This window comes from Dermacentor andersoni, chromosome 1 (assembly GCF_023375885.2).
Source record: "Dermacentor andersoni chromosome 1, qqDerAnde1_hic_scaffold, whole genome shotgun sequence".
Lineage (NCBI taxonomy): Eukaryota > Metazoa > Arthropoda > Arachnida > Ixodida > Ixodidae > Dermacentor > Dermacentor andersoni.
The window spans coordinates 102975069-103551784 of NC_092814.1; the positions used below are offsets into that span (position 1 = coordinate 102975069).

The window sequence follows — 576716 nt, forward strand, 5'->3', positions numbered from 1 at the left end:
TTCCGAGTCCGGCCTTTAGTCACTCCGGGACGGCGCTTTTGCCGCCAGGGGTAGTGCTACGGAGCAGTGTTTACAATGACGAAGAGGCGAGCAGTGAGAAGACGACGACGACGATTGGAGGCTAGCGCGGGCTGTTGCCTCTTGGCCGAGTGCGGCGTATTGCCTTGTAAGTATACTTGTACCTATATAGCTTTTCGTCTGCGTCTTCCTACGTAACAATATTCTTGAGTTCACATCAGGACACGTCAGCCTACCCCACTGTACCAAAGATCTTCGATTTTAATACCGTCGTCTTCCCTAGGAGACTAGACTAGGGAATCTGATGACTGTGTCACGGCCAGTCACAATCGTCGAATGGGTCGCAAAGTCCCGCCCATGATAACGCAACGTTCTCAGAAGCTCGGAAGTTGCGAAAGCGATAACCAACAGGTTTACTGGCACTTGAAGAAAACTTATTTGCATCGTTGAATAGGGAAAAAAAAGAAAAGAAGTCAAGTGTTTAGCAACGAGGATCGTCTCGATGAGCCTCGTTTCCATGGCTCATAGCCGCTTTTTTTTTCTCTCTCTGCACCGTCATTATAACACCTCTGTTCAAACACTCCCTCCAGGCGGTAGCCAATCACACACAGGTCACACCCCACTAGGACGACAGCCAATCAAGAAGCCCAAACAACACTGTCGCAGACGGAATATCCCACCGGTGACCCCACCAAGTTCCAGCGGCCGCAAAGGCGGAGAGATGGTCTTGCCGTGGGAGTGGGGGAGGACATCTGTTACTCCCAACTATAGTCTTCTCCACTGCTCCTCAGTATAGGGCAGGCACCAGTTCGAGGCGGCTCTCTTCCGGGAAACGTCCATGAGCCCGTCGCGTCGTCTTGGCCTCCCCTGGAGTGGAAACTCTTTCTTCCTTTTGTGGCGCTTCTTCTCTGATGAGGGGAGCTCGTTATGGGAAAATTATCAGCGCCCAGCATCGCGTGAGAACTGTCTTCGGACTATCTTCCCAGCATGTCTCTCGCACGCTAGTCTTGCGCGTGGCGAACAGCATGTTGTCTACAGCAGTCATAACAGCTTCCTCCCTCGCCAAAATAGTCACGGAGGGCAGCAGCCATCACTGCTGCACAGAGAGACTACTTCATTTTCTCCAAATGAATGCCAGAAACTCACCGTCGATTGTCACATTGTCGGGTATGACGCCGACCAGAATCTTCGAGCTGTCTATGAAACTCAAACACGTACGTACAAGCACTCAGCGCCCTGTGAACAAACCAGGACAAAAAAGGGATGGCGATCAATCTTTCTTTAGTAGCTGTTTGCGAAGTGCACACACTCAAACTCTCTAAAGTCGTTTATGCTGATAAACAAGACGTTCTACGTTGCACACCTACACATACAATCTCACAAACAAAGAAAACTAAAATAGCGATTTCGACTAATGGCGAAGAGAAACCCCGGACCGCTAAGAAAGATCCACGTTTCCATTCAATTTGCCTTTCTTGTACTTTATGTCAAAATGATATTGCTGTAGAATGAGGCTCCACCTCAGGAAGCGACTGCTCTTTGATGTCGCGGTTTGCAGCCAGGCCAGGGGACAATGGTCCGTCTCTACGGCGAATTTGGCGCCCTCAAGATAGCATTGCAATTCCTGCATGGCCAACACAATTCAAGCACATTCTTTTTCCGACGCACAGTATGCCATCTCACGAGAGCTCAGTTTTTGGCTCATATAGAGAACGGGATGTTCGTTACCGTCGTCATCCCTCTGGCAGAGGACGGCAACTAGTCCTCGATCACTCACAACACACTGGACCGTGAATTCTGGGTCAAAATCGGGAGCTCGCAATACCGGACGGCGAATCAATACAGCCTTCAGGCTTAGGAAAGCAGCTTACTTCTTTTCATCCAAGGCTACCTTTGTCGGTTCAGTCCCGCGGAGAGCATCAGTCAGGGGGCTTGCCAAAGCTGAATAATCCTGGATGTAATAATTATAATACTCAGTGAGCCTCAAGAATGCCCGAATGTCCGTCTTAGTTTTTGGTATAGAATAGTCTTCTACCGCTGATATTTTAACTTCACTAGGTTTCCTAAAAAAAGGGAGAGAGTAAGCACTGAGTGCGTGTGGAAGGGACACTATACACGTGTCCCTGTGTATAGCGTCCCTCCTACACGCACTCAGTGCTTACTCTCTCCCTGTTTTCCTCTTTCTGTTCCCCTTTTCCTCACCCCCAGTGTAGGGTAGCAAACCGGATGCTCGTTTGGTTGCCATCCCTGCCTTTCCTGTCCTTGCTCTCTCTCTCTCTCTCTCTCTCTTGACCTATGTGGTGACCTAGGTAGACCACCATCGCCCTTGCAAGACAACACTTGTCGGCCTTTATGGCAAGCCCAGCTTAACGCAAACGACTGAGCACCGCTCTAAGATGCACCAAATTGTTTGCCCATGAATCAGAAACGACTGCGATGTCATCTAAGTAGGGCACGGCAAATGCTCCACAACCTTTTAGAACCCTATCCATGAGGCGTGAAAAACAAAAGGGAGTCTTTTTGAATCTGAAGCTCATCATTGTCGGTTGATAGGTGCCTGTTGGTGCGACGAATGATGCGTATCTGCTGGCTCGCTCCGTGAGTTGTGCTTGCCAGTACCCTCGAGTAAGGTCTAGCGTAGTCACATAGGCTACTCGACTCACCTGTTCTACCCTCTCCTCAGTATTTGGAATTAGATACACTTGATCCTTGGTGAGAGCATTTAATTTCCGATAGTCTATTACTGGCCTCGGGTTTTTACCCGGAGCTTCCACCAAGATCATAGGGGAAGCGTATTCGCTCTCGTAGAGCTTCACTACTCCTAATTCGAGCATGCGCTTCACTTCCCTGTCCAGGATTCATCTCTGCCTAGGAGAGAATCGATAACACTTTGATTGCACTGGCTCCTCGGACTTCAACTTAATATAGTGCTCAGTCAATTCAGTTCTCCTCGGTCTGTCGACGAAGGGTTCATCAAACGCCATGATTTCGCCGAGATTAGACAACTGGGATTCTTTTAGTTCCTCTCTCTGCTCCGTCCTCTTCAGGAGTTCTTGAGCGCTGCTTCCCCCTCCACTTAGACAAACTCGGTGGTCCTCCATCTCTTCAGGTAGGTTTAGGGTCATATTCACCACTGCCTCTCTTTTCACGTAAGGTTTCATTAGGTTGCAATGATAAATGCGCACCTCTTTACGTTTCCCTGAGGTTTTCCCCCTATAGTTTGTGTCAGGGAGCTTTGCAACCACTTCAATGGGCCCTTAATTCCCACTGTACTTCGAGTCCGTTTTGCCTTGAGGCTCTTAGTAACATTATACCTTGTCACCGATACGGAACGTCCTCTGACGGGCGGTCCTATCACAGTAGACTTTGGATCGAGCCTGAGCGGACTTCATGCTGGCTTACACAAGTTGTTTAGCGTTATGCAGACGCCCCAGCAGATTCAAAACAAATTCTCCCATGATAGGGTCTTCTCCGCGCCCTCCCCACGTTTTCCACAGCATTCGCAAAGGTGAGCACAGGGACCTTCCGTAAACAAACTCGGTGGGGCTGAAACCAGTGGGTTCATGTGGCACCGACCGCAAAGCAAAAAGTGCTGCTGGTAAGCATGCGTCCCAGTCGCGCTTATTTTCATAACACAGGTCCTCTATGGACGCGCTTGAGAACGGAATGCCGTCTTTCTACGCTGTTACTCTGTGGATGATGAATTGATCTGTGCACTATTTTTATGTCGCATCGCTCTAGAAATGACGTGGTGAGGACACTTGTGAATACGCTGCCTTGATCACTTTGTATCTTGGACTAACTCGGGAAAAGATAAACAACAGTGAATCTACAAAACATTCCGACGTCAACTCACGCATCGCAAGCGCCTCTGGAAATTTCGTGGCGGGGCACAACATAGAATGTACCGGTACCCTGTCTCTGCCACAGCAAGTGGCCCAACTACATCTATCACAGCATTGGTGCTTTCCACTAATCCTGCCCCTTTCAGACCCGCTGGCATGTGTCTCATGATCACACACATTTGTCCACATCCTTAAAACATCCATGCCAATAATACTCCTGTAACAACCTCTGCTTCGTTTTCGTGATTGGCTCCAGCATCGTCGTCTTCTTCCCCAGCTGGCTCGTAGGCGCCGGGCCCCTCGGCGTTGCCGTGCGAACGCGCTCGTGCCACTGCTCCCGCGTTCGTCATCGGCATTAATTATTTATTTATAAATAAATTAAGTAATTAAGAAATACATAACGTAACCAATTCTACAGCGAAGCTGTTAAGGGCTAGTTCTCCCAGGATCGTGTCCATGCGTAGACACAAAACTCCCCATAGGTAGGCCGATCCCGAAGATGGTGCAATGCCGGGCAGACCCGCGGCGGAGAACCGCGCCATTGAAGGGCCCATATTCACATCTTCGCTGGTCATCCTTCTTCACAGAGTGGAAAGGCACTGAGTTTTTCATGGGCGCCACCATATTGCGTACGCAGTGGCGCCATCTATGGGCAGTCGGCATGCTGGCTTGGGCGAGCGCTCCATCTTTTATGTCAGGTATACGCTCGGCGCTGGTTACTGGTGTTTGTTTTCGAGTTCGCACGGTCTGTTTAGTGTGACGTGGCATCTTCTACGTGGAAAATGGTTCTGTGAGACGTACTGACGTTGTTTAAGTCGGCATGGCCGGACTTTCTACCGGCGTTGAGGCGGACGGAGAGCTCAGCGCGATGCGCGCGCGGGTGTTTTAGCCTACAATCAGCCTCGGAGATCAATTAAGTATATTTGAAAATTTCATTCATTAATGTGACCTTATAGAAGTGTTCTTTAGTTCTAAGCTGCGGTTTAGGAGCAATCAAACATATATGCGACGACCGTAACAGCGTAGGTACTGTTCTGCTACGGTAGAAGTTATGGTATTAGACTTTGAGAAGCGTTCAAACTGTTAGCTGTAGATTACATTGCGTGAATACTTGGTTCGGTGGACGTGGTTTCCACCTATGAATAGAATATTTTTGGTTAGTAATAACCAAAACTTACCTTACATACCTTACAGTGCGAATTACACTTGTCCAGCAAAGCGACCATTTACGAACTGCGCGAGCGTCCGAAGCAGTGGCAGATGCTGGATTATAGATATCTTTGCTCTATATATAGCGTATCGTCCAAGCATGAGACATCAACGTTTATAGATCTATAAACCCTGATCATGAGAAGAAAATTTGCAGAGGGATAAAAATGTGTTGGAGCGCATTCGGCAGACATTGTCAGATCCTCGCTGGAAGCTTACCTTTATCATTAAAAAGAAAGGTGTGCAATCAATGCATTCTACCGGTGCTAATATATGGGGCATAAACTTGGAGGCCTTCAAAGAAGCTCGAAAACAAGTTAAGGACCACGCAAAGAGCGATGGAGCGAAGAATGTTTGGCATAACGTTAAGAAACAGGAAGAGAGCGGTGTGGATCAGAGAGCAAACAAGAATAGCCGATATTCTAATTGACATTAAGAGAAAGAAATGGAGCTGGGCAGGTCATGTAATGCGTAGGTTAGATAACCGGTGGACCATTATGGTTGCAGAATGGGTGCCAAGAGAAGGGAAGCGCGGTCGAGGACGGCAGAAGACTAGGTGGGGTGATGAAATTAAGAAATTCGCAGGCGCTAGCCGGAATCGGTTGGCGCAGGACAGGGGTAATTGGAGATCGCAGGAAGAGGCCTTCGTCCTGCAGTGGACATGAAAGACGATGATGATGATTATGATAATGATGATGATGATGATGGTGATGATGATGATGGTGAAACGCTGTGCGGCATGACCATGCGAGGTCTTATTGTGGCGTTTGCCTGTTCTCTCTCTCTCTCTCTCTCTTTCTCTCTTGAGAAAGAGGATAACCGAATTTTCGGTTTTGTTCGTCTCGTTCTCTACTACGCACTCACCCGTATTACGGAAATTTTATCCTCACAAATAGCCGTCGCATTCTTTTTATGCGATCCCTCTCGGATATTACGTCTTTACGAGGCAAAAAAGGCAATGCTGAAGCACATAGCTAATATATGTACCATGCTGGTTCACCAACCGCAGTGCTCGCTGTGCTGAGCAGCGCCATCGGCCTCATACAGGAGGCTAGCGTAGACATATCATAGTGATTTCAAGTCTACTAGACTTGAAATGCGCGAGAACGATGCCAGTGCATGTATCACAAATATTTGATAGCGCCCGGTGCTTAGATGTTTCGAGGTTGCCTTAGGTTGGCCGTAATCGAGCATGCGCTCTTATGTTTTAGTTCTTGCGACAAGCGACCAGATGGTGAGCAGATTTTTCCTTTCCTGGCAATACACAGACGGCGGTACTCTTCCTTGAATTCGAACCGAATTCTATGGCAATACAGCACAAGAGTAGCTCGCAATATAAAGAATGTCGCCACTAGGATACCAAATCCCAGTAGTGTTTTCTGCTCCTCAGAAACTGTCAATGTTGTGCAGCCGTATTTCAAAAACAAGTAAAAAACCAGATCGTGAAAAGAACCACGCGAAGGTTGTACATTGTAGCGTCGGTGTGGTATATAAGATTCCGTTGTCATGTGGCAAAGTGTATGTAGGACAGTCAGGCCGCTGTGTTAACGAGCGCTTTAGAGAACATGAGCGATCCATACCGACAGGCACAGGTTCCCATTTAGCTCAACATTGTAAAATATGCAAGTGCAAAGCCATTTTTCATGATACTACGATTTTGAAAAAGAGCCGTGATACCACCGCCCAAGAATTATCGGAAGCTTTATTCATACAGTGACTGGGTTCGCAGTGCATTAGTGTGCCTTCTTTAACCTTGCACAGCGCTGAATATGGTTTATTGGATTCTGTCACATGAGTGTGCTCTGGCGATCGGATGTTGGTGGTTCCTGCACATGGTGCTCACTGCGCATGTTCTTCTAGATTCCGCTCTCTATAAAGGAGTGACACAATAAATTGACGTCAGTTGAGAGTAGCGCCTTGTCCTGGTCGTCTCTCTTGTTTTTTTTATTCTTTTTTTTTTATTCAGCATTGATTTAGACACAGTGAAGGTCTTGGATGGCAAGGCTAAAGGCAGTATGTCTGCCTGACTAAGGCCCTGTCACCCATACATTGCTCAACAGTGCGGTAGCATACAACATACAGCTAGTATACACACATATCAATAGCGTGGATTAGACATACATAGCATACATTGCAAACATACGTGCACTAAATACAACAATCACTATACAACTTTCTAAGTAGAAACAGTTTAGGATCAACAGAGTAATATGAACACGAAAAAACTTTTAGATATACAAGCACAAAATGAAACGCACTTAAAATAATTGTACATAAAACACACAAAAAACCAATTAGCACAATGTCAATCAGAGAGGGAAAGCAAATATTTTTTCATGGCACTTTTAAAGTAGCTTAATGATCTGAAGTTTTGCGCGATAGGGATCGTGTTAGGATGTGCATTTATGAAGGATGGGACTAAGTATGCTAGTTGTTTTTTACCGTAGTTCGTCCTGCAAAATGGAACTCTAATATGGTCATGCCTGAAATTGTATTGGGTGTAACTTGAGAGGTGGTTCTGATAAAAAATGAGTGAATTTTTCACGAGTTCGCCTCGTATGTATATAGCGAGCTTAAGTTCGTACAGTTGATTAATTTTTAAAAGTGCATGCTTTATGAAAAAAGGTGCCGTGTGATCGCGGGGTCCAAGGTTCTCAACACAGCGAACTGCTTGTTTTTGGAGACATATCAATCGATTCAAGTTTGATTGGAATGTAGCCCCCCATACCAACAGGCAATAACTAAGATGAGACTGAATTAAAGCATAATACAGACGGCGTTTCAACCAAGTAGGAACAAGGTATCTAATTTTAAACAATATGCCTATTGACCTACAAATGCTAGAATGAATCTTCGTTACATGAGGTGTAAAACTCAGGTTCTCATCAAAAAGCACACCTAAAAATTTAAAAGCTGAAGTCCGCTCGATTACACAACTATTGAACTTTACACAAAAAGCACAGTCATCAGGCCTATTTCTAGGCTTAAAAACCACGTATTTTGTTTTATTGACGTTTAACTGCAGGTGGTTTGCAGATAACCAAACTAAAAGTTGATCTAACCAATTATTAGCTGTAATTTCTAGCACTCGTAGACTGTCACCTGAGAAAAACAAACTTGTGTCGTCAGCATACAAGACTATGTCTGGAGTAAGCGGTATGTTTACAATATCGTTTACGTATAGAATAAAGAACAGGGGACCCAAAATTGACCCTTGAGGGACACCGAGTGCAATTTCTTTCTTGTGTGAACAAAACCCATTATAACACGTGTATTGCTGTCTGGTAGTGAAGTAATCTTGAATCAGTTTCAGGGCCACTCCGCGAACTCCGTAGTATGACAGTTTATTAAATAGGATGGTGTGTTCAATGGAGTCGAAAGCTTTTCTAATATCCAGGAAAAGACCAACCGTATATAGTTTGTTCTCGATGTTACTGAGGAGTTTTTCTTTGATCTTAACAAGTGCCATTTCAGTAGATCTGTGTTCACGGAAGCCAAACTGTTGGTCCACAAGGGCGTGGTTTTTATCTAGAAATTTAGTTAGTCTGCACTTTACGAGTCGTTCCAACACTTTTGAGAAAAGAGGCAGTATGGATATCGGTCTATAATTGTTTAAATCAGCGACAGAGCCTCCCTTATGCAATACAATCACTTTGTCAATTTTCATAGAATCGGGGAAAATGCCATTCACGAAAGCACTGTTACAGATATGGCATAATGGAGCCGAGACAACATCAGCAACAGATATGATTGGTCCTGCTTTTATGTCATCAGTCCCTGCTGCATTATCTTTTTTTAAAGCCTTAAGAACGGAATACACTTCCATTTCAGTGCAGGGTGATAGGAAGATAGAATTGGAAGTCTCGTGGTTTAGAAATCTTTCAGGTGGCAGTAATGAACCACTAGAGTAGGATGACCCACCACCAAGTAAAAAATGATCGTTGAATTTATTGGCCAAGGAAGTTTCACTGTATTCAGTGTCACCAAACGTTAGAGTATTCGGGTTTGTGTTATACTCGGTTCCTTTTAACCTGCGAACTGCATTCCATAATTTCTTTGGATTGTTTGATACCGTAGAAAAGATATGTTCGTAATACCTGTTTCTAGCTTTTTTGAGGTCTGAAGTCAACTTGTTTCTTATTTTCTTGTATTCATTTAGTATCTCAAGATCCCTGTACCGAATAAATGTATCAAATAATTTGTCACGTTTCTGCATTCTTTTATACATATCTCGAGTTACCCACGGCTTCCTAGCTTTCTTGTAGGTCTTTATTTGTTGTAGTGGGAAAGCAGCATCATAACACGCTTTTATTATCTGAATAAACGTATCATACGAAATATTCGGATCATTTTCGCCATAGACTGTAGACCAGTCTGTACTCTCTATCATGGAGCGAAAGGAACTCATATTCTCATCGCTAAAGTGGCGACAGAAAGAAAGTTGACTTCGAAAACGCCTTTTGTTTTCATGTCGTGGCAAAAAACAAAATACTGGCAAATGATCACTTAAATCAGAGGTGAGAATTCCCGAAAAAACATCATTTGAATCGTGGTTCGTTATACATATATCAATTAATGATTCAGAATCTGGCGTTATTCTGGTTGGCGAACAAATTGTGTTAGTGCAATTATAAGAATGTATTACGTCAATGAATTGTTGAGTTTGAGCAGTAGGTAATAAGTTAATGTACATATCGCCAACCAAAACAACCGGGAGACTCAGATCAGAAGCATATTCCAATATTTTGGTAACGAATTCAATGAAATCATCAAGATCACCTGAAGAAGGACGGTACACTGATGCAATAAAATATTTACAACATTTTACAGCAATACACTCATAGGAATCAGTAACGCACGAGAATTCGCACAGCAGCTCGTAGGACAGATCGTTTTTCAAATAAAGTGAAGTACCTCCACCACGGCGGTGTTTACGATAAACACCTTCACATTTATAACCATCAAATTGAATAATATCATCCGCGCTTGTGAACCATGTCTCGGTAAAAGCTAGGACTTCGAATTTATGTTCTAAAGATTCCAAATAGGTTTCCGTTTCCATATATTTATTTTTCAGGCTCCTAGCATTCAAATGAAAGATAGATAGCTTGTTATCTTTTAGAAAAAATGAAGCATTTACGGCAGAAGTAAATAAAGAACTGTCATAGTAAGCTGATGCGCATGTACCCGCCATGAGAAAAAGTAATCTGTAACGCCCAGAAGGCACGAGAAAGTCAGCGTATCAGAGATAAATCAGCTTCGCATGCAATACGGATTGCACGCTCGCCCTGAGCCCTGCGCACGAACAGTTTGCCGTCCCTATGCCAAGCGAATTGGTAATGCTTCTCCTGACATCGTAGCTTCATTCCCCACAGAAGCTTCTTGTTTTCTGGCGTCAGATTATCAAGGAAGTAAGCATTCGATTTCCTTGCTTTCAAATCATTCTTTTTTGTCATCCATTCGTCCCGCGTGACACGTGATACAAAACGGACGAGTACTACAGGTTCTTTGCCTGGTTTGGGTGGAAGCCTATGCATACGTTCAACATCAGCTCGAGACAGTTCGGCAAGTTGCAGTGTTTTCGCTAAGTTGTTTACTTTGTCAAGCAGTACTTCATTGTCACTGTGCGGAATACCATGAATTTCCAAATTGTGGTGCCTACTATACTGCTCAAGTTGGTTAACTTGCTGTCGCAGTTTAGAAATTTCTTCTTTGCCGTTGTTTACCTCAGCTTCTTCGACCTTTTTTTTCAAAGCAGCTATCTCTGAAGAATGTGTTTTCATTGTAGGCAGCACTTGATCGTACACATCCGAGAAATGCTGCACAGTTTGCTCTAATTTGCTTACTGTGTGCTTCAGCAGCATGAGTTCTTCAACTTTATTCATAATAGCCGGTAGTTGCATCAACTGCTTGTTAATTTCAGACAACATCCGTTCAACTCCTGAAGCATGCTCGTGTTTCTCTTTTCGCACGTCAGCGTCGATTCGGGCTGCTAATACAACACACGTCTGACATTTCCAATTATTCTTCGTCACGTCATCTTAGGCCTTAAACGCGGACTTAGTCACGCCTGAGCATGCGCCGAGGTGGTAACCAAAGCCGCATTCTGTGCACATAGGGCACGAGCCTGATTCTGGAAGAGTGTCATTGCAGACTAGACAAAGTACAGACAGAGGCATTTCTAATAAAAAAAAAGTGCATCAGAGTAACATTAGAAGCAGCAGTGGTGGTGGCAGGGAGCAAGCAAGACTTCTACTAAAAGGTACAGTTTGCACCAGCACCAACCTGCAAGTATCGAAGAACTTGGTTACGCTTTCTGCGATGCCGTTCACCACCACCACCGCAGAGCAAATGCACCGATGCCAGGGGAGCCTTGTTCTTTTAAGTAGCTCGATGACGTCACTGCTGGATGTAATCGTGGAAGGATTCCTCTGTCAGCGCCGGTGCCACGTGGGCGATGTTTCCACGGAAGGATAGCCGCAACTGCAAGTATCGAAGAACTTGGTTACGCTTTCTGCGATGCCGTTCACCACCACCACCACAGAGCAAATGCGTCCGTGTCCGTTGTTTTGCGCTAAATAAAGTAATTATGAATTCAAGTAGTCAGGGGCGTAGCCAGGAGAAGCGGGGGGCTTATGGGGCTTCAGCGCCCCGCCCCCCGAAATTTTTTCATGCTGTCATGCACCGCCGACCAAAGCAGCCCCCGTCGCCGGAAATCATTTCGGATTTTGTCTAGAATGTCTTTTTTATGCTCGAAAAGACATTTCGGCGCGATCATTGTGAACTCTCGATTTCGTGGCAACGCCCATGCACCGGGAGTCACATAAAGCAAGGAGCCCCATCCACGCACAAAGTTTCAAGGGCGTTTCGATGGCGAGCGGGCTCGTCGCGGCACATCGCGGAGGCCGCGGAATCTATGGAGCGCATGCATTTCAATTCCGAAACTTTATGGGTATAAAGTTCTTATAAACTTTTGATGCGAAAGGTGCATTGACATTTCCAAAGTCGTGCTTTAAATTTTCAGTTCCGGAACTTTGTGGGTTTAATGTTGTTATAAGCATTTGATCCAAAGGTGCATTGACATTTCTAAAGTCGTACATCGGGCCATACAACGAGACAAGCCAAATCAATACCCTATCCATCCATGACCCTATCAGACAAGTTGACTAGAGTGTACTACTCTAAAGTTGACAAAGCACGCAGCGAGGTTTGACGAGGCGAAGCGTTGTGGTGGCACATTTGTGCCGTCGTGTCACAAAAAGAATATCAACATTCTTTTTTTTTCACTTGCGCCAAAGCATCCATGTGAAGACACTAAAGCCAACAAAGGCAACTACGTTCTTTTTTTATTTTTCTAATTTGGCTTTTATTCGCGAGGACACATTGAGCCTCTTCAATTTCCTTGTTCTCGCTACCCGCGGGCTGCCAGAGCCAGCCAGAGCGCATGCGTTTTTCCCGTGTTGCCTCGAGCACCACGTGGCGCACTTCGGTGCGCGTTCGTTTTTCTCTGGCCGAGTGGATTTTCGCCTGGCAGAGTTTGGGACGCTTTCTGGCTAGCAGACGAGTAAAACAAACAATGGTCGCTCGCCGCCATCACTGTGGAGACTCGACGGATTACAGCGCGATCGCTTGAGCGCAACCTCTCCGGGAAGTCTTGTCTCGCCGGTGTAGGATACCGAGCACTATATGTATGGTTATCTGTGGACGAAGCGTCTCCCGTTTTCCCTCAACATATCTTCGGTAACCACATCAGGTGCCCAATGTAGGCCTTTGATTGTGGCCAACATGCTTTCCTTTGCGTTTCTTTCATTTCCGTGTCCCCGCCCCACGAAAGAAAGAAAATACATTCTTGCGGCGGAGCGAATGGTCGCACGGTGAAAGTTCAATTTTGTTACTTCTTCTTTTGTGGAAAGTAATGGGCCAGGGGACGCTTCCGTTGCCGGATACTTTTATTATATTATTGCGGTAGCAATTATATGGACACTCCAGGCGCATTCCTACCGTCGCCGTCTCCCTCATGTTCAGTGTAAAGTCCAAGGGCGATAACATAGTGACCGCACGCTGCATGCTGCATGTGCGACTGAAAGCGTAGGGGGGAGGGGGGAGGCATAGGTGAGCCGACGATGGTGGCTCAGTCTTGTGTGCGCAAGGGAGAAAAGTGGGGAGGAAGCGCGCCGCCTTCCGTCGCGCGCGATTATCAAGGGGGAGAGGAGGGGGGGGGGCTTAGGATTCTGTTATCAGTGAATTTGATTTCGCAATATGTTTACTTGCCTTGTTTGACGCATTATATATAGCGACTTTTTCTTGGATACCTAGATCTATGGGAGACTTATACGTATATTCAATTTTCTTGTTGCAAGGTTTCGTGCATACGTGCAGTGAACTTTCCAGTGACACTCTTTTCCCCTCTATCAAGCTGTATCTTCGCATTTGTATATTCCATTCTATCTTCGCATTTCTAATGAACGAAGGCGAGTCAAATGAAAGTGAGACAACCCACCCCGCGCAATAATGGTTCGGTTCATTTGCGAGGCATGCGCGTAGCACACAGGCATATTTCATTTACAAAAGTGCACACGAAGATGTGAGGATAAATGTTCTTCAATGCTTTCATACACTGGGTTGAACATGGTTACGTGACATAATGGACGCTCAAAAAGTTGAACAGCCTGGTGTCGTGAGGTTTTTTACAGCTCAAGGTGTTTCCCAAAAAGAAATTAGTAGCCGTATGGCTGCCTTTTACGTTGAACATTACATTTCATTGGCCATTGGGAAGGGTTGGAGCAAACGGTTCAAAAAAGGACGTGAAAGTTGCAAGGACGATCCAAGACCGGGCGAAAGCCACCGTGCAATCACCCCCAACACCATTGAAAAGGTTCATGAGCTGATCAGACAAGAACGGAGGATAAACATCGATGAACTGGCAGAGCATGTGAACATCAGTCACGGTTCGATTCATACCATAATTATGAATATCTCGGTTATCGGCTCTTGCGTGTGCATTGGATGCCCAACATTTTGAACCACCGCCAGAAGATGGAGAGGTTCAGCGCTGCCTTAGCTCATCTGATCCGGTATTACAATGAGGGCGACGAGTTCCTGTCTGCAATTGTGAGCGGGGACAAATCATGGTATCACTACTAGGAGCCTGAAACACGATGGCAAAGTTTACAGTCGAAACATTCGAATTCACCACGCCCAAAGAAAGCAAAGGCCGTCATTTCCGCCGGAAAGATGTTGTTGACTTTTTTTTTTCGATTGTCAGGGACCATTACTGATCGAATTTGCTAAACCTGGAGAGACTATAAAGTGTTTCTGGTATTGTGAAACACCAGATTGGCTGCGTATCGCAATCAAGAACAAACGACGGGGAAAATTGACGAATTGGGTCATCTTGCTCCGCGACAATGCCCATCCCCGCGTCGCTGATGTGGTTAACACAAAACTGTCAAAGTTCAAGTGGGAAACGCTGCAACATCCGCCGTACAGTCCAGACCTGTCAATTGACAAAACAGCTCAAGGGAACCTGATTCGTGTCGGACGATGACGTGAAAGAGTCAGTTACAGACTTTTTGAAGCAGCAACCCAAGGAGTTTCATGAGTCGGGTATCACGCGACTCGTTATTGAATGGGACAGATGTCTAAATGCTCATGGAGGCTACTTTTAAATAAGGTACCCCGCCGTATGTCTTATATTCGCATTTGCTTACTTCCATTTGCCAAGCCCTCATATATTTTGCAACACTTCTGCTTTCTATATATTCTCTCTGTTGAGACTATAATTTCGGTGCAATTACTCACAATACACAACCGGTGACAGCTGCTCCTGCGCAATGCATTGGAACAAAGGCCAGCGTCATTGTGATTTTTCCCTGGCCATTGCATATGTAGAAAAATGTAAACAAAGTTCTTGAACGACAAAGTTTCATTAAAATATTTGTCCACAACTTGTTTATTTCATGACCTTTGCATTTTTCATATCAGCAGCATGCAGTGCTTTGCTGGTTTCGAGCTGATATATTTCAAAAGTTCGGGTGATATTTTCTTTGGTTATTAAAGAGACAACAAAACATGGGCGCATTAATATCGGTTATTTCGGGCGCAATTTTTGGGACATACGAGTATATTGTTTTATAAACAAATACATATTTTACTTGTCTTGACAGTGCGTTGCGTTCAAGAATTAGTTTGCAGCATCTTTGGATGGCAAAGCCGTTATTCATGTATTTGATCCCTCAACAAATTTTATGGGGAGGCCGAGCTGCAACGTGAGCCCCCCGCGAACGAAATTTCTGGCTACGCCATTGCAAGTAGTGTATGTGTAGAAATGTGTGGTAATGTACTTTATGTTCTCTGTTAGGATTACTTTGTGCATAGGAATGTGTACGTTAATTCAAGCAGTGTCTGTGTGGCGATGTACTTTGTGATTTGTTAGGATTAGTTTGTGCATAGGAATCTATAGGTTGAAGTGAATTTCCGTATAGTGAAGGAAAAAAACTTTTTTTTTTGCGACATCTAACGGTTTAAGCCATAACTACTGCGTTTAGTGGTTTTGGACTTCTCCGATATGCGGTAATCAAGAATGCACCGCAAATGCAGTAATTAAAAATGCAGTAATCAAGAATGCATCAGAAACACGGTGGCCAAATACATGCAGAAAGTTATCAAGCACTCATCACAATGTAACGACAATTTCTGGCACCTTTGATAAGAATTGTATACAGCTATTAATCAGACTTTCAGCAAACGTTTTTATAAGGGTGTACAGGGGTGGGACTGCCAAAAGTCATTTTGGAGCAAGTAAAATTGCGTTTTGGAGCAGTTTGGAACCGACTAAGTTTCGTTTTGGAGCATATAAAATTTCATTTTGAAGCAGGTCAATCTGAATTTTGGTGAATAATGGAATATAGCAGGGCATTGCGAAACCACGATGAAACACAGAATAAACCAACACGAAGATTATTTGGAAGAGTGTGTCGAGAGGCAGCACGCCGCATTCTTTCCTACGTGTAAAGGCTTAAAGGCTAGAACATCGGTAGCACTACGGTCGAACTATATATTATTATTATAAATGTTCATATATATATATATGTGTGTGTGTGTGTGTGTGTGTGTGTGTGTGTGTGTGTGTGTGTGTGTGTGTGTGTGTGTGCGCTTTGAATTATGCGGTCCAATCAACGCGGTAACGTAATTTCTGGGTCACCATATGTCACCGCAGAACCAGAGAGCCGCGATCAACCCTGGGCTGGTATAACGTAAAGCTATTCCAATCTGTTATTATTGCGATAGCAAATATATGGACACTCCAGGCGCATTTCTGCCGTCGGCGTCTCCGTGGTGTTTCGCATAAAGTCCAGGGGCGATAAAATCGTCACTGCGCGCCGTATGCTGTACAGCATGTGCGAGTGAAAGACTGCGTGCGAAGGTGATCCGACGATGGCGGTTCAATATCGCCCTCGCAAGGGAGAAAAGCGGTGAGGATGCACGCCGTCTTCCGTCACGCGCAAGACACCGGGGGGAGGCGGCGTTCTACTCCGGCTGCTGTTAAGTATGGCGCAGCCGCGCAGGCCCATCTTGAAAGCGACTTGCGATGGGGACAGAGTGCGAGTGCTGATAGCTTCGTGTCCGCTGTTTTCGCCGCTTAGTTCGAGTTGAAGCGAGAGGCAGCACGAAGGTCAATTCGCTCGCTGCTGCTGCCGCTCTTCCTCACTCCAGCATTTTAATAGCCAGTTTCCGCGGTCATGTGATATGTGTTCATGTCTGCTTGTGCCCGCGTGACACCATGCTTGTTAATTTAGCTACTATCTTTACTTCGTACAGCTGTCTACTAATATGCTATCGCAATATATGCTTCGCCTTTCTAGCGAAACTGCGACTTTTTATTCCAAATCCACCATTTGGCCAAAATGACTCAGGCCTCGCCCATATTGGCAGAAAAACAGATTATAATAGTTTTACGTTATACCGGCCCTGGGAACAGAGACGCCCGCTCAACGCGCTGCAGCGCACGCTACCCTAATATCTAGTTCGTTCGCAGCGCTGTCAGCCTACTCTGTGTTGTTTTGTGTCTCAGCTATAGAGAGCGATGCGTCGCTAGGTCCACTCAACTGTATTCTAGTAAATTCTAAATACAGCTGCCCAAGTCGCCGCCATAGAATACTGGCCGCCCGCGCACTGGCCACTTGCCGGAAGCGCCGAAAAGTCAAGTGTTATAAGCCGGCCTGGGAAACTCGGCCGCTACGGATGCAGAGGTAATTGGCGCCATCCATCAGGAGGACGAGAAAGCAAATCCGCTTCCCTTGTACGACCTCCTAGATCGGCGCTCGCCCGCGCTCGCCGATCCGCCGTGTTGTCCATTTCTCTACTCTTGTGTCCTGTCTGCACGCCTCACCTCTTTTTTGCATAACGAATCCTTACCCACTAGCTCAGCTTTCTGTCGTTCTAAGATTCAGGAAGCCGTGCCCTTGCGCCCCTCCTCTCAAATCCTCTCCCCTTGCTCTCTCTCGCAACTTCCTCACCTTCGACTGTCTCCGCGCGCGACCGGCGGCCCGGCGCAAGCTTAGTCCGCTGCATGACGTTTCATGTTTCGTTATGTGCTGTTATCGGGAAGCGTGCGCTGCTGTGCGCTGACCGGCGTGGGCAGTTTCGTCAGTTTCTTGGTCCTCGATAGCTGTGTACTTGTGATCCGCGATGTTTTACCCGTTTCACGACTCGCACCACTCGTGCATCGTGCAGTGGTTCACGAATACCTCGAAAACAAGCCCTGCAAGGTTGTTCCGGGTGCCTAAAGACAACAGGTGAGCGCGGAAACTCACGGACATCAGAAGGCGCATGTACAAGGTGGTCCTTTATGAAAGGGAACACGCGAGCGTGTGGCCTGTGCTGTGCGGGGGTAGTGTTCCTGTATATGCTCCCGCAGGGAGCAGAGTTGCGCATACCTTTTCCGGCGCCGCTCGCACCGCTATTCGCCGAGCGCAATCACGTGGCGCAAAATGACGTCAAATGATCAACTGCGCGCTCCGAAGCCAACTTTACGGAAACGGCGCCGACTCGTTTCTGTCAGTGCCACCGAAATTGCAATCAGCGGACCGTCGAGCGAGCGTGCGTAGCAACGATCGGCTCCGGGTTGCAGGTATGGTACTCGAGGATATTAAGTTAATAACTTTGGTGAAGTGCTACGAAGCAGATCATTTTGACACTTGTATTCAAGTATGACGGGTTGCAGCGCACCAAACTGCGCAAATCGCACGGAAGGTGGCAAAGCTATTTACGCGGTGCCGTGCGGACGGACGAGACCGGCCGGCTCCGAAAGGGACCGGGATATGCGAGGTCCGTTCGCCTTGTTTACAGAGGTGAGTTCAGCTTGTTTACACTAAAGCGGCATTTATCTCGAGTAACACTCGTGTACACGCTGAAATGCGTACGCCTGGCATGAGAAGTTGTTCAGTTGTGCAATTTTCGGTGTATATGTGCAGCGCGACACAGACGCGGTACAAAGAAAGGACGGCACGTCTGTGTCGCGCTGCACATGTACGCCAAGAATGTTAACTTACCAACACTCTCAATTCGCTTTGTTGCTTGTACGATTGTTCTGACTATGCGGCTCCAGAAAAGTGTGTTCAGAACAGAGTAAATGCCAGCAGGTACAATTTGCCCGCTGCACCCTGGCTTTTCTCTGCACCGTTCTTTTTTTTTAAATTTGTCGGCGTTCTGATTTTTCATGTAAAGTCGATTGCTGTGCTGGTGTTCATTGTTTTGTAGTAAGCGAAGACACCGTGCGCTCCTGCTTATGAGACAGCTACGATAGCTTCAGCATTTACCGCCCGCAATATGTCGCTTGTTCGATCAGCCTTAGTCGACGTGAGGAATGCAAAATTATTTTTGTACGTTTAGTAAGCGCTGTGTTATAGTAAATTAACCTGAGTAGTATGAAGAGATAAAGAATGATGTGCTGTCATATTACGGTATGTAATGTGTGAATAATTACTTTGCCAGTTTGTCATCTTATGTGATTAGTCCAATAAAAATAACCTGTTGTTACTCTTAATAACTTGTTGCCTTTCCAGTGGCTTTGAATTCTTCCCCCCGAGGCTCCAAGAACCAGCACTCGTCCCCTGCTACTACCAGCCATTGCTCATCCATTCCCTTGTACGAAATAAATTTGATCTAGAAGCTCGTGCCTCTTCAATCTTTTTCCATTTGCAGATTTGCTGCTACGAAGCAGCTGTTAAGTTTGCGGTATGAATCGTTAAAATAAGCTTTGCATAAGATGTGCGCACGTGGACATTTGAAATGCGTTTAAATTTACGCGCCTGCACCGTATATATAGAAAACGCGCAGTTGCTGTGAACGACGTTTAGTGATGAATGACGGCCAACGGTCACTGCCATAATTGCAGGCACGATAGTTCCGTTGGCGACATTGATTATTCGTCTCGTTTCGGCAGCCAAAATGTGCTCACATAATTGTCTACCACACGTGTGTGAAGTTTTCTTTAAACACCCTCGAAAGCATTTCTTGTCTTCCGCCTCCGTGAGAAAACTTCATATACGTGCTGAAAAACATTGCACCGCTTTTTGTTGCAAGGTAATGCGCGTTTGCACGCGAACTTTTCAGCTGTTCGAGCCACGGGCGTAGTCAGGATTTTATTTCGAGGGATCGAGGGGGGGGGGGCTATTGTTTACATGTACATTCGTGCGTGTGTTTGTATATGTGCGTGTATATATGTACACACAAATTAAAACTTTCGGTGGGTTGGCGCCTCTCCGTCTGCGCCAATCGTTCGAGCTTTGCCTGCATTAAAAAGTGTCACCTTGCTCAGCGCTTGCGTACAGTTGCCGCGTGTAGCTCGCGACCAGCAGACGAACAAGCAAATGGAACACAAATGGAACGACCCAGCACCCGTGTAACAAGAGGATCGGAAAAATGGATGATAAGGCACCATCGAACGAATTACTTTATGCAAACCCGGACATACAACGTACCCGCGCAATTAAATCAACTGCAGAAGTGTGTAAATGGAGATACGGTTCTATCACGCATGCTATTCCGCGATATCTTTGTCTTTGATAAATTTCACCTGACTGTTTAAAATTTGTAATTCATACCTATTCAGAATGTACTCGTCACATGTATATTCATTTCATTTCTTGTAAGTTGCACGTGCACATTCTTTACTGTTGTTTAACTTCCTTTTAATTATTGCTTTTAATAATGTTCATTTTTTAAAGTGTAACAGTATATATTTCCCTGGCGCTAATGTTATTCACCCGAATTTCAATGCGCTCTGAATGATTATGCATGTATGAAGATCTATTCATGCCCAGGGAAGTGGATATATACCACGTGTTATATTACTGAAGCTACTTACGAAAGCTTATTGTTTGCACTGCGGATGTGTGCGATGCTGATGTTGCCTGGTGGTGGCCCCCTGGCCTCGTCAAGCTGTATGTTTACAGCTTTCTTGCCAGGGTGGCCTTCAACACTGTACTTTGTACATGTTGTAAATAAACTTGACTTGACCGCGCGGCATTTGCCTCCTGCGCGCGCGAGGAGTGGCTTCACTGCAGGGCTGGATCATAAACCGGACCTATGCGCAACTCTGCTCCCTGCGGGAGCTATGCGGGGGCTGCTTAGAGCGCCAGCAACAGGCAGCAAGGGGAAGCACGTCCGCTTGTAGCGCCATCTATTAGTGACCAGAATAAGCAGACACGACTGATAGGCAAGTGGATGCGCAACAGGCGGGGCCTGCAATGCAGCGTCTGCTGCTAGCAAACCGCACTCGCTACGCTAGCACAATGGAAACGTGGTAGGACCAACATACGCCCGCTAGTTAATAGGCACTCCCAGCATATTTTAATGCGTAAGCATTCTTTGGAGAGTACCGCAGCAAGATCTGTCCGCCATGCGAAAAGTGTGATGTCTTGTATCTGCACAAGAATGCGCAATGTGCGAAGTTACGACATTTAATCCTTATAATAATGTAAATGTATATGATTGGTATCTTTATAAGCGATGAGGAACAATTGAAAAAATATTCGTTAGAGAGGATAACAATAGAGATACATAGGGTCCACAGAAAATGCATGGGGAAGTCATAGTAGGGATGGGTGTTGTGCCATACTACGAGCACCACTTGGCGACTACGAGGCGACGGGAGCTGCCATACTACATGCACCACGTGGCTACCACGAGGCGACGAGAGCTCCCACTTCTCCGCGACGAATCAAGAATTCGACACGGGAGGCGACTTCAAGAAGCGCCCAGCCATCTCCGCGACGAATCAAGAATTCGACGCGGCCGAGGTCATCACCCTGCCCCGCCTGGTTCCTGCGTACGAGAACTCGCCCAAACCGGTTCCTGCCGACGAGGGGTCGCCGATGGGATTTAAGGGAGAACCGGCCCATTGTGAGAAGAGAGTCGCTTGCAGCCGCCCAGTTGGTCTGATGCGCTCCTACTGCTACCTGTACGCTATCATCCACTACCTGTAAATATTGTATAAAGTTTTTCCTTTCTTCTTCGTCTGCGGGAAGAGTCCGTCTTTCGTCCTCCACCCCGAAGTCACAACATGGGCCAACTTGAAATTTGGGTGAAGGCCAACATAAATTTGGGAGTGGGCCAACTTAAATTTCGGGATGCGCCAACTTAAAATTTGGGGGTGGGCCTACTTGAAATTTGGAAAAATTTGGAGATGACCCAACTTAAATTTGGGGGTGGCCCAACTTGAGATTTGGGCGTAGGCCAACATAAATTTGGGGGTGGGCCAATATTAATTTCGGGGTGGGCCAGCTTAAAATTTGGGGGTGGGCCAACTTGAAATTTGGAGGTGGGCCAACTTGAAATTTGAGCGTGGGCGAACTTAGTAGTGGGCCAAGTTGAAATTTGGGGGTGGGCCAACTTTAATTTGGGGGTAGGCTTATGCACACTTTGACAACTCCAGTGGAGTTTGTGCGTACTTTTTTGCAGTACGGAGCCTGCTGTTTCTGTTGCCACGACAACGTAAACAATCGTGTGCGCCGCCATATTGCCAAAGTATCGCCCTCATATGCTATAGGGCAGTAACTGAAGGGCCCATGGTAGTGTGTATAAGCGCGACTGGACGAGGACGAAGAAAGAAACAGATACACAGACACCGCGCTTCACTTTCAACTATAGATTTTATTTTCGCACGCATCGATAAATATATACCGTGCGAGCGGAAACAAACGTAACAGCAAAAAAGAACATTGAGTGGTGCATTTCGTTGAACCGAACACGTGTGCAAGGCAAGGGAAAGAAACATGTACTACAATGGTCACAAAGACAAACCAAGGAATAGTATCTCCTTTTCCGATAGTGACACCGAAGGCTTGCTTACGCACTTTTGCTCTAATTTTGCTATCTCGTAGGCCTCTACAATCTCCCTCGTCATCCTGCTATGAGCCTTATACAGAATGGAAGTGCTTTCAAACATGGGCTTGCAGGAACAATCTCGGCAGTGAGTACCCAAATGACCCGAGATTACCTTAGTGACGTTATATTGATGCTCTTTTTATCTCTCGTTGATGCATCTGCCGGTTTGACCAATATGCGTTCTTCCGCATGAAAGTGGGATGGCATAGACAACGTTATGAGTACATGTTACAAATTGTTTGCGATGTTGGGTAGAACATGAGTGCCTTTTGTTATTTTCTGTGTTAACCTGTTTGCATAGCTTCTGTAGACGCTCAGGGGCAGAGAAAACTACGTCTACTCCCGATTTCGCCACTATTCTTCTGAGATTATGTGAAATGCAATGAATGTATGGTAGCACAGCAACTTTCTTTGCTCTAGCATTGGTACTGCTTGCATTCGACGCGTTTTTGCACTTCTTGCTTAAGCCCTCCGCAACAGAAGTTAGCATACGCATCGGGTAACCAGAATCTGCCAGGCGCTTGGCCTGCTCTTCGAAACTGGCTTCCATTTTGTGGTCACACGACTTCGTGAGAGAATTGTTGAAACACGATGTCACTACTGCGCGTTTTACAAGTTTTGAATGAGCGGAATGAAATGGTAGGACTGGCTTATTGCCTCTCGGCTGATAACTCCAGCATGTCATTTGTGGATAAAAGTGCAATCCCAAGTCTAAAAACCTTATGGAATTGCCTATGGGGACTTCATGTGTCAAAGACAAAGGGGACAACACTTTAGTGAAAGAGGTTACGGTTTTTAACACCAGCGAGTCAAAATTGTCTGATTTGTTATTTAAAATTATTAGAAAATCATCAACGAATCTGAACACTTTCGCGACATCGGTGTCATTTTTCAGGCGTTCATCAAGAACCTGGTCGCGGTTAGCTAGAAACAAGTCACTTAAGCAGGGAGCAATACATGACCCAATGCATATGCCATCTTTTTGTTTGACAACATTTCCTTCCCAAGTCGCGTAAGTCGAATTAACATAAAAACGAAGTTCTAAAAATCTGTCGCTAGTCAAACCACAAGCGTTTTGAAAACGAACCGCTCCAAACTTGTCAATGCAGTCAGATACACATTTCATCACGTCATTCTGTGGGAGGGAATTGTACAGATCTTTTAAGTCAATGGAAAAAGCGACAAGCTCCCTGTCTTGGCAGTCTTTAAAGAATTCCACCACTTGTTCTGACTAGGTTACCAAAAATGGGTCGTCGATTGGCAAGAGCTTTAAGTGCTTTTGTAAGTACGTCGCTACATGTTTCTGCCAAGTAGCATTCTCTGACACTATCACTCTGAGGGGGCATTCCGGCTTGTGCGTTTTTGCAGAGAAAAACAATTCAAGGTCCCCCTTTGTGCTTTTTTCAATAGACCGGGATAAGCCATCTATTTTGAAGCTTTTGCATAGCGTCTTTGCTTCATTTTGGACTTTCTTAAGTGTTATGTCCTTGTGGACCCTGAAAGTTGACGAAATGGCTTCACGAGCCTTTGAATTATACATCGTCCTGTTCATCACCACGAAACCACCCTTCTTATCCGCAGGGATAAGTGTGAGCGCATTGTCTTTCAAGAACTTAACAGTCTTGTTCAAGGAGAACTTTTCGCTAAGGGGACGGGACCGCGTAAGCACATCCACAGCCTCAGATACACACCTTTCCGACTCGGCTTCAGGTACACGCTTTGACACTTGGCGTACCATTGCCAACATTGACTGCATTGACAAGTTTGGAGCGGTTCGTTTTCAAAACGCTTGTGGTTTGACTAGCGACAGATTTTTAGAACTTCTTCGTTTTTATGTTAATTCGACTTACGCGACTTGGGAAAGACATGTTGTCAAACAAAAAGATGGCATATGCATTGGGTCATGTATTGCTCCCGGCTTAAGTGACTTGTTTCTAGCTAACCGCGACCAGGTTCTTGATGAACGCCTGAAAAATGACACCGATGTCGCGAAAGTGTTCAGATTCGTTGACGATTTTCTAATCATTTTAAATAACAAATCAGACAATTTTGACTCGCTGGTGTTAAAAACCGTAACCTCTTTCACTAAAGTGTTGTCCCCTTTGTCTTTGACACATTAAGTCCCCATAGGCAATTTCATAAGGTTTTTAGACTTGGGATTGTAATTTTATCTACAAATGACATGCTGGAGTTATCAGCCGAGAGGCAATAAGCCAGTCCTACCATTTCATTCCGCTCATTCAAAACTTGTAAAACGCGCAGTAGTGACATCGTGTTTCAACAATTCTCTGACGAAGTCGTGTGACCACAAAATGGAAGCCAGTTTCAAAGAGCAGGCCAAGCGCCTGGCAGATTCTGGTTACCCGATGCTTATGCTAACTTCTGTCGCGGAGGGCTTAAGCAAGAAGTGCAAAAACGCGTCGAATGCAAGCAGTGCCAATGCAAGAGCAAAGAAAGTTGCTGTGGTACCATACATTCATTGCATTTCACATAATCTCAGAAGAATAGCGGCGAAATCGGGAGTAGACGTAGTTTTCTCTGCCCCTGAGCGTCTATAGAAGCTATGCAAACAGGTTAACACAGAAAATAACAAAAGGCACTCATGTTCTACCCAACATCGCAAACAATTTGTAACATGTACTCATAACGTTGTCTATGCCATCCCACTTTCATGCGGAAGAACGCATATTGGTCAAACCGGCAGATGCATCAACGAGAGATAAAAAGAGCATCAATATAACGTCACTAAGGTAATCTCGGGTCATTTGGGTACTCACTGCCGAGATTGTTCCTGCAAGCCCATGTTTGAAAGCACTTCCATTCTGTATAAGGCTCATAGCAGGATGACGAGGTAGATTGTAGAGGCCTACGAGATAGCAAAATTAGAGCAAAAGTGCGTAAGCAAGCCTTCGGTGTCACTATCGGAAAAGGAGATACGATTCCTTGGTTTGTCTTTGTGACCATTGTAGTACATGTTTCTTTCCCTTGCCTTGCACACGTGTTCGGTTCAACGAAATGCACCACTCGATGTTCTTTTTTGCTGTTACGTTTGTTTCCGCTCGCACGGTATATATTTATCGATGCGGGCGAAAATAAAATCTATAGTTGAAAGTGAAGCGCTGTGTCTGTGTATCTGTTTCTTTCTTCGTCCTCGTCCAGTCGCGCTTATACACACTATCATGGATTCTAACCAACTAGCCCGCCAACGTGTTTTAACTGAAGGGCACCTTGGCGCTAGCGTCGAAAGAGCGTCTGCTCAATAACAGCCAATGGCAACCATGCGGAGATTCACCCCTGGGTTATAAGCGCGGAATTCCGTGCGGGAGTTGGTTCTTTATTCTATGGAGAGGCGCCGTCACGCGGTGTGCAGCATGTGAACGGCTGCACACTTTGTCGGAGACCGAATCCGCTCACTGTTCGCGGCCACTGCCGGAGCACACGGGCTGAAGCCGTTCTGGCGCAGCATAGCGCAATTTCCGTCAATTTTCTGTGTTTGGCGCAGGAATTTGCGTTTGTGTTAAAATGGCGCAATCGGCGTAGGAGTCTCATCCCTGCATGTAGCTAGCTCTATGGTGAAAACAACGTCTCCCGAAACAGCTGGACCCACTCCCCCCATTCTAGTATACACTCGACCAATATATCCTTCCCGGTAAGAAATCACCTTGTTTTCGCAATGATAGTGACAGTACATGATACGGTATGATGTGCTAGCTGCACTAGGTCATTTTCTTCACCTCTTTACGAAAATAGCCGTCTTTGATGTGCCAGTTGATTTAGGACTAATTTGATTACGTTCATGAAGTCGGCGACTGTACTATATGTGCTGGAATATGGCACTGTGTCCTCTGGCGGCGATAAAGTGGATATTTTCGTGATGACGTTCTGTGGTGCTGGAGCACTCCGGTCTACTGCAGCGTCATCTGTCACTGGAGCCCGGAGCCATTGCTGACAAGCGGAGACGTAACGGTGCAACACAGAGCCTTCGTGATCGACAGCTTTGGTTCTCGCGGAGGTCATGCATGTCCGTGCGGAGCTCATCAATTGCTTGCTGGGGCTTTTCCTGCCGAGTTCGCACATTCATTATGTGCGCGGCAGCAAGCGCTGGGTTTTTAAAATATATTTATTTATTCATTTAAAGATGTCCTTACAGGCCTCGTATGAGGCATTGGGTAAGGGGGGCGTTACAGTAGGATTAAAAGAGTATATAAGGCATATAACGAAACATAATAGACATACATTATTAACAGACAGTGAAAAAATGTATACACATCGTATACAAGCATTAAAGCATTGTACAAAATAACAGGGTCCGTAATGTACATATTAGAAAAAGACAAACGATCCAGTTCGTTCAATAAACAATAAAAAAAAAACATGTAGCCACTCCAGTACATATACTAAACAATACTAAAACAAATACAAGAATAATAAGCAAAACGATGAGCTCATACATAAGAGAGCACATAACTGGAAAAAGACGAAAAAGCATCACGCACTTTATTGAAGTTAGGCGGTGGAATATGAACTGATGAGCTGGCGGAATTTATCGGGATTAGGTTCGGACACGATGAAATCAGGAAGAGCGTTCCGCAATCGAATGGCCATCAAATATATATATATTGTGCGTTGTAGTTCCTGCACTAAGATTAGAACTCCCGGCTTCATCGAATCGGGCACATTGGCTCTGTTCTTGCCCTTCGGCGCACTTTTGCGAAGCGAAATGTCCAAAAGGTAGTGGCAGCATTTGCCACAGAGTATTATTATTATTATGTTTTTCTTCAGCGAAACCTGGCGACCGCATTTCTAGCTGATGCCCCTTGAATCCCGTGCAACCCACCTGGCACAGTGTAGTGCTCCTTCCGGGCTTCTCATCCTCGTGTGTTTTCAAATACTTTGATAACAAAGACACATGCGTGCTTACCGAACGGAACTAGCAGAACAGCGTTTGTTTGTCTTCTGTAACCGGAACACTGAGCAGAATATCAGGAACACTGCATGATCTGTGATTAGAAACGTGCAAGCTTAGACGGCGTTATTGAGGTATTCTAATAGTTTGTATTATTTTATTTGTGCAAATTATAATAATTTCAATTGTGTTTGGAGAGCATCTTAGTATATAAATGCACACATTTTTGCACAATATATTTAAATTTCGCGAGCTAGGCACACCGGTCGATCACGGTCCGTCTGGTGGCGTCATCGCAAAAGCGACCACGGTTCTCCCATGGTTCTGTCCAACGTTATCAGACTAGGTTTCGCCCGACGTTTGTGTGCAGGCGCGTGTAAGACCGGGCGCGCAAGAAAAAATTGGAGGCCGCTTAAGCGTCGCCTTCAAGAGTGGAACGCGACAGCGTTCCCGTTGAGCCGCCGAGGGGTGTAATGCGCTACGGCGCAGCGATCACTTACGAGGCGCCCCGCATCGGACTTTGCACCCACCAATCACCCGATGAGTGCCGAGCAACGCAGCGTTCGGCGCGGCAACGAAACGTGCGTCTGAGCAAGCGGAACGAGCCAAAGAAATAGGTGTCTCGGAGGGGGAAACGATCTACGCGAGCCAAACGTCGTGATCGGCACGGACAGCCCGGCCGCCACATGCCTCGCACCGGTCCCTGCACAGCCCCAATGCGCTCAAACGAGATGAAGGCGAGAAGCGGGCGACTGGCGCGCCACCTGTCATGGCAGCGCCGTACATGGCGAGGAGGGTGTCTTGTGTTTGCCGCAAGATGGCTCTGCGTGTGCGGCAAGCGCAGAAGAAATATAGCGGAAACGTACTTCGCTACGCGTTTAACTGCGACTTCTGTAATTTACATGCTCATAATTACTGATATACACTGCAGTATAACTGTCTACGGCACGTTTCTAAGGCAACACCGCATTCACTAGAGGCGTTTTTGTCCCGCCTTGAACCATCGAGCTCATGGCTGAGTGAACGGTGTCAGGATGGCGTATGCTAACTGCTCAACTCGAGTCATTGTAAACGGGGACCTGACAGACAGCGTGCAAGTGCTGTCTTCTGTGAGGCAGGGATGTCCGCTGTCGCCCCTACTATTCGCGGTTTACATTGAGCCTATGTGCAAGGCCATCCAAAACAATGAACGGATAACTGGCTTCAGGTTACAGTCAACACAGGTGAAAATATTGACGTATGCCGATGACATTACCATATTCTGTTCAAATAGAAATAGTATTTGTGAGGCCGTGGCGGTAGTTGAATCCTTCTGCAAGTGCACCGGGGCGCAAATAAACTGGGAGAAGAGTTATGGGTTTTGGCATGGTGAATTGGAAGAAACGCCAGACTGCTTCGCTCGACTTCGGTGGTCAACCACTGCAACAACCTACCTAGGCGTGCCTCTCGACTCTTATCGCGACCCTAAGCCATACTGGAATGAACAAGTGGCGAGAGCAAAGGAGAAGGCTAACGCGTGGCAGGGGCGACAGCTGTCAATGTTCTCGCGCGCCACGGTCTGTAACCTATTTCTTACGTCCAAGATATGGTATGTCATGAATGTGCTGTGTGCTTCGCGGATCAACATCCAAAAAATACACCGTATCTTCGCCGTTTTCATATGGGCATCGACTTGGGAAAGGACCAGCCGCACAAACTTGTTCTTGCCAGTAAAAAGGGGGCCTTGGGTTGGCACATTTATTTGTGCGACAAGTTGTGTCGCGCTTTATGTACCTTCGTGATCAGAATGATGCCTTCCTTCGCACAGTCATGCAAATGCTTTTATGTCGTCGCCTTTGTATGCTCGTGTGAAGCAATGCATGGTTCCGTTAAAGGTTACCTGCGAGAAGTCGTGCTTGCGTACAGAATGTTGCATGTGCGGTTTTCACTGAAGTATCTCGCCAATATTACTAGGAAAGAACTGTATAAGGACCTAATTGACACTATGGTCCCTGTACCGATTTACCGTATGTCAAACCGTGGAGGCCCAGGAGACTTCCTCAAAAGGGTTAAAAGAATGCCAGTACACCCTTCGGTAAAAACTTTTTTCTTTAAGCTACACACTAACACATTATTAGTTAAAACATGGATGCATAACAGGGGTATTTTGTCCCGTGGTCCATTAACTGCTTGTTATGCAAGAAACCTGAAACAATAGAGCATGCGTTTCTAGATTGCTGGGATCCCATCTTTTTCTGGGATGTGTTACAAAGGACTTTAAAGAAAGAGTTACCTTTAGATCCACATGGAATAAGATTCTTACCGGTAGAAACGGAGGCTTTTCTGTATGACGCTATAATGCTACTGGGCCTCCACAGTTTGTGGAAAGCTAGAACGCAGTTCAACAATGCTGATGCCAATTCGCGACCTACACGTGATCACTTCATTGAATCTGTAGTACGGTTCAGGGATGTCCATCGGGCACTCCCTGAACAGCCAACATGGATTGACATGCTAGATAAACTTGCAGCATTGAAAAATATTTAATATGTCGTGCCAGCAAAATCATTGTTGACATGTTTTTTTGTGTATTGTTTGTGTATGCCAAAGCCGGCAATAAAGAAAAAAAAACTTATGGCTGAGTGGTAGTGTCTCCGTCTCACACGCCGGAGACCCTGGTTCGATTCCCACCCAACCCATCTTGCAAGTTCTTCTTTTATTTATGAATTGCCTTCCGGGATTTTTCGCTCACGGCCAACGACGCCGACGACACCGGCTTTTCTGCAACACCAGCTCCTTAACGGTGTCGCGTTAAAAATCTGGGGGCTTTTGCTCCTTGAATATGACTCTGCTAGGCACTACGGAGGAGGTCCTTAGCGCGCGTTGTATGTGTTGGCCCCTAGGCGTGCCGGCATTGCGAAGTGGGATCGAGTTGGTTTACGCTCAGACGCTGGCTGCCGGCGCAGTGAAACAGGTGAAGCAGCGGACACTGACGCCCCATTTGGCGACCGCTGTGTCGGGCAAACTTTCTCGCACCTGCGTAGCTCGTGCTAAGTCAGCCGTACCGGACCATAGCTTCCTCGCGCCCTGCGGCGATGTACCTTGCAAAACATCACAGATGTTTCCGTGGGAGCAGTAGGGACCGTAGTAGAAGCCGGGCCGCATATATCGAAGATCTAGACGTCACAGCGCCTTAGCGACCGCGTTTGAACGCAAGTGGCTGAAAGGCCGCCGGTGACGCTCGACGCCCCTGCAACTGTTAAGAGAATACGCCGCGCCACCCTAACGCCTTTTACGCTAACCCAACCTAACGTTAACCTAACCTAACGTGGTCGAGACGCAAAGACAAAAATCCGCACTGCGTAACCGCTGTGAGAATACGCCGCGCCACCCAATAGCGCCTTCTACGCTGACGTAACCCAACCTAAGGTAACCTAAACCTAAGCTAACCTAACCTAACGTGGGCTACACGCAAAGCCAATCATCCTCACGGCGTGGCATCAGGCAGTGGCGTTCAACCGCGGTTGCTAAGGCGCTGTGCATTTATTTCACTCAAAGGGGACCACTCAGAAATGCTCCCGAAAAGTCGAAAACAGCAGCATACGAAAAGCCTGCCAAGAGCGAAGATACTGCACCAGGGGTGCGATCGGAGATGGTTGTCCGGCGCGTTCGTTCGGTTACCGGCGCGCGGGATTGGCCTACTCCGCGCCGACGTCGCCAGCCGCGGGGCGCGGCCACGTTTTTGGTGACGTCAAAACGACGACACGCTCCTGTCAATCATCCTCCCACCGAGCATTTCGTCTGCTAGGCGCCGAACCCGACGGGAGCTGGGAAGTTTGGAGCGATCATACGGCTTCGCATGGCGCGTCTGGTAATCACATGGTAACCAGGCAAAAGGCGATAGAATGATTGTGAAGGTGACGTTCGTGAAGATGACACGTGATTTTTGACAATGCGCGAGTTGCGCCGCCAAATTTGCGTATATATATATATATATATATATATATATATATATATATATATATGTTGTGTGTTTCCGCCAATAAAGCATCAGCTGTTAGTAAGCGCTCGTCCGTGTCTCTTCTTGTGTCGTCTGTTTATCGCTATAGTACTTCAGTAACATGCACCAACTAGCCCAACAGAAAGTTCTGCTGGAATATCTTTCTTGTACAATGGGCCCTTCAATATGTGTTTCCTCCCCTACGTCAAATATGGCAGCCCTCGTCACTCACATCACATGGTCTTCATGCCGCGCCAGACACATCTCGTTTTGCCTCAAGAAGGGACTGATCCATGGTGAAATTACCGCCCTCTTCGGTGCCATTCAGCCTTCCTACGGGCACGCAAAGCGGGTGTGTAGGATTGTACGTTCGGAATTGTGGAGGCAAGGGCGGCTCGTTTTTGACTATTTGTGCGTGACATGTCACATCAATTATCCTGAGTGGGTTGCCGAGAAGAAATTCCGGGAACACAGGAAGCTTGCAGCTCAAACGGTGGAATTCTGGTGGCGACATATGCTAAACAACACACCCAAGCCGCCAGACAAGAAGGCCAGTGGTGCCGTAAAAATCCTGGGACAAGTACAAGTCACGGAGGATGTAAAAAACGTGCTGGCGAAGGGACCGAAGTTCAGCCTCGAACCTGAAACTGCAGCGCATGAGCTACTTTCTTTGAATAGGCGTGTTGCCGAGAAGGTGTCACCTGAAGACCAGGAAAGGTGCCTACTGGAAGGAGTAGACGCTCTATCAAGAACAGTTTCGAAGAAATCTTCGAGCAACCGATCTGGAATTAACAAAGTAGTCACATTCTTCAAGGACAATGGCCTGCTGCTTTTACAGGCTGACAAAGGAAGGAGGCTTCGTTGTGATCCCGCAAGCAATTTACAAGGAGAAGGCCTGCCGAGCTGTGGAAAAGAATTTTGCCACGTCAAGCCTCAAGCTGGCTAGGGCGAAATCTCGGGCTGTGTCCCTCAGCAAGGAACTGGAACTAGGAAAAATAGCAAATGCCATAAGTAAGTGCAAAAATAAGACTTTGGGCATGTTTTTTACCGCCAAGACCCACAAAGAAGTTCCGTTCCGGTGTATCGTGAGCGAAAGGGAATCTTGGCAACGTCATGTTAGCCAGTTTCTGTTAAAGCATTTCAGTTCACTTAACATAGAAGATCCTTTCGAAACAAGGAACTCCTATGATGTGGTAGGATTTTTGCAGTCCTGCGGTACCGTAGGTGGTTTTTTCTCGGTCGATGTTAAGGATCTTTTCTATTCTATCCCCCACAAGGAACTGTTTTTAGCTGTCCAGGCATGTATTGAAAAGAAAGGCACCATTCCGTTTCAGAATTCTGTGGGCATGTCAGTTGAAAATTTCATTAGGCTTCTGAAGTTTTATCTTAGTTCCACGCTAGTTCAGTTTGATGATAGGGTTTGTGTTCAGAAGAAGGGCATCTGTATAGGGTCCTGTGTAGCCCCTATCTTAAGCAACATTTTTCTTTCGGCCATTGATAGCGTTTTGGACAGCATGCTTGACAAACAGAAGGTTTTGAAAGTATTTACATATGTAGATTTCCTAATTGTGTTAAACAGACAGGATCCACCAGGCCACCAAGAATCTGTCAGAGATGCTAGATGTTTTTATGAAATATAGCCATGGTTTAGACTACACCTTTGAACTACCAAAGAACAATAAGTTACAGTTTTTAGACCTCGAGCTCAGCCTGGGAGCTGAAGCGCACTGGAAGTACCAACCCCGAGCGCAAAAAGAGCTCTTGTCTTACGAGTCAGCCCACTCTAAGATCGTAAAAAGAGCGATAGCCACAGGGGCATTGGAATCGGCTGCCAGGAAATCATGTAAGCATGCCATACGAAGCAGCTTCCATCAGCAGATTGAAAGGCTAAAGGAGGCGGGGTTTCTACAGACAGTTTTAAGTTCTGTAGTAGAGTGCCTGCTCCAGAAAATAAAAGGGAAAGCAAGAAAAAACACGCAAGAACAAACCAGGAGATTAAGACCTGTAGTCGTACCGTACTCTCACCGCGTCGCTCACAACCTGAAAAAGGTCGCGAGTAAATTCAAAGCCCCAGTTGTTCTCTCAGGCCTTCAAAACTTGCTACATTGTGCGCCCACGTTAACAACCAAAAAACAGAACGCGCGACCTGCGAAACCCAGCATACCGATCCACTTGTCAGTTGCAAGGAAGGGGTAGTTTATCAAATTCCGCTCTCATGCAAAAAGGTTTACATTGGACAAACGGGGCGGTGTTTAAATGAAAGGCTAAAAGAACACGAACGGTCACAGGAAAAAGGAACTGGTTCCAATATGGCCATCCATTGCAAAGAGTGCGGGTGCAAGCCTCGCCTAAGCGATACCATCGTTCTGGACAGAAGTCGAGACAGCGTTGCCCGTGAGCTGAGGAAGCCTTCCAAATTAAAAGGAAGGGTCTTGCTACAGTTCTGCAGAAAACCACGCTAGTAAAATCGTCGTAACTGGTTCATTTACAAATCTTAGCATTATTTTTTTTTTTTGCCTTGGGATATATGCCACATAATGGAAGTTTTAATTTGTTTTTAAGGGCATCAGCACCTGTACTCTCTACACCAATGCTTCGCCACGCTGCATCGGGAAACGTCGTTCCGCCATTTTGTTTTTTTTTATATCCACGGGAGCCGCACGTATCGTTCAAGCGGTACGGGTAAAATTATCCGGGTGACACGCACCATGAGCGATCCCGGCGCACCGCGAACACACAGACACGCGCGATTACACAGCAGAATCACAACTCGAAGCGCACCGGCCCCACAACGTGACCCACTCTGCCCACGCACGAAAGCAAGAGCGCAGTGTGGCCAGCATCGCTTGCAACTTCGCTATGCTTGGTAAACAAAAGTCTTGCGGTAATCGTACCGCAAAGTTTCTCGCTGTGATCTTATATTATTACATACTGCGTTAAAGAAATGCACATAGATTACTTTAACGGCGACCGTATATGTGAACAGTTGCACGCGGAAGTAAGCGCAGCAGCGCCGTTTGTACCCCGTGCGGCGCCCGTCGAAAGCTCGCGCTGTGCCGTGTAGCACGGCCTCAACTCCATTGCCGTCAATCTCCGTTAGGGAGTTTCATGCTCAACGGAGTTCGCGGGTGCCCGTGTGACAGGGGTAAAAAATTCTTTATAAAAGTTAGATGTCCTTTTTAGAAGCCCTTAGTTAGAACTGAGCATGTTGCTGCGCCGCCTGCGCCTGGTGAAAATTCTTAATCTTTTAGTTTTTATGGGGTACTCCCTTACGGTGGTGTTTGTGTATCGCGTAACCATTATCATTTATAGTCATTTGGCCCTGTACACCACGTGTCATCTTCACGAACGTCACCTTCACAATCATTCTATCGCCTTTCGCCTGGTTACCATGTGATTTTTGACAATGCGCGAGTTGCGCCGCCAAATTTGCGTGTATATATATATATATATATATATATATATATATATATATATATATATATTGTGTGTTTCCGCCAATAAAACATCAGTTGTTAGTAAGCGCTCGTCCGTGTCTCTTCTTGTGTCGTCTGTTTGGCGCTATAGTACTTCAGTTAATGAAGGAGTATTAAAACCGATTAGGGTGGATTATAATGTATTAAAGAATATTAAGGTGCATGAACAAGGATTAGGGTGGATGAGGGAGGATTAAAGTTGTAAAGCCTAGTGTAATAAACGTTAATCCATGCTAATCCCTCATCCACCTTAATCGGCCTTGATCCTCCTTAACGTACCTTAATCCATCTTAATTTACCATATTCCCCCTTCATCCACCCTACTCCTTCTTAAAGCACCTTAGTCTCTTTAATCCACCCTAATCATCTTTCATTCACTTTAATGTACCCTAATCCACGATAATCCTCCTTAATGACCCTAATCCACCTTCATTGACGTTAATCCACCCTAATCATCCTTCATTCATTTTAATCCACCACAATCCTCCTTAATGCACTTAATCCACCTTAATCCGCCTTAATCCTTCTTCATTCAATTTAAACCTCCCTAATCCACCATAACCTCCATAATGCACCTTAGTCCACCTTCATTCACCCTAGTCCACCTTCATCAACTTTATGCACCTTAATTCTTCTTAATACACCTTAATTCATCTTAATCCAATCACTAATCAATAATTAATTTGGTAATCAGTAATCATCTCTCATACACGGCTGCATATGCTTTGGTTCGCTTCCGGCCTTCCTTCGGTCACGTGATATTTTCTGTAGCTCACAACGCGACCTTGAAACAGAGACCTAAGACTCACTTAATAAGCCACACACAAAGGGATGTGCCACAAGCAACTAGATCAGACGCACAAAGCAAAACATCTGATCATGTGGCGGAAAAATTGTCTGGTGTACAGAACTCGCCTCAACGCTCCTTTTACATCAGCATACCCCGTTCATACGTCTTAAAGAAAATACCAACCTCCTTATAAACGTTGCCTTGAGCATTATCGATGCTGTTTTCAGCATTTCTCAACATTTTCAACACCACTGGGGCGCGCAACCGACCCAAAATTACACGACTCCATAGGATGCTGCCCGTCCGCGGGAACCCAGGAGAAAAAGGGTGTCGTGCGCAGCCGGCGGGCGAGGAGCATCGAGGAGGAAAACGCCGCGAGGAGGAGAGCGTTGCCACTTTCAAATTGTCAAGGGGCACACCGCGCCACCCCCATTCGGAAACAGTCCTCGCTCTCGTCGGCGGACGGCAATATTCCAGGGACCATACCGCTGTGCAGACCTGCTACAGGGTACCGTACGTGCTCGCTGTACCGCCGTGTATTGGAGAGACGTATTATTGCTGTCTGTAGGGTGTAAACGGTGTCGATAACTGGTGCTTCTAAAAAATGAAAGCAGAAGCATTGCGTCGGTGCCGAGAGGGACTTTCATTCTTCGTTTCTTTTCCTGCGTTTTCACTTTTGCAAATGTGTTGTCCTACCTCTTGTTAAATAAATAATCGATAGGATTTGCTCTGAAAGCGAAAGTACGTCTCCTATCGTGTCGTCCATGAAAGTGTTTTTTATTCTATAGTTGCCATTCAACAGTTGATACTACCGCCGAGTAAAATGTATAATAAATAAAAATGGTTTTAGATTTTTTTGTTGTGTGCCTCAGGAAATGTCTGTGAAATATGTTTTCTGATCTTTTTTATCATTGGCTATTTTGTGCTATATCTATATGGATCGCGTTTGGCTACTTTTGGGCTATTATTGTTCCGAAATTTGGCGCACCTGGCAACCCTAGCGCCGGCGCGTGCGGTTGTTCTGAAATGGCTACTGTCGCCGCCCAAAATGGATGCTAAGGTTGTTGCGGTGTTTTTGGATTAAATCCGCATCGATCGAAGGCACAGCTTATCTTGTGAGTAATGTTGTATTAATGGCTCTTGCATCTGTTCGTAGTCACAAGTTAAGCACGTTTAGTATTTGTTTAGTTTTCTTTAATTATTCGTATTGTTAGGTGCCGGTATTGTTTACACTAGGGAATCTTGGGTGGTTGAACCCTGGGCTGCTTCTGCCACTTTCCTTTGTCGCGTGATAGACCATGGTAATAACTAATGGGGTTCGATCGTTCATGAATGACTCTATTTTCATATCACATGAAGCCAACATGCACTGACACCAAGGATAACATAGGGAAAATGACTTGTGCTTTCCCCTATGTTGTCCTTGGTGTCAGTGTATGTTGGCTTCTTGCGATATGTCTAATAAAAATCGGGCCCCTCAGTTAAACCTCTTTTTTCTCCTCTATTTTCAGAGAGAAAGAAAAAGGAAGATTGTGTCAGCGATGCATTGAACCCGTGTTGCACTTCGACGGATACATACTTGCTGCAGGGAACTTCGTTGTGTGAACGTCGGTCTGCAGAATGTACCTGTACAATTTCACACTGCAACGTGCCACCGGCATCACACATGCCGTTCACGGAAACTTTTCGGGCACAAAGCTACAGGAGGTTGCTGTGTCCAGAGGCAAAATTCTGGAACTTCTTCGACCTGATCCAAACACCGGCAAAGTTTACACTCTCTACGCATGTGAAGTGTTCGGGGTCATACGCTCTATGATGAGCTTTCGCCTCACCGGTGGATCGAAAGGTACACACGTATTATTGTTAACTTTCGCACCTTCTGTTGCTTTCTTTTAACGTGTCTTTGCTCCCGTCATACATCTGTTCTCGATGTGGCAGTGTATGTTAACGTTTGCCTTTTGGTGTATTGTTCGTTTCGTTCCACTCGTGCGTTGACAAGATTACCTGGTGGTTGGATCTGACTCGGGGAGGATTGTTATCCTGGAGTACAATCCCCAAAAGAGCTGTTTCGAAAAGGTGAGCGTACCTGATCGTTTAATGAAGCCGACATGCTTAAATTTCTAGTGTGCCGTCTGTACGAGATGTTAATGCAATGGGTTGCGTCCCGCCTCAATGAAATCAACTTGATTAGCCACTGCGGTTAGTACAAAGGTACTTTATATCCGCTGCGCAGAGGACTCGAACCTCCAGTTCGTCATTAGTAGGAGCTTCGAGTGTAGGAGCTTCGAGTGTCAGGTTCGCCTCCTAACGCTGTAATATGCGCCACTTCAATACAGAACTCGATGCGATCCGCTAAACGGACGTTTCGGTTACGTCCAAATGAAACGTCACGCACAGCGTTGCCGTTTCATCTGAACGGAAATACGGCAGTCGTAACGTCTCGGTCTGGATGTAACGCCTGACAAATCGTAATTTCATTAAATATATAACCTATATCAAAGGTGATGTGATTATGAATGTGGCTTCTATACATATCTCATAAATTAATTGTTAAAATAGGTGCATTTAGAAGCTGGGCCGAAATGGAGGGTCATCCGTATTTCATGTCACCTGCTATGTCATGTGCTAGGAGCGTTGGTACCAACCGTGTGTGAAGTCCGTGTGCTCTGAGGTCTCAGTGCATGCAGGCTTGCAGTGACGGCCACAGCTGATGACAAGCTTTGTGTGATCATGTCTCTGTTCTTAAGCAGTGTACTTCATGCCATGCATCTGGGTGCTTGTGCAGTGTAGAAAGGGCCAGTACGGTGGAAATTTTTGGTTGTGACTTATGACAATAATGACCTTGATGGGGGTGTGCAATGAGAGAGACTTGCCACATCTGGACACCAAGGGTACGTTCAATTCGCCTGCACCACTTGAACCAGTTCACGAGGTGCTGCACCCTGCCATTTGTTTCAGCGGTGCTGCAATGGCGCCCGCATAACCACGACATTCGTTTCAAGAGGTGCAGGAAAGGTGCAAGGCTGGTTCATGATTTTGCTGCACCCGCTCCACTGTCGGTGCTGACTTAGTGCAGGCATACAGGTGTGAAGCAGTGGTGCAGCACACGGGCACGAGCACCGTTAAAACCCCGCTTACGCACATCTGATGTGTCTACGCAACTGTGGTGCGTATTTACGCCCCAGAAACCTATCATACCTGCAGTTCAGGACCTCTCATACTTACACACTCCGTGCACATTAGTCTGACATAACATAATGCCTACACCGTGTCTGCACCTTTGCATTCGTTTCGAGTGTTTCGCTGGGCCTGCACCTCCGGAATTGAGCTGCACAGTTTCTGAACTTCTCGTGAACCGCCGTGAACTGGTTCACAGTGGTGTAGGGGAATCGAACAGACCCAAAGTTACCTTGCACATGGCATGAGTTTCTTGATGTGACATGAACTAAAAGTGTACTAATTTGCTTAACTGCACATATTTGATGCCCATAAAACCTTTTTACTACATATACGTTGTGGCAAATCCTTTGAATTAAAAAAGTAATGATTTAACCAGTGGATAGGCCAGAGAAGCATGCATTAAAGCTAGCGGATGGCCGTTTCGCCATTGGCAAAATGGTGTGCATAATGTGTTGTTAGCCCTTCCTACAGGCATCATATCAGAAAAAATATCTTGCTGAGTTTCGGTATTGAGTGGGAATTTCATGGCCAGATGTCTTCGGCCAACACTGAATGACTGGTAGCAAATGTCATTTGTTGGTTTAGAGCAGGAATACAGGATGAGGAAGAAGAAAGTTGGCATGCGACTAGCGTTCGTTTGAAAGCATGGTTAGCGGAGAAAGACCGATGCAAGATCTCTGGCTGCAGTGTCGTCACACATGTAAAGAAAATGAAATGTACAGTGCTCACGGACTGAAACGCGACAGTGCGAGCGCATGGCCCCCCGTCAAAGCAAGGTGTTGCATTGTGGTATACCATTAGTGTGAGAGCGTTCTGAGTAACCCAAAGGGTGTACATTTGTTTAAGAGTGTAGCCGTCTACACTCTTAGACAAATGTACACCCTTCGGGGTGTATATTTGCCACACAACGATAATTGTCATCTGCCTTGCTTGCATTTCCTTTCTTGAAAACGCTGTGCTTGCTACTTTCTTGCTGAGAATGCTCTGCCATGCTGATAATGCGCATGCCGTTCGCGACTTGGAAGTACCAGACTTGCAGTGTTAAAGGAAATGTGGACAAGACAGATGACCATTATTGTCGTGTGGCAAGATACGACCCAAACACTTAAAGAAGTTTATGCCCTTTGGGTTTTATTTTGTCCCCAAACAATAATCGTCATCTGTCTTGCCCGCATTTCCTTTCTTTAACGCTGCGAGTCCGGTACTCCCTAGTGACGAACGGCTTGCACGCTATCAGCTTGACACAGCATTCTCGACAGGAGAGTAGCGAGCGCAGAGTTTGCATGAGTATATTGCAAATTGGATGCAACAATATTCTTGCAATAGTTACAGCGGATGTTGGATTTGTCACGTACAGATTTTGCTATTGCAAAAATAGGGAAAGCAATCACTTTGCCTTGTCAACATTCTCTGCTTGTGACTTCGCCCATCACTTGGGGAAAATTCAACCCATGCAGTGACAACTAACTGAATTCATATTAAATTCATAAGCAGTCATGTATTAAGTAGCGTTAAAAAGCAGAATCACTCGTTTAAGCCAGCAGAATATGTCACTGAGTTTTGTAGAAACCCATTCCACCAGAACCATTCTGCTCTCCTTCAAATGGTGACCTCCTTGGTGCTATAAGCATAAGCAGTCATGTCTTGAATAGTGTTAAAAGCAGAATCTCTCATAAGCCAGCAGAATAATTCACTGAGCTTTGTGAAACCCATCTCACCGAAACCAATCTTCTTTCCTTTGCATGGTGACCTCCTTGGCCTATTAAAACGGTTTGTAACGGCCTTCAGAATTGGGAAGCCAGTTTGAGCAGTATTTTCATTACCTTCCTTATTAGAGTTCTTACACCAAAGCAATATGCAGTTAATCATTGTGAATTGGCATAAAACTGCAACATGGTGCCAGAGTTCATTATGATGCTCATGTCACCTAGGAACACTGCTCCTGTGCAGCCCTCTGAAGTCCTGAAGGGCACAGTAACTATTAGAATAAAGTTTGTACTAGGCAGCATTACATCCTTAATAGTAAAATTAAATTGTAGGGTTGAAAATTCCAAAGCTTTATAGTGGGTTAGGTGGGATGTTGTATTGGAGGGCTATGGATTAAATTTAACCATCTAGGGCTCTTTAGCGTGAGCCTAAATCTAATTAAACTAGATTTTCCATTTCATCTCTATTGAAATGTAGTTACCAGTGCCAGGAATGAAACCTGAAACCTCTTGCTCGGCAGCACATTATAGCCAATGTGCCAGCACAGTTTCTAACATTAGACCTTTATTGCTACAAGTTTTAACTGGATTCTACTATTGTCCTTTTAGATAAATATGGTCACCTTGTTTGCAGAACAAAGATCTTCACTTGTGCTTCGCATAGCTTGCAGTTAATTGGAGCAAATTTTGTAAATTGTAGCTTATCTGTTCGGGCATGTAAAATGTCTTCATTGCTCCAAAAGTATTTACTCCTTTGAGACAACACTGAATTCTCTAGGTACATCAAGAGACATTTGGGAAGAGTGGCTGTCGACGTATTGTGCCTGGCCAACATCTTGCCATGGACCCCAAGGGTAGAGCTCTTATGGTGGCAGCTGTTGAAAAGCAGAAGCTCGTGTACATCTTGAACCGAGATGCAGCTGCACGGTTGACCATTTCCTCACCGCTGGAAGCACACAAATCCAGCACTCTTGTGTATCATTGTGTTGGTGTTGATGTTGGATTTGAGAATCCAGTGTTTGCCTGCCTTGAAATGGACTATGAGGTTAGTTCTCTTTTTGCTTCGGCAGTTATATCATTCACTTTGTTCACAGTACAAGTAGGTTGTTGGGCCACTAGGTGATGTGGCATGACTGAATAGCTGAAGAGGGCACATGTCACCTTGTGTCTTGCACTGTTCAACCATGTCTTCCTAGTGTAAGCTGAGACACTGACAACAAATTTTAAGGTCTCCATTTATTTCTAATGCAACTAAAAGCTTACTGTTCATGGTGCCCAATCATGTAGCTGTTGCGTGGAAATTGTTGGAAATGGTTTTTAACTAAACGTATGTCTTTGGGGCATTTTCATGTTTAGGTAGACTAATGCTGGGAGCACTGGTAAGTGCACAAGTGGGTGCATGCTAGCAATGTTAAATTAAATGAATGAATTTATCAGGGCAGTTGTCACTGTGGCTTGCACTGTCTCAATTCTTAAGCCCCAACCACACGGAACAAGTTTGTCTGATTTTTGGCATTGGAGCTGGCCGGTGTCAAAAATGTTTCAACACTGGGGTGATACCTAATTCTGCCCATGCCAGGTCACAGTGCTGACTCCTGAATTGACTAGCAAGTCACGAAAGCCAGCTGATGCTGCCGCCGAAAATTTATCGGAATCTTGTTCCTTGTTATTGGGCTTTTAAAGGGCCCCTCACCAGGTCTGGTCATTTGGAGCTGACAAGCGCTGTGCATACAATGTGCGCTTACGATTGTGTCTGCTAAGTATTACATCGCTACACGCCGCAGAAAGAGCTGAAATTTGAAACCGAATGCCATTTGCCCTTCTTCTCCCTGGTGCCGCACTCGCAGCCGTAGAGTCGGCACATATCGCACAAGTGCACCAACGTGCACCCGGCCACAAAAGTTTACAGAACACAGGATCTCAGAAAATGTTAATTCCCTAGCAGCCTGTAGCAGTAGCCAGTAAAACTGTATATGACAGTCTTAGCTTATTCTAGTCAAGGCGGGGCGTCATGTCACGAGCCCCGTCAAGACGGGGCTCGTGACATGACATGTCACGCGATCTTCAACCTCAAGTATGGGAGAATGCAGGGCAGGAATTTCACTTGCGGAGGCTAGACAGGGCAAGTGGAGAACGTGTTTCTCTTGGCAGTGGCACTCGCCTCCTGAAATTATGGGTTTGTGGCACTGAAATATTTCTATCTCGGCTATTAACGAACTACTTTGAAAAATTCTTGTGGCAGAACACTCCCTAGAGGGCACGTAACAAGTTCCAGCATATCACTGAAATTTGCTCTGTGGCCTGGTTACTTTACCCTTTAAGTTACTTCTGTACCAAAGTGTGCAAGTTTTTCTCTCTCTCTCATTTTTTTTTTCTATTTTGTCAACCAGCCTCTTATGCTGGGGTCATTTTAACATGCTAGCCAAGTCTTTGCATGGAAGAAAAACTTTTCTGCCTGACTGAAGTTGGTGTGCTTGTCAAAGCCATATATGTGCTTTAGACTTGAGAGGATTGGCACTTTTGGAAAACATCTCGTCACTCAACACAATGGAGGTATTGTAACTCTCAGGGAGACTCGGAAATGGCACACATACTAAATTACCTACGTGCTCTGCAATACAGTCAGTGGCACCCCTGTTCCGCTGGCCCACTTCGTTAGTAAAATGATGACACCTTTTTCTCAACGTAAACTTTCATCTGTATACACAATAAAATTGGCACAATTTTTAATAAAACGATTTTTTAAAATGGACCACAATGCACTTAATAGCAGCAGTAGTGTATTCCACCTTTTGATCACATGAGGTCCAAGAAGGGTTAGTACCAAAGTTTCACAGCAGAATGTTGCTATTTCTAGTTTCATGAAATATCAGCACAGTGCTGATATTTTGTTGAACTAGTAACATCATGCTTGATTCTGTCAATAAAAAGCACAATCTTTACAATTATGTCATAATCCCGTAACACTTTGGTCATTTTGTGGTCCCTTGCATGATGTAGGGATGCTGTAGTGAAGCACTATATCTTCAACGTTGCCAGAGATAATGTTAGTGAAAGGAGCAGGTTTTTCACTGCTAGTGGCCTTGCTGAAAGCAGTCTGTGATGATATACCAGCACAGGCCACCTACTGCACACATAGTTTTCCTAGTAAAGCATCCTTTACTTTGAGTCTGGTCTTTGCCTCCACTGTGCTTGGCTAAATGACAAGAGACTGCTTGGTGTATAACATCATGTCACCGGCTGCATTCCAAAAAGTCGCCAACAGTCATTGAAACCAGGAAAAGTACGAAACTGAGGTGTTTGATGTGCAGAGGAGGCTTAATTTATGGCATCACATGTGAGTTGAGAAAATATAGGAGGCTTCCACTTTCTTTTTCTGACCTTTATTATGAATAGGAACACATTGTTTGCAGTCACTTTATTCTTAAATTTGTATATCTCTTATTCTATAAGTATTTCACTCTACAGGTCTACTGAATTCTTAGAATCACCTGTTGTGTGTTTAAATGTTACAACAGGCAATAAATGCACATGGATTTTGTTCCTACTTTCTCCATTCGGAAAGGCCAAAGCATGCTCACTGCTTTCACTGTGCCTGGATTGCAGCATTGTCAGATGATGCAATGCTTTTGTTTCTTGATTTCAGTGTCATGCTGTAATTAATAGAGTAGAATGCTTTTTATCATGGAAATGTTTGCTCCAATATAGCTTTCTCTGCAGTAGTGTGGTGTGTTGTCACTTTGCTATGCTCAAACTTTATGCAGGAAGCAGATTCTGACCCAACTGGGGAAGCAGCTAATAACACTCATCAGACATTAACATTCTATGAGCTGGACTTGGGCTTGAACCATGTTGTTCGTAAATACAGTGAACCTTTAGAAGAACACGGGAACTTCCTCATAGCAGGTGATTTTTGTTTTCTACTCTTTCATTTACACTTATTCTTCTCTTGGAGCACACTTCATTTTCTTTTTTGTCCATTTCTAGCTATGGTGCACACTAAATTCTGTGGAAACCTGTGTCCCAAATTCTATGCTGATCTAGCCTTATAAATGTGGGCTCTACGGATATTTCGAAATAATGAAGCATGCATTGTATGACAGTAAAATCAGCCTTTCGAACCTGTAAGGTGGTTGGTATGATGCCATATTGTTCGGCACAGTATGCAGAACGTAATAGAGAAGACGAAATGCTGTCCAGATGCCTTGCCAACCAACCCAAAGCATTACTTTTCTATTTTTTTTCTTCTATTTTTTGTGTGCAGTTCCTGGAGGCAGTGATGGGCCCAGTGGTGTACTGATCTGTTCCGAAAACTACATCACATACAAGAACTTTGGAGATCAACCTGATATTCGTTGCCCAATCCCCAGGAGAAGGGTATGTCATCACATTTGTTTCACATCATTCTTCAGTGTGACTATTCTGCAGTCAGGAAATACAGCAGGCACCATTTAAGACGAACTCAAAAGGACCATGAAAATTTGTTTGTCGTATCAGAAAAATAATTGGAAGAATTACCAGGTGCATCCAAATATCTTGCTTGCAAACGGTAAATGAAGTAGACTTACATTGGGGGGAATATGACATAAAAAGCACTTATTTAGCTGGACTTAAATAGACTACTGTCTTCAAGTGATACTCTTGCTTAGTTTCATCCAGTCCATGATGGATGTTTGGCGCTTCTGTGCAAATCGGCGAGCAGCCACAAACGATGTCATCGCACCTAATGACCTTAAAGATCCTTCTGTGCTTTTGTGCTGCTGGAAAATGTTCACTAGGGAGTTCAAGCAGGCACCTGCCGCTTCACAAGTCATCGGTGCAGGCTCCAAGCTAGTGTGAGCATGAAAAAGCGCGCTGAGCACACGGCAAAGCAACGCAACCTAGAAGAAAGTCTAAGGGAGGTTGAGCAAAGTAGCAAAGGAGAAACAAGGCAAAGCATCGTGGAGGGGGAAGGTAGGCAGAGGTGAGCTGGGTTGACCTCCTCTGGCAGTTGCTACACTGACCCCAAAGTCCTCTACACGTCTTCTGCTGCAGGCTTTGGGAAAGAAAGCACCAATGGCAATGAACTCTCGCTAAAGAGGAAAGGAGCTCATTCTGGACCTCAAGCAAAAGAACTGAAACTTCATACCAAGGATTCTGGGGAAGCCAGCCACGTTTCCCCTGAGGAGCATCTGTTTTATTTTTTGTCATCGGAGCTAAACAGGGCATGTCTTTTTCTCCAAAATGTTATTGGCCTCGAGCTCCACCACTGGAAAAGCTGGTGCTACTGTCGGCATGACGTGCTATTAGGGATCACGTGGACATATCGGCCGCGTCGGCTACTTCGAGAGCGCCGAAGCGAGCTGAAAACGAGAGTTTAAATTCCCTCGTACGCTGCGGTCCTCATTTAGTGGCGAGATTTTCCTGCTTCGAGTGTCTCCTTTACAACGCTTGAAAGCACTAGAATAGGTAGTGGCTGCCTTTGAAAGGGCGCAACATGGTAGGCTACTGCTCGGTGCCGCAGTGCCGGATGTACGCAACGGAGCCCGGTGTCAGCCTTATTCACATGTAGCCGCAGGACAAGAAGCTGTGTGAAGCTTGGCTCGCGAAACATAAACCCGGCAAACAGTCATCGGGTACAACTCGGGTATGCAGCAAGCACAGACGCGAGGAAGATTTCTGCTACGGCGCCGGGTCTGCGATGTTCGGAAAACGCGCGCTGAGACGCTCGCCTGACTAATGTCATGACGGTTTGGTCTATGAACTTGTCGACGCTATAGATACTGGCAAGTTCACTGGAATGGAAAGGGAGCGGTAAGACGCACATTAAAAAAAGGCATGGCATATGGTCATGTTTGTACGTGTTATGAATTAATGCACTGGATTACAAGAAAGAAGCAGTGGGAATCGCACGCTGAGAACACAGATAAACATACAGTGCGACGTGACTCTAGAAATAATATGGAAACGTCCAAGAATTTAGAAGAAAAAAAAAATTAAATCGTCGCGACGGTACATCACAGTCCCCGTAGGCGTCGAAGTCTCTACAATGAAATTATTTTTTATAGCGCCCACGCCACAATGGTTGCTTGTATACTGTCAAATGCTCATATTCTGCGGCCTAAAGTTCATGGCACGGTGCGAAAACGCGCTCACAGCGAAAGCAAAACATAGTGCGCGGACATGCACGCAGACGCGCAGTCGGTCGCTGCGATCCCGTGCGATCGCTGCATTGAGGCTTCATTCTGTTATGCCCCATTCGGTTATACAGACAGCCCACTCTAACAACATATTTCACATAGTTTACTCTCAGCGTGTGGCTACCTTTCACGCAAGAAGCCAGTTCGGGAGACTCCATCACAGCGACCGCGCGCAGTGGCGTTCACTGTACGTATTCGGTAAAGCGATAGCGTCTGTAAACGATTCTGTGCTTTCAGTTTGCCCAAGATTACTATTTAGAGAGCAAAAAACTTCTCTCGTTTCGAAAGTACTTACAGAAATGTCCGGGAGAGCTCGCGCGCGGTGTTTTCAGTGAGCGCTGACAGCAAAACCTATGAGGAGCGCGCCGCGTGATCCCTCATACTACGCCAGCGAGGCGCTTCCGATAGATGGCGACTCCGTAACTCCTCGCTGCCAATACCGCGTTTTCAGAAGGCAAACTGCCTTCTTCAGGCACAGGCTCCTCAGATTCATGTACACCCGCCGACCGTTTATTCAGACCTCACGGTGACTGCGGAAATGTCCGAATAAACAGGTGTCCGAAAAAGCAGATTAAGAAAAAAAAATGAAATCCTTTATTTCCACGCACTTATTCAGGCTCGGCAGTAGGCTTGAAGAAATCGTGAATGCGCCGTTGCACGCTGTTCCGTTTACGTGCAATCAGGTAAGCCTGAATCTCGGAGAGAGTCGTACGGTCACTATAGGCGGCTGAACGCACAGTCACTGCTTGTACCCGCTCCGCATGCGACGGTAGCGTAGCACATGGTGCGTCATCTTCCGACTCGGAGTCATCGTCCGGCGATGCAGCAGCAACCTGATGAATGATCTCACCGTCGTCGAGTTCTGCGCATGTCAGTACAGCAGTGTCAGCACCTGTGAAACTGTCAAGTGAGACGGTGTTCGGAATCGCGATGCAACCACTATGCAGGTCTCGGCAGAACATTTTCCGCGTCAGTAGGGAGCACATCGGAAGGTGCCAAATCTTAGGCCTCCCGGCACCCGCTTGCTGGCACTCCCCAGCGCAGTCTGCGCGGGTACTGTCGGCACCATTAGACACTTGACGCGATGTTTCCGTATGCGCGTTGGATCACCGGAACCTTGACACCAGTCGCACAAACAAAAAACGTGGCCTACTCGTAGCGTCGTGCGCGAACAAACAAATCAGCTGCTGGATTGTCTTGACATGGCTTACTAAGCTGAAACCGGAACTGCTGTAGAGCCACTCTATCGAACCAGGCAGAAACGTTGATGATGAGCGGGGATTTGCTGTAGCGCCACTTCGTGGGGCAGCAAGGAGGCTCCGTTCAAAACAAAAATGGCGTTCAGCAAGTCGAACCATGCACCGGTCAGAGTCGGTGCATAGTGCTCTCGATCGAGTTGGCTCAAGGAGTGTCCGAAAAATCAGACGAGAGGTTGCAAGGTGTCCGAACTTTCGGCAGTTGTTATACATTATGGTCTGTGGGGAGAGGTGCTGCGAAGCATATTTAGGTCATTGACCGTCAAAGGGTTAAACAAAGGAACCAGTTCCTGAGTGAACACATGGTGATCACTTTTGCAAAGGCGACCCTCTGTGGTTGCTTAGTGGCTGTGGTGTTGGGCTGCTAAGCACGAGGTCACGGGATCGACTCCCGGCCATGGCGGCAAATCCGAAAACACCCGTATACTTAGATTTAGGTGCACGTTAAAGAACCCCAGGTGGGCCAAATTTCCGGAGTCCCCCACTACGGCGTGCCTCATAATCAGATGGTGGTTTTGGCACGTAAAACCCCGTAATTAAATTTAATCTCTTCACTTCTGCAAAGTCGCTTCCTGTTGTTAAATGAGCATGTCTCACCTTTGGCAGCCTACGCATTTGCTGTCACGATTTACGAGGTGTGACACAAAAAAAAAACGAGACTGGTCCAATAACTTATTGTAATTACTGAATCAGTTCTCTGTGACATTATCACCTTCAACGTAGTCCCCTTCAGCATTCACACACTTCTGCATTCGGTGCTGCCATTGCTGGTAACAGTTCTGGAACGAGGTTTTTGGAAGGCCCTTCAGGAGATTCTCCGTTTTTGCCGGAAGCTCTTCAACTGAGGTAAAATGGGTTCCCTTTAAGCAAGATTTAACTTTAGGAAGTAAAACAAAGTCGCATGGAGCCAAATCAGGTGAATAAGGAGGATGCCCCATCACAGTAATGTTTTTGCTGGTCAAAAACTGCTTGACAGATAGGGCCGCGTGAGCGGGTGCATTGTCCTGGTGCAACAGCCATCCATCACTCCACAGCTGTGAGCTTCCTTTACAAATTTTTTTACGAAGTCTTTTTAGTACTTCAATGTAGTAGTGTTGATTAACAGTCTGACCACTGGGAACCCACTCAATCATTACAATTCCATTAATGTCGAAGAAGACAATTAACATTGCCTTGAATTTTGATTTTGACATGCGTGCTCTTTTGGGTCTTGGGGATCCTGGAGACATCCACTGCATTGACTGGCGCTTACTTTCTGGGTCATAGGTAAAAATACATGTCTCATCACATGTTACAACAGATTCCAACAAATTTGGCTCGTTTGTAATGCGTTCTAACATGTCCACACAGACGTCTTTACGGCACTGTTTTAGGTCAATGGACAGAACTTTTGGAACAACCTTCGCACAAATCTTCCTCATGTGTAATTCGCCTGTTAAAATGCGTCGAACAGCTTCCCTATCCAAGTGAACCAACTCCGCCACTGCACGAACATTTAATCTTCGGTCACCACTGATCACATCACAAACTTTGGCAATGTTTTGGTCTGTAATCGCTGACCTTGGGCGCCCAGCACGTTCATCATCTTCCACACTGTCCCTTCCGCCTGAAAACAGCTTATGCCATTCAAACACACGTGCACGAGACAAAGTTACATCTCCATAAGCCTCGGTTATTATTTGAAATGTTTTCGTGGCTGATTCCTTAAGTTTCACAAGAAACTTGATGTTGATTCGCTGTTCGGTTTTTACATCAGACACTTTTCCGGCAGAATGCAGTTGCACATGTTCACTCAATGACTCAGCACTCCCAACTGGCGTGATCGGTTCCGTCGAAACTGGACGCATGAATAGAGGAGGTGTGTGGGAATACGTCAGCAAAACAATTGTTGCCAACTCCACTCTTTTTTCAAGCTACACACTTAGTCTCGTTGCGTTTATGTCACACCTCGTAGGCAATGCACTCTATCATTTAGCCAGTATCATGTTTGGATTTGTTCATTTTAATGTTTGACTTATGTCAAACCGCTAGCCTAGGGCAATAGTCTCTTGAGCACACACTGCCATCATACTTTATTCACACAGCATAGCGTAGTTTGCGTACTTCAAGAATGTATCGCAAGGAAACCATAATATCTACCAGTAGTGAAAATATATGCACGCTGATGAGAAAATTTTGATGATGGTTAGGGATGTTAGTTTAACAAAAGGCTTGAAATACTACTACAGGTTTAATATATAACCGGAGATGAAAAGACAAGAGAAAAAAAAAAACTTCCATTCGCATAAAAACTTGGAAAGGAGCAGCAGTGAGCACCATGAAATGAACAAGATGAAATGTGGAGCTTTATGGCACTGTCAATATCCAAATTGTTATACATTTCTGTGGTGCAGCCAAAAGGACAGAGATGGGTAATGTTTTGTTTGTTTATTGATGGCTCAATATTGGCTGTGGAGCTGTAGTTTTCTTTGTATGTTTAAAGTTGTGCACACCAATGGGGATATACTGCAGTACATACCGTACTTTTGCGCGTATAATCTGCACCCCCAATTACAACAGCCAGGAAAGAAAAAAAAAAAATCCCTGTGTAAAATCCGCGAAAGTAACTGCATACAACACTGCTCAAATCTTTCCAAAACAGTCTCCATTCGCATATGTATGATTCGTCCGCGTCGTACCTTCGGCTAGCGACTTTGTTCCCCCATTCTTCGACGATGCTGACAAAGCTGGATTCACACGCTGGATGTTATCGCAGACGAATCAGTCACATGATATCTGACGTGAATCGGATCACGTCACAGCTGTCACTCGCACGATAGCGGAGGATAGCACGGTCGGAGAAGCTCTCGCTTCTTCAACGGCGATGGAGCAAACGCGACCGAGCTGAGCATCCCAACGATGATTTGGCTCACCGCTGTATTGCGAAGCACTTCACGCAGGCTGAGGGAACGCCGCGGGAATGGGTGACGTATGAGTTGGCCGGCGCTGCGCTAACTACTAAATGCAAAATGACGACCTGCAAAGCGGAGGAGAATGGACATCCATGAAAGAGGGGGAGAAGAGAGCTTCAGCATACAGGGGTGGAGAGGAGGGGGGTTCCTTAGAAAATAACGAAACTTTGAATGGCGAAGAACCTTGCCTTGAGTTGTGGCTTCATAGCAGCGGGGTGCGCTGCCATGAAGTTGCGCCTTAAGGCGAAATTTGCATATGATTCGCACCCCCTCTTTACTGTTCATCTTTTTTTAAAATTTTGGTGCAGGTTATACATGTGAAAATACAGTATAAGGCAATCGAGACAGTAAAGTTTTCAAGAGGAGACGTTCCTCGAAAAAACATTTTTTAAAAATTATTTGTACTAGATGTTTGAAAATTCAGCCAGTTGGAGATTTTTTCAAGGAGCTTTCTAATGTGTCATTAGTTCTTGAGTTATTTCCTGCACAACGGCAAAATATAGTGATCTTTGTGAGCACTCTTGTTTACTTAATTTTCACAAAAATCATCGTGCTGTACCTTAATTAGCTCCTTGTATGCCACAATGTGCCAATATTTATGCAAGTAGCATGTACAATTACTGGAACTATAAAAAAAAATTAGGACACTTCAATTTTTTTTCGTAATCCCATGAAAACCTTGAAATTGCTGCCAAAACATGCTACAGTAAAAGCGGTCCTGACAGGTGTATGCATTAGTTAATGCAATCAAACTCTCGTTAATTCTTGGAGCTTGTTGGGCGCAGAGCGCTGCAAATGTGCATCGCAAGAAGAGCACAAACAACGCTTGCGTCCAACTGAAACGAAGTGACAGAGTATGCATTGCTATAGTCATAAGCGGAAATCATGTGTGAATGACGGCAATGATGGAATGCTTTGTGCCTATTTGTGCCCTGAAAGCCTCTATTCTTGCGTTTACCACCACACATGCCTTCATAACTGTGTGGTCACCATCCATCACCGCGTTGATCGCCACCACAGTTTCGTCTGCACTGGTTGCGGCAAACAATAGTTTCGTTTTGACTTCATGCACGTGTGGGCCATGTGTCTTTCAGAACTGCAAGGTTGCCATCCATGATCACGTTGATAGTGGCTGCAGCGGTTGTGACAAACAATAGTTTCGTTCTAACTCGGCACTTCCATCGGCCGTGTGCCTTCATAACTGCGTAGTCGCCATCCATGATCGCGTCGATAGCGAATGTGGTTTTATCCACAGCAGTTGTAGTAAACTGTAGTTTCGTTCCGACTCGGTGTGGGCATCAGATGCATGCTTTCAGAATCGCAAGGTCACCGTCCATGGCCGCTTTGATAACGGCCGCGGTTTCGTCCGCAGCGGTTGTCTCAAACAGTAGTTTTGTTTTGGCTCACTACAAAGCTGTCGAAAATGAAGAGCACCAGCTACATTGCGATGGATGGCCAATCTGTTGGTGACCAGCTCGCTGATGAAAAAATAATTGGAATGTATGTACAATAGTGAAAAGCGGGTTTCAGATAAAGATGCCCACCGCAGCCTCGCTGTGAAGGAAGCCATAAGGCCTTTGCCACTGCGAGCACTAATCAGCCACGACATGATGAGAATAGCAGCTTCCGTACTGCTTTTGTGCAAAATAGCAAAAGTATCTGCTAATTAATTTACTAATGAAAGCGTGTTGGCATAGTAAGCATTTGTTTATTATTTTCTTGGTACCCTCAGTAATTAAAAATTATGGAATTTTACGTGCCAAAACCACTTTCTGATTATGAGGCACGCCGTAGTGGAGGACTCCGGAAATTTCGACCACCTGGGGTTCTTTAACATGCACTTAAATTTAAGTACACGGGTGTTTTCGCATTTTGCCTCCATCGAAATGCGGCCGCCGTGATTTGACATTCGGTTAATTCGGACATTTTTTTTTTAGTCCCTTTTAATCTGAATTAACGAGGCTTTACTGTTTTGCCACAGCGTTTCTCATCAGCAGGTCCTGCAGCGAGTTACTTCCCGAAATGGGCCAACGTTGAGTGAGCACACCGTATGCACGAAGCTTACTTAACTTTTTTACTGTGTACATAAGGGCCACTAGACTTATCCAAAGACATGTATCAAAAGAAGGCACGCAAGGAGAAGAATATGTGATTTGACTCTGTACAGCACGGCACGAGTCTCATCTGTGAATTTCTCTGAAATAAGCAGTTTCACGGGCTGGTCTTAGGGTTTTGTGTTTTCAAGGCTGTTATGGCACTGAGCCCATGCTTGCCAAAGTGTAAACACAAACAGCAGTAGCACGCACTCCAATGCAAATGGGTGCGCAGTTGCTCCAATGGGAAAGGAGGCGACCGGCGTTGTTGGAATCTGTCTGCCAGGGGAGCAATCAGCGCTGGTGTCACAGACGGAAACTTGAGGTTGTCTTGTTTATGGTGTGGTGCCACTGAGTACAAGGTTGTGGGTTGAAATCCTTGCCACGGCAGTCACATTCTGATGGGGGCAGAATACCAATACGTTCATGTACCATGCATTAGGTACATTTTCACACTAACCCTTTCTGTGCCAAAATTTTAGAAATACCACCAAAATTTTCCTAATTTTTTTGCAACTGTTTCTTTGTGAGCAGCTTTTGTTACTGCAATATCAGCAGTTCATTTGTTGTTTTCTTTTTAAATTTTAGATGTAGAATTTATTTTATTGTCTATTTTTCAATGTTTTTTCGTGTATTTGGATTGCAGATGAGTATGGCAACAAAACAGTAGATATATGAAGTGTGACATTACTTGGAACCGAAGTCAAGCATGCTTTTCTTGTCCACCACGCGACATGTCATTACTGGCACTGCGATTAAAGTAAATCGCAGAGGCACCAGCAGCAAAGTGTTTTGTTAAGCTGCGTCTGTATGAGAAAGGCCACCTGAGGCTTGGACTCTTCCTTGCAGTTGTCATTACTATCATGACTAAGCTGAAACTCTAAAAACAACTCACAAGAGCCTTCCAGGTACAATTAACTTGATGTGAAACACCACGATTGTGGCACTAAAAAAGGTGGCCGCCGTCCCTGCAGCCACCTTTGCTCTGTGTTGCCATATTTAAGACTTGGGAGCGAAACTTCTATTTGGCATTACCACCAGCTGTGCTCCCGATAAATTCAGTTTTTTGGAAAGCTGCTGCCATCTGGTAGCACAACATTCACACCGAAATTACAAAACCACTGCCATTCGTCTATGGCACTCAGTAGACAAAAGGAAATCCCTGAATGACTCACCACTGACATAAATTGGAGAAAACGCCTGTAAGAGTGAGACTTATCCTTGTCTTGGAAAGAGTTGAAAAACCCCAGACAGTTGAGACAAAGTGGAGCCCTCCACTATGACGTTCCTCATAACCCACTGTGCATATTTGAGATGTTAAATCCCACAACTTAATTTAGTCCACATCTCTGCAACAGCTTTCTTCTTTGATCGCGAGGTGCGATTTCAGAAATGGTTTCTATATTTCTCTGAACAATTCAGCAAGGAAGCCAAGTGTTTTATTGAGCAATACCGACCAAAATAAATTTTGTTGCATGATTTGCATAAACACAAAGCAATGTTAAGCGCTAAATCTAAAGCATAATGGGCATAGAAAATTGTACATTATTAGGGATTTAAACTTTGCCATTGTTATTATTGAAACTTTGGTAATGTGTGAATTGCCTTTACTCATTGAAGAGGTGGATTCTAGCAGTGTTATAGGACTAATGTTTCCATTGTTCCATTGTTATGCAGAATGACTTGGATGATCCAGAGCGGGGCATGATATTTGTTTGCAGTGCAAACCACAAAACAAAGGTATGTATCCATCACTGTTTGTGAAAGTGCTAAAACAATAGCATAATAATGTTACAGGGATGCTAAAGTTCGACATTCATCATCATCAGCCTGTTTTATGTCCACTGCAGAGTGAAGGCCTGTAGTGGACATAAAACAGGCTAAAAGGCCTAAATGGATAGATAACCGTAAAACCTCGTTAATTCAGAAATTAGATAATTTGGACTCGTCTCCTGGTCTCGGTAGGCCTATGCATTATTTTATGCAATCAAATTCTCATTAATTCAGATGTATTTGGCAGCACATTTGGCAGTTAATTCAGATAAGTCTAGGAGCTTAGCAAACACGGAGCGCTGCAAATGTGTGCCACAAAACCGCACTTGCGTCCAACTGAAACGAAGCGGCGCAGTCCGCATTGTTGTAGTCATCAGCGGAAATCGTATAGGAATGAACACTTTGTTTCTTTTTGTACTTTTAAATTTAAAGCCTTTATTCTTGCGTTTACCATCACGCATAAAATGGTCTAGTCTAGTAAATGGTCTATCATAACTGTCTAGTCGCCGTCCATGATGGCGCCAATAGCGACAGCAGTTTTGTTACACTATTGTTTGCGGTAAACAGTAGTTTTGTTTTGACGATGGTGCACACATCTGCCACATGGCTTCAGAACCATGAAGTCACCATCTATAATTGTGTTGGTAGCGGCTGCGGTTTCGTCTGCAGTGGTTGCGGCAACTAGTGCAGAGCTGTCGAGGATGAAGAGCACTGGCTAAATCGTGATGGACGGATGATGCGTCGGCAACCAGCTCACTGATGAAAAAATAGTGGAGATCATGAGTGCGATACTGAAAAGCGTATCCTAGGTGACATGTTGTGAAGGAAGTCGTGAGGCCTTCGCTGCTGCAAACACTAATCAGCCATGAGATGACGAGAATTGCAGCTGCCCCACTGCTATTGTGCAAAATAGAAACAGGATTTGATGATTCATTCAGTAAATAAAAGTGTGTTGGCATAGTAAGCAATTCTTTATTGTTTTCTTGATAGCCTCGATAATTCGACATTTGGTAAATTTTTTTTTGGTCCCATGAAATCCAAATTAAGGGGGGCGTGGGTTCTAAAATGTTTTTATTTTTGGTTCAATCTGAATGAAACTTCACTGTTTCGATCAGTTTTTCATGCTAATTTCAAATATGTAATTAGTTTTTTAATAACTACTCTGGTTCAAAAATTATTAGTCTGAAAATAAACTTAAGAGACACTTCTTATGTTTTCTTTTTTTTTGGGGGGGGCAATTTCACCTAGCTAAACATAAAAAGTAAGTGCATGACCCTCATGCCAAAGACTTGCTCCAGGGGGGATGCTATTTTTATTTGTTTGAAAGCATTCTGAAGGTAAGAAAGCAGGTGAACATTTACTGTGAATATTTTTTATGTTCGTGATGCTAGAGTAACAGAAATAGCATCACCCTCTAGATCATTTCATTACGATTACACTGATACGAAACTTGTTATTCTCACTCGACAATATCATAGAAAAAAGCCTCACAAGAGTGAGTGCAGTTGGTAAAAACATCTGAGAAAAATGCATTTGAAGTTTACACAGCTGTAACTTTTTCTAGAATGCAGCTACACCAATATTAATGACATCGTTCTGTAGCTCTATTCTTCATGAGAATGGCCATACTAGATATATGACTGTACCCTCTCAAAGAACTGGTAAAAGATTGTTATATAACCAGGTACTGCCCCTAAACTAGCAAGAAAAACTACATTTACCACTTCATGTGCCCGTTCCAGTATCCCGCAAGCTAAACAAATAGAAAAATTTGGTAAGTTAGCCTTGCCATAAACAAATAAACTTGCACGAACACACATGGAATATTTACTGAATTACCTAAATTGGTTATATCATGAGAAGCCAACAAACACTGACACCAAGGACAACATAGGGGAAATTACTTGTGCTTAATAAATGAAATAAAGTAACGATAAATTAATGGAATTTAAAGTGGATGAAAAAACAACTTGCCGCAGGTGGGAACCGAACCCACAGCCTTCGCATTTCGCGTGCGATGCATCCAACCGAATGAGTTGGATGAGGAAACAGCGCCGTGGTAGCTCAATTGGTAGAGCATCGCACGCGAAATGCGAAGGTTGTGGGTTCGGTTCCCACCTACGGAAAGTTGTTTTTTCATCCACTTTAATTTCCATTAATATATCGTTACTTTATTTTATTTATTAAGCACAAGTAATTTTCCCTATGTTGTCCTTGGTGTCAGTATTTGTTGGCTTCTCATGATATGACTAATAAAAATCAGGCCCCTCGGTTAACCCCCTTTCTTCTCCTAAATTGGTTATTGTTATGCAAAAAACAAAAAAAAAAAAAGGACACACACTTCACTCCATAGCATGCCAGGGCTGTATGCAGGGCCCTTTGCTGACTTGTGCCGTATTGAAAGCCTGGTCTTGGTAGCACTACTGTCCGGACGCTCCTTTTGTGACTTACGAAGCCTGCTCTGCTCAAGGCGGCAGCGCACTAAGCAATTACCCGTACTGTAGCCCAGCTTCTCGGCAATATGGGTGTTGCTCTTTGTGATACCCTGATTGAAGCGCCTGATAGCCTCAGCCACTGCCCTTTCAGAGCTGCGCAGTGAGGCATGCCAAGTTTTTGGAACCTGCTCCAAAATCATGGCGTGCAGGCCTTCATTGGAGTTTTGGGTGATTCCATCGCTGCATCGCTCCAACAGGGCTTCACCACTAAGGTACCTAAACACAGTCTCCAGTGCCTCGCAAACAAAATCTGGCAGGCTGTTCCAAAATTATGCTGATGTCACACAAGCCGGAGACTAGAAACAAAAGTAGGCACATTAGTTTGACCTAAATTGGCACGTTAGTCCCAAATTGGCTCAGTACATGAATGCGTTTAGTTTGGCTTTGCACAAGGCATGTGAAAGTGTGTTGAATTCATTTGTGTATTGCAGGCCGAGTAATATCTTGGGATTGCTTTAATATTGCTGCAGTTTTCATCTCCTCTCACATGGCACTGTTAATTAAAGCATGTGGTGAACCTTTCTGCAGCACACTGAAGTTACTTTTCTGTGTCATTTACGAAAAGCAGTCATATGGCCTGATACGGCAATTTGTATGAAGGAGCACTGCAGATGGCTTTAATGTCCATTCAAGGACATTACACTTTTTGACTAACAGTGATGTTGCAAGGCGTTAATAGATTCATCATGCCTTTTTCCTATTTTCAAGAAAAGAAAATTTACTATACACATTTTTTTTTTTCCAGTCCATGTTTTTCTTTCTGGCACAAACAGAGCAAGGGGATATCTTCAAGATTACATTGGAAACAGATGAAGACATGGTGTGTGGCTATTGTAGATAGGTGCATACCTTTATGTCAGCTAGCCTTGTTTGACTCGTATTGTTTGTCTGCTTTTTAGGTCACTGAAATCAAGCTGAAATACTTTGATACAATTCCTGTGGCAGCCAGCATGTGTGTGCTGAAGACTGGATTCCTATTTGTTGCTGCCGAATTTGGAAACCAGTGAGCACTTGCTTTATTTCTACTTGGTTGAGCATTCTTAATGCCACTTATAATGGCTGACCTGCTAGTACTGTTCACAATTTTTCATGCAAGTCTGTGTGTAAATGCATTTTGATACTAACCGTTCTTTGCAGTTGCCTCTACCAAATTGCAAGGCTCGGGGAGGAGGATGAAGAACCAGAGTTCAGCAGTGCTATTCCTCTTGAGGAAGGAGACACATTTTTTTTTGCTCCTCGTGCTTTGCGCAACTTGCTACCTGTTGAAGAGTTGGACTCTTTATCCCCAGCCATGGGCTGCACTATTGCTGACCTTGCTAATGAAGACACGCCTCAGTTGTATGTGGCCTGTGGTCGAGGACCTCGTTCCTGTGTGCGTGTACTCCGCCATGGTCTTGAGGTGAGCACTAGCATATGTCGTTTTCTAACTACCTGCTAACATATGGCGTTATAACTCCTTTGCAAGTGGTAAAATTGTTGCTTAGCTGCTTTTGGCATTGTGGAAGTGAATCATGCTAGTTCAGCTGCACATTTCTATTTTATCAACAGCGCAGACACACGAGAGCTGCACTGACTTTGCCTGGCACTTGTGCATATGTGTGAGATGCGAGAGAGAAATCCAGGGACTGCACTTGGATGCTGTTGTGGCTCGAGGAGGTGTTAGGGCAAGGAATCCACCAAGCCCATCGACGAATATGTCCAATAGTAGGAATGAAGGAAAAGGGGTTTATTTGACATTAGTTACACGGCTCCAGTTACAAAAGCCCACTGCTCGCAGGAGCAACTTAACGTCCGAGGTCACATTCAGGACACATTGGCCTCATTGCACGAAAAGTCTCTGCTTTTAATACCCTAGTCTTCCCTAGGCAACTCGACTAGGGAATCTGGTGACTGTATCACAGCCAATCGCAATTGTTGAATTGGTTGTGATGCCACATCCATGCTATCACAACGCACCGCAGCCTCCGAAGCCTCTGCACACCGGAAGCATGGAATAGGAGACAGGATAGCAACCTGGGAATCCACAGTCGGCACCATTTTCCGGTAGCCTTTGACGTTGGCCCTTTTCATCATTAGTTCAGGCTGTCGGGTAGTGTTGTGGGAGTGCCTTTTGTGGACCCGTCAGCAGTCGGTACAACGCTGCATTGACTTCTCGGTAGGCACTGATGGATGGGTAGGGGGTTGCCTCATGGCAAACGTCAAGTAATGCCGTTGGCCGATTCAAGACGCAACAGTACTACGGGGGAGTATGCGCCTTGCTCCGTTCGTCCCTAGCCAATGGCAGTGTGCACTACGTGAAAACTGGCGCTTAGCTTCCATTCAAAGAGTATTACAGCAGCCAATACAGAGTCCATAACGGGGAAGCATACAAAACAACAAATTTGCAGTAACAATGTGTCAATATTCATTGGTATGCGGCTGCTGAAGTGGCATCTACCCTAAGCCCCCATGGCCGCGCTTCGCGGCAGGTCGCTTTGCTCCCCTTGGCAGGAATCTGTGTCAGGCTTGGTGGTGAAGCATAGGTAAAAAACAAGTACTGCAGAAGTGAAACTGAGAATTGATATAATAATGCAGGTAAAAAAAAGGAAAAAAGTGTTTTAACACACATTCAAAAGACTGACTTCCCAATCATGAGCGGTGTACTGTGACCACTACCCAGTGAACCATTTATGTCCCATAGATATCCATAGAACATCATGTTTTAGACTTAGCACACATCCTGTAGATATCTATATTTTTCCAAACAACGTATTTTACAAATATGTGCTTTGGATAATCTAAGTCCCATTCAGATCATGTTGCTGTAACGTTGAAAGGATTTCGCTGCTGAACATAACTGACCTCTAATAGATGTTCCTTTTAGGGATGCAGGAGGACCATAGAGCATCTAATGGATCATTCCTATTCATGCTATAATGAGCTGCTTAACTGCAAGTGCCACAGCAGAGGTACTGCCGAATACAGTCGACGACCGATAATTCGGAATCCACGGGGAGCGTAAATAAGTCCGAACTATTGAATGTCCGAAAAAAACTGATACCCCCCCCCCCGAAAGAAAGAACGATCACATTATTTATGTATTAAGACCCCCGTGCAAGGAACAAGTGGTTGATGCATTGCTGCACGCACTTCCGCTTACGTGCAACCAAGTCTGCCTGTATTTCTGCCAGTTTTGAGTTTCACTGTACGCTGATGCAAGGACTGCAAAGGCTTGAGTCAGATCCGCATGTGGAAGGCTCCGGAGCACACGGCACATCATCATCCAAGTAGGCGGCAGTTCAGCCTCATCAGTTGCGAAGTCAGGCTCATTCGAGCTGCGAGGGTACCGTTGGTGCCAATTGACGCGGCCTATTTTATAACTTACCAGAAAGACCTCTTGGAGCCAGCAGAGCACTGTCTGGAATGCAAACTAAACAAACAAGCGCAGCATGGCAGAACACTGTCTGCAATGTAAACTCAACAAACAGAATCGCGATAGTGGGCCACGCACTGTGGTACCGGAAACGGATGGGATCATCGCGATGCTGATGGGACTTCACAATTCAGGCAAAGCCTCCAAGATCGGCATTTTCAGTTGAATCTCGGAGGTGTAGAGCGGCGACCGAGGCAAGGCTTCAGAAATTACCGTCTAGCGTGTAATCTCTAAGGCCATACTTCGTCTCTTCGAGGTTGTCAGAGAAGATAATGGTGCTGGAGTTGGCGTACTCCACAGCCACGGCCTGAGTCCGAGTAATTGAATGTAGAACTGGCGGCTGTCCGAAATATCGGTCCTCTTTACATATTAGGTCTATGGGGCCATTGGCCGTGCTGCGAAGCTGTCCGAATTACCGAGCATGTCCGGATTATCGGTTGGCGACTGTACAAATGAAATGTGAACAGCAGAGTGTGTGGCCGAAGCATAACTGAAAACACAGTGTGCGGTGTCTGCCAGCCATCATTGTGCACATGCACGCGCATATGGTTTCAACGTGGAATCCGGGGCTGCTGGTCCTAGTGTGATTACGTCACCTGTATTTTGTTTGAAGCTTGTATTCTCACCCTGTCATTGCAGTGCCATTCCTCTCTGCGATTACTGTTAAGGTGGTTAGCGGTGTTGCTCCTTTAGTGCAATACATTTTTGGTGCTATTGAAATTGTGATTAGATACTGGCAGCTTTGATGGTGGTAACAAAAGCAAAGCAACGCACATTAGGAAACAATGCCTGCCAGCTATATGATGCTACAGATGCGGCAATGGTGCTAGTCACCGTAACTGTACTGCCAGGTGGTAATGGCACTTCCGCAGAGAGATGAGAAAAAACAACTTTCGGTCAAAATATGCGTGACGTTTATCGCAGTAGGGCGAGCAACGCTGCACTCTGCGAGTAAACCACGTGTCCACGTACATGTACAATGACTGTCGACGACATGCACTGTGCCTGTACATCTGCTGAGGCCCGCTAATCCCACAGTTGCCACCATTGTTGACAAGTAGCTGGTGACCTTGCTTGAAATGTTTTGTTAATGTGTAAACGTGTAATTGTCAAAATATAAATTGTAACACTCACGAGGTATCTTTCCTATTATTAGCAAACTCCTTAGATGGCTCATGGATAGAAAAATCCTATGTCCGGCGTTATGGCACCAAAATTGGGGGGTTGAACCCTCGACCTTTGGTGTTAAAAGGGCAAAGCTAATTAAGACAGTTAATTAAGATATAGTTAGTTAAGGCACTCTAACCCACGACCTTTGGTGGGAGTTGAACCCACTTGGAGATATGGGTGAACCGGCCATGTCTCCAAGTTGGATTCCAATTGACATGGTGAAGGTTGAGAGTCGAATTCATTACCTTTGGCATTAATGAAAGGGAAGTTAATTAAAATAGAGTTAAGTCATTTGAACCCACAACATTTGCTGTTGATTAGGGTGAAGTTAATTAAAGGATTAAAGGAGTCCTGGCACAAAAAAAATCCACATGGTTTTTCTGCTTTAATAAGTAGTTACTGACCCAGTAATCACGGCACGAAACCTCATTTACTTCAGAGCGCGACAAGTAATTATTTACAGTCTTTTTTGTAGCGACCAGTCGAAGTTTCGGTTCCAGAGAGCAACGAGACGGGAGAAACGGGAACGTAAACAAAGTGGTCACGTGTTCGCAAAAAGCCATGACGTATGCTTTGACGTGCAGCTAACGTGCGCGACTAACTTGCTGAATATTGTCGTGCGACTGCCGCTTCGGTCGGACGACCTCAGCCAATGACAGCGCCGGTAGCGTGAACGTCATGGCCACGTGGCAGACCCGGCAGGGCGAGGCCGGCGAGCGGGCGCCTCGCCGCTCTGATCATGTCTATTCTTTTTTTTTTCTCTCCCTGGTCGAGACGCGGGCCTCTTTCACCGCTGACAGCAGCACATAAATCAGCTACAATTTGTTTCTGACACGAAATAACTTCTAGAATAAAGTGACCTCGAAAAAGTGCGAGTTATAGACCGTTTTTTCGTAGGCACTGCCATATTGTGAACGCAGTGGCGCCACCTATGAGCAGCGCCATATACTGACTTGGGTGAAAGCGGTCTTTTGCATGGCAGGTATGCGCTCGGCGGTAGGTTCTGGCGTTTGTTTTCACGGTCGTGCGGTCTATTTAGTATGACGTGCATTTTCTACGTGGTAAACGGTTCTGTGAGACGTGCTGAAGTGGTTTAAGGCGTCATGGCAGGTATTTCTGCTGGCGTTGAGGTGGACAGAACACGCATCGCGACGTATGCGCATATATTTGAGCCTACAATCAGCCTCGGAGATCAATTGTGTATTTCTGAATGTTCCAATCACTAATGTGACCTTATTGCAGTATTATCCTCTATTTCTAAGCTGCGGTTTATGAGCCATGAAACATACGTGGCGATCGTAACAGCGTGGGTACCGCTCTGCTACGATAGGAGCTGTGCTGTTATACTTTGACAATCGTTCAAACTGTTCGCTGCATGTTACATTGTGTGACTACTTGGTTGGATGGATGAGGTTTCCACCCATGAATAAAATAGATTTGGCTAGTAATAGCTGCATACCTTACAGTCTGAATTAAGCTTGTCCAGCAAAGCGACCGTTTACGAACTGCGCGAGCGTCCTAAGCAGTAGTAGGTGCTGGATTACAGATATATTTGTTCTATATAGTGCATGGTCTAAGCATACGGCATCAGCGGTTATATATCTATAAACGTTGTGCGGTGTTAGCCCGTTTTCTCTTGCTTTTTAGAGAAAGAGGATAATAACCGAATTTCTTTTTTTGGTTGTGTTCGTTCAGTTCTCTACGACGCACTCACACGTATTACGGAAATTTTGTGCTCAAAAATAGCCATCGCATTCTTTTTATGCCAACCCTCTCATATATTATGGCTGTATACAGGCCAAAAAGGCAATGCCGAAGCATACAGCTTATATATGTATCGTGCTGGCTCACCAACCGCAGTGATCGCTGTGTTGAGCAGCGGCATGCGCCTCATGCCGCAAGGCTAGCGTAGACATATGGTAATTTCAAGCATACTAGACTTGAAATGTGTGAGAACGATGCCAATGTATCACAAATATTTGATAGCGCCTGCCGCTCAGATGTTTCGTGGTTGCCTTAGGCTGGCCGTGCACGAGCATGTGCTCTTATGTTTTATGTTTTACACTCCCTACGCCAATCGATCAGTTAGTGAGCTGATTTACCATTTATTGCTGGTAATACGGAGACGTCGGTCTTCTTTGTTGAATTAAAATTGATATAAGCTAAATAGTAAACAACACATACACGCACCGCGACTGATAATGCGCGCACACCGCGGCTGATTTTGCGCGTCACATTTTTGCGCCCCCAAGACATATTTCTGCCTACAGTAGTTACCGATGCACCGAAAGGCTTCCCTGACGACCTTATATGAACGAACATGGCGTAAATTTCACAAAGTAAGATCTAAAACATCTCGAAATCGTTCCGCAGCACGCGACAGCATTACTTTCAAGCAGCGCCGCGCCGGATCGCCCAAGCCAGAGAGGAGGAAAGGCTCTCCGCGCGCCCTATCCTCCTCGCCCGATGAAACGGTCTATAAAACGTTGTGCGAAATAGTAAATCGGTGGTGTGATTTCTACTCAAACGCGGGAAGCGCAGACGCACCAGCAATCGTCTGAATACGAAGCGGCTCTCCTGACTGGCGTGTCTACTCATCGCTACTAACGGCACCAGGAAAACTAACCGTATTTTCACTTAAGAGGAACATAAATGTCCAGGCATTGATTGTGCTGACGAATTTAGGCGCTTTATTACGAGCTGCGGACGCATCGCAAGGACCCTCGGCCCCGGATAGACGACCGGCGAGCTAGGCCTATATTGTCTCCCAGCGATCGCAAGCTCACCTGGCATGCTCGTTCGCTTCTGTCGGCGCCAATGAAATCAAATGTGCTGCAATTTAAGCGTGACATAACTGTGTACACGTTTTGCTGACTAACATAGGCACTTCGTTATACGAGCTGCAAGTGATTGTGTCACAAGCGCAACCGGTGTCGGATTTGATGGCCCAGCGTATAGTGTACTCTAGTACACTAAACTCAGCGAGCTATGCCTGCCGGCTCCTGGCCATCGGCGGCTGTCAACGGATCCAATACTGCTAACGCGGCCTTGCGGAAACACGTCTACAGTGCTCGCATAGACGTGTTTATATTGTCACTGTTTGTTTCAAACAAGATAGCTGTGCAAATACGGTTGCTTTCACACTGTTCGAAGTTATGCAGCATTCCAAACATCCACGCATGGGCGCCGGTTCTGGGTGGAGCTACCCGCCGCTCGCTCATTCGTACCATGTGTCCCGAATCGCCGCATGCGGCAAGTCGCACACGACACGTTGTACGACAGAATGCACAGAAAATCGCACCATGTGTCTCGCGCTTTAGACATGGCCAATCACTTAGTGACTCAGATATTGCGGCCGGCGATGGAGAGGACGAACCTCAACAAAACCCTCACATCGGCCACAATCAATGGTAAGACACAACAAATCGGCATTGAACGTTGTGGCAGCGCAGTGAAGCTGATAGTGTGAGAAATATCCCGATGGACACGACAAAAACTGCAGTTGCAGCGACACGGAGAGCGTCCCACTACAAGTACAACAGCTAGAACAAGCAACAGAGAAGAGCACATGTAAGCTGCATGGCAGCCAACAAAAATTCGTGACGTAGCCGCATGACGTAGCGTTTTATTGGCTATTTACATTCCCGCTTGATGTCAATGTCACGAGGTGTTCTGTTTTGCGGTTGGCTGCGCGCACATACTTTAAAATTGATTTTAAATATGTTCTAAGTGGTATTCGCTGCTGATATTTTATAGACGATGTGTGTGTGACCAACTAAATCGAACTCACAAGTTATCTCGACTTCAAATTTTTGTGTCGGTACTCCTTTAAGGCACTGCTAATTAAGGTAGAGTTAATTACGGCATTCAAACCTTCAACCTCTGGTGGAAGTTGAACCCACAACCGTTGGTGTTAATTAGGGCACTCGAACCCACGACTTTTGGTCGGAGAAAATAATAGGAAGGGCATTCGAATGAGAATGACAAGTAATTTAATGTCTCTATAGCTCCCAGGCTTTTGCCTTAGCCTTCATCTTCTTTAGCGTATGCTCAAGTGACTGTCAACTTTTTTATATAGTCTTGGCAATCATCAAAATGTGAAAACTGGGCTCACAAGATTGTAAATCGGTATCTTGATCATTATGAATTAATACAAATCCTGCAATGGCTATATGAAAAATGTGAGTTCAGTAAGCACTAGGTAAAGCATGCAAGTGAGTTTCACAGTGTCATATCAACGTTACTCCAATAAAAAATTCTTGAAAATTCAACTTCACTAAAACAAAAATAATGTGAAAAGGGTGTTAACACTCAGAAAATGATGAGCGTTCACAATGCCACAGTTATATTTAAAAATATTAAAACTGGTTAGTAGGAGATAATATCACATACTGATGAATGACCCAAAGGGTATGGCCTGCATGCCAGCACCTGCTTCTGGGGCCACGAAATTCTTTTGAATCTCTTGAATGGAAAGCCAGTACGTGCTAGCTATCTTTAAAAATATATACTAAAAGAAAATCCACACAAGCAGAATCCTGAGAAGGAATGTTCATCTTGGTAGGCAACTTGCCCAAGAAACTTCTCGCACCACGAAAGTGGCAAAAACATAATGCTGCCAGAGACTTTAAGATAAGCATTGCAAATGAGAAATATTTCTTGACACTTGGAGAGGAGCGCAAGAAACCAAGCGATACAAACATGTCTGAAAATGAACTACCAAAACATTGCTCTCAGGACATTTCTTAAAACACTTTGCAAGGCAAACAAATGTACCACAAATAGTCAGAAGCACAGCGCTAAATTTCAGTATGCAGTGGTACAGTTCTGCCTAGTATATACGTACTTGGGCCATGGCCAACTGAACAGAAGTCGTAAAGACACACCAATGAAGCACACTTCATACTGCTCGTGTGCAGTAAACTACCCTGAACTTACTTTGAAGTGCGTGCTGATTTGATATCTGTGGCGATGTGAAGTGAAAGATATTGTGAGTTCAAGCATCTTTTTTCTTTATAATCTGTTCAGATATACCAGAAAGTTAATAATTACATATTTTTAAGCGAAAAATAAAGTGTTATGTGTGAAAAAAAATAGTGATGTAACTGAAACCGAAAGTTTTGGCTTTTGACGCATAGGGGGGTGTCCAGCTGTGCATGCAGAGGTCATGCAAAATGGCTACTCATAACCACGTTACAATAAATAAATGCAATGATAACTGACATTCTGGGCTTTAATACTTCAACTTTAATATTTTCTAAGTGAACAGATGGATAGTTTGCAATTCAGTAACACATTCTCCCTCTCTTAGGATCTCGAACATGCACATGATGGGGAAAACCAAAGTGCCCTGCCACAGTGCTGGAACAGAAATGATTTTTCCTCTTCCAGCCTCTCATTGTTAGGCATTAGAGACAATTTGGTTGTATTTCTACGGCATGGTGCAATCATCTAGTCACAACGCACAATGTATGATCAATGCGTGGAAGCTTTGGATGTGCAAGAGATGTTCAAATCACAAAGACATTCAACGTCCTTTGGATGATCCTTGGCTGCCATGTACTCGTGGAACATATTATAGGTGTGAACTAGACATTCTTAAATGTCTTGGATATTTGGTCTTTTGTGGTAAGCCCAATGGACATTTGTGGTTTGCTGGGTACGACATGAAAGAAGAACAGAGGAACAGCTTATTCCGGAGTATTTATCTGTGGTCACATATTGCAGTGAAAGCTTATCCTCGTTCGTAGTACCTAGGTGCAGTCCCCACATTTTTCTGTCGCAACTCGCGCATGTGCACGCATGTCAGGAAAATGCGGTGCATCTCTCTCATGTCTGCGCCATTGACAAAACGCAAGTGGCAGTGTCTGTGGACTGAAACTAAAATAGTAGAAAAAATGAAGATGTTTTGCACTTGTGCACCGTGCTTACCATTGCCGTAGTTGTGCAGCTTGCCAGCGATTGCCATGTTTGGGCTAATTTTTAATTGAAAATTCTAGTCGGAGAGCAAAATTGCATGTGCTACTTGGCGCGTCTTAGGTTGGTGTTTAAAGATCTACATATTGCCTGTTCAGAGCTCCACCTAAAAATAGCAGGGTGATGTGTATACGTTCTTTGTTTCAGGTCTCGGAAATGGCTGTGTCCGAACTTCCTGGTAATCCCAATGCAGTGTGGACTGTTAAAAAGAAAGCAGATGGTAATGCTTCAAGTAGTCTTGCACTTATACTTTGGGGTGGCATTCTTCTTTGGCAGCTGCATTACTACTATTAGCGTCTTATGAATTTTTATTAACCCTTTCAGTACTGCAGGAAATGACAAAAAGTATGCCGAATTTTCCTGTGATTCGAGAAACGTGGCCTCATGATGATACTTGTCAGAGGTAGAGAAAGGATTAACTCGAAATTTGGATGTGTCCTTTAGGGCACTACAGTAATGCTAGTTTTAGCAAAATTGTTTTGTTCAAAATTTTTCTGTGTTCCCACGTTAAAGGGGCCCTGAAATACTTTTTGAACATAGTAAAAAAATGTTGCCAACCTGTGAATATATGATCCAAATATTATTGCGCTGCATGCAGCAGGGAATTTATGATCTTCTGTCAAAAGAAGTGAACAGTCGCTTGCTCTCGCATCCCTAATGTCATCGAAAGCACTTGGCTTTCCAACGCTATTGGCTGATTTCGTGATTGTGAGAACATTCTCAGTAATACACACTTACTGATATTGAGTTAAATAAATGAAATATATATATGTCTGCTATCTCAAAAAGGCAGAAAAATCATTTCATGTTTGCGCTGCACATGGCCTCTGAGATGGCAATGGCGTGCTGTGTAGCCTAGTCTGCTGCGGTCACTGCAAGGTGCTGCAACGAGCCCTTTTGCGCAGCAAAACACACAGCAAAAGTTGAGTGTTGCTGTCGCAACACTCAACTTTTGCTGTGTGTTTCTGTGCAAAAGCACTTCTGCCCAGTGCTTTTCCGTGTGGCTCAGCGCATACACGGCCCGCGCGAACAGCCATGTGCAAGCCACGTTTGGGGTAGAAGTGGAGCTGCGCACACTTCATCATGGTCCCACACGCTCAGCCCCGCCTCCATCAATATTATGATTGCTATTCACAATAGCAGTCAGAAAAGTTGCCTGGGACCATGTTGTTATTATTAAAACATCAAGAAACTCTGGACACAAACTATGGAACATGGTGACTTTTTATATCCATAAAGAACTTTTTACTTTTTCTGTTGGGAAATATTGAAGCATAGTTGAGCGTGCAACTTGTTAATGAAAAGGAACTTGTAATGAAATGGAAAGAATTGCATAATAGTACAATGAAAAACCACCCGCTGTAGTAGCGTAGCAGCTTGGCTGTTGTGCTGCTAAGTCCAAGGGCGCGGGATCAAATCCTGGCTGCGGCGGCTGCATTTCAAGGGGGGGGGGGGGGGGGGCAAAATGGAAAATCTACAGAATGCCTCATAATCATATCATGGTTTTGGCACGCAGAACCCTAGAATTAAATTTTTTTGATGTGAAAGCGTCAAATGGCCCATTCAGCAAAAAAGCTAGCGACGTCTGTAGCAGCGAAAAAAAAAAAAAATGGCACCTAACTTCCCATTGGCTGTGATGACACGTCATGAACGCACCTTTCACACTCGTGACGCTGGTTTGTGCAACGCCGAGCATGTCCAGTATTCCGGTGACCATGGGCGAGCTGGGCATTTTGATGGATCGGCGGAGGCGTAAACTAAAGCCCCTGCATACAACTACTGCTGGGTTGAAGGAGCTTTAGCACAGACATTTCTGATCACCCTTCAGTGTCTGACCTTCTAATCAATGAGGAAGGTGTCCTGATCCTTCTTCTGTGCATTAACGCTAAGAAATCCCCTGGCCCCGACAGGATCCCGAATGAGTTCCTATATAGATATGCTCAGTGGGTCGCCAAATATATTACCATAATCTTTCAATCTTCGCTTACCCAGCGAAGATTTTCTATGACCTGGAAACATGCTAAAATAATTCCAGTTCACAAAAGTGGGAGCACATCAGGCGTAGGTAACTACAGGCCCATTTCTTTTACGAGCACCTGTTCCAAACTGCTTGAGCATATAAGTATGCAAACATAATCAAATTATCTGGAAACTTACAACCCGCCGTGGTTGCTTAGTGGCTTTGGTATTGCGCTGTTAAGCACGAGGTCGCGGGAACTAATCCTGGCCACGGTAGCCGCATTTCAATGGGGGCGAATGCAGAAACACGTGTTTACTTATGTTTAGATGCACGTTAAAGAGCCCCACGTGGTTAAATTAATCCAGAGTCCCACACTACAGCATGCCTCATAATCAGATCGTGGTTTTGGCACGTGAAACCCCATAATTTAATCAATTACGTTTTGGAAACTTACAATTTGTTATCACCAGTGCAACGTGGTTTACCTAAGGGGTTGTGTACGATAAAGCAGCTTGTTCAGACCGTTGACAATCTTTCACAAACAATAAATAGCCAAGGACAGATTGACCTAATCTTTTTAGACTTTGCCAAAGTGTTTAATAGTCATGTATCTGAACTGTTGCTACAAATGAATTAAATATTTGAAAATCAAATATTACTAAGTGGTTTACATCCTACCTTCACTTTCGAGAGCAGTATGTCGAAATAGGTAAAATCCAGATCCAAACCAGTTTTGTTCGGAGTACCTCAAGGCACTGTTTTTGGGCCCTCTTTTATTTCTTATCTTTATCAACGATTTGCCTTGTGATATAACCGTCCCATATTACAAACAGTATTGTTTGTAGACGACTGCGTCATATATAATGTGATAGAATCTTTAGGTGACCCATTAGACCTCGACAACAATTAACAAAAAATCCTCAAATGCTATAATGAATGGCAAATGTCACTGAACCCAGTAAAAACTGTTTGACTATAACAAGGTGTCCCTGAGGTATAAATACAGCATCGGTCCGCCCGAACTAAAAAGAGTGACAAAATATAAATATTTAGGATTAATGTTTGCTTCAGGCTTGAGGTGGAACACACACTTCGGTGAAGTCTGCAGCAGGGCAAATAAAGTTCTGTGGGGCGTCAGACAAAGGTTGTATAGCGCACTCCCGAAATCGAATTATGCAGTCGTGCAAACCTTTACCCTTTAGAACTAAGGCGTAAGTTTGACTGATTGAAATTTCTATTTCTAATTATTCATAACCAGGTTAAAATTATTTTATTTGAATTTTGTGTAATTTCACCAGATCAACACTTCAGATACAGGCACAGTTTATACATACTGCCGCTAGTTTCATGGAATGATACATTCACGTATAGCTTTTTTCCGAGGGCGATTAAAGAATGGAATGAATTGCCAAATCGAGTTGTCATATCTTCCTCCGTTGGAGCTTTTACTGCTGGATTGGAGGCTATTTTCACCACTGTGAATGTGTCTTAATTTGTATTTCTGTTTGTAATATGCTTAAAACAAGTGTATTTTGTCTTTGTTTACCACATGTCTCTATTTATAGATACTAGATATAGTTTTTTGCTGGACATGTAGCAAAGCTTTGTATGTTGTATTTTTTATCCAGTCCTGTAAAGGCCCTTTCTTGAGCTGACAGTATAAACAAATAGCTGTAAGTGAGCAGCCTGATCAACCTGCACGGTCCAGCCACCTGGTGGTGCAAAGCTTAACCAGCCAAACACAGAGCTAATATTGCTGTAACCAAGCATGAAACATTTTAAACAATTGAAAAAACGTGTTCAAGATTGCGCTCCTACCGAAAATTTACGCTAACAGCAAAGTAGAACAAACTTGGTTACTGCTATATTAGCTCTGTGTGGTTGAGCTCTGTGCCACCAGGTGGCTGCACCGTGCAGGCTGTTCACGTTTGCGCTTGTGTTTATCTGACTACGGGACAATCTAAACTCTGTTGTTGCAGTAATCCTTTGACATGAAGTGATGGCTGCAAACGCGTATAGATGCTGGTGCTGATCAGATACCAACAGCCTGATGCGCTGCAGCCACTCCGCTCATCTGCTGCCTTGCAGAGGGACACGATGTCGCAGCTTGACGTATCGCCAATTGCTACGTTTGCAGCCCACAATGCACCAAGGGCGAATCATGGTGCTCGTGAGAAGGATCAAGGTCAACACTGACCACGCAGCTCGCGTCAACACGGAGCAAGTTGTAACACAAGCAGACAACACTTGCTGTGTGCCAGAAGTGCTTGAGTGTAGTGATAAATTGTCATTGTCTATTTTCTTACTTTGACTTTCTTTTTATAGAAACAAATTAAGCAACATTGCAACTATTACGAACAACTTCTGTTCACCATAAAATTGGAAAAATTATTGATGACATGACCTCGCTAGCCCATCGGATAGCTTGCTCTGCTGGCGTCAGATGGGCAACACGCATTATTTGGGGTAGGGCGGCACTGCTGCGATCAGTAGCGATATACATATTTAAAACCTTATAATAAATTACACGCTTTATGCAGAGTGCTTAAATGCGTCACTTAATGATCAGAAGAACCTACCCTAACGGCTCAGTATGTTTGTACAAAATTGTGAAAATCGCTTCAGGGTCCCTTTAAGATTGAGCATTCTGATGTGTTTGAAAACTCAATTTTTAAGTTCTTTACATAGAGCTAATCATTCTGTCTTGATGCTTAAAAAACTTTGCTGCAGAGGACTATGATGCCTACATAATTGTGTCCTTCGTCAATGCTACCTTGGTGCTCTCCATTGGCGAGACTGTGGAAGAAGTCACTGATTCTGGCTTCCTTGGGACAACACCTACGCTCTCATGTGCCCAAATTGGAGATGACGCGTTAGTTCAGGTGAGTCCACATGCATGCCATTCTAACATCCATTTTTGTGTGGAGTTGGAAACATTACGTTTTCTTCCCTTTTGAAATTCAGTTTTCAACACTTATTGTAAAAAGTAAAAAAATATTTTGGCAGCCATTACTCGTGATAGTCTGACTTTTCCTTTCGAATGTAACGAATATCAAACTGGCTCAGCAGTTGCCTAAGAGCATTTCTGCATTTCACATGCATTTAAGTAGGGACCGTAGGGGCTAAATATTAACTTAAAGGGCCCCTGAAACAGCTCGGACAAATTTTATAGACGAGTAGGGTGCAGCTAAAGTTAATCATTCGCACCACAATTTGTGTGAAGCGTCTCATATTAAGAGAGCTACAGACGATTACAAGTTACCCTCCCTCATATTCATGCATTTTCTCCTTAACTCGTTTGCCGAGTGATCGGGGTAAGCTCCACCTTCACTCGCTCTGCGTCATGATGGCATATCGTGTCGTCGACTTCCGTTTCTTTAGGAGCGAGCACGCAAAGCCTCTCTAAACTCTTCGCCAGCTCCTTGGCAGTCGACCCCAAGCGAGAGCTATCGAAGCAGCGTGCGTTGCGAGCATTCTGTCGCAGCGCCGAATATGTTTGGTATTCCGGTAACCACAGGCGACCTGGGCGTTTAAACGGATAGCTGGAGGCATAAACTCAAGCTGATGAAGGAACTTTAGCATAGACGTACGTGAGCGGCCTGATCGGTCTGCACGGTCCAGCCACCCGTTGGGGCAGAGTTTAACTAGCCAAACAAAGAGCTAATATTGCTCTAACCAAGTGTAAAACATTTTAAACATTTACAGAAACAACGTGTTAATGATTACACTTACTGCTACTGTGTGTGGTTGAGCTCTGTGCCACCAGGTGGCTGCACTGTGCAGACCATTTGCATTTGCGCTTGTGCTCATCCCGTCAAACGGCACTGTCAAACGGCCAGGCCCTGTCTCCTTGTGCTTGTGTTTACCCGAATACCAGACTCTCGAAACGCTTTTGCGGTAGTAATCCTCCGGTGTAAAGTGACAGCTGCAAACGCGCAAATCCTGGCGCCAATCGGATAGTGGCAGTCCGATGCGCTGCAGCCAGTCCGCTCGTTTGCTGCCTTGCAGAGGGACATGATGTCGCAGCTTGGCATATTGCCAGTCGCTACGTTTGCAGCCCACAACGCAACAAAGTCGAATCATGGTGCTCGCGAAAAGACTGAGACCGACTCTGAGCGCGGAGCACGTTGTAACACAAGCAGACAACGCTTGCTGTGTGCTGGAAGAGCTTAAGTTTAGTGAGGAATTGTTATTGTGCATTCTCTCTATGTTACTTTTTTTTTATAGAAACAAATTAACTAACATTCCAACTATCACGAACAACATTTGTTCACCATAAAGTTTGAAAAATTATTCATGACACGCCCTGGGCAGCCAATTGGATAGCTCGCCATACTAACGTCATTGGGGTAAATTACATCAAATGGGTAGGGGCAGCTTAAAATTCAGCCGAGCTATGTGCATGATCAGAAGGGCCTACTCTAACGACTCGGTATGTTTGTACAAGATCGTCAAAATCGTTTCAAGGTCCCCTTAAAGCTGCTAGCCTCCAAAATCTCCTCAATGCCCACTATTTTGTGCAATCCTGTACAAAACCCCAATTGTATGAAACAATGATGACATAACAATGAAAGCTCCGTTTTAAAGAAATTCTTGTGGAAAGGAGGCTGTATCTTTCACACTCCTTAGAGTGCATAATAAATACCACTTCTGAGCGATGTATTGGTGGCATTTATGGCAGCAGCTGTTACTGGAGCCATGTGATGCGTTCGTCTTGGCTAACCAGTGCTTCCCAGCCAGACCCTTGCATGCGAACGAAGAATGGCATTTTTGAATGAAATTTGAGCCACACATTATATTCATGCAAATGCAGTTGTGTATGCAGTCAATTTCTATGCGAGCATGGGAGCAGCACACTTGTGTTTTGCCCTTCTGTGACTCATTCACTTGAAACTTGCTTTTATTGCAACGGAAGAGCTTTTACATTGTTTTTGTACCAGAAAAAAAATCTTAAAAGGAGAACTTGTGCTGTGTTATTTTTAATTGTACAATATTGCATTGCTTTTTTTTTTTTTTTGCCTGAGTAATTCCTTCTTGCTTTTAGGTGTACCCTGAAGGGATTCGGCACATTCGGGCCGATAAGCGTGTCAATGAATGGCGTACACCAGGAAAGAAAGCAATTGTAAAGTGTGCTGTCAATCAGCGCCAAGTTGTCATTGCTCTCACTGGAGGGGAGCTTGTCTACTTCGAAATGGATCCAGTAAGTCCCATGCCTGATCATTTTCATTTTTCTCTGCCATGCCATCACACATTAGTTTATTAAACTGCTTCAAGGCATAATTGTCTAGCACCTGCCGCGGTGGCTTAGTGGCTATGGTGTTGCACTGCTAAGCACAAGGTTGCGGGATCAAATCCATACAAAGACACCCATGCCTCATGCATTGGGGACATGTTAAAGATCCCTTGGTGGTCAGAATGAAACCGGAGTCCCACACCATGGGTGTGCCTCACAATCAAATTGTGGTGCTGGCACGCAAAACCCCAGAATTCAATTCAATTCATAATTGACTAGTGTGGTGTTCTTTTGATGTGCATTGTGGGATCTTGGGCTAAAATAGCTTGAAAATGGCTAAACAGTATCTACTGACATGCTAACATGTTCAAAATGTTGAAGACTGTGAATGGGGTTATTTCCCTGGTGTGTAAACAGCTACTAGATAAGGAAACTGGTGTGAAAGACTAAGGCTTAGGGCGAGATGTTCCAGGGAAAGCAACCAAACCACCCACAGCAAGAACTAGCTGAAAGGAGGTTATATTGCTCAGTAGGTAGCAGTATGAGCTGTTTTGCATACATTAAAACGTGGATATGGTAAAAGTATGGTGTTCACAAGTGAAACAGTGAAAGGAAATCTGTCCTGGTGGTGGCCACACAATTGATGCTTGAATGCTGTGTTTATGGCAAGGCTAGCCATTTTGCACTAAGCTGTCGCTCAAGTTTATGCTATTTCTCTTTGTTAGTGTTTCATTTTGCATTATTCTAGCACACATGACCTTGAGTGATTGTTTTAGGGACGAAAAAAATTTCTGGTTCTTTGATTATGGTGTACTTGGAATGTGAAGAGCACAATAGAAGCTAAAGCCTCGTGACATAAATTCAATCAATAGTGCTTTACGGCAGTTTATCATAGGTGCACTTTGAAGATTTATTGTGAGCAGTAAATTGTGCAATGAAGAAAGCATGCAATGTTTAAAAGCCGTGTGCTCGTGTGTCTGATACCTGTCAGACGGGAAAATTTAATTTCACTTTGAGTGAGTGCAGTTAGACGTTACAGTCGAACCCGACTATATCGAACCCGTTTACATCGAATTATTTGATATATCGAACAATTTCTGGTCACGGTATAGTTACAATGAGTATATATAGCAAAAATTACGCTTACATCGAACAAATATTGCAGTGACTCCCGATATATCGAACGTCAAGCGGCGGAAAAGTGCCCCCAGAGGTAGGCTTTCTCTCGCGGTAGAAGGGAAACCCGGCGGCGCGGCTCCATCCAACCTGATCCAACCGCTCTCCCTACCGTGACCGCGCTGCCTCGGGCTGTTCGGGCGAGCCGTCGACACTCCCCCTGTCGCGCATAGTGAAGTCTATTATTCTCCCTCTTTCTCTATCATCTTTCACTTCCCACTCCCTCTCCCCTGACGACGCTTCGCCGTGCTCCCTCACGGGTTGCAGAATCAAGCGTCCTTCCTTTCTTTAGATCACTATCTATCGACACTCCCCAGCAAAAAATGATCCTGGCCCGCCTACAGCGCTTGCTCAGACAGCCAATCAGAAGCTCTTGTGCGCTCTTCGTGTAAGATGGCGAAAGTGCGAGTTGTGTGGCTGCTTCCCTGGTTTATCGTGTTTGCGCCTTGTGGGCCTTCTCCCGCAGTGTTGCCGTGATGAAGCGGCAGAATTCGCCTTTCGTCGTGAAGATCGAAATCATAAATCGCGTCGAACGCGATGTCCCCGCAGCGTGCAAGATTCCGAGGAGCACTCTCGGCACGATTAGGGCTAAAGTGGCCAGACTCGCAACCCGGTGCCCATGGCGCCCGACGCGTACGCACGGCCGTGTACGAGGCGTTCTTCATACGTGCCGGTTTCCGCGTGCTTGGTGATGACTGTAAATTCTGATGAATGCGACGAAGCCGTTGCCGGTGTTGCCGAAGTTTGGAGCGAGCTGTCAAAATTTCAGGGACATTCGAATCAACGGTGGACGAGTTTGTGAGTGCAGATGATGTAGTCGCGACGACGGTAGATCCCGAAGCGAAGACTACATCGCAGCCATCGTACCGAGCACAAATGAAAGTAGGCACGTTGAGGAAAGCAACTATGGTCCTTTGCCCACATCCCCCCGAAGTGATTGATGCACTCGCATTAGTCCGGTGCTTCTGCGCGAATGCGGAAGGTTGCGGCCTCAGCTGCTCGGACTCCTTAGACAACGTGGGGAAGTGCGTGCGTCGCAGGCAGCGAAATTGGCCAAGCAGAAGAAAATGCAGGACTAATTTATGCGAAACTAAGCTCGTTTCGCCAATAAAGTGATTTTATAAATGGTATGTGCTTTTATGACATCCAATTATTTAGCAGGCTTATATCGAATTATGCTCTATATCGAACTGATAGGCGTTTTTCTGCGAGTTCGATATAGCCGGGTTTGACTGTAGTGTGATTTGCAGGCTGTCGCACGAAAACATTTAGTGAAGCTCGCTATGAAACATACTCACCAGCGAGTGCGTTCGTCGAAGTGTGTAGCCTTGACATCATTGCAAAAAAAAAAAAAAAAAAACACAAAATAATACTCAATGCAGTGTTGGCACTAATTCTGAAACCACTTTTCTTGCAACTTCACATGTTATACACGTGCCATTTGTAATGGAAACCACCAATGGAAACTGCCAATGCTGCACCACTGTCAGCACTCCACTTAAAAATATGCAACATATTGCTCAAGTGTTGGGTATAATACCGTCTCGTCTTCGCTGATGACGATTTCTCATGTTGTGATATTGCAAACACAGTTAAGCCTCTCTAAACGAAATCAGTGAAATCGGCATTTTGCTTTGTTACTAATGAAATTTCGTTATACAGTGAAATGTTGTTAATACAGTGAAATGTTGGAACACGGTTTATTCGAACTGACGCTTTGGTCCTGTCGAAGTTATGTGTATTCCAATGGGCGAAAACGCCTGGTAATTCGAACGCTCAAGCATTTGCGAGGGTTAATGCAAACATACCGTGCTCCGACAATACTCTCAGCAGCGCGCTAAATCACACGGCGTCGCCTCCGACCAGCATTGCTCCGACCCCGCCATAGAGAAAAAGCTTAGGAGAAATGCCTCAACACCGCATGCAAAGAAAAAAAAAAACTGTGGCGGAATATTTACCCTCTTATCAAATAGCAAGGTATTGCCCCAGCCACACTAGTGAAAAAATGCATGCTGCGGGAAGGATTGGTGCTGGCTCGATTTTTTGCAGCTCACTGCGGCGGCAAGCAAGCTGTGAGTGAAGGAGACCAATGAGAGCGGCCCCTTCAGTGATGTATGCGCGGAAAGCTGGTGGCATGCAGACCTGCCCAACCACTCTATTCGTACTCGCACCTGGTTCAGCCAGACCACTTGTTTCGCACTATCGTTTGCTCGCGTCAGCTCTCGCTTGCGCTTGTTTTGATATGCTTGGTTTGGTCTCATTTGTGCTTGTTTTGATTGTCATGGTTTGCAATTGTTTTTTACGATGACGATTTTAAATTGAGACGACCCAATGAAAAAATTGTCGGAGGCAGTGCACCACATCCAATTCTGTACAGTAAGCCGGACCCTGAATACAAGGATGCCAAGGCGACACCTAGTACCTCATTCTTCTTGTCTTTTGCATGCCGCGACACCGCAACAGAAGGGAGCACACCAGCATGATCATGATCAGAGGCAACGACCTTGTCGTCTTCATAAGGCATGACGCGTTAAGAATGCAGGACGAAGAACATAAACACAGCGCCGATCTGCCAGCAGAAGAAGGAAAAAGCATGCAAGCAAGCAGAGGGAAGCAGCGGCAGAGGCCCAGTCAAGCCTCGGCAACTCCACCACTTTGGTGACTGTCTTAGGTGGCAGCGGTAATTTGCGCCATCCATCCAGCTGGCGGGAAAGAAAATGCACTTCCCTCCTGCCCCTCCTCGCAATTAAGGTAGACAGGGTGTCTACCAACCGGGAAAACCAGGAATTCTCAGGGAATTTGAATAGTCTGGAAATACTCGGGGAAAACTAGGGGAATTTGTGCTTTTACCAGGGAAAATTAGCTGTAACATTATTGAAAGGGAACGAAAGTCGTGTTAATGCTGGCTCCAGTAACAGAGGAATTGCAACGAATCATCATTGACGCCGTGTCATCAGCACAAGGTATTGCCAGAGTGGTTAACGACCAATTTTCCAGACGCCCGGGTTTGCAGCACCACCACGTACTCCATATAGTCAATGTATATTGCCCTGACTCCAGGTCTGAAATGGCATTAATCAAAGCCACCACCACCGTCATTTTGATTATCTCGCCGCCTCAAACCGGCACTCTTGCACGCAGATCCTCTGGCAGCAGTAGCTACCACCGCGGCAACGTTAGGCCTAGCTGTTTCTACGTTCGCTATTAAGCTTCTTGCCGTGCGATGCTGTGTTTTTCATTGAAAGAATTCGCCGCTGTCAGCAATGGCATCGACTCCGCCTTTGTAATCCTCGCGATTGGCTTCGGAGCTCGCAGAGCACAGTACGTTTTGTAATGTCAGTCTCCGAAAGTTAGCTTTGCCTTAGTACAGCAATGTTACACGGTAAAGGATAAGAAGCGTGGGAAGGGGCAATTGTCACGGGACACAGTATGTATTCCTTAATTATACACGCATGCACCCCTGTCTCCTGTCACTGTACGAGCACCGATATGCCTAATAAGTGTACTGACAGGCCTTAGGAGCTTTTTTGGACATGCCTGTGGCAATTTTAGCCCTTAAGGGCCGTTAATGACAAGCATTCATTTTTTTCGGACTGCCCGATTTTTCGGATGTTTGTGCGGCCCCTAGGGAGTCCGAAAAATCGAACGTTGACCGTACAACTGACCAAGAGGATGCTTCAAATGATCTATATGGTGAAGGAGGATGAGAACAGAAAGGACCGACGCACTGAGGAATTAACGGGAAAGGAAGCATGCCGCCGCCTCTTTGAAGGAGCTTGAGCTCAAAAAACAAAGTTTTGGCTGACACGGAGACGCAGGTGTCCCTCATTCAAACCAAAATAAACTCTTTAAAGCAGTGGAACCCAACACAGATGGTTGTGTATGGGCTGAGAGTATGTCAGAACAGTTGAGGTTGACTTTCCAGCTGCTGAGAGAGAATCTTAGTTGTGACAAAGTTCAGGCCTCATACCGATGAGCTTGCTATCAGTTGATAGAAATAGCTCATATTCAAAAATATTTACTTATGTATGCATCTCCTTTTCATTCGTATTTGAATATGTTCGACTCATTTGGAATGGGTTTTACCATTTTTATCGCTGTGCCCTCTGTTTTCTTTTTAAATAAAATAGATATTACTCCTTGCTATTCAAACTGGATTAAGTCATTCTTTTGTTTCAACATGCTTACTAGAGAGTGACAGGATCGAGCAACATGGTGTCAGCCTGTCTTGACACAAAACAGAGTTCTGGCTCATTCAGGGAATTTTGCAAAAGTGCTCAGGGAAAACCTGGAAAACTCAGGGAATTTGGAAATGTCAACTTGGTAGACACCCTGGATAGAAAACTGAGAGAGTTGGTAAGCACTTGTGATGTACAGTAATCCGTTGTTATAACGAAGCCAGCGGGACGGTGAAAAAATTTGTTATATACGGTAATTCAATATAAATGACCACTCAAGGAAAGCTAAAGCAGTCGAGCTTTAATTGTGCCACAACTGCGAGGAAGTCAAAATACAGTGTATTCAGTGAAGCAAAGCTTTATTCAGGTGCAAAAAAAGGCAGTGATCTTTGGCTGTTTCAAGTTCTTACCGGGCGTGAGCAACCCCCGCTCTAATTTGACCAAGCATTGCACGAGGCCATGGTCGCCGTCCATGCATTCAACCTTATTTCACAGCAGGCTTAGGTACTCCCGCATCTGCACCATAGTTTGTACTTCATGTGGCTCTTCGTCCTCGCCACCAACAGCTTCAATCAGTATCTCTGCATCTGTCGCTGGGGCGACCACGGGAGCAGCAGCGCCAGCCAATGCGAATGTCTCGAAGTCGCCTTCTACCTTTTGGCCAGCAATCTTATGAAGAGCCTCTTGCAGATTACTGCAAGTCCGGTCATCGTCAGGCTGGTCATCGTCATGGTCACTGACAACGGCATGCGCAAAGCCGGCGTGCACAAAGCAGTTGACGACCTTCAAAGTTGCGAGTTCTTTCCATGAAAAGTTCAGCAAATAGATCGCACCAAGCAAATCAATGTTGTACCTCTTGTTGGCATCATACGCTGTGAGCATGTGCTGCAAAAGAGCCTTGCGGTACAGCTTCCAGGTGGCCTCAATGATGCCCTGATCCATCGGTTGCAGTACCGCAGTTGTGTTTGCAGCCAAAAGTTCCACAGCGATCGCCTTGAAGTGTCAATCTTCCCGTGGCTCAGGCAGTTGCCAATTATGAAAACCACTTGCCGATTCTTTGCGTCAAACTGTCCATCCAGAAGGTGCGCGTAGTCTTCAAATATAGCAGCAGTCATCCATGCTCGCTTGTTACTTCTGTAGATGCATTCCTTGGGAATAGTTGCATTTCGAAAGCGCCACAGCTTCTCCGCCTTCCCCAGTATCAACAAGGGAAACTTGTCCCCGCCTGTTGCATTGGCACCAAACAGCACTGTGACACGCTTCTTGCTGTTTTCCTCTGGATGAGGGTCCACCAGCGGTATTGAATGTGCAATTCAGGAGCATCTTGTAAAAAAATGAAGCCTCATCTAGGTTGTAGATGTCTTTGTCTTCATACTTTTCAAGTAGAGCTTGGAGCTGGTGTTGACGCCATACGTCTACAGTGTCACGGATCACGGCCGTGCTTTTGCCAACGATCGACTTCGAGGTCATGCTGTGTTGTTTCTTGAACTGCTCAAGCCAGCCATTGCTGCAATTGAAAGCTTTATGGCCCATTTGGAGAGCGAGAGCTCCGACTTTTGCAGTAAGTGCAGGTCCATGTACGGAGAGATTTGTACTCCTGGCGTTCTTCAGCCACTGTAGAAGTGCACCTTCCACTTCGGTGCATTTGGAATCGCAATTCCTCTTTCTCTTTACCGAGAAGCTCTTTTGAAAGCCATCCAGCACAGCTTCCTTGTTTTTCAATACAGTTGATAAAGTAGACGGCGGTATGCTGAATTCCTTTGCAATGTCAGTTTTCTGCCGACCACCTTTTTCCACTTTAATCAGCAGCACTTCCTGCTCCAAATCCAGACTTTTGCCTGGAGACTGATGAAGCCATTTATCACTGTAGGCCACAAAAGCACACGCGAGGCACGCCTAACGAAGCACTCCAAATAACACACAATCACATGGCCTGTAGCACGGATCCAAACGCACGCGCCGTCGGCGCCAAAGTGAGTGAACACGGTGGGCGACGCAGAAGGTAGAAGCTTCACAATGTTATCAGGGCATCTCGCTTTCCTCGTCAGTGCGTGCTGGTGATGGCGATGGTTGCAATGGCGGGCTTGGCATCGGCTTCATGTGTAGTGAAAGAAAGACGATCGGAGCTGTGGAGACCAAGAAGCAGGAACCGCAAAAGGGCACCCGTTGGTGGAAGATTGTGCCTGGGAGGGAAGGCCGGAAGAGCGGGGGGGGGGGGGGGGTTGGAGGAGTAGTGACGTCGAAACTCGCAGCAAGGAGCCGAGGAGTTGACATGAAGGTGAGTGAGAGGAGTGGCTGGCGTTCTAATGGCTTGCAGACTGGAGAGCGAATGAGGAGGGGAATGCAGTGGCCGCATTTACAGTCGAACCTCGATATATCGAACAGCGCGGTGATCGCAAAATAGTTCGATATAGCCAGAATTCGATATATAAAATCACGTAGAAAACGCGTCAAAAACTAGCACAAATCAATCAATGAACCAATCGTAGCGCAATAGATACTCACATGAAGCTTCAAACAAAGTATTTATTTAGTTCGCTGAAAGTACTGAAGCAGCGTAGCCTGCTTCATATTGGCAACTGCGTGTTTGACCACGGCGTCCCCAACATAGTCCAAACGGTCCACAAGAGACAGCCCAGTGCCTTCTATTGTGCCGCAGTAGCGGCGTACAACGGCCAAAGCAGCTACAGCCTCAGTTGCAGTCGGGAGTGGGGCAACATCAGCGCTTGCTGAATCAGCCTCGGCAGCGTCTTCGTTTGGCCGCTCAGCAGTCACTTCTGCAGTGATCTCCACGTCTGTTAACTCCACCACTGTTCCGGTGCTGTAGTCTCCGCCAACGAAGTCCTCAATGCACATGCTGTGTGGCTCAGCACCAACAAGTCGCTCGAACTGGCTCCAGGTTTCTTCAAGCTGGCATTCTTCCTCTGTGCCATCCAACGTCAAATCTTCGGTTGCTTCCTCGGAAGCTTCTTCAATGCGGGTCACGAAACCCGCATGCCGAAAGCAGTGAACTTCTCGGCGCCGAGAATGAATGCAGTTCTTGGCCTTCTGCTGTAGCATTGGCCCCGATAAAGGAATATTCCGGGCCCTTACGTCGATAAACCATTTGTACAGCGCCTTCTCGACGTCTTCAAAGGCAGCTTTGCACACCCGCCGCTCACCTGAGTGCTGGTTCTGTTCCGCCTTGGCCTTGATGTCACTCTTATTTTTCAGCAGAGTGCTCAAAGTACTCCTTGGGATGTTGAAAGCTTCGGCGAGGCTCGATTTCCTTTCTCCATTTTCAACACGCTGTATCACTTCCAATTTCGCAGCAAATGTCAGGGTCGTCCGCTTCTTCGCGTTTGCAGCCATCACACCAACCACGACAGGCCTAAGCCACACACACACTAACAACGACTGGCGTAGCACAAACGGCAGCACCGAGACGCACGTGTTGTTGATGTTGTCAAACTAGCCAACCTGGTCAAGCCACGGCCACGCCAAGCGGCCGCGTGCGTACGCCGCTACGTTCAAATGGCACCCTTGGCGCAACAGATGTGGGCAGCTGTCGTACACAGCAGTCTGAAACGCCCATCGCGCCACCGCTATCTTCGAGAGTGTTGCGGGAAAGCTCGCCTCCTGTCAACAGAGCGCACTTGGTCTGGGGCGGCGGAGTTCGATATATCCATTTTACAGCCGGCCCCGTTCGAAATAAAAAATAAAAAATGCATGCGATTTTCCACGTGATATAGAAAGTGTTCGATATACGCAATAATTCGATATATCCGTGTTCGATTTATCGAGGTTTGACTGTATTGGGAGGGTACCGAGGTCGTGAGGTCAGATGGCGCAAATTGAGCATGACTGGCTCGAGAAAATTGCCAGGGAAACACCAGCTTGTCTTGACTCGCTGTGTTGACAACCTGACTCGCCGCTGGCGACGCTCGGATTTTTCGTGTTTTCAGCAAGTTATCGGTCGATTTACACCGTCAAAAGTGCAACAGAGCTAGGGGCGGTGTTTTACTGTGATGCAGGCCGATTATGGCGTGTGGCGAGCAAATTTCTAGTCCTGCTTCCCCAAAGTCGTCTTTCCATATCTGTTAACTGTAAAGGAGTACTGACATAAAAAATATCCACGTGGTTTTTTCTGCTTTAATAAGTAGTTAATGACCCAGTAATCGCGACACGAAACCTCATTTACTTCAGAGCGCGACAGGTAATTATTTGCAGTCTTTATTGTAGCGACCAGTCGAAGTTTCGGTTCCAGAGAGCAACGAGACGAGACAAACTGGAATGTAAACAAAGTGGTCACGTGCTCGCAAAAAGCCATGACGTATACTCTGACGCGCAGCCAGCGTGCGCGACCAACTTGCTGAATATTGTCGTGCGACTGCCGCATCGGTCGGACGACCGCAGCCAATGACAGCGCCGGTAGCGTGAACGTTATGGCCACGTGGTAGACCCGGCGGGGCGGGGCCGGCGAGCAGGCGCCTCGCCGCTCCGATCATGTCTGTTTTTTTTTTTTTTTTTTCTCTCTCTCTCTCCCTGGTCGAAATGCGGGCCTCTTTCGCCGCTGACGGCGGCATATAAATGGGCTACAATTTGTTTCTCACACGAAATAACTTCTAGAATAAAGTGACCTCGAAAGAGTGCGAGTTATAAAACGTTGTGCGAAATAGTAAATCGTTGGCGTGATTTCTACTCGGATGCGGTAAGCGCAGACGCACCAGCAATCGTCTGTATACGAAGCGGCTCGCCTGACTGGCCTGTTTACTCATCGCTACTAACGGCACCGGGAAAACTAAGTCTTTTCACTTAAGAGAAACATAAATGTTCAGGCATTGATTGTGCTGATGAATTTAGGCGCTTTATTACGAGCTGCGGACGCAGCATCGCAAGGACCCTCGGCCCCCGGATAGATGGCCGGCGAGCTAGGCCTACATCGTCTCCCAGCGATCGCAAGCTCGCCTGGCATGCTCGTTCGCTTCTGTCGGCGCCAATGAAATCATATGTGCTGCAATTTAAGCGTGACATAACTGTGTACACGTTGTGCCGACTAACATAGGCGCTTCGTTATACGAGCTGCAAACGATCGTGTCACAAGCGCAACCGGTGTTGGATTCGATGGCCCAGCGAGCTATGCCTGCCGGCTCTTGGCCATCGGCGGCTGTCAACGGATCCGATACTGCTAACACGACCTTGCGGAAACATGTCTACAGTGCTCGCATAGACGTGTTTATATTGTCATCGTTTGTTTCAAACAAGCTAGTGTGCAAATACGGTTGCTTTCACTTTCTGTTCGAAGTTATGCAGCATTCCGAACTTCCACGCAGGGGCACCAGTTCTGGGCCGTTGCTCGCTCATTCGTACCACGTGTCCCGAATCTCTGCATGCGGCAAGTCGCACACGACGAGCCGTACTACAGATCGCACGGAAAATCGCGCCATGTGTCTCGCGCTTTAGACGTGGCCAATCACTTAGCGACTCAGATATTGCGGCCGGCGATGGCGAGGACGAACCTCAACAAAACCCTCGCATCGGCCACAATCAATGGTAAGACACAACAAATCGGCGTTGAACATTGTGGCAGCGCAGTCAAACTGATAGTGTGGGAAATATCCCGATGGACACGACAAAAACTGCAGTTGCAGCGACACGGAGAGCGTTCCACTAGAAGTACAACAGCTAGAACAAGCAACAACAGAGGAGAAGAGCACATGTAAGCCGCATGGCAGCCAACGAAAATTCGTGACGTAGCCACATGACGTAGCGTTTTCTTGGCTATTTACAATCCCGGTTGATGTCAATGTCGCGAGGTGCTCTGTTTTGCGGTTGGCTGCGCGCACATACTTTCAAGTTGATTTTAGATATGTTCTAAGCGATATTCGCCGCTGATGTTTTATAGACTATGTGTGTGTGACCAACTAAATCGATCTCACAAGTTATCTCAACTTCAAATTTTTGTGTCAGTGCTCCTTTAACGTTTCTGCTTGCATCAACCATGGCACTTATAATTGGAGGGACACTTTTTTTGTGCTTTTCGACATGTTTCAGCGCCAGAAGTGCTCTTTAGAGCAGTAAAACTGCTCATCGAGCACACCCCATGGAATGCTACAGTGCAAGTCTGCCTGCAGTCTTTTGCCCACTTTTTGGCATCCAAGAACCTGCGGTTTTCTGGCATCGCAAAGCGTTGGGAAAACTTTATTCTCATGTGGATTCTGTCACGGGGGGCACCAACGATGTGATTGCGACTGAGATTAATAGTTCGGGCACACTGCACCATGGAATTAACTTCTTTCGTTCTGCAGTAAACAGCTGGGAGCACTCACCACTCGCTTGGTTCCCATTACTAGGCGGTCATCGGTCATGGGTTTGGTACTCTTGTTGCCTGTTCTGTGCCTGCATGAGACTAATTCATTGGCGGTATTAATTTGACACTGCATGCGCAAAAGGGTCACAGCCGTCGAGCGGTGGCAATGCCTCCGCTCGTCACTTCGCTCTATGCGGGTCAAGCTCTTCGAGTAATGCAGCTTAAAATGCATGCGTTTGGGTTGGGACCAGAAAAAATTTCGAATAAAGCGATATTTCGAGCTTTATGATTGATTTCGTGATTTCGTTATAATGAGAGATTACTGTATTTTTGCGCAGCTCTCACAAATCGATGAAGGATGAAGCAAAAACACATGAGACAGTCGCTGACTCTCAACTGACGTTTACCGTAAAAACCGGAATATAGGTCGAACTTTTTTTCAAAAAACCATTGCGAAAAGTCGACCCTCGACTTATATACCGGACATTGGCGGAAAAACTACGGAAGTCTTGCAACAATGGGCGGATGAAGTAAACAGCCGCCTTCGCCATCGCCATCAGCAGCAGCGCGGCGTTGGTTCTTTATTCTATGGCGTGGCGACATTGTGGCACCGGCATTTTGCGTTTCCACTGTCGCAAAGTTATATTAAAAAAAGACTGCATTTTCATTTTGTTTCAAAATGAGCGGAAGCCGACGTCAATTCACCGTCGCCTTCAAGAAAAAGGCGATTGAGTACGCGGAAGCCCACGGCAACCTGGCAGCACAGCGCGAACTTGGAGTATCCGAAAATAGCATTCAGTAGTGGCGGAGGTAAAAGCAACGTATTACAACTTGCAGCCACCAAAAGAAAACGTCGTTTCGTGGCCGGATCGCAGTGGACTGCAGAACTGGAAGGCAAGGTTGCGGAGTCCGTCCGAGAGCTGCGTGTAAGATCGCTGCCTGTTGTCGAATGCATTCGTTTGAAAGCGGTAGAGATCGCACGCGCCTATGGACTGGACAGCGAGAAGCACTCGTCATCCGACTCTGTTCAAACGTGTTGCTCTGATTCGGAGTAGCGCTTGCGGACTTTGTGCCCTTCTGTGTACTGTACACCCGACGAATTTTTAACAGTATCGCGCGACCGTCGACCCGCGTATTTGTCAGCACCTTTTATCATCACGGCACGAAGCGGCGAAATAGCGAAAGTAAGGGCATGTGTACACATGCGCGTATCTCGTTTGTTTCGCTGCTCATCGCCGTTAATACGGTGTTGACAAGCACGCGGGTCGATGGTCGCGCGATACCGCTAAAAACATGGCCAGGTGCACATGCAAGCAGCATTTAAATAAATACTGTCACCATTGTGCAACCCGCTGAGTCGCATTTGTTTATAGGTAAGGGTGTCATGTCTTTCGGTACTTTTGCCACTGAAAAAGATTTTTTTTCATTTTTAGAATTCGTTAGTTGGGGGATCGACCTATATTCCGGTCCGACCTATAGTCCGGTTTTTACGGTATGTTGAAAAGAATTAGGAAAGAAAACAATCCATAATCTTTGGACGCTGGACAAACCACCCGAAGCGCTGCTGTCTTCTTGCAACTCTGCTCCCCTCACCCTCCCTCTCAACTCTCTCGTAATTCCCTTACCTTCGATGGTTTCCGCGCAGAAGCCAGTTTAGCCCACTCCCTGAAGTTTCGTTTTCTCGTTAATGGGAAGCGAGCGTTGGCCGGCGTGGGCAGTTTACACGGTCCTCACTCGCTGTCTCCTTGTGCACCGTGATGTTTTATGACTTGCACCGTTCGCGCATCATGCTATGGTGCACGAGTACTTCAAGAACAAGTCCTTCTTTTAATTTGAACTAATTTTTGGGCCCCTTCGAGTTCGAATGATCGAGATTCAACTGTATTGAAATTGGACCTTTTATGCAGTCACTGACGGATTTTTCTTGCGCAGAAGGAACCGTAAAATGTTCACTATTATCGTGCAATCAGAAAAACAAATTTTAAATAGAAAAAAATCACTTGTTTGAATTTGAGACAAAAGACGGGGTTTCGTGCCGTGTCGACAATATCTTTACATCAGCAATACGAAGTGAAGCCAGCAAAGGTTTCACGTCCACTCCCTGCCGTGGCTGATAGCACCGGCACAGTGGTATGACACTATCAGCCATCTTGGCTAGCCCAGTCTTTGCACTGGAGGCAGATTACATCTAAAAATGAGCATGCATGCCGCGTATGCCCCCCCTTCCCCTCACCCACCTGCTCATGTGGGAGGACAGCACGCATTGTGCTGCCATCCTTCTTGGCTTGATAGCATCTTACCACACTTATGCTATATATGAGACATGATGGTGAGAGGGTCGTGAGTTTAGTACTATACCGCTACTGATGGTGGATTACCACAGTTATTGCCACATGAGGCAAGGATCATAGGCCACAACAAAACCACCAAATCGGGCACATCGCACACTCAGAATACATAACTTATACGCAGTGTAGAATGCGTGATAAGCTGTGCAGACACTGCACTTCCCAGTTTATGGCCTCTAAAATCAGGCCACTGATTTTGGAGGCCATGACCTGTTGAATTTGCCACTACCGACGAAGACGCTGCTTCACTTCGGCAACCACTCTTTGTTGTGAGGCGCACGATTTGAGAGGTGCATTCACAAGCAACCACATGTAATTCAATCATTTGATCACCTGCATCTGCGGCAGTTTCCATTCATTACCTTGTTATTCCTTTGTGATGACAGTGAACTTGCGTTATATTGAAATTGCGTGTAAACACACTTTGTTATACAGTTAAACTTCAATATAACAAAGTCGTTAAAATTGGCAGTTTGCTTCGTTGTATTGAAATTTCATTATATTTAAATTAAACCTTTTATGCAAATAAGTAATATTGCCAATGGATTTTTCTTACACAGAAGGGGTCGGAAAAGGCAAATTTGAATGAAAAAATATATTCATTTTGTTGAATTTGGGAGTCTGCAATGAAACAAACAGTTTCATGCCGTGTCGACGATATCTTTAAATCGACGGTACGAAGCAAAGCCAGCCATGCTTTCGCGTCCACACCGCCCCCGAGGCTGGTGGTGTCGCTCACACAGGGATGACACTATTATGAAAAGTGCCGGCATTCGGGAGCGTATGCTTTGTGCGCCTCTCGCTTGAACACTTCTCCAGAGCTTGAGATTAGTACACAGGCTCCAGTATTAAACGCGTGAGAAGACAGTGCACACGATGCTACACCATCTCGGCACACCCACTCTTTGTACACATGGCAGATTACCTCTAAACGGCGTGTGAGCTGTGTATGCGCTCAGCCATGCGGACCACCATGCGTTCTAGGTGCTCTCAATTAATTTTTTTCAGATGAGAGCATATTTCTTTATTTAAATAGTTTGGCAACTGTGTAGTGATTTTGTACTCTACATTTTTCTTTCTTTGCTTATGTTTTTCCCCTTTTCCTCCTTTTTAATTAGACTGGCCAACTCAACGAGTACACCGACCGTAGGGAAATGTCGGCTGACATCATCTGCATGTCATTAGCCAGTGTGCCAACTGGGGAGCAGCGTTCACGGTTTTTGGCTGTGGGTCTTGCAGACAACACTGTTCGGATCATTTCTCTGGATCCATCTGTAAGGATAAAACAGTATTTGTAGCTGCATCAGCATGTTATAAAGGATGTTGATAACTCGTGGAATTTTACAGGACTGCTTGTCTCCGCTGAGTATGCAAGCTCTGCCTGCAACACCAGAGTCACTGTCCATTGTTGAAATGGGAATGACAGAGGTTGATGCCAGTGGCCAAGGAATCCTTTACCTCAATATTGGCTTGCAGGTAATTACACCTGGTTTCTTCTTTTTTGTTGGGTTGGCATTCCAGCTGCCATTGAAAGTAAAGGAATGATCGAAGTTGTAATTAAAAAATAAATTGCTTTTGGTTTCTGAGGGTGAAGTCTCTTTGTAGCAATACTAATGGGGCACTGATGTGAATGCCAATTCTGGTCATATGTTCTAGACTGTATCATATGGGTCAATAATGCATAATTTTGTCAAGATCCAGAGGTCTAAATTTATAAAATGAAGAAAGATATGGCTGATGACTCCATTGGTGTGCAAATGAATTGCTGCAATACATAATTTAGTGACATGGATATGTTTGGTTGATACCGTAATATTTTTGTTGACTGCGCTGAAATTTAATTGTTTTGTTCCATATTCATGAAATGTGCACCTGTGCCATATTTGCATCTGTGAGGCTGAAAGAAATAAATGAATGCGAGAATGAACGAATCACAGCATTAGACGTCTCAAGTAGCATGCATATCAGTGACTTCATGCGAATGTCAGCCTGCCTTCCTTTCAGTGCAGCCTCCTGTAGTGTACACACCAGACTCTAGATGGCATCCTAACTCTGTGCTCGGTAAAGTTCCTCAGTGAAAAAAAAAAAAAAAGTTGTGGCTTCTCCACAGCCCTGCCCTGTTCTGCTCTTGCATTTCACTTTCCTGCACCTCAGCAGTGGCAATACCAACACTCTTGCAGGGTAGCAGATGATCATGCACATTTTTATGCAAACTGAGTGATAACTTAAGTCTGGTGTTGTAGTTAGACCGTGATTTTCTTTGTTTTCCTGTGAATTCACTTCTGGCAAGCTTATTATGCAGAAAAGGCTGTGTTACCGGAACACCTAGTAGAAGAATTGCTTGAAATCCACCCTTGTGGAGCCGTAGCCATGCGAGACACCGCACATCTGCCTCTTTTTTGGCTTGCTGGTGGTCAGGTGCTGCTAGAAATGTGTGATATCTAGGTTGAGGAGGTTGCCGCTAGCATGTCTACAGTAGAATTTCATTTTAATGAATGTGATTACTGGCTAACCCGCATATATCGGGCTTGCAAAAAAGACCCGCGAATGTTTGCTATATCGTGTAATTCGATATAGAACTTTTAAAGAATTGGACAACGGAAAAAACACATACCATTTGTAATGGCACCTTATTGATGAAATGGACTTACTTCGGTTTACTGGGGCGTGAAATAGTCCCAAATCTCCTGCTTCAATATCTTAGTTGCCTGGGAGAGCACATATTTTTGTGTGTTGTAGTTGTGGAAGGCCACAGCCTTCCATATTTGCGTAGAAGCACCGAAACAGGGTAACTGCATGCATCACGTTGTAGCAGCAATAAATAGCACACGGAGTACGAGACAGTAAAATTCAGACACACACTAACAGTACGAGCGCTATGTTTTTGGGCTTGTTGGTGCATGATTTGAATAGCAATGAATAATGAGCATAGGACGAGGCAGGTGGGCGAAGGATCCAAATTGTCCTCACTGTTCCCTTTGCTTGTGTCCTGATTCACGATGTTGGCGATGAAGTCCTCATTCTCAAGCTCTACCGTGGTTGTGGCATCATCGTCTGTGGACACAAACTTGTTAATTGTTGATCCGTCAAGGCTTCTGTAAATGCTGACAACTCTCTCCAAACTTCATGTAATGCATTATGGCTTCATTGCACTCATCGGAAGAGTTTTCACTGTTGTCCCCAGGAATGCGGAAACTGACCTGACCGAAGCAGTTTTGGATTGTTTCCTTCTTAAACGGTCCCTGAACCACCCCTCGGGCTTGGTGAAAAAAAGTCAACAGATAGCATATGCTGTTGTGAACATCTCGGCCAAATTTTGCAGTTGTGCACAGCGCATGAAACTCGCAAGCAGAGCACAAGGTCACCTTTCTCTCAAACACTTTCTTTTCAACAGAAGCCTACTCATGACTCCTTTCTGGACGCTTTATATTGTAATACAGTCACCGACCGTTTATTCAGACCTTACAGGGACTGCAGAAATGTCCGAATAGACAGGTGTCCGAAAAAGCAAATTAAGAAGAAAAAAAATCCTTTATTTCCATGGACTGATTCGGGCTCAGCAGTAGGCGTGAAGAAATCGTGAATGTGCTGTTGCACGCTGTTCCGTTTACGCACAATCGGATAAGCCTGAACCTCGGAGAGGGTTGTACGGTCACTATAGGCAGCTGACAGCACAGTCACTGCTTGTACGCGCTCCGCATGCGACGGCAGCGTAGCACATGGTGCGTCATTTTCCGACTCAGAGTCATTGTCCGGCGGTGCAGCAAAAACCTGACGAGTGATCACGTCGTCGTCGAGTTCTGCGCATGTCAGTGCAGCAGTGTCAGCACCTCTGAAACTGTCAAATGAGACGGTGTCCGGAATCGCAATGCAACCACTGCGCATGCCTCAGCAGAACATTTTCCGCGTCAGTAGGGAGCACATCGGAAGGCGACAAATCTTAGGCCTCCCGGCACCCGCTAGCCGGCATTCCCCAGCGCAGTCTGCGCGGGCACTGTCGGCGCCATTAGACACTTGACGCGATGTTTCCGTATGCACGTTGGATCACCGGAACCTCGACACAGCACACAAAGCAAACACCACCATTCCGACACCAGTCGCACAAACTAAAAACGTGGCCTACTCGCAGCGTCGTGCGCGAAGAAACAAATCAGCTGCTGGATTGTCTTGACATGGCTTACTAAGCTGAGACCCGAACTGCTGTAGCCACTCTATCGTACCAGGCAGAAACAATGATGATGAGCGGGTATTTCCAGTAGCGCCACTTCGTGGGGCAGCAAAGAGGCTCTGTTCAAAACAAAAATGGCATTCAGCAAGTCTAACCATGCACCAGTCAGAGTCAGTGCATGGTGCTCTCGATCGAGTTGGCTCAAGGAGTGTCCGAAAAATCAGACGAGAGGTTGCAAGGTGTCCGAACTTTCAGCAGTTGTTATACATTATGGTCTATGGGGAGAATGGCGGTGCCGCGAAGCAGACTGAATAATCGAGCATGTCCGAATTTTTGGAGTCCGGAAAATCAGTCGGCGACTGTAAATGACTTGCACAGCTTACTGGCAGGCAAATTTTAATGCAAATGTGTCGTCTGAGTATATTTTTTTTTGCTTGTTCAACTAAAACCTTATTAAGGCACGAAAACATGCGGATCATGTCAGTCAGAAACTTTGCCTGCTGACATGCACAATTTGCCTGCAAACGAGCACCATGCTTACACATGAGTCACTAGAAGAATGTAATTTGGCATGCATATCAAAGGACGTGTTGCAATCTAGGATGTGAAATTGTTCTGTTTTGTGACTATGCAAATGCAAGGTGAATCGCAGTCTGGGGCATGTCAGTCACAAATTAATATGACATATCATGTGATTTCTTTGTGTTAATAAAGATGCTCATTTGTATCTCCCCCCTTCCTAAACTCTACCAGAATGGCGTGTTGCTACGTACTGTTCTGGATCAAGTCACAGGAGACCTTTCCGATACGCGGACTCGTTATTTGGGCTCCAGGCCTGTGAAGCTCTTCAAGGTCCGCATGCAAGGAAGTGATGCTGTAAGTCCGCTTTTTTCTTTCTTTGAAGAAGAAGGAAGTTTAAAGTAGAAGCCCAGTTCTGCGTGTATTTTCTGGTCGATTGTTTTTTGCTATATTGAATGTTTTTCAGGATGTGCTTAACTGCAGTAACCCTTTGAGAGTAGATTTTCTTTTTATGAAACTTGACTCAAAGGGTTGATTTTCTTTCATTATAGTTTTATATTGTGAACAGCGTCAAAAAAAAATTGTGCACAGTATACATAGTTTAGTCTCAACATGTCAATACACTGTAATAACTATTTCTTTGCAGCTACAGTAGAACCCCCATTAACTCAGTCATTAAAATGGTGGGAAAATCTTGAGATAAGTGGAGTTTCACACATAGACCGCATAGAACCTTTTCAAAATAACACCAGTAACCACGAACTTCCCCACAAAAGCTCAGTATTGCAGAAACAATATTTTCGGTCACTTGCTTCCATGAGATTTGGCATGACTCGCCACCGGGTACGTCAGCACCTACAAGCAACGGGGTTCCTGGCATTGTGCCAAGGCAGGGTACTTAGCACTGAAACAGTCAGGTGATTGGTCCTAATGCAAGAATTGGAAGACCATCGTCCGATAAGTTGCTAACCAGTACCAGACATGCCAAAAACTGATGCTACTTTCTGCAGCGTAGCAATTCCGGACAATTTCACTTCAAAAACTGAAGCTGAACTGTGGAAGAGAGAAACTGCAACACCTTTAGCAGGTATCCATGAATGACGTGACTGTATACGCCTCACCCTATGCCACGCTATGAAGCCTGGTGGTGCCAATCATGGAAAGTGAAGTTGCTGTGACCGCAGAATTCTGCCTTCAGTATTGGCGATATCACAGCTGCAGACAGAGTATGTAAATCACTAGATAGTGACTTTTTTATGGTAGTTTTGTACTTGACATTTCGAGATGGCTAGAGTCCAGTTGAAAAAATTTTCTAGGTAAGGAGTAAAAAATACATTTGGGAAAAAAATCTTTCTTAACCATTATTTTGAGATATCAGAGTTTGAGTTAACGGGGTTTTACTGTATAGTCAAATTCACACAACATAATGTTTTCATCTTCGAAATAGCTTCGAAGCAGCTAGCATGCATGAGGCATGCATGTGGTGTGCCCATGAATAAACTTGGTGGTTTACACCTGTCGTAAAAACCAAGGAAGTGTGAAGCTTGCGGTATTTGTATGTATGTCTGATTGCTAAATGAAATACAATGAGTCCTTGCCCATCTTTTGAAAAGGAACGTGCAGTGATATTGTCTGTTGCAAGCATTCGCCTGTAAACAAACTGCATGCCTATGAAAATGATATGGGTGAGCATTTGACAGAACACCTTGAGTAAGGCAATAGTCAATGTAAAGCATGCATTTGTGCAGTGAGCATGTGGAAATAAACATGGCAAAGCACAAGTACTCCTAGGTTAACGCAATAGTAGCTACCATATTTTCCGGTGTATAAGTTGCACCTTTGTATAAGTCGCACCCCCCTCAAAACAGCAGTATTTCCTAAAAAAAGCGTATACAGTCGACTCCCGTTAATACGAAGTTCACGGGGACCGCAAAAAACTTCGAATTAAACGAACTTCCAATTAAGCACAAAACACAAAAACAGCACTTTATTTGTGGCGAAATTGAGTATTTTCTCTAAGAAAAATAGTCGGTCATCTTGCTCTGCTTCTTCTTGCCAAATCGCGCTGCTTAAAGCAAGTTCTGCAGGCTGTAGACGTGGCGGAACGCTTCTTCCGCGTTACCTTCAGCGGCAAAGAAGCGCTCTGCGAGAGCAAGGCCCGCAGCTACATCGGCAGCCTTAGGTTGTGGCTCGCCTTCAACGTCATCGTCGCTTTCCTGGGTCGCTTCCTGGGGCCGAATAATCTCTACAATTTCGCTATCCGTCAGCGCACCGCACGTTTCGACCGCCTTGTCTACGGCGACGTAAACTTCAAAACTGACGTCCCCGAGAGCATCACCAAAATCAGTGCCGTCAAGCTCGCTTGTTGACGCTTCCTCCGCTGAAATTTCAGAGGCATCCTCCGAAGAAGCTGCCACAAAACCGCAAGCCCTGAAGCAGTTTGCGATTGTTTCTTGCTTCACACGATCCCATGCTCGCGCTTACATGTGGATGGCACTGAGCAGGCTCACCTCGTATTTTGAGGAGTTATCCATACACAAAATCATGCGCTCGAGGAGGTGCCGCCTGTACAGGACATTTTTGATGATGCCTTGGTCCATAGGCTGCAAAACAGCCGTTGTGTTTGCAGGCAAATATGCGAGGCGTATTGCACTCAAGGCTGGCACATTCACGTGAGCACTGCAGTGATCGACCAGGAACAACACCTTGCGGTTCGAAGAAGCAAACTTGCGGTCCAATTTGCTTATCCAGCTCTTGAAGATTTCGGCCGTCATCCACGCTTTTTTGTTCGCCTCATAGTCCACAGGCAGCGTCTTCACGCCTTTAAAACATCTCGGTTTCGCGGCTTTCCCGATCACAAGTAAGCGACATCGTTCCGTGCCAGTCATGTTTGTCGCGATCAGCACCGACACTCTCTCCTTGCTGCGTTTGCCCCCAGCACAGTCATCGTCCTTGAATGTCAGGGTCTTCTCTGGTAGAAGCTGATAGAAGAGTGCAGTCTCATCTGCATTGAAGATGTCTTCCGGTCTGTATTCGGCGAGGTATTCACGCAGCTTTCCGTCCTTCCACGTGGCGCATGTTTCCTGGTTAACGGACGCCTTTTCACCACACACGCTCTTGAAAACCAGGTCATGGCGATCTTTAAAGCGCGTCAGCCATCCATCTGACGAAACGAAGTCATCAATCCCCAACATTGCTGCAAGCGTCCGGGCTTTCATCGCAACGATGTCTCCGCTGAGAGGAAGTTTGTTGCTCCTGGCCTCCCTAATCCAAACCAGCAGAGCCTTCTCCAACTCTGGGTAAGCACCTGTGCGAATTCGCTTCCGAGAAGTCTTGAACTTGTCGATCTCAAATGCATCCATTATTGTGCGCTTGTTCTTGATGTAGTTTGAGAGCGTGTTCGGCTTGATCCCGTACTTCCGCGCTGTGTCTTGTTTGGCGGCACCTCCCTTCTCAACTTCCTTCAAAACCTCGACTTTCGTTGCCAGGTCGAGCGTGCGATAAGAGCCACGGTTTGCCATGGCTATAAACTGTGCGACTAGGTACAGTCAATTCCGAAGCGTAGGATCACCACCCGTGGTACAACCTAGCCAACGAGCTACCCGCACAAAGGCGCTCGACGAACACACGCCTCGACATACGCTGCGCACGCTGCAAGACTAATCTCACACAATCTCGCCACTGCCAGTATGCAGCGCTGCATGCACCTATGGCACCCGCGTGGCCTCCGCGATCAGCTCCGGCCACGCGCGGCAGCCGCGCGTGGCCTCCGGCGGGAGCCGCTTCGCCTCCCGCCGGAGTTGATCAAGGAGGCCACGGCAGCCGTAGCAATTAATAATCGCGCCGCTCCAAGAAGGATGGCGTTGCGGGTGGCTGCGGTGGCGATGACACCAACGCGGAGCACGGAGCTGTTGCAGCACTTGAAAAATTGCACATTCTACCAAAGAATGAAGGTCACCTCGAGGATCCCGGCTGAAAATTAACTTCCAATTAAACAATATTACTGGATGAGGACTTCGAATTATCGAGCGATTTCTTCCATAGGATTACATGCAAAACTGACGGGACCAGCACTTCACTTCTAATTAACCGAAAATTCCAATTAAGCGGCTTCGAATTATCGGGAGTCGACTGTATAAGTCGCACTGGTGTCTAAGATCCACCTGTTCATTCGGTAAGCGATTTTTAAAACATAGTGACATTTCACTTCGTGAACTCCAGGCGCATTTTAGCCGTCGTCACCACGATGTACCGCATGACGTCCAAGGGCAATAACATCGTCCCCGCATGCCGTATATGCTGTATGTGCGAGTGAAAGTATGCAACGGTGAGCCGAATTGCGCACAAGGGTGGAAAGTGGGAAGGCAGCACGGGAAGGCGGCGTGTCCTATGGCAGCAACTGCGTAGTTTGCACAGCGGCACGTGACCTATTTTGAAAGTGATCTGCAAATGCAACGACTTCAGAGTCAGTTGACTCACGGCCTGCTGCCGCTTGCGTTGCTGCTCCGTCCTTCTCGCACTGCACTCGGCAACTCAATCATGAGAACCCAGTGCCTCCATAGTGCGCACACAACCTGTAGCAACTGCCAGAGGAGGTCAACGCAGCGTTTCGCGTGGCTAATCCATCCAATCAGATTTTGACAGCAGTTTTTTTTTTTTAAAGAAGAAGCTATATATAAGTCGCACTGGTGCATAAAACACGCCGACAAAAATTTTTTTAAAAAAAGAAGGAAGGACTTATACACACAAAAAAATGGGTAGATATATGACACGAAGTCTCTTAGGAGATGAAAAAGTTCATGCAAAATCAACCACAATGAATATCTATGTTAAGCAGTAGCATTTCAATGTTTTGTATATTTCCAGGCTCTAGCAATGTCAAGTCGCTCATGGTTAAGTTACTACTACCAGAATCGATTTCACTTGACCCCACTGTCATATGAGACCCTAGAGTTTGCATCTGGATTTTCATCTGAGCAGTGCCCTGAAGGTATTGTGGCAATTTCAACAAATACACTCAGGTATTTATTGTTAGTCCCATTGATGTACTCTCAGAAAATTTCTTTTGTATTTGCTGCAAGACATTTTTCTCTCTCTATAGGATTCTAGCCCTGGAAAAGCTTGGGGCTGTTTTCAACCAGGTGTCAACTGCTTTGGAATACACACCTCGCAAATTTGTTGTGAACAGTGACAGTGGCCATTTGATCATCGTTGAAACAGACCATAATGCTTACACAGAAAAGATGAAGCAGCAGCGTAAACAGCAGATGGCAGAGGTAAGATTGAAGTTGTATATAGCCGAGATGTAAGACTACAAACATATTCTTCATTCCTTCAGGAAATGGTGGAAGCAGCTGGTGAAGGAGAGCAGGAACTCGCTGCTGAGATGGCTGCTGCTTTCTTGAGCGAAGTACTTCCTGAGGCAGTGTTCGGTTCACCAAAGGCTGGCTCCGGCATGTGGGCATCAGTAATCAGAGTCCTGAACCCTGCTGACAGCCAAACACTTTGCAAGGTAATGGCACTCGTTCACAGATTACTAGACATGGAAGCTTGGGTTTATCTAAATGGCAGAGCTGCATTTGTGGCTTTGAAACTGCTATTTAGCAGCAGCAGGCACATTAAAGACTGCATTGTTTTGTTCAATGAGTGGGCCTCTGCAAATGTTCCCTTGCATCCATATACAGTCGGTAACCGACTTTTCAGACAGGCCTGATAATTCTGAACCCTTTGCATCACCACGTACCCCGTAGAGCCAACGTATAAGGGCATCTGAAATTTCATATGCTGAAACCCTTTGCCATCCGATTTTTCAGAGTTTTGCCATGACCACAGGTCCGAAAGGGCATTAATTGAAGCCTCCACAGCTGCCACTTTGATTATTTGCCAGCCTCGAACCAGTACTCTTGCACGCGGATTCGCCGGTAGCTGTAGCCACTTCGGTTACTATGGCCATTTGTGTTTCACCACATGGTGCTTGGTCTGTGGTCGTATAGCCGTTTTGTGCTGTCATGCACTTGCAACTAGGCCTACAACTACAGGGGCATGCATATTTTGCATAAAGTGCTCGGAAAAAGATTTTGTGCTTACCGCTGCACTATTCTTGCTCAAATTTCGCAGAAAGATTGTGTTTTGGATTCTACGTTGTTTAACACAACACTCGGCACGATTACTTGCCTGCTTTTTAAGACAAGAATGAGAAACTGATTTCGCCTATGCGAAAAGTGATGTTTCCAAAGGCAGCCCTAGTGTACATTTGTGTCGCCACGTGCCAGCAGCATCAAAAAGGAGCTGCTGCTGTGTGAAGTGGCTGATTTGAAGATACTGTTTCGTCTAATTATTTTTCTTTTATGATCTCAACATGACCTCGCTTGCTTTGCTGCAAAACAGGCAGAATAAAGCATTTCTAATTCAGATAAACTTCTTTTGCCCACAAATATTTGCTGCAATGGCTTTTATGTTGTCTGCTTTCACCGTGCTGCTGTAGATGGCAATGTGTTTTTGTAGTTCAGCGAAAGTTTGCCGAGGCAACAGATGCGTTCTTTCAGTGCAACTTGACCTTTGGCAAGCTTTTGTAATGCAATTGTTTTCCTCAAACGAGAAAGTAGCCGCTGTCTCATGATTACCGCAAGTCAGGTTCATTTAGCGCCACGAAGACTAACTTCAAGAGGAGGTTTCGCCGGCAGTCTCCCTCCAGACCGTGCATCCTGCTGTGGAAGAAGAGGCTTCACGAAAGTGCCACCTTGCAGAATATGCAAAGAAGGGACAAGGGAAAAGCTCACGAAAGTTTAGCAGATGCTATTGATGGAGCTTTTATTTCAAATGCCATGATGTCTACTCAGCACACTGCGTTAGTATCCATAGTGCATTACACAACTGTAAGCAGAGTGCTAAAGAAGGGGTATCGGCCCTACAGGCTAAGAGTGCTTCAGTAGCTTTCCAACCAAGATAAGACCCATTGGCTCGACTTCTGTCAGGCAGAGAAAGACAGGATACACATTGATCTGGGGGCACCTCAGTATCATGCTGTTTAGTTACTAGGCAGTTTTTCACATGGCTGGCAACGTCAACAACTCGAACACCAAGTACTGGTCGAAGACTGACCCAAACTTTATCACCACCCATCCAGTAAAGTCAAAGGGACTGGCTGTTTGGTACAGCATCTGGCAGGAAGGTGTTGTCGAGCCTTTCTTTATTGACGACACTGTCACAGCTGTGTCATATGAAAATATGCTGGAGACAGAATTTCTTCATGAGCTCGAGAAAAACCACATGCAAAAAGATCTGCGCATATTTTAACACAACAGTGTGCCAGCTCACTCTGCCGAGAGCATGCGTCAGTGGCTCAGTGATGCCTTTCCTGGCAGGTCGATGGGTCGAGGTTCGCCCAACATGTCGTGGCCAACATGGCGTTCACCTAATCTCACTTCGTGTGGCTTCTTTGTGTGGACTTTATAAAAGGCCAAGTGTACACCTGAGCAGCAATTGGTAGCACTGAAGAACTGAAAGACTGTATTGAACCAGCATTCACCTTAATTACTGACAGCATGCATGCATCTGTGTTCAGCCGCTACAAAGCACGGCTAAAGATGTGCATTGATGCAAACAGAGGGCATTGGGAACCTCTGTCATTGAAGTGCCACCAAGTTTCTGCTTTTCCACTGTTGACCAATAAGAACGGTTCTCATCAGGACCAACAACATGGTGCTCAGTACGAGTTGTGCAACCACAACCCGACCCGTAAACTTTTATAAAAAATATAATTGCACCACAAAAGCCTCGCACATGTTACTTATTTGTGGGATGACTAACCACCATATTCAGAAATGCACCTTAACTTGTAGCCCATGCTTGACTTGATCTAAATGACGCCTGGCATGAACGTGCCCAGGATGCCAATTGCGTTTCCTTCGGCGCATTGACGACAGGCATCATTTAAATCAAGTCAAGCATGAGCTTCAAGTTAAAACACATTTCTGAATATGGGGGTAAATCATAATAGAAAACTATATAACACAATACAGACGCTACTGACAGAAAAAAAAAAAAAAAGTAAGCTACACGTCATCTCTCTTTTGCAACAAGCAGACAATACGAAAGCCATTGCAGCAAATATTTGCGCACAAAGGAAGTTTATTTGAATTAGAAATGCGTTATTTGGTTTGTTTTGCAGCAAAGCAAGCGAGGTCATGCTGAGATCATAACAGAAAAATAAGCAGATGAAATGGCGTCTTCCAATTGGCCGCTTAACGCTGCAACAGCTCCTTTTTGCTGGTGCCGACAGGTGGCGACTTAAGTCTGCGCTAGAGCCATGCTTGCGGATGACATTTTTCGCATAGACGAAAGCAGTTTCTCATTCTTGTCCTAAAAAATGGGCAAGTAATCGTGCCAAGTGTTATACCAAACAGTATAGACACCAAAATAAGATTTTTCTTAGACATTTGAATAAGAACAGTGCAGCAGTAAGCGTAAAATCATTTTTCCGAACACTTTAAGTGAAATATGTATGTCCCTGTTGTAAGCTGTAGGGCTACTAGACAGCTAGGCCTAGCAGCTTCGTTGTTTGCTGCCAAGCTTCCTGCTATTTGATGCCGAATTTTTCATTGAAAAGATTTGCCACTGTCAGCACTGGCGCTGACACCTCCTTTGTCGTTCTTGTCAATGGCTTTGAAGCGCACAAAAAAATTCCAAGTGTCTAAGAAGCATTGCATATAATGCCAGCTTTCTAAAGTCAGCTTTGCTGCAATACAGCAGCTTACACAATCAAGCATACACAAATTATTGGGGAGAAATAGTAAGAGTGGAAAGGGGCCACTGCCACGGGATGTAGTATGTGCTCCTTAATTACACACGGGTGTACTCGCCATCTCCCATACTATGAGCGTCGAGAAGCTTAATAAATGTACTGGTAGGCCTTCAGAGTGGACGTGACTGTGGCAGTTTGAGCCCTTGAGAGCCGTAAAAGGCATCCATTTGTATGATTCAATCGTTTATTATTGGGTCTGTATTGGTATATTCAGTATTCGCTCACCCCTATACAAGGGCAAGCACACTTGTTGCATTGCTGTATTGTTGGCACTTTCTGCAGCCAAAAGCAATCGTCATAGGTCAGACAAATGTGCAATGTGGTTGACTGTCATGAGCTTATATGGGTGGACAGCTGACTGCCAGTGCAAGTGCCCACTTTGCACTAGTTTGCCTGGCTGCTTATAGGATGGACTCGCCACAGGGGAAATAGAAAAAAAACTTTGTGTTGTCATAAAGCTCTCAACCTGGAGTGCTTGCATCTTGTTGATGAATGTGACTACTGCACAGCAGGTCATAGATCTGCCATAAGTTTTAGGATTTCACCTCACGATGATGCTTGCCAGACTATATTCAATGTTGTGTTGGAGAAGTGCAAGACAATAACAAGTGCATTAATGAGCTCGCTGTCTGACACAGTACAACAAAGCTACTTTCTTAAAAAAAATTTTTTACAATCTTACTTTTTGCATTTTTATCACACCTTTATTTCTCAGAAAATAGTTGGCAGCTTTACTGTTGCAAAAGAAAGTTAGATTAAATTCTGGGATTTTTACATGCCAAAACCACAATATTATTATGAGGCATGCAGTAGTGGGAGACTCCAGATTAATTTTGACCACCTGGGGTTCTTTAGTGTGCCCCCGCAAAAGAAGTAAGCTGCCGTGGGAGGGATCTAGTTGCAGTGAATTGCAATCATTTGTCCAGGCACTCCCAACATGTTCAAGGCTGCTCGTAAGAAACGTTTTAACTTCTGCATGTGCTTATTTAACTCTGCCTTTTGAAAATTTGTCTTTATTTTATACCTTACATCATTAGCATATTTAAAAACAAATTGCAGCGAAGCATTGTATATACAGTATATTTCAAATTTTCAATGTTTCATTGAGTCGACTATATGTATTAAGAACCTCAAATCTAAAAAATATTTCAGGTATGCACCTGAAAAAAAGACTGTTTCAAAGCGATGTATACGGAAGACACTGGCACTTAGGCATTGTAGAAGCTCGCTTGCTAATAATCTTTACTGGCAAATGCAAGAGTACCTGCCACATGACAACATAATGATGCTGCCAGCAGCCATCAAAACAGCACTATTTTCATCACACATTGTATGTGATAACCAATTTTGTGGCACATGTCAAATCAGAAGCATGTTAATATCTCTGCAGTATGTTTTAGAGATGGTTATTTTTTTTTTATGTTCGTGATTCTTAGGTGTAGCCTTGGCATGTACGATTGTAGGCATGTGGCTTGAAGGGGTCAATGTAGAGAACGAAACTCAAGGGCACTGTCTTAGGAAAGTAGCCATCTTGATGTACTTAGCTTAAACTAAACATTATTGGTTCAGCTCTTTTTCATAGATGATACAGTCAAACCTGGCTATATCGAACTCGGGAAAAAAAAAAAAAAAGACACCTATCAGTTCGATATAGAGCATAATTCCATATAAGCCAGCTAAATAATTGGATGTCATAGAAGCACATACCATTTATAAGATCACTTTATTGATGAAACTAGCTTAGTTTTGCATGAAATAGTCCTGCATTTTCTTCTGCTTGGGCAATTTTGCTGCCTGCAACGCACACACTTCCCCACATTGTCTAAGGAGTCTGAGCAGCTGAGGCCACAGCCTTTAGCATTCGCACAGAAGCACCGGACTAGTGCGAGTGCACCAATCACTTCGGAGCGTGTGAGCAAAGGACCGACGGTGCTTTCCTCATTGTGCCCACTTTCATTTGTGCTCGGTACGATGTCGGCAATGTTGTCTTCGTTTTCGAGCTCTCCTGTGGTCGCGACACCATCATCTGCACTCACAAACTCGTCCACCGTTGATTCGTCAACAGCTTCCAGCAACGGCTTCATCGCATTCATCAGAATTGAGTCATCGCCGAGCACGCGGAAATTGGCATGTCTGAAGCAATTTCAGATGTACCACTTGTACACAGCGGTGCGTACGTGTCGGGCGCCACGGGCACAGAGTCGCAAGTTTGTCCGCTTTAGCCCTAATCTCCCCCTTATTCTTCAAGATCGTGCTGAGAGTGCTCCTCGGAATCTTGAACGCTGCAGGGACATCCGACTTCTCACCGCGTTCAACCGGAGTTATGATTTCGAGCTTCACAATGAAAGGCCAATTCTGCCGCTTCATCACGGCAACACTGCGGGAGAAGGCCCACAAGGCGCAAACACAACGAACCAGAAAAGCAGCAAGACAACTCGCACTTTCGTCATCTTGCATGACGAGGGCACAAGAGCCTCTGATTGGCTGTCTGAGCAAGCGCTGTGGGCCGGCCAGGATCATTTTTTGCAGGGGGATGTCAATGGCTTGTCCGAGGCTGCACGGTCACGGTAGGGAGAGCGGTTGGATGGAGCTGCGCCGCCGGGTTTCCCCGCTACCGTGAGGGAAAGCCAACTTCTGGGGGCACTTTTCCGCCTCTTGACGTTCGATATATCGGGAGTTGCTGTTATTTTTCTTCGATGTAAGCGTAATTTTTACTATATATACTCATAACTATACTGTGTCCAGAAATTGTTCTATATATAGAACAATTCGGTGTAAACGGGTTCGATATAGTTGGGTTTGACTGTATATGGTTCATGTAAGAATGCATGTAAGGCGCTCTATCAGAAATTTTTTGCTAGCCCATGAGGCTCTCCAGATGTGTGTTTTATGAAGGTATATTGCTTAAATTACATATTCAGTTGTGTCAATTCACATTGACATACACGCTTGTATAACATATCATTTGCCTGCCCTCAGGTAGCCTTGGAGCAGAATGAGGCAGCACTGAGTGTGGCGCTGGTCAAGTTTGCATCTCAACCAGATGAGCAATATGTAGTAGTGGGCGCTGCCCGGGAGCTGTCCTTACAGCCTTGGCATGCACGTAGTGGTGGCCTGCTGCTCACATATCGGCTGAGCCATGCTGGTGAGACACGCCTGGAGCTCGTGCATGCCACGTCAGTGGAGGAAGCGCCCACAGCCCTGTGCCCTTTCCAGGGCCGCCTGCTGGCTGGGGTGGGGAAGTGCCTACGCTTATATGACTTGGGACGCAAGAAACTGCTCCGAAAGTGTGAAAACAAGGTAAGTACCTATTCAATCATTGGTCACAGGTTGTGTATCTTTATTCCGTATTGAGTATGGTCCACTGGCAAGGTGACTGGTGTAAGTACCATTTTTTATAATTTTAACTATGCTTACTAATATTACATAATAAAAAAAGGGGTTCTGTGTAGGCTCTATGTACTTGCCCTTTCAAGTTCTTCATAAGTCTGTTTTCACACCACTGTAGGTTTGCTTTACTTTATGGTGTCTGCAGGGCCAAATTTGGGAAATCAGAATTGGGTGTCCCTAACGATTCTGTCCTGTAAGTGCACTGGAAAGCTTTTCAGTTTGCCATAGGTTCCCTCAGAAGTGCACTTACTGGTGTCTCTGCTGTTGCCAAGGCTGGTACAAACTCCGAGACACTTTTCAAGCAGTTCTGAGTGTTCCTGTTTGCTCACAGGAAACCACTGTGCAAATTTAAAGCTGTATGTGGACAAAAGTATAACAGTGACCATTTTCAGAAAGCTGTTCATAAACCGTGAAGCCTGCTAACAGGAAAAACCAGAAATGATAATAAAGTTCAAGTTTTGTAAATGGTGACACATTTATATGTTACTTTCAGTCATGCAAATTGAGCATCTACTTAATGAGAAGGGAGATATCCAACTAGAAGATTCTCAGCAGTTATGAGTAAGGACTGCATCCCTGTGTTGAGGTTCTGGTATCTGATGGAAAAAGAAATTAATGCATAGATGTAATGGCCTTATTGTTGCCTTTGATTCACAATTGAAGGGAGTTTGTGAGAGTCTTGTGTACTGTGGCAAGCATTTTAGCGAGACGTGATGGCCTGTGCATCCAGCCCATCTTCAATGTTGCTACTTTTGCTGCTGCAAGCTCAGCCTGTTCATAGAGAAATTAACAAGTTTATTTTTAGCAGTCTTAAATGCAGGTATTGCTATAATTATTGGGGGGGGGGGGGTAGAAAAAGAAATAGAAACAGCTACAGTTACTCTGCCTATGGACAAATTTCTTAGTATATTGCGTGATCTGTTACTGTGATGCATGCCTGCACAGATGCTGGCCCTTGTAAAGGTGATCTCTGCACTATGATACGCCATTGCTTTATGCTTGCATTGTGTCTGTGTGGCTGTATTCATAGTTAGCATTTTAATTGCTTATATGTGTTGTGGGAAGTTGTTAATGTTATGTGTAGAGGTGTGCAAATATCAAACTTTACGAATATGAATCGAATATGAATACTTAGCTTCGAATATCAAATCGAATAATTATATGCACATGCATTTATTATGAAGTTCGGTTAATTTGTTATGATAAAATATTGCAATCTGCATTGTCAATGTTAAAAAAACTAGACTAGTAAGCCGTTATATTAAAACATTTTGTATTTGGCTCATGTTAACTTGGAAAATTTAATAATGCTCACTAGCTCTCCTCGCCAGCCTATGCCTTATTATACTGCATCAAATGCCCGTAAACTCGGAGGCATTTGACCCTGTACCAGTCATCACTCATCGCACTTCTTACCAAGCAGTATGCTCAGAATTGAGAATGGCACTGCAAAAAAAAGGGGGGGGGGGGTAAGAAAAAAATGTGCACCCTCGCTGTTTGCAAACCAGTGTCCTTTGCTGCTGAGAGGCTGGCTTTCCCGCAAGGTTTAAGCGTTTAGTGGCTAAGGGTGCTTTACAGGCGAAATTTCGCTAGCAGCACAAAATAATAACAAAATTAAGCTGGAAATCGCCCCGATTTCTGATTCGATAGAAACAAGTGCTAAGAACCGTGTTTGCTCTCGCACAACCAGCAATACATTTGCTATGATTCGAATATTCATATCCAACCGAACATTCGAACATTTTCAAATATCTATTTTTCGAATCAAATATCAATATTAAAAGTATAATGTTCGAACTTTTTAAATATTTGCACACCTCTAGTTATGTCTGTGCAAATACACTTGCTTGTTTTTTATCATGGTGTCTCACTGAGGCTCAGCGTGACGAATGGGGATTTGAGAGGGTGCTTTAAATGTGAGCAGCGTATTAGAGCATACACAGAGTAATTATTTTCAGAAAAAGGGGACGACTTTGCTCTGTACATAAGGAACTTTGTGAACATTCTCTTCATCATTGTTGGGCAGAAGCTGAGTTTTGATTATAGCAAGGCCTTTCTTATGCAAGGCAACTTTAACCCTGACCTGGTCTACAAGCTGGCTTTAGGTTTAGAATGAGCCCACTCGCAGCTCTTATGCCAACCAGCATTACACCAGGGTGTTTCACTACTCACAGAAGTCAAGCTAATAGTCAAGCCTCGATATAACCAGAGTCCTTCCATGAAGCACTCTGATATAACTAACACTGATATAACGAATTATCAGATATAATGGAAGTAACTCAAAAATGTTTCTTGCCTGTATTGCTACGTAACAAATGCATGCTTATCATGAGTATTCGATATACACTCGAACGTCGTTATAACGAAACAGGATGTAACAAAATAATGGGCACAATGAAGTAAATTAAATTCCCCTTGAAATCCCCATAGAGATCTATGTATTTAACATCTTGTTATAACGAAGTGAAATTGTCCTACTAATGGATATAACAAACTACATTCCTCTCCGAAACCCAAAAATAGACGACCGTTACGCACAGAGTGCATCGCTTTCTGCGGGGTTCAGCACCCATTTGCTGCGACAGTTCAAAGCTCCCGCATTCCTGTGTTGAATACAGCATCAAGCAACACTGTTCTTTTTCACCGCCGCATGTAGCTGTGCACCAAGCAGGTTAAAGTTCTTCTTAAACCTCCTTGCTGTGCACTCATGCATAAGCAGCAGCTCCCTATTGCGCTTCTCCACTGGCTTATCTCTCTTCCGCATGCCTGGCTGCGCGAGCCACATGATGATGCGCGGCACGGTGTGCAGGCAGGCGCAGTTGGGTATGGACTCCGGGATTTCGCCAGAGCAATCTCAGGGGTGATGCGCAAGCCTATGCAAGGCTTGCGCATCATGCCTATGCGGCTAGTGTGGTGGTGCAAAAGATTAATGCATTCACTTCTCTCTTTCTTTATGGCGTGTCATACAAGCAGCCGCAGCTGGGCCTGGCCTCAGAGATCTCCCCAGTGCAATCTTGGGGGTCACGCCCAGGCCATGCATTCACTTCGCCCTCTCCCTACGGTACAGCGTATGGGCTGGCAGCTCGGCTTGACCTCCAAGATCGAATTGGCATCGATGCAATCTCGGGGGCCATGAGCCAGCCGACCCGGCCGACCCGATTCAGCGTGGAGAAGTTCACTTGCCTCCTCGATCACTCAGTGGAACGCTGTTTTGCTGCTCGACCGTGAGCAGCCAAGTAGAAAGCGGACGCGAAAGACCATCACAATGGAGCCGAAGGCAGCTGTCTAAAGGCTGTCATGTCAGCTGCGAAGTTGCATGTTGCGCTCGCCGAAGATCCTTTTGTTGTTATATTCAAATTTCATTGCATGCCTGGCCATGTAGCAGTCCCGCGGGCCATCTTCCTATTTTCCTATTTACAGTTGTGCACCCAATTGGGCATATATTGTAGTAAATGGCATTAATAAATATATCGAAGTAGTGGATATATTCAACTTCGTTATAGTGAGGTTAGAGTGTAACGAAGTCATTTCCATGTCAGATGTGACTTTGCAACAATGAGGTTCAATTGTATGTACAATTTGTTTGTTTCTGACTGTGTTAATGTTCAACTCCTACACTAATTTTAACACTTTTGCCTTCAAATTCGGTATTCATTTTGTTTGATTCTAGCAAATGGAAGTTAATTAGAATTCTACCATGGTCAGGCTCCTGTGGCGTAACAATGAATGTGTGCAGGTGTGCTCTGTGATTTTACTGTACTCCATTGTACCTTTCATTTCAGTACATCCCCAGTGCCATAGTAACAATACAGAGCATGGGCAATCGTGTGGTGGTGGGAGATGTCCAAGAGAGCTTCTTCTTTCTTCGCTACAAACGCCAAGAAAATCAGTTGGTCATCTTTGCGGATGACGCGGTACCTCGTTGGATTACTGCATCGTGCATGCTTGACTACGACACAGTTGCTGGTGCTGACAAGTTTGGGAATGTTTCCATTGTAAGTTGCTCCACCTTGCTGTTTTTGAAACGAACGGTTTGAGAATAAACCTTACAGTGACAGTATTTGCATCCCCTAGATACGTCTGCCAAACAGTATAAGTGATGAAGTGGATGAAGATCCAACAGGAATCAAATCACTTTGGGACCGTGGCTGGCTAGGAGGCTCATCTCAAAAGGTATGGTGTACATGACATTTGCTAGTGCTCTCTGCTCTGCATCAGTGCTAGGCAGCAATAATGCTCTTAAAAAGCTCTAATTCGCTAACATGACTTCCAGCAGATTTGCGTTGAAGGTACTCCATGGGCTGTTTACGTAACAGCTTTTTTCAGCTAATGCAGGACAAGCTATATTTAAAAAAGGGGGCTTTAAGGTGCTATGGTGTTTGGTTACAGTCATCTTGCATTTGTATCGCATTTGAAAACATATTTTCAGTAATTTACAGCTAGCTAAATCTTTCCTAGTTATTTTTTTCCTGTTTCAATGTTATTATGCAAAACTAAAAAAAATAAAGGTACAGTGCCATCTTGTTAATTATAATCCACTTAATTAGAACTTCCAGTTTACTCGAACTGATACTGTGGTCCTGTCAAAGTTATGTACAGTGCTCACAGAATGAAACGCGTCAATTTAGGGCTAAGTAATGTACATACTATCGTTTCCACCGGCTGCAGTTCGTGTCACATCGACATAATTTTGCCGCGTACACTTGCATCGGAGTCCTTGTCACCTTTGGTGACCAAATTCCTTGCGGCATGACATGGTGCTCTCGCGTACTTTGCACATATGCAGGGTTCTACTAAATGCTCAGTGTCGCGTTTTATTCCAAGAGCACTGTACACTTCAATGTGTGAAAATGGCTGGTAATATGAATGCGCAAGCATTTGCAATTGCTAATTCAAATATACTGTGCTGCCGACCATGCTCTCAGCAGTGTGACAACTCGCTTGGCGGCACTTCTGACCCCGTAGTGTGGCCACGTGCCAGCTGCTGCTCCTGTCTGTTGTTGCAAATACCTTATTTTGGCACATATAATCCACACCGATTTTCTTTTTTCCATTTAGTTTCTTTAGTTTTGCCTGGAAATGCGTTGTTCCTGTACATTTTAAACATTTTTATACCTGCTTTATACATTTTTTTTTATTTCATCTGATGCGGAAGTCTCTTGTAAACAAAGTAAACTAGACATTTTGTAAATGCGATGTCTGTAGCAGAATTTAGAGCCATTTTCTAACATCGTGGAACATGCTGAACAGAGCAGGAAAATGCACTGCAGAACACCAGGTGCTGGGGAACGCTGCACAGGTGGAAGCGAAGGGGTTAAAGAACTTTTGTTAGCCTTTAATTTAAGAGAAATTCATTAATTGAAGTTTAGCAGAAAAGTGTTGCCAACATTTGGAAGCTGTTCTTGGAAAGCATGGCATGAAATTACATGAATTCAGGTTTGTTTTTCTTTCTTGTTTCAGGCTGAGGTCATATCCAACTTCCATATTGGGGAAACCGTATTGTCGCTTCAGAAAGCAACATTGATCCCCGGTGGCTCAGAATCACTTGTGTATGTAACACTGTCAGGCACCATTGGAGTTCTTGTGCCATTCACAGCACATGAGGTAAAGTGTAATCTACATTTTATGAGTACACCTGGCCATAGGATTTCAGTAGCCTCAATGTTAGGTACATTTAGGCTAACAATTTGCTGGAACAAATGCATTTGACAACCGATAATTCGAACTCCACAGGGAACGTAAACAAATCCGAACTACTGAATGTTTGAAAAAAAAAAAAAAAACGAATGTATCATAAAAAAGATAACTTTATTTACGTTTTAAGGCCACTGTGCACGGAATAAGTGGTAAATGCGTTGCTGCACGCACTTCCGCTTATGTGCAAAGAAGTCCGCCTTTAATTCTGCCAGTTTTCAGTTTTGCTGTACGCCAACGCAAGGAATGTAAAGGCTTGATTCAGATCAACTTTTGGAAGACTCTGGAGCACACGGCACATCATCATCTGAGTCACAGTCGCTGTTTGACAGTGGAAGAACTTGCTCAGTTATCTGCAAAGTTGTGGAGCTAGCCAAAGAGTGCTTCACATCAAAACAATGAGGTGCATAAGGCTAGGCATTGATACCTGCACTGGGGACTGCTGAAGAGAACAGATCAATTGAGGGGGAATGAGAAAAGCATATATTCCACTTTACAGTGCCCTTGCATCTATGGTGTCAGTGCCATCCTCATTTCACAGTGCAACAAAATAACTAGGATGACTGCTCCCTGAAAACAATTTATGGAGCACAAAGGTGGAAACTTTTCTCCCAGATAGCAAAAAGAAAGTGAGTGCATAGATATGGCAAGAGGAGGTCGTGAACAAAGGCTCACACCTTTATTGGCTAATTCGGCTTACTTATGTCTCCTAATTTCTATGTGCTCTTTCATGCCCTGCTTCCCTTTGCTGCACTGCCTGAGTTTAGGATGCTTGCTGTTGCAAGCAAAGCCAACACTGCTGAGTGTAGCTAGCTTACACATGCAGCTAACCACTTTGGCACAGCCAGTTGCATTGGCAAATGGTGCTCAGGCAAAGCTCTCGTCCAGAGGCATGTGCTGTGTTGTTGGAATGTCAGATTGCTGTAAAGTGAGAGATACTGTATATAAATGAGCAATGATTTCTTTTTTCACAAGATTTTTTGTGAGGTTCTATATAGGCAGCAGCTGGACAGTGTTGAGATCAGTTCTACAGGACCACACTTTGCTAGGTAGAGTTGTTCAGAAGTGTTTTTTGTAAGGGTGTACAAATATTTGAAAATATTTGAATATTCGGTTGGATACAATTATTCAAATCAAATTGCATATATTTCTGGCTGTGCAGAAGCAAACACGGTTCTTAGCATTTGTTTCTATCTAAGAATATAGGGGCAATTTTGTGCTAAATTTTGCGATTTTGTGATGCTAGCGAAATTTCTCCTGTAAAGCACAGTTAGCCACTAAATGTCTAAACTTTGTGGGGAAGCCAGCCTCTCAGTAGCAAGGTGCACGGTTTCGCAGACGGCAATGGTGCACTTTTTTTTTAACTGCCTCTTTTAAGTTTGAGCTTATTGCTTGACAGCAAGTGCGCTGAGTGCTGTCTGGCGCAGGGTCAAATGCTTCTGAGTTTACGGGCATTTGATGCAGTATGATAAGGCACAGGCTAGCGAGGACAGCTGGTGGGAATTGACCACTTGCAGAAGTACTACTGCGCATGCGCAAAAAACGGCCGTGGCGGCGCGTCGTGAGCGCCATCTCCGTGGTTGGAAAGCAAACTGCACAGCTCGGACAGCCTTCGGTGGTGTTACGTGCCCCACCAATGTGACATGCCGGCCAACTGCGTTGCTTTCTGTTGCATGAGCTATTATTATGGAAATGGAGATAGCAATTTCTTCAGATTTTCCTCTGCGAAGGTTAATGCGGAGAGAAGTTTGTGGACGGCAGCAGTGAAATGGTTGAACCCGGATGGCACGCCATGACAGCCAACAGTGCATTCTAGGATCTGTGGTCCGTGCAGGCAAATTCCATTCCCTTGTCATCTCCTGCCAGTTCAGCAACGCTGAGCAGAAGGCCAGCAATGTGCTGGCAGGTGTCGCCGAGGCTGCAATCTACATATAAAGAATGCAGTATTTCTTTGCGCTCGTCACTGAGTCAATCTGAGCATATGCGAGTACGATTGATTGCAATGTGACAACTGCGCCAACAGATACAGCCAGTCTATGTACTAGTATTGTGTCATTTGTGAGTCTGCGCTCGTCTTCTTTTCTTCCGTACGTGCCAGTTGCGCTCTCTTCCACCATGACTTTGAACCAACTCGCCCAGCTATCTTTGATATGAGTATTCGCGAGTGAGCACAAGTGCACTGACCTGCAGATGCATGCGCTGCCCATATTTAAGCTAATGTAACACATAAAATAGGTTAGCGTACGCTTTGAGGCCTTAGCGCTCGCAAAAACACCCTAATAACCTGCCGCATTCATGTAGCGCATGCGAAATTTGGGATACGATTTAGTACACTACAAGCATGCAACACAGCAGTTTGGCAAAACAGCACGAGACGAATACCAAATTAGCAAGCTAGCACGTGTACAGCTACTGTTCCATGCAAAAACTAAGAGTTCGGGGAATGTGACAGACACAAAGTACTCGTCCGGCCACACATTGACAGTGCACTCCGGCAATGTCGCCAATGGCTTTCGGGAACCATGCTGTAACCACGTAGATGCCCGACTTCATGGATGGCGTGCACGTAGCTCGTATGAGGCCAATCCAGTGCTGGGTCCGCTGTGTTTACGTTAAGTATTTTGTTTTTAACTTTACCTTCTTTTAAAGCCTATCCGCGGTGTGCCTGACAAACGAACGAAGTGTTGGCATGCAGATAACCCCATGCATTCTCGCTCGTCATCCGGCACTCTGAGAAGTCAGTTGTACATCCCGTTTGCAAAAATGGCAAGGGAATGAAGTTCACTTCAATCATATTTAAGGCAGGTCATATGCAACAACCAAAGCACGTCGACGCTTTCACAAAACGTGAAAGAAGCTCTGCAAACACGTCACCACTTGATGCCGCCGTACCAAAGCAAGGCTGGAGCCCGGATGTTTTCCAACCAAGCGGCGAGGCGCAAGCTTTCTGTTTTTCGCGCTAGCTGGGCGTCTGACTTCTGCAAATGGTCAATTACTATATTTTCCAAGTTAATATGAAACAGTGCTTACTGGTCTAGTTCTTTAACATTGGAAATGCAATTGCAATGTTCCAACATAACAAATTAACCCAACTTGCTAATAAATACAAGTGCATATCATTATTCAATCTGATATTTGAAGCTAAGTGTTCGTATTCGATTCATATTCGAAAATGTTTAGATTTGCAAACCCCTAGTCTTTTGGTAAAGTCAGCTTTGTAATGGGGATGTGTGCTGCCATTAGTACTGTAGTCATTGCAGTGATTGGTACTTTGCATATATCCCATCTCGTTCTGTTCAGCTGCTTGTTGCAGCATGAATGTCGGCAAGTTTGTGCAGAAGATTGAGGTGAGTTTGTATTCCTGCTTCCTTTTCTAGGACCACGATTTCTTCCAACATTTGGAGATGCACATGCGATCCGAAAACCCACCATTATGTGGCAGAGACCATCTTTCGTTTAGATCATCCTACTTTCCAGTCAAGGTGAGAGTAATTATTAGTTATCATTAGTGTGCAAGAAACTTATAAGTTTTTCATTAATGTGTCTCATGTGTTGGATTTCATTTTCAGAACGTTATTGATGGAGACCTATGTGAACAGTTTAACTCTCTTGATCCATCTAAGCAAAAGAGCATCGCAGAGGAGCTTGACAGGAATCCAAGCGAAGTATGATTAATATTTAAGCTTTCTCTGTTTTGCATGGCATAAATTTGTCTTCCTTTTTGCATAGGTTTCCAAGAAGTTGGAAGACATTCGGACACGATATGCATTTTGAGCTGCTTCTGGTTGGAAATTCATTTGCATGGTTTGCCACAAATCTTCATACTGTAAATAAATGCACGAGAAAAACTTCTGGAATCATAGTCTGTGTGTTTATTATATATAGTACACCTGAAAACAAAAAGGGAAACGTTTTACACCTTGTAGATTTCAGCAGAACTGATTTCTAATGTTAAACTGTAACACCAGCTGTTTTTGGTCTCTGTGTACCTTTTTAAATCTTGTGCCATTACTACACTTTTGACAACACTGTAGTGTCTTGTAGAAAATAGCCTATAGCCTGTGATATTTTATGTTGCACTTCTGGCTGGTAGGCTTGAAGCTGGTGAAGCATTTCAAAACATTGCATTTCATGCAAGTTTTATTGCTTTGTGTAGCTTACTTTCTTTTCCCCAAGTTTTAAATATTGCAAATATTAATAACATAAGCGCTGAAAAATGCCAACCATATAATATATGCCTGCTGAGCATCAGAAAGAACAAAATCCAAATGGTCAACCTGTGCTTGAATGAAGTAGCCTACAACAATAGCCATGGATGCAAGCTTCAAATTATTTCGAGTCTAAAGGGGCCTTGCGAAGTTGTTTTGAGTGCTTATTATTTTATACAAAAAAAAAAAAAGATTCCTTCTGTGCCATGTTGGAGTAACATGAAAAAAAAAAAAAATTCGAGTTTAATGTCTCAATGCTGCACAAGCAGGTTGAGGGATGCCATAGTTGGAGACTCTATTAATAAATTTTCACTTCGAGTTCTATAACTTCCACTTTGTAAATATAAAGAATAAGAAGTAATGGCCAACTCTTCAAGTAATCCAGCTCAAGCACTGGGACTGTGTTGTCTGCCACAGGCAGTTTTTAAAAATTTTGTACAGTCTAAAGAAAACATTCAGCATAAAAGAGTGTGAACAGCCCTACTACCTTCAAGTGAACATTGCGTGTGGTACAATAAAACTTAAAATGAAGCCATACCCGACATGACAATTATAAGCCTATGCAGTTAAACCTCGATATAACGGAACTCCAATATAACGAAATTCTCGATATAATGAAGTATTTAACTTTTCATATTCTGTTCATAGAACACCATGTATTTAATACCTCAATATAATAAATTGTATTCGTATGTGATTTCCGTATAACGAAATTGTACTCCTGCCGCAAAGGAATGCCGAGACAATAAATGGGAACTTGCTTAGATGCAGATGGTCAAATTGAATTACAAGCGGCTGCTTGCGAACACACCTCTCAAATCTCTGGCCGCGCGACAAGAGGGACGGCTGAAGTGTAGCCGCATCATGTTCCGTAGAAAGACCAAGTGCGATAAGATCCTATCGTGCTCCACGCACTGTGTGCTTTAGGTGCGTGTGAAAGCGTGCGAGGGTGAGACAAAGATGATGGCTTCACGAGTGGCAATGGAGGAAGGAAAAAAACTAGGAGGGTTGCCACCACCGTGGCAACGCCAGGCCTAGCTGCTTCTATGTTCGATATTAAGCTTCTTGCCGTGCGGTGCCGTGTTTTTGATTGAAAGAATTCGCCGCTGTCAGCAATGGCACCGACTCTGCCGTTGCAATCCTCCAGATTGACTTCGAAGCTCTGAAAACACAATGCGTTGCATAATGCCGGGTCTCAAAAGTCAGCTTCCCCACAGTACTGCAATGTTAGGCGGTGAAACATATGCAAACTATTGCGGTGAAGCTTAACAAGCGTGGAAAGGAGAAATTGTCACGGAACACAGCATGCATTCCTTAACTATACATGCGTGCATCCCTGTCCCCTGTCGCACTATGAGCACCGATATGCCTAATAAGTTTACTGGCAGGCCTCCGGAGCTTTTTCGGACGTGCCTGTGATGATTTTATCCCTTAAGGGCAATTAGACATGCATTCATTTTTTCGGACGTTTCCGTGGCGCTTAGGGAGTCCGAAAAATTGGATGTTAACTGTACAATTGACCAAGAAGATGCTTCAAATGGTCCGTGGGGTGAGCGCATGGTGGAAGGAGGACGAGAACAGAAAGGATCCATGCACTGAGGAATGAACGGGAAAGGAAGCGTGCCGCCGCCTCTTCAAAGAAGCTTGCACTCAAAAAACAAAGTGTTGGCTGACGCCGAGAGGCAGGTGTCCCTCATCCTACCAAAGTAAGCTTTAAAGCAGTGCAACCCTATGCTGAGGTGTTGTGTACAGGCTGAGAGTATGTCAAGATAGTCGAGGTTGACTTTCCACCAGCTGAGAGAGAATCTTAGTTGTGACAAAGTTCAGGCCTCATACCAATGAGCTTGCTATGAGTTGATAGAAATAGCTCATATTCGAAAATATTTGCTTCTGTATGCATTTCCTTTTCATTGGTATTTGAAAATATGTGCGACTTGATTTGTAACGGGTTTTGCCTTTTTTTTTTTTTTCAAATATATTTGTTGTGCATTTTACTAACACCTTCCCTCTGGTTTCGTTTTGAATAAAATAAACATTACACTTTACTGTTCAAACTGGATTAAGTAATATTTTATTTCAACACACTTACTAGAGAGTGACAGCATCGGGCAACATGGTGTCAGCCCGTCTTGACAATAACAAAGTTCTGTCTCATTCAGAAAATTTTGCAATGGCACTCGGGGAAAACCTGGAAAACTCGGGAAATTTGGAAATGTCAACTTGGTAGACACCCTGGCATGGCTGTAAGCACGGCTGAGCACATATGCAGCTGCTTACTGCGATTTAGAGGTAATCTGCTACATGTGCAAAGAGTGGGCATGCCGAGATGGCGTGGCACTATGTAAGCTGTCTTTCCGCGCATTTAGTATTGGAAGTTGTGTAATCTCGAGTTTCGGTGACTCGTTGGAACGAGAGGCAGACCAAGCGTTCGCTTCCCGCTACCGGCGCTTTTCCTGATGGCGTCCCAGTACGGGCGATGCTATCAGCTGTGGGGGCAGAGTGTACGCGAAAGCGTGGCTGGCTTCACTTAATTCATACCGCCGATGTGAAGATATCGTCGACGTACGTGGCATGAAACCGTATCATTCATCGCAGACTCCCAAATTTATCAGAATTATTTGTTTCCTCATTCAAATTTGCTTTTTTCAATTGCCTGATAAGTCGGAAAATTCTGTGGCCCCTTTCCCTGTAACAAAAATAGGTTGGCGACTGTACTTATTTGCATAAAAGGGCGAATTACAATACAACGAAATTCTGATATAACGAAGCAAATTTCCGATTTCACTGACTTCATTGAGGTTTAACTGTATAATATTCTTTACATGCCGATATTGGCAAAGAAAGGTATTAATTTACTGCATTATATTTAATTATACATTATATCCATGTTCTTTGTATCTAGGTCCAACTGTATTGCTTTTCGTGCTACTTGACATCCACTGCTGGAAATTGCTGCTATTTGCTGCTGTAGTCAATGGATTTTTGATTGGTGCATTCAAGTATGGAATGTCCTGTTCTTGCACTGTAGGAGCTGAAACCTGACTTACCGCACAAGTACAGACACAGAAAGATGAGCACTAACCCTTCTGCATTCAGTTTTGCACGCCAAAAAATATGTTTGTCAGGGAATACCAACATACATGTAGGCAATCAATCATGCAAGGTTCATTTAAAGGAATACTAATGAACATTAAGCTGTATTTGCAACTTATGTTCCCTAAAAGTGTGTTCCCTCTTTCGTTAGCTGTGATGTCAACAGGGTGCTCCAGGTAAAAGTTGTCGATTGGTCGGTCGTCGCAGGACCACAGCGCCAACATGACAATAGCCAACTGTGTTCAAGGGGGGCTCGCCCGTTGCGTGCCTCTGAACCTTTTGTCAAGCTTCCATTCAATCGGCGTCATTTGGAAAGCGATTAGGGATGGACAATGGAGGCATGCCTTTGTTCTGGCATGCCAATATGACCCGCAGTTTTCACTGTACTGCATAAAATTGTGTATTTTTTTTTTGCATACGGTGGCAAGTGGCAGAGAGTGCGAGTGGGGAGGGTAGCAAAGGACGGCAGTAGCTGCATACTTGCTCATCAAACGTCTGTAACTTTGCTATTACTGCACCATTTATATACCTCCTTGTGGATATGTGTCCATAGTAGACACGTACACAACAAGTACATAATTATATGTATTACAGTATCCGTTGCAACTATGTCTTGAAATAAAATAATAAAATGTTAAAACAAAAGAACCAAAATGAGCATATTTCTAGTAGTAACGAAAGAGTTAAGGTGTGCTGTGAATGAAAGGAGGTCCTGGTATGGTAAGCACTTGTTTATTAGTTTACATTCGTGTGTATGAATAGAAAAAAAAAATTTGCTGTGCAAGAGCTGCAACATTATACAGCAGTTCCTCTTTCAAGATTTTGCTTGATTTCTGCCGTGTACTTTCCATAGAAACGGTCCAGCTTTTTGTTGAACTTCATGTTGCGCTCATTGATGTAATCGATGTCCTCATCATCGTTGAAACGTCGTCGCCGGCTGTACTTGTTTCTCTTTTCAATCCTACAAAGATTAAGAATGTAATTATTGGTAAACATAATAGTTATCCTTGGAAGAAAAAAAAAAGAAAGCTTACTGTTTTTCAATGTCGTCCACCATGCGGTCTATGTCCTCCTTGGTGTCCTTGTGCAGGCCATGGATGATAGTGTCTCTGGTTGGAAACATTGCATCGCCCCTGCAAAAGATAATAATAATAATAATAATTTTTAAAAAACTGGGTGCTCAGAGCAGTTTCACTTTTTTATTTGGGTAAACGTCAATTTTTGCTGTAATTTTACCACTTTCTGATCAGATGACCATATGGGACCTACGTAAATGCAATGCTTGCGAGTCTCAATATGGCTGTCTTTTGCAGCCATTTAAGATTTGTTTCACTACAACAAAGGTAGAAATTTTGGCCGTAACAGGAAAACAAGAGAGTATGCATAAAAAGCAAATACAAAAGTTATGGCGACAACAGCGGTAAGAATTCAAAAGCCAGCATCCAGATAACTAGGCTATAGGATTTGCATTTTCTTTACATGCTATATGTAGACCATAGTATATAACAATGCAAACTCATGAAAGTGTGTTGGGTTTTTAATGCTGTAGAACTTGCTGCACTTGTTAGAACTTCAGTTTGGCCTAGTTGGTGTTTACTGCATATCATATTGATTACAAATAAAGACTGGGACAGCGGAGGAGAACACAAAACACGGGTGGTATTTCAAGAAAGATGATGGAACACAGGAAGAAGGGCCATCTGCATGAGATGTATGCTCCAGAAGAGCTTCAGTTTGGACTAGTTGGTGTTTACTGCATATCATATTGACCGCAAATAAAGACTGGGACAGCGGAAGAGAGCACAAAAACAACACGGGCGGTAGTTTCAACACCGCCTGTGTTGGTTTTGTGCTCTCTTCCGCTGTCCCCGTCTTTATTTGCGGTCAATATGATATGCAGTTGTAAGGTCCTGTGATAATGTCATTTACATCTGACATGCAAGCAGCAATTTCTTTGGTGGTGGCAATCAAAATGCACTACAGCAAGGTCTGTACAAACACTACACTCCGACAAAAAATTTCTTTCTTTCTTATTCTTGCATCCAAAATTAGCCCACCTCTCCATGGAAAGGAATATCTTTAATGCGAAGCAGCATTCTCTGCCTCACACCACATGTGTGGGATCCGCAAATTTTTTTATTGTCAGCTCTCCTTTCAGCAATACAGTTGTTGCTTGTAGTAGCCTATGACAACCGAACGTCTATTCCAAAAGAACTTGTCCTTAAGCAAGTTGGTGTTTTAGACTTCTTATATATGTTGTTCCCAGTGTAAAGTACACAGCATGAAGCAAGGGAACAAGAAAAAGGCAGAAAGAAGAGCCATGTGAAGTGAACATGAATACATGTCTGCACTCATTCACTTAAATTCAGAGTTAAAAAGAAAAGAGTGGGGGAGGCATGAGCAGTACTTGTCAATCATGAGCTTGTGTACAGCATGTTCACAAAATAGTACAGTCAATTCAAGGAGCCCTTGCAATATTAGTTGGGTACTAGGAATTCGTATCCTGTTACTCCATTATGTATTTGTCAGTGGCTGTTTTACACGTAGAGCTCATGCACACCAAGCACTTTGTGTGTGTGTTACGATGTGGGGGTTGTCTACGAAATACCTCTCAGATGCAGCAAGTCCTACATGGGCCAAACGAGCTGATGTCTAAATGACCATCTGAGGAAGCATCTGAACGATTTCAATAAATAGGATGGTGCACATCTTAGCGAGCACTGCAAAGCTTGCTCATGTGAACTGTACTTTTTACATGTTAAGATTCTAGGTAGGAGTGGCAATAAAACAGCATGTGAGCTCATGGATGCTTATTTAATCAGAATGAAAAAGATCCTGTGTATGTCAGTGACATGCCGATTATTTTATGTTCTGCTGAGATGGCACTTGAGGCCAACTTGTTGCATTATACGCCACATCTGAGTCCTGTGTTGTGCCTGTGCAAAAATTGCCCTCTATGTACTGTCCTTTGAATAATTAAATCAGTTGTTAGTTCAGGCTTTGAGTGTATGTTTTTAATAATCTCATGGGAACACCGTCTGACACAATGGTCAATGCCATGTCATGGTTTGCACCTATGAAATTAGACAGTTTCAGTATAGATTTTCAGTACACTCTTAGGCAAAGTTATACGCTTTGGAGTGTATCTCTGCCACACAACAACAATCGCCATCTGCCTTGCTTGCGTTTTCTTTCTTGAAAACGCCGCGCCCGCTACTTTCCTGTCGGGAATGATACGTCATGCTGATAATGCGCATGCCGTTCATTACTGGGAAGTACCGGGCTCGCAGAGTTAAAGAAAGGAAATGCGGACGAGACAGATGGCGTTTATTGTTGTGTGGCAAAAGGGTGTAATTTTGCTTAAGAGTGTAGGAGTAGGCAAATATTAGAAAAGTTCGAATATTCGGTTGGATAGGAATATTCGAATCAAATCGAATATATTGCTGGCTGTCCAAGAGCAAACACAGTTTTTAGAATTCGCTTCTATCTAATATAAGAATATTGGGGCAATTTTGTGCTGAATTTTGTCACGCTTTCGGGCTGCTAGCGAAATTGCTCCTGTAAAGCACACCTAGCCACCAAATGCGACATTTTGCGGGAATGCGAGCCTCTCAGTAGCAAGGGGCACGGGTTTGCGAACAGGAAAGTGCACTTTTTTTTTTCAGTGCCCCTCCCAAGTCTGAGCTTACTGCTTGACAGCAAGTGCACTGAGTGACGGCTGGGACAGGGTCAAATGCTTCAGAGTTTACGAGCAGTTGATGCGGTATAATAAGGCACAGGCTGGCAAAGACAGTTAGTGGGAATTACTAACTTTTCCAAGTCAACATGAGCCAAATACACAATGCTTTAGTACAACCACTTACTAGTCTATTTTTTTTTAACATTGACAATGTTATGGCAATGTTGCTACATAACAAAATAACCCTTACATTGTCAATGTTCCAAAATAACAAACTAGCTCAACTTGCTAATAAATGCATGCGCATGTCATTATTCATATTCGAAAATTTTGACGTTCGCACACCCCTATGTTTCGCTTGTCCATGCAAATGCACATGAAATAGCTATGGTCATACTATATGCAGGCTCTGAATGAGATATTTAATGGTGTGTTCCACATGGCAAACACATGGCCAATGCCAAATGCTGTGGCATCATCTGGCATATAGAAATCAAAGCAGTTTCACAACAGCTTTAGAAGTGTCTGGCAGCATAATACATATGGCTGACCTCAATAGCAAAGATCATTATTTTATCCTCAAAGAGAGATGAGACTAAGTGAAAGCTGATTTGTACCACTTGTCTGCTGCTGCTTTTGGGTAGTTACTCTTTCCCGACATTTTCGCAGTCGAGATTTTGAGATATTTGGAGTACGGCACAAAAGCATTTTGAGTTAAGAGGTGAAAACTACATGGAGTTGACACCAAGCCAGGAAAAAAATTTTGACTTCACCTATATTCAAGATATCAGAGTTCGAGTTAACAAGGGTTTACTGCGGTATGCTGCTGTTGAGTCGACGTGCTGCTACAACTTGTTGGAGACAGAGTGCAGAAAAGCTCATGTAAGGTTTTGGTGCATGATTAAGAATTCCACGGTCAAAAGTAGTTCCGTTTCCTCCACTATGGTGTTTTTTATTTAAGTGTTGCTCTGGAACGCTAAACCCTAGAAAATTTTCATTTATTTGATTAGAAAAATATAAAATCTGCTGACTTGTAATGTATCCGACATGATTCAGTGTTAAAAAATGCTTAGAAATATCTGCCAAAAGAGACTAAAAGCAACAGCTTGATTTTGGCGAGTTGGCTCACACTGAAGGTAAAAAATCGGTACTGTAGCCATCTAGCCGTTCATTGTAATAAATGTGCATGTGCCATTTAACCTGGTACTGTTTAGCAGTACCAGGTTCCTGTAACATGCGAAAACTGAAAAAGAAATTGTAGAGCCTTACTGTATAGAAAAAGCAAAAGATAAGTTTGTCAGTGTGATGTCAGTTCGCCTATCATAACATAATTTTTTTATAAACACCTGTACCTTTAGTGCCACCTGTGTGCATGCCTGTGAATCAGAATGTTCGTTTTTTTTTTTTTTTTTGAAAGACTATTAATGGCTGGTGCTTCTTTCAATAAAGTTGGCAGACAGCGCTAGTCTTGTTGCGAGTTTCTCTTTTTGTCCTCGTCATATCACGCTGCTTCAATATAGCTTCAAGAGCACAAGCAGCGCCTAGGTAGTATATTCCCAATGTTACCATGTGCCATTGAAGCCTGACAAATTCTGTATAGTTTACATCCATCCTGCAGACAGACATAAAATACAATTGTAACCTTTAACAACACCAAGATATCAGATTTAAAACAAATGTTTGGGAAATGGAAACGACAGCACTAACTTCAATTTCGGAACACTTCTTAAAGAATTTTACTGGCCATATGTGTGCAAAGAGATGGAGGAATAAACTTCATTTGTAAAAATGAGCTGATGGTGGAGTCGTCCGAGGTGGGCGGCGTACTTAGTCCAGGATGCCGTGGGCTTGAGCCGATAGCTTGGCCCTGTTCACCAGACAATGCTGGTCTTCACGTCTCGAGCTTGTCAGCTGGGCCTCCCACTGCTCAACGGTTGGTCCGGTTATGTTTGGTATCGATGGGTTGTGCCCATACTCCCATACCATGTGGTAGAGGGCATTGAGCGCAGAGCAGAAGGCGCACTTGTAAGTGTAGCTCGCAGGATACATGGCGTGCAGCAGGGTGCCGTGCGAGAATGTGGTGGTCTGTAGTTTGTAGAAAATCACCGCCTCTTCAACAGTCACCTTGGCATGCAGTCACCTTGGCACGTAGGTTCTCCTACCTAGTCTGTAGTGGCTCAGGACGTCGCTGTACATTTTTGAGATGCCATCGTGTAGGTCTACCGGGGCTCGTGAACCCGGTGGGCTAGCTGGGAGAATGGGATCTTGGGCAGCAGCGTGATCCGCTAGATTACCTGCCAGGAACTCATGTGCTGGGACCCAGACAAGGTATTTTAGTTGAAAATTGTCCAGTTTCTCGAGGATACTCAGGGCTTGTTTAGAAATGCGGCCCTTTTGGTAATTCCTGCATGCTGTTTGTGAGTCATTGATGACTGTAATGTGATTTCCTCTCGCTTGCCCATTGTGGCCACCAGAGCTACCGCCATTTCTTTTGCGGTGTCGATGTTTGGAGTGTTCAACGAGGCCGCTGCTACCTCTTCTCCCTGGCTGTTGATCACGCTGACAGCGTGGGCTGCTCTGTTCTTGTACTTTGCCATGTCAGTGTATCTGACTTCTCCACTTCTTGGTCCTTCATAGGCCTTAGGTAGAGATTGTACTCTTGCTTGCCTCCTTTCTCTGTTGTGTTCCGAATGCATGTTTCACTGGATGCTGGCCACCACGATCTCCTCTCTCAGGGGTGGAGGGACCCGGTGTTTTCTGGATTCATATTTCACTGGGTAGCCCACTCTTTTTAGCGTGTCCCTGCCTGTGCTGATGAGCTTGAGTCGCTCTATCCGACTCATTTTGTGGGCCTCAGCTAGTTCCTCCCAAGTATTATGGATGCCCAGGCTGAGTAGCTTCTCCATCGACGTCGTCGGGGGAAGCCCCAGTGCCAGTTTTGTGCACTGGGTCTGTGCCATAGGTCTTTCATATGAGAGTGTTCACTTTGTCCCTCTCGCTGTTCTTGAGACCCAGGTACAGGGTGCCATAAGCTCATTATCAGGGCTTGTATTAATTTTATCGTGTCCAGCTCTTTCATGCCGTGCTTTCCTTTAGTTACTCTTCGCACCAGGTGAGCGACTTGGGTAACTGTCGCTGGCAGCTTTTTAATGGCGGTGAGGCTGGCACTGTCCTGGAAAGTGAGGCTCAGGATACAGAGTGTGTCTACGTTGGGTATATTGACTCCATGCAGGGTCACTGTTGAATCCGGTGTCTCCTGAGGAGGCCACCCTCTCGTCCTCTTTTGGAGGATTAGCAGCTCCGACTTTTCCGGGGTGCAAGAGAGACTGCAACAGTGTAGATAACACTTCCACACGGTCAGGTTGTCCACGTAGATTGCGTGACGGATACCCCTGATGTTGTCCAAGAGGTTTGGCAATCCCCTCATCGCTATACTGAAGAGAAACGGGGAGCTCACTGCCAGCTGGGGGGGGTTGCTTTTTGCAGTATTTGGATCTTGTCAGTCCTGAGATTCCCCAGGCCTATGGTCGCTGTTTGGCCCATCAGGTCCCGGACATAGTTGTATGTCCGCCGTTGGTATGTTGTAGGCTGTTTAGCACGGCTTCGTGGGAGACGTCGAATGCCCCCTTTCACATTAGTGCCAGGATGGCATTCTTGTGGCGTGTTCTGAGGCAATCAATGACTTCTTTTAGCTGTAGCAAAATGTCCTGGGTGGAGAGGTTAGGCTGGAAACCGAACATAGTGTTCAGCAGGTATTCCTCTTCTTCCAGGTAGGGCAAGAGTCGATTGTGGACAATGTGCTCGAAGAATTTCCCCGCACACGATGTGAGGGAGATTGGGCGTAGGTTCTATAGCTTGATCGGCTTCTCGCGTTCGAGTATTTCAGCATACTCCTCCGCCTCTAAGGAGATAACGGCAATGTGGATCTTGAGTTTGCAGTTTCTCTTCTGCTTCTTCCATTGCTTCAAAAGTCCTCGTCTGGCCTCCCATAGGTGAAGTAGGTGTGGGTCGACTTCGGGATTGTCTGCAGTGAGTTGGATGGTCTTTGTATACATGGTAACCAAGTCCATCACATTTTGGTCCACTCCTTGATGTCCTCGAGGCTTCTGGTGTGTCTGTCTTTTCGGATGGTGGACCAGTCCGTAATTTTGGCCTGACCTACTCTTTTAAGGAAATAGTTCGAATTTTTTTGATCCTTCAAATATCAAATTGGAAACATAGGGTGCTAAGCATATTCTCTAATTACTAGTTCTATTTTGCTTTTATGTCACTGCTATGTAATGGTGACAGCATGAGTACAGAAGGAGGCGGCACTTCTTCCACAAAGCAACTAAAGATAAGTAAAACATACCACTCTTTAAACACAACTTACATTTCTTCCTTTTTCCTTTCATAGTGATCGAAGTCTGGCTTGATCTGCTTCACAAGACGTTGGTACTGCCGGACAGTTGCTGCCTCATAATCTGCAATAATGAGAGCAGAATGATCTTAATTTGCACATGTTCGAAAACGGTTTTTTCTTATGGACATATAAACCAATCAGTACTGTGGCATAATAAATCGAAACGAGACAAGTCCGCAATAAGATGGAGGCTTGAAGTCATTAGCAGCAGTCGAACGAGGAGTGTAGCTGAAGCCAAGGTTTCGAGAAGGGCAGGACGTACCTGAGAAACCAACGTCGGGGTTTTTTCTTTTCTTCTTGCGATGCAAGCGTTCTGCTTCATCAGCACTGACGTTCAGCAGTTTGATCCGTGAGTAGTCTTCACCTCGCTTAGCAGCATCCTACAAGCGAAACCACGGACTATTATGGCGCGGCCTCAAATAATGCACTTTTTCTTCCGTAGCACGGCTAACAGACCCTAGAAAAACTTGAAGAAACTTAATTTTATATGAGAACGCCGGTTACCTCATACTTCTGCTCCTCTTCCAGTTTGTACTGTGCCCACTTTTGCTTGTTTTCGCAATTAGATGGCAGTTTTGATTTCCTGTCCTCTTCGATTACTTCTTTGTGGTTCAGCGTTCTGGCTTCATTCTACAAAGCAAGCCGCAACCAGTAAGCAATTTTCACAGTATGGGTGGCTCATCTATGTGAAATTCGTTACAACGTCAATATGAATCCAGCCCAACACGCATGGCACTTCAAACAGCAACAACATTGCGACGCGCATTACTCACCCGTCGCATGTGAAGAGTGCGTAGACGCTCCAATAGCTCCGATCGCTTACTCGACGTAGACGAGCAGGGCTGTCCATCTGACATTGTATTCAGGGAAGTTGTGAGATGCAAAGGGCACTTGTTACATTAGAACACGACAAGCAAGTGCACGTAATAACTAGTAAGCCGCTGGCCGCACGGGCAAGTTATTACCACACAACTTACAACAACAGATTTACTACTGTGCGCGAAAGAGGGCGAGAGCGGCTAACAGCAAAAGAAGGAAAATAACATTGGTTGCCAGATAAAAAAAGGAAAACTAAACCGTGTGGCTTGAGCCAATACTTGAGCTCATCCATGCTTGAGCTGCTTGATGCCATCTAAGTCGTTTAAAATTTATAATGTTCTAGGTAAACAAAGGTTGACATTTATTATTTAAGTATTATGATCTGATTTAAAAGTGTAATTTGCTGCAATTGTGTGTTTATACGATTGAAGTACGCACGTTGTTTGCAAAGAAGCCAAACGAAGACAATACAACCTCCATCTATAGCCGAGAGGGAAAATTCTCGGTTTCACGTGTGTCTGTGTGTTGCTGCCAGTCTTAATTTGGTGGGAACCTATCAAACGTAACAGTTACTCTTTTCGTAATGGGCAGAAAGCGGCAAAGGAAAAGGCAAGGGAAGGCACCCAGAGCAGAAAAACCTCAAAAGGTGCGCTCAAATTTTGCTCGATTGAAAACTTTTGACATTGTATCTGTTAACTCAACCTCATTTTGATAACTCTCGAAGTGCTGTTAAGAGCGCGCAAATTGTTCATTATTGATTTCATTTTGCTGTTGGAATGCTATCTGGTGCTGTCAACGGATTAAACTGTACAGCCAAATATGCGTGACAGGCTGGGCTAACTAAAATCAAGTGTCTTTCAGTAAGTCATATGAGCGAAACAGATCATTCATGTAATCAACTATTGAACTGCTTATTCCTTATTTGCGTTATCCGAGAGCGCGCATTATTTCATAAATTATTTCATTGTGCTAGCTTACTGGTTAACGTCAGTAAATTGTTTTTGCTCGAAAAGGTTCACGAGAATGGCGGGCCTCCTTTGTACACCGAGATTGATAGGAACAACGAAGCCTTCGAGAAATACTACAAGGTAAGCTTTCTTTTTTCTAGCATGATTTTGTCGTTTTTTTAAATGTTAGACTTTAGGGTTTACTGTCAACTTACACAGGACCCAATGCGTCTGTTGTCATTGAGTGCTATTTATAATCACGCTATCCATAGTGTGTTCTGTCTCATATGCATTGTGAAGCAGGAACGTTAACTTCCATTTTATGAGGTTATGTACGTTCACAGTCCTTTCGCCAAATAAACTCGTATTAAGTTATGTTATGATGCCATTCTGCAGACGAATATTCTTACTATAGGAAATAAAGTTTTTGTACAATAAGGAGGGTCCCATGTTAGGAAGACAATTTTAATGTGATATAGTACACGCTTAATGCTGTGAAAAAGAAAATACATTTTTTTAAAATAATTTTTTCCTTTCAAAAGTGGTAAATTTATCCCTCACGTCAACAGTCACAACTTTCAAATAAACCACTTTATCTCGTAATGCTTTGGTATATATGTAGGTCTACTAATGTACTGTGCTATGAACTAGTATGAAGAGTGTCTGATAAGTGTTTGGGAAATTGTCCTTGTTTTGAAATAACATGTCATAATATAACAAAATCTTGAGTAAATTTCAGTAATCCTGATGCATTGCTCACCTTAATGTGTAAGAAATCAACACGAAATGTTTTAAAAGAAAATTCTTGAGTGGAACTTCATCGTTGTTGGCATTACAGAAAAAGGAACAAGTTTACATTTTTCGTAAACAAGATTAAATATTATAAGTTGCAATATACACAAGAAAACAAAATGCTAGAAGGATAAAATGCTCCAGACTTGTAGCAGGACCCCCCTTGAACGTTTTTCTTGTTTTGTCACACTTCATATTTTCAAGCATTGGTGCACTAACTGAGACTTCTTTGCCCATGTGGTTGTGTCATTATTTGCGGCATGCAAGCCATTGCTTCGGCCACTTTTGCTCCCTAAACTGTGCTATCAGGCTGCTAGTAACGCAAAAGTGATTTCGCTTGCAAAGCTGATGGACACTACATAGTGGCAGAAGCAATGCATTGCTCCTTGAATGTCGGTACTTGGCACTCTAAATACATGCAAACACATCAGGTTGTTGTGGTGCCCCTTGTGAGACTTTACAACTAATTTATATCGTATTGTTGTGATTTCAAAAATATAATATTGATGTGAGGAAAAAATTATGGTAAATTGACATCTCACTAATGTAGGACAGTCAAATTTATCAACAGGTAATTTTCTGAAGGAATTGCTATTTCAAGAGTGGCATCATAACCTTAAGTGAGTTCAGAATTGCATCATGAGTCTACCTGGTGTTTGTAGCTGTACAGGCCCTTGGAACCTTTGAATATCTTTGAATTCAAAAATGTCCTTCTCAAACCTTGATAGGCCTGGACATTTTTTTATTTCTCGAAAACCCGCAAGTTTATCCAGGATTGTTCTTGCTTTAACACTTGGGTTCTTGGTCTCAGTACCAATGAAGAAATTGCAACCACACCTAGAAATTCGATTGGCAGTGGCAGAATGACTGCCTGGGCAATACTTGCCAACTCTCCCAAACTTTTTCATAATGTTTTTGAATTTGGGCCTGTTTTACGATTTCATGAATGTTGCATCAATTTTTACAAAAATGCTGTTTTCAAAGAAGTTTTGCTAGTGGGTTTCTGAACTTTCCATTGAAAGTCTCCTGATTATGAAAGGACTCCAGAGGGGTACTTGCTTTGAGTAAGTTTATACAGGCAAGTTCCTGAAGCAGGCAAAATCGGCAATATCAAAGTCGGGAAAAGCATTATGATCTGTGTGTTCTGACACTGCACACTTCGCACACTGCCAAATTACTGGATAGCCTCATAGTATACGGTAGTACAATATGTAATGTCATAGTACTTCCATCATGGTACTTATCATAGTAGAATATGTCCGCCTTCCTCTACACTAACCCGTGTCATACGGGTACACTGCTCAGGGCCTAAAGTTTAAGGCCACTTGCAGCATAGTGTGGTCTCATAACTCATTCAGCCGTCAAATGCATACTCTTACTTCCAAGTTAGCAGTTATGGCGGCACATGATGCACGCATTTCTGAAGTTATCTGAAAAATTCCTACATAAACAATGGTCATCCACTACACTAGTGTAGGAAACCTGTATGTGTTTTCTTTGTAGCTTCATGCTACAGTCAAGTAGATGACAATAATTATTTTTTCTTTTCATGAACCTTCCTTTACTTTGCGGACTTCCGTAGAACTGATTTGTCATATTCAGTGTCCCTGTACTTCAAATTGTTGTTTACTTCGGCTTCACTCTGCGATCTGCTAACCTCCGTTTTAACTCAAATGGAAGAGCAGCCGGCCCGGAAAAGCATTGGTCTTAGGTTCAGTCTTCGGACCAGGGTGAATTTTTCTTCAATTACATAGATTTCTTTCTGTGAAAGCCATATATAGGTTTCACTTATAGCTTCGTGCTGCAGTCAAATTGAGGGTAATTTTACCTTTCATGAACGTTCCTCCACCTTGTGAGCTTCTGCAGAACTGATTTGTCATGATGGTGGTTTGTGGCCATGCTGTAGACTCAGCCCCCCCCCCCTAGTTCCATGCTGAGCACACCTTCATTTTTCAAAATATCAAATCAAAAAGCAAAAATTATAAGCAAGAGCCACTTGGTGTCATTAAGTCTGGTAAAAGTGATAAACCTTGTCGAAGTGGCCTGCGCATTAGATTCATGCTGACATGTTTTTTAATAGTGATAGCACAACAGTTTAAATTTGCTTGGCTGTTGTTCAGTACAGTTTCTGTGCTCTGTTATGTTTTTAGTTCATAATACCTGACCTGCATGAGTGAATGTACATGCATTTATGCTGTTCCTCTGAAAGCCTTTAGCTCCAGTTCTGCACTTTTTACATTCTTTTAGAAAAATACATAAACCAATGCAACCATATTTCAACATAGTGCACTTTTCCTCACCCTAACCAGGCACAGGATATAGTTCCAGAAAAAGAATGGGATGACTTTATGGCTGCTCTACGTCGTGGACTGCCTGTGGCATTCAGAATTACAGGCTTTCTTCCGTAAGCAGCCATTTTCTTTGTCTCACAGTATTTCACAAGGATGCTAAATCTTCTAAAATATTGAACTATTTTCCTCACCATGAAGAAATGACATCTCTTCTTGCCAAGATGCCTTGTGCTGCTTTGTTCTGTGGTTGAATCACTGTTAATTTAAGTAGGACACAAGACTGTAAAAATGGCCATGTTGCTAATCTTATAGCTGATAGTTGTTGTTCACATGCAGCTGGGCGTGTTTAGAAGTTTGCATTTATAAAACCTTTTCCTATAAATCATTGCTTGCTCTTAAAACATGTGGCATGCTTTATAGATCATTTCCAATTTTCTTTACCAGATCATGGCTGCTTTATTTAGCATGATGCTGTATAAGATTGTGAAGTTAGTCTAGCTCTGTCGCGGCACTTCTTTTGTCTTTTTTCTCCCCTAAATGTTGATGTGATAATTTCTCCCTCAAAATTTTTCTCCATATGCTTTGAGTCTGTACATACTATTTAAATAAAGGCACAGGAGTTTAAGGACAACAGTGCTTCACTGGAACTGCTGCCTACAGTGCATAATTACACACCAGATAGCACAGTTCACATATGAAGTCTGTAACACAGTGAAAGAAACAGTATTGTTAAGTAGCCAATGTTGTACAAAGTAACTATGACTTCACACACACTGTAATATTAGAAATAAAAATATTAAAGTAATAGCTAATTGCTAAAAAAATACTAATGCCACATATTGCTGCAATGCCATTATAAAGGACTGCATTTATGCACTGCAGCGACTTAAGGGGACACTAAAGAGAAACATTGACTCAATTTAGTACCTTTAGTAGTAGCTTAGTCTTTAGTTTAATAAAGTATTCTTTGAAAACTCTGTTGCTGTTAATTTCATGATAATAGGTTGGTTATTAGAAATGGAAATGAAGGTCAATGATTTCAAAGTATTTTTTTTTTTCATATTTGAGCTGCGTTGGCTCAGTAAAAGTTCGCAAAACATGCCTGGCACCTTTAGAACACAATGTAGTCTTTTTTTACTAATAAAGAATTGACTAGACCCTAGCAGACGTCATCAAAAGTCATGACCACTGCTGGATGAGAGCAATGCAGCTCTCTAATATTGTTCTCTGACTTTATTTGAATGTTATGCTGTTGGCTTTATAAAAGTGAAATGTTTGTTTTGCTTTCCTGTGTATGGTATACAATGTTTTTGTTGACTTTCCTTCTTTACCTTATTTATTGTATACTGTGAGCAACTTAGCTGAGTGAAAGCACTAGTAACAGTGTGAATGTATTTTTGTGTAACTTTACAAAGGAGTCATGTTCACTTATGTGAATGTATTTTGCTATGTCTGGTATTGTATACACCGAATGATGCTGTTTTGTCTATAGCCAAAGTGATGCTACTCTACTGCCAAGTTTGCGCAGGACACTGTCCTGATCCATGGGCAACTCTGTATTGCCCGAAAAAGTGAATAAATAAATAATAATATTTGCTATATGTGTAAAACTATGCTCATGCCTCTGTGCCTCTCAAGGGTTCCCAAACAGATGGCCTTGGAGAATCCCAGTGGCTTCAAGTCTCATGAGCCCCCTCTGTCTTTGTTTCCCAAATATATCTACAATAATGAGTACAGGTTGGGGGTCCTCAGTCAATTCCACACTAATATTGTATCACAAAATTTATCACAGAAAAAATACGCAGGATGGTTACGAGTGTGTAACACAAATGTTCAAGCATTAGCTGTGGTGCAGGAAAGACGATCTCGAGCTCGCTGAATCGCTAGGCGTCTGAAGGTACTGCTTCCTCCATGACATATCAGTGTAAAGGATGTTCCATAGCATTCTTGTTTAAACTACTATGCTCTGCTATGCTGCTACATTGGCCCTCACAATCAGTAGCAGCATAGGAGGCGAGCGAGCAAGTCGAAGCAAGTGGCAAAACTTCTCATTCTCCTGCTCCTATGTGACTACTTTCTGCATCATAATATTGCAACACAGTGACCTCCTCGGAAACAAAACCAAAAACTTGCTGTAGAAGAGCTGTTAAATTAATTAAAGCGCCCTGAGCCTTGCCAATATTTTTTCCAGGGTTAAGAGGTCTAAAAACCTTAATTCAATGCAAAAATCTGAATAGTTGAAAATACTATGTCAGTATTTTAATGCGACATGCTGGAAAATGCCCATGCACATCACTAACACACTAAAGGAAAGGTGAGGCATGACCGTGGCATGGCAAAACTTCCACGACACTGCGGGCACAATTGGTTTTGCTGCCCATAATGTGCGATGCGCTGGCAAACTCCTGCACCGCCACTGACTAACGAAGGGGAACTGTGACTGCAGCAGCAAAAAAACTTCCACAATACTGCAAGTGCAATCGATGGGTTTGCCCCCATGATACACGGAGGGCAACACCATTTGGTTTTGTTACAAGAAAGTGAACTTTGCGTCACATTACTGAACACTGCTTTCTCATTGAAGGAAGCACACGGGGCATCACATGTGCTTTCACCATTGGAAGCGCGTTCCAGTGCCTTTCTCGTTCACCTTTCACTGCGGAGCGCGCCAACAGCACAAAATTGAGCAACGAGCTAAGAAAAGCTAACACTTCAAAATTAAAATAAGATCGCACATGTTAAGTGCAAAAAGTAGGATGAGTGGCGAATACTGGTAGCATTGTAGCAGTGAAAAAAAGATGGCCGTAGTTTGTGGGGTTCTCACCCATACTCTTGGGACAAAGGAACGACAACACAGTAGTGCAATCAATCACAAGGCCATTTATTGCACCTTTCATAGACTAATGCCTGCTGGCCGGGTTACTAGCCACAAAACATGCCGATGGGCGCGCAACAATCCCGACTCACCGTGATTGGATAGTGAGTGACTATGTTCACCCCATGCTGGACACCACTGCCTGGTCGTTCACTTGTACGGTCATGCAAACAGTGGCATGTTTGAACGATCATGTTCATCCATTCTGGTGTCCTGCTCCTAGGCCACGCGAGATAGGTCTTGCAGAAGCATGGATCGGAGCACGCGCGGATTGTCCGCGCCACTTGCCGACCCCGAGCCCAAGAGGAAGAACCTACTCCTTGTCGCGCCCGACCAACACCGCCGTTAGGTGGCTCTAGCAGCACCACACTCGCGCCATCTCTCGTAATGCACTGCAGCCCGACTGACCACCACCAGAACTAAACTACGCGGAGAAGTCGGATTACAGGGAAAGCGAGACGTGCGGGGAAAACAACATATCAGGGGATGCGTAAGAGTCGCGCATCCCCACAAGTTGCATATGGCGAAAATATAGCCCAAATTTTCCATGCACAGAACCCTTTGCTACCACAGAGTTCAATTTTGAACTGCATCCCTGAGGTACACAGCCCTAAAGCAATTTTGTTAGTAGTACTATATGTAGTGCAGAATTTGTTTTGGAAGTTTTAATGTTTCATATGTACGCATCTCTCTTCCAGGGAGTCCAAACACTTGCTGAACGTAATCAAAAGTCAGTACTTTGCAGAACTATTAAATGTCGGAGGAGATGAAGTAAAGGCAGGGAGACCATCCAATCTGACATGGTAGGTGTTAGTGTTTTTCTTGAATTCTTGTCTTCTTAATTTAGCAATATGTAGGTAGTGAAATTACAGCACAGATTGAATTCAAGTAGGTTGCCCTAGTTGGGGATGACTGACATGCTTTTCTGTGCTTCTTCTGTTTGTGCATGCGTGCAGCCATTTACCAAGCTTATTTTCCGGAAACTGCTGTTGCGGCAGCAGCGTGGGGAACATGGTTGACCTGCTCAAGCTATTCTATTGCATAAGACGTGCATCTCCCTCTCAGGCTTGAATTGCATGTGCAAGCACATAGTATCATGACAGAAAAGTTTAATTTAAAATTAATATTAAGGTTTACAGGTTTTATTTGTACGAGCAGCATACTATGCCAATTTGCACTTTTTTATTTGCTGAGAATAAATATTACTGGAAGGTGAGCAATGTAATAACAGTTGTGTAAGCACATGTTCGAACAGCTAGCTTCTCAACTGGAGCAGCAGTAAAATGGGCCGTGGTACTATTGCCAGGGAAGAATGACAAAGATAAAACATAGAGTGCCTGTGTCTATCGGCCACATTCTCATGGGGACATACAGCATCTCACTGAGGCCACCAACACCTTCGCCTGGTAAAGAGATTCCTTGGCTGGTGCTTTCACCACTTCTGACATTCTGACCCAAGAGCCCTGCAGTACAGTTTATCCCACATAACCATTCATGCCTGCCCAGGCTTTTCTTAAAGGGGCCCTGAATCACCCCTCGGGCTTGGTGAAATAACATAGTCTGCAGGTAGCATACGCTGTTGTGAACATCTCAGCCAAGTTCTGCTGTCCTACGCGGTCCGTGGAACTCGCAAGCGAAGCGCGAAGTCACCTTTTTCTCAAACGCTCTCGTTTCAAAAACCCCATGATCCTCGCTCTTTTCTGTTTACTTTATTTCGTCATAAAGCACACTCCAATACGCAGCTGCTATTGGTCGCTGCGCTCGGCTACACCGTGGCCGCTGTGAGACGCCGCCACGAGTCCAGTGGTTAAGCGCACTGCAGCTCTCTGAGGACAGCCGCATTTGGCTTACGTTTAGCGTGGCATAGGCACCAAATCGGAAATTTGAACTGCGCGCCACGGTGACGTCTCCACCGTAGCCTTCGCAGTGCGAGGCATTGGAGGAGGAAGGCAAGCACAGCTGAGGCCGTGTTTGATTGCCGATAACTCCACTTCTGCTGAATGCATTGAAGTACTTTTTGTGGCAAAGTGGTTCTGAAATAGCCTATCTTCACTTCAAATGTCTTTCTCCACTTCGATAAAAAGTGGTTCAGGGCCCCTTTAAACCCACTAAAGTACAATAGCTGCGGAAGAAGATTGACACTAGGAACTGATGATCAAAGCAACTGTTGTATAATGCCATTATCGCAAACCAGTTGCGATCAGGCCAAACTTGCCACTGGTGGCTTTTCATATACATTGATGGAAGCGAACATGTCTTATGAAAAAGAAGGGAAAGAAAAGAAAAAAACAGGGAATGCTATTTAATCCCTTTTTTACCACGCTGTTGTCTCGAATTCTGACCGAAAATGGACACATTATTTTTCAAAGACCCCATTTGCAAACATGTTTCACTTCCTCTGCCAGAATAAACTCTGTCCTGCTTGCACTGCCCCACAAATTATGTGCTGCCATCTACCGGAAGAATTGCAAACCACTAAGAAGAAACCAGCTAGTCGATGGCATTGCAGGAAAAATGAAAAGTACTGTTGTTGAGCTGAGCTCCTGTTTGGCCGTTTCTACCAAAAACGTGTGGACGAACCCAACTCTTTCGTGGCATAGTAGGGGCTCATTAAGCGGCAGCGTAAGTAAGACTCTAATGTGAGAACATTTCAGGAAGGAGAATGTCTCTGGAATTTTTGACTTTGTTGAAGTTAATCTACATCTGCTGCACAGTGCCTTGCACACACTGTTGATCCACTAAGAAAGTGAATACATAAACCTGCCGTGTGTAAGGGATGTATAGTAGTTTGTTTTGGTTATGTTGTGCATTGTGTTGTCATTTATTTGCTTTTGTATGTTAAAATAGGTATCCAAATGAACTGGCATGGCAACTTGATTTGTCTCGCATCATGATACGGAAATCGGAGGCATATGCACGGCTCCACAGTTTCCTGATATCAGAAACAGACACAGTAAGTGGAAGCAGATTTTAGTGAATTCATGTCCTTATGTCTACTTGCAGCTATCATATACCGGGTGGCCACGAGTTATTGACTTGGTAATATTGTCAAACCTCACTTCTACAAATCTTGGTGTTAATGAATACTACTTTAATTCCCCTGAAATGCTAGACCATGCACTATCTTATCAGATTTAGCAAAGTGATTTTGCATTGCTATGGACACCAAGATATTAAATTTCAGTTCTTGAAATGTGATGCTATGATAGCTCAGCAATGGAATTGCAGAAGGTGCAATTTAGGTAACTTTGACAATCTTAACGGACTTGTACGTAATGAATTACATGCCAATAATTACTTGTAATCAATTACATTTTTGGCAGTGTTGTGATTGATCGAATGCTTTTTTTTACTCACTAATGCTAACTGTAATTCAATTACTTTTTTCAGTAACCAATTACATGTAACCAGTAAATTTATTGGTAAAAAACTAACAGGTGATGCAGCTTTGAGCAATTTAATTGCAGAAATTACAGTAGAAAGCCTGCATTTGTGCCGTGCATCAACCTCGTGGATGTGCATCTTCAGACCGACAAACTTGGGTGCTCAGTATTTGTTTCGTCATATTAATGCTCCACCAGGTGTTAGGCAACGAATTGAATCGATGCTACTGTGGCTCCATCGTGATATCCACTTTGGACGTTGATGCTATAAACTCGCCTACTAATGATTTTTTCAGCTTTTCATTGGCTCTACTGGGAGTGCCTTGTCTGAGCCCCAGCAACAGTGAAGCGCTGCACTTTATAGAGGTTGAGATGCAAGCATATGGGCATTGAGAAACCTCAATCTGGTGTGCAAGGTGCTCACATGTTGCAATCAGTGGCATAGCCAGAAAGTTTGTTCAGGGGGCTCACGACAGCTCGGCCTCCTCACTATAGAGTTTGTCGAGGGACCAAATACATGTATAACTGCACGTCCATTGCCAAAGATGCTGCAAACGAATTCTTGAATGCTATGCACTGTCAAGGCAAGTAAAATATGTATTTGTTCATAAACGAAAATACTCATACAGCCCAAAAAATTGTGCCCGAAATGACTGATATCAATGGTTCCATGTTTTTTGTCTATTTAATAAGTAAAGAAAATATCACACAAACTTAATAACTATATCAGTTCGAAACCACCTAAGCAGTGCATGCCGCTGATATGAAAAATGTAAAGGCCATGAAATGAACAAGTTGAGGACACATATTTTAATGAAACTTTGTCATTCAAGAACCTTGTTTACACTTTTGTACATATGCAACAGCCAGGGAAAAATCTCAATGACGTATTTTGTTCCAATGTACTGCGCAGAAGCAGCTGTCACTGGTCATATATTGTGAGTAAATTGCATCGAAATTATAGTTGCAACAGAGAGCACATATAAAAGCAGTTCTGCAACATATACGAAGGCAAGTCAAATGAAAGTGAGCCAGTGCAGATATATGACAAACGGAGTACTTTATTTAAAAGTCTCCATGAGCATTTAGACATTTGTACCACTGACTAACCAGTCACGCGATTCCTGTCTCGCAAAGCTTCTTGGGTTGCTGCTACAAAAAGTCGGTGACTGACTCTTTCATGTCATCGTTCGACACGAATCTGGTTCCCTTGAGCTGGCTTTTTATTTGCCCCAAAATGTGGAAGTCTCAAGGCGACAGGTCTGGGCTGTATGGCGGATGTTGCAGCGTTTCCCACTTGAAGTTTGCCAGTTTTATGTTAACGACATCAGCGACCTGGAGACGGGTATTGTCGTGGTGCAAGATGACCCCATTCGTCTTTTTTCCATATTGTTTGTTCCTGATTGTGACACACAGCCGATCTGGCGTTTCACAATATCGGAAACAATTGATAGTCTCTCCAGGTTTAGCAAATTCAATCAGTAATGGCCCCTGACGATATAAAAAAAAGTCAACAACACCTTTCCGGCAAAAATGACTGCCTTTGCCTTCTTTGGCGGTGGTGAATTCTAATGTTTCTACTGTAAGCTTTACCGTCATGTTTCAGGCTCGTAGTAGTGACACCATGATTCGTCTCTGGTCACAATTGCAGACAAGAAGTCGTCACCCTCATTGTGATAGTGGATCATATCAGTCAAGGTGGCGCCGAGCCACTCCGTCTTCTGGCAATGGTTCCTAATCTTGGCATCCATTACACACAGAAGAGCCGATAACCGAGATGTTCAGGAAATATAGTGTGAACCGAATCGTGACTGATGTTCACATGCTCTGCCAGTTCCTCGATGCTTATCCTCCGTTCCTGTCTAACCAGCTCATCAACCATTGCAATTATGTTGGGGGTGATTGCACGGTGGCTTTGGCCTGGTCTTGGATTGTCTTTGCAACTTTCACGTCCTTCTTTGAATCGTTTGCTCCAATCCTTCACAGTCACCAACGAAATGCAATGTTCAACGTACACTGCAGCCATACAGCGACTAATTTCTTTTTGGGAAACACCTTCAGCTGTCGGAAACCTAACTAACCCCGCTGTTCAATTTTTGGAGAGTCCATTATGTCAAGCAACCATGTTCAACCCAGCGTATGAGAGCATTAAAGAACATTTATCCTCACACCTGCGTGTCACTTTTGTAAATGAGAGATGCCTGTGTGCTATGCGCATTCCTCGCAGAAAATGAACCAAACCATTATTGCGCTGGGTGGGTTGGCTCACTTTCATTTGGCTCACCCTCATACATTAGAAATGTGAAGATACAAAGAATATACGAATGCGAAGATACAGCTTGCTAAAGGCAAACCTGCAACCTGCGCGTGTACAGTCGGGTGCTCCGCTTCTCCCGCTGGCCGCCGTCTTTTTCTCGCCGTAGGAGGCTTTGCACTTCCGTTTTCCGAAGGCATGCTTCTTTTAAAATTTCTTTTCGAACGAGCGACGATCCATCACTGACCTGGGAGCTTTCATAAATCCGAATTCTGCGAGTGTCAAACGAAGAAACACGCCGGCGTGGTTTTCAAAGCAGACAACTGCGGTCCGCTGCTGCAGCAGCAACCAATGGCGAGACGCCTTTCAGCATGGCAACCAATCGGAGGCCCGCTTTCATCGCAGGGCCTGTGTGACCGCCTCTAGCAGACCCGCGCTTCTTTTGTGTTTGTGTGTTTGCTACAAGATGGCGACGACCGAAGAATTCAGAAACGGAATGGCGAAACTTCGAGCTTTCGAATGATACCAAAATGGCGGCGTTTGGTGGCGGGAAAGACGAGTTCGGGCTCCGCGAGCTGCGGTGATTTTACGTGATTTAGAGCTGTTTTCTCACCCTACGCGCTGATAAATTAATTTTTTTCGGGCACTTTTGGTGCGTTTTCAGCCAAATCATTTTGAAACAATGTAGATTAGGCATCGCATATACCGAAACGCGTCGTTGCCAAAAATCGATCTTTTTTTTCGATTTTCGCTAACTGATCCCCGCATCCCCCCTTAAGGGGGGACACCCCACTTAAATTTTTATTTTTTATTTGTGGCCACAATTTGATAAAACTTCCATCACTTATGTATTTTGACATGCTGATTTCAAATATTCAATTTGTTTTCCCATGCAACAAGTACTTTTCAAAATATAAGCAATTCATGTTTTTTTGCATGGACTAATTTGGAGGCAAGTTCTCTCTACAATGCTGGCTGTTAATGAAGGAGACTGGCACATCAAAATGATGTTGAATGATCAGAGGTTGCAGTGCTACAAGAATGAATGTTCTAAACTGATTTATGCCGAAGTTACAGCATGTCAAACTTTTGTAAGCAGAAGGCATTAGTGAAACCCTGGAGAAATTATTACTTTTTCAAAATTTCTGTAATGATATTTGTTCACATTTTAGGCCTACTGCACTCCAAATTTGTCCACCTTTCTGATGAAAAAAGAATTATTGCAATAAGATGAGTAGAACCAGAGATATCGTCACTCCAAAACTACACTACCATCAAAAATGTCGTTTTGAGAAAACGAGAAAAACATTTCAGGACATGTTCATAGTGATTACGGCAAATGCTTGAATACTAAATTGATCAAGGATGATACAGGGGTCCAACCAGGCAAGAATGAAACTTTCGCTTCTTTAAGGGGGACACTAATTCAAATAATGTTCATGATGTTTTCCATCAATATTCATGAAACCTTCCATTCTTGTTAAGACTTTTGTGCTGATTTCAAATATGTAATTATTTTTCCAATAGGCCATTTAGTTCTGAAGATAAATGGAATTCATTGTTCATAATTTGCAGAAACAATAGGGGGGGAAATGCGCTACGAAATTCGTATTGGCACTGCCTGGGTACTAGAAAACATAAGGAACATAATGGTAGGAATACTACTTTGAAATATCAAATATTAGTAATTTTATAGCAATTCAATCTTTACTGTTCGAATTGTGGCTACCCTACTGTCTGATCTAAAGCAGAATTGAAAATTTTTAAAGCATAAATTCCAAAATCTGGCCCTACATTGTGTACAAGTGAAAAGTCGGTGTTTTGAGAAAACGAGAAAAAAGGAATACATTCACTTTTAATCAAAAGTGCAGAAATAATTTTGCATTACTTTGCAGTGAAAATGGCTAAAAGCTACCAGGAATGTAGTCGCTCTGACCACGGCCACCCAAATGCGGCAAAAACATCGTTTAGCGCCGTTCGCCGATTCCCGGTGACTTGCATCGCGCGCGCGGCAAGGTTGTTCACGAGGGTCGAGCTCCATGCCGACGCGATATCGCCGCGACACGCGCATGTGATAACGATCTTTATGGCGAGGCCAGATTACCGTTCGCTTTTGCCTTGACATCAGTCCGCTTACGGAGTCCTACTGAGGAAAGCGAAGCCTGCCTCAGCGTCGATTGGCGCGGCTGCAACGCCGTCGGCGCGAGTGTGCAAATCCAACACCCGCTTTGTTGCTGGCGTTGACGCAAGAACTCGAAGTTTTTTTTGAGCATTCATCTCCCTCTGCAACAAATCCGCACGCTGCAACATTGCAGTGTCACGCCGAACGCGGCCGCTGTCCGTAACGTTTTCATTTCTGAGCTGGCTAGGCCTACTTCGGCATCGTCCGCGGTTTCGGCATCATTTGCGGTTGGCGGCGAGCTACTCTCAAAGCTTTCAGAAGGAATGGAGCGCTTTTGAAAGTTATAAGCTGATCGCTTCTTCTTTTTGCCGAACTTGTGCCTCGTGGCGAACTTTCCCGGTGGATCGGACATCGTTGGGCGTGGTGCCAACAAACCTACGAGACGCGCAGTCGCGTCGCCTGCGGAGTGGAGCAGACGATGGGAACCTCGCGCAGCCAACCACAGCGCGCGTTTTTGGTCACGTGCGCTAGTCAACGAATCGGATCGCGCGTTCGGGCTTTTTTTCTCCCCGGATTTCAACGTCACTGGCGTACCGACGGAGTCACTTTTGGCGGGAAATTAAAGAAGGAAGGCTGCTCTTTCCAACGAGACCAAGATGGCTGCGATCGCGCGCGTAGAAAGAGCTACGCGCCGCGATAAAAAGGGCTGTTTTTGCGCGGAATTCAGCTCACAGTGATGTTATAAATTGATATTGCGGTCGAAATACTCTTCCCCGAGATTCGAAACTTGGTGAATTAAAGGAATATTAGCTGTAGATGTCGAAAATTTCGTTTTCAAAAAATCGATTTTTTCGCAATTTTTTCGCCGCAAAGAGCCGTGTCCCCCCTTAAACATTCCACGTCAACTTAGTATTTGCCTTTAGTGTCCCTTTTAAATGTTTCTTTTAAATTTTTAAAGTTTTCTTTTTCCAACAGGGTAACATTACACGACAAGAAGCAGTAAGCATGATTCCACCTCTTCTGCTAGACGTCCAGCCCCACCACAAGGTTGGTCTTCTTTTTAACCATGTGTTGTAGCTCAGTGACTGGAATTCTGCTGCTGAACACAAGGTCACAGGATTGATTTCCATTTTACCAGCCACATTCTGAGGAAGAAAAATGCATAGACACTTGCCTAATTTGATTAAGGTGCATATAAGGGGCTCTAAAGAAAAACGCTAATATCATTGTAAACTGGTGAAGTATTCTTTGAAGAGTATTTTCATTCTTCTTGGCAAAAACATTGATTACTAGCAGAAGAAATGAAGGCCAAGCCTTCCTCTCCTGAATTTTATGTCCAAACCCCATTGGCAGTTCACTAATGTGATGTTATTGATTTTAAAGTATGTTATCATATTTGGGCTGTTTTACCGAAGAAAAACTTGTCCAGATTTCCCAGGTGGAGTTTGGTTAATTTAAAATACAGTGCAATCCTTCTTAACTAACAAACAAGTACAGTCGAGCCTCATTGATACATTCCTGTTTGGTCTGTTTTCCTAGCTCTTACGCTCTGAAATTCTGGGACCGCTTAGTTTTCATGAAGTTATATGTGTTAGCTTCCTATTTGTTCATTTCTCTTCGTGGTTGTTACGTTTAAAAACTGGCGATGCATCAACGGTGCAGCATCGTCTGTCGGGGGATGCCATTGTTGAGCATGCTAAAGCACAAATGGGAGCCCATGTCAGCTATCGTAAATATGTGTCCTCGAGTAATGGCATTGGGACATCTGAACTGCTGAGCCTGTCGGACGTGTCGCTGGTCCCAACATTGCTTACAACGTTTAAAGCCAAGAAGAGGTGAAAGAAGGCACAAGCGGTTGCCTCATAGACAGGTTCACAGGCACTGTCGTTGCCTTGTGCTCTTAATTCGGTTTCTTATTGAAACCGCTTCTGTTTCGACCCTAGCATTCGACCCTAACATTCGACCCTAGCACCAGATGGAAATCACAAGCTTCATTTAGTGAGATTCACAGCTACAGCTGCTCCAAAAGAGTGTTTGATCCCTTTATGAACAAGTGCCACCTGCAGTCAACTAACAAAAAAAAGAAAAATTTTCTTGCCGAGTTTGCTTTGATTCCGGAGTTATTGGCTAAATGCCTTTGGCCAACACTTAGTGATGGGCAGCAAAAGTAATTTGCTGGATTAGAGCAGGAACAGACGAGGAAGAAGTTTTGTGCAGGACTCGCTTTCTATTAAAGGCACGATCAGTGGTGAAAAACAGGTGCAAAGTCCCCGGCTGTAGTGGTATCACACAAGTAATGCAGAGGAAATGCATTGTGCACCTCTGTTTCACATCCGATGAAAACAGTCTGTGCAAGTTCCATACAAAGCCATAGGTGGCTTGGGGTGAAGCTCGCTTTCTGTGTTCAGCCGGGTGTCGCCCACAGGCAACAAATCTATCGTTGAAAAAGTTTCCACAATACATTTCTTTCCTTTTATTGAACATTCTTATTTTCAGTGTATATGCACACTTTGATAAAAAATAAAGAATTTCTTCAGGTGTTTTTATATCTTGTCCTTAAAGGTTAATGTTCAATCTAACTGCCAAGCAGTGATAGCAGGCATTATTTAGCAGGTTTTCAATAGTTTGTTGGGTTTCTATTCAACTTAAAATAAAGCTTTGTGTGAGAGTAGCTTTTTTGCCTCATCTGTAGCATTGCTGCAAGTGTTATTGGATGTTATATTTTCCCGGATTATGCATTCCTTTTCCATGGTCCCCTAAGAAACATATACACAGGGTTCTACTGTAACTAAACCAAAGGACAAACTGTCAAAATCTATAAGATTACAATTGGATGGTGCTGGAACTTCAAGGAAGGCACCGTCTATCTTTGGCTTTGCCTCTTTTCTGGCTTCCCAAGCATCTGTTTATGTTTAGAGTTCCTCTGAAAACATAATTTAATAGTATAGCTTAGCTTAATACTATTCCTATTTAGTGTCACATTAAAAAACCTGGGTTGTCCATGGTAATCCAAGCGCCATGTTTTTTAGGCAAGTGAATAACTGGGCGTAGCAGCATTTCCACAGAGCAGTCAAGGCTCAAACGCCATGAACTCTGCACCCGTCAGAGGTTTGGCGATGTGGTGGTGGCACACAGCATCCATATTTGCTGGAATCACCTCCTAGTGCAAAAAGAGCCATCCTGGCGACTCGAGAGGAAGACAGATCGAGCTGGTCATGGTATGGTTTTGGATGTTGCAAGTGGACTGTTCAACAACTGCCGCAGCATTGGTCCGTAGACTAATGTGCTTAATGGCATAATTCACAGGCAATGTCTGCGCAACAACACTGTAGGGTCTTTGGGTATTAAAACAAAAGTTTTGTTGAAAGGCTGGTTGGAACGGCTGGAACCCAAAGCCATGTCAGAGAGTTTGGGTGAAAGCAATAAAGCACGGGTCACCATCACGACAAGGTTTTGACTGCCGTTTGCTGATGACCGTGAAGGAGTGGCCAAGCTTACAGCATTCCTCAGCATAATGGGCAGCTTAACAGATTGCTGTACCCTCATATGTGCTGGGCATTTATGGAAGAATGGTGTCAGGTGTAGTCAAAGGTTGGTGGCCTTACAAGAGGAAGAATGGCCAAAAGCCTGTAGTAATCTGTGGTGCAGTGTTCTAAGTTATGAAAGGCAGAATGAGTTCTCAGTTATGGTCAGACATGATGTATTTGAACAGCATCTCGTCAATTATTTTCAATTTCTGTTCCTTTTGGTAAGTGCAGTTCTTCTGCACGGGCAGCCACAATCCGTAGCTCGCAGTTCCTTTTTTTTCTCTCTCTTGCACTGTGCCTCTATTTATGGCTTTATTGCACCGGCATAGGAGTGTTTGGGAAGTGTTGCTCTCCTTTGGATGCTTGCAGTCTGTAAAATAAAGGTTTCTTTATCCCTTAGCTGTAAGCTTGCCTTGTCTGCTGTCAATAATAGTAAGCTGATGAATACTTGTAGATTACTGTCAGTTGCATAAGGGCTGCCCCTGCTAGGAAAATCTGTGGTACATGCCTCTAAGCTTCACATTGGCCAAGGCACAGCCACAGTGCCACCTTGTAGAAGAAAATTGGAAGAGGCCATTGACCTACAGTCGCCAATCTCGTATACCAGGCTATATGCAGCTTATTTGCACTGTGTACTGCATGCCAGCACACAATAGATTTTACTGGTGTATTTGGCAGTGTAAGGGTTGAGGGTCGTAGAGAGGAACTAGGTGAACAGGGTTTATTTACAGTATTTACAGTTTAAACAAGAGATACATTTACAGAGTCTAGCGTGACTCCCAAATGGAGCACTCAAAACGAAGCATACAGCATATGAGCACACAGCTCACGAGTACATTGACGAGCACAGAGCACGATGACGAGCACACTGTAGCAGCGACAAACAGCTGCTTATAAACACTCCGTTCAACGTCATCGTAGACTACCCGCCTTTTTGGAGGAGGGCTCACACACACGTACGCACTTTCACTGCCCCCCTGCGATGGCAGACGACCTTCGCAGTACTCGGAGCTGACTTCACAACGCGGCCATCATGGTGTCCATTGTCTTGCGTCCCCGTAGCCAGGTGGTCACGCCCGACCCCAGCCGGCACCTCTAAATTCCAGAGCTGCCTTTCTCCTGTAGTCGCCACGTGTGTCAGCAGACTGACGAATCCTGGGGCCCCCGCACCGCAAAGCACCCTTTTGGGGGGTGGGGGAGTGGGACTCTTTTTGATGCCGTAGTCCGCAGTTCTCTGAAGTAAGTTCATGGTTGGTTAGCGCTGTCCTCGCTGGTTCTCTGAAGGGCACCCCCACTGCAGATCGATCGAAACATGTGCAGCGGGCTGAAATAGCTTTGCAGAGCAGTACCCCTGCAGGCCGATCCTAACAGCTCCTCCATGGCCCGGAAAATCTCGCCTGGCCAGTGCTGGTAACCGCTGGGCAGGAAGAGAATGGCTGGCGAGCAATACGATGGCTTTGCTCTCTGCAACCCCTGCGCACTTGGAATGCCTTCAACCATCTCACAACAACTGGCACAGAAGATTCGATCCCGGCAACACAATACCACTCAGCGTGCAAACGCCCGGAATCAGCTGTTAACACACCAGGCTTCCTATAAAAATTTCAATGCAAGCCACTCAACTGGGAACCCCTAATTTTGCCCCAAAATTTCGTGCCGCCAAAACGAGCGTTCACGTTCCCGCTGAGTTTAACCAGATCTGACTGTCGTGCTGCACAAGAGCAAAGGTTTACACAGAACTAAACCGAAGGCTCTCAAATACCAATACCCAAACATAACTTAAGCAGCCTAACTTCACAAACAGCCTGTTCTTACCCTATCGCAGTGGCGTACTTATCTCACATACTGTTGCCACTGAACAGTCTGGTCAACTCCACAGGCACGTAATCACAATCGCGCTAGCTTTGTGGTCACTTTTCAGAACGCGCTCTTGCATCATACTCAGTTTTTATTACGCTTACTCACATTTGTTCCTTTAGTCCACACAGGACACGTTCCTTAACGAACAACCAAACTTGCGTAACTTATGCAACACAGAGGAACCTTTAAACAAATGTGTCTTCTAATAACTAGCTCCACGCACGCTTACTAGAGAAGTCAGAACACGGCTGCCCTCAACACACACGAGCAACCCAGTCATAAATCTGCTTCCTTCCGTCCTCTGGCGCCTCGTGCTGGCCGGTACACATCTCGTCGGCCTGGATCGGTCTCTTACCCGCACAGTCTGAGTGATATTTATTTAAATCAACTCTCACTTTGCCTCGACTGGCGGACAGCTCAACCGACTCTTGAACAATGCAGCAGACGTTACTCGAGCTATGTAACTCGAACTCTTGCGAATTGCCCTCTACTGCATCGCCCAGCTGACGCTGTGCATCTGCACACAGCTCGTCGGTCATTATCGCTGTCTCACGCGCACAGTCTGAATGATTCTTAACTAAATCATCCCTATCTTGGCTACCTAGACTGGCGGAGAGCTGCACCGATCCCTGAACAATGCAGTTGTCTTCTCTTGAGCTACGCAGCTCGCAATCCTGGGAACTACTCTCAACTGCATCGTCCAGCTCGCACTTCACTTCGGCACACAGATCTGACCTGACATGGGTGCTCACGTCTGTCGGGTCAGCAGTACTCTGTACTTCGCTAGCAACCTCGCTAACATTACAAGCGACACACACGCGCGGTGACTGTGCTAATTCATTCGCAGCTGGCCTAGCTGTCTCTACAGTGCTCTGTTGGCACAGCACCTCGTCGCTCTCACTCTGGCCTTTAACGGCCTCTGCTGCCACTAAGGCATCGTTAGCTGCTAGCACTTCGAGTTCACTTGTGAACTTGCTGCTAATCTCGCAGGTGCTACTACTCCTTCTCTCTGCTTTCGACCAAAATCTGCTGTCGACTTCCTTCCACTTTCGCTGTGTTACAGATTTCTCAAGCCGCTGTTGACTTTGCTCGATTAACTGCTCAAAACCTTCAATCTCTTGGTTCAGTGCATCAATGTACTGCCCCGTTACTTCTGTTAGGCCTTCTTCCTGCGAAATACATTTTAGTTCCTGCCTAGCTTCTTCCTGTTTTTGCCTAAATTCCTCCTGTTCTTGCCTAATTGCTTCCTGTTCCCGTTTCTTGCTTAGAATTCGTTTGCCCATTTGTTCTATGAATTTCAAATCATTGTCACTTTCGAGAATGGTCTTACAAATTTCTGTTTCCGTCAAGTCTTCCTCTACGTCTACCTCAATCTCTTCACACAACCACAACAGGTCAGCTCTCGTCAAACACAATAGGACCATGGTCGCCACTTTAAGCTTTGGCTCTGCTGTCACACAATACTTGCTGCGATATTCACGCAAATCAGAATACAAGTAAAAGATCCCCAGTGAATCAAGTCTACAAACACAGAGAAATTGAAGCCTGGTAAATCTTACAGCCAAAACCAAACGCTTACCCACTGAAGCAGCACCATATCACCAGTCCTCCGCCGTATCCAGTCAGTTGCAAGAGGTGGTCAATCCCAAGTCACCTCCAACTTGATCAGGATACCGGTCGGTCACCATGTGCCAAAGTCCGTCAGCTGCTGTTGCTGTCTCCGAGTCGTAGGCCGATCCCACCGCTGCCACCAGATGTAAGGGTTGAGGGTCGTAGAGAGGAACTTGGGAGGAACTAGGTGAACAAAGTTTATTTACAATATTTACAGTTTAAACAACAGATACATTTGCACAGTCTAGATTGACTCCCAAATGGAGCACGCAAAACGAAGCATACAGCATACGAGCACACAGCTCACGAGTACATTGACGAGCACAGAGCACGATGACGAGCACACTGTAGCAGCAACAAACAGCTGCTTATAAACACTCCGTTCGACGTCATCGTAGACTACCCGCCTTTTTGGAGGAGGAGGGCTCCACACACACATACGCACTTTCACTGCCCCCCTCCGAGGGCAGACGACCTTCGCAGTACTCGGAGCTGACCTTCGCAACGCGGCCGTCGTGGTGTCCATTGTCTTGCGTCCCCGTAGCCAGGTGGTCACGCCCGACCCCAGCCGGCGCCTCTAAATTCCAGAGCTGCCTTTCTCCTGCAGTCGCCACGTGTGTCAGCAGACTGTGCCGAATCCTGGGGCCCCCTCACCGCAAAGCACCCTTTCGAGGGGGGGAACGATTTTTGATGCCGTAGTCCGCAGTTCTCTGAAGTAAGTTCATGGTTGGTTAGCGCTGTCCTCGCTGGTTCTTTGAAGGGTGCCCCCACCGCGGGTCGATTGAAACACATGCAACGGGCTGAAATAGCTTTGCAGAGCAGTACCCCTGCAGGCGGATCCTAACAGCAGGCAACAGAAAGGGGTCAAGCTTCCTCCAAGACTCACTTTGAAAACAAACCTAGTGCAGTGTTCTTCCGTTAATTTGACCATGATTGGATACACAGGATTTATAACATTATCTGGTAGGTTGAATTAAACAAGATACAGAAAAAACAGCAAAACACACACCGATTCATTTGGCATTATTTTCCCGACTCTAACATGCCCCCGAATCAAATGCTTTCTATGTGTTCAAAGTGGAAAACGAACATAGCAATGACGTTAAAGCTTGGAAACAAAGTAAACATCGGATGTGATTTTTTAGCAAAAGAGGGGGGGCGGGGGTCCATAATGTGTTATACAACGGCGGACTGTTTTCTGAAGACAGCTTCGTTTCTGCAATCTACCTCTATTATGCAGTAAAGCATACAAATGCTGCAATGGCAGTTTTGGTATTATGTTTGATTGTGTTGTGCAGGCAATTTTCGGCCCAATTTTACTGAAAACAAAAGACAGAAAAGGCGCATGTTAGAATCAAGTAAATACCGTAATCGAACATTGTGAAAACATTCACTGTCTAAGCTCCACTGAGATAGACGCTGCCACTAAAGGGGTCGCTATTTGGGTCATCATAGGGGTCAGGCACATGCGTGCTGACTGGTCAAGTTCTAATTATATGGTTAATGCCAAATTTATGATCAAAATAACAAAAGTTCGGCCCCATAATAATGCATGGGCACTGGCTGGGACCTTCGGCCTTGATTGAATTGACCAAGAAATTGAATTAACTCGAGTCGAATTAACAGAAATCTACTGTGATGTCTTAATGTTGCAGCTGAGAGCCTTACTCTCATTGCTAGCATATTTTACTGATCTCTGTTTTCATAGGAGAGTCAGCATCAGCAACACAAAACATTATTGTTGCAGGGGGAAAACATTTAGGACATTTATTCTTTTGCCACTCTTTGTTTCTTGCTGGCACTTTCAGAGCCGCCACGGCGGTGCAGTGACTGTGGCGTTCAGTTGGTGAGCAAAAGGTTGCATGCACCATTTTCAGCCATGGTGGCTGCACTGCCAATAGCGCAGGAATCCAAAAACGTTCACATAATAAGCATTAGGTACACATTAAAGGACCTCAGATGGTCAGCCTAGAGCCATCCTCTATGCAAAAGTATTGCAAATTTGGTGAGCTAGAAGGTATTCTCGATGATCAGTTTGCAAGAACACAAATACAAGGATCGACAAAACACAGTGCTTTTCCAGCGCTTTCAGTTTTTTTATTGGTCTTCCTGCAGGCTGATCATAATAAACACCCTCTGCTACGGTGTCTTGTCTCTAGGCTCCTGTCGAACGTCGAGCCCTGTCAATCCAAAATTTATCTAGCTATTATCAGGTGCCTTAGTAGTTTGTGCTGTGTATCTCATTGTTCTCTTATGTCACCCATGTGTAGTTGTGCTGCATACCTCAGGAAAATGTGGACATGTTTATAGAAGCGTTTTTTATTAGGAAGGTTCAGTTTCACAGCCAAGATTTTGTGTGAAGCTTTTTTCAGTTGTTGCACAGCAGTGAAAATGGATTGCATTGCGCAGGTTCTGGACATGTGTGCTGCTCCTGGCTCCAAAACAGCTCAGGTGATGGAGATGCTGCATGGGCATGTGAACACGATCCCAGAAGGCGTTGTGGTGGCCAATGATGTGGACAACAAGCGCTGTTACATGCTGGTGCATCAAGCTAAGCGGCTACACTCCACCTGCTGCCTTGTTACTAATCATGATGCAGCTGCCATGCCAAACATGTACCTTTCCAAAGAGGCGAGTAATTGCGTGAGACAGCACATGGCATTTCTTTTTGTGAAAAAGCTTTAAGGTTCTGCGAGTGGCCAAACCAAATGCACACTTGAGCAAATCTTTTTGTTACAGTTTTGATATAACGAAACCCCCGCATGCCACATCCGCGCTATACGGAATGACATTGTGGCAGCAGTGTGCATGACTCGTCACTGTGCAATTCACAGGCCCGCAGTCCATGCTGAACATGTTTACTTTGTGCTCCAAGACCGTTCCCATGTGGATTTTAATGATCTGCAGGCTGAAAGTCACATTTAAATCTAACAGCTTCTTTCCGGTTGACTGATTTGCTAATGTATCATGGTTGGCTGTTTAAACTGCGCATTGTAACAGACACACGTCCAAGCACAGTCACACGTGATTTTCAGTACAAGTGCATTGATGGCAGCACGGCACAAAGCCACAGAGGCTGGTTTCTTCCCTGCTGCGTCAATTTCTACCTTATCCTGTATAAAAACACACATCAAGCACTTCAATGCCTGCGAGGCACACCACGGTCTCGCGGCTGGACAAGGCAAGCAACACAGACTTTTAGGGTTAGCGTTGGGCTCAATATTTTAAAGACCATTCTGCAATGTCAAGTGCTTCGATGTGTGTGCGCAAGGCACATCGTGAGTGACATGCGACATTTATATGCACAAACTAAACCAATTTTGTGCAAGGAACGCTTCGTTTGCATTAAGATGCAGTTTTGTGGCGCAGAAATCTTCATGCAGGTTCTATGTGGTAACTATGGTATACCTGCGGCATTTCATGTTTGGTCAGTCTGGGTACATGGCAGTTGCAAAATGTATTTTGCATTATGTGTGCTCGAACCCATAATGCATCCCACCACATGGCAATGGGAAGCAATGCTGTCCAGCTCCAACTCCTTGGACCAGCTCAAACTAGTCGACTGAGCAAGGGCGGCTAAGGCCACTGGACTGAAAGGACCACCAACTGCAAAGCAGAGAAGCTAGCCATGCTCGCTTTGCTTGTTCTGAATATAGTCTATTCTCTCCCTCTCTCTCTCTTTTGACAGTACAGTAAAACCTTGGATGATCCGATCCCATTACGTACAATTTCCCGGCGCCAATGTTTACGATCAAGAACAAAAAAAAATGGACTGAATTGTGTTATGCTTATTTTTTACCTGTTCATACGTTCCTGGAAAGCATGATATTTTGGCACCAATGTTCAGTGCATTGCTAAACTGTGATCGTATGATACGTTTCTCGGCAGCTAGGTTGTATGTAAACAAGAAAATGCGCGAGGCGCATGCGATCGACAACAGTAGCCTCCTGCTGTGGCTGCTTCACTGCAATACTTGCCTGTCCATATCACGTGAAAACGACAGCATGCACACAGTTTCTTATTTTGGTAACAGCAAACCTCCTCCTGGGTCGTCGCACGCCACCTTCACAGCTATCGCCACCAACCCTATTGCAATAAGCATCTTCACCTATCTGTTTTACAGCGTGTGGGGCATAGTGCTGTTGGAAGCATACTGCACATTTTTAATAGACGATAACCCAAATGTGCTACCATTCCCTGCCGCAGACTGTGATCGCATACCATATTTACTCAAATCTGGGCCGGCCCCGATTCTAAGTCGACCCCCGAATGTTCGAAGCCAGAAAAATAAAAAAAACTTACCTCTAATGTAGGCCTAAGAAAAAAGTGAGGACAGCGTTCACAAAATGCAAACAGCATTTATTTAATATGAACATGCTGAGTTCACTCTACGTTACCATCGCTGCTTGCCTCGTCTATAGCCCAGACCACACGCATGCTTACGGACGCGTGCAAGCTTGCGTTCGCGTGCCCATGCATGTGCAGACAGTGTGGCATGGCTCGCATGCATCGAAACGCGGCGCAGTCTCAGTGAACTCCTCTCTGTTATTGTGCGCTTATTTTCCTTATCACTGTCATCTCCTCGCTGCGGCACATGCAAAAAGCATCCCCTGTTGCCCCAACGGGACACTTTTCTCATAGATGCTGAAGTCCCGCCCGGCTTGAAGGTTTGACGATGCCTCTGCGGCTAGCATAACTTTTCGTTTGAAACCGGCACTATAGTGACATCGCCTGTTTGATGTCATTACAATAACACCACGCCGCATGCCGATATGACACAGGTCAAAATAGCAATGTCGCTCATGTACTTCAGTTGGCTACTGACGCGACTAATAGAGGCTGCAATACTGACTTTTCTAGATGACGCTAGCTCTACACCATATTTATCACTTTAAATTGCAACCTGCGCATTCTTTAAAATCCTCAAATCTGAGCCGACCCTAGAGTTTGGCATATGATTATTCGAAAAAAAACTATCGGCCTAGGTTCGAATAAATATGGTAGTATGTTTTCCGGCCACTAGATCCCAGGTACACAAGAAAAGGTGCAAGGTGTGTGCGATCAGGAACAGTAGCCTCCCGCTGCATCAGTTTCCCCGCGATACTCGCCTACCCATCTGACGTGATAACGCCGGTGCTCACTCGGTTTCTTATTTTGGTACCAGCAAATCTCCCAGGTAGCCGCACGCCACCTTCACAGCTATCGCCGCCAACCCTATTGCAATAAGCATCTTCACCTATCTGTTTTACAGCGCGCGGGGCATAGGGCCGTCGGAAGCGTATTGCACGCTTTTATTAGGCGATGCTCCAAACACGCCGCCATTCCCTGCTGCAGGCCACGCGATGCGAGCGTCACGTTTCACTCCAATGGCATCCAGCATTGCTCACCAGGTCGATTTCGTTTGGGTTTCCTGTCACTGTCTCAAAACATTACACAATAGAAAAAGAACAAAATGTGTCTTGGGCTGTCGAAGCGTCACCATCTCGACGCGCATGGGTGTCTCGTACCTTGTGCTGCACCGATTCGCACAACGCTTCTGTTTATGTAGGTGTCAACTACAGTTGAGTCTGTCAGTTTCTTTAGTTACTTCGGATTGTACGTTTTCCCGGTTCGTACGTTCTTGCTCACGTTTTTTCCAAAAACACATGGACAAGGTTCTACTGTACTTCACAGCATTGCTGGCCATGCCTTGCAGGCGGTAAAGGAAACCCATTTAGAGTTCCTGTGATTTGTTCCTAAATTCAAGTGCTCGGTGGTCAAGCTACGATATTGGCAAAGTTGACATCAATTGAAGAAAAACAAACTCGGCTCAATTTCGAGGTAACTGATTTGAAAGCCCGGCTTTCGTCGCTTGAAAGCAACTTTGAAAACATTGATGCAATGCGCGCTTGTCTGAATACCGTTTGAAGTTCAGCAGCTTCAGGACCATACCACATTGTCAAGTATTGTAAAGAAGATTGATGATCTAGAAAAAAGAGACAGACAAAACAATCAAGTTTTTTACGGCCTGGCCAACCCGGGTAGTGACGAGATGGCAGTGAAATCGGAGGAATTGATTGCCAATCTGTGTAACAAATTTCTTAGTTTGTCTTCTGTGGGCATGACACGCGCCCATCGTATAGGCACGTTCTGCTCCAAAAAGAAACGCCCTGTGCTTGTTCAGTTCTCTTCATTCAGGGAACGCCAATCAGTTGTTACAAGGGTGCACATGCTGAAAGGGACAGGATTCGGCATATCCGAAGATTTCACACGCACCCTCCGAAAAAAAGCGCAAAATGTTAGCATACGCTAAGCAAAATGCCCAACAGGACACAAAGGCTAAACTGAAGTATGACACACTGCATTTGGGGGGGAGGATGCTGCAGTGGGACATCATCACTAAAACGTCATTCAGATATGACCTCGCGATGCACTTGATGTCAAATGGGCAATTAGTGTTTTGCTGATAAACTTCTCGAGCATAAAAAATGAAATTTATAACTTCCATTTTCTTCTTTCATCGCTTGACCCAAGTATTTCAAATGCCGAGGTGATTGCTGAAGGATATCAGTGCTTTTGACGCGATTGTAATGCTCACTGTCGTGGTGTGCTTATACTTATTCATTCTAATATAATGTGTGCCACTGGAATTTCCCGATACCGAGTGTGAAGCGGTTTTTTGTAGATCGCGTTTGGAGAATGGAAAGGTGCTTGTAATTGGCTTGTTCTATCGCCCGCCTGGTACGACCTCCGAGCCCCTTGAGCATTTGTACGATTACCTTGAAACCCTTACGAGATCACGTTATTCTTCGGAGTGATTTTAATCTGCCTGAGATTGACTGGTCATCCAACAACTCTCTAGAGATTCGGCCAGTGGGAGCATGTACTCTGAATTTTTTTACATGTTGGACCACTTCACACTTGAATAGCATGTTTGCGATGCTTCACATGGGGACGGTACAGTTCATGTTCTCGACTTGTTGCTAAGCAATACACTGATTGTTGTGTCATATGTGCATGTTTTACCAGGAATTAGTGATCATAAAATTGTAGTAGCTGACGTTCTTGAAAATGTGGTTGTCCCAAGGAAACCGCCAAGATCGATCTGTGTTCTAACTGAACTATGAGGCAATCATTTCGGCATTAGAAGCCTACTACCCAACATTTCATACTCTTGCTGAAGAAACGAGCATTGAGGAATTGTGGAACTTACTAAAAGAAAAGCTATACCACCTACGCGAAGTGTTTGTGCCATGTCGGGTCCTGTCAAGTAAGTGCGCCCAGGATAAACCGTGGTTCAATGCTGCGTTACGTTCCCTGGTTCGGCGTCATAAGCGGGTACAGTCGAACCCGACTATATCGAACCCGTTTACATCGAATTATTCTATATATCGAACAATTTCTGGTCACGGTATAGTTACAACAAGTATATATAGCAAAAATTACGCTTACATCGAACAAATATTACAGTGACTCCCGATATATCGAACGTCAAGCGGCGGAAAAGTGCCCCAGAAGTTGGCTTTCCCTCGCGGTAGCGGGGAAACCCGGCGGCGCGACTCCATCCAACCGCTCTCCCTACCGTGACCGCGCTGCCTCGGGCTGTTCAGGCGAGCCGTCGACACTCCCCCTGTCGCGCATAGTGGAGTCTATTAGGCCACATCCTCCCTCTTTCTCTATCATCTTTCACTTGCCACCCCCTCTCCCCTGACGATGCTTCGCCGTGCTCCCTCACGGGCTGCAGAATCAAGCGTCCGTCCTTTCTTTAGATCACTATCTAGCGACACTCCCCAGCAAAAAATGATCCTGGCCCGCCTACAGCGCTTGCTCAGACAGCCAATCAGAGGCTCTTGTGCTCTCTTCGTGCTAGATGGCGAAAGTGCGAGTTGTCTGGCTGCTTCTCTGGTTTATCGTGTTTGCGCCTTGTGGGCCTTTTCCCACAGTGTTGCCGTGATGAAGCGGCAGAATTCGCCTTTCATCGTGAAGCTCGAAATCATAAATCGCGTCGAACGCGATGAGAAGTTGGATGTCCCCGCAGCGTGAAAGATTCCGAGGAGCACTCTCGGCACGATTAGGGCTAAAGTGGCCAGACTCGCAACCCGGTGCCCATGGCGCCCGACGCGTACGCACGGCCGTGTACGAGGGCTTCTTCATACGTGCCGGTTTCCGCGTGCTCGGTGAGGACTGTAAATTCTGATGAATGCGACGAAGCCGTTGCCGGTGTTGCCGAAGTTTGGAGCGAGCTGTCAAAATTTTCGGGACATTCGAATCAACGGTGGACGAGTTAGTGAGTGCAGATGATGGTGTCACGACCACGGTAGAGCCCGGAAACGAAGACTACATCGCCGACATCGTGCCGAGCACAAATGAAAGTAGGCACATTGAGGAAAACAACTACGGTCCTTTGCCCACATCCTCCGAAGTGATTGGTGCACTCGCATTAGTCCGGCGCTTCTGCGCGAATGCAGAAGGTTGCGGCCTCAGCTGCTCCGACTCCTTAGACAACGTGGGGAAGTGCGTGCGTCGCAGGCAGCGGAATTGCCCAAGCAGAAGAAAATGCAGGACTAATTTATGCCAAACTAAGCTAGTTTCGTTAATAAAGTGATTTTATAAATGGTATGTGCTTTTATGACATCCAATTATTTAGCAGGCTTATATCGAATTATGCTCTATATCGAACTGATAGGCGTTTTTTTGCAAGTTCGATATAGCCGGGTTTGACTGTATATACTAAGTATAAGTACAAGAGAAATAAATTGCCCTCTCATTACGCTCTGCTCAGTGAAATAAAAAGTAATTCTAAACACATTAAGGATTTGGCAAAGAAGGCTTACTTTTCCAACCTCGGGCAAAAGTTAGCAATAGACTGTGAAGAGTTCTGGAAGTACGTCTGGCGAAATGACAGAGATGATAGCACCATCCCTGCCTTACAATACAATGGAACCATTATTGACAAAGATGAATCCAAAGTAGATTGTTTTGCTCATTACTTTTGGTCTGTGTTTGCCCCTACAAATAGGCAAGATATTGAAGTTTTGCATCCAATTCAAGTAGATCGCGTGCCCGCGGTGTCCTTTTTGTTAACGGGGGTTCATCGATTGCTAAATGATATAAAAGAGAGCAAAGCCAGCGGTCCTGATGATATCCCGGCTGCAATTCTCAAGCGCTGTTCAGGGGTGTTAAGTTTGTATCTTTGTCGGTTATTTCAATATTCTTTAAACCATGCTGCTTTACCCTGTGCCTCGAAGTTGGCACATGTAGTGCCTGTTCATAAGAGTGGGCCACGCAACGTTCAGAACTACAGACCGGTGTCATTAACCCTTTCAGGGTCAGTGCCGTAAATATACGGTGCCTGCGAACAAGTCCAAAATGGTTGATGCCATATATTTACGGCGCCGTCTGTATGAGTAAAAAGCGCGCTAATTTCCTAATTTTTTCTTTCCTGGCACGTCCTGCCACTATGTTGGGAATACAGGGAATTTTTTTTCTCACACCTCCCTCTCTCGGTTTTCGTTGCATGGTTTGTTTTAGAGCTACCTAGTTAGCTCCGGCACGTCTATGTACTACCGCTCGTGCAATGGTGTGCTGGCGGGTGGGCGGGCAGGCGGCGGTTTGAGTTTTGTTCCGTGGGCGGTTTCGGCTTCTTGCACTTGCAAAACTGATGGCTATCTCGTTACTAATCACTCAAAGGGCGGCTGCCTGTTTCTCGCTCGTTTAATGCTCACAGGGGTGAGCATAGGAAGGATGCTGCTGTGCATGCGTTTCCTTTTCTTTTTGGGGGGGGGAGTCTTGCATTATCTAATTGCCTCTGGTTGGTGATAAGATGAAGATCAGCGAAAGTTTGTCACACGTTTTGCTTTTTTGACAGGCAGACACCCACACAATTTTCTTGAGTGCGCTCACCTACGCGGTTCGATTACGCTATGGATGTGAATATTAGTGTAAGAACAGGAACGTTTCAGACTTGCGAAATATTCTCGTGTGCGCATATTGTGTAAGCCTTGAACTATAACAATGCATCAAATCTTTAATTCTTGTAAATTTATTTCCTTTCTTTATTGTTGTTATTCATGAATAAAGGGTACATATATACCAACGCAAAATATTCTTTTCTCACTTTACGGTCACCCTAAAAAAAATTACGGTAAAAGCTTTTGATGTTATTGTGCATGGCTTACTTATATCAAAGCTTAGAGTTTATATTCTGGATGAAGATGTGCTTAAACGGATTGCTGAATACCTCTCTTTCCGGCAGCAGTCTGTTGTTCTGGATGGTTTTTCTTTGGTAAACGCCCCATTCGCTTCCGGGGTACCCCAGGGATCAGTACTGGAGCCACTCTTATTCCTACTGTTCATTAATGACATTACGGATACCATCGCGTCATCGTTTCGAATGTTTGCCGATGACTGTATCTTATACAGGTTCATTAACGATCATAGTGACTACGTAGCTTTGCAGAATGATTTGGACATTGTGGCAACATGGTGTGCATGTTGGAAAATGTTGCTAAATGTGAGCAAATGTGTGCACGTCATCTTTATAAGGAAGCGCTCCTACCAAGAGCACACATATCGAATCCATGAGGCTAGTTTAGTTACTGCAAAAGAATTCAAATACTTAGGTGTTTTTCGCCTTGGACTTGCGATGTACTAGGCATACAAATTATTTAACAAATAAAGCCACGTCGGTGCTCGGTTTTTTTAGGCGGAATTTTCGTCCCCTACCCAAAGGTCTGAAACAACAATTGTATTTCAAGTATGTATGATCAACGCTCGAATACGCATGTGTATGTTGGGGCTCTTACACCTCGGAATTAATTAACAAACTTGAAAAAATAAAAACCAGGGCTGCCAGATTTGTCCTAGGAAACTATCACAGAAAATTCAGCATGGCAGAGGCTGAACATACTCTTCAATGGTCGGACGTAAAAACTCGCAGGAGAAACCTGCGTTTGAAATTATTTTATGGCATATACAATTCCCATACCGGCATTAGTCAAGAGAAATAAATGACACCACCTTCATATGTATCCCTAACAAAGGATCACCCTTTGAAAGTCAAGAAACTTGCTTTTAAAGGTGAAGTTTTGCGGTTATTATTTTTTTGTCCAGACAGCATGCACCTGGAATCTTCTGCCTGATGTTGTGTTAATTACATCTGTTGATGCTTTTTACACTGCTTTGAGTGTATAAATACCCTTCTACAAACTATTGTATTTCAAATGAAATCACCCCTGCTGTAATGCCATATTGGGGATGCAGGTACTGAAAAAATAAATACTGGAAAGCAGCATATTGTTAGCATTGTGCTGACAAGCTCTTGGCCAGGTTGCTGATGCTACTGGCTCCCCTTGACTCACGTGCCATCCACTCCTCGCCTCATGTCCCCTTCTCATGCCAAGGGTGTATAAGATCAAAAGTGAACTTAGAAAAACAACCTGAAGGGCTTGAAGTGTGTGTCCAACTCAGCAGCTCCTTAGCTGAAGGAAAGTGCAACAAAGAAGGAAATTACACCATTTTTAGTGTACTCTGTGTGTGGTCAAGGTTTGTTCCCCCTTCCTTTAATTTGGCTTACAGCATCCTTCAAATCCTTTAATTGTCCATGAAGTTTGAGTCAAATGTTCTGTACAAACCCTATGTTATTCATGGTATACAATTTAAAGTATCCTTTGTTTGATGTCCGAGTGCTTGTTTCTCATGATACCTTGCATTCAGTGGCTTCTTTGCGTGTTCTTTCTTTTTAGGATGGATCCCAAGAGGTTTTAAAATACGACAGAATCCTTTGCGATGTCCCTTGCAGGTGAGTTTTTTTTTAAATCTAAATTTCATCGGTATAAATCTAAATCTTATGGCCCTGCTGTAATGCCCTATGGGGCGATGCAGGTAACTAATAAATAAATAAATAAATAGCGTAAAAGTGCTCTTAGGTCAGGCTAGGCTGAAGTTGTTGCACTTTTTGCAGTATAGTTTGGAAAAAAGACATGCTAGTGCACAGTTTTGTCCATATTATATCCCGATCATGCAAGAAAGGAAGCATTGCCTGTCTGGTTATGCCTAGGCACTGGCTTAAGAGGCTGTGCCAGTGCTGATTGTTCCAGCATTACTGAATGTGGGGGTGGTACCGTTGACATTATAACTGCTTGCATAGCTGTTACAAGAACTTGTATACAGAAGGCTTTAATTAATTCTACTCTGAATAGTTAGATGGTTTGGTTAATTCAATCCCAACTGAAAGTCGTGGTTGGCGCTTCTATATTCCAATGGGCCAAAGTATTTATTTCAATCCTGAAGTTGGTCCTTGCCAGATAATTCGAACTTGACTGGTTAGCACACAAGTACTTGACCCAAATGATGGCCCTAATTGTGACCCCAATGGCTGCAGAGTCTTAGTGTTGCCGAGGAAGAGTGAGTGCATTGAAAAATGCTCTGCATGTGTTATCTCCTGCCGAAAAGTCCACTTGTGCCCTGCCTCTGGCAGATTTTGAAGGGATGACAGCTCACAATGAATGATTGTTGCATTTACTCAGTTCTAATGAGCACCTTTTTCTTTTCCAAGAAAATTGGTCCAACAGTTGGCTCTTTGTTACGACAGGATATGAAACTGAAACCACATTCCACGGCATTGGCAAGAGCCTATTGTGATAGCTAATGTTCTCGCTATCGCCATCACAAGATGGTGGCTGAGAAAATTTGTGTAGGATGGTGATGACATGCCGCTTTCAGGCCTTGATATGAATGTTCATTCTAAAGCTAGCTTATTTTACATGCTAAGCTAGTGGCAAAAATGTTGCATTACGTGGAGTGATGCAATTACTGCTCCAAATTGCTCCAAAAGGCAAATCCTGCTACATTTTCGTTAATATCCTCCAAAGCTGCTCCATAAGGTTTTCTGCTACATTAAAAAACAGAACTAATCTATCACATTTGAGACGCCTTACCATCAAATGTGACATCACCCATCACATGCACTCATAATGTACGCACATGGAGGAAGTAAAAGGTGAGCATAACATTAAAATGTGGTGGCCTGGCAGAGGTGTAAGCGGTGGAAAAAAACATTAAAAATTTCGGGAGAAAGCTTTGTTTTTCTTCGTCTTTTTTTTTTTAACCAATATAAAAAAAAAAGTTTTCCCGCAGAATTCTTCTGTTGCGATGCCACTACTTTCGACGTGTCTGAAAGCTTGGTCAAAAGAAGGCATTTGGGAGTCTGTGAAGCACCTGGATCCATCCACGTGGTGACAAGGACTTTGCTTTAACCAACCATTGAGCTCCCTCGCCTGTCGCATACTGCAGGTTCCCCCTTCTTCTGTGGCATGTGAAAGAAACTGGTCCGAGTTTGAAAATGTGTGCACCAAGCTACGCAACAGGCTCACAGAGGATCGCATGCAAAAACTTGTGTTTGTGAACTTGAATCTCAATGTACGTAAGGCTTTGTCCGCTGCACAGCGAAGCGTTGCCGCGTCAAGCGGAAATGAATCGGATACAGATTGATACACATGACGGTCTTGACACTTTGATGTGAAATTAATGCCTTGACGTGAAATCGTGCCTAGATTTCGAACCCGGAAGCTCTGCTGGGACTTTTGTGATGCATAATGTAACAGTTATATTCTTTTCAGTGTTAGAGAAATGAATGTCTGGTTTTTGATATCTTCGTGTGGAATCATATTTTTTTTCTAATTTTTCATATTTTTCTGGAAAAAGAAATGAAAGAAACCAGTTTTTTTCATGCCCCTCAAAATTTAATGAAATTTTATATCTCTAGGCCTGGCCATTGCTAAAATGGCACTTTCAAAGCTAAGAGGTGAGAACGCAGATGTCTTAATAATGTTTTATGGAAAATTGCCTTTTCGCGATGTGACTTTGACGTGGTTTCGTAAAGTGGGTATGCTATGGCTGAAAATTTAGTTGAAGCGAGGGGGGGCTACACGTGCGTGCTACCGAGCATGTGTCTCTTCGTTGCATTGCTGCTCGTTTTCTGGTTTCTGCTGGTGTAGCTTAGCGAGTGAGCACTGCTTGCTCCTAACATTCTTTCGTGGCCAAGTTCCCCAAATTTTTGTCTTTATGTGCACTTCTGAAGTGCCCACCGTTCTCGCACACAGCCTCATGCAAACTCGAAAGCTAAAGTAGAAAGTGGAGAGGTTGATGGTTATACTATCATCGTGATGGTGTAGTGGTCGTTCTATCGTCATTCCAGCTTCATCTAATTTTTGCCACACCACCGTCATCATTACTTCGTTGTGTATGGCATTTGCATGTTTCAGCACCACAACTTTATGTTGGGCTAAATGTTTCCTGGTAAAAATGTGCTTGCTTCTTGGTAAAATGGGCTTCCTCCTTCTGTAAACTCCCTTGCTTCTCTGAAAGGCAATTTTTACACTTAGAAATATGCTTTTAGATGCTGCAAAAGCCTGTTTTTCTGCTCCAGAATGCACTCCAAAAATCTGCTGCAAAACAGCCTTGGCCAATCACGTCACTGCAAGTGCTTTTGCTGCTCCGGAGATTTGCATATGTCGCACTGTGAACTGGAGAAGTGGTTAGTCTAGATGTGGGTTACTGTTAAGATTATGACTATAGCAGTACGGTATACTATAAGGTAGCACTTAAGTGGGTAGAGAAATGGAAAATATTAAATGGAATGTAGTCCACAAGGTGATATGATATGGTCCATAGACAGCAATAAAAAAAGCTATCTGAAATTGGCAATGGACATTAAGTATACATGAATTTCTATTTTGGGAATATAAACTCTGCAGGTTTCATCTTATATTTAGGGGTGTGCAAATATTCAAAAATTTTGAATAAAAATCGAATATTGTATATTCAATTGCGTTTTTGTTTGAAAACCAAGTAATCGAAATTTATCGTAAGTAAGAAAGGGAATATGTTGCTGGCTATCTGCATGCAGAGCTTCTGTCATTGTGAAATTCAGCACATAAGGTTAGCCCAGCCACCGGACCACTAAACTTAGCGGGAAAGCCAACCTCTCTGTGGCAGTGGTGACGGGTTTGCAAACAGCAGTGGAGGTAATTGCACAAAAGGGTCAAACTACAACAGGAATGCTTTTCTAAGCAAGATACAGCCATTGGGCAAGGTACTACGGCGATGCCTACCCACATGCAAACATGCCAAATGCACACTTGGTGTAGTGCATCGTGCTCCTGCTATAAAAATTTTAGCATAGTGATGGGTGATCAGTTGCAGCGATGTGTGCCATAGCTGGTCCCAGAACTTGTGCAAATCCCACGGACAATGAACAATCCCCTACAGGCATTACCAGGATGCCTGCATGCATTGCACTATGCTAAGTGGCTTTTTTCAAAACATATGAGTGCATGCATTACAGTCGCCAACCGTTTATTCGGACCTCACGAGGACTGCGGAAATGTCCAAATAAACAGGTGTCCGAAAAAGCAGATTAAGAAAAAAAAAAAATGAAATCCTTTATTTCCACGCACTTATTCGGGCTCGGCAGTAGGCTTGAAGAAATCGTGAATGCGCCATTGCACCCTGTTCCGTTAGCGCGCAATCAGATAAGCCTGAATCTCGGAGAGGGTCGTACGGTCACTATAGGTGACTGAAAGCACAGTCACTGCTTGTACACGCTCCGCATGCGACGGCAGCGTAGCACATGGTCCGTCATCTTCTGACTCGGAGTCATCGTACGGCGGTGCAACACAAAACCTGACGAATGATCTCGCCGTCGTCGAGTTCTGTGCATGTCAGTACAGCAGTGTCAGCACCTGTGAAACTGTCAAATGAGACGGTGTCAGGAATCGCAATGCAACCACTGCGCAGGTCTCGGCAGAACATTTTCCGCGTCAGTAGGGCGCACATTGGAAGGCGACAAATCTTAGGCCTCCTGGCACTTGCTAGCTGGCATTCCCCAGCGCAGTCTGCGCGGGCACTGTCGGCGCCATTAGACACTTGACGCGATGTTTCCATATGCCGCGTTGGATCACCGGAACCTCGACACAGCACACAAAGCAAACACCACCATGCTGACACCAGTCGCACAAACTAAAAACGTAGCCTGCTCGCAGCGTCGTGTATGAAGAAACAAACCAGCTGCTGTATTTTCTTGACCTGGCTTACTAAGCTGAAACCGGAACTGCTGTAGAACCACTCTACCGAACCAGGCAGAAACGATGATGATGAGCGGGGATTTGCAGTAGCGCCACTCCGTGGGGCAGCAAGGAGGCTCCGTTCAAAACAAGAATGACATTCAGCGAGTTGAAACATGCACCGGTCAGAGTCGGTGCATGGTGCTCTTGACCGAGTTGGCTCAAGGAGTGTCCGAAAAATCAGACGAGAGGTTGCAAGGTGTCAGAACTTTCGGCAGTTGTTATACATTATGGTCTATGGGGAGAATGGCGGTGCCGCGAAGCAGACCGAATAATCGAGCATGTCCGAATTTTTGGAGTCCTGAAAATCAGTCGGCGACTGTACTTACACATTCTTAGTTAAAGTTATACAGTTAAACCTCGATATAACGAACTTTAGTATACCAAAATTCTCGATATAACGTAGTTAACTTGTCATAACCTCTTGTCCACAAAGCACCATGTATTTAGAATCTTAATATATTGGAGTCTGTATGTGATTTCAATAAAATGGAATTTCACTGCTGCCACAAAGGAATGCCGAGACAGTAAATGGAAACTTCCGCAGACGCAGATGGTCAAATGATTGAATTACAAGCGGCTGCTTGGGAACACACCTTTCAAATCGTGCGCTGCACCAGAACAACTACCGAAGTGGAGCCGCATCATGTTCGATGTAAAGTTCAAGTGCGATAAGATCCTATCGCGTCAATTGCACTGTGTGCTTTAGGTGTGAGTGAAAGTGTGCAAGGGTGATACAAGAAAGATGGTGGCTTCATAAGTGACGCCTTGCCGTGCGAGTAAAGGGAAAGAGTGACGTGCGCTCGCATGCTGTAATGCGATCATGCGTGTGGGAGGGGTTGGGGGGGCCGAAGGGGGGCTTAATTTGCCGTGCGTCTCGGCCATGGCTTTGCATGGCTGTAAGTGCGGCTGAGCGCATATGCAGCCGTGCACCGTGCTTTAGAGGTACAGTAATCCGCCGAGTGTGCAAAGAGTGGGCGTGCCGAGACAGCGTGACGCCATGTAAGCTGTCTTCCCGCGCATTTAGTATTGGAGGTTGTGTAATCTCGAGTTTCGGTCACCTGTAGGAGCGAGAGGCAGACAAAGCATTCGCTTCCTGCTGCTGCGTCGCCCCAGTTTGCGCGACACTATCAGCCCCGGAGGCGGAGTGCACGCGAAAGCTTGGCTGGCTTCGCGCACACCGCCGATACCGCCAATTGAAGATATTATTGACGTACGTGGCATGAAACTGTGTCATTCATCGCCGACTCCCAAATTTATCAAAATGAATTGTTTTCTCATTTGTATTTGCTTTTTTCGATTGCCCGATAATTTGGAAAATTGTGCAACTCCTTTCCGTGTACATACCTGCCAACGTTCCTGATTCGCCCTGGAGACTCGATTTTTTACTGAACTTTCCGATTGTACGATCACTGTCTTATATCTCCCGAGAAGTGGTCTCTGTTCGCGCAATAATGGTTTTCGTGAAACCGGCACCGCGGAATCTACAGCCACATCTAAGCAGCCGACATGGCAGCCAACTACGGTGCTTTTAAGCCAGAGCCAATGTAGCTTTTGCATTTCATGCATGCCTTCCTCTATGGCGCATCTTGTTGCTGCTGCTTGTGTGTATGATTAGTGTTGGCTAGGCCGTGTGTATGCGGTGCACCGTGTAAAGTTACAATACTTGTGTGCTTGATGCCATGGCGCTATCAAAGCCCAAGAAAAGGTATTTGCAGAAGTTTTTGCGATCTTCTGAATTTTCGTGCTTTTTGACAACAAGAAAAGGAGAACATTTAGCATTTTGTACAACGTGTGGATGCGACGTCAGTATGTCTCATGGTGGCGAAGTCGACTTGAAACTGCATGTTTTCACTGTGAAGCATCAAAGCTAAGTTCACACTGCTGAGCAGCAAGGCAACATAGTGAACTTTCTCCGGAACAACTGTGACAACAGTGTCGTACGTGTGGAGTGCCTGTTTACGGGATTCCTCGTCGAACACAACCCCTTAGTGTCAGCGACCACGTTGGACCTCTTCTACGGGAAATGTTTCCTAAATGCGACGAGGCGAGGCGTTATGGAAGTGGATGCAACTCGAACGCAACTTTGATAAAACGCAACTCTAAAGAATGCGGAGGTGGCCAACCTGAAATTTATTTCACAGGCATCGCTCTCGAGTCTTCGTTTCTCTATTCAGAGTTTCCCTCAGCTGCTGCCCCAAGATTCCAATGAATCTGCTGAAGACGCTTTAGATGCTCTCGAAGCTGAGTTTGCCACACTACAGGTGTACAGTCTACCAGAGGATATTCTGAATGAAGAAAGGTGGGTTGGCAGTGTTCTATGGTTGGAAAAATGAAAAAACACTGATGAAAAACATGTTTCACCGAGTTGCTAAGTTGATGTTGGGTTTACTCGTGATACTGCATAGCAAGCAGAATGGGAGAGGATTTTTAGCACGGCGCGAAAAACTAGGACTGAATTCCGCTGATCAATGTGCAAAACAACCCTCCAACACCTCCTCTAGTGAAGAGCCGTCAATCTGGACCATGTTTTGAGCAAAGCTACTCCGACAAGTTAAATTTTTGAAGTGAGCAAAGTCGGCTACTGCAAGGTCCCTGCAAAAGGACTCGTCGAACACTGCCTGAAAATTTGAACGAAATCCCCCCCCCCCTCTTCCCCGTTGGCGCGAATGAAAAGGCTCCCAATTTTTTATCTCGCCAGGTTGGCAGGCATGCATGTCAGAAAAATTGATCAGCAACTGTACATATTTGCATAAAACGTCAAATTTCAACACAAAGAAATTTCGATACAACAGAGCAAATTGCCGATCTTACTGACTTCGTTAAGTCAACTCTTGCTACAATGGACCCTGATAATCCGACAAAAAACGTCCGTTGGATCCGAAGTCTGTAATATCCGAAACTCCTCACTTCCGAAACGTTTGTCACGATGTCTAACAGCTTTATTGCAAAGAGTGAGTGACGAACTTCCAAAGTAAAAAACAAACAAAAAAGTCGCAGTTTTGCCCAAAAGGCGGAACATCGATTGTGATACCAAATTAAGCAAGAAAAGCAAGCCAGCAGCAGTGAGCGAATTGACGTTTGTGCTGTCTGTCACTTCAATGCGAACTAAACATCGAAAGCACAGCACGTACGAAACTACCGGCACTGGGCGTGCTTTGTCCACATCGCAGATTGCTTTGAAGATGAAGCCCGCGCCGACGCGCACTTTGTTCACATTGCAGATCGCTTTCAAGATACAACGCTTGCGCGGTCGCGCACCTTATCCACATCTCAGGTCGCTTTCAAGATACGGTGCCCGGGTGGGCGCGCACTTTGTCCACATCGCAGATTGCTTTCAAGATACTGTGGCCATGCCGTAAGCAGCAGCAGCCACCAGAGTAGAACCCCCTTACCCCCTTGTGCCTCACGCGCGAAGGATGAAGGCGCTTTTTTGCCCCACCTTCCTCCTTCGTGCGCACAATATTGAGCCGTGATCGGCGCCTGACCCTCGCAAGTCAGTTGGCAGCCTGTGTCGACACGGCAAAGTATGTTTTATGCACCTGATTTTGGCAAAAATTGTCGCTGATTTCTTCTGCTGTAGTCGATAGTCTGTTGTAGTGCGGTCCGTTCAAAGTGAACTTTGTTCCGTTAATAAAAAGGTAGAACAAACTAAGGTTGAAATATGGTCTGTTATATTTGAAAGTCTGCTGTACACGGGTCCGTTGTAATGAGTGTAGACTGATATCGAGGTTTAACTGTGATCATAATATTTTTTTTTTTTTTTGAGCAAGCAATAGTGCCCTTGGGAAAATAAAGGCGCTGCGCTCCCATGGCTCTTTTTAACCCTTTGAGGGTCGAATTATTTTGAAAAAAAAAAAACTTTCCTAGGTGGTCAAATTACTTTATTGCGGATCTTGAATGTACAAAATGTATAAACTCGGGAATAAACAGTAAAAAAAAATTAGGAACAGTATTTTGGTGTCGGCATCACTTAGAACCGCAAAATGTTCAGTAGTATTTCAGAGTGTGGTACTCCTTGAAACATAGGTCTACGAACAGTGCCTTATCGCAGTCTGCACACCTAAAATGTGTGTTTGTTCTCCTCTTGGAGCGACGAGCTGTGTTGGCACACACATGACATCTTCTCTGCATGCGGCTGCCTTGGGCAGAGGTCTGAGGCACCCTCTCGCGTAAGCGCGTTGCCGCAGAGAGCGAGAATACCTCGTGGGTGGCGGTGATAAACAAGCAAAGAGCAGCGCCAATCAAGATAGAAATCAACTTCCGCCGCCCCTGCAAGAGAGTGCCGACAAAGAGAAAAATCACGTTTCGCGCGCCTCCGTTGCGTTCACGCGGCGAAACTGAAACCGCAAAAGGGGTGTTGCCGCAGTCTGCGCGACGCACTGAAGCTAGAAATCAGTTCTGTTTATCTCCGCAAGAAGGTAGCACAAATTTCAAATGCTTGGTAAGTCCTAAGAGGTGGTAGCACCTCCCAGTGAGCATGCATCGTCATAATGGCGCAAAATTTCAAACGGAGGGTCGAAACCGCCGCCGTACATATACGGCAGAAACCTTCAACAGGTTAAAGCAATGATCATTTGGGGATGGCAAGCAAAGGTTCGAAGCCATTGATTCTCAAGCATGTTGGTGGTCCCAAGGAACCCTGCTAAGCTCTATGAAGCACAAGGAACCCTTCCTCCCCTCACCCCTAATAGAGAGGCTAGGCGTAGCGCGCAGCATGTGTGGGGCCAATGGTGGTGTTGGGCAGGCTAGTTTGACGGTGACGTGCAACCCACATTATCCTAACTAATTGCAATAGTTATGAGCCAAGATAAGACAGCATCGCAACCAAGGTATACTGAGAAAGAATGAGTTTTCAGTCCTGATCACACTGGGACACTCATAACATTTCATCACAAGAGGTCTTGGAATTAGTGCTGACTCTACTTTGACTACAGTAAAACATTAACTCGACTTTACGTGACCAAAAATAAAGTCTGAATTAACCGAATGTCCAATTATCGAGGGTATCGAGAAAGCAATAAACAATACTTACTACATCAACACGCTTTTATTTACTGAATGAATTAACAAATACTGTTTCGACTTTGTGTAAGAGCGTTGCAATTCTCGTCATCTCGTGTCTGATTAGTGCTCGCAGCGGCAAAGGCCTCACAACTTCCTTTGGAGTGCGGCCACGGCACACATCTTCATCTGAGACATTCTTTTCAGTACTGTGTGCACATCTTCATTTTTTTCGCCAGTGAGCTGGTCGCCAACAGATCGTCCGTCCATTGCAATGTGATCGGTGCTCTTTATCTTCAACAGCTTTGCACCAAGTCAAGGTGAAACTACTATTTGCCGCAACCGCTGCCAACGGAACCGCGGCCGCTGTCGATGCGATCATGGCCGACAACCTTGGGCTTCTGATGGCAGGCGGCCGACACACGTGCCTGGTCGAAAGGAAACTAATGTTTGCCGCAACCTCTGCAGATGAAACAGAGGTGGTCATTGATGTGATCATGGAGGGCGACTACGGAGTTATGAAGGCATGCAGCCAGCTGCCACCGCAGTTTTTTCTGTGCTGATAAATGCAAGAATGAAGGTTTAAAGGGGCCCTGAACCACCCCTCGGGCTTGGTGAAATAACATAATCCGCGGGTAGCATACACTGTTGTGAACATCTCAGCCAAGTTCTGCTGTCGTACGCAGTCCGTGGAGCTCGCAAGCGGAGCGCGAAGTCGCCCTTTTCTCAAATGCTCTCGTCTCAAAAACCCCATGATCCTCGCTCTTTTCTGTGTGCTCTATTTCGTCATAAAGCACACTCCAATACGTGGCTGCTATTGGTCGCTGCGCTCGGCTACACCGCAGCCACCGCGAGGTGCCGCCACGAGTCCAGTGGCTAAGCGCACTGCGGCTCACTGAGGACAGCCACGTTTGGCTTATGTTTAGCGCGGCATAGGCACCAAATTGGAAATTTGAACTGCGCGCCACGGTGACGTCTTCGCCGTAGCCTTCGCAGTGCAAGGCATTGGAGGAGGAAGGGGAGCACAGCTGAGGCCGTGTTTGATTGCCGATAACTCCGCTTCTGCTGAACGCATTGAAGTACTTTTTGCGGCAAAGCTGTTCTAAAATAGCCTGTCTTCACTTCAGATGTCTTTCTCCACTTCGATAAAAAGGGGTTCAAGTCCCCTATAAGGGCACAATTAGGCGCGAATTGTTGAGACTTTGCTGTCGGTCACATATCACGTACGATTTCCGCTGATGACTATGGCAATCCAGACTCTATCGCTTTGTTTCGGTTGGACGCTAGCGCCATTTTTGCACATTTGCTTAGTGCATATGTGGTGCTCTGCCCTTGCTGAGCTACCGTAATAGAACCAGCTAGGTTGTGCTAATTTCTAATCCTCCGATGTACACGTCAGTGCGCACGCTAGCGGCACCTATCTGCAAATGGCAGAAATGCGCATTGTTCGCCATGTTAGCTACTTTGCGAGCTCAGAGCCAGGAAAAATTGAGCAGTGGCTTGTGGAACCCTAAGGAGGGGCCTGCGAAACCCACTTTGAGAACCCATGTTCTAAGCCTTGCTCATTACCGTTACCTATACAGGGCTACCTACACTCCTGAGCTTATCACTTAACAACTGGCGCAAGACCATATGCCTCTGAGTTAACACAGACATTTGATGCTGTCTAATAATACACTAGTTGGTGAGACAGTGTGACTTACTTAATTTTCGAAATTAACAATAGTCAGATAAACACGCTCTTTCTTTAACTCTTTCATTACCATGCCTATACAAATCGATCACCGGTGATCGATGCTTTAGATCACCAATTTCGACATGTTGGAGCTGTTTCTTATCCACTTAAGGCCATCCAGTACAGGCACTGAACTTTTAGAATCAGATAAAATTTTCGCACTTCGGCGACATTGTGATTTTTGATTAACCTTTTTGTCAACTAATGTGCATATGTTGTAGTGAAAAGAGGCGTGGCTGTCACCTTCTGCTGTGCACGAGAAAAAAGCATGCCACTCATGATTACATTGCACTAGCATCAAAATTTTGTAATCAAATGACTCCCAGCAAGTCAAGAATTAAATTATATCGCTGGCTTTGTCGTCCGACAGTGCTGAGTGGTGATAATTAATTGAAAATATCGCCAGCTGTTCACTAGTGAGCTTTGGTTTGGAGTCCGAGTCGTTTTATTCCGCCAAAGTGTATTTCTGAAGGTCCGCTGCATGCCCAACATGTGGACCTGGCGTTTTCAATCAGCTTCCAAGAGTTTCCGTTTCGCTTCTTTCGTAAAATCCTGGCAAGGGGTGCTGCCGGTGTCACTGCACAGTTATTGAAAGTCACTCCCATGGCGTCGTCCCGCGCAGCTGTGTCGCGAGCAAAGCGTCGTGCTTGAAACTATGCTGCATCCGCACTTCAATTTAGTGATGAGGACTCGAGTTATGATTCAGAAGATGACAGCAAAATAGATTCAAGCTCTGATGGCAACAATGCTTTGAGTCAGCTTGGGACATTCACAGTTCACCGGTGAGTTTCGTTTACGGCCGTGAGCGGTCTCCTTCTTTGTGCATGCTTATCTGCCTATCTTTTTGCACGACCTGGGAGCTCTGCTGATTATCTTCAGGGTGCATACTTTGCTTGGTCATGATGTGCGGCCACCGACATCAAAGAAACTTCCGTTCACGCCAAGAAGGCCGCTCATAGCACATCTTGGCCCAGCACTACAAAGCAGCGCAAGACAGTTTACAATGTTGTGGGATTTCTTTCTACTCTTCTCTGCAGACGTGATAAAGAGAATCTGCAAAAATGCAAACAGATATGCTTGGATGCATAATCTTGTAATTGCCCAGCTACGCTGAGAGCAATCCGTCCTGGAAGAGGTGCACGACTCTAGATGAGCTGGTGAAGTACGTTCCTTAAACTTCTCATCAGACCATCCTCAGAAGATGCCGAAAAGGCGGAACTGCACAATGTCTTATGAGGACGACAAAGTTGAACAAAAACCAGACGATTTGTGGGAAAAGCGCGGAGTGCACCTATGCTTCACAAAATCCAAGAACTGCTTCACCGTATGGCATGAGTGATGAACTGGTCTTAGTTTCTTTTTTGTATCCAAAGGATGGCTGTGTACTGAGCATTTACTTTCTTCAGGCACTATTCCTGGGTTTATCTTTGAAATGTGTATTCTGAATTTCCTTTGATATTAATGTTTTTGTTATCATGTTTATTGTTGTTATCAACTGGCAGCAAAAATGGTGCTTTATAGAATTTGTATGTTTTACCTAATAATTTTCTTGTTTCGCAATGCATGTTTTTGGAAAGAACATTTTATTATGTACAATATGCTATGCTGCAATGTGTGCTGGAATATTATTTGTAGTGGTAAATATTTTTTTTCTGAGAGCTATAAAAAACGACCATTTTCTCGCGGTAACGAAAGAGCTAATGGCTTACTAGTCTATTTTGTGGTGTTTACAACATAATTGCAATGTTCTGACGTGTTGCAGTAAAAAAAAACTTGCTAATAAATGCATCTGCATATGATTATATTAAATATTTGATTCAATATTCGAAGCTAAGTATTCATATTCGATTCATATTAAAACAAGTTTATATTTGTACACCCCACCTTATCTCTGTTTGTTACAATTGGAGGCATGCTACATTTTTTATTGTTTTGAAACAAAATCAAGTGCATGTATAGATTGAAGTACACATTTTCTTCTACTATGAACCCATAAAAATTATTGATTATATTCAATATTTGATTCAATATTCGAAGCTAAGTATTCATATTCAATTCATATTAAAACAGGTTTATATTTGTACACCCCACCTTATCTCTGTTACAATTGGAGGCAGGCTACATTTTTTATTTTTAAATAAAATCAAGTGCATATATAGGTTTAAGTACACATTTTCTTCTACTATGAACCCATAAAAATTATTTCCACATAGAGTTGGGTAAGTATTACCAGCTAAAGTGGCGGTGTGTTAGGACACTTAGTCTACCTCATCTTTTAATTCGACCAGTTCTGTCTGTCCCATCAAGGTTCAATCAACAGAGGTGGTCTGTGTTGAAAATTTTGACATTTCGCTAGACAGTGTCAAGGACGAGCTTCAGGCTGCTCAATGCATTATTAGTAGGAATCTGCAATTATTAAAAATTTTGAATACAAATCAAGTGCTCTTTCCTATTCAATTCATATTTCATTAGAGAATTCACTCTTGAAAATTGTCGAATATTAATTTCTATTCAAATATATTAGGCATAAATGTACAGGAGTCTACAGGGAAAAAGGCTGATGCAAGAGGGGACTGTTCCGAATGATTCTGCTGGAGAAGAGCCAGGGTTGTACAGCGGCAGCAACATCAGAGTGATCACATGGAGCAGCAACTTCTGCTCAACATAATTTCCTCATACAATAAGGATTTCTTGTCTTTAGACAGCATATGAGTTTGCTTTTTCAATTTAGGCTCAGCAGTTTATTATTTGACCAGTCTCACCATGCCTTCATCCCTTCAAGTCCATGTGCAGTGCTATAGCATTACATTTAGAGGCACACACAAATGGTAAACTTAACGCTACTGTGACCTGTATTGCTCCAACTTCTAAAATTTGGTGCAGCTAGACAAAAACTACACTGTATGATCATTGTATGGTATGGGTAAATGCTGTTTCAAATGAGTAACTTTGCTTTTTTGCTTGTGTTGCAGTGGAGATGGGACTTTAAGGAAAAACATCGACCTGTGGAGGAAATGGAATGTGGCTAATGGAAACAGCATTCATGGGTGCGTAATTACCCCCTCCCCTCTTCTTTTCAGTTTTGTAAATGAAAGATGGAGTTACTGATATTTATGTAGGCATTATACTCAAAGCCAGACCCACAGCACATTTAAAGAAGAAAAGCTGGCCAAGAATCGGTCCCTGTGGAACTCCACCTACCATATTTTTCCATGTATAACCCGCCACCGCGTGTAACCCACACCCCCAATTACAACAGCTTGGAAATAAAATAAAATATATCCGCAGAAATAACTGCGTACAACAATGCTCAGGTTTTTGCAAAAAAAGTCTCCATTTGCGAATGCGCAACTCATCCGCTTCGTATCATTTGCCACTGGCTCTGTCCCTGCATTCTTTGGCAATGCTGACATCACGTACAAATCAGTCGCATGATATGTGATGTGAATTGGATAACTTCATAGCTAGCTAGCATTTACATGACAGTGGATGACAGCGGGGATGGAGCAGCCCTCGCATGGGCAACAGCGGTGGAGAAAGCGCGACCGAGCCAAAAAATCTACCGGTGATTTGGCTCACGGCCGTATCGCGAAGCGCTTCACGCGGACCAAGGCAGCGGGTGATGTACGAGTGATGTACGAGCCTGGTGAGGGGCCTTTAAGGGGGGACATGGGGATCAAAGCAAACTTCTTTATTTACCAGCCGATTTTGATGAAATTTTGCACAGGTGTTAATAACATCACATAAACAAAACTGTGAAAATATGGCTGCAATATCTGAAGTACTTTTTTGTTTACAAAATTTTTCTGCTTTCATTTTTGCAAAATGCCTGCACACCTGTATATTGATATTAGGAGTTCAAGCAAACATTGATAGCACTCCTATATGTATCCTCCACACAGTGACATTCCTATAATTTTTTTAGCCTAGCAGATTTTTTTTATATTCTCATTCCTTGGTAGCTACTTCAGTTGCATGAAAATCTCGACTGTGAAAACAAAAGATAACAAATTATTGAAGCAACTATTTTGAAAACAAAACATGTCACTGTGTGCAGTGGTGCACAATGAGTGTAACAAAACAAACGGTGTAAAAATATTCATAACAGTGGCTGAGATATTGGCTTTGCAAGTTGACCTTGGTGGTAGAAAAAAGTTTTGAGAAAAAGGTGTTCGAAGTTTTGAGCCATGTTTATTCGAGTAGAAACCACCGGCCTTGTAGGTGCAGGTGTCAGGTTGATCTCTTGGCTTCTTGGATCTTTTATGCTTGCTTTCATGTGCTTTTTGTGCCCTCTTCTTGCTCAAGGCATCTTTCTCAGCCGCTCGACTCGCTTGAGTCCGTCACCACCGAGCATGCTCCTCCCGCCGTAAACCCCATCTTCCGTTCGGTTGCCGGCACAGAACCAAGTGACGCGCGGACAGTGGCGGCGGTCATATTCAATACCTCTGACAAGATGAATTGTGACTCAAGATGCGACTGTATGGTGCGACCGTTGCTGATGCACGGTTCGTTTTCACGGCCGGCAGACGCACGCGCTTGGACCGCACTTTCGTCGTTCATCTCGGTGACGGCGGTGGCACAATCGGGGTACGTCGCGGAGTATTTACGGGACGTCGCAGGCCCGGAAGCATCGGAAACGGCCGTTATTAGTTCGGTATCATCACCATTGGAGCTCAAGGCTGCAACAGCCTGCGAACTGCCCGGCAATGCGTCGACAGTCTCTCTTGCAAGCTAGCGCGCGGACACATCTCTGCTAGGACTACTTATCGTTCGGATGTTCGGCGGCTTGCGCTTGCGGCTGCCGAAGCGGTGCTTGGTCGCGTATTTCGTCGTCCACGTCCGCCCAGTCATGCTCGAAACCACAAAATGAAATAGAAAACTCAAATCGGAATAAAGCGATGAAGCGGCGGTGTACCTCGAATATCTAACACGTAAACAAAGGCGCAGCAGCCAGCGCGCGAAGAAACGGGAGAAGCAGACGCCGCAGCAGCTCGCTTCCAGACCCGGCCAATGGGGCGGCTCATAGAACGCACGTGACGGAGCAAGCCAATCGGCGGCCGTAACAAGCAGCTCCGCGACCTTCAGACTTTTTATGTTTTTATGCTTGCTCTTCTCTCTCTCAGGAAATGAAAGAGGGGCGTCAAAAGGCGAAGAGGCGCGCTTTTCAACGGTACCAGCATGGCCGCGCCGCGTACTGCCGTTCCGGAGCTAGGGGCGCTCGAAAACCGCGACTTTTCCACCGATTTTCACGAAATTTTCGCTGTATTGCCTGGTGTATATATTTATTTATGGTACTTAGCAGTCGTTTTCAGCGGAAATACTTGGAAAAATTATAGAAAAGGGGTCAAAGATTCGGAATCTGCAACTTTCTAAAAAGTGATTTTTGGGTCGTTTTTCCATAGTTGATCCCCGCGTCCCCCCTTAAAGGGCCCCTCACCAGGCCCCATAGCAAATTTTGCTTATACATTGGAAGTTACGTGTACTCTGGGGAGCATTCTGCCGCAAAAATTTTTCAAATCGGCTCAATAATAGCCGACATAGAAATATTTCAGTGCCGTGAACCCATGATTTCAGCAGGCGGGCTCCACTGGCAAGCCAGACTCTCTCCACTTGCCCTGTCTAGCCTCCGCAAGCGAAATTCCTTCCCTGCGTTCTCCCATACCGGACCTCGAGGACCGTATGATGCCTACGTCACAGGCCCTGCCTCCTTTTTTTTTTCCTCGTTTTCCTCTTTTTTTTTTTGCAGCGTTGCACTTTTCGGCTGACAGCATGCGCGCAAGCTGTTATGTCTCGTTTCGCACCGCACACGATTTTGTGCGTTGTGCACATGGACACATGACTAGCGGTATAATTCAGTGCTACAGTCGCCGACCGTTTTTTCAGACCTCACGGGGACTGCGGAAATGTCCGAATAAACAGGTGTCCGAAAAAGCAGATTAAAAAAAAAGAAATCCTTTATTTCCATGCACTTATTCGGGCTCGGCAGTAAGCTTGAAGAAATCGTGAATGCGCCGCGCCGTTGCACGTTGTTCCGTTTAGGCGCATTCAGATAAGCCTGAATCTCAGAGATGGTCGTACGGTCACTATAGGCAGCTGAAAGCACAGTCACTGCTTGTACACGCTCCGCATGCGACGGCAGCGTAGCACATGGTGCGTCATCTTCCGACCCAGAGCCATCGTCCGCCGGCGCAGTGGAAACTTGAGGAATGATCTCGCCGTCGTCGAGTTCTGCACATGTCAGTACAGCATTATCAGCACCTGTGAAACTCTCAAATGAGATGGTGTCCGGAATCGCAATGCAACCACTGCGCAGGTCTCGGTAGAACATTTTCGGCGTCAGTAGGGAGCACATCGGAAGGCGACAAATCCTAGGCCTCCCGGCACCCGCTTGCCGGCATTCCCCAGCGCAGTCTGCGCGGGCACTGTCGGCGCCATTAGACAATTGACGCGATGTTTCCGTATGCCACGTTGCATCTCTGCAACCTCGACACAGCATACAAAGCAAACATCACCATGCCGTCACGCCGACACTTGTCGCACAAACGAAAAAGGTGGCCTGCTCGCAGCGTCGTGCACGAAGAAAGAAACAAATCAGCTGCTGGATTGTCTTGACATGGCGTACTAAGCTGAGACCGGAACTGCTGTAGCTACGAACCAGGCAGAAACGATGATGATGAACGGGTAATTTGCAGTAGCGCCACTTCGTGGGGCAGCAAGGAGGCTCCATTCAAAACAAAAATGGCGTTCAGCAAGTCGAACCATGCACCGGTCAGAGTCGGTGCATGGTGCTCTCGATCGAGTTGGCTCAAGGAGTGTCCGGAAAATCAGACGAGAGGTTGCAAGGTGTCCGAACTTTCGGCATTATGGTCTATGGGGAGAACGGCAGTGCCGCGAAGCAGACCGAATAATCGAGCATGTCTGAATTTTTGGAGTCCGAAAAATCAGTCGGCGACTGTACATGAATACTGAGGCAGAACAAGCGGATCGCAGAGCGTGATCATTCGCTGGAACACGGTAGAAAATGGCATAGTTTCAGTACCTGCACACGTGACCGCACAACCGTGCGGACAAGCAGACGAAGCGGAAGTACACCTCTCTTGCTTCGGTGTGAAGTAAAACAAAAAACACGCAGACATTCCCTTTGTGTGTTTTATTATTTCTCTAAAATTCAATTCGTCGATTCAAGCAACAGATCACACAAATAACAGATGGTGCCTTGAATAATTCTCCAAGTCACGTGTCGCCATGAGCCACGTCACACTGCGGACCCAAGTACGTAGGCGCAGGGACACAAGTACGTTACCATCCGGCTTGGAGCGCAGCAGCCGTGAGGAGAAGGGAAAATGGCATTCGGATTGAAATTTCAGACCTTTCCGCGGTGTGTAGCTATGTAATTCTTTGCAAACATGATCGTTGGCGCGCATTGTATGCTCTGCGCTTGTCAGCTCAATATGGCCAAACCTGCTACAGTAGAATCTCGGTGATACGAACCCGGCTGGTACGAATTTCGGTGTGATACGAATTCATTAAATTCCCCCGCCCAAAAGCATTGTGTGCAATGGGCCAAAATTCGGATGTTCCGAATACTTTTCCGCGTCGCGCCGGGTGATACGAACTTCGGTACCGCAACCGTCGAGCCACCACCAGCGCAAAAAAAAAAAAAAAAAAAGACCGGCGCAGCGTGCGCCCGTGCCGGTTTGGGATTCCGCGTCAGCAGGGAGGCTAACGAGGCAAGGGAAGCTTTCTCGCTCTCTCTCGTTTTTGGGGGCGGTCTCTTCGCCTTTTTCTTTTTACTTTGTTGTTGCCCGAGGCTGGCGCCGCTGCTTATTGGTCCGTTCGCCCTGCGAACCAGCCAACCCAACCGGCCGAGCGCGATTTGTCCTCTCCACATTTCTCGCGGCCCTGCGCGCCCGCTCCGCCGGTCTTTCCGCGACAGCCAGCGAGCAGATCTTCACGCTAGCAGCAGCTCCCGCTTCTTTGTTTCCTCGTGCGCGACGACTACGGAAGTGCAGCGTGTTGTTTGCGTGTGTCGTTGAGCATTGATCGCGAAGGTACTGCAATCAGCAAGATGTCGCGAAAGTGGAAGGCGCTGTCCTTGAAGGACAAACTGGATATTTTGAAGAAGGTGGACGAAGAACCCAAGAAAAGGCGCATTGACATGGCCAAGGAATTAGGCCTGCCAATTTCTACGCTGTCTACCATCGTCGGTCAGCGTGACCAAATTATGCAGAATGTGCAGCACTTTGGCGTAAACTCCAAAGAAGCGAAGACTGCTCACCATGTAAAGTTAGAAGAAGTTCTGCTAACATGGTTTAAAGAGGTCACCGCGGCTGGCGTCAACGTTGACGGAAAAGTTCTGCGTGAGAAGGCTGCGGACATCGCACTCACGCTTGGAATTGAAAATTTTCAGGCCTCTGGTGGTTGGATTCACCGATTTAAGGCACGGCATGACCTCTCCTACAAAACCGTTTGCGGCGAAGGGAAAAAGGTTGACGCCTCCGTCGTTGAAGATTGGATGGCAACCACGCTGCAGTCTCTCATCACGGGATATGACGCTCGCGATGTTTTTAACATTGACGAGGCAGGGCTTTTTTACAACCTTCAGCCCGAAAAGAGTCTCTGCTTCAAGGGCGAAGCCTGCCAGGGAGGACAGAAAAGTAAGCAGCGTGTGACTGTTTTGTTTTGCTGCAACGCTGACGGGTCAGAAAAAATGAAACTGACCGTCATTGGAAAATACCAAAAGCCCCGATGCTTCAAGGCAGCCGGTCGTTTGCCCTGCACATATAAAGCCAATAAAAAGGCGTGGATGACGTCGGCTCTGTTCATGGAGTTCGTGACATACTTGGACAATAGGATGTCATGCAAGAACAGGAAGATTGTTTTGCTGCTGGACCAGTGTGCGGCGCATCCAAAGCACATGACGTTACAGAGCATCAAAGTGGTATTCCTGCCCCCGAACGCCACTAGTCATTTGCAGCCACTGGATGCTGGCATTATAAGAAACTTGAAGCACCACTTTAAAGGTTTGTTGGTGCGCCGCCTCCTTGCGAAGATTGACCGCAAGGACCCAAATATGCAGATCAGTCTTTTGGACACCATGCATTTTATTGCAGTGGCCTGGGAGCGCGTCTCCCCTGCAACCATTGCGAATTGTTTCGCAAAGTGTGGGATTTTTAAATCCGCAGTGGCTACCACCTCGCAAGTGCCAGATCCATTTCCGGTTGATGTCTGGAACCAGCTTGGCGCTGACTGCAGTGCCGACGATTTCGTCACCGCGGACGACGATCTCGTCACCTGTGGTCTGCGCACAGTGGAAGACATCGTGGAGGATGTATCGTCGCAGCCTCAAATTTCGACCAGTGACGATGAAGAAGACGAGTGCCAAAATGGTGAAGAGCAAGCACCGTCGGCAGCCGAAACAATGCACGCTCTCGATATTCTGCGGCGTGCTGTGACGTCCGAGACCGTGCGTGAGGACACCACAGCCCAGTTCTTCAGCTTCCAAAATTCTCTGCTGGCCGACCTCGCGGAGAAGAAGACGCAGAAGGACATACGCGACTTTTTTGCTCGTAAATAAATTTTTTTTGTGCGTGTCTCATGGTTTCGGGACAGATTTTGCTCGTTTTTTGGTGATACGAAATTGCGGGTGATACGAATATTTTCGCCTCCCCTTGAGATTCGTATCACCGAGATTCTACTGTATAAGGTGTGGCTTCACAGCGGCCCACACCGTGCTGCCATGAAGCCAGACTTTAAGGCGTATTTTGCATATAGCTCGTACCTCAACTTTACTGTTAATTTTTAAAAATTTTGGTGCGGGTTACGTGCAAAATCAAGTAATATTTTGCCCATACTACAGTCAAACCTCGATATATCGAACACGGATATATCGAATTATTGCGTATATCGAACAATTTCTATATCACATGGAAAATCGCATGCATTTTTAATTCTTTATTTCGAACGGGGCCGGATGTAAAATGGATATATCGAAGTCCGCCGCCCCAGACCAAGTGCGGTCTGTTGACAGGAGGCGAGCTTTCCCGCAACACTCTCGAAGATAGCGGCGGCGCGATCGGCGTACCAGACTGCTGCATACGACAGCTGCCCACATTGGTTGCGCCGAGGGCGCCATTTGAACGTAGCGGCGTACACACGCGGCGGCTTGGAGCCAGCACGGCCGCCTCGATCACGCGCGCACCTATGCGCGCACGGCGGGGCAAGCCGCCTCGATCACGCGCGCACGGCGAGGCTTGCCCCCGCCGTGCGCGCGTGATTGAGGCGGCCGGGGAGCCAGTTGGAGTGCTTTGTCGGTGCTGAGCCACACATCATGTGCATTGCGGACTTCGTTGGCGGTGACGACAGCACCGGAACAGTGGCGGAGTTAACAGACGTGGATATCGCGGCAGAAGTGACTGCTGAGCGCCCAAGCGAAGACGCTGCCAAGGCTGATCCAGCAAGCGCTGATGTTGCCCCGCTCCCAACTGCAACTGAGGCTGTAGCTGCTTTGGCCGTTGTACGCCGCTACTGCGGCGCAATAGAAGGCACTGGACTGTCCCTTGTGGACCGTTTGGACTATGTTGAGGACGCCGTGGTCAAGCACGCGGTTGCCAATATGAAGCAGGCTGCGCTGCTTCAGTACTTTCAGCGAACAAAATAAATACTTTGTTTGAAGCTTCATGTGAGTATCTATTGTGCCACGATTGGTTCATTGATTGATTTGCGCTAGTTTTTGACGCGTTTTCTGCGTGATTTTATATATCGAATTCCGGCTATATCGAACTATTTTGCGATCACCGCGCTGTTCGATATATCGAGGTTCGACTGTACATTCAGTATTGGTGAGGCAGTGGAACGCTGGTTATGTGCCTCCTGATTTTGTGACGTCTCGGATGTCGTGACTAATTAGTGCAGTCCCGATTAACTCTCAGTGGAGACAATGCATTAAAAACCTCGATTATACGACGTGAAATTACGCAAGTTGTGTGGAGCACACGTGGCCATTTCCTCCTGCGTACTTACAACGGTGCGATCGCACGTTGCGGACGGATCGAGAGTAGACATGCAGGCATGAGAAAGGTGCACTATGCACTGTCCTGGTTCTCCCTGGTTCTCTCGATGCATGTGCTCTTCCCCCAGACTCGTGGGAAAGGTATCCGATACGCGAGGAGAACATTCCTCTTGCAAAAGTTTAAGGAGTGTCACCAGAGGTATAAAAGTTATAAAAACGCGTCACCGGAGAAGGCGCTGTCTTTTTGGCACCCTGACCTTAAACGTGACCAACGACTTTATGTATACCTGCTTCAACCCATGGGTGACCTCGTTGCCTGACTATCATGCGCAACGAGGCAAACTTATTTATTACAGTCAAACCCGGCTATATCGAACTCGCAAAAGAACGCCTATCGGTTCGATATAGCAGCATAATTCGATATAAGCTTGCTAAATAATTGGATGTCATAAAAGCACATACCACTTATAAAATCACTTTATTAACGAAACTAGCTTAGTTTGGCATAAATTAGTCCTGCATTTTCTTCTGCTATTGCAATTTCGCTGCCTGCGACGCACGCACTTCCCCACGTTGTCTAAGGAGTCGGAGCAGCTGAGGCCGCAACCTTCCGCATTCGCGCAGAAGTGCCGGACTAATGCGAGTGCACCAATCACTTCTGAGGACGTGGGCAAAAGACCGTAGTTGCTTTCCTCAATGTGCCTACTTTCATTTGTGCTCGGTACGATGTCGGCGATGTAGTCTTCGTTTCCGGGCTCTACCGTGGTCGCGACACCATCATCCGCACTCCACCATTGATTCGAATGTCCCGGAAATTTTAACAGCTCGCTCCAAACTTCGGCAACACCGACAACGGCTTCGTCGCATTCATCAGAATTTACAGTCCTCACCGAGCACGCGGAAACCGGCACGTATGAAGAACCCCTCGTACACGGCCGTGCGTACGCATCGGGCGCCATGTGCACCGGGTTGCGAGTCTGGCCACTTTAGCCCTAATCGTGCCGAGAGTGCTCCTCGGAATCTTGCACGCTGCGGGGACATCCAACTTCTCATCGCGTTCGACGCGATTTATGATTTCGAGCTTCACGACGAAAGGCGAATTCTGCCGCTTCATCACGGCAACACCATAGAATAAAGAACAACTTTAGAGAAGGGAAACTGTACCTTCCACAGTGGTTCGAAAATAAGAAGCGGCAGCGCATGGAACTTAGTGGGGGGCCCGACAGATGGCGCTACTTAAACAGGAAGCGAAAATGTCCTTTTTTTTAGTACAATATTTAATATGGCCGCTTTATACCGGTGCCGTACGCTGGGTACACGCCGTGGTCGCCTCGATGGCTTTGCGGCATGCCTCAGCTGCCGCGTTTTAATGGCCAGGAGACTAAAGAGCCTCTACTGACGCCCATACAAACAAGCCACAAGTGAGTGAACAGGACGTGCGACTTTATTGGCAGAAGAAAAGCAGTGCACCTTTTCATACAAGATCAGAAATAAAATTTGCATGTCGAGATGCGCTGAAACCATCAAGGCGAGCTCGTAAACTGCTCACTTTCGTCGCCGCACATGGCGGTCTGGTAACGAGCGACAATCAGTAGCGCAAGCAAATTGGGCAGTGCACCACCTGTTTGCATTAACAGTCGCCGTAACTTGCATTGCGAAGCAATCGGGTGACGCAAGGCATCTGCTGCCGCAACCAACACAGCGACATGGACTAAACGGCATTTCAGCGTTCCCGCCTTTCCAACCTACACGTTTCTTTTTGTTCTTTCGGGGGCCGCTAATGTGTAACTCATAGTTGGTGCCCCACATTCTCAATGTGGGCATCACCATTTTGCAGCCACTTTTGCAGGCCTTTCCACCCATGTGGCTATCAACTTTGGACCATGTAATAACGTGTGCTGTCTCCGCTCACGCCACATCACGGCCGATGAAGGCCCACAAGCATAATTTGCCGGCGTCTGCAGCAAGAAATGTCGAATGGGGAGAGCACCAATTACGGTGCATGTAAATTGGGAGTCTTTGTCGCTGTGTGGACTGCAGGAGCAGATGGTTACCTCGGGAGACTGTTGCCCATGCAGCTAACCAGGTCGCCACATCGAAGAAACATAACACGGCGACCACTATCAAATTAGACTCTGCATTCAATCACCGCATAAGGTTCAGACACTACACTGTACATTAGCTAAGATCCATATGACAACAGTGGGCATTCACGCACTACAAGTTGCATACAGCTTATTCAGCTATCCGACTTCAGGCACAGTGCTTGCCTACGTCGCACATGGTGGTCTAGTAACGAGTGACAACCAGCAGCACAAGCAGATTGGACAGTGCCCCACCTGTTTGCACTGACAGTCACCGTAACTTGCACTGCGAATCAATCGGGTGACGCAGGCACCTGCTGCCATAGCCAACACAGCGACATGAACTACCCGACATCCTAGTGTTACCTCCTTTCCTACATGCACGTTTCTTTTTGTTCTTTCGGTGGCCACTAATGTGTTGCTCACACTTGGTGCCCCACCTGCTCTCAATATGGATGTGGTCTGTTTTGTGGGAATCGCCATTTCGCAGCCACTTTTACAGGCCTTTCCACCCATGTGGATATCAACTTCATACACTTCAAACCATGTAATCATGTATGATAGTCTCTGTTCACGCCAAATCATGGCCAAAGAAGGCCACAAGCACACTTTACCCACGGCTGCAGCAGGAAAGGACAAACAGGGAGCACCAATCACACTACATGTAAACAGGGAGTTTGTGTCACTGTGTGGACTGTAGGAGCAGGTGCTTACCTCGAGAGGCCGTTGGCCAATACAACTGAACAGGCTGCCACATCCCAGAAATGTAACACGGCAACCATGACCAAGTGGGACAACATCGAAACAAGATTATGCAATCAAATCATTTCAGCATACTCTAACATAACGCTCAATCTATACATTGGCACTATGCATTGGCTACGATCTACATGACAACAGTGAGTATACACGCACACGGGTTGCTTGCGGCACATTCAACCGTCCGACTGTAGGCATAGTGCTTGCCTTCGTCGCACACTGCAGTCTGGTAACAAGCAACAACCAGCAGCGCAAGCAGATTGGACAGTGTGTCCCACGTGTTTGCACCGACAGTCGGCGTTGAATATGAGCAGCTTGCATTGCGAAGCAATCGGGTGACGCAAGCATCTGCTGCCACAGCATACAGCGACATGGAGTGCCCGGCATTTTAGCGTTACCGCCTTTCCAACCTGCATGTTTCTTTTTGTTCTTTTGCATGCCAATAATGTGTAACTCACACTTGGTCCCCCACATTCTCTATATATGGGCATGGTCGGTATTGTGGACATCACTATTTTGCAGTCACTTTTGCAGGCCTTTCCACACATGTGGATATCAACTTCATACACTTAGAACCATGTAATTATGTATGAGAGTCTCCGTTGACGCCAAATCATGGCCGAGGAAGGCCACAAGCAAAATTTGCACACGGCAGCAGCAGGAAAGGACGGAACGGGGAGCACCAACCACGGTGTGCGTGTAAATTCGCAGTCTATGTCACTGTGCGGATTGTAGGAGCAGGTGCTTGCCTCGAGAGACTGTTTCCCAATGCAACTGACCAGGCTCCCACATATGAGAAACGTAACACGGTGACAAGTACCAAGTCGGACAGCGCCGAAACCAGATTCTGCAATCAATCACTTCAATGTAGCTTGCACAAAAACACAGGCTGTCGAGCAAGAATAGCAATCCTGAATGAGACTAGGAATTCAAAATGGGAATGAGAAAGCTTGCATTCAAGAAAGAAGCCACTCTACCTTGCAAGCATTGAAAGCCAAAAACATTAACAAAAGTTAAATGCTAGATAGCACACAGTGTAAAGGTTAATGCAAGACACACGCCAATGCCGCATCAGCTACTTCAGGAGAGGAATTGCACATGGCAACATACACTAGAAAGAACTGCTACACATATGTTATGCTACTATACAGTGACTGGCATTAAGTATGAGCAAAGAATCGGTTGACCTTTAATGTTTGTATGAGGAATAGGAATGATCTCTAACAAAAGTGTCGAATGAAAAAGCTTGCATTCATTGAAACAAAATTATATTTGGCAAGAATTGGCAAGGCCAGGTAGCTCACTAAGGAAGGGTAAGCTGACAGAACACTCTTAGCCAGCGTCGTCTGTGCTTGTTATCTGAAGGTACATCTGAAGACAAATAATTTTTGTTGTTGAGGTACCTGGATGACTCGGCCAATATCCGTGCTGGTGGAATGATGCCGTAGGCTCTTTTCACTCTTGAAACAGTTGTCCGTAGACTTGATATCTCATCCAAATAATTCTGGAATGGCTTCTTTGTTCGTGGTCTTGCGAATTCAGCTCCAGCCCCTTCCTGTTGGTGTAGATGGGGGCTCCCGTGATGACCAAGATGTACTTGGCACAGACTCTGTTGGGGCAGAACAATGGCACATGAGATACAGCAGAGATTATCCAAACTCATTTAGTGTTTTCTTTTATGTTCGAACTAATTATGCTGAACTGTAAACATGAACAAATGTTCATATCATCTGCTACAAACAACTGACATGTATCTCAAGACTAGCAAGCCAATACAGCATATATCAAGCATACAGTGAAATCTCGTTGATACGATTCGGCTAAATACGTTTTTCGGCATAATACGTTTTTTTTTCGTTCCCGGCCGATGCCCTATAGAGGTAAATGCATTTTTGTACGGCTAATACGATCGTATTTCCACGTCGGTTTGGATAATACGATCCCGGAAACGTCTTCTGTATGATGATAACATCAGAGCCAGTCCTTTGAAGCGGGTGGGCAGAGCTACTGAAATTAACATCGAGCGAAACGACAGGCACGGCGGACTAAAGACGCGGCGACGCGCGCTTTGTATGCTCGAGGCTTGGCCTGGCTCGGCTCGGCTAGAGTCTGGCCGTGCTTCTGCACAGCGCCTGCAGCAGTGTGGCGGCCTCTGGGAGCAATTTTCGCAAGCTCGCACACCAAACGCACCGAAGGTTTTTAGCGCCATCTATCCTAAGACATAGTACTCACGGTAAAATCACGTGACCAAGAAGCAGTGATTGGCGCATGCATTGACGATGCTGTAGGCTTTGTTGGCTTTGTGCTTGCCATTTCTCGTTGCCATTTTAGTGTTTCGAGCGTTCAGCTTGCACTTCGCCCTTATCGTTTCTTCTGTTTTGGTGCCGCGTTTCACCCGTGCGCTTCACCATGTCTAGAAAGCGTAAAGCGTTATCGCTGAAAGAAAAACTCGACGTCCTAGCAAAAGTCGACGAAAATCCGCAGAAGAAACGTGTCGACCTGGCACGCGAACTTTGTTTGCCTGTCTCCACGCTGAACACGATCGTCGGCAAGCGAGAAGAAATTCAGAAGAACATTCAAGTCTTCGGCGCCGGCGTGAAGCAAACAAGGGGCGCCCAGCATGGCAAGATGGAAGAGGTTCTTCTGGCATGGTTCAGGGAAGTAAGGGCGGCGGGCGTGAACGTGGACGGGACAGTTGTTCGCGACAGAGCTGATGAGATAGCACTCTCGTTGGGCATCGAAGATTTTAAAGCTTCGGGCGGGTGGCTCCATCGTTTTAAAACACGGCATGGCCTGTCGTATAAAACCGTTTCCGGCGAAGGGAAGTCTGCCGACCAAGATCAGGTCTCCAACTGGCTTTCGACTCTGCCGGCGGTGATTGCTCAGTACCAGCCGAGGGACGTGTTCAACGCAGATGAAGCTGGGTTGTTCATCAATCTTCAGCCCGAGAAAAGTCTCAGCATAAAAGGTGAGACGTGTCAAGGCGGAAAAAAAAGCAAAGAAAGAGTCACCGTATTGTTGTGCTGCAACGCTGATGGAACCGAGAAGCTCAAGCCTACTGTCATTGGCAAATACTGGAAGCCACGCTGCTTTTCGCGTAACCCACGCCTTCCTGTCATTTATAAAGCGAATAAGAAGGCATGGATGACCGGAGCCCTTTTCACAGAGTTCCTCACATTTCTGGATGCCCGGATGCGTGCCGCGAACCGTAGAATTCTTCTGGTTCTCGACAATTGTGCCGCGCACCCTGTCGATACTTCGTGGCTGCAAAACGTAAAAGTAATTTTCCTGCCACCCAACTGCACCAGCCACTTGCAGCCCCTAGATGCAGGAATCATTAGAAACATGAAATTTCACTTTAGAAGCTTGTTGATCAGACGCTTTTTGGCCAAGATTGACCGGAAAGATGCCAGCTTGAAGGTGGATCTTCTTGATGCCATCCATTTTCTGGCGATGTCATGGGTTCGCGTCAAACCTGACACCATCGCCAACTGCTTCAAGAAGTGTGGCTTTTTTTGTGCACCTGGCGATACTGAGGAAAATGGAGATGACGGCGCAGAGATTGACATCCCGGACTGGGGTGACCTCAATGTCGACGCGTCTCCGGAAGAGTTTGTATCGGCGGACGACCAACTGGCGACATGTGAATTGCGCACCGTCCAAGACATCATTGCAGATGTTACCGCTGAAGAGGAGAGCGACGACGATGACAACCAAGACGCCGGAGATTGCAGCAGCGATCGTCGGCCATTAAATACTGACGGTGCTCTCGAAGCTTTGGGCGGGCTTCGTGGCTTTGTCGCGTCTGCGGAGCTCAGCGAGGAAACTGCTACTCGTTTTTACGAGTTCCAGAAAAGCTTGCTGCAGGACCTCGAAAAGCAAAAAGTGCAGCGCAAAGTGACGGATTATTTTAAAGTGCTTTAATAAAAGCAAGTTCTGTGCCAAGTATGTATTATTCGCGATCTTTTGGAGTCCGTTTTGGATAATACGATTTTTGGATAATACGTTTTTATTTTCGGTGCCCGTGAGAATCGTATCAACGAGATTCCACTGTATTTATTTCTGAACCAGGTGTTGTTTACCTTGTAGTAGCAGCCAAAGTCCACACAATGACCTTGTTGTAGCAGGCAGCAGCTTCTGTTTAGTGCATGGAGTGTGTTGCTTTATACTGGTGCCATCCTCATTACTGCATGTCTGGAACAGAAATTTTGACTGCATCAGAAATTGAATAAGCACAGTTTTGCAATATAAAACGTGAAAAGGTGCAACATATACATTGCAATGGTTTGTGACTACAGAACACATGCAAATGTACACTGTTTGTTCTCGGGTGCTTAAGCAGCATGGTAAATAAATATGGATACTCTCCGTAAAATTGATGTCTGCGTAACTACAATGCATGTCAACAGCTTAAGTATTATGAAGATCACAAATAAGAACATTTGTGCGCTCGTTTATACACTAGAACAGATCACACTGCTGATTTCACAAGCAAATAGATGAAAGACATGAAGCTATTAGAAATTATGCATTCTTTTTGTGCATGAACGTGATGCACCGCTTCACTACTGCAAAAATAGATATCCTGAGGTAAGCCAAACTGAACAACAAGAGCATTTGGAACCAACAGGTACGAAATATGGGTTGTCATGTGTGCAACTGTTTAATACATTAAATTCAGTACTTTAGCTTCAGTTTATCAAATGGTTATTCGGTTCTGTGAACGAAAGAAGTTGCCGGCGTACGCGAAAAAAAATATATATATTGATAAGGCAACTCAGTCACTTATGGCTATGGCTACAACGAGATGAAAAATGTGACGCGCGTTCCGATATCGTTTCTCTTTCGTGAATGTGTGTATAATGATGGCCTCGCAACTGAAAGTTTATTTCGGAAACAGCAACGCAGGGTCCTGACTGCCCTTATGTAATGCAGCATCTAGTTCGTTAACTTACCTCCGCCTGTAAGTTAACGAGACGAATAAATTACATAGCGATTGAAGCAGTGATGTTAAACGACTCACCGGTATTGCTGTCCCCAGTTGCAGCAGGACCCGGCTCCCATTTCAATGCAGACGTGTTCCACATCGCTCACGACTGAAACCTAGCTTTCAGGCTTACACCCCAAGTTAAATAACGCGAGATATCGAAGCGCAATAAACTGGTGTTAGCACAAAATAACCAACCAATGTACGAACCAAAGAATCCGTACCTGCCGCACACGCGAACATACCGGTAAAAATTTTAAATCCAGGCCAGAGGTCACGTGGGAGGTCGATGATGCTGAACACTATTTTGCGTTTAAAATGATAAAAAACAACAAAATTTGTAATGAAAAGTACAATGTAAAATTAGGAATTATAATTTTGTAGTCTTTATCATGCAATAAAAACGCTTCGTTTACTGTTGAAGAAAGTTTGTAGGTTAAAATTGCGCTTACTACGGCGCCTCTAGCGGGAGATAATGTGCTCAAGGGCGAACCTTTTTAATTGGTGTACTATGCCTGTTTCTTTAGCAGCGCCGCGCGGTCGATTTTTTCGCCCTCTGTGGCCATTTGTTGAACTTGAGAGTGTGCGGGGCCTGGCAACACTGTAGGAGAAGGCCCACAAGGCGCAAACACGATAAACCAGAGAAGCAGCCAGACAACTCGCACTTTCGCCATCTTGCACGAAGAGAGCACAAGAGCCTCTGATTGGCTGTCTGAGCAAGCGCTGTAGGCGGGCCAGGATCATTTTTTGCTGGGGAGTGTCGCTAGATAGTGATCTAAAGAAAGGAAGGACGCTTGATTCTGCAACCCGTGAGGGAGCACGGCGAAGCGTCGTCAGGGGAGAGGGGGTGGCAAGTGAAAGATGATAGAGAAAGAGGGAGGATGTGGCCTAATAGACTCCACTATGCGCGACAGGGGGAGTGTCGACGGCTCGCCCGAACAGCCCGAGGCAGCGCGGTCGCGGTAGGGAGAGCGGTTGGATGGAGCTGCGCCGCCGGGTTTCCCCGCTACCGCGAATGAAAGCGAACTTCTGGGGGCACTTTTCCGCTGCTTGACGTTCGATATATCGGGAGTCACTGAAATATTTGTTCGATGTAAGCGTAATTTTTGCTATATATACATATTGTAACTATACCGTGACCAGAAATTGTTCGATATATAGAATAATTCTATGTAAACGGGTTCGATATAGTCGGGTTCGACTGTACCTATTTACAGCATGGACTTTCCATCTCCAAGTGTTGCTTATTGCTCGTGACAATAAATATTCTTAGAATGACGCCGTTGGTTGGCTTATTCATCCAAACCCAACGTAGCTGCGATTTCATGCCCAACAAGTTGGGGAGGACTAAGGAATGACTGTGTGTGGCTAGATATGGAGCTTGCCTTCAACCCTAGCTGCACACAGAGTGTACCGCCACAATGTCTCGTCTCATACGATCGATCACCCACACGAAAATGTGAACAGAACGGCTGAAGCGCTGTCAGCATTTGGCAGCTCCCTTGCAGTGCCATCCCCTCTGTCAGGAGGGGCAGAGCACCCCTTCTGATGCAGAAAGCTCACGACAGGTTTCTTAACTCCCTCCTAGCCTCCATTTTTTCCTGGCCTCGCATTTGCTGCCCTCTTATAATTTGTTGCACTTCCCTCTCTTTGCGCCGCTTAAGTGCCGCCTGCCTTCGTCTTTTCATTGCTGTTTTATTGTGCTTTCTCTCGGTGTTTTTGTGTTGACTGCCTGCTCCCACTCCTGCTTTTTCTTTCAGAGATAGTACCGCTTTGGTGTGACTCAGCATGGACATAGCAATTTGATCTGTTATATTGAAATTCAACCTTTTATTCGAATAAGTGCAGATGCCATTGGATTTGTGCTACACGGAAGGGGCCACAAGATTTTCAAAAATATTGAGCAGTTGGAAAAACCAGACTTCAATGAGAGAAAAAATTCATTTGGTTGAATTCGGGAGTCGGTGACGAGAGACACAATTTCATGCCGTGTCAACAATATCTTCACATCGGCGATACGAAGCGAAGCCTGCCACGCTTTCGTGTCCACTCTGCTCCTGCGGCTGATAGTGTTGCCTGCTATGGAACGACACTATCATGAAAAGTGCCAGCAGCGGGGAGCGAATGCTTCATCTGCCTCTTGCTTCAACGCACCTCCAGAACTCGAGATTACGTAAGCTCCAGTACTAAAGCCTTGAAAAGACAGCGCAAATGATGCCATGGCATCTCGGCACACCCGCTCTTTGCACATGCGGCAAATTACCACTAACACGGTGCGCAGGCTGCATATGTGCTCAGTTGCGCCGACAGCCATGTGCAGCGACGGGCACGCTAGAAAAGAAGACGTGCGCCAACTTGCTTCCCACTTCCTCCATTCCTCCTCCCCTTGAGTACGCTCGATCTCATTACAGCAAGCTCACTCCTCTCCCCATTGCCCCTTGCTCGCATGGGAAGACAGTGCTCATCAAGGCGCCATCCTTCTCGGCTCTCCATTTTGAGCTTTCATTCGCACCCAAAGCATACAGTGTGCAGGGCGCGCTGTATGTACTTGGACTTTATACAGAATATACAGAACATGATGCTGCTATACTTCTGCGGTTGCTCTCTGTCACACAGCATGTGATTTGAGAGCAGCAGCTTGCAATTCAACCATTTGACCATTTGTTCCCCAGAAATTTCCATTTATTGTCTCTGTATTCCTTTGTGGTGGCAGTGAAATTTTGTTAGTGTATTGAAACTGTGTGTAAATGCATTTTGTTATATTGAGGTGCATGGTGTTCTATGGACAAGAAGTTATGTACATGTTAAATACTTTGTTATTTCGAGAATTTCGTTGTACAGTGAAACCTCGTTAAACCGTAGTTGGCCGGAGCTCGGAAAAAGTACGTACTAAACGGTAGTACTGTTTAACCGAATAGCATGAGATCGCCCACTTACCTGTCGAAAACGGAACTCAAGAGAGTGCGATGAAAGGGGAAGAAAACATGCAGTATTTATTCACTTCGCTGACAAAAGTGTTATTTTCGTTTGATGCCGCGGCGGCCTAGCCCGACGACGACAGTGGCCTCAAACTTACTCAAACTGCGTGCCAGCTTTTCAGCCAGCCCCCTCTTCTCGGCAAACACTCGCATGGCAGATACCTCGTTGGCGTTACGTATTCTCCATCCACGTGTGCAGTAGTGCTGCAGAAGTCCCGGGGGGCGCCTTTTTCATTGCCGGGTGCCGGAGTTTGGAATACTTTTCACTTGGAATAGAGTTACGTTATCGCGCCCCTGTTCTCGTCGCGATGATTGCATTCATGAGGCTGACGTAACGCACAGCTTATGCTACTGTCGGGCCTGAATCGCCCGTGCTGTCGCTTTCCGTGTCGTCCTCATCACTGTCGCTAGTCGACACTTCGGCAACAACACAGGCAACGATGGCGAAAAGTCGAACCTCGTAGCCGACATGTCTTCGCGGTGGCAGCAGCGCTGCCGAGCAACTTCTTCGCATTCCAAATGCCACACACTGTAGTCAACAGCAGATCCTTGTTGCGTGCCAGCGCTGACTTCTTCGTGTCACGTTCGATAGCACAGACGATGTCTGATTTTTCTTCTATGCTGAGCACCCGGCGTCTTTTTTTATCCGAGCTTCGGAACGACGCGAGTCTTCGCTTGCAGGACGCCATAACGCTCTCTGACACAGCGTCGAAATGATGTTGATGTTGATGTGGCTTCACGCGCAAATGCTTAGGGCGCTTGGAGGCCGTTGTTCCGATCTCTGAGGCTTGTTGTTCTGCCGGGCCGCCCGATGGAGACGGCACATTGCCGTGTTTGCACGACGAAAAGTTGCAACGCTACGTTTTAACTGATGCGTACACAACAAGCTGGTACGGTTTATGCGGATACAAAACACATTATGTTCAATTTCTGCTGAGTCGGGGATTTGTCTTTACTACTTTTAAAACGAAACTACTCTTTAAGTGGGTACGGTTTAACGAGGTTTTACTGTATTGAAGTTCAATATATTGAGGTTTAACTGTATGCTTCAACGCATCCTGTGCAGAGTGTTGCAAAAGTGAAATTCCCTCCTGAAGTGATCACCCGAGAATACTGCCCTAGTGCATATCAAAAGCACAAAGGCATGTGCGAAGATTGAACCGCTTAGCTACCAGAAGGCACGCCGATCATATCAGATACGCGTGTTTATGTGTGAGCTTTGTGTCTACACGTATTCACACAAAACTTCTCATGCTCCTGTCATTGGGTTCCTGGTTTTGTGCGGGTCTTCATACGAGATGTGACATGCGAAGAGGCATTGCCTCATGTCAACACTGCTGGCTGCCACCTTGGACAAGGGCACCGCCGCAGATGCTGCCATGCCTGTGCCTAGGTTCGCGGATGTGCTACGCAACATCAACATCTGGAAGATCGTCTCCTGTGCAGGCGACATTGTAGCTTCCCTCTTTGCAGACATTGTGGTGCGCCAAAGAGGGCTGGCCGACTTTAATTTAAAAAGTGTATAGGGGAGAAAAAAACGTTTCAGCATGCTGGCAGGTGCAGATTGTAGTAGTACACAGTATACTAATCCCTCCAATAAAGCATGATTGCCACCTATACTGCACTATTCTTTTCTCATATACTTTGTTGGCGGTTTTGGTCATGCAGAGTATATTAGCCTATAGTTTAAATTGAAGCTCCTGGCAACTATCTCACGTAAAGCCGTGTATTATAGTCATAATATACACTACCTGAACCCCCTTACCCAATGCCTTCCTAAATGCCTCTAAGGTATTCCTAAATAAAATGATTAAATAAATATACATTAGTCAGAGATTATATGACATTTGCGCACGATCCCAAGAAAGTCATATAATCATGGTTCCACTGTACTAGTATACTGAACATTATTTGGCAAGTAATGTCCTAAAAGTAGGTGTGTGTGAATATTCTAAAAGTTCGAACATTATCGATTATATTTTTAACATTTGTATTCGATTCGAAAAATAGATATTTGGAAATGTTAGAATATTCGGTTGGATACAAACATTCGAATCAAATCAAATATATTGCTGGCTGTGCGGGAGCAAACACGGTTCTTAGCATATATTTCAATGTAATCTAAGAATATTTAGGCAATTTTGTGCTGAATTTTGCAATGATTTCATGCTGCTAGCAAAATTTTGCCTGTAAAGCACACTTAGTCACTAAACGTCAAACTTTGCGGGAAAGCCAGCCTCTCAGTAGCAAGGTGCACGGGTTTGCAGACAGCGAGGGTGCACTTTTTTTTCTTTTTGCAGCGCCACCCTCAATTCTGAGCTTATTGCTTGACAGCAAGTGCTATGAGTGACGAGTGGTACAGGGTCAAATGCCTCCGATTTTACTGGCATTTGATGCGGTAATAGTAAGCACAGGCTGGCGAGGACAGTTAGTGGGAATTACTAAATTTTGCAAGTTAACATGAGCCAAATACACAAGGCTTTAGTATAATGGCTTACTAGTCCAGTTTTTTAACATTGACAATGTAATTGCAGTGTTAAAAAATAACAATTTAACCCGACTTGCTAATAAACGCATGTGCATATCATTATTCGGTATTTGATTCTATATTCAAAGCTAAGTATTTGATCTATATTTTACAATTTTTTATATTTTTGCACACCCCTACATAAAAGATTTGATGCAACAATAATTTCCTAATTAATCTTCTTTGAAAAATTGAGAATGACTGGCGACTTTTCCTTAAAAGGTGTTCTTACATGTGATTTTATTTTCTTCTGCTACCTTTTTTGCAGCCTGCAGGTGCGCATTGCACGCCGTGGCCTTGAGCTTTTGGTTGAAGGAGGCATAATGGTATACTCAACGTGTTCTATGAACCCCTTGGAGAATGAAGCAGTCATCTCGAGCCTTTTGCTTCAGTGTGAAGGTATGTTTGATAGCACGATAAACCTGAGAGCAAGTGCATATTCATTTGGTAATGGAAATGCTCCAATCTGGAGCCAGCAGGTCTTCTTTCAGCTCTGCATTCGTGCTTGTGCAAGCTGAACACACAACATTCAGAATCAGAGCAGTCACATGGTGAAAATGACCCTCTTCACTTCCACAAAATGCAGTTGTTTATGGTCTTTTATTTACTCCGTGCCTTATTTTTTTAATTCCTTTGTAAGAAGGGTCTGTACAGTAATGTCAAAGGTGCTGTTGGCAGTACTATTTCTTGGCAATAACATATTGCTTTCAACTCCCACAACATGACCTTGACCATCCAGTGTAAATACTACGTAAGTGGCAGTTGAATTTCGTCTATTGTCATCATTACTGCATGGCTCAAATATAGTAGCACCTCGTTCATGTGTTTTCGAAAAAAGAAAATCGAGAACAAACGTACTGAAAAGGAAAATGTACAACCCGAAGTTACTAAAAAATTTTGTAGACTCAACTGTAGTTGACCTCTACATAATGCAAAATGTTGTACGAATCATTGCATTAAAACCAGGCCGAGATGCGCATTGTTTTTGCAACCTCGGCAAGTTTACTCTTGCGCTCCTCAAATTCAACCTAGGTCAGCAGCTTCTTCGATCGGGGAATTTTGGTGGGAAGTTGTGACATGCTCACTCAGCGAGAATTGTTGCAGCACGAGACACCAATGTGGGCTGAGCTGGTAGGGCTTGAGTGGCCCTAGGTGCACTTTGTCTGCTTTGTCATTTTCCTGTCATGCACTGTTTTAAGAAGGAGATTGGAAACTGGGATGAAATCGAACTGGTAGGCGACGGCGTAATACGATGCCACCAGAGCAAAACATGGCACTCACTTTGCACTGCTTCAGCAGGGAACAGTGGCGTGTTTGGGTTATCGCCTATCAAAAGTGTGCAGGGCAGCACGCTTCCAACCACACTATGCCACTCATGCTGTGAACCCGATTAGTATTATCGCAATAGGGTTGGCGGTGAGCACTGTGAATGTGACCTGCAACGACCTGCGAGGAGATTTGATAGTACTGGAAGAGGAAACGGTGCATGCTGGCATTTTCACATGACACGAGCGGATGAGTACAGCAGCAAAGCTGCCGTGGTGGGCACCTACTACTTTCAACCATGCGTGCCTCATGCCTTTTCTTGTTCACATGAGATGTAGCAGCTGAAAAACATATCATGCGATCGCAGTTTGTCGACGTACTAAACATTGGTACCAAAAGATCATGTTTTCCGGGAAGGTATTAACGGTTAAAAAAGAAACATAACTGTATTGGATCATCTTTTGTGTTCTCGATTGCGGACGTTGGCTCTGGGAAATCATACGAAATGAGATCGTATTAACGACGTTCTACTGCATACATTGTACACTATTTGAGATAAGCAAACACGTGAATTGTAGCAGCAATTAAAGAAACTGTCACCAGCGGTATCATTATCAGCCATCTACCTACAGCACGCGGCACTGTGCCGAGGCCGTGCTGTGTTCTTGTGATCACTGCTGTTATCACCATTTATGCACATGAAGATGAAGCACGGTGATACCCTGGCAAATCCACAGTATCTTTATAAGGACAGTAAACACAGAAAATAAACAGAACTTTGGCAGGGTGTGTTCCACGTAAATTCAAGCGCCTACTTTCCACCACCGTAGACTGTTGCTGCCATGCTGAGCTCCATAAGGAGGTGCCCGTGGGGCTGATCATTCTCATCTGCTGTGGGATTCAGGCTGAGACCATGCCGTAGCATTCCCAGCTGGGGTTGAGCATTCAGAAAGAACCACCTAAACATGATTGGAGTGCTCTGAAATGACCAGAGTAGATGCATGTGTAGTAGCTCTTTAGAAGAATCACAGTGTCTTCTCAAATGATTAGTTAAAGATAATACGAGTGAACGATAGCAGCTGTAATGTTTACTAGTTTCTAATGTGCATCTTTCCTTCTTTGCCCCCTTTCCCTGTAGAATAGGGTACACATTTGAAAGGGACCAAAAAGTGTTTGTAGCATGTGTATTTCTCCATATTAAGTGGCATTTGGGAGGACAGGAAAAGCACCCTATTACATGGTAGCCACAATATGTTCTTTGTTTGTTTCTATTTGTAGGAACGGTAGAGCTGGTTGATGCCAGGAGCAGTTTGCCAGGCTTAGTGAGCAGCCCAGGCCTCTGTACATGGAAAGTTTCCAGTAAAGATATGGCAGTTTACTCTTCATTTGGTGAAGTTCCAGAGAGATACCACACACAAATCAGGGCACACATGTTCCCTCCATCATCTGAGGTGGCTGCACAGTTGAAATTGGAGCACTGGTATGTATAGTATTCCCATTTCTCAGCCAGAAATCTGTCCTTGATTACCTTATCTTGGTTTCGTTTGTGCATGCCATGGGTTGTTAACTCTTTCCCTACCATGGGGAAAATAGGTGTTTTTGTGGGTTACGCCAGGTTTGTTTTCCTGAAGGAATTACTGCACTAAATATTTTATGTAATACATAAACAAAAAGCGGAATTAACTCACTTTTCTCGCATAAAAGGTCTATGTCATAAATAGGTATAAATTGCCAAAATCTAGATTGTGGGATAAAATTGAAAAAGTTCGTAATGGCATGCTTGTATATATTAAGAAAAATATGTAATAAAAATTATGAGATATACAAAATGTACTGCCGTCTAATAGGCACTATCTCCCAAAAAAATCAAAATTTTTCATTGAACAGGTATTCCACTACAAAAATTTCACTGCAAGCACTAGAGTTGGGTGTGCCGGGCTACAACCGCTGATGTTCCGGCTAGTTTGCGTCGTCGCTCTCAAAGTCCAACGGAAAGCCAGCATCCTCAGACTCACTACTGCTTGATCCATCGATAAAATCAGCCGCAGACATAGCGGAATTACGAGATCTGTGATCTTTTGAAGCGTGCACTCCATTCCCAGAAGCGTCCATTTTTGCTTTCTACTTGGACGATCACCAAACTTCGGAATGCGTTAAAAAAAATACCGCGTGTTGAGAAAAAATCGAACTGTTTAGAAAACAAAAATATAGTTCTCATCCTTCACGTCCGCTGGTGCAGTGTGTGCATGAGCGGCGAGGAATGTCTCGAAACCGGCGTTTCAACCATCGATAGCGGGCAGCCAGTTTTGCTTTCAGCTTTGACGATCGCGAAACTTCAAAACACGTTCATAAATTACTGCCTGGCGGGGAAAAATCAAACTGCTTAGAAAACAAAAATATACTTCTTCTTCAATGTCCGATAACGCAGTGTGTCCATGAGCGGTGCGGAAGGCCTAGAAAGCGGCGTTTCAAACCATTGTTAGCAGGCTAATGATGCCCAATGGGCGTGGTACAAAAAGAGTTAAGATGGGTGACAGTTGTGTGATGAATCATTAAGAGTGAGTCGAGGAAACAAAGAAAAGCTGCCCCTCGCATTTACCAACGAGCCTCAACGAGCTCTTCCTTGTTGTCCCCACCTAGTGATGCACAATGCTGCTCCTTGACTGAAGACACTGTTCTTCAGTAACGGTCCTCAGCAATTCCTATGGCGACGAGTTGCTAAAGAAGCACGCTTTCACTCCAGTGCATTCCAGTAGACTCCAAAATCACCTGGTTACAAAATTTCTGCTCTGAGATCGCAGTGAAGCGTCATTGAAATGCAATGACTTACTACTTCAGCCAAAGGCTGATGCTGCCACCCACTTTCATGAAACAATATGAAATGCCGAATGGAAGAATGTTCTAGAATATGGATGTATGGCTCCTCCCCCCCCCTTCTCAGTCCCTTTGCTTGGGCCTGTTGTTATATGCAGTATATTTTTAAGCGGCATTTGTTACAAGTTGACTGCATTATTTTTTTCAACATTTCAGAGCCGTCATAATTTTGCTTCTTTTAAATTTATGCTATATTCTTGCAGATTCGGTAATATGAAGCCCTCCACTATGTTATCCTTGTAGCCGATAGTGCAGCTTTTCGATGGTCCAGCACTGACAATTATTATGAGATACCAAAGCTACTATACATAGGTTTTGGAGAAAACTAGTGGTGACCTCTGTGGGAAATTGGGCCATTTGGGCTTCCCTGAGAACACAAGAGTTTAGCACACAGGTATTCTTACATTGGGCCCTAAACAAATTTAGGCCGCTGTGGTCGGGAATTGAATCTGTGAACTTGTTTTTGGCTGGCAATATTGTGCATACCATTTAAACAGGGTTTAATTTAAACAATTTTTATTTGTTAAGATTCTCTAAGCACTAATAAGGTATTTGTAATCTTTGCAATCAATCGCAATGCTTGCAATCAGCCATTTGCCTTTTGTGATTACTTGTACTACTTTTCGTGAACTTATTTCTGCTGAGCTATGTTATAACCCCATAATTTTGTGCGGCATGTGAATAATGATGAATGTTGTTACATGGCCATTTCTTGCGCTACCCTCCAAACTGTCCCTTAAGGGGGTCGCGGCCTTTAAATACTGAAAAATCGCGAAAAAGTCGATTTTTGGAAAACCACGTATTTGAGCAGTATGTCTTATAAACTACCATTTCTGTAAATATCGACGTCTAATTCATTGCGAAACTATTTCAAATAAAGCTTATAACGAGCCGCGGCAGCCCTCGAGCGGGGAGCGAGCACTCAAAATACCCCTACTTGGCACGAACGCCATTTTTCCACCGCTCCCCCAAGCGCCGCCATTTTGGTGTTGTTTTGTTCGCGCATTCTTGTGCTTTTTTTCCCCCGCCACCTGCGGTGGCGGCGGGAGAGGCGTAAATCGCTCATGATTAGAGGGCTCACGAGAGCTTTCAAGTTTCCCGTGGCTGAGACACGAAGCTGAGATTGGGCGAAGTGCGTGCTCCTCAAGGATGTGGGAGAGCCCACGACTCCCATTGGCTGCTGTGTGCGATGACATAGTGGTCTCCTGCATAATGCGTCCAGCTCCTCCATTTCTGGCGCCCTTTGTGTGTTCCGCTTGCTATCGTCTATCTTTGCAGCCGTTCGCATATTCTCCAAATTTCTACCGTCTTTACGAGACCGTTGTTGTGTTTAGCCTGCCGATTGTTGTGCGGTCAGCCACGATGTGCCCAAAGAAACTCGAGACGCTACACGCGTTCGGTGCAAGGAAGTGTTCTATGAAGCTCGCCCGCATGGCGAAGCTCGCCACTCGCCCGCGTGCCAACGATGATCGCACCGATGGTTCCTGTGGGGCAGCTTCTGCTTCATCTACGCAAGAGCGTGGTTGCGTCGACGCTTCTAGCAATGTGACTCCTGCTCCACCGGCGCAAGAATTTGTCGTGACGAGTGAGCCTGGTGTCTCGTGCTCATCGACATTGGCTTCCACATCCTATCTTTCATCTGGCTCGGACAGTGCGATCGCGTCGTCCACTGTTCACTTGAAAACATGTTTCTTGACGTGTGAGGAGAAAGAGGCAGCGGATAAAAAACGTGCTGCTGTGCAACGAGGACTTGGCGCTATGTTAGCGACAGAGCGAAAATTTGAAGCAATGGAGCGCGATCCTGAAGCTGCCACCACTACAAGTGAAGGCGAAAAATTCCTCCTTGTGCAAATGGATGCCCTAAGCCACCTGCTCTCCGGGACCCCGTGCCAGCGGTGCTTCGCGACTGTGATGAAGGTGCAAGGAGGCACCCAACTTGGACTTCTAATATATTACCAATTTCTGCCGGCGTACCTCAAGGGAGTATTCTAGGCCCATTTTTGTTTACCTTATATTTGAATGACATGGTTAACGTCGATCCTATGTTGAAATTCGTCATTTATGCTGATGATGCGACACTGTTATCCTCTGCAGAAAGTACGGATGAGCTGATTCTGAGGGCGAACAGAACGCTTGTGGAATTAGACATATGGGCGCAACTTAACAAATTGAAAATAAACGTTAGTAAAACGAAGGCTGTCATATACCGTGTGAAAAACAAGAAAATTAACATTACCTCAGGCATTAAGCTGCAAAACTCAAAGGTAGAACTAGTAAGCGCATTTAAAATACTTGGAGTGTATTTCAGTGAAAATATGACCTGGGACATTCATATCGACCACGTTGTGTCAAAACTGTCTCGCATCGTTGGATTCACATACGCCAACAGATACATTCTACCGTCAAAGGTTATGCTTCTATTGTACAATGCGCTATTCTACTCACATATAAAATATTGCCCATTAGTTTGGGGGAACACAACAAAAGGTAATTTGCAAAGAATCATGATATTACAGAAAAAAAATGTTACGAAATATTGAAAACGTCCCCATGAGTCACCCTTCCCACCCTCTGTTCTTGAAGTACTGTATAATGAAAATAGACGAGCTGTATCCACATTGCCTGTGTTCACGTTATAAGCTTGAAGTAAAAAATAACAGCTATTCCCTACTACGGTTGGCATCGCTTTCTAAAAGGACCACACCTTATGAGAATCGAAACACACAGCCATGGCTAATCAAAATGTGCAGAACCGGATACGGACCACAAATGATAAACAGAACACAACCGCATTTGCTAAATTTCTGCCATAACAACGGTTTCACTCCCGAAACAGCATCGAACCAGAAACTGAAATTGTTCTTCTGTGGCAAAGCTCCTTTCCCATGACAGAATTTAATGTGTTTTTTTCATTTCTGTGCATGTATGCTATACGCATTGCAATGTACCAATGTACTGTTTCATACTACACAAATTGTGCCGTTTTATTTTTCGTCTTTTTCTTCATTATGTAGCGCTTTTTACTTGCAGTTTTTTTTTTTTTTCATGTTTGTACGTTTCCTTTAACATTGGTCTATCACGCAGTTAACAAACTTTTATTTCTATAGTTACTTATTCTCACTGTTATTGACAAGTTATTGCTGCATTACTATTACTGTTTGTTTGTGGTTTTTATGTTGCCATGCGAAAAGTGTTTGTTTCTTCTATATTGTACTCCGGGGAGCTGGGAACTAGTCAAGCTGACTTGTCAGCTTTTTTTTCTGCACTCCCTCACTTCATGAGTGAAATAAAGACTTGCAACAAAGCTTGAGCTGCTATGTTTACATTGTGGAGTAGTTGCAAGCTCGTGGAGTTCTGCTCGTCAGGATGACTCAATGGCCTTTGACGTGAATATAAGAGCCATTGTGGCAACAAAACAGATAGGGAAGGGACAAACAGCCCTAAATGACTTTTGGGCAGTGATGAATGTGTCCCATCATGGCCTGCATCATAAGACTTTTCAGTAGCACTTGAAGAAATTAAGGGAACTGCAGACACAGTGTGTAGACAAGTTCTGTGCAGAATCTGCTTCTGCTGTGAAAACCACCTACAAGGAAATGGATCCATATTTCAGCAGGGATATATATCACAGTAAACTTTGATGGAACATGGCACAAGCATGGCCACACGTGCCATATTGAAGTTGGTGCAATAATTGAATATCATACGGCCTCACCTTGGACGCCATTGTTTTATCGAACCAGTGCCTTGGTTGCCAAGTAGGACCAAAGCCTGTATACCCAGGCTACGCAAGCTGGCAGGAGGGTCATTTGTGCTGGAAAAACACTGACTCTTAAGTCTGGGAGGATGGAGGTTGAGACAGCTGTTATCCTTTTCTCACGTTCGGTGCCAAAGCACAACCTCCGTTACACAACGCTCGTGTCTGACGGAGATAGTGCCACCTTCTCTGCTCTTCTGCAAGAAAAAGTTTATGGACTGGTCCCCATATCGAAAGAGGAATGCCTGAACCACGTCCAGAAGAGGATGGGGACAGCACTGCACAACCTTGTGCAGAAAAGTGACAAGGCTTTAGGCGGGAAGGGCAGGCTGACAAAGGTCCTCATTGACAAGCTGACCGACTATTATGGCTGGGCCCTATGGAACAATTACAACGATGTGGCTGCAATGCAGCGTGCAGTGATGGCCTCGTACCACTACGTGACATCGACGGATGAGGATCCTCACCACGACTTGTGCCCTGAGCGTGCAGACTCGTGGTGTCATCATAACGCCAGCAAGAGTGATGGTGTGCTACCTCCGAAGCATCGGTACAATCTTCCAGGCTATGTTGCAGAAGCACTGCTACCTATTTATGAGCGCCTCTCACAGGCTTCTCTTCTGCAACGCTGCCTGGGAGCAAAGACGCAGAATGCATCAGAATCATTTATTTATTTATTGAACATACCTTACAGGCCCCTTGACAGGGCATTGAGTAAGGGGGGTAATAAAAAGTGCAAAATAACTTGTCAGTGTACAAACATACGGCTCAAATTTGCAACTTAACACAAAGAACACATATCAGGGGCCACAGCACACTCCGTGCTGTGGTCCCTGATGCCCAAAGAGCAGCATGCGTCGCTGATTGCTGTGGAGACAGCACTGCATGAGGCAGTTTTAAGGTATAATGCTGGCTGCCACAGGGCCGCCCAAGAGCTATGTTCATCAGTGGAGCTAACACCTGGCCACCTGGCCATTCAACGGGCAGCCGAGAAAGATTCTCTGTGCTTGAAAAAGGCCAAGAAGCGACCGCAAGAGAAGGTGGAAAGGCGGAAAAAGAAGAGAGTGCCCAAGGACATCTCCAGTTACACTGCAGGGTCATTTTAGACCACCATATTGTCACGTGGTAGTGACGTATAAAGAACACAGTAGCAATACTGTGACAGAAACTAACTTTTATTGGGCGAACCTGTGCCCACAAAAACAGGCTACACTCAAAGAACTGCGACAAAGGTGAACACAGTCGGCGATCGTCAAAATCTAATCAGTGGGTCAAGCGCGTCGGCTTTTATACAGCAGTCGTCGAATGTTCCAGACTAATCGCTGGGACCCACGTGTCTTTCACAAAGTTCTACACCATTCGCGTCATGCGATGAAATCAAATAAAACAAGGTTCAGCGACAAGAGACTGCGGATAGAAGCATCGATAACATTCCAGGAACTTCCGATACACGCAGGCGCGTCCTGCGCTCTGCGATAACATTTGTTAGGCGGCGTAATGTGGTCGCCCGATAAAGACAAGTACATGTGTCAATACCCCCCTCTTAAATAGCATCGACCCAATGCTGCAAACAAATGAAAGTAATAAAGAAAAGCACTCGTAGCAAAGAAAACAACAAAATAAGGAAGTTCGGCAGCGTCCGTAAAAGGGTTTAAGACGCACCACGTGGACCACTTCAGATCATGCGCGGCGCCACTGTGAATGCGAAATGCCGTCTGGCACGACCTCATAGTCCAGCACGCCAATACGTCGGATGACCTTGTAGGGCCCGAAATAGCGTTGCAATAGTTTCTCACTCAGTCCTCGTCGGCATATCGGGGTCCATACCCAAACACGGTCGCCGGGCTGGTACTCGACGAAGCGTCGTCGAAGGTTGTAGTGTCGGCTGTCGGTACGCTGCTGGTTCTTGATCCGTAGGCGGGCGAGCTGTCGAGCTTCTTCGGCGCGCTGGAGATAGGTAGCGACGTCAAGATTCTCCTCATCAGTGACGTGCGGCAGCATGGCGTCGAGCGTCGTCGTCGGGTTCCTGCTGTAAACCAGGTTAAACGGCGTGATCTGTGTTGTTTCTTGCACCGCCGTGTTGTAAGCGAATGTTACGTACGGCAGGACGGCATCCCAGGTTTTGTGTTCGACGTCGACGTACATTGCTAGCATGTCGGCGAGGGTCTTATTCAGACGCTCCATAAGACCATTCGTCTGTGTGTGGTAGGCCGTTGTCCTCCTGTGCCTTGTCTGACTGTATTGCAGAATGGCTTGGGTGAGCTCCGCTGTAAAGGCCGTTCCCCTGTCGGTGATTAGGACTTCTGGGGCGCCATGTCGCAGCAGGATGTTTTCGACAAAGAATTTCGCGACTTTGGCTGCGCTACCTTTCGGCACTGCTTTAGTTTCAGCGAAGCGGGTGAGGTAGTCTGTCGCCACGATGATCCACTTAGTTCCGGTTGTTGACGTCGGAAAGGGTCCCAACAAGTCCATCCCGATCTGCTGGAATGGTCGGCGAGGAGGCTCGATTGGCTGTAGTAATCCCGCTGTCCTTGTCGGTGGTGTCTTGCGTCGCTGACAGTCTCGGCATGTTCTGACATAACGGGCGACGTTGGCGGTTAGGCGCGGCCAATAATACCTTTCCTGTATCCTCGATAGCATCCGGGAAAATCCGAGGTGTCTAGCTGTCGGATCATCATGTAGGGCCACGGCCGGTCTCGAGGGGTGCGCGCGCTTCTCTTCTTACGGCCTTCGCAATGGGGTCTGTTTCCGCCTCCCACCGCACCGCGGTGGGGTCGCCACTGCCCCACTGCTCCGCCGCTGCGACCGCCGTTCACGCGGAAGGAGAACGCGCGCCCGCTCCAAGTCCGTCCCGCGTGAGTGGTAACCGTCAGGTCCTGATATTTCACCCCTATGCTTTATGCAAAGACCGCGCAATCAGCCTCTTCGATTTGACAGCTAAGAGTTATAAACAACAAAATAACTACCGCGCGCCATCGCGTGCCTCCCACCGGTTAGTATGACTGCATGGTCGCATGAGGCTTTGGTACACTCACGTCAACACTTTCTACCCGTTAAATTTGGAGAGAAACAAATCTATCAGCCTCTTCAGTTTGCCTACTGACGGGTTTTAACTAGTGTGTAGAATTATAAGCGACCTGAAGCGACCTGATTCCGCTTTGCGCTTATGCGGCTTTCGACCAGGTACACAGGTTCTGTCTGCGGGCTTGTTGCGAGGCTTTTTCACACTGGGCACCAGGTAGCACGGGTACTCATCGAACACGGTTGGCACAGCACCAGGCAAAAGCTTTCTGATGCGGCACCCTGAAACGTATTCACTCGCGAGGAAATGCCGGCTGCAAACCACACTCGATGCCGACTTGTCGTTGAAGACGAAATTTTCTCTGGAGATGTTTTTGAGCCACTTTGCAAACAGTTCTGAATCACTCGGGAATTGATGAAAAGAAACGCCCTGAGTCTTACCCAACTGCGACTTGCAAAGCGGTACGCAGCAGTACACCATCGCCGCGTTGGATGATCAACGGCGGGCAATAAACACCGTCGCACAGCAAATAACTTCATCTGTGGAAGAAACGGGTAGAAACGTGCACCAGCGCTCACAACACTAAAGGCCATGCTGCCTGCTGGCACACAGTGCGATGAGAGCACTCCCCGTCCAAGAGAGAAATATGCGAGGCTCGGAAAAAAAAAAAAAGCAAGCGCAGACCAACAGTGATGTTTGCACTTCGCACATAAGAGGGAAGTCAAGTTGGCAGGCTTTTCTGCACATTGTTAAGATCGGCGAATTGGGACCTTGGGAGGATTTTTAGAAAACCAACGTAAAGGCGGATAAGTCGGAATTCGAGACATAATTCAACACGCAGCTGCGAGGAATGCCGTTCGCGGAAGCAGCGGCGACAATGGCGTCGTCAGGTAGCCGAGTCAGGAGACGATACCCCCTATTCCTGACAATGTGGCGAGAAAAAGAAAGCAATGAATATGGCGGCATGGAAACTTATATGAATCCGCCGCGATGGCTCAGTGGTTGGAGTGCTAAGCTACTGAGCCATTTCTATGAAGGCGAAATTCTAGAGGCCCGTGTACTGTGCAGTGTCTGTGCATGTTGAAGAACACCAGGTGGTCGAAATTTCCAGAGCCCTTCACATTGGCGTCCCTCATAGCCCGAGTCGCTTTGGGACGTTAAACCCCCATAAACCATAAACCATTCCGTTAACCTTCGCATTAACTAAATTCTCTACCAGCACTTAACTGGCATGGACTATGAGACATGCAAGAAATTGACCGAAATACGACCTTCGGCATTTCAGACCACATCTGCCATTTCCCTGTCATACCTTTCAGGAACGAGAGTGATTGGACCTTTGATGTTTCTATGGTTCAAATTTTTCTATGTAAACTCCGTTCACGTGTGAACTTATTGGCTGACATGTAGATAAATCATTTGCTTTTTGTTTTCTTTCGTTTCGGTGAATCGTTGAACAAGAAGCAGCGGAAAAACAGCACGAAACCAGGCGATCACCGCCCGCCGCCGCAGAAGCAGGCGGGCAGAGAACGGTCCCTAGCAGTAGGGTCGTCGCGCCCCTGGCGGCGGTGAAAGGCGTAACTCTTGGAGAAAAACTACCATTGCTTCCGCGGCGAATGCGAAGGCCGTAAGAAGGAAAGCGCGCGCTCCCCTAGAGACCGGCCGTGGTAGGGCATGCAATACTTCTGGACGCAGTCCTGACGGGACAACAAGAAGGTAGTTGGCGCGTACTGCTGAGTTCTTCTTTACGAGTAGGTTGTTTTGAAGCGAGAACGAAGACAATCCTCGCTTAAATGCCCTAGGGACAACGTCGGTGTGCCCTTCCAAATACTCGACGAGGTTTTTCAACTCCGGGTCTGCTCGCTGCTGTTCAGCGAAGTCTTCCCGCTTAAAATGTCAAGGATGGCGTCGTCATCTTCGTCATCTTGCGGCGGCAAGTCAATGGGGGCGCATGACAGGCAATCGGCATCAGAGTGTTTTCGTCCGGACTTATAGGTTACAGTGATATCATATTCTTGCAATCTTAGGCTCCAGCTTGCCAGCCGTCCTGAAGGATCCTTTAAAATCACTAGCCAACACAAGGCGTGATGGTCGCTGACGACTTTGAATGGCCTGCCATATAGCTAAGGGCGAAATTTCGCTGTAGCCCAAACGATGGCGAAGCATTCCTTTTCGGTTGTAGAATAATTGCCTTCCGCTTTTGATGACGACCGGCTAGTGTAAACTATCACGTGTTCATGTCCATCTTTTCTCTGGACTAGGACGGCACCGAGGCCTAGGCTACTGGCGTCGGTGTGGACTTCGGTATCGGCGTCCTCCTCGAAGTGCGCAAGTTCGGACGGCGACTGCATGCGTCGTTTGAGTTCTTGAAATGTGTCGGCCTGCGGCGTTTCCCACTTGAACTCACTTGACATCACATTTAGTTAGCTGTGTCAGCGGCTCAGCGATGCGTGAAAAGTGCTTGACAAAGTGCCTGTAGTAGGCACACATGCCAAGGAATATACGCACTACCTTCTTGTCGGTGGGCTGTGGGAACTTTGCGATGGCAGCTGTCTTCTGCGGGTCGGGGCGGACTCCAGACTTGCTGATGATGTGGCCTAGGAACAGAAGCTCAACGTAAGCGAAGCGGCACTTTTCTGGCTTCAGAGTGAGCCCTGATGACTTGATGGCCTCTAGTACAGTCGCAACCCGCCTAAGGTGATTGTCGAAATTTCCGGCGAAGACTACAACGTCATCCAAGTAAACAAGACAGGTCTGCCACTTCGATCCTGCTAACACCGTGTCATCCCACTTCTGACATCTGGTGGAGGTGCTGGTTCGTTCATGTACCGCACGCCCCCGACAAGCCATGATCCAAGCCCAGACCGCAAAGACAAAACCTACGTCGTCCCGGATCATCGAGCAAGTCGCAGACTGCAATAGCTACCTCTGGAACACGGACTTCTACCCGAGACGACTAAGAAGATCGTGGCCAAGACAACCACAATGGCTGCCTCAGCGTCTCCCGTTATCCTGCAACAACCTCGGGACCCACCAACCTTTCATGGAGCAGCGACTGAAGACCCGGAATCCTGGCTGGAGACCTACGAACGAATCGTGACTTTCAACAACTGGGACTCCGACGAAAAGCTGCGGCATGTATACTTTGCCTTAGAGGACGCCGCCAGAACATGGTTTGAGAACCGTGAGTCGACCTTCACAACATGGGACCTGTTCCGTAGTGGCTTCCTGTGCACCTTTACGAGCGTTGTGCGCAAGGAAAGGGCCGAAGCCATGTTAGACGCCCAAGTGCAGCTACCTAACGAGAACGTTGCGATCTTCACGGAAGAAATGAACCGTCTGTTCCGCCACGCCGACCCGGATATGCCCAAGGAAAAGAAAGTCCGCCTTCTCATGCGTGGTGTGAAGGAAGAACTTTTCGGCGCAATGATACAAAGCCCACCAAAGACCGTAGAAGAGTTCCTTCACGAGGCCACCAGCATCGCGAAGACACTCGAAATGCGGAACCGGCAATTCAACCGCCGCACGAACTCTACCAACTACACAGGAGCTCAATCACTGGCCACCGACGATCTCCGTGAGACTATCAGAGCGGTTGTACGGGAAGAGCTGCAGAAGTTGTACCTCAGGTCGCAGCCTCAAGTAGCCTCAATCGTTGAAATCGTCAACGATGAGCTTGAGCGATCCCTTGGAGTTTCTGAGGTGCAACCAGAATCACTGCTGCCTCAGCCGGAAGCGATGACCTACGCCGCCGTCGCCCGCTGTCAAGGCCCCCCTGCACAACCGCGCCAGGGCCCTTTAATGCCACAATTTCGTCGTCCACCGCCGTCGCCGCCAGCACACCTACCCGTCGCCCAGCGCCGCTACGTGAGGAAGACGGACATTTGGCGGGCTCCTGACCACCGCCCGCTCTGCTACCACTGCGGAGAAACGGGTCACGTCTATCGCCAATGCCCATACCGGGAGATGGGACTGCGAGGGTTCGTTGTGAACGCGCCGCGACCACAGCTTGGTGAACGACCTCGCGATATCGCCGACTACCCCGCACCTCCACCAGATGTCACGTGGTAGCGACGTATAAAGAACACAGTAGCAATATTGTGAAAGAAACTAACTTTTATTGGGCAAACCTGTGCCCACAAAAACAGGCTAGACTCAAAGAACGGCGACAACGGTGAACACAGTCGGCGATCGTCAAAATCTGATCAGTGGGTCAAGCGCGTCGGCTTTTATACAGCAGTCGTCGAATGTTCCAGACTAATCGCTGGGACCCACGTGTCTTCCACAAAGTTCTACACCATTTGCGTCACGCGGTGAAATCAGATAACACAAGGTTCGGCGACAACAGACAGTGGATAGAAGCATCAATAACGTTCCAGAAACTTTCAATACATGCAGGCGCGTCCCGCTCTGTGCGATAACATTTGTTAGGCGGCGAAACGTGGTCGCCCGATAAAGACAAGTACACATGTCAATATGCGCTCAAAACTTTCAAAGCTAATTTTCTCAAAATGACTTTTTGGCTGGTGAGGCTGCTTGTTCCAGCCATATCTCTGTAATCGCTCATCAGATTTCCAGAAGTTTTTTTTTTATGTTGTATCTGAATAAATTTCTGAGGGCAAGACAAGCCCATTTTTTATATATTGTGTCTGTGATTTGTGATATTTAATCAAAATTTGATTGATAAATTCTTAACCACCAACACTAAATTTGGTGGTCTGCTAAAATTTTTCAGCAAGGAAATTTAACAAAAGGGCTCTGTCTTGCCCTGAGGTATCTATCTGAGAATCATCATAGTGAATTTCACAGTTGCAGCACCTTTTGAAAATTCTCCAGGCCTGGAATGAGAAAACCATGTGCACCATTCTGACATATTGCTGTAACCTGAGAACCAGTGAACATAACTGCATGAAATTTCGTAGTTCTACTAATGCTTTTGCTATGAATCTATCCTGAAAATTTTATCAAGATATCGCGACAAACAAAAGAGTTGGTATCCAAGGGTAGCCTCCCCCCTTAAAGGTCTCCAGTGCTTTTGCACTGAATGTATTCATGCTTTTTGCAAATGTTTGCGAGCCTCATTGAATGCCAATTTTGTTGGTTAGATTGCAACTCTGAAAGAGATTATGGCTAGGCTCTTTATTTGCTGAATGACTGCCACTGTTCTGGAAAGTGAATAAGAGCAGTGATCGAATATTGTTTCAGGCTCAATCACCAGAAATATGTGAAAGTTGCGGTTTTGCTGTGTGACACTTTTTTTTCTTGTTTACTCCAACATTTTTTTTTTTGTACTTAGGCCAGACTCTTTGTTATGACCTGTAAATAACTCACACCAAAACTTGTTTGAAGCTTATTGGTATAAAATTACAGCATTTGAAACAAGCACTTAAAGTACACCTCTTGGGTCAGTGGTATTGCCAAGGCATTTAATAGAGGTATACGCAAGCGTTATCAGTCATGATTGTCATCAGGTTTGGCCATAGAGGATCAGTGGAATGCTGCTTTAGACAATATTGCATAATTGACATAGGTTGTAGTTGTATGCAGAATTACGAAAACATGCATGATGTGCAATTAGTGTTTTCTCTTCTTTTTTTTATCAGCATAAGAATCCTTCCTCACCAGCAAGACACGGGTGCATTCTTTGTTGCTGTACTAAAGAAAACGGCACCGAAACTGCCATGGGAATCTCAACACAAAGACAAAGGTGTGGGAAAGGCTCCTCTTGGCAAGTACAGAAATTCTTATACTGTGGTGCTTATATGCAGGCCTAGGCTTCAGAAGTACAATGACACATGTGAAGTGACCAGGCATTACAAGGATGGACAGAATTGAACTGGCAAGAATCTTTGTACAGAACATGCTATTGGGGCTATTGAAATTTATTACTGTTAAAAGTGTATCATGACTTGAATCGCTAAGTGAAGCACTATGTATAAGCTTGTGTGTGGGTCAGTATACTATACATGGTGACTGGTGGGGTACTTCATGAGGTTTGCAGGACTACTAGCTAGCTGAGCTCTGGTCACTGGCATCTGAGGTCATGGTAGGTTGTACAATCAATCAAGCAGTCATTGTGATATGTACTCTGTGCAGTTTGCTGCTTTGCACATGGAACAGCCATGATGGCGAATTAGTTGTGAGGGGAATCACCATGCACATCTCATGTTTAAGCATGCCATGAGATTAGCATATTTCTGCACCAGCCTTTCTGACATAGAAATTCCTGTCACACGTGCAATAGGTAGCACTGTGACAGCTAACAGATAATACTTCTAGTATGATGCATAATAGAAGTATGTGAATGTTGTAAGTTAAGCTCTAATCTTGTCGTGTAAAAGGAATGTCCCAACTAGTGTTGCCATATTCAGAGAAAATGCACATGGCTGCTTCCAGTGACATGCCGTGGTACCGCTGGTTCTTCCTGCATTGTGACTGTGCTTAAAGGGACATTTCAAGCACAGCAGCTTAAGCTGGATTGGTAAATTAGACATCTAGCAGACAACAAACATAAGTCTTACCACGAGCAGAGTCACGGTAAGCTAGAAAAGACGCAGCAGTGAAAATAGTGCTTGAAGTTCCCTTGCTAGGTCCTGGCATCATCGTATCTGCACATTGTCTGCTTGCTAATTAGTGGTTTATTAGCTAACAAGGGTTGCACTGCATTCTGTAGGAACCAAAGTTTCAACCTAATGATGAATTTTTAAGAAGTTTAGCTGAGCAAGAATAGCCCAAACATGTGAACATTGAAATCTGTGTTGTCAGACTAACTTATCAATGCTGCTGGTTTGCTGTGAAATTCAAGAAGAAAAGTGTTTTTCTTCATTTTCTCCACTAATAAACTTTTCTGCAAAATAATTGCAAATCGAGCGAAGATATCTTCGACCTGGCATGAAACAGTATCTTTTGTCACCCACTCTCAAATTCAACAAAATGGAATTCCTTTTGTCATTGAAGTTTGTTTTTATTCCGATTGTACGACCATTTGGTAAATTTTATGGCCCCTTCTGTATTACCAAAATTCGTAGCAACTGTACATATTTGCTTAAAAGGTTAAATTTCAATATAGCGCAGTTTCTATATACAGTAAAAGCTCATTAACTCGAACTGAAAGGGGAAGCCGCTTCAGTTCGAATTAACGAAAGTTCGAACTAATGAAAGTGAAGGAGAGCAACAGTACACTGCAATTTGGAAGCAGTAGGGCATGTCAGAAATTTGGCGTGTCAGAAAATGATGGCGTGTGCCGCAGGCACACGACATCTTCAAGTTGAAGCTCCGAGTCTGGCTGTGCCACACCACCAATGTCCACCGAAACGAACGTTAGCCGAGGCTTAGCACCATCACAAAGAATCGCGATGGCCGATACCTCCTAAGCTGAAAACAGACGTGCACAACCGATAAAGACTGCCGAGACAAAGATGCTGAACATGTGAAGGTGGCGAAGGCCCCGATTCGTTGGTTCTTGATTGCAAGCGCAGCTGCGGCGCACTTGATTCGCTGTGTTTTGGTGCTTGCCACGCCATCTGCCGCACATTAGCAGCTACACAAGATTTGCAAAGCCTCCGAGATTCGCAACGGGCAAGAAGTCTCGGAGGTTACGTAAAACGGAGAGGTGGCAGCCGCCGCTGCCTTTTCTCGCCGTTCTCTCCATTCCAGACACAGCTTTGTGTCCGACTAACCGACTCAATACGTATACACTTCAAACAGGTACTGCCAGCGTAGGTCACACCACACGGCTAATAGGAAGGGTGCAGAATAAGCACGGAGGTCTCCATGAGGCAGAATTGATAAGACTGGTACAGGCGTTTTCTGTCAGTAAAATCACATTCTCTCTTCCCTATCTCCACTTAACTAGGGCCGAGGAAGATAAAGTTAATTCACTGATACGCAGACTCTACAAATTTGCCCTTGGAGTACCAAGTAGAGCTTCCACTGAAAGACTTTTGGCTACAGGTACCTTGAATACTTTTAATGAGCTCGCAGAAGCCCACCTTACCGCTCAATACCAGCGCTTATTCAACACCCACACTGGTAGGCACATCCTAAACTCCCTAAGTATTGCCCCAGCACCCATGACCAATGAGAAATTCAATATTCCCCACCTGATACATGAGCACTTTCATATCCCTCCTTTCCCTAAGAATATGCACCCTGTTCATCGCGAACATAGAAGCCAACAACGAGCTAAAGCCCTGCAGAAAAAGTTACTCAACTACAAAAACAAGCTCTATGTCGATGCCGCAGAGTATCCGTCTGGACACAAATTCGCCATATCAGTTGTTGACTCCACTGGCAGTATTGCGACGGGAGCATCCATTATAGCCTCTTCGGAGGAGAAGGCAGAGGAGGTAGCGCTGGCACTCGCCGCAACAATACCCAATTACTCTGTCATAGTAAGTGACTCCAAAACTGCCATATACAACTTCGGAGCGGATAGGGTTTGCAGGACAGCCCTAGCCATTCTATCTCACAATCCGCCAGCCCAACATCTGAGTTTAATCTGGACACTGCTCATGCAGGCCTAATCGGCAATGAAGCTAGCGCTGCTCCGTCAACCGAGAAGAAGGCACCATCGACCCTGCAGGTGGGCGCAGCCGAGGCTGCCTCAACCTCCCAGGTCCCTTCCAGCGCTGGCAACAACCAGCGTAGCCCAATCCCACAGGCAGCCCCATTGACATCCGGGCTGGTGGGCGCAGGGGCCTTTCCCTCTGAGGCGAGGCTCTCTCGGGAAACTTCTCGCTCGCAAGAGCACGTGTCCAGCGCCTCACAAGAGGCAATGGACACTACACCTATCGTCACAGCGCTCCAAGTGCCTAAGGGGCGGCTAGGTTCCCTCAAACGCTTCAAAAAGGGCAAAATCCCTGTTACAGGGCCTGGAAAGAGTTCTGTAACATAAGGCATCACTTCTTTTCCTGTATGCACAGCACCAATTTACTTTAAAAATGGATACACAAATAATTCAGTGGAACGTCAGAGGTCTTCTTTGAAACCTTGATGATGTGCAAGAACTCATCCACAAACATAATCCAAAAGTGCTGTGTTTACAGGAAACACACTTAAAATCTTAGCCTTAGCCTAGTTTCCCCGTCACTACTGTCTGAACTTGAATGGGAAGTTAACAACAATCCTTACGGGAGCGACCGTTTCCCCATACTACTAAGAACATATAAAGAAAACGAATATCTACCACAGGCTCCTAGGTGGAAAATCGATACAACCGACTGGGAGAAATTCCGAACTCTCACTAGTATCTCATGGAATGACATGTCTTCTTTAGGAGTTGATGCTGCTGTGCAGTATTTTACAGCCTTCATTATAGATGCCGCATCTAAATGCATATTTGAAGTAAGTAGCTTCGCATGCAAACGGCGCGTCCCGTGGTGGAACGACGAATGTAGGACCGCCCGTAAGAAACAAAACAAAGCGTGGGGGTTGCTACGCGCCTCTCCCACTGCGGAGAATCTTATTAACTTTAAAAAAGCAAAATCCGAAGGCAGGAGAACGCGCCGACAGGCCAGAAGAGAGAGTTGGCAGAAGTTTTTACCAGGTATCAACTCGTATACAGATGAGGCCAAAGTCTGGAACAGGGTTAATAGCATAAGAGGGCGACAAACGTACTCTCTCCCTTTGGTAAACACACAAGGCAATACCCTGCAAGACCAGGCTGATGCTCTCGGTGAACACTTCGAGCGCGTGTCTAGCTCCAATCACTATTCGGAGAACTTTCTTAAATATAAAGCAATAGAAGAACTCAAGCCTCTGAATCGGAAATGCATGCCAAACGATCCTTATAATCATGCTTTTACCATTGCTGAACTTAAAGCTTCCTTATCAGCATGTCGGAGCTCTGCACCGGGCCCCGATAGAATCACGTATGATATGCTTAAGCACCTGCACTCCGACACACAAACCACGCTACTCACACTTCCCAATACTATCTGGGCTGCTGGTTATCTCCCATCAAAATGGAAGGAGGCTATTGTGATCCCTGTTTTGACGCATGGTAAAGACACTTCATTGCTTACTAGCTACCGTCCTATAGCGCTTACGAGCTGCCTCTGTAAGCTTTTTGAAAAAATGATCAATCGCCGTCTCATACATCTCCTAGAGTCCAGTAAAATGCTTGACCCATTTCAATGTGGTTTTCGGGAAGGGCGCTCTACAACCGACCATCTTGTGCGCATCGAAGCGAGCATTCGCGATGCCTTCGTGCACAAGCAATCTTTCTTATCTGTATTTCTGGATATGGAAAAAGTGTACGACACAACCTGGCAGTACGGAATCCTGCGCGATCTTTCCGCGCTAGGTATCCGCGGCAATATGTTAAATATTATAGAAAGCTACCTAGAGAACCATACATTTCGAGTGAAAATAGGTCCTGCACTGTCGCGTACATTCATACAGGAAACTGGGGTACCCCAGGGTGGCGTACTCAGCTGCACGCTCTTTGTCGTAAAGATGAACTCGCTTCGTGCATCTTTACCACCAGCTATTTTCTATTCTGTCTACGTAGACAATATACAAATAGGTTTCAAATCCTGCAACCTCACAGTCTGCGAGAGACAGGTACAGCAGGCCCTAAACAAGGTGTCCATGTGGGCAGACCAAAATGGATTTAAAATCAACCCCCACAAAAGTTCTTGTGTTCTTTTCACAAGAAAGAGAGGCCTGGTCCCAAGTCCTTTTCTAGAAATGGGCGGACAACAAATTCCTTTTAACAAAGAGCACAAATTTCTAGGTGTTATACTTGACTCCAAGCTTAGTTTCATTCCACACATAAAATATCTAAAAACAATATGTCTAAAAACAATGAACTTACTTAAAATCCTATCCCACACATCATGGGGTAGTGACAGGAAGTGTTTACTGAATCTTTACAGGAGCCTAGTTCGATCAAGATTAGATTATGGTGCCGTAGTTTATCACTCTGCCGCCCCGAGCGCGCTAAAGATATTAGACCCTGTTCACCATCTGAGAATCTGCCTGGCCACTGGTGCATTTAGAGCAAGCCCCGTTGAAAGTCTGTATGTCGAGTCGGATGAGTGGTCACTCCATTTTCAGAGAACATACATCAGCTTTACCTATTTTCTGAAAGTGCGCTCTAATAAGGAACATCCGTGTTTCACAACCGTTAACGAATTGATGTGTGAAACACTTTTTCGTAATAGACCCTCTTTGAGATTACCTTTCTCAATACGTGTAAGAGAACTTAGCGAAGAAATGGACGTCCCACTTCTTGAACATCGCCTAATGCCTGCAGCTAAGCTATTGCCACCCTGGCAGTGGCAGGTGATAGAATGTGACGTATCCTTTGTAGAGATCACAAAGCATGCTCCTGAGCTTGAAATTGCCATGCATTTCCGTGAGCATCAATTGAAGTACTCCTGCTCCGAATATTACACAGACGCGTCAAAATCACATGCTGGCGTATCCTACGCTGCTGTTGGTCCCTCTTTTACTGAATCTGACATGTTGAACCCCATAACAAGTATCTTCACTGCAGAAGTCTACGCAGTACTGAGTGCAGGCAAACATTTAAAGAAACTGAAACTTGAGAAAGCCATCATATTGACAGACTCGCTAAGTCTTGTAAAAGCACTCATTTCTTTTCAAAAGCAAACGAATCCTGTCTTCTATGAACTCTACTCACTCTTATGTAACATCTACTTATCACATAGGCATGTAGTAATATGCTGGGTTCCTGGCCATAGAGGAATCGAGGGAAATGTGCTTGCCGACGAGATTGTCAAATCAATAGCATCGCAAGGTATTCGTTCTGCTGCTCTCCCTGCCATAGACATGAAGCCTTTCCTAAGAAACAAACTGCGAACCCACTGGCAACGCTTGTGGGACGCTGAAACTAGTAATAAGCTTCACCTAATTAAGCCGAAGTTAGGTTTCTGGCACCCAACTACGAAAACACGAAGAACAGATGTCCTATTCACTAGACTGAGAATAGGATACACATTTGGCACTCATAACTTTCTCTTGACCGGTAACGAGCCTCCAACCTGTGGTAGATGTGGCGACCGGCTGACCGTCCTCCATGTCTTCCTGGAGTGCCGGGAAGCCGAAGGAGACAGGAGGAAACATTTCCCTTTTGCATACCGCCATTGTATTCCCCTGCATCCGGGTATGTTTCTTGGGGACGAACCGCTTTTTTAAGACCGAAGCAGTCCTCGCCTTTTTGAAAGATGTTGTGCTCCATGTCACAAACCCATTAATTTCATAGTGCATCCTCTTTCCAGAGGATGCCGCTGTGATAGTTTTTTTATATAGCACATGCCTCTAGGCCCATGTGCCTCAAGGGTTCTAACGAGGTCATTATGTTCTAGTGAATTTTAGAAGCTTATGCATTTTTTTTTTTTATCGTATCATTATTTTGCAATGCGCCTTAATGCTCATACTACTCATCATTTGTCATCGGCATAATTTTATTACACGTACATTTTACGCACTTTACAGTGACTATATTTTAGGCCCCTTTACAGCCACATCACATCAACTTCATAGAACCCATCACCCCACTAAGAAATCACTAACATTTGCATGGCGCTCTTTGGCCATACCTGGCCCTTGCACCAATAAAAACCACACATTCATTCAAATTTTGTCCTGCTAGCAGAGCGGACCTTAACCACATTATGTGGCAATGCAAGAACCACTCCTCTCCCCCTAACCATTTGTAGAGTTTTAAAAAGTAGGGAGCTGTGGGAGGCTGCCATGCGCAGCTACAACCCCGAACTTCAGGAAGCTATCCTCAGGTGGGCTGAGGTGGTAGAGAAGGCCTACCGCGTGTAGGATAACCTCCCTCACCTTCTTCCCACAGCCCCTTTCCCTTTAAGATGGGATAAATAAAGTTGTCTCTCTCTCTCCTCTCTCTTGCAGGTGTCTCCAAGACCCTTCTTAGTGTTCCTTTTTGTCCGTCGTCCCTTCTTGCTCTCTGCAGAGTCATAGAATTGTGCCCTGTCAACACGCTCTTTGTCCAACCTGTCGAGGGCAATATTACAAAACAGACCAGGAACAATTCCAAGGGCCTCCAGAACAGCTTTTCTTGCAGAATTACTCTCATTGTAGTAGGCTACAGCATTGTTAGTTGCTGTCTTCAATGTGTCAGCATTGACAAAATTTTCTTAGGGCAGCAGCACCAGAAGAGTTGGTTGAGCGACTCATTGGTGTTCTGTGTTCGTCCATGAATACATTTGCTCAGAAAACTGATTGCCTTTGAAAGTTCTCTTTCTGCTCCATTTGCTGGACGATCGTGCCATCTTCTGGGCAAGTAATACATTTGAAACTCGAAACAAAGGCGACCACGACCACGTGAGCAAAAGCAAGAGTTTGATGTAATAGTTGTTTTCTACATAGGACTATTACGTCAAACTCTTGCTCCGAGTTGTTAACAAATACGACTTCACCCTACCATCTGCTAGCCGCCTGGTTAGCTCAGATGGTAGAGCGGCTGCCCCAGAAAGGCGGTGGTCCCGGGTTCGAGCCCCGGATCGGGACAAATTTTTCATCAACTGCAATGCTTTCCTTTTGAGGAGCCCGTATGGGATTCCTTTGTGGCAATAGCTATGATTGGGTGTATGTCTCATTTTATTTTAATTAATGTGATTTTTTAGTACAAATCATTTAACATTTTAGTACAAATCATTTTTAGTACAAATCAATAAACAGTCGTCAACCGTTTATTTGGACCTCACGGTGACTGCGGAAATGTCCGAATAAACAGGTGTCCGAAAAAGCAGATTAAGAACAAAAAAAGGAATCCTTTATTTCCACGCACTTATTCGGGCTCGGCATTAGGCTTGAAGAAATCGTGAATGTGCCTTTGCACGCTGTTCCGTTTACGCGCAATCAGATAAGCCTGAATCTCTGAGAGGGTCATACAGTCACTATAGGCGGCTGAAAGCACAGTCAGTGCTTGTACATGCTCTCCATGCAACGACAGCGTAGCACATGGGGCATCATCTTCTGACTCGGAGTCATCGTCCGGCGTGCAGCAGAAACCTAACAAATGATCTCACCGGCGTCGAGTTCTGCGCATGTCAGTACAGCAGTGTTAGCACCTGTGAAACTGTCAAATGAGACGGTGTCCGGAATTGCAATGCAACCACTGCGCAGGTCTCGGCAGAACATTTTCGGCGTCAGTAGGGAGCACATAGGAAGGCGACAAATCCTAGGCCTCCCGGCACCCGCTTGCCGGCACTCCCCAGCGCAGTCTGCGCGGGCACTGTCGGCGCCATTAGATACTTGACGCGATGTTTCCGTATGCCGCGTTGGATCACCGCAACCTCAACACAGCACACAATGCAAACATCACCACGCCGTCACGCCGACACCAGTCGCACAAACGAAAAACGTAGCCTACTCGCAGCATCGGGCATGAAGAAAGAAACAAATCAGCTGCTGGATTGTCTTGACATGGCTTACTAAGCTGAGACCAGAACTGCTGTGGCCACGAACCAGGCAGAAACCAAAGTCATTGCAGAAACGATGATGATGAGCGGGGATTTACAGTAGCACCACTTCGTGGGGCAGCAAGGAGGCTCCGTTCAAAACAAAAATGGCGTTCAGCAAGTCGAACCATGCACCGGTCAGAGTCGGTGCATGGTGCTCTCGATCGAGTTAGCTCAAGGAGTGTCAGAAAAATCAGGCGAGAGGTTGCAAGGTGTCCGAACTTTCGGCAGTTGTTATACATTATGGTCTATGGGGAGAATGGCGGTGCCACGAAGCAGACCAAATAATCGAGCATGTCCGAATTTTTGGAGTCCGAAGAATCAGTCAGCGACAGTACCTACTGCACACACACACACACACAAGCAAAAAAAAAAAAGAAAAAAACCACGCCATAACGAAGAAAAGCGCGGACGACAACGATAAACAAACCGGCCTTCGCCCACCATTTTTAAACGCCAGGGCACACGGCACACTTCGGCGTGACATATGAACCGCTTTGTGCAGGCGTTCGAGGTCGCGCTTCCGCGTGTTTGTTCCTCATAGTGCAGTCGATTTTTCTGTGCCAAAATTGCAAATTCGATTTTTGGGGGGTTTACCCTACCATACCCCCTTAAATGTGACAGGCTGTGTGAACATCTTTTTGGGTGAAGTTTTTGACAGCTCATGCGAATGACAGCTGTTTGTGACTTCCTTCACACTGCAGAAGTGCATCGTGCAACTTCAGTCAAACAAGGGAATTTGTTGCAACCAAGTGTATCTGCCAATTATTTCATCAGTGAAGCAAGCAGCTGGCAGTGTAACTAAATGTTTGCATTATATTTCTGCTAATTAACTAAAAGCACTACAAGAAAATATTGTGAATTTGAAAGTAAAGCTTTCTTAACGAACTCTCTCTGACTTTCCTGACTGTGGCCGCTGTCCTGCTGAATAGGTGCGTGCCTCATCGTGTAGCGTGTGTGTACGTGCACCAGCTTCCGTTATGCGATGGACGTAGGAATTAAACAGGAAAAATACAGTCAACCCCATTTGTGCCTGTTCCATCGTACTGCTCTCAGCATACATCTGTCCTCACTAATATTGCATTGACAAACATCACCTTCATCCTTGTGGCATCACTGTGTGCACTTCTCACAGTGTGCATTCGCATGAACTGCTGTTTGCATCTCGGCTTAGATTGTGAACATTGTAACACAAACAGGAACATTGCTTGATATTACACATTGCATAGATGACAATAAAGACACTTGTACGCATCACATTTAATTTTTTGGCATTTAAGTAACCGCTTTGCGAAAGCATCGCTTCACAGAGATTCTAATATGTGCGTTGGTTCTGCATAATCTTTTTATTTTTGGTGGCATATGTGCGATTAAACAAGCAGTTTTGGGATTCTGCCTAGATTAACCTTTTCAGTGTCTGATTAAAGTATGCAACTAGTAGTTGTAGTACATTGAGTGCTTAAGATAAGTGTTCATTTTCAGATCATGAAGAGAAGCAGGATACTAAAGAGGACAGAAGGTGGGTGTATAAGTTTGACTTTATCATAGGTTCTTTCTGTTTTATGTATACTATATTTTGAGGATGCTATTCTGGTTTTACACTATAACATCTTATTTTACTTATTAAGTTCTTGGATTGTTGCAGAAAGTATAATTAATTTCTTTTTTTATTGCCAAGAGTTAGGACAGTAAAGTACTGCATCCATGTTAGCAAAATGTTTTTTTTTAGTCATTTAGGGTTTTGTCTTTTTTTTTACATACAAGTAGGTGCAGGACAGTAATTGTGGCATTCATTTGCTGTAGTACAATTCCATAAGGTGCAGCGTTATAAAGATAACCATTAGGGCACTATGCTACATTTGCATGCCTTTTTATATACTTCAGTGTAGCCCCAAGGAAGAAACGAAGGATCCAGGGTTACAAGGAAGATCCTTTTGTGTTCCTTTCAGAAGATGACAAGATTTGGAAAGCAGTACGGTGAGCTTTTCTTTTAAGCAGTTTATATAATTGATGGAATAGGGTTTCGAGGCAGGAAACTTAATTGCCAAGGAAAGCAAAAGAACACTTCTGTGAATATTACAAGCAGGTATTTGACTGTTACCAGATCATTGTCATCGTGAGAATATAACTCTGCTTTGATATTTTATCATATCTTAAGAAGCCAACAAACAATGACACCAAGGGCAGCAAAGGGGGAAATTATCTGCAGTTCTTAATTGAATTAAAGAAATGATAAATTAGTTGAAATGAAAGTGGATGAAAAAACAACTGGCTACAGATGGGATACGAACCCATGTCTTCGCATTATGTGTGTGATGCTTCCACCAATTGAGCTACCACAGCGCTGTTTTCCCGTCCACTTTTCTGGGGTATTTATGTTTATCTCCTAAAACTAACCTTGGGAGTGTTAGCCAGCACCGCCACTCACAAATCTTGGAGGCAGATGTGGACCATCCTTTCTGCCGCAGGCGTCAGAAGTACATGATTTATTTAGGTGACGGCAACTGGCTAATAAACCCACACATACTACCTGAAGGCATCAAAGCTGCCGGATTCGAGACGCTTGCTCTGTAATGAAGGAGAAAAAAGGAAACCTAAGGGCCCGATTTTTATTAAGTCATATCATAAGAAGCCAACTGCAGATAATTTCCCCTAGGCTGTCCTTGAGCCAACAGTAATACCAAGGACAGCATAGGGGAAATTATCTGCAGTTGGCTTCTTATGATACAACTTATAGAAGTTGGGCCCCTAGGTTTCCTTCCTTCCCCTTTAATATTTTAGGCACTTAGGTTATTTAGTGTTACAAATGGGTCTTGATCATATCATGAGAAGCCAACAAAGACACCAAGGAAAATATAGGGAAAATTACTTGTATTTGCTAATTGAATTGAAGAAATGATAAATTAATGGCAGTGCAAATGGATGAAAAAACAACTTGCCGGAGGTGGGGAACGATCCCATGTCTTCGCATTATGCGTGCGATGCTCTAACCAATTGAGCTACCGCGGCACGGTTTCCCCATTCACTTTCTTGGGTGTTTATGTGTTACTACTAGAACTAGCCTTCTAACCTTGGGAGTGTTAGCCATGGGTCTTGACTCACTTCATTAGGATAAACTTACTGTTAGTTATTGTATGACTGTTATAAATATTGACTGCAATTGTTTGCCTGCTATTGATACCAAGCATTTCATGTAATCAATAACAAGAGGTTTGATTCCAGTATTGTACTGTGGTACCTCTTTCTGTATACTGCTCCGCAATGTCTTGTTGTTTGTACCAAAAACAAATAAACTGGAGATCACTATTTATAGTCGTTATACCTGTTTCAAATTATTAAAGTAGCGACTTCTAATAGCTGAGACCTACATTCCTTAGTGTGCCATGCACTATAATAATAAATGTCTTTGAGCACTGTGACTTCTATATATGAAGTTTATGCAGCATGTTAGCTTGGATTTGCAATATACAAAAATAATGCAATTAGTTTACTAGAAATGCAAACACCTCTAGTGTAAACTAATTTTGTAGTGGTGCACTTAGGATGTGGCCATAGTGAAAATAACATACACAAAAGCACTGTCCTATCTTGTCCTGTCCTGCACCTTCTCTCACATCCTAAGTGCAGTGCTGCAAAACTAAGTTCAAATTATCAACTCCCCCAAATCCATTTCCAATAAATAATGTCACTGAAAGGTATCATACTAATTGGCATATTTCCAGCAGTTTGCTTTCTCAGAAATGTTGTGTCTAGAGCTGTTGCTTGTCAACTGCTGTCTAATCCAAAACTGAAATGGTTAAAGCAAAATAGTGCCTGGAGTTGTCAGGTTGTTCAACAGAATATTAACAGTGATGATTTCTGATTTAGGAAAAGTTTTTCATTCTAAAAATAGCCATGACAATTTAACTGCATACTGTACTTTGTTTGAGTCACCTAGACATGCTGTTCAACACAAATGTTGAAAATTAGAGCATACGTTATATGCCATTCTTGGAATGTTGGAACTCAGTACGCTGCTGAAGGCTTTAAGTCCTCATGCTGTTGAATTACCCGTCTGGTTATTTGTAAATGGCATTCGAAGTTAAGGCATTGGGCATTTGATGTCATTAAATTCATCCATGACAAGTGAATAAAGGATGGTTTAAATTTGTCTGTTTCTCAGAAAAATTGAGCTGAGTGTATAGTACATTGCATGTTGTAATAGCATAAAAAGTGTTCAGAACTTCTAAAGAGTAAATGAATTTGCATGTTTAGATTTGGTGCCATATTTTGCCAGTATGGGGTAGTAATTGATACAATTACAGATAATCAGCTGTGAAGGACGTGTGTTGGCTTGTTGAAGGCACGCTTTGCCTTTGATTGATTGATCGATTGACTGATTTTATTTATCACACACAAAGTACAAAATTGCACATGAAGTATGGTTGGAAAAGCGGGAAAAAAGCTACATGTAGCTTGACTGGCCCCACCCGCCAGTACCCAGCAGCAGACACTTTAGCAGAAGTAGATAATACAAGTACACAGAGACTGTTAGAGTTTTGATACTTGTTTGTTAAAGAATAACGGACACTTTAGAAATACCAGTAAAAGCTCAATATTGCTGTGATATTATCCAATCTCTGGGGGAGACGCAATCACAATAACCGTATGAAAATATATTGCTCCTATGGGATGTTGGCCAGGAAACCAAAATTAAACATATTATCCAGATAAACATATTATGCAGACTCGTATCGACGAGATTCTACTGTATATTAGTTCATTCCAAATATAATTCATGTTTTTTTATTAATATTTTGCTCATTATAATGCAGCAAGCTCAGCAATTAATATTTCACTGAAGCCAACCCCCTATATGGCAGGAGGCACAGGCTTACAAGTATAGCAAGAGCACCTCACCTCAATGAAGGGGGATTCCAGCCATGGTGCAAAAGGGTCTCACTTCAATAAGAAGGCTTAAGTAGGGACTTTAGATCCAGTGGCCTGATCAGGGATGGATGTGCTGCGCCAATTGCGGCATCTTGTGCCAAACCACCGAGCTGCGCCATCTTGCGCCAAAACACTATGCTAAATTTTGCGGGATGTTCGTGTTCAGTGGCAATCACACAGCCATGTGTCGGCTATCATTTAGCCCTAGAAGTCGAGCTAAAGCAATCCGTTTCAGTGTCGGGGTCTTTGGGCTGAGGCTCAGCGTCATTGAAGTGAGGGTGTTTCTAGTGGCACATTGCAACTTTGCTGCAGGAAAACGGAATCCTTTCTGCTATAAAATGCATTACAAATGCTTTATATAAGTCATATGCGTTTGCATAATGTGGGGACCAGCTCAAGTTGATTTGAACTGGCATGTTATGGGGCAGTTGGGAAAGAAAGCTGCGCTTTCAGCTGAACGTATAAGTCCTACAATCTGTCGTGATACATTATAAGGCTCGCTTGCACACCTTATTGGTACATCTGTGTCGATTAATGGCGAGCACCATGTGTGTAGCGGTAAAAGATATTTCGCACGTGCATTTGAAACTTCTTGACCAGAAATATATGATGGCAACTGTAATCATCACTCAAGTTTGCACTCCAGGTACTTTACATTCAGCACAACCACACCATACAAAATCACACTTTCGCGGCCACAAAACGTGAACCGAAGATGCAAAGTTTCAGTTTTAGTCTACCATAGCGGCCGAATGGCGGTCTGAAAGGCTTGGAGAATATGCGAACGACGGGAATCGCATCCACAGAAGTGACGTTCACGACGCGACTTGTGCAGATTGAGTCCAAAAATTTTAAGAAACCATCGTTTGGCATTCAAAATATTGGTTGCCATTTTACATTGACTTTATCGGGCATCCCTAATAATTGATCTTGTGCAAAATATTGGTCAGTGATGCTGATTGCGGTGGCACTGAGCTTATTTCTCTCATTATTCTTTTTATAGAAAACATGCAATGACCAACAAATTAACTTCACATTTATTCTGTCATACTCTGCTATGCCAACTGAATGCCACCAAGAATTAAAAAATTAACTGAGGGCATTATGCGAAGGGCATTAACTGTGTGTTGGTGGGTGCTCTTCATGGTTGTCACAGTCAGTATCTTTTTTTTCATTGTGCACAAATGCATATAATTAGCTGACTTCATAAACTTATCTGGTCGACGAGATGTCATTGAAAAAGTTGTGGAGGATGTTGAAACATGAGCGATAAATAAATTTAAGGAAACCTAATATTTGCATTATTCAATATCCTTATCCAATAAGTAAAGTAATTAAAGTGCCCCTCACCATGTCCCATACAAATTTTGGTTATATGCTGGAAGTTGTTACGTGTCCTCTAGGGAGCGTTCTGCTGCAAACGTTTTTCAAATCGGCTCATTAATAGCCGAGATAGAAATGTTTCAGTGCTGCGAACTCATAATTTCAGGAGGCGAGCTGCACTGCCAAGCGAGACAATCTCTCCACTTGCCCCGTCTAGCCTCCGCAAGTGAAATTCCTTCCCTGCGTTCTCCTATACCAGACCTCATGGATCGCGTGACGTATATGTCATGGCCCCGCCTTCATTTTTTTGTCTTTTTTTTTTTTTTTTCCCTCGCTTTTTTACGGCAAGGTGTACTTCCGCTGACGGTGTCGCACACGAGTTGTTGGGATTGTCTCGTTTCGTGCAGTGCATGATTTTGTGCACTGTGCATGAGGACACCTGACTCGCGATATAAGTCTGTGCTATACGAATACTGAGGCAGACACAAGCCGATCACAGAGCATGATCCCACGTAGAAAATGACAATTTCGGTACCTGCATGCGCGACTGCACGACATGAGAACAAGCATACGAAACGGAAGTACATCTGTCTTGCTGTGGTCTGAAGTAAAACAAAAAACATGCAGACATTTGGTTTGTGTATTTTATTATTTCTCCAAGCTTTAATTCATCCATTCTAGCAACATGTTACACAAACAACAGATGTTGGCTTGAATAATTCTCAAAATCACGTGTCACCACAAGCGACGTCACAGCAGGAACACAGGTGCATAGGCGCACTAGCACTTGTAGGTCATCCTCCAGCTTGGAGCGTGGCAGCCGCGAGGAGAAGCAAAACGGTATTCGGTATGAAATTTCAGATCTTTCCATGGCGCGTAGCGACGTAATACTATACAGACACCATCGTTATCAGGCATTGTATGCCCTTCGCTTGTCAGCTCAAAATGGCCAGACCTGGTGAGGGGCCCTTTAATGTTTGCCAATTAAACTTAAATATTAGTTGCTTCTGCACAGCAAAAAAAAAAAAAAGAACTCTTGAGTAGCATTAACAAACGCCTATCAACATACAGGGGGCACTGTTCGCATAAATCCTTTGGTTATTCCTCTTTTCGTGGCCACATTTAGTTGGCACGTCCAGTATGTAACTTAATAGTGGTTTCTGAGGAATGAAAATAGGTCTCCTTTGTCGGGCCTATGACATTTTTTTCCTTTAGTGAACTTCCCTCCATCTTGCGGGCTTCTGCAGAACCGCTTCGCCGTAACCTGATAGTGTTCTGCAGAGTCAAATAAAAAAACATCTTTTCTTGATTTGTCTTATTTAACCCTTTCAGGGTTCGTCTGAGGGACCTATTTCGAAAAAAATTTACTGTATTTTTACTGTTATAGTTCAAGGCTTAGAATATGCACACACAAGACTATTTTGCAAGTCTGAAATGATCCTGCTCCTACACTAATATTTACGTCCATAGCCTAATCGAACTTCATAGGTGAGTGCACCCAAGAAAACTGCGTGGTTGTGTGCCCGTCAATAAAGCAAAACATGTGACAAACTTCTGCTAATCTTCATCTTATCGCCAACCAGAGGCAGTTAGATATTGCGAGTCTCCCCCCCAAAAAAAGAAAAGGAAACACATGCACGGCAGCATCCTCTCACCCCTGTGAGCACTAAACGAGCGAGAAACAGGCGGCCGCCCTTTGAGCGATTACGGTAGTAATGAGATAGCCATCAGTTTTGCGAGCGCAAGAAGCCAAAACTGCCCGCAGAACAAAACCTGAACCGCCACCCGCCCACGCGTGTGCCAATGCGCGAGCTGTAGTATGTAGATGCGCTGGAGCAAACTAGCTCTAAAACAAACCATGCAACAAAAACCGAGAGAGGGAGGCGCGAGAAAAAAATTCCCTGTATTCCTGCATAGCCACAGCGCATGCCAGGAAAGAAAAAATTTGAAAATTGGCACGCTTTTAAAACGTAAATACAGTGAAACCTCGTTAAACCGTAGTTGGCCGGAGCTCGCAAAAAGTACGTACTAAACGGTAGTACTGTTTACCGAAATAGCATGAGATCACCCACTTACCTGTCGAAAACGGAACTGAGAGAGAGTGCAATGAAAGGGGGAAAAAACATGCAGTATTTATTCACTTCGCGTGACAAAAATGTTATTTTCGTTCGATGCCGCGGTGGCCTAGCACGACGACGACAGCGGCCTCAAACTTACTGAAGCTGCGTGCCAGCTTTTCAGCCAGCCCCCTCTTCTCTGCAAACACTCGCATGGCAGATTCCTCGTTTGCGTTACGTATTCTCCGTGCACGTGCGCAGTAGTGCTACAGAAGTCCCGGGGGCGCCTTTTTCATTGCCGGGTGCCGGAGTTTGGAATACTTTTCATTTGGAATTGAGTTACGTTATCGCGCCCCTGTTTTCGTGCGACGATTGCATTCATGAGGCTGACGTAACGCGCAGCTTATGCCACTGTCAGGCCCGAATCGCCCGTGTTGTCGCTTTCCGTGTCATCCTCATTACTGTCGCTAGTCCACACTTCGGCACAGGCAACGATGGTGAAAAGTCGAACCTCGTAGCTGACATGTCCTCGCGGTCGCAGCAGCGCTGCCGAGCAACTTCTTCGCATTCCAGATGCCACACACTGTAGTCAACAGCAGATCCCTGTTGCGTGCCAGTGCCGACTTTTCGTGTCACGTTCGATAGCGCGGACGATGTCTAATTTTTTTTTCTATGCTGAGCACCCGGCGTCTTTTTTATCCGAGCTTCAGAATGACGCGAGTCCTCGCTTGCACGATGCCATAACGCTCTCTGGCACGGCGTCGAAATGTTGATGTTGATGCGGCTTCACGCGCAAACGCACAGGGCGCTTGGAGGCCGTTGTTACGATCTCTGAGGCTTGTTGTTCTGCCGGGCCGCCCGATGGAGACGGCGCACCGCCGTCTTTGCGCAACGAAAAGTTGAAACGCTATGTTTTAACTGATGCGTACGCAATAAGCTGGTACGGTTTATGCGGATACAAGACACATTATCTTCAATGGCCGCTGAGTCGGGGATTTTACTTTACTACTTTTAAAATGAAACTACTGTTTAAGCGGGTATAGTTTAACGAGGTTTTACTGTATACGGCATCGACCATTTTGGACTTGTTCATGGCGCCGTATATTTGCGTCATTGACCCGAAAGGGTTAACTCATGTTGATACTTGCCGAGCATGCTCCGAAATGTGTATCTTCTGCCCTCAAACGAACAATTCCTGCTCCAAACCTGCTCCAATGTGCCAAATTTGCTGCTCCCAAAGCTGCTCCGAAACTCCCTTGCCGCTTCCATTCCTGCCTGATCTGCTGTAGTGATTTCTGCCCATGCAGTTTCATTTCACAAACACAGCTGCCCCAGTGTGTTTTGGAATAATGCGTAATACATTACGATGGTGCATGTTCATGGAGAATGTGGTGCATGTGCCGACAGCTCCATTTAAAGGCCTGATTATAATTTTATTGATATAATTGTTTTAGTCAATGTTAGTCTGAATTATCTTTTTTCATCATCAGAAGTCCCCTCTGGCATTATATTCATGACTGCATTATATTTGTGCAGTAGTATATAACCACAAGATTAATTTATTTCTGGTACAATGAAGTAATAATGAGGTAATGTTTTAAGTTAGGGCAATGCAATAAGTGTTCTTGTCTCATTGGTTGTCTGCAAATATGCTCTTGTGTTTTTCAGAGATTTCTATGAAGTGGACCCAGCTTTCCCAAACCAGCAGCTGTTGGGCCGTTGTCAACAAGAGAATAAGCGCAACATCTATCTTGTATCTAAGACCGTGAGGAACATTATAGAATTGAACCGTGAAAGAATCAAGGTGCGTGCAGTGGCAGCCACAGTGTTAGTGCTTTTGTGATTCGATGCCTGTGCAAGTTTTCTCATAATGGGTTTTTATTTTGTTTTTGCCAGATCATCAACACGGGTGTCCGGGTTTTTTGTCGTTGTGAGGGAAAAGAAGAGTTGGCATGTGACTTCAGGGTTTGCCAAGAGGTAACAATAACCATTATACTTTACGTGCAGCATTTACACCTCAAAGGTATTAGCAAATTTAGTGACTCACATGGGTTCACTAGTAGTTAATTTAAGCATGTGTCCAGTTACACTGTATTTCACTAAACGTGTTATGAATTACTGCAGTGATTTACAGTAAAACTTAATTAATTAGAAAAATCGCATAATTCAGACTCATCCTTTGGTCCCAGCAGGAGTATGCATTATTTAATGGCATCAAACTCGTTGATTTGGATGTATATGGCTGCACACCAGTTCATTCGGACAACTCTGGGAGCGTGGTGAGCATGTGGTGCCGAAAATTTGTGACGCAAGAGAACAAAAGAGGCTCTACCGTCCAACCAAAACGAAGCGGCAGAATCCACATCACCATAGTCATCAATGGAAATTGTACGGAAATGACATGACCACTGAAACGCTTTGTGCCTGTTTGTGCCTGTTTGTGCCTGTTTGTGCCTGCTTGTGCCTTTATAGCATTTATTCTTGCATTTATCACTGCGCATAAGACCATGTTGGCTGTGTGCCTTCAGAACTGTGTAATCACCATTCATGATTGTGTTGATGGTGACCATTGTTTCGTCCGCAGCAGCTGCAGCACACAATAGCATCGTTTTGACTGAGTGCGTGTGTTGGCTGCGTGCCTTCAGAACTGCATGGTCGCTATCCATTATCATGTCAATTGTGACCACGGTCCACGGCGGGCAGTAGTTTAGTTCTTACTCAGTGCAGTGCGTGCCCGATGTCACAAACATGGCAGCTGTCGGGGATAAAGGGTGATCCTTGCACAGCCCACACGATGGCATCAAACTTGCTGTAGCTACGTCACAGTGGATGGACGGTCTGTTGCCAGCCAGCTGGCTGGTGAAAAAATAATTGGGATGTGTGTGCAGCCGTAAAAAGCATGTTTCTGATGACAATGCGGGTCCTGCGCCGCGGCCACTATACAAACAGTGACGAGGCCTTCGCCACTACGAGCGCTAATGTGTCACGAGATCGTGAGAATTTCAGCTCCTGCACTGCTTTTGTGCAAAATAGAAACAAGGTTTGCTGATTCATCGATAATTCTACATTTGGCTAGCTAACCCCGCCTGCTTCAACATCACCACCACCACCACCACCACCTCTACATTTGGCTAAATAAATTTTTTTAGGCCCCGTGAAATCCGAATTAGTGAGGTTTTACTGTGTCATTAAGATGAACTTGAAGGGACCGGGAACTGACCTAACTGATCTGACCAGGAGGCTAGCAGGTTGCAGAACGAGGGCGAATTAATCGAAGCCTGCAAGGTGGAGGAAGGCTTTCTTTCCCTGTGATCTGCAAGCCTGGTATAGCAGGATACAACTTAAAAAAACAGCAGTTGGCAACCAAGCACCTGGATCGCGTGGCGTTGTGTTACTGCGCTAGCCAATCACAGAAGCAAACAAACTTGTCGTCATGCGACATTTTAAAAATGGCATCGTACTCGATATCTCCGGAGCGTCAGCTGCTCTTGAAAAGTCTTTTCATCGGCGGAAGCGATGAGGTGTGCAACAGACATGGACAAACTGTATGGAGTCGCAGCATTTCACTCTTCAAAAGTCCTCGGTACAGTTCATTTCATTGCTGAGCCCATTTTACTCGTGAATCTTGACAGTAAATAGTTGCAGCGAAGATAGCGTTTTATTTCAGTTCAATAAAATATTCGGCTTTCGCCGTACCACTGTAATGGACGAGTGAAAACGTAAAAAATTAAGCGCTTATAACTTTATTTTTGTGGTTACTGCCTTATTTAGGTAACAGGAAAAGTTTCAAGTATGAACCATTTGCAGCCTCGCGGAGGTACAGTGGCTGGCGGTTATGAGGGCGTGGGCGGGGCTTCACTGCACACTTAAGTTGTATCCGACTATAGTTACCTCGGATGATAGAGTGACTGCTCCAGAAAGGCTTTGGTCCCGGGTTGAATCCTCGGACCAGGACAAATTTTTCAACTGCGAAGGTTCTTTTCTGAGAAACCTGTAAGGGATTCGTAGCTTCATGCTACAGATGGATGGATGATAATTTGGTCTGTCTTAAAAAAAAAAATGTTTACTTTGTCAGCATCCCTGTTTCTGGCAAATCAGTTCTACAGAATATCCCGCAAGGTGGAGGAAGTGTCATGAAAATGATTTGTTGATTTATTGATTCATTCGCCGTTGCACTGTGATCTACTAGCCTTCTGTTTAGCACAGATGGTAGAGCGACTGCCCCAGAAACTCATTCCAGGGTTTGAATCCTGGACCAGGTCAAATTTTTCCTCAACTGCAAAGCTTTTTTCTGAGAAACCTGTGTGGCTTTCCTTTGTAGCTTCATGCTACATTCGGGTGGATAACAATTTCCCCTTTCATGCCTTTTTTTCTTTTGTGAAGAAATCTTACTCATTTTTACTTGGAACAAAATCTGCACAGAAACTGCTACAGTAAAACCTTGTTAATCCAGCCCTCGTTAATTTGGAAAATTGGAATATTCGGACTCCTCCTTTGGTCCTGGCAGGTATGTGCATTGTTTAATGCAATGAAGCTCTCGTTAATTCGGACCACTCTTGCAGCTCAGAGAGTGCCGGAGCGCCACAAATGTGCGACGCGAGAGAGCAAAAATGGCGCTAACTTCCACCGAAATGAAGCGCCGGAGTTCGCATTGCCATTGTCATCAATGAAAATCGTACGTGAATGGCAGCAATGCCAGAACGCTTCATGCCTATTTGTGCCTCTAACGCCTCTATTCTTGCCTTTACCGCCATACATAATCGCGTGGATTGCGGCCGCGTTTTTGGCAAACAGCAGTTTCGTTTTTACTCGGTACATGCGTTAGCCGCGTGCCTTCGTAACTGCGTAGTTGCCATCCATGATCGCGTCGATAGTGATTGCGGTTTCGTCCGCAGTTGCAGCAAACGGTACTTCCATTTTGACGCAGTGCGTGTGTCGGCTGCACGCCTTCAGAACTGCAAGGTCACCATGCATGATCGTGTTGACAGCGGCCGCGGTTTCGTCCGCAGCGGTTGCGACAAACAGTAGTTTCGTTTTGACAAGCTTTTGAGGATGAAGAGCACCGGCTACATTGCGATGGACGGCAACCAGCTCACTGGCGAAAAAATAATCGGGATGTGTGTGCGGTAGTAAAAAGCCTGCCTCAGATGAAGACGTGTGCCGCAGCCGTGCTGGGAAGGAAGAAGCGAGGCCTTCGCCGCTGCGAGCGCTTATCAGCCACGAGATGATGAAAACAGCTGCTTCCACACTGCTTTTGTGCAAAATATAAACAGGATTGGCTCATTCATTCAGTGAATAAAAGCGTGTTGACATAGTAAGCATTTGTTTAGTGTTTTCTTGATACCTTCAATATTCGACATTCAGTTAATTCGGACTTTTCTCGGTCCCGTGAAATCTGAATTAAAAAATTTATACTGTATTTTCTTCATGTGATGCAAATCATAAGTGTGCTTGCATCTTGTTTGAAGAACTTGCACGAAAGTTCTGCAAAACAGCGAGGGCCTTTTGACTTCCTTTGCGGTGTGACAGCAGCACAACACACATACATCTTCATCTGAACAGATGTGCTTTTCACAACTGCACACACGCCTTGATTATTTTGTTGTAAGAATGACCCAGCCAGCAACTGATATAACGCTAGCATGCAGGCAATAATTTAACCACCTTTTATCATATAGTAAAGCCTGCTTAACTCGGAGCTGCAAATAACCAGAAATGATTTCGAGATGCTGTGGTGTTGGGCTGCTGAGTACGAGGTCGCGGGATCGAATCCCGGCCACGGCGGCCGCATTTCTATGGGGGCGAAATGCCAGAACACCCGTGGTACTTAGATTTAAGTGCACGTTAAAGAACCCCAGGTGGTCGAAATTTCCGAAGTCCTCCACTACGGCGTGCCTCATAATCAGAAAGTGGTTTTGGCACATAAAACCCCATAACTTAATTTTTTTTTTATTTCGAGATAAGTGAAATTATAAAAATAGAAAGCTGCTGGCCACGCATAAACCACATGGAGTCTTTTTAAATTGGCAGCAGTCATATTCTCGATCACTGGGCCTCTTCGATTATCTGTCCCTGACAGTCCTGGACTGCCCAAGGCGGAGCTTTCAGCCAATGAACATTGCATATGCAGCACCTTGGACAGTCTGGGACTGTCGGGGACGAATAACTTTCGCGTGCCTCGGCACGGGACATGTTGCCATCTCCGGCCAGCAGTGTTACTGGCAATGTGCCAAGACGGTGTGTTTGGCACTCCAAATGCAGTAGTATTTGAAGCCAGCCATATGAGTAGTTCATAACTAGTTCCAGGCATCCAAAAAGCTGGTGCTGCTAGTTTCTGCATGATAATGTATTCCGGACAATTTCACTTCGAAGAGGTGCACTGTTGTGCCACGCTGCATGCCTATCATCGAGGCAACCAGCACCCCCCCCCCCCCTGCTCTTCTGAAGTGGTTGCCCTTGTGCTGAGCTTCAAACATCCACTAACAACCTTGACATCGTCATGTCAAGCCAACTCACCCAACTATGTGTACAACCCTCCAAAGTTCCACAAAACTGCTGTTGACCCCTTCCCATGGGTTGAACAGAGGAGTTGGGTGGTGTGCTGCACCAAGACTGCTGCCGCGACGCAAGGGAAATGCGATGGACGCGGGTGACATCAGCACCTGCCCCGTCTCGTTCCTTTCAATAATGGATCGCCAAAGGGATTTAAGGCGGAGCCAGCCCATTGTTAGGAGAGAGCCACCACCAAGCGCCCTGTCAGTCTGGTGCACCCTGGCCGCTACTTGTACGCTATTTTCTGCTATATCTGTACATATTATAAAAAGCTTTTCGTCTCCTCTTCGTCTGCTCCAAGAGTCCGTCTTTCGTCCTTGACCCCGAATCTCAATAGCACGAGCTTACAGCTCACCGACATATGAGCTTTAGGCGAGCGTTCTTATCAGGCCACTATCTCACCAACATACTGTGGGCTCACATACTGGCTTCTTTTTGGTGCAGTGCATGGACTGGGACAGTATTCTCGGGTGATAACTTTCATATATAGTTTCACTTTCGCGAGATTTCATGAGTTGGCACCTGGCAAGTCTGCGTATACTGCTGCGACAGCATTTCTGCCAATGTGCCATGCTCACTATCTTCACACAGTGGAAAGAGCACTGTCAGCTGAATGCTTCGACACGTTGAATGCCAAGTCTCATTAATCCTCAAAGTGACTGCCCGGCAATAGCGCCCCTGATCGCGCCTACTCAAAAGCATAGATCATCTTGCTCAAGGTCACGATTAATATGCCGTGACCACATTGATGCGTCATTGACATCCTAACTGAGAAGAGGAAAAAAGACCAAGGGGGAAAGATAATTGGGGCGCATGGCTCAGCACGGCATCAGGCTCGGCTAGCGAGTGCTGCACCAGCACGATCGCTCGCTGCCACTGGGTGAAAAGCAAGTGCATGAAACTGCCTCATTGCCTTTTTCCTGGTATTTTTGAAGTTGAGATTGAGAGATATCCACAGTACAGTGCAAAAATGTTTTTTTGGAAAACTTATGGGTGGACACTGGTGGGAAAAAACATTTTTGACCTAACTGATATTTCAAAATATCAAAGTTAGTTAATGAGGGTTTACTTATTCACCAATGGTTTGATGTTTTTCACATCGCATGTTTGCCATTTCGCATAGAAGAAAACTCGTTGATAACCTGTGTTGTATGGATGTGCCACCAAAAATTCCCAAAACCAATTTACTTGCACCTAGCAAGATCCTTTGTAGGGCTAGCTGGTGTGTTGATATTATTAGGAAAAAATGAGGCTAAGTAGCACTCTATTCTATTGCCCTCCTTTTTTCCTCACTTCGCTACTTTCCATCGTGATTACTTACATCTCATTAATAACAGACAAACCATTGCTAAATTACTTTCACCAAACCATCTGTACACTGCCATGTATCGTGACGTTCTGGAAGGATAGTTTTTATTAACAGTTTTTTAGTACACGAAGGCCCATTTAGTCTGGTTACTTCCCTTCCTTTTCAAGCATGTTGACTAAAGCACTTTTCTTGTAATTGTGGCAATAGAATTTGCAACACACTGCAGCAGCATGAAGCTGCTATATGGTGGCATCGTCTTCACCTCCAAAGATACACTGCATGCACACTAAACTGATACATCAGTCTCTCATAACACATGCTATTGACTGTACCCACGTGTCTTTGGCAGTCGAGCATCTGTTTCGAAATCAAGAGCTCTGAAATTCAGTGCTAGAATTCAGCAGAAGACATTTTTTTTTTTTTTTTTAGATACAACACAACTGCTGCAAATCAAGGCTTTGACACATGAGCACAATTAATTGCGAAACTCTGCATATGATATTTATCACTGTTACAAGCACTCTTTACCTGGCCCTTGCTAGACATTGTTACGAGAACATCGTGCCATGGTATAAAAATTGTAGTACTTCTCATTTGTGTGAAGCCACAGCCCTCAGTTTCTTTATTTAACATCAACCCATCCTCCTCTTTCACTTTTCATCTTTGTTACCCTTTGCCTGTAGCACTTTGTGTCGTTAATTGAATGCTGAGTAGCTAAAAACAACATCTGCAGGGCCTTCCTACAGTGCTGCCTTACTTGAACAAGAGAAAGCTGACCATGAGCAGGCAAGACCTTTATGTGCTGCTTACGGAGGAATATCCACTGGAGTCACAGTTTTCACCTGAACTGCAGGAGCAGCTGAAAGACCTTGGTATGTGCTTTACTACGAATAGGTACTTGGCAGCTAAAATGCAACACTGCGGAAAGCTGGGGCCCTATCTTCAATTTTATTTGCATACCTACAGTGCCCTTGGGCACTATTATATGGGGAAGTGCAGTAAAACCTTATTAATATGCACCCGCTTAAAACATACTAAGGGTTAACTTCTAGTAGCAATGAAGCCTCCACCCAATCTCTGTAGGGCCTAATGAATTGGCTTACCACTTAAGCCGTAGTGGCTTGTCAAATCCCCATCGTTTGGTGCGTCCCTTAATCACTTTTTTTGCATATGGTCTAACCATGTTGCCTCAACTCACAGTGTGGTTGACAGCCACAAAACATCTGACTTTTTGGATAGTGCAGAGTCTGGTCTACCAATAATTCTGGCTTTGGCGTGGGTGTGGTGATGCCTATGCAGATAAGCACTGGAAATGCATGGAGGCCCAGTGGGTGCCTAAGCAGAGAATATAGCTACCGATGGGTGCACCTGTATGGCGTATTGCCACCAACCTTACCACGATAATCACCTTCACTTATCTGCTCGAAAGCACGTGTGGCATAGTCAGTTGTGCTGCTGGAAGCCTATTGCACCCTTTTAGTAGGTAATAATCGAAACGCACCACATTTCTGTGATGCGTCTTTAAACTGACGTAGTCCTAGTGTGTATTGTGCGCAGAAATGAAAGCAGCCTGCACTCGCCGCGTTGACTCAACAAGCTGCACACACGCATGGATCAGGGGAAGCTTGACAAGGCGATACACTGTCCACTTTGCCACTGTGCTCTCTGCTGAAGTTTTTAAATGCTGGTTCTGTGCATTTATCACAGAATCACCTGTGCTCTATCTCACGGTCGTACAAAAGAGCTGGAATTGTTTTTCACTGATAAAGAAGGAATGGGAGCCTCTTAGTGCATATTTTAGGTAATGTCTACTGTAGTGTCGCATTTCTTTCTTTGTTAATGGCTGTGCACATTAAGAGAGACAAATTTGTGCCTGCCAGTTAGTGCATGTTACCATTTAGTTTGTAGTTAGTACCATGTTCCTGCCAGCACGTATTAGCAAGGTTCCACTGGAATAATATTCCAAGTGCAGAAATTGCATGTATGCAAAACAAAATGCAGATTGGTGACAGTTAAGATCTATACACAGAACAAGAAAGGTGGAAAAGTTTGGTTAACACTCAAGAAACGCCATAAAATCTTTAATCCAATCTGTGAAGGCTAGATTTTAAAAACAAACAACCATGGTCACCCCTGCCAGGCAGGGGTCACCAACAACCAACAGGAATTCCTGAAATGCAGAGTAAAATGTTAGAGGAGGTGGAGACAAAAAAATATGTGTATTTGAATGAATTTATCCCAGAAGCAAACAAAAATAAAAAAAAAAGAGTGAGCAGTACAAGTGGATACATTTAGGTTGAGACATCTGCAGGCCACTTGCAGATGCACTTGCGGGCAAACCATTCACATGGCAGCAAGTGTGCATTCACTCAGCAGAACATGCTAAATAAATTGTTTCGCGTGCATATGTGTGACGCAGTTATGTACTGTGCAGCATAGCCATTAGCATGATCTGCTCTCTCTCAAAGTGTCAGATGTGATGTACAGGCCCGGCCAGTGCTAGTGGGAACAGGGGTGCTCTTGGGAACACTATGCAGAATGCCCCCACCTGCGCCTCGTGAAGTCGTGGCAGAAAACTCACCATAGCAGACGATTCGCTAGGCTACTCGCCAGTCGCTTTGATTGCACCTGTGCCGCAAGACTTCATGAAGCACTGGTGGTGAGGCGCTCCATAGAGTGATGCCACAGCTCTCGTGTTCCCGCTAGCAGTGGCCACACCTGTACAACTCACACCTGGTCTCTTGATCCAGCACTTCCTGGTAGCATAGAGAAAACAAGAAAGAGGCTGAGGTGACACTTGTGAAGCATGTTGCAACACAAGATCGTGACATTTACATCGCATTTGCCATATCGAATAATGGCATGGAACATGTCAAGGTGCACTTTTCTAATATGCGAGGCTATTTGAACAGTATTTAAGAGGACCCTGAAATGATTTTGACAATTGTGTGCAAACGGCTCACTATTAAGAGAGAGATTTAAGTGCAGTGTGTAATTTGTCAAGTGGTTTTAAAAATGTGCATAGCTACCGATCGCAGCAGTGCCGCTGCTCTGTATTTTCGGCCGCCTCTTCCCACGCTACGTAGCATAGAAGAGTGATGTCACTCAGGCAAGCGATCCAATTGGCTACCCACATTACATCATAGGGAATGCTTGAAACATGATGCTCTATTAGGCTTGCATTTATTAGCATATGTATGCATAGTAATTTGTGTAGCCTTAAATATAAGTATGTGACTGCGATAAATGTAGACATTTCTCAAGTGGAAGTGGGAAATGGCCCACTTCCACCTGAGAATGTGGATCATCTGCTACAGCTCTGGTGACGGCAGCTGATTGGATGCAAAGAGGTTCCCAAACGAAAATATGTACAGTGATGTCTTTTTTGGCAGCAGGAACATGAAGGGTTTGCTCATCATATTCCGCTCATCTTGCACTGCAGCCACTGCACGCTGTAGAAGGCGCAAGTGCTGCACGTCAATGTCAACACCAGCATCCTTGTTCAACACAGTAATCATCCGCAGTTTTGAAAAGAAAGGTGCTTTCAGTGCCAACTGCAGGTTCCCATTTGTCAGAGAGCCAAGTATTGGGTATAATTTGCCTAGAATGGCAGCTGCAAATATCCTAACAAATCAAGATCCAGGAAGTAAAAACGTTGCAAAGTCAATTGAACATGCCTTCCAACTTGTCAAAATTATCAAAAGTCCATCAGAAAGCCACCATTTCGAGTTGGATTTTGGTGTAGTGGTACCGTGTCATATCCGCTTCCCATGCAGGCAATATGGGTTCGATCCGTAATGTAGAAGTAGCTTATTTTACTTAATTTTTCCCCTTATTTCTTTAATTATTATTTCTAGAGTAGAGCAAATATAATAAATAGTTCATTTCTCCACGTTCTCAAGTCAGCGGCAGCTCTAGCCTAGCTGCGGCAACGCTTGTTTTTTTCTGCTGACGGCTACAAAAATATCTTATGAGCATAATATGGAGACAACCGTAAATGTACTTATTATTAAATATCTGCTTGTCATCAGGCAATTATCAACCCAAAATAATACCGAAAATGGCTACTTTGTAGTTTGGACATTGCATATACACTTGCAGTCATCACACCTGCAGCAGCATCCGTCTCTTTTCCAGTCATGTAGCATAAGCCAGCAAACATTGTGCGTCGTGCTGCCATGTCTCCATTTGGTGCATGAAGTTTACCTTAAATGTTCACTCCATGTAGTCTAGGCTTAAAGGGCTCAACGATTTTGACGATTTTGTACAAACGTACTGAGTCGTTAGAGTAGGTCCTTCTGATCATTAATTGACGCATATAAGTGCTCCGCGTAAAGTGTGTAATTTATTATAAGGTTTTAAAATGTAAATCACTGCCGATCGCAGCACACTGCTCGGAGGAATTTTCAGCCGCCCCTACCTATATGACATAAATCACCCAATTGACATCAGTAGGGCGAGCTATCTGATCGGCTGCCCAGGGTGCGTCATCAATAATTTTTCCAGCTTTATGGTGAACAAATGATGTTCGTAATAGTTGGAATGTTAGTTCATTTGTTTCTATAAAAAGAAAGTAACAGAAAGGGAATGCATAAGAACGATTTCTCACTTCCGGCACAGAGCAAGCGTCGTCTGCTTGTGTTACAACGTGCTCTGTCTTGGTGAGAGTTCGCAGTCAGTGTCGGTCTGTCTTCTCGTGAGCGCCATGAATCGACTTTGTTGCATTGTTGGCTGCAAGCCTAGTGACTGGCAATATTTCAAGCTGCGACATCGTGTCCCTCTGCAAGGCAGCAGACGAGTGGAGTGGCTGCAGTGCATCTGACTGTCGCCATCTGACCGGCGCCAGAATTTGCGCATTTGCAGCTGTCCCTTTACACCGGAGGATTACTACCACAATAGCGTTTCGCGAGTCTGGTATTCGGGTAAATGCAAGCGAGAGAACAGGACCTGGCCGCTTGACCTTGCCATTTCACGAAATGAGCAGAAACGCAAGTGTGAATGATCTGCACGGTGCAGCCACCTGATGGTACAGAGCTCAACCAAACACAGTAGCAGTAACGAAGTGTTTTCTTTGCTGCTGGTGTAAATTTTTCGCAGGAGCGTAATCGTTAACATGCTGTTTTTTTTAAATGTTTATAATGTTTTAGACTTGGTTAGAGCAATATTACCTCTTTGTTTGGCTGGTTAAGCTCTGCACGAACAGGGGGATGGACCGTGCAGACCGATCAGGCCACTCATGTACGTCTACGCTAAAGTTGCTTCATCAGCTTGAGTTTATGCCTCCACCCATCCATCGAAAGGCCCAGCCCACCTGTGGTTACCTGAATACTAGACACGTTCAGCGCTGTAACGGAATGCTCGCTGCTTTGATAGCTCTTGCTTGGGGTCGACTGCCAAGCAGCTAGCTGCTGGAGAGGTAGGAGAGGCTTTGCGCACTCGCTCCTAGGGAACCGGAAGTAGACGACACAACGTGCCATCATGACGCAGAGCCAGTGAAGGCGGAGCTTAGCCCTGATCACTCTGCGAACGAGTTGAGGAGAAAATGCATGGCTATGGAGGAGGGTAACTTGTAATTGTCCGCAGCTCTCTTACTATGAGACGCTTCACACAAGTTGTGGTGCGAATGATTAACTTTAGCTGTACCCTATGGGTCTGCAAAATTTGTCCAAACCGTTTCAGGGGCCCTTTAACGAGAAAAACTTTGTAGAAAAGAGATGCAGGAACACTCTCAGTTTACGTCAACCGAAAGTAGACAACACTTGCATTACCACATGAAGGAGGCAGGATGTAGTGATAGCTGCACGGTGTAAAAGTATAAGGGGAACACAGCTGCTTAAGTTGAAGTAATGTTTAACCACTCATACCTAACCCTTGCAACGTTTAACACCCGAACCCTCTCGAGCGAGGCTAGCTTAGCAGGACTCTTTGAGGAACTATCAGGCATTGTTTAGGATATCATCGGCCTTAGTGAGATTAGAAGAACTAGTGAGACTTATACATTGCTGAATAATGGACATGTCCTCTGCTATAGTGGTCTCCTAAATAAGAAGGAATACGGAGTCGGATTCCTAATCCATAAGGACATAGCGGGCAACATTGACAAATTCTACAGCATTAATGAGAGAGTAGCTGTAGTCATAATCAACTTAATAAGACTTATAGATTAAAGGTAGTACAAGCCTACTCTCCAATATCCAGTCACGATGATGAGGAAGTAGATCAGTTATATGAAGATGTTGAATTAGCGATGAGAAAAGTGCAAACTCAGTATACCGTAGTAATGGGCGACTTCAATGTAAAAGCGGGGGAAAAGTAGGCTGGTGAACAAGCAATTGGCAACTACGGTGTCGATTCCAGGAATGCTAGAAGAGAGATGCTGGTAGAATTCGCCAAAAGGAATAAGCTTCGGATAATGAACACCTTCTTCAGGAAGCGTAGCAACAGAAAGTGGACCTGGAAAAGCCCTAATGGTGAAACAAGAAATGAAATTGACTTCATACTTTCTGCTGATCTCAGCATGGTGCAGGATATAGAAGTGATAGGTAGGGTAAAGTGCAGTGATCGTAGGTTAGTGATGGCTAGGATTCACCTCAATTTGAAGAGAGAAAGAGGAAAATTGGTCGAGCAGAATCAGGTCAACCTAGAGGCAGTAATGGTACGTTCACACTGAGGAATCCGGCGTCTACAGCGAATGGAATTCTCCTGCCGCCGAAAATCGCGTAGTTCACACTGCTTGCGGACCGCGCCGCCGGAAAGACATACAGCGCCATCTGCCCCATAAAGTGCTAACCTCCAATCAAGCTCCGGATATCCCGGATGTTCGCGCGGCTCGAAATTGCGCTGTTGTCTCCGCTCGCGTCGAGTTCGTGTGTTTACGTTGCGCCAAGACAATGATGAACCCCGAGCAAGAAGAGGCAGTACTGCTCGGCCTGTTGGCAAGCGCCTTTCTGGCGATGCATGACGCGCAGAAGCATTCGCCGAGGAGACGGCGGCAGCGGCGTTGGTGGGTTCGCCCAGCTCTGCAAGAGCGCGACTCGGCCGCCATCTTTGGAAGTTCTGTTTCGCGCTCCCCGATTGGTCAGCGCCGCGCGGCGGCGAGGCAATCCGGCGGCAGCTGCCGCAAAAATCGGTACGGGAGCGATCGGCGCGGAAGGGGCTATTCCGGCGGATCTCGCCGCCGCCGAACTGGGTTCCGCCGAACTGGGCGCCGCTCCAGACGCCGAATGTCTCAGTGTGAACGGGGCATAAGGGTAAAAGCAGACAAATTCAGGCTGGTACTTGCAAACAAATACGCAGCCTTAGAACAGAGAGATGATGATGACATAGAGCTAATGAATGAAACCGTAACTAGGCTGGCTTCAGAGGCAGCAATTGAAGTGGGAGGCAAAGCACCGAAGCAACCAGTAGGCAAGCCCTCCCAAGTAACAAAGGACCTCATAAAGAAACAACAAAGAATAAAGGTGTCCAACTCAAGAAAAAAGATAGAATTCGTGGAACTGTCAAAGCTGATAAACTAGGCGAAAATAAATACTAATATTCGAAACTATAACGTGAGAAAGACTGAAGAAGCCGTAAAAATGGACGCAGCCTGAAATCAGTGAGAAAGAAACTTGGCGTAGGACAAACCAAGATGTATGCACTGAAAGATAAGCAGGGTAATGTCATCAGCAATCTTGAAGATGTAGTAAAAGAAGCGGAAGAGTTCTATAATGAGCTGTACAATACCTAGAGGAATCAGGATACCTCCATTAGAAACAGTAACGAACAGGATACAGAAACTCCTCCTATAGCTAGCGATGAGGTCAGAAGGGCCTTGCAAGACATGAAACGAGGAAGAGCGGCAGGAGAAGATGGAATAACAGTTGATTTAACCAAAGATGGAGGAGACATAATGCTGGAAAACTGGCGGCTCTTTATACAAAGTGTCTATCGACTGCAAGGGTCCCAGAAAACTTGAGGAATGCAAACATTATATTAATCCACAAAAAGGGAGACGTTAAAAATTAAAAATTATAGGCCCATTAGCTTACTCCCAGTATTATATAAAATATTTACCAAAACAATCTTCGATAGAATAAGGGCAACACTGGACTTTAGTCAACCAAGGGAACAGGCTGGCTTCAGGAAGGGATACTCTACAATGGATCACATCCATGTTATCAATCAGGTTATCGAGAAATCCGCAGAGTACAATAAGCCTCTCTATATGGCTTTCATAGATTACGAAAAGGCATTTGACTCAGTAGAGATACCAGCTGTCATAGAGGCATTACGTAATAAAAAGAAGTACAGAATACTTACGTAAATACCTTGGAAAATATCTAAAGAGGTTCTGCAGCTACCCTGATTCTACACAAGAAAAGCAGGAAGATACCTATAAAGAAAGGGGCCAGACAGAGAGACACAATCTCTCCAATGCTATTCACTGCGTGCTTGGAAGAAATATTGAAGCTAATAAACTAGGAAGGCTTTAGGAGTAAGGATCGATGGCGAATACCTCGGCAACCTTTGGTTTGCCGATGACATTGTTCTATTCAGCAACAGTGCAGACGAGTTACAACAAATGATTGAGGACCTTAACAGGGAGAGTGTAAGGGTGGGATTGAAGATTAATATGCAGAAGACAAAGATAATGATGAATAGCCGGGCAGAGAAACAAGAGTTCAGGATTCCCAGTCAGCCTCTAGAGTCGGTGAAGGAGTACGTTTACCTAGGTCAATTAATCACAGGGAACCCTAATCATGAGAAGGAAATTCATAGAAGAATAAAAATGGGTTGGATCGCATATGGCAGACATTGTCAGCTCCTGACTGGGAGCTTACCATTATAATTGAAAAGGAAGGTGTACAATCAGTGTATTTTACCAGTGCTGATATATGGGGCAGAGACTTGGAGGCTGACAAAGAAACTTGAGAACAAGTTAAGGACCGCACAAAGAGCGATGGAACGAAAATTGCTAGGCATAACGTCAAGAGACAGAAAGAGAACGGTTTGGATCAGAGAGCAAATGGGTATAGACAATATTCTAATTGACATCAAGAGAAAAAAAATGGAGCTGGGCAGGTCATGTAATGTGCAGGTTAGATAACCGTTGGACCATTAGGGTTACAGAATGGGTACCAAGAGAAGGGAAACGCAATCGAGGACGACAGAAGACTAGATGGAGTGATGAAATTGGGAAATTCGCGGGCGGTAGTTGGAATCGGTTGGCGCAGGACAGGGGTAATTGGAGATCGCAGGGAGAGGCCTTCGTCCTGCAGTGGACATAAAACAGGCTGATGATGATGGTGTGATGATGACTTGTTTTATTACAGCGCACTGACACGAAATTTTTGTGAGAAAGCACTCCTTGAGAGATGCTTTCTGTGTCTAGGTGTACTACAAAAACTGTTTCAAGACCCTTTAAAAGCTATGGTGGAGCCTTGATTTAGCAAAGTTTGATGTAGCAAATTTTTTATAACAGGTAACAGCTTAATAATGTAGCAAATCTTCAGTAATAAAGTGCAATAAATTCTATTTAATCACAGTGTTTACTGAACAAAAGGTTTAGTTAGAAATACGTACTTTATTAATGTAATCTTTGACTGTAATGGTTACCAACAGTAAGACTGTCACAATTATCTTGATATAAATGCCTGTTTTTAAACTTCCTCAATGGTGTTCATTAAAGATGGAACAAAATGCTCATTGTGTTAGCAAGTGCTCAGTTAGATGTTTTTTTCTTTTGCAGAAAAGGGATGTGTGCTGCTTGTCTACACCTCCTTTCCAGGGTTTGTATAAGTTTGTCATTTTTATTCATGTGCCTCCAGGGCTGACTCTTCATTTAATGATTTCGCTGCACCTGCACAATAATTTTCACACGTAAGTTATTCAGTATGCAGTAGAACCCTGCTCTTATGTTTCTCGGTGCTGAGCTTTCCTGGCTGCTGCGTTGTTTTTGCCCAGTCCGGTGCAGCTTCATAGAAATTCATGTATTAAAACCTCTGCTGTTACGTTGTAGCTGTGAAAACGTTCCTGTGTGATATGTCGTAACCTAGCACCCCGAACCTGCCTGGGCAACGCGCGCCAACGCGGCTGCATTGCCCGAGCGGTTTCAGGGTGCCCGTGTCGAGCAAGCAGAAGGTGCTTTCCCTCGAGGAAAAGCTGGGCGTACTAAATGCAGTCGACAAGCAGCCAGCGCAGAAAATGGTCGACATTGCCAAAGTCGTTGGACTGCCACCCTGAATGCTTAACAGCATCGTCTCAAAGTGCTCCGAGATAGAAGGGAATGTCGCACTCTTCGGCTGGTAAGCTAAGCAGGCTTGTGGCGCCAAGTATTGGAACCTCGATGAGGTTCTTCTTACCTGGTTTTAGGGGAGACGTGGGTCTTGAAAGGGAAAAAAAATCATAAAAATGTTGATTTTCGGAAAATTGCATTTTCGCCATCTTTATACATTCAAGAATCCCTCCTCATAATCTGGAAGGTAAATTTAATCGGAAAATAATAAAAAAACTCGCTTATACGGGCCAAGGTGGACACGAAATTAGCAAAAATTGGCCAAAAATGTTCGAACTTCGCGCCGTCGCCATTTGCGCATGCTGTGGCCGGCGGCCGCCATCTTATGCTTGTTCTGAAGCTGTTTTCTTTGTGCACGTTTTGCGTCGGTGGTGGTGGTGGTGGTGGTGGTGGTAAACTTTATTGAAAGGGGGAAGTGGGAGGTGGCTGAGGGATTGGGCTCAAGTAAGGCCCTAGGCCTGCTTGGCCTTCTCCACCCAGTCCACTGGTTCAAGCTGTCGGTCGACAGCCCCAGACCCGAGCCAGACGATCCAGTCAATCTCACTACTGATGGGGGGTGAGAAAACGGGAGCGAGATGCATTCCCGCATTATATGTGTGTGTCCTTGTTTGTGAACAGAGCCTAGATGGGTCGCTTTCCTTGCCCCCTGTGATCTTGTTAGTACTTTGAGCGCGGGTATGTGTTCGTTTGGAGTCGCCTAAACGCGACTGCTTGTGTTTTATCGAATTGCTTGGTTGGTGGTGGGAGTGTGCGACGTCTCAAACGATGCCTATGGGCTGTTTTGTGATACGTCTCGCAGGGTTCCTCGTGTCTCTCCTCCTCGTTCATGCTGTCCACATTCGCAGATGAGACTCGGTGCACGAGATCTCGAGCCGCGTGAGTGGGGGTCCACACGAAGGTTTTCCAGCCGCTTAAAGGGCGCCGCGTGAAGACACTGTGTGCCTGTTCGGAAATTCTACCACGAATGAAATTGCCGATGGCCTGCTTGCTATCGCCAATAACGGTAGTCACTTCCGCATGCATAGCCATGGCAGTCGCGGTTTCCTCCGCTTCCACCACTCAGCCAGTCGTGATTGTTATGTGTTCTATCAATCGTCCACTGTAATCCGCTACCACCGCGGTCATGAGGTCGCCGTGAGGGCGTCTCGCTGCGTCCATGTAAACCGCTCCATCTTGCGAGCCATAGCATCGCCAAATAGCTTCCCTACAGGCCTGCCGGCGGCCCTGATGGAACTCGGGGTCCTTGTTGCGGGATAGAGGCAGGGCCCCCTGACCTTTCGTGGAATTGTCACATACTCTGTAACCTCGGGGATGGCCTCAAGACTGAGCTTCCGGAGGACTTTGTGGCCCGCCGGGGTTAGTGAGAGACAATGGACTTGAGCTGTGTAGTGAGCGTCTAAGAGCTCCTCGATTGTGTTGTGCATGCCTAAGGCCTCTAGCCTTGCAGTGGCCGCGTGGTCCAGAAGGCCCAGAGCTGCCTTTGTGGCTCTTCTGATCATTGTGCTTAATTTAGCTAAGTGTGTGGCTGTGAGTTTGACATATGGTGTCGAGTACATGGTTCTGCTGGTTATGTGTGCCTGCACAAGTCGAAGCAGGTCGCCCTTGCCCATGCCGTGGTGCCCATTAGCCACCCAGCGAATGAGCTGTAATGTGTAGTTGGTTGCTCTCTGGAGTTTCTGTAACATGAGCCCGCAGCGCAGCATGTTTTGAATATCTAGCCCCAGTACCTTGATACTGGGGCACTTCGGTATGGTAAGTCCTCCGACCCTAAGTTCAAGGAAGCGCTTCCACTGTGGTATTCTCTCGGGACAGCTACTTCTCTGGGCTTGATCAGGAGGTATTTGGATTTTTCCGGTGAGCACGTCAAGCCCCTTGACTCCGCATAAGCTTGTACAATGTCAATGCCGCATTGCATGATCTCTTGAAGAATTCGTGGATGAACTGCCGCTACCCACAACGTCACGTCGTCAGCTTAGAAGCTGTGGTGAAGTCCGGGGATAGAGCACGGCAGGTCTTGGAGCCCGTGCATCGCCACATTAAAGAGAAAAGGGGAGATTACTGATCCCTGGGGCATGCCTCGGCTCCCCAGCTCTGTAATGTCAGTTTCATGTTCGCCGACTTTGATCCGGCACTTCCGGTCAGTGAGAAAGTTTCGGACGATCGGTATGCTCGGTTTCTGACCCCCAGTTTGGTCAGGCCTTCGAGCACCGCTGCATGGGCGACATTGTCGAAGGCCTTCTTCAGGTCGAAGCCCAGGAGGCACCGGAATCGGCGAGCATCTGCCGGACTTTCGGGTTGCATCACCTGCCTTTTTAACTGAAGGAGTACGTCTTGGGTGGACAGGTGTGGCTTGAAACCGAACATGGAGTGGGAGAACTTGTCCCCGTCCTCTACGTGTTCATTGAGATGGTCCAGGACCACATGCTCCATCAGTTTGCTGGTGCATGATGTGAGTGAAATCGGCCTGAGGTTGTCCGCACTTAGTGGTTTGCCTGGTTTGTGTATCAAGACGATTGTGGACGTCTTCCACATTTCCGGGATGGCGCCAGTCTTCCAGCACTCATTCATGTACTCTGTGAGCCGCTCCACTGCGGCCTTGTCCAGGTTGCGCAGGATCTTGTTTGTCACTCGGTCCAGACCCGGCGCTGAGTTCGTCCGCAGCTTGAAGGCGGTGGCCCACACCTCAGCGAACATAGTCTGCATCTATGTGCGCACTCGGCAGGCCGCGGTAGGTCGCCGGTAACGGTGTCTTGAGTTGGGGGCCGACATACTTGTTCCGCATCTCGGCCAGGAACGCCCCCGGGTCCTGACCATGCCTGTGGATTAACTTGGCCATGTTTCTTCTGCTTTCGGCCTTGGTGGTGTCCGGGTCCAGGAGTAGGCGTAGGAGGTGCCACGTCCAGGCTGTGCCGAGGCGTACCCTCATGAGATCACATATTTGGTACCATTGCTGCTGGGTGACCTTGGTCACGTGATTGGAAATTGTTGCGTCGAGTCAGATGATTCTTTCCTTGAGGACTTGGTTGTCTTTCCCCTGCTGTTGCCAGCGCCGGAGCATGCTCGATCTTGCCTGCCACATGTGGAGCAGCCTGCTGTTGACATTGGAGGTTTCCGGGGCGTCCTCCGGGTCAAGATGTTCCGTATGCTCTTCCTTGCTGGCCAGGAGTCGGCTCGACCAAGATGAGATATTAGCAATGGATCCCTTGCTGGGCTCGCGTTCTTCTCGACTCGTGGAATTTGTCCCAGTTTGTAACCGAGAAGTGATGCTTGCGACGACACTTACCGCATGCACAGATTTCTGTGTGAAGGATGCAGTGGTCGCTTCCCAGAGTTTCGCCGGTGTTCGTCCAGGCGTAGTCTTTGAAGTGGATGACGAACGTCAGGTTCGGGTTGGTGTCAACCTGACCTTGGCTGCTGATTCTGGTGCGGGCGGTGGTATCGTTGGTTAGTGTGAGGCCCAACTCTTGCGTGGCTTCTGCCAGATTTCTACCCTTGCGGGTGTCACCCAGGTATCCCCATAGAGTATGACCAACATTAAAGTCCCCAACTATGAGCAGGGGCAGTCGCGGCTGACTTTGAGGGCCGAGCTAAAAAGCGCATTGAGGTCTGGGTCTTCATGCAGAGCGTCGTATATGTTGAGGACAAATAGGCTGGGATCTGATGTGCCTGTCAGGATTATCTCCACGAAGACTGGGGGGATGCCCAAGGGTGGAGAAGTTTCGATGTTGTGCATCGCCGCCACCTGTTCTCGGTGAAGGAGCGTAGTGACTTTCTTGTTGTTACTGCAGTGGAAAGCCAGGTAAAAGGAGAGGCCGGCTTCAATGTTGACTTCTTGTAGCATTATGATATCATGTTTGTAGAATTCTTGCTGTACCGTGTTGTTAACATGCTGGTGAAGGTTAGCCTTCTTTTTGAATCTGCGGCAGTTCCACTGCCAAATGTGATAGGTGTTACTGGTTGTTACAGCCATGTTGATTGTTGGGGAGTGTGTGGACGGCCAGGTCCAGGCGGGAAGGGCGGAAGACAGCCACTGCATTGACGGGTACCACCTGAGGGACGACCGCGGGGTGAGGGAGAGTCTGCTCCAGCTGGATGGGTGTCGGTCCCTGTCCATTGGTTGTGGGAAGCGACCGCTCTCGTAGGCACAGATCTTTGCATCCTGTTGTACAATCTTTGTCTGCATGTTTTGGATGGTTTGCTGTAGACTCTTAACTGTGTCAAGTGTGTCTATTTCGGGATGCATCTCGCTCCCATTCCCGGCCACTATGCTCGCCCAGTTTCTTTGGGACAACACCTGTGATTGGGCTCCTTGTTGGTTTCGTTGCTGCTGCTGCTGTTAGTCTCGAGGCACTCCGCTATCTAGACGGGCCGCTGCTGCTCCGGCTCCGGCTCCAGCTCCGACCCCGGCTCATTGACTGACGTTTACGGCGGTGGCCGTCGTGGCCTGGCGGCGGCGATTGCAGCTGCTCCTCCTGCTCTCGCGCCCGCCGCTCACGTCGCTGGTGGTGGCACTGGCAGATGGTGAAGGGATTCTCAAACTTCTTCCAGTCCCGGCTTTTGGTGAGATGACTCTTGCCGCACAACAGGCAACATGGCATGCACTCATGCCCGTCTGTCAGGTCGGATGTTTCGCATACTCTATACTTCTTGGTTGTGCCTCGATTCGGACAGACATCTTCTCGATGCCCGGTCTGGCAGCATGTCAAGCAGGCTTGCACTCTGCGCCGGAATGAAATTTTATCGGTGTCATGCCTCGCCGTAGATGACGTATGTGGAACTTCCTGTCTCCTGAACACCAGCAGGACGGTTTCTGAAGGATGCATCCGTGCAGCTCATTGGCCAAAGCGTGCACACCCCCATGCGCCTCACTCCTATTGGTCTGGCGCTGTTTGACGCGCGTGCGACCGCTCTCGCGTTGTGTTACGTTCTCTGGTTTCATCGCGCCGTCGTCACGCTGTCTACGTTTGCTCAGCCGCTTGCTTCACAACGTTTCATAAGGTGTCCATTTCGTTGCCCGAATGGCTGAAGGAGGTCGTCGTCGTCGTCTCAAGGCTACTACGCGTCAAGCGTTTGCAAAAGCGGCCGTGGAATGTGCGATGGAAAGCGGCTAGGCCTGCCATACTCCCGGAGTTGCCGGTTGCTGGTCTGCCTGGAAAATCTGCCGGATCAAGTTCTGAACTGCAACCCGCACGTCTAGCGTCAACATTTCGTCCGCCCACACCTCGTGTTTTCACAGGTCATGTTGACACTGTTTTCTTCACGACTGAAGAAAGTAGCGAGCGCGCAGCAATCACCGGTAACACGAAAACGTGCGTGGTGTCACAGTTTGCAATGGAGCGAAAGTTCGAGTTGCTGGGTGTCGACACGAAAGAGGACATCAACGACAGTGGAACTGAATTTCTCTGGAATCGTGGATTTATCCGTCATACAAGAATTCCTTGGAACCATGCTGTGTCCCGGGTGTGGCAAGAAAGCGGCGATGCTTTCAAAGGACCCGCCAAGGAGTACAGCGTCTCAGCAAAGTTCTGACTGGTGTTGTAGAAGTCGCAGGGCGCTTTTTTCGTTGCTGGGTGCTTCTGTCGTTGCGACGATAGATTGTATATTTTTTTATAAGTACTGCTCCAGGAGGGCACCTGAGATTATAATAACACTGTGTCTAAAGGTACAGGCTGTTCATACTTAGGGGAAAACTCGGAACGCATTGCATCGCGATGCAGCGAGCGCTTGAGTTAGGTGGCGGCAGCGGCAGCTCGCGCGGACGCAGGCACCTGCAGAGCAGAGTCTTGAACCGCGTTGTCTACTACAGCAGCGTGCGCGGGCTGCATTGTCAGGAGGCGTGCTACTGTCAAAGGCAGCATGCAGATTTCATGTTACTGCGTGAACTGAGCCGATACTTACTAAACGTTGTGCGACGCCCACTGATATCTCGGGATGCATCTTACCGTACCTCAAAGGCAAGTTCATCACTGAAAGGTACGGGGCAATCGGAGACGATGCACCGATTCCGTACATTCTTGACGGCCCATTCCCGGAAGGCGATCATATATTCCAACAAACATGATAGGTCACCGATCTACACTGCTCGTGTTGTGCAAGAACTGCTTGAAGAGGGTGGCATCGCTGTCCTGGAAAGGCCGCCCCAATCCCTGGACCTGAACATCATTGAAAATGTCTGGGGCTCATTTAAAGTATCGCTGGCGCGTCATCCTCTCCATGGGTTGTCCGAGGATAGGCTTTGGTCCATCATCGTCAGTGAATGGAACGTTCTGCAAATTCTGTAAACATTGCTAACCGAGTTGCTTTATACCCCACTGCCCTCCAGAATGAGCGCTGTCATCGCTTCCGCTGGGAACATGGCGAGATACTCAGTGAAATTTTGAGCGTGACGCGTGTATTTCCCTGCCGGTGGGCAGAGTCTGCCTAGTGTGATGAACTGTTGTCGAGAAGAATCACTTCCAGCTCATTGTCTTAACCTAAAACATTCCTTTTTTCGTATCAGTTTGTTTCATGATGTTTGACCCCCCATAGTTATTAAATAATTGTTGAGTACTTTGTTTTCCTTTCGCGTCAAATAAAGACTGAGCATGTTGCGCACACATTTTGGTGTCTCTTTCTTGTGGCTGCATATTACGGTAACACACACAGTGAAGAAATTTACGTGCACGGACTCAGTACCCCGGCCTTTTGAAAGAACAAACGAAGCATGCTGTCAAAAAAAGTTTGTAGAACTCCATTATCGCCAATGAAAGCTCAGAGGTTGGCATCGCACAACGCTTAGTAAAGAATATCAGCTCAGTTCCCGCAGTAATAATGAAATCAGCGCACTGCCCCTGACAGTAGCACGCTTCCCGGCAACATAGCCAGCACACGCCGCCGTAGCAGACGATCTGGATCAAGACTCCGCTCCGCGAGCACCTGCGCCTGTGCGAGCTGCTGCTGCCACCTGACTCCAGCGCTCACCACATCGCGATGCAATGCACTCCAAGTTTTTCCCCAAGTGTGGATTATACTGTGCATCGGACGTACCTGCTTTGCTTCCGTTTGCTAGATTGGCTCCTGCCTACCGATTTTTGCACGTGTTTTTTCAGAAGGACATTTATTTAGCTCAGAGGGGACCACTAAAAATTCTTTTGAAAAGTCACGGAGAGAAGCATATGAAAAGCTTGGCATGAGCGAAGATACTGCTTCAGGAGAGCAGGCCCGGTGTCTGCTACAGGCCCTACTGCTCCCCCTGGAAAATCGCTGAAGCTTGTGCTGGAGTGCTCCGCCTGTGGCATGTGCGAATGGTGCACCGAAACCTTGAAAAAGCTTGTCGGAGGTTTCACATGTCCAATAAGGATCACACGAGTAGAAATGCTGTGACAAGCAAGCTTACAAAAAGGCACAAGCCAGCAACAGATTCTGCCTGCAGTCCCGGTCTAGGTGTGACCTGTGCTGAATGCACAATTATGTGAATGTGCCAAAGATATTTTTTGTTCATTTGAATTCTGGGCTTATGTGCCAGAACCACGATATCATTCTGTATTAATTTTGACCCCCTGGTCTGCATAACACAAGTGCACGAACTTTTTGCCTCCATCGAAATGTGCCTGCCACCACTGGGATTTGACCCAGATATTTTGGTGCAACCATAAACTTTCTGCAAAGGACATGTTTTGTTGTGACCGTGAACTCTGTGAAACTTCATTAGCAGAGATACCATTTGTGTGCCTCCTGTTAACAAGTTTCTAAAAGAGAAATGTGAAGTGGGTAGTGCTAGCTTTCTTACGTTGCGTTCAATGACTATGCATGATGTTGCAACAAATATTTCAGTGTTATTTTTGCACAGTAGCCACATATATGTCATGAACTTGTTGCTGAAGGACAGGGCTACATGGTGATGCAATTCATATTGCCATATAGCTAGGCCAATAAAAGTTCGTGAACAGAAAGTTTAGATTCGTTTTTCTCAGTTTCATTTTTTTTTTTTTTTTGCATTGCACACTGCCTAACGGAGCATCTTTGTATGTTCTTACTAAGTATGAGCAAAATATTTGTTATCAGTATTGAATAGATCTAGCTGGTGATGCTATTTATTTTATAGTTGTCTGCTAAATTCTAATTGCCACTAATTATAAATAAAAATTAGCAAGAAGATTGCAATCAAGTTTACATCTGTTGTTGCACATTATAAGTGCACTGAGAAAAATAAAATTAGCATCACCGGCTAGAGCTACTCTCTGGCATTCTCGCGATATACTTTTTTTTTTGCTTGTGACGAAGTGAAGTTTTTGAAAAGTCCTGTAAAAAGTTGACTGAATGTCTGTATTAAAAACTTAATATCGTTTGTTCTAATGCAGATATACAAAATCTAGTTAGATATTTGCAATCAGCGGAAGAAGCTGCACAACACTGTTAAATATCCTCCAATTCACACTAATATTAACAAAGTTGGTGTTGGAACCCATGTCTCCCCTTAACCCTTTCGCTGTCGGCCATTTCTGGCCGTGACGCACCCCCAGTGTCGGCTTGGTTTCAGGGAGCGAGCATAACAGGGAATGAACATAGCAATTTATTTTTGATTATAATTGGTATACAAATAACATAGTCAATGCAATATGCACATTTTAATGTTCTGCAGCTGTTATTAGTAAACATCATCATCATCATCAGCCTGACTATAACATCCATTCAACATCCGAATCTGACGATGCGGAACTCATCTCTTCGTCGCGTTAGACGCTGTTCGAGTCCAAATCCGAGCTCGGCTCGTATTCTGAATCGTAAGAGCCACCGCTCCGATGAACAGACGAACGTCTCGAGCTGCTCAGCTATCCGAAAGTAACCGCGCGCAGGGAGGATGCGCTTTCAGTCGCCCGCGCAAGGGAGATAAATGGGACGTTGTGTGATCAAGAAGAGGGAGATGGAAAAAGGCTAAAAGAAAGTTCGAAGGGCTTTACGTTTACTGCTGCAAGTTGGAAGCGAGGGTGCGGCGAGAGAGCGAAAGCAGCAATCGAGTCACTCTTTTCGGAGAGGCAACGGCGGCGCGTGCGCCTGAACTTGACGCGCCGTAGCAGACACACCAACAGAAGAAAATAAAAACCTTCAAACCGGCGGAGATGGCAGAACAACCCTTGAACCCATAACCACGCGCGCGACGCATGATCCAGCGAACGCGGAACCACCGCGCCACTCGGCAAAAAGAGAGGGGGGCGTGGCAGTCGCACCGTACTCTTCAATACGTGTACTAACACAGGCCGGGGCGAAAATACGAACTTGTAGGAAGAGTCAACAGATGGCGTGGCCAAGTCCGGGAGCGCCAGCTTTGCCCTCAGGCGCGAAATTTTGAACGCGCGACAGAGAACGTACCGGTACGTCAGTGACACTGTGCGGGGAAAGCGCGATGACGTACCGGTACGTCAGTGACAGCGAAAGGGTTAAACAAGCTCACGCTGCTGGTGTTAACTTCGACGGCAGCATTTTACGCGAGAAGGTGATGGAGATAGCCGACAGACTGGGCATCACTGACTTTGCAGTGTCAAATGGCTGGATCGACCGTTTCCGGAAGAGGCATGGCATTGCTTATAAGACAGAAAACAGAGAAGCAACAATTGTGGCCTGATCCAATTGTCCAAATAAAATCACTTAATGCATTCTTGGAAGCAATACATTGCCTTATGTGCCCTGATGCACCCTGATGTTCTGCATTAATATTGTGATATAACAAGTCAAAATGTGCTCTGTAATTATATTGTTAATGTGTTTCATAGCAGTGCTGCTTCAGTTTCTTTTTTCTTCTTTTTAGTGCATTGTTAAAGTGCACTAATGCACTTCTTGGTTTATGTATGTTGTTGCAATCGCACCGCTGGCACGAGTTGTTGGAACCTCAGTGCTGACGCCCGTTATTGCAAATGGGTCGCAAGCCCCAAGGGTAGCGTTGGCCTGGCGGCCTGGGGCACTGGAAGCATCCGAAGGTCCCGGCAAAGCATGAGTCGACTGGTAACAGAACAACTGGTTTATTCTAACATCGCAAAAGAGCGGGCGGTCAGGTCGACCGAAGTGGAGAGACGGGAGAGCACGTTACTCAACAGAAGAAATCTGAGCCTCTCTCCTGGCGTCCGGGGGCAGCTGCTCTTATACTCTCGACGTCGCGGGCAAGAAGGAAGGTCACGGGATGAGACCACGTGACGGCGGAGCACGGACGAGCTGAGAGACATGTTGAGACGAGTGTAGTGACTCAGCCGCCGAGCAGGCGCCGATCAGACCTCCTCGCTTCACACTTGGGGAGCTCCTCTCCCCGGCTGCCGCGCTTTGGCAAGCGTGGGCACACACACACACACGCACACACGAAGACACGTGGCACTGAAACACGCCTGGACGCGCTTGGCGGGGAGGCTTTGCGGCAGCTCCGAACGGGCCAAAATGTCCGCCGCTTTGAAGGAAGCCCCGGCGTCCGTTGCATCCGCGCCGGCTATACCGCGCGTCGTAGGCGAAACGTAACAGACCGCCCCGCCGGGGGAAGGAGATCCCGATGGTCAGGGGACTGCATCCGCTGTCCGGAGGGATGTCGCTCGATGATGCACATAACCGAAGTCGGGCGTCCGTCGGCGTTTCTTGAGCGCAGCGCACGGAGAAGGCCTCGTTCTCTCGTTCAGGTTCACACAGGACACTGCAAAGTGACTTCGGGAGAGTTGACATTTTTGTTCTCGTTCCCGGTAAGCGTTAGAACTACGCCGAAAGTCAACCGCTCAGTCAGCAAGCACGGCACAACCCTCACTAAGCCCTGCCAGGCTCTTTCCCCTTTTATACTACTGCCTAGTTCCTTACAGTAGTTTAGCAGCACTCAGAACGCGTCCACAAATCGGAAAATTGCACTAGAAAGCACATCATCACTTTGAAACACTACACAAAAGCAATATGTTAAAAATCCTGCCTCAGGAAGAAAAACATCAGTAACAAACAATTTTGAGGCTGATTCCCACGTTAGGGGCTTCGACTTAAGCCATCGACGTTACCGTTGAGACTCCCCTTTTTGTAACGCACCTCAAAGGAATATTGTTGCAAAGCGAGGCTCCAGCGCAGGAGGTGGCCATTTTTGGGAGAGATGGTCTGCAGCCATTGGAGAGGGCAGTGATCCGTCTCAATGATAAACCTCGAGCCGGCTAGGTAGCATGACAATTTCTGAACGGCCCACACGATACACGCACACTCTTTCTCGGTGGCGCTGTACGCCTGCTCACGACTGGTCAACTTACGACTAGCATACAGGACGGGGTGTTCTACTTCTCCATTTTCCCGTTGGCACAGTACAACGCCCATGCCTCGCTCACTAGCATCGCACTGAACAACGAACCCTTTTGTGTAGTCGGGCGATCGTAGCACAGGCTGGCTTGTTAGGGCGCTCTTTAGGGCGCTAAAAGCTCTTTCCTTTGTCTCGTCCCAGACGGCTGTTTGCGGCTCTGTCTTTCTTAGAGCATCCGTCAGGGGAGCCGCGATATCAGAGTACCTGGGGATGTACCTCTGATAGTAGCCGGCGACACCTAAGAACGACCGAATATCGGTCTTCATGCGCGGTTGCGGGAAGTCTCGCACAGCGGCCACCTTTATTTCAGAGGGGCGGCGACGACCCCGACCAATCACGTGACCGAGGTAGACAACCTCGGCCTGTGCTAACTGGCACTTGGGAGCCTTGACTGTCAAGCCCGCATCGCGCAGGCGGGTTAGCACTGCCCGCAAGTGGGCCATATGCTCAGGCCAGGATGCGGAGAATATCGCTACGTCGTCTAGATACGGTAAAGCGAATTCTTGCTGTCCCCGCAACACTTTATCCATGAGGCTTGAAAAGCAGTATGGCGCGTTCTTCAAACCAAAGCTCAACACTTTAGGACGGAATGTTCCCATTGGTGAAATGAATGCCGCATACCTACTAGCCTCTTCTGTAAGTGGAACCTGCCAATAACCCCTGACAAGATCTAGGGTGGAAATAAACTGAGCGCTACTCACTCTCTCAAGGCGCTCCTCGATGTTAGGGATCGGATAAATTTGATCCTTAGTGATGGAATTAAGCCTGCGGCAGTCGACGCAAGGACGAGGTTCCTTGCCCGGTACCTCAACTAAAATCAAAGGGGAGGTATAATCACTCTCACCCGCCTCAATAACACCGAGCTGTAGCATTTTCTTTACCTCAGCCTCCATAATATCGCTCTGGCGGGGTGACACCCGGTACGCCTTGGATCGTACTGGCTCTGGGGAGGTAAGTTCTATGTCGTGAGTAAGGACAGAAGTCCTACCAGGCCTCTCAGAGAACAGACCTTGAAACTCTTGTAAGAGCTGGTGTAGTTCGGTTTTCTGCTCAGGCGACAGCGATGCTTTACTGATTAAGTCACTAATGACTTGATCGGTGTCTTTCCTGTTCGTCACTGAGCCTAGTCCCGGAAGCTCGACCGGAAGCTCTTCGGGAGCGTTTACCATCATACACACTACTGCTTCCCGTTGCTTATAGGGTTTGAGCAGATTACAGTGGTAAACTTGCTGTGCTTTCCGTTTTCCTGGCAGACTGACCACGTAGTTCACGTCCGACAGTTTTTGAACAATCCGTGCTGGGCCCTCCCACTGCACGTCGAGTTTGTTTTTTAGCGATGTGCGCAATATCATGACCTCATCGCCCACCTCAAAACGACGGGCCCTGGCTGTCCGATCATAATAAACCTTGGCCCTCTGCTGGGCCTTTGCCATTGCTTCACCTGACAACTCCTGTGCCCTTCTTAAGCGTTCGAGGAGCTTAAGCACGTACTCCACCACGACTGGGTCGTCGCCCCTGCCTTCCCACGATTCTCCAAGCATGCGAAGCGGAGATCGCAGCGAGCGACCGTACACCAGCTCAGCTGGCGAAAACCCCGTAGCCGCATGCGGCGCGGTCCGTAATGCAAACATCACCCCAGGCAGACACAGCTCCCAGTCAGTTTGATGTTCAAAACACAATGCTCTCAACACGCGCTTCATGACGGAGTGGAGCTTCTCAACGGAATTCGACTGGGGGTGGTGCACTGAGCTGTGTAACAGCTTTACCCCGCACCTTTCAAGAAAGGCTGTCGTCAAAGCGCTAGTAAACACTGTGCCCTGATCTGATTGGATTTCCGCAGGAAAACCAACTCGCGCAAATATGGACAGTAGTGCATTGACTATCTCAACTGAGCTGAGTTCCTTAAGCGGTACTGCTTCAGGGAACTTTGTCGCTGGGCAGATCACAGTCAAAATGTGTCTGTACCCCGTGGTTGTTACCGGCAGAGGTCCCACTGTATCAATAACGAGCCGTCTAAAAGGCTCCGAAATGATAGGTACCAACTTCAACGGCGCCCTCGATTTGTCCCCTGGTTTGCCCACCCGCTGACAGGTGTCACATGTCTTCACAAAGTGGTCTGCGTCCCGAAAACACCCTGGCCAATAGTACTCCTGCAAGAGACGGTCCTTAGTTTTCTTAACTCCTAGGTGTCCGGACCACGAACCCCCATGCGACAAGCGCAACAGATCCTGACGGTAGCACTGAGGCACGATCAGCTGATCGAACTCCACTCCTCTGCGGTCTAGATACTTCCGGTACAGGACCCCACCTCTTTCCACAAAGCGAGCATTTTTCTTGGCGATACCTTCCTTGACAATGCAGCGTATGTTTTCTAGGCTGCCATCCTTCTTTTGCTCGGCTATCAAAGCCGACCGGCTGACTTTTAGCAACCTGTTAAGTCCGTCTGGTGTAGGCGCGATGAGCAAATCTGGAGACAGCTCTTCTAACTTTCCCGTGTCGGACATTTCCTCTCCAATATCTGGTGCCTTTAACGCTACAGGCTCAATTTTATTCCGTTCGGGCGTGCTCTGAATATCAGCTTGCTGCGCCTCTGACCCTTTTTCATTGTTCGACAACGTCGGCCCCGCAACTACCGCCTTTGCAGCGAGCTCCCGAACTTTCGATCTGGTTAGGGCCTGAACGCTAGCCTCACCAAACAAAAGCCCCTTCTCGCGCAGGAGGTGATCGGACCTGTTCGAAAATAGGTACGGGTACTGGGGGGGCAGCATAGATGACACTGCGGCCTCCGTCTCAAGCGCTCCGAAAGGTCCTTCAATAAGCACTTTTGCTGCGGGCAGACACACGCTATGAGCTTCCACGGCTTGCTTGATCCATGCACACTCGCCCGTGAACATATCGGGTTCTACGTAGGAGGGGTGAACTACATCCATCGTAGCTGCGGAATCGCGAAGCACTCGGCACTCTTTCCCGTTCACGAGGAGGTCTCGCATGTAAGGCTCGAGAAGCTTCATGTTCTCGTCAGTGCTGCATAATGACAAAAACACGACTTTTGTTTTTGTTTCTGGACACTGCGCCGAAAAGTGACCCGGCTTCTGGCACGTATAACAAACGCGCGCTTGCCTCGTCTCGAACCGCTTTCTGCGTTCGCCTTCGGTTGCCGCCGTCTCCTTACGTTCGGTCGGACTGCTTTCACTCGCATCCGCACTACGTGTGTCCCCCTTTGCTCTCATGGGCGTGAACTTTGGCCTCTCAAACTTGGAGCCAAATTCACCCTTTTGACCGTCCTTAGCTCCGCGAGCCCGACGCGTCACGAACTCCTCGGCTAGCTCAGCGGCTCGAGCCACCGTACTAACGTCTGGCCTATCCAAGACCCAGTACCGCACGTTCTCAGGTAACCGACTATAAAACTGTTCTAGCCCGAAACACTGCAGAACTTTCTCGTGGTCACCAAACGCTTTCTCTTCTTTGAGCCACTCCTCCATGTTTGACATAAGCCTGTACGCAAACTCTGTATATGACTCACTTCTGCCTTTCTCGTTTTCCCGAAACTTCCGACGGAAAGCCTCCGCTGACAGCCTGTACTTTTTTAGCAGACTCGATTTCACTTTGTTGAAATCCTCTGCCTCCTCTCTATTCAAGCGAGCGACTACGTCGGCCGCCTCGCCGGGTAACAAAGTGAGCAAGCGCTGTGGCCACGTTTCCCGAGAGAACCCCTGCTTCTCGCATGTTCGCTCAAAGTTAACCAGGAACAAACCAATGTCCTCTCCAAGCTTAAACGGCCGCATCAGGTCAGTCATTTTGAACAATACTCGTTCTCCTGCACCGTGTGCCTGACTTCCATTACGAGCGCGTTCCATCTCAATCTCGAGACGCTTCATTTCCAAAGCGTGTTGACGGTCGCGCTCTTCTTTTTTTTCTTGTTGCTCTCGTTCTATCTGTTCTTTACGTTCACGCTCTTCTTTTTCTTTCTGTTCTTTTCGTTCGCGCTCCTGTCTTTTTGCCGTCTCCCTCTCCTCAATGGTCTCAAGGCATTCCGACAGCTCGTCATCCTCAGCTTCTAACTCAAGAATAGCCCTTAGCAGTTCTGGTTTTCTGAGTTTGTCTGAGACATCCAGACCCAACTCTCTTGCAAGCTCCAGCAATTTCGGTTTGCGCAACGACTTCCAATCCATGGCTACTCTGAATGCTGCTTTCTCTACTGCCTACTATTGTCTTGCCGCAAACTAACCCGGCAGCAACGACAACCACAATTACCAGCTCTGTTTCTGACACTAACAAAAGCCTGGCAAAACTCAGAAGAAGAAAGTCCCGCACTCACCAAACCTCGCAGCCAAGAATTCAGCGCAGTCGTTCCGCTGCAGGCAACCAGTCATCACACAGGGCTCGTTGCACTGCTCCCGGATGGTCGTTGTGCTGCTCAGCATACAGTCAACCGCATCTCTTCGCTGCTGGCCTCCGTTGTCGCGATCTCACCGCTGGCAACCAGCTGTTGCAATCGCACCGCTGGCACGAGTTGTTGGAACCTCAGTGCTGACGCCCGTTATTGCAAATGGGTCGCAAGCCCCAAGGGTAGCGTTGGCCTGGCGGCCTGGGGCACTGGAAGCATCCGAAGGTCCCGGCAAAGCATGAGTCGACTGGTAACAGAACAACTGGTTTATTCTAACATCGCAAAAGAGCGGGCGGTCAGGTCGACCGAAGTGGAGAGACGGGAGAGCACGTTACTCAACGGAAGAAATCTGAGCCTCTCTCCTGGCGTCCGGGGGCAGCTGCTCTTATACTCTCGGCGTCGCGGGCAAGAAGGAAGGTCACGGGATGAGACCACGTGACGGCGGAGCACGGACGAGCTGAGAGACATGTTGAGACGAGTGTAGTGACTCAGCCGCCGAGCAGGCGCCGATCAGACCTCCTCGCTTCACACTTGGGGAGCTCCTCTCCCCGGCTGCCGCGCTTTGACAAGCGTGGGCACACACACACACACGCACACACGAAGACACGTGGCACTGAAACACGCCTGGACGCGCTTGGCGGGGAGGCTTTGCGGCAGCTCCGAACGGGCCAAAATGTCCGCCGCTTTGAAGGAAGCCCCGGCGTCCGTTGCATCCGCGCCGGCTATACCGCACGTCGTAGGCGAAACGTAACAATGTTAAATCCACTCCTGTAATAGCCCGTCATGGGCTGACAGTATCAATATACAAAAATAAATAAAAAGTGTGAACTTGAAAGCAGTCGATGATTGGAAGGCCACACTATCTGCTATAATTGAGGGGTATGAGCCTTGTGACATTTATAATGCCAACAAAACGGGCCTCTTCTTTCGGGTGCAGCCATTGAAGTTCTTAAGCTTGAAGGGCGAAGCATGCCACAAGGGCAAATGCAACAAAGACTGGTTGATGGTGCTCCTTTGCTGTAACATGGATGGCTCGGACAAGCTAAAGCCATCGGTAATTGGCAAATATCGGAACCCACTGTGCTTGAAGAACATTCGCCTACTGCCATGTGACTACAGAAGCAACAGTGGTGCATAGATGACCTGTTCTTTGTTCGAAGGATTTCTTCGGTACTTTGATAACAAGATGAGTTCCCAGTGCAGGAGTGTTCCCTTTTTTCTGGACAATTGCGCTGTCCACTCGAGAAACCCGCCGTTTCTTTGGAACGTCAAAGTTCTGCTTTTCCATCTGTGTACTACAAGCCACTTGCAGCTGTTGGATGCCGGCGTCATAAAGAACTTGAAGTATTCCGTACAAGAAGTGCATTGTGAAGCATTGTCTTGCGCGTATTGATTGCGGCAGCAGTCTACTACCACTTCTGTACTTGACGCTATGCACTGCGTCTCTTCAGCGTGGACTGCAGTGAGCGCGTCAACTGTACAGCACTGCTTCGTGAGGTGTGGCTTCGCATAGACGGGGAAGTGGAAACTGCCATGGGACATGAAGAGTCAAAACCAGCCTCTTGTGATGAAGACCTAACTGAGGCTATGAATACGCTGGGTGCCACGGGAGTCACGTACGACGACTACATCATCGTGGATGTTGCCGTCATGACGGAGTGCCAAATCATCGCCGAGATTGTTGCAAACTTGGTCGCGAGTGAAGCCGCTGAATGCAATGAGGATGAGCACGAGCCACAAGATTCCGAGGAGTTGGCAGATCCAAGTTTTGGAGAAGCCGTCACGGCTCTGGACCTCCTCCGCAGCTATGTCGCACCTCAAAGCGACGCTGACAGCAATGCGGCCTTTCAGGCTATTGAGAAACTTGTGTTGCTTTCCAACGAGCGAAAGAAACTGCAATCCTCCATTCCTGATTTTTTTTTAAGTCCTAAGCCCACTTTGCAGAAATAAATTGTTTCAAGTCAAAGCTGCACTGTTTTAATTCATTTTCGGAGCTTTCCTCACCATTGCATTTTCCCAGCTGTTATGTTTTTCCTTCCCGGTCCAGTGAACAACATATTAATGGGGTTCCACTGTATGTATAGTTTTACTGAAAGAAGCTACAAACCTGTAATTGTTACTGGGACCAGAGAACTTAAGCGACGAGCCACTTGAGAGCTTTGTTCCCAGTAGCAATACTATCAGGACAACTAGCCCAAAAGTATGTACTGCTACAAACATGATTCTTTTTTTCTTGCATTGGTAGTGTGTTCATAATAACATGCCATTATCGAAATGCTTGTTTACCACAGCATTGATAAATAATTAAAGAGCTTTCAAAAGTCCGAAATAATGCCTGTGATGTGTGTGCAAATAGCTCCTAGCAGCCCAGGTCTTCACTGTAGATGCGGAAACTCATATTTCACAAATACTTGGTGCAGTACATCGAAAAAAGAAATAATTTAATGAATTTGTTCTATCATAGACAGCATGGCTTCTGCAGACTCCTTTCAACTGTTGGGCATTTCTTCAAAGTATAGAACGATAGAAAGCTGAGCTAGTTAGCTGACAGAAACGACAGAAAGCCAGCTAGCTAGCTGAGCGTAGAATGACAGAAAGCCAGCTAGCTACCTGAGTGTTCGTGTTGTCCACTTCTCTTGTGTCCTGTCTGCATGCCTCACCTTTTTCGCATAATGAATCTTCAAAGCAGTTCACTATTTTGCAGAAGCAATTAAAAGAACAAGTTGATGCACTCTCCTTGGATTTATCAAAAGCATTTGAGAAAATCTGTCATGTGAAAAAACTGAAAATGTATGGTGTCAGTTGAATGGTGATTGGTGGATTGAGGCATACTTAAATTAAATTATCGGCAGCAGTTTGTGGAAATCTCCAACGAGCGCTCTACTTCTTTGTCATGTCTGAAGTTACCCAGGGGTCTGCGACAGGATCATTATTATTCCTTCTTTATATTCATGATATTACTAATTGTGTGATTCCACAGATTGAGGTTCGTCTTTTCGTGGATGACTGTCTATTGTGTTGTCGAGGGAAGAGCATTCATAACAAAGTAGTGGTAAATTATTCCTTAAATTATTCCTTAAATATAATACTGTGCTACGTACAGTATGCAAATTAACTTTGACAAATTGTGTGCATGACTGTTGCAACTAAGAAATCACCATTTTGGTTTGATTATGAAATTAGTGATAAAGTTATTAAGTGGATGATGGTTGAATACCTTAGTGTGACTGTCACACATAATCTGAGCTGGTGCGAACATGTTAACATATGTGACAAAGCACAGCAAAAACTCAATGCTGGGACTTAAATTGAGACAAGTGGCTCCTTAGATAATATTTCAGGCTTTAAAAAAAGACAATTTTTAGACCTGCATTGGAGTATGCGAGTGCAGTTTGAGATCCATACCGATCATCGCAAATGATTAAAGGTCGATAGAGTACAGCATCTTACTGTGCGATTATATTTTCTAAATATCAGAGAAGCGAATCTCTTAACATGTTGCTTGCCAGGGCTAGCTTCCCGAAACATGCTACAGGCTGAAAAATAGTGATGGTAAGATTTTTTGATCAACTATTCACTGGCATGCCAAATGTAAGTCCTGACCAGTACTTATGGCCTCCTGGTAGAGCGTCGCCTCGTTCCGGTCACCTATATATTGTCAAACGTCTATACTCCATCTCGGTAGTTCCTTGCAATGCTGAGGAAGCTGCAGGGCCCCTCGGCCAATAGGAAGGCTGAATGCTCCTCAAGATGTGTTTGACCTGCTGTGGTGGCTTAGCGGCTATGGTGTTCACTGCTAAGCATGAGAGGTCATGGGATCAAACCCCGTCCGCAGCGGCTGCATTTCGATGGGGATGAAAAGCAGAAACGCCCTTGTCCCGTTCATTGGGGGCACGTTAAAGGGATACAGAATAAAAAATTTTTAGCCAAAATTTCTGCCTCCAATGATAGCTACCGCGCCGAGAGTGACCAAACAACTCTTTCTGAGCAGAAATGAGCGAAAAGTAATTGAATATTTCTCAAATTGCCGCACCTAGTGGCCTCTTCTGAAAGCTTCTCACAACCAGATATTGCGTCACACTTACCTGCCTCACTGCTTCCCACCCATTTTGAGCGACTACCCGCACTCAGTGTGCGAAAGGTCAAGTTTGACGTTTGCTGCGACGCATTTGCTTTGTTGTTGACCATCCAATTCGTATTGCTTCCTCTTCTGAACTGTTCAAGAATCTCGTCTTTCATCTTGTGGTTTCATCTCTGCAAACATCGCAGATTGCTTTGAAGATGAGGCCCGTGCAGGTGCACACTTCGGCCACGTCGCAGATCGCTTTCAAGACACATAAGCGCTGGCAACGCGTCCCTACTGTGTCTACCAAATGCATCTATTACGGCGTCCGCAATTTGCGTGGCTAACGCTGTAGTAGACGCTGCGGTCGTCTCCACTCTGTACTCAGCAGCTCGCTTTCTCCTTCATGAGAGATGCAAGCTTGCGACCCGAGCCGCAGGAACCGCATTTATATATGGGTTCCACATATGATGCTGCCCCTGATGTCTCAAGGTCTTCGCGTGTCCATGCAATGCACAGTGTAAACACTTACCACATTGCTGGTCCAGGCTCCCTCGGCACTGTGTAGGGGGACTGCTGCTGTGGGTCGTCGTCGTCGTCGCTAGAGGACGTGGACGGATTGTACGCATATGCCTTTATCGTGTGGGGTCGTTCAGTAGGCCGCTCATCGAAGTCAGAGTCATAATCTCTGCTCATGCCATCACTCTCACTAAGCACTGTGCACGGCACACTGTGGGGAAAACAAAACAGAGCGCAGCCGGTCAGTTCGCCTTGTCGTTGAAGGTAGACATGACATCGGATCCGTTGGCTTGTTGTCAGGAGCGCGTTGCATCTGACCTGGTGGCCGCTCACAGAGCATAAAAAATAAAGCTGTCCGCTCAAAAATGACCAAAATAATGACTATATAAAAGAGCAATCATGTCTTAGAAATGCACTTGCGATGCTTTCTCAATATTCTTGGATTTTTATTCTGCATCCCTTTAAAGATCCCCTGGTGGTCAAAATTAATCTGGAGTTCCCCCACAACGGCATGCCTCATAATCAAATTGTGGTTTTGGCATGTGTCATCTGCTTGGCGTCTGCTTGCCATCCTGTTAATACATGCTCCATGGTTGGTGCAGTGACGCAACCAATGTTTTTGCGTTGTAATCACAGGCTGCATTTCCATGAATGCCACAGCGGGGCTTCGCTTCATCAGTACGCTTTCTCAGCAGTTCATTGCAACCTCCTTAGCCAGTTTTAGTAAGAGCGAACGCATCGTTAAATGTTCACACGTGCTGCATTGTCTGCTCAGTGTCTGTTTGGTGTTCGCTCGCCACCATCATCACATACCATACTAGAGCAGGGTAGTAAATTAATGATGCAGTGAACAATGAGGACTTCGTAGCGTTCGACATCGTCAGTGCTAATGCTCTGGCACCATCTGCTAAATGGAATTCAAACCACCTTTAATGCTCGGGGACGCCCCTGTAATCCTAGCAGTGTCAAAATAAACTGCTGATCGCAATAGTAACAACAAAACATACCTAATGCTTCGTCCTTAGCGTAAGACGATACTGAGCAATGATGGATTTTACCGTTTATTTATTGCTGTTAAGGCAGAGAGCCAGTAACAAGCTCAAATTGGGATCAAAGAGAGTGGTCAGGGCTGCATGATGTGCTGCCATGTTGCTGCATAATCATGATTAGGGCAGCTATTAAAGTTACCGTTGGTAACCGCCACAGTACTTCGCAGTATACGACGTGCATGCGCAAAGGGCCTAACATCTTATGTATCGCTGTAACATATCTTGTGTTAAGTAAAAATTAAACTCTAATCCTGCCAGTAATCGGACATTTAAGCCGGGAACTATATTCTGCCGCGAAAGAATATTTCCTGTGTACCCCTCGTACCTTCGGCAGTGCTGCAAAAAGTCACTTGCGAGATAAAATATAGGTAAACATTTTCAAGCAGTCATTCCTTGTCTGAAAAATAGAAAACTGGAATAAACTGAATGCAGAGGTATTTGAAGGTTTGAATTCCCTAACAATTTATGAAATGGTATTGGAATTGCTACTTGTTTAATATCAGGTTCTGTTTGTATGTTTTTAAAGGGGGACCCTGCAACTCAAAACCAGATTTTTTTTGTCAGATTTTGATGAAATTTAAGGAGTTTATGTATTTCCATGTGATAATTTAAGATGTACATCCAGTTTTCTTGCAGGGTAATTAACTTTTATACAGAAACTCAAAAAATCATTTTTCTTGGAGGTGAACTATTTCCTAAACTATATATGGTGCAATAAAGATTGTCATATAAAAATGCTATTGAATTATCAAAGTAAGCACTGCTACACAAATGGATGCTTTTGACTGATTTAAGTCAAAGTTATAGCATGTCAAACTTTTTAAAGTATGAACCCATAGTAATACCCAGGATAAATTACTACTTTTCGAAAATTTCTGTCAATATTTGTTTATGCATAGTATAGGCGTACTGCACACTTTAGTTTTCTACCTTTGTGACAGAAAATAATTGTTGCAATAGGATAAGTAGAACCAGAGATATCATCACTCCAAAATAGTGCGCTACCACAAATGCTGCTTTGAGAGAATGAGGAAAAGCATTTCACAACATGTTTAAGGTAATTATGGCAAAGGATAAATCAATCAAAGATGATGATAATAATAATAATGGTAATAATAATAATGTGTATTTTCATCATCACGCTGATGAAGGAAGCTGTAGGTAAAAGCTGCCCTTCATAGAAGCAGCTTGACAAAGGCCTACAGCTACCTTTGTACAAAACAGTCAGCAACAGCAATTGCAATAACATGCAACATACAGCAAATCTGTTTTAAAAAGATACAGAAGATATCTTAGTCTCATAAACAGACAAAGAACAAGCATAAAGGTGTACAGATAGCCAGTGTAATTTACAAACCTAACATGCAGTTTTCGCAAGTCGATTGGTGCGCACTACAGATAATCTATACCAGTTTTCACATATTTATTAAGCAGTGGAGGCATTATGTAGGATAATTTATCTTTGGGATAATTATTTTTCAGGGTTATCACTTTACACATTTCTTTATATAGTGTATTAAGCAATGTAATGTTTTGCTGTAGATGAGAAAGGTCATGCAGAAAATGTCGATTTTCTTTTACCTCGCACCTGATCGCTACAGCTAACTTAAAAGTGTAGAAGTTATGGGCAGATTATATTCCAGCCTGCTAAGACAATTCACCTGTGTGGGCATCATATGGTAAGTTAAAAAGTATTCAGATAGTATATTTCTTGTTTATCGGGTATAGTTTGTTTAAGTTCATGGAAGCTGTGGAGTCCCGCACTAAATAACAATAGGTGAGGAGTGAATAAAAACATTATTTATAAAGTAAAAGCCTTACTTTAAATGGAAGCACGGTTTTGCAGCTATATGTCATACCTGCAGTGCGCAATAACTGGTTAAGTACACTGTCGATATCATATTGCTTGAAAACGTAACTCCCAGAATTTTTATGATTTACCAGCTCAATTTCAGTATCACCATATGTAAGATGCAAATTATCATTTATTCGTTTATGTTTTGGTCTAAATAATACTGCCTTTGTTTTACTTGTGCTTGTGCTTAAATAATTAAAACATGGCCAATGTTTTAATTTCGCAAGAATCTGGTTCATTCTTTCCAATAGTGTTGTAGTACTCTTGAGCCAAAACAAATATGCTGACATCATCGGCATATAGAACGTATGTTGCATTAGGGTAAATGCGAATTAGGTCATTTTTGTAGGCTATAAAAAGAGGCTCAAGGATGCTCCCTTGTGGTGCACCCTTAGAAATAGACTTTAGCTCTAAGCTGTTTCTATCTATCTCAACTACCTGTTTGCAATGTTTCAGATAACATTTTATTCATGCGGTTGACCATGAATTCCTTAGCATTTTAATTTCTAAAATAACGTAGGACGCTGAATATTATCAAAAGCTTTGCCAAGTCTACATACATACCTAACATAACATGTTTGTTTTCAAACTGGGATAGAATTAACTGTTTTTGCTCCATTAATGACATTGAACTTCGATGATACAGGGATCCAATCAAGCAATAATAAATGCTCTACACCAACCTAGACCAGAGGAACACGAAAAGATATTTGGGTCAATTTTTAATGTCAAAGAGCAGGGTCTTCCCTTAATGCTGTTTCTATGTTGTAATTGTATTGTTTGCTTGCTTGTTATTATTTCCATGGGCCATATGTTGTTTGTATATAGTATATGCCACATGTCATGTGCTGTTTGTACACTATCTGTATTCTGTTTTCAAACTTTTTGCGTGCAGCTTGTATTTTTTGAGCTTGCTTATTTTCATTTGCTTCTATTGAAGGAGTATTGACTAGTCGAAACTACTACTACGGTCGAACTAACTTGTGAGATCGGTTTTTGTGGGCACACACATATCTACAATATATCAATAGCGGGTGAAGCTTGAAACTTATATAAATTCAATTTTAAAGTATGTGCAGGCAGTCAACCGCATGTGCATCACCTCGCGACATTGAGAACAATGTGGTGTGGCTTGTAAACAAGGGAGACCAAAGCAGCAATGTTACGCCATAAGTTTTTGTTCCGATTTTGCTCTTTGTGCACTGAGCAGACCACGCTGCTTTCGCTCTTGCTCGTTCCATGCCGTTCCATGCTGTGCCGCTGAGTAGGCTGCGCTACTAGTTTTGCTCGGCTATCACTCGTGACGAAACTGTCCATGCTGTGCTCATGCATTTTTTTCACAAAAGCGTAAAAAAAAAAAATGTTTTGCACTTACTGCTGCTCTGTTCTTACTGAATTTTTGCAGAAACGTTGTATTTTATGGTTCGTATTGTTCAATATAACACTTCACACTCTTAACTGCCGGGTCTTTGAGGGAGAAAAGTGTGAAATTGCCTTCATAATGTGGAAGCTAGCTGCTGTCAAGGCGGCATTAGCATAGACTTGTGTAAGGAGCCATTCTGGCAGGATTGCTGCATGGGAAAATGTGATTTATTTGATGATGCTCACGCCTGAAAGTGATTGGCCAACAACAGTATGGCAGCGACTGCAGTCCTCAGAAAATTGTCGCCACTGGACGACAAAATGAGGATTAAGATGGGGAGGACATCGCGCAGCACATCCAGCATGCATTGATGGTGCAAAACAACTAGCAACACGAAGCTCGCATGCCAGCTGTGTTTACGAGACATCTCATAAGTCACACCTTTCTCGTTGCTCTTTGAAAGCATAACTTAGACTGGTTGCCATAAACAAGGCTCCAAATGCTTAGCCATCATGTGCTGAAGCAAGCCATGTTCCATGTCATTATTACTGGGTTATTGGCTACTTATTACAACAGAAAAGACAAAATTCAAAATGTTTTTGTCTGTACTCCTTTAAAGGGACTGACAGCCAATTTTTATGGTACCTGTCTTTTTTTAGTGCACCGGAAAGCTTACTGGTCTGAGTGTCCAATCATTCAGTGGTAAGCGGAAAACGCTGTGCAACGTTTTTTATCGGAATTTTTCGATCTACATTGAGGTTGTAGTCATGCTCAAGAAGCATGCTGCAAACAGTGATAGGTGAGCACAATAGCGATTATACGCTGGCATTGATGGGAAACGGACAAGTGTGGTTATAGCTGTAAGAAAGTAATATTTTGTTTATCAAGCCTATGTTCCTGCAGTTCAATTTTTATAAAGCATTGAAATATTTGTATAATAATAGGTGGTGTCTGAATCTGCACCCCAGTGAAAGCTCCCTCCAAGTAACACAAGCTGATCTCGAAGGCCATGCTTTTGCTGGCTGCATGCGCCAGGCTCTTCTTTTTTTTTTTCCAAGCCAACCTAAATGGTAGGATGTGCCAGTGGTGCTATTGTTGCAGTGCTGGCAGCCATCCACGGTGCAATTTGTCGATAGCATTTTGTATCCCACAGAGACGACAGAACACGGGGTACTAAATCACAAACTCACGCATATATAACAGCCCTCATGTGTGTCGCAATGCATTGAACACCTCTGCCAGTTTTACTGCTCCACTCATTACTGCGAAGGCAGTGTCACTTGTTAGTGTACACTTTTTTTTTTACTTCGTAATATGCATAGAATAAAACGCAAAAGCCTAATGATATACAAACTGTAATTTTAAGCACTAAGTCTGCTATACTTGACTACAGCCGACTTACGCACAGTAATCTTATATACTACATCCGAAGGAGGGCTAGGCAAATATACTTTGTAATTATATTGCTACGGAACAGTATTTGCGACGACGAAGAGGCGAGCAGTGTGAAGACGACAACGATTAGAGGCTAGCACGGGCTGTCGCCTCTTGGCCAAGTGCGGCGTATTTCCTTGTAAATATACTTGTATATAGCTTTAAGTCTGTGTCTTCCTACATATCTGGTGGAGGTGGACATTCCCTGTACCTCGTCACGGAGCTTCGCAGTGGACGGTACATCGAGCCTTCATTCATGGCTCCCGGCTCCGACAACTCTACTCAGCCGGCTCCGACACCTGCTGCCACTTCAACGACCTACATCGCTCTCCCCACTCGGGCAAGGATGGGGAAGATTCTCAGGCAAAGATGGGAAAGACATCGAGGACTGGATCAGCCTGTACGAACACGTCAGCCACAATAACCGGTGGGACCCTACTATCATGCTCGCCTACGTAGTCTTTTACCTCAATGGCACACCTCGAGTTTGGTTTCGGACGCACGAAGTTGAGCTCACCAGTTGGGATTCGCTTAAGCAACAGTTCCGAGACTTGTTCGGCAACCCCTACGAGCACCAACTTGCCGCGCAGAAGGCGTTATCCAGCTGTGTGCAGACGTCAACAGAGCCCTACGTCACGTACATTCAGGACGTCTTGACTCTGTGCCGCAAAGTTGACGCACACATGACCGAGTCAGACAAGGTTTCCCACATCCTCAAAGGCATTGCCGATGATGCCTTCAACTTGCTCGTTTTGAACAACGTGGTGACGGTGGATGCAGTTATATAAGAGTGCCGCCGCCTGGAACTCGCTAAAAGCCAATGTATCGACCAGCAGTTTCACCACCTGCCCAACACCCCAGCGACATTTTCGTGTGCCGACGCTCCTCGTCCCAACAACACTGACGATGTTACCAGGATCGTCCGGCGTGAGATCGAGGCGGCCTATTCGGCTGCCTTTGACTCAGCTCCTCCAACACACCTGCAGTCACAGTTTCCCTGATCCAGGCAGTTGTCCGCCAGGAGTTTGCAAACATGGGTCTTCACACCATCTGCTCCGCCCATCGCCCTGATACCCACCCGGCTTCTTCGATTCTGCCCCGTCCCGCATCTTATTACCCACCACGTTTCTGCAACTCATCTGAATAGCGCACTGCTGACGACAAGCCCATTTGTTTTCACTGCCATCGAATCGGGCACATTTCTCGGCACTGTTGCAGTTGCTGGAGTTCCCCGACCCAGTCTACTTATACTGCCTACTCTCGCCCTTCAGGTGGCCCTTCTCGTTCCTATGCCGTACGCTTCGATAATGCCACCACTGATTCTCCTGCGCCGAACCGCCCCTATTCTCGTTCACCTTCACCCCAACGACGACAATCTCGCTCTCCCCAGCCCCGTCGCTCCTATTCGCCGACTCCCTTCGGACGCCACTCCCAGCCGGAAAACTAGACGATGGAGCGCCTCGAGGTGACGCTGCATTACTCCCTACGCCTTCTGAACCTTCTTGACGTGCAAGTCGACAGTGTTTCTGTGTCTGCTCTTATAGACACTGGGGCGCATTTGTTGGTAATGAGCGCTGACCTTCGTAACCGGCTGAAGAAAATAATCGCGCCCGCCACAACGCCTGTTGTCCGGGTCGCCGATGGGGGAACAGCCCCCGTAATTGGTATGTGTGCCGCCCGTGTCTCCTTCGCCGATCGCTCCATTTTGTACTATTCACAGTCATCGCCCACTGTCCCCCACGACATCATCCTCGGCTTAGACTTGCTCTCCGCACATTCTGCTCTCATAGATTGTCCGCCAGTACTCTCCGCCTTGACCTGCCTGTTCTGGATCCCGCTGAACCACACCCCAGTCGCCTCAGTTCCGTCGACTTCGTTCGCTTGCCACCTTCGGCACTGACTTACGTTGACTTAGTGTCATTCCCACCAGTGCCCGACGGTCACTACATCGCAGCTCCTATGCAAGACGTCCTATACTTACACACGGGATCACAGTACCTCATACAGCTTTATCTATTACGGCGAATTGCGTCTGCCTGCCAGTGGTCAATTTTGGCTTGACGACACAAGTGCTGCCACGCGGGATGTCTCTGGCCCAGCTTTGCTCATTCGAGGATCACTCAGTAGCATCTATTGCAGTAGACGACAATTCAGCTGATCCTCCTCTACCATCGCAGTCGGCAACTTGTACCATCGCCGACTTACAGAAAATGATTGCACCCGACATGCCGTCTGAGCATGCTCATGAGCTCTACCGCGTTCTGTTTTCCTACCACTATATTTTTTACTTTAACGATCGTCCTTTGGCCCAAATTACCACTGTTAAACATCGCATTAATACCGGCGATGCCCCTCCTATTCATCGCTGCCCGTATCGAGTATCACCAGCTGAGCGTCAAGTTATTCACACCGAAGTTCGCAACATGCTTGCCAGGAACATTATTGAACCGTCATGTAGTCCATGGGCGTCACCTGTTGTACTGGTAAAAAAGAAGGATGGCTCATGGCGCTTTTGCATGGGTTATCAGCACCTTAACAGGGTTAACAAAAAGGACATGTATCCCCTACGTCGGATTGATGACTCCTTTGACTGCCTCCATGGTGCTCGCTATTTCTCCTTTATTGACCTTCGCTCCGGCTACTTGCAGATTATTGCCGTGGACGATCTCGACCACGAGAAGACTGCTTATGTAACACCCGACGGTCTTTATCAGTTCAAAGTGATCACGTTCAGTCTATGTAATGCTCCTGCCACTTTTGAACGCATGATGGACTCCCTTCTTCACGGTTTCAAATGGTCCACGTGCCTGTGCTACTTGGACAATGTTATAGTATTCTCCCCAACGTTCGCTACGCACCTCGAGTGTCTCTCAGCAGTCCTGGACGTTTTTCGTCGAGCCGGTCTGCAACTCAACGCATCGAAGTGCCAATTTGGCCGTCGCCAGATTACCATCCTTGGACATCTCTTGACCTGAACGGAGTGCAACCGGACCCAGGCAAGATCCACGCTGTTATGCTCTTCCCTGTTCCGAAGTGTGTCAAGGATGTGCGCAGCTTCGTCGGCCTTTGTTCGTACTTCTGCCGTTTCGTGAAAAATTTCACGGCCATAGCGCGACCACTAACCGATCTTTTGAAAAAAGGCGCCCCTTACCAGTGGGGCAATGACAAGGCCTCTGCATTCTCGCATCTAATCGACCTTCTCACAACGCCTCCCGTTCTGGCCCATTTCGATCCTTCTGCGCCTACCGAAGTCCGTACTGATGCCAGCGGTCACGGAATTGGTGCAGTATTGGCACAATGCCAGCACGGCAGCGACCGTGTTATCGCTTACGCCAGCAGGCTCCTCTCACCCTCAGAGCGCAACTATTCCATCACTGAGCGCGAGTGCCTAGCCCTAGTTTGGGCGGTTGCGAAGTTCCGCCCATACTTATATGGCCGACCCTCTTCCGTTGTCACAGACCATCACGCGCTTTGCTGGTTATGCTCACTGAAAGATCCCGCAAGAAGACTTGGTCGCTGGGCCTTACGCCTCCAAGAATATTTGTATACTGTCACCTACAAACCTGGCCGACTACACAAGGACGCTGACTGCCTGTCTCGCTACCCGGTAGACAAGCCTGGCGACGGCGATAGTAGTACCGCCAACGGCATTTTCTCTGTGTCTGCCTTCGCTAACATCGCCGATGAGCAGTACCGAGACTTATCGCTGCGAGCACTCATCGAGCGTCTACGCTCTACACCTACCGAAGCATCCGTTTGCCGATCTGTCCTTCAGGGCGGCATTCTGTACCGAAGGAACTTCCTCCCTGACGGATCTGATCTTCTTCTTTTCGTGCCAAAACATTTACGACAGACTGTGCTCTTTGAGATGCATGACGCACCCACTGCAGGACATCTTGGGGTAACCTGCATGTACGACCGCGTCCGCCGCCGCTTCTCTTAGCCTGGTCTCGCTCGCTCCGTCCGACGCTATGTTGCTGCCTGTGATCCCTGCCAGCGTCGGAAAACACCTCAGGTGCTACCTGCCGGTCATCTCCAGCCGATCACTGTCCCTGTGGAACCGTTCTTTCGTGTTGGACTAGACCTCCACGGTCCCTTTCCCACGTCATCCTCTGGGAACAAATGGGTAGCCGTCGCAATCGATTACGCCACCCGATATGCTATCACGTGGGCTCTCCCTACCAGTTGCACCACTGACGTCGCGGACTTTCTCTTGCGTGACATTATCTTGCTTCATGGCACCCCGCGACAGCTGCTTACTAAACCGTACTCTTACCGATATGCTGTCCAAGTATGTTTCCAAGGACCACTACGACTGGGACATTGCCCTTCCTTACGTCACATTTGCGTATAATTCTTCCCGGTACGACACCACCGGATTTTCTCCATTTTACCTACTGTATGTTCGCGAACCGACCTTGCCCCTTGACACGGCACTTCCTCCTGCCGCGATCTCAACAAGCGAGTATGCGAGCGCCGCCATCACCCTCGCCGACCATGCACGCCAGCTTGCCCGTACTCGACTGATGGCCTCACAAACCACTCAGCTGCGTCAGTACAACGGCCACCACCATGACGTACAGTTTTCGCCTGGTGCGCTCGTGCTCCTGTGGTCGCCCTCTCGTCACGTCGAACTTTCAGAGAAGCTTCTTTCACGATACACAGGGCCCTACTGCGTGCTGCGCCAGGTGACGCCTGTGGCGTACGAAATTGCTCCTGTGAGTTCAACCTCGTCCTCTACTCTGGCATCTAGTGATGTCGTGCACGTCAGTAGGCTCAAAGCCTACTACACTGCTTCCAAGTCCGGCCTTTAGTCACTCCGGGACGGCGCTTTTGCCGCCGGGGGTAGTGCTATGGAACAGTATTTGCAATGACAAAAAGGCGAGCAGTGTGAAGACGACGACTACGATTAGAGGCTAGCGCGGGCTGTTGCCTCTTGGGCAAGTGCGGCGTATTTCCTTGTAAATATACTTGTATATAGCTTTTTGTCCGCATCTTCCTACGTAACAATATTATGATACAATACAAGATACTCGGGCAGCAAATATTTGAGATGCAGATAAAATATACTACCGCAATTATTGTATCCGATACTATACTTTCCATTTGTATCTTAGTATACTTTGATACATTCGCAAGTTTTTTATTATAGATCTATATAATGGACAGGCCGCCATTGGAATATGAACCTGGCAACGTTTAACGCTAGAAGGTTATCTAGTGAGGCGGGTCTAGCAGTACTATTGGAGGAATTAGAGGGCAGTAAATGGTATATAATAGGGCTCAGTGAAGTTAGGAGGCCAAAAGAAGCATATACAGTGCTAAAAAGCGGGCACGTCCTGTGCTACCGGGGCTTAGCAGAGAGACGAGAACTAGGAGTCGGATTCCTGATTAATAAGAACATAGCTGGTAACATACAGGAATTCTATAGCATTAACGAGAGGGTGGCATGTCTTGTTGTGAAACTTAAGAGGTACAAAATGAAGGTTGTACAGGTCTACGCCCCTACATCTAGTCATGATGACCAGGAAGTCGAAAGCTTCTATGAAGACGTGGAATCAGCGATGGGTAAAGTCAAAACAAAATACAGTATACTGATGGGCGATTTCAATGCCAGGGCAGGCAAGAAGCAGGCCAGAGACAAGTCAGTGGGGGAATATGGCATAGGCTCTAGGAATAGCAGAGGAGAGTTATTAGTAGAGTTTGCAGAACAGAATAATATGCGGATAATAAATACCTTTTTCCGCAAGCGGGTTAGTCGAAAGTGGACGTGGAGGAGCCCGAATGGTGAGACTAGAAATGAAATCGACTTCATACTCTGCGAGAACCCTGGCATCATACAAGATGTAGACGTGCTCGGCAAGGTGCGCTGCAGTGACCATAGGATGGTAAGAACTCGAATTAGCCTTGACTTGAGGAGGGAACGGAAGAAACTGGTACATAAGAAGCCAATCAATGAGTTAGCGGTAAGAGGGAAACTAGAGGAATTCCGGATCAAGCTACAGAACAGGTATTTGGCTTTAACCCAGGAAGAGGACCATAGTGTTGAAGCAATGAGCGACAACCTTATGGGCATCATTAAGGAGTGCGCAATAGAAGTCGGTGGTAACGCCGTTAAACAGGAAACCAGTAAGCTATCGCAGGAGACGAAAGATCTGATCAAGAAACGCCAATGTATGAAAGCCTCTAACCCTACAGCTAGAATAGAACTGGCAGAACTGTCTAAGTTAATCAACAAGCGTAAGACAGCGGACATAAGGAACTATAATATGGATAGAATTGAACAGGCTCTCGGGAACGGAGGAAACCTAAAAGCAGTGAAGAAGAAACTAGGAATAGGCAAGAATCAGATGTGTGCGTTAAGAGACAAAGCCGGCAATATCGTTACTAATATGGATGAGATAGTTCAAGTGGCTGAAGAGTTTTATAGAGATTTATACAGTACCAGTAACACCCACGACGATAGTGGAAGAGAGAATAGCCTAGAGGAACTTGAAATCCCACAAGTAACACCGGAAGAGGTGAAGAACACCTTGGGAGCTATGCAAAGGGGGAAGGCAGCTGGGGAGGATCAGGTAACAGCAGATTTGTTGAAGGATGGTGGGAACACTGTCATAGAAAGATTGGCCGCCCTATATACACAATGCCTCATGACCTCGAACGTACCGGAATCTTGGAAGAACGCTAACATAATCCTAATCCATAAGAAAGGGGACGCCAAAGACTTGAAAAATTATAGACCGATCAGCTTACTGTCCGTTGCCTACAAAGTATTTACTAAGGTAATCGCAAATAGAATCAGGAATACCTTAGACTTCTGTCAACCAAAGGACCAGGCAGGATTCCGTAAAGGCTACTCAACAATAGACCATATTCACACTATCAATCAGGTGATAGAGAAATGTGCGGAATATGACCAACCCTTTTATATAGCCTTCATTGATTACGAAAAAGCATTTGATTCAGTCGAAACCTCAGCAGTCATGAAGGCACTACAGAATCGGGGTGTAGATGAGCCATATGTAAAGATACTGGAAGATATCTATAGCGGTTCCACAGCCACCGTAATCCTCCACAAAGAAAGCAACAAAATCCCAATAAAGAAAGGCGTCGGACAGGGAGATACGATATCTCCAATGCTATTCACAGCATGTTTACAGGAGGTATTCAGAGACCTGGAGTGGGAAGAATTGGGGATAAAAGTTGATGGAGAATACCTTAGCAACTTGCGATTCGCTGATGATATTGCCTTGCTTAGTAACTCAGGAGACCAATTGCAATGCATGCTCACTGACCTGGAAAGGCAAAGCAGAAGGGTGGGTCTGAAAATTAATCTACAGAAAACTAAAGTAATGTTTAACAGTCTCGGAAGAGAACAGCAGTTTACGATAGCTAGCGAGGCACTGGAAGTGGTAAGGGAATACATCTACTTAGGGCAGGTAGTGACCACGGATCCGGATCATGAGACTGAAATAACCAGAAGAATAAGAATGGGCTGGGGTGCATTTGGCAGGCATTCTCAAATCATGAACAGCAGGTTGCCACTATCCCTCAAGAGGAAAGTGTATAACAGCTGTGTCTTACCAGTACTCACCTACGGGGCAGAAACCTGGAGGCTTACGAAAAGGGTTCTGCTGAAATTGAGGACGACGCAACGAGCTATGGAAAGAAGAATAATAGGTGTAACGTTAAGGGATAAGAAAAGAGCAGATTGGGTGAGGGAACAAACGCGGGTAAATTACATCTTAGTTGAAATCAAGAAAAAGAAATGGGCATAGGCCAGACATGTAATGAGGAGGGAAGATAACCGATGGTCATTAAGGGTTACAGACTGGATTTTAAGGGAAGGGAAGCGTAGTAGGGGGCGGCAGAAAGTTAGGTGGGCGGATGACATCAAGACGTTTGCAGGGACAAAATGGCCACAATTAGTACATGACCGGGGTAGTTGGAGAAGTATGGGAGAGGCCTTTGCCCTGCAGTGGGCGTAACTAGGATGATGATGATGATGATGATGATGATGATGATGATATAATGTAGCAGCAAACGTGTATGCACTTAATGAGAGCAGCATTCCGGGCAAGTTGGTAATCCATTACCCAAGTAATATTGCGCAACAAAAAAACGACACAGACGTAAGAGAAGACACACCAAGTGGTGTGTCTTCTTGTCTTACGTCCATGTCGTTTTTTGTTGCGCAATATTACTTGCATGTGCACAAAATGTTTGCTTGGAAATTTTTTAACTCCGACTAACCATGCTTCATTTGAATAAAATGTCTGTTGGTATCTGAAAATTTTTGTGTTTCTTGCTCAAAGTACAATATTTTAATTCCAAACCAATTTAATGGGGTTGCTTTAGCTGCTTAACATGAAAGCTCTTTATGCGCTGCACTGTCAGCGGTTTTTGCTTGTCACTTTTGTAATTGATGGGAGTCATTGCTCTGCTTGCCAACCAGCTGGCGGGTCGCCATCTAAATTACAAGAACGTCAATAAGGAGCCTCTGCATAATGGCACGAATACCGCTGTGGAGTTTTACCTTGTCCGTAAACGTATTACCATTTATGCAATAGCGGATCACTGGATTGGTGTACATCAGCAACAATGCTGGTAGTGGCATTTTTTGTGACTCATTGTGTGTACAGAGAGCACATAAAGCTGCAATGATCTTTCATACTCTACCTATTTGCTGGCGTAAAGCGTTCGCTAATGACATATCCATTAACGTGCAGTCCTTTTATGATTTTTCTGCGAGAAAACTTGTACAGCCCAAAAACGTTTCATACGAATTGTAGTGGAACAAAGCGCTACAGGATACCACCACTATTCACATTGCTGCCACCCATAGCTCCTATTACCTGGTGATTTGTAACAGTAAGAAATTTAAGGGTAAGCTATATATATATATATATATAAAAGCAAAATAGAAAGGCTGTTCTATATCACACAATCACAGTGAATATGTAGAAACACGATACAGGCGGCACCACTAATAGTGATGACATTTAAGCATGAAGTATTATCAACTTACCTGTTAAGGTCAGACAATAGAAAACTCAGTGCCTGTGGAAAATAGCTTAAAACGCCTTGTGTAGACGCTCATTAGAAAAACGGAGTTTTAGGTATTATAATGTTTCTAAAAACAATGTCGCTGCCTTTAGTTTTATTCAGGTGGCTTAGTGGCAGCCGTATCAACGGCGTGAGAAGCGAAGTTCAGCCAATATTTATAGTTTCGCACGGTGATGTTGTGATAGCCAGTATGTTGTATCTTAAGGTACATGATACATTCTTTCATGTATCGGAAATACAGATACTGATACACGTCTTGCTAGACGTATCGTGATACCAATATCTTCGATACTGCCCAGCACTGATGCGAAGTACCAAGACTTCACCGCCAGGTTGTGCCACTCACTGGTTTTTGAGACTTTCTTTGCCAATTTAAAATTATAATTTCTACTTAAATCACAAACAGTGTGCTGGATTATTTAACTATACATCATGGTCATTTCATTTGTATCAATGTCTCGCAACACATTCTGGCCAGTTGTTAATGAAAATACCCATCGTGTAACAGCACGAAAAGGCTCACTGTATTGGAAATAAAATAGTAATAAAAAGCTTCACATAGACTGCAGCCAGTACTTGAACCTGGATGGTGGTGTATTGTATGTGCAATAAAATTTGGTGTACAAATACATGAAGTAGTTGACATGAACTGGAAAGAAAAACTGCCTTCATGCAGATGTTGAAACTTCTGCAGGCTTACGCGTCTGGAGGCTGAGTCTTCTATTCTTGCGGACAACTTTCTGTGGCTATAAAGGGAGGCAAAGCACGCACAGTGGAACAGCTTCTGTAAAGGGTACCACATTTTCATCCATGTTAGTTTAAGCTGGGGAAGACAAAACAAACGCCTTATTAGCAACAGTTAAATAAGACAAAACATACCACTGAATGTAAAAGTTTACGGATTTTGCGGCTTTTCCCTTCAGCGTCTGGGCAAATGTGAAACCGTTGCATGTGGAAGCTGCGTGATTGAGCGTCTGTTCCCGTCTGTTCCGAGCAACTAAAAGCACTGTCAAACGCTAACGAACTACTTGGCGCTATAATATGTGTGCAGAAGCTCCATTCCCATAGCTTTCCCTTCATAGCCACAGAAAGTTGTCCGCTAATATAGATGGTTTAATCAGAGTCTGTGGTTCTTATTGAGGATTTCTGTGGACTGAGGATTTGTAGCTGAAAAGGATGTCCAGCTGTTTTCACTCTCATTTAGATTATGGTTTATTTTTAAACCACATGTGGCAAATAGCACGACTCTGCCATTTCATCAAAACTTGCATGGTGAATTAAGCAACTTATTCATGTTGAACTGCAATGTAAACTTTCATGCAGGACTGCAGATGAATTCCAGCTAGTCCTGGCTGGGAGAAGAGGAAAGGCAACGCTGAGGTGTTATGTAGCTAAGCAAGAAAGGGTGCACTACCTTCGCGTATGTGGCTACGATGTTTCTGAGTATGGTGAGTTGTTCATACTTGCACTACTGCATGCATTTACAAACTTATCCACTAAATTGTCTCGCAATACTGTAATGTCATAGTGGATCAGCAGGCTGTGGCTAAAGATACATCTAATATACTTGATCAGTTATAGACACGTTTCATGGCAGTAGTTTCGGTGAGCACTGGTTTCATTTTGATTCTCTGTAAAGCGTGTGATGTCACAAACACTGGCTACATTGCAATGGACAATTAGTTAGCAGCCAGCTGTCTAGTGAAAAAATAACCGGGATGTGCACACTAGTTAAAAGCATGTCTGCTCTGATGAAGTCATGTGTCTCGCACCACTACTGCACTGCAAAGGAAGTTGCAGTGCCCTCACCGCTGGGAGCATTTATCAGTTACGAGAAGAGAATTGCAGCTTGCATGCTGATTTTGTGTAGAATAGAAGTGAGGGTAGTGGATTGCTTTAATAAATGAAAGCATATTGATGTGCTAAGCACGTCATTCTTTTTTTCTTAGTTCATTTCATAATTCAACATTTGGTTAATTGACAACAAAACTGAAGCAATGCTGGCACGTTTATTACCTTCGCATATTACGACTTGTGCCATTATCTAACACAAACATTTGTTCTTGTTGAAGCTGATGACTCTACAATTTGTGAAAAGCGGTACACATGCACAATCGTCACTGTTCACAAGAAAAGACTTGTCTACGGCTTTATCATTTACAACTGCAGTATGCATTACCAACTCGCAAAGCATACCTGAGCCACTATTCTCTGTAATATGCATTCAAGCTTGCCATCTATGCTCACCACGTCATCTCTCTTCTGATGCTGCCTATGTGAGATGCACTCTCCTTGGTGCCAGCAGAGACAGTGATGAGACAACTCTGACCATGCTCAACCAGAAAGTGGCACAGCTTGAGTAGGTTGAAGATAAATTTGAAAAGACCATGTGGGGCAGCTCCAGAGAGCTGCAACAGCTGTGTACAAAGTTGCCATTTTGTTCATATAGAAATGGTACCAGAAATTACACAGTTGTATTGTTGTGCTCTGAATAAAGTTGGTCCAAGTTCTCACTCACAGAAAACAGTGGCAGTGCTAAGGCGCAAACCTGGATGATTGGGTGAAGATTGCAAATATGCTAGTGCATCATGCCACTAGATTCCAAAACTGCGTAATCGGTTTCACAAAGCTCAAAGCGATTGCCTTGAAAATGTGGAATGCAGGAAGGCACAGATATGCTCATGGCAAGCTTAAAAGAATAACCATTGACTGGAGATGTAGAGGAACTCTTAAGAGGCTTCAAATTTTTTTATTCTCTCCCTTACCCCCCTCCCCCCTTTCTTTACTGAAGTTATAAAACTAATTTCTATACTGTAGATAATAGATCTGACTTTAGCCAGTTTTCAGGAGTGAAATTCAATGAGGAATTGTACTGTGGACTTTATTTCTTTAATGCCAACTTCTCTTATACTAAAAAAAAATCGAGCAGGGTGGATGTGTAAAATTAGTGATGTCACTTCAAAGATCTCCTATTTTGCAAAAATAGTCAAATAAAAAAATTAACTCCACAGTTGCATAGGCGACACACTCCTGTGACAATTGAAAGCATAAATACGAGTTATTTTTACTCATTAGGGTAGCGTTCTCAAAGAAATATGGTAAATCATGCCCCTTATAAGCCCCAACTTCTCTAAAGGTTAACAGGAGCGAAATTCAGTGCAGAGACAAAGTATTGCTATAAATAAGTTAGCCATCCAAATTTCATTTAACCCTTTGATGGTCGATTTTTTTTTCATTGAAGATTCCAATTCTTCTGAGGGACCTATTTCAAAAAAAATTTTCGTAATTTTGCTAGGGTGACTGTAAAGTGAGAAAAAAATATATTGTGTTGGCATATATGTACCGTTTATTCATGAATAATAACAATGAAAAAAGGAAATAAACTTATAAGAAAAAAAAAATAAATGCATTGTTATACACATAGTTCAAGGCTTAGAAAATGCGTACACAAGAATATTTTGCAACTTTCAAATGTTCCTGCTCTTATACTAATATTTACGTCCATAGCGTAATCGAACCGCGTAGGTGAGCACACTCAAGAAAACTGTGTGGTTGTGTGCCCGTCAAAAAAGCAAAACGTGTGACAAACTTCTGCTAATCTTCATCTTATTGCCAACCTGAGGCAATTAATTTTCGCGCGTCTCCAAAAAAGAAAAAAAAGGAAACACATGCACGGAGTTATCCTTCCTATGTGCACCCCTGTGAGCACTAAACGAGCGAGAAACAGGCAGTCGCCCTTTGAGCGATTAGTAACGAGATAGCCATTAGTTTTGCGAGCGCAAGAAGCCGAAACCACCAGTGGAACAAAACCGAAACTGCTGCCCGCCCGCGCGCGCCACAACGCACGAGCGGTAGTATATAGATGCGCTGGAGCAAACTAGCTCTAAAACGAATCACGCAACGAAAACCGAGAAAGAGGGAGGCATGAGAAAGAAATTCCCTGTATTCCCACATAGTGGCAGCACATGCCAGAAAAAAAAAATGAAGGAAATAGGCGTGCTTTTTAAACGTACAGACAGCGCCGCAAATATACAGCATTGACCATTTTGGGCTTGTTCGCGGCTCCGTATATTTACATAATTGACCCTCAAAGGGTTAAATCTTCAAGTGCTTTGATTGTAGATTTTTGTGCTTACCCACCATGGTTGCTTAGTAGCTCTGCCGTTGTGTGGCTAAGCATGAGGTCGTGGGATCTAGTCCTCACCGTGGCAGCTGCATTTTGATGGGGTCGAAATGCAAAATCGCCTGTGGTACTCTGCATTGGGTGCATGTTAAAGGGACACTAAAGGCAAATATTAAGTCAAGCTAAAGTGATAGATTAATGCTCGAGAATCTCTAAGGCATCAATATTACCGTAAACAGAGCCTTAATAATTGAGAAATTGAGGTAAATGCAGGGCCATGGTTGGGCTCCCCCCAGGACATTCAAGCACTTGCCCGATGACGAAAGCACTCCTTGGTTAAATTCTGTCACTAGTGCTCAACTATCCGTTGCAAAAAATATCCTTGTATTGTGTTATAAGACAAAATAAAATGCTATTTGTACAGTATCTCATTTTTTTGAAAAAATAAGTCATTGAAATGACCCTTGACACGACGCGGCCGGTAGAGAGGTTTCATTTTCGCTCGACTCCGCGTGGTCCAGGCTTTCACGTTTCACCAGTTTTGTTATCACATAGTGCTGCGCTGGTTTTGGTGGCTCATGAAATTCGCACAAACTGCAAGTAGCAGAGAATTAAACTTCCATGTGATGTCCTGGGATACCCGAACGGTCTACGCCACTTGACCAAAAAGTAGCTGCAACGGCGAATCCACCACTCTGTCTTGGCTCGGTAGCGCTGTCTGTCGGGCGGGGTTTTATTCACCAACGGCAGCAAAGGGTGGTTGGTGATGGCGTATGCAACGTCACCACTCCCCTGGTTGGGTGGCGGGAGATTTGAGTTTCGAAAATGCCATTTGGACCCTTTAGATGCAATTTTCTCGTAAACTAAGTCTGTTCTTGGTGCGAAACAAGCGTTGTAATGTTTCTGGAATGATATCTAAACAGTCCACGTTGACTTAGTATTTGCCTTTAGTGTCCCTTTAAAGAATCCCAGGTGTTCAAAATTAATCTGGAGTCCTGCACTACAGCATGCCTCGTAATCAAATCGTGGCTTTGGCACGAAAAACCTCAGAATTAAATTTTTAACTTTTGTGTTGCCTCCATCCCCCCTTTTCTGCATTATTTTCTGGTTTGAGACATCTCACAACTGTTTTTACTTTTTTTTTTCTTAGTAAATATAGTTGGAATACTACAATGCTTGCATACCTTGTGCTGGTAACTTGTTTAAAATTGCACAACTCTAACAGTGTAGCAAGTGTGATCTTTGTAACCAAGCAGCAGGTTATCTTTTCTTTTGGGGAGGGAAAACTAGGCCAAGCAGTCTCACCAGTGATGGATTTTATACATCTCTTGATTTCACTGTCCCTGTGCAGATCAACTATTGTAGCAGTGCGGGGATTTTTGTACATTGCAGCAGGTTTCAGTGTTTTCTTTTTGTTCTCAGAAAAGCGTGACAGAAAGAAGAAGCCAGAGGACAACCTCAGTATGGAGGTTTTGGGAGCTGGGGACGCAGCCAAGGATGCACAAGAAGCAACACAAGAAAAAACAGAAGACAGTTGTAAAGCACAGAATAATGATTAAGCACATTTTTGATAGCTATTAGAACATCCATTTGCTGTGGCCTTTCTTACTCGTTTGGGACCATGGTCTGTATCTCACAAAAAGTGACTTAAAAGTTATCTCGCGACGCGAGGGTCTGCTGATGAAGTGTGCTGTATCTGGTATGCCACATTATATGGGAGCCTTGCTGTATTCAGAATGTGGCCTCCAGGGAGCAGATTCTAATGACGTCCTTCAGCTCATTGACTGGCATCTAAAATGGTGTAACACACCTGCACCTTACACCGATTCACAGGGCTGCATTTAGGCCACTTGTAGGTTATTTAAGATAATTAAGTTACCTTTTTGTTATAGTTTTAGCTCTACCTGACAAACTTGCCTGCTTTTAATGAAGCTCTGCAGAATTATTCTGACCGTAAATCATTTCACTTCAAAAGATTCTTTGTACAATCTTAAGCACAAAGCAAAAAATAATAAAATTGATACGCACATACAAAATTTGTTAACTTAATTAGAAATTGAAGCAGATGCATTTCAGGCATCTAGTGATGCCGTAACACTAGCAATGAGAACAGCCCTTTTTCAAATGTGTACTGGAAGTTGGGGTGGACTTGTTGCCAAAGACAGCACCTGTGCCTTCTGTCAGCGTCATTTTGGGACCCATGCCAATGCTACCCAAAGGCACAGGCTGCCTAGCTGAAAGCTGGGCAGGTTTGCCTGATGTTGACTTACTGCATCGTGAGGAATAAAGGTTGGGCAGCTGCCAGAAAATTGAGTTTGGTTACATTGCTCTTAGTTTGGAGAAACAGCCTGGAGAAGGGGGGGAGGGGGGGGGGCAAGAAGGGGTTATCCAGAGAAAACAAGGCATGCTTCATGTTGGAGTGGCAGGCAGTGCCCTTTGTGCCACCATTGGACTCTTTCTTTTGATATCTTAATGTTTATTTGTGCCTGCTGTACCTTTTTGCATTTGTTGAGTTTAAGGAAAAAATGTGTAAAGTGTGCACGCAAGAAATTGGCAGTAGGCATCATCTCATGTTACATCCGTAGCCAAAAGTTATCACTGCATGTTGCTCTTGTCTGCGAGGAGTGTGTGTTGTTGGAACGGATTAAAATGCTAAACCGTCATTTCAGTGTTTTCATGGAGTTGAGGTGTAACCAACAGAAACACACTCGCACGCACACGCGCACACACACACACAACACACACACAACAAATAAAAGCTACACACTCAATCAGCTGCCCAGTATGCCTTTGCCATTCTTAAGTTATTTTTGAACCAAAATTATTATTCTGATACAGAGGGTACCTTTGGTGCACCCTGTTCTCGCCACAAACGGTGCAGAAAATGGCAAAATTGTTACTGCAAACAGCAGTTAGATAAGAAATGGGTTGATCACGTTTGTTCATTCACAACACTTTGGTTCATGTAGGACATGACACCCTGCATTCCATATCAGAAAGATTTCTGATATGGAATCAAACCAGTCATGTGTTTTTTAACCACTATGCCACAGCTACAATCACAGACACACAGGTACGAATGCACTTGCATTGTCTGCACTGACAGTTTTTCATTGCGCTCATTTCATGCACTGTACACCTGGCTGTACACTGCAACATGCTGTTGCGTTACTTCACAGGTGTTTGCACTGTGCTGCATGTGCTTTCTGCAAGACTCGTGGGTTTGTGGGGAAAAAAAAAACATGCCAGCATTTAAGGTCACCTTGCAGAGGCCACACTAATCAGACATCTTGTATGTCCTGCTTGCAAATACAGTCAAACGTTGATATAACGGAAAAGAATATAATGAACTGTTGGATGCAACAAAGTAAAAAAAAAAAAAATAGTGGCCACGCCTATTTCGATGGGCTAACTTATGGCTATAATGAAACCGAATGTACAAGATTCAACGCAATATTCGATATAGCGAAATGAATATTTCCTCACTCATTGCAGAATTTTTCTTGAGAGGCAGGCAAGCTGGAGCGGTATAATTCGCCGTCGATTATTTGATAGTGATAGCAGTTACATGGACACTGCAGAAGAATGTCTGGCGTCGCCATGATGCTCCGTATAAAGTCTAAGTACGATAACAGTGGCCGTATGCTGTGGGTGCGAGCAAAAGCATGCGAGGTAATGCGAGGGTGAGCCAAGAAGCACGGTGGCTCGATCTCATGCGTGTCAAGGGTGGAAGGCTGGGAGGAACTGCACTGTCTGCCATTTCGCGCAAGGCTGCGGGGGGGGGGGGGTCTGCTCCATTGGCGGCTGCGTATGGTGCGGCTGAGTGCGGCGACCGCGTGGGCATTATCTTGAAAGCGATCTGTGGTGAGTACAGAGTCTATACGTGCCGAAGGCTGATGGCTTCGTGTGCGCTGTGTCCTCGCCACTCAGTTTGCGTTGAAGCGAGAGGCAGCACGAAGGGCAATTCTCTTGTTGCCACTGCCGCTTGCACTCGTGCCAGTGTTTAGACAGCGAGTGTCCGCGGTCATCGAGGCAGATGTGTTCATGTTTGCCAGTGCACGCATGACACCATGCTTGTTAGTTAACGCATGTTTACAAGTTATACGACCGATAAAACTACAATCCATACTACGTATAGCTGTCTAACAATTTGCTATGGCAATTGATGATTCGCCTTTCAGGTGAAACTGCAACACTTTTGGGGGGATACAATTACTTTCACTTGACTTGGCACCAAACGCATTGGCATCTACAAGCAACAACAATCCTGGCACAGTGCCGAGATAGCGGGCTTGGCACTGTGCGAGAAGCACTATCGCCCATCGATGCCAACGCTTATGTGCCGAGTAATGCAAAATCTCGTGAAAGTGCTCGTATTGTTGATCGAAACGCACCGCACCCTATCGTGTGTTGCACGAAGCGTGCTCGTAACGGCAGCGTTGTGTTGTCATCGCTCACTTTTGAATGTGTCTAGCAAATCATGGGCACGATCGGAGATCGTTGTTGGAAACACGTATTTCGAACAACAATCTCCGATCGTGCCCCATAGCACTAGTCACGGCCGGTCTAGAGCACACCTCTGCTGTCTGACCAGACATGTGCTCTAGACCGAGAATACCGCCCTTGCTGGGTAGCTTGCAATGCTAACACACAGCGTCACGTTTGCGAGCACAATCCAATTTCTTTTTTTCATCTATATTAGTGTGTCCTTTTATCCTGTATATCGTACATGACGGAAGTAACTTTAGTGGCAGCTGCGACTTCGTTATAACGAGGTTCGACTGTAGATGCCACTATATTCGGCACATGCATGTTGCTGCATGCCAGCTCCGTACTTCAGATTGCAGCAAAGCCTTTCAGTGTTGTCCGGGACAGGAGTTATTCCCGTGGCACCTCGGTTCTCTGTGTTTTCCAGGAGTACCAGGAGTGAGGTGGGTTGGTTTCTAAAGGTGACATGGGAGCCTCTACACGTATCCGGGAGTCAAAGGCTGGGGGCCTTTGACATAAGACCCCTGGCTAAAGTTAAGGTGAAAGTTTTTGGCTGGACTGCTGCTCGCAGTAACTCAGTTAAAGAACTGGACACTAGCAGTTTTTAAAGATCGTTTACAAATTACAGTGACATAGGAAAGGGTTGGAATCTCGACCTTTATCGTGAAGGCAATTTAAGGGAGGAGCCCTTCATAACATCAACTGAGAAAATTTGTGTTAGTGCCAATCAAGCAGTATAGAATGCACAAAGTGGAAAATTTTGCCTGAAAGTAATATTTTATGTCTATTTCCATCTTTCATGCCATGTTTTCCACTGCTGTTATGTAAACATGTACGCTGGCAAAACAGGAGTTGACGTACCTATGCACTTGAGATCAAGTTATCACATGTATTGCTTGTTTTCTTCTTTTCCTTTTTTTAGCAGTGTGTAGGCGAAATATCTACATTTCTGTCTTGCGTGTAGGCGTTAAGATCATCTGCCATAGACATTTAGCAATAACGCAAAATGTCCATTAGGAAACATATGTTCTTGTGTTCAAATGCCTTTTTTTTTTTTACATAAATAATTTGTTCACTTTTTAGTACCTCACAAACTACTTTTAGAAGAAATTTATGGCTCTTATAACAGCCATCGCTATCTTGCCTCTAAAGATTACATGTGTGGGGCAACCAGTGTGACCATAGAAAGTTGCTGCGAACCACCACATTATCTACTGCTTTGTGGCGGGTAGAAAAGGTTATCATGTGCAGTTGAGTTTTACAGAAGAATCTCTTTAGGACTAAGTTGACAACACCATGAAAACTTGTCCAGCTTATCAGGGAGCATGGTTTTACATATGTGTCTGACGTAATATAACCAGGAGTCAAATTCTTTTTATATGTGATATTGCTTTCAGCGCAAGCTGCTTAATTTGCCTGAAGAAGCAGTAGTAAACATAGAAGAGAAACTTGTGAAATGAGTGCACCTCCTTTTTTTTCTTCACATGATTTGTAGAGTGTATTGACAAGCTCAACAAGACAAACGTTGGGACATAGATTAGGAGCCTTTGCTTTAGTGGGATGTTGAATTTTATCATGGTTAACAATAACAGTTCAATTAAAATGATGATGGGCAATTACAAAAAGAAAGCTTTCGTTAGTAAAACACATCTGCATAATTCATTTGGCCCAATTCAACATAATTTTCAGCTTACTTTGTTAAACAAATGAGTGCACTGCTATCAGAAGTTATGGCTGCCTCAGGTTTCTCACAAGTCCTTCAGTGACGGCATGCAACTAAACAGCTGTGCCTTAATAAACTGAGCATCATCACGCAAGATCACATCAGGGGGGGTATTCTGTAAGAGTCCACCTCGTGAACTGTCCATTTCAGGCCGCTACTGATTGGATGCAGCTGTACGAGCGAGGAGGAGACGAGCGGCCCTAGCCAATCAGCAGCGGCCTAAATGGACAGTCCACTAGGTGGACTCTTACAGAATACCCCCCTTCAGCACATCCACTTCTGGACAGTGTCATTATTGTCGTCATTGTCTGAAAGAAGTTATGAGTGGCCCTCAAGATTTTGACAGTGTTTTCTTTCATTTTATTTTTCACTTTCTTGCCATTTCCTGAAGCCTTGTTAAGGTGACGCCACAACCACAGCCATTTTCTGCCCCTACTGAATTAAAAAGGTGTAGAGGTGGGCTAACTAATTATTTGTGTTGCGATGCTGCTTGTGCTGACAAGACATAAGAGTGGACACAGCAGTTAAGTGTCTGTTGTTTCTTGAAATCAAATACAGCATAGACCGCTTATAGCATAAGTCGCCTGAATACCAAATATCTGCACCATAACCAAAACAACAGTGTTCAAAGGCTGCACGTGTGCAAAACATGTAGACCAAGCAGTCGTGCGTATCCGAAAATCGAAGCATGCAATCGGGAGTTTTGCATCCGTTTAAATTTAGGAGCGTCCGAAGGTTAATGTCCAAGTACCCGCAGTCTTTGCTTGAAGCAAAGTAATAGTAATTAAAAAAAAAAAAAAATGCCGACCGCGGTGTATACACTGTGTCAAAAACATTGCGACCGTGGAGCAAGTTACTGCCATTCGATTGTTGCCCACGGGTCCATGCTCTCACTTGCGTTATCAAGGTGATTGCTCCACTTTCCATGTGCCGTACAGCCACTGCAATGCATTTCATTGACTCAGCACCAAACCACAACTTTGGTCGCCAACGAGCAGCGCTTGTTAGGCCTAGCTGGCGGGGGTGTCTGGCAGCTTGCCGTCGCGGGAAGCTCGTCCTTGATATGTTTGTACTCATAGACAATTGCGTAGAGATTACACATGCGATCACGCACATGGTCTGAACTGACAACAGTGCGTGTGAAGCAGAGTTTGGTTTCTCAGGTGATCAGCCGAGGCAACTATTACGCACATCTACCAAAGTATGTGTGCACCAGGCACGTACCCAAGATTTTTTTTCGTGGGGGAGCCCAGCCCACTGCAACTTTTTTATGCAAATGAGGGGAGTGTGGTACCGTTGCTATAGTATAAATGTGAATAATGCCTACCATTCACTATAAAGACGCATAAACCTGCAAAATAGTAATGAAATAAGGTGTACCTCACAGGTACGCCTGTGAGATACACCTTTCCTTTACTTGCCAAACAAGGAACCACATCAAATGGACTCACGCAGGAAAGAAACGCAAGAACACTGCCAAGAACAAGTAAACAAGCAAAAGTGTAAAATAAAGATTTCTAGTACCATTTTTTTAATTAACTCTAGAAGAATTGTAGAGGAATATATGTTTGCAGAACAATCGCAGTTCTTTTGCATCCCTCGTTTACTGCTATACCAAGTTGCGTGCCAAAACCGACTATTATTGTTACTTGGGAAGTTGCATAATGATGCGTGGCCACCAGTCCCATACAACCGCGTAAAGCGCAGGACGCTGAGGTTCTAAAGGCACTGTGCCCACTGCGGAAGGTTACAAAAACACCTACATAAGCACAGCAGAGAAGTGGGTACGTCAGGCGGCTCGATGATAACCATATAAGCGTCATTTAAAATACGCAGAATTATTCTCCACTTCTGGCGTCGTTTTCTGTACTTCGTTTTTAAATAAATAGATGTTGATCCATAAATATTTTCACAAACAACGGTTAAATTTGTTAATTTTCGCCTTTCACACCTGTCTGGCTGTTGCCTCTGCTGTTTCCCTTGGTACATCGCTTAATTTCTCAATTCCTTGCAACTCTTGTTTCCAGCTGCCAATTTTGTACGAAAAGTGCTGTACAATTCGGGAAAAACCAGACAAGGTAACGGATTACATTCATGTTGCTTATGGGTTTAACAATTATTGCAGGGTTTGATGATGGACACTTTTTCGCATTATTTTATTTTCCACCTTATCGAACCCATATCGCGGCTATATGGTTCCGAGGATCTGCCAGCGTCGCGGCGAGTCGTCACTCGAGGAAATAATGAAGCAAAATGCAAAGTTAAATGCAACTGGCATTTTCTCCGGCTGCAGCTTGTCCCACGATTCCTGGTCCCTGGATTAGTCTAAACAAAGAAGGTTGAACTAACGAAGCAACAGCGATGCGCGCAACTGTTGAATACATGCTTACAGCTGAACGCATCTCGAGTTAATCATACGGGCACCGAATCGATGAGAAAACTAGCCTTCACACCCCAGGAGATGCCGGTAACTACCGCCATCCAAAGGGAGTGAAAAAGGCAGCAAAATGTTGACCACCGAATAGCTGTCAAGTCTCAAAATTTATTTGGCAGCAGCTTTAGGAGTGTGAAGAGTGGTGGCGTGGCGTGGGGCGAGGCGGGGGGGGGGGGGGGGGGAGGGAATATGCAGACTAATATTTTTTCAGGGGGGGGGGGGGGGGGCGAGCCCCCCTTCCCTGGGTACGTGCTTAATGCGCACACTGGTAGGAACGGCGGAAGCTCACAAGTGCACATAAAGCCTAATGGTGCTAATAGCTCCAAACTAAATTTTTCGGAACACTGCCTAAACTGACAGCAGTTCACGACGGTGCACATTGCGACGGGTACACAGAAACTGAAGCTGCGTTCAGTGCAGAGCACACCGCTGATAAGCAGCTGAGCAAAAGGCTTCTCCGTTGCCTATAGGGGACCACTGCGCACCTGCATTGATCTGCCGCCGGGTTTATTATTATTATTATTATTATTATTATTATTATGCTCACTACCATGCTTGTCGGAAGGATTTTCCTGTGGAAGCTGTATTATAATCTGTATTTCGTCACGTGCAGCTGCACTGAAAGCGGTATGCATGTACATAGAGTTCTCTGGGAGGGTAAATGGGAGCCAGAAAAAGCCGCGTTGTAGCCAGTTCTGCACTCTAAACGGTTATGTTATAAGTGGTCTGAACTGTAGTAGCACTTTCAGCATTAATTACCAAAGGGGCTCTGCAGCTTAATTTTAACTATAAATGATTTTGCTTTGATTCTTTACACAATGCAGAGTTTAGTGCTAGAAATAATTCATCCTCTTTTCCATTTCACTGATCCAATGATGCCATAAGCTACTATTAATGAGTGTAGTTTAATGGATATGTATCGGAAGCTTGCATGTCAAAATTGCTTGTCACTGCAGCCAGTGCTCATGCTTTTTGATAGCATCGTTTTAGGGATGCATACCGATGCTAGCAATATTGCCGGTGGGTCAGTAGGGAACTGCAGAACTCCCTGATCTTGGCTTACTCCTTTGTGAGGAAAAAAGGGTGGTTGGCTGCTGCAAAAGTGTAATGAGTGGCGTCTTGTCTAGTTCACGGAAGTAGGAAGAAAAGGGAGGGGTGGAGGAGGCCATCCAGAGGAAGCAAATTCTGCTTCGAGTTGAATTAGTCAGCAGCCCCACCCTCCAAATCCCGATCACTGCTGTCATGTCGTAATTTTACTCTGAAAAATTTAGTACTCAATTTTTTGCTTGCTTCCAGGATGACAAGCATGTAAAACTTCAGCACATTGTTTCATGCATTTGCTTGTCAACTATGATGAAAAGATGTGCAAACTGTGCGACCAATCGTCAATCATAGTGAACAGCCAAATTTGCCACATGCAGCTGCAGTCGGTGAGGAATAAGTATTCTTGAGCAGATTAAAATACCAAATATTCTGATGTTGGCGCTGCAATGGCAACAAAATTCATACTGTGCTAACAGCGAAGAAAAAACTACAAGCTCAACCTATGTTGTAGAATCCCTGTAAGTGTTTCATATATTCAAGCAAAGCAATCCAGCTTTAGCCTCTCTTTTTTTTTTTTTTTCCAGTCAGGAAATAAATCTGCCCATGTTGTTAAAGGGCCTCTCACCAGGTCTGGCCACTTTGAGCTGACAAGCCCAGAGCATACATTACACGATAACAATCATGTCTGCAAAGTATTACATCACTATGCGATACAGACAGATCTTAAATTTCAAACCGAATGCTGTTTTCCCTTCTCCTCATGGCTGCCGCGCTCCAAGCCAGGGAATGACGTACACGTGCTAGTGCACCTTTGTACGTGTGTTAGTGCTGTGACGCCGCTGGTGGCGACACGTGACTTCGAGAATTGTTCAAGCAACATCTGTTATTTGTGTAATACGTTGCTTGAATAGATGAATTAAAGCTTAGAGAATTAATAAAACACACAAACCGAATTTCTGTATGTTTTTCAAAAGAGATGTACTTCTGTTTTGCCTGCTTGTTCCCACGTCGTGTAGTGGCACGTGCAGACACCGAAACTGTCATTTTCTACCATGTTCCAGTGCATGATCATGCTTTGTGATCCTCTTGTGTCTGCCCCAGTATTCATGTAGCACTGACTTATACCGCTAGTCACATGTCCTCGTGCACAACGTGCAACATTGTGCGCTGCATGAAACGAGACAATCACAACAGCGGGAGTGCGCCGCGCTGCAAAGAAAGCGAGGAAAAAAAAAGAAGGAAGGCAGGGCCCGTGACATACGCATCACGCAATCCTTGAGGTCTTAGGGAAGGAATTTCGCTTGCGGAGACTAGATGGGGCAAGTGGAGGGAGTCTCACTTGGCAGTGGAACTCTCCTCCTGAAATCATGGGTTCGTGGCACTGAAATATTTGTCTCTGCTATTAATGAGGTGATTTGAAATATTTTTGTGGCACAGCGCTGCCTAGAGGACTCGTAACAACTTTCAGTGTACAGCTAAAATTTCCTATGGGGCCTGGTGAAAGGCCCTTGAAGCATACCGAGGAATTTAGTCAAACAGGAGCACATAGTTTGGCTCCTTTAACTTGGCTGCACTGCTGCATCTCGCCTGCTATGCTTTCTATATTGTCACGTAATAGTGACAGTGAATAATACAGCGGCAAAACTGTTAATGACGAAACTAACTTTTTATTGGTTGAACTTGCGCCCACAAAAGCAAGTTACACACAAAGCACAGCAATAGCGGCGAACACGGTTGGTGATCGTTGAAATTTGATCTGCAAGTCAAGTGCGTCAGCTTTTATACATGAGCCATCGAAGGTTCCAGAGTAATCGCTGGTGCCCGTGTGTCTTCCAGAAAGTTCTACACAATTTGCGTCACACATGCAGTCGGATTACACAAGCTTCGGTGACAACAGACGGCAGAAAGAACCCTCCGATAACATATAACATTCTAGAAACTTCTGACACATGTGGGCGCGTCCCGCACTGGGCGATAACATTTGTTAGACGGTGAAAAGCAATCAGCCGAAAAAGATAAACAAGTACACATGTCAATATTATTGCTGTTAAAGACAATCACTGAAGTTGTGTACTATCTGCAACTATTAAAATTGCCTGCGTGTGCACCTTTCATATTGGTGTTATCCGATGAATTTTCACTTAAGCATCTGCATTAGAAATATCCAGTAGTGTGCTACTCAATAGATACACATTAATGGTTCCCACTTCCAAATGAAGCAAATAGAATAGCAGAACACACTCTTTGTGGCAAAGTAATGTGTGTAGGCTAGCACACAGTTTAGTGCCCGACATTAACGAAAGCATCACTAAGGTTGGTACAGAAACTTGAGCCATGGACAGCAATTTGCCTCAATTCGAGAAGAGGCAAAGGTGTGCACATTAATCGGACTTTCAGATGAAGCCAGAGTAAACTCTCAGTCATTTTAGTAGGGCTCTTAGAAATTGTTTAAATTGTGCTGTTTTGTGTGAAGCTTTGCGAGTAAACATTCCATGGGTAGAGCACAAAGATGTGAACATTTTAGTAAAGTTTTCTAGTTTTATGCAGTGTATCCAGGGTGTGCACAGGTCCTTGAAACCCTTGGAAACCCTTGAATTTGAAAATTGCATTTTCAAGGTCTTGAAAGTGCTTAATTTTTTTTTAACCCTTGAAAGTCCTTGAAAAATCTTGTGCGAGATGGAAAGCGCGATATACAGTCGAAGCCACTTATAACGATACTGGTTTGAACAATATATCAGTTATAACAATGAGAAGCTGCTGCACCATCAACATTTGTATGTGTTCCATGGTGAAATAATCCGCTTACTACATTGCCTCGATGCCGCATTATCGGTTATAACGATAAAATCTGGCTGCTGGTTGTCCGAGCTGAAAGGTAGTGAAATGCGAAATCCTTGAAAAGAAAAAAAAGGAAAACGAGAAATTCGAGCTGCTGCAAGATGGGCTGCAGCGCCAACAGCTACCCATGCTAGTTTTCCAGCCATCTCCGCGCCCTTCTCTTCCGTTGCCCTTCCACCCCTCCGAACATTAATGGGCTGCGCCCATAGCTCAAAGCCGCCCCACCCTTTAAAACACGAATGGACCGCGTCAACTGCGCTGCTCGCAGGTTGCTTGCATATTGCTCGCTGGCTCCTCATTCAGCGCAGTTCTGCAAATAGCTTAATTGCTTGCATTCGTCTTTGTTGGTTCTGTCGAAATCGTTCCTGGCCACGCGGTTTCTCAGCCTCGTTTGACCAACAGTTGGTTTGACTCCCCGCCAAAACGGAAGATGGCTGATCCACCCGCTAATCATCGGCAATGCACGACATTGCCGGTGAAAAGAAAGCGCACGGCTATAGATTTGGAAACTAAGTGCTTCTAACCGATGAGGCAATCGTCGTGAACGTGCTTACATCAGATAGCGACAGTGACGATGCCAGTGATGATGCGGGAGGGTAGGCTGCCTCAGTATTGTTCTCGCAGGAGGCCAGGCAGATAATTCAGTCCCTCCGGGGTTTCATTTTCTTGAGGAACCTTCCGCTGCACTACGTGGAGCACCTGGATGCCTTGGAGGATGTAGGCAAGCTTCACATAAAGCATGCAAGGCTGGGGGACATAGGGTTTTCTCGTGCAAGCCAGTGAGAAGTGCGTGGCGAGATGCTTGTGGCAATCTCACCTCAGCGTTTCTTCTGGATTTGTGAAGCTGACAGGCTACTGCGGCAGCCTTCTCGCAATTTCTAAAAGGCCCCTTTTGGGGCCACCAAAGCGATGCCTCGGCGGTGCTCGCATATCTCGTGCCACCCGTGACCCCTCTTTGCAGATGTTATAGCAGTGCCATTCTTTAACACCGACAGCCGCGGCTTGTTACACGCGATCGGAGCTCCCAGGAAGCAGTTAAACGAGCGAACACAATCAGCAGCTGGATGGAGGAAGGTGCTGGGGAGGGGCACTGACCTCCCTGCTATTATAGTTTTCTCACATCAGCTCTGCCATCCCCCTATTTTGATATTTTAATGCAACCCGGTTATAACAATTATTGGTTATAACGATGGAATTTTCATTACATTTGAATATTGTTATAAGTGGGTTCGACTGTACACAAAGAAAAATTGGTGCGAAACCCGTGCATAAAATGGAAATATGTTTATTTTCCCGGCACATAGTTTTCTACTGACTGTTAAAATAAGTCTTGAAAGTTTCACAAGTTTGATGGAGCCCGTTAGATAGCTGGCCACATTGAGGTGGCGTGATCGCCCGTTCAGAAATGTACGGCCGTATTGCCATCGACATCACCGGTGGTTCGGTGTCTCGTGGTTTTGCATTGCACATGCGTACGTTGATGTTTGACTATTTGGGCAGCCATGCGTTCAGACAGTTCTCTGTGTGTGACAGCAGCAATCCCGCAATTCACAGAAATGCCTGGAAAGTGTAAATTTCAAAGCGCGCGGCTCAGTGACAGCGCCTACAAGGATTGAGTGGCACCGGATGTAACGAATCCACATCGAGTAAAATGCAAACCATGCGGGAAGTGCTTCAACCTCGTTGTCATGGGCGAGTCTGTACTGAAAAGCCACATGAAGAGTGCAAAGCACAGCGCCTGTATGAAGAGAGCAGTGGCAGGTTCTGTGCACGAGTATTTTTTCGCTAGCGCGAGCGCGCGACCCGTAGATACTCCGTCACAGTCATCTGACGTCAACAGCACGTGCAAGGTAAACGAGCTGGTGACAGATGCGGAAATCTTATGGACGCTGAAGTTAGTCACATCCCACTGCTCCTACAGATTGTCGTCGGAAACAGGCGAGTTGTTTAAACGCATGTTTCCTGATAGTGAGATCGCTAAAAGCTTCTCATGTGGTGAGAAGAAGTGTGCTTACATGACCTGCCATGCCCTCAGACCTTTTTTTCTATCATCGCTGCAACGAGATATAGAGCGGTGCAAAAACTATGTTGTACTTTTTGATGAGGCTGCTAACGAGTGCCTGCAAGAGAAGCAAATGTACGTGCACATAAGATTTTGGGACTCATCCAAAAAGGTGATAACTAAGTACTACACATCTGTTTTCATGGGGCACGCAACGGCTGAGGATATTCAAGACCAACTTTTTTAAGTGCACTAGAACCGTTGCTACTGGCGAAGGTTCTTCAAATCTCAATGGACGGACCCAACGTGAACCTCAAGTTCTTCAAGATGCTGCAATCTCACCTGCAGGAAAACTTTAAAGTCCACTGTCTTGACTTGGGTACTTGTAGCCTCCACACTGTGCACAATGTCTACAAGGCAGGCGTCATAGCGAGCAAGTGGGGACTCGATAACCTTTTGTCCAGTCCGAGTGCACTGTTTGAGAATACCCCAGCAAGGAGGCATGATTTTTCAGCAGTCACTGGGAAGGCAGTATTTCCTCTGAACTATGTTGCCCATTGCTGGGTTGAGAATGTGGCTGTCATCGAAAGAGCTCTGGAACGCTGGAGTGATCTGCAGAAGTTTGTAGAATCCGTAAGGAAGAAGCAAGTCAGTCTGCTGAAGTGTGCATCTTTTCAGAACATTGTTTAATTCATTCAGGACACATTAGTAGTGGCAAAGCTGAACTTTGCTCTTAGTGTTGCTGCCACACTGAAGCCATTCCTAATGGAATACCAAACAGACAAACCGATGTTATTTCTTCTGGCGAGAGACTTGGAGACGATAGTCAGAAAGTTAGACAAAATTTACCTAGTGTTAAACATTGTCTTCAGCAACGGGGATCACTGGCCTGCTGCAAATTGATATAGAGGACCCAAAGAATCGTACACCACTGGAAAAAGTGGATGTTGGTCACACAGTCGAACAAATCGTGAAGAAATGCAATGCAAGTGCAAAAGATATATTTCACTTCAAGATGGGGTGTAAGCAGTTCCTAGTCACAGTAACGAAGAAGGTTCTTGAGAAGAGCCCCTTGAGGTTCCCAGTGGTTAGAGGCCTTTCCTTACTTGACCCTCGGCAAATGTGCTGCAGGCCTAATGAGTGCCTGGCAGGCCTCAAGAAAGTGTTGGAAGCACTCATTGTGGCAGGGAGGCTGATAGATCAGCATCGAGACTCTGTACTTGCAGAGTACACGGAGCTGTTACAAGAAAAACATCAACTGCGACTTTTCGAGAAAGTCACCAGTCTGGACACCTTTTTTAGTGAACTTTTGCAGTTCAATGCTTCTTATGCAGAGCTGTGGAAAGTTGTAAAACCTTTGCTTGTGCTAAGCCATGGTCAGGCAACTGTTGAGAGAGGCTTTAGCATAAACCGACAGATCTCTGTAGAGAACTTGAAAGGCCTCTCTTACATCCCGTAACGAATTGTGTGTGATGCAGTGGGAAAAGCAGGTGGTATCTTTAACATTGTCATCACAAAAGATTTGAGGACGGCCGTATCAGCTGCAAGGCATCATTATATTACTTGGAAGCCCAGAAAAGGCAGGAACAAGAACGTGTCAAGCAGAAAAAAAGCGCTGTGCTGAGGACCAGCTTGACAGTCTCAATAAAAAAAGGAAGATACTGGAAGCAGCTGTTAGCGACCTGACTGCATCAGCAGATGACTATGCTGAAAAGGTGGAAGCAGCCAATGACCTCACTTACATAATCAAATCTAATTCCATGAGAGAAGTGGCAAAGATTAAGGCTGAGCAATTGTTAAACCTGAACAGAGTGAGTGAGGCAAAGCTTCAGGAGGTCTCTTGAACTTTCCTTGGTGCGTCTTGACAGATATGTTATTCCACATTGAGTGCAATAAAAATATTAATTTTTTTGAAAATACTTTTGTATTGCAAAACTACGAAATACAGCTTCGTAGTAGGTCTTTGAAAACCTCCTAGAAGGGCCTTGAAAGTCCTTGAATATCCTTGAATTTTTTTCTGTTTAGCTTGTACGAACCCTGAGTGTATCAAACTAAGAAGCTGAATGTAGATGACTTCCCCCCCCCCCCTTTTTTTCTCAAAGAGAGGGCACCTCCTGGCTATTTTTAACTGCCTGCTGGCAGTTGCCCACAAGCCATTAAGTGACCATTTTTTACTACAAATTACTCATGTGCGCAAGCCCATTCATGTATTGCACACCCTCAGATGTTCTAAGAAACTGAAGTGGCAGTTGTAAACTCATCACACCCTTCCCATCACTTCATTAGCTTTGCCAGGGAAGGCTGCCATAAGCCCACCACAGAAAGTTGCTGGTGGCATATTGAGGACAACAGATAAGTTGAGGAATTGGGGAAAGTAAACATTGCAGTCATCTCCTCTCAGGTAATCTTCAAATATTGTATTTTGGTAACGTATTGCTTGAAAGGTACTGCATACATTGCAATATTCTGCTCAGGTTTCAAGAAAATGTGTTTCAAGACCCCTTTAAGAAAGGACAAAAGGCCGAGATGGGATTCAGTCATCATAGTACTTCCCTGGGGGAGATCTTAGTGAGAGTAAAAGTGAAAAATATTTTCCCTTTGTTCTGCAAAATGTTGCAGTACAACTGTGCTCTGTTATGCAATTCATGAAGCAACCAAAAGGTGACCAAATGGTGAAAAAAAATGTGCTTCTGCAAAGTTTAATTTTATGTATCCCGGTATCCCAGAAGACTTTCGGTTAAGCCCTCCGGAACAACACAAGTTACAATAACCAATAAATTTATAGGTTCACTAGGGTTGAGGATTGGGTGAGTTGGTATTGCATTCTAAATCTCGTACAGCACAACATAGAAAGGAAGAAACAAGCTGAGCCGGCCAGATAAAAGAACAGAGCCCTGACTTCCAACTGGTTTATTGGCAAGTTGCACGAAATATATAGCTGCAAGAAAGCATCAGAAAATTTCGTCGCAACACTTCACAAAACGTCTCACAAATAGAAGGCTATACCATCATGAGTCACAGAACATGCAATTCCGTCATGCACAGTTAAACTGATCAAGAAATCTTACTTCCTGTGAAGATAGGCACAATGATGGCACACTAACACGAGTGCTGCCAGCCCTTTCCATGAGATCAGCTTCAATAATCCCCTGCGTAAGTTGTGATCGGTGCTTTTTTAGCATTTCACACCAATAAAAATTCGGCTTACATCCACAGTCGCGACAACGAATTCCTAAGTATCCCTGTATAGTTAGTTCGGTGCACATTGTAATCATGTTCTTTTAGGCTTTCATTAAGGCAGCGACCAGTTTGGCCTATATATCTCTTCCCGCATGATAGTGGAATTGAATTAACAACGCAAGACCCAAAATGCTTTTTGTGCCTGGTGGAACAGACAGTTTAACCGTGCATTACAGAATTGCACGTTCTGTGACTCATGATTGTGTAATCTTGTATCGTCGTGACATTTTATTAAGTGTTGTGACGACATTTCCTGATGCTTTCTTGTAGCTATATATTTCGTGCAACTTGCCAATAAACCAGCTGGAAGTTAGCGCTCTGTTCTTTCATCTGGCCGGCTTGGCTTGTTTATTCCTTTCTATGTCGTTCTGTACCAGTTTTAGAAATTTATGCAACCCTCCAGCTGGGACCAGTTTTGCTGCAGAGTTGGAGTGTTTGACAAGTTACAAGTGAAAAGCCCATACCTGAACTCGACGCACGGCGCACATTCTTTGTATCTGAAAACATCAAGAATGTATGCCTACTGTATACTATGCGCCAAAATACTTTTTTCTTGGCTAACTGGACTGTCAAAAATGGCTGACCGGGAGTTCTCTGGGGTCATGAATGCGTTGTTACCACATCGAGGATGCAAAGAGTCTATATGCAAGAGAAATTTGGGTCACCAGGTAATGCCAGTGGTTCAAGAGATAAAAAGTTCTACGTGAGATTTTTAACTTAACCCCTAAATCCTGCACTCCATTGATCATACTAAAATACCGAGACCTGTTATTTGAGGGGTCATTATATATAAGAATAATATTGCCCATGGCATATTGTGAACTATTTCATTGTTTCATGGCATCACTCATCCAGTGTCTTCCAACTGGCATTTAAGGGCTCTATTATGACCAGTTGGTATTTACAGGCACCAATTGGTGCATCTGGAAAGCCTGCATAACTATGTAATTGACAAATACAGATCTAAGCAGTCCAGTGACTGTGTGGCTCTTATGTGCCAATGGAACACACAATGCGGTCCAACTTGTAAATATATCCAAGTGAAGGTACCTTAACACATATTACACCCACAATGATGTCCAATTGTAAGTTTGTATTAATACCAATTGGACTTGAGGTTTTGGGCAAATACAGTAAGGTCCTATTTGTGCCCCATTGAAAAACAACTGGATTCAATCATGTCTATTTGGAACTTTAATACTGATTGGACCCACAATGATGTTGAAATTAACCAACTGGACACAACAAGATTCCGGGAGAACACAATAAGGTCCAAAGTTGTCTCATTTAAAATCACAAATTTGTTTATTTTTTATTATATTGCAGCTGGGTTGTACTTGGTTCTCATTTTCTTCGTAATTGTTTGTTTGAAATGATAAAAAACAAGATGGTATTTTTTAAAAGCTTGAATAAGGCTATATGCAACCTATCCAAAAGAAATGACAGCCCATTAACTTCTGTTTAGTAGAGCCAAAGCTACACGACATTAAGAGGCTGTTCTAGCTGTGTCGTACTGCACAAGAGCACAGTACTATCACAAAAACAGTTATTGTCCAACTCTAAGGCCAAGTAAAGCATAACAAGGCCCAAGGTCTCTGTCCATTTTGTGTTTATGTGTCAATGTCCCTTTGTGTGCCATACAGTGAAACCATACATTGGAAAAACAGTTTCTCATATCTCATTGCTTGACTACAAAACGGATCTGCTTGCAAAACCTGTGCATTAAATTTTAATTTGTCAGTTCAGCACATGTGCTGTGCACATTCTTTATGTATGTTGCTCTTGCCATAATGAAAAAAAGAAAAGCTGTATCTAATGTCCATACAAGAAGTAAGCAAATAGATTGTTTATTGTACCTATATGTTACACTTTTTACATCAGAACAAACCAGCAATATTTAAAAAATAAGTTAATTATTCACAGCCATGTTGTCCACTACAAAAAGGTAAACTAGTAAACTTCTGTTAAGTGGGCATTAATATGTGCGCTTTGTTTTCAACAGCCATCACAGTTTGTTCAATGATCACAGCACAGGTTTCTGTCCAAAATCGGATGAATCCGTGATCACTGTTGCCAGCAGTACAATCAAGCAAACAATTCTCCTTCTGCAAGACAGCGGCAACCACAGCCAGATGGGCACTGTGACTGACTTCTGAACCAGTCCAGCAGGTGTTGTACGTGGCCTCCATGTCCACACTGAACACAAAAGTGAAGCTGGCCTGCACATATAATGCAAGTTGAAAAAATTTGCAATTAAAAAAATTGTGCACATGTCCTCTACATTCAAGTATTTTATCATGACAGCTGACCTGTAATGCCATATTTTAAGAGTACTGACACAGAAATCGTGAGACCCCCTTTTTTTTTTTCTTCAATGGGCAGCTGTCTAAATTGCTCTATGTCATCATTTAATGTAACAAGTTCGAAACGAGTATCCATTCCAGTGAAACATAATAGGTTAAACCAATGTAAAATTGACCACAGCTGGTGATCAAGTGGTATCTTAAACCACTGATGCACCTGTCAGCTTGGTGTAGTGGTCTCTAGCCACATCATGCCAAGTGCATAGAGTAGTGATCTGTTCAGCCACCAATAGGTGTAATGCATCTATGCGGCCATGGTATCACTGGTCTTTTCAGCACCTGCTGTCTTGTATACCACTGCCCTGGTAAGCTGATACCAACGGTTGTTTTGGAGTTGGCATAACTATCCACACCTTTGAAGCTCTAAATTCATTTCAGCAAAATGCACTTGGCTTTATCTGTGCATCCAAGCTTATGTGCAGTGCATTCCACTTGCCTGAGGACATGTGGCAAAATTGCAGCGCATCAAAAGTATGGCCTCTGAGTTTACAAGGAGTTCCACTGTTGTAAACGTGAATGCCAAAATCTCAGAGGCCATGCAAAACCTGATGCATACTTGAAAATTTGTCGCACTGTTATGAAGTTTGACACCGAGTAATAAAAATACGACACTCGTATGAAACTTCTTGCATTATTTTACTACCACAAGCAAGCCAATTAGCCAACACAGAAGTGTTTGTAGTACATTTTCTCCCCCCCTTTCGATTCTATGCCCCATTGGTTTCTTTTACTCTGAAGGAGCTATCACCAGAAGGCTGCAATGAAGACATCACCTGTTAGACCTTCCCTTCTACCTCAATCCACGCTACTTTGCATTGACCTAATGTACTAGAAAGCTGAGGAGGGTGTGTTACTTCTCCAGCGAATCCAGAACATATGTTTATCCCACATGAATAGAGAAAAAGTGACAAGTGGAACAAAAAGGGTCAGTATATTGCAACAGTGCAAATGGACAACACACTAAGATAAAGAAGTCCACGGGAAAAGCACTGTCCTGTGATTCGTTTTGTGTGTTGTCTGTTTGCACTGTTAAAATATGCAGTTTCACCACATTGCCCAACTTCACATCTTGTTGCAAAAAGGGTCAATTTGGCACTGCAGGAGACAGCTCGACACACTCAGCTTTCAGGTGCATGGCATGGCATAAAGCCACTACAACAAACTGACTGGCACATCAATGGTTTGCGATACCATGTGATCAGCAGCTGCCACTGCTATGGTGTTGCTTTAGCCTCTCTAGGACAATTAAATGAGCATCTCACTATTAATTGTCTTAAACAAAATTTTTATATAACATGGCAAAATCGCTCCATACATTGGAACCGAGCTTGTTTTTTTAGTGCATTCCTTTGTTTCAGCTTTAAATAATCTTGACTAAGACAAGGTGGGAACTGAGGATTATGAAATAGCAACCTTCACACTTTTTATTATGTACATAGAGGCAATTTCAAATGGAAATAGCTTAATTTCAATCTCTTGGACAGAGCAACAACACAAATTTGGCTTTTGAAAGAAAAGCCAAAAGCCTTTGCACTCACTGCAGATTACCTCCAAGATAGGGTGCGCGGGCTGTGTATGTGCTCAGCTGCGCTGACAGTCATGCACAACCACGACCAGGCTGAGAGAGGAGACGTGCGCTGACCTGCCCCCCACCCCTAGTGCATGCTTGATCCCGTTAAAGCGCCCTCGTGTCAAGTTTGATAATTGCTGCCGCTTTTTGCATCTTACAGCACCTAGGAGGAAATAGTTTTTTTTTTAAATAACGCAATAGCATGTCTAGTTTTTGGTTGCTCAGCGGATATGATGTTCTGCTGCTTGGCACAAGATCACGGTCTCAATTCCTGGCTGCTGCAGCAGCTGCATCCCGAAGGGGGGCTATTACAAGGACACACCTGCATTTAGGTGCTTGTTAAAGAACCCCAGGTGGAACAAATCAATCTAGAGCTCTCCATTTTTACATCTGTCATAACTCCTGTGTTGCTCTGAGACATTGAACATGAGTCAATCCTACGGCATGGGTGAAACGAGGGTATGATGAAAATGCAAGAAAGTGCAACTAAATGGGCCAAAAATAAGTCTTTGCATTACAGTATAAGGATTTGTGACTGGAAACAGGTGCAAAGAAGTAGGTTTCAAATTTTGTGCAGAGCACATTCAGACTTACGAGTGGACCTACATACAATGAACCTACCACGTACAGGGAATTCATTTGATTTTACTTTCTCCAACAGATGAATGACTGAATTTCTGGTGCTTGCCTAACACATTACTGCTCTTGTTTCTTATTTTCTCTAAGCAGCCACACTCGGGCATCACCTACAAGCAAACGCCTATAAATGTTAGACAAGTGTACATTAGAGGGTTTTCTCTACAGTATGTGCTCTGACTCTTGGTATAGCCATGCTTGCATGTGCTGTCACAAGACACCATAAAGAACTGTTCAGCTCCATGTTGCCTATTTTGATGATGCAACACAAGTTGGGATATCTATTTCTTGCTGTAGTAATGTCTGAACAGCATTTAATAAAAATAATTTGAGGCCTTTGTTTCTCCGCCACATCATGCCAGGTCATGTGATGGCCTACAAGGATTCCATGCGTGTCGAGTGAACCGGACGTAACATTAATGAAGACAAAAAGGGTATAGCAAAACTTATCGGTTATGGACAAGCTTTGCAACCTCTATTACTATGGCTGTACTCCACCCCCTCCTTTGTTTTTTGGTGCTGCCGGTTGCCTCATACATGGAGGAAGAAAAAAATTAGGACAGCGGGCCTCATGACAACTTTGAAGCCTAGTTGTAAAATATATAAAGGAAGACTCAGGGGAAAAAAAATATGTCTGACAGGCAAGCAGCAGCTCCGAGCAGGTGTGGAGAGTGGTGGAGAGCCGATCGTGATGTCACAGAGAGTTACATGAACCAAACATTGCCTGCAAAGATCTGACAACTGTGTGCAGGGCACACTTTTCAAGACTCGACACACCAATGGGCACCAAACAGAAGAAGAGGAGGGAGGAGGGGCAGAGGAGGTTGGCTTGCTGAGGCTGGCAGCCTGACATCATACTCCCTCCTAGCTTTTCCTTTACACCTCCACAGTTTCTTAGTTCATGCAACAAGCTGCAGCCATCATGAAACTTGACACTTGCATGTAGAAAGTGCTAAATGAAAGGTTGTGAGGCACCAAACAGAGCAGCTTGTACCTCACTCTTCATTGTTTTCTTTTATACCCAGAATTTAATGATGCAACATGCTTTACATGAGATAGATTATCAATGACAGGAAATGAACCTGGAGAAAGTTAAGTAAAATAGGAAGTGATCGTTTTTATTAAATTTGTGCCCAGGAAGTCTCACATTTTCAGTATTTTTGTCTTTATTTTTACCCTTCAAATTTTGCCATCAAAATCTGCAACAGCAGTACAGAAGAGAAAATCAATGTTTTGCTATGCATTCAGAATGCCCAGCAAAGTACTTGCAGAAAAAATCTCAAATGAAAATCATTTTTGTAAGCTAAAAGACATGTTTTTTGCCGCAATTGAACACTCACAAAAGGAAGGCGCATAAAGACAACACGGGCGGCACTTCCAACTGATTTATTTTGGGCTGTGACCCAAGAATATATATATACCTACACGCATGCGCTGGCTGTTCTCAGATCTACGTTACCCAGCGGTCAAACAATCTAGTTTCTGATTTATAGAGCACGATAGATGTATCACTAATGCAATTTGTTCCTTTCTTTTTTATATAGTAGGCTTCCATCAACTCACGTGCTGTTTAAAATCTACTTCTGCCAAGAATCCTAATCTCAGAAAACCGTGGTTTGCACATGCAGGCCTTGCAGTGCGCAGGCAAATGTGCCACGCCATCTTTCATTAGATTTTAAACATTTTTAGGGACAATGGTAAAGGGCTTTCGTTTACGCATGAAGTGCCACAGCGTAACACCCTGCAATTTTTAGATTTAAGATTAACCTTTCATGATGGACAAGCTTGTTGGCAATATTTCCCACATGCCAAGAAAGGGTTGCTACCGTATAATTCATGCCATTCCAAAATTGTGAAGCGTGGAATTGCTATGCTCTGCCTGGAGACTGCCCTCGAAAAATCATGTACACACATGATGCAGGCCTCGTTCAATAATCAGATTAAGCGACTGAAAGAAGCACGGTTCCCTGACTCGTTGGTGACCTCAGTCACCGAAAACCTTTTACGGAAAGTTAAAGGTACCAGCGCCACAAGGGAGGAAGAAAGAGCCAGAACCGTAAGACCTGCAGTGATTCCTTATGTTCATAAGGTTTCCCATAACCTCAAGAAGGTGGCAGGCCGGTATGGTGTACCCATTGCCTTTTCTGCCCCCGTCAAACTGGGTCGACTCTGTTCGAAAACCACACGCGACGAGACCGGTTCGCAAGGCTGTGGCAAGAAGCATAGCACGTCCTACGGGAGATGCGCTACAGGCGTGGTGTGTACGAAATTCCCCTTGAGTGCGGCAAGTCCTATATAGGACAGACTGGACGCTGCATAAATGAACGAGCCAGGGAACACGAATTAAATTAATGAAAGATGGCGTGGCACATTTGCCTGCGCACTGCAAGGCCTGCATGTGCAAACCACGGTTTTCTGAGATTAGGATTCTTGGCAGAAGTAGATTTCAAACAGCACGTGAGCTGATGGAAGCCTGCTATATAAAAAAGAAAGGAACAAATTGCATTAGTGATACATCTATCGTGCTCTATAAATCAGAAACTAGATTGTTTGACCGCTGGGTAACGTAGATCTGAGAACAGCCAGCGCATGCGTGTATGTATATATATATTCTTGGGTCACAGCCCAAAATAAATCAGTTGGAAGTGCTGCCCTTGTTGTCTTTATGTGTCTTCCTTTTGTGAGTGTTCAATTGCGGCAAAAAACATGTCTTTTAGCAAGCACCAACTAGGCCAACAAGCAGTTCTGTTGCAGCATATTTTTGTAAGACAGTTTAAAGAAACTGTCAAAAGAGGCTGATTTTTGGTTTTCCCTTTCAGAAGCTAAATTTGACATTTTTTTGTATGTGCTGTAGCTTCATGCAATAATGCACTTACTCTATTTCCATTCACAATGTCCTATATATGACATAAAAATTATGAAGGCAAAAAAATGTGCTTTTCTTCACATTCTTTCCAAGTTGGAAATGGTCAAATGCATAAGCCGCGTTTTACACCTTGTCTCAGTCAATATTTTTCAATGCTAAAATAAAAGTGTGCACTGGATGCACAAGCTTGGTTCTGATGTACCAAATTATTTGCTCTGCTATATTGGCACGCACTAGTTACGCTAGAGGTCGAGGAAGAAGAAGTGTGCGTGGTAGCTGCTGCAAACACGAAATGTAAACGGCTGTTCACTTAGAACTGACTGACTGGCTTTTTTCTCTCGTGACAAACTGGTGGAGGTGCTGGGTACGCATCCATCGTATGCCTACGGGTCCTGAACCAGAAGCTACCGACGCCAGTACCTCGGGGACGGCAGAAATCTATCGAAGCAGCCGTCGCCTCCAAGGTCTTCCACCGCAATACAGTCCCCTGGCAAGCTCCGTGAGGAAGATGTCAACAACTACCGCAAGCCAAACCGAGGTGATCCCAAATGCTCCCGTACCATGCATTCTCAACGCGCCTCGCACGCCTAACCCGTTCCATGGCGACGCCTTTGAGGACGTTGAAGACTGGTTGGACCATTTCGACCGGGTCGCCGCCTTTAATGACTGGGACGATCGCCGTAAGTTGAAGAACGTCTACTTTTCCCTTTTAGACGCGGCGAGAGTATGGTACGAGAACCACGAAGCCTCATTTACCAGCTGGCAGGAGTTTTACCGACTGCTATGCGAAGCCTTCTGCACTCCCGAAAGGAAAGAAAGAGCCGAACAGGCACTGTCTTCGAGGTTCCAAATGCCAAACGAAACCGTCGCCATGTTCGTCGAAGACATGACGCGATTGTTCCGTCGGGCCGACCCACTAATGCCAGAAGACAAGAAGGTGCGTCTGTTAATGCGAGGCGTAAAGGAACAGCTTTTCGCGGGCCTCGTGCGTAATCCTCCTACAACAGTCTCTCAGTTCGTTCGTGAGGCAACAGTCATGGAACGTATGCTTCGGCAGCGGCTCTCGCAGTATGAACGCCAGACCACCATGACTGCTGCATGCTGTCTCGTACCTGCAAATGATGACAGGGAGTCACTTACCGAGCTAATACGAGAAATTGTTCGAGAAGAACTGCAGAAGTCCTATGCATCGGCTCCGACACCTCCCAGTGCCGCGGTTCTTACGGATGTCATTCGAGAAGAAATCGGCAAAGTGGTTCATCCCTCGCCACCAACACGACCCGAACCTCCCACGTTCTCGTACGCGGATGCTCTTCGGGCTTGCGCGCCGTCGACGGGCCGTTTTTCGCAGCCGCCTGCTGGGATTTCTCGACGCTCCCCAAGTCCGATCCACTGCACGAATCCGCAAGCACCCTTTCATCCTGGTCCGCGCAAATCTACAGTATGGCGCGCCCCCGACAACAGTCCGTTGTGCTATCACTGCGGGGAGGCTGGTCACATGTATCGCGATTGCCAGTACCGACGGATTGGTCTGCGGGGATACCATCCGGACGCCCGTTGCCCGCGCTATGGCGAACGCCCGCACGAAATCGAGAAATACTTAGAAAGTAACTGGCTTCCTCCTGCCCAACAGCGAAGACAGTCACGGTCGCCTTCACCTCGTCGGTACGCGTCACCGAACCATGCTCGACCCGCCTTTGATTCCGCTGGAGTCAACGGTGGAAGCCCGCGCCGGGGAAACTGAAAACGGCGACCTCCGGGGGTGAGGCCGCTGTCATGCGAACCGTCAAATATCCTCCGCCGACGCCATCCCCTCGCGACGTACCACTGACGCCTTCATTCGCAACTGCAAAAAAAACTTCTGCTGCTATTACTGCTTCAATCGACGGTCATCCAGTAACTGCACTTGTAGATACGGGAGCTGACTACTCGGTTATGAGTGCCTCACTGGCGACTCGGCTACGCAAGGTGCTGACAGCGTGGGACGGCCCACATCTGATTACGGCCGGAGGACACCTCGTGTCACCCATTGGACGATGCACCGCCAGACTTGCAATTTCTACTTCGACTTTCGTAGCGTCTTTCCTTGTGCTGCCCAAGTGTTCTCGGCTAGTTATACTGGGCATGGATTTTCTCCAGGAATATGGGGCGATCATTAACCTTCGTGACTTTTTCTAACTATGTTTCTTCGGATTCGAATGTGGCGGATGAACATCACCGCGCGGCTTTACGCGTGGTCGATGACTGCGTGACGTTACCGCCTCGAAGTAGCATCTTCGTCCTCGTTGAATGCCCCCAAGAACAACTAGGAATAGGCATCGCCGAAGGTAACCTCACCATATTGCTGGATCGCGAAGTCGGCGTCGCACGAGGTCTCGTAGAGCTCCAACACAGGCAAACCACGATTCTAGTTACGAACTTCAGTGGCGAATACAAACACTTTGCGAGGCATACCACCATGGCCTACTTTGAAACGGTGGCCGAGTCCAACGCCTGTGCTTCGGTAACGACAATCTCGATTCCGGAACCCAGCGATGTGGACTTGACCAGTCACATCAACGTCAACCCACAGCTCGACCAAAACGAGAAGGAGAGGCTCCTTACTCTGCTCTCGTCATTTAGCGACTGTTTTGCCACCACGTCGAAGGTCAAACAGACTCCTTTAATCAAACACAGAATCATCACTGAACCGACCGTCCAACCTGTTCGCCAACACGCTTATCGCGTGTCGCAAAGAGAACAGGGTGCTATTCGTCATCAAGTGAAACAAATGCTCGACGATGATGTCATTCAACCATCGACAAGTCCGTGGGCTTCACCTCTAGTATTATTTAAAAAGAAAGACGGTTCACTAAGATTCTGTGTCGATTATGGCAAACTGAACAAGGTCACGAAAAAAGACGTTTACCCACTTCCTCGAATTGACGACTCCTTGGATCGCCTGCGACATGCCCGTTACTTTTCTTCAATGGATCTACGTAGTGGGTACTGGCAAATTGAAGTTGACGAACGGGACCAGGAAAAAACGGCGTTTATAACACCCGACGGTCTCTATCAATTTAAGGTCCTCCCTTTTGGATTGTGTTCCGCTCCGGCCACATTTCAACGCATGATGGACACAGTTTTATCTGACCTCAAGTGGAACTCGTGTTTAGTCTACTTAGACGATGTAGTTGTTTTTTCCATCACGTTTGAACAACACATCCAGCGGCTTGAGGCGGTTCTTCAAGCTATCCGCACCGCCGGCCTCTCCCTGAAGCCCGAAAAATGTCACTTTGGCTACGAGGAGCTCAAATTTCTAGGTCATATTGTCAGCAGCACCGGTGTGCGCCCTGACCCTGACAAAGCCCTGGCAGTTGCTCTGTTCCCGATACCGAAGACAAAACACGATGTCCGCCGATTTTTAGGGCTTTGCGCGTATTACCGCCGTTTTGTACCCAATTTTTGTGAAATTGCCGAACCTTTGCAACGACTCATCAAGAACGACGTCACATTTGTTTGGGGCCCAGCACAATCCGACGCCTTCCACGACCTTCAGCGACGTCTACAGACACCACCGATACTTGGTCACTTTGACACCGAGGCTGACACAGAAGTGCATACTGATGCTAGTAACGTTGGTATCGGAGCAACACTCGTACAGTTTCAAGCTGGTGTTGAGCGCGTTATTGCGTATGCCAGCCGAACCTTGTCCGCTGCTGAAAAAAACTACTCAGCAACTGAAAAAGAATGTCTGGCAGTCATATGGGCTATCCAGAAGTTCCACCCATACCTGTACGGACGCCCCTTCCGTGTCGTCAGCGACCACCACTCTCTCTGCTGGCTGGCGAATCTCAAAGATCCTTCAGGCCGTCTTGCAAGATGGAGCCTTCGGTTGCAGGAATTTGATGTGACCATCGTCTATAAGTCTGGCCAGAAACACACTGACACCGACTGTCTCTCCCGCGCCCCCGTCAAACCCGCACCACTAGATACTGACGACGATTCTGGTTTTCTTTGTACTCTCCCGTCTTTAAACCTTGCTCAACAGCAACGCCAAGATTCCGAGCTCCAGCCCTTGATTGAATACCTTGAAGGAAGCCGCCCACAACCCCCACGGCTGTTCGCGCGTCACTTGTCCTCTTTCTGCCTACGTGGCGGCATCCTATACAAGCGGAACTTTCACCCTACGGCAGCCGTTTTCCTGCTCGTTGTTCCCGCTACTCTCCGCGACGACGTTCTACGTGCATGCCATGACGAACCAACGTCCGGGCATCTTGGTTTCACGCGTACTCTTGCGAGGATCAAGCAGAAGTACTATTGGCGAAAACTCACAAAAACCGTGAAGCAGTACGTCAGAAGTTGTCGAGATTGCCAGCGCCGCAAAGTTCCACCACTAAAACCAGCCGGTCTGCTTCAGCCTGTCCGACCTCCTTGCTCACCTTTTGAACAAGTCGGGATGGATTTACTCGGCCCATTTCCCAAGTCTTCGGCTGATAACCGCTGGATCGTCGTCGCCACCGATTACCTCACTCGATACTGCGAAACACAAGCCGTTCAGCGAGCTACTGCTTCAGATGTTGCTAACTTCTTTATCAAAAATATCGTCCTTCGACATGGTGCTCCCGCAGTCGTCATCACAGACCGTGGTACGGCCTTCACTGCCCAGTTGGTCCGAGATATTCTGCAGCTGAGCGGAACAACGCACCGTACGGCAACTGCGTTTCACCCGCAGACTAACGGTTTAACAGAGCGTCTCAACAAAACGATTGCGGATATGCTTTCCATGTATGTTGCCACGGATCATAAAAATTGGGACGAACTGCTCCCGTATGTGACATTCGCGTACAACACTGCCCTGCAAGAAACCACCGGGTTTCCTCCTTTTCGTCTGGTCTACGGACGCGACGTCACCACTATGCTCGACGTGATGCTCCTACCAACTTCGTCTCAACCTACCGCACCAGATACAGACGCCTTTGTTCAGCGTGCCGAAGCGGCGCGGCACCTTGCGCGGCAACGAATTCTATCCCGACAAAGTCAAGATGCTCGTCGATACAACATATGCCATCGAGACGTCACGTACAACCCGGGAGATCTTGTATGGGTTTGGACCCCTATACGTCAACGAGGCCGGTCAGAAAAATTATTGCGCCGATACTTTGGACCCTACATAGTTTTGCGTCGTCTAAGTCCTGTCAACTACGAAGTTATTCCAGCCGACACTTCGCACTACTCCCGTAGACCACGTTCCTCTGACATTGTTCATGTTACCAGGATGAAGCCTTACCATTCGCGCTGACTCTCATCCACAAACTTTGTGATGCGGCCCCTGTCGTCTCGTCCGTTGTCTTTCTCATTTCTTTTGTTTTTTCCTTGTGGCATTTAACATCTCCCCAACTTTATTTATTTCTTTTTTTTTTTTGGAGGGAGGGGTAATGGCACGCACTAGTTACGCTAGAGGTCGAGGAAGAAGTGTGCGTGGTAGCTGCTGCAAACACGAACTGTAAACGGCTGTTCGCTTAGAACTGACTGACTGGCTTTTTCTCTCGTGACAATATAAAACTTAATTGAAAAAAAAAAAAATATAGTGAGCACAGTCCTGTGACTCATTATCTGAACAGCTCTTTATACCCCTATCCAAATATACATGTGAAATCCACAAATGCACTCCTTAGGCCACTACTGAGGTGATTTGGCTCAAATTAGTTTCACATAAATAAAAATAACCCATTCTGATGATTGTTTCAAGCAGATCTCTTTATGTTTAGAAAACTGAAACATAGTGACTACAACGATAACTGCAATAACAACAGAGATCATGATTCTGCAAACGGCAACTGTTTAAGCACCTAAAGAGAAGTATTCTGTTCAATAACTTTGGCAGTTTCATTTGTGCATTTCATGTGCACCTTAATAGGGAGTATAAGACCTAAAGCTTCTTTTTAACCAATGAAATTTCAGAGGAATTTACATTCATTTTGAACTGGTTGCATTGAAGGAAAATTTGCTATCTGTCATGAGCAAGAGCATGCGCCTCTACACTGCAATTATGGGTCAACAGCTGCCTATTAAAATTAACAAAAAGATGAAAATGTAGTTTTAGCATTGATTTAAAGTTTCTAAGCCCTTCATGTAGCACTATATTTTGTATAATGCCTGAAAGTATTCAAGACAAAGTGATCATGTGCACCATCACATGAGGCAAGGACTCGGGTTGCTGCAGCCTTCATTATGAACTCTGACAATTGACACAAAGATATGTAAATTAGGGTTTTGAGGATAGGAAAAGACACCTCTAATTAAACACAATCACCAAATATGTCATGAAACACTAGTCTGAATACCTTTGTTTCCAAATTGAAGAAAGGAAGACAAAGATTAATGGGTAAACAAGGCATATATATATTCTTCAAAATACACAATGCCCATTACACTTGGCTAATGTACAAGCTCACTCAAGTGGGCGACATGTAAGTAGACAAGAAAGGCTACCACAGCTTGAATATAACAAAAATGATAATAATGGAATGATGCAACTGAACAGGGTTACAATGCACTAAAAAACAGGATTATGCACTAGTGTAGGACCTCATTACCTCAAACAAGAATAGTGATGCAAACTTGAAGTTGCCAAAGAAAAAATACTTGACATCAAATAATAATTAAAAAATAAAATGAGTTTGCAGGTAACTAAACATTGAAGTATGTTTGAGGTGACTACAAGCTACTATACAATTAAACTGCTTGCTCCTTACACTCATTCAGGTAGCCTTCTTTCCCTAAGAATCAATGATGCCTTCCACAAATGAAAATACTCTCATTGAGAAGAGAGGTTGCAGGAATTTGGTAAAGTACTTTTGGCTAAATTGGTAGGTGCCCCACATGTGAGGTGGCCAGTAGAAAGGTCATTCACAGTTATAATTATCACCACGAAGGAACTGATATGTAGCCATCAATATATCCATCAGTGCACTTTCTTTCTGTAGGGCAAAAGTTTACCCCTTTCATGACTATATAGCTGACGGAGAGCATTGTTATACAGTCCCCTATTTTAACTGTGAAAGGCTGCACTCCAGAAAGTGTCCATTAAACCCTGGACACTTTCCATGGGGTTCTCTCTCATACAATGGATTGGAAAGAAGTCAAGGATGGGTGAATATGGGCACATGGCACATTGTAGTCTAAAAAGGTTGCACATGCTGCCATCATACAGCTGCAACATTTGTGCAACTGCTTCCTTCCAAAAAGTTTTTTTTTTTTTTTCGTTACTGTGAAACTCAGCATGCTGCAACTTTGGATCTGGTTATATTTAGGAATGCTGTGCAGTAACCACAGACACATGTTAAACTCCTGGACTAACTTTTCAACAGTTATCGATCTGTCAGTGAGCGCCAGGGCCTACACTTTCACTGTAATTTGTGGTTCATCACTAAGAGATACTTGGCTACTTCATCTTGCTGGCTTGTTTGACCACACCATTTGATAATAGTGCCAAATATGGGGCATTATTTGCTTAGACCGCCACCAGCACAGTATGAATCTCCCTGGGATTACTTCCCTTTAAAGGGCCCCTCACCAAGACTGGCCATGTTGAGCTGACAAACGCAGAGCATATATTGTGCGATAACGATCGCGACTGCAAAGTATTACATCGCTACACGCCGCAGAAAGATCTGAAATTTCAAACCGAACGCCGTTTTTCCTTCTCCTCACGGCCACTGCGCTCCAGGCCAGAGGATGACGTACTTGCGTCCCTGCGCCTACGTACTCGGGTCCACAGTGTGACGTCACTCGTGGTGACACGTGACTTGGAGAATTATTCAAGGCACCATCTGTTATTTGTGTGATCTGTTGCTTGAATTGACGAATTGAATTTTAGAGAAATAATAAAACACAGAAACGGAATGTCTGCGTATTTTTTGTTTTACTTCGCACCGAAGCAAGAGAGATGTACTTCCGCTTCGTCTGCTTGTTCCCACGGTTGTGCGGTCACGTGTGCAGGTACTGAAACTATGCCATTTTCTACCGTGTTCCAGCGGGTGATCATGCTCTGTGATCCGCTTGTTCTGCCTTAGTATTCGTGTAGCACTGAATTATACTGCTAGTCATGTTTCCTTGTGCACAGTGTGCAAAATTGTGTGCTGCGAGAACGAGAGAACAGCTCATGCGCGCTGCCATCAGCAGAAGTGCATAGCGCCGAAAAAAAAAAAAAAAAGCAAGGAGAAAAAAAAAATGAAGGCGGGGCCTGTGATGTACGTGTCACGCAATCCTCGAGGTCTGGTATGGGAGAACGCAGGGAAGGAATTTCGCTTGCGGAGGCTAGACGGGGCGAGTGGAGAGAGCGTCTTGCTTGGCAGTGGAGCCCGCCTGCTGAAATCATGGGTTCGCGGAACTGAAACATTTCTATCTCAGCTATTAATGAGCCGATTTGAAAATTTTTTTGCGGCAGAACGCTCCCTAGTGGACATGTAACAACTTCCAGTGTATAACCAATATTTACTGTGGGGTCTGGTGAGGGGCTCTCTAAATGCCAGAAACAGATCAGTGTAGGCACAAAAGGCAGCCCCATTCTATTTTTGAATGCCTTAGCAGCATTCTGCTGTACAATAGCACATGATATTCAGACACAATTTAAAGGGATACTAAAGGCAAATATTAAGTAAAACTAAAGTGATAGATTAGTGCTCCAGAATCTCTGAGGTGTCGATATTATCGCGAACAGAGCTGCAATAATAGAGAAATTTAGATAAATGCAGGACATGACTAGAGACTCCCCCGGGACATTGAAGTACTTGCCCGATGACGAAAGCACTGCTCAGTTAAAGTCTATCACTAGTACTCAACCACTCATTGCAATAAATATCCTTGTATTGTATTATAAGACGAAATAAAATGCTACTTGTTCAGTTAAAAGAACTCATTGAAATTACAAAAGGTTTCGCTTTTGCTTGCCTCCGTGCCGCCCATACTTTCGCGTTTCAGTAGTTTCGTTAACACGTAGTGCTGCGCTGGTTTCGTTGACTCGCGAAACTAGCACAAACTGCATACAGCAGAGAATTAAACTTCCATGTTATGTTGCGGGATGCCCAAACAGTCGACTCTACTTGACCAAAAAGGAGCTGCAGCGGTGAATCAACCGCGCTGTCTTGGCTCGGTACGGCCATCTGTCGGGTGCCGTTTTACTCACCGACGGCAGCAAGGGTGGTGATGGCGCATGCAACGTCACCACTTCCCCAGTTGGGTGGCGGGAGATTTGAATTCCGAAAAAGTATTTGGACCATTAAGATGCAATTTTCTCGTAAACTAAGTCGTTTCGTGGCACAAAACAAGCGTTGTGAGGTTTCTGGAATTGTATTTAAACAGTTCACATCGACTTAGTACTTGCCTTTAGCGTCCCTTTAATCTAGAGAGACATAGTCATGTCCTTGCCTGTCATGTATAATGATTGCCAAATTTTGATGCTGATAATTAGAACTTTATAAATGACCTGCATAAATAGCTGCCCATTGTTTGAGTCTTTCTAACCTCCGGTAATCACAGCATGCCCTATTTGACAATAGCTATGTTTTTAATTATACCAAATAACCAAAGCCCGACAGCAAATACAGATCTAATAAAGTACACCCTATTCATATTTGATATCATAGGTATTTGCACATCTTCAATGTAAACCTGTAAAAATGCAACAAACAAAAATACTCACCACGTACTGCAAGATGGCAGACAATACAGTGCAAAGTAAGTTTCTTGCACTCGTCACACTGAACACCGCGAACATCACTTTTGCAGTAATGGCATACTGTAACAAAGTCTGCAAATAAACACAGGTATAGCATAATATTAGCTATAGAATATACCGTATTTACACAATTCTACCGAGCCACCGATTATAACGCACAGTTATATTAAGGCTCAAACACCCAAAAAAATAACTTGGTGCCGATTCTACCACACACATCAAGTACCGAAACCTGAGTCGATGCACACTGTGTTGAACCAATATTACAGAACATACCAAGGCACAGAGACATAGTGGTTAGTGGCTATCGGAGTCTGACGACACTTTCTTTTCGCTGTCTACTGACCACAGAAAGTCTTCTTCAGTTCCATTTAATGCATTAAAAATGCCACACTTATGGAGCCTCAGGCAACCATTGTCTACGGGAACCATTGGCGTAGCCATGTGGGGGGGATTTTTTGACAAAACCCCCCCTTCCCCTCTTTCCCAAGGAACGGAAAGTTTCAGAAGGTGGGCTCTAAAAGAGCGACATGGATGAAAGGGAAAGCTTGAACGTGAAAGCAAGGCGAGGGCTAGTGGCGGTGCGAAATGAAGGGGGAAGGAGAGGTCGTGGGGGCGATCCCCTCTCCCATGCACAGAACACTGCGGCCTCACTCAAGGCGCACTTCTACTTTATTCCCGATTTTCTGATGAACCTCCCCCCCCCCCCCTTCTCACGGAACGGAAAGTTTCAGGAGGTGGGCTCCAAAAGAGTGACGGGGATGACAGAGAAAGCTTGAATGTGAAAGCAAGGCAAGGGCCAGTGGTAGTCCAAAATTGGGCGGGGGGGCGGGGGGGGCGGGGGGGGTCGTCATCGTGAAGGCGATGCCAAGGCGCGCCTTTACCTTATTCCGGGTAGTGTTAGCCATAACTGTTGAGGGGGGATCAGCGCTAAAAATTCCACACACAGATAAAGATGGGACGAACGCATGCATAAAACTTGGGGGCATTGTTGCTCCCCACCAGGCCTTCATGTCGTTGAAAAGCTTGTCATTTCTGGTATTTGACCAAATCATCGACCACGCTGCGCGGAAGAAAAGCATTCTGAAAATAATGCGACTTGCTTGTCTAGGATACGCATATTAAACAACCCCCCCCCCCCCCCCCCAATTTTTTTTTCTTCTTTTTCTTTTCCGTGTCCCTGACTTTCATAATGTTAATAAACTGGAGAAGAGCTTGCTGTTAGGCTAGTTTGTAGATGGCGTTAACAATGAAAAAAAAATATGCAGATCCCATACACTGTGGGAATCAATGTAAGCGAAGCTTTCTGCACTGTTTGCTTTGATTGACGATAACTAGCAAGGATGCTGACAGTGAATGTTTAATTTCATCTACGTTTAGTCCAACATGAGAGTGGTGAGTCGATGTTAAACGTTACCTTGCATGCACCACTGCTGTTTGCGTAGTACACAGAACACACAGGGAGAAGTGTCTGCTTGAGGCGTTGTTGTGCGCCATACTTCATAACCTCCGAGAGCAATGCCATAGACGCAAAGCTACTGCGGCAGGCGCAGAAGTATTGATTTGACATGAGACCGCTTCCGTAGTGTCGACTAGACCGTGCGGGGCTCTTTAATGCGGTTCTGCTTCTGCACGCCCTGCGCAAGTTGTCCACTTGACAAATTTGCATGGTGTTTATTTTTCAGAAACAGTACAAACGTACTGTAGCGTACATTGACATTAAATTTATCCTGTTTGCCTGCAACCGCTGTCGGTCACCCTCCCTTTTATGGGAACTGCGAGCGAAGAGTGGCAAGGCTGTTATTCACTCGTTTCGAAACTGCATCAGTTCTACTTACTCTCTGCCTTCTCTACCCCTCCTCTCTACTATTCTATTTGGCTTCACTCTAGACTAACTCGTTTGTAGAAAGGTAAGCGTAATTTCTGCAATGCTTTTGCGGGGATCACGGATAATTACAGCTGTCAAGAGGCTAATGTGGCGATGCACAGAGAGCTCCAGAGGGCATTGTGCACATTCAACGGGGTGCGAAGGTCTAATGAGTTTCTCGCGTCTCCTCTCTGCCGCGCTTCTACGCTCTGAACCACCCCCGATGCGGCATGCAATACAGCCACACCAGCAGTGGGAAAGTAGAAGGAAGAGGCAAAGAAAGCTTCGCTTTAAAACCGGGCAAGAAACAAGCTAAAAAAGAAAGACCTAGAGAACGCTGATTTGCGCACGGCAAAATATACCATATCTATTCGAATCTAGACCGATAGTTTTTTTTTTTTTTTTTTCAAATCATCATATTCCAAACTCTAGGGTCGGCTTAGATTCGAGGATATTTAAAGATGCGCCAGTTTTTCATTGAAACTGCTAAATACGGTGCATAGCTAGCACCATCTAGAAAAGTCAGTATCGCAGCTGCTACTAGCCGTGCCAGTAGCCAACCGTACACAAGCGAGGTCACCATTTTGACCTGTGTCGTGTCGGCCGTATCGGTGTGCGGCGTGGTGTTATCGCGATGGCACTAAGCAGGAGATGCCACTACAGTGCCGCTTTCAAGCAAAAAGTTGTGATAGCCGCAGAGGCATCGTCGAACATTCAAGCCGTGCAGGACTTCGGCGTCGATGAGAAAAACGTCCGTCGTTGGAGGGGACAACGACAGCAGCTTTTTGCGTGCGCTGCAACAAGGATGGCATTTAGCGGACCAAAGAAAGGCCGTCACCACGAAGTGGAGACAGTTTTGCCTGACTTTGTTCGGACACAGAGAGCAGCTGCCCTTCCAGTGACAACAGAAGTGCTCCAAGCGAAAGCTAGGGAATTTTCGAGGGAGTGAGGCCTAACGCCAAAGGATTTCAAAGCCAGCCGGGGCTGGCTTCAGAAATTCATGAAACTTTCGGCTTCAGCCTCCGACGTCACACTTCAATCACCCAGAAGCTGCCAAGCGATTTCGAAAAAAAGCTGATAGCTTTTCAGCGCTACATGCTGCGAAAGAGAGAAGCGGCAGGCTACAACCTTGGGCAAATCGGCAACGCCGACCAGACGGCTGTGTATTTTGATATGCCAGTGGCATACAACGTGAATGAAAAGGGTGCCAAGGAGGTGAAGGTGCACTCTGCAGGCTACGAGAAGCAGTGCGCAACTGTGATGCTGTGCTGCACAGCTGATGCACATAAACTCCCTCCTTATATGATATTTAAAAGGAAGACACTGCCTGCTTGAGAAAATTTCCCAAGAAATGCCATTGTGTGGGCAAATGAGAACGGGTGGGTGACGGGTGCGATGGTGGAAGAGTGGGTTAAGATTGTGTGGCGATGGCGGCCAGGAGCCCTTTTGAAAAAGAACTCGCTCCTTGTCGTCGACTCTTACCATGGGCACTTGACCGACAACATGAAGGCTGCGCTCGCCCAAGCGAACACGGACCTCGCTGTCATACCGGGCTGCACGACGGGCCAGTTGCAGCCACTTGATGTCTGCATCAACAAACCTTTCAAGGATCGTCTGCGGAAATATTACTTGGACTGGTTGACTGACGAAGACCACATGCTAACAGCAACGGGCCGCATCAAACGTGCATCACTATCGCAGCTGGCGGGCTGGGTAGCTGCAGCGTGGGACGACATCCCAGGTACTTTGATCATGCGCGCCTTTAAAAAGTGCAGCATATCTAATGCGCTTGACGGTACCGAAGATAGTGCACTGTTTGAAGGTGACAGTTACAAGGAACACAGCGACGAGTCTAGCAGCGACGATGACGTTGAATGAGCTCTGCACGTTCAGATTCAATAAATGCTGTTTGCATTTTGTGAACGCTGTCCTGGCTTTTTTGTTCGGCCTACATTCGAGGTAACATATTTTTTTTTTGTTGGCTTCAGACTTTAGGGGGTCGGCCTAGATTCGAGTAAATATGGCATCAAGGAAGGGGGTGCTGGGCCAGGGAAGCTGAGAAACCGCCACAACAAACAGGTGGGAGGGCAGGCAGACAAATGGCCTCGAAGTCCACGCAGAAACAGAAATATAGGAATGTTAGGTTCAACAACCCGGTCAATGTTGAAGAGTGTGACAGTAACCAACAGAAAAGAATTTTAAGAAGGGGAGGGGGGACATGCACAAAAGTTGTCAAGAATGAAGTTGGCGCATAATTATGGACATAGAGAGAGTGTCTCGTCACTGCCCGATCCTCAACTCAAGACGGCTGTGCCAGTCGTCTAGCCGAGGCTCACCTACCCAGTCGTAACGTGCTACTTGTGGAGAGCCCATCCTAACTAAACATCTTGGCAATTTTGAGAATAGACTGGCGTCAGGAGACAATGCTTTAAAATCTCTCGGAGCTACCAGATGGCCCTTATTTTACTGCGAACTACGGATTCCGTAATTTTCACAAAGGCTTCTAAAAAGGAAGCAGCCCTGCTTTGGACTGTCTGCTTCCTCAATTACCGAGTGTGATCAATTAACAATGTGTTCTGCGCAAACCCTTGCGGGTTTGCACAGAACTACTACGTCAATCTCTTGCCTTTGCTTCGTGTTGTCGACAAATTCGACTTCGCCCTACCATCCCTAGCCGCCTGGTTAGCTCAGATGGTAGAGCGGCTGCCCCAGAAAGGCGGTGGTCCCGGGTTCGAGTCCCGGACCAGGATGAATTTTTCTTCAGCTATGAGGCTTTTCTTTCGAGGAACCCGTATGGGTTTCTTTTTTAGCAATTGCTACGAACGGGTGGATGTCCGATTTTCCCTTTATTCATCACTTCTCTCCACCTTGCGGGTTTGCGCAGAACTACTACGTCAGTCAACAATGTGTGTCGTGGGATGACTACAATTCCATGATCGCAAGTTACTTCCAAACACCTCTCCAAACATGTCGTACAGCAGGTCACTGAAAGTGAGTGAAACTTGCATCATATGATACTATCCAAGTTCTTGCACAAAGCTTCATTCCTGTAATTTTAAATCCAGAATAGTATAGCATGCCCACAGTCTTTTTTTACGATGCTGTAAGCAAGACTGAGTGATAGGCGACTTGCAAACAAGTCTGGCCTGCACACAAGAAAACACACAATAGTGCACTGTCTTGTTTTTGTTTGCCCCATTTTTAGCACTGTTAGTTTTTCCAAGTCATGTACCAACTCGGTCATCAACATACATGATATAAATGCATCAATTTGTAAATGAAATTTTAGTTTTCTTCATATCATTTTTTAAATATACCATAATGATGATAGCATAATTTGATGCGAAGTGGCCGCGCACCTTAGCAATGGAACATTTTGTCAGAAGTTAAGCAACCAAAGTGTTGTTTCGGCAACACAAAAACGTGCATCCTCGTTGTTAAAGCGTTCTTGTCCAGGGAGTGCTAGGAGTTACCTTTTGCATGGTGTATAACACACACACGCACGTACACACACACACACATTATGCGTGCGATGTTCTACCAATTCAGCTACTGCGGCACCGTTTTCCCATCCACTTCCTTGGGTATTTATGTTTCCTACTAGAACCCTGGGAATGTTAGCCAGCATCACCACTCATAAACCTTGGCAGCGTATGTGGAACATTCTTTCTGCCACAGGCGTCACGAGTGTGTGATCTTATGGGGTGAAGGCAACTGGTCAATAAACCCATGCATGCTACCTCAAGGTATCAGTGTTGCTGGATTCGAGACCCTCGTTATGTAATAAACGAGAAGAAAGGGGTTTAACCAAAGGGCCCAATTTTTATTAAGCATATCATAACAAACCAACAAACATTGACACCAAGGACAACATAGGGGAAATTACTTGTACGTACTTACTAAAAGAATGAAAGAAATGATAAATTAATGGAAATGAAAGTGGATGAGAAAACAACTTGCTGGAATTGGGGAATGATCCTACGTCTTCGCATTGAGTGTGCGATTCTCTACTGATTGAGCTAATGCGGCGTCGAAGTAGTGGTAGGAAAGATAAACACCCAAGAAAATGGATGGGAAAATGACGCTGCGGTAACTCAAGTGGTAGAACATCGCATGCGTAATGCGAAGACGTGGGATCGTTCCCCACCTCCGGCAAGTTGTTTTTTCATCCACTTTCATTTCCATTAACCCTTTCAGGGCCAATGATGTAAATATACGGTGCCGCGAACAAGTCCAAAATGGTCGACGCCGTATATTTACGGGGCCGTCTGTACATTTAAAAAGCACGCCAATTTCCTCATTTTTTTTCTGTCTGGGTATGTGCTGTCACTATGTGGGAATACAGGGACTTCTTTTCTCACGCCTCCCTCTCTCAGTTTTCATTGCATGGTTTGCTTTAGAGCTACTTTGCTCCGCCGCGTCTATATACTACCGCTCGCGCGTTGTGGCGCGCGCGGGCGGGCAGCAGTTTCGGTTTTGTTCCACAAGCGGTTTCGGTTTCTTGCGCTTGCAAAACTGATGGCTATCTTGTTATTAATCGTTCAAAGGGCGGCCGCCTGTTTCTCGCCCGTTTAGTGCTCACAGGGGTACGCATAGGAAGGATGCCACCATGCATGCGTTTCCTTTTCTTTCTCTTGGGGGGGGGGAGCCTCGTGATATCTAATTGCCTCTAGTTGGCGATAAGATGAAGATTAGCGGAAGTTTGTTGCACGTTTTGCTTTTTTGACGGGCACACAACCACCAGTTTTCTTGGGTTCGCTCACCTACGCAGTTCAATTAGGCTATGGGTGTAAATACTATTAGTGTAAGAGCACGAACATTTGAGACTGGTGAAATATTCTCGTGAGCGCATATTCTAAGCCTTTAAGTATAACAATGCATCAAATTTTTCATTCTTATGAGTTTATTTGCTTTTTTTTTTACTGTTGGTATTGATGAATAAAGAGTACATATATACCAACACAAAATATTTTTTTCTCACTTTACGGTCACCCTAGAAAAATTACGGTCAACTTTTTTCGAAATAGGTCCCTCAGAAGAATTGGAATCTGCAATAAATAAAATGGACCCTGGGCGGTTGCATATGGTGAAAAAAATCGACCTTGAAAGGGTTAATTTATCATTTCTTTAATTCTTTTATTAAGTACAAGTAATTTTCCCTATGTTGTCCTTGGTGTGAATGTTTGTTGGATTCTTATGATATGCTTAATCAAAATTGGGCCCCTTGGTTAACCCCTTTTTTTTTTCTTGTCACACACACACACACACATGCGCACGCACGCACACAGAGAGAGAGAGAGGTGAAAGAGGGGGAGGAGTGTGGTAGTTGTCGGCATATACCCCCCCCCCCCCCCCCAAATACATTTCTGGCTACGCCACTGACGGGAACGGATTCTACGCACCATGGGGCCACCTTGGAATGTCCCTGAGCGTCGCTTTCTTCTGACGACTCATTCTATGGCTAGCAACCTTGGATCGAGCTTACATATATATATACATATATATTTCATTTTTGGTCTTGAGTAGTATCAACTACAATTGTAACGTGCATGCAAATTTGAACGCACCTTTAATTTAAGAAAGAGTGTGCATTATAATAGTGCAAATACGGTAATACTAGCTACAGTGTCAACAGTCATGACTCACCAACTGCTTTCACCTTGGGTGGGCTTGCTGATAGACACTTAAGAACACATGCTCTTTGCTCAAACAGCTTCCATTTGTAGAGTATCTCTGCATACTTTTTTTTGAATTCATCATACTGAGCAGACTTGCAAGGATCAAGGAGCCTACAGAAAAACAATCCATATTAGCTTCAGTAAAAAAACACCAAAACAAACCAAATATTTGCATTCTATTTCAATTTACATACATTTTGATAACGCATAGTTGGCAAGTTTGCTAAAGACGCACAGCAACACATCTTAAAGGGCAACACGTTTACTGCAATAGCAGTTATATGGACAGTCGACGTGCATTCATGCCGTCAGTGCCACTGCCATCATGCTGTCACATATTGATGGCGCACACATGGCCTGCACGCAAAGAGTTAGAATGTTTCCAGAGACGCGAGTGACAGAAAGTGTGTTGAGCTGCAATAATGGTGAAGCCAAGTGGATACATTATCACGCGCCACTCAATTGCTTCGGCAGCGTTCTGTCTTCCACTGCTGGCGCGAGCATTGTGCACACATACACACTAGCATTGCTGCTGAGCAGCTGTGTGCTTACCACACCTAGCACATACACTGGTCTGAACGGACAGTAAAGGTCATGCTAAAATGCTCTATCCTTTACTGGGTGTTGACAAACGCTGAAGTTTTTTCTTCGGTCTCATCTCGTGTGCTATCGAGCTGCAACGCCTGCAAATGCCGCCGTTAGCGCTCCTCATCACACAAACATTGTTAGACGCCTATCAGCTGCCAGGGTGCTGTTCCCATGGTGCAGTAGCAGTTGCCTTGCATGATGTGCTGCTCGAACATGTTGGCCCCTTGTATTGGTAGAACACCATCTGAGGAGCTTGAGCGCAATGCAAAACCATGCTATTGCTTTCAATGTTTCACCCTTTTGGCAGTACTGCCAATAATTGGTAAATGCAGTTGCTTCATTGCTAGGCGATACTGTCATAAATATCTGAGCCAAATATTATTTCTGTACATGTAGCTGGGAGCCCGCAATCTTACTTGAAAGACTTGTCTGCTCTTTCCTTCAACTTTTCAAAGCCCCACTTATTTTCAGTACTCCTATGTAAGGGAAAACATGATGGCTATTGGGGCGAACCTTTTTAAATGTTACGACCAAGCAGCACATCTAGCAGAAGGAAAAATGAAGAAATCTTATCACTGATAAAGTGGTGCACAATCTAGTGGCAGGGCACATTACTACCATACCAATAATATGACAACCGAGATGGGCAGCATGACAGAGGAACCTGCTAAATGATTTTGAGGTCATGCAAGTACAAAAGCTTGGTGCATGATGGGCAGTATTGTTTGTTGTGTACAGGCATGGTGCATGACTTAGAGTGCAGTAGGAATGATGAAAAGGTGAGGAAGGCTGTGAGGACATGGCAGCATTTGATTGCCATTAATTCCACTATATACGAGGTGCATTCAAACATTTTTTTTGTTGGATAAGATTCGCAAGAAGATGCACTTTAATGCCAGATGCATTTCACACCTTTCATAAAAGGTTTAACAAGGCCTCTTTAATAAAAGTTGCAATATGTCTTGGGCATGAAGGAGCATCACTTTGGCAATTTCTTCCTGGAATAAAGCTGCAGAAAAGCAAAAGTTTGAGCTGCTGGTGTTTTATTTCTGTTAGCTTTTTTCCAGTAAGCTGGAACTACTGGGGAAGGCAATGCTTTGCCCACTGTCACTTGACTGTGCTGTAAATTTGGTTTTCCTGATACTTGCATGGTGCATACTGCAGCTCCTTTGGTTGTCTCACTAAAACTGTACAGTGACGCAGTATTTCTTTAAACAGTCTCTCACTAGGCCTTGTTAGAAATTGAGGGCTTACACCGGAAGTAGCCTTCTACCACAATAACTTAACAATGGTTTAGTAATAGTGGAGATAACTGAAATATTGTGAGGCACTGGTGTGAGCAAAAGAGCTACCCTCCTCATAACAGAAGCTCTTATTGCCTTGACCAGTGCCTGCAAGCGGCATTCCTCCCCTGTCTTCTCGCATGAGAGGTTTACATCATGACACCCCACCTGAATATTTTTTCTTCCTTCTCCCTTCTTGCAGTGCCAGGCACTTCTGGAAATGGTTTAGTACGCTTTGCATTTCGTAGGAGCATTTTACACTAGCGTTTAGCATTTTTGACGCCGTCAGAATGCAGCTGCCACCACCAGCAATCATACCCACAGCTTTTAAGCAGCAATAAAATGGCATAGCTATTGACCCAAAGCCACTGCAGGCAGTTCCGGCCTGCAAGAATGCAGACTCCCATGGGCATCCCTCTACACCACAGTTCATTATGTGGTTTCCAATGCACCTCCTGGTCTGCAGATTTATAGTGTCAGCTAGCATCTGAATGGTACATCACACAAGATGGTACACTATTCACTGAAATTTGGCATGGTCAACAAAAAATGTGTGGGAATGAACTAAGCACATGCTTGTTACTGACTCACGGCTTCCAGCAGCTGACATGAATTCTGATAGTGTCACCAGCCATCTCCCCTCTTTCTGTACTTTATGAATAAATTAAAGCTCTGAACCCTTTCAAAATGGTGCACTAATGATGTGTAGAAGATTATCCATAACATACATCCAAAACTAAATTTCTTTAGTGTTTCTTTAATGGTCAGAAGGACATCCCCTACTAAATCTATGCATTCATGAACAACCATCAAGATCATTCTGGAGTCCCTTTAAGTGGCACTTAGTATTTACATGATTGTAAGGCAACTCGAATGTAAGTCGACCCCCCTTCCCCCTCCATATCGCGTGTGACAGGGGGAAAGAAAAGGAAGAGCATACCCGAGGACGCATTCCATAATGAAAACTTATTAGTAGCTGGCATGGTCACTGGACTACTTGTCTTCACTTGGGCCATCGTCCTCACTAGTGCTGCCATCGTCATCGCTGCTACGGTCCCACAGCACGCCGTCGTCCAGTGAAATTCCACATTTGGCAAACAACCACCCCACGACATCTTGTGGAACAGCAGCCCACGCCAAATGCGCCCAACCACATGCAGCCGTGAGGGAGGCTCTTTTGACAGGTCCGGTTGGCAAAAGTTCGCGGTCTTCTGCCGCCAGCCACTCGTACTCACGGCGGAGCATGTCCTTAAAAGGTGAAGGTCTGGGCTTGTTTCATGACCATGTCGCACTTCACTGGCAGGGACAGATCATGCATTTCAGCGACATACGTCGCAAGCTTGGCCTACAGCTCCGGAAAGCGTCCCGCCTGGGCCCGTGGGAAATTCTTTGCTTGCTGTCACAGGTGAAAATTTTGCTTCGCTGCAGTTGCCACTCTCGCACCACCCGTTCAGAAGCATCGAACTTGCAGCCCACTGCGCAGTAATTCGTTTCATCGGCATAAAGTATGGCAGCCCTCTTGAACGCTGCTGTGAACGAGCGCCGAATGTTTAGTGGGCCTGGAGCACTCATGATGACTGAGGAAGCATGGAAGTAGCACGTAGCCGGCAGTCGAGTCGAACGCGTCAAACTAAGAGCTACAGGGTAAGAGAAAGACGTGAGCGGTGTCTGCTCTACCGTGAACTATCGATACTCCCTGCAAGCGTTGCCGTTCTGGGGGTGCTGCCGCGAATGGAACAGCGGCACTTCCATCAGCTATTGATACCCCCCTCCCCCCCATGAGTGTTGTGTGCACTGTAAAACTCTAAAAAATGTTGAAAAACCCTTCCGAAAAGCGAACAAACACGCGGGATAGCGAAAACTATGGGTAGGGCCATAGAGCAAACATAATATTGTAACTATGCTGTAGCTCCCCTGATATCTCGTTCGTCTCGCTTTTTTGGCGGTGCAATGTTTTGGTTTCAATCGTAAGTCAATCCCCCCACTTCAGATTTTCAAACTTTAAAAAATAGGTTGACTTACAATCGTGTAAATACGGTATGTGCACTGATCACTTTCAACGTACTCTGTAGACTATTGCATCATGCTTTGTAGGTCTCACAATGCAACACAGTTTTCATAAAATCATAGCTGCTCACTTCCTGTCGTATTCGAGTGTAGTTGTTATGAGGCATAATCTGGCTTGTCTCTTTATGCTGCTTATGCTGCTTTATTCGCTGCATGTGGCTCCTGCTGTTTCTGTGCTAGCAAGTATTGATCACGACCCTTAAAGGAATCCCGCTCATTCAGACAATAGCTGTTATCTGCTCTCATGATGTCATGAGTGCAGTCATGGAAGTAGACAAACAGTGGGAGGAATTTGCCCATAAAGATGCAGAAAAGCACAATAAATGTCAAGAGCAATATTGTTCATCTCTAGCTGCATTGCAGGCAAGTAACATCTGGCTAAGGTATTACCAACATTGTTATCTAGCAACTGTGACGGTTTATTTACTATGTTTAAGAAGGATTGCAGGAACACTTCTGGAACTTTAAATAAAAGGGTGCCCATGAACAGGTTTGGAGCGTACCTAACAAGCAGGTGACTGCCTATTGAACCAATAAAATTTTTCTCTGTGCTCTCCTGTGTACCACTTAACCTCACCTGTGTGCATACCTAACCTCCAAATGCTGTCCTAAAGATGTGGGAGTGCATTGCAGCCTAATGTCAAAGCGAAACTGTTCCCATCATTTTAGTGCATGGCAAGCCAACACTCCCAGCCCAATTCTACAAGAGACATTTGTGTAGAGCCAGCTAAGCAGGCTGGTGCTACCAACAGAGATATAGTGCAGAAGAAGCTCATCTTTCTGAGTCAATTTAGGTGCTTTTAAATTAGAACAATTCATGCAGTTCAGTCATAGTTCTTAATATGTTTCTCTTGCAAATGACAATGTAGGAATGATCAGCGTAAATGCCCATAAGGCATGGCTCGCAATGTTTCAAGCAATAAGTGCTAGCATCGTGTGCTACGGTAGGGCAGATGTATATAAGCACTCAAGGCACTTGCAGTTTTAAAGCCTTCAGATTCCTATGCTGCCATGAGACAGAAAACAACAATTTACAGAAAATGAGGACTACATTTATTGCTTACTTGCAATTAGCTCTGTGGCTGGTGCGTTCTACTTCTCGTGGATCAGGGCTGTTGTCCATAAATCGAATGTCGTCTATGGAATCTGACCAGCTGTTTGAACGATTCCGCTTTAGTGACTCTGAAAAAAAAAAAAAAATTCTTTGCATATGTGCGCATCACCAAAGTACTTAGTTTTAGGAAAATAACAGGACCTGTCAAAGCAGAACCAGGGTGCCACCGCTAACAGTAGTAGCTGTTTCCCTCCTTGACTTTTGCAGAGACTTATTATAGCTCTCTGCCATGCCTTATGCAGTCATTATCTTGTTGCTATAGTAACCTCATGTGTAACTCAAAGCCTGGAGTGGAATCACCTTCTGCTGTCAGCAGTGGCATCAAAAGTCTGCTTTGGTGGACCTTATTTTTTTTTTTCCCCAATCTGGCTTTAACAAAAATTACGTATTGAATTCTAGGGTTTTACGTGCTAAAAATGTGTGTGTGTGTGTGGCGTGTGTGTGTGTGCACGTGTGCATGCACACATGCATATGTACGTATGTACTGTATGTACACACATGTGGTATAGTTATGATACCCTTCTAGTTCAATATAGTGCACTAGCTTTCCCCTCAAGAGAGATGCATATGTTCCATTCCTATAAAATCTCTTCTGAGCACCATTACTTTTGACCGGCCCACTGGTTCCCCTTTGGGATAGTTCTATCACGATACATTTTAGAACTTTGAACACAGGGCCCAGCTTCATGCTAATGGTGATATTATAACTCTTTATTGCTACTGTTAATGTTTTACAGCTTTTACAAGTGCTGAAGAAACATTTTGACAACCTCCAGACAAATATCTAAAACAGCCACAGAGGCTGTGCAAGGCAGCTGGTTTTATAGCAGAGCCATGAACGCCTTGAGAGCTAGAAGAACCTATAAGAACTACCTGTGTAAAAAAGCATCATTATTTGCTCAAGTAATAAAAAAAAACGCAACATAAGAGGAGGCTGGAGACATTACCTACATACAGTCCACTAAAGACAGAGTCGGACGGGCCAGTTACCGTATGGTACGGAGATCCCCCCACCTATTAGGGAAAAAATGCAAATTAGCATCATATGAAATACATTTGAAATAGTTTTAGAAGGGCAAGACAGTGAAGACTCTCTGCTGACAAGCTAACCATGATTTTAAGCAGCCACAATGTGCCACCTATTGGTACAGGTTCAGGGAAAGTGGCAATGCTAACCATGACAACTGTTCAATATTTCAATGAAATATTTATCATAAAAGGAATATAATAACATAAAAATGAAATCAAGTGACACAACCGAGCCATTGGGTGGGTGCTCCTCTATGCAGATAAAATTCAATTGGTAGTAGCCTCACTGCAACAGAATTTTTCCAAACTGGGCTACGTAGATGTGAAGTATGAATATGCAGACAAATAATGGCAGATGCACCCTCTCCCTCTAAGTAAGCTATAATACTTTTGTCACATGCACACTTTCATTGACCATTTAAACGAATAACCACTGAAAACCACATGCTCCATTTCTTGAAAGTTTAGTCATTTCGGCAGATAATGTTGAGCACAGGCTTCAAACTCACTGAATAAATGAGCCACTTAGGATCAATACTTAAATAGCTATTGCAACTTTGTTAATTATGTACATAACATTTGTTGGCAAATTCCTGTAAGAGCCTGAGATGGCTAGTATGAATAAATAAATTTTAAAAGTAACTGAGCATTTTCTAGTCATATCATGAGAAGCCAACAAACACTGACACCAAGGACAACATAGGGGAAATTACTTGTGCTTAGTAAATGGAATGAAGAAACGATAAATTAATGGAAACTAAAGTGGTTGAAAAAACAGCTTGCCGCAGGTGGGAACCGAACCCACAACCTTCGCATTTCGCGAAGCATTTTCTACTTATTTAGAGGCTGCAAATCTGGACACTTAAGTGATAAGCATAACATCAACATTACTTATATTGTTCAAATCTTTAAATTTTAATATAGCTAAAACATGCACACAAAAATAAAACACCTTATATAAAGAGATTATGTAATTTGAGGTTTTTTTTTTTTTTTTTTTTTTTTCCTACCAGCACTCACTCAACTCATTTTGTGTTGTACAGGGTGTTTCCAGTGACATTTAAACAGGTAGAGGTCTACTAGGGGAGGGTGCCTAGAAGTGAATCCTGCTTATATTTAGTAATGTACATTTCTTTAAATATCATCGCAAGGGAGGTGAGTGCTTAAAACCGCAAGGTACATAATGTCACATTCACTCAGACTACACACAGTTGCTGCACTAGCAGTCAAAGTGAATCACAAGCACAAGGAGATGTATCTAACACATATTTCTCAAGCCTCACGCCTGGCAATACGCCATCTTCAGATATTCGTGCACAAAGGGAGGAGAGCGAGTGCAGCAGAGGAAAAAAAGGCCTAGACTGCAGAAGAGAATCCCATAGCAATTTGCAACAAAAGCAGAGCAGGTTTGAAATTATGGCACATACCTTCTGCCACCAGCTTCCAGTAAGTTGCTGAAGAGAAGAATGTAAAAAGATAAAGGAACATGGCTCAAAGAACAGGCAAATGGTAATGACAGAAGGCTGCAGTGCAACTAAAACTGTCCGAAGCACCAGTTCAAGCAAGAGCAAGCCCCGCTGATTTTTAGCAAATAATAATGATAAAAAAGAGACCCCTCCACCAACCCCGTGCTTCGCATGCACAGCATAGCAAATGACAATGCACAATGCTCTCATTTATGTGTCAGGTATTGTTGAAGTCTGCCATTTGAAATTTTGTCAAGAAGGATCCTAACTATACATGTCTGCTGACATAGCTTTCAAAACACAGCCACCTTAAAAAAGGCTTAATATCATTGTTGCCTAAGCATGCACGCATGCATTAGGCAGCACAATATGTGACCTCTGCAATACCTCTGTAAATTCCTGGTCGTGTGCCAAGCTTGGAAGGAAAGTGAGTTTTTTCATGGGTTCCATGTTTCGAAAACTAGTAAGGTATGTGTACATCTCTGTTTGATAATGACACATTCAATTCACATGAAGTTTGTTTATATTGTATCAAGGGACTAAAATAGTTATAGCAAATAAAATTACCACAATACAAATGCACCTGTTTGACCAGCTGACTATGCTCATGTTACATCAAATCAAGTGCCAAATGCAGCATACCTAAGGAAAGGTGAAAGACATAATTTATTTTATATTCAAGCATGGTAATTGCACTAAATGTATTGTGACTAATCTGCAACACCAAAACATTTAAAATTTCACAGAAATCAGTTGTCACCCTTGAAGGGACACTAAATAGGAATACTAAATGAGTTTGGACAGGTCAAACATTCTTTCAAAACTCTATTTTCATTAATTTTGCAGTAATAATTGTACATTATTAGAAGAGAAAATGGAGGTCAAAGTTTCAGTTCTTGAATTTCGTGCTGGAACCCTAGTGCTAGTACATCAGTGTGACATCACAAATTTTATTGTATTTTATCGTAGCTGAGTCTTCGCAGCTTCAGCAAAAGCACTTGAAACATTCTAAGCTCAGTCTTTGGCTCTCTTAAAATACAATGCAATCAATCTTCACTCATAAAAATTTGACTCGACCCAAGCAGACGCCATCAGAATCTATGAAATCACGGTGAGCTAGTGCGGAAACCTCAAAGCAGTGTTGTCACCAGTCCCTTCTGGTTTACTAAGCTCTTTTTCATGTTTTTAAAGGAAATTTGCTAACACAGCTCAAATTGTTTTGCTCTTTAGTGTCTCTAAATGGTTTAAAGGTCTCTGTGAAACATAGGAAAAAATCTGGCTTGACACATCAGTCAAAGTGCGTTATTTTTAATTGCAGTTGCACCACATTAGTGCACACCTTGTTAAATTTGCAGTTTGATTTCTTTACAATGTTTTTTTCCAAAATAAACTTCCCCCCTTTTTTTAGGCACGACTTCAAAATAAACATCGATCTGTTCTCGCATGGCTTCCAGCCGCTGAAAAAACATTGTTACAGCATTATCTGCATTTTGAGTTCTCTATCATAGACAACCTGTGTAGCAAGTTGCATCATTTGGTGACTGCAGTTCATAATGAAATTTTTTTTCAATGGCAAAAGAAAGTTCCCACATTAAGCACTTAGAACCTTAGCCTACAACTTAGCTAAGCTCAGGTTCAATATATGTCCATGGTGATAGCTATCACTAGTAAGCATGGTTGAAATGTGACTAGATTTCAAAAGACAATAAATAAACAGCCAACATACACTGTTACTGCAGACAGTTCTCATAATTTCAAAAATGTAAACACTTAAGTGACTGAAACAAGAGAAAATTGAGCCAATACTTGAGTACAGTGAATGTACATATGTTTACTTGCTGTTTTAAAAAATACTAGCACATTACCACAACAAAGATGCACAGTGCAAAATTGTCAGGTTATACTGAGTACATGCAGTCAGTGTATCTATAAGTTTCTGCAAAACCATACTGCAAATAATATTGCTATTGGTGACAATGATAAATGGCAAACAAAAAACATGCAGAGGGCTCATGCAAGCAAACATACACAAGTGATTATGTGTTCTCATTACCCATACCATAAGTGCAGGCAGTGAAGGAAAGTATAAGAATATTATACCAGGAAAAGCAAGCAAAGCAAATTGATGCACACAAAAGTTTTAAAAATGAAATAGAGTTTTAAGTTCACATGCACATGCTAGAAAATGAGATAAAGAAGATGCAAATAGAAAAACTCATTAGAATAAATGGAGGGAATAATTGCAAGGTGCTAATAAGTTATTGGGAATAAGTGGCTGTATTTTATCCTGGTGTCAGTCATTTCAGGCAACATTACACAGATTTCACTCAAACGCTTCATGTGACATTTTGAACGGAATTATCAGCCCGAGAGCAATGCTGATAACACAAGAGATCATGGAAGCATTTAAATAAAGTAGGCTTAATTAGAAGGTGCCTCAACCACACACTGTCAAAGCATATACATACTATACGGAAAAAAGTTGATGCACCATGGGAGCCATAAAGAAACGGAATTTCATTATGGTTTATGTGTACTGCCTAGTCACTAGAGGTTAATGGCAGTACTAGTAAAACTCACTTGTAAAATTTCATCAATTCTGAAATCCATGCTCTACACCTATACTACATGAAAATTTGGCTTGTGCATGATTTCCAGTTTTATAAACTTCTCTGCCTAGTAGTACTCTCATACCATGGCAACAGTAATTAATACGTTTTTACCACGTTTTCTCTGTATTTACCAAAAGCAGTACACAGAGCCTCAATCAAAGGTAGAAACAGTTCATGTAAACATGACGTTAGACACATATTTTAGGTAAACTTCACTACTGTACAGCAGCCTTTGCCAGCAAGAGTTGCATGTTGCCACTTGTGTCATTGTGTGTGTGTTTCTTTTACTTTTTGTTTGTGTGCTTTTTGCAACAATTATGTCACTCAGCAAGACCCAACTAGGTCAAGAGCAAGTTCTACTGAAGGGTCGTATGGCAGGGAAAATGCTGCCTTCTACCAGAAGCATATAAGAGTAGATGTAAGAAAGCGTAATACATGTGAAACCTTATCGTTGCTCTACACACTTAATCCCTGTTCCAGGCAATGCTACAAAGGCTAGAGCAACTTCTTGCACTGCTTGCATTCGTGCCCAAAAAATGGTGCATGGTACATGACAGTAAGAAACCAGAATTTTTTGCGTAATTTGGCACAATGTTGACTACCTATGTTGAAGTCATAACATATGAAGCAATTATCACGTAGAAGACATTGCAGATCTGAACCTACAAAAAATATCACGCCATGATGAGTGGAGTGACATGTTTGTGCTACCGCACTCATTGCAGAGCTTCCATAGCAAACCGCCAGCTTTGACACCAAAACATAGTTTATCACATATTGGAAGCACAAAGCACACAAACAATAAATGATTTGATGTAGCATTAGCTCCAAAATTATAGTTCTAATGTATATCTAGAAGTCAGTCTGTACAAGACATTGCAGATCAAAGGTCACTAAGAAATGCGCTGAGTGATATATTTCTACGGCTGCACTACTTGTATAACTTCAGCAGCATTACCTGCTAAGTATGAAATAGAGTACATAAATAAAAAACGCACTGACAGCAAATTTTTGTTTTGTTTTTATTTCTTTACTAGGATAGCTGTCGAAGCTGCAATTCCTTGACAACAAATATTAATTACATTATTTTTAAATGCAACTTTTTCAAACCATGCACCAAGTGCAGTGCGAGTTCAGACGTGAAAAAGGAGACTATTCATGTCACAGTAACTTGATGTGGCACTGTCAAGGTACCAGACACCACTGACCGTGATGACACTATGACCATATTGCCAAAATCTAAGTCCATTCAGCACTTGCCAGGACAAGCAGGGAGAGTGGGTTCCCCTGCATTTCCAAAAGAAGTGCACAATTGGAAGGGCCAATTTGACCGTAATTTGGCAGCAATTTGGCAACACGGTCACTGTATGGCCTTCAATCCCCACACTGAACTAACTGGCACTCCCTTCAGTTGCAATACCACATGACTGCCACCTCTATTTTCGGTGATGTGAATAGTTTCCCCTCTCCCATTTGAAATCGTTCTACACTTGGCATAAATTTTAAACTAGTGATTAAAAGGTGCTGTAATTAATCGTCTATGGCACTCTAGAGAACTTGGAAGCTTTATACCATAATTACAAAGTTGACAGCTACCTAAAAAAGCTAAATGTGTGCGGCAATATTTTCGTGTCTGTACTCCTTTGAGTACTACTCCCAACTGCCCAAGCTTTAGTGGCTCATTGTGTACTATAAGAATCCAGTAAATACATTATGTATTAAATATTTCTCAGTCTTGGCAGGATGTAAAATCCTTCAAACAATCATACTATATACAAGAAGTTTCAAACAGTTAAAAACAATAAGCTATAAAAATTTTAGGCCTCCTCATGCTAGTACTATGTAGTAGAATGTACAGCCTCTCCAAACCATGTGCACCTTTCCGTCTCAATCCTTCCTATGTGCCTTTGACAAACTTCAACTCAGCTGCAATTGCCTTGCGCTCACCATCAGAACAAGTTGAATATGCTCGAGATTCAGCTGTATATTTTCTGAAAGCATTCAAGCCCATCTTCATACTATACTTTACATTTGTTCTGTTTACCAGGATACTTCAGTGTATTGCTTCTTATGGCAAGACATCACATCCACAGCACTGTGCTGTCAGAACCTTTGCAATTTTTTTCATAATGTAGAGTGAACCAATGAGCTCAGCAGTATCATATGACAGAGTATGGTGGTTAAATAGGCAAGATTAGGTATGAGCCTGCTCAAAGGCTGTCCAGTGCACATCGCCTGCTAGGATGCCTTGCAAATTGTAGTAGATAGCCGTAGTGTAACCATATTTTGTTTCTTTTCTGGAGCATCACATGGTAATCCAGACAGACTAATTAAAATAATTGACTGCAAATTTCAGAGAGATTCACAGGCTGTACAAGAGAGCAATTTGGCTTTACTGCAAGCATAAGTGCGATCAAATGGAGGTAATGAAGAATTAATGCTATTTTATCAACTTATTCAAGTAATACAGCTTTAAAACTGTCTTTTATTACCTTCGTAGCGCTTCCACAATGCTCTGAAGTCACCAATTAAATATGTCATAAGGATAATAGATTTGGACGATACCATGGGACCTTTCTCAATCAGCTATTGGCAACATTCCAGAAAGAAAAAAAGTGATAATGCATGCAAAAGTTCTGGGGTTCAGCCAATTCTGCAAAACATCCTCGAAAAGAACTTGCACTGGACAGCTGTCTCTATGCATGCATATCTTCGCTTACTTTACCATCTTGCTGTCGCATTTGGTGACTGGCTTGCCAGCTAATGCCTGCACGATATCATTGATTGCAAGTGTGTGCATACAGCACAATTGCTCTTTTTGTCCTTCACTTTAATTCTGCTGCTTTCAAGCCGTTCTCACCACTGCTTTCTTTCTTTAATTTCTGTCAAAGTCGACAAGTTCAAAACGTCTGTTAGCCTTTTTCATGCTACAGAAGTCTAATTTTGGAGTGTTAAACAATGGTTGCAGAAAGCAACTTATCTAATATACCCTTTGCTTCTGTTAAAAAGTAAAAAAAAAGGATAATGACAAAGAAAAGGTGCACTGAAGATTCTTAAAAAATGCAATTTCATCACTTAACAAAATGAATTCTGTGAAACCCGCAAGGTGGAAGAACCTGAATGTGTTTCCACTTGTAGGAACTTGTGCGAGTTTCCTTTGTAGCTTCAGGCTAGTTTGATGGGTGCCAACTTTCTCACTTAATAATTTGATCATTTATCATTTGTAAGAGCACCAAGCTTACAACAGCAATAACCAGCAACCATTTCATTTCTTTATGCATAAAAATACATAAGCATACTGCACATTTGCGCATTAGGTAATTAACTCTTTAAGGATGGTAAAACAATTAAAGAAATTGCCAAGAAGACAGAAGATTTTTTTTTTTTTTCGGGTGCAAACAATGCTTATGATCACATAAAACAAGACCATGCAAAAAATTTCTGTCAGAAAGGTGAATTTCTCAAGGAAAAAAAAAACGTTTTACACTGTTAACAAAGGCGGGCTTCATTGCATCACACTAGTGAGTCTATGCTCATAACTTCACTACCTAACAGCTCCTTGCACCATCTGATGTTATTTACAAGCACAAAATAAATGTGTGCCACCTGGAAGAAGCATGGAGCAACACAGGAGCTTAAATCGTCTTAAGGCCTACATGAAAAACAAAAAGCGCTGGATGAGCTGGTCTCGCCGTTCAACTTTTTTGCAAGTATGCACTTGACAAGCTTAGCTCGTCTTCAGTCCGTAAAGAGTTAAAAAATGACCATAGTCCACAACAGTTGTATTAGTGAGGCTGAGGGAAGTTAAATGCAGCAAGTGCACACCATTCACAAACATTTTATAATTTACTTTGTTGTAACAAAGGCTGTGTAGCACATGACAAAACTTACACTATTGCAGGCCTGATCAAAAGCAAATTTCTTGCCATAGTTGCCGTCTGCATTTTCGCCACTGAAGATACAGCACAGCATTGCCACAGTTTGTATGTCATAATGTTTTAAGTAGTGGCTGATGCTGGAAGAGGCACACAATACAACACTTAAATGAATTACAAATGAAATTCATAATAGCAAATAATTCACAATCAATTCATCAAAATCACTGAACAATATTTGAGGAGTAAGGAAAGCCCCTTGATCCATGCATGAAATAAATGATTAGTTTGTACTGTATTACTACAACCATACAATGCACTGCAGGAACGTAAACCTCCTTACTTAGGGCATTTTCACATGTTGAACTGCTTGTGAAGCAAGGAACAGCATGAGAAAATTGTGGAGGAGGTGAGAGATGGCAATGTGGGTTCAATGATGCCAAGTCAGATTGGCAAACCCAGTGGAACCTTTCCTTTTATTTCTGGATGTTCACTTTAAACACTACATTGTTAAATATACTAGAGCTTGTTAAACATACAAGTTAAGCCCTATGATAAACAATGAGCTCAGTTTCACACTGAAGAGATATATATACTAGCATCCTAATGTTTAAGGTAACACCTGACTGCATATATTCGTAGAGCATGGACCATCATATCGCTAGGGACATTCCACCCTTACGTATTACTAGAAGCATATTTAAGTACCTTCACACTTAGTAGAGTCCGATGTTAGTACAGCCAATGCCCAAAAGATTTTCTTGAGGTGTGGCTTTCTGCAAATTGAATCTAACCTGACAAAGTGTTACACATTGGTTATAAAGTACATCATACATTCTGGCAAGAATGTACTCTGATGATAGTTTTGCTGTTTGAAATGAGAAAAATGAGCTGGTTGTTAAGTTGGCACACAGTCTTTGGGGCTTTCTTGTTGAGCTCTTTTGCTGCAACAAAATCTTGGCGAAATTTCTCAATATACCTTGGCTAAGTTGAATGCCTTGTCCCCATTTTTTCTCAAGGAAGAAATATGCACCTTCATTTGTGACTTAGTTAAATACATACTAAAAAGCTTATTAGTGAGCCATCTGGGTGCATCAAAGCTTCTCTTATAGACAAAGCACAATCTTTATATCTGATACCATTTTTAGAAACTTGGGGTTGGGTTTGCTTTTTGCATTCCCACAAATGGCTCAATAATTTAAAACTGTAGTTAAAAAAATTATATGGAAGACGTCTTGGGGGACAACGAAAATGAGTTCGATCGCAGCAACTCCAACAGTTGGGAAGGTACGTGGCCTCAAAGTTGCCATGTGACCCCATAGAGAATAGATGGGACTTCACTTTTTTTATTGTTTTCACCATGAAGCACAGGCCAGTTAAGTGTCAATACAACTGCAGGTAGCCCCCATGGTACTCTACCTGCCACTCAAACTCGGTCCACCTCAGTTTTAACCAAGCTTGGCAGGTTAGGTTAGGTGTTGGATTAGGTTAGGTTTGGCTAACCTAGCCTCAAAAGAGGTCCAGGTACAATTAAAACATATAAAGGCAAGATTTCGAGCAAGTCATTATCATCACTTAGTGACCTTTTGCTAAAAATGAAGTTTTATGGGCTGTGACCTAGCGTCTTATTGGTAGCTTATTTGCCTGACATTTATTTCAGCTGTGAGGATTCCTCATTATTAAAGTAAACATTTAAGAACACTGACACCAATTTTTATGCTTATAATTTCAAAGGCTTGACCCTTAAATTTCAAGGCAGGAGCCAAACATATTGGTGCAGGGGCCACAAGTAGGGGTGTGTGAATATTGAATAATAGAATCAAGAAAATAATGTCGAATATTGAATCAAATATCGAATAGCAGAAAATTTTGCACAAATCTTGTTGCTTAGAAATTTTGGGCAGGAAAATATGGCACTGCACATGCTCAAGAGTCTCCTAGCACTGCATAACAAGTATATGAAGTTCTGAAAAATCGGAATTGCCATGATGCTCCATATAAAGTCCAAGGCCGATAACACCATTGCCGTGCATCGTATGCTGTATGTGCGAGTGAAAGCACGCGAGGGAAGCTGACGATCGTGGCTCAATCTGACGCATGTGAACGCAGTTCACTGTCGCGCAAAAGGACATGGGGAGTGCGAGGGAGGGAGGGGGGTTGCGTTGTGCTCCGGCAGCAACTGCGCATTTCGCGACCGGGCGCAAGGAGAATTGACGATCGGTGAGGAGGGAGGCAGCGCGAGAGGGAGAGGGAGGCGGCTTCGAATCCGCCAACAAGTGCGTACTTTGCACGGCCATGCGCGGCCGTGCACACACCAGTGTTTTGACAGCGAGTGCCTACGCTCATCAAGTGTAATCATGTTTGCACATGCACGCAGACACCATGCTTGTTAATTCACTTAGTAAGCGAATGTTTCCAAGTCTATACGGCCGATAAAACTAACACCCATACTTCGTATAGCTGTGCACTAGTTTGCTGTCGCAATTGATGTTTCGCCTTGCGGGTGAAACTGCAACTTTTACACTGTTGTGATCGGCCATTCACTCCACGACACCCTCCAGTCACGGCTCGCACGATTATGGGGAACAGGCTGACGACCTCGTCAAAATGGCTCTCAAAACGGATGATTTATGGCCAACACGGGAGTACCTCGGTCAGGAGAGGTTTGGGCAATTAGCAAGGATACGGTCCTTTACCTGACAGCCACACAAATTGGCACATCCATGCCGGAGACGAAGTCAGTGTACGATCAGAGTCAGCGTAACCTCCCCCTTTCCCTGTTTGTGCCCAGTGATGTGCGTGCATTTCCGACAAAGCTCCCTTCGGAGGGAAACGGCAACAGACCTCCGGATTGGTGGGACCTGATGTCATCGGTCTGCTGATGCCGGATTGGGGGAAGTGACTGAACAATGACCACACAGGGCATAAAAGAAGCAACAGCCGGTGGGAGTGATCGGCTGCTACAACTTCTTCATGAACTTTTTCTGTACTAGTACTTCGAATTTTCTTGTAAATGTGTAAATATAAACATGTTTGTAAAATGTCCTGAATATCGGGCCCAGTCTCACATTCCCTTGCTCCTCCACAAGCAAAGTGAATTCCACATCTTTGGATCCTGAGACGCAACAGCACAGAAAGGTTTTCTTTCCAGTTTTTCAAATGCCAAAGGACTAAACCAACTTTACGGCCGTTGGGTTATCGTAACGCCAATTTGCGCTACAGATGAAAGGACCGCACATCACCTGACTCGATCACCGCTAGAGTGTACTCTAATCACCGCTCTGCGTGTAGCCAGCGCCAACAGCAAGGTTGCCAGATTTGGCAATTTCTCACCAAATTGGCTACTTTTAGAGGCTTCTGGCGATCAAAAATCATGCTTGGCTACTTTCTGGCTACTTTTGGCTGTGGTAATTGGTATAGTTAGTGGCTGAATCACCCCCCCCCCCCCCCCCCCCCACGACAGCCCCCTCGAAGCAACAGCCCCAAACATCAGATCCTCAAGGCCATGCTTTTGTGTCTTGCAAGCTCTGGAAGCAAATTCAGGAGCTGAAAATATATCGTAGCTGCATGGTCAGTGGGCCTCTTCGACTTGTCACCCTGGGCTGTCCAGAACTGCCCGAGATGCTCGTTGGCTCAAACCAACGCCTCGGGCAGTCCAGGACTGTAATGAATGGATAATTGAACAGGCCGAAGCAGCTCCCTATGAGTAATAAGAATTAACCAATCTTAAAAGCAATTCTTTTGCGTCCTGCGAAGGACGGAAGCAATAGGTGGTGTCCTAATATCCCCAGTGATGGTTACCTCAATAGAGAATCTTGAAGACCATGGTTTTTGGCGTCAGAAACGACTGCAACAACAAAAAACGTGTAGCGGCAGCCAAGACATTACAGGTGCCAATGTCTATGTGACTATGCGACTGCATACAAAGGAGTGTACAACATGTGTTATGTCACAGAGTTTGCACGGCAACGTTTGAAGTGAAGTCATAGTGGCATAGAGTTAATATAACCATCTCTGCAAGGATGGCGTGCAGCGAGTTTATTCTACTGAAACTGGCGATACCACTTGGGCTATGCGAAAGCACGCAAGTGTGCGGTAGAAATTATCAGAGAACATCAGCTGGTAATTATGGTAAATTATGATACAATATTATGCGATAATTATTGTTTTGTTCTGTTATACCATATCTACTCAAATAATGATCGCACTCTTTTGTCAAAAAAATTGCCGCAAATTCAGGGGTGTGATCATTATACGGGTTAAATTCCCGTGAAAAGAAAAATTTTTTTTTCATCCCGCATTTGCTGCGGGATGACAACAGGTCAACAAACAGGCGGCTGCCCCTGTAACAATGCGGGACACCAAAACAAAAATGGCGGCCGGCGGAGCAAACCGAACACGCCAAATGCAATATTTTTTTTTCTTTTCGCGAGCACATTACGTGCACTGAAACAGTTTCTTCAGTATCAGTAATGAATAATATCATTAATATCAGCAAGTTTGTGGCAATAACGTAGACATGTTCACTTTGAGGAGGCAGAAACAGAGATGGGTGTGTTTAGCTGCCAGTGACATAGAAACACATGGCGTGTTTGCTGCAGAAACTGCGGCATTTGTCTTGACTACTATTCTAATACGGCATGTTTCCGCTAAGGGTGGGCAAATATCTTAGCTGTGTTACAAGTGTCGGCGTATGAATAGGGTAGACTTCAAACGTATCAGTGTAAACGTGGCTACTATCATTGCCGCTCACAATTTGTTGCATGCCCACGAGTGCAGACGAGAAGAATCGAAAGGTGCCTATTTTGTTGTTGTTGTTGACCATAACCTTTATAAAGCCTACAAATAATAAAGCCATGGCAAGTTTGGCTGTAGCTTTCTTTTTTTTTTTATGGAAGTGTGGCAAGTGATGAAAGGGATAAAATGAGGCATTTGCTTAAGAATCTTTGGTGCATGCAGACCGCTTGGTATGCCTTGAAGAGTCGTTCGCATAGCATTCGACAGCATTCAACAGATGGTAAGTGCGATCATCATTAGCTAGACTTGGCACACGACATATCGCTGGGACAAGTTCGGGGTGCAATCATTATGGAAGTAAATACGGTATTTGTTTGTCACCAGCGCAGCAGGAAACTACAGGTCTTTCTCACCTTTTCTACTTCATTTTCGCGTTAAAAATGGGCAAATGTTCGTTTGTCGCACCGTGGCTACATTTTTGGCTACCAATTAAAACTTTTGCTGCAGTTAGTGACATTTTTGCCTACTTTTTGGAATTTTTTGGCTACTTTTTCTTCCGAAGACCTGGCAACCCTGGCCGACAGTAAAGAGCAAGCACCGTCCGCACCGTTTTGTTGTCAGGTTCGACGTGATTTTTTGCTGTGATTTGCCACCTGCCAAAGGATCTGAAATTTGGCTGATCTCCCCCCCCTTCTCGTTCACGCGCCGTTTCTCGCTTTCATTTGCGAGGCGGTTTGTTGGCTTTCCAACTGCCATGCAACCTGCAAATAGGTCTGCGTCGATTCGGCATGAAACTTTACTCGCCAACACCCAATGAAGCAGTGCTGATTAGGCCTAATGGCCGAGGCAGTGTGGCCGCGACGAAAATTCACCATTGGCCGATGAGGTAACAGGCTGCAAGCCGTCGTGGAATGCTTTCGTACAGTTGGCAAGGTCGATCCAAATAGGTCGCTAAGCTTGGGGGGAAGTGGTTCAGTACAAATTCTCACCGACATCAGCAAGGGTGGTTATGGGAGCAGCGATTGAAGCGCAACTATGTTTGGAGGGAACAAACATTGGGAAAGAAAAAAAGCATATTTCAATTTAAGTGAGACACAGTTATATTCACTCAACGAAAATGAAATTCCGGGTCAATTGTATATGACGTGATGAGTAAAGAAAATACAAGTTTATTCCATTTTATTATTATTAATAAATACATTTTTTTTCAGCGGCCATCGTTACAGGGGGCGTTGATGCCGCTATCATTTGCAATGCAATGCAGCTCTTGAAATGCGCAGAAAGGCACGCTCGTAAAGTGCACCTGTTGAAATACGCCCCCCTCACATGTTGTGCTGTTTTTCTTGTCAACGTTTGTCTGAATTTGGTGACACGGGTAGCTTCATCACTTCTTAACCTGTTCAGTCAAAAGTAGTGAGTTACGACCGCCAGATAACTGTTTAGTTGTTTGCGTGCGACTGCACTGGCTGACGGGCTTGACATTCGATAATAGGACGAGCACTCTACATGTAAAGCTTTCGTCGGCCTCCAAAGAAAGTATGTTCTGTGCATCGGTGCGATTTCAACAACCGTACAGCTGGCATTTTCCTGCATCGCTTTCCACGCTGAAAGCTCAAAATGCCCATCAGGTCGAATGGCAAGGCAATTGAATATATAGCTCTAAAGACAGCCCACCAAAACAAATTTTGTGCCTTCAAAAACCAAAGACGTCACTTCTGTTTTTAACGTACATGGCGTCATATAACTTTTTCTTCCGCCAGAAGTATTCCCTCCTCATAGAGATGGCACTAAGCCCCATGAATTGCCAATGAACCGCCATGTTTTGAACGTATGGGCTCCTATGGAAGCTTCGCTACCAGGTATAGTTACCTTGCGGTTAGCTTACCCTTGAGTGTCCTCGAGATAACACGTGCGGGTTAGATTGACGGCTGTTGAAGCGGCGTGAAATTCGTTGTCACATATCCAACATGATCTGCGTGCCTATCGGCGGCTGATCAGCCCGATCTTCACACCTCTCAGAAATATGCGCTGTTTTTGTTGCTGTTTCCTGTCTGCGTCGCGTTATCCTTACGATCCGGATGAACTTGTACTGCCAAAGGCAGCCCGAGACGATGCGGCACCGTTCTGCGAATAGCGGCGTTCGGGCGCTGTATGTGCGCAATCCCTGCATCAGGCCAACGTCGGGGGGCGCTCGCAGTGACAAAGAGTGTTAGTGGAATGTCTAAGGTCCGATATTAAGGATTTCGGGAATGGTGCCAAAATTCTCCTATTAGGTGGCATGAATGCCCATATACCAGATCTAGGTGGCTATACCGACTACAATGGGAAGTCAATGCTAGATCTTGAGCAACATAACCTCATTATCGTGAATACAGGGCTTAAGTGTGAAGGCAGATCGCGTGGGAAGTGGGAAACCGGCAATCAACCATTGATTACTGTCTAATGACAGAAGGAATTCATGATAAGTTGAGAGAAATGGTCATTGACGAGGAAGGGCATAGCAGCATAGGGTGTGACCATAAACGGATCATTTTGAAAATAGGATATGTAGTTGGAAAAGAGAGCAAGGAGCAGAAAATGGCCAGTCCAAATTTGAATGCTGAGCAAATAAATATAGTCACAATAGTCAAGGAAGAACTTGGCAAATGGCCAAGCAAAGAGTGGGAATATAATGAGCTTCTAAGTGTAATAACAACAGAAATACAGAAAGAGAAGCAACGTGGTCGTTGGAAAGAAAAAAAGAAGCCCAAAAGCTGGTGGAACAGGGAGATACGAGAAGTGATCGACGAACAACAGAGAGCATCCCGAGAACACAAGTAGGCAAAAAAAAATAAGTGCAGTTGCCGCAGGATGAAGTAGCCAAAAAAAGGTGAAATATACCGGGAGAAAAAAATCTATGGTTTAAATAGTGGTTCAAGCAAAGATAAAAGGTGAAAGTAAACGTTGGTTGTCAGAAATATGCGAGAAAAAAGAAGGCCGCACCTAGAATATTTTGGAACCACATAAACTTATTAGGCAGGACATCTGGAACAATGCAGCAACATATCCTAGACGAAGATGGAAACAAACTGGAAGGGGATGTGGCATTAAATTACATCCAAAAAATAACAGCCGAATCTTTCCAAGGCAATGACGAGGTTGTAATTGAGGAAAAAAAGAGCATGAAAGAGAACCGAATGGAAAAGAAGCTGGTGCTGGCAAATTTCAGCTGGAAGAAAGCCTAAGAGAAAATTCCTAAGCGCACAGCAACAGGGCTAGACAAGGTTCCCGTTAGGTTGATTAATGAACTAGGACCAAAAATTAAGGAAGCTCTGGTGAAAGCAGTAGAAAAAAACATTAAAAGATCGACGAATACCAGACAGTTGGCAACAAAGTAGAATTAATTTAATTTATAAAGGGGGCGAAAGATAGAATTCACTCATATAGACCATTGACCATTACATTAGTAATATACAGGTTAGCAATGCAGGCAAGTAAATTAAGCTGCAAGCATGGGGAGAGAATAATGGCATTTTGGGAGAACTTCAGAATGGCTTCAGAATAGGTAGGCGTCTGGATGATAACTTAATTATCCTTACTCAGTGTACTGAAATATCCAGAGTAGAAAAAAGACTGTTATATGTGGCCTTTTTAGACATTACAGGAGCATATGACAATATAAACCGCAATATTTTGTGGGATATTTTGGAAGGGGAAGGCCTCGGTGACGATTGTCTGCAGCTTTTGAGAGAGATTTACCTAGAAAATGCCGTTTGCGTTGGGAAGGGATGAGGAGCGAGGAGAAAGTTGATATCAACGAGGGACTGAGGCAGGGGTGCCCTTTATCCCCACTGCTGTTTATGATGTACATGGTGAGGATGGATAGGGCCCTAGAGGAAAGTAATACCGGCTTTAATCTTTCATACAAACAGGAAGATACAGTAGTAAAGCAGCAGCTTCCGGGTTTGTTTTATGCAGACGACATTGTGTGGCTAGCTAACTAGCAAAGTGATACGCAACGTTTGGCTAATATCTGTGGACAGGAAGGCAACAATTTAGGTCTGAAATTTAGTGTTAAAAGATCAGGTGTTATGGTATTCAATTAAAACAATGAACAGACAGTGTCAATTCAGGGCCAGGAAATACCTCGGATAAAAGAATATAAATACCTTGGTATATGGATAAACGAAGGCAATAGAGATATGGAAACACACGAAAAAACAATAACAGCAAAGGCGATGAGAAATGCGGCCATAATGAAACACAGAGCGCTATAGGGATACAACAGGTACGAGGTGCTCCAGGGTATGTGGAAAGGTGTAATGGTTCCAGGACTTAGATTTGGAAATGCGGTTGTTTGCTTGAAATCAGGGGTACGATCAGGACTTGATGGCTACCAAAGGTCAGTGGGACGCCTCGCATTGGGCATTCACGGAAAGACTACAAATGAAGCTGTGCAGGGTCATATGGGCTGGACAAGCTTTGAAATGAGAGAAGCTCACAGTACAATTGATTATGAAGAGTTTGAGTAATATGGAAGAAAGTAAATGGACTGGGAGAGTTTTCAGGTATTTATACAGGAAAAACATTGATTCGCTGTGGAGGAAGAGAACTAGGAAGCTTACCAACAAGTATGCGTGCTGTATGATGAGCAACATGGCAACAAAGAACGTCAAGCAGAAAGTCAGAGAGGCTAAGATAATCTCATGGGTGGCGGCAATGGAAAAGAAACCTGCTATGAGTAACTACGTAAGAGGAAAACACAAAATCAGGAAAGAAACAATTTATGATAACTCAAAGGGAAGCTCATCACTTTTCGAAGCAAGATCAGGATGCCTTAGAACACACACTTATAAAGCGAGATATAAGAAGGAAGAAGAAGCATGTGCGTGCTGCAGTAAAGCTAGGGAAATGATGGAGCATGTTTTATTAGATTGTGAAGATATCTGCCAAGCAGTCGATTTAGGCATCTCTGGCTTCCTTGAAGCCCTTGGGTTCAGCGAGACCAAGGGGAAAGTAAACATGTCCGCAGTAGAGATTAGTAAGTGGCAATTGGAAGATTGGTGGAAGTAGGCAAACGACAAACAACGGAGGCATACAAAAACAAAGTTCACAATAGGGGTTTGGAAATTTCGTTATAGGAATTCATTGTTTTCTTTTTCCTTTTCTTTTTAACATAGGTAGGACATTAGGCAATATAATAACAAGAGCTTGGTGGGGCAACCCACCACCCCGTTCTAAAGGGAACACTCATGGCATCTATCGATCCATCTATCCGCTACCATGCGTGGTGTGCTCGGCGTTTCTTTTGTGTCTGTAACGAAGTGAAATGCTTGCTTGGGCAACATCGAGCCCGAGGAGTTTCGTGACGCATGCAACATGTGGTACTGCAGGTCTCTACGCCGAATATATCGAATATTCGAAAAATCGAACAGTAGATATTCAATTTGCGAATCGAACTATTTGAATGTTCACTATTAGATTCGGTGATATTTCGAGTATTTGCACACCCCTAGTTAAAAGTTTTAAACAGCCTGCATACTCAGTTCTAAGTGTGGCACCTGCACCAGCTGCATTATTGGCCATCAAGTTACAGCATCCCTGATTTTTAATAATATCGCACGAGTGTCGACTGCATGGAATGTCAGTGCCATATAATGGTGAGATCAGAAATAGTATACACAAGCGCACAAACCACCCGCCAGTGCAAGCATCATTTGCGATACTGTTCACATCAGGAGTGTACACGCCCAGCCTTTATTATCCGTGAGGCTTCATCGTTCACAGAAAATACCTAGTATGCGCTGATAAATTCCCTTTATTATAACTAATTTTTTTTAAAGTCTAATCCCATGGCGCATGCGTGATTCCAGTAATACGAAAGAAAAATGAAAAGCGCATCACAGATTACACATCTCATAGTCGGGTACATATACCACTTCACACCGTTTTTTTTCGAACAGAGGTGCACAGATAATCCTGGCAGGGCATGTGTCATCCTGAAAACAGTGTGGCAGATGACACTCGCACTGTAGTGTGCTTTGTGTGCATGTGCATACCATCGCCAACCTTGCTGCTTCTCACCATTATTAAGGCACTAACATGCCCTGCTGTCGATGCTCTCACAATATTAAAAATCAGAGAGGCTGTACACAGAGCTGTTTTAAGTGTTTATGTTGCTGTTACACAGCAGAATGGAGAAACCAAGTGAGCTATATTTCTGGGAAAAGAACCACGCACATGGACTCCAGCATCTGTCGACCAAAGGGGTGCTGTGCCCATGGAACTGCTGCATCAGGCCCCTGTTTGTCTTGAGAAAGCTGCGGATTTGCAATAAGTGCTGCCAAGGACCACACCTGGATATGGGAATGCATTGACAGGGCATCATCAAGCGGGCATACTGTAAAGAGATACTGTTTTTAGAGAAGACAAGCAAGCAAATCATAAAACCTGTGCCAAGTCTTTCCGTCCCACACTTGCAGCACATGTAGCATTGTTGTTGCAGGCACTGACAGGGTCTCCACTATCCAACCTAAGAGTGTTTCAGGACATGAAAAAATTTTGCTATATTAGATCCGCCCATGATTCTGTGAGGTTGAGTTATATATACGATGGTGTAACTAACACATATGATGTGCAGAAAACAAGGATCTGCAAGAAGCAGAAGCAGTGAATAAATGCTGCTCGTACTAATTTAAAAATGATTTCTTTCTCCACACCATAAATTCAGTAAAATGATTCTTCTTCAGATTCATCTTGTGTGCATGACTTTGAACAAGGTCTGCTAATCATACCTGACCTCTAATCAAATGCCAGTACACTTGAACCTCATTATAATGAAGTTGAAGGAGGGGCCTAAGGCACTTCGTTATATCCATTATTGCCATTTACTGCAATATATGCCCAATGGGGTGCACAATTGTGAACATGAAAATAAGAAGATAGCATTGTGGCCCGCAGAACCGTGACACGGCTACGCATGCAATGAAATTTAAATAAAACAAAAAAATCTCCGGTGTGTGCAACATGCGACTTCTTGGAACTTGACACAACAACCTTTAGACAGCTGCCTTCTGTTCCATGCTGATGGTCTTTCGCATGCGCTTTCCACTTGGCTCGTCGCGGTCGAGCAGCACGTGGCACACAACACAGCACTCTACTGTGTGATCGAGGAGGCAAGCAAACTTGGCTCAGCTGGCTCGAAGCCTCTGAGATTGCATCGATGGCAGTGCGATCTAGGAGGCCACGCCCATTTGCCAGCCTGTGCAGTGTGCCGCAGAGAGAAGTGAATGCACGGCTTGGGCGTGACCCCCGAAATTGTGCCAGGGAGATCTCGGACGCCAGGTCCAGCTCCAGCTGCCTGAGCGGCGCACCGTAGACAAAGATAGTAGCGAATGCACTAGTCGTTCGCACTGCTGCACTTATCGGTAGATTCGTGCAGAATTCCATGTGACCCTTAAGATTATGCCAGGAAGATCCCAGAGGTGACGCCCAGCTGTGCGCACAGTAGAGACCAATGCACCAATCTTTCGTACAGTTGCGCGTAGCTGCTCGCGCAGCCAGGAATACACAAGAGAGAGAGAGAGGTGAGTGGAAAAGTGCGATAGTGCAGCTATGCATGAGAAAAACCAGTGTTGCTCGACGGCATACTCGACATGGGAAATTTAAGCTGCTGAGGCAAATGAGTGCCCAACCACGTGTATAGCGATGTATTCGGTGCACAAAGGTCGCATATTTTTTGGTTTCGAAGACGAAGCTAGTTCATTATATCTGTTGCCAGGACAATTGTACTTCGTTAAAATGAGGTTTTAAATACATGGATCTCTATGGGGATTTCAACAGGAATTTCATTTACTTCGTTATATCCATTATTTCGTTATCACATGGTTAGAGTGTATATAAGCTTTTGTGACACTCCTTTTCTCTAGTTTTATTTGATGATGTATGTGCTTCGTGAAACAGGCATCTCATTCTATAAATTTCTTTCTTATATTGTCACATTTTTTATTTTATTTTATTTTAGCTCATGCTATGCTGTGGGGTTAACAGTGCTTTCATCTGCTTATGTAAGCATCATAAAGAAAGCACCGAGTTCTCCACCTATTATGGCAATGATTTGTGTTATTCCTGTTGATGGACATTTCTTTTTTCTCTGCGACATAATTTTTTTTATGCATATTGATGAACTCGTGTGTATCTCATACTGGATGTGCACATCTGTAAGCTTCATTGTAAGTTTTCTAAAAGATACTTGGTCTTGCAAGCAAGACCAGAGCATGTGCTAAATAAATGAATGTGACCGAAAATTCAAATTCACGATGACTAGTGATGGTAATGCGTTAACATTGAATCATTATAGCGACACAAGGTATTTCCACCGTCAAAACGAGTTTATGAAGTACGTACTGCAGCAGGACTTTTCTTTCGTGCTTACCTAAGAACACTCGGTGCCATCTAGCGCCACCGCCACAAACTCTGTGCATAGCCTCCAAAATGCATCGTTCGCTGGCGTGTGTGAATGCTGAGAAACACGTCATGTGGCAACCGAGCTCCTCTCTCGCGCTTATTTCTGGGCACGCTGCTCCATCTAGTGGCGCTTCCGAGAAGTCTGCACGTGGCCTCTGAGACGAGACGTCTGGTGTGCCGGTACGTGCGAGCGCTGAGAATTGTTCCCTCGCATGCTGCACATTCAGTGGCAGATACTCAGTGAGCCAAGTTGGATAGAGGTTCATTGAATTGCAGCATATACCCAGTGAATTTATGGCGCAGCCTGCTAATACGTTGAGTTCCTGTCCTTGAGGAACCCTCATGATGTGCATTCGATTTTGCTCAGCATCGGAGAAATTGAAGGGATCTTTTTCGTGATTGTAGAGCGGCACATTCCTAGTTGGCCAAGTTGGCGTCAAAGACATTAATTGAAGAGCGGCACACATCTACTGGCACGTACCGAGTGGCGCATACCCAGAGCTCCAAGTCAGTGTCAAAAAGTTTATACCCATCTGCACTGCTACCTACCCAGTCCCGCATCTACAGTGACCCATATCAGCATGAAAGAGGTTTGTTGAGCGGCACATATGTCCGCATTGCCACATATTCAGTAACCGAAGTTGGTCCGATGGTTGGTTTCAAACCTGGTACCTCAGCACAGCAGTCCAATGCACTACCCATTCGACCACAAACTACCCAGTGACCCAGGTTGGCGGGAAAACGGTTAAGATACAAACAAACATATCTAGATATGTACAACCATCGGTAATGGCTGTACATAGCCCCGGGAAAGTGGGTGAAGTACCCTAGGAATGCTAACACATTAAAAGCTTTCTATTTAGCTAATGGTTCCTTCACAGACGTCAGCTAATTTGTTATCACAAATCTACTGTGTAGACTCAAGCATGCCTAGATAGCCACTGACAAATACAGTAGACATTCATTGATTCAACTCTGGTTAATTCAATTTTTCAGTTACTTCAATCCCAGTCAGCGCCCATGCATCTCTATGAGCCCAAACTTTCGTTATTTAGATCCTAAAGTTAGCCTTTACCAGATAATTCAAACTTCACCAGGCGGCACGCATGCCCCTAACCCTCATGGTGACCCCAGTAGCAACCCCTTTAGTGGCAGCATTTGTCTCTGCGGAGCTTAGGGGACAGTGAATGCACTGAACACATGTAATAATAATAATAAGAAGAAGAAGAAGAAAACTCCCATCGAAAACACCGATTTTAGGCCTGCTCTAGGAACATTTCCAAGCAATAACCATAGCTCACGATGTATGATAACTGTATTTACCAGATTCTAACATGCACCTTCATTACTTTTTTCCAACAAAATTCTGCCAAAAATTACCTGCACGGTGCCACTGGACACGACACCAAAACCGCCCTTGCTGCATTTGTATGCTTTATTGCGAAACACAGATGTAGGACAGCAAAGCAGACTTTAGGAAACCGACCGCCATAGCACAACACATATTAGACCCATGCCCATTTTCCCTGCTAAAGAATCAAGTGCTTTTTAGATTTCTACTTTCTTTAGGAGCTTAATGTTATTTCTACATTAGTTTTCTATTTTGGACACATAGAAAGTGTGCACGTTTGATTCGGGGCCATGTTAAAATCAAGAAACGCTGCAAAATTAATCAGTGGTGTGTTTTGAAATTTTTTCTGCATCTTGTATCATTCACCCTGCCAGATAATTGATCAATTTCGTCGATACCGTCAAGGTCAAATTAATGGAAGAAGACTGCACAAAAGAACACCTAATATAAACATAAGCAAACAGGTTAAGCTGCATGATTTCACAAGTGGCATTTTCAGATCAATGACATTTCCAGTTGCTGTTGCTGTGGAACTAAAACACTATCAAGTTGATAGCTATTATACTGTTAATGCGTTAGTATTCTTGGAGTACCTCATGCACTCTCTGAGGGCTTTGTGTGTTTGTATGTATGTATATAACCATTTTCCCACCTGCTTGAGTCACTGGGTAGTCCATGGTCGAATGACTATCGCATCGGGATGCTGTGGCGAGAGAAAGGGTTCAAAACCAACCATTTGACCAACTTGTGTGGCTAAGCATATGGCAATGTGTACATATGTGCTGCTCAACAAACCTCTTTCACATCGACGTGGATTACTATAGATGCTGGACTGGATAGCTACTGCTGTTCAATGAAACTCTTTGAAGCCGACTTGGAGCATTACTCGTTCTGTGCTAGTCTTCAATGAACCTGTTTGATGTCAACTTGGGTCACTAGGTATGTGCAAGTAGGTGTGTCCCGCTCTTCAATAAAAGTCTTTGACGCCATCTTGAGTAACTAGGTAGTACGTGCCACTGGGAATGTGCCACTCTACAAGGACGAAAAAGATCTCTTAAATTTAACTTGTTTATCAAATTATTTCCATAACTCCTCACAACTAACCCTACTGCACATATAAGTTGTCTCTAGAGAAGTTGTTACAGTCTCTCTTGCTTCATTTATTGTATTAATTAAATTTGTTAGAAACTTGTTCTTTCATCTTCATCCACTAACATTTGTATAATATCTTTGTACTCCTTTTTGCTATTTCATACAGCCTTTTTGTTTCCTTTAATGCACTATATTTATATTTGTTAGAGACTCGTCCTTCCATCTTGACCCACTAACATTCTATAATTTCTTTGTACTCCCTTTTTTTCTTTTTGCTAATTCCCTTGTATCCTCCTCTCACATAATACTCCTTCAGGAACCTGTGAGGTAACTGAATAAATAAATAAATAAACGATGCTGAGCAGCATTGAACCCATGTTAGAAGGGCTCTTCAAGGACAGGAAGCTGACGCCTTAGTAGGCTGCGCCACGAATGCACTGGGTATGTGCCGCTGTTCAAGGAGCCTCTCGCCAACTTGGGTCACTGAGTATGTGCCACTCGACGTGCGGCAAGCGAGGGAACAATTTTCAGCGCTCGCAAGCACCGATGCACCACGCTTCTTGTATCGGATGCCACTCACAGACTTCCTGGCAGTGCCACTAGATGCATGACGCAGCGTGTCTAGAGAGAAGCATGAGGAAAGAGCCCGGTTGCCGCAAAACACATTTATAAGTGTTTGCCATGCACCGGCATGCCATGCATTTTGGACGTCACATGCAGGCATCAGGTGGAGGCACTAGATGGCACTGAGCATTCTTAGGGAAGCAGAAAAGAGGAGTCTAGGCGCAGTAAACACCTTATACATAACTCATTTTGGTGGTGGCAATATATTGTACTGCTATATTGATTCAATGCTAAATGCATTACTGTTGACAATGATCGTGAGATGGGTTCGGCTGAATTTTTTTAAACTTTGCAATTTTCACTATACTGAAAGATTTCAATATGTACAAACTGGGAATTCTGCTCTGATAAATTATTGCCTTTTTTTAATCCAACAAATTCAGACCAACCAAGGTAGTGATTCGTGAATTAAATGGCTCATTATTGCCATATCTTGTTTATAAATTAAAGCACTGAAGCTGAAGCGTTCCCAAACTAAACTACCACAGCTGCACTAAGGCTGTGCACTGTTTCTTGTGTAGAGTCAAGGGAAGAAAAAAATATTAATACAACAAAGGCTTACATGTAGTTCTGTGCCAGAAACTGGTTGATTGGCATAATGCCCGACATGTTGTATATGAGCACGGCTGCACTTGGCACAGGGTGCTGCTGTGAAGATGTTTGGCGGGCAGTCCTCCTTTGAGTTCTTCCCTTTCCTTTCTGCAAGGATATGGGGAACACTGCGGTCTGGCCATTTTACACACACTTTTTCTTTTTCGATCTGGACTGATTAACCAACAGAAATAAATGTTGTTACCTTTACGTAGAAATTTAAAAATGCATTGTTTCAGTTGGCATGCCAAGATAATGCTGTTGGCTTCAAACACTCACCTATGGATTTTGCAGCATTGGTGGAATGATATCATTGTAAAGCTGAACTTTTTACATAACCTAAACTCCTATCAACCTTAAGTCGCAAAACTTGGAAAAAAAATTCCAGGTAAGCAGCATTTTGAGATAAGCAAGATATTAAAATTTTCGGTAAAACAATTTGAAATTCTAAATAAAAAACTGCACCAGCAATCACATCTTTACAGCAATAGTTATGGTGCATCACATAGTTTTAAAAAAAATGCAGTCAACCTCCAATAATTAGACTGTGACAAGACAAGAAGCACTGGTAAAATTATGTGGCGAACAATTTAAAAGGAATTTCAACTAGGCTTCACTATACAATGACACTCAAAACATGCACAAAAAGCTGTTGCCACATGGGGAATACGCTTTATTACCACAGAGCGCCGCTATTAACATAAGTGGTTGCATTCTTTGCCCCAGTATATGAGGCATGCATCCAGATAAAACTGAACTTTATATGGCTGCTGAAACACATAAAACATTCATTTCATTTCAGTGATACTCTCAGTTCAGAAGGATGGTTTGTTGAGTGAGTTGGTAGTCTATTTTTACGAAGGGAAGAAAGACGAATATTCTTTGTAGGAAGTCTTATTGCAGTGCTCGCCTCGAGAATGCAATATTACATTTTTAATCCAGCCAAGCGTACCTTATACCACAGCCAAGTCTAAGAGCATGAGGCTGCTGTAGTTATCCAGCGAATTATTTGCACACATTTGGGCTTTAGAAGCTCATGCAAGCATTACGCCACTTGCGAACTCGTAAATGCGAATTGTAAATGCGAACTGCAACGAAATTTTGGACTGTGTAGAAAGCCTAGTTTCAAACAGCATGGATATAGTGTAGCCTGCATGTGCAAGGTTGCCCTGTGTCTCCTTTACTAGCTCGGCCGTGGCTTCACATGGCTGTCAGCGCAGCTGAGTGCATACGCAGCCCGCGTGCCCTGCCTTAGAGGTAATCTGCGGTGTGTGCAAAGACTGGGTGAGCTGAGATGGCATGGCATTGTGCGCTGTCTTCCCGCCTGTTTAGTACTGGAGGTTGCACAATCTCAAGTTTCGGAGACACATTGAAGCAAAAGGCAGACGTAACATTCGCTCCCCGCTGCCGGCGGCGCTTTCATGATAGCATCAACCGCTCCAGCAGGTGACACAATCAGCAGCAGGGACGGAGAGGACTTGAAAACGTGGCTGGATTCACTTTGTACCACTGATGTGGAATCATCAACACAGCATGAAACCGTATCTTTCTTTGCCGACTCTCAAATTCAACAAAATGATGATTTTTCTAATTCAAATTTCCTTTTCCGGTTGCCCAATAATTTGGAAAAATATTGCGGCCCCTTCCATGTAAGAAAAATCCATTGGTGACTGTACTTATTTGCATAAAAGACCAAATTTAAATGTAACGAAATTTCGATGTAACAAAGCAAATTGCCAATTTTACCGACTTCATTATATTGAGGTTTAATTGTGTGTGAAATACAAGTGAATGTCTCGAAAAGCTCACAATATTGACATTTTTGATGCCAGAAATAGAAAAAATGCTGCCACTACCGCTCACCACAAGTGACTTGGAAACCGTAATGTTGATAACCAGTGCGACTCCTCGGCATGACCCCCCGAGATTGGGCAACACTCGCAGCGCATTAAATATTTCAAGAGGCCATGATCTGGATATGTATCATATCTGCTGACTGGCAGGCATAGAACTTCCTACAAGACTTACTAGAGAGTACTCTGGCACAATAGTGGCTATGAAAGCTGCAAGCATGGCGGTATCGCCAGCATGGGAATGATGGGCAGTACATGAAGTTGCCAAAGCTTTGTCCTTCTAGCTTGAAGCAGCTTAATAACTTTGCAAGTTAATCACTTTCAACAAAACATTACCTTATAAATATAACAATTTACAATTATTCTGCCTGTGCACAGTCTCTCATTGCCTTCTGAATTTAGATAAAAAAGGAGGATTGCTTTGAAATTCAGGCAAACAAAGGCAGATGAAGCGTGGTAAATAAGCCCACTACAATGTATAAAGCCACAAGCACAAAGATCAGACAAATCAATCAGTAACCACCACTACCGTGGCAGCTGAATGATCACAGTGCCAGAATTCCCTCCAGTAATTTTAGAAGGAAACTCTATGCTGCCATGTGCGCACATTGTCTGCTTAGGTGCTATTTAAAAGCTGTTAATACAAAAATTAGACAATTACCAGCCCTGTAGCTTTGCCAAGGTTGCTTCTATAGTATATATTATACTTATTTATAACGAATTTAGCCAAAGTGAGATGTCGCTACCAGGGATGAACAGTGTCAAACAGGATCTGCAAGTAGGCAACCTCACAAAACCGTGATACTGTTCCTTATATTTCACTTTAGCAATGATATAGAGCATAGACCTTTTCATGGTGCCCAAGGTATCTGCTTTTTGGACTGAGGCATCTTTGAGTAGGAGCATCAAACATTTGGTCCTTTCAGATTATTTCAGTGCAACCAGCAGTCTTAAACATGGCAGCACCCATAGATTGTACCATGGAAATATGCATGCAGCAATGGGAAAGCTTACCCTTTCCTTGTAATAGAAGGATGAAATGGAGACATCCTGTGGTTGTGCAGTTGTCGTACCTGGACTATGTGGAGCGTAGAGGCTTACTAGAGACGAAGTGGAAGGGGGCCGGCTAGCCTTGTGCTGCGACGCCAGGTAGGCACCCAATGCACTCAGTGAACGTGGTGTCACCTCCGTAGGGGCATTCATCTTTTGCAGATGGGATGGCCGTGTGAAGCATACAAGGAAGTCTGACAAAGAAGTAGTGCCAGTCGAGTATAATGCAGCAAGGCATGTATTGCTGAGGTTACAAAGAAAATGCAGATTTTTTTTTTTTTTTTCATTTAAAAATTAACTTGTAGGTGAAGATTGTAGGTGAAGATGCTTTACCAACTAAGCCATAAGACCGTCCGTTCCAGCATGCAATTGAACAGGCTATTCCTACTGGAGGCGTGTACAGAGTGTGTAATAGGACAAACAGCATGTTGGATCATCATGGACAGAAAAGAATGATAGATTAGTCAGAGATCCAGCTAGACACAGGATATGAAGGTGAAAAAATGACCTATATGCTGAAAGATACAAAGCAAATGTTATAGTGTAAGAATAAAAGGATGTTAACACAAACAAAAGCTATCTGATCACTACAACAAATGAGCAATGCTATGTAGAGCAGTGCAACTGTTTAATAAACAATTTCAGCATGCAACACTTATTATACTTTTGCAGTCAATTTATTTGCTAGGTTCAATCATTCACACTTTAGCAATTTCATGCATGAAACATGCTCAAGTGCATGCACACACGCACCTACCTAAGAATGTAGCTCAATGATATGCATAAGCCAGCAACCTAAAGTGCAGTTTTAGAGATGATAACATGAAAGTGAGCAATCATAAATGGCCTTGAAATAAAGTGAAAGCAAATTTGTCAAAAAAGGGGCACTGGGTTCTCTGTACCACGATAATGCCACTGTGCTCTTTGCTTTGATAGCGAGTTTCTGGCATGCAATTCCATAACTGTGCTGGAACGCCCTACCTACTCGCTGGATTTACCCCCCTGCAACTTTTCTATTTGCTCCCCAAATGCGAAGTGGTGTTCTGGGAGCTACATTTCAAGGATGTGACAATTCAAAAGGAAAGAACATTGCTGTTGTTGAAGCGCTTAACAAAAGAGGAATTCCAAGGGTGCTTCCAGCAATGGAAGAAGTGGAACCAGTGCACTGCGTCTAATGCAGAGTATATATTTTTAATTTTTAATGTGACCACATTGATGCACCTGAAAGATTGTGCAATAAATTTTTTAAAACTTACTGCACAAACTTTTGGGACAGGCTTCATATATTCAATGGTGAAAAGCTCACCTGTGCACTTATTCACATGTAAACATGAAGGACGGAGTCCAAGCAGAGGCATTCTATGAGGGTCGTTTGGTAAGTATGGTAAAAATACAAGAGATGGTGCTACCATTCTGTTTTCTTTTAGGTGGCACGCATGAAGCACCCTTCATATGACAGCAAAACTTGTTTACGCTGGTACCAACAGTTAGTAAGCTTCTAACAGCCATTGGCACTGAGCTGTGTGGTGATTCCCACCAAAATGGAAGAAGCTGAATTTTGAGCAGTGATCAAACATTTTTATTTAAAACACTAGACGGCTGCCTGAATTAAAGCAGAACTGAGTGAAGTTCATGGAGGCTCTGCACCATCGCTGAAGACCATTCACTACTGGATAAATGAATTCAAATGTGGCCGAACTTCGACTCAAGATTAAGCGCGTCCTGGGTGTCCAATAGAGGTCACCACGCCAGAAATGGTACTGAAAATTCAGGGAATTGTCATGGAAGACTGCCAAGTGAAGGTATGTGAGATAGCTGAAATTGTAGGCATCTCGGCAGAGAGAGTTCACAATATTCATGAGAAATTGCAGATGAATAAGGTCCGTGCACGTTGGGTGCCGCGACTGCTGACGATTGAGCAAAGGTGCATGACAAAGCAGTGTTTATCGATGCATGATCGCGATCCGCAGGACTTTTGGTGTCGATTTGTGACAGTTGACGAGACGTGGATACATCATTACACTCCAGAGTCTAAACAGCAGTCAAAGCAATGGACTGGGCCTGATGAAAGTGCTCCAAAAAAGGCAAAGACTGTTTGTTCAGCCGGAAAGGTGATGGAGACTGTCTTTTGGGATTCACGAGGAATAATCTTTGTAGACTACTTACAAAATAGCAGAATGATAACAGGACCATATTATGCAACACTCCTAGATCAACTGAAGAAAGAATTGCACACTAAACAACCTGGGTTAGCACGGAAGAAACTCTTCTTTCACCAAGACAATGCTCCGCCCCACAGATCGCTTGTTGCAATGGCCAAATTGCACGAGTTCCGCTTCGAGGTTGTGCCTCATCCACCCCATTCTTCCTACTTGGTCCCATGCGACTTTTTCCTCTTTCCAAACTTGAAGAAGTGGCTGGACGGAAAGAAATTTTCTTCAGATGAAGAGGTTATTTCAGTGGTAAATCACTACTTCAAGGGCCTCGAGCCATCTTTTTTTTTCTGAGGGGATAAATAAATTGGGCCACTGCTGGAAGAAGTGTGTGGAGCTGGAAGGGAACTATGTTGGAAAATAAAATATTGTTTTCTGCAAACATGCTATCTTTAACTGCTTTTTACCACACTTATCAAACGACCCTCGTATGATGCTGCAGCAGTATCCTCATTGCAATGCATCTCTGAACATGCCTATTTGCCAAACTCTTAGTATTACATGGTTTTGTGTCCCAAAAGTAATTCTCTACTTGATACATCACAATATTACTTTCCTTTAATAATTAAAACCCTGCAGTCCAAAGCATCATCTTAGCAGGTCATAACTGCAATTCAGGCTGACCTCCCAGCTTTTCTACCTTAATGAATGTCTCTCTCTAGGAGCGCCTATGTAGGCTGTCAAATAAATATCACACTACTACCTGCGCCACAAAACCTTGCTCCTGATGTCCTCGGAAATGGCACGCTAGAATCTTGAAAGGAGCCATAAACAGCGTAAGGATGCTTGAGGCGTTCTGCGAGATAACCACTGTCCGAGTCCTCAACTTCAGCCGATTCCTACAAGAAAGCACAATGTTTATTGTACAATTTTGCTGTGAGTCATGCAACCTTGCAAATGTGAAGGTCAAGTGCCATATACTTACCACACAACTTTCAAGCGTTGCTACTAGTTGTCGCAGGCAAGGTTCTAAACAGTTGCGATTTCTTTTAACATGCTGCTCAGATGTCCCTCTAAGAACCTAGAAGCAGAAGGTAAAAAAGTACTTTTTAACTTAAGGCTGCAGTAGTGCACTACTGTTTTTGTACTTTATCCATCAATTCAAAGTATGTTATATACTGTGGGCCTTATACTAATAAATTAAAGTACTATCATATATAGTCACGAGTTCAACGAAAGTTCGTCTGGTCAGGTAACATGATGATGAAGAAATTGTGGTCACTGACCAAGTCAAGGAGAAAATAACACAGAGACTATCATATATGCGTGCAAATGAATATTTGTGATTCTGAAAGCAATCAAAATGTTTGTTCCAACTAGCAAAAGTTTGAACAATAAACAAACCTTTGCTAATCTGTTTTCAATGTTGCTGTCCACTGTTGTTCCTTTGAGAAACTGGAAAGTTGGGCTGGCATTGTAAGGATAACGCTGTGGAAAGTGAAGCTTTAGTTTCAGTACATGCATTCCAACAGTTATTGCAACACAGCAGACTCTTTTCTCTGCATCAAGCTGTAAAGAAAAGAAAGAAAGACAGTTAGGAACAAACTTAAATGAAGAACTGCTGCAGCAATGAGTGAATAGATCATAGTCAACTTGGCACATGATGATTGTAAGTGAACATACAGTGTTCCCTGAGTGACAACAGCACGTTGCCAACAAGAAAACATATTTCTGCCAAAGCAGTTATGGTAGTAAAACACACCGAATTTATAGGTCCCCTTGAGCAATAGAACAGTCAGTTATAAATAGTGTTTCTGGCTTTTATTTTTCATAAATTCAGCGTACTTTTTCTATTGCTACTTTCACCCTAAATTTTGTTTGTTTTTTACGGTGAATATATTTTTACAGATGAAGTTTCACTGGCTGTTTTCGGTGAATAATTGATTCACTAATATTGTTGATGCTGAAATGTGCTGTCCAACTGTGGATCCTGCTCTTTAACAGAGTAGTTGCACCCAATACATAGAATAACAAAGTTTTCAAGAAGCAGTCTAGCAAGGACACAATGCCATACGGTGAGTCTGGAGTTTATTTGTGACATAATGTGCGCATAGAGCTCCAACAAATAATGCAGAAAAAGAAGTTAAGCAGATATGACCTTCATTACGATCAACGAAATTTCCCAGTACATCCACTACAATGGCTGCAGTGCAAAGACTGCAAGGAACTGGGTCAAGGCTCCTCTGACCCTCTGTGTAAACCAACCCCTTCCCCACTGCTCATTTTCATTGCAGCAGCAGCCAAAATAGACAAAAATAAGAAAGAAAGTAAGGACTGCTTGAGTGGCAGGCTGACCGATGACTTTGACCTCGCCATGGCTTCTTGCATTGGAGCGCAGCTGTGTGCCAATCATCGTCTTAGCTCTCTGGTAAATTTACCTTTTCACCGTCCATTTTCGGCCTTTTTGAGGTTAAATAAAGAATGATGAACTCTAGTAATAAACAATCACTGCCTTCTGCAAAAACTGATTAGAAGTTTGATGAAAACGTAAAGATGGCATGTTCCGTCAGTGCATCCATTTCAGAGAATAATAAAAAAGAAGAAAAGAAATAAAGCTTAAAGATGCAAATGCAAAGAAACACACACACATGCATGCCAGGGCTTGGCAGTAGCAAAGATGCACGTATCTTAGATACTACCTTACGATATCAGTAAGAGTGTATCTCTATTTATTTTCTGATACAACAAATGAAGTATTGTTTATCTTAACATACATGACACTTCTATCAAATAATCCACGAATATGCTCAGAGTGCCTGAAGACTAGCAAATAAGAGCAGTTAAAGCTTATTATAAGAGAATCTTTCTTTGTTGGCTTATATGTGTGTGCTCAGACAAGAACAGTGACAGGGGAGCCAACTATTTTTTTATTTCAAGAAAAATCCCCCAATTCATCAGAAGCAAACTTATTTTTTCAGCACACACCTTTTCTTCAACATAAAAAGATCTGACTGAGATAAGGTGTAAAAAGCTGCTTATTCAGTTGTGCGATGTTTGACTTTGAGAGAGTGCAAGAAAATTAAAATTTTATATGCTTTGATACTTTTTCTGCCACAGCTACAGGACCTTGCTAATGGAAATACCAGAACAAATTCAATTATTTGCACAATATCACAACACAAATAAAAAAAGACAAATTTCACTATTAAATAAGAGGCTAAAAAAAGTTGCAGTATTGCCCGAAAGGCGAAACATTGATTGCGATAGCAAATTAGTGGACAGCTATACGCAGTAAAGATAGTAGTTTTATCGGCCATATACACTTGTAAACACTCACTCACTAACTGAATTAACCAGCATGGTGTCAGTGCGCACAGGCAAACATGAACACATCACACTCGATGAGCGTGGACACTCGCTGTCAAAATGCTGGTGTGAGCAAGTGCGGCAGCAGCAGTGAGCGAAGTGACCTTTGTTCAGTCTATCGCTTCAACGCAAGAGCGGCAAGAACACAGCGCGCACAAAGGTATGAGCCGTCTGCAGATCCCTTTCAATATATGGCGCGCGCAGCCGTGAAAAGTACGCACTTGTTGGCAGAATCGAAGCCACCCCCCTCTCTCCAGCGCTGCCTTCCCGCTTTCCTCCATATTGACCCTTTTTGTGAAGCAGTTTACTCAAGAGAAATGAGATGGCACTTTTGGCAGCGCGCCACACGTCTCAGCGAAAGCGCATGAATATGAAACCATACCTCTTCTGCCCTGCTTCTGTGCGATCAGCTGTCGAAATGAAACTGGGTTTTCGCTAACGCACTGTGCTCCATTCATGCTGCAGAATATGGAGTGGTGGAGTGAAGACATGTGCAGTAGTTGGCTGCAAGAATTGTGACTAGCATATTAAGGAGTGGAACGAATCTGTCTCCAAGTTCACGAGCCGCTGCTACATAAAGATTGCCTGTGCTGCCGGCTCTTCGCGATGCACGGCTTCCATCGAGAATTAAAAATTTAACTCATCCACCAGCATTGTACATAGGACTAACCTCCAAGGGAAGGACTTCAAGCACGGAACATCTGCATGATTGAGTACCGCTCGTCATACAGTGACAAAGGGAGTAGTGCTCCTTCTTGGCATATAGTAAGTTTCTCGTACGTTATCTAGACACATCCACCCCAACTCACATGAAAACTTCCGCCCACTCTATCGTTAACATATTAATAATAAGTTAACAGGCACACACTTCAATCAATATGCGCCAAAACATGGGTGACAGTGACTACACCGACAGCACACTAATGTTTGAAGCTGAACGTTTCGTAACGGTCAACACAGTAAGCGAGTGACTAGCAATAATGTGTATTTGCTACAAGTTATTACAACGTACAGAACATCTATGTTACAAGCCTTGTGCCCAGCAAGAACAAATGTATTGCAACTGAGCACACCCACGAGCGATCAGGCAGAAAATAAAAAAATGAGATAGTGACCACCCGGGCAATTTTGCTGAGTCAGAAAGGTGACAAACCGCTGATTGAAATTATTTGCTAAATAAGAAAAGAAGAGCCAAACACACTGATACTGATTCAACTGATAATCAAAATGTTAAGATCGCTTGTAACACATTTTTAGCCCCGCTTTTATTACGAGCACCGTATACGCTACTCGCCCAGTTTGGACAAAGCGTAATGAGCTCCGAAAGTGCTTACATGTCATTTGAAGTTGTAGCCAAAGCTTCGCATGCTGTCCACCCAGTCACTGTCTACGATATCCGTCGAAACAAGTTTGCACAGCCGCACCGGTGTCATGCACATCCATTGTAAACACAGAGGCAACAGAGGCAAGCAATGGGCGCATCACCACGTGATAAAACATGGCAGCGGCCATAGGATCGCCGTGAAAAGGGTCAATACGGCACACGAGAGTGAGCCACGATCGTCTGTTCCCCTAGTGCCCGGCCATGAAATGCGCAGTTGCTGTTGGAGAACTGCACCGCCCCACATCCTGCCTATCCCCTATGGCCTTTTGCACGATAGAAGACGGCGCATTTGCTCTCTGCTTTCCATTGCTGTTGCACTTTATGCGGAACATCACAGTGATGGCGACGGCAATAATGTGCCTGGAGTGTCCATATAATTGCTATCGCAATAAAATGGGCCTTATTTGGCAATTTTCTAATGTGTCTACTAACCTTGAGTTTCTCTTGAGATCTTTTCTGTGCATACTTTGCTACATGCTAAATGCGCTGCAAAGTGCACTGCTATCTCTGATGCACTGGTATCTTTAATACCGGTGGCAAAACTTGAAAATTTGCGAAAAGTCAAGAATTTCAGTTTCCAGGGATGTTGTTTTCATGAATAAACTTAAGTTCTTAGTCCAGCCACCTTCCTGTCGCTTTGCCTATGTCTGCTTCTCGATGTTCTAGTTTGCTGGCATTCTCCTAGCATAACCATGTACTAACTAGCCCAACAAGCCACTCTCAGGAGAAAAATAATGTTTTTAGTTTCTTCCACAAACTAAGAAGCAACGTGCAGAATTACTGAAGGAACACAGGTGATTTTTTATAAGCAATGCAAAGGCATGACTAGCTCTAATTACAGTGGCTCAGAGGATTTAGCGTTTTCCTGCTGAACAAGATGTCATAAGGTCAACTCCCTGCGACATTAGCCACATTCTAATGGGGATTAATGGAAAGATGGTCCAGTACTTACATTCAGGTACATGTTAAATAAGAGCAGGTGTTAAAAATAATGTGGAGCCTTCCAGATCAGCCTTCCTAATAGCCACTGTATAGCTTTAAGGCAATGAAAATGCTCTATCAAACACAGAATCAACAACAAACAAACAAATAAATAAATATTGCAAAATCATGTATAATCTACTTGCTTCATGTATACCCTAGCATGATGCAAATAAAATCTGGCTTTAAAGTATGCAAAGGGAGTGGCTGAGGGTTGGGGAGGTCATGAAAATGCAATAAATGTTGTTGTACCTCGTGTACAATGTCATGCTAATGCTTGTCATGTCATGTTTTTGTGATGAATGCTGCTTGATGCATTTAGTAAGAAGCAACCTGCAGCGGTGCAAGAAAGAAGAAAATATATTAAGAAATCTTTAAAGGCAAAGCTGCAGGTTGCTTCTTAGTTAATGAAAGAAACAGAAGCTATCGTTAAATCTGACATTTGCACGGCACGATGATTTAAAAGAAAGGTCACGGGGCACACTGCACATCACGCCGATCACTGTTCATTGCTTCTTTTTGTACTTACAACAAAATAATGCAACATATTTTTTTTTTTTTTATATATGTAACAGGCAACTGATGACAGGAGATAACCTTGTGGAAATTTCAGTGAAATTGGAGATTAAAAAAAAAATTCCCACTTCAAAACTTATCATTTTTTATGTATGGCAATGTTTCAAATTTTGATGCCGAAATTAAAAATAATGGCTCATAAGAGATATCAAATACACTTTGCTGCACATTTTGCATTGTAGCTAAGTATGCACAGAAAATATTCTGAAAGAAACTCACAGTTAAAGACACATTAAAAATTGTAAACATAAAATGACCCATTTTTAGCCTCTTGTTAGAAAGCAAAGTTTGCAATTTTTTGTTTGTGTTGTGACCTTGTACAAACTATTGATTTTATTTCCATTAACAAAGCCGTGTAAGTATGACTGAACAAGTATGAAAGCATAAAAAATTTCTTTTTTTTTTTCACTCTTTCAAACTCTGAACATTCTGCAACTGTAGACACAGCATTCTGAACCTTGTCTCAGTTTTTTCATGCTGAAAAAAAAAAGTGTGTGCTGAAAGAAATGAGCTTGTTTTCAACCTATAGAGGAACCTTGCTTTGTCATAAAGAAAAACCTCCATGAAATTGATAAATATTCGGGACCGTCCTCTCCCTCATGACTGTCCTTATCTACACAGCCATATCTACAAATAATTAATAGGTTTCAATTCTAAAAAGAAATGTTTAATGTCAACGAGACCAATCTAAATAAACAGACAAATTTTAATTGAAAGCACAGGTGCTTCTGTGTGCCACCATGCTAAAGAAAAATAAAATTATCAGCTAAACATGAGTGCTGCTTGCACACCTTGTTCTTCAGTTATGCAAATAAACTTTACCTCTTGGATGATAACTTTTGGGATGTTTATATTGAGGAGTGAGAACTCCCTCTCAAGGTCAGGTGGAGGATGCTGAGGCAAGGGAGTCTCTCCTTTGTTTGAGGTGGTCCCCAGCGACTTCGGAAACTCAGGAGAGACAGGCGTGGTGGGCACCTCAGCAACCATTGATGCTGCCAGGGAAAGCGCGTCGTCCTCCGATACATCTTGGCCACACTGGTGCCAGTAACATGCACATAAACACGTACACACAAAAGGAATGAGATCACATAATAGCGCTATTTTCCGTCCAACTTATTGGAAGGCAGAAGCACTGACCACAATTAAATTAAGGTATGTAACAGGTGAGACATATTCTAGACAAGCAGCAAAATAAGTTGGTCCATTTAAGTATGCAAAGTTCTTTTTATTCCCATACTATCAAATTCCGACATATCGAAATCAAGTAATGTGGTTGCCAAATTTTTTAAAAATGTGGTAATTTCAACTTCAGATTTTTAAAGGGTCCCTCAGCAGGTCTGGCCATCTTGAGCTGACAAGCGCAGTACATAAAGTGCACGCTAACGATCGTGTTCGCCAAGTATTACATCCCTACATGCCGTGGAAAGAGCTTGAATTTCAAACCAAATGCCGTTTGCCCTTCTCGCGGGCCTATGCTCCCAGCCGTAGAGGGGACGTCAATCACACGTCAATCACAGGGCGCCCACATACATGGCAGTGCTATAACATCACTCACGGTGACACGTTACTTCCAGAGCTATTCAAGGCAACATCAGTTATTTGTTTAATCTATTGCTTCAAAATACGAATTAATGTTTAGAGAAATAATAAAACATACAAACTGAATGTCTGCATGTTTTTGTTTCACTTTGTACCGTAGCAAGAGAGATGTACTTCCGTTTCGTTTGCTTGTTCCCATGTTGTGCAGTTGTGGGTGCAGAGAATGAAACTGTCCTTTTCTACAGTGTTCCAGTGCCGCGATCATGCTCTTTCATCCTCTCGTACCTGCCTCAGTGCTTGTGGCACTGACTTAAACCGCTGATCAGGTGTTCTCGTGCAGAGTGGGAACAATCGTTGGCTGCGTGAAGTGAAACAAATGCAACAGCTTGCGCACAAGACCATTACCAGAAGTTCGCCACTATTTCAAAACTAGAGAAGGAGAGGGAGGGAGATAAAAGAAGACTGGGCTCGCGACGTATTCAGGGTGTCTACCAAGTTGACATTTCCAAATTCCCCGAGTTTTCCAGGTTTTTCCTGAGGACCTTTGCAAAATTCCCTGAATGAGCCAGAACTTTGTTTTATGTCAAGACGGGCTGACACCATGTTGCCCGACACTGTCACTCTCTAGTAAGCATGTTGAAACAAAAAACGATTTAATCCAGTTTTAATAGTAAGGAGTAATACCTATTTTATTCAAAAAGAAAACAGAAAGAAGGTGATAGTAAAATGCACAGTGGAAAAAAATGTTAAAACCCATTTTAAATCGAGTCAAACATTTTCAAATACGCATGAAAAGGAGATGCGTACAGAAGTAAATATTTTCGAATATGAGCTATTTCTATCAACTGACAGCAAGCTCGTCGGTATGAGGCCTCAACTTTGTCACAACTAAGATCCTCTCTCAGCAGCTGGGAAGCCAACCTCAACTGTCCTGACATACTATCAGCCCGTACACAATATCTCAGTATTGGGTTTCACTGCTTTAAAGAGTTTGGTTTGGTTTGGATGAGGGACACCTGCATCAAGGCGTCAGCCAACACTTTTTTTTTTAAATTCAAGCAGCTTCAAAGATGTGGCGGCACGCTTCCTTTCTTGTTAATTCCTCAGTGCATTGGTCCTTTTTGTTCTCATCCTTCCTCCACCATGCATCATTTCAAGCATCCTCTCGGTCAGTTGTACAGTTAACGTCCGATTTTTCGGACTCCCTAGGGGCTGCGAAAACATCCAAAAATCAGGCAGTCAAAAAAAAAAAAATGAATGCATGTCTTTAACTGCCCTTAAGGGCTCAAATTGCCACAGGCACGCCCGAAAAAGCTTTTAAGGCCTGCCAGTACACTCATTAGGCATATCGGTGCTCTTACTGTGACAGCAGACGGGGGTGCACGCGTGTATAATTAAGGAATACATACTGTGTCACGTGACAATTGCCCCTTCCCACGCTTATGCTTCACCGCGTAACATTTCTGTATTGAGGTGAAGCTAACTTCTGGAGACTGGCATTACGCAACGCGCTGTGCTTTGCGAGCTTGGAAGCCAATCGCGAGGATTACAAAGCCGGGGTCGGTGCCATTGCTGACAGCGGCGAATTCTTTCAATGAAAAACACGGCACCGCATGGCAAGAAGCTAGCGAACGTAGAAGCAGCTAGGCCTAACGTTGCGCGGTGGTGGCTACGGCTGCCAGCGGATCTGTGGTATGGTGGCTAGAAGGGTGGCCTTCTAGCCACCCTATCTGTGGTCGAGAGCACCGGTATGGTGGCTAGAGGTATGGTGGCCCCCTCTAGCCACCATAGCACCGGTTCGAGGCGGCGAGATAATCAAAATGGCGGCGGTGGTGGCTTTGATTAATGCCATTTCAGACCTGCAGTCAGGGTACTTAGTACATTGAATCTATGGAGTACGTGGTGCCGCCGCGAAGCCGTGCGAATTGTCAGGGATGTCCGAAAAATTGGGCGTCTAGAAAATCGGTCGTTAACTACTCTGGCAATACCTCGTGCCAATGACACGGCGTCAATGACGATTCTTTGCTATTCCTCTGTTACTGGAGCCAGAATTAACACGACCTTCGTTCTGTTTCAATAACATTACAGCTAATTTTCCCTGAGAATTCCCGGTTGGTAGACACCCTGCGTATTTGTCACGTGATCCTCCAGCTTCGGTATGGGAGAACGCAGGGAAGGAATTTCACTTGCAGAGGCTGGATGGGGCAACTGGAGAGAGGGTCTATGTTGGCGGTGACACTTGCCTCCTGAAATCATGAGTTCGCGGCACCTTAAATATTTCTATCTCTGCTATTAACGAACTAATTTGAAAAATTCTTGTGGCAGAAAACACCTTGGTGGGCACGCAACTTCCAGCGTATAACCAAAATGTGGCCTGGTGAGGGGCCCTTTAAAGGGACTTAAAACTACCCAGAACTTGCTGCAATATGTTGGTCGAAATGAAAAGACCATAATTTATAGTGATAGAATCGAGCATGCTGCTTGCTATTTAAGTAGGAATTATATTTTTAAATTTTCACAGAAAGTCACAAGAGACGGCAAGCGGCGCAAACTGGCGGTGAAACCTAGGTACTTCGGATGTAGCATGTGAGGTTACCCTATGCAAGTCAGCTCTTACTAAGAGCCACATACTTTAGAAATTCAGCTATATTATTACACGTTTGCACTTTATTCTATGCATATTACGACGTAAAAAAAGTTAAAGCTAACAAGTGGCGCTGCCTTTGCGGCAACGAGTGGAGTGGCAGAGCCATCACATTCCTCGTTGCATGAAGGCGCTTGTTTTAGTACGAGCGCAAGTGAGAAGTACCCCGAGTGACGTGACCTCCCGGTGAGGTACAAAAAGGCTACTGACTCATTGTGCCGTAGATGTGTGCTAGCACTACAATAGGTTTGTTCGATTCACAAAATGTGCATGGCACCACAAACGGAAAAGTACAAGCGATGCCGATTGTGGTGCGCCGGGCTCACGTGGCCGGGCTGCACCCGCTTGCTGGAAGGTTCAAGGGTGCGCTGCACTGCAATGGCACCTCGCCTGGCACCTTGTGCAATCAAAGACAGAGGTGCAGGGTGCACCATTGTACCTCATACAATTAATCGAGGACTTAGATGCAGCGCAGCATAAATAGGGGCAGAAAGTGCAGAAAAACTTGGCTGAAACGAATAGACCTTAATAATAGCACTAATGGCATATCTTAACACTTAGCTTGGCTAAAGAAAGCCTCCACTTGTATATGACCAAAGTGATTGTACAGGAAACCACATGAAAGCAAGTAGCTATTATTGTACACATAATTCAACACTTAAGAAAATATGAATCGCAGGAACCTCGGCTTGATAAACAAAATATTACTTTCTCACAGCTAGGGTTGCACTTGCTGTCTGCTTCCCACCAATGTCAGCATAAGATCGCTATTCTGCTCACTTGTCACTGTTTCCAGCATGTTTCCAGAGCATGACTACATCCTTGCTGCAGCTCGAAAAATTATGATAAAATATGTTTCACTGCGTTTTCTGCACTACCAGTGTATGATTGGACACTCTATCCGGTAACCTTTCCATTGCATTAATTTTTTTTTTTTTTTTTAATACGGCTACCATAACAATACAGGTTGTCGGCCGTTTAACGTCCGCGCTTTTGGCAACTTTCGGAGACCGCGACCGGCATGAGCTTACCGATCGGCGCAGTCGAATGCGGCGATGGGCGGTGGTGAAAAAGCCGCAACTAGGGTGCATTGTGAGCGACCGTCGCCCGGTGCGAAGTGCGCGCCGTCAGTCGACGATCGTGGCCGTATGAGCGCCCTACGCATGTCGTTTCCCTTTCCCATTCTGTTTTTCCTTTCATGCCTAACGTCTCTTTGTCTCACGCTTTCACAGCCTTCTCGAGCTGCAGGAAGACAGTCTCAAGGGCACGCTGCCAATGCGGCTCCCATATCATGCGAAGCATCCGCCACGAGTGAAAGCTGATCGCGGCAGCGCAGACAGCAGCAGCATGGCAAAATACAGCGCGCGCGGGGTGTAACTGGCGAACGAGAGCCCGTATATCATACATGCAACGCTTCCATCACACTAGACGCGATATTCAATAATCAGTGCGCTATGAGAAACGCTGATATTGGCCGGATCATTCGGATTAACTTCATTTGAGCACCGAACTGTCGGCACACGGTTCCCAAACTAGCGCAATCTGCCACCATCGAAATGCGGCAGCTGCGGCCGATATGGTGGCTTCAACCATGCGCACAGCCACAGGTGCCCATGCATGCAGTAGCTGGCAGGCGCAGTTTGCAAAGCCTGATCTTTGACAGAGACAATTTGAAATCTCCAGGTTAGAACATGAATCGAGATAACCCTCCTCATGGAATGATTGCCTATCGTATTGGCTAAGACGAGTCATGTTTTTCTCATTAAACGTGGATTTATATTTTTAATTATTCACTAAATGTCGCGAAAGATTACATTTGGCGCCCCACGCGGCAAAAAGATGGAAGATGCATAAGCGGCCTTCTATTACACGTGACCTTCTATTAGTGTACGCGGTTCCTGCGCCGGCTTGCACGACAACCGATTTTTAAGGACCTAGTTTTTTATGGCGCAACGCAAAGCTCACCCTCGGTAGTGTTAACACCTGTAGCGGTCACTCCCAAAACCGCTTGAAAATTTATAAGCAGAATTTTCCGATCTGAGCAGCCCCTAAGTCCCTTCTCCAGAAACGCTGAGCAGTGAGTGCGATGTCGATAGCCTGCCTCGCAAATTCTGAAAACCGCCCATCGTTCGGCTTTCACAGAGTAACTGTGGTTAACCACCTACATTTTGACCTTTTCAGCCATTTCAAGCACACATCGGCATGTGCGCGTGGGCAGCATGCTGTGCGCCTACGAATCGCTGCCTCCGCGATTGCGCGCGATCTCGGAGGCCGTGTACTGATCAGAGCTCGCAGATGCCGGGAAAGGGGAGCTCAAGAAACAGGAGCTCGCAAGTATGGGGGAAAAGGAGCTCAAGTATCAAAAGCCGGTCCGCGAGCTTGTCTGGCGAAGGCCGACCTGCACTGCCGCGCCTTCCAGGAAACTGCACGCATACGGACTCGCGACGCGTAGCTAATTCACGGATGTGCACTTTACTTTTAACGCAGAAGTGGTTTTTCTGGAGGTTTGCCGCAGACTTGTCTTGTTTTAGCACAACTCAGTTTGAGTATGAAAGGACAGGTGACAGGATGAGCGCTAACTGAAGAGGGTGCCAATTTCATGCGGAACCATTTTGCGGCGCACACAGAGGCCCAGTGAACGTGCTTTGCACACAAAGGTGGTGATGAGCGAAACGATGGAATAAGGGTCGCGACGAAAGGTAGGGAAAGAGAGAGAAGTGGTTCGTGAAGGGAAAAGGAAAGGTTGACGCTATTTTCTGCAGCCCTTGCGGAAGCACGGCTCAACGCCAGTAGGGAAAGGGCCCGTTGAACTAGAAATGAAGCACCAACTCGCCCGTTCAGCAATACTCACAGACTTCCACATGCAACAGAAATTACGTCATCGCCTGACAGTGCGACACCTGGCCTGCTACAGGCCTAACGGGTAGCTGTTTATAACACATTTGTCTCCTGCACGGGAAGTGAATGGAGTTGTAGACTTTCGCTACACTTTATCATCACCTCGGCAGCAAAGTTAGTAGGGCGTCGTCTCGGCGGTCTTCCTGAGAGTGGTTATCGATCTCGAGGCCTACCCTATGGTCACACAGGCAGCTAGCGATGTCACTGCAACAGAATGGTGGCGCCATCTATCACCTCTACGAAAAAAAAAAAAAAATTTAACATGTTGAGATTAGACATGTTAAACATACAGATTAAACAGACAGATTAAACATGTTGAGAATTGCTAGTGACCGTCGCACGTTTCTTGCAACCGTGGTTGGGGGCCCGGCGACGCACCAAGGAGCCGGCGAACGGACGAGGGGCGCCCCGCTGGGCTGGCGTCCCGACCGGCGCCTCGACCCGCAACCTGATCCGTGCCCCGTGTTTTCGGCGGACCGCCTGCTGGGCGCGAATGACCGGCGCCTCCGAGAAGGACGAAGGAGTCGGTGTGGCCAACGGACAACTTGGATTTTGTATTTTTCTTCTCTTCCTTTTCTCGTCACTGCTATGTCTTTTGTAAAATAAACGTTCAGTCTTGAAGCGAACCCCGACGAGTGAGATTCGTTCCTTCGAGGCTCCTGCGTGCGCGGCCGCTTTACGCCGCCCGAGAGAGTCTCACGCAGTTTGTAGTCGCACTCGCGAAGTGACCTAGTGTTGGTCGTAGCTTTTTATTCCACATTTTCTGGTGCCGAAACCCGGGAGTGCTACATCTGGAACCACATTTTCTGAAGTGGAATAAAAAGCTACGACCAACACTGTGGAGGTCACTTTGCGAGTGCGACTACAAACTGCGTGAGACTCTCTCGGGCGGCGTAAAGCGGCCGCGCACGCAGGAGCCTCGAAGGAACGAATCTCACTCGTCGGGGTTCGCTTCAAGACACCTGCGTGCGCGGCCGCTTTACGCCGCCCGAGAGTCTCACGCAGTTTGTAGTCGCACTCGCGAAGTGACCTCCACAGTGTTGGTCGTAGCTTTTTATTCCACAAAACCATTGTTCCACTGCAGAGAAATCGCTATCTCTTGAGCTGACAGGCACTTGCCATTGCTTCAGGCAGTACAAACCAGCACATATGCTTCCCTCGTTCATGCACATTAAAGGGACACCAAAGAGAAAAATAATTTTAGCTTTATTATCGTATTTCGCTTCTGCAAAAACAAAAATGCCACTCTTAGTGCGAAATAGGAGGCTTGGTAAACCAGAAAAAACGCAAAAATGAAAAACAGGTGGCTGTGCCACCTTGAAGTTTCCGCATCAGCTAGCCATGTCGCCATGGATTTTAAAGAAGTCTGCTAGGGCCTAGTTATATCGATAAAGATGGACCACACAGTATTCTAACAGAGCCAAAGATAAACTTAGCAAGTTCCAAGAACGTTCAATGAGCCACAATGGCTCAATAACAAACATGGTTTGAAATACGTGACGTCACACTGGCGGACCGGCACTTAGGTTTAGGCACGAATTAAAAAAAAAAACGAAACTTTGTCCTTCATTTTCTCTCCTAATAATCGACCTCCTACCACGAAGTTAGAGAGAATAAAGCTTTGAAATCTTCATCTATCTGTTTAAACTGGTCTACTGTTTCTCTATAGTGTCCTTTCAATGCTCGGACGCGTTAAAGCGATTTCTCTCGAAGTCTTCCGCAAAATTCTGTGTTACAGAAACTACGTTGTCATCGTCCGACATGGCTCAGCACAGGGCAACACACATATATCGAGTCAGCGTGTACGTATAGTCATCTGTACTGCCGCCACAGATGCGACGGTCACTGGTTCTGTTCTCTACGGAATTAAGCAATGAAACAACAAACGCTATCTAAATATCCTCACCGCAACCAAAAATATCGCAGTTTCGCCCGAAAGGCGAAGCATCGATTGCGATAGCAAATTAGTAGACAACCATACGGAGTAAGGATAGTAGTTTTATCGGCTGTACAAACTTGTAAACATTCGTTTACTACCTAAATTAACAATCATGGTGTCAGCGCGCACAGGCAAACATGAATACATCTCACTCGATGACCGCGGACACTCGCTGTCAAAACGCTGGCGTGAGCAAGCGCGGCGGCAGCGGGCGAAGTGCCCTTTGTGCCACACGTCTCGCATCAACGCTCGTGCCAAAAAACACGGCGCGCGGCGGACTACGCGGACTCCGTCACGAGACGTTCATTTAAGGGATCGCCAGTTGTTTTGCGCAGGCGCGAGTAAGAGCGGGCGCGAGAGAGAAAATTTGGGGGCTTTTGCTCCTTGAATATGTGACTTTGCCTAGGCACTACGGAGGAGGTTTCTTAACGCGTGTTGTAGGCGTTTGTCCCTAGGCGTGCCGGCATTGCGAAGTGGGCTCAGGAAGAAACTCCTCCGTAGTGCTTAGACAAAGTCACATATTCAAACAGCAAAAGCCCCCAAATATCTCTCTCATGCATGCGCGCAAACGACCGGCGCCTCCGCAAGTTCTACGTCCCGCTGTACTTACTATCAATTGCAAAGTCGCGGCCCGCGCGAGGCGCGCGTGGCTACGCAGCAGTAGTGTTCCTGTATATGCTCCCGCAGGGAGCAGAGTTGCGCATAGGTCCGCCGCCGTGATCCAGCTCTGCAGCGAAGCCACTCCTCGCGCGCGCAGGAGCCAAATGCCGCGCGGTGTTCCGCCTTTTTCTCCAGTGGTCGCGAGCTACAAGCGCCAATTGTTCGCAGGCGCTTAGCAAAGGGCACTTCTTAATACAGGCTACGCTCCAACGAGTCATTCGTGCAGCCGGAGGGGGTGGGCTTCCAACCAACCGAAACTTTCTATGTATCTATGTAAACACGCATATACAAACACACACACGAACGTAAAATAGGGGGTAGGACCGCCTTCGATTCCCCAAAATAAAATACTCCCGTGGCTCGAACAGCTCCAAAGTTCGCTCGCAAACGCGCAGTACGTTGCCACAAAAAGCGGTGCAATGATTTTCAGCATGCATATGAAGTTGTCTTATCATGGTCAGAAAGCAGGAAATGTTTTAAAGAGTGTTTAAAACTTCACACACGTAAGGTGGACACTTAGCGCATTTTGGCTGCCGAAACCAGCCGATTAATGACCGTCGCCAAGAGAGCTATCGTGCCTGCAGTTATGTCAGTGACCGTTAACAGAGCGCCATATATCACTAACCATCGTTCACAACAGCTGCACGTTTTCGATACATGCGGTGCAGACACAGATTTAAGCGCATTTCAAATGTTGACATGCGCACATTTTAAGCAAAGCTTACTTTTATTTACTATTACTATTTAGTAGCAGCAAATCTGCAAGTAGAAAAAGATTCAAGATGCAAGAGCTTCTAGCTGCTCCTCTGAACGTACGGTTGACGGTCCACTGATTGCAATGGCGATGGTACTGACGGAAACGACGAGTTCGCATGAGTCGGCGATGCGCCCGTAAAGTTGGCTTCGCAGCGGCGCAGTTCATTTGACGTCATTTTTCGCGCTCGGCCAATAGCGGTGCGAGCGGCGCCGGAAAAGTTATGCGCAACTCTGCTCCCTGCGGGAGCATATACAGGAACACTACGCAGCAGTCGCTGGGGTAGAACGCCCCCCCCCCCCCCCCCCCTCCTTTTCCTGCCGTGCGCTCGACGGAAGATGGCGCGATTCCTCCCCTCCTCTCTTGCGTGCGGGAGATTGAGCCGCCATTGCCAGCTCACCCTTGCGCGCTTTCACTCGCACATACAGCATACGGCGCGCGGCGACGGCTTTATCGCCCTTGGGCTTTATACAGAACTTCACGGCGACGCCGACGGTAGAAATGCACCTGGAGTGTCTATATAATTGCTATAACGATAATATATACACTGTAAAGCGGACCATTTCTTTAATAAACCGAATTGATTTCTTTGACTCTTTCTTCTATTTTAAAACGACTAGCTTTTTTAAGCTCTTTCCTCGTTTTTGTACTCGGGCTTTCTCCACTAAAGGCACATGCTCTCGCGTAACTGAGTTGTGGGGTGCATTCGTCACCGAACGCCAACTCAAACGCCAATTGCGCGAGACCTTTATGGAGTCTGAAGGCTTAGATGCTGTGGTCTGTCTCCATTGTCTGGTCTGCCAGTTCAGGCTGCATTTTTCACCAAAAAATAGCCTTGAAAAAAGCTTTTTTTCAATAAAATGTTACAGGGCATTTATATATTACATATTTTTTAGAGAAATTTTTCAATTTTGGTCATGCATTGTAATTCCCTGTTTTTACATCTGGAGTATAAGATTCACTGGAACTTACAAATTGGTTGCAGTGCATGTATTTAGTTTGTCACCTGCAACAGTTGTGCCGATTTCGTGAGAGCTTCACACTTGCATGTTATCAGATCGAGTCAGTGGCCAGAATTCTTTAGGCACAGCCTCACTGTTAACCAACCTAAGACCGGCATAAATATTATCACACTCATATCTCCTGTGGTAAAATGTTATGGGGGAAGAAAGTGAACACTCCATTCTGTTAAACTTCATTTTTGAGGATTTAGAATAGGTGTGGTAGATGTGAAAAAGCATTAGTGATGATTATATGTATATACAAATATGTTTTCTTTTTCATGTAAAAATGGCAAAGTACAGAACAATGCCACAGTTACATAGTCAAGGCCCTTTTGGGACAACTCTACACAAAAATGTCAACATTTTGTTAGTTTGCTAAAATAAATCTTTTAAGCATCTGTGTGTGCTTGCACCTTCTAGGAGTAACAATTCCTCTGAATGCTTATTAATCTACTGCAACAACATTTGCATTTTTACACACATATGAACAAGGCATCTTTCCATTTTCACAAAAATGTCAGAAAGCCTGATGCAGTTCACACAAAATAATCACTCCATTTTCATTTATATGTGATTAAACATTTGTTTCGGGTTACGTTTGAGCGAGTGATGTATGGGGTTTTACGGTGCAAGGGCCAGATATGGCCAAAGAGTGCCATACACATGGTGATGGGTTTTCAATTAATCGTTTATGAAATGGAGAAATGTAATGGTGGATGTAGCATGGCTGTAAATAGGCCTTAAATCAGTCGTAACTTGCGTAAAATATAGAAGTATTAAAACAATGACCAGAGATGCAAGCTATGATCATAAATGTTTTGTTATGCAGGGATGATGTAATAAAATGTGTAGGTGAATGTACCACTACTGCCTCATCAGGGCCCTTGAATGTAAGTGCCTGGAGACACGTGCTATACTAGGTGTACCTAACGCAGCAGCAGCCTCTCATAAGAGGCTGTCCTACGTAACGTTTAGACTGGTAATTTTCAATGTAACAATGTCATTGGAAAAATTTAAAACAGATTTGGTGTCGAATAATGGGTTTGTGTCAAGAAACTGCACTCGGTGTAATGGGCTATGTTGTCAGTATGCTAAACGAAAGTGTTTCTTCCCCTCGATTTCCGCTTCCTGACACTTCACACGGGTGTAGATGACAGTTAGCCTTTCACCACATCTGCTACATGTAGGAGGTTCAACACCACTCAACGAGACGTTGTATGCACCCTATTCTTAGTCAACATAACAGCACATCAGCTTGTCATGATTTTATTACTAATGGGGAAGTGCTTAACTGTGGCTTAATTAGATGAAGTTTATTCAATGTTTGGGCGTCCCACAAGCATTGCCAATAGTTTCAATTTTTTTCATATGAAAGGTTCAAATCCATGGCACGAACAGCTATGAAAGGCGTTGAAATCTTTTTTTTGTTGTGGATGTGGCTATTTTGTCGGCGAGCATATTACCCTCAATGAATCTGTGCTCAGGCACCCAGCATATTATGACACATTGATTGCATGTATAAACAGTGCACAGGAGTGTATAAAGGTCCATAATTACACAATTTTTATGCATTTGTAGCGATATTAAAGCCTTGACAATGCTTAAAGGATCTGTAAATATAATTGCCTTTTCGAGTTTTAATTGTGTGATGTGTTTCACAGCTGATAATAGTGCATAGGCTTCAGTTGTAAATGTGCGTGTTTGTACATGCAGAATGCCAGACTCCGAAAAGGATTCTTCAGCTTGCGACTCTAATGCATCGGTGTAAAACTTTGGGCAGCAGTACTTCAACCAAATTTCTAGGAAGTGCATTCGAATGTGCACCTCAGGAGCACGATACGTGACTTCAACAAAGGACACGCCACATTCCACGAGCTGCCACTGTCATGGCAGTGACAGTTTCGCTGGAAGCATTAGATGGTGTTCTAGAAGTGGAACAAACATTTCTTCACTGAGATTCCTCACAGGCAGTGAGAAGGACTCCCTCGCTCTTGGCCAATTATTAAAAAGTATGGCATAGGACACATCATTTACATTTGTGTAACAAGGATGTTCAGGATTCCGACTTTACTTTCAGATAATATGTGAAGCTGGAATATGACCTCTGTAGACGGAGCGACCACTCGTTTGATTCTGCATAGAGGCTTTCTACAGGGCTTGTCCTGAACGCACCAGTCACGAGGCAGATACGTAATGGTGCACAGGGTCCAGAATTTTTAGCACACTTTGCATTGCAGACTGCTACATTACAGCACCACAGTCAAGGGGAGAGTAGACCAGGCTCCTGTGCAAGTTCAGGAGGCATTTTCGAACACTACCACATGTTGTGCGCGACAGAACTTTTTAGAAGGTTCGTCTTCAGACATTTTGCCTTTAGATATTTAACATAGGGGATGAAAGTAAACTTAGAGTCTAGAATTATTCCCAGGAATTTGTGTCCACTGCTCACAGATAGTTCCTCTCGATTAATCGTGAGATTTGGCACTGGTGCCATGCCTCTTTTGTTTGAGAAGAGCATGCATGTACTTTTTTGTGTTTATTTTAAATCCATTTATATCCACCCATTTAAACAATTTGTTTAATCCAAGCTGCACCTGTCGTTCGCAGATAGCAATGTAACATGATTTGAAATCTATGTGCACATCATCGACATACACAGAATAAAATATAATGTGTGGAATGGCTTTATACAGGGAATTCATTTTCACAACAAAGAATGTGCAACTAAGCACGCCCCCTTGCAGCATGCCAAGCCTCCTCGGTGAATGTTCTAGATAAAGCATTGCCCACTCTTAGGCGAAACATGTGGTTAGACACGTAGCTTTCGACTGTGTTAAACATATTTCCACAGACTGCCATCACAGAAAGATCTCGCAGAATCCCAAAGCGCCATGTTGTGTTGTACACTTTCTCTAGACCTAGAAATACTGAAAGTAAATGCTGCTTATGTATAAACGCATCTCTGATGTTTGCCTTGATGTGAACAATGTGGTCTGTTGTAGACCTAGCTTCTCGGAAGCCACTATGGAAGGGGCCCAGTATTTCATTTTCTAGGAAACAGACTAAGCGCCGGTTTATCATTTTTTCATATAGTTTGCACAGACTAAGCGCTATTGGCCTGTAGGTTAGCGCTATTGGCCTGTAGCTGGTGGCTAAGGAGAGGTCCTTGCCTTGTTTAAGTATCAGATGACTATGGCTTCTTTCCATGAGGACGGAATATACCCAGCTGCCCACATAGAATTAAAAAGAGACAGGAGTGTTTTCAGTGCTTGAGGATGTAGGTACCTAATAATTTCATACCTAATATGATCGCCACCTGGTGCCGAGTTGTTGCAACAAGTAAAAGAGACGCATTAAGTTCGGCTAAGCTAAATGGGTGATTGTAAGCCACACTGATGCACCTTTGTGATTAAGGGGCTGCCGCTCTTCACATTCTTTGAACCTCAGCAAAGTTTCTGTATAGTGCGATGCAGCTGAGACATATTCAAAGCGTTTGTTTAAGACAATCCGCCTGGTCTTCCAGGCCATCACCTTGGCTACTTACTAAGGGTAGGGGGTGTGATTCCTGACATATGAATTTATTTACTCTATTCCAGACTTTGGTTTCATCGGTGTACGAATTTATACTGGATATGTACATTTCCCAACTCTCTCTTTCTTACCACATTGACGCATTCTCCTGCCCTGCCATTTTGCTTGTTCAAAATTAATCAGGTTCTCGGCTGTTGGGGAGTTGCGAAGCAATCTGCAGGCTTTGTTTTTTACGTGCTTTTGGCATTCGTCATTCCATGAAAGCAAGCAACACTTATTAGCTAGTCCATTAGTTTGTTGTATGCATTTTTCAGTAGCGTCAAAGATACAGCCTGTTAAAAAAGCTACAGCGTTGTCGATATCAAACGCAGCAGTGTGATCTCGGTCTAAACGTGTGAGGTCTTAAAAGAGCTCCCATTTAGCTTTGTCGACTTTCCATTGGGGGAAAATGTGAAAAGCATCCATCCTGTTTCCTTAAACTCAAAATTATCGGGAAATGATCACGTCCGTACGAAATCCTTAAAACGCTCGCTCCATCCAAGGTGTGGCACGAGCGTACTTGATGCTATGCTTAAATCAGGGGATGAGTATGTTTTGTGTGCCAGGTTATAGTATGTTGGCTTTTTCTTATTAAGAAAACATGCACTAGATGAAAAGAGGAATTTTTCAAATAAGCGTCCAGTTGCACTGCAGCGAGAATCTCCCCACAGAGTGTTGTGTGCGTTGACATCTCCTACAACAATATATGGCTCGGGAAGTTCAATGAAGTTCTCAAAATCAGTTTTATGAAGCGGATAACTAGGATAAATGTACATAGAGCTGATGGTAATAAGTTTATTGAAGAGCACCGCTCTTACAGCAACTGCTTCAAGGGTTGTTCGGAGTTGTAACTGCTAGCAAGCAACACCCTTATCAATGATTATAGCCACACCATCTCAAGAGGTGGTAGCGTTGTCATGGTCTTTGCAAAAAATGGCATGTTGCCTTAGAAAGCTTGTGCGCGCTGATTTGAGATGCATCTCCTGGACGTGCAGCATCCTCGGACTATATTTACGAAGGAGCGCTTTAATGAAAGTTATGAAGAAGTCCTCTGGCGTCTATTGCAATATTTGCATGTCCATATTAAAAAGAGGTTTGTGCTCTGTGTTAAGGAAATGAAATTTAGGTTACAGAACCCTCGACGGGCCCTGTGACATGTGCTTTTTCTTTTTTTGGAGCAATCTGTAGAATCTTGCCGCTCCTTAGACGCTGGTGGTGCCATCTGGCTGCGAGTTGTGTCCATCACCTCATGCGGGGCACGCTGGACACTCGCTCTTTAGAGTGGTTTGTTTGCGGAGAAGGTTTCACATCCAGTGAAGAAAACCGGGAGGCCACCAGCCCAGATGTACATGGGCCCTCCTTCTTGGATGGCAGTGCAGTGCTGGCTGCATTCGTCAAGGGGCCGATTGGCACTGCCGCCGGCTCGCTGTGAGCGAGCTGGACAGCCGCAAGAAGCCTTGTGACACTGCCCCTAGACGCGCCACTTCGGCAAAGCTGTTCTTTAGCAGGTAGGATAGCCGTCTACATGCCTCTTTAAACAATATGTTCTCCTTGACTTTCATTATCACAATTTCTTTCTCTTTCTTCCATGATGGGCAGGACCATGAGTATGCAGTGTGCTTCCCATCACAATTCACACAGTGTGCAGTGTTTTCGCATGTTTCAGAGGTGTGTTCATGAGCACTACACTTAGAACAATTCAATCAGCCTTGACAGTTCTGGGAACTGTGGCCAAATTTTTGGCACTTAAAAGATCGAAGTGGGTTAGGCACAAATGGCCTGACATGGATCTTGACATACCCGGCCTCAATGGCCTTGGGTAGCAAACTTCATCCAAAGGTAAGAATGATATGTTTTGTCTGAATTTCTTTTCCATCATGCCTAATCTTACTTCGTTTTATGCTAACCACATTTTGTTCTTTCAGTCCTTTCAAAAGCTCTTCCTCAGTGAGTTCCATCACGTCATCGTCTGAGATTACATCTCAGACGGTGTTTACGGTACGATGAGGGGTGACCATAACAGGGATTTGTCCAAAATAAAGTAGATTAGGTAGCACTTCTTACTGCTTTTTATCGCGGAGCTCCAAGAGGAGGTCACTGCTGGCCAACTTCGTAGCTTTGTACCTTGGGTCTATAGCTTCGGTCATACATTCAGAAACAAGAAACGGTGAGATCACCCTTAGAGTATTCTCTGGTTTATCACTGTGTACTGCACGGTAGTGCGGGAGATTCTCTCTTTGGTGACCAAGGAACTTGAAAACTTCTTCAGTGTGCCCCCATTTCTGTGGGCAATCTGCGAGTCGGGGGACTGAATTTGCTATGCATGTATTCTTATTTTGGCAGTAATACCAGCCATCCACCATGGAGCCCAACAAGGGGACTCTGCAGAATATGTAAAACAAGCCCTCCAGATGCCAGCTGTACGTTACTGCTATAACCTAACATGACATAACCTAGGTTGGTTACGTCACACATGGTTACCGTACTACTCGCTTCTAATGTGCCCTTGATTGTAAAGCGCACCCACTTTTCGAGACCAAAAAAAAAAAGGAAAAGAAACCGCCCTCGATTGTAAAGCACACCCGTTTGCCATGACCTAAAGAAAGAAAAGTCCTTTACAGTACCGTGCACCTCATTCTTTCATACAGAAATACAATTTTCTCTCATTTGGAAAAAACAAAGGTTTAATCCCAATGCACTAAAGTTGCGATCAATAAAAAAAGTTGCAGTTTCGTGCGAAAGGCAAAACATCGATTATGATAGCAAATTAGTAGACAGCTATACGAAAAGCAAGGACAGTAGTTTTATCGGCCGTATGAGCTTTCAAACATTCGCTTACTAACTAAATTAACAAGCATGGTGTCACGCGCACACCAGCATGAACACGTCTCACTCAATGACCACGGAAACTATTTAAATGCTGGAGTGAGGAAGTGCGGTAGCAGGAGCGAGGGAATTGACCTTTGTGCGGCCTCTTGCTTTGACACGAACTAAGCGACGAGAACACAGTGCAGTGCGCCTAGACTCTTGCCTCCGCTGCAGATCACTTCCAAGATAGGGACCGCACGGCCGCGCCGTACGTAGCAGCCGCAGAAGTAGAACGCCTCTCCTGTTTGCGTCAGTCCCGCACGTAAGTTTCAGAAACTCCGAACGCCCATGATGCGGCTAAATTTTTGCCCGTCTCCGCACACGTGATCGCTTTCATTTTAATTGCGGCATCGGGATGAACTCAGCATGTCTTTGCAGTTGGCACTTCCATGCTGATGAAGCAAATGCAGAAACTGGGAAGATGGACGGTGCACTAACCTAAGACAAAGGAAGCATTGCCTAAGCACACGTACTACAGCCCATGGAGAAAGCTACGGCAGCTAGGCTTGAAGCACGTACGAGGCGGCCATATTGAAATGCTGATGGCGATATGGTTATGCAGATTTGAGGTCGTACTCGATTCTAACCCGCACGCAATTTTCGGAACCATTTTATTGGAAAAAAAGTTTGCGTTAGATTCGACTAAATACGGCAACCCTTGCTGACTAGAAAATTGGAAGTAAAAGGAAATAAAAAGAAGACAGGAAAGACAAAGTGAGAGACAAAGACAAAAATAGAGAGGAAGACAGGAAAAGGCAACTACCGATTTTCCCAAGGTGGGTCAGTCCGAGTGTGCTGTCTACGTGAAGCTGAGGCCAAAGAGGTGTGTTGCCTCTAATAATTGTTGCCTCTAATAATAATTACATTCAAAATGGTCCACCAATCATAGCACGAAACCCTTTTTGCTCCAGTGTGCAAAGAGTTAGACATTTAGAGCCTTGTTTACAGCAATCAATTCAGGTTTCAAATGCAAAGAGCAATGAGAGTGATGTGACATTATGCGATGTCTCGTAAACATAGCTGGTCACGTGAGCACACAAAACTGTGATGTAAAGCAATGCCAGCTTTGTGTTGCTAGCTTGCTAGTTCGTCTGCTCGTTGTTTTGCTGCATCTACACCATATGTGCTAAGAGATGTTCTCGCCGTCCTTGTCCTCGTTTACACCTTTCAGTCGTAGCGATTTTCTGCAGGTGGTAGACACCACCATTCTAAACGTGGTCAATCATTTTCAGTTTGAGCAACGAGTCGGAAAGCGTCAGCACTAACAGCAAGGACGACAAACCCCAGGAAGACATGTGTGTCTGTCTCACTCAGTGGTGAATTATGACACATTGGCCACGAATACTGACACAATCCACGAAAACCAAGCTATGCCACATTCTTATAGTGAGGGTGCAGTGCGAGGCCTACGTTGCAAAGACCTACATTTCAACATAGGCCTTTGCCATGAAACCGAAAACAATGCTTGCATTGCCTATTTTATTTCGGCACTGATTCAAAAACTTTTGTCATTGTCTTGCTTATGATAATTTGCAACACTTTATTCAGCAGATGGAGAACAGTAACTAAAATTTAATGTTTGGTTGTTTTGAAATTTTTGGTTCGAAACTACTGAATAGTTTCTTTTCGAATAAGAATACCAATAGTTAGTGAGCAGTATTCAATTCATATTTGAAACTGAATATTTGCCCATCCCTAGTTTTTATAGCATTCTCCAAATTTTGCACACTTTTTCAAGTTTTATTTCCAACTCAAAAAGTTGCTGTAGTTTATTCAGCAATTATATTTTTCCAGATAAACTCTCAGTGCCTTTTTTTCAGGGGATTTTTCCTTTGGACCTTACCACTTCTTTTTTGGCAACTACCTGGTTCATTAATTTTGTTGACACTGAAACATGTTGTATAACTGCAGAACTTACTTTTCAATACTGTACTTGCATCCAGTAGACAGAATAACAAACTTTTTGAGGAACAGTCTAGAAAAGGCACAACGCCACACGGCAATGCGACTACGCAAGAATTACAAGAGAGTACATTCAATATTCGAACACAAATACAACCTTTGCCAGAAAATTTCCAGGACTGAGCTTCTAAACAAAAAGAATTTATTCAGCTTACAAACTCTCTAGGGTCTGTGAGGATACTTGACTATCCAGTGTCCCCAGACATTGTTCCTGCATGGCTCGTGTCACCTGGCGGACGGCTTCCCCACATAGCACACACGCGGCAGAGAAAGTCGGTGTCATAGTTACGCAGTAGTATGATAGGGGACAAGTGTTTCAATGCTAGTAAAGCCCCTTAATCTCCGTAAAGTAGTGCCATGCTTTGAAGATTGCCGCCTCCTCCTCACGCACTCTGGCCAAGGCCGACGCCGCGTCGCTATTGATTCAATAGCATCATGTGGGCCCCCGCGCCATGCTTCAGCGCCATTTTCACTCGAGAACCGCCTACGGAGTGGCGAGAAACACATGTTGGCGCCATTGCTACGCTCGAGCGGTGTAGGCGGCGCTACGGTCAAGGAGGGAGCGTGAAAGAGAGGAGAAACGAGGAGGAGTGAAGGCGGAGAAGGAGAGTGTCGCTACTTTACGAAGTTTAAGGGGCTTTAGATGCTAGCGCCACCCAACAGCGTCAATACTTGGGCGCAAGGGGAACTTGCATCCTGCTCTTCAGCTTGGGAACGACGTCACGCAGTGACAGACTATGCATTCGTTGGGGCCCACCGCAGGACCAACTCCCAGTGACCTTCCAGATTTCTCTAATGCACCTCCATTCGTGAGACTGCAAGCGTAAATGACTTAGGTGTTATGTCCTACAGAGGGTAACATTATTCGATCGGTATCCTTCCACAGTAAGTCGAATTTCCTGAATTCCTTGGCGTGGTCCATCGAAATGCTACATTTATTGTATATCGGCAAGCTGGAGTTCTCGTATGAAGGTGCAATAACTGCCCTTTTGAATGGTTGCATTGTGTCCTTTGTTCCTAGACTTTTTTTAGTCCCCACAGGTCTTATAAAAGTAGTCCCCTCGGCTAACTACAGACAGTTTCCACCGTTTCTGGGGGTCATGGAAGCAAGCAGGAAAAGCTTCATCAGGAATGCTCTTCAGCACATTAGTCACAGCAGTTTTAATTGCTGCCATATCTTCATGACGCGTTCTTTTCAGAGGCAATTTCACAAGGGGAAATGAGAAGAAATCACACAGTGACAGGTAGGGTAAATATGGGGGATGTGGTAAAGCAGGCATATGTGCTTGGCCAGAAATTTCCCAGACCAATACACCAGTGTTGCGCCTTGTGTAATTGTGCAACAAGAACCACTGTCGAGATGACAACAAATGAAGGCATTGCTGCTGCATTTCTTGGCGCAAACGTTGCAGCATATCAGTATAGACGTCTTGGTTTATTGTTTGTCCTTCAGACGTGGAGTCATGATGCACCAAGCCTCTAGCACAAAAAATACTATAAGTGCAGTCCTTGTGTTCTATGGTTGCCGCTTCCCATTTATAGAGAGTGCTGAAACGTGACCTCACCATATGGCACTCTGTTGCTTAATTTGAAGGTCTACTGGTAGCACCACATTTTGTCTCTGGCAATGATGCATAACACAAATGTGCAATCACTTCTGGCCCTTTCCAAAAGTTCCGTAGAAATTCATTTGGTTTTAATGTGATCAGCAGTCTTAGGATAATTCACACCCTTACCAGCATGCTCCTATGCCTCTAACCGTTTTCCCACCAGCTTGGGTCACTGGGTATGAGCCACTGGGTATGTGCCACTCTTCAAAGAACCTCATTGATGGCAATTTGGGTCACTGAGTATGTGCCCAAGCCTTTCAATGAGAAAAAAACTAATCCTTCAAAATTTCTATGGTGCTAGGCGGAATCGAATCAGCATCATCCATATTCAGACAATCTTGTTTGAATACACATGAATATCCAGACACATGCCACGCATGGACTTCCCTGTGGTGCTGCTAGATGGTGCAGTATGTCCAAAGGGATGAGTGAGGGAAGAGCCCAGCTTCATACACGCCTCATACATGATTTGTTCTGGCAGTGGGAATATGGTGTGTCGCTACATAGCTTCAATGCTGGTTGCATTAATGTCAACACTCGCCGTCAGCTGGGTTCTGCCAGATTTTTTTTTCTGTTCCGTCTGTCAGGGTGTGAGGGACAATTCTTGCATTCAGTCTCAGCTTACCTAAATTGTTGTGCAAGATATGATGACACACATCTCTGTTCGGTTTCAGACCTTCTGATATCATGCACACAGTAAAACAGCAATTTTCATGCAGGAACTGCCTCACATGTTCCACATTTGCAGTGGCATGTGACACTGACAGGGGGCCAACTCTGAAATCATCTTGCACCGAATCTCTGCCCTGAAGAAACCTTTGGTTGCCATTCAAATACACAGCTTCTAGATAATGCCTTTGTGACAATGTGATTGTGGCCTAATGGTTAGAGCATTAAGCTTTGATCTCACCATCAGACAATTGAATTTTTTTATTGAATAAACCCAAACTGATGCGAGCCAGAAATCTACCTACCTACCACAAAGTGGCTGGTATGAGCCAAAGAATGGTTCGCATTAAAAAGTGAAGATTGCTTGGATGGCAGGCTGATACATGACTTTGAACTTGTCAGGCTTCTTGCATTGGGGCGCTAGTAAACTAGCACTACAGCTGCACGACGACTGCTGTCTTAGTGCTCTGGTAAATGTGCTTTCACAGACCCTTTGCACTAAAACCAACTTTGGAAAGAAAAATTTCCATACTTTTTTTTTCTATTTTCCTTTGTTTCTTCCAGTATAAAAGTCACAACGCTGAGCTCAGGTTATATTTATTTATTTTATTTGCAGATACTGTCAGCCCTTACACAGTGATTTTGCAAGAGTGGAATAGAAATGTGCAATAGTTGGTATTCTGGAAAACAATCACATAAGATATTTTTGCGTTCAAATCTAACAGGTGAAGGGACGAATTAATAGCACCAAATAACAAATAAGCAAACTGTTGGCAAATAAATGCACCAACTCCCATATAGGGAAAAAAATTCTATTAGCAGTTACAAATCAGTATGTAAGCTATGTGTTTTATGAATGAATCAGTTGATGAGGATGAGACAGCTTCTTTGCATGGAGAATTCCATTCACTGATAGCTCTTGGGAAGAAGCTACACTTAAAACAGTCAGTACGAATAGCAGGAGTACAAATAAATAATGAATGGCGATGCCCAGAGGTCTTATTGCGAAGAATTTCAAGATAGTCAGCTTATTTTATATGAACATGATGATTAATAATAAGATATTTCAACCTTTCATATTTAGTTCTAGCCTGTAATGTAGGTAGGTCTGCAAAAACACAAATGAGGAGGGGAGTTCGACTGCCGGTATTTATTGAATATAAATCTGACTGCTAGACACTGGATTTTTTCTATTTTTGATATGTTTGTAGCAGAGAAAGGACTCCAGACAACCTTTGCATATTCAATTATGGGCCTAATTAGTGTTTTATATGCTAAACATTTTGTTTCTTGTGTTGCAAAGAGCAAATTACCCATGAGACACCAGAGTGACTTGCTGGCCTTAGAACACACATAATCTATGTGATTGTTCCAGTGAAGGTCATTCGAGAATATCAAGCCGAGGTACTTATGCTGCTCAACTCTTCCAAGTTCATAATTATCAATGTAGTAAGAGTAGCTTAAGTAATTTTTGTTTCTGGAGACTGTCATAACTACGGTTTTTAGTGGATTTATCTCCATTTGCCATTCATCACACTATTTCTTTATCTTTTGCAAGTTTCCGTGTAATTTTTCCTGGGCAGCTACTGTTTCTACTTTATTGTATATACAGTCAAACCCACTTATAACAATATTCAAGTGTCACGAAAATTACATCGTTATAACCGGGTTGCATTAAAAGTCAAAAAAGGGGTGGCAGAGCTGGTGTGAGAAAACTATAATGGTGGGGAAACCAGTGCCCCCACCACCACCTTTTTCCATCCAGCTGCCGATTGTGTTCACTCGTTTAAATGCTTCCTGGGCGCTGCAATCGCGTGTAACAAGCCACGGCTGTCGGTGTTAAAGAATGGCACTGCTATAAAAATTGCGAAGAGGTGTCACGGGTGGCAAGCGATATGCGAGCACCGCTTAGGCATCGCATTGGTGGCCCCAGAAGGGGCCTTTTAAAAATTGCGAGAAGGCTGCCACGACAGCCTGTCAGCTTGAGAAATCCAGAAGAAATGCTGAGAGATCGCCACAAGCATCATGCCACATACTTCTCAGTGGCTTGCACAAGAAAAGCCTACGTCCGTCAACCTTGCACACTATACACGAAGCTTGCTGACATCCTTTTCCAAGGCATCCAAGTGCTCCACGAAGTGCAGCGGAAGGTTCCTCATGAAAACGAAGCCCCGGAGGGACTGAATCATCTGCCGGACCACCTGTGAGGACAAGTTGAGGCAGCCTGCCCTACCGCGTCATCGCTGCCATCGTCACTGTTGCTATCTGATGTAAGCACGTTTGCGATGATCGTCTCATCAGTTAGAAGCACTTAGTTTCCAAATCTATAGCCGTGCGCTTTCTTTTCACCGGCAACGTCGTGCATTGCTGATGATCAGCGGGCGGATCAGCTATCTTCCATTTCGATGATGAGTCAAGTGAAGCTGAGAAACCGCGTGGCCAGGAACGACTTTGACGCAACCAACAAAGACGAACGCGAGCGATTAAGTTGTTCGCAGAACTGCGCTGAATAAGGAGCTAGCGAGCAACATGCGAGCAATTTGCTTGCGGCGCAGTTGGTGCGGTCTATTCGTGTTTCGGAGGGTGGGGCGGCATAGAGCTATGGGCACAGCCCATTAGTGTTTGGGAAGGGTGGAAGGGCGACGGGAGAGAGTCGCGCGGCGATGGCTGTAAAATGAGCGTGCAGCAGCTCATCATGCAGCAGCCCATCGTGCAGCAGCTCGAATTTCTCGTTTTCTTTTTTTCTTTACAAGGATTTCGCATTTCACTATGTTTTGGCTCGGACACGTAGCAGTCAGACTTCATCGTTATAACCGATAAGGCTGCATTGGGAAATTGTAGTAAGCGGGTTATTTCACCACGGAAAACATACAAAAGTTGATGGTGCAGCAGCTTCTTATTGCTATAACCGATACATTGTTAAAACCGGTATCGTTATAAGGGGGTTCGACTGTAATTGTAATGCAGTCATCTAATACCAAGTGAGCAAAGGGAAAGAGAAAAGAGAGAGAGTATTGGCACATACTGTTTGATGTTTTGCGTCCACATTCCACAGATGCAAACTTTGATCCTTTGACCACGTTACCAGCTGGTAGTCGCGAGGTTCTGAAAGAAATTGTGCAATGCAATGTAACCTTGTTCGTGTTGCTCTGCTTTTACTGAACATGATAAAAAAAAATGGAGGCGAGATGCGGACACCATGTACAGAACTTGTAGGTCTCATTAATTTGTCATCCAAAACTGCCCAGGGCAACAATTTATAGAGGCCCGGTGTGTATAAATGAAGAAAAAAAAAGCATCCTACACCATATATTATTGCGACGTGCATTGCCACATGGCAGGAAATATCACTTTTGGTGCTCTTCCCAGTTACCAAAATGGAAAGAATAACTCTCCATAATGTAAAATCTTCAGCAGTTTCTGCTAAATATTTCCTTGGCTATTGAGCACTTGCCCATGGCATTTAGACAGTTAATGGAACCCTTAAATAGAAAAGAAAAGTGGTGGACTACAGCTTTTGAATAGCAGAATACACTTTTTCATTGGCAGATTATGACTGTAGAGGCTTCTGCATGACTGAAAAATATGCAGCCTTGCGAGATGGGTGGCAGTGCCACTTTTGAATTCCCAAGGCCAGCTAGCTTCCTGCAACATCACAGGTTATGGCAACGTATTGGCAAGGTAAGTCAACCCACTGTCGGCTGTACCCAGTCAGCTCACTATCTTTCCACCACAGGTACAAAGTACACTCTTAAAAGGACCCTGGAACGATTTCGATGGCTAAAAACAAATGCATTAATCTGGCAGGGGGAAATTTAAGGGCCAACATTAAATGCCTTGTATTAACCCCAAGAATACAGAGGTTAACAGAAAGGAGACAAACAGATCAACAGTGGCTGAAATGAGATGACTCAGGCTGGAGCCAATGTTTCGACAAAGGGACTTGCCTTTGTCAGGGCCATAACTGCTTTCCTTGGCATCATTTATATAGCTCACTCTCCCCCCAAATGGGGAGGAAAATAAGCGTTGCTTAGAGTAAGGTGAGTTTAAATGTTCAAATGACAAGTGGAGACATTACTTGTGATAACAAAGGGACGGGTGAGGGTGAAGGGGTTGCTCTGCCAGTTCTTCCAAGAACTCGAGGTGAAAGACTCTTCACATGCAAACAAGTATTGTCAATCCAGTGGGCTTAGCTTTCCCAGAACACAGAAAGTAAGAAGACATGGGCCTTGGATTGTTGAAAAAGAAGCAATAAAAGAAAATTGGGTAGGTTGTACCAGCGACGCAGCTGCAGTGGGTTATGTGAAATGTTTTGCATGTGGTGCAGATGGTGTATGAGTACTATAGTACAGAAGTGACAGTGACAGAACCAAATCTCCAAATTATTTATTCATGCATTAGAAAGCTTACATGCCTAACTTATGTTACAGGTAGTGGGGGTCTTACAGTCTGATCTTACAATCGTGTTCATTCCCTATTCGTATTCGTAGTGGGCCTGTTTGTTTTGCGGAGGATGTTTGGACACTACAATAAAGAAATTACCCCCCTACTGGTGGCACCCGAGACTGCCCTGTGCAGCTCGAGCCTTCCGCACTCATAGATGGTTGGGGCTCCTGCACTTGTCTGAATCTCTATGGAGACGGACACATTCTGCCATAGTCAAAGGGGTTGGATATCCATCTGTCTTGCTGCCTGAGTTTCTTCATGCTATTTCTGGACCCTGCATGGGTCCAGAAATGTGGGGGCACCATAACTGAGCAAGCATGAAATTACTGCAAAAAATTGCACACGTGTAGGCCTCCTGGTGAGCGCATGTTTGAGTTTGATGGATTACCATAATATTCCAAGCAAGCGCCCCCCCCCCCCCCCCTATGGTGAAAGATAGTCCAAGGGGGGGCCCTTGCTCGTGGGGAGGGGGGGGGGGGTCTTGCTCGGTCACGGATCAAAATTCAAGGGCTGTCGGCCTCGGATCCAGCGGCCAGCGAGCTAGGCCTATACCATCTCCCAGCTATTGCAGGCTTGCCTGGCTTGCTCGCTCACTTCGATCGATGTCGATAAAATCAGATGCATTGCAATGCAAGTGCGACATAATTGTGCACACATTGTGTTGACCAACATAGACGCTTTATTACGAGCTGCATGCGGTTGTGTCACAAATGCCACCAGTCTCCGATTTGACAGCCCCGTGAGCTACGCCTGCCGGCTCCTAGTCATCGGCGGCTGTCAAATGGAGCTGACACTGCAGATGGGGCCTTGACACGTCTACGCTGCTCACACATTCGTGTTTATATTGGCATCTCTTGTTTAAAATGAAGGAGCTGTGCAAACACGCTTGTTTTCACTTTATTTGCGAAGTCATTCCAAACATCCATGCAGGGGCGCCGGTTCTGGGCATAGCAATGCCCTGCTCACTCATTCATGCCATGTGTCCCGAATCATTGTATGCAGCAAGTCGGACTCTACCGCGTCGTATGACGGATTGCACGCAAAATCGCACCATGTGCCTTGGGCTTAATACAGATGCGACACTTTGCACATTTGACCAAAATGGCGACTGACAAAGGCTATGGATATGCAGATACCTGGCTATGCTGAACTGTCAGGCCTTGGCAGACGTGCGTCTAAACAATAAATTTCTTTCTCGTTAAATTGCATCCTTTTATGTAATTTAATATGCAATTTCATAAAAAGTTGACAACGAACTGTAGCCAAGCGGTCTGGTGAGAATGCATGAAGCGGTGAACCGGGTGAAGAAAGGGAGAGGGCGCTTGCTCTTTAGTTGGTGCCAATTTCAAGTCACTTGGAAGTGGAGGGGGAGGGGGGAAGCACCTGCAAGGGTAGGGGTGCTTGCTCAGAATTTTAGGGTATATACCTACTATGGTTGAGTGAGCTCTCTCAGACAGGATTGCTTCTGCTCAGATTGACAAGCATACTTGCTTGTCAATCTAGGCCACTTTGAATGCCGAGCGAGAGGCTAAATTGAGTGCCTATTGCATCATGCATGTGCAACAAGGGCGCCAACTGTGCATGCAACACATGCACGATCAAGTAGCGGCTGCTTTCCTCTACACAACGATACCAAAGTAAGGTGTGTAGGTAATATGGTTTGCAAAGGTATAAGTGATAATGCTATAACATGCTTTTGTTACATACGATTTCAGCAAGCGGCCCCAATTTTTTAAAGATGTTTCTCATCAGAAATTTTAAAGAGGGGTAAAAGAAACTGAGTAGTCTCAATAGGTCTGGTTAAGAGTAAAAAGTTCAAATGGGAAATGAAAGCAATGAATATGAATATGTTTTGTCATAAAGAGAGAGAAGAGAGATTGATCAAATATATAACAAAAACTAAATAGATATTAGAATTCAACTAAGGATGATAGTTATTAAATAAGATAATAGTAAAAAATGGCTTATGAGAAAAAAAAAACATAAATGGGGCAGGGGATAAGATTATCTCTTTTTGCCAGATGCAAACTGCAAAAGTTAAGTGCAAATGCCTTCTCACCATCAGTACAGGGTCATTCCATGCCTAATTAACCAGCGTTTTTTCGACCGTCACGGATATAGTTGAAAACATTTCCATGTGTTTGTTGAAGTTAAAAATTCATTCTCCCTGTTTATTTTTCTTCCCATAAATTTTCTTGCATTTTGTCAAAAATTTATTGTTCTTATCCTGCTGAGCCAGAAGGCATCAATCAATTTTTATTTTCAAAGGCACATTGTATGATCCAGTCATTCAAATGGTGTGTATGGCAAAACAATGAAGTGATGTGACTGCCAAAATAACAAATATTTCAAATATTTGAATAGTTTATGTGTTTTGGTACTGGCAAAAGTCATTAAAATTGCAATGTTTGAATTTTTTTTTGAAATGCCGGAAAATCCAGAATCCCCAAATTAAATATAGAATGGTAACATGGTTGACATAGTATAGTAGAAAAATATTTGAAGCTTTGAAGCGTCAGCCAACTGCTTGAAAAGTAACTGTAAAGTTATAATTTTTTGCAAAAAGCTTTGTGCTCAAGGTAAAAGAAGTAGCTTTGGTGGTCAGCTTAAAAATATATCTAATACAGTTAAACCTCGTTGATACGTTTGCGTTACGTACGTTTTCCAGGCGCCAACGTTCACAATCGAGAACACAAAAAAATGTCCCAATAAAGTTACGCAAATTTTTTACCAGTTCACACGTTCCCGGAAAACACGATTTTTCTACACCAACGTTCAGTATGTTGCCAAACTGCGATCAAATACGTTTTCCTGCCCCTGGATCCCGTGTAAACAAGAAAATGCGCGAGGCGCGCACGATCGAGAACAGTATATAGGTGCCTGCCGCGGAAGCTTCACCTCAATACTCACCCGCCCATCACACATGATAACGACTGCGCGCACTGAGTTTCTCATTTCAGTAGCAGCAAATTTTCTCCAGGGTCGTAGCACAGCTTCTTATTCCGGTACCAGCGAATCTCCGCCTGAGTCGTCGCACGTCGCATTCACATCTATCGCCGCCAAACCTATTGCGATAAGCATCTTCACCTACCTGTTTTACAGCTTGTGGTGCGTAGTGCCATTGGAAGCGTACTGCAAGCTTTTAGTGGCCGATAATCCAAACGCGGCGCCATTCCCTGCTGCAGGCGGAGCGATGTGTGGGCATCACGTTTCGCTTCGGTGGCATCCGGCGTTGCCCACCAGCTCGATTTTGTTTCGGTTTCCCATTGCCCTCTTAAAACACCACGTAAGAGGAAAACAACAAACTGCGTCTCTGGCCACTGGAGCATCACCAGTTCGACGCGCATCGGCGATTCGTGCCGCAACGATCTGCACGACGCATTACATAGATGTCAACAGTAGTTGAATCTGTCAAATTTTTTTAGTTATTTGGATCGCACATTTTCCCGGTTAGTATGTTTTTTCTCACGATTTTTCTAAAATGTATGAACGCAGTTCTACTGTAGATAGCTCTACATATTTGCTATGCATGTGAGAAGTTACAAAAAGGTATTTTTAAACTCCTTTAGAGTTTAAACTTCTGGACTCTCTATACTTTCAGTTGTAGAATATGAAGAAAACTCTTAGGGGTTGTGACCTGGCAGGTTAAAATGTTCACTAACTGTTTTGGGCAGTGCCTAGGTTGTATCCATACAATGTCCATTTAAATCCAACATTTTTTGGCTGTCCTCTTTCACCATGTATTGCTTGTGGAAGAACAAACATTCCAGCATATAAATTACATTACAGCTAGTACAGGTAAAACTTTATTTAATTTCACGCACACAATCACTGTGCTTTTAATCATTGTGTCATTATTCTGAAGGTGCTTGCGGGTTTTATACCTGAGATGAGAACAAGTTGTTATGTTGACAGTACACTAAGGGTTGACTGTTGCATACGCTAACACATCTTTAACCCCACAGGGCCCTAACACCATTCCACATCAAGGAAAATTTGAACTTATTCACCTTTATTTCTGGCAGCTGAGACATTTATACAAAAAAGCACTGAGAGGTCATTTACGTAAGAAATTAGCTAATATAGTATTTATTGGTTTGATGAACTATCTACAACTAGACGGAAATCGTGTTTCAGCAGCTACTACAGGCTTTGTGTTACATTACCTATAATTAATTCTAAATTTTCAGGTATCAAAGTTACCCTAGCAAAAATTATATGTTGGGCTTTATGTGGTTAAAGTTTTCAATGTGGGGATAGGTCAGAATTGGTAGCACCAGAATACTTTTCTAAGGAACTTTACTGCTTGACAATATTCAATAATATTTTTGTAGAATATTGTTCATGTTTGGGAGGGCATCAAGTACTTTGTCCTGAAGGTCAGAGAGCTGTTTTAGGCTGTTTTTAACCACGTAATTTATGAATAAGTTTTAACAACCTCACCTTTCTATTGGTCAAAGCAATGCCTCTCTATGCGTTTTCTCCCATACCTGTCCATTCTTTGTGGAATGGGTGAATGATGCAACTTAGGCATGTGATCTTATTGGTTTTCAATGTGACATCAGCAGGAACACTTTAAGCCTGCCATAGCTCCTTGAATTCCTTCCACTAATGTGCAAATGTAAGATGCCTCGATTTTTCTTCCCTTGGTCTCACTACTATTGGTGCTGTTTCATAAGATGAGGTGCACTGTCTTTCTCTGTGTATGCAGATTTGCATAAAGAAAAGTTACATTTAAAATGCACTGTACTGTAAACAGTTGCCTTATGGCTAATAAACACTGCAAAAGACACAGGTAACAAGGCCAATGCTGACTAACACCTTGCTTGTTTATCGCAGCAGCACAATAATAACAAAGTACGGCAGCTGGCTGACGAACAAGATGCCTAAGCCACCGCTACTGCTTTTGCAGGTATTGCCGTGGATTTTCACCACCACAACAACGAACAACGGACTACTGGCTTTCTTCCGAGTACCTCGTGGCAATGACACCGTGGACTGCACCATCTTTGATCAACGTTCCGCAAGTGTGACGTCATCACTCGACACCGTACTTAAGGAGCCTCGATGCGACATCCGCTTCAGAGGGCACGGCACCTGGCTGACGAACAAGATGCCTAAGCCACTGCTACTGCTTTTGCAGGCAAGTGCTATGGACAATATAGTTGTTTATCGTAGCGACAACCGCTTTTTGATAGTCTTGCCGTGCCCTCGCAAGTATTGTGATATTTTGTACGACTGCTGGTCAATGCTTCTTTTGTTGCTTATGGCGGGAGATGTTAAGGAGAATCCCGCACCCAAAGTAAACGAAATGCTAAAAGAAATTATTCGCAATCAGACGGCGTTCGCTCGTAAGATGGATGACATTAAAAGTGAAATTGTCACACTGAGCGCAAATACAGACAGGATACAGAGCCTTTTTGATGCAGTTGATACAATGAACAGCAGGATTGGGCATTTAGAAAGTACAGTTCAAGAACAGGCTGCAAAGTTAGTCGATTACGAGAACAGGAGCCGGCGTAATAATTTGTTAGTCTTTGGCGTCATTGAAACGGGGACTGACTATGGTGCAGAAACAGAGTCAAAACTAAAAGAACTTGCTCTGGAGAATATATTTCAAAAAACTATAGGTGTACAGGTTCATACAGTTGAGCGAATTCATCGCCTTGGTAAACCCCAACCAACAAAATGTAGACCAGTTATTCTTAGGTTTTACGATATCAGAGAAAAGGAAAGCTTGCTGAAAAAAGGTGCTCAATTAAAAGGTACTGTTTGGCGTATTAGCTCTGACTATGCCAAAGAAACATTAGATATACGCAGAAAACAATGGGAAAGCGCAGCCACAGACAGGGCCAAGAAAGCAAAGGTCCTGCTCGTTCATGATAAACTTCGCATAAACAATGATACATATTTTTGGGATCACAACCGCAATGAACGCTGCCTGCTGTCTAAAAGCTTAGGGCATAGGGCTGATAACAGACAACAGCACAGGTCAGATCGGCCAAGTGGCACTGATGATCCTGATACCATAGGCAACACCTCGGGCTCGTCATCACAGATATAGCTACGCATTTTAAGTTTGAATGCACGAAGTATTGTAAATAAGACTACACAATTAGAATATCTGCTCCTTTCACAAAGCCCACATGTTGTGGTAATAACAGAAACGTGGTTACCTAAAAATATATCTGATGACTGTATTGTTCCTCCCGGCTATAGAATGTTTAGGAAAGACAGGGACACATGTGGCGGGGGCGTTTGTATCTTAGTAAAAAACTCTGTATCTGCTGTATTGATTGATTGCTATGTTCCTGAAACGGTTTGGTGGAAGATTACATTTCATGGTATTGCCTACATTGTTGGAGCAGTGTATCGCGCACCTTCTGCTTTGCCTGGGTTGCTGGAAGACCTAAACACTTTCCTACGTGCAAATGTCAAAGCAGACGCGAGATTAATAATGACCGGCGATTTTAATCTTCATAACATAGATTGACAAAACCCATGTACTATTGGCTCCGATTCATCTAGAGTAGAGAAGCTATTGGAACTTATGTTCATATATAATCTAAACCAAATTGTTCAAGAAGACACACGAGTAACGGCCACATCGCGGTCATTGATGGATCTGGTGTTTGTGTCATATAAAATAGGTGCTCATACTGTTAACGTTGCGAATGATATCTCTAACCACAAGATGATTATTGTTACAATCACAGTGGGAACAAGTGTTTGTTTCAGGCCTTACATCCCTGTACGCATTAACGATTATGGACGCGCAGATGATGTTTCCATCCTTGACTACCTGGATTCTGCATTTGCTGACTTTGAAATTGATTTCCATACTAAAACAGTAGAAGAGTTGTGGCAGAACTTTAAGGTAATTGTACAACACTGCGAGGACACCTATATCCCTAAACGCGTAAAGAAGACAAAGCACCGAAGCCCCTGGATGACCAGGAACATAATTCATATGAAAATAAAAATAAAAAGGCTACGTAAAAGCAAAAATAAATCTACTCAGGTTTCGCGACTTCGAGCTGAGTTGAATAAATTATTCTAAATCAACATATACACATATTACCACACAAAAAAGGGGCCGTCTTTTGTTTCCATATACTATTGGTGACAAGTGTCTGCACGATTCTAAAAAAAAATTCTTCAGTGACACGCTTAGCCGCTTCCTCAGAACATCACCGCAAAAGTTTTGGCGATATTTCAGTGGTAGAAAGGAAGAGGTACAGGAAATCAGGAAAGAAGATCAAGTTCTGATAAACAAAAAAGATATTGTAGAACACTTTAATCACTTCTTTCAGTCCGTGTTCACCACGAACGATGATGACGTCGATGTTAGTTCTGAAAGCACAGAGCCCAGCCAAATGGATGACATCATAATTACACAGGAGGGCGTATTTCAGCAGCTCTTGAATTTAGATGCAAAAAAAGCGTATGGACCAGATGACATAGCGACCCAGTTTCTTCAAAGATATGCTGAATGGGCATCGCGTTACTTGACACTTATATTTCAAAAATCATTGCAAACTCATTCTGTACCCGAAGATTGGCGCAGTGCAATAGTTATTCCGGTGTTTAAAGGCGGCAATCAAACAATAGTGAATAATTACCGGCCTATATCTCTTACATCCATTTCTTGTAAACTTTTTGAACACATAATAGCTAAGCACATCATTCGCCATTTAGAAAATAATTGTTTACTTTACCCATACCAGCATGGCTTCAGAACAGGCCTTTCCACTACCACACAACTCGTAGAGACAATTCATGATTTCGCAATGGCGATTGATGCCAGAGAGCAGATTGACGTAATCGCCATAGAATTTGCCAAGGCTTTTGACAAGGTGCCACACAAAAAGCTGATTTACAAACTGGAAATAACCGGCCTTAATGCCACTATAATAAAATGGATTAAAGCATACTTAATGAATCGCAACCAGGTGGTCAGAATGGATGGTCATGTCTCCGGCTCACTGGCGGTACTCTCGGGAGTCCCGCAGGGATCTGTCCTGGGACCGCTTTTATTTTTGGTGTATATTAATGACATTTCTGCTGTGATGGAACCAGATGTACATCTTAAACTGTTCGCGGATGACTGTTTATATTATTCTACAGTACGAAACACGGCAGACCAACTTAAGCTTAATAACTGTCTAAAGGCGTTAAGCAGATAGTGCAACAAATGGAGTATGGAAATAAATTATTCTAAATCAACACATACACATATTACCACACAAAAAGGGGCCATCTTTTTTTTTCCATATACTATTGGTGACAAGTGTCTGATGAATACAAGTCAGTTTAAATACCTGGGAATAACGATAACAGAAGACTTATCATGGAGTATACATATAAATAATCTTTGTTCAAAAGCATACGGAAAGTTATTTTTCTTGCGAAAAAAATTTGAGGGTGCTACATGCGATGTACGACTCGCCGCTTACAAAACTTTTGTAAGGCCACTTCTTGAGTACGCGTCAGAGGTATGGAGCCCTCATCAAGGTTATTTGAAGAAACAACTAGAGAAAATTCAGAAGTACGCGGTGCACTTTATATACTCCCGATATCGAAGGACTGATTCAGTCACAGAAATGCTCCTTTTTTCTAAACTGGACCTGCTAGAAACGCGTAGACAAATACATCGATTGAAATTATTATTCCAAATACTCCAAGGCCAAATAAATATTAGGAAGGAAACATACATACTGGCACCTGGCAAACGAAGCTCCAGAACCAACCATAACCGATCTATCCAAGCTTATACCACTCACACTAATACATTCAGTTACTGCTTCTTCCCCAACGTGATTGAAATGTGGAACAAGTTACCGATGTGTGTAGTGGAACATACTGATCAGTCCCAATTCAAAAAAACTCTGGATGACTATCTGTGCGAATGCGCCGCTTGATTTCGATGTATTCTGTGTTTGTGATTATTGCACATGTTCTTTTCTTTTATATTTTTTTTTTCATAACCCTCTCTGTAAGGACCCTTGCAAAGGGGTTGACAGTATTGTTAAATAAATAAATAAATAAAGTAGAAGACATAAAAGATTAAAAATGCAAGAGGAAAGGCCCCAACGATCTATGGTGATTCCAAAACACTTTCTTTACTATTGCAGGAAATCCCATTCTGCAAATGATTGGTATTTTGTATCCTTAAAGAGAGAGAGTGTATACAGTCCTGCTTGACCCCAATAATAAGTAAATTGCTGCTAGCACGCTAATTCCCCTTTCGCAATACAATTTCAGTGTCACATTGAGCAAGGCTCATTTGGTGTTAGTCTGATTCGGAGGCTCTCACACAGGGGAAATTCAATTACACTTGCTGTGACATACACAACTCTGTGCACAAGGTAAGTGAAGTAATGACAAACTTAGAAAAAGGGAAACTGTGTTAGCACTGCTTTCCTTGCCCTGCTATAATATCATATTATTTATACCTCCCAAGTTAAGGCACTCAGTTGTGTACTCGCTGCACATCAGGATGTCTTTTCTTTTTTCCACACATGCTTCTTTGCCTGCATCTCCCGTTTACTTGTTATGCCACTAGAACACAGCCTACTTACTTGCTTGCCTGCGCCTTTCATGCTATTGATCAGGTCAAATGAAGATCTTGGTTAAATTATAACGATGTCCTATGCATTATGTAATGTACCGCAATATTGACTAAAAAGGTACAAGTCAAAGCATACAACCAGCAGCAGCCTTCTTTTTTAGAACACACAGTAGCCTGGTATTTCTAAAAAAATAAATTTTGGACTTTTATGTGCCAGAATCAAGATCTTATTATGAGGCATGCAATACTCAGGATTATTTTTGACCACCTTAGATTCTTTAATGTGCACCTAAATCAAGTACATGAGCGTTTTAACATTTTTTCCCCATCGAAATGTGGCCGCTGCGGTGGGGATCGCACCTGCGACCTCGAGCTCAGCAGCACAATGCCAGTCACTAAGCTACTGCAGTGGGTATCCTTGTATTTCTAACTCGCTAAACAAGACTATGTGACTTGCGGCATGTCTAAACAAAAATTTATAAAAATGGTCTAACCCAAAATGAAAAATTTCAAGCCAACAAAACAGCTAAAACATCTAAAAATTTACATTAAGAAAGCTATAGCTGTTCAATAGCTAAAGTAATTAATGCTAGAGAATGCATCATTACCTATAAGTTAGACAAAATATCTACTGACCGTGTCGTAGCTGCCTCCAGCCGAATTCAAGCACAACATCAGAGTGTGTAAGAAATGTTCGGACTGGCATGCTTGTGCGAAGGCTACTCCAGATGACCAGGTTCTTATCTCCTTTCCGAAGCTTGGTAACCAAGGCTGTGACGAGGCCATCTCCAAAGGGCTAGAATGAGATGCACATGTCAGATGCCTAAAAACTAACTTGCTGAGAGAACTTTCCGTGAAAACTACTTAACAGGTTAACAAATACAACATAAAACCTGCCTTACCAAGTACCTCGCCCTCCACACAGGTGCTCCCGCTTGTAGCGTATATTCAACTTTCTTCGGATTTGTCACATCCCAGAACTATAATAAGGTAAAGCTTCCAATCAGAAATAAAAATTACAGTCATAACAAAATCGTCATGAACAGACAGCATTTGAAATGCAAATCTAGCAGAGCTGCATATAACATGGCGACAGCTTACTGCACACAATGCTCTGCACTCTTGTCTAGCTAACCCTATGAAGCTCAAGCACCATTCCACATCAAAGAAAATTAAAACAACTTGTTCACATTTATTTCTAGCCATATATTGGTACGTAGAAAACAGTGAAATGATAATTGAGCAGACATTAATTAGCATGGTAATTACTTTAGTAACTGATTTGCTGAACTATCTACAATTGAAAACTCTATCCAGCCTATCAAATATGCTAGTATGGGCTTATTAGGTTTCCAGCGTCTAACTCTTTGAGCTCCAAAACTTGTACCCACTTTCTGGTCGTTCCGGTCCAAAACTATTTCATCAGTTTTGGGCACTGCAAAATAAAACGAACATTGTGGAAGAAAAATTCAGAGGATGTTTATTTCTTCAGTTTTTTGTCCCCGTGTCATTTAGCAATACTTGGGCAGTGTGTGGAAGCACTCAAAGCATTCTCCTAGGTGCAGTCCGGGATATTTGCTGCAAGTTTTGCAGAAGAACACTGTTTCCTTCCTGCCCCCTTTCGTTTTCCTGTCAATGCAAGTAGCACCGTCCTTGCTGCTTCGGCCAGGCATCTTGTATTTGAAATGGGGCTTTCCATCCAGCCTTTGTTTGCAGTCCAAATGTGCAGATGGGCTGCGCTTCCTAGTTCAAGCCCTTACGTCACCCACCAGCTGCTCTATCAGGTTCCTCTGGTACTGCAGCTGTTGCTGCTCTTTCTGTCCCTGCTTCAGGATCTGCAACCTCATCAAAACGAAGCTGCTGACAACTGAGACTTCAAGAAGCAAAAAAAAAAAAAGCTTCCTCCACCATTTCATTAATTTGCGAGAAAATGCATAACTTGCACAACAATGATTGGCCCTGTCAACTGCACCCATATTTTAGGTGTAGTCGCATATCGCCACGGGCTTCCTCTAGTGTCAGTACTTTTCCTCCAGCTTTCTTCCTTGATATTTTTTTCGTGGACACAGTGTGGGCTGGACTTAGCATTGTCACTTGATGCTTGTCTCGTCAGGCAAGCGCCATGTATGAGTTTCCTTTGCAGTAAGCCACCACTTCACCTTTTTTTTTCAGCTTCTTGAGTTTCTGGGGCATTTGCTTTCGATTTGTCATCACAGTCTCTGTCAGTAATACACTCTGCGAAAGTAGCTCTTCCACAAGGATAGGGGACGTGTAAAATCTATCTGTATACAGATGATAGCCACTGCCTGGCATATCTTGCTGCACTTTCTAAAGCAGATGAAGCACAATCCTGCATGTGAAGGGGAGCTCGGGATGGCAGAGGCGATCAGTTGTTGTGCTGCTGTAACGTGTTGTGCTGCTGTAACAAGCAAGACCAATGCAAGTGGAGAATCTAATAAATGATTTCCTATAAGAGTGCTACAGTTTAGTGCAGAGGCACCAGCTCCTGAGCAAACGCATGGTGCACTTCTGCTCAACAATCTCCCATCATTCAAGTAGAAAGCCTCAGTTGCAGGCAGCCTACGAAAATCTCTCTCGATTTAGGCAAAACAGTTTAACTGGGCAGCCTCACTGTTTGCATCCCATTGAAGCAATGTGCGGGGCTGTAGTAACATGCTTGCCTCACTCAAGGAACGCAGCATTCTGGTGAGATGCTGTCTCCTTAATTCATTACTGTCATTGTCATAGTGCATAAGATAACGAAATGCAGCTGTTTATCATTTGTAAGCCCCTCAGTTGAACGGGAGTCCAGTTGTGAAGGGCATTATATATATGCAAAAAATAAGGTAAATAACCATTTTCTAATCAAATGCACGGCACACAAATTCTATATTTCACAGTTTAAAAATCAGAAAATGGTCAGTATCTGATTCAATACTTGGAAGTTGTTTTTTCTTGAATATTTGTACCTGAGTACATTAGGAAATTTTGTTCGAACAACCCTAGTTAGATGAAAGAATAGAACAGTCAAATTCCCTTTGTTCAGAATGCAGCAGCTGAATAAGAGCCCATATTGGTCCCTTATTCAGTGGCCTTACTTGCTGCTACATTTACTGGGAATAAAGATGAAGAAAAGTAAAAATTTTGTTTTTGTAACCAATCAAACCGCAAATTCAAACAACAAGAAATCCGTCTCCGTTCCACCCTGTGAAAGTGGATGTGCAGCGAAGCTGTTGCCGACGTTAGAGGACGTTAGACAAGCACGACCACCACAAGCCATGTACGTCACGCACGCACGCATGTGTGCAGAAGTGCAGCATACATCCTCATTCTTCTAGGAGCTCTGCCAAGTGCAAATGCCTTATTGAACGAATTGAATTTTTCAAAGTAAGTTGCATCAGAAAATTCGCAAAGCACGACTTACACACAAGCTGCAGACATGATAGCTTCGGATTGTAATTCAAATATATGAGAAAATGGCAGGATGAATGTTTCAGTGTGCAGGAATAGCGCATAACAATATTTTTGTTACATGGAAACTCAGACAAAGCCCTTTTCCAGCTACTGTTTGAGGTCTGTCTGAGTCGCCGCAGCCGCTAGGTGGTGGTACTATTTTTGGTTGAGCACAGAACGAGCCTACGAAAAATCCCAACCAACTAGAGGCTCACAGCTTCGCTGTAAAATTTAAATTGTGCCTCCAGCATCAGAGAACATTGAAATCAGAAGTGCAACAACAAATGCACAAGCTAGCCATTTCAGCAAAAAAAATTCAATGCAATGAAGTGAACGAAAGCGCACCAAGCATGCAGGTGCGTCTGTTAGCTGTAGGTTTAGACATTTCGAGATTTGTGACTGATGTACTCTTATGCTGCTTTTAGGTTGTGTAACTGTGCTGCTGGAACACTCTCGCCGTGTGGCGAATGAGAAAAAGTGTACATGTCACCATTAAAACTTCGGGGTACTCAGAAGCTGATATAAGCCATGTTACAAGCGCAAAGGCAGTTCTTGTCACTACTTAGTCGATTATGAAGCCAACAGACAATGAAGCCAAGAAAAGCACAAGGGAAATAACTGTTCCTTTAAAAAAAAAATTACGTGTACAAATAATGAGGAAAAGGGAAATGAAAGTGGAAAAAAAAAAGACAACTTGTCGCTGGTGGGAACCAAACCCACATATTCCGCATTACACCTGCAGCGCTCTACCACCACGGCAGCACTTGTAATGTCTGGTCCTCTGTTCTTGGTGTTTGTTTTTATTACGCTACAATCTCTTCACTAAATGATCTACCAATTGAGCTATGGCGATAACTATCCCACCATACACTTTTTTGGATATTCATGTCTGCGCACTATATTTTGGCCCTGGCCATTAGCCAGCACTACTCAGGGCAATGGCAGCAGATCTGGCACAGCCTTTTAACCGGAGGCAACAAGTTACCCTTTCATCCACTTTCACTTCCCTATTTCTTATTATTTATACATTTCAATTAAAGAAAAAAAAAAAACAGTTATTTCCTCCGTGCTTTCCCGAGTGGCTGGGAGCATTCCATAAAGACTACCTTTATTTTATTGCAGGGCACTAAACATTACTTTTTCTAGCAGCACACATAACACAAGAAGCAGAATAAAAAAGAAAACTGAATTACAAAATGTGTATTTTGGGCGATAGTCCCACATCCCCCCCCTTACTGCTCTCAAGCAGCATACATCAATAACACTGTGCAAAATGGGTAATACTGCACACTTTCAAATAACAGGTACACCCTTTTCTTATTTTAATGAGCTCACGACCAACATTCTATTCTTTAAATGCTAAGACAGTAAGAACATTTTCTTGTATTAAGTGAATATAGTCTCTAGAGACTATATGTAAGGGTACACATATATACTATTCAGCTACAAGGTATGAAACATCACTATGTGCTTGCACTCCTGGAACAAAGTCTCATGTAGTTCATAAAAAACAAAACACATTTCATAGAAAAACCATGGTAAAATAAGTTAATTGTTACAAGTGCATTATAACAAAACAGTGTGAAAACACAGGACAGAAAGAGACGGGCACATGACAAGCACACACTGCATAGATCTTGAGACATTCTGATCAAGTCCATGGTGCAAAAATTGGCTATCATGCATGAAATGTATTAAGGATGGGGGAACTTGTAGACCTATTATGTCCAAGAAGTTCGCAGGTTATCAACTGTGACAGCACTAAATGTGGAGGGGAGCACTAGAATGCCCCAGGAATGCCTCAAGTTTAGAATAGTAAGCTGTCGGGCTAGTTGGTATGACATGATTTTTGCAAAGGAGAGCGCAGAAGCGTTGGGGAAAAGGGAGACGTGGACAGGAAAGGCGTCTTTCCTGTCCACGTCTCCTTCTTCAGCAACGCTTCAGCGCTCCCCTTTGCTAAAATCATGCCTCAAGTTTTCTCACTGCAGCATGGTTCATCAGGCATTTTCTCTGCATAAATTTACGATGCACCACAAGGTCACACACCTTCATAAAGTATACTTTTGTTGCCTCACTTCCAAATCCTTGGCTTTCTGCTCCTTACTCCCTTGGATCTACACACTTCCCTACCAATAACAAACCACTCAGTTCTCTGGCATCCTTTGCAAATTGTCACACTCACTTTGTACTTGAGCCCTATGCCTTACTCTCGCCATTTGCGATTTGGACATGGTGCCGCTTCTACGACATCGCCGTGCTGCAATAGTATTAAACTATTTTGAACACTTCCACAAGCCCTCACTATGTCCCAGCAAGAAAGTAGCCTGCCTGCATTGTGACAGAGATGCAGCTGAAGTGCCTTCAACACCTGTGGCCAACCACCACAATATTTGTGGTTCACTGTGCCTGTAACTTCTACAGATTGCCAAGGGGAACAGCATCTGTTAAACATGACAAACACTGCCTTCTCTGCTGTCTCACTTTTACAAGGTTTGCATCCTTCCTTTTTCTGGTTATTCAGTCCAAAGTATACACAGTGTAAAACGAGATGCTGCATAACACAGAACACCTCGCTTGCCATGGCTACTTGTACCAGTAGAGGGACCACTGGCTCTGTCACTCATACTGGCATGGTATACCTATAGCATATGGTGCATGCACAATATCAAGTGTTCAATAGTAAAAAGCATGGGAAGGTGGGCATCTGTATGCCAACACGTGGTTCTACAGATGATTCTCTTTTATTGCTTTTGCTAGTTATTATTTATTTTAGGCAAGTTTCTGCTATGTCGAACTGTCATTTATGTACACTGCATTTTAAACAGGCGACTTTGCTCGTGTACCTGACATTTTTTTTATAAGGTTTGTAGCACACAGTCAGGTGCAAAGAGGAGTCGAATCACAGGCCACATTTCACTTTAAAGAATCTTGCAAGTAACAGCAGGGGCTGCACAGCTTGTAATGATTACACAACAAAATGTGTTAGACAACAAAATGTGCAAGGAGAAAGTCCACTGTAGGATGAGCAATGAAAATTCTGGCCTCTTCTGGGAGAATACTTTCAGCGGCAGGGTATTCAGGCAGAATACCACTAACAGACCACTGTAGAATGCAGATGGTCTGGAGAAATTAAAAAGCTCTCATCACACATTTGTGCACATAATTGGCATTTCTTTGCAGTGCCTTACATTTGAGAAATTGTTTCCAACTGGAGCAACTGCTAAGTGGGTAAGTGTTTATGACCATAAAGGTCATAAACAACAGTTAAGCAACACACCCACCAGACTTTGCATTGCTCTCCTAGCATCATCTATGAAATGACCATCAAAGCCCTATTAACTTTTATATCCTCTCTGAAGGCAGTTCACATGCTGACGTTCTGATAAGAATTACAACAGGTGAAAATGTCACGAGGCTTTAAAGACTTAAAATACAACCTTCACAGTTCCATCTTGACTAGAAGTTGCCAACTGGTGCTCACTTGCTGGACTCCAGTCCAGTCCGTAAATTTTTGATGAGTGAGCTGCTATGTACTGTACAGGACTGCCACTTTTCTGAAAACAGAAACGCACATTTTAATTGGCTTGCAAGAAAATTTAGTAGATATAAATACTAGCACCACATTCTCAGCATACAAGCAGCACACCAGACATGACCATGTGTCTCAACAAGTCAGCACTAAAATGGTCACAGGAGGAAAATACCTATGACAGAAGTACATACCCGCGTGTCCCATATCCTGACGTCACCATCATGAGAAGTGGCCAGGACATGCTGTGTAACTTTGTTCCACTTCACTTGGCTGGCGCCAGCTAAAAATGTGTAATTGTCATAAAGAGGTGGGTGGCTTTCACAGTACCAAACACAGGAAAACTTTGAGCAAGCCTGATATGACTGATGGGAGCCTTAAATGAATTTTTAACTCACTGACTGCAGACAGGGATAAGTAGGGCTTCCGCAGGTCCCTGCAAGCACATTCAGAAGTTAATGAATCTGCAACTAACGTAGAAAAATAAATTATCCAACCTGCTATCCCAGATGTGGACATATGTGTCATATGACGAAGATGCGAAAAGATTTTCATCAAATGGTGACCAGTTGATGTCACTGAAAGAAGTGTAACATAGTTATGGTCTCATGGGCAAGCTCCACATAACTGTGCAAGGCATTCGCATGTGCACTGTAAAAAGTGGCGACTGGAAACATGGAAACACAAGTGCTTACCTAATAGCCCTCGTATGAGCCTTTAATATGGTGTGCTTTGACAGCAGCTCACCATTGCACCACGTCAGAAGCTCCACATTCTGATTGCACTGAAAATTTGGTGTAAAAGCTTTTTAATCAACATGAGAAAAAAAAAATTGTCTGTTAATGCCGAGAGCTCTACCTTACATTATTTTCTTGTGAAGATAAGTATCATAGTTCACTGCACTAACAAAAACAATAACCTACAAGGAGAGAACTCTAACCAAGTACACACAATAGTAACTGTACATCCACACATGACATCAGATGGTTACATTTTCCAACCAGTAGAACGGGGCCTGCTTCCCTAGAATCACTAGATGTAGGAGTCATATTAGGTCCCATGCCTTTCCCGTATTCAAAGAAACATGAAGTTTTAATTTTCTTTTTTAATGCCTTCACTGGCTTAACTGACAAGCTCTAGCCTATTTACATCCAATAACATTACCTCTGTCTCACCTGTACATACCATGACAATATATTTTCTAGATTTTTTTTTCTGCCCGCCTCCTTCAAAGAGAAAGTTCCCGATCCCCTTCCCTACGCAGAGTAGCATGTAGGCACTTACACTTACACCAGCAGAATTCTCTGCATTTCTTTAAAGAACTTTCTCTCTCTCCCCCCTCTGTCTCTCTCTCCAACCAGTGCATGAATAATGCTTTCAAAGCATTTAGTGTACAGCGTCGAAGATGCATAGTGTTCTGCATCACAAGGACTATATCTTTCTATTCTGATATGCTAGGAATGTGACCAAGTATGTTAGCTGAAGACAGAAAACATCACTGCTACAAACACTTTATGTATTTCATGACTCTATGTACAATCAGTGACGTGTTTATGGAATATGGAATCCACAACAAAAAATTCAATTTTCTAATAGCCTCATCACACAACCTGAATCTACAACATGCACAGTAGTGGTTATACACACAAGTCGAAGCGCATCTCTTAATTCTTAGCTACATGCCCAGGCTGCAGGAATTCATTCACGACCCCCATGTTCCACACTCCTTCGTGGTCAATTATTAGGGGTGTGCAGATATTTTAACCTTTTGAATAATGAATCAGATATTGTCCTATTTGAATAGCCACTATTTAGAAATTAGAATATTTTTGAAATAGTTTTTGAATATTCAACATTGCAAACTGTGCACAATCAAACATGAAATTGAAGCAAAAATGAAGCAAATGTCACTCCTGCCACATGTGGACATAAAGAATGGGAAGTTACCTAGAGCATGCTGTATGCCTAAAGGAGCCCGACATTTACAGTATACCACAATTATTTGCACTCAAATTTCGCGCAGACATGACATTTAGCAATGGGTACTCTGTGGTACTATTCATCGATGCTGCAACTGTGTGTTTTCTTGGGATGAAATCTGAATACACTCGATTGCAACATTACTTGTTATTATAGTGGCACCATCTGCCATTCCACATAGAGAAAATGTGATTCGCTCCACCATTGCTGCAGGGAATGTGCAATTTCATTTCATTCTCAAAAGTATATATATATATATAGTATATGCAGATGCTAACAGGCTGACAAGACTGCTGTTTAAACCTGCATTCTACTAATTCTCAACCACGCATGCTACAAAAAATCCTGCTTATTTGTTAATTATGCTCCATTCAAGCTTTTGATTAGGTGCGCTTCATAATAGGAAGTGTAATGACAGAAACCTAATAATTTAATGCATAGTGGGAAGTCAACATTGGTTTATATTACGGTGAAAAAGGCTGTTCATTATTGAAAAACTATTAGAAAAATATTCAATATTCTGTTCAATTTGCTTTTGATGCTATTGAATTTGTATTAGAGTGAGGCTCAACAGTTACTGTTCACACGCCCTTACCAATTATGCCATGCTGGCATACTACATTAGAGAATATTCCAGAATTCGTGAAACATGAAGCAATATCTCAATTCAGTATGTGAATTCGTTTCTAAAAACGAAACACCATACGCTTGGTTGAAGTGTTCCTTTCCAGCAGTATTCTATACAAACAAAACTAAAAACGATATTTCAGTTCGATTTTTGCAACTGTGTGTGTTATGTAGTCAGAAATATAAATTTTTGTAATACAGCGTTCATTTTGCCACAACTGCCGCTGCTGTAAACACAACTGCTACAACACATTTAACTAGCTAGGCTTACCAGATGAAAAGTTGCATGCATGATTAATAAAAAAAAATTAAAGAGCCATTCCACTCTGTACCTAAGGTGGATGACCAATGAAGCTGTAGCACATCACACAGGGTTAGACAAGGGTACATGTAATAATTTTCATCAATTGGTAATGGTAGTGACGATAGCTTTGTGATTACTGGGATATACTGATTGGTTCAGCAACAGCCTTAGACAGATTTTTGGCCAAAGTTAAACCTATACTCAACTGATGTTGAGTAGTTGAGTGACTTGGATTGGTGTGGCACTTCAAACCAAACTCTTCTAGCACAAACTGAGTGAAACATTTATTGTCTGGTCCTGAAATGTCCACACTGAAGTCTCCAATGATGATCACAGGGATAGTGTCATCACAGCTTAACCTATGGAAACTTCTCGATATTACACTAGGGGGCGCCCGGAGATACATACACAGTGGGTATCACAATTTCGTCTCTCGTTTGTACAATACAGACATCCCCACAGTCAGCGGCATTCTCCTCTCGCAAGTCAAGGGCGTATGGGTGTACATACTTTTCGTCCTTTGTGTACATGGCAAGTGTCATGGCCTCCTGCTCATGAGTCCATGAGCTGTTCACAAACTATTCCAGAATAACCATCGACTTGAAACAATGCATCTTGATTTATTGATTTCATTTATTATTATTATTATTATTATTATTATTATTATTATTATTATTATTATTATTATTATTATTATTATTATTGGAGGAGTATTCAAGCCTGCTTCACCTCTGCCGCAGGTCGGCCCAGGATTGCACTATCTCCGGGATGGATCCACGCTAACCTTTTCATTGTTGACGCACAAACAAAATAATATACAGCTTGACTTCTTTATTTCATTTATTATTATTATTAGAGGTGGACTGCTTGAAGCCTGTTTCACCTTCTGCCGCTCGTGGGCCCAGTATTGCACTATATCCGGGATCAGCCTACGCTCACCTTTTTTATTGTTGACACACAAACACGAAAAATACATGGAACCATAGCCATATACAGCTTCGCTGTAAAAAGGCTCCACATGAAAGAAAATTCACCATGCTACCTTCACAAGTGGCATGCAACTGAAACATAGCAAATGAGATTCCGGCTAGCTTTCAACAAAAGAAGCGCTGACAGTGACAGTGACAGAGGCTAGTGCAGCATAATAATTTGTTTTCAGTCCATGTGAAAGTGGGCAAGACAACTTTTTAACCCATAAGTCCTATGCTGGTGACCACTCTTAAAATAACTGCACAAGAGACTTAAGGCTCGAGTGGAAGACATAATATCCGACGTGTGTCAATATGTATATAAGCTTTGCTCGTTTAAATGGCAGCATGAACAAATGCAGTTACTTACAGCCAGCAAGAATGTGTCTGCAAGATGTGGATTCCATTCTGCAGTGCTTACTTCAAACTTGCTCTGGCGCACACTCTTTTTGACAGTGATATCGGGTGAGTCCAAGTTCACAAGAGCAATATATCGACGCCTGCAGATGTCAAGCAAGATTTGTCACAAATTTCTGAACAAGCAATAACCATGCAGTGAAAATAATCACTTCAAGCTCGAGGTTTCATTTTCAGTGCTCGCCAAGTGAGCACAAATGAGTGTCCAGTATCTTGGCATTATTCCGCCCCCCATCGGGGTGAGGCCGCGGCGGTGGGGATTTGAACCCGCGACCTCCACGTAATCTAGAGTGAAGGTACTTTTTCGGAAAGTCAAACAAGATTTAACATTGCGGCCTTTCTTTTAGTCTCTCTCTCTTTCTTTTTGTTCTGTTTCACGTGAAGGAAAACAACACTTAAATACAAGTAAATCTTACGGTGCACATATTGGACAATTTTTGGCATACTAATAATCTACTAACACTCCCTGCTAAAGTCGCGAATTTATGTCACAGGTAAACTAGTGCTTAAATTATATGTAACCCATACTAACCCTGCTAAAACGGCGTATTGTCCGTCAGGGTCCAGGGCCATCGCAGTAGCCTGCAAAGGAGCCAACGCATTACCAATAACATTACAGCTGTTCGACAAGTTGCTTCTCAGACTGGCTGACAGCTACATCGTCGTTATGAGCGCGTTATCGTTTCCTTTGTGAGCAAGCGCTATCTTCATGTTTTAAGGTAACGGCAACAATTTTGTACTGCGACCTGAGGTTGCAATGTTTACATAAGTAACCAAGCGAGTGCTGTCTGTAAACACCTTATTTCCGACAGCAAAAACTGGGAGGCAAGCAGTATCGCAGGAAGCTCTCTGCATGCAAAAGTTAAACAACAAATTATGAGAAATACCTGCAGATCCTTGTGCTCCGAGACAACATAGGACAAATTCACTGCTGCCATGCTCGGCGTCGGATGAAGCGGCTGTGGGGAAGAGCCGCCGACGCGGCCCTGACGGGGTTGCTCGACCACATCGCGCCGACATCGCATTTCGCCAAATACGCGTTTGGAGCGTGGCTTCGAGGCAGGCATAATGGGCACTTCGCTGTCGAGATGACAGAGGATGCGAATGATCTGTTGCTCACAGGTAGATCGCAGACACGCGGAGACTTCCAAAGGTCCTGCCTCTCCAAGCAATTGTCTCCGAGACCGAGATGCACTTCTGTGGAACATGGAACACCAGATGCCCGCGTGACGCTCGTGCGTACCTGCACGAGGAGTTCCCGGGTCGCGTGCGTGCTGGGGAGTTGTGTTGATGAGAAAAATGAAGACTTAGCGTTTAAGAGCCTGCAGTCAATTCCCACCAGCACGATCTTAAGTAAACATCGTACCTCTCGTACCCCGCTTGGAGAAATTGAGCAAAAGGCACTTTATACAAGGAAACTAGTGAAAACGAAGAAAACATGCTGTACATCTGCTTACTCCTCACCCCCATTTCAATCGTTCCGACCTGCCTGCTCAAGAAAATTGCTAGCTACCTGCGCAAGTACTGATTGTGCATAATACACACGAGATCTGAAATATTGCCTTGGCGTTCTTCCCCTCACCTGGCCCTTGAGCCAGTAACAACCATTAACTATAATCCGATCTGAAAGTGTATTCAGTTGACTTCTGTGCTGGAGAAGAATGAAGTTAGTTTTATATGATGAAGCATATGTTGGCATGATGCAACAAAGAACGAGTGTTTGCGCTGTGCAGGCCATCTCACCGGTGGCAGACGCCCACAACCATAGAGTTTCCTACTAAAAATTTAGTAGGAAGCTATAGGAAATTCACAGAATAAAAATGGGTTGAATCGCATACGGCAGACATTGCCAGCTCCTGACTGGAAGCTTACCGTTATCATTGAAAAGGAAGGTGCACAATCAGCGCATTTTACCAGTGCTGACATATGGGGCAGAGACTTTGAGACTGACAAAGAAGCTTGAGAACAAGTTAAGGACCGCGCAAAGAGCGATGGAACGAAGGTTGCTAGGCATAACGTTAAGAGACAGAAAGAGAGCAGTTTGGATAAGAGAGCAAACGGGTATAGACGATATTCTAATTGACATCAAGAGAAAAAAATGGAGCTGGGCAGGTCATGTAATGCGCCGGTTAAATAACCGTTGGACCATTAGGGTTACAGAATGGGTACTAAGAGAAGGGAAACGCAATCGAGGACGACAGAAGACGAGGTGGAGCGATGAAATTAGGAAATTCGCGGGCGCTAGTTGGAATCGGTTGGCGCAGGACAGGGGTAATTGGAGATCGCAAGGAGAGGCCTTCGTCCTGCAGTGGACATAAAACAGGCTGGTGATGATTATTATGATGATGATGATATAATAGTTACAGGTGATCGATGACCCATTCGGCTTTAAAGTCTGGTCACCTAGCTGGCAAAAGTAACTTTAATTTAATGTCACTGAAGAGAATTGGAGCTCCACAGTAGCCATCAGAGCAACAGACGCTTTTCTGAACTTTGCATGGTTGCCGTGTGACAACAGCAGCATACAGCCGGAACTTTTGCAACTTACTATTGCGCCCGGGTCGTACCTGTGGGTTTGCGTAATGCAGCCTTGGAGCAAGCGACGATGCCTGCTGACGTGCAGTTCATCTGTTACTCAAATTTTACATGCCGGATTTACCAGCGAGGTACTCCCTGGTGCACCCACGTGCAACCGAATTCAACACTACGCCGGAAAAATCATGGCCATAACGTGCAAAAATGACACGACCTGAAGTATTCGCTGACCATTCAACAAGGCCTGCGCCCTTCAAGTATCCTTTAGACGTACCAATTCCGTTCGAATTGTCTTTCATTACATCTGAGTTTTGCATAAATGGAGCTCCAGGCATACTGACCTGCTAGACCACTGGCACCGCTGGCTCATTCGCGCTTAAATTTTTCAGAGCTAGCATTTTTACAACGAGCTTAGTTGATTAACCACGCTTGTTGGCATTACTAACCAGTTTCGTTAACAATAAACGCGGATGGATTTCGTCTGCGACGACGCCACTCGATCAGCACATGTCGACCCGGTCGCAACGGAACGGGCACGCCCCTTGTCACGGCTACGGTGACTGAGGTGAATCATAGCATAGCCACGGCCGCTCAATGGAAACAAGGTGGCATAGCTTTTATAGGAGGCTTTGCCTTCTTAATTTTTTTCCATAGCTGTGATTTTCTCAATGCCATCTCATTGACGTAAGGGGGGGGGGGGGGGGTTGAGAGGGCTTGCCTAGAGTCACTGGAAAAAATAGGCTTGCGCAGAAGTCCCTGTCACATTTTATAGGGAATTATTGTAGTAACATCAACTTTCTTTTGTCGCACCTCATGCGGTGCAAAGGGGCGACCATACCATACCACGGCGGCAGTTCCCCCGTGAAAGTTGTCCATACGCTAGACGCACGCCATCTACGGTGGCGGGAACCGGAAAATTGTAACTGCCACCATGGATCGACGCGACCATTATACTATCTGGCAATGGAACTGTCGCGGATACAGTAGAAAAAGATCCCACTTACATCAACACCTAATTAATAAGGAACATCCTGATGTCATAATGCTACAGGAGCCACACTGTAAGGTCAAATTATCCGGGTATAGATCATTCTGTAGCAGTGTTGCCAGGTCGGACAAGGCGGCGTAGCCCAAAGCTAGAGAAACTGTAGCCCAAATGTAGCCAAGTACAAAAAAGAGCAAAACAAATTTGTAGCCAATATAGCTATTTTAGTTTGTATATACATTTTGACATTCGACTGCGCTAATGCCTTTTTGCACAACCCGTCATAAGAAAAAGTCCGTGACGCTGTGATGGTCGACCCTTGACATCCAGAACAGCGACATCATGCTTGTACACAGAAGACCTTTTTGTTGGCCCCGGAAACTCAAGTTCCAACGAATCGGTGCGGAGGGAGAACGTGTCGAAATGAATATCGAATGTAAGCATGAAAAAAAAAAACAAAAAACTTGGAGGTCGCTTAAAGCGACTGACAACTGGGCAGAATGTGTTGTAAGACATTGATGGAAATGAAAGGATCACGATTTCTAGTGATAGAACCAGGCACGCTGTTCGCAATTGATGTAGGGCTATAATTTTAAATTGGCAAAAAAAATCTCAAAGGCCAGTAAGTGGCGAGGCCTGGCAATGAAATATTGGTACTTCGGATGTAGTCTATGAGATTACTGTAAGTATGCTGGCTGTTATTAAGTGCAACATAATTATTGCTTAAAATTGCGGTTGCTACAATATTAGACACTTGCGCTTTATTCTATGCTTCGGAAATCAAAAGCGCACGCATGGCTACGCCAACACGCTGAACTGCGTGTCACGTGTAAAATCGTCGCTTCGTTTTCAATCCGGTTGGTTTCGCTTTGATTGTTTAACTCCTTCTGTATACCGCACCATCGGACATAGTTATCCCGCTAACGATAGTTTGAAAAGCGGCTTTCGAGACCTTCCGCGCCGCTCACGGACACACTGCGCCATTGGACGCGAATGAGGATAACCACATTTCTGTTTTCTAAGCAGTTAGATTTTTTCACGTCAGGCGGTAATCTTTGAATGCGCTCCGAAGTTCCGCGATCGTCTAAGTAGAAAGCAAAGATGGCTGCCTCCGGGAGCGGTGCGTGCGCTTCGAAAGATCAGATGTCGCGATTCCCGTGGGTCCGCGGCTGATTTTATCAATGGATCGAGCAGCAGCGAGTCTAAGGATGCTGCCTATTCGTCGGACTCTGATAGCAACGACGATACAAAACAGCCCGCCACGCCCTGCTGTAATGCTTGCAGTTAAATTTTGTAGTGGGATACCTGTTCAATGAAAAATTTTGATTTTTTCGAAGATAGTGCCTATTATACAGTAATACGTACATTTTGTATATCTCATAATTTTTGCTAGATATTTTTCTTAGTAGACGCAAGCGTGTCTTTACAGACTTTGTTCAATTTTATCCCACAATCTTGATTCTGGCACTTTGTCTTTTTATGACATACATCTCGTTAATAAAACCTTTATGCGTGAAAAGTGTATTCATTCTGCTTTTTGCTTATGTATTGCGTAAAATATTCAGTGCAGCATTTCTTTCAGAAAGAAATCTGGCGTAATCTACAAAATACACCTATTTTCCCCATGGTAGGGAAAGAGCTAAGTACCAAAGCAGTTGGACAGGAAAAAATGAAAACACGTAGCTATTACCGCAGAAATGCTTAACACTTCGGAAAACATGAATCGCAGGAACGTTGAATTGCTAGACAGAATACTTTGTCACACTTACGGCCGCACTTGTCTCCCACTAACGCCGGCGTATAATCACTACCGCGCTCACCCACCACCGCTGTCAGCAAGCTTTCAGTGAAGGACTACGTCCTCACTGCAGATAAAAAATTCTGATAAAAAATGCTCCATGGCGTGTTCCGCGTTACCACTTCGTGATTAGACACTCTGACCGGTAAGCTTTCCATTGCATTAAAATATAGGTACCATGAAAATTGCTCCTTTGTCCGTTTAATGTTCACCTTTAGGAGTGGAACGCGATACCATTCAAAGATCCCTGACTGCTTCCTACGCTTCCCGGCAACTGCAGCTTATGTTTACTGCATAATGTTTACCTGAAAACGCTGGAGGCGACCGATATGCACGAAGGCAAACTTTCTGGTTCTTTTTTTTTCATCCTACCCTCACGGCAGGCGCCGCCGCTGCCGCGGAGGCAAGTACCATCTAGATGGTGTTGCAAGGGACCGAGCGGGGCGCGCCGCTCTTACATGGCAGTAACCGCTTTTCCTCGTTTTTTCCTGTGTCGCCTGTGCCGCTTAGCACTGCACCACAAAGTCTCGCAGAAAACAGCGACTAGCCCAAACCATCACCCTCCTAATAAGACGTCGAACAGCAGCTCGTAAACGGGTTTGTGTTCGAGGCTCCGCGTAATAAACATGTTTTCTCGTATATTCAAAATACAATTCGACGCTACCATGTCTGCAGGTTGAGCGTAAGTCGTACTTTACGAATTTTCTGCACGTTCTGCTTTGAGAAATTCAATGAGTTCAGTAACGCATACGCGCCAGCCGAAGGGCCGACATGGTTCGGGATCATTTTTCTCACACACACAATGGCATCGACGCCGGATTTTTTGTGACACGGGGCCCCTAAAGCTATCGCGTTAAAAGTTCATCTCGCACGGAAAGGAAAATGGCAATAAAGCTTAGAACGACAGAAAGCTGAGCTAGTTGGTAAGGATTGATTATGCAAAGAAGAGGTGATGCGTGCAGACAGGACACAAGAGTAGAGAAGCGGCGTTCGTGTTGTCCGCTTCTCTACTCTTGTGTCCTGTCTGCACACCTCACCCCTTCTTTGCATAGGCGATAAAGCTTGCCGTCAGAAACGCGGAGTAGGTCCAAAGCTGTGCCCAGCGCCATACTTCAACCAGACGCCTTCACTATGGACACACTGGAGCGTGTCATCCAATCGTGTTTCCCTTCTTTCGTGCTGGCGCCGCGATCGGCCGACTCCATTGCTCTCCGTTTCTGAGCATAGCCATGTTAGTACAGTGTACTGTGAAACACCCTCCACAACTGGGCTCATCCCGATGCCCAGTGATCGGGTGACGGGATAAGACGAAGATGAGACGACGTTGCTGGCGTAAATGTTGGCATGGTGAAGCGCGATGTAAATTTAAGTGCGTCAAGGAGAAAAGCCATCGGCTCAGAGAACGATGCACTGAGGGGGGGGGGGCGGAATTTCGCGCACACACGCACAGCCGCGCCGCCGGCTCAGCCAGTTGAAACATAGCCTTCGAGATTTGTTTCTACTTGATGAGGGTCACTTCTGGAGAGAGGATTCAGGCGTCACCTATAGCCCAAACAAAGCCGTCACAGATTTTCAGTAGCCCAAATATAGCCACGTAGCCAACTCGCCCAAGTCGACGCCAAACATTTTTTTCTGTGGCCAAATTTGGCTATATATAGACAAACCTGGCAACACTGTTCTGTAGTGCCGACGGGGAGACGAGAACTGTCAGCACTCTAGTCAAACGTGTTTATAGGTTTTTTCATCGGGCGAGGAGGATAGGGCGCGCGGCATGGAGTGGCGCGCGGCGAGCCTTTCCTCCTCTCTGGCTTGGGCGATCCGGCGGTGTATACGGTTGTTCAGCATGATACAGGCATTGCGGATGTAGACAATATATTAATCGAGTTAATACCTACCAGAAACAACAATCAAAGTCTATTTCTCCTTAATGTTTATATAACCCAAGAAACAAACGACCCAATTTCCGATTACTTTTCCGCCAGACTCTCACTATCACAGAAGGCAGAGCCTTAGTGATCGGGGGAGGGGGGGGGGGATTTCAATGCTCAACACACGGCATGGGGATACAAATTTGAGAACCCCAAAGGTAGACACCTATGGCTAGACGCACAACAAGAGGGCCTTACCCTCATCACAGGTTCGTCAACACCTACGAGGTGGGGGTCTAGTGTTAGTGTGGACACTGCGCCAGATCTCACCTTTACAAAGAACATTAGGGATGCGAAATGGATTAACACCCAACAGGATTTAGGTAGCGATCACAACGTCGTCGAACTCACTGTTAAAGCAGGGCCACGCGAATCTAAGGGCATACAACTCAAAATTGTAGACTGGAACAAACTCAGGCAAATTCGCAAGAAAAATGATGATGCTATCACGGACATCATGGAGTGGAGCACGCAGCTTAAGCAGGATGTTAGCGCAGCCACACAAGTAATCCCCCAAGACGCACAAATGGAACAGGCAGACAGTAAACTCCTACAGATGTTGGAAGCTAAAGAAAGACTCTTGAGGAGATGGAAAACTCAGAGACACAACAGAACGCTCCGACGCAGGCTGGCCCGGCTTAACAGAGATATAGAAGCATACGCACAACAGCTCTGTAACCAACAATGGGAAGCAACATGCACCAATATGAATAATCATTTAGGATTGTCCAGAACGTGGAACTTTCTCAGGCGCCTTTTGAATCCTGAGGAAAGTAAAGCCACGTACAGACAAAACATAAACAAAATCTTACATGAATATGACAAAACTGAAGCAGCTTTTATCGATGAGATAGCCGCAAGGTATTTATCTCGGGTTAAGCCAACAATTCACCCAGATTACACAGGAACCAAAAACAGACAATTAGACGAAGAGATTAGCGAGGCGGAATTGAGAGCAGCTCTACAAAAGCTTAACACTATACATCCGCGCCGGGACTGGACGGAATAACAAACAAAGCGATCCGAAATATCGATGATGCCTCTCTAGAACAACTTACTAAGTATATGAACGAATGCTGGCAATCCGGTACAATACCACAACAATGGAAAACGGCCCAGATTATTCTAATACCTAAACTAGGCAAGCGGCTACAAATGTAGAACCTGAGACCCATTTCACTCACGTACTGTGCGGGCAAACTCATGGAGCACGTTGTCCTAACGAGACTGACCAACTATCTCGAGGATAACAACGTTCTCCCCCCCCCCCCCCCCCCCTACAATGTTGGGCTTCCGGAGAAATTTGTCCACACAAGATGCAATGCTCCAACTTAAGCATCAAATTATAGATAACACAAGTCGCAACACCAAAGCTATCCTAGGATTGGACCTAAAGAAAGCGTTTGACAGTGTTACCCCCGAAACAATACTAAACAGAATAAATGAGCTAGGCCTAGTCCAGCGAGTATACAGTGTTAAGAATGGCCGTACGGGGTGGCAACGTGCCAGCTTTCAGCCCGCTGCACGTGTTCCAAGCCCACCAGTCGGGGCGCCCTTCCGAGAACTGCGGACGGCCGGCAGCCACGTGGCGCGCGATCAACTCCGGTAATTGGTACTTGGCCGAGCCACCCGGGACAAAGCAGTTCTACGAAGCCCTCTGACGTCGGCACTGAAAGCTGGGCGGTACCGAGAACTGCGGATGACCGGCGGCCACGTGGCGCGCGGTCAGCTCAGGCATGTGGTACTCCGCCGCGCCACCCGAGACGGAGCACAGTTCTACGAAGCCCTCGGTCGTTGACTCCGGAGCCGTTGTGTGTGTGGGCGTAAACGATACTGCGGAACGGCGCCCCTCTGTCGTCGGCTCCAGATCTTGGAATGTTTGAGCCTTTGTGTGTATGGGCTCGAACTTGTGCGCATTAGTGTGTGTGAGCCATAGTGCGAGGCGGCGGCAAGTTTACAATGCTTGGACGAACCTTCCCGACCATTCCTGCTCCGTCCCCGCCGAACGATGACGTCGAACTATGACGTCAAGCGGAGAGCTTATAAGCAGCGTTTGCCGGCTGCTAGGGAGTGCTCGTGTCGTGCTCGTTGTCGGGAGCTGAGTGCTCTGTCATGCTCGAAATGTAGTAGTGAGCTGTGTGCTCGTAAACTGTTCGCTGTATGTTAGTTTTGCGGGCTCCATATGGGAGTCGCGCTAGTCTGCCAATGTATCCTGCTTAAACTGTTAATATGTAAATAAATCCTGTTCACCGAGTTCCTGTCTACGACCTTCATCTCCTTCAAATGGTGGCAGCGGCGAGATAGTCCGACGACTCCTACATCTGGTCGACAGCGGTAGGACTGTCCGACAAATCTTACAACAGTTATATACGAGACTTCCTTACTAACAGAAAGGCACACATTAAAATAGGAGACCTTAACTCAGAAGAACTACAGATTGGAAGCGCAGTTACGCCCCAAGGTTCAGTAATATCACCGATGCTGTTTAACCTGGCTCTTATTGGATTACGAGCAAAGCTACAGGAAATCGAGGGCCTCAATCATATCATCTACGCTGACGATATCACCCTCTGGGTGAGCGATGGCAACGATGGACAGGTTGAAAACACATTACAACGTGCAATTGAAGCAGTTGAACAATACCTAGCAGGAACCGGACTGGCGTGTTCGGCAGAGAAATCTGAGCTCCTCATTTATGCACCATCGCGACGTGGCCGAAAACCACACAGCTACGAGGAACGAAACAATCCGCAAGTTCACCTAACTACGGAAGATGGTACGCCTATAGCCAAGGTTGACAAGATCAGAGTATTGCGCCTCATCATTGAAAGTAACGGCTACAATGGAGAGACCATACGCAAATTAGACAATATAACATCTCAAATCATGCGGCTACCTAAACGAATAGCCAACAAACATAGTGGAATGAAAGAAGGCAATCTGCTTCAACTAGTCCTAGATTTCGTAATAAGCAGAATAGTATACGTGGCATCGTACCTACGATGGTACTCGTCAGAAAAATACAAATTAGAGTGCTTAATCAGAAAAATCTACAAGCAAGCAATCGGACTCTCCATCACCACCAGCAACGATAGACTGTATACAGCTAGGTCTCCACAATACACTGGATGTGCTAATCGAGGCACAATGAATAGCACAATACGAGCGCCTGTCCAAAACTAAAACAGGTAGGCAAATATTGGATCGCCTAGGTATAAAGTATCCTACCAAACATGCATGTTTGGTAAGATATCTACTTGACGCCATGGCGTCAAAGTAGATATGCCCAGACACATCAGAGACATGATAACCATCCCTTCAATGCCCAAGAATATTCATCCTACCCACCATCAAGGTAGACGGGAAAGCAGAGCACGCAGTATACAGAAGAAATTCGGTAATAGCAAGGACACCACATTTGTAGACGCAGCTAGATACAGACACAAGCGCGCCTACACAGCAGTGGTGATAAATTACGAGGGAAAATGCACGACGAGCGCTACAGTCAACATTCTACACGTAGAAACCGCATGAGGAAATAGCTATTGCGCTAGCCATAGCACAAACACAAATGGGCGTAATGATCAGTGATTCCCAGACGGCCATACGAAACTTCGCCAACGGTCGAATCTCCCCAGAGGCACTACGACTCCTAAAATTAGCTAATAACCGCGACAAAAGTGTCGAACTCATCTGGACACCCGCTCACATGCACAGCATACCAGACGGTATCAATGAGGCGGCGCACCGCATGGCTCGAGAGCTTACCGAGCCTCGGTTAGCCCCGCCTCATCGGCTACCGATGAGTGGGAGTGGGAAGATCGAATGACTAGATTTAACTACACAACACCATAGATTGCCGAGGCGCACATTCCCGCCGCCGCACCCAAAATTAAGCAAAAACCAGTCTGTCGAATGGCGGCAGTTACAGACCAGATCCTATCCGAGTCCAGCTATTATGCACCTAATACACCAAGATTTATACACGACGGACAAGTGCAGACATTGCGACCCTAGAGCCACCCTAGAGCATTTCCTATGGGAATGTACGGCTGTAATACAGGATAACGGTGATGCAGCCTCAAACAGCGACAACCTCTGCGCGCTCTGGGAGTCTGCGTTGCTCAGCTCGGACCTGCAGCACCAACTATGGGGCGTCCAGTGAGCCGAGGAAGCCGCCAAGGGCCTACAACTCTTGGCCGAAACCTAGGCGGGGTCCAGGCCCACCCCACCAAATCGCAGGGCGCTGAATAAAGTTATTTGAATGAATGAATGACCGCGGCAAACTGCATGTTTTGAGCCGCTATTTTTTTTTCCGGGTTTCTTGGCGCTCATTTCATGGCAGAAGATGCGCTTAGACAGTTATTGATGCATGTGGAGTGTTAAAATTAGTCACTTGAAAGTAAAGCGGTGGTTTCGGAAGTTTAGAAAGCTAGAAAACCGAGGTCTCCGAGGCTGTCCCACACACAACCGCGGCGGTAGCGGCGTTCGCATGCCCTCTCATGCGCAGTTACGCCTCTTGCGGTGGACACTGGCTCTATATGAAACTGAGGCGGCGGTTTCATGATCACACACACACACACGCACAAAAAAAATGCCATGGAAGGACTGTGATATACTACTATGGATAACGCCACGCATTTCCGTACAAGGAGCTGACACATCCGGTTGCACCGCCATATTGTGTCGGAACACGTAAAGACACGCTGTGACGGACAGCGGGAACATTGGTTCTGCGCTCGCCGATAGTGAAACATTTTCTAACTTTGGCAGTTTGTAAGCTTACGTGCATCGCAATATTTACATCTCACCTTAATATTGACCTGAATCGTTTACAGTAAAGCAATACTAGAATAAGTTCTGAGTACAGCAGATAACTCGTCCTTTTTGCCGCGCTTTCGCTTACGTTTTTTTTTTGCCACGTTTTCGCTTACAAATTTATGAGCGTACGCTCATAAATTTGTTTTAAAAACAAACGCATATGGTGCATGCTTAAGGTATTAGAAGTTGTCATTCAAGAAAGCGTTACAAATAAGCGAAGCTACCGTAGTTATCAAGAAACAAATTGTGCATGTGAAAAGTAAGATTGATAAAGAGCACGTGGCCAAAAACCGTGTTACCATAGAATTCCATACAATAATTACATTAGCATAGACACAATCTCTGAGTGTCAAAAAGCCAGCTCGAGGACGCGGTTTCGATTTCGGTCGCGGCTGCCGAATTTCGATGGGGCAAAATGCAAAAAAACGGTCGTGTACTTAAGATAGGTAAGATAAGAATTTTATTTACTACATAAGTTACAATGTACTTAAGTGGTGGGGATGCCAGTATAACACCCACCTTCGATTTAGGTGCACGTTAAAGAACGCCAGTTGGTGAAAGTTATTTCGAAGTCCCCCACTAAGCTTAACAATCAGATTGTGGTTTTGGCTCGTCAAACTACAGAATCATAGAGATTACTACAATAATTACTAGAGGGAACTCTGGCGCTGCAATCGCTTAGTCACCATGGGAATGATGGGAAGTTATGGAGGGGGGAAAAAATGAGGAGGGAGCTTCGCGCAACGCGATCGAAGTCAAACGTGTCAACTGTTGTGCCATTACCACCAGCCCGGATTCCGAATCTACAAGATGCAGAATTTATCCTGCGAGCGCCCTTTGGACAAACCCGGGGCTGCGCCGAAAGGCACAGCGCCCTAATTCTCCCTTGACAAGTCAAGATGCTGAGCCGTCAGGCAGCGGTGTCCTGCGGAGAGGTGTCGGCGAGCAACATGTCCAAACGTGCCACCAAGTGCCAGACAGCCCGGCGCCGTACCTCCCTTTGCCGGGAGGTCACCGCGCCCGCCAACTTTGAACGGAGTGGCCAGCGCGGTCGCTGGTTGGACCTCTCGGACGACCGTCGAGTGCTGGCTTTGTATTGGGCCGTTTGAGTGACAATGGTTTCTCGGGGCTTATAAGCCGTGACGCGCCGCCTGGAAAACCGGATCCGCCGACCCACCGGGAGCTGAGTGCCGCTCTCGACTGGAGTGAGATGTGTCACGCGTTTTCACCGGACGTCGCCGTGCGGGAACAGTCGCGTTTGCTGTGAGCTCTCGGCCCCCGTGCCGATCCGATCTTGTCCTGTATAATGACCTGTATATAATGTATAAAGTCCCTTTTGTTATTCTCACCGGCGCCTGACTCGGAGTCTTCGCTACCAACGCTCTGTCACGAAACGGGTGACGAGCGCATCGGGACCACCTCAAAGTCGGAATAGCGGTGGCACCGATGCAAAGTCGTAACACAACCCAAGACGTGATCGCACGTCAAAGTGCGCGCTTGGTTTTAGTGTTCCCGCTCTGCAGGCAGAGCCACGGCAGGGCGCTGAACAAGCGCGCACCAAATAAATAAAAATGACCAACCCTTCCCCTACCGGAAAATAGGGGTAAGCGAAGCTTGTTCTGCGTGAACCTGACCTTCGTCACATTTAAAGAACCCACAGTTAACGGTGCCGGATCACTTCGGCCTCCCGCTGCCTCAGCTCAGAATCTTCTCGTTGCTGTCGGATTGCCTGTGCTAAGGCGGCTCTAACGACTGGATCGGCATGCCGACGGCGAGGCATTTTACGCACGAGTTCTCGCCGCCGCTCATCGAAGGCTGCCAGTTCCTCGGGGGAACGCAGAACGCGTGGCCGTCCCATCCGTTTTCAGAGAATGAACTGAACGGAAACGAAGCCGGCGCGGCGCGCGCGAGACCCCTTCCTGCCCTTTCCTTCTCCGGCGGAAGCGGAACGGCTCTGATTGGTTGCACGCGTGGCATGAGCGCGCGCCTATGCAGCTGGAATCCTCGTTAATGACTCACGCTCCGGCGCTGGCGCAGCTGTCAACTCATCAAACCGCCCTTTCTGGCAGGTGCTCTGCTCTGGGAGCTACTGGATTTTTTTGCGTGACCGAAACTTGCGACCCACGCCACCGAAAAGCCATCGGAAACTTGCGAGACAGTGCAAGCTTCGCTTGAAAACTATTGGTGTAGCTACTGGGAACCAAATGTCTCAGTAAATCTCGATTCTTGCTCCGTGATCTCGACACAAGAGGTAACGTCTTGTGCCACCACTGAGCAAAACTATGGGCTTCACTGAGCGTTCGCCTGCCAAGGCTGGCTGGGTGACGCAATGCTCTCTCCTAACGTGCTCCTAACTTTTTCCTTCCTCCATGTGGAAAGTACATGGATTTGTCTGATCTTCGTGCTTGTGGATTCAGACGCTCTTGTGACTTTGTTTGTTACGGTTTATATGCCTTAATTGTCGTTAATTTCAGAGCAACCTATACTTTTCGAAGTGCAGAAGACTGCGAATACGCACAATCGCTGCGAATTGCAACGGTTCAGCTTGTCGAGGTGGCCAAATTGGAACGCGCCAGGTGTCTCAAGGCACTGGCTTGCCCGCGATAAATTCATAAGGATTTTTTTTGTCGCTTGTCCGTGTATGCGTCCGTGGCGTAATAGTTTCAATATCAGGCTTCTGTGCTAGAGGATCCCGTGTTAGAATACTGCCGTCGGACAATTTTAATAATTTTGGTGTATTTATTCATTACTTTGTTGAAAATTACGAATTTACAAAGTCACGAAACCATTTGAAACCCAAAGGACGAAGTTTAGGCAAATACATTTACTTCCCATAATTCCCATGGTGGCTGAACCGCCACAATTGCAACTCCCTTATAGCGAATCCAGCATATCGCACCAGTCCGCACCAGGGCACCTCAACGCGCTTTTTCATGCAATAATCGTTGCCCCAGTGCGTGCCGGGGCGATTTAGTGAATTCGCCATCAGACACTAGTGCCAGAGTTGCCTCTAGTAATTGTTGTATGAACCTCTATCTGCAGAATTTATTATTTCAATATGACGCAATGTATGACCTTTAAAGGGGAGAAGTGGTTCTTGTAGGGAAAGGAGGAAAGCTGGCACTATCTTCTGAAACCCTTGCGGGAGCACGGCTCAGCGCCAGCAGGCGTCATGATATGGGAGTGAAGGAGATAGAAGGAGGGAGAAAGGTAGAGAGTCGCCATGGCAGCAGCGGAGCAGCCCGGCCTGGAAGGCCCAGTGGCTTCGAACGGAGGAGTGGACTGGTGATAGACCATAGGAGGTGGCCCGGCAAAAGAGAAGTTGAGGCGGATCAGGAGGCCCGATGTGGTAAATAGCCGTTAGGCTATTCGTCTTTGAAGAAATTTCCTAGAGTCTCGCCGAGAGCCCCGACGAGTCGAGGTACTCGATGACACTTAGGAAGGCTGGTAGCTGATTACGACTGGGGAAGAGGATGTCTTCCTGTCGTGAACATGGGAGCCCCAGGTGGGAGAACTCCTGCAGAAGTCGACCCCGGTGCTGCAGGTGAGCAGGGCAGGCCAGCAGAAGGTGCTCCAGAGTCTCTGGGTAACCGCAGGAGGCACAGGCTGGCGAGGTGGCTTTCCCAAGGCAGTGCCGGCGGGCTGCCGTCCAGTAGCAGCCAAACCGCAGTCGGAGAAGCAACGAGGTATCCCTTCGTGGGAGGCCGTGCTGTGGAAGAGGCCGTTCCAGGGATACCCGTTTGTCCGGATGGCAGGCGATGGTGTGCCGGCGCAGCCTGTGTCTTGTGAAGTCCGGGGCCGTTACAGCAGAGCTGAGGGGGACGCTTGGGTGGTGGGCGCTCTTTGCGAGAGTGTCTGCCTCTTCATTGCCCGGGATCCCTACGTGCGCCGGTAGCCAGTGTAGGGATAGTGAGCATCCTGCATCCTGAAGGGCCGCCAGTCTTGAGGAGAGCAGTGCAACTCCAAGGCTAGCCTTGTCAGGGCTCTGCAGGCAAAGCAGCGCCGCCTTGGAGTCGCAGAAGATAGCTGCCGGAGTCGTTGGTAGCTCCTCTGCCAGTAGGTCCACAGCAAGGTGGAGTCCTGCTAGCTCTGCTGCGGTAGAGCTTGCATGTCCCGGGAGATGGCACAGCTTGCTCTTTTGTAGGGCCGGTGCAACGCAGGCTGCTGTGGATGAGCCCGTCTCCGGTATCACGGATCGATCGACGAAGATGTGAAGGTGGTCCCCAAGTCTCTCTTGGAGGAGAGAGGCTGCCGTCTGCTGTAGGGCACATGTTGAGGAACGGTTCTTTGAGACACCTGGCAGCTCCGTCGAGATAGGGATTGGTGGTCGGTGTGGTGGGCGAGGGTGTACGGCGTTTGCAGGCGTGTCCCCTATGACTTCCTTATAGAGGCCACACCGCCGTCCTATGTGTGATGCTGGCCGGGAGCGTAGGCGGGTCAGAAGTGCTTGACCATCTGCTGCATGGTGTAGGCGATCAATTTTTCGTAGCCCCTGTTGCAGGAAAAGTAGTGACAGGGGCCAGGTACCTGCCTCAGCAAGAGTGGCGGCCACTTGTGAGGTTCGGGGAACGCCAAGACAGACCCGTATTGTTGACCGGTGCTGCAGCTCCAGTTTCCGCAGGCGGGGTGGGGGCAGTGCCACAAGAGCAGGGCATATAGTAGCCGTGATGTGGCTGCAGCTTCAAAGAGCTGCAGGGCCTACCTGGTGGTACAGCCCTGTCCACGGGCAAGGAGCTGTGAGATCGCCTTGCGGACCTGTAGCGTCGGGGCGCACAGGGCATTGGACCTTTAAAGGGGGCACTAAAGGCAAATAGTAGGTCAAGCTGAAGTGATAGATTAATCCTCGAGGAAGCCTAAGACGTCAGTGTTATAGCAAATACAGTTTTAGTTATAGAGAAATTGAGGTAAATGTAGGACACGATTTGCGACTCACCCGCGACATTCAAATACTAGCCCGATGACAAACGAGAAGAAAGGGGGTTAGCGGAGGGGCCCGATATTTATTAATCATAGCATAAGAGGCCAACAATCAAAGACACCAAGGACAACAACAAAGGGGAAATTACGTGTACTTACTAATTGAATTAAATAAATTATAAATGAATGGAAATGAAAGTGGAGGAAAAAAACAACTTGCCGCAGGTGGGGAACGATCCCACGTCTTCGCATTACGCGTGCGATGCTCTACCAATTGAGCTACTGCGGCGCCGTTCGCCCATCCACTTTCTGAGGTATTTATGTGTTAGTACTATAACTAACCTTGGGAGTGTTCATCAGCGAGACGTGGGAGCGTACCCCACCTGCGGCAATTTGTTTTTTCATCCACTTTCATTTCCATGAATTTATAATTTCTTTATAATTCAATTAGTAGGTACACCTAATTAGCCCGATGACGAAGGCACTCGTCATTTTATTGTTCGGCCACCAGTACTCAACCTCGCATAATAAAAGGATAATTGCATTGCATTATAAGACGAAAAGAAATTCTACTTTCCCAGTTCGATTCGATGTTTAGAAAAAAAGAACTCATTAACGTTACTGTGGCTGTGGCGAAAATGCGAAAAACACCCGTGTACTTAGATTTAGGTGCACGTTAAGGAACCCTAGGTGGTCCGAATGTCCGGAGTCCTCCGTACGGCGTGCCTCATAATCAGAAAGTTGTTTTGGCACGCAAAACCCCATAATTAAATTTTTTTATTTGACGTTACTCTTGACAACGACTTGGGCGGTCGCAAGTAAAGTGTACTACAGGCTTTCCCGCTCAAAGTAATCCAAGTGCCAGCTATTTTAGTTCAAGCGCCAGTCAGTTTAATTCAGGTGCCACGCATTTAATCCCAGTGTCAAACAATTTAATCTACGCACCACGTATTTTAATCCTAACGCAAGTGAATTTAATCCAAAGTAAAGATGCGTTTGCGGAGGTGTTCTAGGAAGTTCAAAATAACGACGAAATGTTATGATTTTGCGCCGACCAAAAATAACTGAAACGTCTTCTTGAAGCACGTTGTCATGTGACGACAAAAATGCCTTTCCCGTGCGGTTTATCATCGAAATAATGCACTGTTATGGACATTATAATATTGCCATGAACAGGTCATGCGAAACGCAGCTATTTGAGGATTTTGGTGGCATGTATTGAAATTAAGGGGCATCCAGCAACAAACCGTTGATTTCTAAAACTGATAAAATCAGGCTGGAAAGAGCGTCACGTGACATCTTATCATTTTGTTTTCTACAAGCCCCGTTCATATGGATATCAAATGAATGAGCTTCGAACAATCTCTGCGACTATAACCACGTAACACATCCAAGATCACGTAGGAGAGGGTGTCACGGAATGTTACGTAACATTCGCCAGCCTATTTCTGATTCACAACCATATTGACACGGACATCAACCGATCGGATTCGAATTAGGTCTGTGATATTGGAGTAAGGAAAAAGTTAGGAGGGAGAGTCGCGCAACGCGTTTGAAGCCCGAGTGGGGTGGCCCAACACGTGATCGCACGTCGAAGTGCGTGGTTGGTTTTAGTGTTCCCGCTCTGCAGGATGAGCCATGGCAGGGCAGCCGAACAAGCTCGCACAGAATAAAAACTGCTGGCATAGCTAATGGAAACCAACCGTCTCAGCAAATCTCGATTCTTGTTCTGCGATCTCGACGCAAGAGGTCACGTGTTGGGCCAACACTGTGCAAAGGGCTGGTTTCACGGTGCGTTCGCTTGCCAAGGCTGGCTGCATGACGTAATGCTCTTTCCTAAAATTTTCCTTCCTCCATGTCTGGGATTGTACCTTTGTTGGAACCACATGTTGGAAAGTTGTAACAGAAACCGAAATTGCGGCGGTTTCAACACTGTGTTGTAAACATGTGTTAAAACTGCCGCAATTTCGGTTTCTTTTACAAGTTTCCAACACATGGTTTCAACACAGTACCTACGCATACCACTCAGACCACGTGGTAAAGGATGTCACGTGAGCTAGCGTGACTTTCAGAAGCCCACATGTGATTCACAAATGCACTGACGCGAGTGTCAAACGATTGGGAATCGCATAAGCTAGGCGATGGTACGCACGTAGGAACATCAAACCACGTGAGAAAGGCTGTCACGTGACCTCAAGCATCTTTCGCTAGCCCATGTGTGATTCCCCACCATACTGACATTTATATCAAACGATCGGGCTTCGAACATGCTCTGCGATGGTATACTCACGTCGCGTACTTCAGACCACATGAAAATAGTAAAGTGACATCTCGTAACGTTAGCCAGGCCATGGGCGATTCCCAACCACGCAGACATGGATATCAAACGAACGGGAAACTCAAAAGCTATGCGATGGTACCCATGCAGCGAACGTCAAATCATGTGAGAAAGCGTGTCACGTGACCTCACGTATCTTTCGCTCGCTCATGTGAGATTCTCAACCATACTTACATGGGTACCAAACGAACAGACTTCGAACAAGCTCTCCGATGGTACACACGTTGCGCAAATCAAACCACGAGGAAAAAGGTGTCACGTGACTTCACGTAACTTTCGCCAGGCTCACGGGTCATTCCCAACCATACTGACATGGATACCCGAACGGTTTACGCCATAGAGTTTCTCACTATATTACCTAGAGGGAAATCTGGCGCTGCTGGGTTGGGGTATGCATAGCAATGCCTATATAATGTGACTTCGGATTGGCATCGTTCTGGGAGAGCCAGGACACCTTGAAGACGCACCTGGCAAGCACCGTTCGGTCTCTCACAATGGTTCATTCTCTACTAAAACAGCACGTAAAAAGTTGTTTGAGCTTTATTATTACACAAAATTATTTTGTTTAATTATGAGAACTTGTTATTGCATGTTCAATTATATGAAACGTAAGAAGTATCAGCGGGCCGCTAAAGTTGCAGGACAGACGACAAGATTCGCAATCGCTTTGGGAGAGTTTGTCGTCTGTTCTTGCTTTTCTTCATTTGGTTATGCATTGTAGGTAAGTAAACTGTATTGGAAGATGTAATATTGGTGAATGAGAACCTTTTATGAAGTATTTACTGTGCGAACGCGTTATTTGTATAGCCATATCCATGCTTTAGGCGAAGCCTCTTACAACACCAGCCAACACAAGCTTCGCAGACACATATAAACTCTTAAACAAATGTACACCCTTTGAGGTGTATATTTGCCACACTACAATAATCGTTGTCTGTCTTGCTTGCGTTTCCTTTCTTGAAAACCCTGCGCTCGCTACTTTCCTGTCGAGAATGCTTTGTCATGTTGATAACGCGCATGCTGTTCATGGCTGGGAAGTACCGGGCTCGCAGCGTTAAAGAAAGGAAATGCGAACGACTCCTATAGACGGTGGCGCCAGATTTCCCTCTAGGTGTTATAGTGAGAAGCTCTATGGCTTACGCCAGTTGACTAGGGTGTACTGTAGTCAAGTGCTTGATCATGAGCAGCTGCACTTGACTGTACTTGACCATGAGCAGCTGCAGCAACAAATCCAACGCTTTGTCTTGGCTCGGTTTCTCCATGCGTGGCCGCGCGTTCGCGCTTCTGCGCAAAAAAAAAAAAAAAAAAAACCGTAGCGTCGTCTGTCGGGCGCCGTTTTAATCACAAACGGCTGTTAAGGGCGGGGATGGTTATGCAACGTCACCACTCCCCCGCTTGGGAGCGGGTGATTTGAATTGCGCTGAAGGTATGCGGGCCCTTAAGTGGAAGCTTTAGCTCGGGCCCAGCTCCGACGCGGCCTATTCAAATACATGTAAAACGCAAAAACGCTTTTCTGAGATAACCACTGGACCGATTTTAATGAAATTTGTTGCATTTGAGGGAGAAAGTTAAATTCTAGTGACTGTTGTAAGTGTAATTTCGATTTAGGGCCTGAATATTGTGAAATTCTTTTTCAAAAATTCGAAAGCTCGAAAAATATAGCAGCACGAAGCTTATAAATTAATAGCTCTGCATCAAAAACAGATACCGGGGTTTTGTAAGCGGTATCCATTATATCATTCAAAGCGGACAAATTCAATATGTCAATTTATATCTTACGTGAATTTGTTACGTTGTGTACCAGGGTTCTGCAAAAGCTGTATTTCCATATTACTTCATTTTTTAAGAATTATATGTAACATATCAATTTTGTCCGCTTTAGATGTACTATCATATGCAATTCACGAAATTGTGATATCGTTTTTCTTTGCTGAGTTAGAGAGTTGTAAACTTGATAGTCTCGTTTTCTGAAAATTTTCGATTTTTACCAATTTTAAATAAAAACTGGACTATCTAAACATTGCAAGCGATCAGTCACTAGATTTTCAGTTTTTCTTTTAAATGCAACAAACCTCGTCAAATTTGGTGTAGTGTTGGTCGAGAAAAACGAATTCCCCTTTTACGTGTATTTAGATAGGAGAACCCGAGCTTCCTCTTAACGAAGTCTTTTTTTGGCACGAAAGAAGCGTTGCGAGGTTTCTGGAAGGGTACTTTAACAGTCCGCGTTGACTTAATATATGCATTAGTGTCCCTTTTTATAAATTAACACCGTCGTTGCAGACATCTAGCGCGAAGTATAAGCCCATGCGTTTGTCTTGTGAACATTTCCTGGCTGTAGTCTAGCATAGTAGTTCCTGCCTAGATCATCATCACCACCACCACCACCACCACCACCACCACCACCACCACCACCACCACCACCACCACCACCACCACCATCATCATCATCATCATCATCATGATCATCATATTCATGTCCACTGCAGGACGAAGGCCTCTCCCTGTGATCTCCAATTACCCCTGTCCTGCGCCAACCGATTCCAAGTAGCACCCGCAAATTTTATAATTTCGTCACTCCATCTAGTCTTCTGCCGTCCTCTACTGCGCTTCCCTTCTCTTGGTACCCATTCTGTTACCTTAATGGTCCAACGGTTATCTAGTCTGCGCATTACATGACCTGCCCAGCGCCATTTTTTTCTCTTAATTTTTATTAGAATATCGTCTATGCCCGTTTGCTCTGTGATCCAAACTGCTGTCTTTCTGTCTCTTAAAGTTATGCCTAGAATTCTTCGCTCCACTGCTCTTTGCGCGGTCCTTAATTTGTTCTAAAGCTTCTTTGTCAGCCTCCAAGTCTCTGCGCCGTATGTCAGCTCCGGTAAAATGCACTGATTGTAAACTTTCCTTTTCAATGATATCGGTAAGCTCCCATTCAGGAGCTCACGATGTCTGCCGTATGCGATCCAACCCATTTTTATTCTGTGAATTTCCTTTTCATGGTCCGGGTTCCCTGTGATTAGTTGACCTAGGTAAACGTACTCCTCCACAGACTCTAGAGGCTGACTTGTGATTTTGAATTCTTGCACCCTTGCCAGGTTATTTATCATTATCTTTGTCTTCTGCATATTAACCTTCAGTCCCACTCTTACACTCTCCCTGTTAAGGTCCTCAACCATTTGTTGTAACTCGTCTGCATTGTTGCAGAATAGAACAATGTCATCGGCAAACCGAAGGTTGTTGAGGTATTCGCCGTCGATCTTTACTGCTAAGCCTTCCCAGTTTAATAGCTTGAATACTTCTTCTAAGCACGCAGTGAATAGCATCAGAGAGATTGTGTCTCCTTGTCTGACCCCTTTCTTTATAGGTATCTTCCTACTTTTCTTGTGTAGAATTAAGGTGGCTGTGGAATCTCTGTAGATATTTTCTAGTGTATTTACGTAAGCGGTCTGTACTCCTTGATTATGCAATGCCTCTATGACTGCTGGTATCTCTACTGAATCAAATGCTTTTTCGTAATCTATGAAAGCCATATAGAGAGGTTTATTGTACTCTGCGGATTTCTCGATAACCTGGTTAATGACATGGATGTGATCAATTGTAGAGTAACCTTTCCTGAAGCCAGCCTGCTCCCTTGGTTGACTAAATTCCAGTGTTGTCCTTATTCTATTGGAGACTGTTTTGGCAAATATTTTATATAATACTGGGAGTAAGCTGGGAGTAATATAAGCTGGGAGTAATATTTTATATAATACTGGAGTAAGTTTTCTGGGACCCTTGCAGTCGATAGACACTTCGTATAGAGAGCAGCCAGTTTTCCAAGCATTATGTCTCCTTCATCTTTAATTAAATCGACTGTTATTCCATCCTCTCCTGCCGCTTTTCCCCGTTTCATGCCTTGCAAGGCCTTTCTGACCTCATCTCTAGTTATAGGAGGAGTTTCTGTATACTGTTCATTATTGTTTTGAATAGGGCGCTCCTGAGTCGTCTGGGTACTGTAAAGGTCAGTATAGAATTCTTCCTCTGCTTTTACTATATCTTCGAGATTGCTGATGATATTACCCTGCTTATCTTTTAGTGCATACATCTTGGTTTGTCCTATGCCAAGTTTCCTTCTCACTGATTTCAGGCTGCGTCCATTTTTTACAGCTTCTTCAGTCTTTCTCACGTTATAATTTCTAATATTGCTTATTTTCGCTTTGTTGATCAGTTTTGACAGTTCCACGAATTTTATTTTATCTCTTGAGTTTGACACTTTCATTCTTTGTAGTTTATTTAGTAGGCCCTTTGTTACTTGGGAGAGCTTGCCTACTGGTTGCGTTGGTGCCTTGCCTCCCACTTCAATTGCTGCCTCTGAAGGCAGCCTCGTTACGGTTTCATTCATTACCTCTATGTCATCATCATCATCTCTCTGTTCTAAGGCTGCATATTTGTTAGCAAGTACCAGCCTAATTTATCTGCTTTTACCCTTACTGCTCTAAGTTGACCTGTTTTTTCTTGACCAATTTTACTATTTCTCAGTTTAAATTGAGGTGGATCCTGGCCCTCACTAACCTATGATCACTACATTTTACGCTACCTATTCCTTGAACATCCTGCACTATGTTGGGATCGGCAGAAAGTATGAAATCAATTTCATTTCTTTTTTCACCATTAGGGCTTTCACAGGTCCATTTTCTGTTGCTACGTTTCTTGAAAAAAGTGTTCATTATTCTTAGCTTATTCCTTTTTGCGAATTCTACCAGCATCTCCCCTCTAGCGTTTCTAGAATCGACACCGTAGTTGCCAATTGCCTGTTCACCCGCCTGCTTTTTCCCCACTTTTGCATTGAAGTGCCGCATTACTACTGTATACCGCGTTTGCACTTTTCTCATCGCTAATTCAACATCTTCATAAACTGATCTACTTCCTCATCGTCGTGACTGGACGTTGGAGCGTAGGTTTGTACTATCTTTAATCTATACCTTTTATTGAGTTTGATTACGACTACTGCTACCCTCTCGTTGATGCCGTAGAATTCGTCAATGTTGCCCGCTATGTCATTATGGATTAGGAATCCTACCCCGTATTGCTTCTTATCCGGGAGACCTCAATGACAGAGGACATGGCCGTTATTCAGCAATGTGTAAGCCTCACCAGGTCTTCTAATCTCACTAAGGCCGGTAATATCCCAAACAATGTCTGATAGTTATTCAAAGAGTCCTGCTAAGCTTGCCTCCCTCGAGAGGGTTCGGGTGTTGAACGTTGCAAGAGTCAGTTTCCATTGGCGGCCTGTCCGGACTCAGATATTTTTAGCACCCTCTGCTGTGTTGCAAGTCTGACCGCCGCCTTGGTCAGGTGCTCCGCAGCCACTGGGGACTGAGGGCTATTTCATTGAGGAGATCATTTCATTAGGGAGGTTGTGGCCGAATACTACATCAGGGAGGTACTCCTAAGCAAAATTACACCCTTTTGCCACACAATGATAATCGTCATCTGTCTTGTCCGCATTTCCTTTCTTTACCGCGGCGAGCCCGGTACTCCCTAGTAACGAACGGCATGCGCGTTATCAGCATGACATAGCATTCCCGACAGGAAAGTAGCGGGAAAGGAACGCAAGAAAGGAACGCAAGCAAGGCAGATGACGATTATTGTTGTGTGGCAGAGATACACCCCAAAGGGTGTAACTTTGCCCAAGAGTGTATAGTGCCTAACGTTTTGCTGAAAAACACATTTGCCTTACGTTCTGTTGTGCAACAACCTATATAGGTGAACACAGCAATGTGAGAAAGAGCAGCATAATGACACATCTCTCCAAAAGAAAGGGAAAGTTTATTGCCAAAATATGCAGCTGTCAGTTGAGTAAAACCGCAGAAAGGCAACGTGAAAATGCTTCTTACAGACATTGAAAGTGATCAGTTCAAGTACACCTGTCATCGTTTTACTTCCCTATCCCATCCTCCTCTCTACACCTAACGGTTACAATCAGTGCAATTAATATAAATGCTGAGTCCCAACAAGACAAAACCCCCCAAGAACATTTTTCTAACATTTGGATGCTCATTGCATACGGCGGTTGGAAATGATACATTGGGTTTGAGCAGGCTTCTCATCGCACGGGCACTTTCAAAGTCCTTTGAACCAAAGATCCTTTACTTCAAGGGAAGGCACGCGCTGTCTCATGAGCGCATAAGAGGAGACCTAGTTGAAGGGAGCTTTGAGTCAAGGAACTCTGTGTTTGTCCTTTGAAATCTGAAAGGAATAATACTGAGCCTAGAGGGAGTCCGACCGAAGAAAAGTTCTATATAAATACGGAAGTTAAATTTTTACCTATTAAAAAGAAGTTTCACTCTATTACAGAACTTTCTAAGCATTAAACACTTTGTGACACCCGCATTCTCAGTCATGAATTCGCCGGTAGACCAGCGCCGGCACGTACTGTCAACATCGACGCAGGATGGGTGCCATGTGTGATTTGCTGATCGGCTACTACACATCGAAGTGTCCTCGATTTTTTTTTCTTGTGCTCTTCGTTAGCTTTTTGCATTCCTCGTCACTTTTGCGTTTTAGGGCGCGTTGCGGTTTCTGTTAAAGGCTTCAGCGGAGACCACCTGGAGGGCGTGTAGCACTGACACCTTGCCTGTCACCTTGCCTTGGAATAATGTCCCTTTGAAAGTTCTATGCTCCTTAACTTCAAAGAATCTTTGGTATGCCCGTATGACTGAGGCAAACAACTTTAGGAAATTTCCTTCAGACCGTTTCACACAAAGGTGCAAATTTAAGCATCGGGACTTAGATGACCAAGGTTCTTGTCGACTTTTCATGCGTTCTGGGTTGCGGGAAAATCCAAAGCATAGGTGTAGTTTTTTCAATGAGTTGGTGCATAAAGGTGCGCGGCAAACGAGCATGACGGAGTATTTTTAGCTATAAAACTGCCACGCCCCTTTTATCTCACGTCGCGAGCCTGAAAATTGCACTGTGGATATTAGCACTGTGGATATTACAAACACCAGGCAACACGACGGAGGTTCGAAGGTTCGAAGGTTCGAATGTAATTATATAAACAGCTGATAACGAGAGGAATCGTAAGCACCGAAGAATCTGCTTAAGTGCCGAAGCTCAAATGCACAACGTGTACTGAGTTGACGAGAGCGGCTCGACTCCGGCAACACTTTTGAAAATTCATTCCGGCAAGCAAGGCAAAAGAAGCTGGGTCCAGGACAAATAGGGCTCACCCTTAGCAACAATAGTAGAAACAGTTAAAACAAGTGCAGGCTACCAAGCCCGAGCCTGTAGTGCACAGCTCCGTTCCTTTGATTGCGGATTGCTTAAATTATGCGTTTGGCGACTTTCCCTCGAAGTTAGATATCCCGCATATTCTTCTTGCAAGCTTTATCGTCTGTTTGACAGATGAAATCGCCTGCTGAAGCCACCTGTTGACTCTTCCGTTCGGTGTTTGTGGACAATGCCCAGTATCTTTATCTCGGTGGGGGGCGGGGGGCTGATACGTTTGCAGCCCAAAACGGAGATATAGAATCATATCAATACTTCTCTGCTTCTTGTTTGCGATAATCATGCACTGGGACTTCACAAGTGATGGTTCGGATCGTATGAGGTGAATGGGGTCCTCTGTAGCGTCCAAATCTACTTGTGTAGTTTACTACTGCACATATACGTTTCCTGACTTTGTTCATAACGTAACATCATCGGTATAGATGCGGCATTACTGCTAGAGCAGTTGAGTGCTCGAAATTGTGATTGTCTTGCCTGTCTGTCCATTTTGTTATACTGACAATTGTCATCGACAATTGTTGGCTTCGCCATCATTATAGGGTGAGGAAAAAGTAAACTCCGTCCACAACCGTCACATCTGGGATTTGAACTCATGTTGCTGCAACAATGTGCATTTGGGGGCCGAACGCACTAACCACTGCGCTATCGCCCAACGGTGTTTAGAATTTAGTGCAAGGTGTTGTTCTATACACAGACTCTGATAGCGGTGGCATCTGTACATGTATTTCGGAGGCCACAATAGGTAATAGTGTAGTGGACGAGGGTGACATTGTGTGCATCGCAAAGGAGTTGTTCTTGACAAAATGGCGGTATTTTGTTTCGGCATACAATTCTTCATCCTAATTCTCATGAAAACAGCATCAATGGCACAAAAGAGGCGTACATGACAAAGATGATGATGAGCCTCAAACGTGGCACATACCCACATTGGCGGATGCGCTAAGACTCAGGCGGCTGGTGGACATCAACAACGATAATATCGGTGTCGTTACTGGCAACAACAACGCCGGAACGACATCACACGAGCTCTCACGATTTACAACCGCCAGGTGCCTGATGTATCAGCACTGGAACTCTAAAGGAAGAAAGTCTTTCGCTCAAATCTCGTCGATGGCACTGCTTCATTTCGCTCGTGAGATCAGTTGTAGACTGGAGCTTTGGCCTCCGAGTTGAATAATCCCCAGCCGAGACCTTCATAACGACTTATTAAGCTTGAAAAGCAAGAAGCCTTTAAAGCAACAACTGTCTCATCACCGGTGCCATAAACATTGAATTTCAGAAATGGTGCTGAAAACTTCATATTTCAAGGTCATTTCAAATGCCACGATGCCGATACGTCGTGATTGGACGTTGCCCTATTGAAGGATGGAAACAGGAAATATGACTGTTTTAGACAACTCGCAACCTATATTACACTAACCACAACTTTACCACGATGGTCTAGCATGGCGCTCTTTGGCCACACCTGGCCCTTGCGCCATTAAACCACAAACATCATCATCACCACGATGGCACAGAAAAGAAACAAAAATAAACATGCTGCAGCAAGATTGTCCGACTCAAATATTTTTAAATAAGAAAAAGCTGGACTGCCTCGAACAAACAAAATTATAAGCCTTTGGCCAAACAGCTAAGAACTAGCCTTCTTTGATATGGGAAGTCTGAGAATGCTAAATTCACAACGTGCACACTGCTACATTTCACAACATGCACAACTATACCATACAGAAAGGAGGTTGCGTGTATCATAAAAAACGATAAGTGGCCGATTATTTACGTAAATAACACTTCTTTCTCTGATATCGTAGCATTTCTAATTACCAGGTAAATATCATCTTAACTATTTCATTTTTTTTTGAAATTCTTACTTTAAAGGGACACTAAAGGCGAATACTAAGTCGACGTGGACTGTTTAAATACCATTCCAGAAACCTCGCAACGCTTGTTTCGTGCCAAGAAAAGACATAGTTTACGAGAAAATTTATCCTGAAGGGCTCGAATACCGTTTTGGAAATTCAAATCTCCCGCCAGCCAACCCGGGGAGTGGTGACGTTGCATACGCCATCACCACCCTTCGCTGCCGTCGGTCAGTAAAACGTCGCCCGACAGACGCCGGTACCGAGCCAAGACAGAGCTCGCGCCTATAAGACGCACCTATAAAGCGAGATATAAGAACGAAGAAGAAGCATGTGCTTGCTGCGGTAAAGCTAGGGAAACGATGGAGCATGTTTTATCGGAATGTGAAGATACCTGCCCAGCGGTCGATTTAGGGACCACTGTACTCCTTGAAGCCCTTGGGTTCAACGAGAGCAGGGGGAAAGCAAACATGTCCGCAAAAGAGATTAGTAAGAGGCGATGGGAATATTGGTGGAAGAAAAGTAGGGAAACGACAAAAAAAAAAGAAAAAGAAAACGGAGACGTACAAAAACAAAGTTCACAATAGGAGGTCAGAAAATTTAGTTATGGAAATTCATCGTGCGTTTTTCTTTTTTTAGCCTAGGCAGGACATTAGGCAGCGTAATAGCAAGAGCTTGGTGGCGCAACCCACCGCCCCGTTCCAAACGGGATGCTCATAACATCCATCCATCCAGAGCGGTGGATTCGCCGCTGCAGGTGCTTTTAGGTCAAGTGCTGTAGGCCTTTCGGGCATCCCGCGACATTATATGGACGTTGAATTCTCTGCTGCTCGCAGTTTGTGCGAGTTTCACGAGCCAGTAAAACCAGCGCAGCACTACGCGATAACGAAACAAATGAAACGTGAAGGCGTGGGTGGCGCGGAGTCGAGTGAAAGGAAACCTTTCGACCACCCGCGTCGTTGTCAAGGGTAATTTCAATCAATTCTTTCTTCTAGAAATGAAATAGAACTGACAAGTAGCATTTTATTTGATATTATAATACAATAAAAGGATGTTTTTTTGCAACGAGTGGTTCAGTACTAGCGACAAAATTTAACTGAGGAGTGCTTTCGTCATCGGGCAAGCACTTGAATATCCCGAGGGAGTCTCTAACCATGTCCTGTATTTACCTCAATTTCTCGATTATTAAGGCTCTGTTCGCGATAATATTGACGCCTTGGAGATTCTCGAGCATTAATTTATTACTTTTGCTTGACTTAATATTTGCCTTTAGTGTCCCTTTAAAAAAATCTGACGCGTCATTCCACTGCCGTTAAGGGGGATTACCAGTGTGCTGTTTGGCGCACGAAATAGAGGTGACACATAATTTAGATCAAAGGTATGAGCAAATTTTGTATTTCTCTTGAGCGGTGACGGTGGTTGTTCCGAAGAATTGCACAAGCACACAATTTTATTTTGATCGGTGGTCTTCATCGGCGGCACACGAACACATACACACATTTATTCTACATCGCCGCCACACGAACGCACACACACATTTTCTTGATCGCTGTGCCTTAGTCGATGGTCTTAGTATAGGACCATGTTCGTATCATTCCCTTCCTTCTATGCAAACGCTTATACCTCTCATCACTCGGATATGTACTTTTTGTCCTGATCAGTGGTCATCGTCACGATAGGTATGCACACACATACTCGTATCACCTCTGTTATTAAATGCGTAAGCATTTCTATGCATACCTAACGAGAAATTTGTCCGTCACGTAAGACAATCAATGACTGATACCCATTTAAGCAATGGCTTATGCCCCCGTGAGTAAGCAAATAAAAATTATCATCCTGAGAGTCTATTGATCTTTAAAATCGTGCCTTCTGATAACTAATCTACTGAAAATGCATATCCAAGTGATGAGACCTACAAGCTTGTGCACAGTATGAAGCGATTTTGCATCGAATTCGGGAGCTGTTTTTTTGCACACGCAGATTCGTTGACGGACACGAAAAATCCACGGAACCCTAGCCATAAACAGCTTCGCTGTAAAATTTTTGCATTACTCAACGGCACATCCACACCTCACCCCCAAACCAACCACCCTATAACTGTTGGCCTCTTGCCCATTCCCCCGTAGCAGTGGCACCAGGAACTTATTTCAGAGGGGAGGGGGCTTGCACTTGAGGCGGGTATTGTCTTTTGCCCCTCGGTGCGCCCCTGTCCTGGCTACGCCCCTGCTCCGTAGTAGATGAGAGCAATCGTTGAAGGAACAAGCAAGCAGGCAAAAATAATATGGTGGTATTCACTGTGGTAGAATACCATGGAGGGTGCTGTTGTCGCAGTAAATGAGCTATGAGCTCATAGCCGTAAGAATCGCTGAAGGCTGCAGATTCTACTTATCATATTTTAAAACCAAGCTTTCAAGCTAGATCTACCATAGAGAGGTTAAAAAGGCCATAGGAGAGATGAAAGAGCCTTTTGGTATGCCATTTTTTGTCGACAATCGGAGTGTTGGGCTGACCTGGCCGTCTACCATGTTGTTAAGTACTCTATTTAAGCATCCTTCATTTGATTCCATGCTTGATAACTGCATCCATTATAGCCTTTCTTTATGTGCGTCTATAGCTTATATGTAGTTATAAATTGTCACGTGGCGCGCAATTCCATGTCTTGGAATCCATGCTCATATTTTCTCGTTTGTTTCATGTAACAGACGAGAAAGCGTCACGGCGCCGGCTCCCTTATGTGAAGACCTTATGTCACGCCAGAGATGCAAGCATCACGGCGCTTCTTGTTCAGCTAGTCTGTTAGCGAGATATATCAACCAGTTAAACAGCACTTTAACCTCTCTGACCTTATCATCGGTCCCCTATTAGTAGCGCAGTATACATCGTGCTCATTATGGACGCCAAGTCAGTTTATATTAAGATGCTGCGGTGCCGGCATACAGCATACAACAATGAATGATTACAACAAACACAGGGACTACAACGCTAAAGGTTGGAGAACGTACAATCGTATGAGGGGTTGAAAAGAACGGTTCATGTTAAGCAAGGCATAGCAAATATTTGAGCAAAAAATATTACTCCTTTTAGAATTACGAAAATCCATATGAAAATCTGCAAGAGTCAACCTAAATTCCACCTCTTAATAAGGCAAGCTCCCCTCGCCCGTTGGCGTAGCGGGAAACGAGGCGGCTGGTAGTCTTTCTCGCCATGCACTTCACCTTAGGCCAACAAAGAAGGCTCCTAGAGACCCTCGACATCTAAAACAAGCCATCGCCAGTAATTTTCAGTCTTGATGATCACCACCTCACCCTGCAGTCCCGTGTGATAAAGGGACTGTGCAGGCCAGTAGCCTCCCTGCTGTAACGCCTCTGCACGAGGTCAGCGTGTACTCTTACATGAAAAAGCAAAAGATAGGACTTGCCACGTCGATCTTGAGCGAGACCTGAAAGACTCAAGGAGATCTTGAACACTATTTGTTGCGGTGTCCTAGGCTCGCTATATTGAGCGCACTTCAGCGTCAATTAGGGGGCCCCCACATGCTATAGTGTAGACGACATGTTGTTTCTGCGAGGACGCAGCAGGCATTCAGGCGGGAGGTGTTGCGGCTCCTACTCAAGTTTTTTAAGTGATGTGAACTTAGATTGGGATTGATAACGTTTAGCAAACTCATTTAGGAGTGTTGTGTCGTTTGGTGGGTGAGCCGGCGAGGCATCGGGAGCTGCATGGCTCTCAAGCTACGGCTTGCGTTCTGTTACGCATCGCTATGCACGTCGCCTTGTTCGCACTTCTCACGCTGCGCTTTGAATGAAGACACATTGAACGACGTACCTGCAGATCTTAGGTTTCTTAAACTCTGCTGAAAGGCGACGCTGGGCGAGAGCAATTGCCGGCTATTCTAGCAAGGCTAGATCAGTGGCTAGCGTCGTCACCTAGCCTGTATTCTACCGGCACAACCGGTTTTTTCTTTATTGTGCTTGTTGCCGGTTCGGCCTCCTTACGGGAACACCATTTTCTGGCTTTCCCATTCTCCTTCTTGCGAGCGAATTCATTCCTACTTCCTTAAAGTTTTCACTGTAGTATTATCCGAAGTTGCGAGACTGAACCGGCCGTCAGTCCTCAGTTTTTGTTTCTACTGAGGACAAGCGCAACTTCTGTTTTTCTCGAATATGTCTTCTTGGCGATCACCCCCTGTTGCCGCTTATCACGCCAACAATGTTTAAAGTGGGCCGAATTTTATATTAAGCCTTGGAATACATTTTAATCATGCAAAGTTTCTACTCGGCGTTTCGCCATTTTTTCTTGTTTTCATTTTGGGTGTGTATTCTTGCAAAGAGTACTTAAAAAACATTTATCTTTCTCTCTCTCTCTACTCCCCCCAGTGCTGGAGGGAGAGGGTGATTCTCAGCAAAGGTGGCAACCCTAGATCCGCCTACAGCCAACAGTCTCATCCTCCTCCCCCTCCTTCTCAGGTATGAAAATGAGAATGTAATCTATATGTAGCGATACTTTCCGAAATGCGCTCCGACGTGACGGCAGTTTGGCCAGCGAAAGACTGCAACGCAGATGTAATTTTCGGAACAGCGCATTTTAATAAGACGTGAGCACACGTTTCAAATGAAAAGAAACAAAATTCAGTGCACTCAAACAAGACGTTAAGAATTAAACTCTTAGCATCTACATAACACATCTTGGGAGGCATTCTCTTACGTGGAGTTGGGTCATTCGGGATGAGTTCGCCTCCCGGGTGAAGTTCATGAAAACAAAAATGTTTCTTAGCTGAGGCAGTGAGAAAACGAAGGTGTCCTGGCTGCTGTGGCAATGGGCCGTCCCGAATGAAAACCGGGGCCGCATCTCTCGCGTCTCCGGCCTCTCTGTTCCTGGCTCGTGGCTCGTCTGCCTCTTTCGTCCTCTTCGATCGCTGCTTAGCTGGTGGTCGGGACGATACCTTCTCTCTCTCTCTCTCTCTCTCCCTTGTAAGTAATACTCTTTCGCATATTGTGTTTCGCTGCTCAGACATTTCTGCACCTTCTTCAAGATAGTGGTTATAGCACACGACAGTTGAAACCGCAAGCATCCACCAAGTCGTTCTCAAAAAACCCGTGAGGCATCGGCCCTCCTTTGTTTCCGCTGCAGCCAGGGTGACCTGGCCGTGGCACTTTGGCAGTGGCCGCTGGTAATGGGTGCGAGGAAGCGGGTGTGGATACAGGGAATGCAAGCGTGGGCGGACAAATGGCCGCAGAGATATTTTTTTTTTCAGCGCGAGCTGGGTGGCCGTCGTGTGCGCGCCAGCGGACTGGGAAACAGAGGAGACGAGCAAATCTCTTAACACCAAGCAGCTGGGACTCATTTGTAAGGCGGCTGATTTCCTTTCGTATCTTCCTTGGCGTCTCTCGGCTCTGTCTGAGTATAGAGGAAGGGTAGTTTTATTCAGTGCGCCTTGACCTGGCACTAGCTCTTTCGACGTCAACACTCAGTCACGGAACGCATCAGAGTATTAATCCTGTGGTAGGAAGCTTCATGGAATGCGCGGGGGTGCGGCTATCGTCGCGGTCGTCGTAACCAAGGTCCCAGCGGCACGACTCCTGCCCGAAGTGAAGTTCGCTACTCGGGTGTCGCTAGACCACCCGCAGAAGCCACAACGGCAAACGCGCCAATGTACAAACAACGAAATAATATTATCGAAGTTGGTCGGTTAGCGCCTCGCCTTCATTCTGCGAAAACAACTGTCGTCTAGCTGCTGACTTTCCCAAGCATGCACGTTGTCGTTTTTGTCCTTGAAAAAAATATTCTAGATCTATTGGTGAATTTTATGAACATATTTTTTTTTTGAAACGGTGTGGTGGCTTGTGCCCACGCTTGATCTTTTTTTTTATGTTTCTGCTGCCTCTATTCAGGCTATAGAATCTTAAGGTATTTTTATCTTATAAAAGTAACGTTCTTTTCATTCTATATTTTCCCTAACCTTACGCCACCCATTTCTTCTAGTCGTCTTTTCCAGGTCTGCTCCGCAGATTCACCAACCCTTCCCTTAATGTCCCTAAAAGCGAAAGCCTCGCTCATGGTAACTATACCCTTATTTACTACTGGATGTGTGGAGGAATGCTAACAAAACATTCTCAGGCGTTTCCGCGCTTTTGCCACGCCCTTCTGATGAAAAAAAAAAGACATCATCAACAAATTTTTCACGGTAACTTCCTCTGCTCAGCCATACTTTGTTTCATGGTGAATAAACAGTGCAAAATTTAGGATACGGAAATGCTGCCCTACCAATGCTGCCATACTATGCATGAAAGACACAGTGTACATATGACAATGTGGGCTCAGCAGCTCTTGTGAGACAGGACTTGTTGCGCTTTTACGCGTGCACAATCGGTGTACCTAGAAGACAAGTATAGCAAGATAGAGCCTGCTGCCGGTCGCGGTCGATGGCTGACCGCAATGGAACTCCATTGCTCAGGCGTCTCCTGAATGAACTTGTGATTGGGTGAGCGACAACGTAACATATATAGAATTCGCAGTCACCAAGTTCATTGCTTACAAACAAACAAACAAACAAACAAACAAACAAACAAACAAACAAACAAACAAACAAACAAACAAACAAACAAACAGACAGACAGACAGACAGACAGACAGACAGACAGACAGACAGACAGACAGACAGACAGACAGACAGACAGACAGACAGACAGACAGACAAACAAACAAACAAACAAACAAAGAATAAAATAAATAAATAAAATTCTGGAAAAAAACTGATCTACGATGATTATCCAAGTATGCGAACAGCCGAAACGCGTCAAGTATGAGGACTGCAGCCGGGATCACCTCTCGAACTTCCCTCATGGACAAGCTGTGTAATCTAGCGGCGCCACCGCGAAGTCCGCGCGTACCCAACGGCACATATCTTATGACCCAAGTTGGAGTCAGAGTGGTTCATTGAAGAGCGGCGCATACCCAGTGGCAGATGCCGGTGGCACATACACACAGGAACGGCCCACATATTTAGACTGCACTACCTTCGGGATTAGCCCACATTCCTTGGTTAGATATTTATATAGATAGCCGGAAATAAGGCTGGCCTGACAATGCCAAGAATGCTAGCAGCACCTGTTGCTGGAGCACGTACATTTAGGCTTTGCGCTGTTCACGAGTACATTAAGCTATATAGCGCCGCGAGTGGTGAGCAGCGCTCTGGCCGGCCACCACAGGCCACACCTGTGCAGCCTATTTGTTTCGGAAAATGTTATCGTAGTAACGATATGTTTCTCCTGGTGCCGCCACGCCCTCGACCAATATTCTGTTTAGTTACACACTCCGATTTAATAATGCCACGCTGTACTTGTGGGACCTGTCAATTCGAGCTGCCTGGGAATACTGACCGCTTCGGATGAAAGACGACACATATAAGGGAATGCGCATGGTATGTATATTGTTATATGGAGCCTGGTATAACCCAGAATACGAAATATTTAGTAGCGCCATACAGGGGCACTGGCGTGCTCGGCTTTTTGAAGCGTATATGATAGAAGGAAGATGGTTCGATGACCGTGCAGTTGGTTTATGCGTACGATGTACCGATCATCGTTGTTCGGTACATTAGCTTCTATCGAATTTCAAGCACGTGGCCCTGCTCGTTGCTTTGTACTGATAACAATGCCAGGCAACTGGGCCTATTTATTTCAATCCCGGCTTAACAACTCGTGCTCGAACGAGAAGGCCTAGCGGAGTGCAATTATTCTGCTTCCAGGAAGTCGTACGCCACTTACAAAGTGCACTCATGAAATGGTATCAATGCGGCCCATGTGATTTAATACGGTCTGTGCAGGAGGGTTTCATCCGAGTCTTAAACTACGATGAGGGGACGCGGATAGAAAGGCGTAATTTTTTTCAGAATGCTCTACAAAATAAGGAAACCCGGAATGAACAGAATATATAGTCACGAAACAAACAAAAAAAGCACAAAGGAAAGAAAAGAACGCAAGAACAATGTGATGATATTGTGCACGCGTGGGTACTGAACCTCTCCCCAGTGCAGGGTCTCACACGGGTGACCGCAGTAGACTGAGAAAGCATGGTCGATGGTTGCCAAATCCCCCTGTCTGTAGGCAGAACTAGCAGTATTCCTGCGCATGGCTAGAATGAAACCCCCTCCAGCTCATGTTGGTGAATTCTGGGAAAACGGCCCGGTGTCTTTTCACTCGGTCGCACGCACTTTACAGCCGAAATAAAGAGAGCGGTTGAACGCTTGTTGCTTTACGGACGATTTGAGCTATAGTTACGCTCGAGCAGCAGCATGCATCAGGTCCGACACTCGCTGCATTTTTGTTTCGAAGCACGCATATGCGCTTTGAAGTAAAAGTGCAAAGGCGCTATAGTGATAGTGCTTGCTCGTAGACGCATATGCTTGTGGCCAGAACGTCCGACTTGGAATAAGTGTATCTCGTAAGGATATCTTATGTGCCACTTTGTTACTTGGGTATCGTATGCTTTTTTTCATTTTTCTTTTATTTTTAGCTCATGTTTTTGAAAAGATTGAGAACTGGGAGATTTGGCTTCGATCTTAGTTGTCCTAAGAACGACTGTAAATGGCCCGAAAAACACAGGGCCACGAGAAAGGCCGTACGCCGGCCACGGCGGCCGCATTCCGATGGGGGTGGGATACAGAAACGCTCTTGTATACCGTGCATTTGGTATACGTTAGGGCCCCCGCTGGCCAAATTTAATTCGTAGCTCCGCGCTATGGCGTGCCTCACAACCAGATCGTGATTCTAGCAGGTAAAACCCCAGAATTTGACTTAATTTTTTCCACAGACCTTATGTGTTAGCTCCATTGAATAGTGGAAATGCGTCGAGCAAAATGCGCGCTCATAAGAACCAGCTTGCAGTTCTTTCGTATCTGTATAGGACAGCTCCTGAATTGAAGCATTTGTGGCAGATATAAAGATGACGCTAAGAATAAACTTCAGTGGGCCTGTATTTGTTCCCGGGTTAAAAAGATATCTTGAATGTACTGATAAACACGGCAATAAATTTGTGAAATGTATTTCAGGCACTGTATATATTTCATCCTGTTTAGCATTTGAATGCTTATGTGGGTCAATGTGGTCGTACTTTGTAGCAACGTACGTCTGTGGGAGTATGAGGCGTCACAAAAATAATCTGGGCCGTTGTATTAGGTCTGGCGTACCGTTGATGAGGACTGGTGGTTCATATGTGAAGTGCAGTGCAGCTGTTATCCCGCTTTTAATAAACAGGGATAGTTTCCATTTTTTTCCTCATGCAAAAATTAGTAGAGGCCTTCCATATTAGGAAAAGAGGGGATGCTTGCGTCAGCCATTCTTCTGTCATGCATGGTGCACGATAAAGAATCTATTTTTCTCGATTCTTGGCACACCGTGTATATTTGGCTTTAAGTTTAATGTTCCTTCACGAACAACCATCGGGATAGCGTCTCGGTTTTTATTCATTGCTTTGCTTCGCATGCGTCATTACTCCCATGTGCATACATGTAAAGCTTCTTTAGTAAATTTTTCAGTTGCAAGTTAGCGTGCTGTCTGTCGTTCCTCCGACTTCTGTCTTTTCGTTGCGCTATCAAAGGTTTTATTAAAGTATAGTGCGTCACATACGAAAGAAAGGTAGATATATGTGGTATGTAGTTCGATGTAACATTAAGTCTCACGCTTTTCATGTCTCTAATTCGACGCACATTTGTCACACGGAAGGCGTCAAAGATTTGTTTTTTTTTTTTACCACCGAACAGGTGGAGCGACACTTTTCTGCGACCAGCGGCCACAACGCACCGCTTGCGCTTGCGACCAACACTTAATGCGTACGTCGCATGCTGGAAACACAACGGTACATAAATAATACCTGGTGAGGCGTAATGTTATGTGAAAAAGTTGTAATTGTAGTCTTGATGTAGTTATTGTATAGAAAACGTCGCAGGTAAAAAAACATAGACAACGGCAGTGTGATTGTATTATTGTGACTGCACTACTTGCGTATAGCCTCTGCAGTGTTGCCTGTTAAGTATGAAAAGGTGTATAAGGTCCAGCATGAAAAAGGCAAACGCTTTGTGTCATTACACTTTTTTTTCGACTAACACCAATAATCTCGATGTTTCCTTCCGAGCCATATATAGTTTCGGAGGTAGGCAGGTGGCAATATATGGAATCTGGTATTCTGCAGCAAATTCTTACCTCGTTGCGCACCGTTGGCCTATACCTTGTTCCAAGGCTTGTGCGAATATCAATTTCTTGGTTCGAAGCGAAGTCGAAGTGATTAGTAATTAGTGTCGAATAATTTCGAAGCGAATACTTCGAATAGTTGGGGGATTTCCATAAAACCTTGACATAAGAGCCAGATGTTGGCAAATTAAAAAGCAAACAAACAAAAAACATTTTTCTTTAACACAAAAAAGGACACAGATTTATCTTTGGAATCACGTTATTTTCAAAGTGCCGTTATTCAAATATATTTATGCAAAATGCAAATTCGACATTTATTACAACTCCGGCAGCACAGCAAATTTGTTTACAGGCTCTTGCTCACTGTTGTGCCACAGCCCACTTAAACTTTTGCAGTTGTTGAGGCCACTGGAGCGTTTCCCGTTCGCCCATCGTGCGTGGTCACGATGCTGTGAAGTGCGACCTTGACTGCGTGATGCCGGTAGCTTATGCTGTGTTGCGCGAATTCAACTTGATGCTTTCCGTCTACAAGCTAGCTGAACCCGTTCCATTCTGTAAGCGCATAGACTAACTTGGTAGGCATGCTCGCCGCTTTTGCGGTCCTCGTCTAGCCCGCTCGCATAATCTGCGGCCCGATCACCGATGAGTGGAGAACTTCCCGTGATGGTTTGCCTTCGCTGTTGTATAGGCCTAACCAACGCTGCTTCGCCGGGTGTCGGCCGCCAAAGTTGCGGTTTAGTACCGCGTCGACGCATATCTATTTACAGTGGCTACATGGCTCTCAGGAAGCCGTAAAGTCACGGCGAATAATACATTTGAATAGTATGTTTGAATAATCGAGCCGGAGCAGAAATCAATGGGCGACTGTAAATGGATTCGTCTTTGCCTTGTCTTTACGCACGCGTATTGCTCACCAAACCCGAAGCTATCGATCATACCTGTTTTAAAATTGCACATATTTTCGTGCGTATAACGCGCATCAAAATTTTATAAAATTTAATCGTCAAATCGAGTTCCGGGCTCTATGCAAATTTCGACTCGGGCGTGGCTTCATGGCAGCGCGAATTTCGCTTTGAGGTTTGTTTTCACGGCAGCAAGACCCATGTTGCCGTGAAACCACCTTGAGGGCAAAGTTCTCCGCCATCGGCGTCGCCAAAGTGGTGGGGCACAGAGGCGCTGGCTCAATATACGATGTGGACAATTTTTATGAAGATTTGAGCATTGTGTGCAGTTATTTTCGAAGGTTACATGCGTGATTTTTTTTTTCTTTCCGGGGTATTGTAATTAGGACGTGGCTTATAAGTGGAAAAATACTTATATGTGTTCGTTCTGAATACGTCGAAAACTTCCAATATTGAAATTTCAGCCGAAGCTAATACCGAATAGCATAATATTTTATCGAATATTCGCACAAGCCTACTTGTAGCTAATTCTCAGGTCGGGGATTGTTTTTTCCAATAATAGCGTCCGGGTTCTTGTGTTGCGTTCAGCATTGGTGTGGAAAAGGCTTTTAACTTCAAAATGGTCACCTACTGCAGTGTGTTATAAAATGCATAACATGGCAAGCAGAAGTTTACTGGTGCATGCAAAACGTTTGTTGAAAGTTTTTTTTTTTTTTGAGCTACTGGCTTTCTACTTGGATTTTACTATTGTGCTGTTGAATTATCACGTTTTTCATCAGCGATAGGTGTGTGCATTGAATTCTGTGTTGAGTAACACCTTCCTTGCTAGTGTTGGTATATTTTTTATTTATGTTATTTATTCATGCTTTCAGCACATGACAAGACAGGGGTTCCGGTTACATTGCTGTCGTGTTCAAGCTAACATAGTATATGTTTAAACAACTCAATAAAAGACAATCAGGATAGGAAGGCACAACATATAGAAAAATACGAAAACAATAAATCACATGAGTTACAACTGAGAAATTCAATCACTGTATAGGTAAACGAAAATAATTGAAGAATTTTCAGAAAGAAACCAGGCGATGCGCCCAACTGCAACCGAAAAACAGCTAACAATAAAACGTACTCTCAAACGTTTACAAATAATTGGTAATAGCCTTTTAAAAAGCCTCGCCGTAGTTGCTTAGGGACTATGGTGTTGGACTGCTAAGCACTAGGTCGCGGGATCAAATCCCGGCCACGGCGGCCGCATTTCGATCGGGGCGAAATACGAAAACACCCGTGTACTTAGATTTAGGTGCACGTTAAAGAACCCCAGGTGGTCCAAATTATTCCGGAGTCCCCCACTACGGCGTGCTTCATAACCAGATCGTGGTTTTGGCACGTAAACGCCATAATTTAACTTTTTAAGTTTTTTTTTTCCAATAGCTTCTAAATCAGGACATTCTACTATCTCTTGTGGCATGTTGTTCCAATCGCCTATGATTCTAACCAAGAACGACTGTTTGAATGATTCTGTTCTATAATTAAGTGGTTTAATATGTGTAATGCTTTGTTCTGGGGTTAACAAGATTCTGTAATGTGATGTGTTTTTCTAAGTCTAGATTATAAACCCCGCTTAATACGCGAAAAAAAAACAATGTTAGCCTGTTAAGCTGCATTTTCTGCTTGACAGTCATGAGGCCAGCTCTGCTTCTAAGTTCAGTGGCGGACTGGGTTCTGGAGTGTGTATTAAAGATAAATCTCAAGGCCTTATGTTGTACGCGCTCACATTTATAGTGTGTTTTGTAGCGCGTACGGCTCCCACACATGGCTTGCATAAGTCAGTAAAGGAAGTACAGTCTTCTTGTAAGCCATTGTTTTTACCTCTGGGGTAAAATAAAAAGTAAAAACGTAAAACAAAACGAAGCCGCGCCATTCTGAGCTCGCTTGCACACAAGAGCATTTTTCGCACTGGCTGCTGTTTCAAGAGAGGGACGGATGAAAGCAAAGGAAAGAGAGGCAGGTTAACCAGAGGAAATCTCCTGCTGCACCATATGTAAGCACCGGTAGAACGCAATGATTTCACACTTTTTCCAGTGGCGGCCTGTCCAGATCTAGAGATTCTTAGCACCCTCTCCTGCATCGGAGGTCTGACCGCCGCCTTGGTCAGGTGCTCCGCAGCCGCTGGGGACTGAGGGCCATGGACTTATTGCAGGAATCATGAGGGAGGTAGTGGCCGAGTACTGCCCCAGGGACGCCAATTCCTGTTCTGGTGAAGGAGTGTGTTTTGTTGAAGCTTAGTGGACCTTCCTAATTGTTTGCACCTGGACTACTTCAGCCCCACTGGCTCTCGGCAATTTATTAAATTTTTTTTTTTTGCCGGTGGCAGGTGTAATTCCAAGCCTGAAAATTTAATGTACTGGAGGGGGATTCGAACTTACGACCTTCAGATTAGAGGTCCAGTGTTCTACCTCTGCTCCATGCCACCACTTCTAACATATGGGGCATGTGGATAACATACGGGGCAGAAACTTGGAGGTTAACAAAGAAGCTCGAGAACGAGTGAAGGACCGCGCGAAGAACGACGCAACAAAAAATGTTAGCGGTAACGTTAAGAGACATGAAGAGAATGGTGCGGACCAGAAAGCAAAGGAGATAGCCGATATTCTAGTTCACATTAATAGAAAAAAAAATGGAGCTGGGCAGGCCATCTATAATGCGTAGGGTGGATAAACGGTGAACCATTAGAGATACAGAATGGATGCCAAGGGTAGGGAAGTGCAGTCGAGGACGGCAGAAAATTAGGTGGGGTGAAGAAATTAGGAAATTTTCAGGCGAAAGTTGGAATCAGCTAGCGCAAGACAGGGTAATTGGAGATCGCAGGGAGACCCTTTTGGTACTTCTGTGGACGTAAAGATAGGCGGCGGCGGCGGCGGCTGCTGCGGCTGCTGCTGATGATGATCGTCATGATCTACTGTTGGCTGCTTTGTACCAGGGAAGGGGGAAAAGGGTGCAAAAGATGAGAGGACAAGAAGAAAGGAAAAAAGAAACAGGATAAGAAAATGTCTCTGTGGGCGCTGTCACACAGTCTGCGAAGGCGTTACGTTGTCATTAAAGGTATACGGTGTCAACGCCCCACTAATATATTCAACGTCACGCAGTGCTCAGTCACAATTTGTCATGCAGTCCGGTATCTCTTAAGTAACGCAGCAGTGCCTTTATAGCGGCTCGCTCTGATGTCCATGTAGACCTGTGTCCCAAAACTTACCTTTCCGTGAACGGGCCCTTGTCCAACTGGTATAACGTGGATGACAGCGGCTGCCCTTTGCGGATAGAAATGAGGGCGCTCGCAAACAAGGTGCGGGTCGTTTCGCTGCACCCGCACAAGTCGCAAAGCGGCTGCTTCTTCAAGTGACACCTAAAATGCTATGCCTTCGTTCTTCCTCTCAATGTCTGTTCTTAAATTTCAGATACAATTCACAGCTACGCATACAGTTATGCTTAGAACAGTAGGCTACTTGTTGTTGAACGGAATGAAGTGCTTGTTGCACTAGCCGGGTTGCATGCTCAACTCGAACACTTCGAAACGAACAAATGTATTGAAGTATTGCTGATGGTGATCCGAAAAAAAAGAGAAGGAAATATTGACGAGGCTAATTCAGTAACGGCTTGATTGAGACTGTATAGTGAGGAATTAAGTTACACATTGACACTTTCCTATTTTTATACTTTTATGATGGCTTTTGTTCTATACACAACGAAATATATACGTACGAAGTAAATGAACGAACCAGAAAAAAGGGTTAGAACCCGACATAGTGACTAAGCTATACATCATGTGTAAACGTCATCACTCCGGAATGGAGAGCACTTACATCGCAGAAAGCCTCATCATCGATCATAGAAAACTACCTTGTGTGTCAGTGGAGAAGTGTGTGTGTGTGCGTACGCACAGTAACCAGTTCGCAGGAGACAACGCTGTTCCACGAGGAGGGGATGGACAGAGGGGTACGGTGCGCGATGCACAGAGGGCTCGCACCATAACGTACACGCAATCGGATCTAAGACGTCTGCACGGATGCTGCACCGGTTCTCAATCAGGATAATTTCGGCGATGTGAAGTCGCAGGCGTCCGAGCGTGCGCTAAGTGAAGCGGACGTGCCGCTGTGCGCAATGGCAAACGACCTCTTTCCTCTCCCTCCCTCTCCTTCTCCTAGCCACGCCCAATTAGCGCCTCAAGCACGCTGCATGCTGGGGCCTCATGAGAAAGGGTTCCCAGCGCTATGATAGGCGGCTGCTCCGAGCTTGTTGGTTTTCCTCGTCGCTAATTGCCGGCGCGGGGTTCTCGTCGGGTCGCATTCGGATTGAGCGCTCGTAAATCAGAGTCGTATTTTCTCTAACGCGATTACGTGACATGCAGTCGAGACGAACCTGATCGCGCTCGGCTCGGCGCTGGGGACGTTAAATGACAACTTTCGAGGACGCGCGGCCGAACTGGGGGAGCGCCATTAAAGTCGGCGGTGCCGTGCAGCGACTGAGTCAGCCGCGGGGGCTATTAGCACGTGCTGCGCACGCGCATGCGCGCTCGCAGGGATCACTAGGGAGGATATAAATCCAAGCAGGGAGTGAAATATATGACGCCTAGTATATGCGCGGCCCCGACCTACTACACTGCCGACATGCACGCGCGAGATGCCTTTCTTTCGTGTGGCACCGCACTTGCATTGCGCGGCGTTCCGTCGTCTTCTCTATACAGGCGGTGCACAGTCCACCGTAGCCGGGGCTCCGCAATTGAAACTGCGAATCGTCGCTTTTGTTTTCGCTTTGCTTTAATTTCTAGCAATGTTTATCTTAGCAGCTCCCACTTCTTTCGCACTTTTTATTTATTTCTCTCTCCTGTAGTTTCTTCATTCGTTTGTTGAATGACGTTGGTCTTATGCGATTAACTCCGGCCGTGGACCTCCCCTTTCCTAGCCCTCCTTCGACCTCTCTCGTTCGAACAAGAAATTATTATCGCCTTGGGAGCCGTTTCGGGCGCGATGTGAATCGGGGCGCGACGTTTATGCGTATACACACTGGTGCGCACGCTCGTGTTCACATGCGTGCGAAACGACGGATGGGGAAAAAAAAAGGAGCGCAAAAGAAGGAAAATAGTAAACGTTGTCGAGCATTTGTTTTGCGTTCGTTCCGGCGTCGCGATCCGCAGCCGCGTTGGGCCCGTGTGCCTAGAGGCAGGGGCGTTATAGGACGCGTAACCGGGCGGAGAGGCTGCAGAAATTATGGGCTGATGGCGAGCCAACGACGCTGCCCGCGTGCTAATGGGATTTACGGCAGACGTGGTGCCGCGATTTACATGTCCTGGCAGGAGCGCGCATGCCCGGCACCGCCAAGTCCCTAATTAGCAGGGAAGGGGGACGGCGCGCGCTGTCCGCGCGTTTATTTACTGGGCGACGAGCGGAGCGAACCTCGCCATGCCAGTCGGTGTCGCCGAGGCTGCCGCTCCTCATAGCGGCCTCCGCAGGCAGCTAGAGACTCGTCTTCGACCACAGGGGATCACTTTGTTTTAGCTGCTTTTATTCACCGCCATAGTTGTCTGCCTTGGGTCGGACGCTTGGCGTGGTAAGTCGCATGGTGCGCGCGCTTTTCGTATGCCAAATGTACACATCTTATACTCTGAAATACGTGCTTAAGCGTAGAGCAGGAGGTAAGTTTGGTAATAGCCGGTAATTCTTAATGTCGGGTAGCGAAAGCAATGAAATTTGGAATGCAAAGGGTGGCGGAAAGTGAGCTAAAGTTCTGTTAGGTGCCACAGTTTTTGTCGAGAAGTTCAGGCCGGGGCGTTTGCGCAGACGCCTCAGAAGAAATACCTTTTGCAAAAAAAAAAAAAGAATAATAATTTTGGGCCGAGGAGACGTGGTACCTTGGGGACGCCATTAGGCCTGTATTAAGAACAGAAGGCATGCCGAGCCCGTGGCCAGCCTGAAGGGCAACGGGAGACAGCGCAAAAAAACCACTGTTCTCTTGCAAGCTGTTACGAGAATTCGATTCTCTGCAAAGCATATGCGGTGACCTGAGACTGGAGTGACAAGGTGACAAGCTGACTTTGAAAGAACGATGAAGAGCACGGTGTCGTAAAGGATTGTGTAGTCTTCATTTTTGTTTGGTAGAGAGCTTCTGGTTGTCGAGTTAGCGGAGATTTCGGCGCGTTTTTTTAAGAGTATGGTGGCGTAAATGCATATGTATTCGCGTGTATGCTAATAGCATGCTAAAAAGTCAAACTGAAATTGAATAAAGGAGTTTGGTGATGTGAATTCCCGTACATGGCAGGGGTGCTTACGCTTTGCACCCAAGTTGATGCAGACAACACAGCACATAGTTTAGTGCGTGAAAGTCGCTGTATACGCATTTATGCGCAGGCAATGCATATCATGTGTACCGTAGTTCAGGAATAAGGAATGTGGCTTGTGGCCAAAGAGGCCAACGCTAACGCGAACATTTAGCTTGCGTTAAGGGAATAGACGTACTTTCTTTTCTCTTTGCTTTGTTGTTGTTGACGCCGGTATAGCCGCTGTGCCGTACACAGAATAATTTTTCTGCAGACGCGCACCTGGACGCATGGAAGCTTGTTTGTGTATAATATACCTGACAGCTAAAGTCTGACTGTAATATACACGTACTTTATTGTGCGGGACACCTTATGAAAGTTTCTTTTGATGAGTAGACGCACTTTTTTCAAGAATCTAAAAAAAATCTACAAAACACTGTTTTGACCAAGAGCTTAAAATCTAGCAGCCGGTCCAATATCGACTATGCATAGAGATTATGGCTAAACGCGAAAACACAAGAAACATTCAGGTGTAACATGTCTTCACATGTAGACATGATGTACCACTTAATACACGCGCTTTTTCACGACTGTAAAAAAATAAAGGTAAGGTCAAATGGAGTCTGAAAGAACATAAAGTGAAGCCGGAAAGGACTCGCGGAATCAGAGTACGTAAGTCGCGACGACGGAGCTGTTTCTCGCGTTACACCCTTCATTAGCAACGCCAAAAATATTTCTGGAAGTTTGGTGAGTGGGTTTTGGAAAGTTATGGGCTGCATATAATGATGCAAAGCGTGGGAACATATATACCAATGTCTATTGGCAATATATATACGAAGGTACTACTGCTATGAACGAACAGTGATTAAGCAATGAGGGCTGAATGGAGGTTTGCTGTATGTTTTTAACCGCTCGAGACCACGCGCTTCGTCTGCCGGTTGATGAACAGTGAAATGTAGTTCGTTCAGACCACACAATTATGAGTGCCGAGGAATCACTTTACAGTAAAGGAGTGCGTCGCTATCCTAAAAAATGATTTCTACAGATTTCTCTTTATAGAAGATAGTGAATGAGTAACAACTTCATTAATCGAAGGGGTAAGTGAGGCTAAATTACGTAGGCTGCCAGGCTGTGCTTCTCGATGACGTCTTCAGCTCGTGCCAGGACCTGTGTCTGGATGTCTCGGTCGGTGCTGGAGAGAAATGACAAAGAACTCACTGAGTTCATGGTCCGGGTGAAAACGGAGGATTGAACGAATGACAGGTCGAAGTTATTAAACGTCCCAAACCAACACAGGGACTGTGAGAGACGACGTAGCGAAGAGCTTCCGACTATTTCCGGCAGCCTGGGGTTTTTTAACGTGCACTCAAATCCCTGTACACGAGTGCTTTTGCGTTCCACCCCCATCGGCCATCGCAGCCGGTGCTCATAAGCAAAGCGCCATGCCACAAATAGATCATTGCTTGAAAAAACGGGGAGTAAGAGAGACTGTAGCATTCAGGGAGGCCGCACATTTCGACGTCTTCCATGCAGAATAAACCAGGACTTCTGCGTGAAACCAATAGTTTACTGGGAGCGTCTCTTCAAGCTTGTTTTTCCTTTCGATTTTCGTATAAAACATTTTTCTCCAATCCTTCGATACTTACGGCCATGGTCTGTCAGTCCAAAAAAGACAGCTGCACTTCCGGTAGAAGCTCGGAATCACCTTCCCCTGTGACGGAACCATCCTTGCCTCTTCTGGCGCGGCCCCACGACCCGTCCGACTATGCACTCTGCAGCTTCGAAACTTTGGGAAACATTGTACCTACGTACGAAAAAGCGTCGTATGATGCGATAAAGAAGGTTCGTGCTTGTAACTGATGGCGATGGCGACGGCTGACGCCTCCGTGTTTCGTAGAGAATGCTGCTCAGGTGCACGGTTGCATAAAGAGTTCACTTTGTGGTCGATGGTGCTAGCCACACGTCAAAATCATTTGGAGCGCCTTCTCACTCGGCGTGCGTACTTACCGCGTAGTGTTGGCCACGACATTGTTTAGTTCGTCGTTTACCAAACCAACATATATCTGGTGCTTAGGAGTTTTTTAAACATTCCAAAGTTTTCGATTCTGCAGGACTCTTTCCTAATTGAAGGCATAAGTGTTATGGATGGGCGTCGTGTTCTATATACAGGGTGCAAAATTCAAACCTACGACCACTGCCGGCAACCGAACCGTATGCGGCGCTGTACAGTGGCCTTGACCGACATTGCGAATTCGTATCGCACCACACACATGACGGAAACGCCATCGAGAAAAAATACATATAAATAAAGCGACCCAGCCCGCGGTCTGGTAAGAAACAGATAGCAAAGTGACATATGGTGCGCACACAGGAGGGAAACAAAGCAAGCGCTGCGCCGACCATATCGCGAGTGTCCGCCAGCCCTGCCACCCACTCCCTCCCTTGCCGCTTGCGCCCTTGGAGTCTCCCTTTGCTATAGTTTGGTTGATACTTTCCCCATCACTTATTTTTCCAGTCCCGTTTTTTTCCGACACACGCAAAAAATAATCAATTCCTGATGCTTCTCTCCCCCTTCTCTTTCCGCCGGCATGGGCACGTCTATTAAAAAACCCTCCATGAAACGGACGTCTGATTTTTGGGGGGTTTCCATGGTTACCAGAAATTCTTTTTTTTCTCTCCCCGCGTTCTTCCTACTTCGACACCTTCCTCGGATCTCCTTCTTTCTGCTGGGCCCTTGTTTTTAGTCTGGGGCGCGTATACTATTCTCTACTGCAGAAAGCGCGTCGATTTGGTTCAAGAAGCGTCGTTCTGTCGTAGCTGCCTTCTACACATGTTGAATAGTCGGCGCGTACGGTTGTATCACTTTCGCGTGCGTCGCTGTGTGAATGACAAAGAAAACATTGTGGATGTCGCATTTTCTCTGCCGATATAATTAAGCGAAATAAGCATTATTATTATCGTGGAATAATATACGGATTCGATAGCAGTTTTGTCAGCGACAGCTTGTTGGTGAGTTAACGGTGCTAGCCTTAATTCTGAACGGGCGGATTTAAAAAGAACAGTTACAGTGATCTCTCAGTATTAGTAATCAGAGAGGCCAAGCTCGTGGACATGCTATTTTCCTCTGTATGTCAGTGCTTCATTTTCGTTATTCGTAAATTAAATTGAGGTTACGACTGAAACTGTTTGGATGGGCGCTTATTTTCCTTATAGACAAACTTAACACTTCGTCAGCTAGAGTAAGTATTTTAGAGATGCTTCACATTAACAAAATGGGGACGCATACGGCATACAACCTGTGAGTTGAACGCGTTTTTGTTGGCGGCTGGTGATGACGGAGGTGACACATTGAGCACATGCATTATTTTGCAGCTGGTGAACTGGAAGTAGCAATAGACTTGTACATACCTCTAGTGGTCAAAGAATAATTAAATTAAATTCTGGGGTATTACGTGCCATAACCACGATCTGATTATGAGGCATGGCGTAGCGAGGGACTCTGGATTAATTTTGAGCACCTAGGTTTCGTTAACGTGCACCAAATGCACAATACACGGACTTTTTTGCATTTCACCACCATCGAAATGTGGCCGCCACGGCCGGGATTCGATCCCGCGTCCTCGTGCTATCAGCGAGAAGCCACAACCACTTGGTCACCATGGCGGGTAGACATCTAGTAGTGCGAAGATACCAATCAAAGTCTGCCAATGAGCTACACGGGCGCATCAAATTGCTGTTTCGTTTCAAGTGTGTGCGTTAAAATAGCAGTTGCTGTGGCATAGTTACTAGCGCGAACAAGACTAACGGAAAAAAGATGGGACAAGACAGTTTTCCGTTAGTTTTGTTCGCGCTAGTAACTGTGTCACAGCAACTGCAACAACACCAACTAGCCTAACTTTCGGCGTTCATTACACGGCTTTAAAAGAGTATTCACACCAATAACGTTTCTTGAATGTAAGATTCAGACAAAAAAGTGAATTTATTTGATGGCAATGCAAGCAACCGAAATCTATAATTTCGCTATGCATCTAGATATATGTGCCAGCTAAGCTGTGCCTTCCTCAGTTCAGGGCTGTGCACTCCTCAGTTTTTCCTGAGTTTCGCATGGCGAAAGCTTTCTTTTGGAACGTGTACACAACGACACGGGAGAGCTCGCTTCATGAATTTTCGTTTTCGCTCTTGTCACTCACGACCCTCATCTTTGGCATTTCTTTTACACAAAGAAATCATATCCAATCATTCTTGTACAATTTTCTTTGTTCTTGCTCTGTAATCTCTTTAATATTATTTGCACCAGAATAGACATTCACTTTTTTAATACGTGTCAACAAAACAATTGTCGTTGCAGTGCGTCCCTTTCTCGTCATGCAGTAATACTGTTGCAGCGGAGTACTTAACTTGCGACATCAACGTCAAAACGGCAGCTTGCTGGAAACTCAGCGCTCGTCTTCCTTACACCTGGCCTCGTGTGCCCCAAGTGAAAACCTAATTCATCGCTACCAACATTCTTATTAGCAAGTCACGCTGTGTCAAACAAAGGCTCTTTTAGATTCACCTCCTGCAAGTCTGTTCGGTGCATATACTTTTATCCGCCATTTAGGTACCCTTAACGTGCAATAGATATGCTGAATATATGAACTCACATGTTTTCTTCATTTGTTCGAGTGTTTGAAAGTACATCTCGTCTCAGTATGTCAACGCAGCGGTCGTATCTCGCAACTGGTACACAAACGATATTTCAGTGAAACATATATCCTACCAACAGAAAACTCGACTCTCCATGAACAAGAAATGAAGAAAACAATTGACAGCAAGGTTTAGCGTTGCGATTGAACTCTTCGTTGTGGTGTTCTAACTGCACGCAGGCGCGACATGCTGGCGCTACGCATCACGCAAGGCAACTGCTGCTGCGCAAGAAGAACAGCGCCCTGGAAGCTACCAGGCGTCTCACGACGCTGGCATAATCAGGAGCGCCGCCAGTGGCGTTGGAGGCGTTGCACCTCAATGGGGCACGAGCTGAGACCGACGAGAACCGTAAGGGTTAGTCAGCGCTCAGTAAAATATTACATAACCTTGAATAGACGTAACCTGACGGCCTAGTTGGCGATCCATGATTTTGGCGAAGCAGCGCGCTAGGAAAAAGATGTTCACACAAGCATAAAAGATGAGGACGTAGACAGGCGCTGTGTATGACCTCTTCTTTCGCGCTTGTGTGAATGTCTATTTCCTAGTGCGCTGCTTCGCCAAAAACATTAACTTGATGCTTACTGTTCGTTCCGCTCAGACTAGTATACATACACACACCAGCTCAATAGCAACGCTAGTGTGCTTATAGTGTGCGTGCGCACAATGGCCATGTCAGCAGGGCAAAGTAGAACGCTGTCCGGGATGCGCCAGCGAGCCGATTGGGCAAAGCGTTGACAGCGCGTCTACTTCGCTTCGTAGTTTCTTTTTTTCTTTTTGCAGCCAAACACACTCCTCGTCTCCGGAAACCCTCTAAACCTCCACGGGCGAGTCACGCATGCGCTGTAGATAGCGGTGACATCCCGACGACAGCAATGCGCCTCGAGCGTCCATATAATTGCTATCGCCATAAAACTAGTTATGATACCAGAGGGCCCGACCAAGACATTGCGTTGTACGTTGAGTGAAAAGTTTTATTAAACGCAGCATAGTACATGAAGCCTGCATCAGAATCTGAAAAGCATCAGAAGCCTGCCATCACTGCGGTATAGCGAGAGAGGGATAGCAAAGAGAGGAAAGGCAGGGAGGTCTACCAGATGAGCGTCCGGTTTGCTACCCTACACTGGGGGAAGGGAAAGGGGGAACAGAAAGAGGAAAGCGGGATAGAGGGAACACTGTCTGTGCACGCAGCAAAGTGCTTGGAAATCAGTCAAGTCAAAGCAAGTGCTCCGTCGATATGTTCATAGCTGGTGATGCCCGTTGAAGGTACCAGTGAAGACCAAGGATCCGGTGGGCGTCCGCAGTACGTTGCAGTGCGTGACAGTATATTTTTAAGCTAAACCCCAGCCGTTCTGACTTCAGTGCGAATATAGTTATGCGGGTGAGCCATGATGCTTACTCAAGAGTTGCAAGTACTGAATTGAGAGCATCTAGCACTTGCATTGCACTTCGCGCTGACGGAGTGTGCAGAAACATGAAAACGCGTGGGGCCATGCTTGTGCCATGTGAGGGACATGGTGCTTCGCTGCTGAAACGACGCACCGACAGGTACTACTGTAGCCACCGTGTACCTCGGCTGCTACGCGTGGGAAAATGGTGTCACAAGCCCACAGGGTCTGCATGGTCTGCATAGTCTGCGCAGACTGTTTTACTATTCGTCCCAGCAAGCAAAGCAAGGATACAGCTTCTTCTGTGCACCAGTCTCTGCGATTGCAACATGAACATGCCTAGACATCTTTCGCCACCTGGCGTTAAAGCTCTCACTCAAAGGGAAATTGTACAGTTGATTTGAGTAATGTACTTCAGAAAATACGCGTGTACTAAAACTAAAGTAATCGGTACTTTTATGTGTAATTATTGGGACGGAGGAAAAACGCGCTGAGTGTTCATAAATCGCGCCAAGCGTCTCATCGCGCTGGCTCGCACGCGGAAAATACTTAAAGGGACACTAAAGTGAAAAATGATTTCTTCTGCATCAGTAAATTACCGTTCTACAACACCAAAAACACCACTCTTACAACAATAAGACGTTTGGTAAGCCAGAAGAAGCGCAAGAACGAAATGCGGGTGGCGACGCCTACTTAAGTTCCCGCACCTGGGGGCTGTGACGTCTTGGATTTTGATGGCATCTTGTAGGGCCTACTAATTATATATAGCGGTACACATTGACTACATTGTGTTCTAAAGGAACCAAATATTAAACATGGCAAGTTTCAGGAATCTTTATTCAGGCAACACGGCCCAAATACGAAAACATACTTTGGAATCCCTGACGTCACGCTGACGTACCGGCGTTAGGATTTCGGCGCGAAATTCAAATACTGATACTTGGACCTTCATTTTCTCATCTAATAATCAAACTATTTTTTTGAAATGACTGCCTGCAGGGTTCTCAAACAATGCTTCATTAGTCTAAACTGATTTAGTGTTTCGCTTTAGTGTCCCTTTAAGGAGACGGGGTTGAAATGCAAGAAGCACCAGTATACCGTGTATTGGGCCCGCGATAAGGAACCCCAAGCAATCAAAATTAATCCGGAGTCCCTCACTACGGCGTGCCTCATAACCAAATCGTGGTTTTGGCACGTAAAAATGCCAGAATTTAAATACTTAAGGATGTTCTATTCCGTTTACTGAGGCATGCGCCTGTGGCCTAATGGTTAGAGGATGGAGTTGTTGTGCTAGGGGTCCTCTGCTTGAACCTCGCCGTCGGAAAATTTCGTTTATGTTTGTTACTTAAAGACAACGTCTTTCTTGGCAATTTTACCACCACCTTTCCGTATCGAGCGTGTTTCAAGCTTCTTTCGTGGGCTGATCTTGGAGATAGTGCGCAGCCACGCCAATAAAATTACATCATTTTTCAGGTTTGAGCTCTTCTATTATTTCCCACTTTTAATACTCATGTCTGAGAAGGTTTAAGATAAAAGGCATGCGCTGTCGGTGTTTTGTTTTATGACATTTGTTTGTGGGCTGCCATTCTCTAAATTCTGAGCAATAATTTCGTCAAGAATGTAAGACCTGGCCTGAGCAACTTTAGTGATAGAATAGTATGGCAATATAAACCGCATACAGAGCATATCATACAGCATGACATGACATATAGCATACATATACCTAAATGTATGCGGAGCCTCACGGCAACGTCGACGGCAATGACGACGGCAAACGTTCACTTGGAGTGTCCATATAGTTGCTATCGCAATACTATATTTATTTGAAGTCGCGCTTGACAGAACGTAACCGTAAGTTTCGTTAAGACGCCTTTTCACAGAAATCATGGGTGATAATTCGCATAAATATTTAACGTTGGTCGACTATAGATAGGTTTCCTTACCATATACAATGTACTTGGAAGTGACGTCACTGCACTGACATAGTGAGCATAATTAGTACTGGAGGGACAGAAAAAACAATATTTCCTTCAAATAAAAAGTAAATAACTGCGAGGTTCCTCACTTTTGTTAGAGTCGACGAGATGTACTGAGTGAACCGACGTTTCTTCTCACAAATGTGTTTAAGCAAGCACTTAACAACACTTTTATGCCATTCACGATGTGTTAACACAGAAATATATAGTATTAACACTATATGACAATGTATAGATAGATTGCTCATTCACTGGAATTCGCTGTAAAAAGTGTTTCAGGCTTACTATTCATGACACGAAAAATCTGCTCGCACAATATTGCCCATCGCTCCATAACGTTCAAGTGCTCGAGAGAGAGAGGGAGAGAGAGAAAGGGCATGATAAATGAAAAGCAGAGATGTTAACCATGCAAGGTGCGCTCTACTGGCTACCCTACACTGTGGTAAGGGAAAATAAAAGAAAAAGAGGTCAAGAGAAGGAGCGAATGTCAAGAGCGCACTTCAAGTGCACTTGAGTCACCGTTGTAGTAAAAATTCTCAATTCTATGTCTCAGTCTGTAGCTCAGACTCGAAGAGAGCTGTTCACGTATAGGAGCGTTCCAGTGTCCGAGCGCGTAAGAAGGATAAACTCTGCCGAGGACTTTTGATGAGTTGGTGTGGCAATGTTCGGTAAGTCTCATGCCGGTCCTGCATTGCACCATTTCGCCATTTCATTGTGGCCTGTGAACGCTGAACGATTGGTTTGGTTTTCCAGCCGTTATACCGGAAGCTCTATAGCGACATGTTATGTCGTAAAATTAGCGAGTACCGAACTCAATCACGCACGCGCGAGAAGGGCGCACTCAAGATGTCAGTGCCGCAGCCGCCTGACGTGTATGCAGGCGGTTGCAGCTATGATTAATTGCCGTTTGAGAGGTCATGAGAAAAATCTCGCCGGCGAAGCATTAAGCTGTTCTCGAAGATGATACTTGTGTAGGTGACTCGTCGTTTCAGAGAATGCCCGGAGCTTCTGTGTTTACGTAAAGTGTGCAATTTATCGAGCTTCTCGCTGTTACGCTATGCGATCCGAAGAATCCAACTAGAGTACAAGGCGCAATAACACTTGCCGTCTTTATCGTGCATAACGTTGAACTGGAACTGCAGTCACTTTACTTTAAATTAAATTGTGGGGCTTAAATTGCCGAAACACCACAGTGAATTATGAGGGATGCCGTAGTGGAGAGATCCGTATTAATTTGACCACCTGCGGTTATTTAATGTATTCGACCAATGCATGCTCTACGAACATTTTTGCATTCCGCATCGGAATGCGGCCGTCGTGGCCGGGTTTGAAACCCGTGACCTCGCGCTGAGCAGCGTAACGCCGTGGCCACTGAGTTATGTCGACGAGTCACCTTATTTGAACTCTCTTAATTCAGCATCGTTTTCCTCTTTAACCGATTCTTATCCTGTGAAGCGACCTGCGACCATGTGACTTCATCACATGGTCACACTCGGGTTCAAAGAGACCATTCCGCAAAATTCCTTATTGGAATGTCTGACACACCTTTCTGTGATTAATGCAACTGTGAAGAGACAATGGAGCCCATATTGAGTTTTTGTGATCTTTATGACATAGAGCACAACGTCATTCGGAGTGTGTTCAACCAATTAGACAGCAGACTATTTTCAGAGGTAAAGATTCTTGGACCATGGGCCAATGCGTCGCAGGCATACAAAGCGACGCGGGCATTGCCACGATCCATGAAGTCGACTGGTCTCAGCGACCGTTTGTAGGCGTGAAATGATAGACAACAGCATGTGTTCTCACTGATAATACCTTTTGCCTTCCCTCTCCTTTATTTCTTTCATCCCTTAAACCCCATCCCCCCGTCATCCTCATCATCATCAGCCTGGCTACGCCCACTGCAGGGCAAAGGCCTCTCCCATACTTCTCCAACTACCCTGGTCATGTGCTAATTGTGGCTATGTTGTATCTGCAAACTTCTTAATCTCATCCGCCCACCTAACTTTCTGCGGCCCCCTGCTACGCTTCCCTTCTCTTGGAATCCAGTCCGTAATCCTTAATGACCATCGGTTATCTTCCCTCATTACATGTCCTGCCCATGCCCATTTCTTTTTCTTGATTTCAACTAAAATGTCATTAGCTCGCGTTTGTTCCCTCAACCAATCTGCTCTTTTCTTATCCCTTAACGTTACACCCATCATTATTCTTTCCATAGCTCGTTGCGTCGTCCTCAATTTAAGTAGAACCCTTTTCGTAAGCCTCCAGGTTTTTGCCCCGTAGGTGAGTACTGGTAAGACACAGCTGTTATACACTTTTCTTTTGAGGGATAATGACAACCTGCTGTTCATGATCTGAGAATACCTGCCAAACGCACTCCAGCCAATTCTTATTCTTCTGATTATTTCAGTCACATGATCCGGATCCGCGGTCACTACCTGTCCTAAGTAGATGTATTCCCTTACCACTTCCAATGCCTCTCTACCTATCGTAAACTGCTGTTTTCTTCCCGAGACTGTTAAACATTACTTTAGTTTTCTGTAGATTAATTTTTAGACCCACTCTTCTGCTTTGCCTCTCCAGTTCAGTGGGCCAGCATTGCAATTGGTCCCCTGAGTTACTAAGCAAGGCAATATCATCAGCGAATGGCAAGTTACTAAGGTATTCTCCATTAACCCTTATCCCCAATTCTTCCCAATCCAGGTCTCTGAATACCTCCTGTAAACACGCTGTGAATAGCGTGTTTGTAAATAGCATCCCCCCGTATAGGGTAGCAAACCGGACGGGCGTCTGGTTGACCTCCGTAGATTTCCTTCCTTCTTTTCCTCCTCCTCTTCGCAGCATTGCTAAGATCATCTGCACGAAACCACACTCTGCCTACTCCTACAAGAAAAGAAAGTTAGCATTTTTAAGTTTAACGAATTAATTTTACACCTGGAAAGCGTAGACGACCGGGCTTTCACAGTATTGTGGAACAGTTGGGAAAAACTCTTTTTTGTCGTCGCTGCTTATTGAGTCATACAGCGTTAAGTGCGTGATACGGCTAGCTTCATTGTTTGTCAGCGGGTAGAAGCACTTTACATGCTAATAAACACGTGAATATTAATCAGCAGAGAATACTTATCTCGCGGCTGAACAGTCATTTGTTTACAGCGGAGCGAAGTAGAACTGAGCGGCCTTGCCTTTCGCCGAAGCGCCTCGCACTTCTTTAACGGGTTTTGGCTTATTAGTTGTTGGCATTGCTTTGACTTTCTGTTTTTTTTTCCTGACTCGGAGCTCGAGGTCTGCAGCGACGGCACATGCACAGGCGGTGGAATCGACCGCGTGGGCAGAAAATGGGCAATGTCATCGGACATGTAAATGCACTCGCGCTGCGATGGCGCGATACAGCGAAACAGTTAACGCAAAATATCGACGGAGAAAAATAGAAGCATTTCGTGTAGGAATCGGGCCCGATCTTTAGCGGTCGCGTGTGCTGGTGCCGTGCGATGGCTATGTTTGCACATTGAAGACGGACTTTTGCACATCTCGGAACCGCTGCCCCAGTTCTTGCTCCCCTTGCTATTCGTGACACTTGGCCGGGAATGCCGCGTGTCTATGAAAGGCTTGTTTTAACAAGTTTGTGGAAGGTGCTTGGCTTCGCTCAGCCTATACTTGCAGAACTCTGTACGCACTGCTGCAGAGAAAACATTTGAGCGTTTTATTGCACGAGTACAACTTAAAGCAGTTAAAAATAAGGTTGGTGCAGTTGTCCGCCAATTTGTGAAGACGACATTTATTGACTCGGAGAAAGGCTAGAAAAGAGTTCCGCGGCAATCACTAGAGGTTTCTTCGATCTTTTTACTGAAGTAAATGAAGTGGATTCTCCTAATTAAAAATTGTCATACATTTAGCTGCAGCAGAATGCTACAAGTTAATCTAGTATTGCAATCTTCTCAAAAGGAAACTTCGCAAGTTGAAGGAACATTCATTCTGATCTCGTGATCGAGCCCGAAATGAACCCCTTTCTGGGTGGTCGCTCCGCCATCAGAGCTAACCAGAAGGCTAGCAAAACGGCAGCGCGATGCCGAGTTCACCGGCAACTCCAAGCACTGGTAGCTTGAACAAATGATTTATTCAAATGAGTTTTGCTGGAATCCGTTAGTTTCCTACTATTCTCCTGGTTAGCTCGGATGGTAGCGGATCTATGAAAATCGCATGAAAACGGCGCTAACAGTCGTTCCAGACGTTGAGGCAGATGGCGAAATCCCAGATACGTGTAGAGAACCCGATGCCTTATACTTTTGAGAGCTACTATGTATAAAACTGGACATTAACCTCGAACATATGGTTATACGGACAGCATTGTTGTTGAAATCGTCACTATGCTTTCATTATGAAGGAAAAAGTTCTCACCGTCTGTATTTATAATAAAAACGCAACTGAATCCACTACCCTAACCTAATTGATGAAATGGAGAAAGTATCTTATACCAGGAGAATGCGCAGATTCAACCAGGCGCTTTTAAAGTAGGTGCACGTTTCTGAAGTGGAGGCCTCTTTGGAGTAGGCATTTAATCGTTTCTGTCTGGCTGCAATTAAAACGTAAAGAGAGCTACGAGTTCCAGCTTCATAAGTAATGATAGGCGGGACACAGCGAACTTGACGGCCACTGCTTCTGTGTTGAACAGTCGATGAAGATTATTATTATTATTATTATTATTATTATTATTATTATTATTATTATTATTATTATTATTATTATTATTATTATCAACTTTGAAACAGGCCGGTGACAAATAATCACCTAGCCTGCTTGATTTAATCAGGTATGCTGTACATGTTTTTTATTTAGCATTTTTGTGTACACCTCCTTAATCTCTTTTGTTTCCTTCAAAATCTGCGTTGTACCGCTAGCCATGGCTGTAAGAGATCCGGTTGTATCAATCTTTTCCCTGCTATTTTTTCCAACAATACTCTAAATGTCTTTTGCTTAACTCGACTGCTGACCGGTTGACGCTTCCGTCCACTTTAAAGCCAAGCACTTCTGGAAGGTGTACGTTACCTACGGTTCTCTCTGAGTGAATCTTTCGCATTCCATTAGGATGTGCTGAGTGGCCTCCGGATTTTTCCTGCAGCACATACATACCTCATCTATTTCCGAATATTTGCTCCGGTATGTTTTTGTCCTTAGGTAACTAGCTCAAGCCTAAAATAGCAAGGCACTGCCCTTTGTGTTATCGTACAAATATTCCGTCTAATTTGTTTTTCTCATTCTTGTAAATCTCCATTACCGAATGAAAAAACCAGTCACAAAACACAGTCCTTTGTGTTTCAACCCTTCTCCATTGTCCTTTTTGTTTTCATTTTCTGCATCCAATTAACTGTCTCTGTTTCTCTCACTTTCCTTCCGACGACTCCTAGTTGTCTACTTACAGTTTCAACGACCTTGTACTTGGTTGCCAACTTTCTTGACCTCTTCCTCCATTTTTGTGTCCACGCTTTTCAGGTAGATACTTCTGCACTTTAGCCGCCCATTTATTTTGATCCAGGTTCCAGAGTCTTTCTTCAAAACTAATTTTTGCTCTGCGCTTCTCTGACTTCAAAAGAGGTCTAACCAATGTCACCCTGCACTGTCTCATTTGTGGTTTCACTGTGGGCTCCCAAAGCCAGCCGGCCTACCAATCTTTGGTTAACTTCCAACCCCGACAAGATATCCAACTTGAAGCATAGAATGGCATTTGGCAACGTTAGTGCTGGCACAATTACTCCTTTCCAGACTCCACAAACCACTCCATATTTATTGTAGCCCCAAAGTGCTCTATGTTTCATTATTGCTGCATTCCGCTTCCCCTTCATATTCAGATTATCTTGGTGGGTGCTGGAGTAGGTCTTTCCGTCGTTTATGTGTACGCCGAAGTATTTATATTGCTTGACTATGGGTATGACGTGCTGTTGAATTGATGCCACGTAATTGGCCGTCTCTTCATTAAATATAATACCAAAATCTCTGTGCTAAACGGAAGGCCTCGACTTGTCGCTGCGCTGTCACATTTATTCGCAAATGTCTCTTGCATTGTCCGCTAGTAGCACTATGTCGTCCGCGTACAAAGGTCCGGGAACTTTCTGTTGCAACATTTGTTCATTACGCATGTGGGATAGATCAAACCCTAATTCGTTGTTTCCCAGTCGTCTTTCAATGCCCCTTGATATAAAGCGTGAACAAAAACGGAGACAGAGGATACCCTTGCTTCAGTCCTTGGTAAACTTGCACCAATTCATTACATTTTCGGCCTTCCCGTGCAATATATACTCGGTTGTTTCTATATCTATTCCTCAGCAGCTTCACGAAATCTTCATCTGTGCCATCGTGCTTGAGAATATCCCACAACAATTCCCTGTCTACGTTGTCGTAGCCTGCTCTAATATCTAGAAATGCTATCCATAACGGTATATTCTTAGCTAGTGAAATCTCTATGCATTGAGTTAGTACAAACACATTATCCTCTAAGCGTCTGCCTGGTCTGAACCCATTGTGTAGTTCTCCCAGTACATCATCTTTTCCCACCCACTTCGACAGTTCTAATTTTATGGATTGCATTGCCATTCGATATATCAACGACGTTACCGTAACAGGCCCTACGATCTCGTCTTATCCTTGTCACCTTCGCTTTTGTAGATGAGGTTTATCTTGCTTTCGCTCCATTCAATCGTAATTTTCCTCGTTATAATCACTTTCTCTATGGTATTAGTCAGCAGTGCCTTGATCTTCGGACCGATGTTTTCGATTAACTATACGGGGATTTCATCGGGTCCTGCGGCCTTGTTATTAGGGATATTTATTTTATTCTGCTTTTTTCCATCAAAAGCTTTATATGCTAAATTTTGATCTGTCGGGATTCTCTGTTGCTGCTAGATTTGTTTAGGTGTGAACTACGCTTTCTTTTGTGCTAAAGTCATCCCTAATAACGTCTCTGATGTACCGCAGCGCATCGTCTCCCCTTCGACGATCTTACTGTCTTCATCTCTTATAGCCGTTTGCGAATTTTTAGTTAGAGCTCTGAGCGCTCTTACATGGTTCCAGAGTCCTATTTGTGCGTCTTTGTCTCGTTTGCAAATGTTACGCGCCCAACGTTCACATATGCATTTAATTTTTTCTTGCACGAGCTCACTCACCACCTTTTTCCTTGCTTGGTATTTGTTCCATCTAAGGAGCACCTCTTCATGCAAGCCCAACTTTCTGGCTTCTTGATAATCCCTTGACGCCTGCTTACGCTCTTCTATAGCTTGCTTTATTTCCTTGTTCCACCAATTACGTGGTTTCCTCTTTCCAATCCAACAATTTTTTGCCGTGTCTTCCTTATCTCCTGCTGCATAACGTCTCCCAGTTCATTATATGGTCAGACTGTTGTAGGAAACGTCTCCATTTTCTTCTCTATGTTACTTTTGCGCTCTCTGTTATTTGCTTTGTATACATTTTTAGGAATTCTGATGCCACTGGTTCATGTTTTGCATTAGTATGTCTCCCAAATTTTAAGGTTAAACGTTTATGATCGCCAGGCAAGATATTTTTCGATGTTCGTCTGCCATCATTTGGTTCAGTCGTTCATAGACCGTTTCTGAGGCTAAGGCGTAGTCGATACATCACTGCCTGTTTCCGCATTGCCACGTTACCTGTCCATCGCACTTATTCTCTCCGTTAACTACTATAATGTTCTGTTCATCGCACAGCCTCAGCACTATAGAACCGTTGTAATTCGTATATTCGTCTAAATTCTTCATGTGCGCACATTCATATCTCCTATTAAAACCACCTGGCCCGTTTTCTTGAACCCATTAATGTTGCTTTTAATGCAATCAATAAATGCTTTATTTTTGTCTCCGCTATCACTACCTGCCCATAGGTAAGCTACTCCAAGCCACGTGTTTTTGCCTTCCCATGTGTCGCTGAGCCATAAATGCTCCTTACATATCTCTTTTACCCTTTGCCACTTCATATGTCACATAATTAGCATGCCTACGCCTTCGCCTTTCCTTGAACCAGCCATTCTGTTGCACCCCTCCCATACAAAATTGTCAATAACGGGTGGCTGCTCCATATCTCATAGATGCGTTTCGGTCAAGGCTTACACGCTAATAGCGTCGTCATTCAGCTGCACTTCAATTTCCAGTCATTTTTCCTGCTTGCGACCACCCTGCATGTTTATATAATTATCCTTTGTGCGTCTTTCCTTAACTCTTTGTGGTCTAATTAGGCTTCTTGTGGTGCGTCTTTACATTCAATGCTTCATCTTCCTTCCTGATTGCCTGGGGCCTGCCTAAAGAAGCTACTGCCCGTGCCGTGAATCGACATCCAACCGGCGTTATTACCATGTCGCTAAAATGTACATCCCGTCACACAAAAGCGCCTTCGCGGCCTGCTCGGTGCATTCCTCGGTTGATGTCAATGACCATAAAATTCATCGCCTTGGCTAGCGTCCAAATTTCCATGTTTACTGCAAGCACTGCCTTTTCAATTGCATATCCCTTCCTTTCAACCTCTGGCACAGTGCACACTGTGATTTGCACTTCCTTTGAAAAATTTCGCAGATCGGTAACCCCTTTGGCTATTTGCTTCGCTATCCGCGTCCCCCGTCCTTGCAGTACGTCAATCACTCCGTCCATTATCACCACTAGGTGAATCTCCTCCGTTGTGTACCACATGTATTCCTTGGCTTTTGCTGTCACTTCCCTTATCGGTTTCCCCGGAAGCGCTGTTAATCTGAACTCGCTCGTCTGTACCCAACAAAGACAACTCGACACTTTTCCTCCTCGCCGCCGAAAGCTACACCTGAGGCCGCGATGCCCCCCCCTCGTGTCTTATCCATGACCTTTCGCTTTGTTGTCTTCTCCCGTGGCCAACACGTCAGTGGTGGCGCTTCGTCACCATCACTGACGTGTCCGCCACAGCTTTCCGGCATGTTGGTTTCGGCTTCCTTACCTGTTCCAGCTTTGGAGCCAACCCTGTTCGCGGTGCTCGCATCAAAGTATTCAGCATTGCTTTCCAGAATGGTGGCACTCAGCTTCATTTCTACGTTGTATAGCTTATCATGGTGTCTACCAAGTTGACATTTTCAAATTCCCAAAGTTTTCCAGGTTTTCCCGAGTGCCACTGCAAAATTCCCTGAGGGAAAGAGAACGTTGTTTTATGTCAAGACGGGCTGACACCATGTCGCTCGATGCTGTCACTCTCTAGTAAGCATGTTAAAAAATGAAGAAACGACTTAATCCAGTTTGAATAGTAAGGAGTAATGTTTATTTTATTCAAAATAGAAAACTGAAGGGAGGGGTTAGTAAAATGTACAGAGAATAAAATATCTTCGAAAAAAAAGGTAAAGCCCATTGCAAATCGAGTCGTACATTTTCAAATACGAATAAAAATAGATGCATACAGAAGCAAATATTTTCGAAAATGAGCTCTTTCTATCAACTGATAGCAAGCTCATTGGTATTAGGCCCGAACTTTGTCACAAGTGAGATTCTCTCAGCAGCTGCAAAGTCAACCTCAACTGTTCTGACATACTCTCAGCCGGCACACAATGCCTCAATGTTGCGTTTCACTGCTTCGAAGAGTTCATTTTGGTTTGGATGAGGGCCACCTGCATCTCGATGTCAGCCAACACTTTCCTTTTGAGCTCAAGCTTCTTCAAAGAAGAGGCGGCGCAATTCCTCTCCCGATCATTCCTCAATGCGACGGTCCTTCATGTTCTCGTGCTTGTTCCACCACCCGTTTTAAACAACTTCTTGGTCAGTTGTACAGTCAACAGCCGACTTTTCCGACTGCCTAGGGGCCGCTAGAACTTGCGAAAAATCGGGCAATCCGAAAAAATGAATGCATGTCTTTTACTGCCCTTAAGGGCCCAAATCGCCACAAGCACGTCCGAAAAAGCGCTGAAGGCCTGCCAGTACACTTATTAGGCATATCAGTGCTCGTACTGTGACGGGAGACGGCGAGTGCGCGCGTGAATGTTTAGAGAATACGTACCGTGTGCCATGACAATTGCCCCTTCCCACGCTTGTTAAGCTTTACCGCAACACTTTACATATGCTTCACCGCGTAACACTTCTGTGTTTAGCAAAGTGGCCTTTCGGGCACCGACATTCTCCAATGCGTCGTGCTTGCTAAGTTTCGAAGACAATCGCGAGGATTGCAAAGGCGGAGTCGGTGCCATTGCTGACAGCAGCGAATGCTTTCGATGAAAAACACGGCACCGAACGGCAAGAACCTTGATAGCGAACGTCGAAGCAGCTAGGCCTCGCGTTGCAGCGGTGGTGGCTACGGCTACCACCGTATCTGCGTGCGAGAGCGCCGGTTCGAGGCGGCGAGACAGTTAAAACGGCGGTGTTGGCTTTGATTAATGGCATTTCGGACCTGCGGTTGCGGCAAAAAGTCCGGAAAGTTGGATGGCGAAGGGTTCTTGCGTCCGAAATTTCAGATGCTCTTATACATTGACTCTATGGGGTACGCGCTGATGCCGCAAAGCCGTCCGCATTATCAGGCATGTCCCAAAATCGGGCGTCCGGAAAATCAGTCGTTGACTGTACACTGGTAACTCCTCCAGCCGACGACACGGTGTCATAGACAATTCGTTACGATTCCTCTCTTTCACTCGAGCCAGCATTAGGTCGACTTTCGTTCCCTTTCAATAAAATGACAGCTAATTTTCCCAGATAGAAGCACAAATTCCCAGAGTTTTCTCTGAGTATTTCCACATTATTCAAAATCCCTGACAGTTTCCGGTTTTATCGATATTCCCGGTTTTCCCGGTTGGTAGACACTCTGCTTATCTTCTACCTTCGTCTGCTTCTGCTCGCTCTTGAGTTCCTTTCCTAGCTTGCCAACCCGCTTAGCTGGCTTATCCTTATCCTGCGCTAGATGGTCAAGTTGCAGCTTTAGCACACACATCCGACAGATAAAAACTGCCCTGCTGTCAATGTGTAGTGACTCAAAATGGGTGGTTTCTTCCAACGCGTAGGAACGCTCGCACTCAGAACAACACACTCTTGGGTTCCTCCTTGTACCAACCATTATCTTATACTAACAAGGCGTCGTACAAATGTAACCCTACTTGTAGAAGGAGAAATGCAATTAGTCGTCACCTACTTATATAGTCAAAAAGACCAAAAAAGAAAAGCAGGAGAAATATTATACAGGGTGTCCCCAACTGTTATGCGCGCAGATTTAAAAATATGCAAATGGTACGTAGCTGGACAGAACCAAGGTAATGCTGTTTGCCGTCGCTTGGAGATACTCAGAATATTTTTTTGCATTCCGTCTAATTACATAATTAGTCTTAATGAATTATTCAACTTCTGGAATATTGTAACTAGGTGGAAAGTGTCAAAGAGAAAGTTGTAGAGCAACATGAAAAACTCCCGATACAGCTTTATGTTGCTCTATACATGCTACATGAAAGTGTTTTTCCGAGCGTGAAAGAAGACCGCGAACGCACACAAAGTGACTCGAGCGGCCAGTCGTGCGGCATATTTTTAAATCTTGGCCGATCATAGTTGGGACACCCTGTATATAGACTGCTCGTTAAACCAAACACTTCTAGCAATCAAATAATAATAATATTAAAAAAAACCTTCGGTGAAGGTGTGGTAGTGCCGTCTCAGCCGGAGCCTGATTGACACGTAATGTTGGATCACCTGCCGGAGCGTTTCCCTCGGCTAAGCTGGTCGCCTGGTCTTCCACCGGAAGGGCACACACTTTTGGTCGGTCGTGGTAATTATTTTTGCAAAGGGTGGTTCTTTGTTTTGTTTTCAATATTTTCTATGCTACATGACAAAATGCGGTGTTTTTTCTCGCCGATTTGCCAAACATTGCTCTGTATTACACGATTATTATACACAAGCTGAACGGCAGTTAAATACTGGGTGTACACTTTTAACGCACGCATGTGTTTGCATGAAATAACGCGAGTTGACCGTCACCTGTGCAGCGATCGCATACAGACAGGGAATTACGCAACTGATGCAGTCATCCATGTGGCGTGCTCCAGTGGCATATAGAACGAATCTGCGTTTAGTTGGCATGAACACGAAAGGGGATTCTTTCGACGACGTTCGAGCATTTTCAGTAGAGCTTTTTTCGCGGAAAATATGCGCAACATTTCTGTTTCTCTGTTCAGTTTGGTCATGCCATTGTCTCTACCGCCTACTGTGATATTCGCCTTCAACGTCTGCGTAGCATTATCGCCCAAGTGCCTTTCTTCTTAACTCGCATTAGCATTATCCTCCGCAGGAACATTTCGCAGCCTTATCACCCTTGCAGTACAAAGTTCTCTTGAGGACATTTCTTCAGAAGAGAGAACCATAGGACGTAGTTGTTCATTGTTTGTGCATGTTTCAGTAACACCCGCGCTATAGCTGTCTGATTTTATTACAGTGAACGTCCAAAGAAAAGAAGAAAAGAAAACAAGATACTCCGAGGTGACGGGGGAATGGTTATATATTCATATTTTTTTTACGGTATAAGGGGACCTAAATCTTACGTGCTGTTTGTACCGCGCCAAATTTAATGTTGTATTTATTGAATTTGCCATTTATTAAAACGCCAATACTACTACTAGTACTACTACTACTACTACTACTACTACTACTACTACTACTACTACTACTACTACTACTACTACTGCTACTACTACTACTACTACTAATAATAATAATAATAAACAGACAGACAATTAGATAATTAGATTCGTTATACGAGTGTAAGGCTTCCAGGAGGGCTAATAGTTGCCGTCAATGTTGACACACCAAGGTACGCGAATTTAGCTATGAGAGAGAGAGAGAGAGAGAAACAACTTCATGTAGTCGCCTGCAGAACGACACCATGACTAAATGGCGCTGTGACGCGGGCCCTGACGTCTTCTCAGCGGGTGGTCTCTACTCAACTCCAGCGCGTGTTACTCCCGCGGTCGGTCGCCCTGAGGGGCAACGTTCTGTCGGTTTCGCTCGGCCTTTGTCTTTCAAGAGCCGCCGAGGCCTGCAGTGAAAAGTGGCGGATTGTGGGCTTCGAGTCACACAACGATGTGAAAGGAATCCTATACACCCACACCATCAAAAACAGGGATAAATTACGTTTCTTTCCAGTGGTCACCTTAAGAAAGTATAGAAGGCGTAAAACTACCCTTCTTTTGAACGTTTGGGTAAAACGCTCGTGCCAAGAAATCTCGAAACCAGTAACATCCGCTATTAAAAAGAAATTCCGGCAGACGATATCTCACAATGAATGTCGATGTTAATGCGATAAGCTTGGAACAAACGTAGCGACACAGCGTACTGCCAACGCTGAAACGCGTCACACATGCATGAGGCGTGCATGCAGCCGGGCTCCTCGCTTCCCACAGGACACGCTACGCCACGTAGCGGCGCGTGTCTCAATGTATATGAAGCCGGTTTGATTCCGCTCTGCACCGGATAAACTAAAATATATATGTTTTTTAATCAGTGAAGAGTGGCATACACCCAGGGACCCAATTTGGCGTGAAAGAGGTTCGTTCAATAACGGCACATGCCTAATGACCCAAGTTACTGGGCGAGGTCCGACGGTTGGTTATGTGCTCGGTTTCCTCAGAATAGCAGCCCGATGGTGCACCGATTAAATTACAGACTACACAGCGACCCAAGTTGGCAGGTAAACGGTTAGAGGTACCAATAGAGAGATAAGCATATAGCTACCGGAAAGTGCGTCAAGTATCCTAAGAATGCTAATCGCATTAAGGAAAGTCAAATTTTGTCTATCCTATCGCGCGGAAGAAGTGCGTTGCCAGCTGGAGCCCTTGGTGCTCTTCTGCGATTCTCCTCGCTCACTGGGCGCGCAGCTCCTTTTCTCAATCACTGCATGCCGGTCACTTCGCACAGAGCACGACCTGCCGCATCTAGGGATGTTATAATGCTGGCAAGTCGGATTATGAAACTAAATGCACACTGAATGCGCTGACTTTATCACATGGTATAGCCCCGTAAGAATTACAGTGCGGCGACCACTAGACTGGTGTAAACAAATTCCTTGTTGAACTTTTGGCCATAATCTTTGATTTATCTCGCTTACACTCGCGGTTACTCGAACAAACCGACTCCCGGATTTGAGATTTGCCAGCGTCGGGTGGCTTATACGCGACGAAGCTTCTATTCGTCGTTTTAGGTTGTAGATTAAACGGGTATAGTTTGAAACAATGCTTCAGCCATGTTTCATGCTGAGATTTATGTTTCCTTAAGAAGTAAATTCATGTTCAGATTCCTGTATCGTAAGGACATGCAAATTTACCGCGCAAAGAGCGAGTTCACCATTGCATGTTAGACAGATGCAAGATATAGCGTGTCACTTGTCACGTTGTCTCTCTAAATTAAGAAAATAAAAGTCAGTTGGAAAATGTCTCGGTATCGGCGTCCGAGAATACACGCCAAAGAAAGGAATCATCTGTACCGCTAATGATGCCCGAGCCTTGGCGGGGGCAAACAAGAGCACGCTAGTGCATTATCTGTTTCTTTTTGCACTTTTCGTTTAATGAATGGATACAAGGAAGACTACATGAGCTGCGTCGACTTGTGATGTAACTTTTCGGGCAGCTACGCTGTTTATGATGTAACCTAGTGAGGCGTCGCTTGCTTGAACTACCACAAAAATGTGAAATTGCGAACCACCGTCGCGTTAAAGCGTGCAAGGCCCTCTAGAGAGGATGTTAAAGGTCCACCTGGCGTGAAGATATGTGCGACTGAAAATCTCAGTGAAGACGTACGCCCGACTATCAGCATGGAGGGAAAGCCTCGGACACGCATCCCGATAAGGCTGAGACCCAAGCGCGTATAGCAGCACCCGCGTCTTCAGGTTTAAATCGCGTGCACTGCATGGAGGACTCGCTGTAGCCTCTGTCCTTTCGACGAATACGCCAGCAGACGGCCGGAGCTCCGTCCGCGGTGGCCCCACGGGCTGGCCAGCGCAGGAGGCCCCAGCGGGTGTCGCCGCTGCTTGCGGGCCGGGAGCGTACCGACCGGTGGCGCGCGCTGATTTCCCCCTTTAATCTCCCAGACCGCGCTGGCCGGATCTGGCGCCCGCGGGAGGAAGACGAGGCTCAATTGGCAATTAATTCTGGTTACTGATTTGCATAGGGCTAGTGGAGAGCGTTTTCGGTCGAGTTTATTACGCGTCTTTGTCCACGTATAAATTACATTTGGCGAGGGAGGATGGGATTTCTTGGCGTAATCCCCGCAGCGGGCAGCCGGGGCCCGGTGCAGTGGCGTTTGTGCTGTTTTCGCTTAATGAGCGTGCGCGCTGGCTCATTACACCCCGAGCACCCCCTCCCCACTGCTTGGCCTCAGCGGCGGCTGGTGTGCGCGCCTTGGCGCCGCGCAAGGTGCCGCCGGCGGTGGGCCCGCTTCTTCGCTCTCGTACCGTCGATGTACCGCTTTCGAGCATGACGTCACCTGCCGGCCCCGTCGTAATTGCCGGCACCCGCTACGCTGGCGGCGGACGGCGTCCTAACCCGGCGCTCGTGGGCGCGCTCGTGGTCGAATATATGCAGATTGGGGGTTTGATTTTGCCCCTTCGTTTCGTGAGCGCCTCTTCACACCGGGAAGTGTTTTGATTTTCAGCGCCACTGAGTCACGTACACGAGCAGGCCTTTGTAATAAAGGCGCCGTAAAAGCATACTTTCCTCGCGATTCCTTGGCTGCGCGACTGAGGCGAGTGAACGGACTTTGCCTCCCCTGCGATCTGTTACAGTTCATTGATAAAATGTCCTCGGATGGCAGGCAATCCAGAGTCCATAAACAGGCAGCCTGAGCGGCGCGTCTCTATACATTGAATGGAAAAATGAGGCACATATCCTGAACTGCGCAAAACGTAACAATTTGCTGGCCGTTTTCTCTGCTTGAAGCGGAGAAGAGACGATATGGTATGGTGCCCCTTATTAACAAAAAAAAAAAAAAAAAGAAGAACAGGCACGCTATTGTGGAGGGAAAGTGGGGAAAAAAAAAGCTGCTCGTGCCAACTTGACCAGTCCCGATACCCGCAAAACAAAAGGGACAGTATAGCGGAAGCACAGTTTCTCTAATCGCTTACAGTTCAGGCCCTATAACATATCATGCATGTACATGCTTCAGTACATGCAATGATGCAACTGTACAGGACGCTCTTTCTTGGTTATTTGCGATACAGCTTGCCTGTGCTGACCAACACCTGCAGAAGTAATATCCGTACACTCGAAAGCGTCCAGGCCCAGGCACTTAGAGTGTGTCTTGGATTGCCGCGGTGTTCGTCAACGGCTGAAACCATTGCCATTGCACACGATTTCCCAGCCAAGACCCATATAGTCATGGAAGCGCTCAGAGCACACGTAAGACACCTTGCTCGAGCCCCTGCCCATCATCTAGCCTCACTGCCACAGGATCGACCACGTGCTTCCTCTTGTGAAACAGTCCTGCCCTATCGTGCATACCTTCCATCAGGTTATACAGCTACAGCGAAAGTTCCGTTTTGCACCATGGTGCTTGGCTCAAGCAAAGGTTCGACTAATAGTACCAGGAATACGAACAAAAGCCCAACTCTCGTCTCCAGCACTCAAGCAGCTTTCACTGCTCTTGCTGTACGAGGCGTACAACGAGCATCATCATCTGTATACTGACGCTTCAACCACGGTGAATGGGTCTGCATGATCGGTGATCTTTCCTGCAAAACCTTCCACCATAAAGATTCGACTCTCTCACCAGACTACATCGACTGCCGCGGAGCTTGCTGCTATTCGTTGTGCACTTCGTGTAATTTCTGAAGAACTACCCAAGAAATGGAGCGTGTTCACTGATTCCAAGGCTGCTCTTCATTGTTTGGTTTCTGCCTTACGCCGAGGACCCCACGAACAACTAGTTCTAGAAATCAGACTGCTGCTTCACCACCTCGTCGAGCAAGGACACGACATCACGTTGCAGCGGATTCCAAGCCACTGTGGCATAATGGGCAATGAACATGCAGACGCAGCAGCACGATCTGCACATGAGGAGGGCTTGCAAGACTCCATTCCATTCTCAAGAACAGACGCTGCAACGAAAATTCGTGTGCTTGCAAATGAAGCCATCAAAACTTTATGGAACACACCAAGCTTAAAGCATACACGTCTACACCGACTGGATCCATCCCTTCGACTTCGACCCCCATCTGGACTCTCTCGACTCGAAACAGCAGTACTTTGCCGACTGTGGCTTGGTGTCGCCTACACAAGATCCTTCGTCTTCCGAGTCGGTATGGACGAAAGCGCGGCTTGCAGACACTGCGGCGGCGAGGAGACCATCGAACACGTACTTTGCCAGTGTCCTCAATACAGCGCGCACCGGCTGTCACTAGCGACCGCGTTGGCACGCCTTGACGACAGGCCACTTTCAGAACAGTCAGTTTTGGAATGCCGAAGTGAACTGTCGTCGCAGCAAAAGTCTGTCAAGGCTTTGTTGACTTTTCTACGTGACAGTGGCTTATTAGAAAGACTATAATGACCCCATTTCATCCCTTTTCATATTTTTTTTCTCAAGCTTTTATTTTTGTCACGCTCTTCTTTCCGTCTTTACTTCCCCTTTCCCTTCCCCTAGTGCAGGGTAGCAAACCGGAGGTTCTAAGTCTGGTTAACCTCCCTGCCTTTCTCTCATTTGCATCTCTCTCTCTACATCACAGATGAGAAAACAAAAACAGACAAGTCAAAATACATTACAAAGAAGAAAAAAATACAACATCGGCAAAGCAGAATCCGCGCACTCAGCAAGAAATACGGGAGAGACCCTGATACGAGGTACACCGATGCTGCCCGGTATATTAAACGAAACGCCTTTGCCCTAAGCGTCACGGATCACCAAGGCAAAGAACTTGCAGCTGTCCCCATCCGAGCAAGAGCCCCTGAGACTGCAGAGGAAACGGCAATTGCTCTGGCAATAACAACTTGCCCTGAAGTAGCAGTAATACTAACAGACTCCCAAACAGCAGCTCGCAACTATCAAAAAGGCCGCGTATCAGAAACAGCGCTCAAAATACTAAGAAATCACATCGCACGCGCCCCGCTCCCCGACACCTACATCAACTGGGTTCCAGGCCATCAGGGCATGACAGGAAATGAGGCGGCACACGCCACTGCCCGCCAGCATACCAGCCGGGCTTTCCTGCCATCCCACACTAGGCCGGCCACCAACGTTGATGACATCGCCCTAAAGTACTCGGAGCTTCTGCAACACCACCGACTCAGCAGAAGAACGTACGCTTTACCACACAAGAATCTGAGCAAAGAGGAAGAAGTCATCCTGCGCCGCCTACAGACCAACACCTACGTGCACGGAATAATCATCCTACGCAGTACTCGCACATATGCCCCCATTGCGACGTTCCAGACACCCTGCAACACATGGTCCAGGATTGCCCACTGCCTGACACATCCACAGACCCTACCTCACAAGCTCCACAAGACGACTCCAAAGAAAGCCGCCCCATAGAAGCACAAAAAGAGCGCCCCAACTCACCGCAGATCCATACGATAACCGAAACGTGGGAGGCCAAGCTTTCCTCCGATGACCTGGACGACCAACGCAGTCTCGTCGCCCGGGCCAAAGAGGCAGCCCAAGCCAGAGGGTTCCTGGAATGAGGAATCCTCCCACCTAGGGTGAACCGGGTTCTGACTCGGTTTACCGTTTCGGAAAATAAAAGTTTAGTTCTCTCTCTTCTCAATGCATTACCCAACCTTAGATAATAGCGTACAACTCACATATCAGAGAAAAAAGAAAGCAGAAATTTCAGGAGGAGAGCCAGACAGAGCATCAATTTCATTAACAATAAGACCATTTAGTAACCTAGGTATGGCCTACTGCGCAACATTTGAGATCCGTAGTTGGCGCGTGGCTGTGGTGCGTGCCACTACTCCGGATTTCGTGTACTGTAGCGAGGTTCATGTTTCTCCAAGTGAGCCATACAAGTAATGTAGTTTATTCTCATTTTATGCTCACATTTATACACAAGCACTAAACGACATTTTAAAAGAGCCTTTGCTTTCGGTGTCTTAAGTTCCTGAAATAAAGATGCTAAAGGAAAATCATATGGCTTGCTACAAAATGGCACGAAAAGCCTTATTTTGCAGCATGTGCAATGTATTAATGTTAGTTTCAGAAGTCGTACTTCAGACAAGACAACAATAGTTTAAATGGCTACGAAAAAGTGAGCTATATAATAAGTATATAATAGAACGAGTGAGGTAGTTTGAGGAATAAAGGATTCCAAGGATTTGTGAAAGCTTTGTGATTTGTGAACGCAGGCCGTATTAATGAGAAGCCGTTTTAGGTGCAAACTTTACATGGTTGTGATGTCACTCGCACTTTCTCAAGGTCTCTTGCCTTTAGAGAGAAACAGGTGCTCCGAACTTTGATAATATTTGGCCACAATATACCGATATTGCATTTTTTTACGCTGCAGAGATTTGGCTTAATAGATAATTTTCCAATACCTTGTTTTTTAACAAGGCAAACTAATTATAGATGCTAGCAGTGGTGGAAGCAGGAATGTTTTGATCATCAGAACATTACGCACGGTACAGTTAAAGCACTCCACAAATTATGACACAGCGTCCGTGGTCACCTCTAACGCTGGTTCTAGTATGGTATTTGTAAGAAGAATATAAGACTGATCTATTTTTGTAGAATGAATCAGTTGGGATGATAAAAGCGATGTAAAGACGTCTTATTTTAATCTTTTAATATTTCAAGGAAACTTTAGCAAATGAAGTTTTTCAGCCGTCGACTAACGACTTTAGTAAAAGAGAGCTATTTTCTCGGGGGAAAAAAAGAAAGGAAGAAAACAGGACGCGTGCATACTGTGCTGCTCAGGCTACATGGTCTCACGCTTTGTTCTTCGCTGCTAACGCCAATGCATGGCATAGTACGTATAGTTAGAGCCGACAGCGCTAGGCGCCATCCGGTCTCCTTAGAGTGCTGAGAACACTCGCAGGAAGCACGCGTGCTGGCTTTGAGCAGCGAGCACGCTGTTAATTTGTTAAAGAGCGGAATATGCCTAATTATATCACGCACTGGCGTCTGTCACGGGCGTCGACATATGATAAGACGTCTCCCGACATCGCACCCTCTTCTCGGGACGCACGCTCTCCTCCCCGCTCCCTATTTGCTCGGCGAGAGATGGCGACGGCTTCTCTTTAAATAGTTGCACTTTAAGAGAGAGCGAGAGAGAAAAAGGATGAAAGAACAGGAGGCTAGGCTGAGTTTCCTAATTATCCTGCCGGACCTCGGATACGTTAGAGGAGTGCTGATGACCCGAGAATAAAGTTTCGGGGTAAAACAGCGCGCGATAACTGGTGAAGGTTCTGACGCCCCGCTCAAGACGCGATGTGGAGAGAGAACAAGGTTCAAAAGAAAGAAAGAAAGAGTCGCGTAAGACTTTGTGCCCGAAACATGCTGGAAGTTGTGCTGTGCGCAAGGCGCAATTTAATTATAGAGTTTCTGCACTGGCGCTGCGTAATAAACGCCGCCTAATTGAGAGGTTTGTCGTAATTAATTGCCTTAGACGAGCGCAAATGGCGTCCACTACGGGCGCTTGTTTTATTCGAGTCCCCCCTTTTTTTCATTCGCGTCCGCGGGTTTGTGTAGTGCGAGGGCGGCGAGCAGCAGCTATTGGGCGTGCCAGAGAGTCTTCGGCAATGGGGGCGCTGGGGACGAGCGGCGTTCCTCTTCGTCCTGGCCGGCGTTGGTTGCGTCGCTGTAACGCCGCACGCCCCGACTGCCGTGAAAAATGGCGCTTCTGCGCCAAAGCTGCAACACGGGCCTGTGTTGCGTCCTTGCCTCCGCCGCGCAGTGTGTGCCTGAGTGCGCCGGCGATCGCACCCTTTGCATGAGTGGCGCTGGGGCCTCGCCTGGCAGACTGCGATGTCGCGGGACAGCTAGCGCTCATCAAGGGCGTCATTCGCGTGCTGAGGATCGCGTCCCAGTGCAGGAGGCCGCATTCGTGCGCGCATAATAAGCAGGTTACTCGTATAACGGCTCAGTTGCCCGAAAGTAACGTGCTAAGCAGTGCTACCTCACGTCGAGCACCAGCGGTACCGAAAGCGACACTAACAAAAAAAAAAAAAAAGGGGGGGGGGGTAAGGGGGTATTTGTGAAGTAACTTTAAGCGACAAGACCGCGGAGGACAATTTAGTACCTGAATGGTTGCGCTAAAGTATACGGATGCAGAGTTATTCACACGATGTCTAACAAGAGAAGCTACTAGCTACATGTTTTTGCATTTTGCACAAATGATTCCTCCCAGAGCCGCGATCAACTTATCTGGTGAAGCTAAGTAGTTCGTGGCTATTTAGTAAAGTGTTTACTTCGGCATTCCGAGTTTACACAGTTATCTTCTATATAGGTGGGTCGAGAGTATCAGCAGTAGCGCCAATCGTGTTTAAGCGTACCAATTACATCACGTATTGAAAAATGTTGAACGCCGCCCTTCACTGCATGCTTTGCTCTTCTGAACGTGGAAAGCCGGCGTATATCTAAAGCAAAAATAGTTCGCAAGATACAATGGCTTACCATGTCGACAGTTTCATCCTGATGCAGCCATCAAAACGTCCTTTAGCAGTTTTTTACGGATGCAGTCGAAATGATTGCTATTCTGGAGGCACCCGACATTGAAAGCTTTCGCTCATTAATGCGCGAAATCGACAAGTTAGGATCGTCAAAATACAAAAATAAAAAATACAGCGCTTATTGGATAAAAAGAAGGAAGGAAGACAAAATGATAGAAAGCAATAGGGCAGAAAGACGATGAGACTTTGCTTCCGTCCTGTTGCTTTCTATCCTCTTTCCTTCGTTCCTCTTTTCCACTAAGCCCTGGAAAAATCTTTAGACTATTGGCGAACGCCAAGCAGCCCGGAGCAGCGGCACTAACGATGGCGTCGGCAACAAATTTTTAGTGGATGACGAGCGGAGTCTGCATATAACTATAAATAAAATAACATCAAACAATATAACACAAATATGCGAGTTGTTATGTTTATTTACGTTTATCATGTGACCATAGTATTTATGGTTTTATGGACGCTATGATATACGGCCATGGGCTCTGTGACGACACTCAACGAACGTTAGGTCTATGCACGACCGATGGCGCTTCGTAGAGGCGTTGGTCTTGGTGTATCATTGGAGGCCGTACCTTCCCAAGAGAAACGCCAAGAACCTTGTTTCCATCGGGACGAGACACATCGGCGTTAAAGTCACCCACAATGACGATTGGATTACGGTCCACCGGAAGGACCCACCCAAATGTGTCGACCATATAGTCTTCAAGGCCTCTCTTTGACGTTCCGGGATGAACGTATACGGTGGCGACAACGGTTTCATCCGCAGTCTGTACGGCGCACGCGTTGGCACATTCCACGGCAAGGCTCCCGCCCGTCGTCGGTAAGACGTAGGGCACAACGGAGGCGCTGTCGTTGTTCGCGTAGATCGCAACGCATCAAACCATCATCCATCACCGGTTTTGACACATGTGGCATAAAACGCAGCTGGGACACATACGCTGATACGATTTTCTCTTATGCTTAAGCTATTTTAACTCTACAGACTCCGCCATCGTTTTTGTCTACGCAAACCACAAAACACTGGAAACTAGCCTAAGACAGCTCCGCTGTAATATTGCTTGCTACCAAAAGTTAGCTTAGCCGCATTATGGCTTGCCATGCGGAGAAGCCTGATTTGACAACGTATAAGTGACACGGTTGCGGAACTTTTCAGTTTATTTCAAGTTTCAGAGCTGGACATGCCCCGACTATTCAGTGCGCTTATTTGTTGATTGGTTCAGAAAAGTCTCTCACCAGCGTAGCACCCTATTAGGGCGCCCTTGAAATGCTTCTTTTCAGATCTTTAGGTCAAGTTGATGGACATATGGACAGAACGACGTTATCAGCTGCAGGCTGACCGACCTGGTGAGAATGTGGTGCGACTTTTGACATCTAGAGTTGGAAGTCACTATGCGAAAAAGGTTGTGTTTTCAAGATTAGTCGTTGCGACGAACACACGCTTACACCCACGCCTGTGTTCACTAGCTGATTCTGCTGCACACGGCATTCTTCATGAAAAGCAAATGTGCTCTAAAAAGTAAGATAGAAGTAAAAACACAAAAACACAATCTCATGAAGTTATCTCCTGTCAACTCATGTACTGCGTCATATTTCTTATGAACACCATATATCTAAGGGTACTGGCTAACCCGGAGAGTATCTGGAAATCTTCATTCGGCGATTTCAGCGCCGCGTAAGCATGGTAATGTCCTACGCACAGTGTGCAGGGAGCTTATTTTCTGACTGTGTGCAGTATTTGCGGTAGCAACAATGTGTTCATCGCCCTCTTCGTGTGCCTATATCTATGTACAGTGCAAGATATACTGGATGACCGTACATATTCGATCTACGAGACTTAAAGCGATCCTAGTAAAATGTCATAAAGTTGGACTCGAAAGAGCTCTTCAATTTTGCCATTTACGAAACTCCTGATAGGCCCCATTATTTAAAACAGGCCGATATGATTGATGATTGCGAAAAGCGTGGGGAATGTCTGCCGATTGTTGCGTCACCTATTGACAAAAAAAAGCAGCATAGCATAGCATCTAAATAGCAAAGCAGCATAACATAGCATCCAAATAAACTAAAAATTTGCGTAACATGGTATCTGCATTAGTGTAACATTGCCAACACATTTACCATTAACATAAGGATCTAAATCGAAGGAGCTTCGCGTCCCCCGCGAAGCTTTGATACCTGCGTGGGAGCCGCGTATTTTTTTACAGTGAAGATGTCTATGGCTACTCTCCGGAAAAATCATGGCGGCGAACAGAAAACGCTTTGCGGCAAAGGCAGCTTTCTCACGAATGCTCTGTAGCTCTCAATCTAATGTACGTATCTTGGAAAAAAATATATTGAAATTCGCCGCTAAGACGACTCTATCATTACGTCGAGTTTCATTCACTTGTCATAGTTAGTTAGATCACAGTGATGTTGTAAACGTTACAGAATTCCCGTCTGCTGTCAACATATGAGCATCTACGGAGGGAGTGTGGTTACAGAAAGCGGCTGTAACTCTTGCTTTATCAAAACTATACCGAAACAAATTATTAACCCTTTTCACGGCGAACCTGTGGGCGCTGCCATGTTTTATCACGTAGTGATGCGTCCATTGCTTGCCTCAGCTGCCTCCGTTGCCTTTGTGTTGACAATGGATCTACATGACGCCTGCGAACCTCTGTTTCGGCGGGTATTGTAGACGGTGGCTGAGTGGACGACACGCGAAGCTTTCGCTACAGCTTCAAAGGACATGTACGCGCTTTCGGAGCTCATTACGCTATGTCCAAACTGGGCGAGTAGCGTATACGGTGCTCGTAATAAAAGCGGCGCTAAAAATGTGTTATAAGCGATCTTAACTTTTTGATTATCAGTTGAATCAGTATCAGTGTGTTTGGCTCTTCATTTCTTATTTAGCGAATAATTTCAATCAGCGGTTTGTCACGTTTCTGACTCTGCGAAATTCCCCGGGTGGTCACTATCTCATTTTTTTTTTTAATTTTCTGCCTGATCGCTCGCGGGTGTGCTCAGTTGCGATAGATTTGTTCTTGCTGGGTACAAGGCTTGTAACGTAGATGTCCTGTACGTCGTAATAGCTTGTAGCAAATACCTATTATTGCTAGTCACTCGCTTACTGTGTGGACCGACCATTACTAAACATTCAGCTTCGAACATTAGTGTGCTGTCGGTGTAGCCGCCGTCACCCATGCTTCGGCGCATTGATTGAAGTGTGCGCCCGTTCACTTAGTCTTTATACGTTGGCGATAGAGTGGGCGTAAGGTTTCGTGTGAGTTGAAGTGGAAGTGTGGAGCTAACGTGAGAGAAACTTACTATATTGTCACGTGGTGATGACGTTGAAGAACACAGTAGTAAAACTGTGAACGAAAAAACTAACTTTTATTGGGTGAACCTGTGCCCACAAAACAGGCTACACATATAGCACAACGATAGCGGCGAACACTGTCGGCGATCGTCGGAAGTCTGATCAGCGGGTCAAGCGCGTCGGCTTTTATAGAGCAGTCGTCGAATTTTCCAGACTAATCGTTGGGACCCGCGTGCCTTCCACAGAGTTCTACACCATTCGCGTCAGGAGATGAAATCAGATAACACAAGGTTCGGCGACAATAGACAGCGGATAGAAGCATCGATAACTTTCCAGAAACTTCGGATACATGCAGGCGCGTCCCGCGCTGCGTGATAACATTTGTTAGGCGGCGAAACGTGGTCACCCGATAAAGATAAGTACACGTGTCAATATGCCAAGAAGCGGCGCTACTGCCTTTGTCACCGTTTAACGAGAGATACTCTCTCGTGCAAACGTTCCAGGGTTGAAGTCCTTTCCTTGGAGGTTAGCGCTACAACGCTGGCGGATGAGTGATAATTTTTTTATCCTCGAGGAAAGCCGCGTATCGCGAAGAGCCGCAGGCAGTCCTTACGTAGCAGCGGTCCGTGAACTTGGACACCCAGATTCATTTCATTCCTTAATATGCCAGTCACAATTGTTGCAGCAACTACTGCACACGTCTTCACTCCGACGCTCCATAATTTGCAGCATGAATGAAGCGCAGTGCGTTAGCGAAAGCCCAGTTGATCCTACAGCTTTTCCTACAGCTGATCGTACAGAAGCAGGGCAGAAGAGGTAATGGTTTCGTATTCGTGTGCTTTCGCTGCGGCGCGCCGCCGAAAGCTCCATCTCGTTTCTCTAAAGCAAACTGCTGCGCGAAAAGGGTCAATATGACAATTAGCCGCTAAGACGACCCTATCGTTACACCGAGTTTCATTTACTTTTCATAATTACGTAGTTCACAGTGAAGTTGTAAATATTGTGGAATTCCCGTCTGCTGTTAATACACGGGCTTCTGCGGGAGGGAAACAGACAGCCCCATATTTGTCCGCTACAATAAAACTCTAGACCTGCCAAGTTTCATTCACCTAATTAACTAAGAAGTATAGACAGTCGCATATTACAAACAAATGTGTTTTGTTTCGTGCACTCCTTTGGGCTGCGCCCCGGCCAGCGCATATCGTCGCTCGCGTCCAGGCTCGGTTGAACGGCCACCTACGTCTAAACGCGCTCTGTCGCAGCTGCGTCGACAACACTTGCGCCTTTAGAGCAGCGTCGTAAAAGCCATTTGGTGGTAGCTCTGTGTATGCATGACGTAGTGCGTGACGTAGTGCCCCCCTGATAATTCTTTGTATTTCGCATAAATGGCATATAAATAATTATATGTATATTTACATACCAACATAATTGATACCGCCATAGCAGCTTTGCTGGTCAACCGCCTTCACGGAGTGGAATGACTCCTGAATGTTTTTTTTTTCTAATCAGTGGCAGTTTTGATGACATAAAACAAACCACATTTACGCGAAGAAAGATTTGTGATCTGTATAATGTCTATCGCCATTATAGACACATATAAGACAACTTCACGTTCACCGATAAATTCTAAATATGATGCATTCACAGCTGCAACAGCTATGATTCACAGTCATTATCAGCGTTTATTTTGCTTCAGTGCCTGATGTGTTTCGCTGAAAAGAGAACACGTACGGCGTCAGTGTTCGTGCCCTGAGAAGGGGTCATCGAGAGCCGCATTAGTATTTAACCAAGAGTCCGTGCTATAGTGCGAGTGCTACACGAAGGCTTGTTGTGAAGCTCATTCTAGAACGCCAATAAGCAGTTTGCAATCCGTTTTTCTGGTGGTAAAGCCCGCTCGCTACAGTGCCGATCGCCAACTAAATTACTAAATTAGGCTGTGCAAGCTCATTTAGCCCCCAAAATATCGACCCGTCTCATCGATGTGACCGTTTCTGCAGCGACGCATCATCAATTTTGTCTGCTATCGACGCAGAGGAAAGAAATAATGGATGGGAGTTATCATTTAAACGTGAACGCTTTTCATGATTAGTGACTTGGAGTGAAAAAAAATAAAGTGCCCTTCTCGGTGGCCCTGCGCATTTCGTTAGTATGTCCCAGGTGGGCATTTGCCAACCTATCTGCCGTCTGTGCTAAGCCGCGTTGATATTTGTCGAGTGTATCAGCCGCCGGGTCTCCGTTTGAGGACATTTTTTGTTCTTTCCACTTGGGTTTTAATCGACGGTCTTCCGAGTTAATGTACAACGCCGCGAGTATGTTATGACCATGCATGCATGTCCAAAAGCGAAACGGACCGTCGCGGGGCTGGACCGTGTACCTGGGCGATTGATCGCTCCAGATGAGCGTCTCGGCCCGAGTTTAAATGAGCGGGCGAATAAAATAAATGGGCACGCGCATTCGAGGCTGGCCGAGGGCGAGCTGCGCTTTTTTACGTTCTGAGCGAGTGGTCGCGGACACGGTCGATCGGGACTAAATGACGACTTCATTTTGACCCCTAATGAAGTCGTCGACGTCGCCCCGCATTTGAGCAGGCTGGTGTTTCGCATTATGCATTCCGAACGCCATCGCACGCTGCACCTTACAGAGCGTGAGCGCTGTCAATTGTTCGAAGCGCTGGACGTGACTGCGAGGTCGCGAGCAACGAAAAACCTGCAGTTTTGATGTTGCGACAACGCCTTTTTGCCGCTGCTTTTTTTTCTTGTTATTTATTTACTTAATAATTTATTTACTTATTGTTCTGACCTTTGAAGAAAATGCAGGCATGACGGTGCTTGCTGCAAACGTTGTCGCAGAAAATAGGGCCCGTATTCACAAAAAGCTCTTACGCTAGAATTGTTCGTAAGATCAAATGCGAGTCAGTCCTGATGCTGGACATATTATCAGCGAAGGAAGCCGGCGCGTGGCAAACGGCACTTAAGAGGAAGCTTAAGCTCGGGGCTCCTGTCTAAATGCATGAAAAAGGAGAATTCGTTCTTTCTCGGCAACCACTGCACCAAATTAGATAAGGTTTGTTGCATTTAAAAGGAAAAGTTAAAATCTAGTGAGTGTTGGTAGCGAATTTTTGATTTAGGCAGCCAATATCTATAAAAATTGTTGAAAATTACAAATTTCCAGAAAGCAAAACTATGGAGTTTACATCTTTGTAACTCAGCAATGAGAAACTATATCACAATGCTGTAAATTGTATCTAATAGTACCATCGACCAAATAAGTTTAAAGGGACCCTGAAACGATTTTGACGATTTTCTACAAACGTACTGAGTTGTTAGAGTAGGTCCTTCTGATCATTAATTGACACATCTAAGTGCTTCGCGTAAAGCGTGTAATTTATTATAAGATTTTAAAAATGCACATCGCTGCCGATGGCAGCACACTGCTCGGCGGAATTTTAAGCCGCCCCTACCCATATGACGGAAATCACCCATATGACGTCTGAGCTATCCAATTGGCTGACCAGGGCGTGTGATCGATAATTCTTCCAACTTTATGGTAAGCAAATGATGTTCGTAATAGTTGGAATGTTAGTTAATTTGTTTTTATAAAAAGAAAGTAACATAAAGAGAATGCACAAGAACAATTTTTGAGTACACTTAAGCACTTCCGGCACACAGCAAGTGTCGTCTGCTTGTGTTACAACGTGCTCCGTCTTTGACGAGAACTCCGCCGTCAGTGTCGGTCTGTCTTTTCGTGAGCGCTATGATTCGACTTTGTTGCGTTGTGGACTGCAAACGTAGCGACTGGCAATGTGTCAAGCTGCGACATTGTGTCCCTCTGCAAGCCAGTAGACGAGCGAACTGACTGCAGCGCATCGGATTGCCGCTATCCGATCGGCGCCAGGATTTGCGCGATTGCGGCCGTCACTTTACACCGGAAGATTACTAACGCAATAGCGCTTCGCGAGTCCGGCATTATGGTAAACGCAAGCGCAAGGGTATAGGGCCTGCCCGTGTCCCCTTGCGTGTCGTTTCAGGGGATGAACAGAAGCGCAAATGTGAATGGTCTGCGCCGTGCAGCCACCTGGTGGCATAGAGCTCAACCACACACAGTAGCAGTAACAAAATGTACTCTTCTTTGCTGCTGGTGTAAATTTTCCGCACGAGTGTAATCGTTAACACGTTGGTTTTGTAAATGTTTAAAATGTTTTACACTCGGTTAGAGCAATATTAGCTCTTTCTTTGGCTGGTTAAGCTCTGCGCCAACGGGTGGCTGGACCGTGGAGACCGATCAGGCAGCTCACGTACATCTACGCTGAAGTTCCTTCATCAGCTTGAGTTTATGCCTCCACCTTTCCGTCGAAACTTCAGCTAGTGTGTGATTACCGGAATACCAGACACGTTCGGCGCTACGACAGAATGCTCGCAAAGCACGCTGCTTCGATAGCTCTCGCTTGGGGTGGACGGCCAAGCGGCTAGCGGAGAGGTTTTGCGCGCGCGGGGGCGGGTTCCAAAACAACCGGAAGTGGACGATGTGACGTCGTATCGTGACGCGGAACCAGTGAAGGCGGAGCTTAGCCCCGATCGCTGGGCGAACAAGTTGAGGAGGAAAAGCATGGCTAGGGAGGAGGGTAACTTGTAATCGCTTGTAGCTCCATTAATATGTAACGCTTCAGTTAAATTGTGGTGCGAATGTTCTACTTAAGCTGTACCCTACGCGTCTACAAAATTTGTCCGAACCGTTTCAGGGGCCCTTTAAGGACCATGGAATCTGAGGAAGTGCTGAATATATGCGAAACCTCACAACCCAGCCTGGTATTCGCTTTTTAAGCATCTACTAGTATGCGAACATCATTCTGATAACCACTTATACTAGCTACTGATACAAGATACTCAGAAATTCAACGTTTTCTGAGATCCCATGGTCCGCAAACTTTTGTTGGTCCACTGTGCATCTAAAGCGGACAAAATTGATGTATGACTCTCAAATAGGCCACTACCCGCCGTGGTTGCTTAGTGGCTATGGTGTTAGGCTGCTAAGCACGAGGTCGCGGGATCGAATCCCGGCCACGGCGGCCGCATTTCGATGGGGGCGAAATGCGAAAACACCCGTGTATTTAGATTTAGGTGCACGTTAAAGAACCCCAAGTGGTCGAAATTTCCGGAGTCCCCCACTACGGCGTGCCTCATAATCAGAAAGTGGTTTTGGCACGTAAAACCCCATAATTTAATTTTAATTTTATATAGGCCACTAATATGTGAGTAGGAATTTTGCCAAACCCTTGCAAACAGTGCAACAAATTCACTTAAGATGTAAATTAATAAATCAAATATGTCCACTTTCTACGCTTTAACGGATGCAGTTCACTGAACAGCGATATCTGTTTTAGTGCAGAGCACGGTGGTGCAGAGCTACGAATCTGTAAACTTCGTGCGTCCTTTTTGTTCAAACTTACCAGTTTTGGAAAGCTCCTTTAAAAAATGCGTGCCCTAAATGAACATTCCGCTTCCAATGGTCACTAGAATTTAACATTCTCTCTCAAATCCAACACATTTCATTAAAATCGGCCCAGTGATTATCTCAGAAAAGGGTTTCCGTGTTTTACATGTATTTGAATAGGCGGCCTCAAAGTTGGCGCCGAGATAAAGCTTCCGCTTAAGAACAAATAGTTTTGTGAATTCTGCTCATGATGTCCTTCGAGAGACAGTTTATGCCACTCCGAACGTATTCTAGGAGCTTCGGGGAGTTGGTGGTACATAGAATATCAAAGAGTCTGCTGTTACGAGCTCATGCACGTTCAGTCGCGTGCTCCTCGCTTTGGGTTGGTCATGTCAAGTGTATGGAGCGGAAATTTTCAAGCAGAGAGGAATACCAATCGAAGGGAATATGCAAGAATCGCGCAGACCATAATGACCGTGAATATTGCGGTTAAGTCCTCAGCTACATAACGAAACTTGGTAGAGCAGGTTGGCGGCGCAGCCTTTACAATGCTTCTTTAGGTCTCCGTGTAAACTTCTTCAGACTTTGATGATAGCTGTGAAGACTCCAGCATGAGATAAAAATTGCATTTGTAAACTTTTGTAGGCTTTTGGAGAGAGAGGGAAGTGCTGACTTCAATGAAAGGTTGGACATGTTTACATATTGTCATGTTGTAGTGCCGTTGAGTAACATAGTATCAAAAACTGTGAATCGCGAAAGTAACTCTTTATTGCGCGAACTTGTGCCCAGAAAAGCACGTTACATACGTGGCACAACGATAGCGGCGAGCACAGTTGGCGATCGTCGAAATCCGATTTGCGGGTTAAGCGCGTCGGCTATTTATACATGACTCATCGAAGATTCCAGCGTGATTGCTGGTGCTCGCGTGCCTTCGAGAATGTACAACACTATTCACGTCACGCATGCAATCTGGGGCCCTATACTGTAAAACTATTCCAATATGTTTTTGTTCCAATCTCCTGACGTCAAATTTACGTAACCACTGACGCAAGCATCGGGCGGTAACCCTCAGCGTTGTTTGGAAAGCTCAATAAAACTCTCCTGATTTATAGGTGGTCACTTCTGTGTGCTTTGAAAGCGAATACCATTGCCTACATGGAATGGTTTCTCGTATCTAATTGGCTGACAAGAGGCGTGCAGCACGCTCAAGTGGAGAGCGCAGGAAAATAGAATACCGGAGGAGGAGAGCGGTGCCGGCGTCTGCGATTAGTCCGGTTCCCCTTACTTAGCTTGCGGTAGTTGGTTGAAAATTGCGGTGGTGTACAACGGAAGGTTAAGAATGCCGCTAAAACGGGTCTTCAGCAAAGAAAAGTTGGCAGGGCTCGATAATGTTATACTGCCAAGTGAAAATGTTTATTATACGCAAATAAATCCATGTTCTTCGACAGCTCAGGCATGGCGAGTAGCCAGTGCCTGAGCGATCGGTGGACAGCCATCTTCTATTACTTTCGGAACGGGCCAGTCACCGACTATTCAGAAAAAAAAAGTCTGTTTGGTTCGGCACATTAATGCATCTTTAACGTGTACACGTCACTTTGACGCGGTGAGTTTTCGCGGTTTTGTGACGTAGCGTGACCGACAGGCAAAGTGGGCGCAGCCCGAAAACTGTTGACCAATAGCAGAGGGCTAACGGCGAAAAGGCACCAAATCAGAAATAATTATTTTTATTTTGTTCGGTCTAGTCATGATTTATCAGTGTGTACACGCCGTATCAGATGGGCAGCTATCGCGGTTTTCGTGACGTCGCGTGACAGACGGGCAAAGTGGGGGTGGCCCAAAAATTTTTTGTCCAATCGTGGAGAGCTGATGGCAGAATTGGAGTGGACAAGTTTGGAATAGCTTCACGTTATAGCCCCCCTGATTACACAGGGTTCGGCGACAACACAGACAACAAATAAAATCGGCGAGGACGACCGAGAATGTTCTGATACATGCAGGTGCCTCTTACGCTGAGCGGTAACTTTTAACATTTGTTTGCCGGTGAAACGTGGTCACTGCAAAAAAATTGACCGGCCCTTCCACTACTGTGAAGAGGGGTGCAAGCGAAGCTTGTGTTGACTTGTTTAATGCTTGTGTTTTAATGTGTATAAGTTTAGTGTAACCTTATTTATTTATTACTATAGCGTGTGATGAACTTTGTGACTTTTGTTTGTGTAAGTATAAAAGCATCACAACACAACATTGACAACTTGTTTTGGTTTCCATTCATTGTTTTTTTTTATTATACGGTATTGACACTATAAGTGAACATGATGATCTTGTGATCACTAGGGTACACAGGTAGAGGTTGCATCATCCGTATGTTACACATGTCATTAGCAAAGGTTAGGTGGATATAGAGCTCGGGATCAGCAGCTCTTCTTTGACGTTTGGCGTCGGTTTACCTCCGATAGTGTTCTGACGCGAGAAACACTCGTTCCTGTCACGTTACGTAGACACACGATTCCTATGGGCGGAGAGAAGGACGTCAATAGTGCGGACGCGCAACAGGATTCTGCGTTCAATGGATTTATTGCTTGTTTTTTTTATAGAAATCCCTGCACCTTCTCAGCTCTGACAGCAGCTGGTTTTTTACGCGTTACATCACCGGCGCAGGCTATTGTATACAAGCTTCGCTTAGAAAAGGTAAACAAGTAAGTATGTCACCATCCTGGGCTTCGCTCTCAGGTGATGCTGTTCTCGATGTACGCCTATATCAGCAAAGTTCAAGACCCTGGTGCCGAACGAAATCAAGAAGATACGAGTCCACACCTGAAAGAATGTCTTGGCTTTTGACGTTGAACATCCAACCGCTGTGAATTATCTGCGCAACCTCATGAACCTGGGTTGCATCTAGGTCTACGTGCACTTCCCGCTGAAGAAAAACATTGTGATTGTTGCCATTCCTTGTGGATACTTTCCAATACTGATCAAGCCGGTTGCTGGCCACACTGACAGCGTCCTGGTTTCACGTATGGGCAACTTGCGTTGCATGAAGGTCTTCTTCAGAAGTGGCACTTTATCATCGCACATAAAGGTAGGACATTTTCGTCGCAAAGTTTGTCCATTTATACCAAGATCAGTCGAGTGCGGTAAATGAGAGAAAAAGGGTTATTTGAGGGGAATTTGCGAAAACGGGACTGTTTACCCCAGTTATCCATAGCCACACACTGCAGAATCCTGCCGAACAACTGTCCTGCAATGTCCAAACTGTCATGGAGCGCATGAAGCTTCATCAAGAGACTGCTCGTTAGTCAAAAAGAATGGAGCGTATTGCATAAGATGAAACGGGACAGTTTCATCTAGATATCAGCAAGCCATTCGGAATTTCATGCCGAACTGGAGCGGCTTCGGGCGATTCACCGGTGAGCTGAAAGGCGACACAGACGCGCAAAGTCAATCTTCGACCTCAGACTAGTAGGCGAATCTAGAAGAAAATCAAGTGCCACATGGTCAAGCTGCTGTCCCAGCGGTGGAAGAGCTTCTGGTAATACTCTGACCCTCGAAACCCACTGTCATTTATGTGAAGAACCTAACAGGGTCCTCCTTTCTCTACACAGCAGCGTCACTCTTTCTGTGTGCAGGCCCTCCGTCAAAGCCACTGAGAGATATACTGAGATAGAAAGATAGCCACTGAGAGATAGCTGGCGAGACAGCTCTGAACAATGTGACTCTATGTTCCTGAAACAGAGGACTCAAATATAGAGTTGTTATTCTCTATCGAGGAACTTCAAGTGGCTCCCTGCAGACGGTCGTCTTCACTCGGTCCCGACGGAACAAAGTTCGCCACATCATGCCACTTTGGCCAGGAAACACGCCAGACACTGCTCGAACACTGCCACCAGTTCTGGCGTGATGGTACCGTTCCGAACATATGAAAATGTGGCCGTCTGGTGCCTCTAATGAAGCACGCTAAGTATCCGCTTGATCTGCCACCGTATCGACCTATCGCGCTCGCCAGCTGTGTAGGTAAGACCATAGAAAGGATGGTACTTGTACGAATAGAATGGCAGCTCGAACACTACAGCATATATCTTGACACCGTGGCTGGTTTTTGACATGGCCGCTCGTGAATCGACAAGATCATCGATCTTGTCTCGTCTATTGAGCAAGCTAAATCAATGAAACGTCTCTCTGCAGCGCTTTTTCTTGACGGGAAAAGTGCGTACAACAACGTCACCCATGAAGGAATTCTTGATGCACTAGAAACTGCCGAGCTTGGTAGCCCAATCTATCGATTGGTATGAAGCTACTTCGGAAGACGGTATATTTTCGTTTGCTTTGAACATGCTTCGACCAATGAGCATTACGCTTGTCCTGGCGTCCCACCGGGCGGGGTTTTGAGTCCCACTTTTCAACCTCGCCCTTGTATGACTAGTACGATCACTGCCGCAGACGGGTAGCGTGTTAATTTACGCAGATGCATTTGGGCTTTAGGCGTATCACGTCTTCAACTGCGCGCAATACTTAAGAAGGCAGCATCATTGATATGTATCTACCTCTTGAGACAAGGACTGGTAGTCTCAGCGGGAAAATACGCATTAATCATATTCACGCCAAACCTATGCCATCCTCCAGCGTGTCTATTAACGGCAGTAAATTGGCTATAAGAAGTATAGCCGATTTTGGGTGTCATCGTAGATTCGTAGATTGCGACTTGTCCTGAAGCCATTATGTCGCTCACATGAAGGGAAAACTATCCATTGAGTAACACTTAGGTTCATCGCTGGGAAAAGGTGGGAGCCGTTTGTGACGTCTATGTTGGAGCTGTATCGAGCAATCTTTTTGAAATTTATCTATTACAGCATCCCAGTGTTGCCGAACATGTGCTCCACAGGTTACAAAGAGTACGAGTCCTAACTCCAGGTTTGTCTCGGCCTTCCCCAATGTGTTTCTGGAGTGGAAACGATCGCTTTTGCTCAAGACCCATTAGTGTCTACACAAATAGCCATCGAAGCGCTCAGAATTCACATGCGCAGCTTATCCCACGTCTAATCTCATCAGAAGAAGTCATTGAGGAGCGTTCGTGCTTGCATGGGCTTCCAGTTCAAGAAACGCTATCTCCAGGCCAAATCGTCCAAGACCTTTGAAAATAGTGCCATTCGACGCAGCAAGTTTGATTCGTCCGTAGAGACCACGATGCAGGCCGTGAGTCACATTTATCAGCATTTTGAAACCTCGAGTTCGCAAGCGGATACCGCTCCGCTAGGCCTAGCCAAGAGTAGGGGTAAGACTCACCCCGGCACCCGAATCTTATAAAAACCACCATGGAGGCTGATGCTTCTCTCTCGCAACCGCATGAAGAATACACCGAATGCGCAGGTGACCGGCTGACAGTTAAACGGCGCAAACAAGAACTCCGACCCGGTTCCCGAGGCACAGCAGCGCTCGCCGCGCAGACCACCACCGCTCCCGAGGCAGAAAGTTATACTGAGGCCAAGGGAAGGCCTAGTCTTTTCGAAGTGGCCCACTCCGGTCATCGCCCGGGCAGCACTCACGGCAGAAGGATACCCACGCACCACTCTGACCCAGAACCTTATCGTGCGGATAGAAAGCAAGTAGAACATCGTAATACTGAGCACCTCTAGCGAAGGCATGGCAGCTAGGATACGAGACATCAACACTATGCATCTCATCGCTGTGGCAATATATATTGCGCCACCGGCGAATTCAGCTCCTGGAGTGGCCCATCGCATCCCCCAGGGAACAACGGACGCGGAGCTCATGCGCAGGCTGTACGCACATAGAAGACAAATCCTAAGCGCAGTTGCTAGGACCATGTGCGACCGCATTGATCACTTTCGAGGGAAGAATGGTGCCGAAGTACATCACCTTCGACGGAGGCGAACTACGCTGCCTACCCTATCGACACACGGTCAAGGTATGCAACGCATGCTATCAAATGGGGCATCGAACCGACGTTTGCCCGCACCCGCACAAACCCACCTGCGAAAGATGCGGTGCAGCAGAGCCTAGTGATGGACACGAGTGTAAACTGAAATGTTCGTTGTGCGACGGTGATCATGCGACGGCATCGAAAGAATGCCCCAAGAGACTGCTCCCCGCGCCACGCTCGTCGCACAGGCCGCGCAGGAAACGGGCACAGAAAGAAAACACCACGATGGAACAACCGAGCAGGGGTCGCACACAGCGATCCCGATCTGGGACGCACTCCAGGTCCAGACCCAGGGCGGCATCGCAACAGCAAGGCGGCAGCAGATCCAGGTCCAAGAGCAGAACCATGCCCAAGAGCCGAACCAGGTCCAAGAGCAGAACCAGGTCCAAGGGCATAACCAGGTTCAAGAGCAGAAACAGGTCTGGCAGTAGGTCGAAAACCCTGAGTCATGTGGGCTCCAATGAATAACAGGTGAGCTGGGCAGAATGCTACCTCCCGAAGTCAGAGAGTCAAAATGACAAAACCAAGCAACACGTACAGCCACCACGAGACGCAGACACAAACACGAACAACACTGTACAAGCGCTTGCGGCCCTAGTGCAAGAACTGCACTGAGAGATAGCCGAATTGAGCGCACAACTAGAGGAGGAATGAAGCCGAAACAAGACACCAGCTCAAGAAAGTTTGCCCGAACTCCGAACACCGCCACCGCCGCCGCAGCGCGTGTTCACTCCCTCGATAGTGGAGGAGAAGGTCGAGGAGATGAACACCGAGACGCTGCCCGAGCCAGATCCGACAGCGCGTCCAAACTTCGGAGCGAGAGTAACGGCTTGAGAAAGAGGCATTCAGGAAAACAGGAAAGCCATCCAAGAGCTACATGTGCAAATAGAGGAGGGTTTCGACGAACACCAGCCCATAATAACGCAACTACACGAGGCTATCACCCCTCTTGTAAACGACCAACGCCATAAGAAGCCGCGAGTCTGTCCACACAGAGAGGCAGCCCTCAAGCAAATGCTACAAGAGGAGCAAAATGGCCAGAAAACCGAATGATTAAAATGAAGGGATCATCGTTTGGCAGTGGAATTGTCGTGGCTTCACTCGCAAGAGGGCGACGCTGCTGCAGTACATTGCCAAACAAGACAGATCACCGGACGTAATAGCCTTACAGGAAACACGAAAATCACCGGGTATGACACTCATGCAGCAGCAGAACCACGTACGGCCACACTCACGAGCAAACACCTCACCATAATAGACAACACTTATGCGGACACGGGAATCGATCACGTGTTCACGGAAATATTAACGCAGCGCAGGGGAAACACGTCTTTTTGTTCTTAATTTATGCAGCGCGCCGAAGGAAACGCTGGGACCCCTAGACAACTTGGTGCAGCAAGCGAGGCAGTTAGCTAGACAAAACGGCCTCCTCATTAAGGCGACTTCAACGCGGCGCACGAGGCGTGGGGGTGCGTGAGACACACCAGAAAGGGAACAACCTTGTACAACGTCATACAACATCAACGCCTTACGATAGTGATGGACCCGTCATATCCGACAAGAGTAGGCAACAGCACGGCCCGCGACACGTGTCCCGATTTTGCGCTCACGACCAGACTTCGGCACGTCGAGTGGGAAAACACTAATGAGATGCTGGGAAGGGACCACTTCATACTCAGCATCGCAGTACACACAGGAAACTTCTCAAGGAGAAAGATACGCTCCACCCAAATCACGAACTAGGAAAAGTTCCGGAGTGAAAGAGAAACGCAAGTAGCTTAAACCATAACTGATCTGAAGGGCGAGGTTAAAGAACTGCAGGAATCGGTGGCCAAACACTCCAAGGAGATTGTACTCACCACAAACAATCCGGCAGTGGACCCGCGCCTCTTACACATGTGGGAAGCGCGCCACAGTCTGCTGAAAAGATGGCGAAGCCAACGCCACAACCGTAAGCTAAAAATTCGCATCGCGAAGCTAACGGACGAGGCAGAGCGTTACGCAGAGCAACGTGCACGACAGATTTGGGACCAGTTCTGTAGAGAGAGAGAGAGATAATGAAGAGGAAAGGCAGGGAGGTTAACCAGATATGAGTCTCCGGTTTGCTACCCTACACTGGGGATGGGGGATAGGGGTTAGAAAGATGACAGAGAGGAAAACGCAAGAAAAAACAAAAAATAGGAACACGCACACATGGAGACACACACAAAAGGCGTTCCAGTTAAAGTAGTTCACACAGGCCGGTAGATCGCAAGAAGCGCAAAAGCGCTTGCACGGCCTTCTTCTGTGACGGTAGGTCCTTTCGATGTTGTAGAATTATTTTTTCGGATAGCGGTTGGTCGTCCAGTTTGTCAAGTTCGTGGCTAAGGCATGCCCTCTGTGGACTATACTGCGGGCAGGCGCACAAAATATGGCCAATTGATTCTTCATGGCTGCAGTGGTCGCAGGTTGGGGTGTCGGTCATCTCTAGCGGAAGGCATAGGCTTTAGTAAAGGCAACGTCCAACCAAAGTCGATATAAAAGCGTGGCATCTCTACGGTGAAACTGTGATGGCGCTCGAAGACTTAATGTTGGATCAAGTGAGTACAGTCGCGTATTTCTTAAATGTGGCTCATTCCATTGCGACGCGGTGCACTGCCGAGCAAGTAGGCGGAGCTTCCGTGCCGCGTCAGTTCTAGAAAGTGGAATTGGGACGTGGCGCTCCTCAGTATGGGCTGAGCGGGCAGCGTGATCCGCCCGTTCATTGCCGACGATCCCGCAGTGACTTGGAAGCCACTGGAAGGTTATTTCATGGCCTGCATCACTTATATGGTGTAACGTCTATGTAATATGGAATATTAGTTGTTCGTGCGGTCCGCGTCGTAAAGGTGACAGTAGAGACTGCAGTGCCGCCTTCGAATCGCAGAATATTGTCCATTTGTGTGGAGGTTCATCACCAATGTGATGAAGGGCAGTAAAGAGCGCTGCGAGCTCTGCTGCCGTCGATGTTGTCGCGTGGGTCGTCTTAAATTTGATTGTTGTAGCTTTCGCTGGTATGACGATTGCCGCCGCGGAGCTGCTTGGAAGGACAGATCCATCAGTGTAAATATGCGTAGAGTCCCGGTAGTTCTCGTACAAATAAAGTAGCGTGAGCTGTCTAAGGGCTGGTGATGAAAGATCAGCTTTTTTCGAGATACCAGGTATTGCGAGGTTGATTTTTGGCTGGGCGAGGCACCATGGAGGGATCGAAGGTCTCACAGCCGGAGTGAAACAAGCTGGCAATGATTCATCATATGCAGTTATCGTTTGGCTGAAAGATGTGTGTGGCCTGTCCGCTGGTAGAGAGGCTAAATGGTGACGAGGATTCCTGGCTAGATGCCTTATATGGGTCCTGAGTACTTCAATTTCAATGTGGGTCTTGACAAGGTGGTCTCTAGCGATTGCTATCGCAGCCACTGTTGAAGCACTCTGAGGCAGGCCTAGACAGATCCGGAGCACTTGACCCTGAAGACTTTGTATTGTGCGTAGATTCGTTTTGCCTGTGTTGTTTATTGCTGGCAAGCTGTATCGCAGAAATCCTAGAAAAAGCACCCTGTACAGTTGTAACATGGCACTAGGCGACATTCCCCAGGTCTTGCCAGCGAAAAACTTGAACAGGTGGCAGATGCCTGTCAACCGTTTTTTCACGTATGATATGTGTGGGCTCCATGACAAGTCCCTGTCGATTATGACACCTAGAAACTTGTACGATCGGACCCGTCGTATTATTTGGCCATTTATCATTACACTGTAGTTTGCCATGGGTTTGCGCGTAAATGGCACTAGTGCGCATTTCTCGGAGGAAATTTCCAGGCCTCGATTACGGAGGTAGATAGCAGTTTGTGTGGCGGCTCTCTGAATTCTCGCTCGCAACTGTAGGCGTGTTACTGCAGATGTCCATATGCAGATTTCATCCACGTACATTGATAGCCTGACTGTGGTTGGCACGTGCTCAAGGAGAGCAATTAGTGTTAGATTAAATAACACGGGGCTAAGTACACCGCCTTGGGGGACGCCGCGGTAGCTATAATGTAGAGAAGTATGGCCTTCCTCGGTGCTTACAAAGAAGGATCGCATGGATAGATAGCTCCGTATCCATTGAAACATCCGACCACCCACTCCTACCTCTGCGAGAGCAGAGAGGATGGCTTCATGCGTAACGTTGTCATACGCCCCTTTAACGTCGAGGAATAAGGATGCGCGGAGTCGCTTACGGCATTTCTCATGTTGAATGTAGGTGACCAGGTCGACGACGTTATCGATCGATGATCGACCGCGTCGGAAGCCCGCCATGGCATCTGGGTAGGTGTTGTGGTACTCCAAGTACCACTCCGGGCGTCCTGGGACCATCCTCTCCATTACTTTGCCCACACAGCTCGCCAAAGCGATCGGGCGATATGATGAGAGCTCCAACGGCGACTTGCCAGGCTTCAGCAGTGGAACAAGGCGACTTTGTCTTCCAGGTTGTTGGTAGCGTGCATTTCTCCAAGATTCATTGTACACCTCAAAAAGAACTCTCCTCGCTCGCTCCCCCAGGTGACACAGAGCTCGGTAGGAAATTCCGTCAGGTCCTGGCGCTGATATGCGGCTACACAAAGCTAATGCTGCCTTAAGTTCGTGGATCGAGAATGGTAGATCCAACCGGTGATCACGTGGTGGCGGACAGCTGCTCGAAGGCGATGGAATGTTGGTAGCTGTGAGTTGGCCGGATAATCTGGCGCAGAAATCCTCTGCCACGTCAATCTCCGATCTCTTTTGAGAGAGGGCAAGCGCCTTGAATGGGAATCGCTTTACGGGAACTGTCCGCAGTCCGCGCACCGTTCTCCATAGTTGCGATAAAGGCTTGCGTGGATCTAGCGACTCACAGAAGGCCGCCCAACGTTGCGATTCGAGCTTGTCTAACCGGCGCTGTATCTTCTTTTGCGTGCGCCTGGCGGTCCGTAGATCGTCCATTGTTTTCGTACGTCGGTATCTTCGTTCAGCACGTCGTCGGATTGCTGGAAGTCGTTCTAGTTCCACATCAAAATCATTACGTTTCGAGGAGCATGTTAGAGTACGCATAGTGTCTTGCACCACGCTCTTGATTGCCTCTTCCAAGTCGAAAGATGGATAGGCATCGCAGTGTTCTTCCATAATAGACTGAAATTTAGGCCAGTCCACTCTTTGGATCGTATCCCGTATTTTGGAAGCGCTCAATCCTCTGATCTTGATGTACGTGGGGATATGGTCGCTTCCGTGCGTCTCTATGTGCGCAAACCACCCTGCACGTCTGACTAGGCTTCGTGAGACGAAAGCCAAGTCAAGACAGCTGCTGTACGTGGAGCCACGTAAGAACGTAGGACTTCCATCATTCAGCAGCCAAAGTTCATTACTGGAGGCGAAAGATACCAGAGCTCTGCCTCTTGCGTTGATGATCGGACTTCCCCAGAGTGTATGATGGGCGTTGAAATCTCCAATGATGACCCAGGTATTGGAAGTTGAGGAAAGGATGTCTCGTAGTCTTTTGTAATCAAATCGACTTGACGGAGATAAATAGGCGCCTACAAAAGTAAAGGCCAGATTCTTTTTCCTTACGTTTAGGCATATATATTGATTACTGTCATTAGGTGGTACAGGCTGATGAGTGTAGGTGAGGTCACGGCGAATAAACACCAAAACCTTACTGTTTTCATAAACAGCTGACGACATAAATGATTCATATCCAGAAAGCCTGATTTTGTTCGATAAGTTCGGCTCGCAAATGAGGATAATGGGAAACATATTGGCGTACACGAAGCGACGGAAATCCGAAAGGCGCGCTCTGAGTCCGCGGGCATTCCACTGAAAAATAGCTGCTTGTCGGACCTCTTCCCTAAAAGACCGTGGCTGTGGAGCCATGATCTACTCAAGGGTTGCAAGCACCGGACTCAGAGCGTCCAGTACTTGAAGCGCACTTCTGGCAGACGGTGTGTGCATGTTGCTTAGCAGCACGCGAATGGCATTCCTTAAAGGCCTAATAAGTGCTATCACTTGCTCATCTGATTTCCGTGACTCCTCGGATACAGCACCTTGCTGTACTGGGGGCGGGTTCTTCTGCGGCTCTTCTGGCGGTCGTGTACGCGGAAGTGGCGGCCATTCCTTTGTGGAAAGAGATCTGGCAGTTTTCTCCCTTCCAACATCGGTGTTCGGAGTGCTGGAAACGTCCGCTGATAGTGATGCTTGACGAGGTGACTTTTCCTGAAAGCTTGATGTTTTCCGCCGTGAAGACCTTCATCGGTGACGTCGTCTTCGCCGTACTTTAACAGCGGCCTCTTTGTGGGTAGAGTTGTCTCTCACCATTTGTTTAAGAATGGTGATCTCTTTCTTGATCTGGGGACAGTTTTTGGAAGAGGCGCAGTGATCACCTTGACAGTTAGGACACTTCAACGTGGTTGCGCTGCAGTTGTCTTCTGAGTGGGGTTCGGCACATCGAGGGCACACGGCCGAATTTCTGCAAACACCCTTCACATGTCCAATCTTCTGACAATTGAAGCATTGCATTGGTCTTGGAATAAATGGTCGAACCTGGTGGCGAAAGTGGCCGACCTTCACGTAGGGTGGAAGGCAGTCGCCTTTGAAGGTTATCCTCACACAACGTGTGTTGACGAGGCGACCAACATGCACAATCACGTTGTGTTCGCTTGCTGGTTTTATGAGAATTGGGAGGTCTGAATTAGATATTTCATTGTCAATGTCATAGATGACTCCTGCTATTGTGGCACCATTCGTTGGCACGATGGATCGGACCTTGATGTTTCCCAGCTGCGTTACATGTTGTAGTATGGTCAGTGCACTCGGGTTCATCACATCGATTGCCAGGATGTTTCGCCTAGTGTTTATCCTAACATCCTTGATCTCATTTGGCACGGTGTTTTCTAGATACACGGAGAGTGCTTGCCTGTTGAGGACGCGCAGGTTGTCGGTAGCGTTCTGTGGCACAAACAGGATGGAGTGAGGCCATCGCTGAGGAGCTGTTTTCACAGTGTTCGAGCTGGACGCCGAAGATGAGTTGATAATTCTTCGTTTGGCCTTGCGGTACTGGACAAGTCGAAAGCTGTCTTCTCGTCACCTGATGCGCAGTACAGCTCTGTGTCCTCGCTACCACTCAACGTATTTCCTAGCTTCCTCGAACCGATGTCCGCGGGTGAACGGGAACCGGGAGGATCCTCGGGGTGTTGTACATCCATCACCGCGATGGAGGGGGCGGTAGACCCCACAGGTGCAGTAAGAAGTCCAGAAAAACACAGAGACGGGCGAGATGTGCTCTGCAAGAGAAGCACTTCGTCTTCACCAGTTCTGTAACTCCCTCCAAGGAACGCTGGGCACTGCGAAGACGTGGGCCATACTCAGACATCTACTAGATCCGGCCCAGAGCAAGAGAGAAAGCAAGCACACGAGGAGCCGAGTAATACAAAACCTCGGAGGCACAGACAATCAGCTACTGTGTGCCCTACAACGTAGATACATTGGCAAGCCCATACTCGGTGTACAGCCTGCGGCTGACTACGCCGGATTGGAAAACAGCGTTCTCGGCGGGGACTTAACGCGTTCCGAGCTGACGCGAGTTATCGCAATACTCACTCAAAACACCACTCCGGACATGGACGGAATCACCAAGTTGCTACGTAACCTGGACGATGCAACCGTGCAGGCAATACTTGAACTATTCAATATACACTGGAGCAGGAGGGGCCTTGCTCCCGAAATTTAAGCATGCTGATATTACACTGATACCAAAGCCGGGATAAACGCCCTAAACCCGGAGAACCTAAGACCGATTTCGCTCACGTCTTGCCTCGACAAACTGATGGAACGCATGATCTTAGATAGGCTACAGACGCATATCGAAGCACACCAACTGATGCCGAACACGATGTTTGGTTTTTGGCGCAACTTGTCAACGCAAGACGTGCTTCTGCAGCTCAAAGAGGAAGTGCTGAATGCAGCAAGGCGGTGCTGCCCGAAAGCAATTCTTGCATTAGACTTAAAGGGGGCCTTTGACAACGTGGGGCACGAAGCCATACTAGCAAATCTCAGTGACACGAATTGCGGTCGACGAACTTATAACTACGCGAGGGCTTTCCTCACAGATTGTACAGCCACAATAGGACTGGCGAATGTGAGGTCCCAGCGAGTAGACACTCCCAATAGAAGGAGGCCACAAGGAGCAGTGCTGTCGCCTACACTTTTCAACGTGGCCATGATGAAACTCCCAGCCCAACTCGAGAAAATACCTGGAATCAGACATGCTTTGTATGCAGACGACATCACGATATGGACGGTCGGGGGGGGGCGGGGTCCATAGGAGAAGAACAAGAGGCATTGCAGGAGGCAGTGCACGTCGTAGCAAGATACGCGGAGGCATGAAGACTGCAACGCGCGCCGGAGAAGTCGGAGCTCCATAATCGAGAAGCGCTCGCGAGAGCGATCAACAACCCAAGCACCAACCATCCACCTGCGAATAGGTCCTAGAGAAATCCCCAAGGTGGGCAGACTTCGTATCCTCGGCTTGCACTTACAAAAGAACGGGGGTGGAGGATACGACATACAGAAGTTAAAATACACGACCACGCAGGTCTTGCGCAATATGCAACGAATCACCAGTAGGAAGGGGGGACTCAAGGAACAGGGCCTGATCCAACTAGTGCAGGTTATGGTTATGAGCCGCATTGCGTACTCGGTACCATATTTAAATTTCAGCTATGCGGAAGTGGAGGTACTCAATCGGCTGATACGCAAGGCGTATAAGCAAGCGCTAGGACTGCCACCCGGAACGGCTACTTCTCGCCTCGAGCAGACAGGGGTGTACAACAACGCACGGGAAATTATAGAGGCCCACCTGGTAAACCAGAAGGAAAGGGTACAACGCACAACAGCGGGACACTGCGTCTTGAAACATCTTGGATATTCCGTGCGGAAAACCAGCGCATTGACAAAAATCCCAACACGAATACAGGAAATATGCACGTCTCACCAATGCCCAGAAACATGCACCCGACCTTCCACATCGGACGGCGACATGCCCGAGCACAGGCGCTCGCGAGGAAGTATGAGAATCAACGCAATGTCCTATACGTAGACGTGGTCAGCACCACAAGAAGCACTGCATTTGTCACCAGCGTAGTCGACAATCACGGGACCGAAATAAATGCGTCGTCGGTTTCCAGAGCGAGTGCTGCAGAGGCAGAGGTACTAGCAATAGCGTTAGCCATCACGACGAGACCGCACTGGGAGTGCATCACAGTTCTGACGGACTCAGAAATTTTTCCAGGGCCAAGATTTCCTGGGCTGCACATCGCATTCTGATTGGGGCGCACCAGCTCCCGCCATACATACAACTCGTGTGAACTCCGGGGCATGAGTCCTTACGCGGCAATCGGCAGGCACACACGCATATATACGCCGGAGCGCATGCACACCGGGAGCCGCGAGAGGGTCATGTCGAGCAGTTCCACCCCGAGCCCATACCATTAACCTACACACACATTCTACAACACTGTCGCCTTTCATGAAGAACACTACCGGCGCCTCATGAAGCTCTGACGCTAGAGCAAGCCGTAATATGGCGAAAACTCCAAACAAACACATATCCTCACTTGACTCTCTACGCCATACACCCTGCGCTGCATTCCTATAAATGCCCACACTGTGATCAATGCGCAACGCTTTACCACATGGTATGGGCTTGCACAAGCACGCCACAGCTCACACCCACAACGCACCCCACCACACGGCAATGGGAGGCAGCGCTGTCCAGCTCAGACTCGATGGACCAGCTTAACCTGGTTAACCGAGCGAGAAGGGCAGCTAAGGCCGCTGGACTCCTGGAGTGAGGGGACCACCCACTGCAGAGCGGAAGAGCTACCTACGCTCGTGTTCTCTCTTCTATAAAGTTTTACTCTCTCTCTTTCTCTCTCCAATCTCATCAGCCTCTTTGCCAAATTGAGAACCACGCGCTGCATTTTCCACTACTGTGGCGGCGCACCTTGTATCCCCTACATCAGGCTTCATGTCCGCAACTCGACCACCGACTGCCTTGCCGTGCCTCAGATGCCCCCCCCCCCCCCCCCCTTAAATTTTGGAGCTCGTGGATCGAAAGAAGGTCGACTTACCACGGGTGCTTCTGAAACAAGTCACCTTGCAGCACTTATATCAGACATACTTTGATTGTGTGCATGCATACCGGGGGTTACAGCGAACGCGTTCAAAAATTTATAAAAATTGCCTGTGGCAGATAGCATAATTCTAGTCCATGAGCAGATCTACTCGAAGAGGCGGGCATTACTTGCACAAAAAGATTGAAATGCGTAATCGAATAATTAACGATAAAATTCACTAATTATGTCTTTAACTAATTACGCTATGACATATTGCAATTTACAATTATAGCCGGGGAATTGGAAATGCGTATCCACTAGAAACGAATTCTCAGGATGACACTAGTTTCGAGATAAGAATTCTCGAATTTTGCGGAGAAATGCGTTGGCGTTACAGTTACTTATGTGCTTCGATGCATAAAACGATGTTCTTTTAGGAAAGTAAGTGGAACGACAATGCATTTTTGCCCCAAGTTTGACGGCGCATATCTCGTAAATGGTGTCATCGACACAATTATTTTCGAGTAAATATGCATTGGCGTCTCACTTGCTAGAATTTCTAGGTTGCAATATAGGCCATAGGGTAATTAGTTCGGAACCTAATTAGCGAAATTTGTTAATTAGTCGATTACGCATTTCAGCTTTTTTTGCAAGTAATGTCCGCCTCTTCGAGCTGACCAGCCCATGAACTAAAATTGTGCTATACGCCACAGGCAACTAAAAAAAAAATCGAAAGCGTTCGCTGAAGCACCTTGTATACAGATGGCTTGGTTACTGCAGACAACTTCTCTGGTGCGGTGGTCAGTACATCAAGATCGGTGTCAATTAGATTCGAGTTCTCTCATGTCACAACAACAACGGGATCGGAACTTGTCGCTCTCAGAGCCGCTGTTTACTACAAACATCAACAGCCTCCTAACCAGTGAGCCATATTCAGTGATCTTAAGGCGGCCCTCTCAAAAACTGCAATTAGGCTTACTTCACGTCCCATATGAACAGCTGATATTGCAAATCCGAAAATCCCACGTCCGAGCGGCTGAAAATAGTCATGAAATTAAATTTCAGTGGCTGCCGGGTCAATGACGCATCATCCGCAATGAAAGAGCCGACGAAACAGCGCGCTCCGTTTGAGAGCAAGTCCAGCTTGTGCCTGTGCCATTGTTAAAGCCCGATACAGCGCGGTAGCCGCGCCTACTGGCTCGTCGCACAACTTTCGTGCTGTGGAATTCACCAAAGTGTGTCAACTCGTGACTGCACTCTGTTAATTATACATTACAACTGGTCTACCTCGATGCGGCGCAACCTTACTGTGTTGCTTGTGGCTGGCCGTCGCCTTTACGAACGCCTACTGTATCCGTACAGGCGTGGTCGGCAGTTCCTTGTGCAGCGTTTGTGATTGCGACGAAATCATAAACTTATCCTTATATACTGCTCCTGTTTTAGGAATGAAAGATAGATATTGCGTGCTACTTTAAGCCCCGACTGGACGACAGATTGTTCACAAAAGAAAAAAATAGAGACCATGGCCTCGACCGTCAACCGCGCTTCGGACCGCAAGAGCACTGTTCCACTTTTTGAAGGTGACTGAGATTTGCGACTGCCTTAGATTGCGCGCTGAACACAGTTGTGGGAGTGTGCGCGCATCACCTGTTCTTTCTTTCGTTCTCCATTTCCTTTTTCCTTTTCTGCCCACTCTCCTTCCCCAAGTGTAGGGTAGCCAACCACGTGCAACCAGGTTAACCTTTTTTACCTTTCCTTTGTCTCTCACTTTCTGCGGAAGTTAAGTATTTTTTCTTTGCTTTTGCGCCCTTTCAGAAACAAGCGTCTTCAGAGCCTATATGTGGAATTTCCCAGGACGTCAGATAAAATGGATTAAATATCCTTCAGTTCTTTTGCGGCCTTTGTTTCCTAATTCTGATGCATGCGGGAGATTACCGAAAATTGTCAGGAAGGTGTTCATAGTTAAAGCCACAAAACATTCCTGTGGTAAAAAGAATACCCAAGACAATTAACACCACACCTAAAGGTTCAACGAAGGCAAATGCGTAAAGGGGCGTGTGAAGTAGTTGAGGAAAGAGGGAGAAAATGCAGCAGGTGCAAAGTTGCCTTTTCTAGATTCTTTTTTTAAATTTTTTCTCTGATTTGAATGTGCGTCAACGAAGGTGTAGTTTCTGTACGGGAAGGCAGGAGAACTGGTCATCAGATATCAGCCACCTGGAGCAGATTATTTGGCAGACGGTCTCGAGATCATATTGTAGTTTTCAATAAAACAGTACTAAATGTGTTCTGGCTGCTGCAAATGATGCGAGCCATTCTTTGCTGTGTAAGCAGTCCAATAGATCTGTAATATTATGCCCAACACCGAGAAACAAACATAATAGCAGGTGACTGGCGAGTTGCAAGCATTTGATTAAAACATAATATTTAACAATACCCATGATCAACAACCACGCTGCGCGTCAACATTCAAAAACTACTAGGCTTGATCTACAAAGTAATAATTTTGCGCACAAGGAGGCAACATTGCAAAAAGCGTTTGTACTCATTATCAGATACTTTCCTTTACGGATAACCTGCAACACTAGAAAACATCAAAACGACCAAGCGAGTGACCCCCCAACAGCTGTCGCAGTAAAAAAAAAAAGATATATGTATTTGAAGAAATCTCAGGTCCTGATAAATGAATCTGTTGTTTAAGAGGCTGAAAATCATTCTAGGACAAGAAGAATGAAAAGCACGGCGTTGTTTCCAGTCTCATAGACGCACAAGTTCCGTGGTTTTGCACTATTCTTTGAACAAGTTTTATGAGGGTTTATACGTTGCCTCCTCCCGCCGCCATTAAAACCTTCAAATGCCATCCCCGTTAATGCCTATGGGGCCACATTCACAAAGATTCTTGCGGGCCAGTTTATAACCGGCGGGCGCCTTGCCTTATTTTATTTTTCGTTATCCCAGTTGAGTTGGCCTCCTCCTGTCGTTATGGCTGGTTGTTTACTGCGAACAGCTCTGCGAATCCGGGCTCTGATTCTTCGAGAATGTTACCGTTTCTCGCGTATATGCGCCAATGTTTTGTGTCAGCTGTACATCGTCCCTGCATTAACGTAGCTTGCTCTCGAAAATTTCTTTATACCACATCTAATTAAACATTTATTCAGATGTTTGCGATAGTAAATGTATGCGATACTAAATGTGCATTACTTTTACTGCACACCTTGTTGGATTTCATGCAGCTTGCAAGCAACCCTAATACGGTTCTGTGCACGGGATCGCCAAGAGGTGAATGTGCTTGTGCACACGTGACGTCGTTTTAGGCAAACTCTCGCGGGTTCGCGGGAGTCCTGCAGGCGCTTGAACACAAAATTGACATGTCGATAGCGTAAGTTTGTAGACGCGCGCTCGTCGCTACAGGAGGAAGAAAGCTGTAGCGCAACAACCGTCACGGCAGCCCTTTTCTTTGTTTGTGATTGCTGAATCGCATCGTATTTTGATTCTACTTAACTTTATACTGACGACGCACTATTTTATATGCACCGGTGACAAACAGAAACAAAAAATATACGGTCAGGAGTGCGCTGAGAAAAAAGCCGCCGCCCCAGGTTTAGCAGGGAGATAATCCGCTTTTAGCGCTTTTCTTTTTCGCATTGTGGATGTGTCATCTCGTCGACCCGCCTTCTCGGTGAGATCCCCAAACTACGTTGGCAAGTTTTATTTTTCGCCACATTTCCAGGAATCTGGAAAGGCTTCTCTGATCTCCCCTCCCTCTCGCTGCCGTTTTTTTTCCTTTCGGGCTTTGGCTTTTGTTCTTGTTTTGAGATGCGTATTTGTTGCCCAAATTCTATGCACACTTTCCTTTTGTTTTCTTTCGCTTTAACCCTAAGCTCGAAGCACATATTCTGCTCTCCCACTGCCTGGTCTTCCCGTTCCTTTTTATTGGGGGAAGAGGGTTAGAGGGAAGGAGGGTGAGGGAGGGGGGCAGGATAGAAGAGATGTGAGATTTTAAACCAAAGAAAGAAAGAGATAAAAAGAAGACATGCACAGAGAGATAAATGAAGCGCTAGTAGCAGGGACAGTGAGGATATAGGAGAGAATCGCAAATTTCCAGTTTTAGCCCCAAAAAAGGGAACCGAGGTGGCGGGGAGGATATGGCGTTGCTTTCCTAATATTTTGTAACGTTTTTTTTCTTCGCACTTTCATTTTGCGTCAATTATTTTGAAGCAGTCGATGGTTTGTACCGAACCCTCATTCTTTATTTTTTGTGAGTGCGGGTGCGTATGTGTGCGTGCATGTATATGTGAGTCTTCTTTTCTACGAATTACGAAAAAGCAAAAAAATTGCGAATTTTTTTTTTTTAACTTATGGGACAGAGCGAATAGGAGCCCGTATAACATCCAAAGAAAACAGCGAGCGACAACTGTGAAAAAAAGGAAAGAAAAAACAGAACCGGGTAGAGGGGTGGTGAACAAAACGTGAGCTTTCTTGTTTCAAAGCGCGGAGCGAGAGGGGTATGGAAGGGTGAGGGTGCGGTGCTGGCGTTTTTCAGGATACATGCTTGAAAAAACCTGAAATGAAAGCCATTGGTGCGAAAGACAACAATACAGAATAAGAGCAGGAAAGTTGTTTAGGCAATGTTAATAACAATGAAGGTAGATCGGGCGTTTGCTGAGTCATGCACGCCTGGCAGTGTTTCTGCTTAGTTTCTCTTTTAGCGACATTTAAGGGGGACGATGTGGCTTCCGCGATTCTCCTTTTCTGTTTCTATTTTAGTCTACTTTAGTGCAGCTCAGAAGTGCGCTAATTCCCCAATTCAAAGCTGCATCCTTTTTTACGTCTTTCTTTTCCCTCTCCCGTACAGTACGAGTGAAAGAGAGAAACAAGAGAGCGGTGAATTATGTGAACAAGGAAAGCGGAGTCTTAGAGAGAACAAAAGAAAGACTTGTGTCTGTATTCTCGTAAAAGGCATTGAATGCCTTCTCACTTCTTGTTTCATATCACTAGTCTTCAAGGAAGTCGGGAAGAGGCTTTTGTGCAATCCTATTGTTCTGGCCACGTTTGCTGAAAACTGTGTGCTATGAAGGTGTATAAAACCGAAAAGAACTCTCCGGTGGTTTGGGAACGAAAATAATTAAAAATCTCAAGCTAAGTAAGGTACCTACTACCGTGTGGAACTGGCAAATGACTTGTAGAAGAAAGAAAAGCTGCACTGCGGCTGGCTTTTCCATATACTGGAACAGCAATCACGCCTGTGGACAATACCTGTGGACTCGAGAGTAGCCCTAAAATTTATCAATTCGAAAGCGGCTGCACAGTGTGGAAAACATAAGCCTAAAAAGGAAGTATTGCAGTTCACTGAATCGCTTTCAAGCTCAATAATACACACATCATTACGGTGACTATATATTACTATCATAACGCTTTGTTCCCATTCCTCGAGAATTTTCACTGAGTACTGTACAAAATTTACCGTCTGTCCGGCTTGCGCAACTCGATGTAAGCATCCAGTCGTTACTAACAACAACTAAAGAAATCTATTCCCACGTTCCACTGATTATCTCGCTCAATTAGCTTATGTTTAAGGTGTTTCCCGAGTGTGCACGCGTTAGTGGTTGTGCATGGTTTAAAAGTTATCCGTGGGTGCTATGTCTGTGCTCGTGGAGGCGTTCAGCTACAACTGGTTTTAAGGTTTGTAGTTCGCGAAATTAAGCTTCTTTCCTTCTTTGCAACCGCCAATGGTCGCAAAGCGGCTTACGTATACGTGAAGTTTTGTTTTATAGCTTGACACCCCAGGAGTAATATGTACAGCACAGCGATGAGCAGCTTCATTCCCGGCAATAGCATAGTGTCAGGAATCCAGCATGCGACGACTGCGAAATTCTGTTGGTATTATTAAGTGAATCGCTCTAGGTAGGCGGTTTCGTTCTGAATATACAGTGCGTCACCCGTTCCCTATATCATATGTTGTCAATGTTGCATCACCACAGTATGGCACAAACCTACAACCGAGGGTAGATCTAGAATCAGGGGCTAATAACAACTAATAAAAATCATTCTAAAGCAAGGTATTTATAAGAACATAATGAATTTTACTTTGTTTCATTTTAATATACTACAGATCCCTCATTGAGAACATCACAGTGGTGGGAGCAAATATATGAATCGAAATGCACAGAAAAAGGTTATGCTCTCTAGAAGACACAAGAATAAAGGTACCAGCATGAGCAATTAGATATAAAATTGACAAACGATTGGGAAAAAAATATATCGAAAACACCTTAGAGTTATGCTGACGCTGCATGAAAAGAAAAAGGCGCGTAATTTACAGGAACAAGGTATTGCAGAAAAAATAATCCGAGAAATATATATGGAAGAAAAGAAAGACAATATTTTATTTGATGCTCACGGTAAACAAGCTTTACACACATAATCACACTTTTTCATTCTGGGTTGATCGAACAATAGCTTTGTCTGGACAGCTTTATTCCCGCACATCTGGGAAAAAAAAAACAAAGAAACTCGGTGCTACCGCTAGAAAACTTTATTTTACATAAACTCATGTTTATTACGCATTGACCTTCCGAAATTATGATTGACGAAGGTTGTAAGGATACATTTAAAGGCATTGTGTAGAGGAAAGTGCAAAAATTTCAGGCGTGCGACTTTGGTTCAATGTCGCGAGTCAGAATGCCGCGCGTCAATGCACCAGTTAATTTCGTAAGGCCAGCACGACGAAGAAGTCTCGGAACCGGACCCGATATGACGTAACAATCAATTTCAATTCCGTTGATTTTCGCTTTTCATGTGTGCTTCGAGTGGTACTCCGCCCACGTTATCTCCGGGATCGGCTAGACGTGAGTGGTTGATGATAAGAAAGGAATAGAACCGAGTGAAAGCAAATCTTACATTACACCAGCACTGTGCTTTTGTAACGGTTTTAAATAAACTGCACTGCCTTTCTTTATACAATTTCGAGCGTAAGAAACAAATTTTAGTACCAGTTAACCATGCGATGTTGACATACCCTAGACATAACAAGCAATTGGCAGCTGCGGCATCGATTCTAGGAACGCTAGCGGAGAGATGCTGGTAGAATTCGCAGAAAGGAATAAGCTACGAATAATGAACACCTTTTCCAGGAAGCGTAGCAACAGAAAGTGGACCTGGAAAAGCCTTAATGATGAAACAAGCAATGAAATTGACTTCATACTTTCTGCTGATCTCAGCATAGTGCAGGATGTAGAAGTGATAGATAGGGTAAAATGCAGTGATTACAGGTTAGTGAGGGCTAGGATTCACCTCAATTTGAAGAGAGAAAGTACAAAATTGGTGAAGAAGAAACAGGTCAACCAAGAGGCAGTAAGGGTAAAAACACAAATTCAGGCTGGGACTTGCAAACAAATATGCAGCCTTAGAACAGCGAGACGTAGATGGTATAGATGTAATGAATGAAACCGTAACTATATATCTAAAGGCTGGCTTCAGAGGCAGCAATTGAAGTGGGAGGCAAAGCACCAGAGCAACCAGTAGTCTAGCTGTCCCAAGTAATAAAGGACCTAATAAAAAAACGACAAAGAATGAAAGTGTCCAACTCAAGAGGCGAATTGATCAACAAGGCGAAAGTAAGGGATATTCGAAATCATAAGGTGAGCAAGACTGAGGAAGCCGTAAAAAATGGACGCAGCCTGAAATCAGTGAGGAAGAAACTTGGCGTAGGACAAACCAAGATGTATGCACTGAAAGATAAGCCGGGTAATGTCATCAGCAATCTCGAAGATGTAGTAAAAGAAGTGGAGGAATTCTATAATGACCTGTACAATACCTAGAGGAATCAGGATACCTCCATTAGAAACAGTAATGAACAGGATACAGAAACTCCTCCTATAGCTAGCGATGAGGTCAGAAGGGCCTTGCAAGACATGAAACGGGGAGGGCGGCAGGAGAAGATGAAATAACAGTCGATTTAATCAAAGATGGAGGAGACATACTGCTTGGAAAACTGGCGGCTCTTCATACACAGTGTCTATCGACTGCAAGGGTCCCAGAAAACTGGAAGAATACAAACATACTAATACACAAAAAGGGAGACGTTAAAGAACTGAAAAATTATAGGCCCATTAGCTTACTCTCAGTATTATATAAAATATTTACCAAAATAATATCCAATAGAATTTAGTAGACACTGGAATTTAGTCAACCAAGGCAGCAGGCTGGTTTCAGGAAAGGTTACTCTACAATGAATCACATCCATGTCGTTAACAAGGTTATCGAGAAATCCGCAGAGTACAATAAACCTCCCTATATGGCTTTCATAGATTACGAACAAGCATTTGATTCAGTAGAGATACCAGCAGTCATAGAGGCATTGCATAATCAAGGAGTACAGACCGCTTACGTAAATACACTAGAAAATATCTACAGAGATTCCACAGCCACCTTAATTCTACACAAGAAAAGTAGGAAGATACCTATAAGAAAGGGGTCAGACAAGGAGACACAATCTCTCCCATGCTATTCACTGCGTGCTTGGAAGAAGTATTCAAGCTATTAAACTGGGAAGGCTTAGGAGTAAGTATCGATGCCGAATATCTCAGTAACCTTCGGTTTGCAGATGACATTGTTCTGTTCAGCAACACTGGAGACGAGCTACAACAAATGATTGAGGACCTTAACAGAGAGAGTGTAAGAGTGGGGTTAAAGATTATTATGCAGAATACAAAGATAATCATGAATAGCCAGGCAAGGCAACAAGAGCGCAGGATCGCCAGTCAGCCTCTAGAGTCTGTGAAGGAGTATGTTTACCTGTGTCAATAAATCACAGGGAACCCTAATCATGAGAAGAAAATTTACCAAAGAATGAAAATGGGTTGTAGCGCATACGGCCGACATTGTCAGCTGCTGACTGAAAGCTTACCATTACAATTTAAAAGGAAGATTACATTCCTTTTAAATCAGTGCATTTTGCCAGTGCTGACCTATGGGGCAGAAACTTGGAGACTCACAAAGAAGCTCGAGAACAAGTTGAGGACCATGCAAAGAGCGATGGAACGAAGAATGCTAGGCGTAACGTTAAGAGATAGAAAGAGAGCGGTTTGGATCAGAGAGAAAACGGGCATAGTCGATATTGTAATTGACTTTAAGAGAGAGAGAGAGAGTGAACTTTAATGAGCACCAGCAGTTCAGTCGGCTGGGCCTAGGCCTCCCACGATGGGACGTCGAGGTCTTGCCTCTTCGCCGCTTCGTAGGCCTGCTGGGTCGCCCAGAGTTGGTCGTCGAGATGGGAGCTGCGCAGTGCGGCGTGCCATCTCGACGAGAGGGTCACGGGATTAAGGTCTCGGTATTGATGTTTGCACTCCCATAGCATGTGGGGGAGTGTTGCTGATTCAGTTTTACAGACCTTGCACGTCTGGCTCGGGTAGATGTCGGGGTATATAGTGTGATAGCGTGTGAGGGAGGGGTATGTATTCGTCTGTAACAGGCGAAGGGTGGTTGCCTGTGCCCTGTTTAACTTGCGGTGAGGGGTGGGGAAGGTTCTCCTTGCGAGGTAAAATGACTTCACAAGGTCGTTGTACCTTGTAAGGCGGTCGCGTCCTGCGGGTGCACCTGCACCGTCTCCGGCACGGTTGACTAGTCCTCGTGCTACGGAGTGTGCAACCTCATTGAGGTTGGTGAGGTGCGGGTGGATAACGCCGGCGTGTGCTGGGATCCAGACGAGGGTGATTTCATTTTCAGGCGAATGCGGGGCTTGTCGTAAGATACGGAGTGATTGCTGAGAAATACGACCTTTGATGTAGTTGATTGCTGCGCGAGAATCGCTCAGTATGGTGTGACAGGCTGGTTTAAGAGCGGCCAGGGCGATGGCCACTTCCTCGGCCGTCTCGGCATTTTTGGTAACGACGCTGGCAGCATGTCGGAGCAAGCCGCCTGCCGTGGTAACCACCGCAAAGCGCCGTCCATCTTGGTACTCAGCTGCGTCGACACGAAGGTGACGCCCGCGGTGTTGGCATAAACTTTGATGAGGGAGGTAGCTCGTACCTTCCTGCGTTCTTTGTTGTAGTCTGGGTGCATGTTTTTTCGGAATAGGGTCGGCGTGTATCCATTGCTGAATGTCGCGTGGAATTGGGTGTTTGTCTCCATGTTGACGGTGGTAGGTGATATTAGGCTTGTTTAGAATGCTGCGGCCCGTTTCCGTTAGGGTAAGCCGCTCTAGTTGGGATCGACGTCGGGCTTCTATTAACTCGTCTAGCGTGTTGTGGATACCTAATTGTAGTAGAAGTTCCGTGTTGGTGTGGTTGGGTAGTCCTAAGGACTGCTTATAGGCTCCTCTGATGATGATGTCCAGTTTAGTCTTTTCAGCTTTGTACCAGTTGAGAAAGGGCGCAACGTAAGTAATGTGAGATAAAAGATTGGACAAGGCGGATGAGGCTTTCTTCCTTCATACCTCCTCGCCGGTTGGTCACTCGTTTCAACAGTCTGGATGTATTAGCGGTCTGTCGAAGGATCTTGGAGATAGCCGTAGAGTTAGCTCCGTTGGCTTCTATGGTCATACCAAGAACGCGGATGCTAGGGACCACGGGTATAGGTCTACCATCCCTCAGGTTGAGCTCTATTTCTTCGTATTGGCGTTTATTCGTGGAGACCCGCGGGGGGCGTCCACGGAGTGTGGGGCGGTATAGCAGAAGCTCCGACTTTTCAGGGGAACAGCGGAGTCCCGTGCCTTCAAGATACTTTTCTACGACGTCAATGGCGTCTTGTAGGGCAGTTTCGATTTGGCCGTCACTGCCCTTTGCAGCCCAGATTGTAATGTCGTCGGCGTATATGGTGTGTTCAATGCCGCCGAGTTTTTGTAGTTCTTGTGCTAATCCGAGCATAACCAGATTAAACAGTATTAGGGAAATGACAGAGCCTTGCGGTGTGCCCGCACTGCCGAGGGAGAGTTCCTCCGATCGGATGTCTTCGACCGACAGGAAGGCCTTCCGATTGGATAGAAATTCTCTTACGTAGTTGTAAGTGCGTTCTCCAAGGTTGAGCAAGGAGATGCGTTCGAGGATGGTGGAGTACCTTATGTTATCGAAGGCGCGCTCGAGGTCGAGGCTCAAGATCGCGTTCGTGTGACGGGATTTGCCATCTAGGATTTGATGCTGAAGTTAGAGCATAGCCTCTTGGGTGGAAAGATGCTGTCTAAAGCCAATTATCGAGTGGGGGTAAGCACATGTGTCTTCGAGGTGAGTGTTTACACGGGTTAGGAGTGCGTGCTCCATGACCTTGCCTACACATGAAGTTAGCGATATGGGCCGGAGATTGGCGAGGCTAGATGGCTTACTGGGTTTGGGGATGAGAATTACTTTGGCCGTTTTCCATGTCGGGGGAATGGATCCCTGGCGCCAGCAGTTGTTGATGTATTCGGTGAGTTGTTGCACCGAGGGGTCATCTAGATTTCTTAGTGTTTTATTCGTAACACCATCTGGGCCTGGCGCCGAAAGGCTGTTGAGCTTATGCAGGGCAGCATGAATCTCTGCCACGCTTCAATCTTCATCAAGGGCAGGGTTAGAGGTCCCTGTGTATGGCCCGTGAGGTTGGGTGGGTCCAGATGGGATGTACTTTTGACATAAGCTATTCTTAACGTGGTCCTCGCCATGCGTCTTGCTTTCTGTGAATAAAAGCTTGGTGAGGCGATCTTGTTGATATGAGCGGGTGGTGGTGCTATCAATCAAATGTTTGAGGGTTTTCCACGAGCGGGGGTGGTGGAGTTGCCCGTCTAGAGAGTGACAGAGCTCTGTCCATTGCTGTTGACTTAGAACGCGGCAGTGTGCTTCAATTTCCTTGTTAAGAAGTGCGGCCTTCCGTCTGAGTCTTCTATTGAGCCGTTGTCCCTTCCATCTAGAGAGGATGGATGATTTGGCCTCGATAAGGTGGGCGAGTCTACTGTCCATGCGCTGAGTCGGGGCATCTGTTGTGACAATGTGGGTGGCCGATTTAGTATCAGACAGTAGATCGCATGACCATGATTCTATGTCGGTAATGGGAGTGTCCGTCGTTGCTGTTACACGGCACTTAGGGAACGCATCCCAGTCCGCCCAAGTAAAGTCCCTTGTTCTTCTCATAGCGGCTGTTAGGTGTGGGAGAGTAATTTCGACGATAGAGTGATCACTCCCGAGGTCGTGTTGGGTGTTACGCCAATGGGCGTTGTCTGTGTTTTTGGTGAAAGTGAGGTCTGGTGTCGTGTCTCGTTCAGTAGAAGTGCCGAGGCGAGTGGGGAAGGCTGGGTCAGTAATGAGTGTAAGCCCGAGATCATGGGGGTCTTGCCATAAGTTACGACCTGTAGCAGAGCTGTGTCTGTAACCCCATCCTGTGTGCGGGAGATTGAAGTCACCTCCGATGATAAGGGGGCTGCTGCCTGCGATGTTAAGGGCCCTTTTTGAAGAGGGTGAGAAATCGGCTATGGCGTTGAGATGGAGTATTGTAGATATTGAGGATAAATATTCCTTCCTTTCGTTTTCTGTGCGGGATGAGCTCAATGAAGAGGTGTTCGATGCGCCGATCGTTGAGATCGTGTTCGATTGCGGTAATTCTTTTTCGAACGAGTGTGGAGACTCCGTGTGGAGCGTTGTTCGCAGTGAAAGGTTGATATCCTGGAAGGTTGACCGGAGTATCGTGCGTTTCCTGGAGTAAGATTACGTCGGGTTGACATGAAGTAGTACGGAGGTGTTGACGGAGAACAGGTTGTTTATGGAGGTAGCCTCGGCAGTTCCACTGCCACAATGTTGTGTCAGTGTTAGTGTGGGCCATGATGAAGGATAGGGGATGCCACAGGAGGCAGGGTGGCGGCGACGGTTCCTGTGGTGTCCATGGCTACGGCTTGAGCGGTAGAAGCGGTTTGTGTGAAAAGGGTTTGAATATTAGCTTCCATGGCGGTGACTCTGTGCATAAGGGCGATTAGAGAATTCTGTAACGTTTCCACCTTGCTTTGGAGTGTTACGAGCATATCCTTGACTTCGGAGCGTACTTGGCCCTGAGCTCCTTCTTGGAGGGCTCGCTTTTTTGGGGCTGGTCTTGCAAGCTCTTCGGGTTGGCGGTTGGTAGCGGGTTCTGTGGTGCTGGGTGTGGGTTGGGTTTTGGGTTGTTTGAGGCTGCGAACCTCCTGGGTAAGCTTTTGGGTTAAATCACGCTTAACTGCGTTTTCTTTCTTAAGGTGTTCGATATCTGTGTTGTCTGTGTTGGGTTTAGGCAGTGGGGGGGATTTTACGTGACCCTGTCGCGAGACGCCCGTCAGGGCCTCTGCGAAGCTCAGCTTTTCTGAGGTATATCTGGCTCCTGGACTCGACGTGGATCTTGATCTGGAACGGTCTCCATGGACGGGAAATCTTCTGATTGAAGGGCTGAATGCTGTGCTACTCGGCGTTCTCCGAGGCGTCTTCGTATAACGTACGGCGTTTTGTACCTGGCAGTACAAGCTTTGTCCGCTGTGGGGTGGGGTCCACCACTCAACGTGCGGGTGTACACTGATGATCTTGATCTGGGTTGCGAGCTCCGCAGCCCTGGCAGATCTTGTTATTAGGGAACGGGAAAACGTCCATGCGGTGCCCGAGACGGCCGCAGTGGTAACAGATATCGATCTGCTTGCGGTACAGGAAGCATGGGATTAGTGTTGCGCCATACCGAACCATGTATGATACGTGAGGTCCGTCGAAGGCAATGACGATGGTCGTGGTGGAACCGATTCGCTTTGCGGCCAGGGCTAGAGGATTACGATCATTTATGATGTTAGCATGGACTTGTCTGGCGTTATCGGTGAGAGGGATGCCTCTGATGACTCCTTTGGTAGTATTATCTGGGGCTACTTCGTACGCGCTGACCTCGTGGGTTACTACATTGACTTGGATGGATTTGATTCTTACGTACCGGTCCGCATTTTGCGGCCTGGGCGTGCTGATCACCATGATGTTTTGCTGGTTGTTCGAGCATATTGTGTCGTTTTGACTGTCTTCTGAGCTAAGTTGCGTTGCTTGAAGAATAGCTGCAGTCACTGTAGGGCTGCCGATCTTGGAAATATTGAGTGCTCCTTTGGGTCTGACGATGATCTTGATTCCATTTGCTGGTAGTGGGAGCATGCGCCCGGCCTTGGGAACCTGAGTTCTAACTTGCTGCCTGGGTCTATAGCGAGAGCGAGAGTCTTGCGTCCTAGGTTGTTGTTCGTGTAATGCGCAGGTGAGATAACCGGTGGACCATAAGGGTTACAGAATGGATGCCAAGAGAAGAGAAGCGTAGTCGAGGACGGAAGAAGACTAGGTGGGGCGATGAATTTAGGAAATTCGCGGGCGCTAGTTGGAATCGGTTGGCACAGGACAGGGTTAATTCGAGATAGCAGGGAGAGGCCTTCGTCGTGCAGTGGACATAAAATAGGCTGCTGCTGCTGCTGCTGCTCATGATGTTGATGCACACCTCATCGCTTCCGCCGATGAAAAGACTCTTCAAGAACTGCAGACTGCTGACAAGAACTGCTCCGTTAGTATCAAGTACGATGCCAATTTGAAAACGTCGCATGACGACGACTTTGTTTACTTCTGTGAGTGGCTACGGGAGTAACACAACGCCGCGCGGTCCGTGTGCGTCGGTTGCCAATGGATGTTTATTTAAGTATCCTACTATAGTAATGTTGGTAATGCCTGCCGTATGAGCTCCAACCCATTTTTATTCTTCTGTAAATTTCCTTCTCATGATCATACTCCCCTATGAGTAATTGAAAAGAGAATATAAGCGTACTCCTGCGCAGATTCTAAAGTCTGACCAGTAATCACGAATTCTAGTTCCCTTGTCAGGCTATTGAACATTATGTTTGTCTTCTGTATATTAATGTTGTACCCTACTCGTACAGTTTCTCGGTTAAGGTACTCAATCATTTGTTACAATTTATGGCCAGCGTTATTGACCAGGACAATGTCATCGGCAAAAAGAAGGTCGTTCAGATATTCGCCATTGATGCACACTGCTAAGCCTTCCCAGTCTAATAGCTTGAATATTGTCTCTAAGCATGCAGTGAATTGCATCCAAGAGATTGTGCCTCCCTGCCTGACGACCTTCCTGATAGGTATTTTTGCACTTTTATTGCGGAGAATTAAGCTGGCTGTGGAGCCTTTGCAGATATTTGCCAAGATATCCACGTATGCTACCTGTACTCCTTGATAAAGCAATGCCTCTATGACCGCTGGTATCTCTACTGAATCAAATAACTTTTAATAACCTATGAAAGCCACATAGAGATGGCTCCAGCACATCAACCTCTTCAACTTCAGCACTCATTATACCACACCTCAATAAACAAGAATCATTTAATTACCTCGTGCGACATCGTGCACAACGGCTGAACTATTCGCAGTCCTATGTGCGATAAAATTTATAACGTCAGTAAGAGATGCGCAAGCAAAAATGGGTAATTTTCAGCGATTCACAGGCGGCTCTAACATCACTCTGCAGTACAAAAGGAAAAACAATCAGTGGTAGTATAATATACGAAACACTTAAATACCTCACAAAGGCAAGCTAAGCGAAGCATGAAATAGCATTTCTGTGGAAACCAGGGCATTTTTATGTTCCTAGCAACACAGCAGCCGATGAAGCAGCACGACAAGCACAACTCAACGATGATGTGGTTCCGCTCCCAATTTCAAAGAATGAATTACGCTGCATTATAGGGACAACGTCTTTCCAAATGTGTAGAAATAAATGGTTTGAACAGAGTTCTAAGAGCTCAGATTTGTATCATATTGATCCGTTTATTGAATTCAAATTTCCATTGTCATTAGACGGAAATATGGAAACCCTTTCTTTTCTTACATTTCTTACATAGAATTGGCCGTGCGGAAACCACTGAATGTGATTGAGGATTCGTAGATGAAGATATACATCACCTCCTTCTAGATTGCCCACAGCACGACACACCAAGCCACCGACTTATCATCATCATCATCATCATCATCATCATCATCATCATCATCATCATCATCATCATCATCATCAGCCTAGTTACGCCCACTGCAGGGCAAAGGCCTCTCCCATACTTCTCCAACTACCCCGGTCATGTACTAATTGTGGCCATGTTGTCCCTGTAAACGTCTTAATGTCATCCGCCCACCTAACTTTCTGCCGCCCCCTACTACGCTTCCCTTCCCTTGGAATCCAGTCCGTAACCCTTAATGACCATCGGTTATCTTCCCTCCTCATTACATGTCCGGCCCATGCCCATTTCTTTTTTTTTATTTCAACTAAGATGTCATTTACCCGCGTTTGTTCCCTCACCCAATCTGCTCTTTTCTTATCCCTTAACGTTACACCTATCATTCTTCTTTCCATGGCTCATTGCGTCGTCCTCAATTTCAGCAGAACCCTTTTCGTAAGCCTCCAGGTTTCTGCCCTGTAGGTGAGTACTGGTAAGACACAGCTGTTATACACTTTCCTCTTGAGGGATAGTGGCAACCTGCTGTTCATGATTTGAGAATGCCTGCCAAACGCACCCCAGCCCATTCTTATTCTTCTGGTTATTTCAGTCTCATGATCCGGGTCCGTGGTCACTACATGCCCTAAGTAGATGTATTCCCTTACCACTTCCAGTGCCTCGCTACCTATCGTAAACTGCTGTTCTCTTCCGAGACTGTTAAACATTACTTTAGTTTTCTGTAGATTAATTTTCAGACCCACCCTTCTGCTTTGCCTCTCCAGGTCAGTGAGCATGCATTGCAATTGGTCTCCTGAGTTACTAAGCAAGGCAATATCATCAGCGAATCACAAGTTGCTAAGGTATTCTCCATCAACTTTTATCCCCAATTCTACCCACTCCAGATCTCTGAATACCTCCTGTAAACATGCTGTGAATAGCATTGGAGAGATCGTATCTCCCTGTCTGACGCCTTTCTTTATTGGGATTTTGTTGCTTTCTTTGTGGAGGATTACGGTGGCTGTGGAACCGCTATAGATATCAATATTTTTACATACGGCTCGTCTACACCCTGATTCCGTAATGCCTCCATGACTGCTGAGGTTTCGACAGAATCAAATGCCTTCTCGTAATCAATGAAAGCTATATATAAGGGTTGGTTATATTCCGCACATTTCTCCATCACCTGATTGATAGTGTGAATATGGTCTATTGTTGAGTAGCCTTTACGGAATCCTGCCTGGTCCTTTGGTTGACGAAAGTCTAAGATGTTCCTGATTCTATTTGCAATTACCTTAGTAAATACTTTGTTGGCAACGGACAGTAAACAGATCGGTCTATAATTTTTCAAGTCTTTATCGTCCTCTCCTTATGGATTAGGTTTATGTTAGCGTTTTTCCAAGATTCCGGTACGCTCGAAGTCATGAGGCATTGCGTATACAGGGTGGCCAGTTTCTCTAGAACAATCTGCCCACCATCCTTCAACAAATCTGCTGTTACCTGATCCTCCCCAGCTGCCTTCCCCCTTTGCATAGCTTCCAAGGCTTTCTTCACTTCTTCCGGTGTTACCTGTGGGATTTCGAATTCCTCTAGACTATTCTCTCTTCCATTATCTTCGTGGGTGCCACTGGTACTGTATAAATCTCTATAGAACTCCTCAGCCACTTGAACTATCTCATCCATATTAGTAATGATATTGCCGGCTTTGTCTCTTAACGCATACATCTGATTCTTGCCAATTCCTAGTTTCTTCTTCACTGCTTTTAGGCTTCCTTCGTTCCAGAGAGCATGTTCAATTCTATCCATATTATACTTCCTTATGTCAGCTGTGTTACGCTTGTTGATTAACTTCGAAAGTTCTGCCAGTTCTATTCTTGCTGTAGGGTTAGAGGCTTTCATACATTGGCGTTTCTTGATCAGATCTTTCGTCTCCTGCGATAGCTTACTGGTATCCTGTCTAACGGAGTTACCACCGACTTCTATTGCACACTCCTTAATGATGCCCACGAGATGCCGTTCATTGCTTCAACACTAAAGTCCTCTTCTTGAGTTAAAGCCGAATACCTGTTCTGTAGCTTGATCTGGAATTCCTCTATTTTCCCTCTTACCGCTAACTCATTGATCGACTTCTTATGCACCAGTTGCTTCCGTTCCCTCCTCAGGTCTAGGCTAATTCGAGTTCTTACCATCCTATGGTCACTGCAGCTCACCTTGCTGAGCACGTCCACATCTTGTATGATGCCAGGGTTAGCGCAGAGTATGAAGTCTATATCATTTCTAGTCTCGCCGTTCGGGCTCCTCCACGTCCACTTTCGGCTATCCCGCTTGCAGAAGAAGGTATTCATTATCCGCATATTATTCTGTTCCGCAAACTCTACTAATAACTCTCTCCTGCTATTCCTAGTGCCTATGCCATATTCCCCCACTGCCTTGTCTCCAGCCTGCTTCTTGCCTACCCTGGCATTGAAGTCGCCCATCAGTATAGTGTATTTCGTTTTGACTTTACCATCGCCGATTCCACGTCTTCATAAAAGCTTTCGACTTCCTGGTCATCATGACTGGATGTAGGGGCGTAGACTTGTACTACCTTCAATTTGTACCTCTTATTAAGTTTCACAACAAGACCTGCCACCCTCTCGTTAATGCTATAGAATTCCTGTATGTTACCAGCTATTTCCTTATTAATCAGGAATCCGACTCCTAGTTCTCGTCTATCCGCTAAGCCCCGGTAGCACAGTACGTGCCCGCTTTTTAGCACTGTATATGCTTCTTTTGTCCTCCTAACCTCACTGAGCCCTATTATATCCCATTTACTACCCTCTAATTCCTCCAATAACACTGCTAGACTCGCCTCACTAGATAACGTTCTAACGTTAAACGTTGCCAGGTTCAGATTCCAATGGCGGCCTGTCCGGAGCCAGGTATTCTTAGCACCCTCTGCTGCGTCACAGATCTGACCGCCGCCGTGGTCAGTTGCTTCGCGGCTGCTGGAGACGGAGGGCCGGGGTTTGATTGTTGTATTCATATAGGAGGTTGTGGCCAAGTACTGCACCAGGGTGGCCAATCCTGCTCTGGTGAGAGAGTGCGTTACCGGTTCTGGTCACCGGGATCAGGCCGCACTCCAGGCCAGTTTGTGCAATTTTCTCAACACACGTTTTTTTTTTATTGGTATTTTCCGGTGGAGAATTGTGCGGCACCGGGATTTGAATCACGGTCCTCTTGCACGGGAGGCGGATACTCTACGGTCCCCGCAGGAGTTAAATTAAAAATCAAATTATGGGGTTTTACGTGACAAAACCACTTTCTGATTATGAGGCACGCCGTAGTGGAGGACTCCGGAAATTTCGACCACCTGGGGTTCTTTAATGTGCACCTAAATCTAAGTACACGGGTGTTTTCGAATTTCGCCCCCATCGAAATGCGGCCGCCGTGACCGGGATCCGATCCCGCGACCTCGTGCTCAGCAGTCTAACACCATAGCCACTGAGTAACCACGGCGGGTCCCGCAGGAGTTGTACGCCTCATTTAACCTACAGTGGTGCACTATTTGATCAGTCAAGGTGGACCAATCTGAGCTCGGTTATACCGCACGGATGGCACTCGGCTAGAGAACCTGGTATTTATGACTTGCACATGTGTGGCCATACATAATTGAGGATATATATCATTTTTTTCTTTAGGAGGGTTCCCGTACAGTGATAAAATAAAGGAAAAGACATTAAAAAGAAAGAAAAAAAAGAAAAAAAAGAGGGGGGGGGGCGAAAAAAGGAACATAATAGGTGATTTGAACTCGTGAACCTTGGATGTTGCCCGGAAAGATAGCTCAGTCGGTTGGTTCGTCAGGCCCCAGGTTACTTTCAAGCGCCATAGCTCCTGCTCCGAGCCTCATACTTACGTGGAAAGGGGCTGATGTTGTCCGCGATAGTCGAAAGGCATACTTTCTTGGAAAGATGGACGCCCGAGGAGAAGAGCGAACTCGAGCGGCTTTAGAGACTAGGAAAACTGCCTTAAAATATTTAAACTTGAGGGAAAGCTTCGTTAACAAACTATAACACGGCAATCAGCACTCGAATACGACGAGAGAAATTATTGAGACGTGGAAAATTCCCTTGAAATAAATATGGTTTGCGAGACAAATGCTTGTAAGTATTGAACCTCTTAAAAGATGAGAGGGAATATGCGCTCACCGAGAGGGCATCGTCCGCACGAGACCACCACCAGGCACCTTACTGAGACGTGGAGGTCTCTGCGGCCGGAACAAAGCCTCCCTTCTCCGCCGGCCAAGAGGGGAAAACGTGCTTTCCGATCGCTCAAGGTTGCGCGGACATAATATAACTCTAGCGTCTAGGAAAAGCTTAAACAGGTGCGAGGGTGGCACGCATAGCGTGGGAAGCTAGCCGCCAGAATAACTATCTCAAGGACTGCTGCTGACGAGGGCGAAATACCTTCGTGTAATTATAATAACCCTAATAGGACTACTTTCGAAAGAAAAGAAAGGAAACGGCCCAGAGGGCTATACTACGAGAGCTATGACTGATAATTTTCTCTCTCTTTCTCTCTCTCTATATATACATATATATATATATATATATATATATATATATATATATGTATATTCGTCTCATCTATGGTATCGCATGCGCGCGCTGTTGTTGCTTTGTCTCTGCGTGTAGTAGTTAAGAGAACCAGTTTAAGGGCGGAGAAGAAAGAAGGAAAGGAAAGTCTCTGAAGCAAAATTGCAGCGCCGTGGTTTTAAAGCGCACCCGTGGTAGAGAAACGGAAGGCGATATAAGCGTGCGTGGCCATGATACGCACACGACAAACTGCCTTAAAATATTTAGACTTGAGGGAAAGCTTCGTTAACAAACGATAGCCGACTTAAACCGACTTAAATCAACACTAAATACATTAGACCACAGACATTTCCGTTTAAAGAAACTTTTGGGTCCTTGGCCAACAACGGCTCTGCAGATGAGTGCTTTAAAAGCACTAAAAACGTTTCTCGAAGACAGCGGCATTGTTGGCCGTTATTAATGATTTTAATGTTCCTTTCATTTCAATGTCGCTGTATATATGTATGTGTTTGTGGATTATGTTATGTTGACTGTTCTGTTGTGACTATATGTCCTAATGCATTTACGCGATGTATGTACCACCCGCTGACTAGAGACTGTATTATTAGGCGACAGTATCATTTGTATTTTTGACACTTTCTTCTACAGAACTGTGAAGTCATTTAACTTGTATATTGTATGTACCATGTATTTCTTGCGTTACAGTGTTACTGTGAAAACGTTGCTTGACGCGTTCTGGTGCTTGTATGAAAAGGTTATTTGACATGTAATCTTGAACCATGTACGTAGGAGGCTAGACCCATTCAAGAGCTGAGGAATAGCCAGCGCCTTCAATTGGGCGTCAACATCGCCTTATATCATATCAATTAAAAAAAAAAGCTACATAGACAGGTTGGTTGTACTTCGCAGTTTTCTCAGTGCCTATAAATATATTTAAATCTGGCCCGCACCATGTCCACTGATGAGTGTAAGGTTTGATAAAGACAGACGAAAGAAAAAGGAAATGGACGGACGTGAACCAGAACAAAAAATCGGATTAGCTGCCCTACACTGGGAGGGAGTTGGAGGTAGAAGCATAAGAGCATAGAGGGAGAGCCGTTCACAGCCCAGGATAACAGTTCACACTTTGCCCTGCTGAAATCGTTTGTGCCGTTTGCTGTCCAAGAAAATTGTAATATATATAATATATATATATATATATATATATATATATATATATATATATATATATATATATGTATATATATATATATATATATATATATATATATATATATATATATATATATATATATATATATATATATGTAATATCTTACAGGCCCGTATGACATTGTGTACGGGAGCGTCAAAGTCCTAACAGTGAGTACTCAACAAGAACAAAAAAGAAAACAAAGCACGTACAATACATGACAAATAAAATTTTAGCACATAATCACAGTACAGAAAAGAATACCAAGCAACGAGGAAATAAGAGACATGGTACATAGGGCAAATCACACGATAAAATAAAAGAAAAGCGCATCGCGCATGGATCAGTGCGCAAACCATCAAGCGTGATAAAGCACAATTTACGGCAACAACAAAAAAAAGAAGATATAAAAAAGGCAACCAAAATGCTTAACAGCAAATCAGTAAAAAAAAAAAAACCATCAATATATGAAGCTAGACATGCTAAACAACGGCTTCAGTGAAATGTGTAATGAGGTGGTGATGGAATGTATTAGAATTAGACAGAGAAGCGATGTTGCCTGGCAGGTTATTCCATAATCTGATGGCTCGTGGAAGTGCGGATGAACTGAAAGCCAAAGTGTCCCCATATATGCCTGTAAAACTCAAAAGAATGCGCAATCTGTTCGACGTGCGGGATGGGACATCGAGGTGAAATGAGCATGATTGATCCTTTTGGAGTGTAGGTACTTGTGAAACAATGTTAGTAGAGCGAAATCACTGCGTGTGCCGAAGGACTGCAGAGAAAGATTAGTTTTAATATATATATATATATATATATATACATATATATATATATATATATATATATATGTATAGAACATCTGTTCATGAAACAATGTTTATTTTTCTTGATATACGTCACATACCGAATTTGCTAACCATGCTGTTTATTTTATGTCTTTCATTTGGACGCAAATTTCATTTGTATGAGGCTGTTTCCCCGCGCTTAATGAAACAACATTCTCACCGCCTCTGAATGGTAGTGTTTTCAATCTCCTGCATTCATTCCTCTCCCATTTAAATGGACACAAGAAGTCTGCAAACAAATCCGATGTACTGGAATCATATTAAACAACGGATGCCTCAACTTGTGTTTCCCCTAACGCAGTCAGCTGGCATAAATATTCAGTTTCATTTGCTTGCAGGTGTTTCGCGTTGTTCCAAGTTATTTCTAATCACAAAAATGCGAATTTCGATTACATCGACTCGTAGCTAGATAAGTTCATCACTGAATACTTCCGAAATTTGTAATTGAAAACAGCTCAAGAACTAACAGGTCATCATTTGAAAGTAAAGTGACATTATTGGGAGCTATATTCCTCAAAAGCTCATTATCAACAATTTTACGCGGCGCAATTCAACTCGAACCTAAAAGATCTATCAAATGAAAGGAGAGGCTCCTTTGTTATGTCAAGAATGCAGAGAGCTTTAGCAGGCCTAGTTAATTGCCGACCAAGCGCTAAACATTGACACAATGAAGCTATAGGTGGTAAGCATGGGTGATGAATATTACGAGTGCACACTAGAAATATTTCGTGAAAATTTTGGGACATTCCCAATGGCAGTAAGTCTTCTTTCATCAGTCTCTGTCATATTGCCCACCGTGGAGAGGGTGGCGAGTCACTAAAAGATGTTTTGCTTTTTTTCACACTTCAACAACTAATAGTTTCAATGCGCTAGTGTGCAAAATTTGTTCTTATTTCACCTGTCCTATTATTTTTACTCTGTAGGTGTCGGTTGTTTGACTGCAAAAAGAAAATATCAATCCCACGCACTGTGGGCATTGTGGACACGAAGCTTCTCGGCGGCTTCCCTCACGCTCTCAATACTGACACACTGTTGGTCTCGCGGTGCTGGGAGAATTGTAAGTACGGGTGTGTGTACCGAAAAGTACGAAAGGTAACGCTTGACGTTTAACGCGTCAATACCCTTTGGAAAGGCGTGATAAATTGCATGTCCCAATCGAGACGTTGGTACATGTTTTTATAGTCACACTGAACTGTACTTTTCCCCTTTCTCACATTAAAGGTCTCACTTCTCTCTGACCTACACGCACGCAATTTGTTAAGTAAAAAAACTATGACACTGCGAAAGGGCTTACTTGCAACCACCCTCCCCCTTTTTCCTCCCCCACTTGCAACGTCGCAGCTGCCTCAGCTGTTTGAGAAACCTTCGCCCTGCCCGCTATATACGATTACTCGGCAAGACACCGACGCCAAACACATATAAAGAGGCAACGAACGTATGTCCACATGGCATACAGTGACTGTAATGTGATAGCATTATCAGGATCTACCCACCCACGGCTTCGATTGCGCTGCCTCCAGCACCGGCCAGCGTTACAAACCTGATTTAACCCCTCGCGAGGACAAACTTCGTGCACTGGTGCGAGGATCGGCTTACCAATTCACCGCCTTTGATTACGCAGCCTCCTGGATAGCCCCAGTTTTGTTTAGACCATCTCCAAGATGCGCCGAATTTACTATTTATTACACTGTCTTCGAAGCCGGCCAGTTTACTCGGCGAGAACCCCATCTTGCTATTGCGCTGTCTCCTGGATCGGTGCAACTTTCTGTTACATCATCCCGGGATTGGCACCGTTTAATCGGCGAGAAATCCAGCCACGCCGAAGCCAGGCAAGGTAGGCAAAGGAAGCTTCGATTTGAAGAATCCTCTTCTTGTGCTGTCTTTGTCGGCATGGTACTACAGCAGAATATTGTTAAATTCTTTTCGAACTGCTTTTTCAGTCTATACAGCGCCTTCACACGCCGAGTGACTGCAAGGTAGTGAAGGTTATTGCTTCGTGCAGGTGAGACGACAAACTTTCTGTTCAGCCACAGGTTCACATCATAAATGTTTCTACAAGCTCATGGAACATGCAGTTTATTTAGATGTTATATGTTTTGTCGAATTCAACGTCTTTTCACCGACAGCCAGTATGGTTTCACAAAGGGGTTTCCCTTGTAAAACTAGCATTTTCCTTCACTAATAACCAGCTTCACGTTGTTTACATCGTACTAGCTGTCGATAACATAATAAATTTCGCTAAAGCTTTGATCAGGTTTCCTATGAACTACTATCTCAGAAGGTCGCTAAACATTACCGTGACGCTAATGTCTTAAACTGGTTTAACTGTTTATGTTCTCATCAATTACAATACAGTGGTACCTCCGTTCATGAACTTAATTCGTTCCGTGACTGATCGCGAACCGAATTGGTCGTGAACCGAGGCAGAGACTTCGATAGGAAACCATGGTTAATGGGGTTAATTTTTCAGGCTGTATCGATTTTAACAACATTTATTCAAAGAAAGGAACATGAAAGCAACTGCACTGGTCATTACTGTACAGTACAGTACAGTAAAGCGATCGTGAGAAGAGAGAGATCAGTCACGAACTTCTGGTGGGAGGGACAGGCGTGTGGGTGGGCAGCAGGTGGTTATTGGTTTAGGCGACAGTGAGCTCAATAATAACATCATAGGGATCTCCTTCAGGGGATTGCTCCTCTCTTCTTTGTCTCCAACGTGCAGGCTCAGTTGTGGCCAGAAATGTGTCCAATGCGACTTGTTTTCTTCCCCCTGTGCTATTGAACCCTCCAGAAAAGAGAGACATAGTTGTACTTTCAAAAGGTTCAATCTGCTCATTGCAATTACTTCGTTGTGGTGCTTCTCAAAGAGGTCACGACACTCATTTCATTGTTTCAGAACAGATTTGGTGCAATTGCTGCTACCCTGTCATCTTCTTCCTCCTCAGAAAGTTTTCTCCGCGAAGTCCGCAAAATTTCTTCGCAAAGTTCGGGAGGTAATATCTCGAAACTGGTGTCATCCTAAGAATTCATTCGAAATGGATTCGCGTTGTGAACTCCACAGCTAGAATTTGTAAAATGCAACATGGACCATAAATAATTAGTTAAAACTTAATTAGTGAATTTTTGTTAATTTGTCGTTTATAGATATCATTTTTTAAAATCATGTCCGCCTCTTCGAGTAGACCACCTCATGATCTAGAATTGTGCTATCTACCACAGGCAACCTTTTAGAATTTTTGAAAGTGTTCGCTGAAACACCCTGTATAGGGAGGGAGGGACTTAATCCTTGTTAATGGGTTAGCATTCTTATGCTACTTCACGCACTTTATGGGGGCTAACTATGTACATTTGTGTCTAACCGTTTTCACGCTTACTTGGGTATGCGTGCTAGTAGGTGTGCGCCGCTCTTCAATGAACGTTTTTGACGCCAACTTCGGTAAATAGATATGTGCCACTATGAATGTGCAGCTCTACAATGACGAAAACGAAAAAGATTTTTTTTTTAAATTTCCCCGATGCTGGACGAAATTGAATCCACGACACACAGGTTCCTCAAGGACAGCACCCGACGCATTAGCAGGCTGCGCCACAAGTACGTTGGGCATGTTCCGCTATTCAATTAACGTCGTTTACGCCAACGCTTTAGCGAGCTGCGCCCTGCATGCACTGGATATGGGCCGCTCTTAAATGAACCTCTCGCCATCTTGGGTCACCGAGTATGTGCCACTGGGTGAATGTCACGCGAGGAAACCGTTCTCAGCATTCGCAGGCACCGGCGAGCTTGTCTCGGAGGCCATGCACGGAGTTCTCGGCAGCGCCGCTAGATGCCACAGCGTGTCCGGAAAGAAGCGCGAAAGAGGAGCCTGGTTGCCGTATGACTCGCTTCTCAACATTCGCACGCACCGGGGTGCCATGCGTTTCGGAGAGCACGCGCAAGCTTCGCACCGGGGCCGCTAGATGGCACCGCCCAAGGGAAGCGCGAAAGAGGAGTACCGCGGCAGTACACGCCTCCTAACTCGTTTCGACGGTTGCATTACGTTGTGGCGCTGTTGATTCAATGCTAAACGCGTTACCATCGACATTCATCGTTAGATGGGTTCTGCCGATTTTTTGTTATTGGAAAGGACATCACCTTGTCATGCCGCGATAAGGAGGGCTAGTTCACACATCTCTTGCGTTCTTTACGCGGTATGCCTCCCTTAGCTCTCTGTTCAATTGGCTGCCGGAGCTTAACCAGAGAGATCTGCGCTCATAACCTGCCGCGTACTTGGCCACTCAAACTTTGCCCCACTCGTCTTTGTACTGCCGTAGTCGCGGCAATGCATGGCCAAGTGGGGTGAACAGGCAGGATCCTTGAGTGAATTACGGTGCTCTCTTAGGTGTAAGTTGAGCTTCGGCCATTCTGCCTCGCATACCTGATCATATCTGAAGGGAATCGAGTATACTGATCTTGACGCACTCGCGAGTCATTTGGTGACATTTTTTACCGAACAACCCTCCCCTGCCTTTCACCTTACTCTATGCGCTTGCGGACTGCCACGCACAGCTTTATACTTTCTTTTTTTGCCAAACATTTCTTCTTAATGACGTGTCATGAAGCGGTTTTCTTTAACTTGTGAGACAAACGGTGAACATACGGGATGAGAACCACCAATCTCCCTCTTTTTCGTTTGCTTGTTTCATTTCAGCTGACGCAATTAATTTCTTAACCTCACCTAATAACTGTTAAGATGCTCGAGACACCACATTCTCTGGGTATATGCCGCATTCCTCAGCTAGTTATCTGTTCGAAAGCTCCCCCATTCATAATGTGTACACAAGACATGCTCAGTGGGCATGTTAACGGGCTACTGCCATGTTATTTTCTACTATTTATTTCTGCATTAACTGAAATGGGGAATGTAATTTCCATTGGTGAAGCAATCGCATTCGGTGCCCCGAGGCCGCGGGTGCGCATCAGCGTCTAGACATCAGAACTCTAGATAAAATAGTGACAAAGGCTCAGGGCGCTGTAAATAGACTAATAGCGTTTGTGCAGCCAGTTTCGGTTTCCATTCCCAGGAGCTTACTTCATTGTGAAGTCACGACACAGTGTGTGGTCACGCGGGAGCAGGACATTGCGATGTTTAGACATGGTTTTCGACACTCGCTCCGACTCACCCGGTCGCCTCATATGCTGCTACCCGTTGTGAGGGCCCATGTAGCAGTATACCGAACTACAGAGTGAGCTGCAGCGACTGTCAAAACGTCGAAATGTCCTGCTTTGACGTGAACACATATTGTGTCGTCCCGTCACAACACAGTTTTACTGTGTTGTGACGTGACAACACAATCTGGCTGTGGAAAAGTTTTTATTTTAAATTATTTAATCGGCTGTGAGGCTTCACAGCATTAAAGCGAAGCTTTGTTTGCGAACCCTCCAGAATTTTGCTGACCGTGGCTGCTGGTTCCTGCTGCTGTCTTGCCGAATAGCTTATACTTGAAGGAAATTAATTACGTATGCGATGTCGCGATCAAACTGCCGGGCCCCCCAGCACAGCAGGAAGATGCTCTAACTATTAGGCCGCAATCGCACGTCTAGTTCTACCGTGCCAATGCCGACTAGCTCTTTGAGATGATCACGACATGTGTCATATTGCGTAGCATAGATGTACGAGAGCACAAGTGCGCGCACCAGTTTACGCCAAAGACGCAGCGAAAGAATGGGCGAATTTTCAGCATTTGGATAACCGCGTCACCAAAGCTTCGCTTTTCACATAAGTTGCAATATGTGCGTTGTATCTGCATATTTTTTTTCTGCGGTTTAGGGGCATGTGTGAGTACCCTTTTACATTAGAGACTGCGATACCATTTTTTGGAATGTTCGAGCGTGCCGAACTAAAGTTCAAGAATTATTTCACTTATCGCGTAGTGTACCTGCAGCACCGGGATTTATCAGAATTCATTAAGGGAACAACCTCGCTACGTTAGAGTGAACAGTTCTCCCTGCAAGAAATAAAGGAAACAAGTAAATAACTCTATGATCATGCTTTTGTTGTCAGCGTTCTGAGCCCTTCAGTGTGGGAATGTAGATCACCTGCCTGACTCCTACTCAACATATTGTGACGCGGGCAGGTAATCTCCTACTCAACATATTGTGACGCAGAAGGACGACGACGAAGTGTCTTTTGATACAGCGCTGTTCTTTCTACCTCCGGTTTATTTCTGTGAAAACCTAAGTTCATCCGCTAGTCCTCGCTCCCTGCTCGGTCGTGATGGAAGTGGACGACCCTGCACGTCTGCCGGCGACGGCGGCGTCAGCGGCGGCCACCTCCAGGAAGCGGATCGGTCAGCAGAGCGACACCGATAGCGAGGACACCCATGTCTACTCTCTCAGCAGTGAGGACACTTCCGATGACGACTTCCAGCTTGTGCAGAGCGGCAGAGCGAAGAGAAGGAACACCAGGACGTCCTCATCGTCAAGAGCGCAAACAGTGAGACAGACGCAGAGGCCGGACGCCAATACCATCATATTTGTGCCCCTGCTTCCCACCGTCAACATGAAGCTAATTAACAGGCAATCTGTATCGATGACACTGGAAGCCCTGGTGCCAAATGAAATATCGGACATTCGAGTGAGCACCCGAAAATATCTACTGGCGGTTGATGTCCAGCATGCGGCTGCTTTGACCACTCCACGCAGCGTAACGGACCTCGACGGCATTCAGGTGCGCTCTTACATCCCTCTGGGATCTGACGTAGTCACCGGCGTTATCTACGACGTAGACGTCGCCATCCTTAATAACGATTTGCCGATTCTTATCAAGCCAGCCAATGATGAGGTCATCGTTGATGTTAAGCGGCTAGGCAGTTCACGCTGCGTGAAAATAGCATTCAAGGGTAAATATATACCCTCGCATGTTAAGGTGGGACACTTCAGACATGCAGTGTGGCCTTTCATTGCAAAACCTCTTCAGTGCCGCAAATGCATGAAACTGGGACACGTGAGCAGCGTCTGCGAAAATCAGGCAGCATGTCCCCGCTGCGGAGAGCCCCACGCTGCAGATAAATGTGGAGCGACTGTAATGAAATGTTCAAACTGCGGAGGATCACATGAAGCTTCATCGAAGAAATGCCCACATATTAAGAAGGAAATGGCCATCTTGAAAAAGATGGCGAAATATCATTCATCTCATCGCGAAGCCGCCGATAAAATCAGGAAGCGATGTTCACGTCGCCGGTGCTCCTCAAGGAAGGCTCCTCAAGGAAGGCGCATGCCACTTCCTACAACACCACCTCCTCCTCCACCGCCCAGGCCATACAATGTGGAAAGGACCACGAAGAGCAAGTCCACTGAGAAGACCACATCTGCCGAATCTAGGCCGGCTCTACCGAAACGACAACATTCACCAACAGAATCACAGCAAACTTTCGCTGGACAACCCCCGACGTATACTGTCGGCGATTTGTGCGACCAAGACAGGAAGGTGGCTGATATGCTGCAATCGCTAATTAATACAATGCGCATTATACTGAACAAGCTGCAAACACCAGCAGCTCGAAGCGCTCTGCAAATACTGGATGCACTAAATCCAGTGCTTGCTAGCGTCGTTTAAGCATCATGGCTCTACCAATAGTCCCCTTCCGCACTGAACTTAAATGTGTTTCGATCTTTCAGTGGAATACCAGGGGTCTAAGGACCCGTATATCAGACTTTCGCCAATTCATTTTTACAAATCGCTTCCCCATACTGGTCATTTGCGAACCAAATACATCAACTCCACTCAGACTGTCCGGTTATGAATCTTGCGTCTCGTCCACATGCGGTGCGAGCACGAAAGTGATCATCTACATCCGCACGGACTTGACATATGTCGCTAACGCGGTAGAGCCTCATGACGACAACCAATATGTCTGCCTAAATGTCCAAAAGAAGAATGTGTCATTTACACTAATTGGAGCCTACATATCCCCAGCGGGTCACTTTGACGGCGAACGACTTAAGAAAATATTACTAATGAACAATGGCCCCTCGGTTATCACAGGTGATTTCAACGCGCATCACCAGGTATGGGGAAGCACTAAAATTCACTCCAAAGGCAGGAGTCTTGCCTCCTTTGCTGCCGACCATGATTTGTGCTGTGTGAATGACGGCAGCCCTACATTTCTGCGAGGCACGACCTATAGTAGCTGCTTGGACTTAACTTGTGTCACGGCGCTTTGCCTCGAGCGTCCAATGGTTTACGGACATAGAAACACATGGAAGCGACCATATTCCAACATACATAAAGATTAGATGAGTTGAGCAACGCTCCTCTACTGTCTTGCGTACAATTGATTGGTCAAAATTTAAGAAGGATATGGATGACACATGTCGGGAAGGCCTTTTACACACTATCGAAGAAGCAATCGCAGAGGCATTGAAAACATCCATCTGCTCGCTTACAAGGTCAGCAAGGCGAACAGACTTGGACATGGAACTGGAGAGGCTGCGTGCAGCACGCCGACAGGCGGAGAGGAGGTATCGGCGCACGAAGTCCGTCTTCGATCTGAGGGCTTCACGACGCATACAAAAGAAAGCCCAGCGTCGCATGGATAAATTGGAAGATAAGCGATGGAAAAGGTTCTGTCAGTCGCTTGATCCCCGAAAATCTCTCTCGCACATATGGAGAACGGTTAGGGGTCTTCGCTCATCTCCGCATCAAAGGAAGCCCTTCGCTGCTCTGGCCCTCTACCAACTCCGCTCGGAACTTCAAGTGGCTGAAGAGTTCTGTGCACGGGTTGCTGGGTCCGTGGCCATCATTACTGACGCAGCATTGAATGACATCCCTGAGGCACGTGTACCAGAAATGAACGCGTTATTTTCACTCGAAGAGCTTGATGCTGCGTTGGTGACCTGCAGGCGTTCCTCGTCACCAGGACCTGACGGCATCACGTATGCTGCCCTATGCCACCTTGGACATGACGCACGTGATGAGCTGCTCAACTACTACAATGCGTCTTGGCAGAACGGCGTCGTTCCTAAACAATGGAAATCGAGCCGCTTGATCCCCATTCTGAAACGTGGAAAGTCTCCGCTTGAGCTCTCATCATATCGTCCGATTGCGCTTTCGAGCTGCGTCGGCAAAGTGATGGAAAGAATGATTCTTGCTCGCTTGGAATTGTACTTAGAACGATTCAACATCTATCCGGACGCCATGACAGGCTTTCGTCGAGGTCGCACGTCCATCGACAACGTCATTGACATCGTAACATGGGTCCAAAATAAAAAAAAGCCTCAAGCTGCGGCACTTTTTCTAGATATAAAAGGAGCATACAACAACGTCGCCCATGAGGCCATACTGAACTCACTTGAGGCTGTTGGAGTTGGTGGCCGGACATATAAATGGATTCGGGACTATATGACTGAGAGGCGTTTTTTTCTTAGAGATCGAAGACGGCCCAACTTCAGACCATTACATCTGCCGTGGTGTGCCGCAGGGTGGAGTGTTGAGCCCTATTTTGTTCAACCTCGTCCTGGTAGGACTAGCGGATTACCTACCGCAGACAGTTCATGTCTCAATATACGCCGACGACATTTGCATCTGGGCCTCTGCAGTGATTCGCCCTCAGCTAAGAGCCAGGCTTCAGTGGCTGGCAACCATGACGGCGTCTTATCTCCGAGAACAAGGCCTCAGTGTGTCTACTGAAAAGTGCGCATTACTTGGTTTTACGCACAAACAAATGTCATTGTATCCTGTTTCCATCAATGGTCAAGCTGTATCCTATGTTAAGACGCATCGCTTTCTGGGCGTCATCATTGACCGCAACCTCTCGTGGAGGCCTCACTGCATCTATCTGAAGAAGTTAGTCGCTATTGCTCAGGTCTTCAAATTTCTCTGCGGGAAAAACTGGGGAACACCAGTCCATTCTATGTTGCAGCTGTACAGAGTTTTTGTTTCTCGGACTCCTACGTTACAGCCTACCAGTGTTGTCAAATGCATGCAAGACGAACTTTCGCGCCTTGGAGAGCATACAAGGTCAAGCCCTACGCACGTGTTTAGGGCTGCCTCGGTGCACCTCAACAGCAGCAACAATCGCCATCGCGGGAGACCATATGGTCCAGACACATGTAGCTGTCGACTCTCTCAGAGCGCACATTCGCCATCTGTCAAGGATCCCCGACCATCATTTGGTCTCCCTACCAGCCGAGAGACCTCAAGCGACCTTTTCAAGAGTGATTAACGCTCATAAAAGGTGCATACCGTCATATTTTACACCGGCGACGAAGCCTTCATCTCCCCTGTGGTGCCTACGACAGCCTCAAGTGAATTTTGCTATTCCTGGAATTACAAAAAAGTCCGATCATCCATCGCCGGCTCTGAAGCAACTTACGCTCCTATTACTGAACCAGACGTATCATGACCACATTCATATATATACCGATGGTTCGACGTCACCTACCAGCTCAACTGCCGCATTCGTAGTTCCAGCCAAGAACGTTACAGTTAAATTCAAATTGTCGCACACGACTACATCTACATCGGCAGAACTTGCAGCTCTCCATGCCGCTATGATGTACATCACCGAAGAGCCAACAGAGAAATGGGTCGTATTTTGTGACTCTAAGGCAGCCCTTCACAGCATCAAGTCTGCATTACGTCACAGAACTTACGAGCAGATGATATCTGACATCAGGGAAGTGCACCACCATGCTTTGGAAAGAGGACACCACATTATATTTCAATGGATCCCTGCTCACTGTGGCATCGTCGGCAACAACCTAACTGACAAGGCTGCCCGGTGTGCCCACGAAGATACCAAGACGCGTTCAACACCTTTGGCGAGGTCGGACGCTGCCAGAGAACTTCGCCTACTTGCACGCAAGAAGTCACAAGATCTCTGGATTGCAAGTGCCTTCAATTGCAGATTACGTAAACTGGACCCCACGCTACGGCTACAACTGCCATCTAGCCTTTCCCGCGGCGAAGCAACCTTGCTGTACCGCTTGTGGCTGGGAGTAGCGTTCACAAACTCATACTCCTATCGTTTGGGAATGGCCGAGAGCCTAATGTGCGATTCCTGTGGGTGCGAGGAGACCATCGAGCACCTATTGTGTACCTGCCCCCGCTACGATGTACAACGCCTCTCTCTGCGGGAAACTTTACGCCGACTGGACTCGAGACCGTTCACCGAGTCAAAGATACTCGGACCGTGGCCACACCCGTCACTGGCTCGAAAAGCGATTCGTGCACTAGTGCAATACTTGAAGTGCACCGGCTTAAGAGACCGTTTATAGTGTCCTTGTGTATGGTGTCCCTCCCACACGTACTCAATACTTACTCTCTCCCTTTTTTCCTCTTTCTATCCCCCTTTCCCCCACCCCAATGTAGTGTAGCAAACCGGATGCTGTTCTGGTTGACCTCCCTGCCTTTCCTATCCTTGTTTTCTCTCTTTCTTTGTGACGCAAATAATGTATTGGTGATCGGCCGTAGTGGGATCCATCATTGTTTTAGCCACATTCCCTGTATGCTTATGAATGGTTTCCATGTGCATTTGGGGAATTTGTCACAAAGCAAAGCAACCTCCTTACCTTTGTATATCTCATGAACGTGTATTTTGCAGTTTGATTGCTGAGAAACTCACAATGCCCATGTTTATTTTCTTGCCACCTAAAGTGCTATTTTAGGGTCTATATTGAGGACTTGCACTCATCATTTTAGTAACTAGCGATTTGGCCTCAAGTGAAAGTTTTTTCAGTGCACGTCAGTGTTCGTTCCCGACATAAGGCAGGGGAAAGTGTACTAAATTAAAGCTTGGCTACGCCTCGTGCGTTAAGTACGCAGCTCATAATAAAAATGCATGGATACGGCGTTGCTGCGCGAAGGTACGCTCATGCACGAAACAAATCACAACGTGAAAATGCGTACGGTGCTCATGAGCGGCAGCCCTGTGTGCTCAGACGGGTCCTAGATTACGGCTGGGAATGGTCTCCGTTTTTTTTTTTTTTCAGTGCGACGTAGCGCCAGTTTTTAACATGCTTGTTGCCCACTCCACATCCAATCTACGCGACTGTTCTCTCGACCTGACTCTAGCGAGCTTTCCAATCCCCTTTCTAAGGCGTAGTAGCTCCGGCGCTGTTGCCGCTCTATCCTACGATTGTGCAAAAGCGGAGAAACGAGTTCCAGGTAAAGGTGTTAGAGACGCTCGTCGGCACTCATAATCGCAAATCGCGCGTTTCTTGAAACATTCATCGCCCCCTGGGCCGCGCTACACTCGCCGAGACAAGCGTGTAATTTGAGACGGTAATGGGTTTTCCTTATTTTTTTTTTTTTTTTGAGTGGGCTGAAACCATGCGCGCGCAAAGATTCGTCTTCATCTGAAAGTGGGTTCACGCGACGACTTCTAGAAGATGTATGAAATCGGATGCAGCGTAAAGTGTACCTCCCGAGACTCAATACTTCATACTTGCAAGAAAAGGTTGCTCATTCAAAATGCAGTATCTCAAAATCGTATCTTTACTAAGGCTTCAAGTGGCGTTTACAACAGTACGTGGTCTCTCTTATTCTTTAGAGCAATAACTTGATATGCTGAAGACGTTTCCGCCTTCTCTCTCTCAGCATAAACAATGTTTTATGGATGCCATGCTTGAGTGAAGAAAGCGAGGTGCCAAGTGGGCACCGAGGCTTCTACGCCGCCGCCTAGATCGCCCTCACTAGGCTCAGATGCTCCGGATTAGAATTTTCGAATGCGAACGTATGATACTTCGCGTCACTTAGTAAACGTTTTGTTTGGTTCTTTCTATAGGAATCTGTATGATATTAAAAGTCATCTGTAGTAGCAGAGAGAGCGATATGTACGGATTCATGCATTTCACGGATTTCTGTGTTTGAAAATTGGCCACAGTATGTCCTTAATTTGGCTTCGCTTCTTGAGCACGATTTGTTTCTAGTGAAACATATAAGTCGCTCACGTGCATCATATAGAATTGATAAGTACAACAGTTAGGTTACACTTAAAGAGTGCCTGAATACCTTTGGAGGAAACTGCGCAAGCAGCGTTTTTTTCCGCGTGAATTAATATTTCGAAGCTACAGTGAATCATTGGTCAACAGCTCTCCCTCGATGAAATATCGTGAATGCGATATTAAACGGTTGGCAGACCCAACCTTAGTAGCCAGCAGTCGGCCATTCTGTCAAACATTGCTTCACAATGAAGGACAGGAATTTTTTTGGCCAAACCGGATTTGCTGAAGGGCGCCGCGTTCAACGCGACAGCGATACGATAGCGGGCGCGCAAGTTGTTGAAAAGCGAGCCAATGGGGAGTGGTTCGTGGGTCCGTCGCCCAATAGCGCCTAACCCTTTTCTCCCCAATCAGGGGGCGACAGTTCCCGAGCTTTCCTCGGCTTTTTTTTTTTAGATTTGAACCGCGTGCTCACGTTTGATTGAATTTGAACGGGACCTTGTGTGTTCACAGTCCTCTAGCCCTCCCTACCCCATCGCCTTTCGCCTCCCAACAGTCTTCGAGCGTCTTTTCTCTTTATTTCATTATTCTTTTTCCCCATTCGCAAGGCGAAGTTGACCCTTCTTTCTGTATGCGAGCTCTTGGGTCCGCTTTCGCTGCCATTGTTAATTCGGGTATGCAAATCGGGGCCGTTCAAGTTCCCTGCTGCCTCATGGCGACGTTACTGCTGCTGCGTCTGTCATGTTTGCGGTGAAGGATGCCGTCCCTCACTTGGATGACGCGTTTGACAACGTAATTTGGGGGTCGGGTCGAGCAGAGATTTCACGCGTGTGTGCTTGCGGGGTTCAGCGAAAACAGTGTGGAAGCGATGGATGCTGTATGCGTGTTGGTAGGCATCCGTAAACAGCATCTTCTTGTCGTAACAGGCCTACGTCACGGCGCGAATGAACATGCGAATGAACCGTACACCTCGTTGAACATTTAGGCACCTTCAATTGCAATTGTGTTTAGGCGTCACATGTGCATCATATTTGTCTTTGTAATGTGTAAAGGAAGCTCAGGTGATTATGTGAGTTTGATATAAAGAGTTACTCGCACTCATGTAGCTTAGTACTATAGTGTCAATGACTCAACTTCCTTTGCATGAAGTTCAGTCTACAATGATGGCTCTTTACAAAAATACAAGTGAAACTTGTCATGCGTCTATAAATTTTGTTCACTCGCTAAAATATTTTGCCGTACATTTTAGGCGCGCACAAGTAAAGAATGAAAATACTGAACATCATTGTGTGCTTGTAAAGAGCTTATCTAGCAGAAGAAAGTAAAAATAAATTATGGGGTTTTACGTGCCAAACCCACGATTAGATTATGAAGCACGCCGTTGTGGAGGACGCCGGAATAGTTTGGACCACCAGGGGTTCTTTAACGTGCACCTAAATCTAAGTACACGGGTGCCTTCGCATTTCGCCCCCATCGAAATGCGGCCGCCGTGGCCACGATTCGAGACCGTGACCTCGTGCTTAGTAGCCCAACACCATAGCCCTAAGGAACCACGGCGGGTAGCAGCAAAAAGTATAGCGTAAACGTTTGAAAGGTGTAATATAAAGTGAGGGTGCTTAAAATGCTATCTATTTCGATCTATGTAAAAGAGGGAGCGGGGGGAGGGGGGCTTTTGTGGCGCAGATTTTTTCAGCGCTCGTCTCCCTCTTCCAAAGGCCAATTTCTGTGACTTCAGTGTGCGCGGGTAAACCTGACCATGAGTTAGGCGACAAACTGTCATTATCCCACTTGCTTCTACTCTGGTTCTGTTGTCACGCAAGGGAATATTTAGCTTTCAGATGTGGCCGTACACTATCAAGCCGACAACAATCAGGTCAGGCCGTCAAAGTCCACGGAAACTTCACATTTTCCCATCCGGCGTCTATTGTTGTTACACCTCAGTTATTTCGCCATGCAGTACAGTGTCCCAGTTAGGTATGCCATCATTTTTGAAGCACCATGCATTGATATTTGGGGGGGGGGGGTGGACTTCCTCAAAATATTATCTATACTTCCGAAATATAGCTTTTGAGCACAAGTAATAACCATTCTTGAAATTACACACAAAGAGTGAACAACATTTTTCGCCCTGTCGGTTCTCTTACTTTGCGTGCAACTTTGAAGCTTGCCTCCTGTGGTCATATTTGGATGATGGGGACAGCTTGTTTGGGCTGGCGTTCATTGCAACTTTTGATTGATACCAGCAGATGTGAGGTGCAGTGGCTTGCGCCAGCCATGTCCGGCAGGAGCGGTTTATAAAATTCATTGCATAATGGTTACACCACGTTAAATTTTGAGTGCACGATCAAGGAACAACAAAAAAGAAGGCTGACACAAAGCAAATTTCAACTTGAACTTAGCGACGATGAAGTGACGACCTGTACCTCTGCACAGGAAAAAGAGAGAGGGGAAAACGGCAAAGGCAGTGAGGTTAGCCAGAGTAACCATCTTGCTACCTACTCTGCGCTTTCTAAAGGGTTGAAACTACTGAGAAGAAAATAAGGTATGAAGAGAATCGGGGGGGGGGGGGGGGGCACACGTGCTCTCGAAGAGAGTGAGTAGGCTTTGAGGCTTTGCTCCCCCTCACACACGCACAAACACACGCAGAAAAAAAGTTCAATGCCCTTCCACTTCATGAAGAAGGAGGACCAGCGAAGCTGTGTATGGGGGAACCTTAATGGCGAAGCGCACCTCTGCCGCGGGTCGGCCTAGCATTGCACTAACTTCAGGATCGGCGCACGTAGCGGGAGTACTTGACGTCTGCTTCACCTCGGCCGCGGATCGGCTCGGCATTGCACTATCTTCGGGATCGGCCCACGTGTGGGGAGTGCTTAACGCCTGCTTCACCTCCTCCGCGGGTCGTCCCGGCATTGCGCTATCTTCGGGATTTTGTGTCTACACACGGACACGATCCTGGGGGAACTAGCCCTTAACAGCTTCGCTCTAAAGACCCGTAAGAGGTAAAGGAAAGCAGGGAATAAGTTAACCAGTTGCGTGTCTGGTTTAGTGGCCTGCATAGAAAATGAAAGAATAAAGGAAGTGAAACAGAAAAAGATAATTGAGAACGCACCCTACACGCGTGCGCGAAGGCATGCAGTGTCGCTGTAGTCGAACACTGGGGTCAGTAGGCTTCAGGAACTGCAGTTGCACATCATAAGCCTTATCCACCCATAAAGGATGCCCACTGTTCCAAGCGTCATTATTTTCAACACTGTTTTTCAATCCAATGGGTCTGACGTTGTCTGGGGCAAATGCGTAGGAAATGTTTTTGTGAGGTCAGAGAAGAGATGCTCAATGGACTTTACACATCCAGAACTGTCGCACCTATGCGATTCACTGATTCTAACGATCAACGAAACAGTAACTGTAAACGACACTTATCACCGCAACCGTAATATCAGCGTTGTATAGGAGTGGGAGTGGGTTCGTGGTAGTTGTAGCTTCACCAAAAGATCAAGAAATTGACAGACTTGGAGAGTCTCATTCTTCCAGCACGGCGCTGCGATCAACCAGGCGGCGTTTCTTTTCAGCGACCACTCCCGATAATGTTACTATAGAGCCTCCCGGTTCGCCCAGTACGGAACTCTGGCAGTATAAATCAATGCTGTGCATTGGTTCGAATTTGCCCGAAAGCCTAAACCTGGCACCGCCCTCGGGCCGGACTCGGGTCACTTTAGCCTCCTTCGTCTCGGGCTCGGCCAGGTCCTGGACCGAAGCTGTTTCGTATCATAAGGGTCTGATCATGTCGCTAGCCCGACCTAAGAGTCAGAGAAAAACGAAGTTTTGTGGAGTGTCACTGACGTCGATTTCCTTGGAATTTCGGGAGCGTGAGAAGTCATCCGAACTAAAGGGAGCAAAATCGGCAACAACTTTTGACAATACGCCACAAGCTTCCTGCACACTTGCACTGCTAGTCGAGAAAAATCTTACCTATCCTAGCGACAAACGCCAGCAGTGAGCGAAACCTCAATGTTGCTTGGTACTGGCGGACACTAAGTTGGTAGTGTGGGCCAGGCCGCGCTCTTTCCCGTATCTGCGACTCGTGCACAGCAATAGTTCAGACACTTTTGCCAATAGTAATGCTGAGGATGGCCGAATGACCCGGCAGCCACAGAAACGTTAATTGATGAAATAATGGATGAGATTCTTCTCTACCTCGGACAATAACTTTTTGCGAGTCTAGTAAGATAGTGATGATGTAACCAGCTCAAGAGAGGACACAGAAAACAAGAAAGGCGGCAAGGACGAGCGCTTTTCTTGTGTTCTGCGTTCCCTCTTGCGCTGGTTACATCATTATGGAATACCAACTAGCCCGGTGCCGCACCTAATAAGTTAGGCTTGTTCGCAGGCTCTGAAGTTGCTAAACATGGCCACTTTTCGTTGTGGCTGTTGCCAGACGTAAGCAACAGTTTTACGGGAAGTGACAGGTTTGCTTCTATTTAAAATATAAAAAATATTTAATGCCTGCGGTAATTTCTTTTTCTTGTGGACCAGTGGATTTAGCGCTTTCAATTATCTTGATATCCTAGCTGTGGCGAAGAGCCTGCAAACGCAGGCAACACCTCGTAATATGTGCATCATTTCTGCCAGGCGAGTATAGGCGGTGCTTTTTAGCTCTGTCTTTACCACATGGTGCAGTGTGCCATCCTCCATTCGTCCACTATGCATGATGTCACATGTTATGGTGTCTTAGGGTCTCACAGGAGTACCGACCACCACGGGTTCGAGCTTAGTGAGTCACAAGGCCGCGTCAGTCGTCAACCTCTAGCGCGACGATGCGCGCGAGCTCAGGTCGCAAGGGGTTACCGAGCAACGCAGGCAAGAACACATCATTGCCCTGAGTTGACAGAAACCGTTTATTGTCTCCGGTTGCACCCAACACTGCACAAACGCCCGGTCCCGGGACGGAGGCGAACCAAAAAGGTCCCGCGCCAAGGGCGAAAAAGTACAGTCAGGGACGCCTATAGCACGTCGCTGCGAGAGTACACTCAAGCTGGGACACGCCGCTAGGAAAAGTCCCGGTGGCTATGCCACTCGCTCTCGCGATAACCAATGGGCCAAGTCGCGAGACCTTGGGCAATCTCCTTCGGCTTGGGCCTCCGATAAGTGTGGCTTGGCGTGGTACGACCTTAAGCGAGCACCAAGTACCCGTTCTTCGGCTTAGTATCCGGAAAGGATCAACGCCACATATGCCCTCCCCGCAAGGGCAAAGACACCGTGCGCGAGCTGAAGTCCTAGTCACAAGGGTATCGGCGGACGAGAGGAAGTATGTATATACCCAGTGGGGTCTCGGACATAAGAGACACGCTCCCCGTCGTAGACAGCCGAACACGGCCGCACCGTGACGTCAGCGTTCCGCCCTCACCGCAAAACATCGCGAATGGCGCGCCACCGCTTACAGCCGACTGCAAATGGGAAGGGGATGAGGCGTAGGGATGGCCGAACAGGTGAATGCAGGTGAACAGGTTTACAATGTTTACAAGACCTTCTATAAGGAACTCCTGATTTGTAGTTAGAGCGAACGTCCTACGCGCAATTTGACACGCGCTTAGCCTTTATTGGAACAGGGGCTGTCAGATTTCTTGTGCCTTAACAGAGGACCTACAAAAAACCAGTGCAGTTCCACTCTGTCAAGAAGGATGACCAGTGAAGCTGTGTATGTGGGCCCCTGAATGGCGAACTGAACCTCCGCCGCGGGCCGACCCGGTATATCACTATCTTCGAGATCGATGTTACGTCTTCGTGCTTCTCATTTAATTAATTAATTAATTAATTAATTAATTACTTCATGATGTCGACGAACGCGGGAGCAGTGGCACGAACGCGTTGGCGTGGTCGCGCCGAGGGGCGCTACGAGACAGCTGTGGAAGAAGACGACGACGTTGGACCCAATCCTGATGATGATAGCTTTGTGTTAACACACAACACGATCCTGTGTGAACTAGCCTTTAACAGCTTCGCTGTAAAAGAAGGCAAGACATGTAATCCCTGCAATTCACGACCCTTCGTGACCCTTTTATATGTTGGGCGGAGTATTGTGCACATAAGGCAAAGCTTTAGTTCTAGTTGTCTCTTGGAGGCATTCACTTGAGCTAATGGAAGTAAAAAGTCCTTCACTGATAACTGAGCCACCCGTTCCAGAATGAGTGCTGAGAACCCCGTCTTTTTCAGACGTGGAAACCTGTGCTTTCTAGCCCTTTGCTCTGTAAATTCGTCATTTGTCTTCGTCATTAAATACCAATGATGAATGCAGTAAATACACCATTCATTAAGAACCGCGAAAGTAATGTTGTGCTTACGAACTGATTTAGCAGAGAAAGCTTGGAGCCGAAAATTTTAAGAGAATAATTTGTACTCGGAATATTTTGCACATATTAAAAGACTGTTCCTTGTGTCCCGTGCCGTTTTAAAGACTAGTTTTGGAGGTCGAAATAACATTCAGTGGGGAACCACAACTTTTGCCATGATTCAGACGGTAATCTGTGGATAGGAACCGATTTGTGTGATCAGTAAAGGCCACTCAGGACCAAACGAAACGCTAACAAATAGTGCACGTACACCTTTAAGCTATCATAAATTATTATTATGCAAAATTGATAACTGGGGCTGTGTTTTGTAAGGATTCCTTTCATTTTCCATTCTTTTCGGAATTCGTACTTGGCCTGCATATATCCAGGTCTTCGTTATCGCCACTGTCGGCCACTTGCGTGGCCACTTGGGTCATTTGCAGGCGATAATAAATGGATAGAATCGAAGGAAAGTAATCCTTATATATGTGGCAGCTGAAAACTAAATCACACCATGCAACGACTTGATTGAAGCAGCCTTACGCAGCACAACTTAGCTATTTCCTGCGCATGCCTTTGGTCATACGTGAGCGATAAAGCCTTATATTTATCCACGTTCTTAATGCTCCTTCAGCGCTATTGCCACCCTAAAGATAGACCAGTGTGTCATGACATGATAAGCTGCACAGTATGAGTAAGGTGTGCCGCACAGGTTTACCTTGTGCTTTACTGGTTTCATTGTTTGTTGGCGTCATATGATTGTGGCCAACAAAGTTCGGGTCTCTCGGTTCCCCTTCTTCTATTTCATTGCTTAGCGAGGGACTCGTCTCCGGCAGCTGTGATGCCTTCAGGTAGTACACGAGGGTTTATTGGCCAGTTGCTCGTTCCCAAATTGACGCACTTCATACTGTAAGGGAAGAGCCAAAACCAAGGACAGAAGGAGGGTACACCACATGTGCTGTGTTGCAACTCCTTCGCATGTGTTGTACCATCCATATGTCCTTGTTTTTGGCACTTCACTGGCAGGATATCATACCAACAAGGCCGAATTACTTACTTACTACTTGACACCTGTGCTTGAAGGAATGTTCTACATCCGCTGCCATGGTCGTGAGTTGTGGAGCTGGCTAACCCTCCCAGGGCTCGATGTAGTACACGTATAATACCCAACAAAATACATGGAAAAACCGAGCTAGCTCAATTGGTCAGGACATCGCACGCATAATATGAAGACGTGGGTTCAGTCCCCACCTGTGGAAACTTGTTTTTTCGTCCACTTTTTCATTCATTTCTACACTGACTTCACTTTCTCAATAATTTTTTCGAAAAAAATAATGTACGATTTGCTTTTGTGGTTTCATTGTCTGTTACCTTCATGTGATTGTGACCAACAGATAACCATTTTCTTTGTTGGTCTTGTGTGGTGTATTTTTTAAGGAACTGCTTGGTTTGGTTGCGCGCAGGTCGCAATGTAACTTTTCTTTTACTAACCAAAAACGTTTACTCCTTGGAGCATCATATAGCTTATTATCAACTCCATTGTCTGCAAATATATCAATAAAACATTTTTATTCTTACTGTTTGCAATTGCGCTTACGTTCATATAGCAAAGCATTGCTTATATTTTATCGTATTATCTGTAAATTTCGGACAGTATTTTTTCAATAAATATACAGGGTCTTCATAGTTAAGCTAACGCTAATTTTAATGGTATGGTACAGCATTAATAAAAGACGGATGGTGCATCGTCTATTAAGGGTCATGGAGTTGTGGAATTTGGAGATGAGGATAGGGCCAGCGACCGTGGAATGCTTCCCCGGCATGGTTAGACCATGCGGAGAATGCCCGATTCCGCAGCAAAGATTCCGTAGGACACTGTCGGCATCCCCTGAAGTACGGATATACTCCTCGAAGCTAGTCACTTGCCCCCGCTGCTTTCGTCGGAGGGCTGCATGTACTTTGGGCCATCCCACAGCAAGTGCCTGATGGTTGCGCAGCTGCCGTTTTGCACGCTGGGCAAGCTGTTTGTATGGGTGGTAGCTCCTCAACCCTGTTGTCCGGAAGGCATCTTCGTTCCTTATGTGCACGCTAGCGTGCAAGCACATCCGGCGTAAGTGCAGTACCGGTGCGGGTCTTGTGCACGAGTACTTGACATGCGCGCGACAAGCCTGCAAGCAGTGGATCTGTCTTCGGCGTTTGTTGTTGTAGTCGTTCACGGAGCTATCGTCGCCTCTGTCGTCGTTCTACGAAGGATGTCTCTTCATTTTCTTAATTTTGCCGGTACATAAGAGAGAGAGAGAGAAGACAGGAAAGGCAGGGAGGTTGGTTAACCAGACGCATGTCCGGTTTGCTACCCTGCACTGGGGGAAGGGGTATGGGGATGAAGAGAGAGAGAGAGAGAGGTGCACAAGCGTTGCTACGTCGCTGCGGCGGTTAAAGGCTATATCGTGCTCGCAGCGGCGCGAGCCGTTTCTTTCTCTTGTACTCTGCAGTGGCCGGGAACCCACCCTACCCGAGTATCGACTGCGTGCACCGTGCGTAGCCTCCTACTTGCCTCTGCTATCTTACTTGCGATGGGGTCAGCGTGGGGAGCAGTAATACGCGCAACGCCACCTGAGTGTCAGTATATATTGTCATTTGGGAAGCACCTGGAGGTTCTGCGAGGACTTCGTGCAGTGCGTCACGGACAGCCAGCAGTTCGACCGTGAGTACGTCTGGTGGTTCTTGATTACCAAGAACGTACTTCTGGGTGCGCGTGGTTCCAGCTTCAAGGCGGTGTATTCCAACTGTGACTCGCGTACCGTCAGACGTTGAGCGCAAGACAACGGTCACATAAAAGACATTCGTGCAGGAGCTGGCTAGGCTCGCTGTGCCGATTTGCGTAGCACTTCCGGCTCGCTGGGTGGTGGCACGGGTCCATGCACCCTGGCACAGGGCGGGAGTCGACCAGTTGCAGATGTGTCTCCCCGATGGCGTCAATGGTGCGGGCTCCAACTCAGAGGCCGGGATCTCGCCAAGAGCGCATAGATAAGCGCGGTCCCAGTGAGTTGAGGGGCGTCGGAGCTGATCTACATTGTGCTGATGCTCGATAATGTGTTGTAATGGTGGCAACTGCGCATAGCGTCGCAGACCGTCCAGCCATGCGTGGCGCGACATCCCGGTGACAACGCGTAGTGCCTCGTTGTACAGGTTCTCCCCCTGCTGGACGTGTTGCTTCGTTAGTGTGTACGCAAGCGCTCCGTATGTTGCACGGGACACTGCAGCGTAACCAGGATAAGCTGGCGGGCTGTCTTGGTTCCGGTCCCTCCGAGGCACCACAATATTCGCCGTATCAAATGAAGGTTACGGCACCACGTTGGACGTAACTGCCGGATTCATATGTCGGCCCGACCTTCTGCTACTATCGGTACGCCAAGAATATTCCCCGTATACCCTTCGGTCACTGAGTGGAGGGGCGTGCCCGCGAAGTGTAAGGCTGGCGTTCGTCGTGGCCACCATTGGTGATGTATGCGGTCTTTTCGGGGGAGCGACTCATCACCGTGTTTTCCAGGAATGCTGTGGTCATGTCTGCAGCGCTGTCTGCAGCGCTGTTTGCAGCGCCGCCACTTGATCGGTGATTTCTTCTTCGCAAGACATCCACAGCATAATGTCGTCTGTGCAGATTGTAAAATGCAGTTTATATACTTTCTCGAGCTGCCAAGCCAGGTGGGCGATCACCATGTTGAAGAGCATCAGGGAAAGGATAACTCTTTGCTGCGCGCCAACTGCATTACTGTAGCGTCGTGTCATCGGGCCCTGCGCCCCTTCAAGAAACCCTTGATGAAGTTAAGTGGGCGGCCAGTTAGCCCTACCGCGCGAGCCGCGTCTATCATCGCTTCATGCGTGACGGTGTCATATGCTTTCTTTAAGTCAACTGCCACCAAGACACCAGGTTCTACATCCTGGTAGCGACGAGATAGGCACGTAGTCTTTAGCAGAAGGTACAAACTGTCGTACATTTATGTATTTATTTGAAAATACTGCCAGCTGCTTTTTGGCAGCCAAAGTAGGAATGGTACATAGAAAATAAAAAGAGATATTGTACAAGCAAAGAAAATGTCGAAATAAAATTCGAACACAGCAGCTCACACACAGTGCAACACAGATCATACTTGTACGCTGCTGCGCAGAACAATATCTCTAAAACTAAAGACACGAGTTGAAAAAAAATTTCGGTACGAAAGGAATAGCGTGCTTCACTCACAACTGAGAAAGAGCCGATAAGAAAGAGTCGACAGTACGCTTGTTCGTTGCCTCTTGTGGAAGCCTGTTCCATTCTCTTATCGTTCTAGGAAAAAATGAAAATTGATAAGCGATAGTTCTAGCCTGGGGTACAATAAGGGTAAGTTCGTGCTTTCCGCGGGTACTTCTACACGTGTTAAACTGTAAGTATTTGTCAAAGTGCCAAGGCCTGTGCAGTACATGCACAGGTCTTGGCGGAATTCGGTCTGAAGCGAATGAAATCATTCCGTTGCCTCCAGGTGGTAGTTGATACGAACCAAGACCACGCACTCCGATAGCTTCCACAAGACAGACGGGAGTGAAATGGGGCGCAGGAGCGTCAAACGGTCAGGTGTTTTTCCAGGCTTAGGAAAGGCACCACCACCGAATGTCTCCAGTCGTCGGGCAGTACGCCCGTCGTCCAGTCGTAGAAATAAAAGAAAGAGACATAGTCACCTTATAATGGAGATGGCTACTCCTTTTCGCATAGCGGAACCAACAATATAAAAAAAAATATATATGAGAAAATGAAAAGAAATCACGTCATAGGCTCAGAAATCCACAGAACACAGTTCTATACAACCATGAACATATCAATATAAAAGGCAAATGCAAGTTGCACCACAACGAGTTTGAAACAAAGTCACAAACACACACAAGCGGCCGCAATGTTGACTGCGATGAGCACATATACAGATCAGGAATTACATAGAGTTAACATAATGCACCCACAGAATACAAAAAAAAGGTATAACACGTAATATGCAAGCACTAATAATTACAAATAGGAGCAAGTTATAGTAACATTGTGTGACTATTCAGTGTGACATCTAGTACTTGTTAAGGATGCCTGTCTCCTCGTAAAAATGTTCAAGTGCATTCAATGCTTTTGGCTGTGCTAGTTTCGATGGTCATGGTCCCAGCAATATTGCGAGTGAGAAAGGTCGGTGAGGATCAATGGAGTGTAGCTGTTGTTCTAGCTGCCGTGTTTGCGTCGCGTATATGGAACATTTTAGGAGTAGATGCCGAACATCCTCATCGTCGTGGCCATAGGAACAAGCCGGGTAGAAGCCCGTTTTATGTGATATAGGAAAGGTTTGGTCTGTGCTGTCCCAAGGCGCAGTCGTTGAAATAGTGTCTCGGTACTTTTCAAAAGTTCTACATCCAGCTGGTATTTGAGTTGAGAGTTCACTTCCTAAAGAATTGATTCCTTAGTATCTTCATTAAGCCAGGTTGACATACACAAGTCCTTTTTAGTACTCTGAATAAGCGCTTCGTGTCCATTGGTGATAAAGGGATGAGTTGAATTTCTGCATCTTTATGGGCCGATTTTGCCAGCGAGTCCGCTAATTCGTTGCCTGTTATACCAGCATGTCCCGGTACTCACTGCAAAATTACTTCGTGTTTCCTTTCATTAGCCCGAGTTAAACTGTTCAGTGCTGCGTATGTTATTAGTGCGTGTGGTTGGCTGTCATCAATATATTCAAGACATGCTAAAGCCAATAAGGAGTCTGTGCAAATTACCCACTTTGTTGGCGTCTCATATGTCTTGATAAAATAAGTGGCTTGGAGAATCGCCACTAATTCCGCTATCGTTGGTGACGACGTGCGTCATAGTCGACAAGCGTACTCTACCTGGATGGTATAACACAAGCTGAAGTCGCACTTTCTTTGATTACAGAACCGTCCGTGTACACGTGAATAGATTCCTGGTACTTGTCAAATAGCTGATGTAAAGATAATTGTTTCCCTGCTAATGTGGAAACGTCGCTTTTATTTTTAAGCCCTTCGATTGACGTTTCTATTTTCGACGCCTGCAGAAGCCATGCTGGGTAGCAGAGGTCTGAGTGCAAGAAAACTGATCGTGGAAGTCGTGATTTATGCTCTTGAAACATGGCGTGTATCTGTGCACCCGGACGGTTCTCTGTTAGAGAAAGAAGTGGGTGTGCAGAATGCTGGGTTCGCAGAATGCTGGAATTCTGAAGAGATATTGCATGTTTCCAAGCTGCGAATTACGGTGAAATGTGGTTCCCGCGCTTCTGCAATAGTGAGGTGACTGGATGTAACTTGCGGGACGTCGCAGATATATTGTACAATACAGAGGCGGAGTAATCAATTCTCTGACGGACAAGTGCTGAGTGGACGTGAAGAAGGGATGCAGTTGTTCCACCCCACTTCGTGCCTGCGATTTCGTGGAGAACATTTATCACACAACTAATTTAGTCCTCCAGGGCGGTGAAATGACGAGTCCATCGAAGCTGGCAGTCTAACATCACGCCGACAAAATGATGTTTCGGAACCAGCTGAATCTCATTGCCGTCTGTTCAAAGACCAAAATGTCTAACCTTTTTTTCTTGTGAAAGGCAAAACCGCTGATTTAGCATAAGATATCTGCATGCCACGTTCTCTTAAATAATCACCTATTGCATTCGAAACTTCCTGCAGCCGATGCTTGAGAACCTCTAGAGACTTGTTCGATGTCCATATGCAGATGTCATCAGCATACATAGATACCTTTATGTCTGCTGGAAGTACGGCTGGTAAGCCTGTTATTGCTGCATTGAAGAGAAATGACCTTAACACACTTCCTTGCGGAACTCCTTTGTTTATGGTGTATGCGTCGCTTTGTCCGTCATTTGTATTTATATATATAATTCTGTCTTTCAAGAAGTTAGCGATTCATTTGGGAACGCGGCCGTGCACTCCTAGCGTTGAGAGACCAAGTAGAACATGGAGGTGACTGACCGTGTCAAATGCCTTCTGAATATCAATACACACATCAACGGCAATGTTCCCACAGCTAATCTCGTGGTCAACAAACGTTACCAAGTCAAAGATGCAGTATATGGTACATCTACGTTTTGTGAAACCAGCCATTTGGTATGGTAGAAAACTGCTGATTCTATCCACCATTGCAGTCTAATATCGATCATTTTTTTGCATTACCTTTGAAACACAGCTGGTTAAACTAACTGGACGGAAGGAGTGAAGAGATAGTGGCGTTTTGCCAGGTTTTAGCAATGGGACCACGTTAGTGACCCTCCAACTCAAAAGAACATGTGCTTCTTCCCACATCTTGTTGCACACGTGTAGGAGAGTGGACGTGTCTGTTGGGCCAAGGTTTTTCAAGGCGCAATAAGAGATGTTGTCAGGACCAGTCGCTGTTCTTTGGCGTGTCTTCGAGAGAGAATGCTGCAGTTCTTTTAGAGAGAACAGAATATCGAACTGGGCATGAGGTAAATTCCAAGTGTCTTCAATCTGTTGCTGCACCGAAAAGCTAGATTGATCTTGAATTGATATAGGCTGTGTGAAATTTACTAGTGCTGCGCAGAACTTGTTTGCAATTTCGCGTTCAGATAAGTCAAGAGCCGTCTATGGCTGCCGGGGACTCGGGAGGCGGGCCGGCTGGACCGTCGGACGACGTGGCTCATTGTTGCTTTGTGGGAGCCGTCTCCGCCTGGTGTCCGCACGTTGGTAGTATATAGGGCGACAAGCAATTATGTCTTGCTAAAGGGGGAATTAATGCCGTCTTCGGAGAGTACTGGGTCTCGTTTGTACAAAATGGGCGCCGGGGCTTCTGCCGGTTGTGGAAAAAGAGTATGTGCCGCCTCATCCTGGAACTCGAGTGTTGTTAACCCGGTAACTAGCAGGATGTCTTCTGTTGTTCAGTGGCGTTCGCCTCAGCTTCCGCTGCCATTGGTGACACGAAAGGTGGACCACATTGTCTACAAGCACGTGCTTTCGTTAAAGTAAGCGCAGTACTCTTGCCAACGGGACCGATGGAACTTGCGTGCATAGCGACGTGCGGTACTATAGGTAGTGAGCCGGAGAACTTTCAGCAAATCTTCATAGCAACGACTGTTGGCGCAGTAGCTGGCTTGAAGTCGGGCCCTGCGGTTCCACAACTTGAGTAGATGGGCGTCTGGTGAAGGAACGTTGGTGTTCACTGCAAGATCCTTTACAGCGTCGTGGCTGGCCCGCTGCAAGCGTACCACCAAAGGCAATGATTGCTCGTAGTTAGCTATCTCTTCACCAGAAGGCGGCCCAATCAATGGTGCGAATTTGACGTCTGAGTCGTCGGTTGGCAGCTTTATAAATTTCGATACAGATCGGGTAGTGGTCGCTACCCATGGTGTCTGGGTGACATCGCCATTCCCGCACAAGTCCTGGTGGCACCCACGTCAGGTCAGGTGTTGTGTTGTCCTGCCACGGGTGTAGTGCAAGACGAGTTGGGTAGTTAAGATCGTTCTGCAGAAGTAACGTGGCTCATTCTGCTGCATCTACCAATGCGGTACCTCGAACGGAGACCTTGTCATAGCGCCACTCCTATGCAGTACGTTTAAGTCTCCTCCGATTAGCAGGCGCTCTCTTGGGTAACAGTTTTGCAGGTCGGCTATCCAGTCAAATTTACCAGAGTGAAGCTTGCATGTATTGGGCCGCATGTACACGGAGACAGTGATGATACTAGAGCGACTGTACAATTTGCATCGAACGGCCATGATTTCCTGGTGTGTTGTGCAGAAGGTGGACGTGTCAATTTGTACCTGTGGCACTGAGTTGTGCGCAACCACTACAGCTTGGTCCGCGCCGGATAAGGAGCTTGTCTGGCGGCTATCGCCCTGTCGGATACTCGGTTGGAAGTAGCCCGTGTAGTCTCGTACGTTCGCAGACTAGCCTTACGTTTCCTGCAGCAGAATGACTTGTGGGTAGCCCGTCTGTGCGAAAAGCAAGTTCATCTCCCGTGCGCATGCCCCGAGTCCGCGACAGTACCATTGGAGAGCTGCCGAAGACTCGGGAGGCGGGGCAGGTGGACCGTTGGACGACGTGGCTCATTGTTGTTTTGTGCGGGCCATGGTGGCGATAAGACGTCTACGGTTGAAGGCTTGCCCGCAGGAGAGATGTCGTTGTGCGTAAGTTGTTCCTGGGTGGGCCAGAGCTGCCGGTTACCGCTTCAGTTACCATCTTAACCAGGGCTGTCATATCAAAAGTCTGTAGACCCTGTTGCGGCTGCTATTCTTTTAATTTTTGTGAAAGCGGCGTCTGCACTTCTGCCCCTGCCGCTGGTTCGAGACTGAGCTGTTGGACTGCCGGTCCACGTATTGTTTAGGTGCGTCATGCTGTTGCGCCTGCTTCTCTTGACATTCATCTTCGTCTGAAGTGTTTGTGCTCCTTTGCCGGCATGAATTCGCTTGGTTTCCACCTCGTACGCATATCTCGCTCTAGCTAGCTGGGATGTTAGTTATTTCATGGCTGTTTCGATCCGGCTAATTTCTGTTTGCAGTCTCCCTATATGTGGCGGTTCCGCGTCTGCAGCAGGTTCTCTATGAACCTGGGCAGCCCGCTTTTGATTCCCTGCCAATGCATTAGCATGTGACACTTTCTTAAGCACTGTGTCTTAAGATTCGCTTTTACATGGGTTGTTTTAACTGCCACAGCTGCCGCAGTAGAGCGGCTACAGGAGTGGGATTGCTTGCGCCCTGCCCTATTCGCCCGGCGTTTCGATCTGCTGTATCAGCGATGTGATTTCGGCGTTTTCCTCGATTTGCCCTCTGTGGCGATCTTCGTGGGATATGTTGCGTCGGTGGACAGGTGGCCATCCCCGCTGCACAAGCGGCAATGACGACTGGAGGCTGGGCAGTGTTCACTACCTTCGGAATGAGCTGTGCCGCACAACGCACGTACAACCGGATGGGGGCAGATGTCCTGTTTGCGGCCAGGCTCATGATAGTTTTTACACGCCAGGACGCGCGGTACGTATGGCTGGGTCGGCAACAACTGTCCGTGGTACACTATGTGGAGAAGCGGTGACAGTATGCACACTGTGTATTTCTTGCCCATGCGACGCACCGCGGCCGCGTACCATTGTTCCGTATAGATCGAGCGTAGTAGACCCTCTTCAGCCTCCTCGAGCGCTGTACTGTGAATAACGAGGCGGCATATGCTCGCGGTATAGCGCGCGGTAAACGGTTACGGGCATTGATTGTTGTCCCGGCCAGTCGATCTTGAGTTCATTCAGAGTGGATGAAGCGTGCTCTTCGTTATAGATATGCATCTTGGTCAAGTTGCTGAAACCCTTTTCCACGTGAGGTGCGGCGTCAAGCGTCCCGTAGGCGATAGGGCCGCGAGCGCACTTTCCACCACACGGGCCGGGAGCGACGCCACTGAGCGTCACTCAGCGGCATAGGTCGGCAGTGTGGGAGAATACTCATTCACGCTCGCTCACCATAATTTTTCCAGGCCCCGCACTCACTTACGTTCACGCTCACCTACACTCACACTCACAAGCGCCCACTCACCTCCACTCACTCTCACTGACATTCACTCGCACTCACCTCCGCTCACACTCACTGGCGTTCACTCACACTGATCTCCGCTCACACTCACTGACCCTCACTAGCACTCACGCCTTTTAAATGAGTGCGAGTGAATGTGAGTGAGTGCACTCACGAGTGAGTGTTCTACTGTGTGCCTATCACAATTCGTGTATATTCAGACCGAAGCTTCCACTTTTGCACCTATTACATCTGGAGTTCGAGAAGGCAGCGTTTCGGACCGTTTTATTTTTTATATACATAAACGATTTGTCTTCCCGATTACATGGCGCGCGCGTGTGAGTGAGTGTGCGTGTGTGTGTGCGTGTGTGTGTGCGTGTGTGTGCGCGTGTGTGTGCGCGCGTGTGCGCGTGTGTGTGTGTGTGTGTGTGTGTGTGTGTGCGTGCGTGTGTGCGTGTGTGTGTGTGTGTGTGTGTGTTCGCTCCCACGTTGGCGCTGTCAGGCCAAGCCTTTCAGCGACATCACGGGCCCTCTGGATGGCCCTTAGTTGGTCCTGAAACAATGGGCTTTCAATCCTTTTCTCCCACTGTGTCCATTCTTCAACGAGAGAGTCGCGGGACGCCCCGCCAGCATATGTCTGATTCCAATGATGCTATTACAATCGTTGCAGTCCATCTTAATCTCCCTTAATGGTGTACGGTGTGGGATATGTACCTGTTTGGAATAAGCGCAGTGAGTCTGCCTGAGCCCTGTTCAGTTTTGAATGTGGCAGTGGGAATTGCTTGCGTCTTAAATAGTATTGTTTGGTAATGTCATTGTATGTTATTAAATGATCTCTAGATTACTTGGCTTGGTGGTGAACGGCTCGGTTGTGACTGTCATGGTTAGCAAGTCCTCGTGCCAAGTCATGAGCAACCTCATTGAGGTTTACCCTAGTCTCGTCCACTTTCCCCATATACGCAGGAAACCATCGGATTTCAGTTGTCATAATCCCAATGTTTTCAAAAAGGATAGCTGCAACTCCAGCTACGTAGCCTTTATCAAAACACTTTATAGCGGATTTCGAATCACTATAAATGCAGGCCCACTTATTACTCCTGATGGCTAGAGCAATTGCCGCTTGTTCCACCACCATGGGCTCCTTGGTAAAAATAGTGATAGCGTCTTGCACCTTCCCTTGATAATTTGAGACAATGGCCGTATATGCTTCTTTACCGTTCACCCAGGCAGCATCAACTATAGCTGTCAGTTGGTTCTGCTGCTCTAGTTCCTGCAAGAGTGCTTTAGCTCTTGCCTTTCTGCTTTCGACATTATATTCTGGATGCATGTTTCTGGGGAGAGGGTTGGTTCTGATCTTGTTCCTAACGTCAGTTCTTAATTCTACTTCAGTCTCTATTGGGCTCCTTGATGCATTCAGCTCTGCACCTATTGCCTGTAATATGTTCCTGCCAGCTCATGATTTTGTCAATCTTTCGTGTTGCGCTAGCTGTTGGGCCTCCGCGATTTCTTCCATTGTGTTGTGCACCCCTAGAGTTATGAGTTTGTCGGTTGCAGCATTACTGGGTATCCATAGGGCTACTTTAACGAGCTTACTGAGCATCACATTAAGTTTGTTAAGTTCTGCCTGCTTCCATTTGAATAATCCAGCAACATAAGTTAAGTGACAGAGAGCAAAGGCGTGTATTAGCCTCAAAGCGCTGATTTCTCCTAAGCCTCTGCGTCTATTGGTAATTCTCCTTAGTAACCTAATGACTTCATCTGTTTTATTCGAGATATGTTGTATTGTTCTATAGTTAGCATTGTTTCCGTCTATGTGATGCCCAAGAACCTTGATTTTTAACTAGCCTGATTGCGGATCCTTCATGAGTGTATAAGCACACTCTTGGCTCATCTTCCGGAATGTAACCTCTTGGTTTACGACCTTTTCTGCGATGTTTAATGACCAAGAGTTCTGATTGGGCTGCCGAGCATTGAATAGCATGGATTAGAGCACAGCCCCTTGTGGAGTGCCCCTATTTCCCAAATTCTTAGCTTCTGATTTAAGCTCACCCAGCATGAGTTGTGCAGTTCTATTTCTAAGAAAGTCATTAATTATGTTAAAACGTCTCTTACCTAACCGCATCTAAGAGAGGACGCCAAGTATTGTCTTATGCTTTATACGATCAAAATCGTTTTTCACATCCAATCCCAAAAGAGCTTTCGTATGCGCTGGGCTGGCCTGTATAAGTTGGTGTTTGATCAGCAGCATAGCATCCCGAGTTGACAGCCCGGTACGAAATCCGATCAAGTTGTATGGGAGGATGTCGTTCTGCTCAACGTATTTCGAGAGTCGATTTAGGATGACATGTTCCATAGCTTTGCCTAGACATGACGTTAAGGAAATAGGACGGAGGTTGTCCAGAGTGAGTTGTTTGCCTGGCTTTGGTATGAGAATAGTATTGGCCACCCTCCATTCCTCTGAGTATACCCCTTTTCTCCAACATTCATTGAAATGTTCAGTTAGATAAGAAATTGATTCATCATCTAGATTTCTTAATATCTTGTTAGTCATTCCGTCATGTCCAGCCGCCAATCTACCATTAAGACTGTGAAGAACCGCCCTCACTTCACTCTCAGTGAAGTCCCGGTCAAGTTCTTCACATATGCCTCCCGTATATTCGGGGCCCTCGTCTCCTTCGTTTGGTTGTTTAAGTGGGAGATATTTGGCTGCGAGACTATCCATGATATCCTTCTGTGTTTATCTTGGCTTTGCTGATGAACCAACTTAGCTATAGCTGGTAGAGGGTAACATCCGTCTATTCGCTGACGATTGTTTTTCGTACCGTGAAATTATTTGCAATAATGATCCCCATATACAAAATTCTACCTTTTCTCGTGTCAGGAGTGGCAGATGTCTCTAAATGCCCAAAGATAAGCAATGCTTACAGTAAGTAGAAAGAAACAGATATCTGATTTTACCTACATTATTAATGACACACATTTCACTTGTGTATTTCAGTGTAAATATTTCAGTGTCACTTTAACACGCTCTCTGCAATGGGAAGCCCATGTTGACGACATAACCTCAAGTGGAAATCTATGTATATGCTGAACACCGAAGCAACTCATCTTTCTGAGAAAACGCCTTCGTCTTGCGCGAGGAGATGAAAATCTGCCGGCCTACAAAATGCTTGTTCGACCAGTGCTGGAGTACGCATGTATTGTTTGATTTACCTACACAAAAGAACGCATAAGAGGGGGTGCAGAGGAAGGCAATAAGGTTCATTTATAATAAATACAAGTTAACGGATTAATCGACTGAATTATTAAAAAGAGCCGGTTTATTAACACTGCAAAGTAGGGCAAAACTAAGCCGACCAAAGTTTTTGTTTCAATTTATTCATGGTGACAAAACGATTGACACATCCTTAAGAAATTCTTTGAATCGTTCTAGATCAACAGGCCACAAGCACTCTAGAACACCTAATAAATATACCTTTAACTCAAAGTTCTTTAAATATTCATATTTCCTTAAAACAATTAGGGAACAAAATGAACTTAGTCGTTCCATTACTAACGCTTTATATTTAAATAATTTCATCACTGCGAACGGCCGCCAACTTCAACACCGTTCGCTCGGAGCTTGCCCCTCGTTGATCATCGAGGAGGGAACGGCACGTAGAAGAGACGACGTAAAACAAACTGGTTTAATACACCGCTACCGGCGAGCGAACATCGAGCGACAGAGCACCGTAGTGTACGCCAGCCATCGGTCGGCAGTGTGGGAGAATACTCACTCACACTCACTCACCTTTATTTTCCCAGGGCCCGCACTCACTCACGTTCACGCTCACCTCCACTCACACTCACAAGCGCCCACTCACGCTCGTACTCATCTCCACTCACTCACTGGCACTCACTCGCACTCGTACTCACGTCCATTCACGCTCACTAGCACTCACTCGCACTCGCACTCATCTCCGCTCATAATCACTACCACTCACTCACGCTCGCACTCACCTCCACTCACACTCCCACTCGCACTCACCTCCACTTACACTCACTAGCACTAACTCACACTCGCACTCACCTCCACTCTCACTGGCACTCACTCACACTCGCACTCACGCCTTTGAAATGAGTGCGAGTGAGTGTGAGTGAGTGGACGCATAGTGAGTGCACCGACCTATGCTCAGCGGAGCGAACTGTGAGTATCGCCCTTGCTGAAGTGTGCCTCTCTTGATGACCCGCGGTGTTGGGAGCTCGTGAACTAAACGTAACAGCGCCAACATCTAAGACGAGCCACAAAAAAAAAAAAAAAAAAAGACACGACACACACTGGCGCTGCCTAACAACTTCTTTTTTCCCTTTCGTCGTCGATGCATATATATACCTAGGCCACATAATCGCGCTCGA

General features: G+C 45.3%; 6 protein-coding genes, 3 non-coding genes and 1 pseudogene across 20 annotated transcripts; 5 read left to right on the forward strand and 5 right to left on the reverse strand.

Annotated features, from left to right (window-relative positions):
• Positions 1–36621: 36621 nt before the first annotated feature.
• Sf3b3 (splicing factor 3b subunit 3) lies at positions 36622–115420 on the forward strand. The gene is made up of 26 exons (XM_055061847.1): positions 36622–36729; positions 37126–37460; positions 37614–37690; positions 41279–41545; positions 44265–44406; positions 44765–44877; positions 54657–54719; positions 57993–58067; positions 58147–58250; positions 58385–58646; positions 67953–68025; positions 72496–72647; positions 74810–74965; positions 90108–90263; positions 90337–90465; positions 93911–94033; positions 98543–98697; positions 98778–98952; positions 99015–99188; positions 105459–105779; positions 109652–109864; positions 109944–110042; positions 111330–111473; positions 114941–115045; positions 115133–115228; positions 115293–115420. The coding sequence occupies exons 2-26, from the start codon at positions 37235–37237 to the stop codon at positions 115335–115337; spliced, it is 3645 nt and encodes a 1214-aa protein (XP_054917822.1). The 5' UTR covers positions 36622–36729; positions 37126–37234; the 3' UTR covers positions 115338–115420.
• On the reverse strand, positions 82659–83703 carry LOC140215436 (jerky protein-like). Its single transcript, XM_072285992.1, has one exon. It carries the CDS (start codon positions 83701–83703, stop codon positions 82879–82881), a length of 825 nt encoding a protein of 274 aa, XP_072142093.1. The 3' UTR covers positions 82659–82878.
• On the reverse strand, positions 95746–97339 carry LOC140215437 (tigger transposable element-derived protein 4-like). Its single transcript, XM_072285993.1, has 2 exons — positions 96161–97339; positions 95746–96106 (listed from the first exon to the last, which is right to left on the reverse strand). The coding sequence occupies exons 1-2, from the start codon at positions 97195–97197 to the stop codon at positions 95746–95748; spliced, it is 1398 nt and encodes a 465-aa protein (XP_072142094.1). The 5' UTR covers positions 97198–97339.
• A 4160-nt stretch (positions 115421–119580) lies between the features above and the next one.
• LOC126545490 (pre-mRNA-splicing factor SYF2) lies at positions 119581–127974 on the reverse strand. Its single transcript, XM_050193380.2, has 6 exons — positions 127719–127974; positions 127450–127575; positions 127208–127325; positions 126916–127006; positions 119899–119997; positions 119581–119825 (listed from the first exon to the last, which is right to left on the reverse strand). The coding sequence occupies exons 1-6, from the start codon at positions 127800–127802 to the stop codon at positions 119660–119662; spliced, it is 684 nt and encodes a 227-aa protein (XP_050049337.1). The 5' UTR covers positions 127803–127974; the 3' UTR covers positions 119581–119659.
• A 259-nt stretch (positions 127975–128233) lies between these two features.
• On the forward strand, positions 128234–290241 carry Nsun2 (tRNA (cytosine(34)-C(5))-methyltransferase Nsun2). 3 transcript variants are annotated; one of them, XM_055061851.2, is made up of 20 exons: positions 128234–128410; positions 128778–128852; positions 131813–131907; positions 135368–135472; positions 137517–137622; positions 143404–143475; positions 151836–152057; positions 161150–161205; positions 175241–175315; positions 196883–197013; positions 199159–199360; positions 213137–213261; positions 223475–223511; positions 223877–223969; positions 231970–232105; positions 232198–232278; positions 238896–239034; positions 247893–247932; positions 273615–273657; positions 284779–284858. In XM_055061851.2, the coding sequence occupies exons 1-19, from the start codon at positions 128348–128350 to the stop codon at positions 273637–273639; spliced, it is 1878 nt and encodes a 625-aa protein (XP_054917826.1). In that variant the 5' UTR covers positions 128234–128347; the 3' UTR covers positions 273640–273657; positions 284779–284858. The 3 variants fall into 3 exon arrangements, with proteins under 3 accessions (XP_054917826.1, XP_054917824.1, XP_054917825.1); XM_055061849.2 differs by lacking the exon at positions 273615–273657 and adding an exon at positions 289001–290241 and having other exon boundaries at positions 128235–128410; positions 284779–284903; XM_055061850.2 differs by lacking the exon at positions 273615–273657 and adding an exon at positions 289001–290241 and having other exon boundaries at positions 128235–128410; positions 213137–213240; positions 284779–284903.
• TRNAS-AGA (transfer RNA serine (anticodon AGA)) lies at positions 220966–221040 on the forward strand. The gene has a single exon. It is a non-coding gene; the product is annotated as a tRNA-Ser (tRNA).
• An 8477-nt stretch (positions 290242–298718) lies between the features above and the next one.
• LOC140216144 (uncharacterized) lies at positions 298719–304024 on the forward strand (annotated as a pseudogene).
• A 3154-nt stretch (positions 304025–307178) lies between these two features.
• Wdr59 (WD repeat domain 59) lies at positions 307179–420928 on the reverse strand. Of its 10 annotated transcripts, XM_050193378.3 has the most exons (26): positions 420585–420907; positions 420230–420279; positions 419651–419780; positions 416097–416185; positions 415899–415979; positions 415800–415837; positions 415596–415684; positions 415310–415426; positions 409322–409399; positions 409056–409215; positions 397428–397507; positions 373108–373320; positions 367383–367547; positions 366964–367059; positions 366742–366877; positions 363790–364019; positions 360894–361030; positions 355249–355330; positions 355039–355154; positions 344099–344222; positions 337557–337583; positions 336048–336114; positions 335051–335168; positions 330017–330159; positions 322468–322575; positions 307179–307566 (listed from the first exon to the last, which is right to left on the reverse strand). In XM_050193378.3, the coding sequence occupies exons 1-26, from the start codon at positions 420903–420905 to the stop codon at positions 307433–307435; spliced, it is 3129 nt and encodes a 1042-aa protein (XP_050049335.3). In that variant the 5' UTR covers positions 420906–420907; the 3' UTR covers positions 307179–307432. The 10 variants fall into 10 exon arrangements, 9 of the variants coding, with proteins under 9 accessions (XP_050049335.3, XP_050049336.3, XP_054917827.1 ...); XM_050193379.3 differs by lacking the exon at positions 337557–337583; XR_008608677.2 differs by lacking the exon at positions 330017–330159 and having other exon boundaries at positions 307477–307566; positions 420585–420921.
• Positions 327047–327120, forward strand: TRNAS-AGA (transfer RNA serine (anticodon AGA)). The gene has a single exon. It is a non-coding gene; the product is annotated as a tRNA-Ser (tRNA).
• A 15970-nt stretch (positions 420929–436898) lies between the features above and the next one.
• TRNAT-CGU (transfer RNA threonine (anticodon CGU)) lies at positions 436899–436970 on the reverse strand. The gene has a single exon. It is a non-coding gene; the product is annotated as a tRNA-Thr (tRNA).
• Positions 436971–576716: the final 139746 nt, after the last annotated feature.

Excerpts from the sequence above, each read along its gene's own strand:
- LOC126545490 (XM_050193380.2), bottom strand. The coding sequence starts at position 127,802 with ATGTCAGATGGACAGCCCTGCTCGTCTACGTCGAGTAAGCGATCGGAG. Across the intron at positions 127,326-127,449 it reads AAGAGGAGCAGAAGTATGAG|GATGCTGCTAAGCGAGGTGA; the intron begins GTAACCGGCGTT and ends TTTCGCTTGTAG. Across the intron at positions 119,826-119,898 it reads GTGGACGACATTGAAAAACA|GATTGAAAAGAGAAACAAGT; the intron begins GTAAGCTTTCTT and ends TAATCTTTGTAG.
- Wdr59 (XM_050193378.3), bottom strand. The coding sequence starts at position 420,905 with ATGTTCCACAGAAGTGCATCTCGGTCTCGGAGACAATTGCTTGGAGAG. Across the intron at positions 419,781-420,229 it reads CAATACGCCGTTTTAGCAGG|GCGTCGATATATTGCTCTTG; the intron begins GTTAGTATGGGT and ends TGACATCTGCAG. Across the intron at positions 355,155-355,248 it reads GACGGAAAGACTTGGCACAG|GTGTGGTCCTTGGCAGCACT; the intron begins GTTTTATGATTT and ends TCCCATATCCAG.
- LOC140215436 (XM_072285992.1), bottom strand. The coding sequence starts at position 83,703 with ATGGCTGCAAACGCGAAGAAGCGGACGACCCTGACATTTGCTGCGAAA.
- Nsun2 (XM_055061849.2), top strand. The coding sequence starts at position 128,348 with ATGGGCAGAAAGCGGCAAAGGAAAAGGCAAGGGAAGGCACCCAGAGCA. Across the intron at positions 199,361-213,136 it reads CAGTTGAAATTGGAGCACTG|CATAAGAATCCTTCCTCACC; the intron begins GTATGTATAGTA and ends TTTTTTTATCAG. Across the intron at positions 213,262-223,474 it reads TGTGGGAAAGGCTCCTCTTG|ATCATGAAGAGAAGCAGGAT; the intron begins GCAAGTACAGAA and ends GTTCATTTTCAG.
- LOC140215437 (XM_072285993.1), bottom strand. The coding sequence starts at position 97,197 with ATGGCAAACCGTGGCTCTTATCGCACGCTCGACCTGGCAACGAAAGTC. Across the intron at positions 96,107-96,160 it reads CTGCTCAGTGCCATCCACAT|GGCTTGCGGTTTTGTGGCAG; the intron begins GTAAGCGCGAGC and ends AAACTGCTTCAG.
- Sf3b3 (XM_055061847.1), top strand. The coding sequence starts at position 37,235 with ATGTACCTGTACAATTTCACACTGCAACGTGCCACCGGCATCACACAT. Across the intron at positions 37,461-37,613 it reads CCTCACCGGTGGATCGAAAG|ATTACCTGGTGGTTGGATCT; the intron begins GTACACACGTAT and ends TGCGTTGACAAG. Across the intron at positions 41,546-44,264 it reads GCCTTGAAATGGACTATGAG|GAAGCAGATTCTGACCCAAC; the intron begins GTTAGTTCTCTT and ends AACTTTATGCAG.